Consider the following 535187-nt stretch of genomic DNA (forward strand, 5'->3'; position numbering starts at 1 on the left):
ATTTAAAGCTTTCGTGACTGCAGTAATTCATATTCTTAGCTCTTTCGGTAAAGTCACGTTGAAGGGAAACAATAAAATAATAAAATATATATAAAACAATAAAAATTATCACGACATTTCGACCGTTTGTGTTATGGTCGAAACGTCGTGAGAATTTTTATTGTTTTATATATATTTTATTATTTTACTGTTTCCCTTCAACGTGACTTTACCGAAAGAGCTAAGAATACAAGATACTAGTTTTTGAATTTTGTGTATCGTACCAAACCTCACTTTAATGTTTTGCTTTTGCAAATCACGGGATAATTTGTCAGTAACTCCCGAGATATATGGTATTTTAATTGTTTTGATAATCTGATCACTTTCAGCAGTATTGTTCAGTCTTGTTTTGGCATTCACTGCTGTTAATGTGAGCATTATTGTAGCCATGGAGCCGTAGTGCTACGTTAACATGTTTATTCTCTCTCCTTAGACTTTCAACATCTGACGCTGTGTTTGCCCGATGTATGAACATCTTGATGAGAGAGGATTTCTGTGCTGGGTGATTATGCGAATCAACATTCAGATAGGCATCCGTGTGCGTTCCCTTGCGGTAGACGCTCTGTGTGGTGTTCTTTTACCATTTTACTGATGGCCGTGTCGGGTGGTGGAGGGTTGCGATCTAACCCAAAAACCTTTATTATGAATAATACTGGTCGCGAAAGCCTACGTGTTAAACTGACCCTTTGTGTTCATCGTGAAACATTAAAACACCGATTACTTCATCAAACTAATTTTAGTTCAGTAATTTAGAGCCCTTTCATTAATCCACTGCTCGCTGAGAGACTCTCCACGCCACGTGGGTTGTGGGCATTGTTTGACCATACTTCACCAATGTAGGTTGTTGAATGCAGGGAGCATATAAAGTGTAGTACAACGCTGTATTTTACTGCACAGCCCACCGTGTAGCCCTGTAGCCTCATGACAACCTGTTTTGTGCAATGATCTCCCACCTAAGCACTATCCCGGCTCAACCCTGCTTAGGTTCCGAGATGTGACGAGATCTGATGCATTCTGGGTAACTTTAACTCATGGTGATATAGATATTTCTTCAGTCCAAACAGTTTAAAATTGTTCCTAAGACCTGTAATAGTGAAGTAATTACTTCACATTTTAAAGCTACTGATTTTGTGATTACTAACATAAGTTACGTGTATTCATTAATCTATACACGAGTGCAAAATAGTGTCAAGAAATGTGTTGTATTTGCATCATCACACCTCATGGCAGTGGTGATTGTTCATGTATCCAGCCAATTAGTGCAGCATTCATTTATGCAGCGATGGTCACGGATTGTCACCATAGGGCCTCCAAACAATAACCCGTGGAGGTGTCCCATCCAGAACGTCTGAAAATGCCTCCTAAGCACACAGAGGGAAGCCTTACGCTTTGGTTCTTTCGCTAAAGTCACGTAGGTATAAAATTAAATAAATCACGACGTTTCGATCGCAACACAAGCGGTCGTCCTCAGAATCCAGCAGTGGAAATGCTGAACCAGCTTATTTTATACCTACGTGACTTATACCTACCGAAAGAACCACAGAGTATTGATTCCTGCAGTCACGAAAGCTTTAAATCAAGAGGGAATCCTGTTTGCAGAAACACCATGCCCATAAAATATTTGTTTCAATAAAAAAAACAATGTCACCAGGTAATGTTTATGTGCTGTAATTATCGACGTATGTTGTGGCAGTGGTACTGCCTAGCTGTATGACGTGCTTTCTGATTGTACTCCGTCTCCTTCGGCGCGACGTCCATAGCAGCTCCAAGCACGTGGAGCGAAACGTCGGACGCCACGTAGGACAACGTGCGGTGCAACCTGGAAGCGCATCGGGAAGCCGTTCTCTACAAGTCCACATCGGTCCTTTGCAATATACACATTCCCAAAACGTTGCACATGACGGCACGAGTGATTATACCAGTGCCATTTTAAGTTATTTCAACATATTTTAAATTATAACTTGTTGTAGTCACACAATGCAGAACTTGCACTGAATAATAGGAGCGGCAGACATTATCCTGGGACCAGCAAGCTGGTGTCTGGAAATATAAATCGGCACGGATACACATCCGCAATGTTGTTAGTGAGCGGCTATACGGGCGCTAACTACAAACGGCCCCCGTAAGCCTCAAGGGGCAGAGGGCACTGGACTTTGAGCTCTGCAGTGCCTCACACTTTCCACATGGCCCTGAATACAGCTGCTTCTTGGGCAGATTGAGTTGCATTTTTAAGACTTAAATCTTTGTCGTGCTGGGTCAAGTCAAGTCCAAAAAGTCGAAATGTCTTCACCCTCAATTGAGTGTGGAGCAGCGCTCATTCCCCCCATTCGTACTTTAAAGCCGGTGTTGAAAATGCCTCGTTCCAATGGCAGGATCGACTTTGTTTGCACCATGACAACTGTTGACTTCCAAAAAAGTGGTACCAATTTTATGAACCCCATAAGGATGATGGGTTGATTCGATGGACAGACGGAATTCAAGCTCACGTCATCCAATTGGGAGTGTGATGTTTGTTTAACTGTTCATGTTTTGTTTATAATCACAAAAACACAACCAATATACTAAAACTTTCGTTTTTGTATCCGTTTTTTATTATAATTTCAAGATATTTGTTTAGCGTCAATTTGGATGCATCAATTTCCACTGTGTGAAATTTAATCTGAAAAGTATACAAAGCCTTGGCATAACAGTGTTTGATATTCATGAGTCTTTTCCAGAATCTGATTCTATGGCACGCATTTGTTGAGAGCGATCGTTCCTAAACCCGGCTCATTCGTGTGGTTGGTTTGTTGAGTTCTACATTTCACTATTATTCTCTTCCAAATGGTCTAATATGTCTGTAATAATAAACTAATTGGTCTCTAATTCTTCAAGTCAGTTTTATCACACTTTTGAATAGAATAGTAATTGAGCAAACATTGCATGATTGACGCATTTAATTTAAGTGTAAACATTTAGTGAACAGGTCCGCTAAATGTGTTACAACAAAAGTAACTGGGCTTGGGCAGAAGGATGACCGCCAGTGGCTTGGGCGAGAAACTGGCAGCCACAGGAGAGAATGTGCCAGAACATACCTCTGCTGCGGCGACGGAGCGGTGGAATGAGCTCGTGTGTGGGAGAGCGAGGTGGGGTGTGGCATCCTGAGAACACGAGAGACGGAGATGGTTTGGCAAGGCCTTCATCAAGCAGTGGATAGATTATGGCTGGTGATGGTAAGACACTTTTTTTTAAACCAATTACCCGTTATTTCTCCATCAATAATTTAAGCAGAGAATGATAAAAGTAAATACAGTTTAATTACTGTTCATTAACATAACGTGCGAGTGAATTAGCATGACACTGATGATGATGAATGGCATCCTGAAGAAAACCCATTGGCCAATGGACGTAACAGCTGTTGCATCAAGAGCAATGCGTGTCTATAGAGGTTTAGCGGCAATGTCAATCACGACTGCACGTGACACACTTAGGAGGATATGTTAGCAATCGTATGCTGATGAGGATTTAAGCTGTGCTGCTGGTGGTTCGCTGAAACTAGACTGAACACTAGTCATTTAGAACTGCCTTTTGTGTTTAGTTTGTCCCCCCCCCCACACCGATTACGGTGCGAAAGAAGTTCAACATGCAGCAGGCAAGACTTACCAACCGTACACAGGTGCTGGGTGTGTGCAGACAACGCGCGCGCGCCACACTAAGTGGATTAACAGATTGCTCGGCGTGAAGTGTGGCCCACACCCTTGGAGGCCGTCTGGTCAGAGTCGAAGAGTCATTGAGAGTCCCCTTGCGAGAGGGGTGCCTCTGTGCCTGCTGCGGTGTGAACGCCACCACCGCAGTTATGAGAGCTCTCCTTGGCATTTAACTACCCGAGGTTGTAATTACCAACATCCTCAAGAAACATCAGTGATAAAAGTGCAGCAGGCATCATGGAAGATGTTAGCTGGAGGCTGGCTTGCAGATTTAAAAGTGTACTGTAATATAAGAAACCGGGGAGCGTCTTGGTATTTTGATGTTGTGGACAGAGATGGATGGCGGCAATGCGAGGTTATACTTTCCTTCCAACAAAACCTGGTTACTTGCAATGACAGAAAAAACGTTGCAGTGAGAAAATGAGACGTAGCATCCGAGATAAACAGACACCAACGTTATGCGCTGATGGATTTGGGAAAATTAAACCACAAAAGCACCGAGTTAAGTTAAATTACTTTTCCAGAGGTCTCGCAGATAAAAGGGTTACCTCACAGGTGGCACAACCCTTTGGTGGTGGCTCTGATGGATATAGCAATGGGATTTAGAGATTTTAAATGCCAGGTGTGAGCAATAAAAGCAATCTATAAGTGAGAGAATTCATTCACTCTTAAACCATCTCAAATTATGCACACCTGATGTGGAAAATCTTTAATATCCATAAAATACCACAATGTCACCACTCAGACCTAGGGCTTTATGGACCAGTGCCAAGGTTGGATATTATATTCAGCATTTTCTTTTTTCAAATATTAATAATTAATAGCTATGCTTTTTGTTATCTTATAAATAAAGAAGGATAAAGCACTGATGCAGCAACACTGGGCATTTGTTAATATTGTATGCCAAAGCCAAAATTGAGAGCGATGGCATTGAAGCCGGTTGGATTGCTATCATCTGTACATTGACAAACTAAACTGAATAAACTGTAATGACCTCAGTGCCTTTAGTATTCCACGAAGTAGTATAATTTATGAGTCGGAACTGTTAGGAACGTGACATTTTGAAGATATGGCATGTATCGAAAAGCCCGTAATCTTAAATTGTTTTGATTGAAAAGTGGTTTGTTGTAAACATTTCTTGATTAATTTACATGTCGTTTCTTTTGATGGCACATCATTCTTTTGGACACATTTAAAGGTTATTAACTCGTAATTGATGACGTTTTTAGTTGTTTAAATTGTTTAATGGCCTGCATTTTAGAAATGTATTATTCAGGAGAGCTTATTATGATTGAACTGAGATGTATGTTGCACACTCGAAATGATGGACGTGGGCAGTTGCTCCAAATCGAGGGCAAACACATTTATTGTGGTAAATTTGTAAAATGCAACAGCACGTGTGTCACACACAGCAATCCTTAACCCAGTCGCCATTAACCACGTGACTGGTGAACAAGTCCGGTTAATCAATAACCCCGCCAGCTACCCACAGGCCCAACTGAGTTATCGCGTGCTGGTGTACACACGTGCATTGATGTACTGCACAGCATATAAGGACTTTAACAAAATCACACTTTACTCCCTTGCTGCACGATGAAAAAAATAAAAGAGTGGTCCATTCCTAATGTGCCACATGTATAATTATTTTCGAAAAGGATATACAACAATAGGGCACTTGAATGCTCCTGCAGCTTATATCGCATCTCATCTCAATCATTCCAATGCGCTGCTCCTGAAGTCTATCCAAGGAGACCCCCAGTGGCAGCTGTCCCTACGAGGCGCATGGCGAAGCAGCAATGGCCTGCACATGGAAATTGGTTTCCAAGTAGAGGGACATGGTGCTAACGTGTTTTTTTCCACTTATTGCGTGAGTAGTTGATCAAATTTTGAAGCGTTAACCCGAGTACACAGGGATTGTTTTATTACCTCAGTGGATCTTAATATGCACTATGAAGCAGACGGCGCATATATATGGTCAATACACCCCCATTCAGTCCCAGTATGAAACCTAGTCATGCTGCAGCTCGCATTAGCCACCATTTCCCCCTAAAATGCAATCGTTGCTTTAGGTTAACAGATTCTGAAAAATGGCGGTACACATGTTTGTGTTCTCAGAAGTGCTACCGTAGACTGGCCCATTTCAACCACTGACCCCTGTGACTTCTCATCATCGCGTGTTCATGTCTCGTCCATATTGGCATTTGTTGAGGTTTTTGGGGACAGGCTGTAAGGCCAAGCCGTGTACACATTCTTAGTGAGCGCTCAGCCCGACAGATTCCCCTTCCAGCACCATGCCCATGCTATCACTCAGTCTCGTTTTAAAAGCAATGGTTTTGTCTTGAGCTTGAAATCATGGTCCACAAAACACAACCAGTATGGTCCTGTTTCTTACGAATAGGGCAGCTTTGTGGGATAATTTGTTTAATGAGCACCTGTGATCAGCCATCTCAGGTAGCTTATCCTCTGGTTTGCAGGGCCTACGAGAATGTCTGTGTTAAATGTGCATCAGAGTAGTGGAATGTTTTGTCTGCTATCTGCACAATCGGCTATAATTATCTGCTTCAAAGTTTGATCAACAGGGTGAAATCCGAATGAACGTTGATTGCCACCAACACGCCTCGTGAAATATTTTAATTCGGCAATTCTTATAAGAATATGCACAAGTGTAACAGGACGCTTACTCTGCCGTTACAAAATCAACAACCCATTGTGATGAGCTATCAAATATTTAAGTTATGCCAGAAGATTATACAACCTCACGATTAAATTTTTATTTAAAGCTTTCGTCACTGCAGGGATTCATATTCTTGGTTCTTTCGGTCAAGTCACGTAGAAGGAAAACAATAAAAAAATATATTGTTTCATATTTTTATTATTTTATTGTTTCCCAAGAATATGAACCTCACGATTGTATAAACAATGGCGAAACACGCATTGGGTTAGCTGAATCAAGCATGAGGCTAGTGTTTAATAATGTGTGCCAATACATCAGTTTGTAGGAGATATGCATGCAACGCATCTCCTATGATTTAATGGAACATGCCAATGTTCCTAGTTATCCAGCAGTGCTCACACATCACACACTGTCTAGATTCATGTCGGCATGTCGATGTGCTTATCATTTTTGGGACAAGGACACTGTGATTGAAACATGCCTATACACTAGCTTGCCTGCTAAAGTCACAGAGTTCAAACACATTTTAAACAAAATGCCCATTAAAAAAAGAGCAGTGTAAACCAAAAGGCTACATTACTGAATAAAATGCTGATTTTGTCTTACATGAAAGGAAAAATCTAAATATTGCGTTGTTAAAAATATATTGGCGAGACGTTAGCAATTTTAATTTAGAACTTTTGCATAACGTTTTTTGGATACACTTAGAGTCATAAACGCGTGATATTTGGCAAAAGTCAGACATTAAAATATAGTGGACGTATTTGTTATTCATGTAGTGTACACAGAGTGAAGTGAAATGAACATAGGTGAAGAACCATCTCACAAAGCACCTTAACAGTGGCGAGTGTGCTTATTTAAAACATGACCTATAATGATCATAGGTTTTTCCTATTTTTTCTGGCAACAAAACAGGTGTTAAGATGTAAAAACACCAAACTCAAACCTTTAACAAGGAATCATGACTACATTAACCACAATGCTTGTGCTCAGAATGCAAACAAAAAACACACGGATAATATGATGCATTGTCTTTGAAACTGATTGTTCTACACCAGAGACAGCTTTCCTTTGAGCCTCGTCTCAAACGGTGTTAGACCAGAGGACGCCAAAAGGGGAAAACCTATTCTCATATTTTGGTACTGGCAAAGGAGGTCCCATGATGTCGATGCCTTTTAATGCCTGTTGCCCAATTACACCGCATTAGGCCCTCTGACAGCTGTACCACTGCACATGACAAGTTTAAACAGGGGAGAGGAGGATTAACCAACCATCCCACACAGTCTGCCACGCATGCGAGATTTCAGCGCAAGGCGCTGAATGCCCGAGACCTTTGGTGTTAAAAAGGTGGCCTTGTGGAATTACATTTCATTGTCGATGTACTCCCATTAAACGGGGAAGGATTAAATAAAATTAGTACGAAAATGCACGCTGTGCGTGTGTCGTAAGCCCTGCAGAGTTGGAGACCTGTATTGGTCCAAAGGCCAACATTACCTTAATCCTGCATATGTGCTGAATGTACACTTAGCCGAAGATATGCAGAAGGCTATGTTTAATAAGAAGCTAAGAATGCCAATGAATACTAATTTAAAACTTTCTTTTGAAGTTTAAAAGTGTGTAAGGTTGCCGTTGAAATGTGACACGTGAGATCAGCCTTTTGGGCCAGTTCACTTAATCTTCTTATTATAATTGGCCACAGAAAAAAAACCTGATTGAAATTAGTCGCAGATACAGTATAGCCATTCAAGTGGTTCCTCTATTAGCCAAGGGAGGGCCCCCATCCATTAGGGCGTCGCCCCTGTCACTTCATGTGAGGTTTCATTGGATACCTGGAGAACTTATTAAAATTCGTTTCCATCTCGGCCCATGTGACAGTGCATCGATTGCAATCGATTATTACGCTCGCGATTAGAGGTGGGCTGTTTGAATATTGAAGAAAGCGATGGATCTACCGATTACTCGGTTACCACGTGTGCCGCTGGATGGGAGGTGATTGGCGAGGCTTGGTGACATCGTTGGCATCGTCTGCCACGGCGCGCTGCACGTGGCTTGTATGGGGGACTGACATTTTTAAAAGGGCCCGAGTAATCGACGACAAAAAGTAGTCTATTTTAATTGGTAGTTGATTGATTGAATTAATCGACTAATTGGCACCAGTTATACTCTTGATACACTCATCGGACTGTGCATATGAGAATTATTAATGGTTTATGCAAATTATTTGCTCACACCTATAACATCTAGCATTTGACCAGCATAGGTTCAAGCAAGGTTGACTGCTGATGAGACTGTCAAAATCAGTCCAGACAACCAATGCTACTGAAATTATGCACTCCCAGAAGGCTTTGCGGTTGACAGGAAGTGTAAACATACTTTTATTTTTTAGGTGTAGGGACAGATATGCGAATGAGATATATTTTCTGCTTTTTTAGTTTGTTGCTAATATTGCATGTAGGCTAATTGCTGATTAAAAAAAATAAACTGTAGAACTCAGACGTTTTAAAAATGACAAAAAAGATGGGAAAAAATTTGACCAAAGAATAGTTTTTTATTTAATCATGACCCCTAATCATGACAATTCATTGAGTTGCCTGGGAAGTGAGTCATTTGATGCCTATCTTATTGTTTGTTAACATCTGCACGAACACACAACCATGGTCACCTAAAATAAGTATATAGGAATTGTGTACAAGGCGTCATCGCAGATTTTGAATATAATTGTATAATGTGAATCTATTTTCTTATTACGTGTATACAGTATTGCCATTACCATCTCAAAATGCACTGGCCTGATATGTAGGACATATGATATACAAATCTTCAAAATCATATTTTTCATTTTTGTAATAAGAAAGAGCTTTGAATGATTTGATTTCTACGATGATTTCAATTTAGATAAGTCACGCATTTTTTGCTGCCGAATTTTCACAATGTACAAAACAATCGTGGCTGAAACATCTAAAATGTCCCGTTTATTGCATCGCTCCTTTGTGCATTTATGAGTTGCGTCCTTTATCGTGAGCAACAGCTTTGCCTTTTTCTAATCACCATCAACACCAGGGTAAGGGAAACAAAATATTAATCCAGCAACCCTTTGTGCTTTTTTTTCTTCCCATGGCCAATTAAAAATCTGATTTACAGTTGCTCTCATGATAATGCACAATTAAGTTAAATGCAGCTGTTCTCACAGTGCACTGATCATCCAGCACTCGCTGTTGATTCCCTCCAGTCACTCGCAATGAAGTCACCTCCTTGTCGCTCTTTGATTGCTACTAGCATGGTCACTCCGTCCGTAAACTTCAGCCGTTGATTCCTTCACCGATGTTGACTCAGCCGACTAGACCGATTGTGTCGTCTCATCCACGCTGTTCAATCGCCACCCTGCAGGTAAAAAACACTTCTCTGCTTGCTTCTTCCCTGGCACTGCTCGGCTTTGGCATTCCCTCCCATCATCTCTTTCACCAAACTCTGATCATTACCGTGCTCAAGTTAAGCAACGTGTCAACTCTTACCCATTATAACTTTTATGGTGCTGTTTGTTGCTGGGTACTTGCCATTGTGGACCTGTGCTAAGTCACTATAATTGTGAGATTGGGAATGGACTGACTTACAGATAATTAGACAAGGGGACGTCAGGAATGATGTGTGAAACAATACAGAGCATAATGAACACTTTACTTTTTCCATGGCTTGAAACATTAGAAGAGACCCGTGATAAAGGTGGGGTGAAATGCTGGCACTGCGGTTAGTCACGTGATGTCACGACATCTCGTGACATCACGAGATGCCTGAACGAGTCATAGCCCACCTCAAGTCCCCTTCACCAGCCCGCACGGACCGCTATAGTGAAGTGTGGTCACACAACCCCCCTAACTGCCACGACATGAGAAGTCCTTCGTCCAGCAGTGGATTGAACAAGGACTATACAACTGTGATTAAACGCATTTGTGCCGTACATGTCCTACGAATGCCACCTCAACCATCAGGAGCACGTTTGTTGTTTGTCATAATGAGAGATTGTAGTTGTCTCCTTAAAGCGAGTACCTCATTTCAGACGGGACAGTCTGGCACGCTGTTATGTGAATTGTTTTGGCACGGCCAATCCATTGCACATTATTTTGTCCCCATGATACAGTGGAGGTACATAAATATAGGATTATTATAGCTATGGATTGGCATATATTGTACTCTAGTGGTAGTGCCTTAGCCCAATAGTCCATACTCCAAGTCAGCTTACTAGCATCCAGATAACATCGAATAAGATGTTAAGTCGTGTTTACAGCGATAAAGAGTCCGTAATATAATTTTCAAGAGATGTCCTGATGAGCGGACATCAAAGTTACATTGCAAATTGGAGAATTTCTACCAAATAAAATCTCAACTCAGCAATAACAAAAACTATTCTGTGACAGCGAAAGATTCTAGATCCCACTTGTAATAGAGATTATGCATCTCAATGGGTAGGTACCTGGTTATTTATTTATGCTGCATTCATGCAAGGTGTTAATATTCCACAGCTAATGAAGGTAGATACCGCTGATGCCAAAGCCACTATCGCTCATGTCGCTCTTTCAGATGTGTCCTTGGAAGCAGAGGGCAGAGAGGCTCATGCCCAGCCAACGCTACGTTCATCATATCAGTGCAAAACAGCACACGTGTCACAAGTGACACGTAATTTCATGCTGATTGAGTGACCATAAGTGCAGCAAATGTGCCAGGGAATAGACCTCGTGCATTTTTAACACTCCTCTGCAAGGAAATATGGGACACATTACAAGGCCAGCATTCATTTTCGCAATGGGACCATAAACATAACTGGCAATGTGCAGTTTTATGTGAGAAGTGCATAAGGTTTTTTTTTAAGTTGTAAACAAACGAAAATTATTGCAGTGCAGACGAGAGAAAATGTTAATGTTTAATCAAAACGCATTTGCAGCATTGTTCACTTTGTCATTGGCATTAAAAGGATTAATATTTTTTTTAAATCCCATTCGGGTATCTCGCCTGAACAAGGTGTTATTAAATTTTGATTTAAAGCTTTCGTGACTGCAGGGATTCATATTATTGGTTCTTTCGGTAAAGTCACGTAGAAAGGAAACAATAAAATAAAAAATATATAAAACAATAAAATTCTCACGACGTTTCGACTGCAACACAAGCAATCATCATCAGGTGTGAAAACCACAACAAGAAAATTTGAAAGAAAATTAGAAATGTTCTTGTTGTGGTTTTCACACCTGATGATGATTGCTTGTGTTGCAGTCGAAACGTCGTGAGAATTTTATTGTTTTATATTTTTATTATTTTATTGTTTCTCTTCTACGTGACTTTACCGAAAGAACCAAGAATAAGGTGTTATTAACTGAACATCAAAGGGTATTTTGAAAGCCAATTGCGTTGAGTTAATTATTTGAAAAAAACATACTATAAAGTGAAAAATATATATTTTGGTGATGAAATATTTTCACCGTAATATTTTTAAAGAATTTTTTTGGAAATGTTAACATTTTAATACATTTCCGTTTTTAATTGCATAGATGTATTATATCTTATGCTTATCATAGTGAACTAATTTTAATATGCCCTTTTGAAAATCGTTGAAGGTCAAAATTTGGTAAGAAAAAACTTGCTTGCATTTTTACCCCTCCCATTTTAAAGCAACAACGCTCCGCCATCGAACAATACGAGATGGAGTCACTGACCCGATGTCAATGCCCGACAGGTAAAACATCCCGCGTCTTCCGTTCATCAAGGCTTGGGAAGCATCCTTATGTACATTTCTTTCATTAAACAGTTGACATGGGCGTAATTTTGTGTACGGTCGCAAGAGGCATAGCAATGATTTGTACAGTGCGAAATAAGTTCAACTTCCATATATACATACGTCCCAACGCTGTCTCTGCACTGCGAGTCCGATGCTCATAGGGAATTGTCAATGAAATGAATGCGTCGGATAGAAGAGTCCTGGGGACACCGACACCAACATTCAAATCCGTGTAGTACTCTTCACACCACTTGATTCGGGGTCAAACAGTGGAGATGAACACTGCCCTGATGCTTGTTTGAAAGTAGCGATATTGATTCTACGGCGTAGGTTTTCTAGGTTGAGGCTGTATGGCTCTCCGATCGGTTTTCTATTTGTTACGAGGGTTGTTTGGCACAATGTCCGACGTATCGCGTCAATGTGCCAGGAGCTTCTTCAGGAAGATGTTTTGCGAAATGTCCGACATGCCGAGCAACACGTGGCACATCCCGGTTACAGATTGGAGTGGGACATTGATTGTTACTCGCCAACAAAGCGTTAACTGTATTAAAACAGCTTAAGTCTACTCCATGAAGAAAAAAAAGATCACTGCTGCTTTGAGAATTTGTCTGAGGAACCTATAAAGAGAGGACACGACATGGGGAATGTAGCAGGAAATTAAAGGAATAGGAGATAACACGTTTGAGTGGCACGGGAAATACGTTTGTGAACACGTTCCATCTCCCGTCAGCAATCGCTCCATCAGCCTGGCCATCAATACGATCACAGATTGACGTCCCTCGAGCTCACGATTAGGGTTGCCAACACTCGCACAGGCGCAACAACAACAAAAAACCCGGAACACATCATGGCAAGAAGAATAGGTCACAATAGCTGAGGAGGGGACAACTGCGCACTTGGCAATGCTTTGTCTCTCGAGTGGTGGATTATTATTAAGTAACTGACAAAAAGCAGGACTGTCGATGTCCCGGGGAGACTTACAGATTTCCCAGGACAGCAGCTACTTTGACGAGAGGACGATCGTGAAACAATCCAGGGCAGGAGGCAATCCTACTCCACATGACAAGAGTCGGAGCCAGAGAGCTCCATGGACGTTAACGTCGTGGTGCAGGTAACCAGATTGCTGAAGTTGAGAGTGGAATCTGTGAACCAACAACCTTCACCATCCAATTTTAATCCAGTGATGCACTTTTGATTCAGGTGGCTATTATGTCATGATTGATTTACAGCTTGTTAGAAAATGTATTTTTTTAAATTTTAAACAGTGGTATTTCACTTTCGGCCTTTGTTGAAAATGTAATTGTGATATATGGAAAGATTACGTCTGCCGTTTCCTAAACAGCTTCGGGTTGATTAGTTGAATAACAGATATGGTAGGATATGGAAATGGAATAGTACTGTAGATACACCCTAATGAAATGTAATCTGAAATGTAGTCTATAGTACGTGGGATGATTGATTTGGATTGATGTACAGCCCCTTTTCAATCCACTGGTGGAGGAAAGCCTCCCCACACGTTTCAGTGTCGTGGGTTGTTTGATGCTTGACCATACTTCACCATGCTTGTCCATAGGGATCAATGAATGTGGGGAGCACTGGACTAGTTCGGATCTCAATCACCACTGAATGTTGTCAGGCATGTCTGGGAATTGAACTAAGGTCTAGGGGGTTCATAGTGCAAAACGCTAACTGTTGCACCACCACTCCATCTCAAGCTGACATATTTGACAACAAATAGCAAAACAAAAATTAACTGAAATAACCATTGACAGATTATATAGGTCAAAGTGTAATTCGTAATTAGATATTAATTCATGTATTAAACTTGAATGTGATTAATAGCCAGCATCATATGAACGAATCTACAAAGTTGTAGTTGATTATTTTCCTCTAAAGCCACCAAATAGCCCTTGCCAACTGTGAGAGCTGCATGCCTTCCAGCCAAATGTTTTACAACAGCAATTGTTAAGCTGCCAAATGATCGGCCAGTGTTGAGTTCTCAGTCTCGTTGGCAGTCGGGTTTGTTAAACACATTCTGCTGTGTAACTTCAGGCAAGAGCCTTCAGGCAAGAGCCTGAAGTTACAGGCAAGAGCATCCACCTAGACCAGGGGTCGGGAACCAAAATAACAAGAAGAGACATTTTTATAGAATTCGGTAAAAAATAAAACTCTAATATTTCAAGAGCCGCAATGCAACGTGAATATGTGACGGTGGTCCTTAATGAATCACTTCAAGAAGCAGTCCTTGAAGAGCCACCGCATGCGGCTCCATGTGAATCTGAAACATTTCAATAGAATTTTCAGTTAATTTTAATACATTTCACTAAATGTTTCAGTCCATCTGCCTTGAGAATAGTCCTGCACTGGCAATTGAAACACAGCAATATACAGTCACTGAGTAGCTTTCCAGGATTGTTCGATGTACCTTGAATTGCAATGCTCTTTGTACGCGTAGATCTTTTTGTGCCTTCGCTTTGGAGCCAAATTAATCCCAGCCACAGAATCAATACGTCATTTATCTCCGACTACTTCCAAAGATTCCTCTTAAAGTTGGTGCACTATTGGACCACTGATTAATGTTAAAACCGAGCCTACAGAAGTTGAATAATAATTGTGTCAGGTATTGCTATATTTACATGAGATAATTACAGTACATTTATATATTTGTAAAAGTCATCCTGAGGAAAGTTTCGCATTGAGAATGGTAGCGATGTGACTTTCTTATGCAAGATGTCCTCATTTTACAAAACAAAATGCAATGAGTCTTTGTTGTATACTTGTGTGTGCCATGCCCCAATAGTTATGGCACAAATAAAATTGTACGTGAAATATGGTGAGTGGTTCAGGTTTAATGCCTTTTAGAAGGTATTTCAGTATTATTCAGATGAATAGAAACTGTCTGAGATGAATGTGGAAGAACAAAGTTCGGTTAAATTAATGTAGTTTACTTTAGTTTTAATGCAACCAAATGAAAATCACAATGCATTACAATGTGTGGTGCAAATTACCGTGGACAGTTGTGTATTTTTGAAGAAAGCCAATACGCTGCACAGCACTATCAATACTGTATCTTCTCAGAATGAATAATGCATTCCCCTGGTCTAATAGGCGGAAGATTATTGCGTTTCTTGGTAAACCACGCAAAGCGATGAATACCTTCCTTGGAAACTGATTTGATTATAAATCATTTCAGAAAAGTTTACCATGTGTGTCCACTGACCCCTTTCACTGTTTGAGTGGCAGGTTTTGTAAGTGACTCTTGACAAAGTACGGCACACTCTGTGGGTGCCTGCCTGTGGAACGCTGGCGCTTATGATCTGTAAGAGCCAAAATTACCCAAAAAACTAAAGCGGGTTTCTGGAGCCAAATAAATAATAATCACTAATGCCAGCTCCGAACGGCTTTTTTTTACACTTATAAAGGAAAACAACTGAGACATTGTTATTGCCAAAGCTAAGTTTATCCTCGATAATATAAATGTGTGTCAGGAGTGTGCCAATAGTTTCTGATAACAAGATATTAAAAAATGTATAAAGACTCGCACTTATTACATTGTTTTTCAATACAGCTATCCCTATTAAGAAATGAAATATTATACGATTTGAAAGAAAAGATAGGAATTTGAAATAAGTCTGATGGTTGACGTGGGTGGGTGGCTTGCGTATTGGCTGGCTGGATCAGCGTGCTGAGCTTACAACGCTAAGACCCTGGAACTGAATTTGCGTGGCCACCTGTTCTCAGTTGTAGTGTGCTCAGCTGTTCGTCTAGGATGCAGACAAACACTCTTTACAGAAGAAGTGCCACCGATGAGTCACACCATGAGGTTGAGAAACATCATTGCAGCACTCCTACAGGGGTGAAGCAGGCCTATTGAAATGACTCCAGCAATAGTTAATTCTTCTAACACCATTTGCTACGTAGCGTAAAGCACTCTTGCCTGCAGGAGCGCTGCAGCGATGTTTCTCAACCTCAAGGTGCGACTGAAAATATATGTGGCAAAACAGTACAATAGAATCAAATTAAATGTATACATTTATTTTGATTTAAAGCTTTCGTGACTGCAGTAATTCATATTCTTAGCTCTTTCGGTAAAGTCACGTTGAAGGGAAACAATAAAATAATAAAATATATATAAAACAATAAAAATTCTCACGACGTTTCGACCATAACACAAACGGCCGTCATCAGGTGTGTCGGTTTGCATAAATTTATTTATTTTTAAAGGGTGTCTTTATTTATTTATAAAAAACGTCAGCGCCACGCGCAGTGATTTGGCAGTTTATTTAGAAGGCTAATGGCTACTCCGACTATACAATCCGCAAAGTTATCACTCAAACCATGAAGAAGGACCCTCTTGAGGAGCCTTTCAAAACCATCACTTTACCCTACATTGCGGGGATCACACAAAAGAAATCCAAAATCTTGAATGAACACAAGATCCAGGTCCGTTTCAACACATTACATAAAATCCGTGATCTGGTTCCGTCTGTAAAAGATGTGGTTCCGGACATACAGTACCCTGGTGTCTACAAACTAAGTTGCCTCTGTGGTAGTAGTTACATTGGAGAAACCAAACGCCATGTCTCGGACCGCATTCGTGAACACAAAGCAGACCTTAAACACGGTAGGACCAACACCTCGGCCGTGGCAGATCATTGTTATAATTCAGTAGGCTCACATGACATTGACTTTTCCAAGACAGAGGTTCTTTGTAAGCCATCTGGCTACCATGAGAGATTCGTTCATGAGGCTATCCACATATACAAGCACAGAGACAATTTCAACCGAGAAGATGGATTCTGGCTTAGCAATCATTGGAAAGTTTTGATTAACCATTTCAGGTCTTAATTGATTGTTCACGCTTACAGTGGCTTTCAGACAGCATACATTAATTTTTCGTCTCCCCCCTCCTCTTTTCAGAACATAGATGGACTAGTCCTTCTAAATAAACTGCCAAATCGCTACGCGTGGCGCTGACGTTTTTTAAATAAATAAATAAATACACCGTTTAAAAAGAAATAAATGTATGCAAACCGACACACCTGATGATGACCGTTTGTGTTATGGTCGAAACGTCGTGAGAATTTTTATTGTTTTATATATATTTTATTATTTTATTGTTTCCCTTCAACGTGACTTTACCGAAAGAGCTAAGAATATACATTTATTGTAAATAGTGATTGGTCGATGCAATATTTATTGTGAATTATTTTTTGGACTGTGTCTTACACAGATATTCGTGTGTAATGCGTTATTTTCCCCCGTTTCGAAGAAATATAATTAGCACATTTGACATTCGGAAACAGAATCGGATAATTCCCCTTATAAAATTGATTAAATGCACAGACAATGTGAGTGTTTATCGCAAAGCCTCATGCGTGCATGGGCCACTGGATTATTCTGGAGCAATGCGAAAGGAGCTGAGACATGTGAATTATTTTGTTAAAAGTCTGCAGTAAGCACTCGTGTGTGACATCCATCATCCACATGAATGCAGCCATGGGACCATCTTATCATTAATAATAGTTTCATTTCTCTGGTAGAGAAAACACGGCAGGCTCTGGATACTGTACTCCTGTTAATAAACCATGTTGTGTTTTCCTCTCTTGTTTAAAAAAAAAATAGCATTAACATGATTCATACGTGCTGTGATTGTCTGCAGACCGTGGCAGGCAGGATATTGTTTTTTAATAGCAGAAAGAGAATTAGGTTAAGACACCTCAGTGTTTCGACGAAGGTAGACTTACCCGAGAAGAATTATGTTGCATCGGGGGAATGCAGCAGGTCAGATACTCAGCACTCCCAACTGTGGGCTCTTCCTGAGCGCTCGCATGTTCGTGGGAGGCAGCGTTGTGTGAAGCTGAAATTATGCCTGATTTGGACATTAAAGATCCCAGGACCCTGTCAGGTGTAGCGAAGTCAACTGGCAGCCATCCCTTTACAAGTCAATCAATTCTCTGGTTTGGCCAACTTCCCTTTGAACCTGGCTAAGTATAATTTGAATATTTCCCCAGCGGTGATTAGGTTTTGTACATAACTCATCGTACTGCAAAACTATTGAAAACAGTTGTGTGTATCTTGTTAGATCTTTCCGAATACGTTGACTCAGGGTTAAACATTAAAGAGAAAATCCAAAATGAAGTCAGTGTTCTTGGATCTGTCACAATCCACCAATGAGCCGCTTCATCACTTTTAGATTCGCTTTTCTATACTCTCACGTGCATTTTGACCTGCACTGTTTTGGCAGATGGCAGTTTGCCTCGAATGTCAGAGGCCTCCACTCGCATTTACTCTCCCAACCACACGCTGCTGATGGAACTTCGTGAACCCCATGTAATATGTGGCCTCGATAAGCAAATACTCCTGGGACACACTGGTCTTCAAATCCCATTGTTTTGTGGATCAAATCCTATTTAATTTCATAGCGGAAACAGTCAGTAGAGAGTATTTTTAGTGTTACGAGTTGCGGGATATCAATTCGTGCATCACTGGCATTACCATTTTTCAAATTAAAATGGCAAGAGTTTTTTTTTTTGTGGTGGCTGGTGCGGGCTGAATTTTGACCCCAAATCTCTTTGTCTGCGAGCCCATTCACCGCATCCCATTTACGCGCGCATGACAGTTTACAGTTCTCCGTCGGGCGAGCGTGCATTGATGTGCGTAATGCGGTCCCTTTCAGGCGCGTACCGGCGGGGCGGGGAGTTTGTTTTAATGGGTCGCGCCAATGCTTCCAAAGTGCCCCCATGTCCCCATTAGCGACGCAGAGCCTCCGGACGGATGAATGAACAGCAACGGAGCGAGGTGAGCGGATTAAGTGACGGCGTCGTTGGTTTACATCTCACGTCCCTCGCTTATCGCCCTATGAATATTTTTTTGCCCGCAAACCAAATGGCCCTCATCTCATCGAAGCTCGGAAGCTTTGCAGCTTTGGAACTTGCTTCGTACTTGGATGGCGAGCGCGCAAGGGAATGCCAGAAGCTTGAATCTAACTCTGCGGGAACTTTGAGTGTTTTCCCTTCCATTGCATGGGGTTTTTTTTTGTTGTACTCCAGTTCCTTCCCACAAACGAAACACTAATTGAAGGGAGCCGGCCAAGCATCCACAAGCAGGATCCTCCTTAGGAGAGAGTGTCTTGAAAATCCGTGAGGCTTTCATTGGTTAAATAAATGGCGGTGCATTAACCACGACGCCACCGCTCTACCATTATTAATTGTATTATGGAGATGCATTGACTCCCCTGGGCCCCATGCAGCACAGCATGGAGCAATGCCCCACATCTCACCACTCGCAACCGCCGCCGTTTCCCCTAGGAACAAGGGCGCCAATTGTTTGGCCGCCCATTGTCCAAGAGGATTACATCATCCGGAGAGATCTCGCATCCAGCGGACCGTTCATTCACAAACTCCCTCCACCTTTGCTTCCCAAGCTCGCGAGGTCTCTTATGTTGTCACAGTGCACACTGTTTCACGGTTGCTGCTGCTGCTGCTGTCTCTGAACTTGTCGATATGCATAGCGGGGACCTTCTCGTGTAATTGCTTTAAATGGAGGCATTTTGCGCATTGAAATGTAAACCGCCGTCTTTAGTGCTCCGTTGTTTTTGAACCTGATTTGCTGTGAGTACACATGCACATTGTACGCATGTCAACAAAATAACATAACACAATCATGTAGTGGATCTACATGTCTGTGCCTAACACAGAATGCATTATGCATTACACTCGCATTTAGAACGTTAGACGTGTATATGGGCAGACTAAACATGATCAAACAGCAGTTGACTGTTATTATTCAACATTAGGTGAAAATACGCAGATTGCTCCAATTATTTCCATTTGCTACAGGATGATGCTTATTCAAATGCCCATGCGAACGTTCACTCCGTTAACACGTTTGGTTTTTTTCGGCGATTTTGTTCGCAACAATGCTCGGACCGCGAACCGTTGAGCCAGACAGCTCGCCAGCAGCAGGCAATGACATATCCCGGGATTAATAAACAGGAGGGGCAACATGTAGGGGGCATTTGTCCCTATAGCGGGGGGGGGGGGGGGGGTGCTGGGGAGAGCCCAGGGGAGCGAGGTCTTCTGGGCAACTTGTTTAGAGAGTTATTGCGGATGGATGCGGTGGTCGCGCGAAGCCTCAGAAAACCAAGCGAAAGTGTATGACCCCAAGTAGCTCAATTGGGCGTCGGTTTCATGTTATACCTAGAGGGCTGCACCACATATACACTCGGATCCAGATCGTAATGCCACGTGACAAGCCAATTAACCTCTCTCATCTCCATCTTATCTGCAGCTCTCAGCTCTTGTCTCACTATACCTGTTATCGTTTGCTCACGTTTCTCTGATCTCTTGACATCTATCTCTTACTCTCTGGTTCTATCTGTATCTCTTGTCTATATCTCTTCTGTCCTCTCACTCAGAGTTTATAAATTGAAAAGGCGGGGGGACCACCAAAAATAATTTCTGCTTAGGGCCCTCAATGAGCGAGCGCCAGCACTACCACGTGGCGCTATGCTTTCGGCAGGATGCGGACTTCAGCGAAGGGTTTGCACGGAGGCAGTTCCCTGACTAATTTCAAAGCGAGACCTCCAATTTTTTTTGCCTGCACCATCCTTGTGCGCCGGATAAGTAGGCAGAGCGACTGAGAGAAAAGGACGCAGCCCCAACAGCCCCGTAGGATGCTCGTAGAATAATATTTTAAACCCAAAATGGCAAGCGTGCTGGTGTTATGACAGCTATAAAATAGGAATAGTGGCTGAAACTCAGATTTGCATCTCTGGAATATTGCTGTGCGGCGCGGCTTAATAGTCAAACGGAAGCACAATTTCCCGAGTGGCATTGGGGCAGGGCTGTGACACTGCGTATTATGGATTCACAGCGGAGTCACGGTTACATCTGAAATGCAATCTAAAATGCGCTCACCAGCACCTTTTGTGTATACTGCACTGCACATGAACCTCACCGCAAATTGTTCACATTGCAAATATGCTAATGCCGACAATGATGATCGTTGGCTTTTTTTTAAGGCAGCTGAATATCTGCCACGAGGTTTGTTCATGAGCGTGAGATCCAACATTGGCAGAAAAGTGAGACCCTTGCTCCGTATGTATGGGTTTTCTCAAAGTAACCCTGGTTTTCTTTCCTCTATAATTAATATCCCACGAGGAATTGGCTACTAATTTAAACGAGGTCGATCCTAAAACAAATGCTCACGACCTAATTGAGGCCTTGCAAGGTTCTTTGAATGTGGGCTATTATTACTAGTATTGATATCTAAATTGCTCCTGGGCAACCTATTTACCAACCCCTATCTAGCATGGTGAAATATGGTTAACGCCACAGGGCAGCATTCATCCAGCAATGTATTAACAAATGGCTGTAAATGATTCATCTTATTTATTATGATTGACTGTTAAGGAAAGTAAATGGTATTGGACAGGACACATGGCTAGAAGGGACGATGGCTGATAGACAAATCTGGTGATCTCGCTGCATGGCTAGATTTTCACTCCCTCGCCTGGTGTACAGGAGGTCGTGGGTTCGATCCTGACCCTGAAGCCTGCTGTATATTTGGAGTTTGCGTATCTCTCTTTCTGTGGTCGGGTGGATTTATTTCCAGGTCCTCTGGTTTTTCCCTTCACATGTTTGAAACATGCATTTTGAGTATTTGGCTGCTATAAATTCCCACATGATAAGCTATCATTTTTGGCTAGGTTGCTTCTGAAAAAGAGCTATACAGCTCAGTGGGCCTTACCTAGTAAAATAAAAAAAGTGTAGTTGAGATGGAATGGCAGCCAACAGAGGTCGCCCACCACAACGATGCAGCGATGAGTGGCATGTATTGTGGTGTTACGAGGCTTTGAGGATGGTCGGAAAGCCTATATCCAACAGTGGAGAAACCAATGTCGATGATTAGAACGTTAATTGGCATGACTATATAACGCTGAATAATGTAAGGAATGTTAAAGTTCCATTTAGCCCGAAGAAGCAAGCTTTAAACAAATGAATATGGCACTTCAGAAATTTATCTCTGACGAAAAAATAAGCCAAACTCCATTCTGAACAAACTTGCAACAAGGAGTACAAGTACAATGTGTGATGCTTTTTGATAACAGAGATCATAATAAAACGCAATGGATCATGCAACAAACAAAAATACAGGACGGTGCACAGCCACCGACGCGTAATTAAGAACGCATGAAGTGAATTCATAACAGACTTGCCATCAAGAGCAGGAACACACACGAGAAATCGGAGATCAAAATCTTGATTTCGACTGCAGGAGGAGTCGGATGAGTTATGAAGCGCTTTATTTTAGAGATGCACAGTATGGGCTGGTCAGCAAGTTACAACAGCAGACGATACAAAAACATAATAAGGGTAAAATAGAGAAAAAGGGGTAAGCGACTCATTAAATAAATAATCAATGCGCGTGTTATGTAAGTCCGATTGATCAAGGTTGGGCAAGCTTGACATGCTGTCAATCAATCCCACCTTGAGCTTGGAGAGGTCGCGACCTCTGACAGATTTTGCTGCCTTCACTTGGCCTGTGCACCATACTCACCACTGAAACTAAACATCGAGCTTTTAATTTACATTTTCTTGAAGCTTTCCAGAATATTTCTGTTCTGCGCCCAGAAATGCACACGCTTCCGCGCGGCAGAAGTGTCGTGTGTGAAATAAAATGTGAAAGAAAATAAAACGCGAAGCTTTCTTTTTTGGCTGGGGAAAGATAGTCTAATCTCATTGCCAAATGGCATCTTGGAAAAATCTATCTCCTGCAAATTTGGGTGCATCAGTGCCGACAGTTGAATCAGTAAGCAAGGAACATATTACCTCATAGAACAGGGAAAAAGTGCCCACATTGGAAACAAATTGTGGCGTGCTTGATGTGTGACTGATGAGGAGGATGCATTCCTGTTATCGTTACTCTGTGGGCAGACCATTGCAAAAAAGCCCACGAAGAGGGCAATCCCTCCACCAACTTAGCCTGGCATTATAAGATGCAGAGGGGCGTGCGTTGTGTTTTTAGCACAAGGGAAATGCCCCTTGTCTAGCCTTGGAAGGACTGTTGGGGCAAGCGTTGTCAGTCGGCACCTGTGAAGGCCAGTATGTCATCTTCTTTGGTTCTTTCGGTAAAGTCACGTAGAATGAGAATAAAATAATAAATTAATAAAATAAAATCACACGATAAAATTCTCACGACGTTTCGGCCACAACACAAGTGGCCTTCATCAGGTGAAGAGACGAGACTGTCTGGAGGACAGCGCTGGAGCGAACACAGCCAAGCTCAGACCGCGACCTTTAAGCTGTGTGAGAAGAAACAGAGCGCCTTGATAAAGGAATTAGCATAAAAATGAGCATTTAATTGGCGGACTTAGCATGATGAAATATAGTTTACCATTGAAAATTAGTTTAATGTTTGGTTCGGATAATTTAGCATTGAAATAGCTGCGTGATTAAATTGTGACTGGTCACAGAAATGGCTATGTTAAAGTTAAAGCCTACACATCCACAGAGGCCCCTAGTACAAATCAAACAGGAGAATTTAGCATTGAAATAACTGAGGGATTAGCTTGTGACTGGTCACGCTGTTCCCCGATATCACATCAGGGAACAGCGTGGCCGGTACCACACCAGGCCACCTTTGTCTTTGTTCACAAAACTGCACCGCGTACCAATTTGAGGTTGAATTGACCCTAGGGGCCTTGCTAGGTTCACATACCTCAGGATCAAGAGAAGCCATCGTGACCACAGCCGTTGATGCCACCGCACATCACCAACAGCGTATAACCCTCTGCGAGATCTCTCGGTCTCAGCGCAGTAGACACGTGACCTCCACGATCTGCCCCACAGTCTCACCACCGCCTACTCCTTAGGCGTTTGCTTGCCGTCAGTCACATAACTCGTGGAGATCATTCCGATGTCTGTCTGGATTACCAGCCCTCCTCCATTTTGCGCACACGTCCCACCCAGCAAAACCGTTGTTGTTGCTGCATTATCGCACCTCCGATCGGCATGGTTTGCAAAAGAAGTCCAACATATAGGTACATAGTACATAATCGTATCTGCAACACTCCCATGCCATGTTCTTTTCCGGCTTTTGCATTGCTTCTCCCGCCTTGTCACGACATTCCTAGTATCCGTTTGACACACTGTGCTCAAATACCAACAACTTCAGATACCTTCGGTATTGTGTAAGGCTATGAATAGAATCAGGGTGTCTGGGATCTTGGCAAGAGTTTATTAATTTACAAAGCCAACCATTCCCCACCAGGTAGACAAATATCTCTCATTTAGCCCGATAGCCTGCTGGGGCAACTGCTGTTAATCAGCACCGATTAAACCCAGCATGGCACAGAAGGAGATTGTGAGGTCAAAATCACTCCTGGCTGCTTTTGTCTCTCAAGTGTTCATGTTTATACTCTGCTCAAGACATTTATTAAAGCCCAGTCAACCTGGGTCTGGGGACTTTCTCTGAGTGCACTTTCGCCGTATTTTAAATTATCTTCGGCAATGTCCATGTTTCTGAACCATTTTGTCACAGCAGGTAATATACACTGATAACGTATTTCTCCTTTAGGCACGTTGGTATGTTGATTTTCAATATTCAGTTCAGGTTTCCACAGGCACTACAACCCGCTGTCATCTGCCTCTTGCTTTCATAATTTTAATTCTCGTCTGCTTTTTAGAAACGGTGTACATGCTCTGATACGTTTTCCAAGTGTGTCCCACCAACAGATTATTTAACTATTTAGAAATCGTGTTGTACGTTACTTTTGTTTTGCTCTTATGAGCCTTCATCCATACTTTCCAGCCTTCTTAATATCTTCATATCGTTTAATATAGTCGGTGGTTAAAACAAAAAAACTAAACAATTTTATTTTACCAGGTAAGGCCCACTGAACTATATAGCTCTTTTTCAGACGTTACCTGGCCACAAATGATCGCTTAAAAAAGTGGCTTATCATGTGGACATGTACAGCAACCAAATGTAAATGTGGAGGGAAAAACCGGAGGGCACAGAGACAACTCCGCGCGACCATGGGGAGAACACGCACACTCCAAATATACAGCAGCAGGCGTCATGGCCTGGATCGAACCCCCGGCCTCCTGCATACCAGGCGAGGTAGTTAAAATCTCGCCACCGTGGTGCTAAAGTAACAATGTATGTATACCTGGGGTGGTTAATACTATCTCCCTTAATATTTACGCCTTACTTTTCCAATTTAATATATATCCTTTCAACGTCGCTATGAATATCTTTAGCAAAAGCGTGTCACCTTGCCTGGCTCCCCTTCTCGTATGATTGTGTTATCTTTGTCATGCCATCTTATTGTGTAAATATATATTCAAAATATGTGTTTAGTTAGGCCCCTGTTTGCGGGATGACTGTGTAGAGATGTAAATAGAGTCTCTATGGCGTGTACACCATCTAGGTAACTGCTTAAATCTCGTACCTCTCTCTGGCACCGGCGGAGATATGGCAGGGAAGCGGGCCCTAGAGTGCACGGTCCCGTTGAAGGGAGAGAGAGGGCACGTGAACGACACGGGGTAGCAAGGGGGCCCGAAAAGGGGCTTGAGGGACACGTGACGCCGGCCCCGGTTCCTTCGGGAGAGATCGAGTAGGGGGCGTGGCCAGAGGCGGAGCGAGGCCACGCTCGAGAGGAGAAGAGGGATGGGGGTGGAGCAATCGCGGTTGTCTGGAAGAGTGGACTCACCATGCGATGTCTCTCTGCTCTTTGGTCGTCGGTTTAGATTGTATTTCAGGTTTTGTGGGTCAGGAAGAATTGCCCTCCTGACCCGGTTACATAATGACCCGGTTGGGGTCTAGTTAAATCGTTGTAACATTAAAGTAGTAGCCATGTTGGGCCGTATAATAAATGTGGTGCCTCCAGACTAAAGAGTGCGTCTCCGTAGAACCCACTACAACTGCACCACTTTCATCACCCTAGAGCGGTGCCCTTATGCCAGAATTCAATCTAACGTAACGCCAACTAATCCCATGGGTGTTACCTTATCGTGATATCGCCCAAACTCAAGAGCGACACATCACTTTAGATTCCTGCTCGCATGACAGCCATTCATGATTACACTCGTCCCTTGGCATGAGCTGGTGGTGACTCCCAAACTATTTTTTAAAGCATTTATCTGGCTGGCTGTTTGCTATCTACAAAAGCAAATATCTCACTTTACGCAGTTGAAATATAGCAGTTGATGATTTAAAATATCTAAATAACTCTGTGATGTTTTATAAATCGACACACACATGGCATTACCAAACTAATGCGGAATACCTTGTCCAAAATGTCATCTCATCTTTCCTCATTACATTTATGAACGTTTACATTTCCGCAGAAATTGAACGTGGTCTTTTTCAAATTATGAAAGTGATCATTTCCATAACTCACACTCACAATGATGGATTGCAGTGACATCACGCATCCACCAAAGTCACTGTGAGAATTACTTCCTTAAAGGTCAGGCGAAGAGATGGGAATGATTAAAAGCCAATTTTTACACCAGGTATTCATAAAGTTTTGTAAGCCAACTCTGACTAGAAGAGAACAAAACTCAACGCCATTTTTTTCACGTTACAATTTGTACAATGAATTGGCGTCACAATAAGGTTGGCACAAGGACTCGTTGATAACAACTCGGTCTGATGAAACACTTTTAAGGCGTTTTAAACTTTAGGTGAATGTATTTACTGGGCCCCTGTCTAGCAAGTATGCGCTTGAGTGTACTCTGTACGTCTTACAACTTGAGTTCCTGGAGAAAAGCTACATTTGCAAGAACACTCTTAAATTATACAGAGATAGGTTGGATATGACGGGGGTGGGGTGGGAGGCTATACTTTATCACGCCGGTCAATGCAGATTGATGACGCCAATGCATGGAACCGATGTGATAGTACATCGACCAAGGAGACGGAGCGATGAAATCGGTTCATGTGCAGGCCGTCAACAGATGATTGCACTGCACAATCATGCGAGGTGGCGGTGGCTTGGGAAGACATTAATTCAAATGATGATAGGTCAGAACTCTACTTGCTGTACTGCTTCTTGCGGATACCTCTTATCACTCCTTTATATAATCCACCAACTTCTCCTCTGAACAATCGACTAACCAGGGTGCCTCCATGATGCCGGTTTATAAAAGGTAGTCACCACCAACTATGCAGTACACAGCAGAGAATATTTACTCGCCTCTACCAATCTTTTGTACTCAGCCCCTAGAAAATTAATGTGACACCAGATAGGTTGTGACAACACGGGAGATGGTGAACCCTGATATCAGCATGATACATCATCAGACGACGGAATAACATTTGGAAAAGTAATTGCTGAGGCTTCAGACAAGGCGGAGTGATTTAAAACATCCCCCGGCAGGCAGGCCGTGATATTCACAATGGGCATCTCTCCTTCAGGAATCACAAGGTGTGTATAATTTCCTTGCGAGATCCCAAGGACAAAGAACTAAAGGAATAACACTCGCGTTAACAATACACAATTAGGGGTAACGAGAAAGGATATAAATGCAGATTGCAGTGTTGTGCTTTGGCTCCCAGGCTCTTAACGAGCGAATGATAAAAATTGTAAATCATCAATCCATTTTATATACTGTACACATATATATACCGGTAAAACATACATGTAAAGTTTTTGGGATGGTACGTTATGAAATGAAAAGTTTTCTCTTTCTGAATAATAAACTAATTTCACTGCATTCTACTCCGCCTACATGGAAAGTTCTGAGTTGGGCTTTTTTAACTCTAGAAGCGTGTGGTCATTATTTCTTCAGGGATTTTTTTTGGAAAGAATTACTGGAGATGTTCTAAGTGAGCAGAGATGGGGGAGGGTTGAAAGTCAAAAGGGTCTCGGCTGGGAAAACACAAGTTCTCAAACAACTATTTATCATTGCTGTGTCGTTTCGGGCTTTCATCTGTCAACTCTTTGCTCAACATCAATTAAAAGTGTATTCCATGCATCCATAGATGGTATACACTTCCCCATTAGTTGCGGCTTACATTCTCACTCAATTAAAGTCGTACTCAGATTGTAAATGTTGTGGCTTGGCTCTCCAACACACCGGTGTGCTGTTCTCGTGACGAATTGGCACGTTCTGTTTACGTGACAACCCTTACTAGTCGGCTGTGTCGGGTGGTGTCGGGTGGTGGCGGGTTTAATGACACATCTCTATATTTACGCGACCGAACCCAAAAAACCTCTATTATGGATTGTCACTGAAGTTTGTATTTTAAATGTGTCATTGTAGGATTTGTGCTGATGATTTGCAATGAGGCAAAAGACCCTACACACGTGACATTCTGCGATGAAAGACAGTCCTGTAGAACATTTGAAATCAGCAGTTATAATGCTACCTTCTACACAGCACTGAACCCGCCATACACATTGTATGCACAGCTGTGTCGCTGAATCAGCATCAGTTATAACTGAGACAAAGTAGGCTTTCTATAATGTGAGTGTAATAAAACAAACTTTAGAAAGTGAAATTGTCAGGACATATTTAATTATGTGTACATGGTGGGCAGCAGTGCGGCAAAATTATAGTTGTATTGTACTTTGTTGTATTGTACTTTGTTGTATTGTACTCTGTTGTATTGTACTTTGTTGTATTGTACTCTGTTGTATTGTACTCTGTTGTATTGTACTTTGTTGTATTGTACTTTGTTGTATTGTACTCTGTTGTATTGTACTTTGTTGTATTGTACTTTGTTGTATTGTACTTTGTTCTATTTTACTTTGTTGTATTGTACTCTGTTGTATTGTACTCGGTTGTATTGTACTTTGTTGTATTGTACTTTGTTGTATTGTACTTTGTTGTATTGTACTTTGTTGTATTGTACTCTGTTGTATTGTACTTTGTTGTATTGTACTTTGTTCTATTTTACTTTGTTGTATTGTACTCTGTTGTATTGTACTTTGTTGTATTGTACTTTGTTGTATTGTACTTTGTTGTATTGTACTTTGTTGTATTGTACTTTGTTCTATTTTACTTTGTTGTATTGTACTCTGTTGTATTGTACTTTGTTGTATTGTACTTTGTTGTATTGTACTTTGTTGTATTGTACTCTGTTGTATTGTACTTTGTTGTATTGTACTGTGTTGTATTGTACTTTGTTGTATTGTACTTTGTTGTATTGTACTTTGTTGTATTGTACTCTGTTGTATTGTACTTTGTTGTATTGTACTTTGTTCTATTTTACTTTGTTGTATTGTACTCTGTTGTATTGTACTTTGTTGTATTGTACTTTGTTGTATTGTACTTTGTTGTATTGTACTCTGTTGTATTGTACTTTGTTGTATTGTACTGTGTTGTATTGTACTTTGTTGTATTGTACTTTGTTGTATTGTACTTTGTTGTATTGTACTCTGTTGTATTGTACTTTGTTGTATTGTACTTTGTTGTATTGTACTTTGTTGTAATGTACTTTGTTGTATTGTACTTTGTTGTATTGTACTTTGTTGTATTGTACTTTGTTGTATGTACTTTGTTGTATTGTACTTTGTTGTATTGTACTTTGTTTTATTTTACTTTGCTGTATTGTACTTTGTTGTATTATACTTTGTTGTATTGTACTTTGTTGTATTGTACATTGTTGTATGTACTTTGTTATATTGTACTTTGTTGTATTGTACTTTGTTGTATTGTACTCTGTTGTATTCTACTTTTTTATTGTACTCTGTTGTATTGTACTGTGTTGTATTGTACTGTGTTGTATTGTACTTTGTTGTATTGTACTCTGTTGTCTTGTACTTTGTTGTATTGTACTTTGTTGTATTGTACTCTGTTGTATTGTACTTTGTTGTATTGTACTTTGTTGTATTGTACTTTGTTGTACTGTACTTTGTTGTAATGTACTTTGTTCTATTTTACTTTGTTGTATTGTACTTTGTTGTATTGTACTTTGTTGTATTGTACTTTGTTGTATTGCACTTTGCCCCCACGCCTTCACCAGCCCACATTGACCGGCGTGGTGAAGTATAATCAACTATCCTCCACGACTCGCACACCTTGCGGAGGGCTTCATTCAGCACTACTGAAGGGTGTCCTGCATTGACAAACGGGCTGTACACAATAGCAATAACGATCATCATTCTAAACGAGTGGAATGCTAATATTTATTTTGTACCTTCAGATGCACAAAAGCAGGACTCTTAAATGTTGAACACAAACGGCGAGCAATGAAAGCTGCGGGCAACGTGTTGACAATGGGCCTCAGTCTGCAATTGTTATTGGCAGCAGCGAGTTGATTTGGCCATGATGCCGGCAGACAATGAGCTGTTGTTTGTGAAGGATGTCATGCGATCTTTAATGATCTCACGCCTACCACACACACACACGTGTCATCCGCTCACCACACGGGACTGTATATCCCAGCGGGCAGACGAGAGAGAGGAAGCTCACGTCCTCGCTCACCCTTCCGCCAGGGTGCATCGAGGGGGAAGTTTAATTCGGAAACATCCGAAAAGCTATAAATTACCGTGGTGAAGGAAATCATTAAAGTAACTTAACGAATTCTCTTTGCACGGTTTTCCTGCGGGCGATCGTCAATTAAAATCACGTGTGCGTAAAACTGTGGTGGACTGTGGGTTGTGAAGCAAGACACCTTTCAATAAACCACACACTGCTTTAATAAAACATTCGCCATTCAGGATTCAAGCCCCGGGTCACGCAACTACGACAAAAGGGTCTCGTGTGGACTCATTCCGATGGCCTCGGCGAAGTCACCGGTGGGTGATCGGCAAGCGCCGCGTGTTAAAGGCACGAAGGGCACTGCCATGTGGCCCTGTCCTGGCCCAGAGGGTACAGCAAGAGGGACTCATTAAACCCTTGCGATCGTCTGCGCAGCCGAGGGGGAGTGAGCGCCTGAAACGATGGGCGAAGCCTCCCTGGTCTCTTGACGGGGAGCCGTTGCCTCTAAAAATCGGCCACTCCGCGGTCTGCATGAACTCCAAAAAAAATGATTGAGCTTTGTTCTGGTACCGATGCCTTTGGCATAATTGGAAATATATAATTAACAGAAAGGGCAAGCGAATGTGTGCATGTGTGTATATGTATATTGGGGAGCGGTAGTGTAGCGGTTAGCACGCTGCGCTGCGAACCTGGCGACCCGGGGTAGATATCTGGCCAACACCCAGTGACGATTATTTGAACCGGTCCAGGGCCTCCCCTAGGTCGACTTGGCCTCAAATGAGTACCTGGTGCGGTGTGTAATCATGATCAATGGGAATCAAGGGCAGCCGAGCGTGGTGCTGGCCACCCACGCCCTCGTGTGCCGTGTCGGTCTTCATAGATGTGCTCGCTAACAGCACTTGCCCCAACAGTCTGTTCAGCCTATACGGGGGAGATCTTTGTGTGTGTGTGTATATAAAAGCATCTTTACTGTATTAAGTGTGTGGTCATTAATTAGTTAGGAATTGTTGTTGCCGCACGAGGTGAGTCGTTCACATCCAATGAAGCGAAGCAACATTTGGTGGCTACGCACGGGCGGTGCGAGTCCCGCGCCTTCAAAGGCAGCGGCTGCCCCGGCGATGAATCTGCGCAGGAAGCAATCAGGCAGCCCGGCCTCGCTGGACGCCACTTCGTAACCGAGTTATCAATTCGTTTTGATGTATTAGTGGCTCTTTGACTGTTTCCAGGAGAAAGCGGGTCTTTCTTTGCTTTGACTTTCAAAGTGCAGGTCACTAGTTGCACGTTTTCTCTATCCTTCGGTTATTACAACGCGGAGGCTTTGGATCTCGATGATGTGTTTTGGACACTTTTATGGGCCAATCTTTAATCTGCCAGAAAAAAAGTGACAACTTCGATAGCAAATATGCTCGTACCTTTTTTTTATAGTTTGCACAAATCGATACGTAATACCCAACTTGTGTGTGAAAACGATGTGATTCGAAATGTTCCCAGCTTTTGTGTTGATGCTTTTTGGTAATCCTAAAATGTGAAAATATAAGTCCAAGTGAGAGTCATCACCAGTCATGATCAACCCACTGCTGGATTGAGGCGTCCCCAAGCCACCACCATCTCTCATAATCTTGCGGTGTAATAATCCACCCTAGCACGTGCACAACAGCTGCTGATGTCGTCGCTCCATCTCCACGGCTGACGTCCGCTCGGACAAGTTCCATTCCTTCACCATCGTCCTGCCAAAGTCCATTTGCTTTTCATAATATTGTGAATCATATTATTTCCCTAAGTATGATCTCTAGCCCTTGTGATCCTCTTTCTGCCTCTTGGTGTAATTCTAGGCATGCATCTATGAATGTATTTTTTGTGGTAGGTGATTTGAAGAAACATGCCTCATTGATTCAACTGGCGCGCCAGGAGATTGAACCACGTGACCTCTGCATTGTATGGCCAGTGTGCTACCTGCTACACCATGTCAGCATTCTCTTTAGTTTGTAACCATATCAAAATAAGCAGCCTTGATAAAAGTCGCTGTGAAATAATAGTTTAAGGGTTGTTTTTTACTTTAATCATGTTGAAGAAACAAATAGAACTCAGCTTAGTGGATCGTTTGATATACCAATATTCAGAAACAACAATGTGCTTGTAGGAGGCTGTACAGCCGGTAGGTTTCTCGAGGCTGAGAATGATCTCCTCGTGTGCATGGGTTTTCTCCAGACACTCAGGTTGCCCTCCACTTAAAACAAGAATCACTCGTTCCAGAGCAGGGTCCCAGCAGAAAATAAACCCTAAAACTCGGTGAGGACTCCCTTTTACCTCTTCTCCTTCACTTCTCCTTCACGTCTACGCAGCCCCTTGGCTGTGAGCCTGCCTGCCCGCCGTGCGTCCCAGTACGAGCCTGTCGTCGACTTGTCTGTCTCGCGTGTGCACCGCGGATCTCAAATGCCCCGAGCTCCCCTGAGACTGTGCATTTGCCATGGTTTAGCGACATCCAGGGCAAGACAGGGGACTGTCCCCTGGAGGAACTGTGGAAGCAACATTCCAAGTTCTGCCTGCATCTAATCAATAGGTGTGTAGGAAGATTCTTCAGTTGATAGCCAGCCACCATAGTGTATACATTTCGTGCAGGGCTTGTATAATAAATGCTTTCATCTTTCACGACACAAAACTCGTTTTATTTGACTACGTAGCTCTTTTCCAGAAGTGACCTGGCTACAAATGGCAGCTTAACGGAGTGGATTCTCGTGTGGAACTTTATAGCAGCCGAATTCTCTTAACGCGTGATGATTCTAAATGTGGTGAGAAAAACCGGAAGACCCGGAAAAAACTCCACGCGACCATGGGCGGAGAGACTCACAAACTCCAAATATACAGCAGCAGGCAAGACCTCCTGTATACCAGGCGAGGTAGGTAACATCACGCCGCCTTTGTCAATCCATTGCCGGGTGAGGGCTTCCCCACGCCAACGCGGCTTGTCGGGGGCTATGTGGCCATACTTCACCACGCTGGTCGGTGCAGTTTTGTGCTCGCAAGGAGCGTAAACACGGGGCCATAGAAGTACAGTGCAACAATGGTTTTTGCGGGACTGCCATCGGTTCCCTACAGAGGCCTGCCCCCTGCACCATGTGTAAGGCATGGTGCTCGCTCATCAAAGCACTATTCACGCTCGGCCACTACCCATGAGTCTCACATATGACGATTAGGCGCATGCCGGATTATGTGGACAGAGTATATCTACAGCGGTAGAAAAACGTTATTTAAATTAATAATGGCAAACAATACAAGTGAAGGAACACCGTCTTCTATGCAAGATCTGTTATTAACTTGTTTATGTTTTTAAGTATAGAGTTGTGTTTAGCCAACCTGGGTATGTGGGCCTCCCTTTGGGTGTTTAACTTCACAGAATATGTGCAATCTTGCTCTCAATGTGCGAATTGGGTTATTCTTGCTAACGCCAGCAATATTTACCAATTTGGAATAAATGAACCACACTGACATCTTTCAACATGTGTCACGGAATTCGAGCACGTGAAATAAACGTTTCACCCAATTAACTGCAGACCCATGATCTTTCCCCAGCTTTATTGCACGCCAACTTTTAAGAAAGTGTTCCACAGTAGCTCAACGTTAGCTACAGTCCATGTGTTTTGGTGAGAAACGAATCGTTCAGTCTTTGGTAAGACTGTTTGAATCCAACCACCAAGTATATGTTGCAGGACATTAGGAAAAGGTCAGCGTATCAAAGTTCAAGCAAGAACAGAGGGTGGTGTTGATCTCCATCATCGATGGTCCTGAACCAGTGGTGGAAATTCTGCATTCCTGGGGTGGAGCCATGTCTCTCTATAAGGACATCACTAAAGTAGTGCTGTTAAGTGTATGCTAAAGACTTTGCAAAATACATTGCAAACGTAGCTCATTCGATATCAATGGTTTAACTTATTGGGACGCAAATATTGTGTGTGCTTAATGTACGCGTGTGCAATGTACTGTAATGTATATCCACACACGTCTTGTTTTGACACTCCGAAGTTAATTGAGTCATCCCATGTGAGTTTTGGCCTTGAGAGGGATGGTATTTGTAGAGTGACTGCATTAAAATAGTCCAATGAGCCACTCTGAGGATTGTGCGTATGGATGTATAACAGCTACTTGCTATACTCCATCATCAGCAGCCGTGATCAATCCACTGCTGGATGAAAGGCTATCCAAGCCATAGCCATGTTAGCTAATTTAATGCTCCGTCTCCTCTGTAGACGTGCTCTCATGCACGTTCCTTTCTGTGTTTGTGTTTGCGACTCCATCATTCGTCTTTACCTCTAATCATCATCCCTGCTAGAGACATGTCCTGCCCAAGCCCACTAATTTTTGTTTTACCAGTCACTATGTCTAACCTCGGTTTATTTGCTTATCCATGTGTTTCTCTTCCTACTTCTCAATCTAATTCCAAGCATGCATCTCATCAAACATCTTTGCTACTCTTGAGCTTTTGTCACCAATTCTTCCTCAATGGTCGTGTTTCTGATCCATTTGTCATAGAACACAATTTACCCTCACTAACAACTGTATTCTTTACACAAATTGGTATATTGCTTTTCATTGTCCAATTCAGCTTTCCAAAAGCACGAACCCAAAGCTCGTCTGCTTAGTTATTACATTTTCTGTTATCTCGGTCTGCCATCATCGTTAGCACAATCATCATTGACCATGGTATAACAAGAAATGTATCTACCAATACAAATCCATCTCCTTCCATCCATTACGAGACTTTCCCCACTTTAGTTCCCTCTGTGATGCACTGGTCCGATTGTCAGACATTGAGCTTGACAGTCTGGCAAACAGGGTAATCCGTTCAGCCGTTCGGCAAGGCCAGCGAATGTCAGGTGACATCGGTGCACGAGATCAAAGAGGCAGCCGTATCGTGCGGGAATCAAACGGATTGATATATACATTTAGATGGAAATCTCATGGTGTATATCTAGTATACAACTATAAATATGTCACAGCAATACCTATGCATATTTTGTATACACTGTACACGGAAGCGTGCACGTTTAATATTAGACGTGCATAGCTTATTTTACACAAATGGCCACTGACAATGATAAAGGAGTGCGTCTGGGAAACTGGCCGGCACACGAACGACATAACTGGCAGAATTGCAGCCAAAGAGGCGATCGCGTCCCAGTCGGAGTGTTCGCCATAGATACGGAGCAATGAGACCAGTCCATGCGCAGGATTACGATGCACTGCTGCATTTGTAAAGGTCGTGAGGAATGGTGTGGGGAGACCTTCATCTAGCAGTGGATGGATCACTACTGCTGATGATGACTAATGCGTCTGCTTGTCGATCTAATTCCCACTACTTCTGCCATTGCCGCGTGTGCTTGTGACGTGGCATCACCTTCCAACCTCAGGATTTGCTCTGCCGTGGCGATGCACGTGACCTTGGGAAGCCGAGCTTGGCTTCGATTGAGCCATTTTTTTCTGAATTATTGCACTCAGTAGAACATGCTCAATGCGAACATCTCGCTGCATTCACTTGATACATAGTCCTGCCATTTCAAACACACTGTCAGAGTGAGAAGCATGGTTCGGCATGCTTCTCACTGTATTCCAGAAGAAACATTTAGTTCAATCACAATATTACAGGTGTGGGTAGCAGATGTTTACTTTTATTTCCTTATTTATAAAAACCTGATGGTTATTATATTCATATTCTTATTCATAATAAAGGTTCTTTGGGTTAGATCGCGTTTATTTATAAATGTGTCGTAACCCTCCACCACCCGACACGGCCAATCAGCAAAAAAGTGTCACGTTGACAAAGACAAATAATTCACTACTTCAGCCCACCAGTGTGTTGAAGAGTTAATCCACATTTACAGTTTGAGTACGACGTTTCGCTGGTAAATACTTCCAGCATCATCGGGCAATTCGCCAGAATGGTAAAGCCCTCGCTTGCTCCCGGTTTTATATAGGGCAGCAGGGTGACCTCATCACTTAACTCATCAGGTGCAGTGATTAGAGGCGGAGGGGGGGGGGTGTAATGTAATTATATAATCGATTAGTAATCAGTCATTGGTTATGATTAGTAATGAGTTGTAGATTAGTAATTCTTTAAATCAAAATGTAATGTGTATTATTTAATAATACGCTTCCAGGCCGCACTAAGCCGGTAGCTGTCAGAGCGATTAAAGTTATTCTTGTTCCTCTCAATTTCAATGGATTCTCTAATTAGTCTTTGCCAGTAATAATTAGTTTTACACACCACTGCAACATTGTCAAAATCAATTGAGTGTCCTTGTTGACAAGCATGTTCTGCCACTGCCGACAGTTGTGTTTGAGATAATTTAATATTTCTCTGATGTTCTTTTAGTCTTACGCTGATGTTACGTCCCGTCTGCCCAATGTAGCAGCTGCCACATGAACAATTAATCCGATATACACCTTCTGTTGATAGTTTAGGTAATGCGTCTTTAGTGCAAGATACTAGTTTTTTAATTTTGTGTACGGTACCAAATCTTACTGTAATGTTTTGCTTTTGCAAAACACGGGCTAATTTGTCAGTTACTCCTGAGATATATGGAATTTTTATTGTTTTAACAATCTGAGTCGCTTTCAGTAGTATTGCTTTGCGATCGTGATTTGGCATTCAGTGCTCTGTTAATTTGAGCATTATTGTAGCCATTCTGTCGTAGTGCGTCTTTAACGTGTTTAATCTCTCTCACTAGACTCTCACCATCTGACACTGTTTTCGCCCGATGTACGAGCGTCTTGATAAGAGAGGATTTTTGAGCTGGATGATGATGTGATTCTGCATTCAGATAGGCATCAGTGTGCGTTTGCTTTCTGTAAACGCTGTGTGTTATTTTACCGTTTAGGCCATGTCCAAGCAAAATATCTAGGAATGGGAGTGTGTTATTCACCTCCATTTCCATGGTGAACTGGATGGCCGGGTTTTGTGCATTGAGATGATTTAGAAAATCATTAAGTGTATCTTTACCATGTGGCCAGACAACCAAAGTGTCATCCACATACCTAAACCAAAAGGATGGTTTTAATGTGCTCGAGGCAAGTGCTCTTATTTCAAAGTTTTCCATGTACAAATTTGCTATAGCAGGGGATAAAGGAGAACCCATTGCTGCTCCTTCCTTTTGTTTAAAGAAATCCCCTCTCCATAAGAAGTAAGTGTTATTTAAACAATGGCCAGCAAGTTTCGGAATATCTTTTTGTAAACCGGTATTCTTTACTAGTGTATCAAGTAATTTAAGCGATTCGTCCACTGGAACCTTAGTGAATAGAGAAATCACATCAAAACTTACCAGAATATCATCAGGAGTAAGTTTAATATCTTTAATCACATTGACAAGATGTTCTGAATTTTTTATGAATGAAGATGTCTTACCGATGTAGGGCTGTATTTGTTTGGTTATATATTTTGCTAATTGATATGTGGCAGAGCCAATTGTACTGACTATGGGTCGTAATGGGATGCCGATTTTATGGATCTTTGGTAGCCCATAGAGTCTAGGTGGTTTTGAGGCCCTTGGCTTAATTAGGTATTGCTCATTTTTAGGGATTAATGAATTTGCAATTATTGCAGTGGTCTTACGTTCTAAAGTATTAGTGGGATCTCGTTTAATTTTAATGTAGGTACTTTCCTCTAGTAAATTTCTAATTTTATTATCATAATCGGCTCGTGACATCACTACAGTAGTGCGGCCTTTATCAGCTGCTAGGATTTGGATATCCTTATTTACACGCAGCTCTCTTAAGGCTTTTGCCTCGTTAGAGCTAATATTTACTTTTGGAACTTTGCTATTCTCAATTATTTTAGCAACCTCATGTCTAGTCATCTCTGCCTCATTATGTGGAAGGAGTCTAACTGCTGATTCTACCTCAGCAATTATCTCATCCACTGGAATTGTGCGTGGGGTAACGGCAAAGTTAAGGCCTTTAGAAAGGATAGAGACCATGTCACCGGTTAATACAGTGTTGGTCAAGTTCAGTACAGTTTTGTTTTTACATTTTTGGTTTTCAGTAGGGATTTGTTTATTATGTAGTCTAGAAAATTTATTAATTTGGTTAGTTTTTGTTAGTTTAAACACATTATCAGCCGATTGTTGTGTTATGTTGTCGATTATATTCCAATAATGCATAGATACACTATTGCTTATATCTAAGTGTAACTGCTTTAGCGATTCCGAAATGTAAGATAATTCACTCCTATTGTGCTGTATTCTCTCTATTAATAATAATTCTTAGTTTTTTCGGTAAAGTCACGTTGAAGAGAAACAACAAAATAATAAAATATATATTGTGTTTTATATATTTTATTATTTTGTTGTTTCTCTTCAACGTGACTTTACCGAAAAAACTAAGAATATGAATTACTGCAGTCACGACAGCTTTAAATCAAAATTTAACCTGATGGTTGTTTTTCAACTTGCCGGTGAGCTGAAACAGTAATAATACTACTTGTGCACCACGTGACAACATGATCTGTTTGGCTGATGTCGGCTGGTGCAGGGTCTGCATTACGTAGCCCAACACAAGAGTATATAATGAATCATAAGCAAAGAAATCATGAAGTTTAAACTTGGTATTGTTATTGTTGTTATTTGTCTGCGGAATCATATGCAACACGACTTTGTGACACAAAAGCTTAGTGTTTAAAATGGTTTTCGACAGATTTGAGGAAATGTCAACATTTACATTTTATAGTTTATTTACATTTCTGTTTAAAACAAGGAATACATTTCAAGAATTTGAATTACCGTAGTTCTGAAGGTGCGCAATGTGTTTAATGGATTACAAGCTCTATTCTAAAATATTGATGCATGCTTATCAAGCAAAATAGATTGGTTGTATTGCAACACTGGCAGCAAATCATTTCGCTGTTATTGATGCAGTGACTGAAATGTCAATTTGAATTATTTCCGTACCTGTAAAGTTCCACTATCTGTTATTTTATTAACTCATGAATTATATTCATGAACGCGTTAACTAAATTTTGCTACACGGGGTTTCTGATTAACAAACTTCAAGTAAAATATGCATTTTTATTAAAGATTTTATCACTGTTCAACAACATTTAAATTCTACCTTGAGAGAACCTTTAAATCTAATTTCATTGCCTGACTGACATTTCGACTTCGTTCAATTTTCATGAGACATGAAACAAGAAATTACTACCTCACAAAATATCACCCAATATTTTCCATAGATGAAGAAATAAACCTGTGAAAGTCACACGTGGTGGTATGATATAGAATAATTATTTTACTTATAATATACATTCACCTCAAGTCTGCGATGTACAATTCAGGCAACTTGCGTGCCATTTTTTTTTCATTTACGTAAGAAAGCATAGCTCTTTTGGGCAGAGGCCACATTGTTTGATGTTTCCACGTGACACCAACAATCCATTATCCCAGACAGTGCCAGGGGTAACATGGCAACTTGCAGGATTTATCACTCGGCCTCTAAAGCACAAATCTATTGAGGGCATCGGTATAAAGTTGCAGCAGAATTTAGGTCATAAAATGTTCATATCAAAACCTCATCTCTGTGTACGGCTGTAAAGTATTGAAGGTGTCCAAGCACCGATGCAATTTGAAGGTATTAAAAGTTTATGCGAATATGAAATTGGATTAAAAACCTTCCTGCGTGTTAAGCCAGCCAACTAATATTACACCTTGTATAGCTGGGTGTGGAATAGTGACACATGTATAGCCGGGTGCTTTAAAGGTATACACTTAAATACGGGAGCCGTTAGAGGGCAGTGCAGCAAATAGGTTTCTGATCTACTCATTGGTTTCTTCGGTAAAGTCACGTATGTAGGAATACCATAACATTATATTAAAACAAATCAATCACGACGTTTCTACCGCAACACAAGCGATCTTCATCAGGTGTAAGAAACAAATCACGGAGGTAAATACAACAAGAGGATGAGAGACGAGAATTCAACAAACCTAAGAAAAAATATGTGATGCACAACCAGTCAGGTCAACAACACAGTTAGACATTTACCTGGCGGACCACGAATTTCAGAAGAGTGTTAAATTTCGTGTTCATCCTCTGGATTGAACATACCAGCATAGACATAGTGAACAAATACGAGGTACAAGTCAGAAATACATATACAGAGACACCGAGAGGCAAGGACGGACAGAGACGTAAGGTCGGATGAAACGGAAGCCTTAAATAAGAAGTGAAGGTGGGGGGAGGGGCCAGAGAGAAAGGGCGGGGCAGGAGGAAGCACGGGAGGAGCAGGAGGAAGCACGGGAGGAACAGGAGGAAGCACGGGAGAAGCAGGAGGAAGCACGGGAGGAGCAGGAGGAAGCACGGGAGGAGCAGGAGGAAGCACGGGAGGAGCAGGAGGAAGCACGGGAGGAGCAGGAGGAAGCACGGGAGGAGCAGGAGGAAGCACGGGAGGAGCAGGAGGACGCACGGGAGGAGCAGGAGGAAGCACGGGAAGAGCAGGAGGAAGCACGGGAGGAGCAGGAGGAAGCACGGGAGGAGCAGGAGGAAGCACGGGAGGAGCAGGAGGAAGCACGGGAGGAGCAGGAGGAAGCACGGGAGGAGCAGGAGGACGCACGGGAGGAGCAGGAGGAAGCACGGGAAGAGCAGGAGGAAGCACGGGAGGAGCAGGAGGAAGCACGGGAGGAGCAGGAGGAAGCACGTGCTGCTGCTACTCAGCAGAGGCGGTTGGGAGGGGGCAGGAGCAAGCAAGGGGCACACCACGTTTAGGACAGAATTGCAAAGGTAACTCCCCGAAGAAGTGTGTTAATAAAGAATTAAAGCTTTCGTGACTGCATAAATTACTCATTGTTTTTTTTCGGTAAAGTCACGTATGTAGGAATACCCTAAAATTATATTAAAATAAATCAATCACGACGTTTCTGACCACTCTATTAGATTTTTTTTATTCCAAATGCCTGGGTTTTCTCCAGGAACCCACCATAAGTGTGTTATGCCCTTCTGTTGTGGGTATTTTCCTTCTGCATGTTTATTTTTGTTGATTTTAAAGAAAATGCAATTTACCTCGGCAGGCCTCTTCTGAAAACGCATTGAGACAGTGAGAAATGTTGAGTGAAAAACTCAATTATATTTATTCTGATTATTACGATATTTTATTTCATTTTGATTGGTAATCTTGGAAATGATGTGTATCCTGCCTTCCGGTGCTGTCGTGCCCCATGAGGATCTCTGATCTCCGGATCTGTGTCGAGACAAATCTTTAATCAGTTTTTCTCCATAAACTTTTCACCATCCATCTAACACTTAATTATGGCTTTATTACTCGATAAGATACAAACAATAACTCTTTTTTTACTTTATTTCACTTCACTCTTCATTTATTTATTCCTGTTTAATATTTTCATAGTAGCAGAAAATATCCATCCATTATATTGGTGGCGGCAGAACGTGTGTTTTTATGTGTACAGCTATGATACCAACATGCGAGGAACAACACTACTTAAAGGGCATTGTAAATAATCGTAATCCTATGTTATACAACGGTTACATATTTATTGTAGTATAGGTGTCTTGGGTGAAACTAGATAAAACTGAATATGTTCATTTATCTAAATACAACGTGTAAGTAAGACTGAGCATTCAATGAGTTTTAAACAAATATGAAACTGTTGACGCAGGGGCACGGAGATGACCTCGAGCCCTGAGTAGAGACAGTGAGGGAAAGGCTTCTTCCTCACACGGAACGCGAACATAAATTCAGCCACTTCAGACAGATTAATTGCATCATCACTCCCACAAGGACAACCTTGTCACGCCATAGGTTTAAACATTTTTTCCCTCCGACTGAAAACTGTTTGGTGACCTGTAAAGTGATGAAATGAACACGTGTATAAAAGAGCTACCCGAATGGTGCAGATGTAATGTGCTTACTGCCAGTCTGCGTTTCTGTAGGGTCAGGTGCCTGTCCTGTCCAGTGTTGTAGCTGACAAGTGCTCTTTCATTTGTAAGTCATGAAGGATGATGCTTACATCTATGTACATGGTAAGTCAAGTCAAAGTCTTTGCTTGTTCAAATAATAAATGGCACACCACATTTTCATTGGTGCCACTAAGTTCGTGGTGGAAATTCCGCATTCCGATGGTGTCAGATAGTCTCTGAATATAAAAGCCATTCTTTTCTTGCTACAACATGGCACACATATCCACGTTTCTACTGGGTTAAATCCAGGGTTGCCACCTGTCCAGTTTAACACCTGGATAGTTCGGTAATTAGCATCTGTGTTCAGGTGACAGGAATTGAAATGTACTTAGATATCGTGGCATTGTGTTGAAGGGATACGTAATAGTTTGATAGATGGCTGAATGAGAAATATGTCTGGGTTTGAACTATGGAAAATGAGGCAAACGTCGTTGAACTGGCTCAGCCCATCATCAATGCAAGGTTGATAAAAACGTACTTAAACTAGGAGTCAAGTGTTCTGATCATATTGACATCCACCCATAATTCACTTCTTTATAAGAAAGGCATTTCTGGTTCTTTTGGCAAGCCTCACATGTGAAAAAATGCATCTAAAGTCGACGCAGTGAGAATTTAAATGTGAAATTGCACAATTGCTCAAGCTGATATAAAGTTAAAAACTCAAAGCTCTCTGTGTGGAATCATGGGGGGGAGGGGGGTACTCCAAAAACCCCTCTTATCTTAAATAAGTAATCCTTATATAAGTAATCCTAGTGTTACTTGAATTCATGACTTCAACATTTTGTAATTGTACATATAGTATTGTCATGTCGTATACAGACTTATGACAATCCACTGCTGAATTAAGGTCTCCCCATGCAATGTCAGTCATCGGGGGTGTCTGACTATACTTCCCCACGCTAGTCACTGCATTTTGCTAGAGAGGCGGTGGAGGCCTAAGACCGGTTCAGATATCACTCACCACTGGCGTTAGCCGAAGCAGGGAATGGAACTGAGTTCACCGGATTCAGAGTGCAGTCCATGAACTACTCCACCCTTCAATTAATATCAAGTGTACATTTCCTAGTAGCACTTATATTGAAGGTTAGCAGTGATCATACTGTTTGTTCAGTGGTCCCCACCATAGTAATGTGGAATTTCCACCAATGGTTCAGGCCCAATAATTGAGATGAGCACAGTTGGAATGGTGAACTATTCATCTCATGGAAGTGGCCAGATGGCCCAGAGGTCAGAGCACTGGGCCAGCACTTCTATGATTCTGGGTTCGAATCCAGGGAGCTGCCTACGGTTAAACTGGGTTCTCTAGTGATGAGTTGATGGTTGCAGCCTGGTCACTGGGCTGTACCTATTTTTACTCCATTCCAGCTTTGAGAATTAAATATATGGTTGTAATAAATTAACAGTCATGTGACCAGCATTACAATCAGTGCCAGGGTGGGTGGCAAAGTATTGGCCCTTTGTGGACCAGAGATCACTTGTATGTATGCGTGTGTGTATGTTGAACTTTTTTTGCGCCATACGTAGTCAACCGTGCTAATCGGAGTTCTGTGTTTTCCGCTTCTGTGAGCTGTTATTTTGCATAACGGGGTTCCACTGATGTCTGAGAGATCCTAATGGATACTTCGTCACATGGCATTGATCGTACAATTTGGATACAATTGGGGGAAATTACATAAAATGAATAGATAATTTCCATTATAAAACAATATCATTGCTATCATTAAAAAAACGTAATTAAAAAAAACATGGCAAAGTGGAATAATGTGGGTGCTTCATGAGAGTTGTAACTGACAGTGGCAGCATGAATAGCCTCGAGAATGTTCATATTATTGGTTCTTTCGGTAAAGTCACGTAGAAGGGAAACAATAAAATAATAAAAATATAAAAATATAAGAATGTTGTGTTGATGTCTCCATGGCATCAGGAATTCTGCCCATGCCATACTTTCATGATCATGAAATGCCCATGTCCTTTGTGGTGTCACAGGCCAATTTATTAACAGCTCATATATTCCAAAGTGAATCAGGGCCCTCATTACAAACACCCTGTCTTTATCTCTATGGAGCTGCCACTACTATATTGTTAATAATAAAAACTGCGAACGAAGCACTCAAATAAAGGTTCTACAGTAATTCGTTTAATATAATTGTGATAGTTGCAGCTGTCTGCAATGCCACTGCTGACTTGTGAAAAGATCTGCATGGAAAACAAATATTTAATAAACCTATACTTAGTTTTGAAAACCAAAAAAATACACTGGCAAGGTGATCTATCATTTGTTTTATATTTTAAACCTGAAATAGAAAAGACATTAAAGAGGATTTCAAAAGTCAAAGTGATTTCTTGCTCAAATGCACATTGATGCGGTGCTCATCTCCCGTTTACTGCCCTGAGACAGTGGTGGAAATTCAATGTCTCTACAATCGGCACGAGTCTCTCCATAGGACAACCACTCTTGACACCCCCACAAAGCGTTATGAATTTGATCAACCCCAGAGGGATGATGGGCTGAGTCAACCCCCAACCAGGATTTAAACGTGCAGCATCTGAATTGCGATCCGCTCACCAAGCCACCTGGCCTGAAAACAGAACGTAACCACTTTGTATATTAACACTTCTGAGTACATGTTAAATGAACAACATTTGACAAATGCAAGCAGCATTATTCCATTACTTAAAATGACACGACCACAAATACATTTAATAAGAGAGGGGCGCAAGGCTAAAGATCGCGTGGCGTGCACCTGCTCGCCACTGCCGGGCTTCATCCTCGACGTGAGATCGATCCCACAGTGCTATTGTTGGTCTATTTGCCGCATCACTCTATAAACGACGCATCCTTTGTAGTTGTTAATGGAGGGGTTTCTGGCAGCTCGCCGTATACAATTGCTGGAGCGGGCTCGATATCTTTCCAGCGTCAGCGTTATTGCATCTGACAGTGCTGTAACTACCTGCAATCGGCATCAATATCTTACAGGGCTAACCCTGTAACCCCGATGCATTGACGAAGGGAAAAAAAGTCCCAGAGCCCCTGTTAAAATGCAACGTGATGTATTGTGGTCGTTTGGCTGGCTGGGTTTTGTTTGTTGTGTTTTTGAGTCCAGGAGAAGCACACACATCAGCCTGCAGGAATCAAAACTCCAAAATGAGTGCAGTAGGAATGGCACGCCCTGGAAAACGCGTATCACTCTGTCACAGTGCCTGATGGCTGCTGTCATATAAGTTAACGCAGAGACCAACTTCCAAATAAATAGAAAGGCAAAGGTACAGCCCTGAAATTATTCACTCACCTCACTGCTGGTGGAAGGGATCTCCTAGAGGGAGCCCGAGAGAGAGAACCTCTCTAGATTCTAGAGGGTACGTTGGCCTCCTCTTCTACATTGGTCAGAGGCCTTGGGATAGGTGGGAGTACCCAAATGACCCGCAAATACAACAATGGAATCTACGTAGCAACCATCTACTGTGGGAATGTGACAGCACCCTCGTGAAAAAGAGCCATCAGCCTCAGTGAGGCTCTCCTGGGTAAATAAACGGAATGGCACAACAATAATACTCATGCATATTATGAGTTAGGGTAGAGTAACTCTTTCTACAAACCTTTTGTATACAGTATATCATCTTATATTCTTAGTTCTTTCGGTAAAGTCACGTTGAAGGGAAACAACAAAATAATAAAATATATATAAAACAATAACAATTCTCACGACGTTTCGACCATAACACAAACGGTCGTCTTCAGGTGTGTTGGTTTGCATAAATTTATTTTTAAACGGTGTATTTATTTATTTATAAAAACGTTAGCGCCACGCGCAGCGATTTGGCAGTTTATTTAGGACTAGTCCATCTATATTCTGAAAAGAGGAGGGGGGAGACGATTTTTTTTTTATGTATGCTGTCTGAAAGCCACTGTAAGCGTGAACAATCAATTAAGACCTGAAATGGTTTATCAAATCTTTCCAATGATTGCTAAGATAGAATCCATCTTCTCGGTTGAAATTGTCTCTGTGCTTGTATATGTGGATAGCCTCATGAACGAATCTCTCATGGTAGCCAGATGGCTTACAAGGTACGTGGATGACACTTTTGTCATCTGGCCACATGGCCGGCCTGCTCTAGACCAATTCTTCGACCACATCAATTCCATACACCCAAATCGCTGCGCGTGGCGCTAACGGTTTTTTATAAATAAATAAATACACCGTTTAAAAATAAATGTATGCAAACCAACACACCTGAAGACGACCGTTTGTGTTATGGTCGAAACATCGTGAGATTTTTTATTGTTTTATATATATTTTATTATTTTGTTGTTTCCCTTCAACGTGACTTTACCGAAAGAACTAAGAATATGAATTACTGCAGTCACGAAAGCTTTAAATCAAAGTATATCATCTTCTTTGGTTCTTTCGGTAAAGTCACGTAGAATGAGAATAAAATAATAAATTGATAAAATAAAATAACACAATAATATTCTCACGACGTTTCGGCCACAAATCGAAACAGTATATCATTTAAATAGAAACACTCGTGAGGAATTCTGGTTATACGTATGTGCAGGCAGTGGTGGTGCAGTGGTTAACCCACGGCGCTCTGAATAAATACCAGCGTGTGTGTTGTGTGTATGTGTGTATGTTGTTTATGTGTGTATGTGTTGTGTATATGTGTGTTGTGTGTGTATGTGTTGTGTGTGTATGTGTGTGTATGTATGTATGTTGTGTGTATGTGTGTATGTTGTGTATGTGTGTGTATGTGTGTATGTTGTGTATGTGTGTTGTATGTGTATGTGTGTATGTTGTGTATGTGTGTTGTGTATGTGGTGTGTGTATGTGTGTATGTTGTGTATGTGTTGTGTGTATGTGTGTATGTTGTGTATGTGTGTATGGTGTGTATGTGTGTTGTGTGTGTATGTGTGTATGTTGTGTATGTGTGTTGTGTGTGTATGTGTTGTGTGTATGTGTGTATGTTGTGTATGTGTGTTGTGTGTGTATGTTGTGTATGTGTGTTGTGTGTGTATGTGTGTATGTTGTGTATGTTGTGTATGTGTGTATGTTGTGTATGTGTGTTGTGTGTGTATGTGTGTATGTTGTGTATGTGTGTTGTGTGTGTATGTGTGTATGTTGTGTATGTGTGTTGTGTGTATGTGTGTATGTTGTGTATGTGTGTTGTGTGTGTATGTGTGTATGTGTGTTGTGTGTATGTGTGTATGTTGTGTATGTGTGTTGTGTGTGTATGTGTGTATGTTGTGTATGTGTGTTGTGTGTGTATGTTGTGTATGTGTGTTGTGTGTGTATGGGTGTATGTTGTGTATGTGTGTATGTTGTGTATGTGTGTTGTGTGTGTATGGGTGTATGTTGTGTATGTGTGTTGTGTGTGTATGTGTGTATGTTGTGTATGTGTGGTGTGTGTGTGTGTGTATGTTGTGTATGTGTGTTGTGTGTGTGTATGTGTGTATGTTGTGTATGTGTGTTGTGTGTGTATGTGTGTATGTGTGTTGTGTGTATGTGTGTATGTTGTGTATCTGTGTTGTGTGTGTATGTTGTGTATGTGTGTTGTGTGTGTATGTGTTGTGTGTATGTGTGTTGTGTGTGTATGTGTGTATGTTGTGTATGTGTGTTGTGTGTGTATGTGTGTATGTTGTGTATGTGTGTTGTGTGTGTATGTGTGTATGTGTGTTGTGTGTATGTGTGTATGTTGTGTATGTGTGTGTATGTGTTGTGTGTATGTGTGTATGTTGTGTATGTGTGTTGTGTGTGTATGTGTGTATGTTGTGTATGTGTGTTGTGTGTGTATGTGTGTATGTTGTGTATGTGTGTTGTGTGTGTATGTGTGTATGTGTGTTGTGTGTATGTGTGTATGTTGTGTATGTGTGTTGTGTGTATGTGTGTAAGTTGTGTATGTGTGTTGTGTGTGTATGTGTGTATGTTGTGTATGTGTGTTGTGTGTGTATGTGTTGTGTGTATGTGTGTATGTTGTGTATGTGTGTTGTGTGTATGTTGTGTATGTGTGTTGTGTGTGTATGTGTAGGTGCTCGCTAACAGCACTTGCCCCTACAGTCTGTTAAGGCTATACGGGGGATCTTTGTTTTATCTTTGTCTTTGTTGTGTATGTGTGTTGTGTGTGTATGTGTGTTGTGTGTGTATGTGTGTTGTGTGTGTATGTGTGTATGTGTGTTGTGTGTATGTGTGTATGTTGTGTATGTGTGTTGTGTGTGTATGTGTGTATGTGTGTTGTGTGTGTATGTGTGTATGTTGTGTATGTGTGTGTATGTGTGTATGTTGTGTATGTGTGTTGTGTGTATGTGTGTATGTTGTGTATGTGTGTTGTGTATGTGTGTATGTGTGGGGAGCGATAGTGTATCGGTTAGCGCGCTGCGCTATAAACCTGGCGACCCGGGTTCGATTCCCGCTCACGGCCAACACCAGTGACGATTATCTGAACCGGTCCCGGGCCTCCCCTAGATCGACTCAGCCTCAAATGAGTACCTGGTGCGGTGTGTAAACATTGCCACTAGGGAGACAAAGGCGGTCGGGCGTGGTGCTGGCCACCCACCCCCTCGTGTACCGTTCCGGCCTTCATAGGTGCTCGCTAACAGCACTTGCCCCTACAGTCTGTTAAGGCTATATGGGGGATCTTTATCTTTGTCTTGTTGTGTATGTGTGTTGTGTATGTGTGTTGTGTATGTGTGTTGTGTATGTGTGTTGTGTATGTGTGTTGTGTATGTGTGTTGTGTATGTGTGTTGTGTATGTGTGTTGTGTATGTGTGTTGTGTATGTGTGTTGTGTATGTGTGTTGTGTATGTGTGTTGTGTATGTGTGTTGTGTATGTGTGTTGTGTATGTGTGTTGTGTATGTGTGTTGTGTATGTGTGTTGTGTATGTGTGTTGTGTATGTGTGTTGTGTATGTGTGTTGTGTATGTGTGTTGTGTATGTGTGTTGTGTATGTGTGTTGTGTATGTGTGTTGTGTATGTGTGTTGTGTATGTGTGTTGTGTATGTGTGTTGTGTATGTGTGTTGTGTATGTGTGTTGTGTATGTGTGTTGTGTATGTGTGTTGTGTATGTGTGTTGTGTATGTGTGTTGTGTATGTGTGTTGTGTATGTGTGTTGTGTATGTGTGTTGTGTATGTGTGTTGTGTATGTGTGTTGTGTATGTGTGTTGTGTATGTGTGTTGTGTATGTGTGTTGTGTATGTGTGTTGTGTATGTGTGTTGTGTATGTGTGTTGTGTATGTGTGTTGTGTATGTGTGTTGTGTATGTGTGTTGTGTATGTGTGTTGTGTATGTGTGTTGTGTATGTGTGTTGTGTATGTGTGTTGTGTATGTGTGTTGTGTATGTGTGTTGTGTATGTGTGTTGTGTATGTGTGTTGTGTATGTGTGTTGTGTATGTGTGTTGTGTATGTGTGTTGTGTATGTGTGTTGTGTATGTGTGTTGTGTATGTGTGTTGTGTATGTGTGTTGTGTATGTGTGTTGTGTATGTGTGTTGTGTATGTGTGTTGTGTATGTGTGTTGTGTATGTGTGTTGTGTATGTGTGTTGTGTATGTGTGTTGTGTATGTGTGTTGTGTATGTGTGTTGTGTATGTGTGTTGTGTATGTGTGTTGTGTATGTGTGTTGTGTATGTGTGTTGTGTATGTGTGTTGTGTATGTGTGTTGTGTATGTGTGTTGTGTATGTGTGTTGTGTATGTGTGTTGTGTATGTGTGTTGTGTATGTGTGTTGTGTATGTGTGTTGTGTATGTGTGTTGTGTATGTGTGTTGTGTATGTGTGTTGTGTATGTGTGTTGTGTATGTGTGTTGTGTATGTGTGTTGTGTATGTGTGTTGTGTATGTGTGTTGTGTATGTGTGTTGTGTATGTGTGTTGTGTATGTGTGTTGTGTATGTGTGTTGTGTATGTGTGTTGTGTATGTGTGTTGTGTATGTGTGTTGTGTATGTGTGTTGTGTATGTGTGTTGTGTATGTGTGTTGTGTATGTGTGTTGTGTATGTGTGTTGTGTATGTGTGTTGTGTATGTGTGTTGTGTATGTGTGTTGTGTATGTGTGTTGTGTATGTGTGTTGTGTATGTGTGTTGTGTATGTGTGTTGTGTATGTGTGTTGTGTATGTGTGTTGTGTATGTGTGTTGTGTATGTGTGTTGTGTATGTGTGTTGTGTATGTGTGTTGTGTATGTGTGTTGTGTATGTGTGTTGTGTATGTGTGTTGTGTATGTGTGTTGTGTATGTGTGTTGTGTATGTGTGTTGTGTATGTGTGTTGTGTATGTGTGTTGTGTATGTGTGTTGTGTATGTGTGTTGTGTATGTGTGTTGTGTATGTGTGTTGTGTATGTGTGTTGTGTATGTGTGTTGTGTATGTGTGTTGTGTATGTGTGTTGTGTATGTGTGTTGTGTATGTGTGTTGTGTATGTGTGTTGTGTATGTGTGTTGTGTATGTGTGTTGTGTATGTGTGTTGTGTATGTGTGTTGTGTATGTGTGTTGTGTATGTGTGTTGTGTATGTGTGTTGTGTATGTGTGTTGTGTATGTGTGTTGTGTATGTGTGTTGTGTATGTGTGTTGTGTATGTGTGTTGTGTATGTGTGTTGTGTATGTGTGTTGTGTATGTGTGTTGTGTATGTGTGTTGTGTATGTGTGTTGTGTATGTGTGTTGTGTATGTGTGTTGTGTATGTGTGTTGTGTATGTGTGTTGTGTATGTGTGTATATATGTCGAATTTCGTTCGCCCCAAATGTAGGACTGCCGCATACCAGCACATTGACAACAACTGGACCGGTTAAATCTGGTCCATCTGTGTGGTTTAAGTGGGCTGTAGGAATGTTCCCATTAGACACACAGTTTAACCGTCTCTATAAATCATGGGACCTCCTTTGCCAATACGAAAAAATGAGAATAAGTTTTCCCCTTTTTCTGGCAACAAAACAGGTGTTAAGATGTTAAAACACCAAACTGAAACCTTTTACAAGGAATCATGTCTACATTAACCACAATATTTGTGGTCAGAATACAAAAAACGTACTCTGATAGCATATGCATGTTGAAAGTAATTTGTTGTTGTTGTTTTTTTCAAGGGTAGACTTCAATTGTATCACTATCAAATTGAATAAGAAATAATTCAACGTAAGCAGTCAGGTTGCTTAATGATCCAGCACTCACTCGTAGCTCCGTCCTGCCACTGACAAGAGTTGCAATCAGTAGAAGGACGTTATCAACCAGTTTAAGTCATAACTGGCTGTGACGTTCCCATCCTTCCACCTTCTGATGTTAGTTGTTCATTAACAGGTTCACACTGACACAGCCGCTTTGCATGCCGACCTAAAGGATGTGGCTCTGCGATCTTCCATTAACATGCTATTCTATCACATCAACATGCTATTCTCTCACATTAGCATGCTAATCTCTCACATTAACATGCTAATCTCTCACATTAACATGCTATTCTCTCACATTAACATGCTATTCTCTCACATTAACATGCTAATCTCTCACACTAACATGGTAATCTCTCACATTAACATGCTAATCTCTCACATTAACATGCTAATCTCTCACATTAACACGCTAATCTCTCACATTAACATGCTAATCTCTCACATTAACATGCTAATCTCTCACATTAACATGCTAATCTCTCACATTAACATGCTAATCTCTCACACTAACATGGTAATCTCTCACATTAACATGCTATTCTCTCACATTAACATGCTAATCTCCCACATTAACATGGTAATCTCTCACATTAACATGCTAATCTCTCACATTAACATGTTCATCTCTCACATTAACATGCTAATCTCTCACATTAACGTGCTAATCTCTCAGATTAACATCGCCACCTCAGTGCGCGTGCCATGGAGGCCGCTCGCCGATCTTACACTAACATGCTAATTTTCACCTGGCAGCCCTTTGATTGGTGGGCAACAACCACCGTCGTGGTTGTTGCCCACCACTCACATTAACATTCGCTGCTGACATTTGGGCTACGCCCATTTCAAACCTTTATGAACAGTTTGCCTTTAGAAGCTAACCCCCTTTTCCTGATGACGCCTGCTTGTGTTGCCATTGAAACGTCATAGTTTTTTGTTATTTTCGTTGAACCTATCTGTGTCATTTTACCGAAAGACCCAAAGAATATGAATTCCTGCAGTCATGAAAGGTTTAAGTTAAGATTTAAGTTGCCTCCTTATCACTTTACTATCGCTAATACCAATATTACTATTCCTGTGAACTTCACTAATTAAATAACTACCTCGCCTGGTACGCAGGAGGTCGTGGGTTTCTATCCCTACCCTGACGCTCGTATATATGAAGTTTACGTGTTCTCCCTGTGGTCACGTTGATTTTTATCCGGATCCTCCGGTTTTTCCCTCCACATTTAGAATCGACATCACGCATTAAGAGTAGTTGGCTGCTATATATTTTCACAAGATGATAAGCCACTTCGTTGAGCTTTCATTTGTGGCCAGGTCCCTTTTGAAAAAGAGCTATATAGCTCAGCCGGGGCCTTACCTGCTAAAATAAAAAAAAAATCACTTAATTTAATTCCTAGACCCATATTGAGGACTTATTTTACCAGACCAACTCATGTGTTTATTTTACCAGACCAACTCATGTGTCTCACCCCCACTGTGTTCAACCACCACACTGCAGGTGACAACGCTTCTCATCCTGCCCTTCCCTTGCACTGCTCCACTTTGGAATTCCTTCTCATCGTCACTTTACCTGAACACTCACAACTCATTTTACAACTGGGATACTTCCGTTTGCTGCTGGCCATTGGGCGTTTTGGGCCTGTGCTCAGCAAACTGTTTAGAATATATTTTTCGATTTAAAGCTTTCGTGACTGCAGGGATTCATCTTCTTAGTTCTTTCGGAAAAGTCACGTAGAATGGAAATAAAATCATAAAAATAAAACGTAATAAAATAAAATTCTCACGACGTTTCGGCCACAACACAAGTAGCCTTCTTCAGGTGAAGGAACAGAACTGTCGGGACGACAGCGCTTCAATGGACACTGATAAGCTTCGCAGCGTCTTTTTAAGCTGGGTGGGAGGAGCAAAGTGCCTTGCCAAAGGAGTTTACATATCAACAGAAGAATTTAGCATTGAAATAGCTGTGTTAAAGTGTTGGATTAGCAGGGTGTTAAAGTCATAAATTAGCATGTAAATGGGAGATTAGCATGATGTTAATGTGAGGGATTAGCATGTAACTGGTCATGGAAGAAGCTATGTTAAAGTCAGAGTTTGCATATCAAGAGAGGCATTTAGTATATTGACGATAAAGAACTGCAACTACCCAACTATCATACAATAAGCCGATGTGAAAGAACTAAGTATAAACTACATCAATATAATAAATGTAAATTTTGATTTAAAGCTTTCGTGACTGCAGTAATTCATATTCTTAGCTCTTTCGGTAAAGTCACGTTGAAGGGAAACAACAAAATAATAAAATATATATAAAACAATAAAAATTCTCACGACGTTTCGACCATAACACAAACGTCCGTCATCAGGTGTGTCGGTTTGCATTAATTTATTTATTTTTAAACGGTGTATTTATTTATAAAAACCGTCAGCGCCACGCGCAGCGATTTGGCAGTTTATTTAGAAGGACTAGTCCATCTATGTTCTGAAAAGAGGAGGGGGGAGACGAAAAATTAATGTATGCTGTCTGAAAGCCACTGTAAGCGTGAACAATCAATTAAGACCTGAAATGGTTAATCAAATCTTTCCAATGATTGCTAAGCCAGAATCCATCTTCTCGGTTGAAATTGTCTCTGTGCTTGTATATGTGGATAGCCTCATGAACGAATCTCTCATGGTAGCCAGATGGCTTACAAAGAACCTCTGTATTGGAAAAGTCAATGTCATATGAGCCTACTGAATTATAACAATGATCTGCCACGGCCGAGGTGTTGGTCCTACCGTGTTTAAGGTCTGCTTTGTGTTCACGAATGCGGTCCGAGACATGGCGTTTGGTTTCTCCAATGTAACTACTACCACAGAGGCAACTTAGTTTGTAGACACCAGGGTACTGTATGTCCGGAATCACATCTTTTACAGACGGAACCAGATCACGGATTTTATGTAATGTGTTGAAACGGACCTGGATCTTGTGTTTATTCAAGATTTTGGAGATCTTTTTTGTGATCCCCGCAATGTAGGGTAAAGTGATGGTTTTGAAAGGCTCCTCAAGAGGGTCCTTCTTCATGGTTTGAGTGATAGCTTTGCGGATTGTATAGTCGGAGTAACCATTAGCCTTAAGAGCTTGGTGTACGTGCTTGAGTTCACTGCCTATGTGTTCCTGGTCGGATATGCATTGGGCTCTATGGTACAGAATCTTGATGAGAGAATTCTTCTGGGATAAGAAGGCTCAGCTGATCGAGTCTCTCAGCTTTCTGAAGAGATGCCGTGACTCTGGGGTAATACCAATCGCATTTACACTGACCTCTGCTGCTGTAACTTTTTCTAATGCGAAACGAATTATTTTCAAAACTAGCTTAGCTCTTATCTCAGAAAAAATCAGACTTATACGCACCGAACTAGATCAGTTAGACAAGACACTCTACAAATCACACTTATCATTGGCGGCAACAATGTCCACATCGGATTGGGAACATGTAGACAATATTACTGCCTCTTCAGCTGCTACTATGTCGACCAAATGTAAGGACAACCTGATTTCCAATTTTAACCTCTTCAACAAAAGACCGGACCCACACACCAAAAAGTTAGACGTTAACAAAGTCGTAATTAATCGCAGTAACAGTTCTATTTCCGATGGTCTGAAATCTGTTTTAGCTAAAGGTCTAAACTTTGCAGTCACACCTAAACACATACCAGTTAATGATATAATTGCCCAAGTAGACGTTGCTCTCAGGGGCCTGGGTCACATCGCTGCAGACGTAGCAAGATCTGAAATCGCTGCAACCCTCAAAAACGCTAAGATGCCAGCTAGCAACCTCAGCAAAGATGAGCGTTTTGAATTATATAAATTAATAAAGAGGGATGACATTGTAGTCCTCTCAGCTGACAAGGGCAATGCTACTGTCATCATGGATAAAATAGAATACAACAACAAAATTAAATAATTACTCGACGATGGTAGTTATGCAAAAATAAAAAGAGATCCCACCAACAGCCCCGTCACATAAACCAACAAAATAATTTCTGATTCAACCGCATTAATTGATCAATCTAAACAGTTTTCGTTGAAACCTTCTGCTGCCAGGCCATCAAGATTATACGGCTTACCAAAGATACACCCCTTCGTCCCATCGTCTCTACTATCAACTCCCCCACCTACAAACTGGCTCGTTTTTTGTCTGAAATTCTGCGTCCTTTCACTGGAAAAACCACCTCTGCGGTAAAAAATTCTACTCACTTGGTATCGACAATCAAGGGTATTTCCCTGTCCCCAGATGAACTGTTTGTCAGTTTTGATCTAGTTTCCTTATTCACCAAGGTTCCTGTACATGACACCATCGCAATCATTGAAGACTTGGTTCATCAAGGACTAAACACTGAGGTACCCCCCCTGGTGAGACACTGTTTAACCAATACATACTTCACTTGGAATGGAACTTTCTACAAACAAACTGAGGGCACCCCAGTGGGCTCCCCCTATCTCTGGTTATAGCTAACATTTTCATGGAGAAATTTGAGACTGACGCCATCCAGACTGCCACTCTGCTCCCAACCTTATGGAAGAGGTACGTTGATGACACTTTTGTCATCTGGCCACATGGCCGGCCTGCTCTAGATCAATTCTTCGACCACATCAATTCCATACACCCAGCCATCAGATTTACCATGGAAGTCGAAAAAAGATGGCAAGCTACCTTTTTTGGATGTCCTAATAAAAAAGAGACCTGATGGTTCAATGAGCCACTCTGTCTACAGGAAAGCTACCCATACGGATGCTTATCTGAAACTGGATTCCCACCACCATCCATCACAGAAGAATTCTCTCATCAACACTCTGCACCATAGAGCCCAATGCATATCCGACCAGGAACACATAGGCAGTGAACTCAAGCACGTACACCAAGCTCTTAAGGCTAATGGTTACTCCGACTATACAATCTGCAAAGCTATCACTCAAACCATGAAGAAGGACCCTCTTGAGGAGCCTTTCAAAACCATCACTTTACCCTACATTGCGGGGATCATAAAAAAAATCTCCAAAATCTTGAATAAACACAAGATCCAGGTCCGTTTCAACACATTACATAAAATCCGTGATCTGGTTCCGTCTGTAAAAGATGTGATTCCGGACATACAGTACCCTGGTGTCTACAAACTAAGTTGCCTCTGTGGTAGTAGTTACATTGCAGAAACCAAACACCATGTCTCGGACCGCATTCGTGAACACAAAGCAGACCTTAAACATGGTAGGACCAACACCTCGGCCGTGGCAGATCATTGTTATAATTCAGTAGGCTCACATGACATTGACTTTTCCAAGACAGAGGTTCTTTGTAAGCCATCTGGCTACCATGAGAGATTCGTTCATGAGGCTATCCACATATACAAGCACAGAGACAATTTCAACCGAGAAGATGGATTCTGGCTTAGCAATCATTGGAAAGATTTGATTAACCATTTCAGGCCTTAATTGATTGTTCACGCTTACAGTGGCTTTCAGACAGCATACATTAACTTTTCGTCTCCCCCCTCCTCTTTTCAGAACATAGATGGACTAGTCCTTCTAAATAAACTGCCAAATCGCTGCGCGTGGCACTGACGTTTTTTATATAAATGAATAAATACATCGTTTAAAATAAATAAATTAATGCAAACCGACAAACCTGATGACGACCGTTTGTGTTATGGTCGAAACGTCGTGAGAATTTTTACTGTTTTAGATATATTTTATTATTTTATTGTTTCCCTTCAACGTGACTTTACCGAAAGAGCTAAGAATATAATAAATGTACTCAATATATTATTCTTCAATAAGTTGAGCTATTAACATAAAGTAAATGGGTATACACTACACTATATAATGAAAACCACATAGTAAACGGATAAAAAACGAAAATATAAACTACATCAATGTTTATAGTAATAGGTTTTACCCTTTTAACTGGCACAAAAAACTGACACCTTTATTCAAGGCATCATGTCTGCATTAACCACAACACAAGCAGTCAAAATGCAAACAAAAAGACAACTCTGATAATAATATGCACTGTCCTTGAATTTGATTGGTCCACACCCGAGACGGCTTTCTTTAGAGCCTAGTCTCCACTATTATCACAGTTGTCTTTTTGTTTGCATTTTGACTGCTTGTGTTGTGGTTATTGCAGACATGATGCCTTGAATAAAGGTGTCAGTTTTTTGTGCCAGTTAAAAGGGTAAAACCTATTACTATATCTTGTTACTGGCAAAGGAGGTCTCATAATGTAAATACATCAATGTTATCAATAAACTCAATATACTCTCCAATCAGCTGAACTACTAACAATAAGTCGTTATACATTACAATTTTGTCGAAAAAAAGTGGCGTTTTTTTCTTTTCCACGTTAGCACCACGGAAAGCGACGAGCTTTGTTCAGACGGACGAGTCCATCTATGCTCGGAACGGAGGAGGGGGGAGAAACAGCCACGATGTGCTGCTCTGTCCTGTGTTGCGTTACAACTATGTTATAAACTAGACTACTATACATTACAATGTTATACCTTCCAATCTAAACTACATTGTATAATATCATATACACAGCCCAATGTAAGCTCTAACATTATGTATTATATTGATATGTCTCCGACTAAACTTTTTTCTATATTACACGACTATACACTGTAATATACACTGCCATAGACAAACCCCACCCTTGAGTTATACAATGCGTTACTATACACTAGCCTATACTTTAGACTATAAAATATTAGACTTGTAATATTACACTATGTATTATTCTACCAACCCTACTGTATACCACACTGCTGTATATTCACTATACAATTAAGATACTATATACTGCCTTATGAATTATTTTAAACATTACACTGTTATACTATTTATTATTATACAACATGCTATAAACCAAACCATTGACAGTCGTGTGAAAGGTATTAAGAGGCAGTGCCAGCGAATGGACTTCGGTCTGAAAGTCACCGAAAAATACAATCAATCAAGAACCGAAATGGTTTATAACGTCTTTCCAATGGTTACTAAGCCAGACTCCATCTTCTCGGTTGAAATTGTCTCTGTGTTTGTATATGTGGATGACCTCATGAACAAATCTCTCATGGTAGCCGGATGGCTTGCAGAGAACCTCCGTCTTGGAGAAGTCAATGTCATGTGAGCCCACTGAATTATAACAGTGATCTGCCACGGCTGAGGTGTTCATCCTACCGTGTTTCAAGTCTGCTTTATGTTCACGGATGCGGTCCGAGATATGTCGTTTGGTTTCTCCAATGTAGCTGCTACCACAGAGGCAACTTAGTTTGTAGACGCCAGGGGTACTGTATGTCTGGAACCACATCTTTTACAGATGGGAACCAGATCACGGATGTATGTACTGTGTTGAATCGGACCTGGATCTTGTGTTTATTCAGGATTTTGGAGATCTTTTTTGTGCCCCCCGCAATGTAGGGTAAGGTGATGGTTTTGAATGACTCCTCAAGAGGATCATTCTTCATGGCTGGAGTGATAGCTTTGCGGATTGTGTTGTCGGAGTAACCATTAGGCCTGAGAGCCTGGTGTACGTGCTTGAGTTCACTGGCAATGTGTTCCTGGTCGGAAATGCATTGTGCTCTATGGTATAGAGTCTTGATGAGGGAATTCTTCTGGGATGGTGGTGGGAATCCGGTTTTAAGTAAGCATCCGTATGGGTAGCTTTCCTGTAGACAGAGTGGCTCATTGAACCATCAGGTCTTCTTTTAATTAGGACATCCACAAAGGGTAGCTTGCCATCTTTTTCGACTTCCATGGTAAATCTGATGGCTGGGTGTATGGAATTGATGTGGTCGAGGAATTGGTCTAGAGCAGGCTGGCCATGTGGTCAGATGACAAAAGTGTCATCCACGTACCTCTTCCATAAGGTCGGGCTAAGAGTGGCAGTCTGGATGGCGTCAGTCTCATATTTTTCCATGAAAACGTTGGCTACAACCGGAGATAGAGGGGAGCCCATTGGGGTGCCCTCAGTTTGTTTGTAGAAAGTTCCATTCCAGGTGAAGTATGTATTGGTTAAGCAGTGTCTCACCAGGGGGGGGTACATCAGTATGCAGTCCTTGCTGAACCAAGTCTTCAATGATTGCGATGGTGTCAGGTACAGGAACTTTGGTGAATAAGGAAACCACATCAAAACTGACAAGCAGGTCGTCTGGGGACAGGGAAATTCCCTTGATTGTCGATACCAGGTGAGTGGAGTTTAGTACCGCAGAGGTGGTTTTTCAGACAGAAAACGAGCCAGTTTGTAGGTGGGGGAGTTGATTGTAGAAACGATGGGACGAAGGGGTGTATCTTCTTTATGTATCTTTGGAAGGCCATATAATCTTGGTGGCCTGGCCACAGAAGGTTTCAACGAGAACTGTTAGGTTTGATCAATTCATGCTGTTGAATCAAGAGGCACTGCCTCTTAATACCTTTCACACGACGGTCAATGGTATGGTTTATAGCATGTTGTATAATAATAAATAGTATAACAGTGTTATGTTTAACATAATTCATAAGGCAATATATAGTATCGTAATTGTATAGTGAATATACAGCAGTGTGGTATACAGTAGGGTTGGTAGAATAATACATAGTGTAATATTACAAGTCTAATACTTTATAGTCTAAAGTATAGGGTAGTATATAGTAACGCATTGTTTGACTCAAGGGTGGGGTTTGTCTATGGCAGTGTATATTTACGGTGTATAGTCGTGTAATGTAGAAAAAAGTTTAGTTGGAGACGTATCAATATAATGCGTAATGTTAGAGCTTACATTGGGCTGTGTATACGATATTATACAATGTAGTTTAGATTGGAAGGTATAACATTGTAATGTATAGTAGTCTAGTTTATAACATAGTTGTAACGCAACACAGGACAGAACAGCGCATCGTGGCTGTTTCTCCCCCCTCCTCCGTTCCGAGCATAGATGGACTCGTCCGTCTGAACAGCGCTCGTCGCTTTCCGTGGCGCTAACGTTGAAATGAAAAAAAACCGCCACTTTTTTTTTCCGATATAGAATTGTAATGTATAACAACTTATTGTTAGTAGCTCAGCTGATTGGAGAGTATATAGAGTTTATTGATAACATTTATGAAGTTTATATTTTAGCTTTTTATCGGTTTACTATGTGGTTTTCATTATATAGTGTAGTGTATACCCATTTACTCTATGTTAATAGCTCAACTTGTTGAAGAATATATTGAGTAAATGTATTATATTGATGAAGTTTATACTTATTTCATTCACATCGGCTTATTGTATGATAGTTGGGTAGTTGCAGTTCTTTAGCGTCAATATACTAAATGCCTCTGTTGATATGTAAACTCTGACTTTAACATAGCTACTTCCGTGACCAGTTACATGCTAATCCCTCACATTAACATCATGCTAATCTCCCAGTTACATGCTAATTTATTACTTTAACACCCTGCTAATCCAACACATTAACACAGCTATTTCAATGCTAAATTCTTCTGTTGATATGTAAACTCATTTGTCAAGGCGCTCTGCTCCTCCCACCCAGCTTAAAAGACGCTGTGACTCTTATCAGTGTCCATTGAAGCGCTGTCGTCCCGACAGTTCTGTTCCTTCACCTGAAGAAGGCTACTTGTGTTGTGGCCGAAACATCGTGAGAATTTTATTTTGTTATGTTTTATTTTTATTATTTTATTTCCATTCTACGTGACTTTACCGAAAGAACCAAGAAGATATTTAGAATATATAAACCCGAACAATGATCATTTCAATACCCAACAAAGCCCTGCCAAGCAAGCATAACGTTCCAACGGAAGGCGCACTAGTGGGGTGAGGAGTGTGAACGTGTTAAACTTTAACAAAAAATAATCTCTGGCTTCTATGTAAAAAAAAAGTTTCACTTTTGCAACAATGCCTTTTTAATTTCTTTTAAACTCTATAACTTTAGTGCAACTGTCAACACGATGCCATTTTCAAAGGAGATTGCCTATTGTGGATTTTATCTCGCACTCAAGCACATCGGTATGCACACAATGGTGTACGTTTAAGAATCCGTGCATCAGGGGGAGGAACTGGTAGATCAGAGGCGCGCACTCACGATCACGTGTGTATGAAAGGATGCAATGCGGTCTATTTCAGGCAATACAGCAGAGTAACAACACAAATGAGCTGACAATAAGCACAAATCTGTCTCTCTACGTAACATAACTTTATTTTATATATATATACCATCAGCCAGATGGCCTTCTGGGAGTCCATAATGTCAGCCGTATTGGTTCCACACAAACTCTGAGGTAAATTTTGCATTCATAGTCGAATCAGTAGTCAGGCTTGCTTAAACTAAACCTGGTAAACTGTCCATGTGTATAGGCAAGGATGCCTCTCTATTAGATATGGGCAAAATTTTATAGAAGAAAACACAAAGCAATCATGAGAGGTGCTGTCGAAAATCTAAGTAACAACGGTGATTATAATTTCGTGTCAAGTTATTTTATTAATATTATTATTTTTTATCACCATCGTACACTTCCCGACCAGCCAGGTGAGAGACACCTCGTGGGCAGCGTGGAGGCAGGGCCCTGAGGCCACCGTCGGGTCTCGTCAGGAGTCACCTGTCGACAATGAGCCACCTGCTTCGTCACTGACCACATCCACACCGTGGGTTGTCACATTAGCCCAAATATGTGGAGTTTGTGTTCAAATGTTTGAGTTTTATTCTCTCCTAGCTATGAATGTGAATTTTAAAAACGGAACTAAACTTTGTTTTTATTCTACTCGGTAAGGGCCCACTGAGCTATATAGCTCTCTTTCTGAAGCGACCTGGTTACAAATGAAAGCTCAACGAATTTGCTTATGTGGAAATGTATAGCAGTGAAATACTCTAAACGCATGTTTCTAAATGTGGAGGGAAAACCCAAAGGCCCCAGAGAAAAATCCACGCGACCGCAGGCGGAACGTGCAAACTCCAAAAATATTAGCATCATGGTCGGGATCGAACCCACGACCTCCTGCACACCAGGTGATGGAGTTAACATCTCGCTACTGTGGTGCCGAGGTGTCCCGTAACGCAAAACTGATCAGATATGAATGAGCCAAGCATTCACAATGGAATCCCTCCCAAACAAAACAAGTCTGAGACTCAGGGTGGTTTCCACATCACATGAAACATAAACAACAGGGAAAGTGGTTGTTTAAAAATAAAGTTGTGAATAGATAGAGAGACAGGTGGTATAATCCTACCTGTGAGAATGTGAATACAGTACGTTCTAACTGTGAACACATGATCTCATGTTCGAATGCTCCAGTGCAGCTAAAACGTGGTTATGGGTGAACACCTTTCACTGAAATTGGTGTCGTGTTGACAGCTTTGCCGTAGGTTATGCATTCCTTAAACACCAACAGCATGATAGCAAGTGCTCTACTTTTAAAGCTTACATTTTCTGTCACAGTGAACACGGCTTTATATGCAAGGTAGTTGTAAGGTATGATGACCATTTTAATTCGATGTTGCTCTTGCAACTATCGTTGATGTATTGTATTGTGGATGATATCTACGTGTGGCGGTTTTCCTTTTCGGATGCTGGACTTCACTGGAAGCCAGAGGCAGCGAAGCGAGCACTTGAGCCTGGGAGAGGGCCCCCCACCCTCTAGCCCACGTGCCCCCCTCCGCCCCTTACCCCATACCCCCTCCGAATGTCTTTGAGCCACCCTGAAGCAGCTACCCCTAGACAATGTATTGCCTACAAAATGCATTGTCTGGTCACCCATTAAAAAGTCCCTGGCATTGAGTAAATTCTACACACGAGTATTTAATGAGTCGAACAATTACTTTAGGGCAATAGCAAAGTGCCCTCCCATGGTTCACGCCACCCTCGCTCAGCAAGTCTCTGTTTACCACTGCTCTAGGCAGCCTCTTGGCCATTTAAATTTGCGCGCTTTAAAGCAGCAATAATATTAAAATATTAAACCTCACTATGTCAATGTTTGAACCAAAAAAATATAATTAAAGCATATTTTTGCAATGTAGTGTCACAAATCATGTCACACGTACTTTCACGGCAGGAATCTATAAATTGCGTTATGTTGCAACATGTCAAACCCAAACGCTCGTGCTTTGTGTGGATCTGGAGCGTCCAAAGGCTGACTGGACATCTCAATTAATGTCACAATCCAAGGACAGCACGCTTTAATGATGCCCTTTGTGCCACACACACGACTGAAGGGCAAAAGGTTGTTGCAGGGAATTGACAACCCTTGGTTTTAGATGTTGACCATCGCCACCTTTTCATCTCTCTCTGTGGCAAACTGGTTACAGAGGAGGCCGCCAGAAACACTGGCATTTAAACTTTTGGTATCGAATGAAATTGGACCCCGAGTAATAATGTGGTATTAGTCCACGCGATAGCAGTGTGACCTCCATGACCCGACTCGATTCCTTCAAGTGCAGTGTCCCTTTGAGCATTCCATCTTCGAAGCATCATCAAACATGTGCACCTTCCTTTGGAGGCGACAGAGTCCATTCTTATGCATTATGGATGTCAAGGATCCAGTAATAGAAAAGAGTAAAAGTAGAACACTGTCTCTTGGTAACAAAATCAGTGTCTAAACATCCACAGTGATGACGATCTACATAGTAATGCCAATTGATATGGTTCTTGTGATTGTCGTCGTTATTGCAGTGGCAATTCGTAGTTGCCTGTGACCTAATTGCCCAGAAAGCTCCCGTTTTCATCAGATCTTGGAAATTCAGCAGCACTGAGCCTGGATAGTGCTCGTAAGATTGCATACGGATACGTATCATGGACTGCTGCGTGGCTCTCAGCAGAGAGCAGTGTAGAAATATGCAATGTTGTACCATACTTATTTGCTCCCACTCTGACCAACATGGTGAAGTGCGGTCAAATAACCGCCATGCTCTACAAGGCAGGGATAGGACCTCATCCAGCAGTGGATTGACAAAAGGGCTATACATGCACACATCGCTGTGCTGAACTGCAAACGCGGTGTTGGTGCGGTGGTGGTTAATTCCTGCGAGATCCGAGCTTGGAATTGCACTGAAACATTTAATGCGGATCGCGTGGATCAGAACAAGCGTTAGAGACATTGTGGATGAATGCGATTGGGCTTGGGCAGGACACATGGCTATCCAATTATCACGGTTGGCTACGTACGGTGCGAAGGAAGTTCAACATACATACATACATACACGTGGTGATGGCTGGTGGAGGAGACTGGGAATGCAAAGGCAACCGAAGGAGGGAAACGTGTCTGAGAGAATAGCCACCGGAGAGATGGAGCAATGAGATTGTCTCAGTGCAGCATGCGGCGATGGATGATGGCGTCACAAGATTGCAAGGGATCGCGACGGTGGGGAAAGGCCGTCATCCAACACTGGATAGATCAAGGTCGAAGATGATGATGATGAGAGAGGACAGATGGAATGTCAATACATGAGTGTGATCAATTTCATTATCATGACGTGTTTGGTTTGTTCTTTTATATTTATACTCCATAAAATATATTGTTGGGTGAGATGGCGTCAATTTAAATGTATCGTTAATCCCGCCACCACCTGACAAAGCTAATTAGTAAGGTTTGTGACGTAAAAAGAACATGCCAATTTGTTACTAGTACAGCACAGCGGTGTGTTGGAGAGCAAATCCACAATATTTGCAATCTAAGTACGACATTTCACCAGTAATTACAACTAGCATCATCAGGTGGATAGCCAGATTTTTTATAATTATGGATATTGGTCGCGAAAACCTACAGCTTTAAAACATGTTCTGTATAATCAATCTAAAACGTGTTTGGGAAGCTTTTGAATGACGATGTTGTGATGAATGGTGAATGCTGCACTTCGTTTTTCTATTTGCCCCTCTTTATCTGTTAGCACAGAAAATAAATTCGCCTCGCGTTTTTGAGTAGCTTATCAATTGTCAGTTACTTTTCTCTATTTCAATGATGCTCACATTTCATTGTGAAAGAAACTGAATCGAGTGAGAAAATTATAGCCATGTGGAGCGGTGGTACAGTGATCAGCGCACTGAACAGAGAAACCTAAGTTACATATCAGGCCATGTCTAACCATCAGTGAACAGCCTGGTGATGCACGGTCTAACAATGCCCATGGCCAACAAGGCATGGGGAGGCCTTAATTCAGCAGTAGATGGGCAAAGATCTCTGAAATATTTAGTTTTAAATTACAGTACTGTATTGCAATGATAGAGATGTTACTACTGCCTATGGAGACAAACACAGGCTGTTAATGGATCATGCGTTTCCCATTCAGTTGACTCTACCCTGGCTCAGAGCCCAAGTTAATTAGGTGAATGGCCAATGTTATTTGCACCTGTTGAATCCAAAAATCGTAGGCAGCTGGCAGATAATTTTACCTTCAGGATAACCACAGAAATTGCAGCAGTATGGGTTGTAGCGAAGTATGAAGAGTGGCCAAGAAATGTGACATACTGCAGTGCTTACGAGCTGTGCTCGAGGCAGAGGTACACTTGATCCGCAAGCAGATGTTTTCACTGGGCATTGTCACGCATGACTTGGAGCCAAAACTTCAATTATAAAACAATGGTGTACATGTTACAAAGTATATACTTTCCGGTGTAACGAAGCAATTAAAAACTTCCGTTGGCCATTTTAAACATTTGACAAGTTGAACTCTACACCCTGAAAGTTCACTTTTTACCCTTATTTGCAAGATGTTTATTTAAATTGAGATGTTTTTTTGAGTTATGCCGAGGCAGTGAGATGAAGATTGCATACAGTTCTGTTTCAACACAAGCATGTGAACATTCAATGCAATAAAACTGTATTTTAATACATTACATGAATCCTTAGCAATGTATATATTTAGCAAGAGACTAATTTAAGCACTCATTTGAGGCCGAGTCGACCTAGGGGAGGTCCATGACCGGTTCAGATAATCGTCACTGGTGTTGACCGTGAGCGGGAATCGAACTCGGGTCGCCAGGTTTGTAGTGCAGTGCGCTAACCGCTACACTACCGCTCCCCACAATATAACACGCAATAATCTAATCCCAAACACATATGCAAGAGTACTTGCATCCCACATACACAGGTGATCGTGGTAATTCATCATCCAGTAAAAAAAATGCACGCAACTAACTTTAAAAATACACTGAACTTTTATATTTTCTTTTTGATGGCATGCATATGTCGGCTCTGTCCGACATAGGCGCACCATTCTGTGAAGACCGTGGGCATATTTAAATGTTTTTGTCTCAGCAGGCAACCCGTGCAGCTGGTGGTGATCATCATGATGTCACCTTTGGGAGTGGCCAAAGGCAACACGACCCCAACCATGTGCCTACGCGTGCGCAGGGTGGCAGCTTGCACGTGGTTCTTCCAGCAGGGGCAGTCCTAATAGGAAGAGAAGGCGATGCATGGCAATGCTCTTAGCAGGTGTGGCTGCTGCGGTCTTGAGAAGGGATGGTGTGCATTGGCCGTCTTTCTCGTGCGAATGTTAAACTACCGCAGCGTATACTCTGATCCCAATGTTGTACATTGATGTCACGTCATTGCGTTGCGATTCCGAGCTGCCAGAATAATGCGACACGTTACTGTCACATTATTCTGGCAGTGCGTGAACAATAACTGCCGATGGGTAATTATGGAGAGAATCGTCTGGATGACCTGCTCGTCTTGTTATATATAGTGGGCCGATGTTTTAGGCAATGGCCTTGGATAGGTCATGACCAAGGTGTATGACATAGCTGTTGCATCGGTGTCTGCTGATAGAAAACTGCTCATTTGTCATTTCGCCTTGTGATGCGGTGAAATAATTTCACACTTTTAGTTTGTCAACCTTCTCAGAGGTCCGCAGTGTAAAAGACAATCTCTCATGATAAGCAGGTACATCTGTCTGCCTATTCTCTCTGGTCTGAAGAAGAACCATTGCCTCAAACATCGGTCTACTCTATACTCGTCTGTTATAAGGCAGCACATGGCAACACGAAATCAAATACAGCCCAATAAATACATTTGACAACGTTTTTAAATACAGCCTATATTCATCAATGTTTCTTCAGACTTAGCTGTGGTCGGGATTAAGTTGAGATGCAGCTGCAAAGTCGAGGAATTGCGGAATTGAGGGTCATGATGCCAGTCCAAGCGGATTATTCACACACGGTGCGATGTATTGGGCATCTGTGAGGCTGTGAGGATTTGGATCTGGATGCAAGCAACGCAGTCGTAGTGCTCGCTACTTGGTGTACGCGTTGTAGGAAACCTCCAATATGCAGGCATCGTACTGCTAAGCCGGTGGGTGCATCGTGCACGTCGACTGCTGCATCTCCTCCCTCTGTGGTACAAACAACTGGGACACATCATGGAAATAAGACGATCTCAACAATACTACATCTACATTCCTCACCATGCTGGTCAGAGTGGGAGCAAATAAGTATGGTACAACACTCTGGTTTATTGTTTCGCAACTGACAATAACTGGGACTTTTAATGTCCAGAGAAGACTGACGTATATCCTAGGACAGCTGCCGGATCCTGTAAAATAAAACCAGGACGGGTGGCAACCCTACTTACATCTTGCATCTCAACGTGTTGTGCTGAGCCGGCCTCCGAGGCGATGTGATACGGGCGTGCACCACCAGCAACAGACAACACTTCGCAAATGCTCATTGTTACGTAAAGGAAAAGTTTGGGTGTGACAAATTGCAGTTGCTCTGGAAGTTGCACAATGTAATGTGTTCTCTCGGAAACAAACACAGAAGCCAACAACAATCTCTTCTGACCTTGGCTTGACTGCCTTTACATTTTGACTTAAATTTTGCGAGATGCACGCAATTATGCTCCTGCAACTATTTAAATGATCTGTGCATGCCTGCCTCGTATTATATGCAATGATAAACACGTGGGTAGAAAATTGATGAGAAATATCTGGCTGCTGTAACAAACGCATCATTACCCTGTCCACGGGAACAGGGAGACCAAATTAGGTTTTTCGTAGCAGGAATTGGATTTTGCTTCTTTCAAATAGGCTCCAGACGTTGTCTTCAGCCTGCACACATTTATAACGTGCACGTACACGTGGATATACATTCAAACGAATGTTGGCACTCAAATGGAAGCCGCCGTGTTGGTTTGTGTTGGTTCGTGTTGCTCGTCAGCAAGGACACGTCGACTGTATGATGAGAAGCGTTTTGCGGACGGCTGCTGAGTCCTTGTTTAAAAGGTGTGCTATGTCATGCCTGTAATGTTGACATTTTTGTGGGGTTGGTGGATCGTGTAGAGATTAGGGATTTTTATCCTTATTTTTGGATTGATCAAAAACAAATGTGAAAGTTGGGCCTCTAAATACAACATTTGCAATGGTCAATTTTTGTTTATTTCAAATGGATCCGAAAGTATGACTTCGCAGGAAATGGCTTAACATACTATTCACTTTAATTTATTTGCCAAAAGTGGGTTCACGTGGCATCGAGTGACAACACTTTTGTTGGCACGAAGGCGCGTTACATTAATACATGTTAATCATCTGAAAATCTAAAAAAAAATGTGAAATTATCCTTCGAAATCTGAACATCTGACATTTTAAAATCCCAAACTCATCCCCCGTCGAGATAGTGTGTCACGTGGCGCTTGCAAGGCGACAAGGAGGCACCGCGCAGGTCACCGACCTCGCTGTAGGGATTTGCAGTCTTCTCCACTTCCACCACGCGTATGTTGGTCTTCCTCGTGCACTTGAGTTTAATCCAACATGCCAAAAACAATAAAAAAAAGTCACCGGTAGAACATCCCGTGCAAGCATTTCCGTTTTTGTTTATTTTAACAAGAGCTCCGGCACAGGGCCCGAGCGATGAAAATGAATCTAACGAGGCACACGGAGAATCCGCGGCACTACGGGGAAGGGAGACAGGTGGGGGGGAGGGCCCTCACTGCCCTACTGCGACCACGACTCACGTGGCGACATGGATGGGGAGCACGGAGACAAGGCACATGGGGAGAGGGGGTACAGGCATCTCTTAAAGATGAACCTCGATACTCAATGAGTATTGTAATATTATTATCATTCAAAATAGTAGTAATAGTTATAGTCTGAGTGTACAACCTCTGAGGGAGTGAAACGACCGAATTAGCTCGTGTGCAGGTCACGGACGGATCGTCACTATCGCTATCCGGTGGACTGAAATCAAACATATCGTGATAGTTGACCGATGTATGATATTATTATGTATTTTGATTATAGTGCGCTGCTTCTGCTATTGTTAATCCGGCTGTTATGGATTGACTTATGCAGCTAGCGAAGGACGCTAGGTTTAGTGATGTGTGTTGTGTGTGCCGCTATTGTAAACTCGTAATCGCATTTGTTGGGAAAACTGTTACGTTGTTTATATAGCATTGTTTTAGTAAGTTTTAGAGGGGCTTTGTTTGGCCAGATTTTTTATTTAGTATAGATTTATACTTAAAATGTTGATCTTTATCAAACATCGAAATGTTATTTTTTGCACTTCTTGTACGCAGCATGGACGGGTTGAGCTTTTTCTGTAGGATTTTATTGTTTATGTATGTGATGTTTAGATTTGTGTACAATGAATTGTAGGTGTATCTTGTAATTGTATTGGTTGTTGCGGTTGAACCCAAATCAAGAGCCGAATGGCTCACAGGGTCAATCCTAATAAATGAAACTGAAAACTGAAACATCGCCGGATCACGCGAGACGGCCGCAACAGCTTGGGAGGCGGTCATCCAGCAGTGGATCGGCCATGGCTGTTGTTGATGATGATAACGATTATTCAAACGACTGCAAAGGGCAAGGAACACAATGATATCCATGGTGCCTCCGGCATCCACGGTCTACTGCGGCAGCGTCTCTCATGAGCGAGTGCGTGGTGAGCGTCCTCCTGTCCCTCCCTCTCTGGGTGGTGTTGGTGGCCAGCAGCTCGCCCGGCCACGTGGCCAGCAGCAGCGTGGGGCTGTGCTCGACACGGGGGGACACCGACTCCCGTGTTCCCAATTCAGGGACAACACACACGCGCACGTACGCCTGTTGCCAACGCAGAAGATACGGCGACGTTTCAATCACAAGAGTCGGTTTTCGTGTTAAGCATTAACTTGTTTTGTAATGTATATGTAAAATTACGTTGCAGTGGGTTTATGTTTGTTATTTTAGTTGTGCTATTGCCTACCGAAATATACACCTGATATAAATATCGCATTGCAGACATAGTATGGTTGGCTGTATGCGATGAAGAAGACTCACAGAGCCAGGCCCGTAGCATGCTCGTGGATGCGAGTGATGCAATTGTAAAACAAATGTTTTTCATTTGCTCGTTATTTATAAACAAAGATCACGAATACCTACCCATAGTGTTCCGTCAATCAGATTACATATCTCACTGCCTCCGCTCAAAAACAAGTAATATAAGCGTAGTGTGATTATAGTGTCTCTACTTGCATCACACATATATGTAGCTTGCGCAATATAATAGGGAGGTTATGAAGGTTAAGAACCTTGAAGTGGTTAATAATGGATTGCTATGCTTTATTATCCAATGCCATTGCTAAACGTACAGACGTTCGGCTCTCTGTGTGTGTAATTACTCCTTTTAAAAGCCAACACCTGCTTATAAACACAGCCAGCATCATAATTGCCTCAGCTGCAAGTTTGGATTTCCTCCCAGATTTTTGCTTGCATTAAAACCATTTACTGGTAGGAACCTCCTGGTTACACCACCAGCCCACAGGGAATGGTTGTGTCCGTACGTCCGTCGTGCATCCAAACATGGGAGGGTGGGGCTGGGTGGAGAGGGGAGGGTGGGGAGGGGCTGGGTGGAGAGGGTGGGGAGGGGCTGGGTGGGGAGGAGGGGCTGGGTGGGGAGGAGGGGCTGGGTGGGGAGGGGGGCTGGGTGGGGAGGAGGGGCTGGGTGGGGAGGGTGGGGAGGGGCTGGGTGGGGAGTGGCTGGGTGGGGAGGGGGGGGGCTGGGTGGGGAGGGTGGGGAGGGGCTGGGTGGGGAGGGGCTGGGTTGGGAGGGGGGGCTGGGTGGGGAGGGTGGGGAGGGGCTGGGTGGGGAGGGGGGGGCTGGGTGGCGAGGGTGGGGAGGGGCTGGGTGGGGAGTGGCTGGGTGGGGAGGGGGGACGCTGGGTGGGGAGGGGCTGGGTGGGGAGGGTGGGGAGGGGCTGGGTGGGGAGGGTGGGAGGGGCTGGGTGGGGAGGGTGGGGAGTGGCTGGGTGGAGAGGGGGGGGCTGGGTGGGGAGGGTGGGGAGGGGCTGGGTGGGGCTGGGTGGGGAGGGACTGGGTGGGGAGGGTGGGGGGGGGCTGGGAGGAGAGGGTGGGGAGGGGAGGGTGGGGAGGGGCTGGGTGGGGAGGGTGGGGCTGGTCGGGGGGTGGGAGGGGTGGGGCTGGGTGGGGATGGGCTGGTCACCCCGTGGTGCCCTTATAAAACTCAACGTTTAACCTACTCACGCCGGCTTGTGCCCGCCCTCACAGTCGGGCATATTTGTGGAATACACCACGTGGTGCCGCCGTTGACCCTGGCCATTGACCGAGCAACCCAACGTTGCTACCAGCTCCCTCAAAAAGTAATCCGTCAGAGGCACATCCAAGAATAACATCATTCTGGCAAACTGTACACTCCCGATGCTTCTGTTTAGCTGAATAATGCAACTCAAGTCTTTCTGGGAGCAGGGAAATAACATTGCGTAAGTTAAATTAAAACTACGTATTCTGGCTGTAATTAAAGGAACATACATTTCCGTTTTTAATTGTCTCATTATGGACCAAGTGCAGCGTTTTGTAAAACTACCGCTGGATGAGGGCCTGTCCATGCCGTGCAGCCCGTGGGAGTTTATTTGACCATACTTCACCACGCAGGTCCAGTTGATGAAGAGAGGGCACATAGATATATACAGTTTTGGTAAAGTCACGTAGGTAGAAAAAATAATAGATCACGACGTTTCGATCGCAACACAAGCAACCGTCTTCAGGTGAAAAGGAGGGGCAATCTGCTGAGGTAGGCTGTTTATAAAGGTTTAGAGATGGCAGGGGCAGCTAATGTTAATAATGTAGGAGCGAGCAGGAGAGAGCGAGTAAGCTGGAGAAAAATGGAGCCTGCTTTTCTAGCCTCTGTTGCCAAGCACACACACATAGCCTGTCCCATCCAAGCATCATCCATTGCTCATCCCTGCTTAGAGTCTCAAAAGATTGGATGCAATCTCTCACGCTGTCATGATAGCGTGAGTTAAATGAGGGCTTTGTGAGCATTAGCTTCAGAGTATGCATTTGCATCAGGGGAACAACACTATTTGACTTTTGTTCATTCCGTGTAAATACAGAACAAGGGCAAAATGGATCCTTGCAGTCACGAAAGCTTTAAATCTAAAATAAATGTATTGCACCTTTTGACGGCACTCCCCCTCTAGACTTGTCTGGATATTTTGTGTTTTGTCGACAGATGTCTTTTGAAGCCTGTTAATAACTGTAACTACAAGCAATACAAAGGAAATAATCGTTTTACAGCGCATTGAAAACTCCCCGAGAAAACGCTCCATAGTGTGTGATAATATAATCTGCAATCGGCATCGATCTGTAAGGCTTAGCTGCTGCAGTCCGTTGCTCGAGAGATATTTACAGCCTGGGAGCCTCGCAGAGGGAGACTGCCATTGTGCAACGGTCAGCAGGCTGGACTTGCAATCCAGAGGGCACCAGCTTCATCTCTCAGTGGTGTGAGCAAGCAATTACAGGGCTGCACCTATACCTTTGATGCCTAGTCTAGCAAAGTCCCTTAGTATTGGACTCAACCCTTTGATAAACTGTGGAAAAATCTTTAGTGTTATTGACAATATTTAGTAGGTTGTTTGTGCAACTAATTTTTTAAAGGAATTTTTCGGGAATACACCCACAAGCCAAAGCAAATATTTTTTTTAAAATAATAATTTACCACCAGTTATCAATCTAGTTCTTGAGGAAGGCACCCCAATGCTGTGTTTCTTCATAATACTTGATTAGACACACAGTGCTTGTCATAAACGAACCACAACATATTGCTGATCTCGTCAGAGCATGAACGACCACGCAAATTCCGATCACCGTTGCAGCAGCGGCTATTCGCTACCCATAGAACAAACAGGGTCACCGCATCGCGCGCAGAACAAGATGCACTTCTGTGGTTGTCTGGAACGCTGTTATTAGGAAAGCGGTGGAGCTATGCACTTTAAATCTAGATTAAACACTCACTTCTTTCGAGCTGCTGTTTGTGTTTCGTTTGTTGTCCTTCCCCCGCACCTCCGGTTAGCATGGTTGGCTAAGTACGGTGTGCATGAAGAAGTTCAACATACACCGCTCATTGTTGGTGAGTGAAGAGTGGGGGGGGGGGGGGTCAGAGACAAGTTTAGATATCACTCGCCACTGATGCTAGCCGTTGGCTGAGAATGGATCTCGTGTCACCAGCTACACGATGCAATGCGATATCCACGTCACCATTGACCTCAACAAATATTTGTGATTGTGGAAAATGTATTTAAAAAAAAAACAATAATTAACCGTGAACGTATTCTTTTTAAGAATTGGAGAATCAGTCCGTTTTTTGTTTTAAAATATTTTTTTGTTTCACTAAAATTATGTTACATGTTTTCATATCCTGTACACAGACATTTAAATACTTTTCACTGCCACGTGACCATGGCGATTTACTTGTGATTACTATTGACATGCTGGACTGAAACAGACATCAAACAGCTGTCACATTTCATTATTAAACGGATATTATCTTGGTCTGTGAGATAATTTTTTTGTACAATCCAGGAAATCGTCAGCAACTAATATGTCCAGATTGTGCCACTGGAATCGCGTCAAGAGACAAAGACATTCAGTTGTCAATGCCACACTCAGCAGAGAATCACGGCCAGGGAAAGGCTTCGACAGGTGACACCACTGAACTACATCTTGACTAACAATCACTAGGTGTCTCTCACCAAACACCAGATATTAACCACGTACAATATAAAGATGATATTAAAATAAATGTCACGTGCAGATATTGGGAACAGGGCTGAATCTATCAACTCGCCACACTTGACACAGTTTCATTATGGACGGTTGCCAGGATTCAAACTCAGGGTCTGAGTAGTGCTGGCTCACTACTGTGTGAAAAAGCCATTAGCTCTCTAAGTCACTGAACCACCTGAAAACACCACTGCTTAACGTCGCATTGAATCATTGCGCATTGTTTTTTGTGGCTCGCGAATGTGGTGTTTTAGAGGCATGGAGATGCAGCATCTCATTTGCACATATGTCCCTGTGGTCTTGTGGGGTCACGTGATAATACAGACAGGACAGAGAGTGCGTATGCATTATTCACGACGTGCTACGTGAGAAAAAAAGACAGTAAATAACAGATGCTAAGGCAAATGACTCTACAAATGCAGGACATGTCCATTTGTTACCGTATTGTTGTTATGTATGGCGACGAGCGTGTTTCATTGTGCACATTGGCGCTTGCTTTATTCTCTTCTCTTGTGTAGCCACTCCATATCAAATAACTCTTTGTAATCTGGCTTCAGAGGGGATGTTCTGAGCTATGGAAGCCTCACTTATTGAGCGAGACACAATTGTAATGTAGGCAAGGGCATGTTTTCGTAATTTATAGGCACACACGTATTGCTGCATATTATGCGTTTTCATAAATAAACAGGACAAAAACGTGTCCATATTCTTAATAGGGAGTTTTAAGGTTCATATTAACATTGTGAAGATGCACGTGATTTGGTGTATCTGTGATAATGCACAATGGCACAAAGCGAGGGTATGAGGACAGTACCACATTTGGCCTTCACCAGATGTCTACAACAATCGGCTGGCCTGACTGCTGTGTGTGGCCAACGACTGAAGCAGCGACACTGTTACTGAATTGTGGTGCATTGATTTTTTTGCTGTTATTGCAAATGAGATCGAAAACAAGTACAAAGGACTGCATGTGATGAACACCAACACATGGGCTTGACCTTTATTAATAACCAGATAAGAGCCCATTGACACCAGAATTCAAGGTCACCAAAAGTTAAAACCGCCATCATTTTTTTCAATAAAGACCTGGGTAAAAAAATATATTCCATGCCGAAAAATGCGGAAATTAAACGAATGATACAAGATCAACACATTTAAATTGATATGCGTAAAACACGTGATTCCAATTGTAAACAAAATGTAAAATAAAAGTGAATGAAAACACAGCATGACGCAAAGGAACATGTATATTAAATACAAATTAAGAGATAAGAACAACTGAATTTAAATACAATTCCATATTTAAATGAGGTAGCAATTTAAGATTTAATAGAATTTTAAAGGAGCTATTTTTAAACAGCAGATGACCAAATCACCCAGAATATTGGACCTCAGAAGCTAAGCGAGGCAAAGTCAGCCTGCAAAGGGCAGTATGGCCAAATCCATTGTTGTACTGATATGCTCGCATGTCAATCTGCTAAGCCTTAACCAACCCGAGCTGGCCAGCATGGTGAAGTACAGTTTAATAATCCCGATAGCTCGCACGGGACGGGCTGTACGAGTACATATAGACAATTTTTTAAAGTGATTTCATTCATATTTCTCGCGTAATGAATCCAGTGACCCGTAAAAAAACTGTGAAGGATGTGATCCCTGACATGCAATACCCCGGCGTCTACAAACTAAGCTGTGTCCGCGGCAGTAGTTACATTGGGGAAACTAAGCGACATGTCTCGGACTGTGTTCATGAACATAAGGCAGATCTCAAACACGGTAGGACCAATACCTTGGCCGTGGCTGATCATTGTTGTAATGCGGTGGGCTCACACGAAATTGATTTCTCTAAGACGAAGCTACTTTGCAAACCCACTGGCTATCAACAAAGATTCGTTCATGAAGCCATCCATATATACAGATACAGACACAATTTAAATAAAGAAGATGGGTACAAACTGAACATTCATTGGAAGGATGTTATCAACCAGTTTCAATAATAACTGGCTGTGATGTTCCCATCCTACCACCTTCCGATGTTAGTTGTTCATTAACAGGTTCACACTGACCTAGAGATTGCGGCTCTGCGATCTGCCATTAACATGCTAATATCTCACATTAACATGCTAATATCTCACATTAACATGCTAATATCACACATTAACATGCTAATATCTCACATTAACATGCTAATCTCTCACATTAACATGCTAATATCTCACATTAACATGCTAATATCTCACATTAACATGCTAATCTCACATCAAAATGCTAATATCTCACATTAATATGCTAATCTCTCACATTAACATGCTAATCTCTCACATTAACATGCCAATCTCTCACATTAACATGCTAATATCTCACATTAACATGCTAATCTCTCACATTAACATGCTAATCTCTCACATTAACATGCTAATCTCTCTGATTAACATCGCCACCTCAGTGCGCGTGCCATGGAGGCCGCTCGCCGATCTTACATTATCATGCTAATTTTCACCTGGCAGCCCTTTGATTGGTGGGCAACAACCACGACACATTAACATTCGCTGCTGACATTTGGGCTACGCCCATTTCAAACCTTTGTAAACAGTTTGCCTTTAGAAGCTAACCCCCTTTTCCTGATGACGCCTGCTTGTGTTGCCATTGAAACGTCGTAGGTTTTTTTGTTATTTTCTTTGAACCTATCTACGTCATTTTACCGAAAGACCCAAAGAATATTAATTCCTGCAGTCACGAAAGCTTTAAGTCAAGATTTGGAATATTTAACTTTGAAATAAATAAAACATTTTATGGGTCGAGCCATCTACACAGTCATGATGCCACCCCCTCCACCCTGCCACTCACAATTGCAAGTGAACGTGCCACACAACCCAACGACTGTCACGAGAGCATTATGCTTAGCATGTACACCTTAACAGACGAACAACAATAGTGTCTTATGCAAAATAAAATATTGATATGATGAATGATACATGCAGGGGCATTTTATTGCATTCAGTAATGTCAAAAGCATTCTTTTACTGTGCACAAATGAATATATATTATTCTTTTAGACTGCTAAGAAACGATTAAATATTTACTACAGGAACAGCAAGGACAATACAATTGTCAATGGTACGGCTACTGCAAACAGAGTCTTCATAAGATAAATGGTATTGCTCCGCAAATGCCAGCTGTGATGGTAACACTGAAGCGCACATCCACAATGCTTCAGCAGAGGACACATGCTTCCGAAGCTGCGTGTCATTGTATTGCGACGAAATGCATACAATAAACACTAACTGTTTATTCCTTTGTTCATAAACTCGGAATAAAGTTTGGCGACAATTAAATAACTCTAATACCGAAGTCCGTAATAGCGCCATTGCAGAATAATAGGGACTTGCAATTTATTCATATAGCAGATCACTGTTATAATTCAGTAGGCTCACTTGACATTGACTTCTCTGCAAGCCATCTGGCTACCATGAGAGATTCGTTCATGAGGCTATCCACATATACAAACACAGAGACAATTTCAACCGAGAAGATGGATCATGGCTTAGCAATCATTGGAAGCATTTGATCAACAATTTCGGGTCTTAATTGATTGTTCACGCTTACGGCGGCTTTCAGACCGCATCCTTTATTTTCGTCTCCCCCTCCTCTTTTCCGAACATAGATGGACTCGTCCATCTGAATAACTGTCAAATCGCTCTCCGTGGTGCTAACGTTAAAAAAAACCCGCCATTTTTTCAAATTTTCTTGCTGTGGTTTTCACACCTGATGATGATTGCTTGTGATGCAGTCGAAACGTAGTGATAATTTTATTGTTTTATATTTTTATTATTTTATTGTTTCCCTTCTACGTGACTTTACCGAAAGAACCAAGAATATGGATCCCTGCAGTCACGAAAGCTTTAAATCAAAATATAAACAGCCTTGCAAATCTTTAACAACAGATTAGCCTCAACTTCAAGTAATGGTTGCCTAGGCAAGCAAATGACCCAGTCCATCTGACGATGACGACGGTACTGTGTATTTTCACTCTCTGCTGCTGTTATCTTGAAGACATTAGCATTCTTTGTGCTGGTTTGCCCGCATCACTTGCTCAGTGTAAGAAGGAAGACAAATGTAACACAGGCACAAATTGGCCCAAGCACAATTTTGGTTCACAAACAAAAATGTGGTGTTTGTAAAGCTCTATCCTGAAATAAATCATATTGCATTCATTGTCTTAGTTTTATTCAGAGGCCCACATCGTTTAAAATAACTAAACAAAGGCTTATCACTGTTTCAGCTTATAAGCTCACGGACATTGGCAAGGAAGTCTCATTCAAGATTGATTACGGAGAAGACCTCATTATAGAATACAGCACTGGTACTTTTAAGATAGGACACGCTTGACTAATTACACACGTTTATCAATTGCATTTATACCTCATACGTCATATGTTGAGTTAGTTACACACAGACGCAGCGCATTGGCATTCAAGGAATATAATTCGAAAAGTGATTACTGTTAATTGCATTTTGATACAAGTTGGTTACAGATTAACAAACTCATATTTCAATAATGGTAATAAATTGTGGTGTCGCTCGTTGTTATATCGCATCGTAAGAATTTCGCTATTTTAAACCTATTCATGTTCCCATGATTAATTTTAATTCACGCAGGTTTTATGAAGGACATAAAACCCTTTTCATTAAACCGTGTTATTAATTGAACCGTGTTATTAATTGAGGCGTGATTTTTACTTAATCTTCTCATCTCATTATGTGCACCACCTCTCAATACAAAATCACTCAAAACACATTTAAATTTTTTCCCCACAGCTGCTCTTACGGTTGCAGAAATATATTTACAACAAAGATATATATTTTTACGGACCAAATAAGACATGAAAGTCAATTGTCACCAGTTGTATTTGATCATCCACATGTCTGTTTATACCGAGTTAAATCAGTCTCCTTAGCAATGGAATGCGCGTAATGTAACATTACACGAGTGAGTAAATTGACCTGCAGGGACAAAGGCAAGGTGACACAAAGTCTCGTTTCTTTTCTTCGTGGCAAAATGTGGCTATTTCCAGAAGAAGAAAAAAAACACGTCTCAGTTTTGAAGAATGTCAATCATTGCCTGTTGGCAAAGGGGCCTTCCTCTCGCGACCTCGCAGGCCACTCGCAACAGCACCAATGTCACATTCTAAGGAATTTCCTTTTTTTCCCTACCAGCTTTGGGTGAACACAACAGTCTTACAAAGTCTGACAAAGGTATACTTACATTTTCTGGCACAGTGAATCATTAAATTTTTGTCTTTGTCTTTTATATGCAAGATTTGTAATATATTTCCCGACATGAATGAAGTACAGACGGCTGAACAAAACGAGTATAAATATTCTTGGTTCTTTCGGTAAAGTCACGTAGAAGGGAAACAATAAAATAATAAAAATATAAAACAATAAAATTCTCACGACGTTTCGACTGCAACACAAGCAATCATCATCACACCTGATCATCATCACACCTGATGATGATTGCTTGTATTGCAGTCGAAACGTCGTGAGAATTTTATTGTTTTATATTTTTATTATTTTATTGTTTCCCTTCTACATGGTGACTTTACCGAAAGAACCAAGAATATGAATCCCTGCAGTCACGAAAGCTTTAAATCAAAACGAGCAAACTTCGAGAAAGTGACATAGTATTGGACACAAGCATCCCACAACGACAGCCTATCCAAGAATGAATAGCCACACAGTCACAGCACAGCCATTTAAATACTGATATGGTAATGTATTTATTAGATGTACATACATCTCTGTCTCTCCACGTAAAAATACGAAATTTCCGAGCTCATTAGGACGAACGTTGGTATTGCTTTCAGCATTACGGCCTCATTCGAAGCATGGGGCTTGTTGAACATTGTACTGCTGAATTGACAGATGTCACTGGCAAATTGCTAAATACTCTATCGTAACCGATGACATATGTAAGCATGCTTCCTTCAGCACTGATGTTGTGTTTCGTTTGTTTCCTACCCCTGCACCTCCAATTAGCGCGGTTGGCTACATACAGTGTGAAAGAAGTTACGCACACACTTACTCGTGCTTATAAACTACAGGGCCTTGTTCAGCACAATACAATACAACATAATATACATGTTTAAAAAACATGAAGCTCCATTATATAACATTAAGAACAATGCAATGAACACACTTCGCTATCTCTCCACGTGTTTTGCCGATAGTTACATGACTTATTTCTCTCTAAAGAGTAAAGCATTTCGCTTCTTGTCCTTGACAAACAAAGCAAATATCACCCGACAGCCTCGTCCCCCACTACTGTTGCCAGTAAATTCTCCAGGGCACCTGTGCAATGCATGATCTCATTAGCCCACTGTTCTCACAGTCCAAGGTACGGCTCCGGGTCCTAAGCCTCGACTCTTGTCTCCCTACTTAGTATTATTATTATCATGTCTGACTCTCTGAGTCGCATATCTTTGAATTGACGGGCTGGATGTCCTTCTCGCTCAGTCACCGATGCTGCGGCATACTAAGCTCGTGCATTGATATGCTCATCTCTCACAATACAATGGTCACTTCCACAGCCTCAGGCAGACCATCCCTGGCCCTGCCCTTTTACCCTGAGGCTGCATCCATCTCAAGCCTATATAAGACCTTGTTTCAGTAGCTTTTACTCTCTCACCTGAAGACGGTCGCTTGTGTTGCGATCGAAACGTCGTGATCTATTAATACATTTCTATCTACGTGACTTAACCGAAAGAACCAAAGAGTATTATTATTATCATGTCGCTTGTTTCCCCAGGAAAGTCTCGCTGAGTCTCAGGGCTCCTTTTCAGGTGGGTCCTGCCAGGTTTTCACAGTCGCGGGTGATGATTGCTATGTATACAGTATTCCTTCGTTATTCACGAATCTGCTATCCGTGATTTTCGCTGTCCGTGAATCGCATCTGGAACTCTACACAACTGCCTCCTGAGAGACGGAAAGAAAGTGATGAGATGAAGGAATGAGACGTACAGTGATGATATATAAACTGATGAGATAAAGAAATGTCTCATGAAAATTTTCATGTATTTAATAGTTTTTTTACGTATTTATTGCAGGTAATTAAATATTACCGTAGAGTTTTGTAGGCCAATATCATTATCAGCGAAATGTGCTACTCACGAGCATCTCTGGAACGTATCCCTCGTCACGAATAACGGGGAATACTGTATTACATTTGAGTAATTTTGCAGGTAATTTTTAAAATTCGGACCATGTCACCAGCAATGGCATACTGTCACGAATGATATCAAGGGATCTTTAACGTCCACTGTAAAGCAGACGGCGTGCAATTATATATTGTTAATATACACCGCAGTATTAATCAGGGCGGCCGCTTGGATTGTAATCACGAACTTCTGCAACAAGCGGTTGAATGCACGACCGCTGAGCGATGGTGCCTGGTGGTGTGCTATTGCATCGATAGCAAAACACAAGATTATTCCAAAGGAATGCAGGTGCTCGACAAGTATTGTGAACCTCTACTTTCCTATATAATCGCAGATATAAACGGTTCCACAAATCATTTGCTAAGACCCAGCTAGACTGGCTATTTCTCTTTAAACAAGTCTGGCCAATGTGGAAAAGCAAACTGAATGAATGTAGACCTATTCAGCCACGTAATTGATGTGTTCTGTGGCTAACAAGAGGACAAAAGTTATAGATGTAATGTCTGTGGCAATGTTGACAAGTCTATCGTGTTGTGTGCCCGTTATCGTGTCATTATGCAATGTATGTTTTTTAATGACCAGATACAGTTTCTGAAAGTAAAACCCCTGGTGGTTCTGGTAAAACTCAAATGAATCCCAAATTATTGTAAATTGCTCACAAATTCTGCCAATGTGTTACATTTTAATGGCTCGTATAAGTGCAGCCCCTGGAAATTAATTGCTCACGAAGATAATTTAAAAAAAAATTATAATTAAGAATGGTGTGCCAGTATAAGTATAATGAATGTGCAATTCTTTTCTTGCATCAAAACAATATTAAAGCCACGTGAAAAGCAATTCAAATGCTGCTCCACTGCTGACTGTTTCTGTGATAATTCATGTTATATGGGATGCCCAGCGGGAATTATTAAGCACTAATAACGCGTACTTAACAGAGCGCAAATCACTTAGATGAACGGGGTTAGCCCTTGTTTAACACGGTGCGAGTAACGCTCCTCACTAATGCACGGATAGAGCACGACCGTGATTTTATGAGCGCCGGCGATAGATCACAAACATTCAAAAGACCTGCGTTTACCTTCATATGACGGCATTTGTAGAATAGTGTTGTGCTCCAGAATAGCAGAGGGTGCCGTTTGTGCAGCGTGCGATGAAGAGACGAGGGGGCTGAGCAGAGAAAGAAAGAAAAATAAAACACGAATGTCTGGCACCCCTGGGTTAGCCACTGGATTTCAGGTCGGTTACACATGCTGGCAAATGAGGTCTGAAAAGCACTGGCTCCATGTTCTCGGGAATACATGTTCCTTACTGCCCTGTTACACAGTGTACGTGTAATGTGATGCCACTCGCAACGTTTGCGCCTTTGGCAATCATTTATATGGCCGGCGCAAGTGAAAACATTTTTTTAAATTCCTTTGCTGTAAAGTGCGGCTGTATACGCTCGCTCTAAATTACACACTTGCCATGTAAATTCGAACTAGTTTGTCAATAAACACATAAGGTGCACGCACGTTGATGGTAGACATGGCGTGTGTATTGTGCCCACCTTCAATGCTCTCCTTATTCGAGCATTTGTTTCAGCACGAAATAACACCAATAGCCCGCCAACATACTCCAACTCTGATCGCTGAACAAGGGCTACCAATGCAAGAGCAGGCTACTTAACATTATAGCGGACACTATAAAACAACATACTGTGTAATATTACATTCAAATACCCACGTGAGGGTGGTTTCCATGGAGCGACTGGAGGCCCTTCAGAATGTGGTTTGGGTCCTTAACTGGAGACGACTGTCACATCACAAGGTGGTGGCATTCAGGAGTCGTTGCTGTTTACTTTGTGCCATCGGCACGCAGGGCTTGCGGTGTCAAGTTCACGTTTACCCAACTGCAGTGCACATTGCCTTCTGGTGTACACGTGCAGTGGTGTACGCGCTCTTATGAAAGTCTGTGGATTAAAGTGTAAGTATGCGGTCTCTTTGTCGGTCAGGGGGCTGACTTTGCCTTTTACCCATCTCAGCCATATACAGTCACTACCACTTCAGGAAAATGCAAATTCTGACACGGGTTTAAGTCAATCAACGGTGTTTGCTAGAATGAAAGTGAAGTTTTGGCAATGGCCCAGCAAAGATGTTGTCCAGCTCTCCCTTGTGTCGTCCACGCCGGGAGCTTCTTGAGAATCGTGCCGAACAACACTCGGCACAACCCACAAACACATCGCAGCAGCAGCAGCAGCGGCGGTGCAGGCAAGCCGCGAAGAACCTACACAGTGGTAAAGCCTTCTTTATTGAACGAGAGAAAGAATCGATTCCTTACACTCCACGTTGAAGGAAAACACAAACCTGCAAACAGATGTGGTGTTATTTCGTGTGTAGCTACATGAAAGATGAACACACATTCACCCCTTTAGAGGTGTGTGTCGCCGCAGGAACCATGCATGGGTTGTTAGCTCAGCAACTGTGAACGAGTTGAGCTCACCTATCACTTGGCATGCTTGCATATACGGGACACGTACCTGCGCTAATTTAATATGGGATGCTGGAGTTTTACAATTATGTAACTATTACGGTTCAAAGGAAGACACGACCGCGGCAGAAGGTATACATGCACGATGCATATTACATTTAAAATTTGATTTCACATTTTACAGTTGGCTAGTCTATGTTTTTAATTCGTAAACTTTATCAGTCTTTTTTGGAACTTCCAAAATTAAGCTTCTGAATATTGGAGTAAATTAAGGGAAGCTTTGTGGAGCAAGTGAGTATTCTTACTATGCCCTTATTCGTCATTTGTTCGTGGTTCCAGCATTCTCAATAGAATCTGATCGTAATCCTAAGCAAATTTACAATGCTCATGCAAGAAACATCCGAAGTCCGTGTACAAATGTAATTCATATTCTTAGCTCTTTCGGTAAAGTCACGTTGAAGGGAAACAATAAAATAATAAAATATATAAAACAATAAAAAATTCTCACGAACTTTCGACCATAACACAAACGGTCGTCATCAGGTGTGTCGGTTTGCATGAAACGTCGTGAGAATGTTTTATTGTTTTATATTTATTTTATTGTTTCCCTTCAACGTGACTTTACCGAAAGAGCTAAGAATATGAATTATTGCAGTCACGAAAGCTTTAAATCAAAATGTAATTCAGTAGCATACATGTCACACATACATCTCTAACATCTATTCATATATATCTAACACATTTGTATATACATCACACTGATATGGAATGACAAGTTGGATCTCCGGGAGCACAAACTTGCTCGTGTCAGATAAAAATAGACTCGGGAGAGTGCAGTACCCGTGGCAGACAAGCTGAGCTAAAGTCGAGAGAAGAGAGGACAACCGCATCAGAAGGCGATGAACATGGAAGCATTGGGGTGAGAGATTGAGAGGTGCGTCTAGAAAGAGGCAGTTCGAAGTGGTGACCCAGGACGTGAGGGGAAAGCCGTGTCCAGTGTGGGAAGGATTTGCCCGTGCAAAGCATCTTGGACCCTGTGCTGACTGCCACCTGCCGATGCATTACCGTGCCCCTAAAACGACCACGTGGTCAGCCTGTGTGTGTGTGAAAATAAGAATAGTTTATTTTTACCCTTTCTGGCAATAAAATAGGTGTTAAGATGTTCAAACAATAACTAGAAACATTTTGCAAGGAATCACGTCTGCATTGACCACACGTACTTGTGGTGAAGATGCAAAGGAAAACATGCTCTCATAATATGTTCGACTTTAGGCGTTCTCTGGACTCACACTGGTGAGACGAGGCCCTAAAGAAGGCTGTTTCAAAGCTAATGCATGTTTCATTATCAGAGCATGTTTATTATTTGCACGTTCACCACAAGTACTGTGTGGTTAATGCAGCCATGATTCTTTGCAAAGGTTTCTATTTGGTGTTTGAACATCTTAACACAACTGTTTTATTGCCAGAAAGGGTAAAACATATTCTTATTTTTGCATGCCTTGATACTGGCAAAAAAGGTCCCATGTCGTAGCCTGTGTGTGCTGCCTGGAATCGCCCCACCGGTCACCACGGGGATTGTCGCAAGCAAAGTGGAACGATCACGACTCACTGAGGACATCATCGCCACACCGCAGCTGTGAGCCAAACGAAACCACAGAAAAGCTTCCTCCCCGCTGAAATATCACCGACGGGTACACGGCTGTGTGTGGCGACCTTGGCTCAACACAATAATCAAGGATGTCAAAATTCACCTCGGCGTTACCGAACACCTTGCCACTCGCGTAGAGAATGATTGGTCAACCTGGATATGTTTAGATCGTCGACAGCTCAAGAGTGTAGGCTCCTCTCACGACACCGACGCTTGTGACTGGACACAAATTGTGATGTCGGCGCCTGGAGGAGTCGTTCATTGCGGAGGAGCTCACGACGGCTACAGACAGGGCCACATCGTGAGCCGGAAACGGGATAAATATCATTCTGTGGTGGCAGGATGAAAAACAAATAACTATGGAGTGGACATTCAGTTGATCTGGGATGGGAATAAATGGAGAAAGAGGACCAGGAAGGCAGACTCCGAATGAATGAGAAAAAAACATCTAGGAAGAATACGGCACACTGTGCATGTGTGTTACGCTGTGTGAACAGTTTTCTCTCGTCACTAGCTTTCATTGTCTAGATCAGCATCTCTTAAAACCATGGCTCAATTGCCTTGTGATCTATTGTAGACTAAAATGTATTTATTGTGCCAACCGCACAACACTACAAACATTACTTGGTTGTCTGCGTTCCGGAAGAGGCTCATGGATTACTAAGCCTCGAGATGTTCATTGCTTCAAAACATACCTCGCACAAAACATACCACACACAAAACATGCCACGCACAAAACATCCCACACACAAAACATACCACACACAAAACATACCACACACAAAACATACCACACACAAAACATACCTCGCACAAAACATCCCACACACAAAACATACCACACACAAAACATACCTCACACAAAACATCCCACACACAAAACATCCCACACACAAAACATACCACACACAAAACATACCACACACAAAACATACCTCGCACAAAACATACCACACACAAAACATACCACACACAAAACATACCTCGCACAAAACATACCTCGCACAAAACATACCTCACACAAAACATACCACGCACAAAACATCCCACACACAAAACATACCTCGCACAAAACATACCACACACAAAACATACCACGCACAAAACATACCTCGCACAAAACATACCTCGCACAAAACATACCTCGCACAAAACATACCACACACAAAACATACCACGCACAAAACATATCTCGCACAAAACATACCTCGCACAAAACATACCTCGCACAAAACATACCTCACACAAAACATACCACGCACAAAACATACCACACACAAAACATACCTCCCACAAAACATCCCACACACAAAACATACCACACACAAAACATACCTCACACAAAACATCCCACACACAAAACATCCCACACACAAAACATACCACACACAAAACATACCACACACAAAACATACCTCGCACAAAACATACCACACACAAAACATACCACACACAAAACATACCTCGCACAAAACATACCTCGCACAAAACATACCTCACACAAAACATACCACGCACAAAACATCCCACACACAAAACATACCTCGCACAAAACATACCACACACAAAACATACCACGCACAAAACATACCTCGCACAAAACATACCTCGCACAAAACATACCTCGCACAAAACATACCACACACAAAACATACCACGCACAAAACATATCTCGCACAAAACATATCTCGCACAAAACATACCTCGCACAAAACATACCACACACAAAACATACCACGCACAAAACATACCACACACAAAACATACCTCCCACAAAACATACCACACACAAAACATACCACGCACAAAACATCCCACGCACAAAACATACCACGCACAAAACATACCACGCACAAAACATACCACGCACAAAACATACCTCGCACAAAACATACCTCGCACAAAACATACCACGCACAAAACATACCACACACAAAACATACCACGCACAAAACATACCACACACAAAACATACCACGCACAAAACATCCCACACACAAAACATACCTCGCACAAAACATACCACACACAAAACATACCACACACAAAACATACCACACACAAAACATACCACACACAAAACATACCACGCACAAAACATACCACGCACAAAACATACCATGCACAAAACACCCGAACACGCATCTCTGAGTAATTGCTCACATTGTCCATCTTCACTGTTAGAAATAAATCTTCCCTTAAAAAGGAACCAATGCTGCAGTCCACCAGCATTGGTTCAAGCGAGCGTGACTCCTCTGATGAGACTATGCATGTCGTCAGTTTGCTTGTGTGGAACAAACGCTGCTGAAACGGTGCACTCCAAGAATGCTATGCGGTTGATGGGATGTGTAAAAAATGCTTACATTTATTTTCCATGAAGAGACAGTTATGTGAAGCAGGCGTATTGTCTGCTTGTTTTGTTACTTCAAAAGCAAAGGTATTGCGTGAGAACGGCCACTAGGCTGTACTTTCCATCCAGCTTTAATGAAGAAAGGATGATATGCAGTATATTGTGTTGCTCTGTATCATTGATCATATTAATACCAACCTTTTGCAGCACGGTTCTATTGCAACAATATTAGCATGGTACCACCAGTGCTGTGTGTATATATGTACACATACACACAATACTGTAGGTGATGAACAGGCTCTTTGCATGGTACCACCAGTGCTGTGTGTATATATGTACACATACACACAATACTGTAGGTGATGAACAGGCCCTGAAGAAAAAACGGGCACAGCTGCGTGACCTTTTTAGGTGAATAGAATTGAAAGTCAGAAAAAGGGTATTTTAATAGATACCGATTCTGAGTGCTGGAGGCTATAGGTGATAAATTATACAGATGCTGACGCTACAAACCTGCAGGTCACGGCCTCAAATCGGGGTCTCCCAGGGTGTTATTCCAAAGGTCAGAGATGTCACCAGAATTAATAAGGCTGGCAATCAGTATTGATGAAATGAAAGAAGCAGCATTGATATGAATGTTCTCATTAAGGCAAGCGTTCTCCGTATAGTGATCATTAGACATTTGACAAAAATAGCTAAAAATTCAGACTACAGCGTTTTAAAGCGTTAAATTAAAAGATCACACGAGCACATTGCATAAAAGATGTGAGCATCCATCGTGCTTGTTTTCAGTGCATGTGGGTCACAGCCAAAGGCTCGGGATCACGTGTCTATTCTACCCTTTGCACACGTGCGTGCACTTGCACACATGTATCCGTGTACAATTCAGTGGTGCACTGTGCAGATGCAGCCAGGAGACCAAGGGATCAGATCACCGAGCTGGCAGTGCTGATAACCCGGGGGGGGGGGGGGGTTGAAGACAGATTTCTACCACCCCTGGTTAAGCCGGGGTTCTCAAAGTGTTCGTGAGTTGATGGGTTCAGGTCGGTCACCATCGGCTGTATTTTGTGCTGTTCTTCATTGGGAAGAATTCCAGTTTGAATGTCACGTGAAGAACATCTCTCGATAATCGTAGGGCACGTGCCAAAGCGCAGTACCCCGAGTGCATCTATCGATGAAAAAAGATCACTTGAAGGCATCTCAAGCGCGGTTCCCGGGGTGGTGCACACCGTGCTGCACCACCCTGTGAGAGTCCCCATTGGACACTTTGTCTCGTGACGTACTGTCCATGGCACAATGGGAATGAAATTGTGGAATCTATAGAGGGGAGGAAACAAGATGCAATAGACTGAAAGTGTACCCCGGACGCCTGCACGAACGCGATGTTCCATCCGAAGCGATTTTACAGGTGAAATATTTCAGGAAAAAAATGGTCAACCATAAATGTAATAAACACACCGTGTATATGATGACCTGGGTTGCTCGTACTGAAGGTGGTGACGTCGTTTTCGTATTGTGCAACGTTCAGCGGTGTCCCACTCCGTGCTTTCGTCTCATTGCCCCTTTTATCTCGCGAGTTGAGTGCGTGTGTGCGTGTGTATGTGTGCACGTGTGTGTGTGCACGTGTGTGTGTGTACGTGTGTATGTGTGTACGTGTGTATGTGTGTGTGTACGTGTGTATGTGTGTACGTGTGTATGTGTGTACGTGTGTATGTGTGTGTGTACGTGTGTATGTGTGTACGTGTGTATGTGTGTACGTGTGTATGTGTGTACGTGTGTATGTGTGTGTGTACGTGTGTATGTGTGTGTATGTGTGTACGTGTGTATGTGTGTGCGTGTGTATGTGTGTACGTGTGTATGTGTGTACGTGTGTATGTGTGTGTGTACGTGTGTATGTGTGTACGTGTGTATGTGTGTACGTGTGTATGTGTGTGTGTACGTGTGTATGTGTGTGTATGTGTGTGTGTACGTGTGTATGTGTGTACGTGTGTATGTGTGTGTGTACGTGTGTATGTGTGTACGTGTGTATGTGTGTACGTGTGTATGTGTGTGTGTACGTGTGTATGTGTGTGCGTGTGTGTGTATGTGTGTACGTGTGTATGTGTGTGCGTGTGTATGTGTGTACGTGTGTATGTGTGTGCGTGTGTATGTGTGTGTGTACGTATACGTGTACACTGGTACAGTGACAACCGCAACGCTTTATAGAACGTGAGAGGTGGTGCTGTTAGCGATGCCATATGAAGACCAGCACAGTACATGAGGGGAAACATTGGGGCCAGCACCGTGTACAACTGGTCACCTTCGTCTCCCCAGAGCCAATGTCAACCATGCCACGCAGGACTTCTGGCGTTGCTTTCTTAAACCCCTCCGCATCTGTCCACCCAGCGTCATCAATGGGTTCACCATAGTGAGTCGGTCTACATGCCGGGTGTGGCGAGGTAAATGAGTGGATATCCCAACCAGGTAATGTTGTATATATGTTGTATATATGTTATATATGTGTTGTATACATATATGTTGTATTTATATGTTGTATATATGTTGTATTTATATCTTGTATATATGTTGTATATATGTTGTATTTATATCTTGTATATATGTTGTATATATGTTGTATGTATATGTTGTATATACAACAGTAAGACCCACTGAGCTACATTGCTCTTTTTCAGAAGCGATCTGGTCGCAAATCAATAGCTAAACGAAGTGGCTTATCACGCGGAAATCTAAAGCAGGCAAACGCTCTAAAGGCATGTGTCTAAGACGTCGGGCAGCATGGAAGAGGAGGCAAACTCCTCCGACAAGGAGGGCTCTCGAGAGCTCAGTCTCGTCGGGGCCCTTCTGCGAGCAGTGACGTGATGAAGAAATGGCCGTGCTGCATATTCATTTTTGTTTGACCACAAGAGATAGGGATGTGAGAATGTCTAAAAGCGAGCTCGAGAACCAGTCGTGGCCACTGGTGCTGTGTGTCGTGACCAGAAATCGAATCCAGGTGGCTGGGTTCTCAGAAACAGTGTTTCAGTTTATTTATTTTGGTATAGCCCTGTGAGCCATTCGGCTCTTGAATCGGGTGCAACCACAACAAACAAAAACACGAACAAGAAAACATCTTAAAGTGACTTTGTGTGACTGTGCAAACAGAAAATCCATTAAAAAAAACCCAGCAAAATATTCCTGAAAAAAGCACCGTACACCAACGCTGTGTGCAAAAAAATCCCAGTGGGATGCAAGTCAAACAACAACAACAACCACAAGAAAACTTAGATTAAGGCCATCAGTCTAACTCCGTACTACAACAAAACAAACATGTCCAAACCAAAACACGTTTTCGAAATCACCAAAAAATAAAGCCATAATTGCAACGTAACAGTGATCATAGGGACTGTGACCGAATTTTTACAATAAACTACATAAATAACATGTAACACCAAATCCTAGAGCCATAGCTGGCTGCATGAGTTACTCCACAACAACAGAAGCATCAGTCGGAGTATCAAATTTTTCAATGCACCTTTAAGATCATGCACGCTAAATGAAAATACAGATAATAATTTGCAGCGTCATCCGGAGCCAAACATTTTATTTTACGCCAATGAATAGCAGTGGCAGCTAGGGGTGTACAACTCCTCTAGAGCAGTTTTGAGAGAAGATCTCATTGGTAGCGATTCAAGTTGCAGTTTATTGGCAATAGCATTCCAGACCCTGGGGGCATCAATAGTAAAGGCCCTTCCTCCAGTTTTTGTACGGCAAAAGGGAATGTGAAGCTGGTAAATGAGCGAAGACCTGAGGTCAAATTTGTTCTTTGAAACAGAGGAGATCCAGCAGGTAGTCTGCGGATTTTTTTTGTAAGTACATCGTGAATAAATAATATCTGAAATTTTTATTTAAATCTTTCGTGACTGCAGGGATTCATATTCTTGGTTCTTTCGGTAAAGTCACGTAGAAGGGAAACAATAAAATAATAAAACAATAAAATTATCACGACGTTTCGACTGCAACACAAGCAATCATCATCAGGGGTGACTTCCCTTCTACGTGACTTTACCGAAAGAACCAAGAATAAATATGATCTGGTGCACAAGCCGTCGAACATTAAGAGATGTTAAGTTTGACCCAATGTAGAGATCACAGTGGTGAGTCCTATATGGGCAGTTTAATGTAAATCTTAAGGCCGAGTGATAGATGGAATCAAGCTTCTTCAGTACAGTACTTGGGGCTGATTTATACACAATGTCACAGTAGTCAAGTAGAGGCAGTATGGCAGCTTTTATCAATTCCAAATGGAACATTGGGGGGAAGCAGTGCTTGTGTCGATACAGAAAACCAATTTTAATTTTTGTCTTTATACCAGTATAATCAATGTGATCTTCAAAATTCAGATTTGAATCCAGGATGACCCCAAGGTACTTATAGATCTTGACTTGCTCTATTTTATAATTATTTAAGTAATGTAATTGGGGAAAAATAACTTCCTGCTTTAGCCTGGTGAGAAGCATAGCACCTTAAGAGCAACTAGCTGATGTTGTAGTTTGTTGAAATTACCCTGTAGCTTAGCAATCACGTCATCCGGAGAGCGGTCAGCAGTAATCAGTATCGTGTCATCTGCAAAAAGATGTACCCTGGAATGATCCAGGTCAGTGCCCAAGTCATTGACATATAGAGAGAACAAAAGGGGGAGGAGGATGGAACCCTGTGGAACCCCTTTTGTTATCTTAACACTGTTTGACCTCCAACCATCTGTGAATACAATTTGGGTGCGAGAAAAGAGGTAATTTTCTAACCATTTTACTGCGTTTTCGGAAAAACCGAGGCAACTTAGTTTACTAAGCAGGGTGTTGTGGTCTACTGTATCAAAAGCTTTGGACAGGTCAAGAAAAAGACAGGCACAGTACTGCTTATTATCAAGGCTACTGTAAATGTGATTCAGAGAGTCTAATGCAGCAGATGTGGTGCTGTTTCTTTTTTCAGAACCCAGATGGTTTTAGATGTAGTAGATTGTTGGTGGACAGGAAACTGCTAATTTGGTAGGTCAATAATTTTTCAAAACATTTCATCAATGGGAACAAAATTGAGATAGGTCGGTAGTTATTTGGATCATCTTTAGGGCCCCCTTTGTGAAGTGGACGGACATAGGAATGTTTCCATTCTAGAGGAACTGATGCTTCTTTGATGGACAGGTTGAAAATATGGGCTATAGGTTTGTATATTAGGTGACCAACAGTTAGTAGAGCAAAGACAGAAATACTATTTGCTCCGGTAGAGGAGGACCCTTTGAGGTAGGACAGTTGTTTCAGAGCATTACTTTCGTGGATTGGCTGGAAACTAAATTCGTTTAATGTTTGGACATGGGTGTTGGAATTTGCATGAGCAGGGGTGACTCCCCAATACATTATCAAAAAGATTACCAGCTTCAGAAAAATGAAGGTTAAAATTGTCAACTATTTTTTTTATCTGAAAAATATTCCCTATTTCGGTTAAGCTCAATGGGCAGATTGTCTGATTTGGATGCCTTTTCGATACATTTGATTGTTTTCCAGAAAATCCTGGCATTTCCATGTGATTCCAGGAGAGTGGAGGAAAAATAGGCATTTTTTGCATGCCGTATTTTTTTTGACGCATCTATTCCTTAATATCTTGTATTCTAGCCTGTCATTGACCAAATTACTTTTCTGAGCACATACCCAAGCCTTGTCCCTAGTTTTTATGAGCTTTATCATCAAAGGATCAAACCATGGTGGGCGGTTCCCTTTAGTTTTAAATCTAACCAACGGAGCATGTTTGTTAAGAATTTGGAGAAACGTGTACCTGAAGGTCTCCCAAGCCTTAGTCAGGTTGGGGATATCACAGACCTTGTCAATATCCGAGTGAAACACATCATTAGTAAATGCCTGAGTGCTGAAGTTCTCATAGAGTGCTTCTCAACCAATTTAGAGGGGGCTTTGGGTCTGGCTGATGATCTCACCCCAAAAATGAAGGAGTGATCACTAAGGTTATTACCCAGAACACCAGTCAGTGTGAAATTGTGAGGGGCATTTGTCAATAGGACGTCAAGCAGAGATGAATGTCCGGATTTTTTAGGTTGGGTCTTGTGGGGACATTTATGAATTGAAACAGATTAAATTAATCTGCAAAATTTGTGGCCACGGCCGGCGGGTTTAGCCAATTCCAATTTAGATCACCCACTAAAACTATTTCACCTTTACGGAGGCCCCCAAAAAGCTCTCTCAGTGCAGATGCAGCTTCAACATCCTTCCCACTAGGCAGTCGATAGCAGCACACTACCAATATCTGTTGATTATTTGGGAGAGTTATTCTGAGAGCCAGACCTTCAAAGCAACATTTTTTTAACAAGGAGTGAGCTAGTAAACATGCAATAGTATTACGAACATAGATGGCAATTCCACCTCCTTTAGATCCTCGGTCAAGCCGAAAAAGGTTGTTATTGTCAATCGCAATCTGCAAATCATTGACGGCAGGAGTGAGAAATGTTTCTGTTAGGCAAAAAATGTCCGGGTCAAGGTTTGCCACTTCTAGTTTTAGTTGACTTAATTTAATCACAAGCCCTCTGATGTTGACATGTAGAACACCAACACCTTTCCTGCCAGAAAAATCTACAGAATTATACGAGTTATTTTCATTTGGACCAGGATGAAGCTCAATACCACCCAGAAATAATAAAATAATTAATAGTTTGCACAAGTATTTTCTGTGAAAGGATGAAGAGCGGCGAACCTTGGACGAATTGCAGTAGCTCGCAAATGGTGTTATTTTTAAGAGCAGAATGAAGTTTGGAAGGAGTGCTGGTGAAGTAATGGGACAAAGATAGGGTTTAAAAGGATACAATAATGGAGTGTAGAAGTGTCTATGAGCTGTTTCATTAGCAGGTGTAGCGGCAAATCGCGAACCCATTCGCGACATCGCCACGCGTTGTGCCACACGGAGAAGCCACGGCGAGGGCTTTTAAAGGGGCAGCAAGAGCCTGCGAGTGAGTGATTAAACGATCAGCCCCTGGCGACGTCCAGCAGCAGCAGCAGCCACTTTAGTTTATTCTTCCCGGCAGAGCCGCCGCCGCCACCACCCAGTGGCGCTGCCTAAGCGCAGCAGCAGCATTAGCCAAGAGCCGCCTGAGACCAGCGCGACCTGGGCCAACCCCGTAGCGTGATCTTGTTACAATGGGGGGCACATACAACAAACACTCTGGGGGGGGGGGCACAATACAGCCAATTTTGAACAGGGCAGGTCGCCATCGAGAACAATGGTCAAGACTAACAACGGCGTGGCAGCCAAGGACTGAAACGCGTCCGAGAGGACGTACACAGAGCAATGGAGTTAGTGCGTGTGCAGACGACAACTCGGTGGGCTATTACATCCAGAGATCATGAGAGGTGGCATTGTCTGGCGGAGGCCTTCATCTGGCAGTGGATTGACGGTGGCTGGTCGTGATGAGAATGCATCATGAATGTGGGCTGAGCTACAGAGTTGCTCTGAGCCCCGTGTTGTGGAAGACCCCCGCCCCCATCACGTCCTGCCCCCCATTTGTGTAGCCTCCAAGAAGCCTCCCCCAGGGCGCTGATATTTCCCTGGGATGGACGGAGCTCCGAGGCGAGGCGTTTTAAAATTTAAACAGCCTCCCCCAAGACTTACGGACAAAAGCCACGGAGATGCATCATGACGGGGTGAGTGAGTGTGAAGTATAGCCTCCTGTCTGCGCAGCACGGTGTGTGTGTGTGTTAAGATCATCACACAGGAGTCGATACGAGTCCCAGTACTGCTTTGTGCGGACAGTTGTTGTAGGAGCTGTGTGAACAATGAAACACGTGCTGTTTTTCGAAAGGCAAACTGCTTTAAACGTAGCGAATATTTTACTGCAAGTGGTTAAGGCAAACTGGCATCGGTCCCCCGCCAGAGGAATGTGGAATTCGCAACCCTGGCTCAGAGCAACTAATGAAGATGAGTGTCGCCCCCAATGCTGTTTTGTGCTCGAATATACTTAAAAAAATTTGCACTTGTTATTGCTAAGGTTAGTGGCACTTATTTACTATGAAAACATTACCCCAATTATAATCAGCTGTTATGTAAAATAAAATAAAAAATCTGTACAGTTCTTCCAGATATCACGTTTACATCACACGATACATTCATCAGTTCACTTAGCAAGAGCTGTCTGACATGAACGTGTGGAAACTTGAAAGTGCACTTTAGGAGTTGCGGTCTGCTTCGAGCATGTTATATGGACATCGCTACAATTCGACGTATTATTTAGTCATTACGAAAGAGGATATAGCGGTGGCACAGTGGTTAGGGCACTGCGCCATTAACTCCGTGACCTGAGTTTGAATCCCAGCCCTGATTGACATCAACGATATCTGAAACCGATCCTGGGCTCCCTCTTTCACAAATCCGCACTTGCAGCGCATGGCGAAGTATGACCAGACATTGTCCATGACCGACATGGCATGGGGTGTATTTAATCCAGCAGTGGGCTGACAAACGAATGTTTCACTATTTTTATCTAAATAATGGTGCTAATTGGTCACTGGCTCAATCCGTGGACGAAATCCTTCGTGAATGTAACGCGAAGAGTGGACTCGAGTCGAGCATTGGTTTCAGCAGAAGGCTCTGAGCAGGGCGGCCACTGAGCCTCATTCCAGGCGAACATGAGTGACGAGTGATTGATGTTATCCGGTCCCAAACCACACCTCCCCTTCACTAACCCGCACTGACAAGCGGAGCGGCGAGACATTATAAAACAACCCCCATTGCCGATACGGCGTGGGCAGGTCTTCAGCCAGCAGTGGATTGACAAAGGGCTGTGCATTGTCACAAATTGTTATATTTTACAGTGAACCATAACATCATCACGCCCTTGCAAGGTCTCCCTTGTGTATCGTCGTCGGCAGACCCTCGGGGTTCGAGGGTGCCGTCTCCCATTTATAAACCTTCATTCGCTAGATTATCCCAACCAATGGCGTTCAAATGTTGCATATTCTCCACTGTTTTTTCCACCTTATAATTTAAAATAACGGTTGGGAATATGCCGTATAATCCAGTAGGTGTTGTATGCGACCAGATTTTGTATGCCTGCATTGATACCAGGCGCAATGTTGTGGTGTTTCTTTACTTCCCGGAGCGTCTTGTGTTCCGCAGAACAGTGTACCTGCTGGGGTAACGAGACTAAGAGGTATATTAATAGCTTAATATTCCTGCAGGTTGTTTGTCTCGTCGAGAAAACGCGTGATTATTGTTTTGCAATTTCCCTAAAAGCCCATTAAAATCCAGCAGATGTTTCAGACTATACCTGTTTACAGACTTGACTAATGTGTACCGACTCTCGCTGCTTCAACGCTACGTTGTAATTAATAATTCAAGGATCATTATTGAGGTCGCCAAGGTCGCCAATTTCTGCGCAGCCTTCGCACAAATTTCACGGCGGCGAAAATTTCACGGCAGCAACGCGAAGCAGCAGGCTGTGCTGTTCTGCCTGCATACTGTGTGATCATTATTCTGAGTATGACCATGCTTGCTTACCCAGTAAACACTCGGCGAGTCTTATGGCTCTTTTTCAGGAAGAGCCTGCCGAGGGAACGATGATTTCTCTGTACAGTATATTCCAATGGAGTAAGTTGAAGGCAATGTGTTTTAGTTTTTGCAAAAAAATGTGGCACACATTGACCTACTCTTGCGGATTACATCAAGGGGTCATTCAGGTGCCACTGCGAGGCAGATGGCACGTATCTGTGCGATGAATACTCCCGCAGAATGTATATTGCACTTCTTTCGCACCGTACGTAGCCAACTCCGATAATTATCGGAGGACAACAAACTAAACACAAAACGTGTACCCACTCTTAGCGCGGCCGCTGTATTGGAACCGTTAACCTCTGCAACAAGCGGCAAAACCCACTACTGCTGGGTATGAATTTAGTCATGCAGTCATTTTGATAAAACATGTGCATGCCTCGAAACAACTAAATACATTTTTACATCTATATCACACATTATCCATAAGCCTGTGGAATGTCCATATTGTTTTCTATTGCCGGTACACTTGCAATTATGGTGACGCGTCATCATCCCTTCCACACACACACCATGCGGTCAACCCACGTGGGAGGTCTTCTCGAGTTGGCGCGAGTGGTCAGCATGCGTTGTTGTCCATCACTGCTTTTTATCGATAATGAGTTTGGAAGGAAACGTTGATTGAACCTAAATGCACTAGTATCAAGTTTTTTTTACTTAATTGCCTTTCTGGTAAAAAGAAAATAATTCCAGTTAGTTGCTGCGCTGCTCTCCCGGTAGGAGGGCAAGGTTACCGGGGTCGCAGAGCGCAAGAACACGACAGTGGCGTGCCTGCACCGTTCAATTACCGCAGATCCTGGGCGTCACGATCACTAATTGTGATCAGAAAATTGCTCAGTCGCTCATTTGTGATTGGAGGGTAAAGTCGGGTCGCCGCAAACGTGAACGCCGCTTTCACCAGTGGCGGCGCTAGGCATAAGCAAACTCAACAAAAGCTTAAGGCCACGGGCAAATTAACTCAAGGGGGCCCCGCATTCATGGAAAATACGGGCGCGTCGCTCAAAATCAAATCCTGATAAGCACAACAATCTAATGAATATGAAGCCAATTGATCTCTGTTATGCTGATCCTGTCTGCATCTCTCTGCTCTCGTCTCACTAGATCTTTTGTTCATCTGCATTTCTCTTATCTCCCTACAGCTATATCGCCTGTCATCTCACGAGGATTGTATACATTTAAAGGGGAGCGGGTCCAACAAATATTTTCTGCGTCGGGCCCTCAATGGGCTTAGCACCACCCCCACTGGTTGTGACCGCTGGAAACGCTGTTCTATCAAAATCGCTCGGAGGCTGACTACACCACACGGAAATGTGAAACGTTTCTATTGGTTATTCCGAGTAGGGGGTCACTTGTGATGGTTCATACAGGGCAACCACCATGGACACTTACACATGGGATGGCGTTTCAAAACCACTGTCCTTTGAATCCACCCACAATGCAATAAAACTATTTACACTTTTTTTTTAAAAATCACACTGTGTATTATGTATATGACATTTAAAATGCATATAAGAAGCAAGTGTTTGGTAATAATACAATGTATCGCGATGTGTCAATCCACTGCTGGAAGAAGGCCTCCCTAGGCAGTGTCTGTCATGTTGGTTGACCATATTTCACCACGATGGTCAGTGAGGGTCGTTGCAAGCATGGGTGGAGATGGGGGGCGGTGTGGGCAGGACAGCTTCAAATATCACTCGCCACTGATGTTGTCTGTGGCTTAGAATACAATTCAAGATCACTGGGACCATAGTGTGCTAACCACTGCGCTACCTCTCCTCCCGTATGAGATCTATAACTGGAATAAACTGGGCCCATACAGTGTTGTGCATCAGAGGCGAATCGTTACAGATATAATTCAGGATGAAATACCCCTTATATAGTGAGGGAAAAAAGTATTTGATCCCCTGCTGATTTTGTACGTTTGCCCACTGACAAAGAAATGATCAGTCTATAATTTTAATGGTAAGTTTATTTTAACAGTGAGGGACAGAATAACAACAAAAACATCTAGAAAAACGCATGTCAAAAATGTTATAAATTGATTTGCATTTTAATGAGGGAAATAAGTATTTGACCCCTCTGCAAAACATGACTTAGTACTTGGTGGCAAAACCCTTGTTGGCAATCACAGAGGTCAGACGTTTCTCGTAGTTGGCCACCAGGTTTGCACACATCTCAGGAGGGATTCTGTCCCACTCCTCTTTGCAGATCTTCTCCAAGTCATTAAGGTGTCGAGGCTGACGTTTGGCAACTCGAACCTTCAGTTCCCTCTATAGATTTTCTATGGGATTAAGGTCTGGAGACTGGCTAGGCCACTCCAGGACCTTAATGTGCTTCTTCTTGAGCCAATCCTTTGTTGCCTTGGCCGTGGGTTTTGGGTCATTGTCATGCTGGAATACCCATCCACGACCCATTTTCAATGCCCTGGCTGAGGGAAGGAGGTTCTCACCCAAGATTTGACAGTACATGGCCCCGTCCATCGTCCCTTTGATGCGGTGAAGTTGTCCTGTCCCCTTAGCAGAAAAACACCCCCAAAGCATGTTTCCACCTCCATGTTTGACGGTGGGGATGGTGTTCTTGGGGTCATAGGCAGCATTCCTCCTCCAAACACGGCGAGTTGAGTTGATGCCAAAGAGCTCCATTTTGGTCTCATCTGACCACAACACTTTCACCCAGTTGTCCTCTGAATCATTCAGATGTTCATTGGCAAACTTCAGATGGGCATGTATATGTGCTTTCTTGAGCAGGGGGACCTTTCGGGCGCTGCAGGATTTCAGTCCTTCACGGCGTACAATTGTTTACCTTGGTGACTATGGTCCCAGCTGCCTTGAGATCATTGACAAGATCCTCCCGTGTAGCTTTGGGCTGATTCCTCATCGTTCTCATGATCATTGCAACTCCACGAGGTGAGATCTTGCATGGAGCCCCAGGCCGAGGGAGATTGACAGTTCTTTTGTGTTTCTTCCATTTGCGAATAATCGCACCAACTGTTGTCACCTTCTCACCAAGCTGCTTGGCAATGGTCTTGTAGCCCATTCCAGCCTTGTGTAGGTCTAGAATATTGTCCCTGATATCCTTGGAGAGCTCTTGGCCATGGTGGAGAGTTTGGAATCTGATTGATTGATTGCTTCTGTGGACAGGTGTCTTTTATACAGGTACCAAGCTGAGATTAGGAGCACTCGCTTTAAGAGTGTGCTCCTAATCTCAGCTCGTTACCTGTATAAAAGACACCTGGGAGCCAGAAATCGTTCTGATTGAGAGGGGGTCAAATACTTATTTCCCTCATTAAAATGCAAATCAATTTATAACATTTTTTTACACGCGTTTTTCTGGATATTTTTTGTTGTTATTCTGTCTCTCACTGTTCAAATAAACCTACCATTAAAATTATAGACTGATCATTTCTTCGTCAGTGAGCAAACGTACAAAATCAGCAGGGGATCAAATACTTGTTTCCCCTCACTGTACGTGAATGTCGCGGGCTCGATCGACTTGCGATTGTCACGAGAAATCATTAACCAGGACATACCAATGGCAAGCAACAAATATTCGGACGGGCGCGATTTGATGCGTGAACGCATGTTTGTACGTATGGTGAGATTAAGAATAGATAATCGATAAATCTAAGCACGTGGAAGGAACCCATTGATTACATAAAGGCACACGGTACATCGGATTGTGTAAGAGTGAAAGTGTTCGCGAGATGACATTGAGGTGCGCGTGCGATAACGTTGAACGCAAGGTATCCATGTGTCTCGCGAAGCGTTGCTACATACAGTACCTTTGGTTTATCCAAACAACAGGAAAGCAACGTCATGAGCTTAAATACGCTCAAATATGCATTTGCAAAGGCTGCCAATTTCCAAGTTGTATTTTGCTTAATTATGAAGGTGGCAGTTCACAGGCACAGCATAACGTGTTCGCGTCGTCTGCCTTGCATTGATTCATAGTTGATGGTTTCGTTAGGCCACGTAATGATCGTGCCAAATTGTTTATCGCATTGTTCAGCTAGGAACGCTTCAAACATTCGACTTTTTTTCAAAAGGGTCCCGCAATGAATGTTGGTACATTTCCCAATGATTGTTGTTGCATTATCATGGTGCTGTTTCTCGCCACGAAGTGTCACGAAATCTGCTATATTATTGTAAAAATAAAACATTCGTCAATAGCACTGTTGCCTGCAAAGGAACAAATATAAAGTTGTCGACATTTCTGGAAATGGCCCTTGTCAATAGCAGATAGAGAGGCCGGGAGAGATATTGTCATCCATTGCCAGACACGTGTATGTAACAAACACGGCAATTGTTGACTTGTCAAAGTTCATGCGCGCATGTTCAACCGCCGCAAGCAGTTCAACCACTCCATTAATGAAGCTCGTATTGTGTTCACTTAGACGATGGCCAGTTAATAAGTTGCTCGTTGATAATGCAAACTTAGCACATGCCCACTGAGGGATCAGCACGTGAACCTCACCATCACACACACACACACGCGCACACCCCACACGCGCACACCCTAGACACACCCCACACACACCCCACAGCCCACACGCGCGCACACCCCACACACACTCCACACACACTCCACACCCCACACACACCCCACACACACCCCACACACACCCCACACACACCCCACACACACCCCACACACACACCACACGCGCGCACACCCCACACGCGCGCACACCCCACACACACCCCACACACACCCCACACACACCCCACACACCTCACCCCCCACCCCACACACACCCCACGCACACCCCACACCCACGCACACCCCACACCCACGCACACCCCACACCCACGCACACCCCACACCCACGCACACCCCACACCCACGCACACCCCACACCCACGCACACCCCACACCCACGCACACCCCACACCCACGCACACCCCACACCCACGCACACCCCACACCCACGCACACCCCACACCCACGCACACCCCACACCCACGCACACCCCACACCCACGCACACCCCACACCCCACGCACACCCCACACCCCACGCACACCCCACACACACCACACACACACCCCACGTACACACCCACGCACACCCCACACACACCCCACACCCTGCCACGCACGCTACGCGGCGTGGCAGGGTGAACGCCAAGGCGGGGGATGGGAATGACTGTGGTGGTCACGGAGGTGGGGAGGAGGAGGAGGGGGTCCGCTGATCTGCATCGGGCTTCAGTTGACAAGGAGCGTGAGTGGGGAGCGGTGGGGCGGAGAGGAGTGGCTGGGATGGTGGCTGTGTGGGTGGTGAGATCTGCCCCTGGGTGTGGGCGATGAGGTGTCCCCGTACAGTCGTCGCAGCATCATTGCTTTGGGAAGAAGAAGAAGTCGCCAGCTTCTCGGGAGACGGCGACAGTTCGTGCGGCGGCCTCCAGAGGGGTTCGGGTGATTGTTGCTTGCTCCGCCTTGAAGTTTTGCGAGAGAGAGCGGAGAGGCACAGGAGGAGGAGAGTGGGGGAGAGGGGCCAGAGAGGAGCGCACGCGTACTGTGTACAGCAGCTGGGCGAGAGACGACGTACTCTAGCAGTGACAACAACAACAAGAACAACAACAGCACGTGCACCCGGGCCAGTGAGCGCAGTCCATGAAGAAGATGTTCCTCTGCCTCCAGTGAACCAAGAGGTACCGCGCGGCGTCTCTGCTCCCCTCCCGCTGCCGCTGAGCTCCGCTCCCTGTCCCCGTGTCTCTCCCCCTCCTCCTCCTCCTCGTGAGAGCGCCTGCTGCCAGCTCCTCACGGCTGCCGTGCACACACACAGAGAGAGAGAGACGGAGATAGTGGAGGGGGTGTAGCGAGAGAAGCCACCACCACTCTCACTAACATCGCCTGCTTCTTACAGCCGATGGTAGTTGTCCCGCTCGCTCGGCGTCGTTGCGAGCCGGGACGGGGCGTGATCGTGATGAGAGGGTCCCTGTGTGCGCGCGTCTTTGTATGGCAGGCAGGAGGAGAGCTGTGTTAGGTGCATGGCAGTGTGAGTGTGCTCAGTAAGACTGCACGCGTATTGTGTTGAGAGGTGAAGCGCACGTGTGGGACGAATGTGTATGCATCGACGGTATGTGGCAATAGGTGGAGAGTCTATGGGATGATTGTGTATGTATGGGATCAAGTGTGCTTATAGAATGAATGTATGTGTGTGTGTACAGGATACAGTGTTTGTATGGTGTGAATGTGTATTTATTGGGCGAAGTGGTACAATACACTCGAATAAGGTATGAAGGTACGGTACAGTGTGTGTGTGTAAATCATAAGTGGCATACGGGATGAAATGTGTGTTTAATTGTAAATGTTGTGATACGAGCCACGTGTGTGTGTGAGTGCAGTTGTAGTGCAATACGCGCGTTTATCTTCGTTTAAAACGTTACGGTGGACAAGTTATGAACCATGCGAGTGCACGTGTGTGTGTGTGCGCGCTTTATTTTAGAAAGAATCTCTTGCAAACACTTGTGGAAGCGTGGCCATGGATATGCGCACCGAGTCTAGGATCAGTCGGTGTGTGTGTGTGGTATGTGTGTTTGAGTGTGCCTCGTTTTCCCCCCTCCCCATGCTCCCCGTCGACTTATATGGCCCTCTCCGTACGTGTGTTTACATTACCCGGTAGTCCTTGTTGCGATGTGCACGTTCATCGTGAATTGGTTTGAGATGTCAGCAGCGTCCGCCTGTGTTGGTTATTGAGAGTACAGAGTGTTCATGCTTTCAACGCAGCAGCAGGAGCAATAGCAGCAGCAACAGCAGCGCGCCACGCCGCCGCTGCTGCTGCACATGAGCTGCTGTGCGTGAGAGCTGCTGTACATGAGCTGCTGCACATGAACTGCTAACACATGAACTGCTGTGCGTGAACTGCTGTACATGAGCTGCTGTACATGAACTGCTGTGCATGAGCTGCTGCACATGAACTGCTGTACGTGAACTGCTGTGCGTGAGAGCTGCTGTACATGAACTGCTGTGCGTGAGCTGCTGCACGTGAACTGCTGTGCGTGAGCTGCTGTACGTGAGCTGCTGTACGTGAGCTGCTGTACGTGAACTGCTGTGCGTGAGCTGCTGTACGTGAACTGCTGTACGTGAGCTGCTGTACGTGAACTGCTGTACGTGAACTGCTGTACGTGAGCTGCTGTACGTGAACTGCTGTACGTGAGCTGCTGTACGTGAACTGCTGTACGTGAGCTGCTGTACGTGAGCTGCTGTACGTGAACTGCTGTACGTGAGCTGCTGTACGTGAGCTGCTGTACGTGAACAGCTGTACCTGAACTGCTGTACGTGAACTGCTACACTTGAACTGCTGTACATGAACTGCTGTACATGAACTGCTGTACGTGAGCTGCTGTACATGAGCTGCTGTGCATGAGCGTGCGCGCACGGCGAGGAATGTCTGCGCCCATTGAGCAAGCAGGTGCGGCGAGCCCATTAAGACTAAACGTAGCCACTCGAAGGGAGACCTCGATTATATTACAAAAATAAAACAACAACTGTTGTTGTTGTTATTCTAGTTGGTTATAGGCTGTCACTCTTACCAGGATTGCGGTGTTGTGATGGTCAAGATAACAGAAAAATCCGTAAAGGTGCACCCCACAAGTGCGTGCTCATGCCCCTGCTGGGAAAAAAATAGCCGCCAATGAAGGGAGCTCTAAATAAGCTAATCTCGAGCGTATTTGGCCTATTATTATAAGTTGTCGCGGCCAAGGTTAGACACATGTGCATGTTTAATTTGAAGGCCGTAGACGACACCCCACGTGGTAGATACAATACATTAACGAGAAGGACGCGGGTGACACAGAGCACCGCTTCCGCTGTGGCCATCTCCGTGTCACTGTCTGCTTGGAGCGAATTGGAGTGGATGGAGCCACCTGCGTTTGTCTGTGTTTGTAAACGTGTACACGACAATTGCTAGAACATAGGCGCTGTGTGTGTGTGTGAAGCCTGTCGGGCAAATGTTGAACATTTCAGTGTTGGCTCATGTGTGTTTGAATGGGGCCCTACCGCTGCCTCCCATGTATACCCGTGCATGACTTGGTGCTACCAAAGCATAGAACCTTTGTGAAGACTGGATTGAACCAAATATAGCGTGTGTGTTTCTCTTTGTATGCCTTTTAGCCTCGAATTTGTCTCTGTGAAATACGAAAATATGGGCGAAAGGAAACAAAACCCACATGGAAGCAGTGTCAAAATTAAAACAGGAAATAGCTACGCACCTGTTGTGTGTGTGTGTAAAATTAGAAGTGTTTGCTTAAATAGTTTTATGAGTATTCTCTACTCTGTGTATGATAATAATAATAACAGTTGATGAATTATAAATGTCAACTTTAACAGAGCTCAAATACAAAGTTCGATTGTATCTCGCGGCATACTATTTGAAAGAAGAGTGCAGGTTTCTGAAATCCCCCCTCTCCTCTATTCATCCAGCGGTATAAACTGGTTGGTCGCAGTTGATGGGCAGCTCGCGCGTGGTGGTCGGTCAACACGTGGCACCTGGGTCTGTCCCGTGACCTCATGCCAGTGGGTATTTGACACTTCACGTGGCCTTAAAGTGCACCTAGCCTGGCACACCGCCACTTAGTAGCGAATGGCCGTTGTTGGCGTTGTGGCTGTTCCCACTTCTTCCGAGATGTTTGGTCAGCATGGAGGAGTAGGCCAATTACTCTCCAGAGGGGCTCTGTAGAGCTCCCTCTAATGGAGTCCTGCCAACAGTTATGCGAGGAAGCTATTGCAGGGCTGTATCCGTTTTCAGTAATTTATCTTCACATTGTATTGAATGTGTTACTTTTTAATGGCAGAATATGAAATAAAGTACGCAGTGCTCTACATACTAACCCTTATCTTTATGTACATTACTATGTTATGTTTTGTGACATTTGCCGATATTTAACCTTTTTAGGGCCCCATTGTAATTCGCGTGGCACCTTGGTTGCGTCAACAGAAAATATTTCTACACATTTTAATACAATCCATGCCATGATATGTACATTTACATGGGGGGGGAAATGGATCTTATTCAATGATTGATGCAATATGGTTATACACCTGTCATAGACCATGACACACATGACACGCATGTCACTTGTAATGTGTAACTGCACGTGGTGGCCTCAGCGCCATTCTCCGCTTAAATTGTCTGACAGATCCGTTTTGTGTCTGTGAGTGTTAATGCCTCATGGTGGCTGTTAAACTTTTATAAAAGCATGCTCTTAATGTAGATGAGTATAAATACGTGTCTGGCGTTGCTGGGCCAGTGTGGCTATTCCTCAAGTTCGTCAGCCATCCTATGATCAATATTGACACTGTTTCTCGGCCCCTAATGCTTTTTGTGGTTTTCCTTCCCACCTCGCGTTTTCCTGTGATCACCGCTGGAGACTGGGTCTTATTTTGCCATTCTTGTTATTTTTAGGGGAGATGAATGATGTTCGTCTGCAATGGCTCACTCTCCCTTGACACTGAATTAATTTGGTATGTCTCCTGTGCACACACAGAATCTCAGTCGTGCATGAAAGCCCTGCTGCATGCTGTACTGCATTCTCACTTTTGCCAAAAAAATTGAGGGATTGAAATCACGTGTTGGCATGTGCAAACGACTATTCAAGCAAACAGGAAACTAAAATTGGACTTTCGCTTTTAAACACATTGCTTGGCTAGTGTTTGTGAGTAAAACTAAAGCTCACAAAGTGCTTGCTGATTTAAAAATCGGAGTGCTTGAAAGGCGTTATTCCATGCTCGTTTTGGTAAAGCAAACTGTTTTGATGTCATTACACTGCAAAAATACCCTCGATGTGCACGTCCTTAGTTACGTTTTTGTAAGCCGACGTTGGCCTTGTAAGAAGACAAACAAAACGTCAAGTGACTTACTCATCTACAACGCGAGCATGTCCTGCGATCGCTGCATGTTCGCTGCATGCAGTGGCGATGTGGCTGATGCGATTTAACAAACGAGGGCCTGTTGCGGCAAGACATTGAAAATCCTCAAGCATGCTCCACCTTAATATTACTCACGGCGTGCGGTGGATGAGTGCTTGGAGGCGGTGTTTTTGACCGCGTGTCCCGGGACTGCGTGCGTGCACGATCTTGCCTGGGAGTGCGAGACCCCCCTCTGGTATTGGCGCGCCCATCGCTCCATGCCGGGACCGGCGCGCGCCACTCCCCAACGGCGCCCTCCTCGCCCCCGCGGAGGGCGGCCGAGCCACGCTAAAGGCCTTCCCGTGACCTCCACTTCTCCCAAAACGTTGATGAAGCAAATGCGCCGTACGATAGTTTCTGTTGGGCCGAGTGGACCAACCATGCAGTCGGGTTCGTTTAGTCACAGAGACAACCCAATTTACAGGAATAAATACTACACCTTGCACGTCGGTGGAAATTCCAATGAGCCATGCCTTATTAAGTTCCACCACAACCTACTATCCCCAACATCCATAAAGAATGCCAATATGCCAGTTGCTTTCCTCCCCACCTAGACCATTCCATGTGTGTGTTATATATGCCCTCGCGGCCAAATAAACATATCTTGAATAGTTTATATGTGCGGAAATGAAGTATTACCACATAAGCAATGTTCCACAAGCTGAAGGAATAATTCATAGGTTTTACGTTAGCTGACCCAAAAAAGGTGATACTTTTACTCTTATGATTAACTGCATTTGAATTATAATGTTTGTAAAATAAAACTTTTCACTATTATCGTATATCTAAATGAACAAAGGAATTACCAATTATATATCACACTTTCCCAAAGAATACTGCATACAAATATGAAGGGCTGAGTAAAACCAAAACTGATTTGTCAACGCGAGGCACGCACGGAGAAATGTAACAAAAATGTCGGTGATGGAAAAAAAACACTTCTTTAAAATTCTAACTTAACCGGTTATAATTATTTTTTTAAACATATAGCATACTTCAGGCAGTAAAACTTATGGCCATTTCTGATGTATACAGTATTGTATCACCATCATCGTGAGACATGATCTATTCATTGCTGGATGAAGGCATCTCCAAGTCATCGCCATCAATCCAGAGTCCCGTGATGCCGCATTATTCCATCAGGCACCTTTCCTCCACCTCGTCGTCCCATCTGCCCTGCTGACTTGCCTCTCGAGCCTGTTCCCTCCTTCGGCTGCCATTCCATCATCAGTCTTCATCATGAGCTATCAACCCTTCTCCCGATACGTCCTGCCTAAGCCCACTACCCTTAACAGTTCGTATGATGCAGAGGCAGATCCCGGGAGATAAAAAAAAATGTAATACCCATTTTATAAAGCTTGAAATTTTGGGACTGCTTCCCCCCCTGGAAAGTTTGTAGATTGGCCTCTGGTATGATGCCTCTTATTTGCATTCGTACAGCACTCTGATTTGTCTGTTTCTCTCTTTTTCTTTCAAGGTATTTCCGAGCCTGCACGAGAGTTTGCACATTTTCCATTTTGTTTATAAATGTTTCAGTTCCATGTGTCATCGTAGGTGACGTGGATTCTTGTGTTGCGCCCGAAACGTGATTTATTTAATTTTAGGCTCATTAAAACTTTAGGCACATTTTGTATGTTGTTGCTTCTCGGCCATATATATTTAACAGGGGTGGGTGGTAGCACCTCCAGTGACTTACACATGCGATGTATTTATTGCTAACTTGAGAATCAATATTAATAGGTAAATCCATGCATCATTACTATTATGTATGCTTGGTCAATTCATTATATATTTCAGTTATGATGAAGGCAAAAGTCATTTTGTTTTTACTGAATTATGTTTAAAAAATGTATTTCCTGACACAGGTGTGTGCAGTGTGGTGTCCTGTTAAATCAAACCATAGAAGTTGCATATTTCTGATCTTATGCTGTAATCCTCTACATATTCAGTCTCTTGGAATTGCATAGAACTAGAAAAGGGGTTTACAGCAATGGTTACAGAGACTTCCATTAATTTCTGTCTTTAATTACAATTAACTAACATCGGTTGCATGGCATTATCTTCATATATTGCCATTATTGTATGGACCGCATTTGCCAGGCGAACTGGTGCACATTGTTTCACGGCTATCAGCCGAGCTTGGATCGTTTTAATGAATTAACGGAATAAAAAAAATGCTTTATTCATCGGTGACAAAGTTCGACTCGATAATTTGTATTAATGATCCGGTGCCAAGTGTTAACTTTGATCTGCATTTAGGCTGCACTTAACCTGTGCAAAGTCGAGCAAGGCATTGCAGAGAAGGTATCGATGCAGTGTGCATGCTCACTGGTTGACCACAGAATGTGTGTGAATGGCTGTTATTCCTCCACAAATTGCCATACATTTCTCGTTAAGGTAGCCAGATGTTAAGTACCTCGCCTGGTATACAGGAGGTCGTGGTTGGTTCCTGACCCCGATGCCTGCTGTATATTTAGAGTTTGCGTGTCCCTCTCCCTGTGGTCGCATGGATTTTTCTCCGGGTCCTCTGGTTTTTCCCTCCACATTTAGAATCAACGTCAGGCGTTTCGAGTATTTGGCTGCAATGCATTTCCACACGATAAGCCACTTTGTCGTGCTATCACATGTGGCCAGGTCGCTTCTGAAAAAGAGCTCAATAGCTCAGTTGGCCTTACCTGATCAAATACAAAAAATAGTTTTTATGTATGAGATGGCACCTTTGGGAGGGTGATGCTTAGCAGTCATATTTTTTGGACTAATGATTACAAAACACTTCTAAATAATGTACTGTTATTAGAAATCTCTGCTTTGTCAATGTTTTATATTCATGCAATGTTTATACATGTATAGACTTTGTTTATATTTAACTTTTTAATAATAATGTAATGTACACCTCTTTATCAATAAACGTCTGGGTGAAGACCTTTTGGTCATGGGCTTTTTTGACCGCAACTTCACCACGCTGCTCACTGTGGGTTGGTGTTGGGAAGGGTGCCTGGAAATGGTTTGGCAGTCACATACCACCGATGACTGTTGTGGCCAGGAATTGAACCGAGGCGGTTGGGTTCACGATGCAAATCACCAACCATTGTGCCACCGCTCCACCCCTTGTATATACAGTATGTTAGTGTTACGAAATAGTTGGTGTGCATGCCACAGGGTTTATATATACGCATTATGTGTCTGCAAAGAAAAACGTCAGTGCCCACGTGTGAAAATGAGCGTTGATTTGCGCTGTGTGGAAATTCCACGTTACTTTTGTGAATACCAGTCATTCCATCTTACAAACAACGGTTGACTTCCTACCACATACAGTCGTGATATTCAGGTGCGACCCATATTATTGTCCTGAGTAGGATGAATGGCTCTGGTCAGTCTTGGACGAGATTTCAACTTTCTCTTCTGGAGTGGTGGCACAGTGGTTATCACACTTCTGTGAACCCAGTGACCTACCTCAGTTTGATTCCCAGCAATGACCAACATCATTGGCCAGTGATATCTGAACCAGTCCTGGCCTCGCCCTCCCACCCTCCAGCGACCCACACTGGCCATTGTGGTGAAGTATGGTCGAGCAATACCCATGACTGAGAGAGTGTTGGGGAGCCTTCATCCAGCAGTGGATTGAGAAAGGGCTGTACATTTTGTTGAAAGAGAGGCAGTTAAACGTATAAGGGTAGCTTGTGCATGTAAATCTCTCACATGGAATACAATGAAATGGAAATCTGGAGATCTATTTACCTTTTATTCTTAAGATTTAGGAAGCCATCTGACCACATCAACCTCTGAATTCCAGTTCTTGAGCTTTTACGCAAGCTCAGTCTGCCTAAACACCCTTGGCTAAAGTGTTCACACAAAGGAAACAATGACCATCGTTTATGCGGTATATTCCTTTTCTTGCAGGATGAAAACGTGACATTTTTTTTTATAACTGTCAAAAATATAATTTATTTATTAAAACATTCCCAAAGTTTCGATTGGATGACACAGCTGATGCGTACAATGTCACTAATCATGCAAACTAGACAATTATGCAAAGATGCCCGTGTGTTCCTCTGGCAAATGCACTCTAACCTGGAACGGTGGAAGAGTGGTTCTCACACTGAACCCAGTGTCCTCGGTTCCATTCCCGGCCATGCTGAAAATCGGTGGCGAGTGATCTCTGAAGCAGTCCTGGCTCCTCCCTTGCCCTTCCACCAACCTGCACTCACCTGCGTGGTGACCAACCCACCTCCACAACTGACACGGTGTGAGGGGTGGATTAACAAACGTCTGTAAATTATTGGTCATGATTATATTATTATCCTAGATAGGGAGCCTGCAGCTGCGTACCAACCGAGAGGTGAACCTTGCCCATAGTTGTGCGTACGCATCTCCCCAGTAACCGCCTGCTATTCACTACGACGTCTCGACGTTTCGCTCCACGTGCTGGGCGCTGAAACGTCGGACGTCATGATGGAAAACAAGCGGTGGGACCCAACGGAAGGCATCCCGGAGCTACGCGTTACCGCTGTGAACATCCTGCGCTGTGTGCACACATCTCGCTACCGCAGCGCACACACGGCGGTGGAGTACTCTAACTCGGCGTTTTGACGTTCGCTCAAGGCGTGTCAGTGGAATGTCCACTTCATCTCACGAGTCAGAGCACAGGGGTGTATAAAGGTGAAGGCCGCTACAATCACTGGATTGAACTTTAGAACGTTAAGTAAAGAGAAAGCGAAACGTCAGCCAAACCATCAAGACGGTCACCGCATCGCGCGCTTTCAGATGTGCTTCTGCGGCCGTCTGGAATGTTCTTCCTTCCGCTATTAGACAGGCGCTGGAGCTATGCACTTTTAAATCTACATTGAAAACTGTTTTTGTGTTTAGTTTGTTGTCCTCCCCCCGCACCTCCGATTAGCACGGTTGGCTACGTACGGTGCGAAAGAAGGTCAACATACAGACACATGCATACGTGAAGGCTGCGATTCGTTTGTCGCACGCCGCTCCATGTTGGCTTCCACTGTGGTGGCGTGGACACGTTTCGCGTACCGTGAGGCACGTGACGTTCACTTGAAGCAAGCCAAAAATCCAGTGTGAAACTCCCCCAGCCTTGCGGCATCACCACTCGGCTTGGGCAGAGCCCTCCTTGGTGGCCCTCCGCATTAGGAACGGAGTGGTGTGTGTCAGCGGTTGTGTGTCCAATGCTAAGGTGTCCTCCTGCTACATGACGACGCCTCTGATTCCCACACTGGGTGCTGGCGCCGTGCGCGTGGCGAGTGGGACGGGAGCCTCCCCGGGGCACGGCCACGGGCAAACGGAGCTCGAAGTCCCTTCGAAAGCGTTAAATTAATCATCGCAGTGTCGTGCGCCAACACGCGCACATCTAAGTGTATCCTTCGTTCTTCATGAAAGCGATGCTTCAGCAGGAAAAGCCTTTGAACACATAATTGCATAGATTTGCTGTGGGCTCAAGCTGGTTAGTTAATTTTTCGTAATTAATTGTACTCTGCTTAATGCGTTATTAAAGTATTTAACAGATGTTGGTCACCGAGGAAAAAAGAAATCACATTTGAAGCTCCGTTTCCGTTGTCAAGTCGCCATGAGGGACAGTACATGTACAAGTGTGTCATAAAAGTTGCACTTTTTTTTTCAAGCAAGGTACACCCTCCGTCAGATCGCGTACAAACGAAGTGCTTGCAAGTCTGGGCATGACTGCATAAGCTTGTAAGGATTATACCGACTCGTGTGCTCAAACATTCAGCAGCCCCACCACTATCCCTCACAAGATAAACTGGTTCGCAACCGCTCAATAGAGCTGATGTATCCCAATAATTATATTCTATATTTATGAAGCTCTGAGCGAGACAATTTCCCTGCGTATTATTGAGACCATCATGGCACAGTTACTGCATTGCAGGATTGTTTTTGTTTGAGGGAGAGGGAGTCTGTCCAAATGACTTGTGTGATCAGAATGCACGCGCACTCCACGTGCTGTTGGATAGCCCCATTCACGATGTCTTGCGAGCGAGTGAGTGGCTTCTAGTCGTGGCCGGACGTTCACAGTTCCAGTGGCACGTACGTAAAAGTTGCCCGTAAAATCAGGTTGCACAATTACACACGGCAAGTCAATGTAGCGGACACGCGGTTTTATGTTCAAATACAGTTTGTTGTAGGGAAGTTGCGTGTCACATGACTCACCTTGATAGTGAATTGTGTTTCTGCCTGTACTTACACGTGTCAGGACGTACACGTGAAAGTGGTTCATATGAAAAGGAATAAATCATATAACGTGCGTGTGTGTCATGTACTTCTGAGCTCTATGCTCCAGTAGTGGGTGAAAAATACTGCACTAAGCCAACTCCTGAATTCAGGTATAATAAGCCTTATGAAAAGAAATGCATAACACCTGTCAATCATGCTTTCAAGTGGCAGGTCACATGAGCATGATCACACGATCGAGTGTGCATAATAGAGCTCGCGTGATTAATCGTTATTTCATTGAATCAGATTTAGAGGGGGGAAATCTGATTGGATGGGAGAAATATAGAATCATTATCTCCTTTTTATGAGATCATTTTTTTTAAATGAACGCTGATGGTTTTACCTCCCTATTGTGTCATAATGGTTCATAAGAGTGCCCAAATTGAATCATCAGGCTATAGATAGTCTAGTGATTGATATGTACTTCATATTAAGTGTTTTATATATATATAAAGCAGTAGGCATGGATGTATTTATCCTCTCCACAATAAAATAAATTTCCAGGGGTTGAGCTCATGATTCAGTTAAAGAATAAGTAATGTTTTCGTCTCTTTTGTATTATCTGGTTTGACACTGTCCATTTGTTTATAACACCGTGCAGAGTTCTGCAGGTCTCTCATTTGTATTTCTCATCCGATGACGTGTTTATTGCCGTAAAACGTGCATCCGTCATACATCAATTCTTACACAGCAGTATATCATGAGCATACACATTGTTTTTTTAAAATCCATAATCGATGCTTTGTTATATTGCTATAAATGAATGTGCACGTTGTATGGCGTGCTGTTTTAGTACACGCATCAAGCGATGCAGTGTTTGTTAATTATTTTCCAAAATATTTTGTTTCCATCGAGCAAGTCCCCACATTGTCAAACCATTGTGATGTGACAAAAGACAAAGTATTGTCACAGATATTGATATTGTTGTCACATTTCCGAAAGTAATGTGATACGTGCGGTGTGTGATCGTAGCCCGTGCCAGTTACAGTGCATTGTGTTCACGCGTGCCACGTGGGGGTGGGGGGTCAAACATTTGTGACGATGTGTGACGAGGGGGGGGGTGCTTTGAGAAATGTGACGTCACATCAAAATGCGCAACTTTTAATAAATATAGACAACACGTTAATTAAATAGACTTTTCAATAAATGTTTTCTCCTACAACATCAGAGTGCAGCGCCACATTAAATACGCACTACAACGACAACAGTTTAAAGCGATTTGAAGCATGTTTTATTTTCAAAATGGAAATTTGGTTTGGGGGGGGGGGGCAGAGCTTTGTGACGTCATATTTGAGGGGGGGGGGTCAAAAATCTCCAAAATCGCGTGACGTCAGTTATGGACGGCCCCTTATCTGTTATGTTGCTGGCGTTGACATAAAGCAGCTAATCAAGATGTCCAAAATTTCCAAAACGTCCCTGTAATTGGAAACGGTAATGTAGCCCAAGTTAATGCCATCGAGTTAGCTGTGGTTTATTACACTAAGGCAGGCTCACGTTTAGTATGCCAGTGTTTAAATGTAATCATTGTAATGTTCCACTGCCCAAGACCGTCTGGAAAGTGGTCTGTACACACACCTCTGCCCAAGGCGATATCTATTTTCTTACACTAAGAGGTGTATATATAGAACTTCGCAAACCACCTGTTTAAGCTTGTGTTGGAATATAAAATACATGTTCGTTTAAGTAACACATTGTGCATTGTGGTGTATTATTTAATGTATTTCAATGCGTATAATAGTGTTTTGCACACTTAGGGATTCATTGTGGGATTGACTGAACACTGGAGCACAGTATGAATGTGAATTGCACTCCACTGCAGGTGGAAGGGTGTCTGTGAGAGGGGCTTCTTCAGGGGATTGTGGCCAACTCTTGCACGCTAGTCAGGGCCCCACGGTAGCTAGGAGATGTTCACTACCTCGCCTGTTATACATGAGGTCGTGGGTTCGACCCCGTCCCCATCGCCTGTCTATTTGGAGTTTGCATGTCTCTCTCTTTCCCCGTGGTCACGTGGGTTTTTCTCCGGGTTCTCCATTTTTTTATAGACCTGGCTTGTGCATGTGGTTCGTTGGCCTCTACATTTTCCAAAACAGTCATCGGTTTCCATTGATCTGTGCAAACAATGTATATATGTGCAATACGATGTGAATGGCTCTACTTCAAATCAGTTGAATAGCTGATTTGTTGCATCATGTGACTCTTGAGATATGGCAGCAGCTTGGGGAGGCCTTCATGCAGCAGCAGATAGATCCTGGTTGAGAATTAAGTATTCATTCAGTGCAGGACTTCAATGTTTTGACCCACCAGGGCCTGATTCCTGAGCATCATGCTCACCAGCTCAGCGTCCATTCCAGCTCTCCAGTGGCTAAGGGTGGCACAACCTCGGAGCCGCACCACTGATTGCCACAATGATGAGCCCATCGCCAGGCTGAGATCCTAATGAACTCTGCCAGTCAGGTTCTGATTACCCAGCTGCCAGAGCAGGCTGCTGCCTATGGAGTTCACAGGGTGATGGGTGATAGGTGATGGCAGAAGCAAAGCCATGGGAAGGAGCCCAAAGCCGTATCCTGGCTGAGCGCCCAGGATAACCTTAACGCAGGCTGATGGCACGATGCATTTGGTACAGTAGTGGTGTACACTAAATACAGGACTATGGACTCTCCAACAGCCCATGGTAATAATCGGCTCGTGATTGTTTGAGCGGATATGCCAATGGGTGGCTGATGCTGTGGCAAACAACCTGCATCATCATCATCGGAAGGTTATACAGTAGGTTCATTTCTCCATGAAGGTCAACTTGACCTACCATCCCTGTATGGTTGATAAAATACATACCACTTTGCCAGAAGTAAACAGTGGTTATCCTGTGGATATTCTGGCTCCCGTCCATAGAATGTGGAATTCCAGCACTGGATTAGGGCCTCTAATGGAGATGGGCACTGCCCAATGCTCATTTCAGTAAAAAGCGATACACATTTTGTCTGCACTAATGGGTATACATTTGTTTTCAAACATGTATTTTCCCCACTGGAGTGTCATTAAAATCATTGCATGGCTGATGGAGTTTTAGTATGCCCTGTTGGGAAATGTTGGCTGATGTTAACTTAACAACTCTGGCTGGAGTGCAAATGGAGAGAGAACTTCTTCCTCTTGGTTATCCCGCTTCTCAGGACTGGCATCCCAAGTGGCAAAAGGCAGCCCTTTTGCCAAGTATTGAGCGTCGAATAGTATTGTGTGAATTTTTTTTCCTGTGGCTGCTAATACATTGCAGATATTTAATTGCTGTGAATTTTTGTTTTGTTGTCTGTACTTAATATCTTTTTTGATTTTGCTATTAATTATCGGGACTGTTCCCAACTCAGCTAGTCTATTTGTATGCATGACCAGTTATCAGTTATACCAGGAGATTGAGAGTCATGTGGTCATGCTTAGCCCTGCTATGTTTTGATGCAAGAATATGAGCAACATGGTGGCTTAAAGATTGTGTATGGTGTAAAATGTTAATGACATGACTTTTGTGTGCCCTTACCATATATGAGAGATCATCTTCGACAATTATTTAAATTCGTCCTTTAAGAATCTCATGGGATTCTTACCCACGTATTTGCAGTCGCAATATTATACGACTGTCGAGATGCCGCGGTTACTGGATTTAAGATAATGGTTCAGTCCCAGCCATTACCTCATTCCTGCCAGACTGGAAATAATCGGAAGTTTGGTTTCATTCTTACAGTCGATGTTAGCAAAATGACTCACCAACTCAAATAAAAGGGCATTGACTGGGATCGTCTCAAAACAATATCATTCGATCGGAGCACAGCTCCACTACAGGCGGGGCCCATATCACCTCACAAGATTAGGCACGATTTTCATAGGAGAAGCACTTTTCATCTTTAATGTGAGCAGGTTTGGGGGGGGCACACCCCCCACACTCTGATGGCTGTGGGTGTTCTACTATCAAAGGGTTGCTGGTCGTTACCCGGTAGATTGCAGAGAGGATCAGCGAAGTTCGCCCGTGACTTTTTCTCAGATAACAGTTCTGTTGTACAACTGTATGATCATGATATGTATACACAACTGTATGATCATGATATGTATACACAACTGTATGATCATGATATGTATACACAACTGTATGATCATGATATATATACACACAACTGTATGATCATGATATATACACAACTGTATGATCATGATATATATACACAACTGTATGATCATGATATGTATACACAGCTGTATGATCATGATATGTATACACAACTGTATGATCATGATATGTATAGACAACTGTATGATCATGATATGTATACACAACTACCGGCCACCAACTCTGTACTGAGCCTCCTGTTTGTGCGCTCATGCCCAAACAAATTCGAATCAGAATCTTTATTTAGACCGGAGGAATCCGATGAGCTACGAAGCTCTTTTTCACAGACGTTCAGTCGGGGCAGGTCGGCAGGTTTTCAAGGCTCCGCCATCAGCATAATCCTACATTCACGTCGCCTTGTTTGGAGCGAGGGAAAACGTCTTCACCTTCGCCGCCTTTCGCCCTGTGTCGTTTGTAATCGGGGTCGCCGGATTGACCTCCCGTTGTCCCCGCGCCCCTCCCCGTCTGCGGCGTTCAGCCCGAGACCAAAACGCTCCTCGTAGCAACATCCTTGGCCTTGTCTCTCCCTCTCACCTTCACTCGGCCCTCCTTGGAGCCAGGAAAAAAAAAACGCAGACTCAAAAATACCATGATTTCAGTCCAAAAGGTCGCGGGTGTCGCTGAGCCATATCTAAATATTGTGGCAGTGTCCGGTTACTCCCGGAGCCTGCAGTGGCTGCCCAAACCAGTCTTGACTTTCCATATTGTTATCATGCCGTGTTATATTGCAGAATGTGCTTGAATGATGTGTATGTAACATCACGTCGTCAACATGATTCGTATAGGTTCTTGCATTGATGTGAACTGTACAGTATATGGCTTAGTGGACTGGACTTTAAAAGGTATTCAGGGGTGCATATTAAAAGCAAGATATTGGTTCTTTATTATTATTTTTATGCAAGTGAACTCTCTTCATTTGAAATTACAAGCGATGTTCAATTCATTCTGACCAAAAATAATGATTTTTTTCTAGGAAATTAGCGATGCAAATATGGTCATGATTGGAGCCCTGTCTATCCGATTATTTAACGAGCGTAATTAATGACTCGACTCAACTAATGCCTGCCGCAGGATGAGAGTTCATGGGCCGGACTTGATAACGCCGTTGGCATTGTGCGAGCTGCATCTCACTGGGCTCGCTTTTAGGGGTTTTTTCTGCCTTTTTGTGAAGGAGCCTGAGTCATCGCCCCAAAGAAATTGCTAATTACAACGTTTGGTTGACGAATCGACTCCATGTCCCCAGCTCCTGTCGTGACGGTGGTGGTCACAATGAACGAGCGTGTGCTTTTTTGTCACAAAGCGTTAGAGAGATTCCACTGTTATGGTATTAGGGTAGCATGTTAACAGCTGTAAAATGACAGGCCTTACACCAAGTGTGTTCTAATTTAATCGTACCAGGCATTGAAAGCATAATGCAGTTTCCTCGCTTCCGTCACCGCTTTTTGTGCGTCCAGCAGAATCCCTTTGCAATTAATGTGAAGGCACTTTTCACGTTAACCGTGGCTTTCCCACACTCCGCCTCTCTGACACCTGCATGTGCCGTGAAGAATGGCTATTTGCCTGAAACGTCGCCCAATGTGTATACTTGTTTTTATTATTATGGCTGCGTTTTTAACACGTGACTTTTTCAGTTTTCCCCAGACTTGGCAACACATTTTTTAAGATGAGTCCTTTAATGGTGACTTTGTGTGGTTCAAGCCAGGTGCATTGTGTCGTGCTCCTATCGGTTAATTGTGTGGACACGCTGATAACGTGATTTGTGATACAGCGATATCATAAAATAATGGCTCAGCAGATAAGCCAGCAAGAGCTTCTGATGTTAATTCCCATCTCAAGGATCGGGTCTCGCTGCAGTATATCAGTGGGCTGTCACCTGGTCACGTATCAAGGGTGACAATCGTGGTGCGTCTACTGTAGGCTTCCAGCAACTCGATTTCTGGAGGATTCAGTTGCATACATTTTTTTGTTTATGTTGGGTACAGGTGCTAAGATGGTTCAACACATATTCCTTCAACATTACGTTTGCGAGAGCATTCTGTACTGTAAAGTTAACAGCTGAAATTATTCTTGTTTTCACATCCTCGGATTCGTCTGAATCCCAGCTGCGCTGTCACCCCGCGTCAGTCGCCAGAGGTTGTAGCTCGCACGAGCTGCTTATCATCATTGCTGGAGAGGCATCAATGGAGGCCATGGGGTTTAATTATGAGCTCCATTCCATGAAGCAAACTAGGAGCCGAAGCTCACGTTCCCATAAGGAAAGCCATGCATAATGTATGCATGGATATGAACTGCTGTATATTCAGTACTGTCTTTTATTTAGACTTATGTATGCCGTTATCAATCACTAATTTAACTTAGTTTGACGTGGCTGACAAGGAGACACTGGGAAAACCTGGGCCAGACAATTTTTTTGACAAACCATTTGGGGATTTAAATTCCATTCTGAGTAATGTAATGAAACTGGCTACGTAAAGTTAATTGGAGTGTAGGTCCTTGTATTAAACTTTGGCATATGTTTCCAAGCAGGCTGAGTAATTAAGTGCCGGAGTATTTAGATCATGTACGTGTTTAGGTAGTTGATTATGGCTCAGCAATCCTGTGCACGACTGTAGCAAGCATCTGTGCAGTCACTGGGAACATATGGTGCAGCCGTTTAACCCAACTGTGCCCATGCCGTGTGCGGAATACAGGGACGTGTTGAAGAAACTTGTGAATGAATATACTTCGTTCATTTCGCTCCCCTCTGTTTTCCGTGCCCGTTTGTGTCCACAGCATTAGTGTCCGCAGGTCGCTGGGCAGCGCGCCGCACGCCACTAACGGCACCCCACAGCTTCATCATCGTGCCCCGCGCGTCCCGTCAAAGCGTTGCAATTTGCAGTTTCCCGCTCCCTCCTCTCTCTCTCTGGAACACGCGCTCGGCGATTCGAAGCGAGGGTTTGGCACCGTTAGCCGCGTGCGCAAGTGCGACCGTTCTCGAGCCGGGCTTTTATTACTTTTGGTCGAGGCGAGAGAACAAGAAACAAAAAACCCAGAACGTTATTTGGAGCTGTTGCAGGTGGAGTCTTTTCGAAAGGAGCCGTATAAATTGCGCACCAATTCTTAAGGTGCTTGAGAGTAAACCTTGCGCTGTGGCGTGAAGGTTAGTGTCTGCCTGTGGCTCTTTGGGTCTTGGTGCCCAGGCAGACGTGGCCCACACAAACCGACGCTCACTCGACTGCTCGTCAATCTGCCTCCTCATTGAAACTCCCTTCATCTTCATAATAAAGGTTTTTGGGTTAGATCACGTTATTTATAAATGTGTCGTAACCCTCCACCACCCGACACGGCCAAACAGTACAAAACGTGTCACGTTGACAATACAAATAAGAAATAATAATGAAATAAAATTACATAATAGCATTCGACGTTTCGATTGCAACGCAAGCAATCATCATCAGGTATAGAAGAGCTAAATTTAAGAGAGAGGAAACACAGAGAAATGGAGAAGCATATCAAATTGAACAAGATTTAGTAAAATTTGGAAACAATATAATGCGGCACAATTTGATGTGCTTTTCCATCTCTCTGTGCTTCCTCTCTCTGTTAAATTTAGCTCTTCTATACCTGATGATGATTGCTTGCGTTGCAATCGAAACGTCGTATGCTATTATGTAATTTTATTTCATTATTATTACTTATTTCTACGTGACTTTACCGAAAAAACCAAGAGTAATTCCTGCAGTCACGAAAGCACCAAATCAAGTTAAAATACAAATAGTTCACTACTACAGCCCACCGGTGTGTTGAAAAGTGCATTTACAATTTTGAGTACGACGTTTCGCTGATAATTACATCCAGCATCATCGGGCAATTTGCCAGAATGACACACATTTATAAATAACGCGATCTAACCCAAAAACCTTTATTATGAATAATATTGGTCGCGAAAGCCTCCCTTCATCTGTCACCAATTTAACAGCGCTTGCTTGCATGGGAATAAATTCGTAGTTTACCCATAACTTGAATGCAGGGGCAGTGTATTACGTTTGGAGAGTAACACAGCTGCTTAATCTTACACTTATATGAGTTGAGTCGAGTCAAAGCCCAGGGCCTCCCTGCTCACCCGATTTGACGGGTTGGCACTCTTCTCAGTTGGTGGCCCTGAGCTAGCGGTGGAAATTCCACATTCCCATGGTCGGGGCTTTGCTCAGTATAGAGTGATCCATATAGTAATCTCCTATACTGTAAATAAAACATGATTTATTTCACACGTGGAACGTGTAAATACGAGAAGCTGGTTATTTCCCTCGTGTGTCTAAGTCGGTTGCCTGCCTCTGTGATGGTTACATGATACTGCACCCGCATTCTATTTAAAACAGGTTTTCCTTCCGTACGTCGCTCTGTTGTGTGTAAATAGTGTTGTTCACAATTGCATATGAATCGACCATTTATCACGAGAAACACAAACATTCTTGCGCTATTTTTGGTTCCTCTTCAGCCCGCCGTGCACCTGCTGCTTTGATGCATAGCCAAACAGTGCTCTCTATTTGATGTGTGAGAAGGACGTGGAAAATGAAATGCCAACATCATTGTACATTGTTTTAAGTCCTCCTTGGCTGCTGAACATGTTAACTTTGTTTGTTCCTATAAACTATGGGTGATATCAAACCGGTGAGGTCTTTACTTGCGAGTAACGTAAGCTGTGTGCATTTGATGATCTGGATCCCGTGTGTAATGTTGACTTGCATTGTGGTGCCTCTGCCAACTGACGTACTTCACCTGCAAGTCGATCTGCAAGATATACAATATCTATCTCCTTCTCGGTTTCAAGCTGTTCTAATGCCACGCAATAATAATAATAATAATTAAATACTGCTTCCAATAATACAAAATAATAATGTTCTTAACCGCAGAAGTCTCAATTGAGTCTCTGGATGCTTTCTGGATGGTCCTGCTGAGAAAGTTTGGCAAATTCCACGTTGAAAATTTCACACGTGAGATGGAAACTGGGGTGCATGGTGAAAGTCCATGCAAATGAGGGGCTAAAAGAGGTGGATCACAGTATGCTAACCATTGCACCTTGAGGCAGCCTCCACGAGGGGACAACACCTAAATACAGAGAGGGTAGCAGCCTGTGAGCTCTGCTGCTGTTTTATGTTCACATTCTGTGATCCATAAACCCTTGCTCTGGATTACATGCATGGGGCCATACCTTGTATTATTATTATCATCATCATCATTACGCTGCTCGTTTACGCAGGATGTGTTTCCTGGCATAACACATTGCTTTACATATCTCCTGCAGATGGACTTCCACTGCCACAAGAATGTGGAATTTCCACCACTTGTTTAGAGTGAAGAGATGAGCAGAGTTGCACTTCCGAGCATTTCCACGACTTCTGAAACCCGAGCCGGCTCTGAAAGCCTGACGGTCTTAGCGCAGGTTCCCAGGGCACCATTATTGGGCCAATCTGGCACCAAGTGGGCTCTGTAAGTGGGCCATGTGGCTCCCTCTCTAAAGTGAGGCGAATGCCTTCACGTGAGCCATGCCCAGAGCCACTTGTGACATCACAGGGCCGCTGTGGGTATGAGACAAATGCTCAATGGCAGCCCTCGCTTAGTTGAACTTCCCGGCTGTGTTTAAAAAAATAAATTCGTGGATAATTGCGACAATAATAGACGTACATTTCCATAGTCTGATCTCACCTGAGCCAGTGGTAATAGTTGTTTTAAAGGTAAAACAATTATGATTGCTTCCCTCTGTGAGCAGAGGGTAGAACGTGGGAGGTGACAGAGGACACAGGAGGTGGGGCTGAGCCCGCGGAGCCGCACGGCTCCTGGAGAGAGAAACGAGATTCCCGGCTGTGCCGCTACAGCCCAGGGCCATTCCTGGGGCACTGAGCCAGCTTGCCAGGGGTCATGGAAACGTAGCTTTTGACTTGACCACGAGCCCACATGCAGAGAAAGCAACTTACATACCCAATATGTTAACGTGCAGAAGTCCGTTGTAATCAGTGGAGTGGTTGGAATACAACACAGGCCTACCACGATGAATGATGTCAGCCTCGTGAGTCCGCCTGGAGCTGCTGTTATGGCTCCTGTTGCCAGGGATCTATGAAGATGGTACTCAGGTAGTTGACCCTCGCTGACCCTCATGATCCATAAACCATGCATGAGGCACGCATATCCAGCTCTGAAAGTCATCCTCATCATCATGATGGCTACGTACGGTGCGAAATAAGTTTAACATACATCATCACGAAGGCCTTCCCAAGACACCGCCATCTCTCGCAATCCAAGGATGTAACAATCCACCTAGCACCTGCCCACAAGCTCGTTTAATCGCTCCATCCACTTATTGGACGTCCTCCCGGATGCTTTCCATTCCTCCGCTGTCACTCCGTCAATATTCGTGATCGCCGGCCATCCCGCTCCTGGCTACGTATCCTTCCCAAGCCGGCTCGCTTTCCTTCATGCGGTGGTGTGAATGATGTTATTAGCCTGCATGCCTTCTCTCATCTACGTATTTGTGTCTCTCCATTTAATTCCAAACATTTATCTCTCCATCCTTCTTTGGAAAACCATTGGCTAATTTCATCATTGTCACATACTGAATACCTTTTGAAATGAAAATATTTGTAATGGCAATGGCTGCTAATGAACAATCCATGGATTTCTGGCCAACGTAATTTTCTTTGCACACCCAATACCGTGATGTTGCTACAGACACATTTTAAACGATACTGTGCAACGTCGACATGCACATTTTCAAGGATGTGCATCGCTGTTCCACAAACTGCAGGAATTCGTTGTGAATTAAAGGGATAGGCTTAATTAATGGCTTTTTAATGCAGCTTGTAATGTTAATTTGTATAAGTCAATAACACCGGACTTCATGCAATGAGTTACATTTCAAGATTGCACAATTTGTCACGAAACTACCGTTCTCTCCAGCTACAGCAATGTGAAAGGCCGCTGCGATGCCCGAGGAGATGCGAGGCCCGTGCAGCGACGTTCAAACACCCCAAGGAGCACCGCTCTCTAAAGTCACACAATCTGTGTGGCTGTTCGGTGTGGCCGGCCTCTCTCCGTCTCTCCGTCTCTCCGTGAGGACGCGTGGCCGTCTGCTCGTTTTGTGCGGCACCAGCTGTGCATGGCCTTTATACATAAATGGAAAAATTACCCGACATGCTCACATTAGCACGGCATGTGCTTACGGGTGGAGAAGAGCCGCTATTCAGACATCTGTCACGAGAAACGCATATACAGTACCCGTTTTGCGCTAACAGTGTATATGGGTAAATGTCATAATGTTACGCTCATTGATTGCGTGGATAACACATTGTATGGGCCCAGGAGAAGGTTATTACATGTCGACAAAATGCACTTAAAATCGCATCTATGGGATGACAAAATGTCAATTGATCATCTGTTCAGGGTGCCATCAAAAAGTGAGCAGAGGTCTTTGAAAATGTGTCCCGGTAAAAAATAATCCGGTCGCCGCTGTAACGTCACAAATAAACATTGAGCTGCTTAACCCTTGTCCGGTCTAAAGTACAGTGACACTATAGGTTAATGAATAACAAAAATGTTTGGCTGAGAGCAGAGATGAAGGGCATGTCGTCGCGCGATACGGTAACCGCAAAAAAAACCGGATGAAAAATATTGCACCAAAGAAATTCACATTTGTTTTCAGGTGTCCCGTAAGCATGTGTCACCGGTTTAATTAAAGCAGTTCCACATTTCTAATGAGCTAAGGACACGGCACCCATACAGCATGGAAAATTAATGGACACGTAAGTTTGCGTGGTTTTACGGGCTTATTTTTTTAATGCTCTGGATGTGAGAATTATTGCTGGCTCAAGCATTATCGAGCGAGTCTCGCAAAAACGCACTGTTATGTTAGCTGGCAGTGGTGTCTAGTAACAGTGGCGAGACTCTTCACAGGTCATTAAAACGCTTCCAGGCAGCGTGATGAGGTAATGCCTTTGCAAAATGGGGCCCGTGCAAACGCCCTCTCCAGGGCTGACAGATTTAACGTCGCTGCTTTTGAAGTCGCTGTGATTGTCCGCTTAGCGTCCAGCACTAAGCGGGTGTGAAAGGAGGGGGATGGGATTTAACGAATGTGGCTTCAGTGTGCATGACTGGTGCTGCTGGGTCTCATTCATTGCCCGCTCAATGAATGTCCACCGCATTCACTGACGGAGGGGCTAAATGCGGTTGTTTTAGAGTGGAAGTTTGATCGTTGTTGCCCCTGCTGTGTCATGGTCGAAACAAAATGTAAAAGGAAAAATGAATTCTAGATTTAAAGCTTTCGTGACTGCAAGGATCCATACTCTTTGGTTCTATTCGGTAAAGTCACTTACGTGACTTTAGGAAAAATGTACTTGTGCGGCCATGATTTGTCAATCCACTCCTGAACGAGGGGCCTCCCCACGCCGTGCTGGTTACGTGGGGTCATGTGACCGTACTTCACGTTGGTTAGTGCGAGTTGGTAAATGCGGGCACCGTAGAGCTTAGAAGTACAGTACAACAATGGATTTTTTTGCGTACTGGCCTCTGGTGCCTAGAAAGGATCCCCGCAGCAGCCAATGATTAATGTGTCATGAATTGTGGTCACCCATCCAAGCACTCACATCCAGGCTCAAGCCTTCTGGAATCTGCTGAGATCCAGGTCCCTTCCGTGTGAATCGAGCATTGGCAACAATCCTAAAATAGGTCATAGCAATTGTTGTGCGTGTACGTGGGACGATGGGCATTGCTGTGCGAGTATTTTGTGTAATTCAGGATTAAACATATGTTGTTATAATTAAAAAGCATGCCATCATGCTTGTGATCCTGAGCCATTTGTGGATATTACACATTTCTCTGGCAGGAACCAACCTATGCATATGACTTCGTACAATGTGGTACTAAATTTATTGGTTCCAGAGGGGTGATGACCTCAGTTTAGTTCCCGTGGCGGATTTCAACTCGTAACTTTCCGACTGTGAGACCGGCACTCTTGTCACAGTTGTGCCTGGCTGGTCACACATTATTGAGCAAAATCTTCTCATAAGCATCAGCGTAATATATCTATATTGACACTTGCGTATTTCAACTCGCATATAATGAAGAGCATTCATGATGCCAGAGTGTTTTAAAAACGCTTAACGAAAATATATGATGGCTTGCTGTTGAAATCCGATCGATGGTATTTTATATAAAAAAGGTGTATTAATATTGGCTCAATTTCCATATTTAGGAATTTGTATTTTTTTAAATGGTTAAATAATGGGGCACAGTTTTGCATTAAAATAGGTGTCCTAGCAAGATAACAGTTACGTATTGGTGACATAATTCAAACATTTGATGTTATATTCTTGGTTCTTTCGGTAAAGCCACGTAGAAGGGAAACAATAAAATAATAAAAATATAAAACAATAAAACAATGTTTTATATATTTAAAAAAAAATTGTTTCCCTTCCACGTGACTTTACAGAAAGAACCAAGAATATGAATCCCTGCAGTCACGAAAGTTTTAAATCAACATTTTATGTTGGTGAAATTTGGAAAATGTAAATCCCTAAGGTAGTGCTTAAGTCTCCCTTGATCTATGGAGCAGAGCTTTGTGCAGGAAAAGGAATATTAAACAGCAAATGTAGAAGTGGAATATGAATGATGAGGATGATAAGTGAACCAGTAGGAAACTGCATTCGGGAAGGATAAATAATGAAGCCATTAAGATAGTTAAAACATAAGGTTAAAGGAAGCAACTAAATTATTGATACGCTCACTGCGACATGTGTTTGGGATGTCATTACTATGACCATCATCTAACATCATCACAACCATAATCATTATTCATCATCAGTGGTGTTAGGGATCGTCATCATAAATCATCGGGTAATCCAAATGCATTAATTTGTCCTCCTCGGGACAACAGCGGATCTTAGTGACGATGAGATTCTCTGCCAAGGTCAGTCCGAGCCATAATGGTTTTTGTTAAATCTTTCTGCTTTGCGATACCTCCATCTGTACTGTCGCCTAACCCAGGCCTGAATGATTTTCTAGCTAAAGTGACACTGGGTATCCTCCCATATGAAATACTAAGATATAGGTCCATCATCCAACTCATTGTTGGAAGCGTAATCCCACAATTTTAATAGAATCAGTCTATAAAACAGTTTTGTTGAGGCATCTGATTTATATTCTTCCTTATTACCACATTTACATTTTCCTGCACAATTTGTAACCGTCTGCCCAACTAATTAATGTAATGCCTTTATCTGTGTTGGCACACCGATTTCTTGTTATTTCCAGACATTTCCAATCCTATGCAAACCAGCACATGTATTAAGTATAAGTTATTGCTTTGTCTCTTCTACTGCTTGAATCCTGGCTGTTGTAAGTGTTAGGATGTGGCAACATCTTCCAATATGTGGCCAGGATAAAGCTCTGCTGGGAGAGCAGAAAGCCTGCCATTTGTCAAGATTTTGATTTCGTATACAGGCCAGGGTCAACTCAACCCATAATCCTTCTGGAAACGTTGACAGAACGTTCACTGCTTGGTGTTTGGTTTATCACTGCTCTGTGGGAAGACAACAGTAGCTATTCTATTGAGAGAGTGGTCCCCACCATAGAAATGTGGAGTTTACACCAATGGCTTAGGGTCGACTGTTGGAAATTATTAGAACTGGTCAATGTTAATTTAACCTTAGAGATAGTGCCTTTTTTTATTTGTAATGTCCACATCATTGAAATTAATTGCATAACTTACGTTACACTTAGAGCTTTGAGAATCACCATGCTGTGTGTTAAACTGCAAGACAGTTGTCTGCTGCTTTCAAGTCGGATATTTCTGTGTTTTCTATTTGTTAACCCAATTGTGTCCCCAAGGAATTGGCCATTGCAATCTTCCACGTCAGGCGTACCATCAACTCTGAATGGAGTTGAAGGTGTGTTTATCATTATCATAGGGTGCGTGTCTGCACGCCTTGCTTCATACACTCATTGTAATTAAACCTATTACATGGGTGTTCTGCCTCGGGTGCGTGCAGTGGTACATTGGTCTGGAAACTCAACTTTTGTAACCTGTTCAGAAAGCTTTTTCTTGCAGCCTGTTGGCTAATGTTACTAAGAAGAGGGCCATGCACGTCCTTGGTTTATCCCCCCCCTTTCCCCCAGCAAGGTGTGATGTAAAAACGCGTTCACACATTGAGGCATAATCTTCACGTTGCTCAAATGCAAGAAAGGTATGTTAGCTGGGTGACTGGCCTCTAATAGAGTGTGACAGGGTACTGAGCCAGCACCTCCGAGATGTTGGATTGAGGCCTTGGGGCAGACAGGCAGAAAACGAGCAACGTAGCTTGGTCTGGAGAGAGTTGCATGGTTGCTGACCAGTCACTGATGACTGTGTCGGAGAGTTTTACCACGATTTCACTTTTTCATTTTGGACTGGACCGGGGTGAGGGAAAGATGAAACAATCAAGGGTAGCTGGAAAAAAAGTCTTTCTGGTTTTGTTCATTACAAGAGAAATTCAATCATTTTGAAATATTTTGTTTTTTCGAGTCGGGTAATGCTGTGGTCAAGCGAGCGCTTGATTCACAACGAGAAGTAGCGGGTTGAAATCCTGGTGGGGGTTGACTGGGCACTTAATCTTTCCTCCTTCATGGGAAATCAGCAGCATTCAGTAGCGTTTCTTTCTCACATACAGTGCGCATAAACTTGACCCCACGGGAGAAATGATGAATGTCCACCACTGGTCCAGGAACACGAGCACACTTGACCGCTGTCGGGAACTTGGTGGCCTTTTTGTTTTAAATGGGTTATCGATAATGTTGTTTCTAGTCCATCCAAGGATATTGATTGGTAATTAAAACATTTACGTTGGGTAGAACAGAGTGAAACCACTTAGTCCACTCCGAGCAATAACGTCAAAACTTCCAGTGAAACAGATGCAAAACTAAATAAAATTTCCATGACAAGCGATGGTGCTGTGAAGGGAAGAGACTCTGATCGTGACTAAATGCGCTTGAGCTGTAATTTGCTTGAAAACATTTACCCACCTATGTATTCGAGAAGCTTAAACAAATGCAAGTGTAAATTATGTTCCATCTCTGGGGGTTGTGGATAAATTAATTATTGAAATATTTTTGATTGCTTACGATTTTACTGCTAATGAAGACTGACAAGGTTTTATGTTCTCATAGGTGCTTCATCTGTAAGAAGTTTGTGTTTTGTTGCACACTTTGACTGTTGTGGTGACATGTGCACCGTGTTAATGAGCTCCCACGAGGCTGAATCTGAGGCGTGCAAAAATGTTGCAGCCTCAAGCATATCACTGGAACCTGCCCACCTTTTAAACAATGTAACAAATGAGATTTTAACCGTTTTACGTGAGGACATTCCGCGGGGCCCTCCGAACTAGAACAACGGGACTGGAATACATGAACGGCATGCTGGAACCGAGTCATTGTGTCCTCTTCTGCACATGTAACGCGAGTGGTAACCAGGTGGTTATTAGTCCAGTTGCTTGGCAACGGCCATTGAATTACCTATAGGGGTAATGGCCATTGCCTAGCAACTGGCCCAATGATATTGGGAGTGTGTGGCCAGTGTGGAAATCAGGGGCCCCAGGGATTGTCGTGCTCGCAGTAAAATCCCATGTGCGGGTTTTGGTGGCGGGTGGGTTACACACGTAATCAACATTCACATTCTCTAAGAACGGCATTTATTGGGGGACCCTTTATCCAAAGGAATGTTTATGCCCGTGAGTTTTGGAAAGGCTTTCTTGGAAAAAAGATGCTGATGCTGCTGCCTCTCCTGGTTTATGACGATGACAAAATGGGCTGGCGCTTGTCTGTAAATGACAGATGGGGCAGGTCAAATGGAGCTAAATTTTAGGGCACTCCGAGGTCTGGCATGAAAGGGCATGTGCACGTATTATAAAACCGCTAAACTATTTGATGCAAGACATTTAAGTGGATAATTTGTATTATTGCATTATCGTTGTCATCGGATAACAAATGTGGGCTAACATTTTATATTATATTAAATCGTTAATAACTGAATTAAACTGTGTGGGTAAAAAGTATAACGTGCGATTTAATGCCGGCTTATGTGAGATTATGATGTACAGGCGTGTATGTACGTATGTTGAACTTGTTCCACATCGTACTTAGCCAACCGTGCACGGAGGTATTGAGACGATGGCCGTTTCCTTCACGAAGGTTTCCTTCACCCATCTCTGTGCGTGCGCGTGCCTCTCAGGTGTAGAGCGGACGTCTGACACGATGTCGCGGCAACCTGCGCTCGCCGCGTTGCTGTTCCTGCCGCTGCTGTGCGCGAGAGGCCTCCACGGACAGCGCGGCCGCCCGGAGCCCCCCTTCCGCTTCACCGACTCGGCCTACAACGCCACCGTCTACGAGAACTCCGCCGCCAGGACGTACGTGCAGAGTCACCACAAGATGGGGATCTTCAACGCCGGCCCGGCCGTCGAAGTCAAGTACAAGATCGTGTCCGGGGACGAGGAGAACGTGTTCAAGGCCGAGGAGCTCGTCGTGGGCGACTTTTGCTTCCTGCGCATCAGGACCAAGGGCGGGAACAGCGCGACGTTGAACCGCGAGGTGCGCGACCGGTACACGCTGACGGTGAAGGCAGCCGTCAAGAACGGGCACGCGGAGGCGTTCGTCAGGGTCTTCGTCCAGGTGATTGACCTCAACGACCTGAGGCCGCTGTTCTTGCCCACGGCGTACAGCGCGAGCATCGGCGACGACACGCCGGCGCGCGCCAGCGTGCTCCGCGTCACCGCCACGGACGCCGACGTGGGCCCCAACGGGCGCTTCTACTACAGCTTCGCCCAGCACACCGACGCGTTCGCCGTGCACCCGACGAGCGGCGTGGTGACGCTCGCCAGGAGGCTGACGGAGCACGGCGACGTGGCGCGCCACGAGCTCGACGTGCTGGCCGTCGACCGCGGGGGGCTGAGCAGCTCCGCGCGGCTCACGGTGCACGTGGCCCGAGCCAACGCCCACGCCCCGCTCGTCGCCGCCGCCACCGCGCTCGTGCCGTCGCCGTCGGACGCCGACCCCCTGTACGCCGTGCTCGCCGTGGAGGACGGCGACGCCGGCCCCGACGGGGAGATCGAGGCGGTGGACGTCGTCGCTGGCGACCCGCTCAAAAAGTTCTCGGTCTCTCCGATGCACGGCACCGGCGGCTCGGACTTCGGAGTGAAGCTCACGGGGGAGTTGGATTGGGCGGCTTTTCCCTTCGGGGTGAACCTCACCGTGCAGGCCCGAGACAGGGGGAGGCCTCCCAAATATTCACCTCTCCGCGTGGTCACGGTCCGCGGGCCTCGGACGGGCGCCGTCAGCGCGTTCCATCGGAGCGTCTACAGGGGCAGCGTCAAGCGCTGCTATCCTCCCCAGGCCGCCGTCCTCATGGTCAAAGCCTCTTCCAGCACGGAGCGCTTTAAATACGTCATCCAAAGAGGTGCAGACAGCGGATTTTTCAACATAAATCCCACCACAGGGCTTATCGCCGTTGACAAATCTCTAGCGGCGGTGGAAAAAGACCATTTTGAATTGGATGTTGGAACAGACGTCGGCTCGGGCGTGACCAAGGTTATAATCAACATCACGGACACCAACGACAAAGCCCCGGTGTTCGATCGGCCCGCCTACAGCTCTGTCGTGAGCGAGAACATTCCGGTGGGCACCTTCGTCCTCGGCGTGCACGCCACAGACAGGGACAAGGGGGAGAACGGCTACGTGACGTACAGCATAGCCAACGTCAACCCCGTCCCGTTCAGCGTACACCCTTACTCGGGCAACATCAGCACGGCGGGCCCGGTGGACTACGAGCTGATGAGCCAGGTCTACTCGCTGCGCGTGCGCGCCTCGGACTGGGGGACTCCTTACCGCCGGGAGGCAGAAGCGATCGTGACGGTCTCCGTGACGAACCTGAACGACAACGCGCCCATCTTCGAGAAGGTGGACTGCGTGGGCACGCTTCCCCGCGACGTGCGGCTGGGAGAGCAGATCGCCACCGTGTCGGCGATCGACATGGACGAGCTTCAGCTGGTGCGCTACGAGATCGTGTCGGGAAACGAGCAGGACTTGTTTCACCTCCACGCGGACTCCGGCGTCTTGACGTTGAAACGCGCCCTCACCGACATTCCGATTGGATCGGGGGCTTACCGCCTCAAGGTCACGGCCACTGACGGAGAACGCTTCGCAGAACCTATGTTCCTGAACATCTCGGTCGTGAACGCTCCCGGAGCCGTGCCGTCGTTGGAGTGCAAGGATACGGGGATCGCCAAGAGGCTGGCCGAGAGGCTCCACCAGGCGGGAAAACTGCGAGATAAACTACGCTCGGAAGATTCCTTCACCGACACTCACAACGTAAACCTGCACGCTCCGGCATTTGATGCTTCCCGGACAGCCGCTGTCGAGGTTCGCGAGGACTTGCCCATCGGCGCAGAAGTTATGCAAGTAGAGGCTAAGGATTTGGACAGTGGCTTCAATGGCAAGCTGGTCTACGCTCTGTCGGGTGGGAATGATCTGAGCAACTTTGTCATCGACACCGAGACGGGCGTCTTGAGTATTTTGTTACCATTGGACCGCGAGGCTGTAGACTCCCACCTTCTGAACATCACCGCTTACGACCTGGGCATACCCCAGCGGGCCGCTAGCACGAGCCTCAGAATTGTCGTCCTCGATGCCAACGACAACCGGCCAGAGTTCTCAAAGAGGACGTACCTGGTGAACGTGTCTGAGAGCGCTCGACCGGGACACAAAGTGCTTCAGCTGGAAGCCGTGGACAGGGACGAGGGCGACAACGGCGCCGTGCGCTACCGCCTGCTGTCCGACACCGACAAGTTCCGCATCGACGCCGAGACGGGCGTGCTGGAGCTGTCGGCCGCGCTCGACCGCGAGAGGCGGCCCGAGCACACGCTGCTCGTGGAGGTGCTGGACCAGGCCCGGACGGAGAGGCGGCGCTCCTCCGTCGCCACGGCGATCGTCAAGGTGGACGACGTCAACGACAACCCTCCCGCGTGCGTGCCGCCGACCTTCCGCTTCCGCGTGCTGGAGGACGTTCCCGTGGGGGCGCTCCTCGGCTGGCTGGACGCGCACGACCCCGACCTGGGGCCGGGAGGGCAGGTGCGCTTCTCCCTGCGGGAAGACGACGGCGGCGACGGCGGCGGCGGCGACGGCGGCGAGCGCACGTTCGAGGTGGACAGGACGAGCGGCGCCCTGCGGCTGGTGCGGCGGCTCGATTTCGAGACGCGGCAGTTCTACAACCTGACGCTGCGCCTGCGCGACCGCGACGCGTCGGCGCCCCTCTCGTCCAGCTGCCAGGTGGAGGTGGAAGTGGTGGACGTGGACGAGAACGAGCACGCGCCGCTGTTCCCCAGATTCGTGGCCGATTGCGCCGTGCCAGAGGACGCGCCCGTCGGCAGTCACGTGTTGACCGTCGAAGCCACGGACGAGGACGGGGGGATGAACGGGGAGGTGCGCTACTCCATCCGGAATGGCTCCGGCCTCGGCGTCTTTAACATTCATCCTGAAACAGGTACGTCTCGTCCTCCACGCAGCCGACTCAGAACGTCGCCGACTTCTGCGCAAGCTGTGAGATTCGTTGGCTCGGCTTGGCGCACGTGCTTTGTGGAAATCCATTTCCTAATTTTATGTGCGTGAGCGTCTAGGTTGAAGTCTTCTATCTGGTGACCCTAATGATCGCTGGGGCGTTTCTTAGATGCCTCTGATGTAATCTCCTTCCATCCTGTGCTGTCCTTGGTAACAGTGAACAGATTTTCATCGGTTAATCCGGTCCGTTCTCTGATGATATCGAGCCACTTCTCACTTGCTTTTTCTCATCATCGATTATCATCATCGATTCACTGTAAGATGGGTTTTGGCTAGGTTTGATAATCAAGTAATATGGCCATACCATGAAAAATAGTAAACATTCGTGTTTCCCTATCTATACTGTTACCCTTCATCACGTAGCGCTTTGTTTCATGTTGTACGTAGAGGATGCACAATTGTTATAGAAACACATTCCCATTGCTTGTGTATTTTTTCTCCATGTCTGACGTTATTGAGGTCGCACTCATTACACACAAAGTACTTGCCACAAAGGAACCACAATACCTTGCTGATCTCGTTAAGGAATATAAAGCATCACTCCGGTCATCCTCGCAGCAGCAGCAGCAGCAGCTTTTGACCGGCCATTGAACAAAGACGGTCACCGCATTACGAGCTTTCAGATGTGCTTCTGCGGCCGTCTGGAACACTCTTCCTTCCGATATTAGGAAGCCACTGGAGCTATGCACTATTAAATCTAGGTTTAAAACTAATTTCTTCAAAACTGCTTATTGTGTTGAGTCTATTGTCCTTTGCCCACACCTTTGATTAGCACTGTTGGCTACGCATGGTGGAAAAGAAGTTCAACATGCACACATTGACAGAGGTGGTGAGGGCTACGGCCCTCGTTCGATTTATTTTGACGTCTGTGCTCTAACGCCTTCGCCAACCCGCGCTGACCAGCGTGGTGAAGTATGGTCAAATAGCCCACGCGGGCTGCGTTTCATGGGGTGGCCCTCATCTAGCGGTCGATTGACAACAAACGGCTGTACATGTACTGATTCTGGTGACAGGTACAAGTGCAATCATTAAAAATTATTCTCGGGCTACGGATATAATGATCACACTGAGCGTAATCTCTTTGTGAAGATAATACTAATTGAAAATCCTTTCCCCTATACAGTACAGTATATTGAATTTCTGTAATGCGATCTCTCTCAGAAGATAAAGGTAAAAATGTATGGTAATGGCCTTAAATGCACAGAAATCTTCACTTAACCTCCTAGAGTACTGCAGTCGTTGTGTATGACGGTATTTGTTGAATGCATGCAGCATTACACGTGAGTGTGTGTGCGCGTGTGTGCGTGTGTAAATATAATGTTCATAAAAAGACTCCAATGGTACCAATGAATGAGTGGCAGTTGGAGCGCGACGCTCTTCCCTAGGGAGCGCTGGTCACATGAATAGGACGACGCAGCCGCACCAGAGTACCAATGCCCTCATTTGCCCAGGCAATTTGCCTTTAAGCCACCTTGCTGAGACCACCCTCCCGTGAATCACTTGATCGCTCCTGCCACACTCCTGCGGCACGCTGAATCTCGACAGGGTAAGCTTTGCCAAACAAGAGCCTGTCTGTGTGTGTGTGTGTCTGTGTGTGTGTCTGTGTGTGTCTGTGTGTGTGTGTGTGTGTCTGTAACAACTACGGGGGCATCTCGCTCCTCAGTGTGCCGGGAAGGGTCCTGGCAAGGATTGTTCGGCATCGCCTTGCCGGGCACGCTGAGGAGAGGCTTGCGGAGCCCCGGTGCGGTTTCAGGATGGGGCGGTCCTGCACAGATGCCATGTTTTCTGTCCCTCTGCTACAGCAGAGGGACAGGCTCTGGGTCGTTCTTCGTGCTTTTGGAGTACCTGACCCTCTGCTCACGATCATTAAGGACCTTAATGATGGTGAGCAGGCCCGGGTAAAACTACGTGGCCGGGAGTCAGAGCCATTCCCTGTACACCTTGGGGTGCGACAGGGATGTCCTCTGGCTCCCACATTATTTAACATCTATTTTGACCACGTAGTTCGTGAAGCCTTCAATAGCTGTACCGGGGGAATCTCCACATGGTACAGATATAATGGGAGGCTGATCGATGCCCGGGTACGGTCAAGGGATGGCTGCCTATTGCTCAACCACGTTATGTATGCTGATGATTTGGTAATAGCTGCTCAGTCAGAGGAGGAGTTGGAGATGCTGCTGCTGAGACTGGAGCGTGCCACTAAGAGGTGGGGCCTTACCATCAGCCCCACCAAAACTAAGCACCTGCCTGGGTATTTTGTACCATCGGACACTCCACCCCCACAACTCCCGATCGGTGATGGGGCAGTTGTGGAGAGAGTGGAGAGTTTCCCATACCTGGGCAGTGTGCTTATGACTGGCTCCAGTTTAACAGCAGAGGTCTCACTCCGAATCAGTCGAGCGGCAATATCTTTTCATCGGTTGCGTAACGCTGTGTGGAAGCTACCTGGTCTGTCGCTCCGCACCAAGCTTCAGGTCTTCTTGGCCACGGTCATTCCCTCCCTTCTCTACGCTTGCGAAACGTGGACCCCCCTAATGGAACATCTTCGCCGGTTAGAAACATTTAGGCTGGCCTGCCTACGATCCATCCTGGGTTTAACCAGACTGGATTGTGTGAGGAGCTCACAAATCCTTGAAAGATCTGGGCAAGGTCCCATCGGTGAGCTCCTCCGGCAGGCAAGGCTGCGATGGCTGGGTCATGTAGCCCGCATGCCCAGCCACCGCATGCCGAAACAGCTTTTGTTCGGCCGGATTGAGGGGGCAAAGCGGGCGCGGCACGGGCTAGAGAAGAGATGGAGTGATGTGGTACAGGAGGACGTGGAGCTGAGTGGACTTGCCGATGACTGGTACCAGCGGTGTCAAGATCGGCCTCTGTGGAGGAGGCTCGTGAAGGATGCTACTGGGCAGTTGGAGGTAGTCGCCCTCCAACAACAACAGAGGGCGGAGGAGCGACGCTCACAACAACGAGCGGAGCGCCGGGTGGCCAAAGCACAGCAGGTTGGCACAGTAGGGGGCACAGGTGGTGCATCAGCCAGTCATCTCAGTCAGTCGACCCGTGGCACCTGGGTCTGCCCCGTGACCTCCTGCCAGCGAGCGTTCGACACTTCACGTGGCCTCAGGGTGCACATAGCCTGGCACAAGCGTCGTGGTGACGTCACCGCCACTTAGTGGCGAATGGCGGTTGTTGTTGTTGTGTGTGTCTGTGTGTGTGTGTCTGTGTGTGTGTGTGTCTGTGTGTGTGTGTGTCTGTGTGTGTGTCTGTGTGTGTGTCTGTGTGTGTGTGTCTGTGTGTGTGTGTCTGTGTGTCTGTGTGTGTGTGTCTGTGTGTATGCGGGGAGCGGTGGTGCAGCGGTTAGTGCGGCGCTGCGCTCCAAACACGGCGAGACGAGATCGATTCCCGCTCACGACCAACATGATGACGATTTTCTAAATTGATCCTAGGCCTCCCCTAGGTCGACTCGGCCTCAAATGAGTACTTAGTCGAGTGTGTGAAGCATTGCCACTAAGGAGACAAAGGCAGCCGGGCGCGATGCTGGCCACCCACCCCCTCGTGTGCTGTGCCGGCCTTCATCGGTGCTGCTCACTAACAGCACTTGCCCCAACAGTCTGTTCAGGCGATACGGGGTGGAGCCTCTCGGCCAGCCTCTTGGCGATCCCCGTATCCTTGCACTCCAACGACGGCACGGCTCCGGGAGCGTTCACGACCGAGTTGTTCAGGAACCTAGGTTCTGCGAAGCGTTGCCCGTCAGTGGGGGGCACTTTCTGCATTGGACACAGCGGCAGGTGGATGAGCAGGGTGGCAGCGTCCGCCTGCACACAGCCCCAGCCGCGGCCGCAGTGCGTCGAGGTGCCCGCTGCTCTGAGGGGTTGTGGGGCGTAAATAATTAAAGGCTGGAATGCATCGTTAATGCGACCACCGCATTAACAAGATTGAGCGATAGATATTTTCACGTCTCTTTAAATTGCTCTCGCTTGACAGCAACAACATCTGCGGGTTGTTGATGTTCCAGTTTATTAAGCAAGAATGCAATTTGTGTGCGAGAGATGGGACTGCAATTGACATAATTGTTTTACTAATAATATATAATGTTTCAGTTTAATATTGCATTTTAATGTTTTCCACTTTTGAGGAAATTTAGCGGCTAGCCTAAAGTCTAAAGAAAATTCCCATTTATTAACAAAAAACATAATGTGTGCTATATATTTTTTATAGTTTCAGGTATTATAATGCATGACCTTCATTTGTTCATTTGTCCATTGACATTTAACACAATGGCCTGCGATTAGATTCCATGGAGCCTTTGATGTCTGCAAGGCAACACGCACTTATTGACAATGTGTATGCACCGCAATACCGGGGGTGGTCATGAATTTGAACAGGCGAAAATGAACCTTCAAGATACATGTGTTTGGCACTGCAGCACCGCACGCGCAATGTGATATTTATACATTTCGGAGCTTCATATGTAGTGGGTATAATTTCCATGGCCTCTTGAACTGCATACAGTGAAATATTTTTCTGTTGCGTATCACAGTGTGTTTAGAGGTACAGCATCATTCTAATTATGAGTGTAGCTATCCACCTCCATTCTCCCCAGTGAATCGATGAATTGTTGCGATTGATCGGGCTAACGATTCAAATCAAGCATCGATTCGTTGCTTAACATTGCGGGGAATGTAGCAGCCCAGTCGTGGCTGTAGCAATACATTGAAACCATGTAACGCGACGTACATATACGCATCGCAAAATATCGATTCTTACACAGGGGATTTTATGCCTGTAACGTGAGCTTAAGAATTGAAATGAATTGATGCAACATTGTACCCCGAGTTGCAATGTACTGCCCTACTCTCTTTAATAGTTTCACGCAAATGTTTGTAAGGTATTCACATTAAGTAGATATTGGTAGATATCATTGCCATGGTGATGAATGATTTTTAGGTGAGTTTTGTAAATCAAATGTTTTACTTTGATAATTTTCCATTCTGTTCGTAACAGCTGAAAAATAAACACTCCACTTTGGAAGTAGTAATTGAAGTGCACTGCATTGGAGCAACTGATATATTCCAAGAGTGGTTAATACACCGTGGTCAATCCACTGCTGGATGAGGGCCTCCGCAAGCTGCCGCCAAATTTTGCAATCCTGCGATGTAATAATCCACCCAGCATCTATCTTAACCAAATTTACATAGCGCATTTTCCAAGGCACTTTTGCAGCGAATATAATGTTTTACTTAATATGATGGCGGTTTGAGATGAACAATTGTGTTATTATTAAAAGTGGTGGTGTAATTATGGTGACGACAGAACAGGAGCGATTGGTAAGGAGGGGTCGAGTTAGGCCTGGTCGTGGCTGGGGGGCGACGGAAAGTGTTTAGGCATCGCATTGGGAAGACAAAGGGGGTCTGTAGGGGGGAGCCAGGCAAGGGAAGCGGGGGGGCCTCCGCTGATTGCATCGCTCCATCTCCTCGGTTCACGCCCTTGCGGTCACGTTCTGCTTCTCGGCTGCCACTCCCTCGAAGGGACGACGATTCGTGATGACGACGACACCTCGACCCCATGTTGGGCGCAGCTACAACACGCGCTTTGAGCGTGCAAAAAGTTATCCTTTATTAAAATCATACGAACGTTGCGTGATATTTGAATTTGATTCATGGACTCGTGGATAGAGTAATGGATTATCTCCACAAGGCCATCGTTGCTGCTTGTTCCAGTCACACGTAGTAATCGGTCAAAAGTTGACAATAATAATTACGAATGCCGATAAAACGGCACAATGCTCCCTCAGACTGAAACTGCTGTACCTTGAACCAAAGGTTGACTGAGCATGACCATTTAAGTAAAGCCGATTCTTAAACAAAGAGGGATTGGGTTTATTGTGCATGGGGGATCGTATGAATGGCTGTCTTTTATCACCAAGTGCCCTTTGAACTCCGAAAAAAAACTTTTACAAATTTTATTTTTTGTTTATTATTAACGCCGATAGTGGGGCTTCTCTATTTGCACACTGCATCCATTTATTACACTACATTCTTAAGCCTTTTTGCAGGGTGGCGCAACGCAATCCACAGCAGAGGCAGCATTACCCAGCAGACTGTTGCTGTCCACGGTTTGTGACCTGCCGCTCCAGTGGTGGCGCATGCATGCCAGGCCCTAGGCTTCATTGCCACCCTGAATAGCAACATTTTACATTTGCCTTTCCATGCCTTATGAGTTCCTCTCTCTACAGGGTTTTTGGCTCATTGTGCGGGTTTGGGTTTAAACGAGAGCACCTCAGATTGGCTGCTCCTTGACCAGTAGTGGCACTTAATGGGACAGCTTGAAGGTTAAGCTGAAATACTGCCACTTCTGAATTGCTTCTAAAAATAAAGCAATAATGAACAGGTTGTAAGCTGCATAGCAGGGTGGCTCACTGCAGGGTGTCTTGAGGAGTCCCAGTCCATTAATATTGCATCCGTACTTCGGATTTGTTGGATTGGATTTCTTCCGTAAAGATTTCTCGCCGTGGTGAGCCCCACGTCTCTTCTCCTTGTTGCGGTACAGTTCAGGGAAAGGTTTGTTTTTTTCTCAAATGAATCAGCAAACGGTTCCTTGCGTGCTTCTCTCTCGGCGCGAGTGCAAGGAGATTGACAGGCTTTCTGATCATCCATTTAAGAGCCGTTGTATTCATTTACACTACATGCTGCACTATGAACCGACATGTTCAGTGACGTGAAAGATTGTTATTGACGTGGAATATTGTTGAGTATTATTATAATTTTGATTGTGTTACTCAGTGGTCAATATCGACCGGTGTACAATGGCATAGCAGGCCGAAGCTTCTTAGAACACCAAACGTGGATACAGACCTTTTCAGAAAGGTTCCTATTCCTTCACAGTGACATTTCCGCTGATGGAACCTGGTTGCAGGATGAATATGTATCATACCAGCACTTGTCCATGTCATTTTGACCACTGGTGTTATGGCTACCACAATTATTATTTTCTGTTAGAACCCACCTTGCAGGTCATATGTTGAACGTGTTAGAGTTGTGAGATCTCTCCGAAGGAAGGAGGTGATGGGGCAGTGATAGTTTAGACTTTTAAATAAGAAGAATAACAGCTGCATGCAATAACTTCTCTGTTGAAATGTATCTGAAACTGTTTTGTAGAAATTAAATATTAATGTCAATGACAAACATTTCGGTTGAGTCGTGTAGTCATACACCATTTCCATTGCCAACGAGGACAAGGCGTACAACCTGTGTGTGGGATTCAGCTCCCCCAGAGCAAACTACATTTTACAAACGCATACAATTAAAATGACTTGCAGACAACTTCCCTCGCTGTATATCCCGCACCTCCGATTAGCACGGTTGGCTACGTACGGTGCGAAAGAAGTTCAACATCCAGACGAGGCATTGAATAGAATGCAGTATTTTGGCCGTTGTCAGCAGTTGAATGTAAAAAAAGAAAAGAAAATCGATGCGTGAAAATACAATCGTTCAGCAGCTGTTGCAGTTTTTCTTTTGCACGCGAATCGTGGCACTGGTGGATGCTTTAGAAAACAAAGACCGTGTATATCGACTCGCGAATTACCGCATGAAACGCGGCGTACGTTGAAGAGTTGCAAAGTGCGCCGCGCGATCCGTCTCGCTCACCGCCCTGGGTCAGGTCGCTGGGCCGCGTCGCGCCAAGGAGATGCAACCGCAATTACACCCCGTGCAGCACAGTGTGCGCATTTTTGATCTCTTTCACCCGTGAGTTGGGGAAGGTGAGCCCGGCATGCTGCTGCTAAGCTAATGGAAGAGCTTCTCAACCTCGCCAAATATAACCTATCGGCGGCTATGCATTTTCATAGGTCATCGGTCTGGTTTGCATGTTCCCCTTGGCCTTTTACGAAGGAGTAGAGTGCAGCATCTCCCCTGCTAGGATGCTAATTTAAGACGGTTTTGATGCTGTTCTCAATATCTGCTTATAAAAGGTACATACAGACAAATGTGAAATTCTATAGCATGTTCATGGCGATTTTATTTGATGAAGAGTTGAGCTTCCCATGGCATATTTACTGTCAAGAGGAGGTGATGTTGCAGATGTGGTTAAATAAGTAGACAATCTGTAGGTTTGTGAAACCGTCTAAAAATCCATTGCTTCTTATTGTTCTGGCTCTTCTGTACACTTGCCAGCATGATAAAATGTAACCCTCTTACTGTTTGAACACCAAGATTCATTCACTATGAGCAACGATTTAATAGCTCTGCCCTCTCAACTTGCAGGGAGAGGCCATGGTTCACGCGCTGGGCTGGGCTGGAAGTCGAGGCTTGCTGTGTTTCATTCATCCAGGCTGTGTGCATCTCTGCTTCAATAAGTATCCAGAATCATTATCTTCAGCCATGATCAATCCACTGCTGGATGACGGCCTCCGAAGCCCGTCGCCATACATCGTGATTCTGTAATAATCCACGTAGCACCTTACACACGAGCTGAGTATTAGACTACGCTCATTTCCATTGGTGGGCTTGAGCCAGGCTTGGATTATCTTTCATTCTCGTGATGGGAACCGGTCTCTCCATATGGCAACCACTGCTGAATTATCAAGTCATGGGTAATTTAATTCGACACTGAAGGGGTGGATTGACTTCAAGTTGCAGTATTGCTTTTGAGGCAGGACTTACTGAACTGGGTTGATATTCGTGTTGTGGAATGTACACACGAGCTGTCAGATCGCTCTGTTAAAAGCCCCGAGCCTCTGTGTAGCAAGCCTCCATGCTCTGTGTAGCAAGCCTCCATGCTCTGTGTAGCAAGCCTCCATGCACTGTGTAGCAAGCCTCCATGCACTGTGTAGCAAGACTCCATGCTCTGAATGGCGTATCATGGCTTGTGGTTAATTTGGACCCTGACTCATGGTGGTCCGCATGTGTAAGCATTGTCATGGGATCCGTTGCATCTGCCAGTTGACTTACTGTCCTAATCATCGCCTCCAAAGGTGCCAGCGGTCGAGCGTGCAGGATGTAGTGTTGTGCAGTTTTCATCGGGGTATGGATTATAGCGCACCCGATACTTTTTGCCAAATGCTCTTCCTGCAGCACGTCCCCAGTCCCAGTCGACACAGGCATGCCTGTGTGTGTGTGTGCACGCACAGTGCTGCCCGTGCAGCCCACGTGTTCTCATCCCGCGTGCTGCTGTCAGTTAGCTGTGCCTTATTTGTAAGCCGTCATATAATTGTGCTGCCTAATTAAAAGTGAAAGATGTGTGTGCTTCTTTGGAGAACGCTGCAGACGCTCCGCCAAACACCCAAGTGAAATAAACGCATTTCAACATAATTCACATCCCCACCCGCACCCCATCCACCAACTCCCGGTAAAGAAATGCACAATCTGAGGGGTGTTTGAAAGCCTGCTTCTCGGCAGCAAATATTTCACATACGCATCTCGGTAAATGTTAACACGCACTTGTTTCACTCTTCATACATATTAAATAGATTTAGTGTGCAAATATGAATGAATTGCATTGTTAATCTACTGTAGTCAGTATATATATATTTTTATAAATGTGCATTGTTTGTGTGTGATTCTACACCTAATGAATGCGCTCTGTTGACAGCTGAGTGATGGAAAAAAAATCCCCACTTTAGTTTTTTTCTCTCCCCCTTCCATCAACTGCGGGTTTCTTACTCCTGCAGCTGGCAGTGAGCTTCAATCAGTCGCTCCAGCCCGGAGGATTGCCGACTTATACACGGCGCTGGGAGGCTTTTGGTCGCTAATGTGACGAGTAAAACCGTACGAAATAAACATCCACGAGAGTACGCAATTTATGGAGGGAAAACATTCGCCAAAGCACATTGAGCAATATGAATTTTTTTTTTTCCTGAGTCAAGGGTATTTTTTTTAACCATTCTGAATGTATATATATCATTGGTAAATAGTTGAGGGATATATTTGACAGTTTTGAAATTTTACTGAATGCGAGATGAAGCATCATTATCATAATCAGCTTTGATCTATACACTGCTGAATGAAGGCCTTCCCAAGCCATCACCGTAGTTCACAATCTTGCAATCCTACAATACAGCGAGCTGCTGCACGCGAGCTGATTTCATCGCCCCGTTTCTGCGGTGGACGACCGATCAGTGCATGACCTCTCGGTGACCTTTCCTCCCTTGGCTGCGACTCAGTCGTTAGTGTCAATCACCGCCCATCATCCGTGTTAGCGACGGCTCCTGCCTAAGCCCACTTACTTTTATTAGCAGTCAACGTGATGTCTTTAACTTGGATATGTTCACCAATTCATGTATTCCTCTTCCCTCTCTCAGTGTAATACCACGAATGCACCACTCCGTTCGTCTTCGTCGAATTTTTCAGCATTTGTATAATTGTATTTGTCAATGTCCACGTTTCTGATCCACATGGTGATGTACACTGACTGTACCTGTCCTTCGTTGGGCACATTGGCATGCAGTTCATTTCCATTTATTGTTATAATTATGTCATTGGCAGAGCCGAGATTGTTAATATTTTCTCTATTTAGATTATTTTTTTTTAATTCGAATCCATTGTAGCAACAATTTATTCTAATTTCCCAGTGAATATATTTAGTATTTGATCTATTTTGCCTCACTCCCCTTTATACATATTTTGTTACATATTTATTTCTTTCATTCACAGTGGAGGAGCAGTTCCATGTTTGTAAATGGTTGGTATTATTTCAAAATGTATATATTTTTTACAGAGGCCTCGGTTTGAGAGAGAGCTTGGGTGACTGTGTCATCGATTTCCACGGATAATTTGCGAATAAGTAACCGTAATACAATAGGGATGTTCGAGTTGGTTGAAAATGAATATTTGATAAGAATATGCAATGGAGTGACTATGATCTCAACTCCAAGGTAAGGCGGACACTATATAAAGCAGGGGGATCAAAGGATTTGTGAATAAAAAATACGTCCAACGTGTGAAGAAACAGTCTTTAAATATTGAATTTTTTGAATAGCCATCAGAGTTTTTGTCCAACGTCAGTGTGCTTTTATCCATTTGGTCCTTCCAGAAATAGTCTGTTTTGAAACCTTGTCAAACATTGCGGCGCATTCCTTTAATCCAGCTGTTTGAAGATACTCAATAAGATACCGGCGTTATATACAAGCAGAAGGGATCCATCTATGAAAAGAAAGTGGAGGCTTTATTTACTCATAGGAGCATCGAATGAGTAGGCTTCCTTGGGTAAATAACGCACTCTGAGTGCTGAGTGTAGTGCGCTAATCACTGTGCCACCGCTCCATGCCATAGTGTGAAGTTACTGCACATGAAATGCATTCATGTAACATAGAACAATGTTACTGAAAAATAAATATTGAATGTATGTCCAACCTTGGGCCTTTTTATTAGACTTTTATCTGTTTGCTGTCAAAGACCTTGCAGCATCAATAGTGGAACCATTTGACAACTTTGCTTAATTACCAGTTGCTTTTTGCTTAAACACGTACTCTTTTCGATATCAATATGATACAACGGAGTTAACCTAAAATATTATGTTTTGTATAATACACCTGCAGTAATTCTCGCGATAAGAAACATTGTGAGTTTTATCTTTCGTTTTAAAGGTATAGTTTAAGCCAGGACTTACTTATAAGGCAGGGCCTGTGTGTTCTGTATAAGATGAGGGTATCTTACAATAGAGTTGTATAAGCTGTACAAACATTGGCCTTTTCACACACACAGCAAAGACTAATTCCTTTCCGCTTTAACTTACATCCATGCCAATTGGACCTGCATTTAGACTTTTTTCATAAAATAAGCTTGTCGATGACTTTTGCATGACAATAGCAGACACGATTGCCACCACATCATCACACTGCCGTGACTGCGATACGGAGGATCTCAAAAAATAAACAAATTCCAGGAAGAAGAATAGGCCAAATACCCTCTAGAGAAGGGGCTTTCTATATCCCCATCTAGACGAGACCCCTTCCGCCAGCAGTGCTGTGAGCAAGCGATTGCAGTGCTGCACTTTCACCTAGTCATCACGGCTGCACAAATGAAACGACAAAACCGGTACCAGCTGTAATTGGCTCACTGCCATTACAATCTTCGGATGGGATTTTCTTTTATAAAACGCAGTGATATGTTTCAAGACAAGAGGTGGTAGTCGCGCCATTCCGCAGATTTCTGATGCGTCTGGAGGAGGAGGGAACGGACGAGCTCCAGTCGTTTCCACTGCCGAGCGCCGAATTGTGCCGCTGGAGAGGCTCGTCAATAATGTGCTCATTATCCATCCTCCTGGCATATGCCGCGCCTTCCGCAATGGCTGTCTATCAATCATGCTTCGGGAAATGCTAGGCAATTGCAATTGCTTGGCCTGTGCATTGCATGAACGGTGCCTCTGCTTATTTAGCACAGGTACGGGTGCAGCCCTGAGATATCTCGCTCATGCCGCTGCCGGCAGAAGGGTCTCTACTGGAGGGATAATCCAGAGAGCATCTCTCGACTTTGTGTCGCCGACTCTTACACAGCGGTCAGATGGCACATCAGGCGTGGCAGTGGCCTCACTGCGCTACACTTGGCCTGCCCGTCGACTCACTGTGGTGTGCCCATTGATTCTGTTGAGTGGACAGAGTAAAAGGGATTTAAGAAACCTCATTCCAAGATACCTCGGGATCTGTTTATTTACCCTATTGCCCGAGATTGCTCTTTGATTGTCTGCACAATTCTATGAATATGCTGTAAAATTCATGCCACGTACGATTATTTTTTCAAGGCAATGATGCTTTACGGATGCATGTCCGGCTGGCTGCATCACAACAGTAGGGTTGTTGCGAATTGAAATGGTTATTCTTTATACCATGGCATTTAATTAACACACTTTGAATCCGAATGCCCTCGCAGGACCAGAAAGCATCCATCGACACACTGAGTAAGTATTGTGGTTGCGGGGAAGGTAAAATGTGACTTGTTTTCATCACTAATTATCCATATCTGTGGGACCTTTTTTGCCAGTAACAAAACGGTGAAAAAATAATAGGCTCTACCCTTTCTGGCAATAAAACATCATTTTGATACTGGCAAAAAGGTCCCATAGATATAACTGCTCAACCCGAGCTGTTAATACTTTGATATTTGCATTTTCTTTGTACTGTTTGCATTTAGGCGTTCTCTGGTGTGACACTGGTGAGACTAGGCCATGAGGAAGGCCGCCGTCTCTGGTGTAGGCCTATCAGTTTCAAAGACAATGCATATTAAAACAGAGCATGCTTTGTGCATGTTTTGCCAAGGGTATGTGTGGTTAATGCAGACTTGATGCCTTACAATAGGTATGTGTTTGGTGTTTTAATATCTTAACACCTGATTTATTTCCAGAAACGGTAAAGCCTATTCTTATTTTTCCCAAATTATCCAGCCAAGGGGTTTTCTGCTTCCGTGGGGACATCACGAGGGGCAGTCCTTGTGTATCTCCAACAAAAAGCTTTCCAAGGAACACAAACAAAAATGCTTTCCAGCTACCGAGTCAGCATTTCTTAATGGCCAACAAACATTCAAGGGAATTAAAGTGACTGCTGAGGTAGGAAAATTCGAGTTGAGACTTGACAGCCTATTGGCAAAAGCCCCGAAATAATGATACTTTTATATTTTTAAGCCTATTTTTTTTACATACATAGTGCTCCGTGTATTTAGAAAATACTCATACCGTTTATGTGTATGCTGTACAAATTATAGTACAAAACGAATAAATATATTATTTCTAATTTAAACCGTGTAACAAATGAATATACATTCACGTGCACACATACACATGGCCATATACAGTGCATATACAGCACCGTACTGTATAAGTATGAATAAGTACATTCGTTTTACGTGTGATCGCCTTGTTGCTTTCAAATGTCACATTTTGTGAAACTGCAATATTGAAGGTTTGTAAAGTGGGTTGTCCCAGGACCAGTTCATATATTTTTCTCCACTGATGGTTGTCATGGCTGGGAATCAAACCCAGGTTTTCTGGGTTCACAGCAAATAGGTAAACAGTTGCACCACTACCACACCCATCCAAGCCAAGCTACACTTACTAGCAAGGTGAAGTATAGTCCCACAACCCCCGTGACTTGCTTAGCATGGGAAGGCCGTTGTGCAGCAGTGGACTGACAGAGGCCTGTTCATCATGATGATCGTTGTTGTATCATTTGTCAGTTTAATGGTGGTGAGGGATGTTATTGTGGCATGTTTTTACATGGCAAATAAAAAATTGTGTAAGCGCACAAATAACATGCACCTAATATTTTATTTATTCACACATTCTAATTCAATTCATAGCCACATTTTGTATGTCCCATATCTGCAAATTATTTTTTGTGTGGAAAATGCTCACTCGATTTTGCTGTAACTATCGGAGTTTGCAATACGCGCACATGCACACACGCATTTGTGTGCAAACTTTTCAAGTACGACACGTACATCATTCATGTGTGCATGAATTATTAATGCAAGATGTAACTTATAAATACAAATTTAATCACGAACATACCTGTGTACAGCTATTACACACATACACTTGTACACATGTGGATTACATTTATGCATTGTCTGCACACGTTTTAGATTTGACCAGTTTAGGCTGGCAGTATGGTTTTGTCGACTATGGAATAATGTACATGGTGGGAAATGTGCATAAAATGGATCACACTTCAACCCACCCAGCAACGATTCAAAATAAGTAAAAACATTCACCCAGCGACGTTTCGAGCAATGGTCCTTCTCTGCAGCACGTTTACACCCTCTCACTATCTTTTAAAGCCTTGTTTTTTTATTAATTGTGCTTATGCACCACCACACCTCCGATTAGCGCACTTGACTCCGTACAGCGTGAAAGAAGTTCAACATGCATGCTGCCAAAGCAGCATCATCCAATAATGCCCATGTCACCGCCAGTCGAGGAAGCTCTGCAGAGCCGTCTTAGAGGTCATTTGGCATACTCCATGCTGGCCAGGCATCTTGGAAGTGGCTGTCCTACCCAGACATCCCCACTGCGCGTGACCTGCCCGTTGACTCCTGTGCAGCGACGTGAAGCTCTTGGTATTGTTGTCTGGCGTGACAGTCAGAAACGGCGATGTCCATCAGTGGATCGATCAGCACAATGCAAACGCTCCTGTTACGAATCTTTCTATTGCAGGATCTCTTGACGCTGTTTGTTACAGCATGCGAAGTCACACCGAGCTTTTGTGTGCAAGTTGTGTTGATTCCTGCCCCCCTCGCACACTTTAAGTCAAGTGCCCTAAGGGCCCTGAGGTTTCAGAGTAACCTCTCTCCGTCTCTTGAGCTCGAGGAGTATCCTCAGAAGGCAAGATAAAGTGTTTATTTTTGGGTTAGTGTGATTAATATTTGCAGACTCTATCAGCTTAGCGGTGGCAAACAAAAAGTCCAGAACTCGTGTGAGCGCGGGCCCTGCTGGTGTTTTCTGAGCACGCTTGACTGGCACTCGCTTTCACGGAACACACGGGGCTGCACACATTGCAGGCGATGGCTTCAGCATGCCTCGTTTAGCTCTCGCCATGAGCTGATTGTAGATCACAGTGGCACTTTATGTCAGCGGTTTCCTGGTAGAATGTGCCAACATTCGTTGTGTGTGTAGGCATCTTTGCATAACAGCTCGCTACGTTTTTGTCATCGGCTGGTTTATTCATGGCCACTCATGGGAATGTTTTTTGTAATCTACTTTTGTATTATTTACGTGAAGTTCCAAAAAGATATATGTTTTATTCTACGGGGAAAGCAATATTCAGTATAAACTCTGCTCATTGTTTCCTTCCTGTGAACAATTTACCCGAGGGTGCGTAGGCAGACTCAGCTTGGGTAAAAGCTCAAGAGCTGCAATTCGGGGGTTCATGTGGTCAAATGGTTTCCTAAATCCTAAGCAGAAAAGTTTCAAACGAGGAGCAACAATGTGTCTAAAGTATTTTGGTCATTTTTCCTTTGACCACCATGAAAATTAATTGAAAGCAAATGTTATTGACTGATGCACGCAGTGATACAGTGTGTTCAGACAAATGTCGACTGCTTTCATCCATATTAGGACTCATTATCACAGTCTCGGCACCAATGCTCACTGCTGCAAAGTCTGCTTCAGATGCCTCTTTACTCTCACTCTCTCTCATATTTAATCATAGTTTCTCAACTTACCACTGGATGAGGATTTCCCCATGCCATGTCAGGCCATGGGAGTTGTTTGACAATTCGTAACATTGCTTGGTGCTGTTGGGTGAAGGTGGGAGGCCCATAACCGGTTCAAATATCAATAGCCACTGCCATTAGCCATGGTCTGGAATTGAACTCATGTTTGCTGGGGTTGGTAGTTAGATCGGAAATGCAATGAAAAATACGTAATTTTGGATTGGTTATTTTTCCGAAAATGCCACACTTGTTTTTGGATTTTAAATGGTCGGCTTGAAGTTTTCTCTTGTGGTCATGTTGCATGCTGAAGTGGGATTTGTTCAATATTTACTAAGTGGAATTATACATCTCCCACACGACAAGCAGGGTAATTGAATAAAATTGAATCCAGCTTCACATGTATAAAACATTCAAATAAAAATGTATTTATTTTAATAACACTGATGTATACATCTCTGCAGCTTTCACGTGGCATTTATTAAGCGATTATTCACAAAGAAGAAAGTAAGCTTTGCTCTTGGGAACATTACGAACATTTTCGGGCTGTATAATGGCGATTGAATGCGGTTTTAGACGGTTTATAAGATAATAAATGCCGATTTATATCACTAATTGAATGAAATATAAATGAGTGTGTGGCATACTGACGGAACAATAGACTCATGAGCAAAGAGACTCCTTTTTATATTTGATCAAGTCAAATGTAAGTCAAAGCAATTGAAGCTCATTTTTTTCATCATTTTTATAATTGATTGCATATTTTCAAAGCATTTTGGTTATCCGTATTGTTATATTTTAAATATTGGAGTAATTCCTTCCTCATTTTCTTAATTCCTGATTTTTTTTCTCAGGGCGCACATTGGAGGCACTTTACTGAAGTTGTGCGGTAGGGTGGAAATTAGTGGCCTTATGGGACTCCAGGACTGCAGTGTTCTGTGATAGACATTGCGATTGCACTTGTTATTGGACCAACTACCTGCAAAACGAGATAACAATCTCTGGGGAGATGGCATTGTTGTTGCGCTTTTGTGTGCATTGGGAATGGTGTTGGTGAATGCGAATGCGTTTAAAACTTTGAGCAAGCAGTGAGGGGACCTGTGGGGGATGGCCTGGCCCTGTGCACAGTAGAGCAAGAATCAATGGCTGGGCCCTTCTGCGCCCAGGTGAGATGTGCGATTTAGAATAAATGCCGTAATAGAATGGCAATTTAGAGAAAAACAAAAGGATTTTCTCCATAGGAGCATAATGAAGGTAAACATATGAACCAGAGATGGAGTGTTATTTTCAAAGAAACTCATTTTTTGTGTTCTTAACAATACGCATAGCTTTTTTTTTAGTAATACAGGAGAGATTTGGCTTCATATTTTCGAGAGCAGCAATATTTTTTTGAGTAAGCCACAAATTTAATTAACCATGTAAGAAAGTGGTGCCTTGCCACATGCTTTGCCATTGCTGTAAACGTGGCAACTCTGGACATCTGCCACCCATGTTGTCTTCAATGTGCAATGAATGCCCGACATAATTGGTGAGGAGCTTTGGTGAATAGACAACGCTGGTTTAATATTTCCTTAAAAAATAGTCATGACAAGTGGAGCTACAGCTATCCACAGATTGGAATTCAAAGTAGTTTACAGCCATCCATGTGGTCACAGTAAATGGGTGAAAATTACAAGCCAATGTCCTTGGAATGTTACAAAGTGCCCTATTTTAATTCCATTCCATCAACAATTGAAATTGAAATTATTTGGTACTTTTTTGTTCTACATGTGTTATGTTCTAGATATTTTGTTCTACATGTGGCATTGTTCTACATGTGTTCTACATGTGGTATTGTTCTACATGTGTTCTACATGTGGTATTGTTCTACATGTGTTCTACATGTGTTCTACATGTGTTATTGTTCTACACGTGTTCTACACGTGGTATTGTTCTATACGTGGTATTGTTCTACATGTATTGTTCTACATGTGTTCTACATGTGTTCTACATGTGGTATTGTTCTACATGTGTTCTACATGTGTTCTACATGCGTTATTGTTCTACACGTGTTCTACACGTGGTATTGTTCTATACGTGGTATTGTTCTACATGTATTGTTCTACATGTGTTCTACATGTGTTCTACATGTGGTATTGTTTTACATGTGTTCTACATGTGTTCTACATGTGTTATTGTTCTACACGTGTTCTACACGTGGTATTGTTCTATACGTGGTATTGTTCTACATGTGTTATTGTTCTACACGTGTTCTACATGTGTTCTACATGTGGTATTGTTCTACATGTGTTCTACATGTGTTATTGTTCTACATGACTTATTTTGCAAGTGTTTCTATATGTACATGTAAGCTGCTTTTACTGGCTAGCTCATCTAGATGGCACGACCATAAGATTTGTTTGTATGTAAAATGGCATGACATGCGTTTGACGGATTATTCAGTGAGCATGTGTGAATGGGATCCCTTCGAATTGGTCTCGTCTATCCTTGGCCTAACAATATTTATTTGAGAAACTGCTTCGTGGCATTGGCAATCATTTTTTTTTACACTTCAAACAAAATATTAAGTATGCATTTTTACATCTGCATAAGTGGTGACAGCCAAAGTAAGAATCTTTTCAGCTATGAAATGCACCTGCTGTTAGTCCATTGTTGTGCCATAATGACGTATTCGAATGTGGATGTAATGTTTGATTTGTGAAGTGTAGCAATTATTTGATCAATTGTCACTCACATACCTGGGTCGTACTGGAAAAGAAAAGCCCTTATTATTGGATTTTTATAGCTGAAAGCCTCGCTGATACAAAAAATATATGGCTCTCCACATTTTTCCTTGCTTGTATCTGACATTTGCTTGATTTTAAGGATATTATCAGTAAAACACTTTGCGTGACAAGAACAATGAAAAATAAATGCATGGGGATGTACGGTGTGCATCATTACCAGCCTTTGACTCTTACCATCGGTATACGAGGTTGGTATACATGGTTGTACAGTGAGGGAAAAAAGTATTTGATCCCCTGCTGATTTTGTACGTTTGCCAACTGACAAATAAATGATCAGTCTATAATTTTATTGGTAGGTTTATTTGAACAGTGAGAGACAGAATAGCAACAAAAAATCCAGAAAAACGCATGTCAAAAATGTTATAAATTGATTTGCATTTTAATGAGGGAAATAAGTATTTGACCCCTCTGCAAAACATGACTTGGTACTTGGTGGCAAAACCCTTGTTGGCAATCACAGAGGTCAGACGTTTCTTGTAGTTGGCCACCAGGTTTGCATACATCTCAGGAGGGATTTTGTCCCACTCCTCTTTGTAGATCTTCTCCAAGTCATTAAGGTTTCGAGGCTGACGTTTGGCAACTCGAACCTTCAGCTCCCTCCACAGATTTTCTATGGGATTAAGGTCTGGAGACTGGCTAGGCCACTCCAGGACCTTAATGTGCTTCTTCTTGAGCCACTCCGTTGTTGCCTTGGCCATGTGTTTTGGGTCATTGTCATGCTGGAATACCCATCCACGACCCATTTTCAATGCCCTGGCTGAGGGTAGGAGGTTCTCACCCAAGATTTGACGGTACATGGCCCCGTCCATCGGGCCCTTTGATGCGGTGAAGCTGTCCTGTCCCCTTAGCAGAAAACACCCCCAAAGCATAATGTTTCCACCTCCATGTTTGACGGTGGGGATGGTGTTCTTGGGGTCATAGGCAGCATTCCTCCTCCTCCAAACACGGCGAGTTGAGTTGATGCCAAAGAGCTCCATTTTGGTCTCATCTGACCACAACACTTTCACCCAGTTGTCCTCTGAATCATTCAGATGTTCATTGGCAAACTTCAGACGGGCATGTATATGTGCTTTCTTGAGCAGGGGGACCTTGCGAGTGCTGCAGGATTTCAGTCCTTCACGGCGTAGTGTGCTACCAATTGTTTTCTTGGTGACTATGGTCCCAGCTGCCTTAAGATCATTGACAAGATCCTCCCGTGTAGTTCTAGGGTGATTCCTCACCGTTCTCATGATCATTGCAACTCCACGAGGTGAGATCTTGCATGGAGCCCCAGGCCGAGGGAGATTGACAGTTCTTTTGTGTTTCTTCCATTTGCGAATAATCGCACCAACTGTTGTCACCTTTTGATTTAAAGCTTTCGTGACTGCAGTAATTCATATTCTTAGTTCTTTCGGTACTAACACAAACGGTCGTCTTCAGGTGTGTTGGTTTTCAAACCAACACACCTGAAGACGACCGTTTGTGTTATGGTCGAAACGTCGTGAGAATTTTTATTGTTTTATATATATTTTATTATTTTGTTGTTTCCCATCAACGTGACTTTACCGAAAGAACTAAGAATATGTTGTCACCTTCTCACCAAGCTGCTTGGCAATGATCTTGTAGCCCATTCCAGCCTTGTGTAGGTCTACAATCTTGTCCCTGACATCCTTGGAGTGCTCCCTGGTCTTGGCCATGGTGGAGAGTTTGGAATCTGATTGATTGATTGATTGCTTCTGTGGACAGGTGTCTTTTATACAGGTAACAAGCTGAGATTAGGAGCACTCCCTTTGAGTGTGCTCCTAATCTCAGCTCGTTACCTGTATAAAAGACACGTGGGAGCCAGAAATCTTTCTGATTGAGACGGGGTCAAATACTTATTTCCCTCAATAAAATGAAAATCAATTTATAACATTTTGACATGCGTTTTTCTGGATTTTGTTGTTGTTATTCTGTATCTCACTGTTCAAATAAACCTACCATTAAAATTATAGACTGATCATTTCTTTTTCAGTGGGCAAACGTACAAAATCAGCAGGGGATCAAATACTTTTTTCCCTCACTGTACAGGAAGTTATTTTCGGGCAATTTGGTAGTTGATTACCGCCTCCTGCCAGCAAATGCAATGTATGATAATCCTTGTGCTGTCACTGTTTTTGCTATTGCATTGTCGCTGTTTTTCAGGAATTATTTGCCTTTTATTTAATGCTCAAAATTAATTAAAGTTTTTCGTGCTCAAGAGTAAACACATGCCTAGCATGCAGTGATCCTGCCATTGGGTATTTTAGTCGAATTCATTATAAGCCATAGTTAATCCATTGCTGGATGCAGGCCTCTCCAAGCCACCACCGTCTCTCATGAACCTACGACGTGTTAAGTCCATCGAGCACCTGCACACGCGATTGTTTCATCACTCTCTCTCTCTCTCTTCTCAATGGATGTACTCTTCGACATGTTCCATTTCCTGGCTGCCACTCCATGACCATCAGCCATCATCTTCTTTGGTGACATGTCCTGCCAAACCACACTTTTTGTAATGGCTTGAATGCTGTCATTAACCTGCCAATGTTCTCAAATCTGTGTTTTCCTCTTTCCGGCACTCGGTGAATTTCCAAGTATGTACCTCTGATAGCTTCATTCCATATATTCAGTTTTTGTATTTTTTGTGTGTGCGAATGACAATGTTTCTTATATGTCATAGCAGGTAGTATAGACGGCTTACATGGCTTAAATGTATAGAATAGTTATATCATGCAATACCAGTTGGATGACAGTGAGTTCAAATCCTGGTAGAGGGTAGACTCAGCCCCTGCATCCTTCTGGGGTCTCTGAGATAAAATGAGGACTCCTTTGTGGGGAAGTCAACAGTGGTGGTCCTGTTGAAAACTAACATCCCCCACTAGCCATAGGAATGTATAATTTCCACCACTGGCTCAGGGCTGTAAACAACATATGACTGGCACCCTGTGTCATTAGAGCGAGAGATCACGTTGACTCTTGTTTCTTGCAAAGTAGACGGCATGAAAGGGAGAAGTTGCTGCAGCCACACTTTAACCCAACAACAACAGCTAACGATAGCCACCATGCTTTTCTACCTTGAAGGTGGGCATGTATGTAGAACTTCTTTTGCACCGTACATAGCCAACCGTGCTCATAGGTGGTGTGGTATCCAGCTCATTGCTTCTGGAACCGGAGTCCTTCCTTACTATGGTGTATTGGATATGCAGAGACGATACGGAGGTACATTGACACCTCACCACGGTGCGGGCGCCACGGTGGTTAGGTGTTAGCTACCTTGCCAGCTATACAGGAGGTCGTGTGTTTGATCCTGACCCTGAAACTTGTATGTTTGGAGTTTGCACGTCTCTCGCGATGTGGTCACATGTATTTTTCTATGGGTTCTCCAGTTTTTCCCTCCACATTTATAAACATGCTTTGAGAGTATTTGGCTGCTATATATTTCCACATGATAAGCCACAAAGTTCAGCTACAATTTGTGGCCAGGTCGCTTCTGAAAAAGAGCTATATAGCTTAGTGGGCCTTAACTGGTAAAATAACAAATTATTTAGTTTCACATATGTATGGCCGTTTTTTCCAGTCCTACTCCTGGATATGGGCCTTACCACTTCGTGTGGGCTGTGGAGTTTTTTTGAGCATACTTCACCATGCTGGTCAGTGAAGGTGGAGAGCATAGTTTTTGGAGCATGAAAGCACAGCACAACAGTGGACATCTGCACTGCCTGCCACATAGCATAGCCTCACAGCCACCTATAGTAACCTGACGTGCATGGTGGTCATATCCGAGCGCTATCCACGTCGGTGCTGATTAGTTTCTGAGATTTTAGATCTGGCACATAGTGGGTTATTTGGTCGCAGGCTATCTGTGTGTGTATATAAATAGAGAGAAAGATAAATAAAAGATAACCTATATTGATTTCGGTTTCTGCACAGCATCCTTCTACCCAAGGCGAAATGAATTTCAGTACTTGCAGTAATGCGAGGTTGATGAGGCTCCTGGGTTACACTTAATTTTGGAGCCACCTTACATTTAAAACCGCATCCATTCACGAAATCACCCATGGTAGCACATTCTTTTTTTCATCTTCAATTTTCGGGGTGTTTGTGTTTACGATAAAGTAAAATATTTCAATATTATTGGGTCTTTCGGTAAAGCCACGTAGATAGGTTCAAAGAAAATAACCAAAAAATAACTAAAAACTACGACGTTACGGTCGCAACGCAAGCGGTCGTCATCAGGAAAAGGGGGGTTAGCTGAAGACGACCGTTTGTGTTGCGATCGAAAAGTCCTAGTTTTTTGTTATTTTTGTTATTTTCTTTGAACCTATCTACGTGGCTTTACCGAAAGACCCAAGAATATGAATTCCTGCAGTCACGAAAGCTTTAAGTCGAGATGAAATATTTAAAATGAATTTGTTTCATAATTGTTTTCCTGAGGTGTCATTTAACGTGCCATGTTTATAATATCGATTACATTGCAGTCGTATTTAAACAAAATTCTTTTTATTGAACTTAATATTTCATGACGAGAATGTATTGTTTTCCAACAATGCACATTAGGGAATAATAATAACGTTATTTTTTTTTTCGAATGAATGTAATGGCAGCAAAGGTGGAAAATGTATAAATAACTTTTTGTTGTAGTGGTGCTAAATTGAAACAAATGTTTACGGCATGTAATACAGGGTGCTACAAAAAAATGTTAACACTTACATGGGACTGTCGCATAATTTACTGTAACATGATTAAAAAAACAAAAATGTTGTGTTAATAGCTTCAACAGCTTCAACAAGTCCAAGAGTCTCCACTTGCCCGCCATCAATGTCAACACGTGCCTGGAATCTCCTCCAGGTGGTCTCCAAAGCCCGGAGGCACATATCTCGTGGTGTTGTTGCAAACTCTCGAAGTGTTAACATTTTTTTGAAGCACCCTGTATAAATGCAGTCATGACTATGTAAGCAAACCTCTTGCACTAACTTATGATTGTATATGTGTCTATTAGCTCGTTAATGAAATACAATTTTCACCAGGCAACTTCGGTTAAAAGCCACATGACATGTAATTCTTGAATCAGAGCCTCTATTTCAATCCAGCTAAGAACTCAAATAGGATGCAATTACTGGTTGATGATGGGGATCTTGGGTATATGCTGTGGTGAACATAAATCATTGACATGAAAGCAAGCATACACAAATTGACTCGTGCACTTCTCGCGTTGTCCGTTCAAGTGCGGCGGTCGACGAAACACGACGGTTCGCAAAGTCACCGACTGTGGAAATAAAGGCAACGCCACTTTATATTCTAACAATTGCACATTTCCATTCAACTGGTGCACAACTTGGCAGTCGGTTTCCAAGTTACAGTTGTGGGCGGCTTCGTGGCAGGAGGAGGGGGAAAGGGCATGAATGAGCAAGAGGCGGTGTGGAAATTGAGTTTGATGGGAAAGCAAACCGGAAAGGTGGGATGCGGAGGGCGAGCCAGTGCAAGTGGTACTAAATCAAGTGCGAGTGGGTTAAAGTCAGCGTGGAAGGCTACATAACAAGCATGAGACCTGGACATTCGGGTTCAGCTCACAAGCGCTCGGCTTCCGAGAACCCGAGAGAGCGGCCTCCTCTCCGTGTCGTTCGTTGCGTTTCGTAGCCAATAAAACCCCCCACCCAATACTTTATTGAATTGTCGCACGTGCGAGTCTTGCGCGTGCAGCGTTTAAGGAAACTAAACAAACGTTTCGTCTTCCGAGATAGTGCAGGTGCGACTGTCCATCGTTTTGGGCCGATTTTTATTGAGTTTGTTTGTCAACTCTCATTGCTCAAACCGTGCTAATCCATTTGGCAATCATTTCTCTGTTGGTGGGAAACGCTGGAGGAATTTTGAAGCATGTTTGCATGCACAAATATAACTGGCTGCATGATAACATCAACACAAGATTGAGAGAAAAACGTCACAAAAGAAGTGCTGCTTTCAGTGTAGTTAAAAAATATATATATAAACGTTATTTTACAATAAAGTCACGTAGAAGGGAAACAATAAAATAAAAAATATATAAAACAATAAAATTCTCACGACGTTTCGACTGCAACACAAGCAGTCATCATCAGGTGTGAAAACCACAGCAAGAAAATTCTTGTTGGTGTGAAAACCACAGCAAAAAAATTCTTGCTGTGGTTTTCACACCTAATGATGATTGCTTGTGTTGCAGTCGAAACGTCGTGAAAATTTTATTGTTTTATATTTGTATTATTTTATTGTTTCTCTTCTACATGACTTTACCGAAAGAACCAAGAATATGAATCCCTGCAGTCACAAAAGATTTAAATCAAAAGTTATTTTTCAAGTTTAGAATTGCACATTCTTCTATTTTTAATAGCTTTCACTGTGCAAATGCAGGGAGTGCTTTCCCGTTCAGCCATTCCCACCAGAGCACTGAGTAGATATTGGTGGCTGAATCTGTTAATAAGCTTTGAAAAGGAAAACACGTGGGGCCTAATTCACACATTGGTAAAGAGCAGCAGCAGCAGCAGCAACATAATGAAAAGATGACCCTTTGCTTGTCTCTTGATTGACATAATCAGCAATGTCTTATCCACTGCCATTTGAATGACTTTCTGTTGCTAGGTTTCCATGACCGTTGGAAAGCAAAGCCAAAATGTGCTGGGCCATTGTAACACGTACCCAATAATCGTGGTTCCTTTTTTTGACACGTGCCCCCTATCCCTTCATACCCCCCCCCCATTCCCCTCCACTCCACAGCTCAAGGGAAGCAATCATATGGGATATTTTTTTTAGCAAGATTGAGCATATGCTTATGCTAGGTCATGCTATCGCAAGGCAATGTATCTTGTTTTTTTTTTTAAAGAATCTCCTACCCATTGCAAAAGCGCACCGATGAGGTTCAGCTGCGTGGTTCTCCTCTTTGTTGAACCCCTCTGAGCGCCACTGGTCCCCTAGGTGGCCCGGCCCAGGGTGACGATAGGATGCGGCTCTCTTACGGAGGCGAGCAAACAGGCCTCGTGCCAGAGTCGGGTCGGCCCACTGAGAGTGCCGTGAGGATCCATGTCGAGTCCACTGGACCAGTTCAAGGAACTCTCCGGCTCACTTTGCAGTGGCCGTGGAAACGCGGCTAATGCTGGCAGCCTGGCACTGTTGCTGTGCAGACATCGTTCCTCTCAGTTCACGTGCATCCTTAGTTCATCACTTATCCCCGTTCTACTTTATGCTTGAAGGCATACTACTCAGTAGTCGTTTGCATTTGTGCTGTTTAGCTCTCTAATGTGTTCAGGATGTATATATTGTTCATCAGGGAACTGTCTATGGGCCATATTAAAACACAATTTACTCAGTTACTTTACAACCGTGTGTATTTACCACAGGTCTCATGTTGTCTTTTGTCTGGGTTTAAACAAAGGGGAAACAATGCAGTCTTTCTTATCATGGCTACAGCTCCTGCCGCTTCGTTTATCATTTCTTATTGTTATTGGAAGGTTGTCAATCATTATTTACTCCTGGGCAAGGCAATTATTTATAACCTTACAATTGCTGCCTTAAATAAAATAAAAATGTGTGGCCATATTAGCGTGACTCATTTTAATATTGGTTCTTCCCCGCCTCCCCAGCATCTCCAGGAATCATTTTGTCTCAATTATATGTGATAACGTGAGCTATGCAGTGAAGGACAAATTAGTTTCATATTCATTTTCTTCAAGGATCCCTGAGGAAACCCATGCCCATCCTTGTCCAGTGGCCCAGCAGGTGGAGAGATCTCCGTCTGTCGGTGAAAGAGCCTCCTTGCCGGTTCAGTCTTCGGGAGGTTCCAATCTGGAATTGAAAATGTTAGCCTCTGAATCTTGGGTTCACACGGCAGATCGTTGGGAAAATGGCAAAGCAGCTTACTCGTCACCAAAAGTTAAATGTTTAAAATTGAAGGCATTTTGTGAATTTCAATGTACCAAGGCAAAATAATGAACACTGGATATTATAATGACGCTTTCTACATAATAGTATGTGGTTATATTAATATTTCTGAATTACACAACTATCCGTGCCTGTCTTAATACCAGACCCAACTATCTATCCAGAATAGGCTTTCTTCTAAGGAGAATAAAAATGTGATATTTCCAAATGCCAGTACCAAAAAAAAAGCTTTTGTGTTGCACGTTAACATGATGGCTATAAAAAAAATATATAAATGTGTGGAGTCTGGGCAGTGCATGGTGTATTTTGATGAATGAGGTTATTGTGCGTGCGGAGTGTCCACGCACACACGGCCTTTTAGAAATATGCGTGCAAGTAAGGCTGGCTTTGTTCCTGGTAGTATATGTTCTATTTTTTAATGTTCTTCCATGAATTTTTAAACAGGAATGGACCACTTACATGCATATATTCATGTTTCTGTAATGTTTTAGATAAGGGTGTGTGACCTATTAATTCATGAATTACATTAGCAAGTAATAAGAGACTGCTATCCATCCATTGTCTCTTGTTCTGCGATCTGCAGTGTGCCAGGTTTGCTTAAAAATCACTCATCAGTTGGTGATACTCTTGGTGGCAATGTAAAACATCTGGATGGTGGTCATCCAAATAATCAGATTGAATGTAAATAATCAGTTTATAAAATGCTCAGCGTAGGTGGCTCAACATAGATGTAGCGTTGGATGCTTCCCAGTTTATATTTTTAATGCTGGTGATGATGGATATTGAGGAATCAATTTTGAGATTCGTCTTGATTTCTCTGTTCTTGCAGAATAAATAATTCAGCACAATACCCTGACATAAAGTCTCCTCCAAGCTAATGTTTACATCTCTCCTCCATGCAATGCAGTACAGCAAAACTATGCGAAAGACTGTCAACAGAATGGAATGCATTTACACTAATATTTTAAAACAAATAAACATGCAACTTATTTTGGAGTTAAACTTGAGGTAAATATTCGTTTTATTTTTTTCCCGAGGCGAAAATCAACGGCATTTAAAAATGGCACAAAGGACCTATCATTGCTTACAATAAAATAAAACCTCAATACGTTATTTTAAAGGCAGTGTTACTAACGAAAACGTCGATAATAGGCAACCTTTAGGACAAGGGCCTTTCTTTACAGCATATACCTCCTGGCATCTCAGTGGGCTGTGAAGAAGTGCGATTACCTGAAACGTCACCGTTTATATGCTTTTTTTATTTTTAATGCAGTGTTATTGATGAATGTGTTGAGTTTATTGCTGATTGTGCTTGTGCACCACTGTCAACGCAGTATCGCCAAGTAATCGTGTTTACTATAGCCACAGTCTGATGGATATTTACAAGAATTTTCAACAAATGCCTGCTGAGGGTCACGTGAAGTAGGTTATCTTGCAGGCTACGTGCATGTAGTTTTCCCATTGTTTTCATTCCATTTCACATTAAATCAACGAGCCCCGCATGTCATTACCATATACACACTTCATAAGAAGCAATGAGACATTATAATAACAACAAAACGGATCCCCGTTTTTTTAAATGCTAATACACACAATCGTGTAGCCTTGGGTAGCAACCAATAGACTGAAACTGTCCGTGTCCTTGGTCAAAATGCCACGAGGAAATATTTGGATTCTTGCCCCTGGGTTGGGATTTAAACGTCTCTTGTGCACGCAACAAGAGGCACGTTTCAGCGGAGAACTTTGAGTTCCACGTGTGCGGCAAATACAATCCATGCCGGATTCCTCAGAAGGCACATGCCCAGGTGTTGGAATTCAATTCTCGGCATCTTTCACGTGGTTCATTTTAGCGCCCACTGACTGCACCCGATGTGGGAGATCAAGACTGGGCACAAATCCTACTGCGTGTGGAGTCCCAAAAAAACCCGTCGTATTCGTTTAGTCCAGCGTATTTTATTAATTTCTGTGAAACATTAACTGTATATATCCCCAGTGAGGTACGTGTCATTTGCAGCGATGGCCATCCCCCATAGGGAAAGTACGCATTTTTAAGTAAGCTACTTTGGATTGCATTCAAATAAAAAACACATTTTCACCGTGGCACAAACTTTAAAGGGCTCGCTAATGTCACGGGATCTCTAATGTCTTATTTGCGACACAGTTCCTTGCAAGCATTACAAAGCTAAATTGGAGACAAGCCGCCAAACCCTCGTGCTCTGCTGCGCTTGCGTGAAACTATCCATAGGCCATTTTGCTGCCAAAAAAGGCCGGGGCATCGCAAGGGTAATCCTAGACATAGCCCTAATTTAGGGAGGAGTTTCCAGGTGGCTGGAGGAATCGAGCAGCATAAGGGACATAGCTGCATTAAAAAAGACTAATAATGTGCATGCACAGTGACGCATAATGTTATGGGCTGAATGCAGACTTAATTGGTTTTGGGGTGGTGATGGATGGACTGCGAGGGGGTGGGAACGCAGGCAGGGCATGTGAGTGACAGTAATTCGCGCTCTACGTCCATGGAACACAGACAATAGATCACGCAACGACGCTGCAGCGAGAAGCCGGACAAATCGTCACGGCCGCGATTTGCCGCAACCTCGCGCTGAAAGGAAATAGTGCCTTGCTGTGGACAGGGGCATCAGCCGCTCCAGCCAATCCTTAATTATAAACAGTTTAACCAGAAATTGCTTTCGTAGATTCGCGTAGTAGTAATAATAATACATTGTAATCGTTTACACTTTTATAACGCCTTACACCTGGAGGTCATAAGGAGCTGCACAGGCATCTGGTTCTCATTGTTGTAAGGAAAAGCATTTGACTTTGGCATATCATTCTTATTATATGGATATACATCTTTGTTTAAGTCAATGTGTGTCTGAATTTAAAATAGGTAAACTTAACCTTTGGAATTACCCTAAACATGCCACTGCATGACTCTTGAACATGAGTCTTGAGACTCAATTAGGTTTTTCTGGAGAGATAAATAAATTACCCAACATTGTTGATGTTCAGTCAATATTTTTACAAAGAAATATATGTTAACCCTACGATATAATGCACCAAAAAAACAAAGTGTGTGTTTTTTTTACAGAAACAATCGATTTAGAGCTAATGTCAAGTTTGCCTTACCACATAGCCATGGGCATTCTGAGCTTGTTTGACACGTAACGCTTCACCTGGAGCCGCGTCTGGTCTCCTGCTGCGTTGTCCCTTTTGCTCTCCGACCTTTCTCTCCTGCTGAGCTCAAATTGGTCTCCCTCGGGATCTCCTCGACCCACCCCAACCCCATGCCCTCTCACCCCGTAAAAGTCAATTAGAATATGGGCGTTGGGTGGTGCAGTGACACCTCTAGCCAGTATCAAGAGATGTGTTATGAATATCGACGCAATATGGCACAGTAGACGAAGCTGTCGCTGTGTTGGTACCATTTCCTTACAATAATTTAAAGAGCGTAATGGATATTGAGTGTAACTTTGTGTTTGTGTGTTCGTTAATTGCGGTGATTCTTTTGTACCTTGTGCCATCGAGAGATGGTGTTGCATTTTGCACACGCTACTAGTTTTGTGTTCTGCATACGGACTGATTGCCCACCTCGTGGCATCGCTCAGTTTTTTCGGACGTCACAGATACGCCACTCAGACACACTGACATGGACGCGCCGACAGTCGATGGCACCGTGGGTGAATATGTGGGCAGGTCCTGGCAGACTTGGCATGCCGTGCCCTGGATTATCCATTGCGCCTGGCATGCCACGGCATGGGCCTGTCGCCATTGGGCTCCCGCAGCGTCACGGCCACAAGGCTGTCTACTTAGCGTGGCAGAGGAGCTCAAGGCCAGGCTGTGCTTCTCATGAGTCATGCCCTTCTGGGTCTGATTATCCTACAGCCTCGGCACGCTGCTACTCATGTCATTTCACAGGTTTCAGGAAGTGGAGGCTGTCGGAAGAGCCAGAGTTATTAAAGGAAGCCCTAAATACTATCCTGGCTTGAAGGTCCAGGGGGACGTGAATCTAGCTCTGTCTGAGTGTATGACGTGTCTCATGCAGCCGGGCCACTAACATCACTGGTGAATACAGTTACTGTATTCTGCCGATTGCAAGACAACCCTTTTTTCCCGAGTTTGAAAGAAAATGTTTGGGGTGCATCTTATAACCTGTTAGATGTGTGTGCGTGGCGAGATTTACGTACATTTTTGACACTGGGAACACATTTGGGGTGGATCTTACTTTCCGGGGTGTTTATAATCCAGACAGTAAGAAAAAGTGGTGTTAAAAACGCCAAAAGTCGAGCTCATTAATTTTCTGTAAAGGTTCTTTGATAATTTCAGGTTACGTTTTAATATTGCCCTATATGTACAATATATACATGTAGCATTTTTTTCATGATTTGTTGCGAATATCTACGACGCATTTTTATTAATTTTTAAAGGACGGAATGGAAAAATGGGGGTGGCCTTTTCCCAGTCTTATTAAAGTTCCCGGCTGTATTACCTTGTTTGCCTCCTATATCTTCCTCGTCATGGGGACATTTGTCTCAATGGGATGTCCCCTGGCTTTAACGGACTTGTGAGCAATGATGGGGGATGATTTTAAAAGAAAGATTTCCAAGCAAGGGTTGTTACATATTTTAAATATTTTGTCCATTAGCAATATTTATATATCTCGGAGGGGTTTCAAATATTCATATTTTTTTATGCCATGCAGTTGAGTCCAATTAGTGTCAGGTGGCTGGCCTGTGAATAGACTGTGACAATAATCAAACCAGACAAATGTACATCAGTTCAGTTCAGTTCCATTTATTTGGTATAGCCCTGTGAGCCATTCGGCTATTGAATCGGGTGCAACCGCAACAAACAAAAAACAAAAACATGAACAAGAAAACATCTTAAAGTGACTATGTGACTGTGCAAACAGAAAATCCAGGAAAAAAAACATAAAAAATATTCCTGAAAAAGCACCGTACACCAACGCTGTGTGCAAAATTCCCAGTGGGATGCAAGTCAAACAACAACAACCACAAGACAACTTAGATTAAGGCCATCAGTCTAACTCCGTACTACAACAAACAAAAACATGGCCAAACCAAAAAACTTTTCGAAATCACCATAAATGCAATGTAACAGTGATCATAGGGACTGTGACCGATTTTTTTACAATAAACTACATAAATAACATGTAACACCAAACCCTACATGAGTCACTGCACAACAACAGGAGCAGCAGTCGGAGTATCACATTTTTTAATGCACCTTTAAGATCAGCACACTAAATCAAAATACAGATAATACTTTGCAGCGGTCATCCGGAGCGAAACATTTTATTTTATACTCTTTGGTTCTATTCGTTAAAGTCACATAGGTAAAACAAATTAAAATAAATTGAAATAAAATTAAAGAAACAATTAAAACACGACGTTTCGGAGGCAAAGCAAGCTTCCGTCTTCAGGTGGGACCAGTCACAGCAAAATCGCTGAATAGCAGTAGCAGTTAGGGGTGTACAACTCCTCTAGAGCAGTTTTGAGTGAAGATCTCATAGGTAGTGATTCAAGTGGCAGTTTATTGGCAATAGCATTCCAGACCCTGGGGGCATCAATAGCAAAGGCCCTTCCTCCGGTTTTTGTACGGCAATAGGGAATGTGAAGCTGGTAAATGAGCAAAGACCTGAGGTCAAATTTGTTCTTTGAAACAGAGAGGAGATCCAGCAGGTAGTCTGTGGATTTTTTTGTAAGTACATCGTGAAGAAATAAGATCTGGTGCACAAGCCGTCGAACATTAAGATATGTTAAGTTTGACCCAATGTAGAGATCACAGTGGTGAGTCCTATATGGGCAGTTCAATGCAAATCTTAAGGCCGAGTGATAGATGGAATCAAGCTTCCTCAGTACAGTACTTGGGGCTGATTTATACACGATATCACAGTAATCAAGTAAAGGCAGTATAGTAGCTTTTATCAATTCCAAACGGAACATTGGGGGGAAGCAGTGCTTGTGTCAATACAGAAAACCAATTTTTATTCATAATAAAGGTTTTTGGGTTAGATCGCGTTTATTTATAAATGTGTCGTAACCCTCCACCACCCGACATGGCCAATCAGCAAAAAAAGTGTCACGTTGACAAAAAGACAAATAATTCACTACTTTAGCCCACCGGTGTGTTGAAGAGTGAATCCACATTTACAGTTTGAGTACGACGTTTCGCTGGTAAATACATCCAGCATCATCGGGCAATTCGCCAGAATGGTAAAGCCCTCGCTTACTCCCGGTTTTATATAGAGCAGCAGGGTGACGTCATCACTTAACTCATATCAGGTGCAGTGATTAGAGGCGGGGGGTATTGTAATTATATAATCGATTAGTAATCAGTCATTGGTTATGATATTGGTTATGATATTTACCAATATAATCAATGTGATCTTCAAAATTCAGTTTTGAATCCAGGATGACCCCAAGATACTTATAGATCTTGACTTGCTCTATTTGATAATTATTTAAGGAATGTAATTGGGGAAAAATAACTTCCTGCTTTAGTCCCGGTGAGAAGCATAGCACCTTGGTTTTGGAGGTATTCAGGACTAGTTTAAGAGCAACTAGCTGATGTTATAGTTTGTTGAAATCACCCTGGAGCTTAGCAATCACGTCATCCGGAGAGCGGCCAGCAGTAATCAGTATCGTGTCATCTGCAAAAAGATGTACCCTGGAATGATCCAGGTCAGTGCCCAAGTCATTGACATAAAGAGAGAACAAGAGGGGGCCGAGGATGGAACCCTATGGAACCTCTTTTGTTATCTTAACACTGTTTGACCTCCAACCATCTGTGAATACAGTTTGGGTGCGAGAAAAGAGGTACTTTTTAACCATTTTACTGTGTTTTTGGAAAAACCGAGGCAACTTAGTTTACTAAGCAGGGTGTTGTGGTCTGCTGTATCAAAAGCTTTGGACAGGTCAAGAAAAAAACAGGCACGGTACTGCTTATTTTCAAGGCTACTGTAAATTTGATTCAGAGAGTCTAATGCAGCAGATGTGGTGCTGTATTTTTTTCGGAACCCAGATTGTTTTAGATGTAGTAGATTGTTGGTGGACAGGAAACTGCTAATTTGGTAGTTCAATAATTTTTAAAAAAATTTCATCAATGGGGACAAAATTGAGATAGGTCGGTAGTTATTGGGATCATCTTTAGGGCCCCCTTTGTGAAGTGGACGGACATAGGAATGTTTCCATTCTAGAGGAACTGATGCTTCTTTGATGGACAGGTTGAAAATATGGGCTATAGGTTTATATATTACGTGACCAACAGTTAGTAGAGCAAAGACGGGAATACTATCTGCTCCGGTAGAGGAGGACCCTTTGAGGTAGGACAGTTGTTTCAGAACATTACTTTCGTGGATTGGCTGGAAACTTTCGTGGATTGGCTCGAAACATGATTGGATGCTTTTTTTTGCATGCGCTGACAGTAACTGGACGGTCGTGAACAGCGACGCAATGTTAAGCAAGTTCTGATGTTCATTGTGGGCAGATGTGGGCATTCTCTCGCTCGGTCTGTTTAGTATTAAATTCAAGTAGGACGCAGTCAGTGGTCGACGCCTGTTCAGTCCATCGTGAAGATGATTGGCCTTGGTCTGGGGGCAGCCCTCATGAGGGGACGGGAAGACAGAGGGCTTGTGTGTACGTTTGTTGAACTTCGTTCGCACCGTACGTAGCCAACCGTGCTAATCGGAGGCTTGTGAACGTGGGCGTGGTTGGTTTTTGCTGGTGGAGTAACAGGAGGAAGGCGGTTCTCTATTACGTGTGGGAGGTATAAGGTGTTGCTCTGGCAGGTGTAAAAGGCTGCATTGTTGTCGGGCAGCTGCTCCCAGGTGATCCTGCGTGGGGACGAGCGGGCGGGCGAGTCGTTGCATGCTCTGGCTCACGCTCCACCAGAGGCAAGGAAAATGTGCAGGGTTTTTTTAATTTCTTGACTGGTTTAAACAAAATAGAGGACAAAGTTAAAAAGACACTGTCATAGCATGTACACTATGTTTTATTTTTTGCTACAAGCAACACAATGAGAAACACACCCCAATAACCAAAACCTGCGCCGCTGTAGTTATTTATATACGAAGTCCTACATAGTTCACTTTACTTTGGTTAAACTGTGAAAGAAACGGCGGCGGCAGCAGCAGCAGAGGTGGTCAGGACCCCGAGGGGCACAGAGAGCGCTTGGCTCCTGCAGCTCATCTGCTCACGGTAGAATTCCCTTTGCAGCGTTTCCACGTTCCTCTTGTTTATCCCCACGTCCCTTAATCCATTGGTGACCACACATTGCTTCCCTCGTTTCGTTCCACTCTCCTTATCGCCCTCTGCGTTCACAATCCCAGCTGGCTCTGTCTGTTCCCCCTCCTCCCTGTGCCCAATCACCATTCCGTTCCGTCTCACTTCTAGCCCTCTTGAACTGGAACTGCTCCTACATGTCAAACCTCACCCTCTATATTTCATTCTTCCCTTAAAACACACTCACTTCTTTTCCCTCGCTTACCCAAACTCCCCTTCCACATCACTAACTCCATCCCTCTTCCCAACTCCCCCTACCCATCCATCACACTCACTCATCATTCACCACTCATTGTCATTTTCATCATCGTTATTTCACGCATCATCTTATTCATGTACTACCATCCTTTTCATCAATTCGTCTCATCACACTATACTGCTGTCGAAATAGTTGATTCTTTGTTCAGCGCCTTTATCAAGACGCTATATAAATTAAAATAATGTAAGACGTTATCAAGTACAACACATTCAGCTCCATTTTGAGATGTAAGTCGCCCTCCGTCACTTTGTGTGCTGAATTGTGTTTGTCATGACCGTCATTAGATTAAACTAAACTATTGATTATTTTAGCAGGTAAGTCCCACTTTGCTATACAGCTCTTTTTTAGAATTGACCTGGCCACAAATAATAGGTCATTGAAGTGATTTATCACGTGGACATTTATTGCAGCCAAATACTCTAAGCTCGTGTTTTATATATGGAGGGAAAAACTGGAGAGGAGCCGGAAAAAAATCCACGCAACTCCGGAGAGAACAAATAGACAGCAGCAGCAGGCGTCAGGGTCGAGATCGAGCCCACGACCTCCTGCATACCAGGCGAGGGAGTTAACATCTCGGCACCGTGGCACCCCAGGCAGACGCAAGCTGGCAGCCCATCCCGTGGACGAGATGACGCGACACTCACCTGACACCCACCCGACACTCACCCGACTCTCGTCAGACATTCACCACTCACCTGTCATCATATCACTTGACCCTTGTTCGATATAGTGGGAGCACCCACGAGATTCAATGGCTCTTCCCATCCTTATACACCCCTCCTAAATGGTACATACCTATTCGTTGTATTCATTTTAAATGGGGATCATGTCACATATTGGGTTATTGTAAATCGTTTCGATGATAACCAACACTAGTTCCATGAAGATCAAAGGTCATTTTGTATTTGTAATTTTGACCTCGATCACGTGAACTACATATTGTTGTAACCTTTCAAATAACACTTCATTCACTGAAAATGTAAGAGCGATATAGGGGAAGATCTCCGGACTTGCATACATCCAGAATAGCAGCTTGTCATAGATCTAGATTTGTTGTACTGTATTTTAAAATGTATTTACTGGTCTAGAGTTGAGTTCATTCATTATATACCGACCTTGATCTAACAGGTTGGCTCGCCTGTGAACTCTGCGCAGGGATCAGCTGCTTTCACGGAAGCATCATGCCTGGTACAAAACGTGTGTGTTTATGTGTGTGTGTGTGGGGAGCGGTAGGTGCTTGCTAACAGCACTTGCCCTAACAGTCTGTTCAACACTGTATGGGGAGTCTTTGTGGAGAGCGGTGGTGCAGTGGTTAGCGCGCCGCATTACGAACCCAGTCACCGGATTTCGATCCCGCTCACGGCCAACACCAGTGACGATTATTTGACCCGGTCCTGGGCCTCCCCTGGGTAGACTCAGTCTTAAATGGGTACCTGATACGATGTGAAAAAAAAATCGCCACTGGGGAGACGAGGGCAGCCGGGCATGGCGCTCGCTAAAGCACTTGCCCCAAAAGTCTGTTTAGGCTATACAGGGGATTTTTGTTTGTGCACAATTTAATTCTACGTTGTATTTCATAAAGTCCTGCATCTGAAGCATAAGTAGGGATATCGTTTATATGCAATCCAATGTCACTCTCTGTTCCATCAATCACAAGCATTTGCATTTTCTTCCCTGTATGTATGGATGGCTTGCTTTGATATTAGCGGGGCATTACTGACCAAATGTGAGATTTATTCATCCGCTTCGTAATAGGTTAAATGGCAAGCACACCGTCCGCTCGACTGCTTGGCTGTCACGTATGTAAACTAGCATGCAAATGTGTGTCAATCAGCTAATACAGTGAAATTTGTCTTTATAACCAGTCGTGAAACCCACTGAGATGAGCCTCTTTCCAAAATCAAACCCAGAGATATGCGTTATGGTGCACATGAAAGCGAATGGGAGAAGTTGGGCCATTTGAATTCCTAAAATATGAACCACACAGTGCTGTATTTTATTTTCAGAGTAATCACTGGAATATGCTAATAAGAAAACATGCATTAGCCTGAATTTAAACGTGTTACTGTAAAGACCTGAGATGTCCGGCATCTATCCTACCATATGTTGTTTACTGCGCTGTTCCATTTTGTGTAAAGCATTTTGGAAAATGTACCACCTGTCCCATTTGTGATGGCTTGTAGCCTTGTGGTCGCAGCCAGGACCACAATGGAAATTAGGTTCTGCATCTCCGTAGTGTGTCATGGGAAAGCATTGCAAATGACCGAATGAATAACTGAATGAAATATATCATCTGCTTCAAAGCAGTACCCACACGTCTTTTAATTTAGCTCTTAATGCCATGCTAGGATTGTCGTTTATTTAGGTGTGGTATGTAGACGCTGAATTTTAAGTGTAACATTTGCTCCGGTGGCTGCATTTGCTTTTGTTTTTTCTCTGAAGAAATGGAATAGACAAAATAACCTCACTGCCTCATTGCCCACATTGGCTTTTCCATATGTCTTCATGAACCCTGTAACCTCTGATCCACTGAAAATAGTGTGGAAATGAAATTATGGCCAGTGTTTTGCCATCAAAGTCACCTATGAGATATATATATATATATATTTTATATTCGAATCTGTTCATCTTGGATGAAGCCCTCCCCATGTCTACATTGTTGACTGGGCAATGCGTTCACCATTGCTTTACCAGACACATGTAATTGTAATTAAGAGCTGCAAGCATCCTTGTTCGGAGGCTCAGGCTACATTTTCAGGCTACCATCGTCGTACGTCATGGTTCATTGCCGTGTCCTCTTCCCCCTCCAAAAATGCAATCTGCCATTATCACTTTAAATTGGAGTAATTAAGAAGATAGCCCACGTGTGGGTATGCAGATATGGGACGCACTATTTATAATATATTCTATACGCACAATCATACAAATACTCTTTTTTTATTTAAGCAAAATTGAAATGAAATCTTCATCCAAAAATTGGCATAATAGTTTATACAGGTATTACCATTCTGAATCAAATTATTCATGTCAAATATTGCCCTGTGGCGAATTTGGCCATGATGTGTGTACCTTTGAACTCAGCATAGTGGCGTCTAGACCTGGCAAGCAATGACAAGAAGTAATACTTTCAAAAAGAGAACAATTGAAGATTTGAGATCAGGCAGAGAAATAAGTAAATAAATGGAACAGTGAACCATACACACCTTCTCTTATTCATTAACTTATGCAAACATGTGGAATTCATGTTCAAGCACATGCTTTTAGAAAACACAACTCTGCCATCTTGGTGAAAGGTCTCTCCTTTCGCCTAATCTCAGAACGCGTGCCCTCATAACGCAGCACACTCCTTGGCAGCCGGCTTGTTGGTCAGGCAAGGGCGCATGCCGTTGTACAAAACGATGCGTTTGTGCACAGGGGCTTTCGCAGCGTTGCAGTAGGACATCTTTTTTGCGCCACGGCGAATGTTCTGCCTGAAATTGCGCGCACGGCGGGCACCCACCGAACAGGGTGTGTCGGTGTGCGGGAAACAGCCCCGGTGCGACGCCGCCGACGCCGAGACGTAACGATGAGCCTGCCTTTCGCACTCGCCCGCCATTCCCCGCGCGGTAATTACGCGTCGCTTTGGAAGGCTTTTGGCAGTTTCGGGGTGCGCCTGCATCCCTGTCAACGACTAAGCCCCAGTGACGTGATTGAGCAATGAGAGAAGACGAAGCCCATAGGTTTCGTATACTTTGTTGTGGTCCGGTAAAACCGTAACAGCATAAGCACAGATATGCCCTTCATGAGACCAATAAAACTTAATGTCGAATGCACGTACGTGCTATAAAAACGGTACACTTACCCGGCCACTGCAATTCCAAGTGCTGTTGTCAATGGGACCTTTTGTGTGCTCAAAAGCTGTCTGCGCCCGACCAAGACGACTGTCACCGTGGCGAGAAGTGATTCAGCGGGGCCTGCTTTGACCTGCCGTCAACGGTGTGCTTTAAAGTTATGGGTTCTTGCAAAGTGCATAACAAGCATCACAGCTGTCATCGTTTTATCCCATGGAGTTGTCATTACAATCATTATTTTGTTTTAAAACTCTCGTACTCGCATATGTATATACATTTTGTGGGGCAGTCATAACACTTCAGATAATTATTAAAAACTTTCACCAACCTGATATTAGGCTTCTCTTGAAGAAGCTTATAAATAATGAAAATCCATGCCCAGGGGCACTATTGTACGTTTAAAAACAATATAATTAATATTCCTGTGCTGGGTATCACATTTGTGAGATTGTTCTAATTATACATTGTGCATGTGAATGCAGAGCTGGGCTATCTAATTATTTAATTTGTTTCAGATTATCAGTTCAATTACTGTATTTCACTAATCGAATAACACCAACATTGTTGGAAACATGTTTTATTCTTCACACCTCTGTGCCCCTGGACAGGAGGTTATGGGCGGGGCTAGGTGATGTCCACGGCATCATCAGGAACATCACAGTGGGTATGGCTTGTATTGGGTTTCCTGTTTCGGGAGGCAGGATTATGGGGGAAGTCGCCATCGTTTTTAAAGGATCCCGAGTCATCGACCACAGAGAAAGTGCTTTAGTCTTACGATTTCTAGTTGATTAATCCACTTCTCCAACTGATTTTCCTAGTTCTATATGAGAATATGTATGTCAGTATGTTTTGAAGGTTTCTTAACCTTTCATTGTTTCATTTCCAATACTTATGTATTAATCTGTATTGCATATATATGTATGCCAGTATCTGTCTTAATGGTCTTATTGATCTGCATCAACTGTATTTCTGCATTGGTGTATCTTGGCCACATGTCTGTAATCCTGTCATTGTGTAGAATAAACATTCTATTACTGTACTCTTCATATTAAGCAATGGGTTTTGGCTGTCAAAATTGTTCACAACAAATGCACTCCTCTCACTGCCATGTATGTTGGACATGGTGAGTGTTTAATGCAGTATTCTTGGTTATTTCGGTAAAGTCACATAGATAGAAAAAAATAATAATAAAATATAATTCAAATTAAAAATGTTAAATTTATTGAAAATAATAAAAACTAAAAACCACAATAAAAAAATTGTCAAATAAAATTTCAAATTAAAATAAATTTAAAATAATAAAAGCAAAAAAACCCAACAACGTTTCGATCGCCACACAAGCGGTCTTCATAGGGCGGAGAAAAAAGAGGCGGCAAGCCTCCAAATTTATTTTAATTTAATTTTACTATTTTAATTTATTATTGTGGTTTTTTACTTAGATTATTTTCAATGTATTTTTATTTTACATTTTTTTATTATAATAAAAAATGTTGTTATCTACGTGACTTTACCGAAAGAACCAAGATTATGAATTCCTGCAGTCACGAACGTTTAAAGTCAATGTTTAATGCAGTATTGATAGCAACTCGATTGGGTGTGTGGAGCCTGAGCCATTCCTAATGGGGGTCTGGGGCATTGGTGACTATGGAATTTGTGAATTCTGAATGAGCAAAAGCAATCAATCTTTCATTTTGAACCAATGGATGATTGAAGAAAATTTGTTTGTTCTGCACAATGAAAATTTGTTTTTGTTTCTAAATTGAGTGGCGATTACAAACGGCAAGTGTCCTTGAGGCAACAATGACCTTTGACAGCACGACAATATTGCAATTGTATTTCAAGCTTCCCATCTCTTCCTTTGCCCACTCCAATTTCACTGAACGAGCATAAACCTTCTCGTTCGATGAACGTGACCTCACTCAGTCCATCCTTGGTCATGCAAAGCTAAACCAGGGGCGTTCTCATTGCACTGCAACTCAAGAGCTGAATTTGACTTGTTTATACAGAGGTTGGTTACCCGAGACAGAAACGTCATGAAGGACGCTCCACGATTGATTGGAACATCCTGAAGCCCGGCTCTTGGCTGTCTGCACTGTCGCGCTAAGGAGAGACCAACAGTGTTCGAGCTCTCCATGCTGGGTGCTTAAAGAACCTCTTTGAAGATATGTCAAGCGATGCTCCCAGCTTAATCAGGCAGACTTTTTGTCCTTTCCGTGAGCTTGGCCATGCTGTGCTCTGACAAGTTATTCTCCAGACGCCCAGCGAATCGGTGCCAATGAAGAGTCTGCTGTGTGTGGCTTTGGTGTCAGTTGCAAGTGCTGAAAAAAAAGTGCCCAGATTTGCATTTCACAATTTTTCAAGTGAACCTTTCATGGTGCGATCTGAGTGTAATTGAGAACCGCATGTTTATACTGAGTAATGTTTACCACAGCTAATACACAGGGCACCACAATACACATTTGGTTAATAAAAAAAGCATCTATAGAATTGCAAAATATGGCTGAAAAGTGAGGGTTGTTTACTCTTTTATTTCGAATTTATTTGTGACACTGATTGAGTTTCAAATCGGCAGAATCCCGAAAGCAGAATCACCGAGAAGCATTTTCGATGGTATTTTTCGTATGCTATTGTGCAGTTGTGTCCAAACCACAACATTCATATGAATGGTACAATTGCCTATAAGTGCGATGTGCTGTGTGCACACCATAGGAGAGTATCTAAAGAGTAGGTGTGTTACCCTACACCTCATTCTTACTTGTATATAACATATAAAATAAGTTAACAATGCCCTAGCTAAAAGGAAACAATTCGGTACATTGTTAATTTTCACGTATATTTTGTTTTCCTCATTTCTTCCAACGACGTGCTCAATGTACATTCCACCCATTCATTTGCAGGGCGTGTTTCAGGCCATTACCCCGTAACGAGTGTTCTAATACGCTCCATGTATCGCAGTACATCACGCCAGATAATAAAGCGGTAAAAAAAAGTCTTATTCTTTTCATGCATTGTGAATGTGATGCGTGCCACGGGCAATGGCAAGTGGTGCACGGTGAGGTTCAGATGGGTTTGGGCAAAGTGGATTCAGGAATCTTGCTCGGAATTCATCTCCGCTGTTCCCTGTTTGTGTGTTGAGGCTGGCGAGTATTGTGGGTGCATTCTAAGCAGATACAAACTTTACACATTGCCATACGTTAATATTCCTATTCGCTTTGAAATAATCATACTTGATGTGTGTGTGTGTATTGTTTCGGGCGGGTTTCAATGGAAAGATAGTCTACGTACTGCCAGAATGGTCCTAGCAACCTTCGCCCAGTTTCTAGCCATGCACAACAGCAATGTAAACTGCTACCCGAACCTGGCCTGATATTTACCTGGAGCAGATCTCTGTTGTACTGTATTTAAATAACTAAATAAAACTTCAATCCTCATGAAAGATTTACTTTTTGCCATTTCTCTTGACAAAGAGCTCTATTATGAGCATTAACATTTTCACCTGGCATTTAAAGAATGCAGGGAATAAATAAAATAATGACAAGGTGGCATTTTTGCTTGTATTTCGTGTGGCGGTAACTTAGTTGTCAGCTCTCGCCCATCTTGAGCTGCAAGCCACAGATTTTGAGGAATTCCTGTTGCGTTTCCCATTTGTGTCACGAGTCCCTGACGGGGAAGCGGTGCCATTCCAGGTTTCATAATGTACAAAAAACACACGTGGAACATCAGATAAATTCAGAGACAGTGAATTTTTAGGAAATCGGGAGGTTTTACTTTTTTTGCCAGAAAATGTTCTTTAAATATGGATGCCTTATGGATTTACCAGTGGACTGTCAAAAACCTTCACTCTATTGGGGATTACAAAATTTACAAAAAATAGTGAACATCTGGGAAAAAAGTTACAAATTTTAGATAAATCTAACAGCTACAATGAGATGACACGAAAGTATAAACATTATAATGGGAGCCAGATGGCCTTTCACCAATGTTGTTTGCAGCGGCATCGGTAGACATTTCCCCAAAATTCGAAAGGAGAAATAAAGGAATAGACGTAAGTCAAGAGCATGCGAACCATCTCAGATGTCCCGATGACAAGAGCCATTCTGCTCACCAGTGGAAATGAACGACAAGGAAATTGTTGATCTTAATGAAGAGGGCTGCAGAGTGGGGCTCAATTTAAATCACAAGAAAAACAACGGTCTTTACAGAAACAAGTTTTCTGCACATTTCAAGGTGACGTGTAGGAGGGACCCAGGTGGGAAACAAAAAAGTACCTCCGACTATTTATGAACCGGTGAGTTCATGAAGGGGGATCAAAATGTTGAAAGAGGTGGCTGAAAGTAGGTTGTGGTACATCTTTAAACGTCGAGCTTATTTAAAAAAAAGCAACATACCAATGTACGTAAAGAAGAACGTTTTTATTTATTAATTTGTATTACCTCTTATAACATATATATCAGATTCATGGTTGTTTACGAACTAAATGCAGACAATCTGTAAATGCTACAAGTAGGTGTAGATAGATGCATGCTTTGAATGGCACTCACGCAGGAAGAAAAACACTTGGATTGAAGAACATTTGCAAAATAGAGACCTCATTCTAGATTTGAAGTTTTCGTGACTGCAAGGATCCATACTCTTTGGTTCTTTCGGTAAAGTCACGTAGGTGTTTATTATTTATTTTTTCGCCTACGTGACTTTACCGAAAGAACCAAAGAGTATAGAGACCTCATATTTATTTTTAAGAAAAGCAAGTGGGCTTTGGCAGGACACGTCTCTCGGAGCCGTGATGGTAGTTGGTCACGACTAACGATGCAGTGACAGCCAAAGGAGGGAATGCACCAAATAAGATGTCTCCTGCAGAGACGGAGAGGTATAAACAAAAAAACTAAACTCATTTTATTTTACCAGGTAAGGCCCAGTGAGCTATATAGCTCTTTTTCAGAAGCGACCTGGCCACAATTGATAGCTCAACGAAGTGGCATATCATCTGGAAATTTATAGCAGCCAAATACTTTCAACGCATGTTGATTCTAAATGTGGAGGGGAAAACCGGAGGACCCGGGGAAAAATCCACGCGTCCACGGGGAGGACATGCAAACTCAAAATATTAAAGGTGTCAGGGTTGGGATCAAACCCACGATCTCCTGCAAACCAGGCGAGGCAGTTAACATCTCGCCACCGTGGCTCGTGCGCAGGTGGCCTGATGGATGATTGCAATGCAGGAACACGTGGGATGGCAATGGCGAGGGGAAGCCTTCATCCAACATTTGATAGGTCATGGCCAACGATCAAATGACCTACATGGAATACTTCCGCGGGTGAAAGGGTTGAAGCTCTGAATGAAGCTTTCCTGCAAAAGACTTTAAGAATATATCTCAGAGTAATGCTAATCCCCTTGCCTTAATCCTAACGGATGTGGTTTTAGTTAACGTTCATTCTGCCGGGAGGAAATTGAGTGGCCTATCATTTGACATTGGCATAATTATATGAGTTACGTATTAAATAAAAAAGGTTATTGCAGCATCCAAGAAAACCTCCAATATAATGAAGCTTTAATAGTGTATGGAACACGCAAGGAAGAGGTCCGTCATGAACGGTTGTTAATGCAGCTGCAGCAGGCTCGTGTTTCAGAGATCGGCAGACGCGCGTTCATACAATGTCACTGTCATTAAGTGAGATCACTCAGATACAATGCATTTGTTTTCATTTGTAAAATGTATATATATAGCCCAGTTGAGAATCGCACATATACGTTATATTGGGTTAAGCAATGTTTAAATATTCCTGTGGAGTCTTGCACCATTTGGCAGTGTTTTTGCTATGATGGTTATAATTCGTACATGAAAGAGACGGTTGCATTACACTATAGAGTGAACATCAAACCAAATGTTATTTTGTCGAATATGGAAGTCTGTTCTCTATGGACGACGTGTGATGTTTCAAAAACACCTTTACTTCATGCATTCATGAATTGATCCCATCATTTATTTCCTATTTTGAATAAGCACTTTTTTCTTAACTTGAGGAAATGATTGTGTGCCTAAAGCCACTCGTGTTGGTTGTACACGAGTGTTGTGTGAGTTAGTTGGGCATCAGAATGTTGTCATACTCTACATAGCAGTCTGCTGCATGAAGAACAATCCTGTAAAATTATGATGGAACGTCTTCAGTGGTATTCCAATTAGGTCCAATGCGGTTTTCAAAGGCGTCTTTGTATTTCAGTATTTTGTTTTTCTTATTTTAAACGCGTATTTCTTAGAATACAAACGCGATTATACAAGGTGGGTATTGCTGGCCGCGAGTTGCGCACGCACGCACACAATGGCCCTCTCTCACTCGGAGTGCTCTGGAAGAGATCTGCAGGGTTAAACCAAGGCTCAGTTTCTTGACATTGAGTAAGTTACCGGCAAGAATGTCCTCTCGCTGTACTGAAGAGGTAATTTCCATGAGCGCATTGCTTTCTTGTCTGTGAATAAAGCTTTGGCCACTTGCCCAGTCTGCGCGAGCGCGCCACGTTCCGCTGCCTCGGGCCTCCGAGCGTTCCACTGCACGACGCGCACGGCATCTCCACGTGCACGACGCGCCACGCGTCAACTGCGACCGGAATTCGCCCGACGCCGGCTAACCCCGGCAGACGGCGTGCGGGAAATAAATCGGCGCCTCTCGCGCGCATGTACGGGAGGTTGGCAAGCGGGTGGGCGAGCGAGTGGAGGGAGGCCGGACGCTGGAACACGCGCTCTCGTTACTCTGCAGCGTGAGCGTTGGCTTTCGTAGTGCTGCGTTATCTCTCCTTGTGCAACTTACAGAGCGGGGGGGGGGGGGGGAGCAGTTGAACGTATAAAGTAGTGTTTTGTGGCTCGGCGAACGGACCCAATAAATTGTCGTTCTAAACTGTGGGCGTCAGGCCAGCCGTTAGGATGGTGACGGTTGCTTGTTTTTGTTCGCTGCACGACCTCCGCTTGCCTTTCTGATTCATGTGTTGTCCTCGGCTCAGACATTGCCCGCTGCTTTGTGTGACGGTTGCGCTCGGCGTGACCCGTTTGGGTGCACATGCAGCTAGCTGCACGCGTCTGCCGTGTGACGCGATTTAAACTTCGCCACCCGCCCGTGCGACGAGCGGCTTTGATTGTGGATGTGCGAGCAGCTGAGCCTTGCAGAAGCCATTGGCTCATCCAGAGAGTGGAGACGATGGTGGTGGGGTGGGAGAGCGGTGTTGGGTGGGAGCCGTCCCTTGGGAAGAAGACACCGGAGCAACGTCAGTGCAGTCGGTTGTAGGGGGCTCTGGCTGCCATGTCCGTACACAGTTACTGCGCATTTGAAGGCCGTGATTCACCTGCATATCATTAATTATTCTAAATTTGCATATGTGCCTCAAAACACGTCGGCTATTTTTGGTATATGTGCGAGTGTTGTATATTAATAGCTGAGTTTTATTGCTATATATTGTAATTGAGAGAAAGGTCTGCGTGCAAAGATACTTCCTTACTACTGCTGTGAACTGGACTTGAATTCGAAATAAACTCGTGACTGATGTCAATTTGCGGTTGAACGTACAAGTGATAGAAATAAGTTTTGTCATTTCAAGTTTCATTTCATAAATAAGCATGATTATCTGTTTTGTCCGTCTGAATATGGTTAAGTGTCAATTCACTTTTCTTGCAGCTTAATTTTAAATGGCATTTTCACCATCATTTAATTTAAAAGTTGACGTCACTTTCTTATATAATACCGCATCTGGAGTTTAGGATAAGCCCTATGAAATGTCCAAGTGTCTCTATATCGATGTGCATGCACATTGAGACAGGCATCGTTATTCCCACTATCACCGGCCACGATCCTTGCACTTCTGGATGAGGACTTCCCAAGCCATCACCATCTTTGACGGTGTTGCGACGCAACCCTGATATCTCGAGGTAGCTGTTCATGTTACTTCTGAATGTAGTTGTAGTGTTCGCCTTCAAAATGTCCCTCCGGTCGTAGATGAAGTGCTCGTAGCGCCACTGGTTGCCGTGGGTTGGCGCAGTCGACCGTGCGTCTTAGAACTGATGGTTCGGCGTGCAGGTGTCAATTTCATCACCGGATTTTTATCACGTGATGCGACGCACTTGCCCTGTTGTTATGGTTAGCGCACGGGTTCTGTCTTGCTTGGTGGAAGTTGAAACGACTCGTAAGTTTATTCAATCCTCCTGCCTCTATCCGCCCAGCAGCATAAATGTGCACAGTTCGAGATGATGGACTGAGTCAACCTCCAGCCAGGATTTGAACTCTCAACCTAATTGTGAGCTGCTCGCTCTACAGCTAGATGGCTCATTTCAAGTTTACATTTCTGGTAACACATCCCGCTGAGCAATCAGACACCTGCAAGATTTATTGCGCGCTTGTTGCTTCAGATATTACCTGGCAGCCGAGCCGTGTTTTTGTGCGGATGGTGAAGTGTTTTGGACCTCCCTGCCATGCGATACGGCTCGCGAGGTGTAGCTGTGAGGCAGCCGTAGCTGTGAGCCAGCCGTAGCTGTGAGCCAGACGTAGCTGTGAGCCAGACGTAGCTGTGAGCCAGGCGTAGCTGTGAGCCAGGCGTAGCTGTGAGCCATGCGTAGCTGTGAGCCAGGCGTAGCTGTGAGCCAGGCGTAGCTGTGAGCCAGACGTAGCTGTGAGCCAGACGTAGCTGTGAGCCAGGCGTAGCTGTGAGCCAGACGTAGCTGTGAGCCAGACGTAGCTGTGAGCCAGGCGTAGCTGTGAGCCATGCGATGTGGCTCGCGAGGCGTAGCTGTGAGGCAGCCGTAGCTGTGAGCCAGGCGTAGCTGTGAGCCAGACGTAGCTGTGAGCCAGGCGTAGCTGTGAGCCAGACGTAGCTGTGAGGCAGCCGTAGCTGTGAGCCAGGCGTAGCTGTGAGCCAGCCGTAGCTGTGAGCCAGACGTAGCTGTGAGGCAGCCGTAGCTGTGAGCCAGGCGTAGCTGTGAGCCAGCCGTAGCTGTGAGCCAGGCGTAGCTGTGAGCCAGACATAGCTGTGAGCCAGACGTAGCTGTGAGCCAGGCGTAGCTGTGAGCCAGACGTAGCTGTGAGGCAGACGTAGCTGTGAGCCAGGCGTAGCTGTGAGCCAGGCGTAGCTGTGAGCCAGACGTAGCTGTGAGCCAGACGTAGCTGTGAGCCAGGCGTAGCTGTGAGCCAGACGTAGCTGTGAGGCAGACGTAGCTGTGAGCCAGGCGATGCGGCTCGCGAGGCGTAGCTGCGAGGCAGGCGTACGGCAACTCATTTGAGCGAATCAGCAAGGGCACAGGAGGAGATCCCAGCAGTGGCGTGCTGTTTCCAATTTGACCTCTGCATGCGGGGATTATAATACCTCCTACTTGTCGTCCACCTGCCATCCCAGCTCGTGCTCGTCAGGCTGAGAGGAGCTCTCCGCACAGACGGAGCCAACGGTCAACGCGCACGGCAATTGGCAGCGGTGTCGTGTGCACGCTTGGCTGAAGTTGCGCGTCTGCCACGTAAGAGGAGGATTAGAACGTTTTCGACAGGTGCTGTTAATGGGTTTAGTATAATTATCAGCGATGGTCTGTGCGTGATTTTTTGCACTCTGCCAGGATAAATTGGATGTTTGGCGATAAGTGCCATGTATGGTATTTTTAATTTGTGCCTGTTTGTAATGTGTTAAAGATAAACAGGTGTAGCGTCCATTGATTACTCAGGAGTCAAGAATGTAATGTTGGCAGCCCACAAATGCTCGATTGGGGTGTTCTGTGCCATGCCTTTGACTCCGATCTCACTAACCAGAGAGTTTGCCACGAGTGGGACAAAACGTCATCGTTTACCAAACACTGACCCAGTCCGCATGCCAGATACCATCTGAAGGGGGCATCTTCAAAAATAACAATCTGTTTGGACGCCTTCAAAATGAAAAGAGCTTCATAAGCAGCTTCATAGACTCACGATGTTGAATACTAGCTTTACCCATTCTTAAACTGCTTTGGGGCTGCATTGCATGAAATGATATGCACTAATTTTTAAGGGCGGGTATATATATAATATAATAGCTTTGTCCAACCACACAAAGGTTTTCGCATGGCGGTGCGGTGCTTGGCAAAGATTCACAAATGGGCAAGGATTTGACATTTTGTTGGACCTCAGCCGGGAGAAGTCAGATGGCCCATCGGGCATCTTCGTCAGCGACTATTTTTATCAACGTTAACTGGACAGTGTTAGTCGTGCCGTCTATTATCAGTGCATATCAGGAAATGAGGGAATGTGTCTTGGCTGAAGGACATACTTCATTGCTTAAGGGCACTTCGCAATTTGACATTTATTTATTTACTTATTGTGCGTGTGGCTCAGGGCCGGGGATCCGTGGTAGATTTGGTGGAGCTCGATTCCCTCCATCGGTTGGAATATTCTCGCTCGCTCCCGGGGGGGGCGGTGGGGGGAGGGGGGCGGTGGGGGGGGAGGGGGGGTGGGGGGCAGTGGGGGGGCCCGGATACTGATGAGGGTCGCGACGTGAGCCCCGAGCGCTTCGGAGGGGCTCGCATGGCACTGGCACCTCGCCGCACTTCATCACCACGAGCGGCAGCATCGCCGCCCCTCCGTTGATGAAAGCGACGTCAGGCCCTGAACGCCCCTCGCACGCAGCGCCATGCAGCTGTCCGTGGCGTGACCCGCAAGCTCGCGTCACGACTCCGTTGCAAGGCGGTGCCGTTTAAAAAGGCCCGTCCGATATTCAGCACGTGTGGCGTGTTAATGACTGATTTGTTACCAGATTCTCCCCATTATAAGACGTCATTCCTTTCACTCAGCTTCAAAGAAAAAGTTGACGATGTGTTTTATAATCCAGTAGGTCTGTCTGTGTGTGTGAGACCAGATTTATAGAACTTCATTGACACCAGTTTGGGGTGAATATTACTGTCCGGAGCATCGTATAATCTGCCGAATGCGGTACGTAGCATTAACAATGCGTGCAGAGAAATCTATTGTCTCTAGCCAGTGCCTGCTGCTCAAGAACTTATTTGAAATGAAGCGCGTGTATTGGAACGTTCAAAACAGGACTCGTGTTAAATATGTTGAAGGCTCTAGAGTGCTACGGAGCTGATTAAGAATTATAATGCGAACCAGATTAGATTATTGCTTATGCTGGGGTCTCCATGGGCACTTATTATTAGCTGGCCCAGCAGTGCCAGTCCTTGCTTATTATATCGCGCCTGTGCCGAAACTGACAGATTACCGCCTGTCACGTGTGAGTAATTACACCTGTCACTATATAGAGATTTGCCGCATCTATTGTATATATTGCACATGTATGTATTTCATGAGCCGTGCAGTTAAAATGTAAATTCAGTGGCTGTTTTTACACATTTTCCTTATATTAAAAGCATGAAAATATCAATAATTTTATTGGATTGTTATGAATGTTATTACACCAACGAAGAATGATACCTCAATTTGCAATATATGGTAAATATTGTAGATGCTGCCAGTGTTGTTTTGCCAGGAGAAAAGTAAAAATGTGGTTTTGCACGGCTGATCATTTCAGAACCTTGGAGAGTGAATTCCTTAAAAAGTAAAGTGAAATTAATAATGTGCATAATCACTTATTTACTCAACTCCAATTTTTTTATTATTTAATCGAATTAAAATATGAAAGCCACTTTGTTGCTTGCCCTATTTCCATTATATTCTTGGTTCTTTCGGTAAAGTCACGTGGAAGGGAAACAATAAAATAAGAAAAATATAAAACAATAAAATTCTCACGACGTTTCGACTGCAACACAAGCAATCATCATCAGGTGTGAAAACCACAGCAAGAAAATTTCTGCCAACAAAACAGCATTGGATTACAGAATATAATTTTGGTTTTCTTCACGGAATTATGAAATGTAAAATGTATCCAGCGTTCTAGCAGAGTGTTTTGACAGGGTCATACATTACATTAGCTACATTCTTAGACATGTTTGGCCAAGTGCTCATAATTATTTACTCTAAATTACATAGTTACAACAAATACAATCCAGAGAATCGCATTTTGTGATGTTATTTAAACAAGATCATTTAGAGCCCCCTGTTAATGCACTACTAGATGAAGACCTCACGCTGCGTCAGCCATGATGGGCTGTGTGACCGTGTTGCATCATTCTGGTCAGCGAAGGTTCCGTAGTCGAAATGGGGGGCGAGGACCACCGGTGTTGATATCACGAGCCACTGAGGATAGCTGTGGCCGTGAATTCAACTCAAGTGGCTGGGTTTCACCGTGCATTGGCCCAAACCACTACCACTGCTGCACCCACGTATAAGAATATAGAATCACGTGCCAAACAAAAATATCACGGTTTGCATTCGCATATATTAACATACAAAATAATAATCAGTGCTGCTGTACATTTGTTAATGGTGTCATCGTCTATAAATGATCAATCATTCACATGGATAGATATTTTTATCACCTCTTTGAAAATAGATAGGCTCCTTTTTCACATTTAAATTGATAATGGAGTGCACAGTGCTGTGATGAAGGTTTTATGGCATCCCTCAGTGCCTTTGGAAATGTATGAACTGTGTGGCTTGTTGGGTCTGGGTTAAAAATATAAGACTTTGAAAGGAGACATTCCCATGGATGGTGGGCCACAACTCAAAGGAGGCCTGTTTGGATGTTCGGGTGTTCTTTGATTCCTGTCTTTTTGGCCTGCAACTAGCGCTGCGTTGGAGGTCTTCATGAATGGGGCTGTGTTGAATCTGCCTCGCAAGGTTTTCCTTGGGGGAGAAAAGTCTCCCACGTCTGAGGTACGGCGCAGAGCGATTCCTCGCTGTCCGGGACCGCGACGTGCGGTGCGGGTTTATCACGTGATACATGGCGAGCTGGTGCGACGCACACGCTCTCATTTTCGTAGTGTCCGGCGTTTTCATACTCAGCTGCGTGGCTGTGTGCTTGGCTGCGCCCTGTTGGTTTTATTTATCTCCGTGCGCTGACAAATTTTTGTTATTTAGAATGAATAACGCACAGCTTCTGCCTTGGTGAGCCGGGAGCCACACACATTTCTGATTGTATCATCTCTCAGGTTACCGCATTATCACTTGGATTTCAGTGGAGTACCAATGCCGCAGCAAATGGCTTTGACGCGGTAACCCTCCTTGGAGATCAGAGCAAAAAAAATCTTACCCCAACCCCCTTTAATCAAATGTACAAACCCTCTTCCACCATCCCAACTCAATTGCCTTGGTTATATGCTGCTTGAGGAATACAACATTCTTCATACTGGAATTAGAATTTGATTAAATGAAATTGAGTTACAGTTGTGCGAGTATACCCAGCATCATCCCATTATGCATTCATTTCTTAGTAATCAGAGCCAAAACATTTTCTTCCGGCAACATGACAATACAGCGTAGTGATCGTGTGCCAAATGTGAATCTTCATCGAGCACTTCCCACCCGTGGGGTCATCTTATTGTGAAGCAGCTTTCTTTTCTTCTGTGTCCAGCAGTGAATCGGGCAATCATGAAAACAGATGGCTGATGGCAGTTTCAAAGGACATGCTGGTTTCTGTAAAATGCGATAATAGGAAAAAATATAAAGAAAGGAACATTTGCCTCTGATCGTTGTAAATTGGAACACTTTAAAAATAGATATTCTTTGGAGGAAGACTATGAATTACGTCCACTTTATAGTTTTCGTAAAGATGGTTTCATTACATTTTTTAACTAAATCGTAAGCAACTTTATTTCGTGACGCAATTCATACATTAAGAGTAGCATCGTCGACTGCAGATGTGCGTTGACTATTGTAGATACATTTATACTCACAGACATTCAGTCTGATTCCGATTTTGAATACATGCCCATTGTGCTTAATTTTGAATTAAATAGCCCCACTTCCTTGGGGAATGCGATTTATTTTTTCAACTGCAATGTGGCAAAAAATACCGCTTTCGTCATGACCATAATTGAGTCCCACTGAGTGGCAATGACGCTGCCTGCGGCGCGTGGCTCGTTGGACGTATACTCTCCCTCCGGAGGGGTTTGACAAACGCGCCCGGTGGCGGTCTTCTTAGTGGGTGGCAGATGATGCCATTAAGCAAGTCCACTCGTGCTCCGTGGTAGGCAGGCTACGCAGGAATAAGCCCACACGACCCCTGGCTGATCATTCACCCGCACAGAGAGAGCAGTTTGTATATAACACTGTGAATTGTCAGATGCGACCCGTCTGCTGTTTCCCAGTGCTGAACAGCGTTCATTAAGACGCTTGAACAAGAGTCTTGTGGGTGCCTCGTGTTCATAACAAAATGTAGGTACACTGCATGTTGCATTTTGCACACTCATGTTATACATGAGGACAATGTGGAGATTGGCTGATTACAATGATTAGTCATCCGTAATAATAGCTTACAGTCTACACTGCAGGGTACGATGTTAAAATTGGTGTCTTTGAAATCAAACACAACTGGCAAAGTGTCTGTAAAGCCACGGGCCCCTAATTAGGCATGTGTTAAAAGGATGTTTTTTTTTAATTTCACAGCAGCTACAATGCTCCGTTTCCGGCTCAAATGAACATCTGCTCCGCTCACCTCCTAAACGATTTTTGTTATTTGGCGGCAAACTTAACAATGCATCTCTACGATCCTAAATGAGACAAAACTGAGGCAGGATGTAACGCGTCCTAGCTGCGAGTCATGAAAGGAGACGCGTTGGCAATTCCGTCACGTTTCCCACAAAATAAAGCCAAACGAGCGGCAAAGTTCCGTACGACCGGCATTCAGCCCGAGATGAATGGCTGTGCGTGTTCACAGGATGTGTGTGTGTATGTGTGTGTATGTATGTGTGTGTATGTGAGCGATAGTGTAGCGGTTAGCGCGCTGAGCTACGAAATTGGTTACCAGAGTTCGATCCCCGCTCATGGCCAACACCAGTGACGATTATCTGAACCGGTCCCGAGCCTCCCCTAGGTCGACTCAGCCTCAAATGAGTACCTGGTGCGGTGTGTAAACATCGCCACTAGGGAGACAAAGGCGGTCAGGCGTGGTGCTGGCCACCCACCCCCTCGTGTACCGATCCGGCCTTCATAGGTGCTCGCTAACGGCACTTGCCCCTACAGTCTGTTAAGGCTACACGGGGGATCTTTATCTTTGTATACAGTCCTGCCAAGACGGGGGCTGATGCATGAGGGTGGCTCGTGATAAACGATAAGCGCTAGATTGCTCCGAGCTCAAGGAACATTTTTTTTTTATCCAACAAACTTAGCAATGCATCTCTCTACGATCTTAAATAGCGCAAAACTGTTGACCAACTTAAATGGACCTAACTATTGGCCAGATACCGCGCCTTTAGTCAACAACGTTTTAAAAAGCAGATATGTTTGTGCAGGGTGACGGAGATTTGCGTTTCGCTCCCATTCCCTGCGAACCGATTTGTGTTGGAGCCGACCGTGACATTTCGAATGCACGGATTGAAAATGTATCACGACAAGTCACAGTTGGGTTTCATTTCAAATTGACGTGTAATAATGAATTCAGTCGTTGGTGAAAACAAAGTATGGTTTCCAGTACTCTTGCAATTATATCAGAGATGTAATAGCTGATTATTATTGCTGCGTGACCTGGCTGTTTTCATTGCCAGCATTCTCAGCTTACTGGGTCTGTCAGCGTGCAGATAAGGGTAAATAATCTAGACTTGGCATGAGATGAGCATTGGCAGTGCTTGCACCATAATTCACTCTCTGCTCAAGTCCCAAGCCCTGCAACCAGCATCATATTTATATCCCCCCCCCCCACCTCCCCCCTTAAAATTCTGTCTTCAAGAAATGCACATAAATGTGATTTTGTAATCTCTTGCAGTGTAATTATCGTAATTGTACTGGGTGACAATCTGTCGAGATTTGTTATCTTCTATTCCATTTCCTAATTTACTTCTGCTATTCGGTGACATATATAACTGTTTTAAATTGCAGGCAATGTAATATTTTGAGGATTGGTCTATGATACTGGACTGCGATGCTAGACAATGGTCTTACCTTGCATATGAAGTTTCACCGCATCAGTGTTTACCATATTGCAGACCGTACTTTGTGGTTTAGTTCTAAACAAAGACAAGGTCTGCCTTTCACTGATACTAACTGATTCAATGGCAATATACACCCTCAGTATAATTGTCTAATTGTATTTCAGCAATATGTTACCATCGTTTACATCTAACATGTTACCAGCAATAATGATGGTTCAATTGCTCTGTGAAAAAAAAGAGTGTATGGCATATCTTTTGTTTAAAGATAATATATATTTACAAATTGATTGTTAACAAACATGCACTAACACATATACATAATATCACTAATTTGTTGGTGTATAACAGTTGGATTGCATTACCAGTGGGAAAGCATCCGCTTTTAAACTGTCTGTTTTCCATATCAAACTGTGTGTAAGGTACAGAGTGCTAAACTCCTGGGATATGCATAGTCTGGGAGTCAACAGCATCTGGCAGCCTTATGCTAACTTATAGAAATCCTCGTCGCTTCCATCTGCGTAAACACGCTAAACGCTTTGGCAGACAAGTGTAACGTTCAGATATGTTGTGGCCCTTGTTCATAAGTACACTGCTTACACATTTTTATCTACTTGGCACAGCTTGAGCCAAATATCTTAAGACAGCAAACGCACGCATGGCAACGCTTCATAAAACAACTTTCTTATTTCGCGTTGCATTCTGGGCTACGAAAAGCCTCGCGCTGCTACTTGTGGAAACGTCTGGCATTTGCAGATGCACTTGCACACATAGTCCTCGAAAAGGCCATGATACATAGCATAAGCAAATGTATCACTTACCTCACTTGAAATGTTATGACACACCGGCTAAGTTTCGGCCTTTGAACATATTCAGCTGCAGAAAAAGAATGTAGAGTTCTCATTCAACCCTGCCAACTTTCATGAGTAACTTTCCATCATTCTTGAGAACCCACACTTGCCTGCTGGGTGATTGAACAGTCATCTCTGAATACAAAGGGTTCTGCAAATATGCTGCTTGACTTTGAATTTAAACTAAGGTTCGTCCCAAGTTTCATGATAAGCTATGCTGGACAGTGGTCATTAAGGGTGTATAATTGTATAATTAAATTTATTAAAATGTATTCTCAAGCTCATCGATTTTTTTTAAATGCATATACCTCATATACAATGGGTTCACATGGCCTTATCTGCCACTAGAAGCTGCTACATTCTCTACAAGAGAAAAAAATGGTTCTTGAATTAAATTGTGACCCTGACTTGAACATTAATCAGATTAATAAAGTATTAAAGCTTTCGTGACTTCATAAAATTACTCATTGTTTTTTTCGGTAAAGTCACGTATGTAGAAATACAATAAAATTATATTAAAACAAAACAATCACGACGTTTCGATCACAACACAAACGATCTTCATCAGGTGTCTAGAACAAATCATGGATGTAAATACAATAAAAAAAGATGAGAGACGAGAATTTAACAAACCTAAAAAACATTATGTGAAGCACATCCAGTCAGGCCAATAACACAGTTAGACACTTCTTGGCAGACCACGAATTTCAGAAGAGTGTTAAATTCCGTGTTCAACCTCTGGATTGCACATACCAGTATAGACAGAGTGAAAAAATACGAGGTACACGGTCAGTAGAAATACATGTACAAGTCCACCAAGAGGTAGGGAGGGAGGAAAGACGGACAGAGAGGCAAGGAGAGAGAGAACTTGTACAAGGATTTCTACTGACCGTGTACCTCGTATTTTTTCACTCTGTCTATACTGGTATGTGCAATCCAGAGGTTGAACACGCAATTTAACACTCTTCTGAAATTCGTGGTCTGCCAGGAAGTGTCTAACTGTGTTATTGGCCTGACTGGATGTGCTTCACGTAATGTTTTTTAGGTTTGTTAAATTCTCGTCTCTCATCTTTTTTGTTGTATTTACCTCCATGATTTGTTCTAGACACCTGATGAAGATCGCTTGTGTTGTGATCGAAACGTCGTGATTGTTTTGTTTTAATATAATTTTATTGTATTTCTACATACGTGACTTTACCGAAAAAACCAATGAGTAATTAATCAGATTATGATATGGAAGAATCAGCCATGAGAATAACAGAATATGAATAGTCCACACATTATTGTTTGGAGTATTCATTTCAGGCCTAATATTATCATCAATTATGATATATCTTCTGCTGTATGAAGGCCTTGCCATGTAAATTCCTCACTCCTGCACCTGAACTAATTTCACTACTCTATCTCCCCAGGATACATCATCTCAAGTGCATCCTTTGCTTTAACAGAGGGTGCAACCGAAATAAATACCAGCATTTATCTTGTAGAGATACATCGAGGCTTTGAATGGGGCTTTTTGAAATGATTTAGAAGCATCGTAAATAAGAAAAAACAGACTTTAAATTCATGGTCGAGTGCTCTGTCACAGGACTGCAGTGACATCACCATCACTGCATTGACATCTTGTAGGGTGCCTCCCTTTAAAGTGGCATTTGTGTCAAAGTGACACTACTAAAGGGACATAATGGCACACTTGACTGTCGCTTTGCATTCTTCTTTCTCATTAAAGCAGCCTCACACTTGTGCTGGATAGCCCATGACACAGCTTAGTTACCCAGGTACAAGTGCTGTCGGTTTCTTTGGGTTGCATTATCAGTGTGTCCGTTTGATATTAAGTATTATCTTTTTAGCATTTTAACCTATTACGAACTGACTGCATTGCCTTGCACCGTATGTATCACGTGGCCCGCTTTAAATGCAGAATGCTGCTTGTGCACCATTCGTGTGGAGAGTAATGGAGAGGCGTTAAATAATCCAAGGCCCACTTCCCATACACTCCGTCTCGGTCCTTGTATCATCAAAGAAATCACTTGTGCCCAAGGATCCCTTGGCCACTGTTTGTTGGTTTTGCTAACCCAATATTTTTTTCAATTTAACATGATTGGTTCTGAATAATTTCCAATTCAAAAAACACCATGCACGCGTGTGTAATATATGTGTGTGGAGAGTGATCGCACAGTAGCTCTGCTGTGAGCCTGGTTATCTAAATGTGATTCTGGCCATGGCTAACATCAGTCGTGGGTGATATCTATAACTGGTCCTGGGCGGTGCTGCCACGTCGTAATGGAAAAGGCATTTTTGGGGATTGAAGCTTTGCCAATGAACAGATGCGTGGGCGAAAAATCAGCTGCAGAAGGTTCATGGCAGTGGGCACGGCTATTGTGACCAAGTGTTTGGACAGAATAGCATGTCTTCGGGTGGTTTTGTGTACGTGTTATTTTGGTGTAATTGGTTGAACATGACACTTTGCTAAACAAGTATCGCAATAACTAATAATTCAAAAGTGGAGGCAAGTAATGATACATTAGCATCAACAAAATATACAGAATATAGTGGTTTGGCAATTTTAAAGCTGTGAATGCTTAACTTTTAATAGCAGATTTGGTAAGTGTCACGCTTTTTAAAATGGGAAGTACACCTTCACCTAAACGACCAAATATGGATTGGAAAGTGCTTTGAGAGCGACTGTGGATCCGCATTTTACCCACACGCAGAATGGTCCACAGACGTGAACACTGTTTGTTTTATCCTCTGCCATCAAGCACAGGAGCGTCTTCCACAAAGTGGTAGCGCACTCATATGGCAAAAAGACAAACGACATTCTGTTCTGTTGTTGTGAAAGTGACGGAAATTGTTTTTGTTATGTATAGGTGAACATGTAACGCACCCAGATAGCTGTTTGAAATGCAACGCTTGCTTACATTTCTCCTTCTGTCACATGTTTAACCCTGAGAGCGATGTGCTTTAACACACAGGTGCATGTGGAAGGCGTCTAATGAAATAGCCCATCTTATAATGAGATGGCCAAGGAACCCCGTTGATTGCAGTTGCTTGTTCCATATTGTCATGGGCAAGTTGAAATCAAATGCCCTTGTACGATGAAATCTCTAATTACAGCAAAACAGAACGGTTTGTATGATAGAGAGGTCTCTGATTAAGAAAAAAATTGGATCTTAAGACCAACCATCTGTAAGTCTCCATTAATATAGAGAACTTCCACTGTACGTGACAAATTGAAGCAAATTTTGTTGAAAAGATTCTGGGACATGAAGTTTGGAGATCTCGTTGGGAAAAGGATTTATTGATAAAAATATTGATTTATCCTCGTAGTAATATTCATGGTTTGAATGTACATAGCAGCATATATAGTCTATGAAAACCTTCTTATCTCAAGTGTCTTTAATTAAAATGATTATCTTGGTGCTTTTGTAATTGATCCTTTGTTAAGTACTGAAATGGTAAAAGCTTTAGTGTACATTTCGATTTAAAGCTTTCGTGACTGCAAGGATTCATCTTATTTGGTTCTTTCGGTAAAGCCACGTAGAATGAGCGCTGTCTTCTGGACAGTCCTGTTTCTTCACCTGAGGACGGCTACTTGTGTTGTGGCCGAAACGTCGCGAGAATTTCATTGTTTTATTTTAATATTTTATTCTCATTCTACGTGACTTTACCGAAAGAACCAAAGAAGACTTTAGTGTACACTTCTCTCATTCAGTCACTTGCAGTTGTCCACGTTTACATTGTATTTAAATGTAGTAATTGATATAGCTGATAAGAGACCTATTTCATCTTAATAATACATTTATATATAAGCCCAAAAGCAAGTTTGTTACACATTACATATTACAATGTTTATTGTGCAGGCCTTATGAACTCGTTAAATGGCATTTTATAAAAGAATGCAGCCATAAATGCGATATAGCAAAGAACGAAATTGTGGCCCGATTTGAGTTGTTTTAAATTAAGTTGCTTTAAATTATCTGGTTGGAATGGCACCTTAAGGATGTACAACTCTTTCTGCTCATGTATAACAAGTTATTTATTGAGGATAACTTTTCTGAAAAAAAAGGGTAAATCAATTATTTTGTTATAGTATGTGAGGATGTTGCTTCAGAATATTACTAACATTAGGCTAATCTGATGCTTAGTATGTCAGTCTTAAAGTGTTGCCCTTTACCGTACGTGTATGAATGGATTGTACTATTTACAATATGGTACTTATGCAGGTATCTGTATTTAGATATGTTCAATGTACTTTTTATCCAGAAAATGTCCCTGCTAGAGTTCCATTCTAAATTGTTCATACAAATTAGCTACATGAATGTAAACCTGATTTAATAATACATTTGTCAATTTCTTTCAACGGGTGGCGAGATATTAGCTGCCTCGCCTGGTATACAGGAGTTTATGGGTTCAATCCCAGCCATGACGCCTGCATATTTGGAGTTGGCATGTTCTCCCCGTGGTCACGTGGATTTTTCTCTGGGTCCTCCAGTTTTCCCTCAACATTTAGAAACATGTGTTTCGAGTATTTGACTGCTATACATTTCCACATGATGAGCCACGTTGCTGAGCTATCATTTAGAGTCAAGTCGCCTTTTAAAAATAACTATATAGCTCAGTGGGCCTTGACTGGTAACATACAAATGGTTTTGTTTAGTGATGAGGAATTAATATTGCACAATTGGCAATAAACCGAAGTGGAAGTGCCAGGTATCCAGAGATTATCCTTGTGTATAATTCATATCCAATCAAGAATAACATTAATGCTAATTATCGGAGTGTATTTAAACACCAATAGGCTCAGATATCTGTGAAAAGGAGCTGTGTAGCTCATCAGATTCCTACAGTATAAATAAATATTATCATTCTGTTAATATTGGATGCATTATAGTACATTCCAAATTGTTATTTTTTTACTGTAAGTGATTGAATGAGATCCCTTTCCTACCAATTTCATGTGTACCAAAGATGACTGCATTCTTATCTGCCAAAGCCAACATTTTACTGAAGAAAGGATGCAACATTATTTGTAATAATTGCATGCGTTATCTTCTTTTGATGGCCGACTTAATTATTCTGCCACTTGTTTGACATTGTCTGGAAGTTTCAGCGTGGTGAAATGACATGAAATATTTACACACACAAAGAAAACATAGTTTCCATCTAACTTTTGGTATCAGTAGCAAATACTGGCCCAGCGAGCATAGCCTTTTGAATGCATTTTGAAACCCATTTTAAAAGCATGGGTTTCATAAAAAAAGATTTATATAAATAAAAAAAATACGTAGTGTGTCTTTCGCTGACACACTTAGAGCTTTTCAACTTAGAATAAATAGGCCTCAGAAGGAACTCGGTGCGTTTCACACGAAGATTATTTTGTAGGACGTAGCAGCTGCAAATGCTGGGATTTAGCCCTCAATCTTGCGACACTCTGAGCCACTCTGTGACATTTCCTGAGACTTGCAAAAAATGTATTAAATGCATTGCATGTTTTAAAAATACTACCATAAAACTTGGAGTGCACTGACACAGAGCTTTTCATTGATTTGATGAAAATATAATGCATTGAAAACAGTTTTTTGGCCTTGTTATCTTACTCAACAATTCCAAGCACAAATATTATTTTTGGAATACGTTTTATTTTTCATTATTGGGCACTTGATACACTGCTATAAGTTTATTTTGACTAATTTTTACTCCATACCGTTTAAAAATACATACGTCTCCATTACAACAATCAAAAACTGATCTGCAACAAAAAGTGGCAAATGTTTTCTATTAACATGGTTGATTCCACTATGAATACTGAATTCACTGCCTCCCACACCTCCGATAAGCACGGTTGGCTACGTACAGTCAGAAAGAAGTTCAACATACATACACACGATTTCACACAAGGCATTACTTATATCCATTTTCTGCACCATTTAGTTACATGAAGCAAGGCATTCTTTTGGTATAATTCTTGCCTACAATGTGACCCCAATGGTTAAAAACGTACAATCAGTAATTGTTTTAACATTTCAAATAGAACCCTTGGGGAAAAAAAAAACTCTTGAAACTTCAGTGAGTCTCTCACTGCAATAAAAAATAAAAATCCCAGAAAGCAGAAATTTGAGAGAGAATCGTTTTTTTATGAGGACAAGAAAATACTCAGTCGTTTTATCAATGTGTTCACAAGGATGTGGAATGTTATTTTTCACTTTCTGGTTAATTTGCCTTTGAGTAAGCGACATTTCTCGCTGTGCTGCCAGCATAGTAAATTCAAGAGAACATCAGGTTTAACGCTCTCTCCATAGAACGTAGCTCCTATGTGTTGTCCATGAGCACCAAAGGATTGTTAACGTTAGCATCAGGAGACCCCCTGCCTGCCACATGTCCTCCGAGCTGAGTCCCGACACCAAATCTCTGTGTAGAGTCTCGTGTTCCTGTGACTGGCACTCTGTATTGAAAACAGGATATTAAAGGTACTCTCCGCATACACTCATTCGTGTTACTTTACAAGATTTTCCAATATCGCACAATAACGCGCAATAACGCCTAATGTCAATCTGCAGATTGTGTTGCATGATTTGTACACGTATTTTTTCACTTTAAAAAGTGACAATTTTGTGGCACCCGATTAACAATCGTTGGAAAGCATCGTAAATGTCAGCCATGATCTAGCCACTGCTTAAATAAAGCCCCACCCCAAATCCATCACCATTTCTCAACGTCTTGCAACGTAGCAATCCGACCAGCTGCCACACGAGCCGATTTCATAGTCCCGTCTTGGTAGTTCACACCCTCTGGGGTGTGTTCCCTCCTTTGTCTGCCACTCCATCATTTGTCTCGACCACTGAAACTTAAACTACACTTTTTGATTTAAAGCTTTCGTGACTGCAGTAATTCATATTCTTAGCTCTTTCGGTAAAGTCACGTTGAAGGGAAACAATAAAATAATAAAATATATAAAACAATAAAAAAATTCTCACGAAGTTTCGACCATAACATAAACGGTCGTCATCAGGTGTGAGATTTTTTTATTGTTTATATATATTTTATTGTTTCCTTTCAACGTGACTTTACCGAAAGAGCTAAGAATATAAAACTCAACTTTTGATTTAAAGCTTTCGTGACTGCAGGGATTCATATTCTTGTTTCTTTCGGTAAATTCACGTAGAAGGGAAACAATAAAATAATAAAAATATAAAAAAATATTTGTATTTTTTTATTTTTTCCCTTCTACGTGACTTTACCGAAAGAAACAAGAATATAAAACTAAACTATTTTTTTATTTTACCAGGTAAGGCCCACTGAGCTATGTAGCTCTTTTTCGGAAGTGATCTGGTGTCAAATGATCGTGGCTTATCACGTGGAAATCTATAGCAGCCAATTACTCTAAACTCTTGATGTTGATTCTAAATGTGAAGGGGAAAAACTGGAGCACCTGCAAAAAAATTCACGCAACCACGGGGAGAAGATGCAAACTCCAGATATACAGCAGGTGTCAGGGGTGTGATAGAACCCCCAACCTGCACACCAGGCGAGGTAGCTAACATCTCGCCACCCTGGCGCCCCCACTGGCAATTATCATTAGCCATTCTTAAGATTGTTAATATCCTATCAATTTATATTTATTTATGGATTTCTCCAATCAAAGAAAACATCTCCGAAACTCATCGTGAAAAACGTTGGTGAAAGCGTGCCTCTAACTACCCTTTATTAGGATGTGTTACATTCTGCATACAGTCTCATTCTTGTCAATGTTTTCTACTTCTAAATATTGAAGAGGTACATTTTTCCTTTCACAGGATCAAGTTTTCTTTACATATTCTGGACCAGATGGTGTAATTGTAGATATCACGAAAACAGCGGATACAGTGATTACAACAATATTAGGAAACTTATACTATAACACACTACTATATCGATAGCAATTTATACTTTTAATAATAATCATAAATAATAAACAACATAAATATTTACAAGTGGTGGTTTTGCATTTGTTGCCAATGTTGCTGTGACCTCAATAAACATGCATTCAAATGACTATTGCATGTTAGTAAACATATTAACAAGTCAAGTTATGTAAGGATTGTCACAATTCAATCATTGTTTCTAATCTAGCAAATCTCTCAGTGCACTGACAGTAATTTGTATGTTCTCGGCTATGCTTAAGGTTGGAAGCTCTTGATACATGCAGGACAATTCTGTCACCTTTGCCCCCACAGAGACTCAAATCATTTAATCTCTTTTCTTTAGCATTCTCAGCCCAATGTCATTCATCAAGTCGGCATTAGGCAGGGAAACTGTGATGGAGGACGCTCACGGTGCAGCCACATCTCTATGCACACCAGGTGCTTGCCGAGTCAAGTGCTCGCAACCAGATTCAAGGAAATAAACGCCGCTGCTCTGAGACGCTCAGATTGTATTTGTGCCAAATAGAGGGGAATAAGCCATGGTTGACAGAAGTGCAATTCAGTGTAGGCTTACTCTGCCGTTGGAGCCCGCACAGGATTTGCACTCCAAAGGCCGAGTGCTGGCACCCCTATCGGTGCGTTTACTCGAGAGTGCGTACCCGCAGATCTACGGGTTTTTTTTTACTCTGTACAAAAATGCTTTGTTAGGTTTTTTTTCCTTCTTTAGCAAAGACTTCTGCGAATCGGTGGCAGAGTAACTGGAATAACCGCCTGGGCGTGCATCCTGGCGAGCCATTCTACTGGACGCGTACAAATCCCACCTTGTTTGAAAGTAATCACTCTTGTGAAGAATCGCGAGTGCGGTCAATTCGCTGAGCAGGATCAACAATGCGAGTCTTGTGACTGTCGCCCGTGATAACCCACGTCCGGAGGTTATCTCTCGTGCTCTCGCGCGTGCCTCCGCGAAGCGTTTACACCTGCAGAGAGCGTGCCCACTCTCTGAGCAGATTGTGTAAGCGATGTGATTGCAAACTTATAGATCTACTGTTTGTCCTGCTGTGCGTGCCAGCGCACACTGTATGGTCTCAGACCTGGACCAAGGAACTGGAACAGGCCTGCTTGGGCCAGGCAGATGATGAGCAACACAGCAGTTACCACAAGCACATTTGTTCACCTCTCTGCGTAAGTGCATTGCCAAGTCTATTATACTGACTTAGTATGTTTTGCTGAGAGCCAATAGTGTTTGACCTATGGAAAGATTGGGCCCATTCAGTCGGAATGTGGAATTTCCACCACTGACTGATGAAGAGGCAGGTGATCCTGCCTCTTCATCTGCATAACTGCTCTCCCCAAGAGGCCTCGATGAGGAAGCTCTTAAACCATCTCTGCTAAGTTTTATATAATTATTTGTATGTATTATTAGTTTAAATGTATGTTAACTCATAATCATATGCATGTTTGTACCCATCGTGACATTTAGTCAAGCATTTTTTCCATAAATGTCAGCTAGGAACGCAACCCCTGATTTTAACATTATGTCTGTGAGTTCGCGTGAAGCAATTTCGAGTTCAGTAAGATTTCAAAGGAACACATCCCTTGTGTATATCAGGGGATTCTTGTATTTTATGTGGAAAAACAACCATACTAAGGGGAGAGAATTAAGGGAAGGATGCTTTATTTATGTTGCTACCCAAGTAGAATCACCTTCAGCTGAGAAACGTTTTACCACAGGACAAAATGTCAAAAGACTCGCTCCGGCTTGTGGGTTGCAAGGCTTCCTTTTATTTTACTTTATTTTCACACAATCGTGTTTTACTTCCTACAGTGTTAAAAAAAAAACCCTTCAGTATGCGCGTGGGTATTTCTTCATGCACGTACGGTTTACATCTGCATCGGAGTGCGTCGGAACGAATGCTACATCATTGACAAAACAGGCTCATTCGGCAGGAGAGGCCGAGCTGCATGGAGCCAGAATGAGTTTCCAGGGTTCGTCACCTGAGAACAGACAGAGATGCATTCATTGTACACACGGCTGCTTGCGTGGTGCAAGGCTGTGAAGCGAACCAAGGAATAGTTTGTCTTGGACCTCAACAGCGTTCGGCCTGTCTTTTTGCACGAACCGTAACTTGTGTGCTTTGCCAGACGTAATCCCCAATTTCATACGGGTTTTCAAGCGAGGAGTTTTCACAATCCGGAGTTGTAATGGACGTGACAATTGGGAACGCTTTATTTGCGTTAGAATTAACGTGTAAGTATTGAAAGGCGTTGCTTTAAACAGATTTAAATTAAACACTATGCAAGAGTTGGTTAATTATAAATATAAAGTTTCACTTTGTATTAACAGCCTCATTTTGGAGGTGTTTCATGATTTTTTGGATGCCCTTGTTCTCATGAAGGGGAGCGGGTGTGCCCCCCCCACCCACAAAAATAACTTATCAAAAGTATTTAATTTTTTAGGGTATTTTTATTAAAAGAATGTCCTTAACATTTATTCAGTGAAACAAACGAATGATAATGCTATATCATGAGAGGTGGACTCATCCCTGTTATTTAAATTGTTTGTGTTTTCACAATCATCTTCAGTTATTGCCTGCCCACTGCTGGATAAAGGCTTCCCCCCCCCCTCATGCCATCACCATCCCTCATCGCCCTGCGATGCCACATTCCGTCTCACTCCTGCACGCTGTTTTCATGCATGAGATAATGAGAACAAGAATTTACCGCCCTTTACCAATCAATGGCTGGTTGAAAGCCTCGCAATGCCCGTGTTCATAGCACAGTACGCCAACCACTATGCTGCCATTCTACCAACCCCTTCTAAACAAATTATGCAGCAATGGGTGAGACATCATAACAGTTCCGATTTACGTTTACAATTTTACGAAGAGAAGTTTGGTTTGCCATATCTACGGAACGTATACAGAGGTGGACCAACAAGGTCACATGGATTAGTGGGAGAAAACAAATAATAAAAAAAATGCACAGATGACAGATGTAGAGGAAGACAGCCGGGTAAGGTAGAGTAATGTACGTAGAAAATGTGATGGAGAGTAATCCCGTACTCAGCGGGTTGGCTCCACTAATAGTCGTAATTAAATACATTTTCCCAAAATGCATTGGGCTACATTGATATGTTATGCTTCCACTTGAACGGAGAAGGGCTCTAATGAGATCTTGTACTTGAGCAGAAGTAACTGCTGCAATTATGCACTAAGATAGGAGGTACTGTCTGGAGCCAAAGGCCGCCCTCTGATAACTCGCCAAGCTGCAGGTGTGTGGCTTTTAATTCAAGCCGTGATCTCATGCGAGGCTTGCTTGAAGATCATCATTATCACATTGCTGATGTAAGGAGGAAAGGCAGGGTGGATACTGTTAAAATTCAAGCCCAGGCTGCTGTATAAATGCTCAAGGCTAATCGCACACACCTAACCATCTTGTAAGTGGCATGCGGACATCTAATGCACGGATTTAGCTGACTGGTGTGCTTGTCTTCGTTTATCTGAAATCCAGTGCTGCAATATTCTTTGCTCTACTCAATGGATGCACGTAGCATATGCATTTTTTTTAAGCACGCACACACTTTTGCACAATATTATAACCAGTCACATCAATTCCTACAGAAATTATGAATGCACTCTCTCTTGTGTATTAATGCACTTAAATTAAATTTTAAAGGCCACTCTATCCAAAAGACATGACATAAAAAAATGTAGACATGATTGAATAATTCCAGGGCCGTAAACATCTCAAAAATATATTCATAATAACATATATAACTCATCTCAGTTTTGAATAGCCTAACACCTAATTGCAGGAAAGGGAGAATCATAATAATTCCCTTCAGTGTTTTCAACAAAGCATGTGGAACAATCCGTATTGTATTAGAAGAGGCACTCGCCACCTGTAAGAACTCGGCTGTTTATCATAAGTAGCACTGAGCATCTCCGTTAACCTCAACTCTTCCCATTGCTGGGCCAAGAAGCTGAGTACTGTTGTGCACATTGTGTGTTGTGTGCATAAAGAGGCTTCGTGCTCGAGCTGGCGAATGCACGCGGTACTGAAATAAAATATCACGTGGGAACTGGAATGTTTTCCCAAGTTCTATTTAAGATGCCATCTATAACCAAACATAGTGATAAAACGTGTTACATAAACAATTTACCGTGCTTAATAAATTATGTTTCATTCCAATACGATACATCATGATGAGCATATTAGAAGAGATCTTAAAAAAAATACGTGTTTTAAGTCAGATATTTCATTCTGTGATGTGGTGGATTTGGAGGAGTATCTTACTTGACATATGTATGACTGAGCTGAGATGTAATCTAGAAAGCCCTTCGTTCATTGCATGAAAATCTTCGTGGATTCATAAGAATTTCGAGTGAGCTCACTGAATGTTAGGCAGCTCACTGAGCCATGCCAGCATAACTAAACATGTTGCCAAGACCGGTGGAGACTGTACTCAGGCAAACAGGATGAACGGAGCACATACACAGGGCACATTTCGGAGACTTCTTTACGCTCCGCTGTTTTGAGTCATTTTCTCTTCTTACTTTTGACCTGAATATGTTAAAGGAACTGTGCCAACTACGGATGAAATAAACAGATACATGTATACGGAGAGAATGGCATTTCAAACTTTTCTCATGCTGTTAAAGCGCCTTGAAAGGCAAGGTAACCGAGAATCTGCTTAAAAAAACAATCTGCAAACGTTTGCAGAAGGTGACACTTTGTGACAGCTAGATGGACAGCCAATTTGAATCTCATGAAGCTTGAGAATGAATTTTGACATTGGCCCTGCTTATTTATTTGTAAGTGTGCATTATTGGATGATGCTGCACAGCAACGTCGGGTGCTGGGTGTCTTGGGTCAAGCTGCCTGCAGTTTCCGCGGTGAATGTGGCGTGGACGCGCAGTGTGCCAGCTGGTCTCTTCGCGAATGCCCGACACGTCTGGAGGCTTCGTCGGTGGATGTCTGAGAGATGACAAAATGTCTACAGCTGCCGGCGACCGTAGGCCAGAAGGATGTGGAATGCCAAGCGCTTATCTCGGGGGACTGGAGAGAGTGGGAATTGTGAACCCCTCCTTGCTCATACCAGGCGGATGCCTGCAACGTGTGGCACGGATGGAAAGGTTCGCTGTAATGTAATTTCGAACTGCTGAAGTGAGTGAAACGGAACAAAGTAGCAATGGTTTATCTTTTTTTGTCCTCCTGAAATATCCAAGAGAGATTTAACGCCCGATTATTTTAATTTTATTTTACTGTATTTAAAATGTTGTTTAAAATGCTTCAAATATAAGGGTGTGACATATCACGGCATGCATTTTTCCCCATGTGTTAAATAATTACATTTCATATATCTTAGTATACATGACCAGTGTAGCCTGTGCTATTCACGTCTTGATATATTGTGTCGAACCCATAAGGGTTGCATTGGCTAAATATTCCTTGCACTGTATTAGACATTGCATATATTACTTTTTGAGCAATCAATCGAAGCATCATTATATGCCTACCAGCATCTCATCAGTGGCAAGCACGTCAACCATAACTACTGGCCGTTGCGTGTGTAGAAATCCACCGTTGACTTCCCACAAAGCAAAACTCATTTCACATCCCTGAGAAGGATGATGTGCTGAGTCAACCCAACTGTGACAATCTTTGAATTGTAAGTCAAGCCATCCAACGACATGTGCATGTACAGCTGGATATAGAAATACCGCACAAATATCCGTAAACAACCTGGAGCGGTGTGGGACCCACTCTTTTAATCTTTTGTTCGATTCCCTTTGTCGGCCCCCGTGTTTCTGATCCACGTGTCACGGCCGTTAATGTGAAAAATAAGAAAGAACATTCTCGTAAAGCATATTGGTCCATTGCTTTTCAGTACAATATTAATATCCAGGGCAACGATTGAAGGTTGAACCCAGGATTTTAAATGATGAAATAAAGAGGCGAATGAGAGCAGGATTTCGTGCTTTCAGAGACATTCATTTTCATAATTGAGACATCTGCTGTAGCATATCATACATGTTGCCATTTCGATTTTAAAAAATGTTGGACAATTTCTTAATGCGTACAGTTGTAGTTATCAGGTATGTGTGTGCTTTTCGTAAAGTACTGTTTTGTTTATGTGTGTGTATTGGTGTATGTAAATCTTCCCTCCGGGGTCGATACATGCGTACCACTTTGTCGGAAAGTCAAAATGGGTGTTCTATTGATAAACGTCCTCCGTCATAGCAATGTGGTATTCCCACCGCACAGGGATGTTAACCGAACATCAGCATTACCTCGGTGCTCATTTAAGCAGGAAGTAGCTTTGACTCTGTGTATGTAAAGGCATTTCCATAAAACTGTTATGTTCCATATTGACAGGTGACGGTGTTCACAGGTAACACTGCGTTTGCACCCCATTGTCTATTTGATGACACTCGGAATTGATGAACGCATAAATGTATCAATTGATGCACAAATGCACATCTGACACGGCTTGCGTTTACAAGGAAAGGATCACGCTAATATATTTACATCCCTTTCATCTTTGCTCTGTGCACGCTGATGCATTTGTTGTGAGCGCGCGATGATAACAAACGGAATGCGTGGAAGTCGTACAAATTGCTCACGTTGTGAGCGACACACTCCGTCGCAGCAGCTGTATCGTCCCGTGTATGTACGTTAAACTTCTTTCGTGCCATACATAGCCAACCGCGCAAATCAACGGCTCATTGCCACGTGCTTCTGTCATGTCATCCATTTCCACGTCGCAGGGGCGATTGGCACGGCGCAGCTGCTGGACCGCGAGACGGCGAGCCGATACTGGCTCACGGTGTATGCTACGGACCGGGCCGTCATCCCACGCTTCTCCACACTCCACGTGTACGTGGAGGTGCAGGTACGCCGCGACTCAGTGCCTCCAGAGAGGCCGCTTGCTTCTATCACGACGCAAAAATTAACCACAACACCTTGCTGATCTCGTCAAGGAGCATAAACCACCATCACGCGAACTCCGGTCGTCCTCAGAGCAGCGGCTTTTGGCTGGAATGCTCTTCCTTCCGATATTAGGAAGCCACTGGAGCTATGTATTTTAAATCTAGACTGAAAACTAATTTCTTTAGAACTGATTTTTGTGTTTAGTTTGTCGTCCTTCCCCCGCACCTCCGATTAGCACGGTTGGCTACGTACGGTGCAAAAGAAGTTCAACATACGTACATACAACCAAACAACCAATTGTACAGGTCCACGTTTAGGGCTCATGATCGTCATCATCACTTTATGAATCGTTTGACTAGCTGGAGATTGGTGCAGTCGTTCACGATGCGATGGTGCGATGGTTGGCACACTGGTGGACGATCCACAGGTCGCCAGTTTGGTTCGTCCTCCTGGTGCTGAGTTCGTTAAAGTCTCTCGCCTCTGTCTACCCAGTCATGTAAACGGGTAACCCGCAGGTGACCGGCACGTCGCATGTGGCGGAGTAAAGTGTGGGCACACCGACCTCTTCAAAAATGTATGGTCAGCGTGGAAGAGTAGGCCAAAATACCATCTGGAGGGGTTCTCCAGAGGTACTCATTGGTACACATTTTAATAACCCTAGAGGAATGATATGCTAAGTTGAACCTCTAAAATATTAACTCACAACCTTCCGATTGAGTTGGGCGCTTCAATGTGGAATATATAATGCAATAATTTGTGTACTTAGGAGGGGAGAGTCTTTCATTTATCCCATTGTTTAACCAGCAGTGTATTTTCCTGGAATGTTTGTAACTGTGAGGCATAATACTGGTGACGCACCTTAAACTATAATCCTGCAGTTGCGTGGGGAAGTCCGACTACAAAGTTGTACTTCTGCTTTTTCAAGGAACACTTCTCGCGTGCTCCGTCGGGGATAAGCTTCTTTAAGACGGTTCACGTCCACTCTTGTCGAGGGCTAATCAGCTGTCAGTTGAAATGTGTACACCCAAAGCAAACAGGCCCTCATTATAAACAAGAGGGATTAGGCTTATTCTGTAAAGTAATAGCAACAAATCTTCAGCATGCAAAGCTGAGTCTATGTTTACATCCGTTGGCACAGCAACAGGTGCCCAATATTAATATTGTGAGTTCAAATCAGTTTCAAGTTTTCGACTTGAACTTAACCCCATATTGTGTCGAAGTCAACTGTATCCCTGCCCAAAAGAGAAATGAGGCGGTGCTCAGTTGTATTGGCAGCCCTCCATGAGTGGTGAACATTCCACAGGACGACCGTTGTGGAAATCTCAACAAGTGGTATTTATTGACACAGGAAGGGGTGGTGGGTTGAGTTGACCTCCGGCCAGGCCTTAGCGCCTTTATTGCGAATCGAGCACCCTGAGCAGTGCTCTCCAGTTGAGTCGTATGTGTGTTATGTTATTAGCATTGCTGGTGGTGACTTTTGAGTACAAAGACAAATATCCTCTCCTGCATAGCCTTTAACAGGCAGTTGGGGCAAGTGCTGTTAGCTTGTACATGAGGGTGTCAGCACCATGCCCGACCGCCTTTGTTTCTCCAGCACTGATGTTTACACACTGCACCAGGAACTCATTTAAGACCTAGAGGAGTCCCAGGACCGGCTCAGATATTCATCACCGATGTTGGCCGTGAGCAGGAATCGAACTCGAGTTGTTGGGTTCGAGTGCCGCCCTCGCTCACTGCTACACTCCCGCTCCCCACACGCGTAGACACAAACAAACACACGCACCGTTGTGTTTCAAAATTAGACGAGACGAGCCCGTGTCTCTCCTCCCCGTGCCCAGGACGTCAACGACAACGCCCCGCAGACCTCCGAGCCCGTCTACCTGGCCGAGGTAGCGGAGAATTCCCCCAGAGACGTGCCGGTGGTTCGTGTGGACGCCTGGGACCCAGACACGGGCTCAGGCGAGGGGCTCAAATTCCGCATCGTCAGCGGAAACCCGCAGGGCTTCTTCGTCATCAACTCGAGCACAGGTGGGTGGCATGCGGCACAGCGGCGTGCGACTGTTGCCACCGAATGTACGAACGCCAGAGGTGCCGGTGGCCAGGTGGCTCAGCCACCGATTCGCACGGTTGGTCTACGGTGAGAAAGAAGTTCAACATACATATCCTGGGTATGCATCTGAAGAGCCCCCACCCGTGGTTAAACCTGGTTCTTAAGTGGATTGAGTTGATGGTCTCAGCCGAATTTACCAACGATTGCACAAAAATAAAATTAGGTTTGGCACTTAATTGGAATAAATTACATATTTTAACAATGATAAATGTATTGGTTCGATGGTCATGCTACATAACAGTCTTATAGTGAAGTGTGTGGGAAAGTGCGACCCCGATTGTCTTAAATAAAAACATTGATGTCCTGTGGAAAATTGCTTCCCCAGCTATTCTGACACATGCAGCACAATGCCCTGTGAGATTTAGGAAATGGAATCTTCATCTTATAAAGAATTCAGGGTTACATTCATTAACCACAAAGTGCTTGCTACCAATACCTTGCTGATCTCGTCAAGGAACTTAAACCATCACGCTAACTCCGGTAATCCTCGCAGCGGCATTTGGCAAACCATCGAACAAAGACGGTCACTGCATCGCCCCCTTTTAGATATGCTTTTGCGATCGTCTGGAACGCTCTTCCTTCCGATATTAGGAAGCCACTGGAGCTTTGCACTTTTAAATATCGATTGAAAACTAAATTTCTTTCGAACTGCTTTGTTGTGTTTAGTTTTGTGTCCTCACCTCACACCTCCGATTAGCACGGTTGGCTACATGCGGTGCAAAGTAAGTTCAACATATATATGACATGATGCCGATAGTACAAACAATGTACAAATACACCCATGCCATGGTAGTTGAAGTATTATTCTATAAAGTAGGTAATAAAATTTTGACTCTGAAATACTTTCAGTTGTAGGCTCACACATTTTCTAAAATATTGGAGACAGTGTACCCACAAACAGTGAGGCCAGCATTCCTTTGTGGGACTTTAGGAATGCAAGTTATAATAATGGTCTGCTGACAGCTTTGCCTGCCTCATTTTAAATAGGCTAAAGGGCATACGGCCTTAGTGATATATGGCTTATTAAACAACTGTGTGCATACTCTGTTGCTGCATTTCAGCAGTCACATTTGATTAATTTCATAAAAAATGTGACTATTTATTTGCTGGTGGTTTCATTTAACCATGTGACTACCTCTTTAAAGCCATATCTCACGAGAAGCACAGGCAACATTAATATCCACGGATAAATGAGGTAGCAGCTTTAAAAATCCTATGAGCAAACTTAAACAGATGATTTGGTGGTACTGCATTTAGCAGAGGTGCACACAGCTGAATTAAGAAAAACACTAAACACATTCGTCAATAACACTATGGCCTTAAAATGAAAAATATATATTGGGAGACATGTTGGGCAATGGACCTTCATTATAGCATGCAAAAACATTGTATTTGCTTCATCATGGGACCTTCTTTGCCAGTACCAAAATATGAGGAGGAAAACCTATTCTCAATGTATTTGCTATCAAGAAGTGCCACGAGCAAAATGTTGGATTAATTCTAGCAACATAGTCATTAAAATGTACATTAATAAATGGCCACTGTCTGTTAAGCTCCAAGGCATAATGTGATCAACAGTAATCCTATAACAATTAATCGACTTTAATGATCGTTTACACTCGTGATACACGCATGGAATCATGACGTGAGAATTGTTTCTATTCCCAACTATTTACTTGCTTAACATGTACTAAGTGTACATTTTAGCTACGTGAGAAAACGAGAGAGTACAAACAGGACAGAACAAGTGAGAATATGAATGAGGCAGTAAACACAAACCAAAAAGAAAAAAATTGCCTCTCGAATCAAATCACGACCCAGATTCCTGACAATTCCTCGAATCACCGGGTGAGAGTGGGGGAGAAAGAATCCCTATCAGACAGGTACCATATACTTCTAAAAAAAATTGATTTTTAAATATAAAGTGGTAGAGTTTCCATGAGTTTATCAGGTGTTATTCTCTGAATGTGAACACGAATACAAAATAAAGAAGAGCCACTCGAGCAATTGTTCTTAAAACATTAATTTTCAAGCCGCCCCACTGGATATCTTCCTTTTGTCACCATTATTCAAGCAACGATATTAACCACTGCATTTCACACGTTGGCGGAATGTCCAGTGAAGGCCGAGCGTGATGCCTGGTGTTTGAGATTGTCTGCGTCAGTGCACTGGGTTCATGGTTCTGACTCCATCGCTCACTCGCGAGGTTAGCAGGGCCCATAGGCAGCATTGAAGGAAGTGGCACTTATCAGGGAGCCATAATAGGTTGATGATAGCCAGGTTCCCTTGTAAGCGGAGTGCCTCCAAACAAGGATACCCTTCAACGTGGCAATTGTGCATTCCATGAATTTTTGCTGCTCCTTTTACATTGATAGTGTCGTTTTGCGGACAGACAGTAATCACACTTAAGTCATGATGCATGGCTCCTGTCTGAATGTAAAATAAAATAAATAAAAATATTTATCATCGGTAGTAAATTTTTCAACCATCTACGGGTGTACATACAAGACAAATGGAGAGCCTTTAAGGCCGGGTACTCTATGACAAAGCCAGAATGATTTCAGTAATAGATTGTACAAGACAGACCATTTTATGGCTCTTCCTTAACTCTTAACCCCATGCGAATTATAATAGCATGGTTAATAAAATGATGCAGCATTGAACCTTAAGGGTGGCTTGTTTCTAGGGTATTGTGCGAGAGACCCTGCGGGTAACCCAAGCATCGCTCTCTCTCACCACAAGTCTCACCACAAGCGCCATTGGCGTTGCGTTCCGCGAGTCGTTCATTCCTGCCCATGTCACAGGGCTGCTGAAAAATACAGCGGTAACAAATCCAACTATTGTATTACATTTATTTTAACGTGGTTTTGTTCTGTAAAAAAAAAGGATGATAAGATCGGCGTCCACCCTTAACTCATTGTGGATACGTTCACATGGGCGGTGGAATCATGTACAGAATCTGCGTGCTTATAAATACACACACACTTTAACGGTACAGTGGACATGGATGTATTAGGTACGTTATGGGGTCACCTCCCAAGCGATCTAGTTGCTCCATTTTCCTCAGTGATTGTGTTAGCATATAATACACTTAACATTGAAATGTATCAAAATTTATCTTCCACACAAGAATTAATTTTGATTTTAATGAATCAATATATGAATCATCACATGCCTAATATTCACGTATGGAAGCGGGTGTGAGGGTGGGGTGATTAGTGATTTCACCGTTCGTACATTTCTCTGATATTGTCGCAGGGTAATTATTAGCACACCGACCTTGCAATCCAGAGGTCGCTGGTTTGATCTGCCTGGTGAGGCATTTGAAACAATGGTGGAAGTCTCTTAAATCCCAACCATGGTGCAATTTTCAATGGCAGGTCGCATGTGATGGGGTAAAGTGTGAGTACTGCCACTATTTCCAAGACATGTACCTATGTATGCTGAACTTCTTTCGCACCGTACGTAGCCAGCCGTGTTAATCTGGCCATACCTACTATAATCACGCAGGAATGTCTGTCCTTAACGCTCGTGACGTCACTCCACATTGACCAGCCCCCCTTATTAATATTCATGAGCAGGTGACGTCCTCCAAATGGACAGCCCCACCACTCCTCACTAATAATGCGCAAGTGACGTCACTCCACATCGAACAGCCCTCCTCATTAATAATCATGAACAGGTTACGTCCTCCACATGGACCCCCCCTCATTAATAATCATGAGCAGGTGACGTCACTCCACATCGAACAGCCCCCCTCATTAATAATCATGAACAGGTTACGTCCTCCACATGGACCCCCCTCATTAATAATCATGAGCAGGTGACGTCACTCCACATTGAACAGCCCCCCTCATAAATAATCATTACAATGTGACGTCCTCCAAATGGACACCCTCCCCACCATGAATAATAATTAGCGGCTGACGTCACTCCACATGGGGGGGGGGGGGGCGAGGTGCCTCCTCCCCCCTCCTCGGCGTCAACTCACAACCCTCACTACAAAGGCAGAACCCTCACGTCATCACGTGATCTCCGTAACGCTGTTGTTGAGACATAGAAGTAAAAAGGACGTCATGATTAACACGGGATTATAACCTTTACATGAAATAAGTCTGTGTCACGGCGCCCTTACAAATTGCACACGCATTGACGCAATGAATATATCACGTCGCGGTCTGCTTTTCGCTTGCAAGTTTCAGATTTACTGCAATAGACCCGTCCTTGGACGGGCAAAAGGCTCGTCTTGGAAGAATAGCCCAAATGTCTTCTAAAAGCGCACACGAGACCTTCCACGAGTGACGCCTCTTCCACCAGCAGTGATGACAGCTGGCAATTGCAGGGCTGCACCTTTACCATTTCCCTTTACACTTCTCTCTGAGCCAGGTTCACTTGCGGGCCATTCGCATCACTGGGGGCCACCAGGTGTCTGAGGCTGACCTGGCTGTCCCTCCTCGCCTATGTCAGCTGAAACTTAAATGGAGCACCTCGTATTGTGTGTAAGCATGAGTATTGGCGAAACAAACACCACGGACTGGGTGTGGTGCTGGCCACAAAACTCTCTCGTACACAGTGACACCCCTCATTAGTGCTTGCGATAAGAGCACTTCGCTAACAGGAGGATCGTTGTCTCTCCCCCCTCAACACTGAGGATTCATACACGTGTGTTATTGTTCGTGTGACGTTGTGTAGGAATGTAAATGCGGAGATATATTCACCCAAAAATGTATGCAAATAATGTGTAACTGCATTGGCATGGGACCGTTCAACCACATACCCGTAATTGGAATTTTCTGTGTAATTTCGAAAATTGTGGAAAATGTACACATAATTTAAATGGCTTGCATATGCGGCGAACTTGTGCATGAGTGTGTCTGTTTAGTGGGGAGCGGTGGCTCAGTGGTAATCACGTTGCTTTACGAACCCGGCGACCAGAGTTCGATTCCCGCTTACGGTCAACACCAGTGATAGCGATTATCTAAACTGGTCCTGGGCCTCACCTAGGTCGACTCAGGTTCAAATAAGTACCTGGTGCAGTGTGTAAACATCACCAGTCGGGAGACAAAGGCGGCCGAGCGTGGTGCTAGCCACCCACCGCCTCGTGTGCCGTGCCTTGCCGGCCTTCATAGGTGCTACTCGCTTACAGTCTGTTAAGGCTATACAGTGAGGGAAAAAAGTATTTGATCCGCTGCTGATTTTGTACGTTTGCCCCCTGACAAAGAAATGATCAGTCAATAATTTTTATGGTAGGTTTATTTGAACAGTGAGAGACAGAATAACAACAAAATGCATGTCAAAAATGTTATAAATTGATTTGCATTTTAATGAGGGAAATAAGTATTTGACCCCTCTGCAAAACATGACTTAGTACTTGGTGGCAAAACCTTGTTGGCAATCACAGAGGTGAGACGTTTCTTGTAGTTGGCCACCAGGTTTGCACACATCTCAGGAGGGATTTTGACCCACTCCTCTTTGCAGATCTTCTCCAAGTCATTAAGGTTTCGAGGCTGACGTTTGGCAACTCGAACCTTCAGCTCCCTCCACAGATTTTATATGGAATTAAGGTCTGGAGACTGGCTAGGCCACTCCAGGACCTTAATGTGCTTCTTCTTGAGCCACTCCTTTGTTGCCTTGGCCGTGTGTTTTGGGTCATTGTCATACTGGAATACCCAGCCACGACCCATTTTCAACCCTGGCTGAGGGAAGGAGGTTCTCACCCAACATTTGACGGTACATGGCCCCGTCCATCGTCCCTTTGATGCGGTGAAGTTGTCCTGTCCCCTTAGCAGAAAAAAAACCCCAAAGCATAATGTTTACACCTCCATGTTTGACGGTGGGGATGGTGTTCTTGGGGTCAAAGGCACCATTCCTCCTCCTCCAAACACGGCGAGTTGAGTTGATGCCAAAGAGCTCCATTTTGGTTTCATCTGACCACAACACTTTCACCCAGTTGTCCTCTGAATCATTCAGATCTTCATTGCCAAACTTCAGACGGGCATGTATATGTGCTTTCTTGAGCAGGGGGACCTTGCGGGCGCTGCAGGATTTCAGTCCTTCACGGCGTATTGTGTTACCAATTGTTTTCTTGGTTACTATGGTCCCAGCTGCCTTGAGCTCATTGACAAGATCCTCCCGTGTAGTTCTGGGCTGATTCCTCACCGTTCTCATGATCATTGCAACTCCACGAGGTGAGATCTTGCATGGAGCCCCAGACCGAGGGAGATTGACAGTTCTTTTGTATTTCTTCCATTTGCGAATAATCGCACCAACTGTTGTCACCTTCTCACCAAGCTGCTTGGCAATGGTTTTGTAGCCCATTCCAGCCTTGTGTAGGTCTACAATCTTGTCCCTGACATCCTTGGAGAGCTCTTTGGTCTTGGCCATGGTGGAGAGTTTGGAATCTGATTGATTGATTGCTTCTGTGGACAGGTGTCTTTTATACAGGTAGCAAGCTGAGATTAGGAGCACTCCCTTTAAGAGTGTGCTCCTAATCTCAGCTCGTTACCTGTATAAAAGACACCTGGGAGCCAGAAATCTTTCTGATTGAGAGGGGGTCAAATACTTATTTCCCTCATTAAAATGCCAATCAATTTATAACATGTTTGACATGCGTTTTCCTGGATTTTCTTGTTGTTATTCTGTCTCTCACTCATCAAATAAACCTAACATTAAAATTATAGACTGATCATTTCTTTGTCAGTGGGCAAACGTACAAAATCAGCAGGGGATCAAATACTTTTTACCCTCATTGTACGGGGCCTTGTCTGTGTGTGTTGGGTGTGTGTGTGTTTGCCTCTGTGTCTGTGTGTGTGTCTGTTTGTGTTGGGTGTGTGTGTGTTGGGTGTGTGTGTGTGTCTGTGTGTGTCTGTGTGTGTTTGTGTATTCATGGGGGCAGGTGTTCTGCACTCATGAAAGCAGCCCGATGATTACGCCCTTTGTAATTAAGCTTGGCAACAGATCTAAATATAGACTCTTGATGTGAAATTAAATGCTCCGTTTTGACAGGCCCACATTTCATGATAAAAAAATGTATTTCCTTCCAATAAGCTGTCGGCTTTCGCAGTAAGACTTTAATGTACAACTCCCGCGTCAGTTTGTGCTGTGAGAGGAGAAGGATGAGTGGCTCATCAGTACGTGCCAGGCCCAGGCAATGCAGCCTTCGCGTCCATCGAGAGAGCATTAACGCGTTCTCCAGCGTGCGTATTTCATCCTCGCTCAATGCATGGGGCCGTCATCTGCAGATAAATGTTTTCCCATGAAACTACATCTTCACCGCAATTCTATGTCTAATAATTCCAATTTACCGAAATTAATTAAATACACTATATTATTTAAATCGCACTGTCAAATTAATGGAGTGAGTTGATTTAGTATGGAAAGGTATCTGCCAGCACTACTTTTTGGGATGCTCACAAAATGAGCAAAGTGGCATCTAACCCTTTCCAGCATTGCCAGCGGGGTAATCTGGTTTATCCATATGCATGGGAAGGTGTACAGTCAAATAAGGTTGATGAAGGGGTGGGGCCAGGATGGGTTCAGATATGACATTCCACTGAAATTAGCCGTGGCCACGAATTCATCTCTGGATATGGAGTTCTTAGCACAGACTGCTAACCACTGCACCACCACTCCCCCTAAAGTAATTCGGGGGAGTGGTGATGATGGTGAACCTAGTATTTTGAGTTTGATTCCCAGCCACTGCTAGTGTCATTGGTGAGTGATAACTGAAATGGTCTTGGGGTCCTACCTTTACCAGCCTGCACTGACCGGCATGGCGAAGTATGGTCAAACAGCCTGCATGACTGGCACGGCGGGTGAAATGCCTTCATCCAGCAGTGGATGAACACATGGCTGTAAATTGTTATACACCGAGTCATATACAACATAGATTCAAATGCTTGCATATATTTGATTGCCATTTGATGCCTAGAATGTAGCTTTTCCAAAACCGTGCCTTGGTTCAACATTTCCTTTGACAGCACTGTCACATTCTTGAAGTCCATATGGGGCTGGCATTCCCATTTCCAGAGCAGGAGTGAGATAAGATGCTTCACAATTGCCACAAGGACAGCATGAGTAGAGAAGCGGAGGCTATAGCCACACTCGGAATGAATGAAAAATCCTCCATCACTGCTATTTACACGTGTGTTCAGGTCATGTTAATATTACTACACATTGGTAGCTGTTTAATATCAGACTAGCAGCCTGCTGTTAGGTTCGGCAAGCTGTTCCTCTTTTCAACCAGCCGGATAATTTTGAGTTAAGATAAGATCTACGCACATAGCCTAGTTGTTGGTGATAATAGGCAGGGAGTTGTGTAAACTGAACTTCATCATGATCAACATGAGGGCCTATTAGCAAGAAGGGTATTTTTTAAAAGAGAGACTGGGGATGAAAACAAGAGAAGCAGACAAAACATAAAAGAGCAAAGCAGCATAACAACTAATGTTGAGCAGGCTCTGGTGCATTCAGCAAAGTGATTTATAACGTTTAGGAAGTAAGACTGGTAGGAAGAGAAATTGTAAAATGAGCCAACACAGTGAAAATTGATAGGCAATCTTCACTCTAAAGAAGGCCTGCTAAGGCAATTTTGTGAGCTGGAGAGCTGCAGTTGCTAATTCTTCTGGCAGATGAAGGTCAAAGGTCAAAATTTCTCTCAGCAGGCCCGTAGACTGAACAGCTGCCACTGTGCCTTCCTGCACACTTTCTATGCCAAGTCTCACGTTGATACTTTCATTAAAATGCTCTGAAGAGGGAAATGGGCTTTCTACTTTTCTGTTGGTAAATTGGAGATGGAAAGGAGCGTTTTATCAAATTTCTATCCGAAATAAAGGGGCATGTCAGGTTTCATGCCTAAGGCTTTCCTTATTTATATGGACTCAGCACACAAATGTATTTGCGTTTTTCTCTTTAAAATACATAGTCAATAACGTCTGGCATGATGCCTATTCTCCATTGCCAGAAATGTTATATTTAACATGATTTATGTGACAAGTAAAGAATTGCAACCGATAATGCTTAAATAACAAGCCACACGGATGAAGAAAAGTAGACAAAGTGAACGAACATACGATTGCTTTTGTAAAAAAAGGGTACGATGAATTGCAGCGTTATAACGAGTAACACAGTGCGAGAGTAGGTAACGGATGCAGATACGAGGGACGATTTCTGGATTCGGAATTGGAGTGAGGAATGGGAGGTGAGCCTCTCTTAGTGTGCAGCCACCAAGGACATAAACATAATTTGCACATTTTACCCAAAAGAAGGAATATATGGAATGAACTGGAGGAGCCTAAATGGTGAAATTAGAAATAAAATGTACTTCATTCCAACAAACAACCCCCAGTTTGTCCAGTTATGGTTCTTTCCTCAACACATTCAATAAAGGAAGCCATCATGAACGTAAATGTAGCCAACGAGAGGTCAAAGCTACTTACAGGCATAAGAAACACATTTTTTCATTGCACAAAAACCTAGGTGAGGCAGTGGATGATTTTTGACTATAAGCAACGGATTCAAACACCTAGAGCAGAAAAATGGTGAAGTTGATGTCCTCACTTTACTGCAACACCTAGCGTATAATAATGGATACTAGATTGCAAGTGAGAGGAAAGGTTCAAGTCAAACAGAAACTAAATTGTCTGAAACCACTAAAGACACTTTGAGGATGAGGAGATCAATTTAAATGAGATGGAAATGCTCAGCAAATAAAATTCGATACACAGAAGTCCGTGAATTTACTATTGAAATAATGTCAAGATAAGAAATAAGAGAGCGCAACACAAATTATCGAATACATTGTAGCAAGTAATGGGAGCATAAAAGCAGTAGGAGGCTGATGATTGGCAAACGTTACCCCTCAGGGAGACGTGAAGCCATAACAACAGAGATAGAATCTTGAAATTAGAAGAGCAAATGTATCTCAATAGGAAGAAAAACAACCCTATAAACAAGGAATCAAATCATTTATCAGAGGAATAGGAGGGTGTTCTAGACGAAGTTTGCACCGCCTTTCACAAGACGAAAAAGGTAAAAGTCCGGGACCAGATGGTATAGCTGGACATCATCAAGAGAAGTGGGACCAGCTGTTGGGATAAAATTGGCAGACATTTACGAAATGTTTGTACAGAGATGAAGTACCTCAATCATGTAATAATGGTCTCTATCTTTTTAAAAATAAAAAAATAGTCATAAAACTGAGTGAAAGCTCATCTAAATTAAATTGCTCATTCCACAACGCCACACATAGGCCTCTCAAACCGTCTGTAAAACTAGGAATAGGTTATCTGAAAATGTGAGAGGTCAACCAACCACATGAGACAGCCATTTTTAGGTAAGGTTTCTCTACACAATGACAATTTACATACTATAAATCACAATCTCAATTTCATTACTGCTGTGTCTAGCTTTTGTGGACTGTGAAAAGGTATTCTATTAATTCGCAGTTGATGCATTTCTCCAAGCGCTGACAATACTCAAAAAAATTATAAGCAATAAAAAACAATTACATTAAAAAGTAACAAAATACATATTAGAAGGGGAGTCCAATATGGAGACACATTTTTTTTTATTTTCATCAGTGTTATTCACTGAAATAAAGGAAATGGAAATTTGTTTTATGCATGTATAGATGCATGAAGAGGAGCGTCCCTGGAATTACACCGAGATATATGAAGAGGGCTCACGAATCGGAGAACATATGCAAGTTAGAGACATCATACTGATGATTAAGAAAAACGAGTTACCGTAGGCACGACAAATTGCTAGAGTGGATGTTGGCAGGTAGTTGAGACTAACAAAGGATTAGCAGCCAAATGACGGAATACGCCCTAGAGGAGCGATGAAATGGAGAGCTAAATTAATTGTTGAATTGTGAGATCGTAAGAGATAGCGAGGGCTTGGGGAGGCCTTCATCCAGGAGTTGATAGAGCATTGCCGATGATAATGAAGATAAACGTGGCCTTCTTGGTGATTTATATGTGAAAAGCTCGCCTGCACGTACAGGGTTTGTTATATTGAAACCTGTCTTATTGAAGCCTGTCTGTGCTCCCCATCACTTACCGAGGGTTCTGGATCAACAAAAACCCCTTGCCGTGTGCTCGTCTATGGCCATTAAAGATCGTCCGGAAGCCCCTGCCAACACATATCGCTGCGTGATGCTATCCAAGCCAAAGTTTACCCACCCATCAGTAAATGGGCGATATTCTCTGAGACTAAATGGTGGGGATGCCGTGTAAGTGAACTGCACAGAGCACAGCGGGCCTCAAATATTGCGTGAAAGTCTACCATTCGCGAATTAATTAAAACGTATAAAATCTTTGACGTTTGTGGAGTATTAACAGTCAGTATAATGGTAGGACTACTTTACGTGATATTAACCGAGGGTTTGTACAGCTGGCAGTGTAAAAAAATTAAAACGTCTCTCTCAAAAAGAGTTTGGGATCATTTCTTTTTTTTTAAATGTCCTCTTGCTTATAAGGCGTTTTGATATGTCAACGATAACAATGCCAGCACTTGTTTCCAAATCGCAAGAGTGACTGTGCTCCGGGAGGTGACGGCACTGCCTGGGGGCTTCACGGCCGAGGCGGGCGCTGCCTCGCCGCGTTTATTTTCTGAAGAAGCTCCCCGAGCCTTAATCTGGAGCAAATTGGTTCGACTGCTGGGGCAGGCCTAATCGCCGCACGATGGTACAGGGCCTCGCTTTACAATCATCCGATTAGCAGTGGCCCAGGCTACTTGTCTGTTCTTGTTTGCAGTGGCTAATCCGTTGATTAGGGGTGGTGGTGGGATTTTCAAAGCTCACATCGGGTAGCAGCCATTGTTGGGACAGCCCATCATAGCCCACCTCGCTAGAAGAGTTGAAGCATTGATTGCCACAGCGGCGCTGTAATGGAACAAACACACCTGTCTTTAACGCGTGCAATTACGACGAGCATTCCCTCAATCCTCGGGTCAAGGGTAGCCCAGCAGCAGCGTCTTTAACGCCTCATTATGTCACCGACATAGCCCAGGGCTGCCATGCTGTGCGGCCTCAGGGAATGCACTTGAAGGCCTTCAGCCTGGGGAATCGTGGCGTGTCTTTTTGTGGCCCCTGATCGGTGGTGGTGGTGGCCTAATTAAGGTGCACGCGCTGTGGCCTCATTCTGTGTGGATGCAGTACGTGAAAGTAGTTATACATTGTCATTTGAATACCACTTATCATTTTGTTTGCGGAAAATGTAATAGTAAAGAGGAGAAAGCCGTTCTAGCTCAGCACATAAAACATAGTGTTGTAAATATGCTGCATGAACATGTACACAGGTGTAAATGAGAGCCGACACAAGGTTGCCGGGGGTTCGTCTTTCATTGCTTCCCCCAGTCCACACTCGTCCCCAGCCTTCTCGATCTGGTTCCCGCCCGTTCTCTCTCTTATATCTCCTCACCTGCTCTTCCCCCTTCCACTGTCACAGTCCCACTCCCCCTTCCTTTTGGTGGGAATCCTTCCCCTGACATCCCTTACACAGTTTATTAAAGATACATTAATGCAGCCGTTAATGCAGCTAAATGCGCAGACAAGCATTACTGACAGGCATGGCCCAGGATGTGCAAACACCCAAATGTAAAATCAAAAAACCACTTCAACATTCAACTCAACATAAAGTTTATCCGTACAATTATTTAACCTCACTAAAATGCAAATAAGTACAGGGAAACCTTTCCCAACGCCGCTTTATCGAACACGTGTTTCGACTTTACAGGGTTTACCTCGAGGTCTGTGTTCCAATATATCTTTTGTCCTTGAGCTGGCAAGATATCCGTGCAGGTTGAGCAGAAGATCTGATCTCTGCAAACATATGGGGCTACTTAATGTTCCTACAAATGCGTCTTGAAAATGTAACTCAGCCCTAATGCGTAAGTGAGATCATACCTGCAGTGCTGGATTACGTCGCTGTGAGAACTCAACATGGGGTTGAGTTCTCATGAAGTCAGCTTCTGCTTCCTTGCTTCGTGTGGCCCTGTAATTGACCGTGGCTATGACATCCTGCTCTACGCCTCCTTTACATTTGGCCAGGTCGAAGCTAAAACAATTGGTAACAACAACTCTTTTGAGCATTGTACATTTTAGCGTAAAATGCAATACTTTATGTTGGCAATGTCCTATTGAATTATGTTTTTACGTGTCTTAAATCCCGCCCTTTACCCAGCAGTACAGATGGGTACACCACAATTATTTGATTGGCAATTCGAGTGAGGTGGGGTAAAGTGTTAGTGCTCCCACATGCAATATAACCTCCCTCTCGTGGAGGCCCTTCTGCCAGCAGTGGCATTGGCAAATACATTCAGCACTGCACCTTTATTTTATATTTTTGATAAACCGGCAGAAATGAGAGACATTTTTACACCTGGCTAATCGACATACAGCATTTCCATGCCCCCACTCGTCGCCGAGGTGATCTTAACTGAGGTAATCTTAACTGAGGTAATCCTAACTGAGGTAATCTTAACTGAGGTTATCTTTACTGAGGTAATCTTAACTGAGGTAATCCTAACTGAGGTAATACTAACTGAGGTCATCTTAACGGAGGTAATCTTAGCTGAGGTAATACTAACTGAGGTAATCTTAACTGAGGTAATCTTCACTGAGGTAATCTTAGCTGAGGTAATACTAACTGAGGTAATCTTAGCTGAGGTAATACTGAGGTTATCTTAACGGAGGTAATCTTAATGGAGGTAATCCTAACTGAGGTAATCTTAACTGAGGTTATCTTAGCTGAGGTAATACTAACTGAGGTAATGTTAGCCGAGGTAATCCTAACTGAGGTAATCTTAACTGAGATCATCTTTACTGAGGTAATCTTAACTGAGGTAATCCTAACTGAGGTAATCTTAACTGAGGTAATCTTAGCTGAAGTAATCCTCACTGAGGTTATCCTAACTGAGGTAATCCTAGTTGAGGTAATCTTAACTGAGGTTATCTTAGCTGAGGTAATCTTAACTGAGGTTATCTTAGCTGAGGTAATACAAACTGAAGTAATCTTAGCTGAGGTAATCCTAACTAAGGTAATCTAACTGAGGTAATCTTAACTGAGGGTATCTTAGCTGAGGTAATCCTAACTAAGGTAATCTAACTGAGGTAATCTTAACTGAGGTTATCTTAGCTGAGGTAGTTCTAAATGAGGTAATCTTAACTGAGGTAATCATAACTGAGGTAATCTTAACTGAGTTAACATTAACAATTAGCAATGCCCGCTAGGGTCTCGGAACGTGATGCACACAGCGCCCTTCCTCCCCCGCCACTTTACCTCCTCCGCCCATGGCGCAATCATGGGTTGCAGGGAGTTTTACAACGGGGATCTTATGGGTGAAGCTTCACAATGTTATAACATCTCTAAATAACGTCTCTAAATGGCCCACGTGTTGTTTGCTCGTGCAGCAAAATTCTGCCCAGTTTGTGGTCACAAAGATGTTTGTTCGGATTTGGGAGGGTCTTGACTTTAGATTGTTTTGTTGCTGTTCACGTTTATCGTCGCCGTTTGTCGTTGTTAAAAAAAGGAATTCTTTTGAAAGCCTCCGCCCATCGTCAATTTGTTGAAGTTGGTCTCTGGGTCGGTGTACATGTATGGCACAACTCTATCGGACCCTTGATCTGTCTATAAGCAATTACGTAAGCCTACTCGCAAAAAAAGCACAACAGAAATGGTGCTCTTAGCTCTGCTGCATGACTATTATGAAAGTGACGTTTAGATCAGCAATTATCTCATTTAGAGACCGTGGAACCTCACCCGTCCCACCCACCCCCCTCCGCTCAATGCAGTTCACATTTCATTTGATGGGCAGACCTGGTCTAGACCTGTAAGCTGATAAAATATAACACACAAATTACACAGATGTTAATTGGGGACATAAACTTCACAAGGAATGGATAAAAGGCAGCTGGATAGCACAGCATTTAGCATGGATGTCATGGGTAGATTGCAAGGGAATGAAGATTGAAATGCTGCACCCATGGTAGTTTATACCCTACCACAAGGTATGCTGGCTGTTACAGACTAGATGTTGCTGCTTAGTTATGTCAGCTACAAGAGCAGGTCCTTGCATATTAGGTTATTGGTCCAATTCTGCCAACTTTAAAAGTTACATAATTACTCTTGCTATAAAGTTATAGCCAGCATAAATATGCTTCGAATAAATAAATATTCTCGTGGGATCGCGACCAGAATGATTAGTCGTACACAACTTTCTGGTAGGCGAAATGCCATGTTTCCCGAGTACAATGTTAAGAAATAAACTAAGCTATAATGTTTCATAGTGCTTGATTACTATGTTTTTTCATGGCGTCATTGGACCGTTCATCTGCGTATTCCTTCAATGATGCCCGTGTCCTGGACTTTTAGAGCGAACTGCGCTTTTAGCGGCTGTGTTTAATTTAATTCATGGAGACCCACTTAATGATGAAAGCCAGAATTTGGTTATTCTCTCGCGGGGACGCACAGCAATATTGAAATTTGCAGAAATCTCCAAATGTGGCTTAGTGAGTTTTTAATTTAATAAATAGGTAACTCTAATCGTAGCTTAGCCATTAATTGCAGTTAAGCATTTATCCCCTGGAAAACGATAGGAATAATTCTGGCCAAATACTTTAAGTCACTTTAAGTAAAACATGTGTTTAATAGCGAACCTAAAGCTCTTCTGTCACGAAAAATCAATTAAAGACTTGCACAATAACCTGTGCATTTAATTACAGTTCGCAGTCGCTAGGGGTTATTGTATTTCCTCAATCCATGGTCACTCTCTTGGCTACGTTTGCATGGAGTAACAAGAGGCATCTTTTCCCACAGCTTTAATCACGCAGAGATCAGGTTGTAATGACCTTTACGACAAAAAGGCAACACTGTTTGTCTAGCGGCCACACAGCTTTACCATTCTACTGCTCTGCCTCTCCCACACAATTACCAACATCCGAAACTATAAAAGGAGGTGGGCTTCATAGCTAAATCATTGTTTTATTTGGTTAGCTAGCCAGAATGGGAATGTAAGGTTCAATCCAAACCCCATAGAGTGAATCCGTGGCAAATCAAGGCGCGCCAGCTTGCCCACGTTTTGTTGTAGCAAATTCATTTGAAGTACAATCATGTGGAAAATATCAATTATTAGATTATCTGCAGTGTATACACCCAATATTCTGGAAAAGCCACCGTGACTTGCTTTGTTTCACCTTTTAGTGTTACCCCAGATTGCATGACGCCTTGGACAAAGTATAAATTTGTACACATGTTGCAGGGTGACCATTAAGCGTCATCAATTATTCAATCATTATAATTGGATGGCCGTATGAACTACGCAATTAAAATGATGGCAACACATTATTTCTAAATACTGTTTTGTTGTTGTTTTAATCAGAAATGCCTGAGTGATCTTCAGCAGCACACAACCAAAGCATGTGACACGATCTCACGAAAGATGCCAGCAAACGGCCGGGACCGGGACCCTCTCACATTGCCGTGTGTGCACCAACGCCACGGTTGGGACGTGGAGGTTTAGCACTATTAAACTCATGTGTGTGTGGGGGGTGGTTAGCGCGCTGTGCTACGAACTTGGTGACCAGAGTTCGATCCCCGCTCATGGCCAACACCAGTGATGATTATTTGAACCGGTCCTGGGCATCCCCTAGGTCTACTCAGCCTCAAATGAGTACCTGGTGTGGTGTGTAAATATCGCCACTCAGGAGACAAAGGCGGCCGGGTGTGGTTGCTGGCCACCCACCCCCTCGGGTGCCGTTCCAGCCTTCATAGGTGCTCGCTAACAGCACTTGCCCTATAAGTCTGTTAAGGCTATATGGGTGATCTTTGTCTTAGTTTTATCTACCTAGCGCAAGCTACTGTCCAAATTATTATTCGGTAAGTATGGATGGCACGTTCTTTGTACTGCTTTATTGAACGAACTTTTTCTAGCTCAGTTGAAAATAATGCCTTCCATTTAGACATTTAAAAAAAGTGCATGCTAAACTCTATTTACTATCGCATGGTGGTAGCTCAAGAATAGACCAATATGTTTGTGGTGTTTGTACAATCAATTGTATGTCAACAATTTTCCTTCTAGTCTACATTGGCTGTGGGGTGGGTGATATTAGTAATAACCACATTCAATATTGAAGGACTTTAATTTGGCAACATTTTGCACTGCGTGGTTGAAATGTTGGCAGCATATTCCTTACAAATAGTTGAGTATTTTTTTTCCTGAGGAGCTTGTGTGATTTTCTACAGCACATAACAGATAAATATTAAACGATCAAACCATAAATGTTGGCAAACACCTGGGAGTGACTTACATCTTGATGGGTGTCGCCAATTCCACAGATATGTCACATAGGTCAGCTCGGTTGCCCTATAGGACATGCTGACCAGGTGGAGGTGTCTGTTTTCCATGGTGCGCATATCCAGGAAACGAACATAGTGCGATAACTACGTAAAAAAACAACACTTGTCTGGTATATACTTCACTTCCATATCCATATTCATGAAAATGGAGTACATCTACGTAAGTGCTCACACATGTGCAGATGCACGGAGTGTATCACATTTGTAAAGTTGAGAAGCTGGCTTCGTTGCTCCCGATCGTTACGTGAAAGCTTCGGTGTAACGTCACTACGATCATGTAGTTGGCTCCTATGCCAGGGACTACTCCAGAAGGATTAATTTGCACGTTGGCTCCTTGCTGACTCGTTATCGCTATCAACACCGTTTCATTTGCTCTCAAAGTGGGTGCGCGCCGCATCTCTGAATAATCGTCGCAGATTTGGGCCGATCGCCCGGCACTGACAGCTTGTTAGAGGGGTTCTTCACGGCTGGCGGGCGACGCGACAGGCAGGCCCGGGTGTTTGTGTGACAGCCTTGAGGGTCGATGTGTCCCACCTGCATCTGCCGTTCCACTCGCCCTCACTCTCTCTCTCTTTCCACTGAGCAGCCGAGTGTCTGTCTCGAGAGCTTAATGGCCGAGTGGCCCACCTGCGTGTACACTGGGACCTCGTGTACACTGGGACCTCGTGCACTCGCCTAGGGTTGTTGTAGGGCTCTGAAAGAAATCATGTTAATTGGCCTTTTGTTTGAAATGTTGTTATTTCCTTGTATGTTGTTGCATGTAAAACATAGCAATAAGTACTCTGTATATGCAGGAGACATGTCCACCTCACATTAGTACCGTTGGCTATGTCTGGTGCGAAATAAATTCTACATACATACTGTACATATAAACAAGGGGAAAGGTTTTAGAGTGAGACAATAAATAAGGCACATAGCTTGCACATCTGATATTCAATAAATTTACAGACAATATACCTCCTTCACATGTCCTTCCACATCATATATATCTATGTAATACACGTCTCATCAGCCACACGGCCTTATGGAAGTACATCGTTTCAGTCGCATTGGTTCAACATAATCAATCTCCGGACTAGTTTTGACATTTAGTGTCTCATCAGCAGAGTCAGACTTGCTGATGAGAGACAATGAATGAAAAGTTTACTTGTGATATATTTGCTTATTTTACTCACATCTATACAGTTGCCATACAGAGATATAAAAATGTATGCTGTATGTTGTTATTGCTGAGAAGATATTTACAGTGGCTACTGATGGCCATGTCGGGTAATGTCATGGTTGTGTTTCTATATGCTGGAGTCTAAAAACATTGGACCACAGCACTGTTGCATGGACAGTGATGTTAATGAGATGTCACATCTGAGAAAAAGTCAGGCCAAACAGTTACGTGACAATAATTGTACTGCAGTACCTTAATAAAATTGCCAAAAATGACACGTTGATAATCGTACACATTTTACCATTTTTATTTTATGCTTTAAATTAGATTGACATGTGATGAGTATTCGACACGTGGCTTTGTGCATGTCAGAAGGATACACAACATAGCACTGTATGTAAATAAACAACTAAAGGCTGTGCGGTAAACAACTAATTTGATTTTATGTGGACTTCTCTTCATCACTTTGTGAATATTCTGTTTCCCCACCGGCTTCCTCCACTGTGTGTAGCGTACTCTTTTTCAGCATTCATTTGCACGTAAGCAGCAACAACAACAACAAGAGGAGCTCACACTTGTTCCACAGCGCTAATTGCGCGTTCGCGCGCGGTGTGGTGAGCATGTGTTCACGCGTGCGTGTGCATTTGTTTATATTTTTTTACTTTTCTGCTGCAGCCCACGTAAAACAAGCTGTTGAGTGTTGTATAATTACAGAGCAAATTAGGGGACATGTTTAGAATATCTCGCGGTTTTTTTTCTTTCCCTCTCTTGTACCTGATGTGCATGCAGTTATCAGCTCACAATTTGGCTTAATGAGAAATCAGATGTAAGCTACTCCTCTGTAACACTTTGTCCATTCGTTTTAACAATTTCACACAGAATTTCAAAAAATGTCTGCAGCTATTCCATCATGACATCGATTTTATAATCCGTACACAGAGAACATTTCTAAAGTACATTGCTTTTATTCATCTTTGCTAAAATTGGTGAGACAACAAATACTGTGGACTTTTCTCGGGTAAACTTGATAATGTTTTACTTCGTTTTGAGCATTTTTGGCCCATGCTTTTTATTTCCACAATACATTACACCACTATATGTGGCAATGATTACCACTGATTTTTATTATTAAATAAGGCCTAACTGGATAACTGAATATGACAACTGTGTACGCTGGTTTTGGTCTCATTTGTGCCAATTTAGCTGAGCGTTCTTTCTAACAGCACTTTCAACTAGATTTTTTTGTTAGACATAAATTAAACTGGCACCAGACATGCTTCAGGCATGAATTATATCCTTAAATAATACTGCTGCAGCATTAGCCCAGGCAAGGTCTGCCCTGGCCTCGTTACACTGAAGCACGTTTTTTTTTTACCTCCTATAATGCAGTTACGCGTTTCCGTACCCGTGCACAGCATGGCTGTTGACCTACCCATCATGTCAGCGCAAACGCGCATTTGATCACTGAAACTGTTTGTGCTTGTAAAAGCCACGCATGACATTCACCGGAGCCATTTCGATCATAGCGCCAGCTTCCATGGCTTTGTGCTCATTATTGCAAATTATAATAATTCCTGCTGCTTGCCGCTATCTTTACCAACACACGCTCATTAACGCCCTGCCCCCTATCCTTTCGCTTAGCTAAATTCAGCCATAATTTCCCGATACTAATTAGTTACACAATTGTCTCTACTAACATCCTGCAGATATAGCCACTGTTGGCATTATGCAGTGTTATAAAATTAAATGGCTCAATTTGGAAATATGTTTGGTGGATAAAAGTGCAGTACATTAGCCCTGTTGGAATGTTTAGCTATGTCTTACAACTAAGCTGCACAGTGCTTTTTCCCTTTATCAATATTTTTCCTGCATTGGTAATTTTGTGAGCTCTTAACTTATTGTGAGCTCATATTCTTAGTTCTTTCGGTAAAGTCACGTTGAAGAGAAACAACAAAATAATAAAATATATATAAAACAATAAAAATTCTCACGACGTTTCGACCATACCTGAAGACGACCGTTTGTGTTATGGTCGAAACGTCGTGAGAATTTTTATTGTTTTATATATTTTATTATTTTGTTGTTTCCCTTCAACGTGACTTTACCGAAAGAACTAAGAATATGAATTACTGCAGTCACGAAAGCTTTAAATCAAAATTTATTGTGAGCTCTTAACTGCCAGTGTGTGTGTGTGGGGTACTGATGTCCTGATATTGCCCACAATTCTACGTCCTTGTGTTTGGTCTCAACCTTGATTCTGAGTTAGGGTACCAGAGATAAAACATGGAGATAATCAAAGTAGCGCCAATACACAGAATGGTGGCACAGTGCTAACACTTGTTCCTCACAGCAAGAAGCCCCTGGGTTTGATTCTAGACCCGGGCGCATTTGTGTATGGAGTCTGTATGTTCCACCTGTTCTGCATGGGTTTCCTCCGGGTTGTACACTCTCCTCCCAAAGCTACAACACACAATGTAAATAATTGGTATTGGCTAAAGATCCCGATGCAAAAAAAAATACCTGCACATTTATCAATTGGGATTAAGCACAGAGACATTGCCCCCTGCCGCGAAGCTTGGCAGGACCCTCCTGAAGGGGCATCTTGAGATAGAGGAGCATCTTGAGATAGAGAAAACTCTATGAACTGAAAATATTCTTCACAAGATAAGCTTTCATTGATGATATAGCGCCAAATACGTTGTGTACATATGTGCACCACATATGAAAAGGTTAGTTTGATATATAACATTTCCTGTAGTTCATTTCAGTTGTAATGACTATACTGTGAGCAATTATGAGAGGATTCATATTTTCAGAATTTACAATTATGCCGCAATTTCTCTAATCCAATGTTAAGAAAATACCTTCTGATATCGCTCTAAACGAAAGTGTGTCTGTCACCTTGCCTGGCTCCCAGAGTATATATCAGTATATAAGCGTGTACTAGGTGGATTGAACATTGCATTTTGGAACCGCGAAGGATGGTGGCGATTTGGGGAAGCCATTCATCCAGCAATGTATTGATCATGGCTGATGATCTAGATTATTTGTAAATACATATGATATAATGCTAAATATACTTTAAAGAATTTAAAAGTTGATTTCTTCTTTCCAAAGTAGTATCCCTTTATTGTTCTCTCTCTGTATACTTTAAAGGAAATCAACATAGTTTTGAGATGGAAATCTTAAAAAAGTGACTTTGTGCACATTTGGAACCTTTGACTTGTGGAGATCAGGCTCTCAAATATTTATGATATCTATATGTCCGGACTTAAAACCCATCTTTTAAAATGTTTTTTCAAATTATTTTTTGTTCCTCTGTGGATATTATTTTACCACTCTGTTCTTTACCTTTCTTCATTTTTAAATTATTATTATCAGAATGAGTTGCAAAATGCTGGAGTGATGAAGGGATATTTTCCCACACCTGATCTCTCGTGCCATTTGGTGGTTCCAGGAGGAATGTGTGGATGCTGCATGCTCACGAGCACGCGTGCTAACGATGATATTGCAGAACTGACCTCCTGCATTTTCCCCGCGCCTCATAAACCCCGCACACAACCCAGATTTATCATACGCACGTGCCTCCCCAATTTAGAATCCTTATGTACCTCCTGATTTATCGTCCGCTATACGTGCCCTCTGATGTATAATCCCTTCTAAACCTCGCAAATCCCAATTTAAAAATCTGTATCTGCACACCCCTCACGTCCCTAGTTTATAATCCAAATGCAGGGATTTACAATCTCTGCACTGCCAATGCTGACGATGCCAGCATAAAGTGCAAAGATTGTGTGGTTGACGTTTTTTCTCCATATGTACACCAGCACCTTGACAAAGAAAAGGTGGTTTAATCATCTTCCGTTTCAGTTCCAGTAAGACGGATGAGGACGATAAAAAAAAGCGAATTTGAATTTCAAATGCAAATTTTACTGTACTTTAGGAGTCACCGAGTCTTAAACACAGTGCTGCCCAAGTGTCTATGGGTGTATGCAGGCACGTGTACATTTAGCGAATCCAAAAACATTTGTGAGAATGATTGTGACCATCAAATCTGAGTTGGTTCGTATTTTTTCATTTGAGTATATCTCTTTATTCTCTCATACAAATTTCTGAAAATTATTCTAATATTGCTGTTAATAATTGTGTCACGTGCGTTGTATCATTGTCCGACTATCCTTTGATATTAACGAATTGCTTTTTTATTGGAATGTTAGTGTAGCTGTTCCAATTTTGTAAGTAAATATTAATCTAACTCCCTTTACATTTTGTAAATGAAAATGTAAAAAAATATTGGCATCTGTTTGTCAGAACTTGGATGGCTGCACCAATTTCAACAAAGTCGGATGCTGTTTATAGTCTACAAAGACCAGGCATAATGGTCTTTGATGTTCAGTCGTTTTTTTCCAGAAGGTTCCCTCGGCCAATTATTACAGATAGTCCAGAAGCTTAAATGGCGAGAAAAAAAGATAGAAAATGTTTTTAGGAATGAAAAACAACATACCAATGTGCCTATAGAATATATTTAAATAAGTATATGTTATCACCTATGACATAGTTCAGAAACATTGACAAATAATAATAAACAAGCTGGAAACGATGCAAATAAGCTTCTAGAGGTGTATGATTGGAATTGCACTGAAAGAAAAAGAACATTGATCAAAAAACATATGCAAGTTACACATCATATATACAGTACATTGTGTGGGTACGTAAATTATTTATCTGTGCTGTTGCACCACCGTGTTAAACAATGAGACATCCTTACTCTCTCCATAAGAAGTTTTCTCAGACACGAATTTACAACTACTCTATGGCTACGTGTTGATACAAGCGTAGTGCATGGGTGTGATGAGTGTACCATTCCCCAACCCCCATCTTAAACCATCAATTGTTTGGGCTACCACTGTACACTCTGTAGGATTGCTTTCTTTCTGCGATCCCGTTTTTCCTGTCTCGCAGTTAATGTGGAGCAGGGGCACTTGCGGTTTCCCTCGGTGGGCCGGGGTTGGGCTTCTGGTGAGCGCTTTACTCTTTTCTTCAACAAGTTTAGGCAGAGTTGAAAGGGCCCGGGGGATACGCCACAAATCGTTTGGGGGTTGAGAGCAGGGAGGGGGGAGCTTGTGTTGGGTGCCCACAGTTGATGATGCACCCAGAGCACAATGACTGCCACGTTTTGATGGGAGAGGTTTTGAAGTGAGAACAGCATAGCCTGCTGGCCAAAACCTACATATCTGTGTTGTGTATATGATTGATTCACTTGTGGTCTCGTTATGAGCTGGCGGTCTGTTTTTTTTTGCAAACTGTGAATATATATTTTTTGTCATTTTTTAATTATATGTATGCATATATGTGCGTGTGTATGTTGTATGTATTTTGAACTTATTTCGAACCATAAGTAGCCAATCCTGCTCATCGGAGGTACGGGGGAAGGACAACAAACTAAGCACAAAAAGCAGTCGTAAAGAAATTAGTTTCAAATCTAGATTTAAAAGCTCCAGTGAATTCCTCATTTCGGAAGACAGACTTTACATATTTGATTTCATATGATATTTCAGCTTTGGCAAGTGTATATCCTTTTTAAAATTTTAATAATTTTGGTCAGTTTAAAAAGTGAAAAAAATCCCAAAGACTATTCCCAGCATGACACTGGTAGCATGCTGTCCCGTGTGAATAACAGCAGCAAGGCCTTCGACGTTTACTCTGCAGTAGCAGGTGGTGAGAGCCGTGGAACACCGACCAAACGTTGTGGTTTGCTTTTCCAGAATGGCTTTGCACCAACAAACGCCTTTTTGTGAATATGAAAGGTGTAAGACAATTCTAATATAAATGATTGACACCAGATTCGATTGAATGTATAATGATGAAATGAAATCTTTCCCGACTTTCATTATGGTACCCTCATTTGTTTTGTAGCTCCCGATATATAAGGGTATGCAAGCTGCACGTTTCTAATATACATGGTGGGACCTGAGTTATTTTCCCCACCGAGACAATACCTGATAGCTGTACAGGGCGAGCAATGTAATCCTCGCCCTGCTATATTATCAATATTATTAATTGTCTTAATGTACTCTCAAGTTGTATAGATTGTTTTAAATCTATGATTTAGTTTGCTAAAGGGCAAAGGAGCGGCCCTACAGTAGCCTGCCAATGTCACTGCTAGCTGAAGTGCCTCCGCCAGCAGAAGCTCTGAAGAAGCCCCCCGAGAGGGAATTTGGCCTGCTCTTACATTCTAGCCAGACGTCTTGGATGAGGTGGGAGTGCACACACTTGACCCTACCACACGTCGTCCTGCCGATCGCATGACTTTGGTGAACCTCCGTTATACCGCTGGGTAGACGCCGAGAAGTTGAACCAGCGACCTCTCGATCGCAAGTCTAGTGCACGATCATTACACTACAGGAACATAGATTTAGTCTGGGTTTACGATGCCTTAGCGTTTAGCTTTAGCAGTTACTTGGTCCTTGGGGTGAAACAATTCCCTTCCATGATGTCACTACCTGGGGACCTGCTCTTCCTTAATCTGCCCTCATCGCGAGTGAGGTACAGAAGTCACGGAGTGTCTTTCCTGGACTGTGTTCATGTTGATCACGAGTGGTCAACCCGTCCTATGGACGAGGTGACCAGACACTCAATCGATACTCACTTGACCCTTGTCAAACATTCACCACTTACCTGATATTCACCAGCCACTGAGAATAAATGGCGAAGTCTACCCCACACGCACTCCTTCACAAAGGCGTGTTCCTGTCCATTATTATAAATGCTGATGAAGAAGAGTTCCAGACTTGTGTTATTATCACTGAGCCTCACGACTCTTTTTCAGGAGAATCCTGTCCACTTTTTGAAGTAGGGGGCGATGTTCCTGCTATGCGTAATCCCTACTGAGTAATTTTCAGGTAATTTTTCAGCATTGGAATGTTTGGCTAACACCATCATAAAATCGTTAGGCGCCTATAACATGTCGAGCTGAAGAATACCATTTGCTTCTGAGGCTGGATGGACACTTCTAGCTGCTGATGGTTAGAGCATTCATTCTAGGTAAACGGCCTTGGGCGTTATGGAAACTTTCCTAGATTTTGGTGCTGACAGAGCCATGTGGATGGGTTGCATGCAGACCTGGTAGATAACAATCAGCGTGTGATTTCTTGTTGTCAGGGATTTTATGCAGGCGATTATATTATCAGCGTGCCCATTATTTCTTTCTAATGCAGACACGCTTAGGTTACCACCCGTTGTGTTATGATGGTGTGTCTTGTAACAACTACTTTTCTTCGCAATTTGACGCCGAACCAATCTTCAGCTTCGTAGCGCATTTTGCGCCAGCTTGCGAGATGTGCTTTGTCTCCAGGGGAATGTGGGATATCAAAGTTTGCAATGTTTATGCAACTAATTATGCGAGCGTGAAAAGTTATGTTTCCTCATTGGTGGACAGATGATAAATGTGCACACACAATCACGATTTTGTTTTGTAAACCAGATAATCGCAGCGAATAAATAGCCAGCAGGCAGCGTGCTCTGCGAGTGAGACTTCTATGATTACGTGCGAGCGAAGGCTTATGATGACACGAAGCTGCCTACTCATTTTATTCGGGATGATCTACAACTCACAAGAGGTAAGTGAGCTCATTTATAGTGCACTCTTGAAGCTTGGTAATTCTCTGCCTTGAAAGTGAAGCATTCCAGTGGTGATAATGAGCTGCAAAGCAGCAAACGTACTGTTCGAACAATATACATATATATAGAACATAGTGGGTGCCTGTTAAAGTGCATATTATATGCATTTTAACATGCACCCACATAATGGAGTGCTATAATTTGGGTTTGTGAATTGTCCTTGCTATTGTAATTGGCCATAGGCGACATTCAATTCGATTTTGTGGTGATTTGGTACCATGGAGTAAATGGGTCGTGTATGCTAATTATGGACACACCGAAAACAAATACTCTATCGCTCATGCTGATAATGGCACACTGAAGCATCTTATGGGGTATGAAACAACAGTATATACAATACTCAATCAAGTGTTGTGTAATACGCGCCTAAATATAGCTATACATTAATAATAATAGCTATACATGTCATTGTGCACGCGCGCACGCACGCACATATGTGTGCATGCTGGTATTGACGTATACAGCACATATGCATGTCTACGAATGCATTGCTTACGTGGGGTGAGTGGTGGTGCAATGGTTAGGCTGTTGTACGACCGTTGGGCCTCCTCTTGGTCTCCCACCTTCACCAGCCGCATTGACGAGTGTGGTGAAGTATGGTCAAACAACCCCCAACTAGCAGTCAGTTGACAAAGGGCTATACATTCTTATTATCATCATTATTTTGAAAAACACATTTGTATGTGTCCACTTACAGGGCTTGCAGATATGTGTATTTGTAAGTAATCATAATATAAGCTTGCATCCGTCTTTATAGTTCATCTATACAGCGTAAATATGCGTGGTATACAGTGTATGCATGTTTCCAATTGTTGGTAGATTTCATTTTCTTAACCCCTGGTGGTGTTGGGTTCACTTGACCCTCATTATATAGCGCGGTGTTCCTTGTTGTGTGTCCTCCACCCCACTACCCCCATCCCTCCCCCCATCCCCCCTCCCCCCATCCCCTCGCTTGTACCCCCAGGTGCCCAACAAAATGGTTCACAAAGCATGGAATCATTCTTGAGATTAAATTTCTCCGGCCTCTACTTGTGCTTGCCGTTCTTTCCTTTGGTGATCTGAGATCTTATGAACTTAAGTTCAAAAGCAATAAAAGTGATGTCTAGATAACTAACACGGATTGCTCAATGTGCTTTAATTGTCAAAGCCATTTATTTTCATGGATTACTTATTTCTCCCTGCAGCAACAGTATTCTAAGTTCACAATAGTTTTTTTTTAAATCAAATTTGTTTTATTTAAGAAAGATCAGCCAAGTTATTTTTTGTCTTAAAATGTGTGCGTGTCTAATGACTTGGAGAGTCTGAAAAAGTGATTTTAAAGTGACAGATTTGGATGACAAAGGACGTAAGACTGCCATTTTCATGATAATAAAATAAAATTACCCGGTAAAGGCTAAGTGAGTCTCAAGATCCTTTCACTGGTGGTTACTGCTTGAGATGTTTGGCCAATTCTTTAAGTACTTTTTGTATATGAGAAGACACTAGATTACCTGAAAAAATACAAAACAAACTGAAAAATATACAGATACATTTGCAACTTTTTGATACTGCTTGATACAGACCACTAGTAATACTTAATTACTGTACATTATTTGTGCCTGCATTGAATTAATAAATATACGTTGGCATAAATATGTTCTAAATAACGTGGACACCGCATTTCGTATTCCACATCTCTCTCGGGTGCAAGTCCGTATTAATGCGATCTGCCACGGGGAATGTGGGCCCCTTCTGTGCATGCTTGGGGAGTAATAGAGGGAAGAGGGGGAGACCAAGCCAAGATGCTAACACCGTCTCATTAGTTAACACCATGGTGGTGTCACCCTCTTTGCGTTCTTCTGTAGTGGCAAAAAAATATATAACTAAGAGCAAGGACACCCATTGGTCACCGTTTCAGCCCGAGGCATTTCGAGGAGGGCCTTTGCTTTGCTGGTCCAGCAATTACAGAAGAATACTCTTGGGTTAAAGGCATTATTTCAATTCCTCCTTGATTAGCGGAATCAATCAATGGGGATTCTCCACAATGCCCTGTCAGGTGAGCTCAGCAGACCGAATGAGAACTTCACCAAGAACTATCGGTCATTCAATTAGCTCGCTCTGTCACGCTCCGCGTGATCACTCCAGGGATTCTGAATTTAATAATTTTGATGAAAGCAGAATTGGGATTTATGATGTTTAGAGAAAATGTCTTACGCCCTAGCAGCAGAACAAAGGCAATCATAATTTGCTCGTGTTTTTTTGGGTTATTTTTATTAAGCCAAGCATTATTTTTTTATTGTAAGGCTTTCCTTACACAGTTTACAACAATACAAATTACCCATCCTTTTTCTTCTGTCTGAATGTATCCTTCATTTGTTGTGCAGAAAATATGATGGAGCATTATATTTTGCAGCCGAAGGTAATTTGACATGACAATGGAATAATTGTGAGTTTAGCGGTGTGCGTCCGCTTGTCATCATGTAGTACAGCTAATTTGGTAATGTGTGCGTAGCGAGACAAGTATAATGCACATTTGAACGCTAACTGATCTGCTACATCGTGTAATTAATTGTTGTTATCACACGAACATTGCTAACATTTCCATGCTGCTAAGAGAGGTTTTAAAATGTCATGGTGGATGTGCCATTTTTCTAAAACAGATGTTCTCCATTGTTTTGTGTGAGTGTTTGGAACACTTTATCTTTCAATCCCAAGTTTTATTTTGTTCACGCAGCCAAAATAACTCTGCTGTTCTTAAAGCGAGTGTGTTTTGTCTATGCAAAACGTTATGGTAATGCATTCATGCGTGCTTGTTTGGTTTAGATGGTTTGAGCTGACACCGTAGGTCAGGACATATTTAATCTGCTTATATTTGTGGATGACCTAGATACAACACATTAAGGTATAACACGAAGGGCTTCTTTTGTCACTATTATCGAAACAAACTGAAGGCCACGGATGCAGGACATCCTCAATGACTAGAGTGCTCACTTGTTTCAGACACGAAAGAAAGTGGCCTCCTAGATTTATCGCTCCATGACTGATTAGAAAAACGGACGTGAAATATTAGTGCATGGAATGTTGTGGCTCTTTATGTGTACTTAAAATATATATTTCATATAGAAAATTCACAATTGGTCCAATGATTTACCAGTTTGTGTTACAATGCTCCAGCCTTGCTCAGACATCCTGTGTCTTGGTCCCAGTGCAGACGAGAGTGAAATAAACGTTTTCTTTTTTTTGCTCTTTGTGGATGTTTCACGTGAGATGACACTGATTATGATGACTTTTACAGAAAGACTTAGATTCTATCAGGAATGTAATTTTCCATGGTGGCCATCAACAGGTCTGTGAGAGAGAGATGTGCGTCCTATTCATGAGTGTTGGCCACGTTGCTTCTGAAAATAAAGTTAATACCTCAGTGGGCTTTTCCTGGTAGGATGGGGATGGGTTTTTTTGGCAGATGTTTTTATTGTATTTTGCACGACAATCGTGTTTTGTTTTGTTTATTGTAACGTCATTATCCGCCCTGACTGGACATCTGTGAAAAGGAGCTTTATAGCTAATCGGATTTCTCGAGTTTAATTACATATGCTGATTCTGTTTTCACATCATCATAGCCATCATTATAAGCTTTATAAGTTTTATGATTCGTATCAAGATTGAAATAACATAAAGTAGCATTGGCTGCAGACCCATGACTTACAATTAAAGTTTATTTCTCATGTTTCTGGACGTTCATTTTTTTATTAACTTCAGTAAATAAACTTAGTAACTGAAAATTGAAAGTTTTGTAAAGAGAAATATTATTGTATGCATTACTTCGATATGTGTGTGCTGGAGCGCAAATGAAAACTGTGATGCAGTCATATAATTGATTAAAGCTCAGCTAAGCACGTTTAGGAGCGAACCAATGCCCTCTGCAAGTAATATCTTGGCCTTATTTTCAAAAAGAACACGCATATCTGAAGCAGCCAGAAACCTTGAAATCTTCGCACGATCTTTCAGTGGCAGCCCTTTTCAGCATTGCTGCTCCTAAATTAAAGTGTCACGCATTTTTTTTTATCCCCTAAAAAAACGAACCCACTGACAGTCTCGGGTTGTTTCACGCGTCGGCCGCCTGCTGCAGAGCCTCGGAGCAATGCGGCACATGTGGTGCGTCCAACAAACCATCCGCTTGGAATTAATGGCAATCGGTGTGTGCCTCGAAGCACATTCGAACTCGCCAGGGGCGAAGACGGAGGGCGTTTGCGTAGCAGCGCCCGAATAGGCGGTTGTTTCAAGCCCCACCACGCTACCCACCTGACCTTCGCTCATATTTCCATTTTAATGGGAGGGCTTACTGGATAATACAGAGGAGAATTAAGTTAAGATAGGGTAAGGAGAAGATTAAAAAAATTGTGTGCAATCTGGCCATACTGATTTTGAGCCATTATGATTGTACGCTGCACTGGCACAGCGTACACGTTGTGTTTGTGCGCATACTCCGGTCGTCTGCACTTGTAGCGGAGATTGTTTGCTGAGAGCGAGCAGCTTTGCGAAGACTTTGAAGGATATTTGCTGCCAGCTGCCGTACCCAGAAGCTAGGTTGCCCCTGGCTAGACTCAACAGGTCCCAACTGTGTCTCTGCCAGGCGGTTGTTAGCAACTCATTCAGGAAGTGTTTTATTGCTTTACAGCTTCCACACTTTCCTGTGTGGCAAAGGGCCACTCCAGGGTTTAATTGTATATCTACACAAATACCAATTCATTTTGTTCAGTGCGTGATGATTTTTTTTAAAATCACGGCTGCTGAGCGTAGGCTCAGACACCCAATACGCCAGGTAGCCAGAAACAAACGGCACAAGCAAAAGGTGTAAATAGATAAGAGTTACTGCAATACATGTCTTGAATTGAGCAATGTTATAATGTCAGAAAATAGACTATGGGAGGGAATTCCTAAGTCGAGCAGAACAAGGGCAGAAGCAGAAGGAAGTGATGATGACCTGCAGGGTAGTGGGGGAGCACAGTACGGGTGGGACGACACAGTCAGTCTGGTGGACCGGGTCCTCAGTGTGGGGGCAGGAATCGGTGAGTGAAGTTCATGGGAAGAGTGACCCTGTTAGTTAGTGATAGAAGAGCGATAATTGTATAAACATTTCGTTAGCTCTTAGGGTCCTTTTATTTTTCATTGATGTGTTCTCATAGGTTGTTTTGTTTCCCACACACCACACGCATTCACAGCTTACGGTCACGTGTACAATCACCCATCTGTGTGTGCCAAGGGAAAGTAGAAAAAATACTAAAGCACCATCCGAAGGGAAATGAGCTTACAATGCAGAATCTGATTTTGGATAGCATTCTCCATTTCAGCAATTGCCTTACAAGTGAAAGTGTAATCACTCCAATGTGTCGAATGCTGAGAAAGTGTCATGAAAATCTGCTCGCCGGGCACTTCCAAAGTGTTCTGGTGGGTGAAAGGTACTTTAGGAGTGGAGATTATCATTTTTATTATTAATTTACACCGGAATTATACCAGGTGGTTGCTTGCACTTTGCTCTTGCTCAGGACGGTCGGGGCGCTCGTTTTCCTGTTTGCAGGTTGTGTGTTACTGTGACTCGCTTCACGTACACCAGGTGAACCGCTGTCAAACAAAGCTCTCGTTCATAGTCGGCTTGCATTCCGTGCCGCCAGACAGTCACGGCGGTCGTGCAGAGAGAGAGTCGTTGTGCCGCTTGCCGCTGAGTGACTTAAGTGGGCAAAACGTGTGCGGTATTCATCCCAAATCTTTCACTTCCTTGACTATGCCATTAAAAATGCGATTGTTCATTGTAATTATCTTATTTTGTATGGCGTTTGAAAAACGCAACAGGCTGCAATTGTGTTTTTTTTAAATAAAATTACAATGATCTGGTAATCCCAGCATCAATGACTTATTTCGTTTTAATTCCTCACGTTTTTGATTGCAGTTGTTCTGCATAGACCTGTCAACTGTAAATGTGTGCGTTTCGTGCTGCTGTCGAGCCGTGTTCAACGGTGTCCACCTTGAGCTCACGGAAGCCACAACAATTTACAAACGCAGCGTTCGAGAGGATTATGTCTGATGTGAAATGTTTTGAATTCTTGCAATCTTGTGATAAGTTAATGTTTATGTTCTGAATAGTACGTATTTGTCTCGCTATCAATAATGCTTAATCCATAAGTAAATAAAAACAAATGTTAATACAACTATCACTATACTAGTAGTCCCAGTAATGGTGACATAATGTCATTATTGTGTTATTATTGTTGACTTTATTTACAGTTACGACTATGCTTCACACAATAACTAGAGTCATAATAATAAATTATGAATATCAGATATTTCAAATACAAAACTACAATGCGTTAAAATACCGCATCTAGTTCCTCTGAGCTGGCTTTATAGGGACAATTAACTAACTTGAATGAGGTGATATAACTTGATATTTCAGAAAATACAGATTTACTTCAGAATTAAAGGCATTGCTTTGGAATGGTTAACTCCTAAATGCATTCTACATTTGTTGTATTCTGATTATTGCTTATAAGGCCCTTCAGGGTCTGAGGCCCTTAAATTCACAGGCACTGCTCCGAGTCGCACCCCAATGTCTTCTAAAATCAGCAGGAACAAGACAGAGCCTTCAATTGTTGTGCTGTCTGCCTTTGGAACTCTCTTCCAAGTTACATCTGGAATGATTGCACAATCAAAGCTTTTTAAACAGATGTAAATCATATTTGTTTGAGCTAGTGTGTTTTGAGGTAGATTAATTGCCCATTGATTTTTTCGTTTTCATAACAATAATGCCCTGGCACGGTATACATTAAACCCCCTATATATGATGTAAATATATGATCCTGCTGACAAATGTAATTCCGTAAAATTTAAGCTCGTATCCTTTTAATCACATTGTTTCATCCCACCATTTTTACTTAAATATGTATGTTTTATTTCAAATGGTGTTGTGGAGTCGCAATGCTTATCTATCTATTTGATGGGGTGGGGGGGATGGGTTTAACTCATATTTGGAGTTTTCGTGGAGGTGATGAATCGACCTCGAAGTATGAAGTCATGACTTCACATTACTGTGCTGTGGTAAAGCTCTTTTTCATAAATGCCTTTAACCCCTAACGTGCAAGGGGCTTTAATCCCTAACGTGCAAGGGGATGACAAGCTGTGGCAGTGGTAGGAAGGCAGCTTCAGGCCATTATTCTTTTTAATATATAATATATACTGCCCGTCTCATGATGAGGGCTTGGCTAAGCTTAGGGCCGACCTGCACACCATGCTGCTGCAGCTGCTGCGATCTATGAGAGAAAACACAAAAATCACAGCACTCTGTCAAGTGAAACGTTGCACCAGGTAAAGTTCTGTAAAATCTGCTATGGGCCGTAAATTTTCTCATGTTCTCATAGTTAATATTTATGGAAACATAACTTTGCACCAGCTCTGTAATGTGTTGGTATATCCCACCAGAAACATGAATAATGAATTAAATACACGACCCCGCAATTAAATGTTCTAAGAAGTGAAAACGTGTGTGCATATTAGTTATACTGTATTTCCTATAAAACTATATAACATATTCACAAGTACAATTTGCATTCTGAAAAAATCATCATATACATATAAGAGAAATATGGGTGATAAAATATCTAAACTGACTCACATTCTGTGTTCACAAAAAATGTAATATCTTGTGAATTATCAGCCCATTAGCCTCCCAAACGTCTGCTTCTTCTTGCGTACGGCTGATGTAGACGCAGAGCAACAACGACAATATCACATTCAGGTGGTCAGGCCAGATAACCACGGCAGGAAGTGCGGAGTGTATCGCTGTGATGATGTCTCATTCGTATTTGCGGATCGGGCATTGCGTCGTTATGCGTTGTGTGCGGATACAGTTTAGGGTGGACCGTGACCTCATGCTAACGAAGAGCATTACAATGGTCTAATTGTAACCTTCTGGGTTTTATCAGCACAGCCTTGCTAAACAAATACTTTTGGTTTACGGCCATTGCCTGTGTCTCTTGAAAGTCACTTTTTACTAATAAAACTGGTAACAGTAACGGGTACTATTTTTGCACACATTTTGAATTCAAATTACTTTAACAGGCTAATAGGAAATAAATGTACACAAAAACTGCATGCTGTTTAAACTAAACACGTGACATTTTCGCATGAATAATATTGTGTGCCACTGCCTGCACATTTGACCTTTTTAAATAAGGTCATTAAGAAATCCCCTCTGCCCAACTGTGTAATTTCGCTTGTGGCCCTAACCACGCGACACAATAAGCGTAACCGTGCAATCAATTGCTTGTGGCCTTTGCCATAGCCATCGCATTTTCCTGCCATAAAATAGTTTTCCATTAGCATTGCCCTGAGTTGTAATGTGGGTTTTTTTTCAAGTAACGTAATGCTTAAAATGCTTTAATTTACCAGAAATTATGGGGAAATAATGTCGATATGTGTACACACACAAGAAGCGCTTTTATGCATTCTTTGTCATCGCGTTTTGGAACGTGGAGTTGGAATTCACTAAACGATGAAAGAATGTAAGTGAAATTATTTGTCCATTTAGAAAAAAGTTTGTTCATTGAAGTAGATTACAGCAGTTTTATTGATGACAGGAACTGAGCTACTGTAGATCTATTCTTGTTGATTGTGAAAAAAGCTAAAAACAGCCTTTGCCTTTTGAGTAAATCCTACAAAGCCTGAGCTCTTTCATTATCACTGAGCATAACTGATGATAGTTCAATAATGTGGACATATAAAACGTGTGTGCATATCTTTCACGTTGTCTTTCCCTCATTCACAATAATAACGATGCCGTACTATTCGACAGTGTGTGTCGTGATTGAAGTTCTTTTTCACATGCCAGTTAATTTGACAAATAAATAATAATTAATTAGCCTGGAGGCTCGGAGGTCAGAGCACTGGGTCAGCACAACTGCGACACGAGTTCAACTCCAGGCAGCCATGCGATCACACTGAATTCTCAGGTGTGGGAAGTTGAAGGCCTCAACCCAGTCACCAATGATGTTCAATGTTACCAAGATGTAGACCCAGTGAAGCGATACATAATATAAAAGACTGATTAAAAATATGATTTTAATTTTTTGCTCTTTTTGGAAAATAATTTCCTGAGGAAAACCAGTTGGTGGAAAAGTTTATAATCTTAGCGACAGAAGAAAGATTAAATACTTATACGAAATTGGTTGTTTTATCTTTGTTTGGCTTTGCATATTGTTAGGTTAAATTTCAGTTCTTAGAATTCAAATACAATCCTGTATCAATGGTTCTGTCATTTGAGGGATGTTTCCATAGTCCTGTCAAATTGCTTTTGCAGACCACTCTCCGGTAGAAAAGAGTGAAAATGCTCCGTGGCATTTGCAAATTGATTCTTTATCTCTAAACATGTTACCAATAGCATAATTGGAAAACAAATGAAGGAGAAAAACATTACTTATGAGAGTGCTGGCCGGCTCAGGAGACTTAAACTATCCTAGCACCGGCCTAGCAGCGCTGCGATTTCAGGTTAAAATCCAAACGGGTGTTAGAAAACCATTGCTGTACCCTACTGTTCTCTCATGTCCATGCTCCCTGCCTCACAACCTGCACTGGCAATCATGGTGAATGTTGGTCAAATAACCCCCATGACAGTGGATTGGCAAAAGGGTTGTACATGTGGAGGTCATACTTGTTTACACATTGGCAATCCATCATGATTCATGTAAGGATTCATTCATGAAGTTTGTTTACACAACATGACAGCTTTGCTGAAAAGAAATGTGTTCCTTCCATTTACAAGGCTGAAATTTTCCAAAGTACATTACCCATGTCTGTAAATATTTGCTGATAGGTTAACTGTTAAAACATGGCAGGAGTGCAGCCATAGCCATCTCTTTTCAGATACCCGTGAGAGCAGATATGTTGTATTAATGTTCCTAATTATTTAGGCATTTTGTCATTGTTTTGTATGTGGATGCTAAGCCATTCCCAAACCTGAGCTGGCAGGTGTTTGTTTAGAACGTTCAAATTCATGCACAATTATGCCAACAGCAATGATAACCAATACAGCACAAACATGAATTCCATTAACAACATAACAATAACAATAGCAACCAACTACCGCTGAATAACATTACATGCACAAGCATTCTCACGCTTAACACTTAGTTGCTTTTGAAAGGCAGCATTAACGAAAGCAGTTTTTCTCTTTCTTATATTTTTGTTTTCAGTTAAATGCTAAAAGCCTCTTTTTGTTCCCATGTCAAGTCTCAGCAGACGTGAACGGATTAAAGCTGACAAGTACACGGTTTGTTCAACCCCTCAACCCCATTGAGTAGCTATCCCAACAAATGACTTTGTGGGCCTGCGTTTGACCTTCTGAAGAGCTACAGCCAAATGAAGTCCGTGCAGAAGGGTTACCGCACGAAGCCATGAATAGTTAAGATCCTTCATTCTCAGGATATCCCATGTCACTCTTGTACGTTATGCGGTTTATGTGTTAACGTTGACCGGGACATTTCATCTCTAGCTTTAATTGTAATTTTAATCTCGTGTTGCGTAGGGGTTAGGGATTTTCCTCAAGTATCTTCAGTTATTTTTAAAATGGAGATTTATAGGTAAAGCGTTGGATTCCTGCTTCAATGAGCAATACATTTTGGCACTCAATTCTGTTCATGACTCTGAGCTAGTGGTGAAAATCTATTTTCCCATGATTGGAGACGAGTCTGAACTAATTCTATTAACCCCGGAGGGACGGTAGGCTGAGTCGACCCCCGCCAGAGATGAACCTGTAATGTGTAATGTTCTGGTTAGGAGTCGAGCACTCTAAGCACACCAACCTTTTGGCTGGATACTTTATGGCATGCAGGGGATAGAAGTGGTGAAATCTAGGCTTTGAAGAATGCAAATAAGAATAATATAGTATGGCTTTCCAGAGAGAAGTGATGTGAAAGAGCAAATAAACAGCCAGCCATTTGTGTTTGCCTCCTCAAGAAATGTTCATTTAAATGTTCATTAAAATGTTCATTTAAATGTTCATTTAAGTTTGTCAGTTGAAGTGCCCCAACTTGCTGCCTCTCGCATTCCTTCAGTGCAATTTAAACGTTCACGTATTCATGCCACAGAGGTAGCAAGAACACAAGTGGACCGTTTCCTTAGGCTAAAGTGTTTCAGATAAACATAATTTACGAAAGCACTTTAAATAATAAATTGTGCTTTTGTGTTCTGTCTTATTGGATGTATAGTATCAAAATTGTTGGTCACATTTAGGCTTAGATAGTTCATAATGAGGTAACTCATCGTGTTAATGTAATTGTGTTTTTGTGCAAAATGTAATAGGGTGTGTGGTAATTGGATCCGGAAGCTTATCTTGATAATTACTGGATATGGAGCCTGATCTCAATAATTTATCTTCATCTGGGCTTTCACATTTCCCGGTCCTTTTATGTAGAGTAAATGGAGTATCATAATAACTGTGCATTGGTAGAGTGCGCTGCCTGCATTGGGAAAGTTGTGAATACAAACCTTGATCAGTGGTCATCTAGGCCATTTGTTCCTCTCAGCTCAATAAAATAGTATTGCTTTGTGGGCAAGTCAACAGTGTTTGCCCTGTGCAGCAAGACTCACATAACCGAGCCGGAAATAGGTTTTACTCTTTTTGTAGCATAGTGCAAGAGTGTCCCAACTTACAGTGAGAAGTTGCTGAGTTCAAATCCCAGCGGGAACTTTAATATAAGTCCGTCAACTTTCAGAGGTGGTCTATAAAATTCCACTCCTGTGGGGAAGTCAACAGCAGTTGCCCCATACAGAGACTGACTCCTCCCAACGGAGATGAGCGCTGCTCTCAGTGCTTGTTGGAATGCGGGAGCGGTTTGACTTTGAATTCTTGAATTTGTTGGGTATTCTTCCTGCGAGAATACGCACCTAGTGCCACATTATTACTCGAGAAAAACCTTGGTGCAAAGGATGGAAAAATTTACCTTTGGCATGGATCCCAAAAATCATGCGTTGAGATATTCTTGCTGTGTACTATCAAGGTACCTCCATGCAGCTAAACATATGTGGTGAAAATAATCATCCGTGATTTGCTGGTGCTAAATTAGCCATGTATATCCCAAACTATGTAAATGCTGACACTTCTTCATGCATTGTATGAAGTAAATGGTAACAACTGGTGAATTGGCACTCCACGGTGTGTTCACAACTAAGGCTACCTTCGCCTTCAGGTTACCTTGAGGGGCGACACAGTGACGAAATGTTAACTACCTCGCCTGGTATACAGGAGGTCGTGGATTTGACCCCAACCCTGACGCCTACTGCTGTATATTTGGAGTTTGCTTGTCTCTCTCCCTGTGGTCGCATTACTTTTTCTCCGGGTCCTCCGGTTTTTCCCTCCACATTTAAAATCAATGTGACTTTAGAGTATTTGACCGCTATACATTTCCACATAAGCCACTTCATTGAGCTACCATTTGTGGCCAGGTCGCTTGTGAGCTATACAACTCAGTGGGCATCCCCTGGTTAAAATAAAGAGTTTAGTTTTACATCGGCAGAAGCAATGGAACATAAGAACAGTTGTCTTTCTCTCCTCTTATTGAATGTTGTCCGCTTTCACACTGTTAGCTGTATCGATCCGCTTTAAAACACAGCAATTAGGGTTTGCGAGGGTATTACAATTAAATGTAAACTATTGTGTAATGACTTTTGGGACCTGCTACACAAACTATATAACGAGGATAAAATCAACTTTAAAGTCAGTAACTTTAATTTGGTCTCATAATTTGTTTGTGACCAATTTTTTTATGCATTTTTATTTCTATAAAGAACGTGCCCGTAAGATTAGCCGCCTGTTCTAGATTTGAAGCTTTCGTGACTGCAAGGATCCATACTCTTTGGTTCTATTCGGTAAAGTCACGTAGGTATTATTTTTATATTTTATTTTTTACCTACGTGACTTTACCGAATAGAACCAAAGAGCATTAGCCACCTGCTCTTGTGCGTATAATAATACCGCGCATGTATAGACCTGTACGCTTGTCTTTCGGGACTGGAACGAAGCAATAGGCACGAGGCTTTTTTTTTGTTTAAAAGATGCTCGGGGCTCTCGCAGATGTCCGTTAGGCATGCGTGCACATTTCCTGGCCTCCACCGCACTCAACGTGTCACGCCTCGTGTTTTATGGCCAGTTGACTGACCCTGGCCAGGATAAACCCTTAAACATGCCCCGCGCCGTGACATAACTCGCCGTGCGGAATCGGCTGACGACTGACGCGAGCACAAACGGAGGACGCTTACACCGCTCGCTGCTCCTGGCCATCAATCTTCGCTTTGCTTATTACCTGCTCTCACAGCCTTTCATATGGCCGGTGAAATACAAGTGTAAAAAAATATATATTAACTCTATAATGCGTAGAGAGCATGTAACGCCGAACCGTCCGTCACGGTGTTTTGAGCGCGGAACCTGGCCCAGGTTGGACGAGGGCCCGGACGAGCTGCGTTCCACTTTCAATCCATTTCGCCCCCTGGCCACTGCCGGCACAGTTGTTGTGGTGCTTGCCGTGCATGCGGCTCAAGTGTCGACGTTGTGCAAGAGATCCCCCCCCCCCTCCAGTTCCTTTAATCAGGGGGGAACTGTTGTCCAAACATCGCCGTGTGTGTAGCACAGTGTGTACACGCAGGCAATGTTTATTTCGGAGCTTCTTAAACACAAGAGGAAAGGGGCAAACCAAAAAAATCCGTGTCCTGATAATGGAGCGCAGTCAAAACCGTTTAAGAAACAAGCTATTATAGCTACTCATGCTTGTTACCATAGTGTTCAGTGTCCAAGATTAGTCAATGATTAATACGGTAATATGAGGCTTGAAGACAGGGCTTCAGAAAGCCCAACTTTAACTGGTTGTGGCTTTTTTATTAGTGGCTCTTCCTAAAACCTGTTGCCCACACCCACGAAGCGTACATACGCAACACACACACACACACGCGCGCGCGCGCTGGCTGTATATGTACGTGAATTTACACTTCGCTACTGACAGGCACTCCTTATTCCTGTTGTTAAGGGGAGAAGGTATGTGCCCTCGGGACTGTGTTGAGGAACGAGGAGGAGTGGCTCAGAGCGCCCCCAGAGGCCCCGCCACCACCAAGATCTCCGCGTGGCTTTGCGATGATTTCAGACACCGCCGCTAAATATGTATTATTGTTGTTGTTGGACGCCTTTGTGCAACCCTGTTCGGGATCAGCCGAGGTTGTGTGCAAGAAAAAATGTCCTCCTTTCGCAAGAAGATTTCGGTTTTTTTGTTTCGTTTTTGAAAGGTCGTTCATTTGTCCACTTGCTGGCTGAGCAATGTGTTTTTGTTGCCTTAAATAATAATTGTGTTGATTAAATTGTGGTCCCTTTTGTTACTTGTTATATTTTAAAGGGCTTTTCAGCGTTGGCAGAGGCAGGGAAATATACATCTTACAAAACTAAATGCAATTTCCATATATATAAGAAAGTGCAGGTCAAGTGTTGTGGCGGTATTTTAAAGTGCCTGTGCCCTTGTTAAATTACAAATGTGTATTCGATAATTGTAATTCCATAACTCACGTAAAAAAATACGCATATATAAAACTTTCGAAGAAGGACCGTTGTTCCTCCAGTTGTCATATTTAAAATTAAAGCGCATTGAAGCGTCATATTTTAATATGTTTATAAAGTAGTTGAAGGAGGATAGATGTGCATGAAAAGCTCTTGCAAGCTGAAATTACAAGGTTTAAAATATATTTTAATTCCTGGTTCTCACGGCCCATTTTAAATGTAACACAATATATCTGCATAATATATACACATATATATACACCACCATCACTCATCATTTGTGTTTACCTCATCCCTTTTGAGTGGCAGCTAAGTGAAGGCATTCTGCATTATAATTTATTTCATACCATCATCCTCGTCCTGTGAAATGCCACTGTTTATAGCTAAAACGTTCTCACTGTATTTTTAAAGTGATTGGCTTTCCTCAAAGCTCATTTCCATTAACAACAGCAAAGCGAATAAACAAACTGCTCGCCGCTGGTCTATAAAAGGTGAAGGCGTGTAGCCCTGCGATTGCTAGCTCTCGTCACTGCTGGTGGAAGGGCCTTCGCGAGAGGACAGCTCGAGAGAGCTGGAGGGTGTTTGGCTTCGTCTGCCACACTGGCCTGATGTCTTGGAAGAGGTGGCCTTACCCACACTTTACCCCACCGAACACCACCTGTCCATTGACTAAACTGTAGCATGCTCTGTGGTTATTTCGGTAGAGTCACGTAGGTAGAAAATAATAGATCGCGACGTTTCGATCGCAACACAAGCGACCGTCATCAGGTGGGACAATCACAGCAGGTTGTCTCACCAGGGAAACTGCTTCACCAGGGAAACTGCTTTCCTGAAACTGCTTCAGAAGTTTCCCTGCTGTGATTGTCTCTCCTGATGACGGTAGCTTGTGTTGCGATCGAAACTTCGTGATCTATTATTTTCTACCTACGTGACTATGGATTCCTGTAGTCACGAAAGCTTTAAACCATAACTGTAGTATACCCAGATTTAAAGCTTCCATGACTGCAAGGATCCATACTCTTTGGTTCTATTCGGTAAAGTCAGGTAGGTAAAAAATAAAACAACAAAAATCACGACGTTTCGGCCACAACACAAGTGGCCTTCATCAGGTGAAGGGACCAGACTGTCTCGAGGACAGCGCTGGGACCAGGCTGTCTAGAGGACAGCGCTGTCCTCGAGACAGCCTGGTCCCTTCACCTGATGAAGGCCACTTGTGTTGTGGCCGAAACGTCGTGATTTTTGTTGTTTTTATTTTTTACCTACGTGACTTTACCGAATAGAACCAAAGAGTATGTAGCATACCCATTCATACTGCTGCGTGTTAAGAAACTGACCCATTGCCTTGACTGCCACGCAGAGAGAACGAGCCAGTGACCTCCGGATTGCAAGTCCGGTGTTCCTGGATGGGTTATCACATGTACAGAAACAGGTGCAATAGGTTGTGTGGGCTGTAGGGGGCAGTGCACCCTTCTATAACATTCTACAGCCACAGCAATAGCAGTCGTGGAAAGTAAAAAAAAACGTGCAGTATGCACATTATTTAACTTAAACCACTTAGGTGTGACAGACAATTGCAACATGTCACTTGCATATGCCATTGATGTGCCTTTAAGGTTATATTTATTGAAAACAGTTTGGCTGGAAACATCTTCATGTATAGAGCACTGCAGAGCTTGGGCATTTGATGTTGCTGGCTCATCGCCTAGCTTCGTTCCATGTTGTCTGTGGTTCCTCAGCGATTGTGATAAGCAATTTGCATGAACGACGCGCTATAAAAAAGCTAAACACTGTTGTAAATATTCTTGGTTCTTTCGGTAAAGTCACGTAGAAGGGAAACAACAAAATAATAAAAATATAAAACAATAAAATTCTCACGACGTTTCGACTGCAACACAAGCAACCATCATCAGGTGTGAAAACCACAACAAGAAAATTTGTTCGTTTAACACGTAGGCTTTCGCGACCAATATTATTCATAATAAAGGTTTTTGGGTTAGATCGCGTTTATTTATAAATGTGTCGTAACCCTCCACCACCCGACACGGCCAATCAGCAAAGAAAAGTGTCACGTTGACAAAAGACAAATAATTCACTACTTCAGCCCACCGGTGTGTTGAAGAGTTAATCCACATTTACAGTTTGAGTACGACGTTTCGCCGGGAGCAAGCGAGGGCTTTACCATTCTGGCGAATTGCCCGATGATGCTGGAAGTATTTACCAGCGAAACGTCGTACTCAAACTGTAAATGTGGATTAACTCTTCAACACACCGGTGGGCTGAAGTAGTGAATTATTTGTCTTTTGTCAACGTGACACTTTTCTTTGCTGATTGGCCGTGTCGGGTGGTGGAGGGTTACGACACATTTATAAATAAACGCGATCTAACCCAAAAACCTTTATTATGAAGAAAATTTGTTGTAAATATTTATTTATGCTTCAAGTCTTTGTTCATGGTAAAATAATTAAATGTAGCAGAATGATTTTTGTAGGGATTTTTAGGAGTTTAGCTTGATTGTCAATTTTACGTAGTTTGTAATCATAGTTACATGTCAATGATGTTTGTGAGCATAGTAATAATTATTTGAATGGCGGGTGAATAATGAATGCCTTCTGCATATCATTCCTGTTAGGAGGTGGGATGGGGGGAAGCACCATCATAAGTGTGCATTAAACTGCCATTAAAAACACTTTACTGAGTAAATGGTTATAGACTGTTTTATTTTGACCTGTTCTACTTCTAATTAACTCACATACTCTAAACACTTTGTAATTATCTCAGGAAAATGTAAATGTGTTCACGCGACTTGAAAAGTAATTTAATTACTTTGCAGTCAGACAGTCTTGATACAGCAGCAGTAATGCCACGCTATACAGCATTTAATCATTCCGGCTCCTGGAGGTATAAGCCTGCCTGCTCTACGGCAAACACCTCCAGTGCGCTGGCATTTAGTTAATAACAAATATTGCAGTCACTTATTCCTGCCCTGTGTGGTCCACGGTGCTTTGTATCTCTCCAAAGCAAGGTAAATTGTCAGACAGAACTAAATACGGATGTCAGCAGTCAATGGGCTTGTCTATATTTCGATTTAAAGCTTTCGTGACTGCAAGGATTCATCTTCTTTGGTTCTTACGGTAAAGTCACGTAGAATGAGAATAAAATAATAAATTGATAAAATAAAATAACACAATAATATTCTCACGACGTTTCGGCCACAACACAAGCGGCCTTCATCAGGTGAAGGGGACGAGACTGTCTGGAGGACAGCGCTGGAGTGCTTGTGTTGTGGCTGAAACGTCGTGAGAATATTATTGTGTTATTTTATTTTATCAATTTATTATTTTATTCTCATTCTACGTGACTTTACCGAAATAACCAAAGAAGATGGCTTGTCTATATTGAATGCAATTTTCGACTGAAGTAAAAACCATGCTCCCATCACCTGTGTTTAAATGAAGGTAAACATAGGAGGAAATGTTACATTAAAATGTTCAGATGAATTTAACTGAGGTCAGTGTCATAGCTTACTGTGCTAACCGCTCGCACTACCACTCCCCCTCATGCTGGATGAATGCCTTCCCATGAAGTATCAGTCGTGGTGGCCTATTTATCCATACTCATCCATACAAATAATATATCATTCGCCAGCACTCTTAGCCACGATTGGAATCAAACCCAGGTGAAATGGGTTCGCGGCACAGTGTGCTACTGTACTGCACGGTCCACCCCTATTATTTGATGCATTACGTTATTTGCATTCACATTTGCTTTCCATTGTGCCTATGGAATGAATCATTGCGTGTTGCCTTTTTTTTAGACAACTTTAGCTCTTACCCTATTGTTCTATGTATTATTTTGTTGGCATGAACTGGCAGTTGAGTAAGATAGATGTGCATCTCATTGTAGATCAGTAAAGCTTATTTCATTGTTGCTAATAATGAGGCCAAAACATTTCATTAAAGCAGCCATATAAACAATGACAAAACAATGATGTTAACAATACAACTGGTGCAAAAGAAAACTGTTCATAAATAGCACCCGCCATGCCTGCGTGCATGGGAACGCGCTGGAGTGACAGAAGAGGAAACACACAGTTACCTTGGATGATTATTCTTGGAACTCGAAATGCTTTTAACTGGGGCAGTAATGAAACAAAGGGACTCACTTCCCGTGCGTAACGCAGCAGCAGCCGCCGAGGAGGAGGAGGAGGCGTGCGCTGCCCTAATAACCTCGTGCATGGTGCGCATTTGAGACGTATAAATCATTTGCTGGCCCTGAGCGTAAAGAAGACAACCCCCAGATGGCAGAGATTGCCTTCCATTGGGCAACCATGAAACGCAATTACGACGCAATCTCATGCTGCTATGCTTGCGTATGCTACAACTGTGAGGTCATTAAAAACATCGGTATTTCTATTCGCACAGAATCTGTATTTATATATCGTGAAATAGTGTGTATGGCCATCTTTATGAATGTATGATCGTAATTCGTATTGCTTAGATATTAGGAAGCTACTGGAGCTATGCACTTTTAAATCTAGATTCCTTTCTTTAGAACTGCTTTTTGTGTTTAGTTTGTTGTCCTTCCCCCGTACCTCCTGATTAGCACAGTTGCCTACATACGGTGCGAAAGAAGTTCAACATACATTGTTTGCAGAATAGTTGCATTTTAATCTAAGGCTCTTTGTCAATCTATGGCTGGAAGAAGCATCCTCACACCCTGTGTCAGTCATGGTGGATTGGCTGACCATACCTCACCATGCTGGTCAGTGTGGGTTGAAGGAGGCTCTCAGGACATGGTCGGATATCACTCAACCACCACACTTGGGGTCAGTCACTGCTGTAATTGTAATTTGAATGACCTCTGGCTGGGAATTGAACTTAGGTAAGTGGGTTTAGAGAGCATTGCGCTAACCATTGCACCACTGCTGTACCCCTGCACGCTTGTGTGACAGTCAATGTGTGTGCAATGAGTGGCCAACGTTTTGAGACCACGCAATAGTGAAATTACTTCTTAAAAATTAAGTGGCTTAAAATTTTGATGCAATAAGAAACTATATCACCGTGTTTATTCTCAAGCAGTGTACGAGCAAGTGCTCCCACGTTTAACCCAACTTAAACACAACATTGTTATCGTGTGTATTTTTATAGTGTGAATTGCAAATATCCTAAATGCTGTCTTTCATGATTTTAGTTGTTGTTTGGTTGGGAGGAATCAGTTCGTTCTGCAGTTAGGATTTTAGCGACTAGATGCTAAACAGTTGAAATTAATAATAATATTGTATGGCTTATTCTTGGTTCTTTCGGTAAAGTCACGTAGTAGGGAAACAATAAAATAACAAAAATATAAAACAATACAATTCTCACGACGTTTCGACTGCAACACAAGCAATCATCATCAGGTGTGAAAACCACAGCAAGAAAATTTGAAAAAAGTGGCGTTTTTTTTCAACGTTGAAAAAAGTGGCGTTTTTTTTCAACGTTGAAAAAAGTGGCGGTTTTTTTCAACGTTGAAAAAAGTGGCGGTTTTTTTCAACGTTGAAAAAACCGCCACTTTTTTCAAATTTTCTTGCTGTGGTTTTCACACCTGATGATGATTGCTTGTGTTGCAGTCGAAACGTCGTGAGAATTTTATTGTTTTATATTTTTATTATTTTATTGTTTCCCTTTATATTCGTATAATAACATGGGGCCATCAGTGCACACTGCGCGATGAACCCGGTGACCTTAATTCAATTCTTGACAATGACTAAGAAAAGTGGTGAGTGATCTCTGATCTGATTCTGCCCCCCACACTGCCCCCCCCCCCTTGCAAACCCGCACTGAACAGCGTGGGGAAATATGGTCAAACAACCCCTATTTCGACTTATATTCTGGTGTGGGGAGGTTTTGATCCAGCAATGACTTGACAAGGAGCTGAAAATAATCATTGTTACTATTATTACAAGTTGAAACATCAACCAGAAAAAAAAATCGCAACATTTAATTACGGAAGGCCACTCGTGTTAGTTTTACAATTCAAGAATAGCTACAGGAGTCTTGCAAGCATGTGACACTTCATGTTTTTTCCTCTGTTGCTGCACAATGCCTCCCCGGAGGCTCGTTAGCCTGGTGTGTTATATTGAGAGAGGTCTCTCAGTTTAATTAGCCGGGTTTTAATGGTGAAAGTAGAAATTTGGAGAAAGGGAGCCCGAAGCAGAACATTAGAATATGAATTAGAAACTTTGGCCTCAAGTTGTTTTGAAGCAAATGCTGCTGCCGTGTCTGATTATTTACTTTCAAGAGATGTTCTAACTTAAAACACATTCTCATTTACTTGCGGCGCCAAAATTAGTTTCCCTCGAATAGCTTCCAGCGTGAGGGAAACTGAAAGCGCTTGTCAATTTAACATTGGAGTAAAATGAATGTGATTGAGTTCTTAAAGAAATACTGCTTCATGTTGTGTTTTTTGTTTGTTTTTAGTTTTCAACTGATTACCATTGTCTCTTTTCTGCGTGACCAATGTTTAATCGAGATTTTCTTCGTGATTACTAATTTCAGGTGTCATCAACACGACTGCCAGAAAGTTGGACCGAGAAACTCAGTCCGAGCACAACCTAGAGGTAAGAGCCGCATGAGTTTTTATTTTTTTCTGTGCAGCCTATCTCTTTCAGGCTGTGCACGGTCATTCTTCACATTGCCACTGTGCATGCAGTGCACTGCACCTGTAGCGCACTGCACCTCTAGCGCACTGCGCCTGTAGCGCACTGCACCTGTAGCGCACTGCACCTGTAGCGCACTGCATCTGTTTAGGTCATCAATGACAGCACGAGGCATTCTCTCTTATGAGATTCCCTTAACCCTGCCTCCTTGTTGACAATGTATGTTTGTAATTGTTTACCCATACTTATTCTTTACTGAAGACATCTTATGTAAACGGAGTTTCTCAGTTTCACTGCTTCATAGCAGGCTTCCTGTGAGGTCAGGCGGCTGTCACAACAGCTCCGACAAAGCCACGAGGCCACCGGATGGCCGACTGGATGGTGTCACGATGGATGTGGTATCGGTCACTCTTGCCCAGATGGATAAAAGTAGAGCACTGATGGGGGGCGTGTCCTCCATTCTTCCAACACCATACGCTTGGTATGATTGTTACATAAATAACAATTATGACAACGTTAATATGCATACAATCAAGCAGGGCATTGTGACACACCGCAGGATTTGGTGGATCACAGATATCAAATGCCCAAACACACTGGGCTCTGAAATGTCCATAAGATGACAGCACAGACGATGGCTTTGGGAACTTCTTTGTGTGGAACCGTTGAGTGTCAGACACTCACATGGAATGATTTTATTTGGGTATTCCATTTCCTTCCACGTGTATTTTTTTAATTAAAATGTAATGGGCCAAACATCCCAATATTTGAAAAAGAGTCTTAACACTCAGTGAGGCTTTCCTGAAAAAACAAATGGCATTAGCACTCAATTCGTGTGATTTTGGTATTGAACGCTGTATCTAAAAACGTGTTTTACTTGCCCTTATATTACCTTGAAATGAAAGTAAATCACTCAATGTATTTCCTTATGGAGCCAAATTATGTCGAATTGTCATCTTGCCAATACTGTCGTGGGATTATTTTTGTTTCCAAACAGATATAATGGTTGACCTAATGCACTCTTGAGTGGCATGCCTTGGGACAGAGCTGTTTCTAACGGAAATGCGTCTCTATACCAGGCAGTGCTTGGATTCAGCAGATGCCTCTGAGGCCCTTACTGCCACCCCAATTCCATTCCACTGAAACCACTCAGCTGTGATTGATCAGTTCAGCAATGGCAATTGCTGACTGATCTAGGCACAGACTATTTTGCAATGTTTTTGTGTATGTGGAGTATATAGACTGACATGGCAGAGGTATACTTATGCTACATTGCACAAGGGTAAATTTGGAATTCTATTAAATAATGATATTGGTCAAATATTTATTTCCACATTCTAATCATTGGCACGGTGGTTAGCGGCACGGTGCTGTGGGTTGAGCAACCTCAGTTCGTTTCCTGGCCATGGCTGACATCGGTGGCGAGTGATATCTGAACAGTCCCAGGACCATTCCCCTTTACCAAACCGCACTGAACCATTGTGGTAAAATGGTCAAACATGATTGTCACAGCATGAGTTGACATTCATCCAGGAATGGTACGGAAAAAGGCTTTCAATTATATATCATAGAACAAGAAATTACGTCATTTGCTGATAATATTAATTGTTCATAAAATATGGATAAAAAGTCATGTTAAATTGACAAAGAAAACACATTTAATTACTTTGAATGTCAAATTATTAAATAAAAACGCATCACGGGGTCAGATTGTGCAGTAAATGCGTACAGAATCAAGAGATGCAACTGCACCGCGATAGCGGAACTCTGAAAATGTTTTTGTTAAAATGTTAATGACCTCTTAAAGGTTGTAACAAATTCAATGAGCTGGAACAAGCCAACTGGACTCTTGGCTTTTTCATTACTGATACAAAACGGGGCAGCCTCGTTTCTGGAAAGAAAGCGTCCATGAAACACTGCACACCATGATTACTCAGCAAATGCATGTGAAAAACTCTAATAATCCATTGCATGAAAATTATGACGTACATTTAAATGTTTTTTACCCAGTGTTAAAAGCAATCTTTCCAAAATGCAATAATTACAAGTGTGTGTGTGTGTGGTCACAGTGTTCTCTTAATTCGATTATTCGCATCCATTACGTGAATGGAAAACATTCCCATTGCTTTAATGTGCTTGAAAAATAAATTAAATGTTTCAGCCAGCCACGGGACATATTTAGTTTCAGAAATATTCATTAAATCAGCCATTGAACATTGCAAGAGGGTAAATTATGGCGTTTGCTGTTATTTTGTTCATATTACTTGGCATTATTTATGTATTCTTAATACTAAATACCGCATCCATATTTACGCGTTGAAATTACAAGTTTCACTTATGTCATTTATTCCAGGCTTATCAAGCTCACAGGTGTGTGATTTAACCAAATAGTGGTAGCTCGTAGATGTGTTTCCAAATATTGAGCGGTCACAGTTTGCACCACATATGTGAATTAAATATTCTTACCCAAAAATTCTAGCGGTCGTCTTTCATGGTAAGTTTAAGGGCCGAACGTTGTCCATATATACAGAACGGTCCACATTACATAGAACCACATGCAATCGTAAATCTCTTTCAATGGGTGAACTGCCAGCACCAGCCCGGAATGTGGATGACATTACTGAGATTTATTTAAAAGTCAAGGTCAACAGGGCAACCAAGGTCAATGCCATTGATACCACTGCACCTTGCCATCACTTCCTTTTTGCTTTTAGATGCTGCAGTTGTTAAAACAAAAAAAGGAATGTGTCTGCTGTATATAATACATGTAATCCTCTAAGACAAGCATCCTCCATATAGCCTTAACAGACTGTTGGAGCAAGTGCTGTTAGCGAGCGTCTATGAAGGCCGGCACGGACCACAAGGTGGTGGGTTGCCATCACCACGCTCGGCCGCCTTTGTCTCCCGAGTGGTGATGTTTACACACTGCACCAGGTACTCATTTGAGACTGAGTCGACCTCGGGGAGGTCCAGGACCGGTTCAGACACTTGTCACTGGTGGTGTCCATGAGTGGTAATCGAACCCGGATCGTCAGGCTCAAAGCGCAGTGCGCTAACCGCTACACTCGTGCAGCTCACACTTGTCCACACACACACGTGACTGTCTTCTTAATGCGGAGGATAACAAGGAGCCATTCGCTATTTCATTGGACTGCAAGTGAGCCCATTTAGGGAGAGTATATTAAAGCAGTGGTTTATTGAAAACATAGGCTGCTTCATTGCAACCACCCATTGATGATGTGGGCTCACAACTGGTCTGCAAATATGAACAATTTGACTAACACATAGGCCACTTGCTAATTTGCTCGAGTTCCAGTTTCTTAAGTCCCCACTTGAGCAGATAATGTTGGAACTGATGTCTGTAGGGCTTGCATTAGACTAATGGAATAGATCCTTAAAAGTGAATTGCCACGACTGGCTGCCCGACATCGCTGCATAGCAGGAAGCAAGGAAAATAATGCAACAATAATAATATTTTTTACCCCTTCTGGCAATAAAAAAGGAGGTTTTCAGATGTTCAAACACCAAATACCGTAGAGACCTTTTGTAACGCATCAAGTCTGCATTAACCACACGGACTTGTGGCAAAACATGCAAACAAACATGGGCTGATTACTCTGCGCAATTTAACTATTTTCAATTAGAAAACGTGGTGTGCATTTGTGTCATTCCTTCACATAAAGTCCTGGTCACAAAAGCAAAGTTTGTGGGGAATAATATACATTTTCTATACTTTTGAGGCATAAGCAATTAGAAAATAACACATACTACCCAGGAACAAAAATCGTGTTACATATTGTTATATGTCCATTCTCTTTGAAACTGATTGGCCTACACCAGAGACAGTCAGACAGGGTTAAACCTGTTCTTATTGCTTCATCATTTTGATACTGGCAAAAAGGTGCCATAGATATAGCAAGGAAAATCATAGCGACACAATAGAAAACCCTTCTTTTTCATTAGACCTCCTTTGCCAGTACCAAAATGTAATAATAGGGGTTTTCCCCTTTTTTCTGGCAACAAAACTGAAACCTTTTTACAAGGATTCATGTCTGCATTAACCACAATACCTGCAGTCAAAATGCAAACAAAAAACATACTATGATAATATATGCATTGTCCTTGAAACTGATTGGTCCAAACCAAGGGACGGCTTTCTTTTGAGCCTCGACCCAATTGGTGCTCGACCAGATGACGCCAGAAGGCGTCACCTGGTCGAGGCTCAAAAGAAAGCCGTCCCTTGGTGTGGACCAATCAGTTTCAAGGACAATGCATATATTATCATAGTATGTTTTTTGTTTGCATTTTGACTGCCGGTATTGTGGTTAATGCAGACATTAATTCTTGTAAAAAGGTTCCAGTTTTGTTGCCAGAAAAAAGGGGAAAACCCCTATTATTAACCCTTCTTTGGTGCCGCAAATGTTTCGTTGGTTATTGATATCAGTTCAGCTTAGCTGTAAGCATCCTGTGTAGAAATGCAGTATTGTTTGTTTAGCTAATTGTCAAAAGTTTGGAAGCTCAACTGCATGTAAAGTGTTTGCACCTTTCCTGTCTCGAGCATGGCGATTGTGTTGAGTGAGGCGTTGGAGACTATGAATTGATGGAAGTTTCGTTTTAGCAATAGTAGTTTGCATAAGCACGTCTGTGTCGACAGAGGCAGCAGAAAGGTCGTGCACATTTTATTCCAATGGCCATGCCAGTTGGGACTACGACAATGAAGTAAATTGAATTATTTAAAGTTTTCTGTATAATTAATGTTAAATCTATTAAGCACAACTGTGCAGGCCACATTGACGAGCTCTTGAGAATAATTCTGTCAGACCATGACGGCACAAGGCGCTTTTTTTAGGCAGTCCAAGGCAAACATTCTACTGTGTTGCAGATCCCGTTCATACAACTGCTGCCAGAGCAGGTTAGACGCTGCTGTTCTCTGAGCCAAGACTCTGCCAGCCGTTGTGCCAAATTCAACACACACACCGCTTGTCCCTGGAGTCACGGCGAGGCCGTAGAGCGTGCGTGTGTCCACGCGTGTGCACGTGTGTGCGTGTGTGTTACACCCCATAGAACGTCAACGCAAGGTGCGCACATGGGTCCTCGGGGAGAGAGAGAAATGTGTTTCCTATACGGCGCACTGCATGTGATCGTCATTAAGTTTAGTAAACAAATGTTGCAAGAGCGCGCACGCTGCGTGGGTGTCCGAGGCGCCGTACGCACTGCTGCACGACAGGAGATTTAAATTCATACCGGATTATGACGTACGCGTGTGAATTCCTACCGGATTACATCCGTCATTGGCATGCACCGGGGGTGAAGGCGTGAAGGGTTGCAGGTGAATTTCGAGGGAACTCGTACCGCTCGGGGTAGCCTGCACTTTCCCATCCACACGTGGCTGCTCACGGAGGGCAATTGCCGTAATTTCGCACCACTATCGGAGTTGCAGAAACGTTGTTCCTTTTCTTCGTGCTTAGTGTTTGTGTCGCTCTCTGGTTACTCTTTTTTCGCTCTGTGGTTTTCATGAGCAACGAAGTCTGCTGCCGCGGTTGTAATTGTTGGCAAGCTGAACTTGCGATCCTCATTGCTGGTTCAATGAGCCCGGCACAACGATTGAAACAATGCGGCAAGTTATTTTTAAAATCTCCGTTTACTCGCTCACCCTACTGCCGGTGTAGAGATTCCCTTTGGAGGGTATTTGGCCTCCTCTTCCACGCTAGTATCTTGGAGAGAAGTGGAAACATCCCCACTTTGTGCCACTGCACATGACTCTGTCAATAGATTGACAAGGATGCAACCCATTTATAGCGCTGGGGTGGCAAGAGGCTTGGAGGATTTTAGAAACTTTGCACCACTGTTTGAATTTTCTACACCAGGAGATCGAAATGTCAACCTGTGGATTGCAAGTCCAGTTTGTTCGCCATTGCGACACGACACCCCTGTAAAATAGGTTAAACCACATTAAGTTAAATGGCTTGTGGTTGGACAGGGTTAATGTGAACACAGTTCTTTCAGCACTCCAGGTCAAATAGGGGCTGAGACACACAGTAAGCCTTTCCCAGATAAACACAGTATATTACATGGCCCTTGAACAATACGGGGCCTGCCAAATACGGTAGCATCTGCAGTATGTGCAGAACATAACCTCGCTCTAAGTTTTTTCATTTTTCTTTTCAAAGCTGTTGGTGATTTAGTTCTGTTATAATATCAGATCGTCGTGCCATTGTGTTCACAGCGGGTATAATGGGTACTTTTCACGAATCTATTGTTGTCATTAAATATCACTTTGACCCACCAACTTGATGTACATCAGTGCACCTGACCGCCAATCCGTACCTATTTATTTGTTTGTGGGTGAAATAGCATTGCGTATTCGGGCAATGGACCTTGGTGTAAGTTCTTGTCTATCTCAGCTACGTGTCACGGTGTTACACAAAGTTATGAAGAATATTTTCTCCAGAACAACGTAGTCATTTTCTAATTCTCGATGTAGTATTTAAAGTTTTTTTTATAGCATGAGTTGTAGTGTTGCATAGTGTATTATATTTCAACTGTTTACCTAATGCTTAGAATGCATATACATCCTTCATAATTAAATCGCCACGTGTGTACACTGCAGAATAAGTTGACTCTCCAATAAGGTGTTATGGATTATGAATACAAAAACAAGTTAATATTACGGGCAAGCTAAGTATAGTATCACGAATGGTTCATGGTAAAAATGGCATAGCTAATGAACTTTTAAAATATTCTCCCAAGCTCACAGGTTAACGTAGATGATGCATATGCAAACAAATAATCAACTCAACTAATTTTTATTTTACCAGGTAAGGCTCACTGAGCTACTATATAGCTCTTTTTCAGAATCGACCTGGCCACAAATGAGAGCTCAACGAAGTGGCTTGTGATGCGTGATGTTGATTTAAACGCGTGATGTTGATTTTAAATGTGGAGGGAAAAATTAGAGGACCCGGAGAAAAATCTACACGACCATGGGGAGAGAGACACGCAAACTCCAAATATACAGCAGGCGTCAGGGTAAGGTTCGAACCCACGACCGCCTGTATTCCAGGCGAGGTAGTTCACATCTCGCCACCATGCCGCCCCTGGCCCTGCTTGGCCCCAAACCAGATTAAATTGTCTTGTGTGGCCAGTGGTTCGTGGTTTGGTATTGGCTCGCGTCGAGCTAATCCTGGTATGCTTCGATGTGCTCATAGAAAAGAGGTATAAAAGTTGACCTTCAAAATGGATTGAAAAGGTATTGATCACCTCATACTCGTACAAATGCTGTATTCGCCTCTTTACAAATTTATTTAATAGCATTCTTTGGTGTTTTTTTGCATTGCAATCCCTCAAAAAACTCATTTACAACCATTCATTTTTTTATTGGAAGAGTGCCATTTAGTAAAACAAAATAAACATGTGTTTTTGAAGACTTACACAGAGGTTCATTAATTTGCACACAAATGCATTAAATTAAATTGTGACGTGTGACTTTCATTATTTTCACACAAGCAGCTACATATTCTTATTTTAAGTGATTCGCCTATTGAATTTCTCATTTTGGTTTTCAAATGCAGTAATTATTTTCCTACGTTTATTTTCTCTTTTTCACTAATTTGCAGTCTGCGATCTAGGGCAATAAATAATAATGCCATCTGTTGAAAGGGCTATGAGACACCTTATCACACACTCACAGCGGTTTAATGCACTTGTGTGCCAGGCAAACAATATCTGTTTCCAATTCAGGGATGTGCTAATGAGCTCTTTGTGTCTCTGTTCACACACGTTAAGTCAGAAGAGCACACATTCTCAGGCAGGCCTGCTCTTTACTGTACAGACAAACGGTTTAATGAACAGCTCTGTGCTCTGCTTCATTATCTTTGTCAAAAAACCTGCCTGCTTCCTCACCTAGCAGATGTGTCTGCATTGTGATCCTGATTCATTCATGCAATAGACATTGGGTATGACACGATTCCATTCTTTTTTTTGTCTTGGGCCAATTATTTTTTGCCAAATATGCCGTGAAGCTTGAGATTAAGTGAAATTATGCCACGGCACAGCAGTGTCACAATTTACTCCCATGGACGGAACCTCGAACCCACAGCCGTGACCACCGGTTGACTGATTTATTCTGTGGAGAATGATCATGTAAAGATTGTTTTAAATCGCTTTGATTGTTGTCTGTTGGAGCCTGCTTAGTTTATATTTTAATTCAGTACATTTTCGACTCGTGAAAAGCTTCAAGATGCCTGTGTTGCTCGATATGATTAGGTTTATTAATCAGTAATCTCAATAAGCGGCATCGGTGAATGCATTTGGTTATATTTGTAATACTTCCGTTATCTATCATTACATTTTAAGGCCTTCATAAGCATTATTCTAGATTATAATATTGTTCCATAGTTCATTTCCATAGTTCATTTATTTGGTATAGCCCTGTGAGCCCTTCGGCTCTTGAATCGGGTGCAAACAAAAACATGAACAAGAAAACATCTTAAAGTGATTATGTGACTGTGCAAACAGAAAATCCAGGAGAAAAACATCAAAATATTCCTGAAATAGCACCATACACCAACGCTGTGTGCAAAATTCCCAGTGGGATGCAAGTCAAATAACAACAACAACCACAAGACAACTAAGATTAAGGCCATCAGTCTAACTCCGTACTACAATAAACAAAAACATGGCCAAAACCAAAAAAACGTTTTCGAAATCACCAAAATAAAAGCCATAAATGCAATGTAACAGTGATCATAGGGACTGTGACCGAATTTTTAACAATAAATTACATAAATAAATTATAACACCAAAATCTAGAGCCATATTTTAGGCCACTGAATAGCAGTGGCAGCTAGGGGTGTACAACTCCTCTAGAGCAGTTTTGAGTGAAGATCTCATAGGTAGTGATTCAAGTTGCAGTTTATTGGCAATAGCATTCCAGACCCTGGGGCCATCATTAGCAAAGGCCCTTCCTCCAGTTTTTGTACGGCAATAGGGAATGTGAAGCTAGTAAATGAGCGAAGACCTGAGGTCAAATTTGTTCTTTGAAACAGAGAGGAGATCCAGTAGGTAGTCTGCGGATTTTTTTGTAAGTACATCGTGAAAAAATAAGATCTGGTGCACAAGCCGTCGAACATTAAGAGATGTTAAGTTTGACCCAATGTAGAGATCACAGTGGTGAGTCCTATATGGGCAGTTCAATGTCAATCTTAAGGCCGAGTGATAGATGGAATCAAGCTTCTTCAGTACAGTACTTGGGGCTGATTTATACACGATGTCACAGTAGTCAAGTAGAGGCAGTATGGTAGCTTTTATCAATTCCAAACGGAACATTGGGGGGAAGCAGCGCTTGCGTCGATACAGAAAACCAATTTTTATTTTTGTCTTTTTACCAATATAATCAATGTGATCTTCAAAATTAAGTTTTGAATACAGGATGACCCCAAGATACTTATAGATCTTGACTTGCTCTATTTGATAATTATTCAAGGAATGTAATTGGGGAAAAATAACTTCCTGCTTTAGTCCCGGTGAGAAGCATAGCACCTTGGTTTTGGAGGTATTCAGAACTGGTTTAAGAGAAACTAGCTACAGTTGTAGTTTGTTGAAATCACCCTGGAGCTTAGCAATCACGTCATCTGGAGAGCGGCCAGCAGTAATCAGTATCGTGTCATCTGCAAAAAGATTTACCCTGGAATGATCCAGGTCAGTGCCCAAGTCATTGACATAAAGAGAGAACAAGAGGGGGCCGAGGATGGAACCCTGTGGAACCCTTTTTGTTATCTTAACACTGTTTGACCTCCAACCATCTGTGAATACAGTTTGGGTGCGAGAAAAGAGGTAATTTTTTAACCATTGTACTGTATTCTCGGAAAAACCGAGGCAACTTAGTTTACTAAGGAGGGTGTTGTGGTCTACTGTATCAAAAGTTTTGGACAGGTCAAGAAAAAGACAGGCACAGTACTGCTTATTATCAAGGCTTTTGTAAATTTGATTCAAAGAGTCTAATGCAGCAGATGTGGTGCTGTATTTTTTTTGGAACCCAGATTGTTTTAGATGTAGTAGATTGTTGGTGGACAGGAAACTGCTAATTTGGTAGTTCAATAATTTTTCAAAAATTTTCATCAATGGGGACAAAATTGAGATAGGTCGGTAATTATTGGGATCATCTTTAGGGCCCCCTTTGTGAAGTGGACGGACATAGGAATGTTTACATTCTAGAGGAACTGATGCTTCTTTGATGGACAAATGATAGATGAGAACCATTAACAAAAAATATCGTAAATTTTACTGCTTTTCCGAATTAATTGTCCCTTATCTTTCCTTTAAAAGTTTAATAAACTGGCACCGGTTCAATTTTGATTTAAAGCTTTCGTGACTGCAGTAATTCATATTCTTAGTTTTTTTCGGTAAAGTCACGTTGAAGAGAAACAACAAAATAATAAAATATATATAAAACAATAAAAAAATTCTCACGACGTTTCGACCATAACTCAAACGGTCATCTTCAGGTGTGTCGGTTCATTCGTGCTCTCATATCGTGTCGAGTTGTTTTACCTCGCGTTGAGTGCAAGGAGATGTGGTGCTGCGGTTACCGCACGGCTCTTGGATTCCCAGCCATGGCTCCACATCAGTGGTGAATGATACCTCCACATCAGTGGTGAATGATACCTCCACATCAGTGGTGAATGATACCTCCACATCAGTGGTGAATGATACCTCCACATCAGTGGTGAATGATACCTCCACTTCAGTGGTGAATGATACCTTCACATCAGTGGTGAATGATACCTCCACATCAGTGGTGAATGATACCTCCACTTCAGTGGTGAATGATACCTCCACTTCAGTGGTGAATGATACCTCCACATCAGTGGTGAATGATACCTCCACATCAGTGGTGAATGATACCTCCACATCACTGGTGAATGATACCTTCACATCAGTGGTGAATGATACCTCCACATCAGTGGTGAATGATACCTCCACATCAGTGGTGAATGATACCTCCACTTCAGTGGTGAATGATACCTCCACTTCAGTGGTGAATGATACCTCCACATCAGTGGTGAATGATACCTCCACATCAGTGGTGAATGATACCTCCACATCAGTGGTGAATGATACCTCCACATCAGTGGTGAATGATACCTCCACTCGCTTTCGGGGCTCCCGTTTTTCCCCAACTCGGCACTGGTGACAACATTCTCAACCTGTTCATCACCTGAGCCTTCAGTAGTGGATTCATAAATGAGTGATAAATTATCAACACTGTTTTTAGGTGATGTGCATTTTTGGCTTAAAAAGGTACAGACAACTGCATGCAGATGAATATATATAGTACGTCTCATGGAAATTATGATATGTGAATTATAAAACAATACATATAACTTTTACAGTCGTTAAAAATGTCCATTAAAGTCGAATGTTCTCTCAACAGCTCGAGAAATATAATCATTACTCGTGCTTTAGATGTTGTCACTTACATTTACTGCATCAGTAATTTAGAGACATGCAAAGCTTTTGTAAGCATTGCCCTCCCCCCCGCTGCCTTGTATTTATAACGGATCGTGAAGGGCCCGGGAGCCGTGCGAACAATGTGTTCATGCAGCGGTGACAATGAGGGGGCACGCTCGGCTGTAAGGGAAAGGAATGGAGGGAATGCAAACTCAGTCGAGGCGCCAGGGTTTCGGGGCTTCTGAACTTCAACAAAGCGGACGCTGACGCATGGCAGTGTCGTCTTTAAGTTGTTTAGGCACTGTCCAGATGCAGACCTTTCCCTCTGTGCCGGGCTCCAAAATAAATGAGTGGCGCAGACGCGTCCGTGGTGAACAGCGGTTGCCGTGGCCGGAGCTGGAAAGGTGCTGCGGCACCATCTGCTTCTCCCGTTAGTAATAATCATCAACATGATATTAACAAACACATTCAGGTTTAATGTAAGTAGGGTGGCTGGACATATGAACACTCTTCACTTCACCCGTTGGTTTTAGCAGCCAATATTGTGAATCGTGAACACTCCTGGCGGCCAGTTAGAACACAGCAGTTTGTTTTTCTATTGAACGAGTGACACAATTCAACTAAAGCTTAAATTCCTCAGAATCTTAAGGAGCCATACATCGTATCTCAACTACTCTATTCCATTGCCCTGCGGTCAACTAACTTAAGAAGACCCTTAGTGGCAGCTAACCCTACGCACCACAGGGCGTACACAGCACTGGCCTGAAAATTAAACTGGTGGCATCATCATCAGTCTGAACTTGCCCCAAAATCGCAAGCTTACCAACTTGCCCCACATGACTGACCACCCCGTGCCCTCATCTCTCACCTCATCTTATTGTAGCCTACTCAATCCTACCACGATGTTGACATTTCAGACTGATGATGACAATGATTTCCTTGCTGTAGTTGAATAGTGTCACTTGCGAGATTACAAAAAATAGGCTACTGTGTCCAAGATCTTCATTATGGGTAACACGCAATTTTCATGTTTGACCCAACAGAATTATTGGGCTGGCAACATGAATCAAACACAGTCATCCCTTGTGTTAAAACGTAGGTCGTCATTGCTTTAGACAGGCTTTAGACTCTTTAATACTACTTTGATAAAAGTGTTTTGCTTATATCGTCAAGTTACCGCACGGAGATCGTTAACAACGCTTTGAAATATGCTACTTGAGCGCTATGTTCGGTAACCTGATGAGATCTGCCCGTTACGGCGCTACCCAATTTTTTAAAATGCCCGTGTGATCTCACAATGGCAGTGAAGTAAACTGAGCTGCTGTTAGCATTGAAGTTAAATTGTTTGCATGTCAGCATGCCCCCTCTTCCTTTTAATGCTATGTACATAGAGACGGTATTATAAAGGTTCCACTGGGTAAATGTGCGCCTATAATGTGTTCTATGTTTGTGGTTTGTAGGCGTGCGTGCATGCATGTCGGCTCGTTCAGCTTCCAGCAATCGTTCTGTACAGCCTGCAGATGTGCATACATTCCAAAATGAATTAAAACATAGTCGAACAAATATTATCTTTGTAGTGCCACTCATTTTGATATGCAAGATATTTGGTTTCAGGATTTACACAGCTGAAACTAAAAAAAAGTGTTTTAAAGGAAAGCACTTTTAAAATTCTGAGCAAACGTCCTACTAAATTCTCTTTCCAGGTAACATCTGTAAAATAATTGGCATTAATTATATACGGCTTGGTTAGGTATTGTTTTCACGAAGAATGCTGCACACACGTGCGTGCGTGGCTTTAATGTTGGATTTTCACCGACAAGCGCGTGATGCTGTCCCCGTGCTGCTTGGGAATGAGAACTCGGCACGAGAATCCACAGTGGTAAGAAACATCGCTGGGCAGGAGCCGGAGACGGTTCACGTTCCCAGCCTCGGGGGGATTTTTAATCCCTGAGCGCAAGAGGTGCCACCGGATCATATATCGCAGCACGGAGTTCCGAGACCTCCTTAGCCTGTCCAACCATCAGGGCTGTCTACAGATGGCATTGTCCTTTGTATTTTGTGTGTGTTTTTGGGGGGTAGGGAGGTTAATGTTTTTATTTCAAAAGTTCATCATGTTTGGCCACTTGTAAACAATTCCACGAGTTGTATAGTGTTGTGAAGTATGGTCAAAGAACCCCCCAAATTCACGAGTGCATGGACAAGTTGGGCTATGTGGGTGAAACTAACTGAACAGATTGTTGCTGGTGCATTGCGTGGACATTGTGGTGCCTGTGTGCGAGTGTCCGGACCGCCACCAAGTTTCACTGTGCAGGTTTTAGCGGCTGTGCTGCAGGGCTTCCCCATTCGTTTTCGGGCCGCACCACTTGCTGTTGTTCGACACCATGTCCGACGTTTCGCTCCACGTGCTGGCAGTGGCTCTACAACACGCAACGCACATGCAGTATAACCCGAAGAACACATCAAAGAGCTGAAACACCCAAGTGTAGGACTGAGATGGTTATTATCTGGAGGTACAGAATATAGTTGAATACGTACAGAATGTACGCAAAGAAATTAGCTAAATATCTGAATGCAGTCTTCTGCTCACAAAGAGCCTCGTGAATCAGTGAGCCTTTCCTGGATAAAGGAATATTTTATTACCATGAATTCATCATTTAAACCTAAAGCAATGTGGCAGGGAACAACTATAAAATGACACTCCGTAAGATCTTTACCAATAAGAGATCGATCAATAACCTCTGGTTCAGTAAATGTCTTTGTACTTATCTTGGTGGGGTAGCAAAACACCACTAATTAAGTGCTTTAAAGGTTAAGGCTGGTTTATCTCATAGTATTCGTTATTCTCCCAAACCTCTGAGACTGAGGTAGCCAGGAGTTGGCAATATAGCAAAGTGGCTTCATTTATCAATCTGTGTGTACATTAAAATATGTTACAACCGTATGTGTGGTTTGCATCAGCTACTTTTGTTTCATCCCACAGGCAAAACATCTTGAAATGGAATGGGCCAAACACCCTAACACGGAGCTTGTCTGACATTGAATACGCAAATGAGTAACACAACACGTGTAAATAAACACACGTATTTCAAACGGTGGATGGACAGTGGTTGAGAATGATGCCAGAATGGCAGCCAAAGGAGGGAACGGGGCCTGAGCGTAACACCCAACGTAGAGATGGAGCGATTAAATATTCTCATGCGCAGGCACAATGTGGATTGTTATATCCCAGTACCGTGAGATATTTGTGATGGCTTGGGGAGGCCTTCATCCAGCGGTGGATTCATCTTGTCAAATTACTAGGACGATGATGATTACTAATTGATGCATTTACTTAATGAAAAAAATATATTGGTCAAACATCCCAATATCTACAAATGACTCAATTGAGATTACCCAAAGCAACATGCACCCCCCAGGGCTGCTGCGACAACTTGGCAGGACCCCTCCTGACTAAGAGTTGAAGCTCAGTGAGTCTGTCGTGGGTGAACTGTACCTCCGATTGTCACGGTCGGCTATGTACGGTGGTGCCAAAGAAGTTCAACATACGTACATACACACGTACATACAAACATACGTACATACATACGTACGTACAAATATACGTACATACATACAAACATACGTACATACAAACATACATATGTAGTGTTCGACTTTACGCAGACAACTTCTGTCTTTCTTCGAACACCGCTTTATTTACAACATTCAACATGTCCTCCACACTCCACAGTATCCTGGTCACCACGGCTCGCTCGCCGTGCTCCGCTCGTCTCGCTCACCACCTTTGTCTCCCCACTATCACTTCACTTGCTTCGCACTCAGCGACTCCCCATTCAGCAACTCCGCACACAGCGTCTTCCCACACAGCGACTTCGCACACTCCGCACACAGCGTCTTCAACTCCGCTATCGCTACGCTCACTCCACTGCTAACTACTTCGTCTTGCTTCACACTCTGTTCCAACTCCGTTTCCCACTCTGTCTCCAAACTCTGTCTCCAAACTCTGTTTCCAAACTCTGTTTCCAAACTCTGTCTCCAAACTCTGTCTCCAAACTCTGTTTCCAAACTCTGTTTCCAAACTCCACGCCTTCCTCGTCCAGCTCCCAACTCCAACTCCCCGCTCTCTGTGTCTCTCCCCCAATTTATCCCCATTCTCATTATCGCTAATTAATGGCCCGCGTGCCTCCCCACGCTTCGCATCCTCAAACACCTGCCTTTCTCCAGACATCTCGACGCCTCCTCGCCCTTGACAACAGCCACAGCCAATCACCGCCGTTGCTGATCCTCTGTCTTAATTGGCCCAACCGTTACCTCATCATCCCGGCCTTTGCACCTGGCTGTCCTAACAGACCCACACTGTTGTCGCCTTCTCCACAGGCTGACCCCAGATAACCCACACTGTCCGTGTGATCATGCAATCGCGCAGTTCCACAACACACCTTCATACTCCACTACACATGCATACAAACATACGTACATACATACAAACATACGTACATACATACAAACATACGTACATACAAACAAACATACGTACATACATACAAACATACGTACATACATACAAACATACGTACATACATACAAACATACGTACATACATACAAACATACGTACATACATACAAACATACGTACATACAAACAAACATACGTACATACAAACATACGTACATACATACAAACATACGTACATACATACAAACATACGTACATACATACAAACATACGTACATACATACAAACATACGTACATACAAACAAACATACGTACATACATACAAACATACGTACATACATACAAACATACGCACATACATACAAACATACGTACATACATACAAACATACGTACATACAAACAAGCGTGGGGTAGGGGGGGGGGGAAGCACGTCGACGTTTTCTGTTCGCTGTCCGTACGGGAGAGCCGCGTGCGTTTTTCGTGCACCCGCTCACGTGCGCAGTACGTGTTCCTTCCGTGTGTGCGTGCGCCCGCTTGCCGCGCAGGTGTCCATCGTGGACGGCGGCGAGCCCCCGCTGCAGACGACGGCGCGCGTGGTGGTGCGCGTCTCCGACGAGAACGACAACGCCCCGCAGTTCGTGGAGAAGCGCGTGCAGGTGAAGGCGTTGGCGCGGGAGCGCTCGGTGGCGCGCGAGGCCGTCTGCCGCGTGTACGCCCGCGACGCCGACCACGGCGCCAACGCCGAACTCTCCTACTCCATCGACGGGGGGAACGAGGCCGGCAAGTTCTTCATCGACCCCAAGGATGGCGTCATCTCCACCAGGAACCCGTGCCCCGTGGGGACGAACGACTTCCTTACGGTACCGTGTGGCATTTATGTTGTTGTTGTTGTTTTACAGTGAGGGAAAAAAAGTATTTGATCCCCTGCTGATTTTGTACGTTTGCCCACTGACAAAGAAATGATCAGTCTGTAATTTTAATGGTAGGTTTATTTGAACAGTGAGAGACAGAATAACAACAACAAAATCCAGAAAAACGCATGTCAAAAATGTTATAAATTGATTTGCATTTTAATGAGGGAAATAAGTATTTGACACAAAGAATTCAAGCTTTCGTGACTGCATAAATTGCTCATTGTTTTTTTCGGTAAAGTCACAACGTTTCCACCGTCGTGATTGATTTGTTTTAATATAATGTTGTGGTATTTCTACATACGTGACTTTACCGAAAAAAACAATGAGTAAGTATTTGACCCCTCTGCAAAACATGACTTAGTACTTGGTGGCAAAACCCTTGTTGGCAATCGCAGATGTCAGACGTTTCTTGTAGTTGGCCACAAGGTTTGCACACATCTGACCACAACACTTTCACCCAGTTGTCCTCTGAATCATTCAGATGTTCATTGGCAAACTTCAGACGGGCATGTATATGTGCTTTCTTGAGCAGGAGGACCTTGCGGGCGCTGCAGGATTTCAGTCCTTCACGGCGTAGTGTGTTACCAATTGTTTTCTTGGTGACTATGGTCCCAGCTGCCTTGAGATCATTGACAAGATCCTCCCGTGTAGTTCTGGGCTGATTCCTCACCGTTCTCATGATCATTGCAACTCCACGAGGTGAGATCTTGCATGGAGCCCCAGGCCGAGGGAGATTGACAGTTCTTTTGTGTTTCACCATTTGCGAATAATCGCACCAACTGTTGTCACCTTCTCACCAAGCTGCTTGGCAATGGTCTTGTAGCCCATTCCAGCCTTGTGTAGGTCTACAATCTTGTCCCTGACATCCTTGAAGAGCTCTTTGGTCTTGGCCATAGTGGAGAGTTTGGAATCTGATTGATTGCTTCTGTGGACAGGTGTCTTTTATACAGGTAACAAGCTGAGATTAGGAGCACTCCCTTTAAGAGTGTGCTCCTAATCTCAGCTCGTTACCTATATAAAAGACACCTTGGAGCCAGAAATCTTTCTGATTGAGAGGGGGTCAAACACTTATTTCCCTCATTAAAATGCAAATCAATTGATAACATTTTTGACATGCGTTTTTCTGGATTTTCTGTCTCTCATTGTTCAAATAAACGTACCCTTAAAATTATAGACTGATCATTTCTTTGTCAGTGGGCAAACGTACAAAATCAGCAGGGGATCAAATACTTTTTTCCCACACTGTATATATGTGTGTGTGTCGCTTCACGATTTATTTAGTTGGGTTAGGCCACGTAGTGATCTGGCCAAGTTTTGTGTTGTAGAACCCTCCAACTACCCGACGTGGCCAAATTCATGTATTCAACACGTGACCTGGCATTCGGCGCGCCGGTTTTCATGAAGAGGAATTCTCACAACCAAATTTAGCGGTGAGATTTCTGTTTCGTAATCTTGCACCAGTTTTATCCCCATTGTACTGTCGGCATAATGTCACAAAAGAAGCATCCGCTCAGATCTCTCGCAAAGCAGTGGGAAACCTTTCTGTTAGGGAATGATCCACGGAAGCAGATGTCACAGAGCTACTTCTGAGATCCCTTTAAGTGACCTCTTGCCCACAGAGTAGAGGGCTTCACTTTCCCACCTGCCCTCCATATGAGAGAGGGCTGTTCATCGCATAACATTCTGAGAGCTGGAATTTAGCCAAATTAAGAGTTGAACCAAATTATATGCCTGAGCTGACACCTTCATTGTTTACTATCTGATTTCTGTTCAGCAGCAGTGATTAAATTATCTTTACTAACCTATAGTAAGATGCACATCTATCTTATTGAACTGCTGGTTAATTTTAAGCAACAGTGCATTATAACAATGGGTTAAGAACCAAAGTCGTATAAATTAAAACAAAACTGGACAGACACGCGCAATGATTAATTGCTTTGGCACAATGGGAAGCAGAGCTCAATGTAATTCATGTAACGTTACTAAAAATAGCGTTGAAGTGGCAGCTCAGTGGTTATTTGTGCACTGAGCTATTAACCAGACGACCCGGGTTTGATTCCCAGGCACAGCTAACATCCGTACTGCGTGTTATCTGAACCCGCCCTAGGCCCCCCATTGTGGTGAAGTATGGTCAAACAAGCCCGATGACTAACGCAACGTGTGGAGGCATTCGTCTAGCAATGGATTGACAAAGGGGCTTTAGGAATGCATTAATTCATGAATTAATTGCGATTAATAACCCCACGATGCGTATGTCACGTAACGTGTAAGAATTAATGTAGGTTTTTTTCATTTGTGTATGTTGTGCACAGTGGGTTCACATGACCACTCCAACCACTATAGGCCCACTACATTCAGCACATTATTTGAGATAAAATAAATTCTCAAATCAAATCACAACCCTGAATTGCAACAATGCGTTGAATAGCGGTGGTCGCAAATTATCACGGCCCAGGTTTTTATCTTGAACTGACTGACTTCTGCCATAGGTTAGTGGAATGTCTACCACTGGTGCAGGGCCATTATCTTATCTTATTTTGATTTAAATAGCGCCTTAGTCCAAGGCACTTTACAACAATGTTAAAATAGTACATTTGATAAGTGGTTCAAACAGAGAGTGGGGTTATTGAAAGTGATCGTTTAGCTATGGTGACAGGAAGGAGCACAGGTGGAATTGGTTAAGGAGGGGTGGGGTCGGTGTAGTGACGGGGGTTGGGGTAGTGATAGGGGTAGTGACAGTGATAGGGGTAGTGATCGTGACAGGGGTAGTGATAGTAATAGGGGTAGTGACAGTAATAGGGGTAGTGATAGTAATAGGGGTAGTGATAGCGATAGGGGAAGTGATAGCGGTTGGGGTAGTAATAGCAGTAGGGGTAGTGACAGTAATAGGGGTAGTGATAGTGGTAGTGACAGTAATAGGGGTAGTGATAGTAATAGGGGTAGTGATAGCGGTTGGGGTAGTGATAGCGGTAGGGGTAGTGATAGTAATAGGGGTAGTGATAGTAATAGGGGTAGCGACAGTAATAGGGGAAGTGATAGTAATAGGGGTAGTGATAGTGATAGGGGTAGTGACAGTGATAGGAGTAGTGATCGTGATAGGGGTAGTGATAGTAATAGGGGTAGTGATAGCGGTAAGGGTAGTGACAGTGATAGGGGTAGTGATAGTGATAGGGGTAGTAATAGTGATAGGGGTAGGGGAAGTGATAGTGATAGGGGTAGTGATAGTGATAGGGGTAGTGACAGTGATAGGGGTAGTGATAGTGATAGGGGTAGTGATAGCGGTAGGGGTAGTGACAGTGATAGGGGTAGTGACAGTAATAGGGGTAGTGATAGTATTAGGGGTAGTGATAGCGGTTGGGGTAGTGATAGCGATAGGGGAAGTGATAGTAATAGGGGTAGTGACAGTGATAGGGGTAGTGATAGCGGTTGGGATTGGCCTGGTCGAAACTGGGAGCCGGAAGTAGCAGCAGTAGGATAGCAAGGGAGAAGAGAAGGGGTTGTTAAGGGAGGAGCGGAAGCAGGTTCGTGAAGGTGATTGTTGTGTATGCTGCAGTGGGAGTTTGTTCCAGCGAAGGGGAGCAAGAAGGAAAAGGGAACGAGAGCTAGGCACAGAGAGGGTCGGTAGAGACTAGGCGTTGAAGGGACGGGATGGCTCAGAGTAAGAACTCCACAAACACTTTATTTATGTAATTGATTTAACAATGGATGTTGTGTAAATACTGTGGCTGTGAACAAAAATGTGATCAATACTTTGGCAAGATAGCGACCTATTTACTCGTTTCTGTCATGACTGGGATGAATACCCCCTCCACGCTCGCTGAAGCAGAGCAGGCGTTCTGATCGTGAATTGACTTATCGGGTGTTTTATAAAAACCTTGTCGAGGAAGATTTTGCCAGTTTCGATTTAAAGCTTTCGTGACTGCAGGGATTCATCAAAAATAAAACGTAATATTATGTTTTAAACCTAATATGTTTTATTATTTTATTTCCATTCTATGTGACTTTACCGAAAGAACCAAGAAGATTTTGCCAGTTGTTAGTTTCTATGGGTGCTGCTTTTTAATCTGCTGGGCGCTCGTCATGTGATGCATCAATGATGTTTTTTGTTCTTGAGTAATGAAAAGAGATAAATTTAATTGACAACTCAGCCAGGAGGAGGTCATCATCTGTTTCTAATGTATTCTGGTGTTCAATCCAAACACAGACTACACTGACTTTCTAACACACTAATACATTAAATTGCTTTTTTTACGGTGAATTAATTGTATTACATCGGGATTTCCATGGATTCATTTGTATTGTTTCACAATTCCTTAAAGCGTTAATTGTGATGAATAATACATATTTTAATGTTTTTAAGAAACAGTGTTTTCTTTGGCTGGCAAATTGTTATAGTTACCTCCGTTATCTTCCACCTGAGCGAGACTTAAATTAAAGGGCAATAACCATTTATAATAACCTTCAGAAAAGTTGTGTTATGTTTATTATTTAATTTAAAAAATACAGAGGCACTGCCAAAAAAAATATTTATCTGAGCTTTAACATTTCAAACCTGAACAGAAAATGGTGTAAATATGAGCCAATTATTTCTACAACTTATCTGCAGGTTGGAAATAATTGGAATGATTTTTTTTACGCATTCTTTTGCAAACCAACGGTTGATTTTGTGTTTGCAAACGCCGTGTCAAATGAATGAATCTTTGTGGTTGATCCTGGTTTTATGCCAGTCCTCAGAGGAGGCCGTCACAAATCAGCCAAGACCAGTTCTCATGGTTATGAGCGTGGATAAGAACAACACACAGGACCGGTGACCGCCAAGCCAAATTCACACGCCTAACGTCACAGTTTGCAGAGCCACAGGAGTGGGTCAAGTGGGGCAGACTGAATAAGAGTGGTGACGGCTTGTGATGTGTAGCTACTTGAACTGCAGTCTCGTCGTCTCTATGTTTGACCAAAGCTTTGTGCTACGCTGGCAACTTTAACCTTTTTGTGTAGACCTTTGTCTTGGCTACAACAGAGATTTTGAAATGCCCTTCACTTGTAGCCGTGTACCATTATTAAATGTTCCCAAAAGAGTTCCCCAGTGCATTGTTTATGGGTTGTATTGGAAATATTCTACCAGAAAAGATTGAAATGGGCTTTAAGTGTTATATTGGGTGATGGCTGATGCCACAAAAACCTTTGCGGTCTTGTTTTTGGTACTTTGTTCAGTCAATTGTTTATTATCGTAGGATGAATTGAGATTAACAGGGTTTGTTTTACCACAACAAAGACAAAAATCTGAGCCCCAGGGAATGTGCCAGGCTCTGTTGTTGCTTAATTCCCGTGTGACTTCAAGCCCATTTTCCTCGATCCCAGCGATTGTCCTGTTATTTCCCAGATTCTCTTACTTAATCATATGACAATAAAAAGCGAAAGTTGAGGTGAAGCAACAAATGTGCGGCCATTGCCGCTGCGGCTTTTCACCCACGCAAGCCAACACAGGAGCGTTTTGCATCACTCAAGAGGGCGGCACATTTTGTCGAGTTAGGTGGCACTCGGCATCTCGTTATTGCCATCCCCTCCCCCAAGATACGTGGTGCGTTGTCGCGATGTGTGCCTGCGGTATTTATGCAAGAATACATTCCTTTTGGTTTCAGCGCAGTAAATGGAGAATGCTGAAATTCAGTTTGGTCCATGCGTGCTGTTGTTCGGCACGGTGGTCATTGAATCCGCAGTAAAATGCTGCCCAAAGTTACTCTGGAAAATAAAAATAAACATCCAGGGTTTGGGTGATGCTGACATCTTTATTCTAAAAATCACTGACCCTCTGCATTCTTTCTAAATAACGTAGATAAATTAAGTTCGTTCACGGTGTTGTTTTTCTCTCAGACATTCACGTGGTATGTTAGATTATTAGATTTTCTGTGTAATGTAATCGCTTTGTATATGTAGGTGAGGAAGGTGATCTCATGTGAACACCTGCACGGTCTACTTACCGCTGGGTCACATAATCCCAGGCGTTAGTTGTTACCTTAACACAAGCTGAAGTAATTGCACCTTACAATTCATGTAGGCGACCGTGTTTTGCCCTTGCTTGCCTAACTTTTTATAAGCACGGCAGGAATTGTGACAATCCATCCTCACTCAGCTGAGCTACAGTGCAAACAGCGGCTTGTGAGAGTTCGCAGCTATGGGTCTTTACTAAAAGTTTTGGTGTTTGAACTGGGTGCAGGGAAAAATGTCAACAATAAACCAACCTCTGGCATCCCTGAAACCTAATGTGCAGAAATAAAGCTTACATTATTTATTTTACTCAACAACGCAATTTCAATGAATTTTTACTTCATATTTACAACCCGCAGCTCTAGGAGATTCTACTGTAGCGGAACTATTGGGTGCCCCAACATTTATTTGATGGACATTGAGGTGGTAACACCATAACTATCTTGATTATAACTTATATTAATTATGAACCCTACCCTTAAATGTTGGCAGGCCACGCAACTTTTCCTATAATAAGATAAATAAATATACGCTTGTTTCATCGTTCTAACAGCAGTGGCTTGAATCGCCAATGGCTCTAAAGATTAAACGCCAGTTATTTCTGGAGCATGAAGTATTTAATCAAGGATAATTACTTGCAATGGGCTTGGTTCTGCCGAGCGTTAGCATCTACGATATTCATCTAGCGTTCTTTGGGTCTTTCGGTAAAGTCACGTCGACAGGTTAAAAGAAAATAACAAAAATCTACGACGTCGTAGTTTTTTGTTATTTTCTTTGTACCTATCTACGTGACTTTACCAAAAGACCCAAAGAATATGAATTCCTGCAGTCACGAAAGCTTTAAGTCAAGATTCATCTAGCGTTGCTTGTTCCTCTGAGACTGGATTATTGGCGGGAATTGTTCGTAACATTTTCACAAGTAAAAGATTCTTGCAATGCATTTATTTATCAAAACTTGCAATCAAAAACAAAGTGAAGACGAATGCCTTGAAAAGAGGCACAACCAGTGCATACACCTTCACCTATTCATCATGTTCGTTTTCTTTCTATCTCCAGATCAAAGTCGTCGACAACGGAAGGCCTCTGAAGTCCTCTTTGGCTAAGCTGGATGTGGATTGGATAGCCAAGCCCGACCCGCCGCAGACACCGGTGGCGTTTACCGAGAGCCTCTACACGGTGTCCATCATCGAGATTGAGCCTGTGGGCTTCATGCTGCTCGTACTGCCCACGCAGCCCACAAATGTCCTCCGCTGGTTCGACATCACAGGTCAAGCAATGCCTCGTTACTCACACTTCATTCACCTGCCAAAATATTCGAGTTCATTCGCTAAAGTTGCCATCTGCTAAGTCAAGAGTGGTTTCCTACTGCTGTGTATTTTTACCAGGGGGAGAAACCAGGTAAGGCCCGACTGAGCCACATGGCTCTTTTTCAGAAGCAACCTGGCCATAAATGATAGCTTAACGAAGTGTCTTATCAAATGGAGGGAAAAACCGGAGGACCCGGAGAAATCCAGGCGACTACGAGGAGAACATGCAAACTCCAAATATAGAAGCATCAGGGTCAGGATCAAATACACGAGGTAGTGAGGTAGTTAACATCTCGCCACTGCGGCACCCCAATCTTCACTGACCAGAATGATGCAGCACCGTCAAACAACCCCATCATGACTGATGCAGTGTGAGGAGGCCTTCATCTAGCAGTGCATTGACAGAGTGCTCTGAATGATCTTGCTTTAATAACATATCAAACATTTCCCATTCTCTGAATTGTATTTGTTATAACCGTGTAATTGAGAGTAAGTAATAAATTGGAACGCAGGCTTTTTGCCTGGAGGAAATCCAAGGGAAGGGCGTCGTCATGGCCAATGCCCCATGGTCCACACATGCCATGAGGCCTTGGCAGCACCCAGTGGCAGCAGCAGTACCAACATCAGCACCAGTACCACCATCAGCAGCAGTACCACCATCAGCAGTACCACCATCAGCACCAGTACCACCATCAGCAGCTGTACCACCATCAGCAGCAGTACCACCATCAGCACCAGTACCACCATCAGCAGCAGTACCACCATCAGCAGCAGTACCACCATCAGCACCAGTACCACCATCAGCAGCTGTACCACCATCAGCAGCAGTACCACCATCAGCACCAGTACCACCATCAGCAGCAGTACCACCATCAGCACCAGTACCACCATCAGCAGCAGTACCACCATCAGCACCAGTACCACCATCAGCAGCAGTACCACCATCAGCACCAGTACCACCATCAGCAGCAGTACCACCATCAGCACCAGTACCACCATCAGCAGCTGTACCACCATCAGCAGCAGTACCACCATCAGCACCAGTACCACCATCAGCAGCAGTACCACCATCAGCAGCAGTACCACCATCAGCAGCAGTACCACCATCAGCAGCAGTACCACCATCAGCACCAGTACTACCAACCATCAGCACCACAGCCACAGCAGAAGGATGCAGTCGGAGCCAGCGTGAAAATAGCATTCAATTTTAGTGCGAAAACCGCAAATGATGAAAAACAATAACACAAGACAAAGTGTGATAACATTAAATGTGCAAGAAAACATACTAAAAGAATAAACGCTTCTAGAATACACTTGTATATTAAATTTAAGCAGTGATAAAATCGAAAAATTGCGTGTCTGAAATCATGTTAAAAGAAAGTCGGCTTCATGTAGCTATTGTGGTTGTGTGCATTACCAAGCCGGTCAAACATTTGTTCATTCCTGCGTGCGAATTGGTGGTTGTAGGTGTAAAATAACAAAAAACTTAACGTTCTTTTTTGTAATCACACTGAGGAACAATCACATAATGTCCTTTAATCCATTTGAATCATTCATCACACGCATATCCAACTTGATTGCGGGAGATTTGGCTTATAATAGGCACGTCATTCGATGAAACACCATTATAATAGGCATGTCATTCGATGAGACACCATTATAATAGGCACGTCATTCGATGAGACACCATTATAATAGGCACGTCATTCGATGAAACACCATTATAATAGGCACGTCATTCGATGAAACACCATTATAATAGGCACCTCATTCGATGAGACAATTATAATAGGCACGTCATTCGATGAGACACCATTATAATAGGCACGTCATTCGATGAGACAATTATAATAAGCACGTCATTCGATGAGACAATTATAATAGGCACGTCATTCGATGAGACACCATTATAATAGGCACGTCATTCGATGAGACAATTATAATAGGCACATCATTCGATGAGACACCATTATAATAGGCACGTCATTCGATGAGACACCATTATAATAGGCACGTCATTCGATGAGACACCATTATAATAGGCACGTCATTCGATGAGACAATTATAATAGGCACGTCATTCGATGAGACACTATTATAATAGGCACGTCATTCGATGAGACACCATTATAATAGGCACGTCATTCGATGAGACAATTATAATAGGCACATCATTCGATGAGACACCATTATAATAGGCACGTCATTCGATGAGACAATTATAATAGGCACCTCATTCGATGAGACACCATTATGATAGGCACGTCAGTCGATGAGACACCATTATAATAGGCACGTCATTCGATGAGACACCATTGTAATAGGCACGTCATTCGATGAAACACCATTATAATAGGCACGTCATTCGATGAGACACCATTGACAAGTGATATATTTCTTTATCCATCGTGCCTGGATCAAATTTGTAACGTAATATTAAAATCAATAGTAACAATAAATTATTATTATCATTATTTGCAGCCCTTTATCAACAAACGACTGGATGAAGGCCTTGCCACACCGTGTCAGTTATGGGGGTTGTTTGACCATCATTCACCACGCTGATTGGCGTGTGGCTTGGTGAAGTGGTGCCCCTTTATAACGCTCCCCACTGACGTTGCTCATGGCCAGGAATCAAGTTTAGGTTGCTGGGTCCATAGCGCAGTGTGCTACTCGCTGTTGACGCTGCTTCTCCGTTTGTATTATAACTGAGCTAGTATGGTCAGATGTGCAATGACGCGTCGAGGAGAACCAATCTCGATCGCGAATAAATTTCTATCGGCACACACGACGGTCGTCGTGCTCACTGCTTGCGGTCATCTCGTCTGAACAGGTGGCAATGTGGACAACAAATTCCACATTAAGAAACACACCGGCGCACTGGAGCTGGCCAAGAACCTGGATGCTGAGCGAATGTCCTTCTACAACCTGACTGTAACGGTGACCGATGGGACCAACTCTGCAATGACGCAGGTGTGTGTGTGTGTGTGTGCGTCGTTCAGGGCAGGGCTAAGGTATTAATGCAAGGGGCCGTTCGATAGAATAAAGGGCACGGGGGCGTCTTTAGGTGGGTTAGATTGAGGGCTATTAGATTGAGTAAGGATGTGAGAGAATTGGGTCTTAAGGCTCGGCAGGAAACTTCCTTAAATCGGGGAAAATGTCACAGTGCTTATGTCCACATGCTCAGCTATTAGATCGAGCGGGGGAGATGGCCTTGAGCTTGGCAGCATGGAAGGTTTGGGTATAGGATGTGTCAGCGGTAATAACATGGCTCAGCATTTGTGACTCAAAGCAATCGCCATTCTCACACATATGCAAATGCGATGGTTTTATGCGCATGCTTCACGTTGACTGAAAGGTGCTTGGCACTCATGGAACATTTACTTAAATAACTTAATAAATGCAAGAACCATCCGTGAGGGTTTTCCTTTCAACCTCAACTGTCGTGGACATTTTAACGTCAGTGCTTTTTTTGTTTATGTCTGTGGCTGTTCTCAACCTCCCACCCTGCCCCATCTCCGTCTTCTCGCCCTTCACTTACAGTTGTAAAAATAACACAAAATGTACCCTGCCAAGGTCATTTCAAAATAAGTGGTGGTAACAGCGACATGTTCTCGTTAACAATACGCGCTGCTGCAATAAGACCTGTTCATGTGACCGAGAGAAAACGGTGGGAGATTTTTTTTTTACGTGAAAATTCATGCAAAAGATCACATTTTAGAAAATCAATGTTCCCAGTGATTAAACCAACATCGGTATAATTTGATGGGAAGAGAAATACACTCGAAGGGTTGGAATGTCAGCGTTGGAATGGAGATAGACTAATGCGTGACGAGTTCCATTGTTCAATCGTAATCCACCAACTTCTATTTGAACAAAAGGTTGGTCGGTGATGCCACGCATGAGGTCCCCTCAGCAAGTCATTCATGCCTATAAATTGTAATACTTTCAAAGCATATTCAGATTTAACATGCTACCTCGCCAGAAATAGTTTTGAAAGCATGCAAAATCAAATTAGTTTTAGATTAAATTTCATAATAGGCAGCGATTATCTGAAAATGACCGTGCAATAACGAATATGGATTTGCTATGGCACTTAAAGAGAAGGCATGCATATTGTCTACATTAATTTATATAAATTTTCGTAATACAGATTTACTGTGCCTTTTCACAGGGAACTAACTCTTTTCTGCGTTTGCTTTTTTTTATTTTGTTATGTTACGTATATTTGTATGCGCACCACCCAGAGTAAACGTAATGAATAAAGATTCACGCCGCTCTTATAGCGCAAAGGCTGCCGTGAAGGGACCGCGTGTCACAGACGGGTGTAGTCCACCAGCAGCGGCAACGTGGCAATGGGTTTTTACCAAACGAGGTCGCTTGTTGGAAGAAAAAACATGTTTCTCGGCAAATTTTGGATGGTGGCGCCCGGCACACATGGCTTGTTCTCTTAAAAAAGAACGTCTTTTACTCCAGTCGTGATGCAGATGTTTTTTGTTGTTGTTAGTTTACCCACAGTATTAGCCAGGGTGGCCATGCGCTTCGAGCCACAAGCCTGTGTGGCAAGCGCATCACAGACTACTGGAGGAACCCTTTTGATACAGCTTGGGTATACTCCCTTGAGTTAACATATATAAAGCAACATTAAAATGGGGGATCATTTTTCCATTGAATTCAGAAATCGGCAGCCATATTTGCTCTAATTGTATATAATTACAAGTTGAAGTTAATAATTAAAATGTATCTTGTTGTGTACTGTCATGCAGGGCCATGCTAAATAATTTTAACATTTTCGTTATAAACCTTTATTTATTTTTCCAGGGAACAATTCTGCTAATTATCAGCATTAAATAGAGTTTTTTTAACGCAATATAATAAAATAAATAATGCATTTGTAAAGCGTATAATTGCCACAGCGTGTGTATATTTGTCGGCTACTGACAGAAGTAGCTTGAAAGGGATGTGAAGTTCAAAAAGGCAAACCTGTCAATAGATCAGGTCGATAATACTTCATTGCGACCTTTATCTTCCCATAAAAGATATACCACTGTGCATTGTGGCGTTTCACTTTCATCGCAATGCTGCAAGTTACCATAACATGTGAAGAAAGTGTTGATTTCTGCTCAGTCGTTTCAAAGCTCCTTGCAACATAAAACCTTTTCCACTACATGTAGATATAAAGGGGTTGATTGAGCGTATGCTTGAGTTTAAACATTATCACATTTTCTAATGGATATGTATTCAGGTGGTATGCTGAGGCTTGTGCCAAGTGACTTTACCGAAAGAACCATAGAGTATAGAATGGTACTGATGATGATGAGACCTTTGCTGGATAAAGGCATTCCCACGCCATGTTGATCATAGGGGTTGTTTGACCATACTTCACCACGCAGGTCAATGCAGGCTGTAAAGGAGGGAGCCAGGACTAGTTCATAGATCACTCACCACGCGCTATTAGCTATGGCCAGCAATGAAACATGAGGCAACATGGTCAGAGTGCCATGAGCTAAACACTGTGCCACCACTCCACCCATTTAATTGGGTACCTATCTCATGTGAGAAAAACACAACCTTTCTGCGCCACTTATTTGAATCTTACTAAATTGGTTTGGCAGTTCTCTTGTAGCGGTATTGAGAGAGTGTCACTCCGAAGAGTGCCAATGATCACCGTCTGCTTTTGTGCAGTCATATTCGTGGCTTTGAATAATATGCCCGATTAAACTGCCTTGCCAATCGACTTTGCTTGTCGTAGAGACAACAGCGCCTCTCTCAGAAAGCAAGAGGCGGCGCACGTGATAGTGGTCACGGCTTCAAGGGACGCGGTTATTCTCTTTCGATGAATCTGCGATGCAAACTGGGCGCTCAGGGGCATTATGCGATCGCAGTGGGTATTCCTTCGGGGAACATGAAAGATCGGTCTGCGTTAGAGAACCGACCATTTCTATTGTAGGAATCTGCTCGCCGGCTGCCGTGACCTTTTCCCTGTGTGTGACCCCATCGCCTGCAAGATGGACTCACTGTCCACGTGTTGAGCACAGAATCAGATGGCTTTCCCACCTGGTCGCCAATCCTCACGTTTCCCGTGGATACTCTGTAGTGAGAGATTTGTGTTAAGCTCTCTCATAGGGATTTGACAAGCGTTGCTATAGACTACCGTGACTTCCTCTCTGTAATAATTACCACCACAAAGAGGCCTGTTGTGCAAGAGTACGCATTTAGAACTGCATTAAGATCACTCTCAAGTTGTCAGGGTTCAGATGTATCCATCACAACTGCTTAGGCCCAGTTCCAGTGTTGAAGACACTGAGTAATGTAAACACTTAACTGAAGCTGAACTGAAGCAGAACTTCTGTGTGAAGCCACACTGCCACAGCAAGTGAGGGCGGAACATCGGCGTCTGGTTTAGTGCAGCCAAAACCGCGTATTTCACACCAGCATTTGCTTATGGAGTGGCCCATTCAATATGAATTGTCCATTGAGAATGTTCTTTTTAGCCAGTGATGATAACCAGAGCAGTTCATGCCTCTGGTCTGGTAATTTCTTGCATTTTTCTTGAACATAAATGAGATACGGTTGCATTTAAACACTCTGCATATTTAAACGGTCTCGTATTTAATGCTCGCTGTTGATCCACATCAATACCTAGAGCTCTGGTGCAGATGTTGTAAAGTTCTTTCCTGAGTGCCGTAGTACTCCATTGAGTAGTGTGAAGGTAGACACGGCAGAGCTAACATGTGTGATCACAGGAGGAGGATCGTTTTCCCTTTCTCTACTTTCGCTCCAGTGTTCACATTGTCCTCTTAATTACGTTTCCGATACGATCGAGAATTGTTGCAGCTGGCGTACGTACAAGTCCATTAGCCAAGTACATTGTACTCAAGGATTGAAGCCTCTGGACGTTGCCCATTGGTTTTGCTTATTAGGCCAGAACAAGCAGTAAGAAACAGCTCACTTGTAAGAAACTAGGTCACTTGGCAAATTATTCATAATGGAGTCTACACATTGGTGAATGCTGTTAATTCCAGTCAATGTTCGTTTTTTTAATGCGTAATGCTTTCACGTGGTTATTATATTCACAAAAAGAAATGCGTATTATGTGCTTTTTGGATGACCATCATGAACCCTTGAGTGTAAAAAACACTGCAGAAAAAACACATATGCACCGTATTCGGCGATATGGCTTTATATTAATAGGAAATGTGGAGAAAAAATCCAGTACAGTACATTGTTGCATATCAATACCTCACAATAAAAAGAGATTTACACTTATGTGAATGCTTCACCAGTATATGTATCGTTCATGAGACTAATACATGGATCACAACACGGTATTTTAAAGAAATGTACTGTCTAACTGCATCCATTTGTTATGTATAAACAATATTTTTTACAAATACAGACCATGAAGCGAACAGTATGTGCGTGTATCCACATGTTTATTGTTGCAGCGACTATCCACTATTTTATTTGGAAGGTAAATAATTACAATATAATGTTTTGTCTTGTAAGATCCAATGTATCAGTGGTTGTGCTGCTCATGCCAGGATTATAATCTGAATGGCTATACGCGACCTTGCTATTGCAGAGATGAACATTTGGGCTTCAACAGCAGTAATTAAATGTTTCGGAATACAAAGTAAAATTTCACGACCTGTTGACCAGAGCCTCGAGCAACAGAAAGTAAATGAACACATTAAGCTTATTTAATTGCTGGCCCATTCGAGAGAATGTAAGTGATGTGTAAACATTGGGTTGTCGAGCATTAATCCAACCTAATATTCGCATATCACTTACTCCCGAATTTGCATAATTGAGATGGAATATCTGTAACCTGCCCTTGCAAAGTGCATGCTTTTTCTTCGTATAATGAGGGAGTGGAATCATTTTTGAGCTGATTGTTTTCCTAGATGCCCTCTGCAGCGATTTAGTCAGGTCAGTTAGTTTCATGAATATTAATGCTTTTGTAGTACATAGCACCATTCAAGCAGCTAAATTGTCTTTGGTTGGCTCTGTTTTAAATACACCGGTCCCTCTTGATCTCCCCTTCACGCAAATGTCACTTCTACCTCTGTGATTACAACAGTTTCATTGTTACCTTCCAGTCATTAAGGGGTACGGAGCTATATATTACAAAAACACCACGGCTTCATACATCACAACGCAGCGATATGTATTTCTGTCTTACTTGTATCCATTTTGACCATGGCTGGTCAATTTTCTCAAACCTTGTAAAATGAATTGAGACGCCAGTCCATTGAAAACGCCGCTTCATGTGGGCCAGCTGGATTGAACTGTGGGCACGATTTACATATTGAAGGCACCGTTGTCTTTGCAAGCAGGGGGTCATCAAGTTCTATTTCATCCAGGTACGGGACGTGTCCAACTAATTTCGCCTCGTGGTGTGGTGTGGCTCAAGCCCCCCCCCCCCTTCCGCCTGCTTGCGAGTGTGCGGCCGTGGCAGAGCGGTCGGCATGTTCCACAACAAAGTTGGACTCCCGGCCATGGCTGACATGCGGCAAATTATATCAGTGCTCCTCCCAGACTTTCCCTCGGTTGACTCGGCCTCGACTGAGTGCTTGGTGCGGTGTGTAACATCGGCACCTAGGAAGCAAATGTGGCCCAGGGCGTGGTACTGGCAACACCCCCCCCCCCATGCACCACGTAAGCCTTAATAGGTGCTTGCCAAAAGCACTTGATCACTCTGAAGCTCAAGCATGGGATAATTGTTTTAGTCTTCATGTGTACAATTAAACACACATGCATGCATACATATACTTTAAAGAGCCACTGAGTTTCACTCATACTGAGCAAAGTCCAGCCTACACAGGGGAAGCAGATACGTGTGTGTGCTTGCCCTGATGGGAGACTTTACCTATGCCAGATACTTTTTAGTCGCCACTTATGGAGGTTTATCGTCCTTGCTGCAGTTACTTCTGTCGATTAATCATTCGTAAACATTACAATAGAGTGTGTAGACAGTGGCCAGAACTCTGATCTGACATTCAATTCCAACACCACCACCACACAAATGGTCTCTGAGCACAGTGCGAGGATCTCGGTTAAAGCGTCCATAACTGAACAACCAACACCACATTTCACACCGCACTGCTTTGTCCTTGTCCTGCCATCCAGGTCCGAGATAGATTTACCATCCAGGTAGCAGGCTGAGTTACCATACAGGTATGAGACTGAGTTACCCAGCCTTGTGAAGTGACAACAGAAGATATCAATCTACAAGGAGTGTGTCCGTGTGAGCGCCTTAGTCAGTGATATCGCTTCTGTAAACTGCATTAGAACATATTTGAGAAAGCAGTGTGTGTGTTTCTCAAATAACACTTCGCAGGCAAAAGAACAGGTCATGATATGGTGAAATCTTGCACTGAGTACATTGGATAGAGGCTCACGGAGCATAAAGGATAGTTATTGACATACGACGTGTCTGGAAAACATCCATTAATCCAAATAGCAGTAATATGAAAGAATTACAGCCCTTCACATGTTCAAGAATGCATGAAAAGACACTTCATCATTTGAAGGGTTGATTGCAAGTGATTTAATGAACGGTGTGCACAATTTCACATTTTTTGACAGGAGCCCTCAACCCGATCCGCTATTTATTGGGAGCCTTATATAACACTTATCCATTTATTTTTTTAGCCATTCATTCAAGTGTGTGTGTTGCTTTAGATGCACGCTGTGGAAAATATTCCATACGTTTCGGCGATGCATCATCAGAGACAGCTTTAAACGTGTTCATGAAAAACTAATTTCCTTAGCACCGCTTTCTGTGTTCAGTTGACAGTCCCCCCTCACCGGCACCGCCGATTAGCACGGTTGGCTACGTACGGTGCGAAATAAGTTCAGCATGCATACATACGTACATACGTGTGTGGGTACATCGTCTGTGCCACACAAAGGCTCATGATGGTTGCCATGGGCCTTTTTTTTACTTTACCAACCCTCACGAGGTACCCTCTGTCGGATGTGTGCTTTATTTGATCCCCGCGTGCCCACAAGACAAGTCGCTGTAGGTGAGCTGGGCGGTCGAACGAGAAATCCGTGGAGTTTTGAGGCAAGCGTGCGTGACCTACAGCCAACCTACCCTGCCCCTTTCTTTATCCGGGATATTTTTCAAAGGTTTTTTTTTATGTCTTGTCTAATGCGGCGCTTTCTTGTTCGGTTTTTCCATTATGGGGTCGAAAGGTTATTTTTTTTTTAAATAGAACTAAAAAAATAGCAGCAATGTGTGCTCATGGTTTTATAAGCTAACGTTAAATAGAACGTCACGTGCTATGACATTTCTATGGAAACTATGTCTCAGAACTATGTTTTAAGTCTTGCGCGTGGATTTCAACAACCGAAAAAGAATGCCAGCGATAACTACACAGAAAGGCAGTTCTAGTTAATCTACGAAGTCATTTACATGTAGAGCAACACTGTTTACATAAAATGAAGATTGGTTGCATGTGCAAACGATTGCTTGCATATGGGCTTTAGGCTTGCATGTGGTTGGTCGAACATGCTACGCCTTTATAAGTTACTCCAGATGCTATCTGTGGTGGAACCTGTGTGTATTAGCCACTGATGGACATGTGCAATATCAAGTGCCCTCTTTGGAGAGTGGTCTCAATGCAATGGATTAGTTTAAATAAAGAAAATGACTCCAGCTGTCAGTAAATTGGCGATCATTATCACCGGGCCTTTTTTAAAGTGAATCTCACTGAACCTTGGCAGTGTGATTCTCTTTGGCTGCGTTTTTTACATTCATTCCATATGGCTTTTTGAGGCCAGAATTGCCCAATTATTAACGCTTCTATAATGTTTTTATTAATACATTTTATACTGAAAATCATCTCTCTCTTTACAAAGGAGGAGCTGTGTTCTGCTTTAATTACACAGATCAACAGATCAGCAACATAGGATTAGTTTTTGCTGCACATGTATTCGCACATCAGAGCATTCTAGCATCCAGACATTGTCAGCGTTCTTTTTAAGAAACGGTCTGATGACTCTGTTATTAAGAACAACCAATCTAAATGAACGTGAGCAAAATGAGAGTCGCAAACAACGAGTTCCGCGTACGTTGAGGATGTCTGTATGACAGACACAAATATAAAACACCTTAGAGCACGTTGCCTGGGGAAGTTATTTGAGGCAAACCGGGATGAGAAGTAATGACTTAAAGAGGCGAGGGAGAGCAGGTTGAGTGATTTTGAAAGACTAAACTGGATAATCAACAAGTAAGCAAAACAATGCTCCTCCTGGAATGTTTCACTGAGGTGCATATTGCCTGCTCTTACATGACCAATGACAAAATGGAAGAAAAAAAATCCGAAAACTGCATGTAAAGAACCGTGGAGGGATATACGCGAGCAAATAAGGTGATAAACACAAGTTGAGCGGGATAATATTGACTGCTTAGCAAAGCAAGTCGGCTTCGGCAGGACACGTCACTGGGGAGGATGGTGGCTGACGGTCCAGGCTGATGATGGAGTGGCAGCCAAGAGAGCGAACAAACTCGCAAGCGCTGAGCCGCTGCACGTGTGGGACGAGCACGTGTGCAGGGGATCGGTCATCGATCGCGAGGTCGTGGCATCGCAAGATCACGACCTAGCGCCTTGGGTCGTGCCGTGTCATCACTGTCCCTCATCCCGGCCGTTCGATAGGCCGTGGTTGATGATGACTGTGGATGTTGGTTGAACTTCTTTTTCGCACCGTACGTTACCAAGCGCGCTAATGGGAAGGGCGTGGAACTATAATGGTTCTAACTTGATTCGAAGCTTTCGTGACTGCAGGAATTACCCTTTTGATTTAAAGCTTTCGTGACTGCAGTGATTCACATTATTGGTTCTTTCGGTAAAGTCACGTTGAAGGGAAACAATAAAATAATAAAATATATATAAAACAATAAAATTCTCACGACGTTGATTTTCACACCTGATGATGACTGCTTGTGTTACAGTCGAAACGTCGTGAGATATATATTGTTTAATATATATTTTATTATTTTATTGTTTCCCTTCAAAGTGACTTTACCGAAAGAACCAAGAATATAATTACCCTTTGGTTATTTCGGTAGAGAGAGCAAAGAGAGAGAGACACACAAGCAGAGGCTCTCTGTCTGTGTATCCCCGTGTCTGTGTTTTGTCTCTCTCTCAAATTTAGCAATCTTTGGAAGAACGTTATCAACCAGGTGGGGTGTTGACTGTTGTGTTAACCGACTCTCTGTGTTGGATTGCATTATATTTCTAAGTTCACTAGGTTTGTTTTCTACCTGACGACGATTGTTTGTGTTGCAATCTAAACGTCGTATTCTATTATTTAATTTATTTATTTTCTACGTGACTTTACGGAAAGAACTAAAGAGTATAATGATTCTACATGAAACAGAATGACACTGGTATAAATAAAAGGTGTCATGGATGCTCCACAACGTTACATTGAACTAAACTCTTTAAAACTAAACTGTTTTGTTTATTTTACCAGGTAAGGGCCACTGATCTATATAGCATATTTTTAGAAGCGACCTGGAAACAAATGATAGTTCAACGAAGTGGCGTCTGGAACTTTATCGTGTGGAAATGTATAGCAGTCAAATACTCTAAACGCACGTTGTTTATAAATGTGGAGGGAAAAACTGGAGGACCCGGAGAAAAATCCACACGCACACATGGAGTGCACAAACTCCACATATACAGCAGGCGTCAGGGCTGGGATGGAACTCACTACCTGCTGTATACCAGGCGAGGTAGTAAACATCTCCTAGCCACCGTGGCGCCCTTTGACGAATGTCACCAATCTCAATCGTAAACCACTTTTGCAGTATTTTTTTTATTTACCAAAACCTCAAGTTTGCAAGCTAAATCGTAATCTTGTGTCTGAACCACGTGACTTTGACATGACACCCCCCCCTGTGTTCTTGCACAGGTCGTCGACGGTTTAAAATATTCAAATGTATGTCTAAGGTACTTTAATTTTAAATATTCAAATGTATGTCCAAGGTACTTTTATTTTGTCATTTGAACCAACATAAATCCCGATCAACATTTGTTATCGTTCTCAAGCTTCCTCAATTGCTCACTTGTCTCTTGGCAAAGGAATCACATGAGGGCTGCGGTAGATTGCAGCGTTAACCTTGCTTCTACGTCACCCTGCCTTGTACGGTTATTCCATTTCACATACCAATTTTTGATAATTTCTCATTAACAGCTTGGGGCCTCTGTAAGTTGTAAGCAGTTGTCTAGCTGGCAATATCAGAGCTTATTATTTTTCAAGGACGTTGCACTCATCCACGCTCACTTAATGAGTTATAATTATTTATCACACCCAGCCACCCACTGGGTGTAATGGGGCTTTGCCAATTGTTGGCTCACCGGTGTCTGAAGTGATGGAGAAATAGCAAGACCCGTTAGTGCAGTTAAGGTGAAACATTACTGAAATCCACTGAACGTAGTACAAATTCAGTGGACCAAGGTGGGCAGCAATGGTTGATGTAATCTACCTTCCAGTCTCAGGATGGTCAATTTCATAACAAAGGCAGACGTACGAAGACAAAGTTTCCCACTATAGGCATCGAGCGAGTGCCATTAGTAAGCGTGTACAGCATTATAGCTGACGAGGCACACAAGCGGGACAAGGGGCTGATGTGGTCTGCACCAAGTACTGGACTCATTTAAGGTTTAGTTGACCTGAGTTGACCCGATATGGGTGCAGATACAAATGAACACTGTTTTTTTGCATGCCTGGGATTTGAACCCAGGTCGCTGACATTGTAGCACAACACTTTCATCGTTATTCCACCACTAATGGACTCGTACACATACCTTCACACGGTTAAATAAGTGGTGATCGTGTAAAAGAGTATTTTAAACGATCGTCACTGGAATTGTTATTGTTTTGATTACCACTGGAATGATGAATATGTATTATTGCTGATGACCGATCACCCTACATGCACGTAATCACAGAAGCCCCATTATTCCTCGGATGGGTGACCACCAGGGCTTAAGAATCCGAATCAACACATGGCTTGCCATGCGTAGTTGTAGGCTGGCCAGATGTTGTGGCTGTGAAGTGGCCGCAGGATGACATTGCTAAGTGCAATGCCCTCGAATTGCTTGGGTTTCTTCAAATAATAATAACAATAATGTGCACTTATAAGGCACCCTTCATAGTTCCCCACCACAACTATTCCCAACACTCATTAATCGTATTAGCCAAACAACCAAATGCAGGACCCTCCAGAGAAGAATCTCGAAACTTGGTGTGTCCCCCCCCCACCCCCTGGGTAAATGCTTCACATTAATCGCCACGCTACCGCATGCGCACGCAAACAAGTGAAGCCCTCCGTTGTTTTACTCTTCGTGGGCCACACAAAGTTACAACTCGCCCTTGCGGTGCTTATTGATTCAAATTTTGCTCGTGACCGATGCGCGCGTGCACTCGTCGCTGCAAGCAGCACCCACCACGGTGGTTGGCCTTCTCCCTCCACACTTCTTGGATCGCTCTCTCGCGTGTGTGTGTGTCCGCCGCGCCCAGACCGAGCGATCGTTGAGGCGGCAGGGAAGACGGAAAAACTGCTCGCCTTGACAGTTCTCCCTTCTGTTGTTGTTCTCGTCTGCAACAAAACAATTAAAGTGCCCACCCACGGCAAAGATGTCCCATTGTGTGTGGCGCGGTTTATATTGATGCTATAGTGAAAACAAATAGTTTGGAGAGCGAGTAAATAGCAATGGGGACGAAGCCACTTGTATTGCAGTGCAAAACACGCGTTTGTAGTGACTCATTGCTGAACGCAGAGCCTCGTAAAGAGCTCGAGTGTGCACTCTCGTCGCTTGGTCAAGCTGAGACCATTAGCTCCGACTCTCCCTTGAATTTATATCGGACCCTTTGTGCACGGACACACACGGAAGAAAAGAAACGGGTGGCAAATTGTTGCTTGAATCGTGCGTTTTGTACCCTGTATCTCGCTGTGTGTGCTATGTCCTTTCTCAAAGACTTTGGTGATCGTCGCCTGCCATTGAGCTCAGTCACCGATATTAATTATTATTATATATTACTTGGGGACTTTGCATTTGAACCCCCCCCAGTTGCATCCAATTGCTCATTACTTATAATACTTAGCCAGTTGTCTTCGTGTAAGAGTACTGCTAATAATGCGTTGTTCTATCTACTACTGAACAAACTCAACAATCCCTTACAGTAGAGGAGTGGCTTTTTGTTAAATGTGCTGCACAACAAAATTATAAGTTTGTTTAAAAACCCTGAAGAGAACTTAAATATGTTAACTCTGGCCAATAGGAATTATGTGGACAGAATATTCAATACCTGATGCAGATGTGTATTTTATTAAGACATAACGTCACCAATTTCCATCAGCGGAATAGTGACACTTGAAAACGTCTCCTGCGTGACGGTGCCCCCTCGGTGGCTCCCCAACTCACCACCGTCCTTTTGGTGTCGCCAATTTATTGACGACTGCTCTCGCCTGCTCAGTGGCACGCCCGTGGGTTTATCTGGGTTTTCGTCACCAAAAAATAATTGTCACTTGTGATATTGAAGGGCCGGCGGCACGGCTAACATCAGTGGCGAGTGATATCTTAACTGGTCCTGGCTCCCCACCCCCCCCCCCCCCACTATTGATGAACTCTGCAGGTGCAGTATGGGGCAGGTAGGCCTTCATCCAGCAGTGTATTGACAGCTGTCTGCAGTTCGTTGTTTTGTTGATATTGGAGGCATGTCGTGAGATGAAGACAAGTTCCTCTGGAATGCTTCTTCTGCTTTCATAACAACTTTCATCTTGTACCTACCACTTGGCGGGCGCCCCTTCGTGCTCTGCCGCGGTGCGAGGAGTGTTCCTCGCATTTGAACGTGTCCTTTATATTTTACAAATTAGCAATCGTCATTTTTTTTTAAATATCACATTTTATACCATTCGTTTAATGTGCAATTACTGGTCACTGTGATGAAATCACCATCTTGCTGTTGGAACTAATTCGGTTACCCAGGTTCTAACCCACAAGCACAGAGAAGCTTGGCGCTCTTAACCCATAAATTAGGAGTCTCCTGAGTCACCTAGAGCCACCGTGCAACTGGCCTTGTATTCACAACGGCATGCAGGGCACGTGTGACCTTGGCCCTGATATAAGTACAACAGATGGGCAACACTCGTGCTTGCTGTTGTTACACTTTGGAGATTCAGATATAAAAGTTGAGCTCATTTGTTAAGAAATACATCATCCCTCTTTGTCTGCTCCAGAGCACGTCATTCGCTAGCTTGCAACGTAGCCTTTTCGTTATTATTTGCTAATTGTTGAGTGTCAACTCCTTTCATTGTTTGAACGTAATTGTGTATGCAAAGGAAAATTAAAAAGCCGAGGATCAATCACTTGGGATAATTAACAATTTATACAATCAGCCTTTCCCTTCCTTTATTTGTAATCTTTTGTCTGAGCTGTTTAATTGTTGTCATGCATAATTGTTAGATTAATAATGTGCGATCGTGGCAAGGTCACAGTTTTTCAACTCAATCCGTGTCACGGTCTGTGTGAAGCCGCTTGGTCATTGGCCGCGTTAGAGTTGTGCGTTTCCCTCATGCCCAGACTGCCCTCTGCCGACTGATATTTGAAATGCAAGCCTCCCAGCTGCTCTTAGCACCACATTGCACATAGCTTGCATAGATTTTAGTGCAATATCATCATGCCCCTGCACTCAGCCTATCAATACGAGCATTATGTGCTACTTTCATGGACAACTTGTAACACATTTAACGTGTAAACTCGTTTTTTTCTTTCAGAAAGGGGTACTGTCTGACTCAAATTTAATTCACTTGCACGTCCGATTAGCACGGTTGGCTATGTACGGTGCGGAGGAAGTTCAACCATACATACACATTCATATGGGGCAATAGTCAGGGAATCGTGTTACTGAAAGTACTTTTCGTGAAACGTGACCCGGGACGAAGGGCCCCCCCACTCCTGCTTGTAATTGCTAGGCAGTGGGTCAGCTGTGCCTCATGACCTATGATAAATGACCCTTAGACTGCTGATAAGTGGCCCATAAAGTGTTCTGCTTATTGGGTCCACTGGCTGGAGTCCACAAGTCCCTGGTGTGGCGTGGAGAGCAGCAACGGGAGTCGCCGTTCTTGACAACTGAGGTTGAACTTTTCACAAGTTGAAGGTCGAAAGTTTTTATGGGTTTCGTACCAACTTAAACACTTTCACTTAAACGGTTTCAGATCGAAATGAATGATATATTTCATAATTCACAGCGAGTAATTTAGTGTAGATGGGAATGGATTCAGATTATCCAAGCAAAACATGCAGCCAGCCAATGTGAGTTTTTAAAACGAGGTATTTGTGTGGGTGGAGGGAATGTGGAATAAAAAAAATCAAAGTCGCGTATTTCACAATAAATAACATGACATGTATGCATTGGCAGTATACGCACACACTCAATCTCCTATTGAGTGAATGAGCAGGCATATCGATGTGCACCACGCGGGGGGATTGTTGCCTTTGTACATCTGCAGCACGGGGCTGACACTTTACCCCCTCCCCCCGCCGCCCCTTGCGCCGGCACAGGTGGAGGTGAGCGTCATCAACACCAACGAGCATCGGCCGCAGTTCTCGCGGCCGCGCTACGAGGTGAGCGTCGCCGAGGAGACGCCTCCCAACACGGAGATCCTGCGGCTGAACGCGACGGACCGCGACGACACGAGCTCGCTCACCTTCTCCATCGTGAGCAGCACCGACGTCGCGAGCCTGCGCAAGTTCAAGCTCGACTACAACACGGGCGCCCTCTCCACCGTCGAGAGCCTGGACCACGAGACCAAGCAGAGCCACATCCTCACCGTCATGGTAAGGACGTTGCTGCTTCACAGAGAGGCACGCACGGGGAGCGCTGCTTTTGTGGCTGAACATTATTTATTTGTGTCCAGCCTGCGTGAACGTTCCCGCTGCGTTTGGTTTCTCATCGTTTACGGAAGCTGTCGGGATTTGTGCCGAGGGAATGTGGAATTTCCCGCACTGCCTCGGAGCTGGCTGGGCATTGTCGTTTATTCCTCTTTTGGGTGGTGAGATTCTCTGCATCTCACTGCCTCGAATGGCCACGGTGGCGCCCACAGGTTGTCGGCACCACGCATAGACACATTTCACATTGAGGGGGCCACATGGCTCGAGAGCATGGGTTCGAATCCAGGTCCGTGCTTAAACTGGCTTCTCAAGTGTTTAGTGGATTGATGGTTTCAACTCAGTCACCCATTACAGTGCAAAAGAAGAGCATCTCATTACGTTTGGTTTCCACTTTTTCTGGCTAAATTCCATTAACATTAAAATTGGAATTTGACTGTCATGTGAAAAACGTTACTCTTATATGCAGAGCGGGTGGGAACGTGGTGCCATCGCCTGTGCAGACCAGGGGTCACTTGCGGGTATCTCGAAGGTCACTCTGCGACATCAAGGGCTTCTATCAACATGAAGGGTTTCACTGCTCTGTGAGACTTCAGAATGGATTTGGCATTATGCCGATAGCGCCAGCGGGATACACGTTGTAAAATAATGGCAGCAATTATTATTAAATTAATTGACAACCATTTGCTTGACTTTCCTTTGCAAGCAGGTGAGGGACAGCGAGATTCCCGTGCAGAAGGCGTACGCCACGGTGGTGGTGAACGTGCGCGACTCCAACGACCACGCGCCCCTCTTCACCAGCCGCCACTACGAGGGCCGCGTGGTCGAGTCGGCCGCCCTGGGCTCCGCCGTGCTGGAAGTCGTCGCCCTCGACCGCGACAGGGGCCCTAACGCCGAGGTCGCCTACAGCATCGAAGCCGGTAACCAGCCGCCTCTCCCAACCGTCTCTCCCAACCGCCTCTCCCAACCGCCTCTCCCAACCGCCTCTCCCAGCCGCCTCTCCCAACCGCCTCTCCCAACCGCCTCTTCCAGCCGCCTCTCCCACCTCTCCCACCCACATATCCCAGCCGCCTCATCCATGTACAGCTTCCCCCATAATGTATGGTAAACAATTCCATTTGGTCTACAAATTCACTCATTTAGTCACCAAAAAAAACCCGTCAATAAGTAAAAATGCATATAAATGCAGTGAGGAACAGGATAAGTTTTCTAAAGAAGTCAGTATTATTTACACGTGCTACTTTAAAACGTTCGCGGTGGTCTCTTCTCGCCCCACGCGCCCCGCGCGTCATCTAACAGGAAACGTGGGGAATTCGTTCACCATCCACCCCACGATGGGCATCCTCTCCGTGGCCAAGGAGCTGGACAGGGCCGTGGTGGAGGCCTACGAGCTGGTGGTGAGGGCGGTGGACAGGGGGGAGCCGCCCCGCAGCGCCACGACCGCCGTCCGCGTTCTCGTCACCGTCGCGGACAACGCCCCGCCAAAATTCACCTCCAAAGACTACTCGGCGGAGGTCAGCGAAGGGGCCAGGCCCGGGAGCTTCGTGCTCATGGTGACGGCCTCCAGTCGGTCGACGGTCAATTACGAAATAAGGGACGGGAATTTTGAGGATACCTTTTACGTGAATCCGACCTCCGGGGTCATCACCACCAAAGAGCTCCTGGACTATGAACGGAAGCCATCGTACCAACTGAAAATACAGGCCACAAACATGGTGGGGCTCTCGACCAATGCATCCGTGTCGATCCACCTGAGCGACGAGAACGACAATGCGCCCGTGTTCGACCGGTCGCAGTACCGCGGGGTCGTCAGCGAGGAGGCACAGGCGCAGACCGTGGTGCTCAACGACAAGAACGTCCCCCTCGTTATCCGCGCCACCGACCTGGACAGTGAGCAGAACTCGCTGCTCGTCTATCAGATCGTCGAGCACGAAGCCCAGACGTACTTTTCCATCGACTCCAGCACGGGGGCCATCAAGATGATCAAGGTTCTCGATTACGAGAAGACGCCCGAGTTCCACTTCCAGGTGCGCGTGTCGGACAGCGGCAGCCCGAAACTGTCCGCCGAAACGCCCGCCAACGTGACCATCACGGTGCTGGACGCCAACGACTCTCCGCCAATATTCTCTCGGGCCGTGTACGAGACGGTGCTGCTCACGCCGACCTACAGCGGCGTCCGCCTGCTGAGCATGTCGGCCACCGACCCGGACACCGACGCCTCGCTGACCTTCAGTATCTCGACCGGAAACGTCGGAGACAAGTTCGCCATCAATGCTCGGACCGGCGACATCTCGGTACAGAACGCCACTCACCTTCGGAGCCGATACGAGCTCGCGGTCAAGGTGTTCGACGGGAAATTTGTGAGCACGGCGCAGGTGAAGGTTTCGGTTCGGGAGATATCCACCGGCGAACTCCGGGTTCCGCAGACGTACTCTGCGAGCGTTCCGGAGAACAGCACGGAGATCGTCATCCTGGCCGTGATCGCAGCCGTGGGCAGCGGCGTGAACGAGCCGCTGACCTACAGCGTGCTCAACCCGAGCGGGATGTTCGAGATCAAGCCGACCGCGGGGATCCTGCAAACGACGGGCGTTCCGTTTGACAGGGAGAAGCAGGAGCGCTACGAAGTGTTGGTGGAGGTGAGGAGCGACGCCCGGCCGCGGCCGAACATCGCGCATGCCGTGGTCGCGGTCCGCGTGGAGGACGTCAACGACAACGCCCCGGTCTTCGTCAACCTGCCGTACTACGCCGTCGTGGAGGTGGACGCGGCGCCGGGAAGCGTCGTGTACACGATCGCGGCATTCGACAGGGACGTCGGCCGGAACGGCGAGGTGAGCTACTCGCTGAAGGAGGAGCACGAGTACTTTGACGTCGAGGCACGCAGCGGCGACGTCTCGCTGAGGAGGAGTTTCACCGCGGACATGTCGAGCAAGGACTTCACCGTGAACGTGGTGGCAACAGATTCTGGGGTGCCTCCATTATCATCTGAAGTCAGCCTCCCGATTACAGTTATTAATAAGGCTATGCCCATATTTGAAAGGCCGTTCTACAGTAAGTCGGTACCCGAGAACATTAAGCCGCACACGCCAATTCTTAACCTTCAGGCGAAGAGTCCAGAGGGCCTGCCTCTCATTTTCAGCATCACGGACGGTGACCCCTTCAACCAGTTCTCGATCGACTTCAACACGGGCGTCGTGAATGTCATCGGTTCGCTGGACCACGAGACGCAGACGACCTTCAAGCTGACGGTGCGAGCCACGGACTCTGTGACGGGCTCGCACGCCGAGGTGAACCTGGACATCCTCGTTCAGGACGTCAACGACAACCCTCCGCTCTTCTCGCAGAGCGCCTACGCCACCACGCTGTCTGAAGCGGCGCTCATCGGGATCTCCGTCCTTCAGGTGAGCGCCACCGACGCCGACATTGGCTCCAACAAGGCGCTCTACTACCAAATTATCAACAACGGGAAGAACAGCAGCGAGTGCTTTTACATCGACTCCAGCAGCGGGCTTATTTTGACCTCCAGATTTCTGGATTACGAGCAAAACCAGGTCCATAATTTCTTGGTGAGGGCGTCGGATAGTGGCATGCCCTTCCTTACCAGCGACGTTCCGGTGACGATCACCGTCACCGACATAAACGATAACCCTCCCGTGTTCAACCAACTGCTGTACGAAGCGTTTGTGAGCGAGCTGGCTCCGCGCGGCCACTTCGTCACCAGGGTGCAGGCTTCTGACGCCGACGCGTCAGACACCGACAAGCTCGAGTACAGCATCCTCTCTGGCAACGACCACATGAACTTCGTGGTCGACGGCAAGTCCGGCATAATCTCCATCTCCAATCTACGCAAACAAACGCTGGCTCCGCAGTACCGCCTCAACATCTCCGTGTCGGACGGGGTGTTCACGAGCACGGCCCAGGTGCACGTCAACATCCAGAGCGCAAATCTGCACAGCCCCATCTTCGGCCAAAATGAGTACGTGAAGGAGATCCCAGAGAATTCCGAGGTGGGCACCCTGCTCACCTTGGTGCAGGCCACCGACAAGGACTGGGGCCCGCTGGGGCACGTGTCGTACTCCATCGTGAATCAGTTTGCGGGTGACAGGTTTACCATCGACGAGAACGGGCAGATTTTCACGAGCGAGCCCCTCGACAGAGAAGACCCGCTGGAAAGAGTCTTTGACATTAACATCATGGCCAAGGACGGGGGAGGCAGGGTGGGGTTCACCACGGTGAAAGTCATCGCCACCGACGAGAACGACAACAAGCCCACGTTTGTCACCAACGAGTACTTTGGGAACGTCCTTGCGAGCGCGGAAAAGGGGACCGCGATCTTGCAGGTCTTAGCCACGGACCCGGACGAGGGAAGCAACGCAGATCTCGTCTACACGCTCTACAAAGGGGAGTCGGACGCCGTGGAGGACGTCCTGGAAGTGCAGCCTCTGACGGGACACGTCGTCACCAAGGAGAGCCTCGTTGGCCTGGAAGGTTCGCGGATGTCATTCTTCGTCAAAGCGGAGGACAAGGGGCCGGAGAGGAAGCACTCCGTCGTTCCCGTCTCCGTCTCCGTGCTGCCCGCCGACGCGGAGCTGCCGGCCTTCACGGAGGCGGCCTACGCGCTGACGGTCGCGGAGGACGCGGAGGTGGGGAGCGAGATCGGCGTGGCGAGGCTCGCGGGCAACGACAGCGCCACCTATGCCGCGGTCCCCGGCGGTGGCGGAGCGGAGAACAACGCGGACGACACGTTCGTGGTGCTGAGCCAGACCGGGCGGCTGAAGGTGGCCAAGGCCCTCGACCACGAGACCGTGAGGAGCTACCGGTTCGGGGTCAAAGCCACGTTCCGGCGGGACGAAGTGGACGTGGTCGCGCAGGTGCTGGTGACGGTGCACGTCGGGGACGTGAACGACAACCGTCCCGTGTTCGAGTCGAGCGTCTACGAGGGCGTGGTGATGGAGAACCTCCCTGCTGGGGTGCCGGTCGTGCAAGTGAGAGGTAATGGATCTGTGCACAGCTATGCTCACTTGACTCGGCTGACTTTTGCCAATCGCCAAATGTGCGTACGTATGTTGCACTTCTATCGCACCATATACGTAGTCAACCGTGCTAATTGGAGGCGCGTGGAAAGGACAATGAACTAAGCTCAAAAAGCAGTTCTCAAGAAGTTAGTTTTCAGTCGAGATTGAAAAGGGCATAGCTCCAGTGGCTTCCAAATATTGGAAGGAAGAGCGTTCAAGACTGCCGCAGAAATCGCATCTTCTGCGGCAGTGTTGCACACTTACATGACAATCACGTGTACTTGCTATATCTCGGAAATCTCTTGGGAGGAAGTGACTAAATTCGGGACTTTTGATGTCCCGGAAAGACTTACAGCTTGTCCAGAATGGCTACCTCGCTCACAGGAAGATCCGGTAGTGCCAGGACAGGTGGCACAACCCTCTCTGCCGGCGACAGGTTGGGCATTCCGCGCACGTTCCCTCGTACGCGACGCTCGCTCGCACCGTCCACGATGCTGCCTCCCACACGCTCCACCGCCCGCACGCACGCACGCACGCACACATGCACACATGCACACACGCACGCACGCACCACCAAGCGCGCATTCCGCGGTTGGCGCCGTTCTCCCTCCCGACTCGTCGTCCCGCCGCTCCGTTTTGACTTCCAGCGACGGACCGGGACGGCGGCGCGAACGGGCAGCTGGCGTACAGCCTGGCGGAGGAGGCCGGCGGCGAGGGCGGCGCGGCTCGGGACCTCTTCTCGGTGGACGCCGAGAGCGGCTGGGTGCGCACGCTGCGCCCGCTGGACCGCGAGGCCCGGGCCGGGCACGAGCTGGCGGTCGTGGCGACCGACCTGGGCGACCCGGCGCGGCTGTCGGCCACGGCGAGCGTGCGCGTCGCCGTGGCCGACGCCAACGACTGCCCGCCGCGGTTCTTGCGCGGCTCGTACGCCGGCGACGTGCCGGAGGACTCGGCGCCCGGCCAGGTGGTGGCCGTCGTCGGGGCGGACGACGCGGACGCCACGCCGGACAACGGGCAGCTGACGTACTACCTGACAGGTGCCCCACGCGTCGCGGCGGCGGACGCTCTGCCGGGCCACGGGGAGCACGTCCTGCGCGAGTCGCGGACGGTAGCGATTAGCGTCGAATTGCTTACGTGTTTCTTCGTGCGTTTGTTTACGCGGTTCCACTGGGTGTGTCACGCTGTAAACGTTCTAGGTTTCAAATGTTTGCGTGCACGTCGTTGCGTGTTGTTATCATTTCCTTAGTCTTCGAATTTGAAGAACGGGCATAACCATCCAGTTTGTGGTACAAATCAAATTAGTCTGCTGCTTGCAATGTTAGCAAATGACAAAAAACCACACGTTAATTATTGAATATCATTGGTTATAATCTGCACTCAAGCTGGTGATTGTATTGAATATCAATTTCATGTGTTGTTTTAGATTTTCAGAATTACATTTTAAAGTATTTATTGCCCAAATAACAGAATACATTTCAACTTGGTTGACTAAAGAGAAGCCATTGCCAAGTCCTATTGAATTGAGCTCGTTCATTTAAATGTTAAAGAAAAATTACATAATCAGGAAGTTCGCTCACCAGCTGTGAGTGTTTTTTAATGTAACGTCCATAAATACAATTTTGTGGACGTTAGATATAATCGGATCTATTTTGACGATCTTTGTCTCTGAGGATTCAACATTACTGCCACTTTGCACGCAAGATGGAGAAATCCGAAACGTATTTACTTGCACTGCTTGCTTATTGTAGGCAGTTAAATGATGCAGTTATACTTTTTAATCCAAAAAATATTATTTAAAATGTAGTTATTGTCTAGAAGCCCATGCAAATTATGTTTGATTGCATGAATAAGTGCATTTAACAAGACAATTTTCATCTACACATGGTTTATGTGCCACTTATGCTAATCAGTCAAAATAATTGTTCCTGATGCTTTAGAAAGTGTCCCAGGGAGAGAAATGAGGTGCTTTATATTCTTAATTCGCAGATACAATACACTTTAAATGCTACTCAGAGGAAAGACTGCAGGTGGCTCTGAAAAGTAGCTTTTTTGTTATATAGGGCTTGATTTATTTACGTGGAAGTGATTGGGAAATTAAGTTGAGTACCACTGATGGCGACTCTGTCAAACATTCCCGTGACCTTCCCCCATTCTCGGACAGTTATTGGGGTGCAAAGTGAGTAGCCACTGTTTGTGAGAAATGGGTTAAAGTTTCCCCACAATACTGTCAATTTTTCGTGGTGTCAATATGAGGACAAGTAACTTGGGATAGCCTGTCAAGGATGGATCAATTCTCTATGAGTGAGATGTGGAATTTTGCTATGAATAACATATCCATTTATCATTACAGAATATTATAAATGACCGGAGTTCGCGTGATGGTAGATCTTTCCAGACTGTGAACCCTGGCTCATAAACGTAGTCGAAACCCAGGCTGATCTTCTGAATTGATATGTTTAATGAGCTCGGCCTTCAAAACGGAGTGGTGACGGATCCATTGCAGTGAGAGAGGGATAAGGCATGCTTCCAACTCTTAAGTAACTTTTAAAGTGGAAATCAAAAAATGTTAGCGTTGCAATCCCCAGCCACTCCACAGTGTGGTGCTGTTACATCTGAGATGTGATAACTCATGCAAGATAGTAGAATACGCTTGTTCTATAGTATGCTTTAAAAGTCAATAATTTAATTTATTAGTTAATTGAGTGAATTTTAAAGGTGAGGGGCATATTTTTTTCGACTTGAAGCTAATCTTCGCAGCATTTTTAATCTTGATTTGAAGCTTTCGTGACTGCAGGAATCCATACTCTTTGGTTCTTTCGGTAAAGTCACGTAGGTAGAAAAATAATAGATCACGACGCTTCGTCTTCACCTGAAGACGATTGCTTGTGTGGCGATCTGAACGTCGTGATCTATTATTTTTTCTACCTACGTGACTTTTCCGAAAGAACCAAAATGCATTTTTGTCATGTTTTTCCACAACCATAATTCCAAATGTGCTATCGGCGTCGCGTCACGTGACCAAGGACCAACTCGTGGTGTTAAAGATGACGGTCCACAGAAGCCGATGTCACAGAGCTCCCTTTGCGATCCCTTCAAGTGATCTCCGGTCCACACAGTCGAGGGCCACCACCTCCCCACCCCCTCTGCGTACGAGAGGAACGTTCCTTGCAAGAGAGCCAAACCGTTATTTACTTCTCAACGCTTCTCAACGTTTGGCCAAATTAAGTGCAGAACTAAATATTAATGAAATGTAGCGGTCAATGACGACTTGGCTGTGACCATCAACTCACCACACTTGGGAATCCCACCGTTTAATCACAGATGGCTGCCTCAATTTCAACCAAGGATCTCAGCAATGCCAGCTCTACGCTCTGACCTCGGAGGTCACCTGCCTTACCTCAGAATTCCAATAATTTTTCATGTCCACGCTTTACCATCGCCGATTTTATATTGTACCACCCATGCAGTACAGATCACATGGAGTACCTCGCAGCGTTAATTTATTTTCTTGTGAGGTGCCTCCATCCATTTGCAGGGATATTTTCTCCTTTTGATGCTGGCCATGCTGATTCCACGCGACATATTCACGCTGCAGGAAATGAGAGAGTGGAAAGTGAAAGTCCCCCACAAAACGAATGGTAGGGACAGTAAAGCTCGTACTCGATGTACACGCAGCCACTCTTTTTCACTTGGTTCATGCCTTTTGAACGACACATATTTGTCATTGGAAAAAATATTTCGTAAGGACAGCCAGGCGTCCTGATGAGAACCATTGAGTGGAGATGAATATGCACACTTAACAGTTAAATTGTCAAACCCCAAATGCAGTCTCATCTCCAACGCAGTGTCCTAGCCTTATTCTTGGTTCTTTCGGTAAAGTCACGTAGAAGGGAAACAATAAAATAATAAAAATATAAAACAATAAAATTCTCACGACGGTTCGACTGCAACACAAGCAATCATCATCAGGTGTGAAAACCACAGCAAGAAAATTTGAAAAAAGTGGCGGTTTTTTTAACGTTAGCACCACGGAGAGCGATTTGACAGTTTGTTCAGATGGACGAGTCCATCTATGTTCGGAAAAGAGGAGGGGGGAGACGAAAATAATGGATGCGGTCTGAAAGCCACCATAAGCATGATCAATCAATTAAGACCCGAAATGGTTTATCAAATCCTTCCAATGATTGCTGAGCCATAATCCATCTTCTCGATTGAAATTGTCTCTGTGTTTGTATATGTGGATAGCCTCATGAACGAATCTCTCATGGTAGCCAGATGGCTTGAAAATAACCTCTGTCTTGGAGAAGTCAATGTCATGTGAGCCTACTGAATTATAACAGTGATCTGCCATGGCCGAGGTATTGGTCCTATCGTGTTTTAGGTCTGCTTTGTGTTCACGAATGCAGTCCGAGACATGTCGTTTGGTTTCTCCAATGTAACCACTACCACAGAGGCAACTTAGTTTGTAAACGCCAGGGTACTGTATGTCCGGAATCACATCTTTTACAGACGGAACCAGATCACGGATTTTATGTAATGTGTTGAATCGGACCTGGATCTTGTGTTCATTCAAGATTTTGGAGAACTTTTTTGTGATCCCCGCAATGTAGGGTAAAGTGATGGTTTTGAAAGGCTCCTCAAGAGGGTCCTTCTTCATGGTTGGAGTGATAGCTTTGCGGATTGTGCAGTCGGAGTAACCATTAGCCTTAAGAGCTTGGTGTACGTGCTTGAGTTCACTGGCTATATGTTCCTGGTCGGATATGCTTTGGGCTCTATGGTGCAGAGTCTTGATGAGGGAATTCTTCTTCTATGTGGATAGCCTCGTTCATGAGGCTATCCACATATACAAACACAGAGACAATTTCAACCGAGAAGATGGATTCTGGCTTGGCAATCATTGGAAGCATTTGATCAACCATTTCGGGTCTTAATTGATTGTTCACGCTTACGGTGGCTTTCAAACCGTATCCATTATTTTCGTCTCCTCTTTTTCGAACATTGATGGACTCGTCCATCTGAACAAACTGTCAAATTGCTCTCCGTGGTGCTAACGTTAAAAATAACCGCCACTTTTTTCAAATGTTCTTGCTGTGGTTTTCACACCTGATGATGATTGCTTGTGTTGCAGTCGAAACGTCGTGAGAATTTTATTGTTTTATATTTTTATTATTTTATTGTTTCCCTTCTACGTGACTTTACCGAAAGAACCAAGAATATGAATCCCTGCAGTCACGAAAGCTTTAAATAAAAATTTGTCCTAGCCTTGTTATTCCAACTCTCAGGAGGGCGTTATGGTCTGACTGAGTCTTGAACATTTTCTGCCACAGCTTTGAAAAGTCACAGTGGGGTGACCGTGCTGAGTGTTTTTTGTCTGTGCGCTGCGAGGTGACGGCGACGGAACGCTCAGCAGGATTTGTGGGCTTCCATCACCTTGATTTTTGTCAGCTGTTGGGTGCCTCGACTGGGAGCCAAGGGTCAACGTCAATGACAAGAAGCCGTAAATTGTTTTGGACAAAATTGTGACCAGTGGAACCTGCGTCCGTTGGGCTTTACAGGAAACTGCACACTGTACTTTGTTTACTCCATGAGGATTTTTAGCAAAAAAAGGAAAATGCACACGAGCTCAGTGTATTGAACGCATTTATGAATGCATTAATCAGTGGATTTCCACAGATGATAACGGTTATAGAGATTCGAATGACGGTGTCACTGCTGCGGTAAACAACGGAATTGCTCTGGGATAATGAGAGTGGACTTTCTTTAATTGACCTTCAACCGGCTTCAAGTGGGATGTATTGACAGGTGTCCTGAATGCACTCGCTTATTTAAAACCAAATTAAACAGGTTTTTTTCTCCTTGAGGGAACTTAAATGCACGGTCACTGTTCTGTTTCTTTGTAAAATAAAGTTTATAAAAAAAAAATGTATGCTACAATCGGTAGCTGATCGCTAAACACCATGAAGGTTGCATGGTGGTTAGAGAGCAACTCACATTCAAAAGATTTTGAGATTCAGAATTCAAATCCCAGTAGAACTGAAGCGAAAATGAGCAATAATGATGCTATGGTGTCCTCAAAAAGTTACTCAGATTTTCCCAGAGAATTAAAATAATTTCCGATGAACATGTATCCCAATTTAACAGGAAATTGAAAAGTCGCCTTGTTAAAGCCTTGTAAAATTTCCATATATCTCAAGCATCATATTGTTTCAGGACAAATTAGTTGTTCTGTGTTCGCTTTTTATGCGTTCCAGTGTATAACCAACATTATTGGTCGTTGGAAACTTTGATACGATTCTAACTTCACACGTGCAGCGCTCTGTTCAATCGTGCGCCTCAATTCCTTCGGCGCTTCGGGGCGTGCGTCCGCGTCCTTGTTGCGAGGCGCGATACGGAGAAATACGGCGACGGCGATGTCGGAGTGTGACGGAGTCGGCGTGCGTCCGCGTCACACCGCAGGCGGCGACCCGCTCGGCCAGTTCGCCATCGGCTACATTCAGGGCGAGTGGAAGCTGCACCTGAAGCAGCCCGTCGACCGGGAGGAGAGGGACCGGTACCAGATCGAAGTGACGGCCACGGACGGCGCGTTTGTGAGCAAGGCCGTCGTGGACGTCGCCGTGCTGGACGCCAACGACAACAGCCCCGTGTGTGACAAGGTACGGGGGGGAGGGCGCTCCCGAGAACCGTGCCCGTCTCTCATGGGTCATGCACGCCGGTGTTGTCCGTGGCCGTCGCTTTGTGCGTTTAGTTTGTTGTCCTTCCCCCCCCCCCCCCCCACACTTCCGATTGGCGCGGTTGGCTACGTACGGTGCGGGAGAAGTTTGACGCGCGTGCATGCCGTGTCTTGGTATGCACGCAGTTGAAGTAATTCGGCATTTGAAAAAAATGCAGCTCACCTCCGTCCACCCAGCGGTATAGATTAGTACACTACCGTTAGTTTATCGGCAGGTCATGTGTGGTGGGGTGAAGTTTGGGTGCTCGTTCTTCTTCCAAAACATGTGGTCTGTGTGGAAGAGTAGGCAAAATACCATCTAGAGGGGTTCAGTAGTGTAAAATAAGACGCGTCGCAACAACCATAGCCTATGCGGAAGTCCAGCACAGAAAGATTGGCGCATTAAACTACCAAAGCAAATAGCTTCATTTGAACTCTCTCTTGGGCTTTTGCATTTTCAACACTGTTGAAAATATTTAGATGCCAAAATAAGTTGGTGAGTAAATTGCATCCATATAAGGTAAACATCGGTCCCCTGCATAGTGCTCTCTCAGCTCAAGTTTGCTGACAATTTCAACCTTTTAGATGATTTGGAAAAGCTGTAAGCTCCCACACGTATCCCCCACCTTAACCTGTTTATGACTCGACCTACACAGCATACCCATTCTGCCACTTAGTGAAGACAGCATAGGCAGGTGAACAGATAGTGTGATCATTAATAGCCACTGAGTGTATATCAAACCTGCTGCCCTGGAACTGAAAGTTAAAAATCGTCTTCAGCAGTAAGTTGTCTTTTTGAAATATTAGCCAAGAGGCAACTCTCTCAGCTCAGCAGAGGGGGGTTATCTGAGCAAGCAAACACACAAGGGATTGTGCTGAGCGGCCGATGTTGTTCGCACAAAGGAGTCTTTCGTCTGCCAATTTATTTAGCGTGGCTTCATTTCAGCGCTGAGAATCGACAGTAGATATTGTTGGGGGGTTTTTTGTTGCCTGAATCCAAAAGCAATTTCAGGTGGGGGATATTGACTGTTAAAATAATTCGCCAAGATCCCTCGCCCGAATGCCCCCTTGTGCGCCAACACTCGCGTAAGCCCGGCTGGGTGGCACACACGGATTGCTGCATATCTGATGCACAGCTTCCCCCCTCGTGTCCGCCATCGTCGGGCGGGATGCAACCGCGATTCATTTTTTAACCTTTTTTTTTTTACTCTCCCACCAACTTGTTTTGTTTTCGTTCGCCACGTGAAGCCCAAAAACCGTGGCGGTGTTTGGCTGCCCTTAAAATGCTCTCCGCTGTCCCCAGGATTTAGCGGTGAAACCTGTGCGGCGCCCAACTGGCGAGCTTTTGATTCCCCCACTATGATGAAGTAAACTTGAGTGGCATTTTTTAATGCGGTGGCCAATATTGCAATATGCAATTAGTTTTTATCCTGTCAGTTAAAATGACGTTAGCTTGAGTGTATGCAAGTGTAGTGAATCCAACTGAGTCGCAGACGTACGCTTTGGAGGCAACACATTTATTGATACCAACACAAAGGGGTAACTGCCCCTTTACCAGATAACAGCCTATGGTGGTGGACCACCAGGCTCACTACACTAATTGCACTGGGAGTAGCTACAATGGACAGGACCCCAGCTTGGGTCCAGGTCCACGTGTTGGTGATTCTTCTCGGACGTAGAACTTAGAACGTAGATCTTCAGGATAACAACAGCAACGCTGACTCCCGGTCCCTCTGGGGACCCGGTTTATCTGCTCCCTGGTCGTGGCTGGCTCCGCCCTTGGCCACGACCACCTTCTCAAATCCTCTAGCAGGATCTCGCCCCGGCACGTGACCACCCCTAGCCCCCACTTGGGGCCCCTGTGTAGACTTTACCCGTCAGGTGCCTTCCAGGATCAACCAGAGTGCCATGGCCTACATTAACCCCATTCATGGCCGGCACTCTCACACCCCCTCATATAGGGGACAGCACTGCACGCTGAGCGTGGTGTCACTCAGCGCTCACCGTGCCCCTCTAGGGCTGGTACTACACCCACATGTACGGGGTGTCCGTGATGTCACGACACAAGTGTAAACGCCAATTATGCACGGCTACAATGCGCGTGCGCACGTAAATACGTGATGTATTCTCCCGAAGCAGTCTTTGTACACGTGGACTTTCCCTGCTATATATATCCTTGTTAAATACTATAGCCATCCATTATTGTGATTCAGTGGATGATGAAGGTTCTTTAGAGTAATGGCAACGGAATCTATTCATCGTCAAAGCGGCATAGAATGGTCTCCACCTGCGTCATCAGGTGGCAGGGCTCTCTGTGAACCGGTGCTCACTGAGCCAAGAGATTTCTCGGCCACCCCAGCCGTGTGGCCTGGTGCAGGTCTTTGCGCGTGAGCAGCCGCCCCAGCCATACGTACGTGCGCGTGCGCTAACAATTATTGCCGTCTCTCCTGTGCACTGCCGCTGCGCCCCCCCCCCAGCTGCTCTACGCCGTGGCCGTGGCAGAGGACGTCGCTCCGGGGATCTTCCTGCTGCTCGTCTCCGCCCGGGATGCCGACATCGGTGCCAACGCCGCCATCCAGTACACGCTGCACGGGCCTGGAGCAGAGCACTTCCGCATGGATTCCGCCACGGGTAAGGCATGGAGCCGTCGCACGACAGTTTGCTGTGCGTGCGCGTGTACGCGTTCGTGCGTGCGTCTTTCCTCGACTGATTCATTGTTCTACCATTTTATTGCTGTTGCCATTTTGGTGGCCCAAGACTGTCCTCGTCTCTGGAGCTCTCACCTGGTTAAACAAAATCAACTCAAAGTGGCCGATAGGTAAAATGAAACGGCTGTCATCCAGCAGTCTCAGCAACACTTTGGTTAAGTGTGGCTAGGCCCGTGTGACCCACCTCCGATTAGCACGGTTGGCTATGTACGGTGTGAAAGAAGGTCAACATACACACACCTGAGCATGGATCTACACGTTCCTCTATCTGACAAGGGAACGTAGAATTGCAGTGCAACAATGGATTTTGCCGTACCATCCTTTACTACCCACAATACACCCCTGCAGCCTGTAATACTGCACGACGGTCATCCCTCCAAGCACTCTTCAGGCTCGGTTCAGCTTAGCTTCTAAGATCTGATGGCATCGGGCACATGGCTGGGTGATTTTGTGGTAGGCTTGTTGCCATCATCGATGCCAAGTATGTATTTGGCAACAAACATTCGTGGTACAGCATGGTGACGTAACCAGCACCTGTCGAAAGGTAACATGCAGCCTCGGCCAAAGAGAAACTAAACCATAACTGAACTATTTAAATTTTACCAGGTAAGGCCCACTGAGCTAGATCGCTCTTTCCAGAAGCGGCCTGACCACAGGGAGAACACGCAAACTCCAAATATACGGGCATCAGGGTCGGCCTCAAACCCACGACCCCCTGCATACCAGGCGAGGTAGTTAACGTCTCGCGACGTGTCAACGGCGCGTCCGTCGCGTCGTGCAGGGGAGCTCTTCACCCTGGCGCCGCTGGACCGCGAGGCCGTCCCGGCCTACGCGCTGAGCGTGCGCGCCACCGACGGGGGCGGCCGCTCCTGCCAGGCGGAGATCCTCGTGAGCCTGGAGGACGTCAACGACAACGCGCCGCAGTTCCCCGCGTCGCACTACGCCGTGTCCGTGTACGAGAGCACGGCCGTGGAGACGCTGCTCACGCGCGTGCAGGCCACCGACTCCGACCTGGGTACGTGCCGCCGCCGCCGCCGCCGCGGCCTCGACGCTCGGCGGGTGACGCCGTCGTCCTTGTGCGTGCGTACGTGTGTGTGTGCGTGTGTGTGTGCGTGTGTGTGCGTGTGTGGTGTGTGCGTGTGTGGTGTGTGTGCGTGTGTGTGTGTGCGTGTGTGTGTGCGTGTGTGCGTACGTGTGTGCGTGCGTGTGTGTGTGTGTGCGTGCGTGTGTGCGTGCGTGTGTGCGTGCGTGTGTGTGCGTGCGTGCGTGTATGTGTGCGTGCGTGTGTGCGTGCGTGTGTGCGTGCGTGTGTGCGTGCGTGTGTGTGTGTGTGCGTGCGTGTGTGCGTGCGTGTGTGCGTGCGTGTGTGTGCGTGCGTGCGTGTATGTGTGCGTGCGTGCGTGTGTGTGTGTGCGTACGTGTGTGTGCGTGTGTGTGTGTGCGTACGTGTGTGCGCGCGTGTGTATGCGTGTGTGTGTGTGCGTGCATGCGTGCTTGTGGTGGTTTTTTTGCACGCGTGCGCAATTCTCCCCCACGGTTTCGTGTCCCGATGGCGCCGCCACCATTGCGTCGACGAACACTTCGTGTTCGCTCGGCTCTCCAGCACAGTAGCAGCAGCGCAGCGTGGCTCGTCGTGTTAGCGAACGGCCCACACAGGCGGACACCGCAGCGCTGCCTCTTGAGATCCCTTTGAAGCGACCTTTGATCCTGACGGGGGAGGGGAGCACTTTCTCACCCGCTCTGCATACGAGGATAATGTGTGTCGCATGGCGTCAAAACTCGTATCTGAATTTTCAGAGCTGGAAGTTAGCCAATTTAAGTGCAGAACCAAATGTAACGCGATGTGTTTGTGTATTCGATGATGACGGAGCTGTGACCATCAACGAACCATTCTTAAGAGGCCTTTTCAATCACAGGCAGCTACCTGGATTTGAACCCAGGAGCTCTGCAGACTCATCATTGTTAATCATCATTGTTTTTTAGATGATCATAACAATTGTCATATTTATTGCCTTGGTCATCATCGTTATCATCATAATCTTTCCTTTCATTGTCATTGGAAGTATTTCCACAGTAAAATTCACGTGATTCTACGGGGCTGCAAGTCGCGCTGGTCTCGTATAACACTGGCGTTTGTCTTCCTTCTCTCTTGTTATGTGTCCCATCGCTTTCTTCTTAGTAATAATTGCATAGTGCTCTTTGTAATGGCTCGCCATGTTACGGTGCTATAGAAGTTATCATTAATATCACAGTTTTCTCTCGCTGTTGGTCCTCTTTCTGATAATATTTCCTGATCAGATGTGACTACCTATTGTTTGTAATATTGCAACGCAGGATCAGAAGAGATGGTAGGGGCTTAGGGCAGCCTATATCCAGCAGTAGGTTGACCGTGGCTGATTATTATTCTTGGTAGACTGAGATATCTTGAATCTTATTCCACCTACCAAGGCTGTTGGACTCTATTCAGGTCATGCACTCACTAGGCGGCTTTACGGTGATCGCTGGTTCTTGCAGCTCTGTTCATAATTCGTGTTGTGGTGTTGTGTGTGAAGTTTGCCCCCTTGCTGTAAATCCTGAAAGAACTGCCATTTTGGCAAGGGTGAAGGATGTGCGCTCGCTTGCTTGCTGAAATCGAGACGTGTAATTACATTCCTGTTTTACGGCTGCCTGCTGTGATACACAATGCGTGCGGTAGAAGAAGGTGATGTTTAATATGTGGGGTACCTTTACAAGTTTTTCAAAATGATACAACTCAACTGCGCATTCGATAAAACACGGCCCGTAATTTCACAAGAGACTTGGCGCACTTCGATTGGCGCCGTCCATCTTTCAGAGATTAGCCGAGGCGGAGCTCCAACGCTCTTTCCGTTGTCACCCTCCGTGGCCTCTCGCGCCGGGCTCTGACGAGCGAATTGCGAGAGCACCAAGCCGCCTACGGGCGCCGCAACGGTGCCAACGAAACGAGAGGCGGCTTCCGCGCCTTCCTTCGTGGGCGGGCCCCTCTCTGATCCCCCGTCCGTGCCGCAGGGCTCAACCGCAAGGTGACCTACTCCTTCTTGGACTCGGCCGGGGGTCACTTCGCCATCGACGAACGCTCGGGCATCATCAGCCTCAAGCGGCCGCTCGACCGCGAGCACCAGGCCGTGTACGAGCTGACGGTGCGCGCGGAGGACGGGGACGTCTTCCGACCCCTCACCTCCACCGTGGGGGTCTCGGTGGCCGTCCTGGACGTCAACGACAACCCGCCGGCCTTCGAGCAGCGCGAGTACCACGCGGCGGCGCCGGAGGACGCGGCGCCGGGCTCCGCCGTTCTCTCCGTGCTGGCCATCAGCAAGGACGCGGGCGCCAACGCGGAGGTCACTTACAGCGTCGTGAGCGGCAACGAGCACGGCATGTTCAGCATCGACCAGAAGCTGGGTAAGAGCCAGCGACGGTTAAAGGCGGGGCACCGCGGTCTTCCTTGGGGCACCGCGGTCTCAGATAAACGCTGAATTAACTTGGTCTGCATCTTAATTCAGACAAGCTAAGTGTGCCTCGTCACACTTTGATCTTTGGTGGGCAGTCGTTACACTTGACGATTCTCATCCACCCATGGCCATCGTTGAATACAAATAAATACAGACTTTGATAACGTATGTTTCTGTCACAAATTTGCAATCTTCACTTCCAAAGGTTGTGCACATTCTGAAAGGGTGTTTTTTTTGTGTTGCAATTGCATCGTTTTTCTTTTATCCCTACATTAGAAATTTGTGTTTCTGAAATCACCGGCAATATCTGTCGAGCGGCAGGATTTAATATCATGGTTGTGAACAACTAGGAAATGAACCTGCAACACCGGCGCCTCTCGTTGTCGCAGAGAAAAGGTTGGCAAGAGCAACAATTTTAAGGCAATTTGGCTTTTGTTCAGCCAAATGTTACGTGAAATTGCCTTCCTTACAAACACTTGCATTAATCCACGTCTATATTTTTCTTCAGTATAAATCGGACTGCTTCCATGCAAATGTGCTACATGTAAACCGCATTTGCTGCCAGTCGCGGGGCTCGATGGCGAGGGGTCTTCGGAGGGTGCCGTCTGTGCAGCGCTCCCGCGACCTCCACCCCTCAAGCCCCCAGCCGGTGGCCGCCTCGCGCATGCAGGGCGGTTGATGCGCAGAGAACGCTCGAGGCGTACCGTGATGGATTGCGTCTCCTGTGCGTGCCTCTAAATGCTTGAATGTCAAGGAGGTTGATGTCCGTTATTAAAGAATAATAATTAGACAGCTGCTTAAGCTTGTCCAGTGACACTGTGCACACACGCACACGCTCGAACGTGTGAAGATATATTTACTTGAAGGTTCGTCTCTATAACCCTCCACCATGTTTGCCATGGTGTTAGTAACTAAACGAAAAGGGCCCCACTCAGCTGTATAGCTCTTTTTCAGAAGCAACGAAGTGGCTTATGTGGAAATTTCTAGCAGCCAGCTACTCTAAACGCATGCTTCTAAATATAGACCTTTCAACCACAACAATATGCACAGATGATACATTGTTACAGTATTTAATCATTGCAAGCTGCATCCCTCAAATCTCTTTACTTGGGAAAATGTTTAACAGCTAAACTTTCCCACCCTTCAGCCCATTTTGGTTAATAATACATTTGCATAATACTTCTAAGAGCATGCACGGATAGATGCTATAAATATAGCAGTTTATTTTCACGTGTATAGATAATTATATACATTTGGTTTTCCTTTCATTAAAATAAATTACGACTGCAGGTGATGTGGATGCCATGTAGTAATTTGATCTTAAACATTCGCTGTTGTGATTAGATAGCAATATGAAACTGGCCACACATAACATTGCAGGAGCCTTCCTGGGTAAGTAAAGGATAATTGTGGTGGCGTGCAACCGTTATCCTGCTAGTTGGGCTTTGGCTGCAAGTAGCTGGATCAAAATGTGGCAGTAAAGCAAGTGGGATGTAAACCCCTCTGCATACACATGGGGCACCACGGTAATGAGATGTTAATTACCTCGCCTGGTATTCAGGAGTCCGTGAGTTCGATTCCGACCCTGGCGCCTGCTGTATATTTGGAGTTTGCATGTCTCTCTCCCCGTGTTGGCGTGAATTTTTCTCCGGGTCATCTGGTTTTTCCCTCCACATTTAGAAACCTGCGTTTAGAGTATTTGGCTGCTATAAATTTCCACGTGATAAGCCACTTTGTTGAGCCATCATTTGTGGCCAGGTCACTTCTGAAAATTAGCTCTATAGCTCAGTGGGCCTTACCTGACACAATAACAAATATTTTATAGTTTATAGCGTTATTCCATTTTATGGGTGCGTTATCCCCAGGTACCCTGACTTCCATCAATATGAAATGGACCAAATATTCTGATGCAGGATGCTCCTGGAAAAAAAGTCTTGAGCCTCAGCGAGGCTTTCCAAGATTTAAAAAATATATATGTATTGAAAGAAGTACTGATACGATATGTAAAATGAAAAGTGCTTGGGCCAGCCTACCCCTTGGTTGCCTTCTATTCTGGTGTTCCCAGACATCATCATCATCATCATCCTCTTCTGGAGATTGCTTTCCTGTGGAATCGCAGGATTAAAAGTCCCAGTGTTTAACAGTCGTGCAATAATCCACCACTCAAGACAGTGCATTGCCTTGTAGTTTTCCTCTCTCCCCAAAATTGTGAGCTATTTGTTTATTCTCAAGATACGTGTAGCTCGCTAGGCCCCCTAACATGAAGTTAAAAGTTTCAGAACCGGTTTCGGGGACCACCGAAGGGGACGTGCAGCAGACTCCCAACGTTCGTGCGAGCCACGTGGACACGTAGACTCGGTCGGCGGTCTCGGTCGGCGCCGGTCGTACAGCCGAATCTCACGCGCACGACGCGGGTGCGCGCGTGTGCCAGGTGTGATCAGTGTCGAGAAGGCCCTGGACTATGAGACGTCTCGGGACTACTACCTGACGGTGCAGGCGAGCGACGGGGGAACGCCCTCGCTGAGCGGCGTCGTCACGGTGAACATCAACGTGACCGACGTCAACGACAACGCGCCAGAGTTCAGCCGGCACGTGTACAGCGCCGTTGTGGGCGAAGACGCCTTGCCTGGCGACACCATCATAACGGTAACGCCGTTTTAACTTATAACAACGCGTTTTCATTATAACGATACCATCATAACGTTAACGGCATGAACTTCAAAGGCGTTTTCCAGCTGTGGTTTGCCACCTGTCCTGGTGTTACCAGACAGTCCTCTTTTTGAGGGCAGTCTTTCAAAGACGTTACAGTCCAAATTATTGTGATCCCAACCCTGATGCCTGTATATTTGGAGTTTTCATGTTCGCCTGGTGCTCGCGTGAATTTTTCTCCGGGTCCTCCGGTTTTTCCCTTCACATTTAGAATCATGCGTTTAGAGTATTTGGCTGCTAAAAATGCCGACGTGATAAGCCACTTCATTGGACTATCATTTGTGGCTAGGTTGCTTCTGAAAAAAAAGCTTTATAGCTCAGTGGACCTTACATGGTAAAAATATATATAGGTTTTTTTTTTATCCACACCACACAAATAAGATGGCAGCTGTTCACAAATATCGGTCGCAATATTTTCAGTGTCTGTATTTGTTCTATAGCACTCATAGGGGGGGTCTCAATTTCTGTCAAAATTATTACTTTCCTAAATAATGGTCATATAATAAATAATGTTGAAGTTGCTTCTTTATCATGCATATATACGTAAATATACAAACGCTTCTGCTTGGCTGAGAATTGTTAAAATTGTCATATAAACATTATTATTGTGCTTCGTCTATTCCCTCCTGCGAGTTGTTCTCCGAAGATGGAACATCACCTCCTGGTTTCTTTTTCACTCGCCAATGAGAACCCAGTTTCTGAGAGCCATTTCCTCAAAAATATAGATATGAAGTGATTAAAAAGAAAAATGAAACAAAGAATAAACTAATAAAATACTTACTAAATAAATAAATGCCAAGGCAAAAAAGGCAACGAATATTGAATTTGACATCTGCCTGGTCGCGTAGTTGCCTTGAGATGGTTACGAGGAGACAACATTTATTAGTCAGTTGTCTCTACCCCGAGGTGTGATCGCAGGATCTCAAACTCCGTACCCTGGCAGTGGCTCTGAAAGCCTCCCATCAATCTGCTGTGCAAGACAACAAACACGCACCGCCCTATTCTCTTGTCGATTGTGCCATTTTGATTATCCTGATTTGTTCATCTTAAATGTTTTGTTTCAAATTCACTCAAATGTATACATCCTTTGTTGTCAAGAGTTATGCATTCATAAAGTCTTTAGGAGATGTAGAGACCAGTAGTTGTACATTTATAAAGTAATTCGAAGACCTATGAACACCAACAAACAGCATATACATCCAAGGCATTGTTGTCAAATGTGTTCTTATCAATGTACATTCTTGCACATTGCTTATCACGGAAACTTATTTATTCAGGAACCGGACAGACAAATTATATAATCTTGACTTTACAAATACAACCTCCGTTTACAGTGAAGATTGACACGTTGAATAATTTGTGTGGCTCAAGCCACAATCACTTTGTGTGCTGCACTAACCCGTGTTGAAATAAAGTAGTAATAATAATAAATAAAGTAGTAATAATGAATAAAGTAGTAATAATAAATAAGGTAATAATAAATAAAGTAGTAATAATATGAATTACGAGGGGGGCGGCTGCTTTGAGGGATGGGGCTATCGGGGGGACGAAGCTCCTCCACAAGGATTCATTTTTTTGTCCTTTGACTGACCCAAATAAAAAAACTAATAATTAATTAGCATCCAGACACACAGACAAAGACAAAGATCCCCCGTATAGCCTTAACAGACTGTGGGGGCAAGTGATGTTAGCGAGCACCTATGAAGGCCGGAACGGAACACGGGGGGTGGGTGGCCAGCGCCAAGCCCGACCGCCTTTGTCTCCCCAGTGGCAATGTTTTTATCCACTGCACCAGGTACTCATTTGAGGCTGAGTCGACCTAGGGGAAGCTCAGGACCAGTTCAGATATTCGTCACTGGTGTTCGCCGTGAGCGGGAATCGAACCCGGGTCGCCAAGTTCATAGCGCAGCGCGCTAACCACTACACTACCGCTCCCCACACACACACACAGGCTACAACAACCGCCATTCGCCACTAAGTGGCGGTGACGTCACCACGACGCTTGTGCCAGGCCATGTGCACCTTGAGGCCACGTGAAGTGTCGAACGCCCGCTGGCAGGAGGTCACGGGGCAGACCCAGGTGCCACAGGTTGACTGACTGAGAATACTGGCTGATGCACCACCTGTGCCCCCTACTGTGCTAACCTGCTGTGCTTTAGCCACCTGGCGCTCCGCTCGTTGTTGTGAGCGTCGCTCCTCCGCCCTCCGTTGTTGTTGGAGGGCGACTGCCTCCAACTGCCCAGTAGCGTCCTTCACGAGCCTCCTCCACAGAGGCCGATCTTGACACTGCTGGTACCAGTCATCGGCAAGTCCGCTCAGCTCCACGTCCTCTTGTACCACATCACTCCATCTCTTCTCTAGCCCATGCCACGCCCGTTTAGCCCCCTCGATCCGGCCGAACAAAAGCTGTTTTGGCATGCGGTGGCTGGGCATGCGGGCTACATGACCCAGCCAACGCAGCCTTGCCTGCCAGAGGAACTCACCGATGGGACCTTGCCCAGATCTTTCAAGGATTTGTGAGCTCCTTACACAATCCAGCCTGGTTAAACCCATGATGGATTGCAGGCAGGCTAGCCTAAATGTTTCTAACCGGCGAAGATGTTCCATTAAGGGGGTCCACGTTTCGCAAGCGTAGAGAAGGGAGGGAATGACCGTGGCCGAGAAGACCTGAAGCTTAGTGCGGAGCGACAGACCAGGTAGCTTCCACACAGCGTTACGCAACAGATGAAAAGATATTGCCGCTCGACTGATTCGGAGTGAGACCTCTGCTGTTAAACTGGAGCTGGTCATAAGCACACTACCCAGGTATGGAAAACTCTCCACTCTCTCCACAATTGCCCCATCACCGATTGGGAGTTGTGGGGGTGGAGTGTCCGATGGTCCAAAATACCCAGGCAGGTGCTTAGTTTTGGTGGGGCTGATGGTAAGGCCCCATCTCTTAGTGGCACGCTCCAGTCTCAGCAACAGCGTCTCCAATTCCTCCTCTGAATGAGCAGCTTTTACCAAATCATCGGCATACGTAACGTGGTTGAGCAATAGGGAGCCATCCCTTGACCGCACCCGGGCATCGATCAGCCTCCCATTATATCTGTACCAAATGGAGATTCCCCCCTTACAGCTATTGAAGGCTTCACGAACTACGTGGTCAAAATAGATGTTAAATAATGTGGGAGCCAGAGGACATCCCTGTCGCACCCCAAGGTGTACAGGGAATGGCTCTGACTCCCGGCCACGTAGTTTTACCCGTGCCCGCTCACCATCATGAAGGTCCTTAATGATCGTGAGCAGGGGGTCAGGGACTCCAAAAGCACGAAGAACAACCCAGAGCCCAGGCCTACTGATGGTATCATAGGCCTTGACCAGGTCAATAAAGCAGAGATGTAGGTCTTGTTGGAAATCCCTACACCTCTGCTGTAGCAGACGGACAGAAAATATGGCATCTGTGCAGGACCGCCCTTTCCTGAAACCGCATTGGGGCTCTGCAAGCCTCTCCTCAGCATGCCTGGCAAGGTGATGTTGAATACTCCTTGCCAGGACCTTTCCCGGCACACTGAGGAGTGAGATGCCCCTGTAGTTGTTACAGTCTGTGCGGTCCCCCTTCTTAAAGAGGGGGACCACCAGGGCATCCTTCCAATCCTGTGGAACCCGTCCAGTGGTCCAGACTGTTGTTATGATGTCATGTAGGGCAGTCTGTGCACAAACGCCACCCGCCCGCAGTATTTCGATTGGGAGATCATCTCTGCCCGGTGCCTTTCCTGGTCTCAGACTCCGGATCGCCTTCAGTACTTCCTCAACAGATGGCACCTCAGCCAGCCACTCACAGGGGGTGACTTCTTCCAAATTTGAAACACCGCAGCCTCAGCAGGGTCATCCCCACTTTGTGCCACACACAGACACACACAGACACAATAACAACAACCGCCATTCACCACTAAGTGGCGGTGACGTCACCACGACGCTTGTGCCAGGCACACAGACACACACACAGACACACACACACGCACAGACACACACACACACACAGACACACACACAGACACACACACAGGCTCGACCTATAGTGCAGACGTGACAGACTGCTTGTATTTACACGCTTTCTTTTAACTCACTCTGTTGTATCCTCAAATTTTGTAACTTAATTTTAACCCACTTCCCAATGTTGTATCGACTGCAAACTTGGTATACTTATGTCATACTGATGACAATACTATATTTTATCATAAAAATATGTATTTTTAGACATAATTTTTTATATGTTATGTTTCGGCTTGGGTCAAATTGTCCACACTCAACTGACGTTGGCTGCAATTGCCCACGGCCCCTTACGTTGTGGCAAGCTTCAGGGCCACTTCCTGGAGTCGTGGAGTTCTGCCATTACTAGTACATTTCATAAAAGCATGTTTAATTTTTTTTAATATTACGTATTTCAACTTTACCCTCCCTCGAGTCTAAGTTGCATATTTGCAAATAGGCTCTCGCCATACCTGAATTTCAATACGCACTTTATCATTCTTATCTCGTGATAATTTAGCAATTGCTTTACATTAAAAGTAGATGGCATGTGGTGAGTATTGGTACCAGAATAGTTTTAATTCCCCTTTCTTGTGTTTTAGATACGTGAGAGTGTTCATCTGAGCATGCCTGCAGATAAGAGATATATCCACACGTAACCCTCACGATTATTAGATTATTCCCACTCAAGGTTGCGAGCGGTATTTGGACGAACATCACAGCGGTGTGCGATGCCTTGGCACGGATTACTCTTGGTGCGTCGCCGTGCACGTCGTCATCGCCCTGCTCGTCGTCATCGCCGTGCTCGTCGTCGTCATCGCCGTGCACGTCGTCATCGCCGTGCACGTCGTCATCGCTGTGCACGTCGTCATCATCGCCATGCACGTCGTCATCGCTGTGCACGTCGTCATCGTTGTGCACGTCGTCGTCATCGCTGTGCACATCGTCATCGCCATGCACATCGTCATCGCCGTGCACGTCGTCATCGCTGTGCACGTCGTCATCACCGTGCACGTCGTCGTCATCGCTGTGCACATCGTCATCGCCGTGCACGTCATCATCGCCACGCTCGTCGTCGTCATCGCCGTGCACGTCGTCATCGCCGTGCACGTCGTCATCGCCGTGCACGTCGTCATCGCCGTGCACGTCGTCATCGCCACGCTCGTCGTTGTCATCGCTGTGCACGTCGTCATCGCCGTGCTCGTCGTCGTCATCGCCGCGCTCGTCGTCGTCATCGCCGTGCATGTCGTCATCGCCGTGCTCGTCGTCGTCATCGCCGCGCTCGTCGTTGTCATCGCTGTGCACGTCATCATCGCCGTGCACGTCGTCATCGCCGTGCACGTCGTCATCGCTGTGCACGTCGTCATCGCCGTGCACGTCGTCATCGCTGTGCACGTCGTCATCGCTGTGCACGTCGTCATCGCCGTGCACGTCGTCGTCATCGCCGCTCTCGTCGTCGTCATCGCCGCCGCTTTCCTTTGCAGGTGGTGGCCGAGGACCGGGACGGGCCGCTCAACAGCGCCGTGCGCTACTCCATCGTCGGCGGGGACCACGAGGAACGCTTCGCCGTCGACGAGGTGTCGGGCACCCTGCGCGTGCGTCGGGAGCTCGACAGAGAGAAGGTGATCCCTTGCCGCGACTGCCGCCTCACGCTCCCCCATCGCGCAGGGCCTTGACCGTTCGCCGTGTGCGTGCATTTTAAAAATGGCTGTTTGTCATCGCCACCTTTTCTTCATCTCCAGTTGCATTAGGGTGCTGGCTGTGGTGTGCTCTCTAATACTGCCGGGTGGATTTAAGAAACTAGCCCGCTGTTTTAACTGCGTCATCGGGAGATTGAACCAGCTACCTCTGGATTGCAAGTCCGGTGTTCTAACCACTGTGCCGTCCTTGTGCGTGCGATATCTTGGCACATCGATTGCGGTATTCGACACGGCCGGGCGTTATTAACTCCACACCGTTTTGGGGGCGTGCGTAGGTGTCTGGCTACTCGCTGACGGTGCGGGCCACGGATAACGGGGTCCCGCCACGGTCGGCCGACGTGCTCGTAAACGTCGACATCTCTGACATCAACGACAACCCTCCCTCCTTCTCGGAGCAAAGCTACACGGCCGTCATCCAGGTAAGCTTGCCATCGTGTTTACCATCACATCGACGTAAGCCAAATTTCGGGATTCTCTTTTTCCTTCCGCACGCTTTTGTTTTACACGTTGCGCTGTTTATTTATTCACAAACTGAACCCCCCTTATTCAGCGTGAACCATGGCCAACGTTTTGGAAAGCAACTTAGGTGTTAGTGTTGTCCAGCGTACCTAATGGATCAGTACCGACTGTCATTGGAAAGGTCGCAGTTGACCGCAGTTGGGAACAGTCGGAGATTTGTTCATGCTCATCAGAGTGGGCTGAATGCATCGCCGGTACTAGAAAAGATATTTCTCAATCTCCAAACCGAATGATTCCTGTGAGTTCATGTCTGGCATACCCACCAATAAATGTGTGTGTCATGAAGCACAATACATTTGCATATGAATGTATGTTGTCTGATAAAACTGCACGTGTCGGGGAATTTGGGCATTGATTGCAATAGGAATACTACTTTGAATCGGATGACATTACATATGAATAATATTTCTCCCAGTCGAAATGTGGAAGGCAGATTTATACAATTGAATGTGAAGAATGAATGCAGATAAAGGGTGACCGCTATGACAGACAAAGAAGGGGTAGATGTAGACCCAGGCGGCAATCGTTTATGACCAAAATGACACCCCAAGTGTAACTGTAGAGCAGTTACCGTGCTGATTTCACTCTGCAGCCCTGAGGCAGCCCTGTTTTGTGGTATTGTCGTACAGGGCTGCCTCAGAACATGGTTGGGGTGGGATGCAGTCATGGCTGATGCTGCCAACAATTATTTGACTTAGGAATACAGAAATAAAATGAAAACGTAAATAAATAATACCCTCATTTTAATATCGAGCTCTGCCATTAACTGTGTGCACGCCATCAAAAGGACCGTCTGTGTTTGCTTTAGCGAGTAGTAACAATAATTGAAAGTGCCTTTTCCAGCCTCATTGGAGGCCACATTATTATGATTATGAATATTTTGTTTAAAACCCTTGACATGTTTGCATTGTTTTCTCTTGACAATTGCTTATGTGCATGTTTACATGTATGATTCATATGGCTGCAGGTTGAGCTACTGCATTAGTATGTTTAGCCTTGCAAGTTGTGAAAGTGTAGGGAGATGCTCTGATGGTTCGTGGGTAATCCTTTATAGAGCGCTGCTCCAGACTGGGAATTGAACCCAATGTGCACTCACTTCCATAATCCTTTTTTGCAGTGGATTTTTCAAGCGTGAATGCACTCGCTCGCTGTCTGATGATCAAAGAGCCTGACCTCCTCTTGCTTTGTTAAACTCCTCCTGCTTTGTTATCCAATCGTGCTGCTGCTGGAATTGTCAGAAATGTCAATGCCACGAACAAATCTGTTTACTGTTATTGTCATGGGCTAAGATAGTTGGTTCATGTGAGTGAAATTGTTTCCCGTGTTATTTGTCTCAATGTCTATAATGTGGTATTATTCAATCTTCCCCTCTCAGCTGCTCTTTGTGATTTACCAATCATCAACTTCCATTTTACTTCTTTGTTGACATCTTAAGTGAGGTCCCTTAATACATTTTTTCATTATTTCCAAATGGCGACGACGACTAAAATTCAGGTAAACGGACCCTGATGAAATTTATTGTTTTATATATATTTTATTATTTTATTGTTTCCCTTCAACGTGACTTTACCGAAAGAGCTAAGAATATGAATTACTGCAGTCACGAAAGCTTTAAATCAAGGCTTATTGTTAGTAGCTCAGCTGATTGGAGAGTATATTGAGTTTATTTATAACATTGATGTAGTTTATATTTTCGTTTTTTATCAGTATACTATATGGTATTCATTATATAGTTTAGTGTATACCCAGTTACTTTATGTTAATAGCTCAACTTATTGAAGAATATTTTGAGTGCATTTATTATATTGATGTAGTTTATACTTAGTTCTTTCACATCGGCTTATTGTATGATAGTTGGGTAGTTGCAGTTCTTTAGCGTCAATATACTAAATGACTCTGTTGATATGTAAACTCTGTCTTTAACATAGCTACTTCCGTGACCAGTTACATGCTAATCCCTCACACTAACATCATGCTAATCTCCCAGTTACATGCTAATTTCTGACTTTAACACCCTGCTAATCCAACACATTAACACAGCTACTTCAATGCTCCTCCCACCCGGCTTAAAATACGCTGCCAAGCTTAGCAGTGTTCATTGAAGCGCTGTCGTCCCAACAGTTCTGTTCCTTCACCTGAAGAAGGCTACTTGTGTTGTGGCCGAAACGTCGTGAGAATTTTTCTTGTTTTATATATATTTTATTATTTTATTGTTTCCCTTCAACGTGACTTTACCGAAAGAGCTAAGAATATGGACCCTGATAAAGTTTCCATCTCAAAAATATCGTGGTCATCATTTCTGTGTTGCACGCACACCCAGTGGTATGCAAGCAGTTCTTCACCGCTAGTTCTCCACGCACTTCAATAACGAGACTGGCAGCCACTGCATGGTGGCTTTGTAATATTCTGCATTGTCTCAGTGGTGGAAAGCCCTTTAGTGTCCACAGTTTAGTTTTGAAAGACTGCTGACAATACTGGATCGAAGAATCCTTGCCACTGGCTAAAAAATACTTTCACGGTACACAGAGGCCACTTGATTATGCATTTGTTTTTGTTATTCATGCGATTACCATAACAAGCAGATGCAGTTCTATGTCCTTAGCTCTCATAAGATCCATATCTTTAGGTTATTGGACAGAATATTTTCAATTATCATTTTTCTACACGGAATATTTTGGCAAATCCTGAAAGACACACTTTAAAGTCTAAAGGAAAATGGACTTTCCCTTATGGGAAAGCCACTCTCATTGAAAAGGACCCACGTATTACGTGTGTGAAAAGTTTCTCATACAATGTAGCTCACCATTAAAAGCCCAATACCCCTGTTGAACATGTGTTGACCAAAGCACCAACCATTACGTCGCTGGAAATTATCTTCTGCAACAAACCCATCTCAAAATCCAATCTTGAAGTGCCTCAACATTTTCATTTTCACGTTTGTCTGAAAAAAATATCATGGAGTGTTCTTTTTGATGGCGTTGGAAAAACCCGCAGGTGACATTATTAATGTCGTATTTACACTTCAGACGACTATACCCTGCCATAGCAGGTGATCACGTGCATTTAGCTATTGTAGTTTATGTGACATGTCCCGCATTTTCACAGTTAAGAGCTGTTCACATTCACAAGGTCCGGTGTTTTTCTGTAACGGTTTTATGACATGGTGGCACGTGTGACCCAACTGGTGGAACATGTGACCCCACTCACTCCCCCCCCCACCCCCTGCCGCCCCCCAGGAGAATCAGCCTCCAGGAACCAGCATAGTGAGGCTGCTTGTGATGGACATGGACGCGTCGCACAACGGCCCCCCCTTCGGCTTCAGCATCGTGGCCGGGAACAACGGCAGCGAATTCGCCATCGACCAGGCGGGCGTCGTCACCGCCGCCGTCAGATTCGCCAGCGGTGGCCGACGCGAGCATCTGCTCACCGTGCAGGTGCGAGCCAGCAAGCCAGCCAGCAAGCCAGCCAGCCAGCGAGCCAGCCAGCCAGAGAGCCAGCCAACCAGAGAGCCAGCTTATCCAGTGAGCCAGCGAGCCGGCCAGACAACCAGCGAGCCAGAGATCCAGCTATTCAGCCAGCGAGCCAGCCAGCCAGAGAGCCAGCGAGCCAGAGAGCCAGCTAGTGAGCCAGCCAGCGAGCCAGCCAGCCAGCGTGTCAGTGAGCCAGAGAGCCAGACAGCGAGCCAGCCAGCGCACCAGTGAGCCAGCGAGCCAGGGAGCACTTGTCCACGTCGCTGCTGTTGTATATTTGTTGTTTTGGTTAAATCCGTATAACCGCAATGTTACGTTAAATAGTTTGCCTCTTTTTGGCTATTATCGTTCATTGTGATCGTGGTATCAAATCCATTTATGATTAATTCATCCTTTGAGCTGAGCTGCCCTTGTGTAATGGTTGGCACATTGATTTTGCAGTGCAGAAGTTGCCGTTAAGATGCCATCGTGCGTTGCGGCAGTTGGAAAAATGAGACAAATTTCCTCCCTTCACCTCTGTCCACCCAACAGTAAAAATTAGAGGCTTATTTAGCTGGATGCGTGACTCATGATTAAAAGTTCACAAGTAGAAAATGGGGGTTTTCTTAGCCATCATTCTTTCATGGTCAATATAATTCGTACTACTGTGTGGCCTGGGATTCTGCCATGGTATAATGCTGAGCATGCTGGACTTAGAGTTGAAGCATCGGGGCAAATTTCTTAAATCCCATTTCCTCTGCCCACCCAGAAGTATAAATGAGTACACCACAGCTAGTTGACTGGCAGGTGGCATTTCTCGGGGTAAATTGTGGATTAGGGTGCCACTTGATTTAAATATGGAAACATTAACTTTCAATTTTATTGGATCACACCTCTCAATTTATCACTCTTGGTGTGAAAAGCAACTGCTGAATTTGTCATTCTAAATTCTCCATAATTACAGGTCGCTCGGGGTCCCAGATCAGAATCAGAATCAGAAAGGGTTTTATTCGCCATGTAAGTTCACACCGACACGGAATTTACTTTGGCAGGATGGTGCATACATTCAACATATAGGAATCTAAAATCTTAAATAAGTTTTAAACAAGTCTTACTATAATAAGGGTTAAAAGTCTAACACCAAGGGGCTGAAGTATATAAAATTAAATAAATATCGAATATTAAATAGCTTTAAGATATAATTTAAAAATAAAAAATACAAATAGGGTAACATAGTTAATATCGGCAAGGTGTCGTTATGTAGATCAAATGTTAAAAACAGTGTTAGCCCTTGGCCTTGTTTAACAGGCCAGCAGCAGATGGGAAGAAACTGTTTTTATGGCGTGAGGTTATGGTCCTGATGGACCGAAGCCTTCTGCCGGAGGGGAGTAGCTGAAACAGAGAGTGTCCAGGGTGGGAGAAATCGGCCATAATCTTCCTCTGCATACATTTTCAACTCCATTGAGCGATCAATAAATATTGACACATTGTCTTAAATCCCACAATACTTCAGGTTAACAGGACGTGTAATGCAACCAGGAGGTGCGATCTTGAAACTAACAAACTTGAATTTTGAGTGGCACCCTGGCGTGGGTAACTCCCCACGTCTTGCTAAACATCTGGCTGGTCTGAAAGAGCAACCCAGATAGCAACCCGAGGAGCTGCTCAGAGAGCTCTCGTGGGATCTCTTTACCCCTTACTCTATAGCCTGGTAGTCCGATAGAGGCTGGCTGGCACCACAGTAATGTAGTAGTAATAATAATAATAACAACGCCAATGTATCCAGGAGAGCCTCACTGAGTCTCAAGACTTTTTCAGGAGGATCTTCTTGCTTTGACAAGTTTGGCGAGTTCCATTAATTAGTGTTTTGTATGTTAGAGGAAGCTGGCTTGTCCAGATAACACCCACAACATATCAAAGGGTACCATAAAACTTCCATCTCCTGGCCATCTCACAGACTCACGTCTACAACACTTGTCAATTGCTCTTGGTCACCCACCCAATTACTGACCACGCTCAGTCAGACTGCTTCCTTCCCAGGAACCGCCAGGATTGGTCGTTTCAATTTGCACCACTGGTTCAGCTTCACCAGTAGTGATGGGCACCTCCCCACACACTGAAGCATTGGGGGCCTTTCGATGACACGTTTATGAAAAGCAAATTACCCATTAGTTGAGTGGAGGTACAGTTTTCTTATCACTGGTTGGCCTCCGGAAAGACTACCCCATGGCATGTGTGTGTGGACTGACCCATGTGACCCATGTATGTGTGTAAATGTTACAGTCGACCAACTGAGATTGGCTGTATAAGCAGAACTCCATTCTTTGTCTCTGCTTATGCTCAAATATTTTTTTAATCATCTGTAAACCCAATATACCGATGGACTAAATAAATACGTGTATTTTTATGTGGAGACACAGAACAGCCCTTTGGTTATAGAGGCTTTTACCCATAATGCTCCACAACAATGCGTAATGAGTTTCTATACAAAACGGATTAGATTCAGCCTATCGCCTGTTTAAGAATACACGTTGTTATTTTTGTCTCTAACGAAAACATTTTGCGCGCGTGTGCATTTGCGTGTTTGTACTTTGTTCACCTCCACGGACACGGGCACCGCAGGCCCAGGACAGCGGACACCCGCACCTCTCGTCAGCCTGCCAGGTGCGCGTGCGTATCACGGAGGAGAGCGTGCACCCCCCGGCGATTATCCCGCTCGAGATCGCCATCACCGTGCCGGGAGACGCCGAGGCTCCGGGCGGCGTCATCGGCAAGATCCACGCCACGGACCAGGACGTGTACGACACGCTCACGTACAGCCTGCACTCGGACCACGGCCGACTCTTCGCCGTCAACAGCCGCGACGGCACGGTGATCGCGCTGCCGGGCCTCGACCCGGGTCGATACGACCTCGACGTGACGGTGAGCGACGGCAAGCACGCGCGCCTCGCCAACGTGACGGTGCGGGCGCATCGCGTGTCGGCCGAGGAGCTCAATGCCTCGGTGGTGCTGCGCCTGGCCGACATCTCTCCTGACAAGTTCGTCGGCGTCGCGTATCCCAGCTTCCAACGCGCCCTGCGCAGCATCCTCAACCTCAAGGTACGCACGCCCGCACACCACCGCTCGTGCTTGTTGCTTTAGTGGTGGGAAGATTATGTCTCTGTGTGCAAATAGTTTGGCAGTAATATGGTCACTTTTTGTCAGAGTCAAATAGATGATGCATACGATGACTGCTTGCCCGAGGCTCTCGTATTTTTTTCTGAAGGAGGAGGAAGAAGAAATGATTGTCTCTGATGCTTGCTTCCATCGCAGGACGCCAAACCCCGTCGCGAAGGTCCAGTGTCCTCTGGCCTATATTTGGCAAGCTTCAGCTGTTGTTTAACAGGCTTGGCTCTTCGTCATAGCCTTGCGCTATAAAAGTGGCGCAGATACTTTTCGTGCTCATGATTTGATTTGACAACTTACCCCCCCAACAGTCTTCATGGCTGCAGGGGCCGTCTTAGTCACTCGTGGAATTACGCGGATACGCACACACGCTCGTTCACTCATCTGCAGGTCATCTCGGTCCGTCGAGCCCATGGCACCTACTGTAGGTCTGTCCCGTGACCTGCCAGCGAGCCTTCGACACTTTACGTGGCCTCAAAGTGCACGTAGCCTGGAATACAATTAGGCTGTGCGTCCACGACAGAAACAGTTGCAGTTCTGTTCTGTGTTTAGTTTGTTGTCCTTCCGCACCTACGATTAGCACGGTTGGCTACGGACGGTGCAAAAGAAGTTCACCATACAGACGTAGACACAAGTGCAGTGGTGGCGTCACCGCCACTAAGTGGCGAATGGCGGTCGTCATTATCGTTGTTGTCGTTGTTGTTTTTGTCATCGTCGTCGTCATCGTCGTTGTTGTCGTCGTCGTTGTCATTGTTGTTGTCATCATAGTCGTCGTTGTTGTCGTCATCGTCGTCGTTGTTGTCGTCATCGTCGTAGTCGTTGTTGTTGTTGTCATCGTCGTCGTTGTTGTTGTTGTTGTCATCGTCGTCGTCGTTGTTGTCGTCGTTGTTGTCATCATCGTCGTTGTTGTTGTTGTCATCGTCGTTATTGTTGTCGTCATCGTCGTCGTCGTTGTTGTCGTCATCGTCGTAGTCGTTGTTGTTGTTGTCGTCGTCGTTGTTGTCGTCGTTGTTGTCGTCATCGTCATTGTTGTCGTCGTCGTCATTATTGTTGTCGTCACCGTCGTTGTCGTCATCGTCGTCGTCGTTGTTGTCGTCGTCGTCGTTGTTGTCGTCATCGTCGTCGTCATCATCGTCGTCGTTGTTGCTCACTGATGGCGTTGCGTGGGGTGCAGCACGGAGGGATCCGCGTGCTCGGCGTGCAGACAGCCGCTGGGGCGCGCCAGCTGGACGTGCTGCTCGTGGCCGAGAAGCCCAGCGCCTACTTCTACAGGCCGGCCCTGCTGGCGCAAGCGCTCAACGCCAGCCTGTCGCGGCTGGAGGAGAGCACGGGGGTGCGGGCGCTGGGCGTCCCGCACGTTTCCTGCGCCGCGGGCACCGGCGGCTGCCCCCGGGATCAGTGCCTCCAGCGGGCGACGCTGGAGGATGGCGCCGTGTCAACGCACAGCACGGCGCGGCTCAGCTTCGTGTCCCCCAGGCACCGCGTTGCCGGCATCTGCCTCTGCTCCGGTTCGTAGTGGCCATGGCGAGAGATAACAAAAAGCCAACGTGTTCGTCGATGGCACTGTCATAAAGAGGGATACATTCATAATGGGAGGTTTTGGGTAATGGCCATTCTCCATAGCAAAATAAATTAGCATACAATGTGCCTCTTTGACATATATGACCTTCCACTTACATTTTTTGTTAATTTTTTACCAATCCCATCAGCCATATGGCATCCTGGGGAGTGCATAATTTCAGCAGAATTGGTTCAACACGAACAAAACTCTTCACTGGTTTTGATATTCAGTGTCTCATCAGCAGTGTCAGGCTCGCTTTAGATCTAGAGGCTAGAGAGATTGAGTCGTTAACGGGTTGAATAATAACTACAAAAGCTTAATTATTGACTAAAATATACCTGCGTTTTACATTTTAATTCTGTAATATAAAACTCAACTTGGCTCCCACATGCTACCCACATTTTCTTCATTTTCCAAGTTGATCGTTGGAAGGTGACTTTGTGGTAGCATGCGCCCACTACAAAATGACCAGCTTGGGAAGCGATATGTTAAAATACATTACACGGTAATGTTTAAGAACTTGTGAAGATCATACTGTAAGAAATGTAAGCTATTATTCGGTTGGGAATAGTGCCTTATTGCGTGGGATTAATAGGTCTTCATTTAAATTGTTTCATTAACTATCATTTTCAATCCCCGTAAACAATCATAACATAATATAAAACATTCAAATCCACAGACAGGGGACTTTGACACTGCCTTTTGGCTTGACTAGGTGTGCAGATAATCACAAATTTCACCTTTGTATTGCTCAGTTTTCAAGGGAAATCAAACTTAAATTTTCATCAGAAAGTGATTTTAGGTTTCTCCGTGTTACTCCATCCTGCTTAGCCAGCCACTGGCCCATGACGCTCACTGCAGAGCTTGTACATTGACATGGCAAGATATATCCACCGCATCAACTGGAACTTGAGTAGTTGTTGATAGTGAGATTTCTTCTTGTTCATAGTGAGGTCTCGCGATGATGTGTGAAGGATTGTACCGCGCGTTGTCCAGCTTGATGTCCGACGTTTCCCTCCACATGCTGAGAGCTTCTTCAAGAACTGAATTCCTCTGAATTTTTCAGACATCACGCCTCTGTTCTAGATTTGAGGTTTTCGTGACTGCATTGATCCATACTCTTTGGTTCTTTCGGTAAAGTCACGTAGGTAAAAAATAAAATGAAGTTAATCACATCACGACGTTTCGGAAGCAGCACAAGCCTCCGTCATCAGGTGGGATAGTCACAGAAAGAAGTAATTTGCTGTCGTGGACAAGAGCTGCTCGTAACAAGGATATTGCAGCTCTTGTCCACTACAGCAAATTACATCTTGCTGTGACTACCCACCTGATGACGGAGGCTTGTGTTGCTTCCGAAACGTCGTGATGTGATTCACTTTATTTTATTTTTTTCCTACGTGACTTTACCGAAAGAACCAAAGAGTATCACGCCTCTGTATGACGCGTTCTGTTGTTGCCTATCCCTCCATACGTACCACTCTGATGTTGCTCTTGTTCAGTGCTGGTGCACCACTGATCTCCGTTGCACACTGACTGGGTAACAGGCGAAATAGAACTTTCTGTGTAACAAAATATAGATCGATTGGATTGATTGAAAAACACGCGGTACAATTCCAAATTACATTGGAGAGGCAAACGGGACAATGGCGAACACTGACACAGTAGCTGTGAGGTTTTGTGTTAACCGTGTGTGTGTGCGCATGCCCTGGTATATGTGCTATTGAAACGGTCTTTGTTTTGCAGAACAAGATTGCGTGCGTGATCCGTGCTTGGCAAACCCGTGTCTGAGTAAGGGGGAGTGCGTGCTTGATGTCTCCAACCCAGCAGGCTTCGTGTGTAAGTTATATTTTGGTTTTCAGTGTTAATTTGTTACAGCAGAAGAAATGCAAATTACACAAAATACCAATGGCAAGCTAAATTAAGGGAATGTGGACCCATTAATTGGTTGTGTTAAATTTGTAATATTTGCTCAGCTATAAAGATGTTGCTTATATGTGCATGTGTGTGTGTACTCATTTGGTTTTTGATAAACGTAAATTGCACAATAAATAATATTTTTTTTAAATGTGAACCAGGCAGTAGGGTCGTGAACATTCACACGTTTTATTTATAACGTCATTTTTTTCTAAACGGTCGCATGAATGAGCAAATGACAGCGCAGTGCTTCTGTGACCAAACGTCTCCAACGGTGGGCGCATCCTCGCCGCTCTTCGCTAATTTGACACAAGTTGCCAGTGGCACGGACTTTGCATATCCCTACGGCGGTTCACCTTTGTCGATGCTTTGTCCGTCGTGGCTGCAGGCGTCTCCGTCGTGTCGTTTGCCGAGGGGAGCTACGCTGAGTTCCGGACGGTGCACGACCTGCAAGACGTGACCCTGAGCATGCACGTGCGCTCCACGCAGAATCACGGCGTCATCGCGTACTCACGCGGAACAACGGACTACATGATTTTAGAGGTGCCCTTGTCATTTGCTTCTGTTTAACACAATCAATTTTGACTGGGATACATTCTAAATATATACAAGTACTCCCGTGATGTGCCTGATCTCATCAGATCTCAGAAGCTAAGCAAGAGTCGAGCAAAAAAGACCCAGAACGTCAAATTGCACACAAAAATGGCACAGTCAGAGATGGAATAGACAAGAAGTTGTCACCCTTCCTGCATTGAGCAAGGATCGAGGTGCTTGCGTGAGCCATCGCCACACTCGACGGGCGGCTTGCCGTTGGGACAACGGAGGCCACGCGGTGGCCAGCGAAGGGGAATTCCTGCAAAGTCCCTTGCTGCAATGTACTTCTGTGCTCCCCACTCTCACCAACCAGCTTTGACCAGTGAGGGGAAGTATAGGGAAATAATGCCACGGTGGCTAGGAGATGTTAACTACCTCGCCTGGTATACAGGAGGTCGTGGGTTCGATCCCGACCCTAACTCCTGTCTAATTGCAGTTTGCGTGTCTCTCTCCCCGTGGCCGCATGGATTTTCCTCTGGGTCCTCCATTTTTTTCCCTCCGCATTTAGAAACATGCGATTAGAATATTTGGCTGCTATAAATGTCCACGTGATAAGTCACTTCGTTGAGCTATCATTAATGGCCAAGTTACTTCTGAAATAGAGCTACACAGCTCAATGGGCCTTGCCTGGTAAAATTAAATAAAATTGTTATTTTTGTAGCAGACTGGTGGGGGTTACAATGGGCTTCAGCTCTGCCGTCTGTGACAATCTCTTCACCATAACATGGGCCCGATGTCACCAGATCTCGGAAGTTAAGCAACATTTAAGCCTGGTGAGCGGCCAAATGGGTGACCAGCAGAGCTTGCCAGGTGCTGTAGGCGTGGAGCTGGGTGGTGACCAGGAGATCGCGGTGTCAGCTGATGTCCCCTCGACTGTGTGGAGTTTCTCTCGATACTCCGGTTTCCTGTCACATGGCAAACACGCTGATAAAGAATCTTGAGACTCCGTGAGGCTCACATGGGTATATAATTAGCATTGTTATTAAAACTAATCCCGGTTGACTGAGGGGTAGCAGCTGCTTACCTTCAGTTTAGCTGTGAAAACAATTGCTGTTAAGATTAATGTTACTGGTAATATATGCATAGAACATTAAACATTTATTTTTTAAGAAAGTTAAAAACGTCAGTCAATGGAGAGACACCGCAGCAGCTAAGAGTGTGGCTTAAAATAAAAATGCTAAAACCTAAGGCAGGGATTACAACCCTCGAGTTAAATGAAGTCATCTCACGTCCATCCCCTTGGCTGCAGCACCGGTTTCCAGGTGTGGAAAGCTCAATTACAAATATGGCATGCAGGTTATTGACGTGCCTGCATGAATGTTGAGTGTTAATCCCTCATATCTGTGGAATTTCGCCTGAGGCTATGTAAATGTGCGAAGTGAGCCACCTGTGTGATTCAAACATTATGATGAGCACTTCCCATAACTGCCAGCTCCACGTCACATCAGACATCACACAGACACAAGGATTCCGCAAATCCCATCACGTGTAGTCTTGTTGCCACACATCGACTCTTGCAACCCCCTGCTGTACGGTGTCAACGATGGCCTCCGTAAACATCTCGTACTTCTCCAAAAATCCTCTCCTCGCCACAGTCGTTTGCCTCGCCCCACCTATCGTTTGCCTGGCCCCACCTATCGCGAGACCTTCGAACCTTGTGACGGAGCCGCACTGCTAACCGGTGCACGAGAGAGTCCAGGTCAAGGTCACCGTGCTCGCTTTCATAGCAAAGACATCCGGTCAGCCGACCTATATTAGAAACTACCTGTGTGATTCAAACATTATGATGAGCACTTCCCATAACTGCCAGCTCCACGTCACATCAGACATCACACAGACACAAGGATTCCACAAATCCCATCACGTGTAGTCTTGTTGCCACACATCGACTCTTGCAACCCCCTGCTGTACGGTGTCAACGATGGCCTCCGTAAACATCTCGTACTTCTCCAAAAATCCTCTCCTCGCCACAGTCGTTTGCCTCGCCCCACCTATCGTTTGCCTGGCCCCACCTATCGCGAGACCTTCGAACCTTGTGACGGAGCCGCACTGCTAACCGGTGCACGAGAGAGTCCAGGTCAAGGTCACCGTGCTCGCTTTCATAGCAAAGACATCCGGTCAGCCGACCTATATTAGAAACTAGCAGGAAGTACCCGGCGTTACCCGAGAGAAAAATATATTTCTTAACTGCTCTTAAAAACATAACAAATACATACACAAATACAGAAAAGTGTAATGTATGTATTAAGTATTTGTGTATACATTTAGCATATTTAGGAGAATACAATATAGTGTAACAAAATAAATAAAAATGTGTTAGTCCCCTCTGGCAATGTTTACTACACATCGCAGCAGGGTCTCATTTGAAACTGATTCGACGTAGGGAAGGCTCAGGACCGATTCAGATAATTGTCAGCGGTGTTGGCCAGCGCGCTTACCGCTACACCACCGACACACACACACACATCAACTGACACATGCACACATGGACTTAAACACACACAAACATCGACTCATACACACACACATCGACTTACATACACACACATCGACGTACACACACACAAACTCACACACATCGGCTAAGACACATACATCGACTTACACACACACACACATCGACTCACACACACAAATACATCGACATACACACACACACAGACTCACACACATCGACTCAGACACACACATCGACTTACACACACACACATTAATTCACACAGACATTGACCCACACACACAAACACATAAGTAATTAAGAGCGGCGTGTAAAATAAGTAAGTAATTAAGAGCGGCGTGTAAAATAAGTAAGTAATTAAGAGTAATTAAGAGCAGCAACGAGGGTGTTCCGCCATTTTAGTGCAAATATTTGCCGCGAGCAAAAGCGGCAAATAATTGAAAGTTAACGAATAATAAATCATCTTATCCTACCTGTAACTACGACGAGACGCGCACTAATAAATCATCTTATCCTACCTGTAACTATAACGAGACGCGCACTAATAAATCATCTTATCCTACCTGTAACTATGACGAGACGCGCACTAATAAATCATCTTATCCTACCTGTAACTACGACGAGATGTGCACTAATAAATCATCTTATCCTACCTGTAACGACGACGAGACACGCACTAATAAATCATCTTATCCTACCTGTACTATAACGAGACGCGCACTAATAAATCATCTTATCCTACCTGTAACTATGACGAGATGTGCACTAATAAATCATCTTATCCTACCTGTAACTACGACGAGACGCGCACTAATAAATCATCTTATCCTACCTGTAACTACGACGAGACGCGCACTAATAAATCATCTTATCCTACCTGTAACTATAACGAGACGCGCACTAATAAATCATCTTATCCTACCTGTAACTATGACGAGACGCGCACTAATAAATCATCTTATCCTACCTGTAACTATGACGAGACGCGCACTAATAAATCATCTTATCCTACCTGTAACTATGACGAGACGCGCACTAATAAATCATCTTATCCTACCTGTACTATAACGAGACGCGCACTATTAAATCATCTTAACCTACCTGTAACTATGACGAGACGCGCACTAATAAATCATCTTATCCTACCTGTAACTATAACGAGATGCGCACTAATAAATCATCTTATCCTACCTGTACTATAATGAGACGCGCACTAATAAATCATCTTAACCTACCTGTAACTATGACTAGATGCGCACTAATAAATCATCTTAACCTACCTGTAACTATGACGAGACGCGCACTAATAAATCATCTTATCCTACCTGTAACTACGACGAGACGCGCACTAATAAATCATCTTATCCTACCTGTACTATAACGAGACGCGCACTAATAAATCATCTTAACCTACCTGTAACTACGATGAGACGCGCACTAATAAATCATCTCATCCTACCTGTAACTATAACGAGACGCGCACTAATAAATCATCTTATCCTACCTGTAACTATGACGAGACGCGCACTAATAAATAATCTTATCCTACCTGTACTATAACGAGACGCGCACTAATAAATCATCTTATCCTACCTGTAACTATCACGAGACGTGCACTAATAAATCATCTTAACCTACCTGTAACTATGACGAGACGCGCACTAATAAATCATCTTATCCTACCTGTAACTACGACGAGACACGCACTAATAAATCATCTTATCCTACCTGTAACTATGACGAGACACGCACTAATAAATCATCTTATCCTACCTGTAACTATGACGAGACGCGCACTAATAAATCATCTTAACCTACCTGTAACTATGACGAGACGCGCACTAATAAATCATCTTATCCTACCTGTAACTATAATGAGATGCGCACTAATAAATCATCTTATCCTACCTGTAACTATAACGAGACGCGCACTAATAAATCATCTTATCCTACCTGTAACTATGACGAGACGCGCACTAATAAATCATCTTATCCTACCTGTAACTACGACGAGACGCGCACTAATAAATCATCTTATCCTACCTGTAACTATAATGAGACGCGCACTAATAAATCATCTTAACTTACCTGTAACTATGACTAGATGCCCACTAATAAATCATCTTATCCTACCTGTAACTATAACGAGACGCGCACTAATAAATCATCTTATCCTACCTGTAACTATGACGAGACGCGCACTAATAAATCATCTTATCCTACCTGTAACTATGACGAGACGCGCACTAATAAATCATCTTATCCTACCTGTAACTATGACGAGACGCGCACTAATAAATCATCTTATCCTACCTGTAACTATAACGAGACGCGCACTAATAAATCATCTTATCCTACCTGTACTATAACGAGACGCGCACTAATAAATCATCTTATCTTACCTGTAACTACGACGAGACGCGCACTAATAAATCATCTTATCCTACCTGTAACTATGACGAGACGCGCACTAATAAATCATCTTATCCTACCTGTAACTATGACGAGACGCGCACTAATAAATCATCTTATCCTACCTGTAACTATGACGAGACGCGCACTAATAAATCATCTTATCCTACCTGTAACTATAACGAGACGCGCACTGATAAATCATCTTATCCTACCTGTAACTATAACGAGACGCGCACTAATAAATCATCTTATCCTACCTGTAACTATAACGAGACGCGCACTAATAAATCATCTTATCCTACCTGTAACTACGACGAGACGCGCACTAATAAATCATCTTATCCTACCTGTACTATAACAAGACGCGCACTAATAAATCATCTTATCCTACCTGTAACTACGACGAGACGCGCACTAATAAATCATCTTATCCTACCTGTAACTACGACGAGACGCGCACTAATAAATCATCTTATCCTACCTGTAACTACGACGAGACGCGCACTAATAAATCATCTTATCCTACCTGTAACTACGACGAGATGCGCACTAATAAATCATCTTATCCTACCTGTAACTATCACGAGATGCCCACTAATAAATCATCTTATCCTACCTGTAACTATAACGAGACGCGCACCAATGAAGCGTAATTGACAGAACGTGACTGCTCAACCCCCTTACTGAGGAGGTAAAATCCATTGGGCAACAAATGTTCATTTTCGATGGGACCCTAGTGACACCATACACATCTGGGTACAGCAAGCAAATAACACAAAGCAATCCAGAAAGTAACTGTACATGGTCAAGTTCCCAATGGCAAGGTCATGCATTTCCACGGTACAACGAGCACACACAAATACAAGGCGAATCGCATGCAAAATAAAATATCATTTTTAATCTGCAAAGCAGAGTGATCAATTTGCACTTTACACTGAAGTCCGCTCAGCCATGATAATTGGTGCTTTTAAGATGAGACTTGGAGGATTTATTTTCTCTTCGGCCCCTCGTGTGTAGTTTAGCATTTTCAGTTCCGTCAATATCTGTTTGCTAATTATGGTGCACTCGCTTTTTGCCCGTCCAGGGACGGGTGTATTGCAGTAAATCTGAAACTTGCAAGTGAAAAGCAGAAAGCAGACCGCGACGTGATATATTCATTGCATTAATGCGTGTGCAATTAGTAAGGGCGCGGTCACACAGACTTATTTCATGTAAAGGTTATAATCCCTTGTTCATCACGACGTCCTTTTTACTTCTATGTCTCAACAACAGCGTTACGGAGATCACGTGATGACGTGAGGGTTCTGCCTCTGTAGTGAGGGTTGTGAGTTGACGCCGAGGAGGGGGGAGGAGGCGCCTCGCCCCCCCCCCCCTCATGTGGAGTGACGTCAGCCACTAATTATTATTCATGGTGGGGGGGTGTCCATTTGGAGGACATCACCTTATATTGATTATTCATGAGGGGAGTTCGATGTGGAGTGACGTCACCTGCTCATGATTATTAATGAGGGGGGGGTCTATGTGGAGGACGTAACCTGTTCATGATTATTAATGAGGGGGGCTGGTCGATGTGGAGTGACATCATGAGCGTTAAGGACTGACATTCCTGGTGATTATAGTAGGTATTATAAATATTGGATTTATTTATTTGTGCATACATGTTAATTCATATAAAGCATGAGGAGTGTAAGCCTGTATAGATAAACATGAATAATAGTCGATTAATCATTACGTGGCTTACCAATTTACATGAGAAATTACTTTTTTTTAATGAAGACTTGAGGTCTTGACCAATCAAATTCTTTGGTGTGTCTTCATCGTTAACATCGTTGCTGCTTACCAAATAAACAATTCGCATGTCAGCCTGAAACTAGCTTCCTGGTGCCCCGAAGCTCGCCACAGACCTCCCTGCTTTATTGTTGTGAAGTGAGATGTTATTTAATTTTGAAAGGAGATGATATTTTATAGTGAAGGGAGATGATATTTTATAGTGAAGGGAGATGATATTTTATAGTGAAGGGAGATGATATTTTATAGTGAAGGGAGATGATATTTTATAGTGAAGGGAGATGATATTTTATACTGAAGGGAGATGATGTTTTATAGTGAAGGGAGATGATATTTTATAGTGAAGGGAGATGATATTTTATAGTGAAGGGAGATGATATTTTATAGTAAAGGGAGATGATATTTTATATTAAAGGGAGATTATATTTTATAGTAAAGTGAGATTATATTTTATAGTGAAGTGAAATGATATTTTATCGTGAAGGGAAATGATATTTTATAGTGAAGGGAGATGATATTTTATAGTGAAGGGAGATGATATTTTATAGTGAAGGGAGATGATATTTTATATTAAAGGGAGATTATATTTTATAGTAAAGTGAGATGATATTTTATAGTGAAGTGAGATGATATTTTATCGTGAAGGGAAATGATGTTTTATAGTGAAGGGAGATGATATTTTATAGTAAAGTGAGATGATATTTTATAGTGAAGTGAGATGATATTCTATCGTGAAGGGAAATGATGTTTTATAGTGAAGGGAGATGATATTTTAAGTCCAGCAACAGTTTTCCTGGAAAAGCCAAATCTAAACTTAGCAACCCAACTGACTTCTAATAATAGCTCAGTATAAAAAAAAAGTAAACGCAACATGAAAATTGCAATGGTCTCTAAAGCTGCTGGCTTTCATTCTCTTTTTACGTCCATCCTACAATGCGATGACCTACATTGTGAGATGTATTCATTGGTGCAACGTTTGGTGTTACTGTGCGGGCAATTCAGCAAAGCTGCATAGAAGGAACCAAGGGACCCAGTGGGCCCCGAAGTTGGGTTTGCCGGTGGCATTCACGAGCGAGCCATGCAGACTGCAGGCGGTCGGTCGGGTGGCTTTGTGCTCTGACATGATGTGTCAGGGCACTCGAGCAGAACCTTGCAAATGCCTGGTGTTGGGCTGCAGGCGTAGACAACCGGAAAGTGAATGTTACCCTCCCTGGTGTGGAAGCACCGTGTGTCATGTCGGAAGGACATGTTCCATGAACGCACAAAGACAATACCATGAAACGGTGGTATCAAAATGGGATTGAAGTTTTCAGTTCTTACTCTCTAGCATTGGTCTGGCAAGAAGATGATGAAACTGAGGAATGCATCTACATTGCAAATTATAATTTCATATTCGCAAGCCACCTGAGTGTGCTCTTTTGTAATAGCAATTTCAGCACCTTGAGAGTTAACTTGGATAATTTACCGATCGCACACCGCACCAGGTATGTAGAACCCCTCAACTAGCTCCCAGATGTTTCTCACAAAGCTGCCAACATTCACATTGAGTAGTTGCATCATGAGAGCTAGAATCTGTTGCCCTTTCCTCCATCTTCAGATTGCCTGAGACCCTTCCACGTCAGGGTATATGAGTGCCCATGACTTTAGAACAAAAGCTATCGTCTATTTTTGTGGTGGCGCTCTCATACTCTTTATGACCTTGTGTATTCACCGATGCACCCATCACATAATTGAAATATGTTGTGTAACAACGTACCGCCCACACCACGGCACCGTTATGAATTGTCACAATTAGGAGTCACAATTTGATTCAAACGTCACTTATCTCAGGTCTTCTTTTTACTTTCTCGATGGCACGATGTTGACGCTTTTTTCTGTCACACTTGCAGTTTAGTTCGTTCCGTTAGCCTAAACTCACAGCGTATTATTCACATTTAATTTGCATAAATTACAGTCCCTGGTTGAAGGCCTCCCCACAGCGTGCCGTTCATGGTGGTTGTTTGGCCATACTTCACCACATTAGTCAATGTGGGTTGTTGAACAGAAGGCCCTGGACCTGATCAGATTTTCGTCACCAATGTTTGCCGTGAGCGGGAATCAAACTCAGGCAAACAGATTCACAGCGCAGTGCACCAATCACTGCACCAGCACTCCTACAGATTTTGATTTTAGAATCTCACTTGAGCGTTTTAATAAAAGGTTCGCTTTTGTCATTGTTACATTATTATCACAACAATATGTTACGTAAAAAAATAACATAGTATCCAGTGTAGCATCCACACTAGATAATTAAGGAAGGTTATCATAATCCCTGAGGCGGCAATCACTCTCACCTTCACCAACAAGACAGCTCTTCCCAGATCACTCTTGCCAATGGGACTACGCTGGTGCCCTGATTTCTTACCTGGTTCATCAATTCCACTGCACTTGACCCCTGAGGATTCGTTGGATAGGCATGTTTTCCAATGTATTAATATTTTACGATTGGACCATGTGAAGACCTGCTGAAACCCCGAAGTCCCATCATATTTTTTAATGAACTTGAGTCGCCCTTTTTCCATTTGAAACAATGAGCGAAGCTGAGTAGAGGAGAACTTGCAGATATATACAAATATATATAACGAAAGTCCCAATGGATAAGTCCACACACTGCCTTTATTTTTTATTTGCAGAGGCATAAAGATGTTTTCTTCAAATTGCTCACGCAAACTGAAATCAAAGCCATTGTGTGCTGTGGTAATGGTATGGCAATTGCAGATCTGCTCTTGATTGTTACATTTATAATTTTCCCATTGCAGTGATTCGGTATCTCTGTAGCAATCACGGGATTAGGTTGCCATCTCTCCGTCTCGAAAAGCTGATGGTGTAAGCACCACAGTGGTTCAGTGAGTGTGCGTCATATTGCAGAATTGCGAGTGGCTAAAAAGCCACATTCTTGAGCTGCAGTCCGTTCCACAGATAACATCAGTAAGGTGCATGGCCATAGCATAAAGCCAGCACAAGGCAGGGCCTCAAGCCAGCTGCATTTTAGTTTTCACTCTTTCATATGTTTCTCTGGACAACCTCTCTGCAGCCTCTTGAGCTCCCAGGTACAATGCAGACTGCTATTCTAGCCTGTCCCTAAACTTTGTATTCTCAGCCTGTGCTATTAATGGATCCATAATATAGGGGTTTTTTTTGGGTTAGATCGCGTAAATATAAATGTGTCGTTAAACGCGCCACCACCTGACACAGCCCAATAGGAAGGTTTGTCACGTAAACAGAACAAGACAATTCGTTACGAGTACAGCACACCGGTGTGTTGGAGAATAAATCCACAACATTTACAATCTGAACATTTCGCCAGTAACTAAAACGAGCATCATCAGGGGGACAGACAGATTTGTGGAGAAATCTTAAATATTAAATAGAGGGATATATGTGATGACGTCATTTATGAGCACTTCACGTGCGAAGGGGGGGGGGGGGGTTAATGAATGCATTTAAATTACAATGGGTACCCATTGCCGGTTGGATTTAACGACGCATTTATATTTACGCGATCTAACAACAAAAACGTATTATGGATGATATTGGTCGCGAAAGCCTACTACGTGTCAAACTGTTAATGGATGTCAAAGCCATTTAAGTCCCTCTTGTAACGTGGAGCCGTCTGCTTCCCACAGCTCTCCGAAGGCAGGCCGCAGTTCCGCTTTGACTGCGGAGGCGGGCCCGGCTCGGTCACCTCCATCCAGCCAGTGAGCGACGGCGGCTGGCACTCGCTGGCGCTCGCCCTGGACGACACCCAGGCAAGGCTGACGGTGAACGGCGTCGAGGCGAGCGGGCCCTTGCGATGCCCGCCGGGCTGGCGGGGCCCGCTGCCCGCCGACGCGCGGCTCTACCTGGGCGGCATCGTGCGGCGCCGTAGCGGGCGCAGCGCGCACGGCGGCGTCATGGTGAGCAGCGGCTTCCGGGGCTGCCTCGAGATGCCCGCGCTCAACGGCTTCGACCTGCCACTCAAGGCGCCCTCCTCGTCCGCCCTCGTCAAGCTGGAGGAGAGCGTGGACGTGTCCTCCTCGTGCCCGCTCGACGAGTGTGAGCCCGGTAGGCGATCGCGGGACGTCAGGGCGAGACGTGTGTGGGACGGGACGCTCTGCGTGGACTTGCGCGCGCATCTCGCTTGCGTTTCAGTCAATGCACTTTCTATTTTACGTGCCATTATCGCCCTCCATAAAGTAGGCATCGGTGTACATTACAATGGAATGGGAACGTTACAGGGGGCGTAGAGCAACAGGAATTAAAATAGGAACCCCGCTTGGCCGAGATCAGCAGCCAAGGACATGTGTTTGAACCTTCTGTTCCCATGAATGTGGTGGTGATGAGGATGCTGATAAAGAATTGGAATACAGCAATTTTGGATTCCTTTTTTGGACATACATTCGGGGATGCTGCTGTGGTGTAATGGTTAGCACACTGGACTTGCAATCCAGATGTCGCCAGTTCGATCTGGCAGTGTAGCAGTGGACACAATGAGGTAATTTTCTTAAATCCTCCAGTTTGTAACCACCCGGCAGTACGAGCGTGGAAACTGCAGCCAATCGGCAGGTCGTGTGCCGTGGGGTCAAGGGTGGGGTACTCTCACCCCTGTTAAGATGTCTGCCCAGCATGGAACAGAAGGCCAAATACCCTTGAGAGGAACCTCTCTCGTGGAGGTCTTCTGCCAGCAAGTGGAGTGAGCAAGAGATTGCAGGGCCGCACCTTAACCGCGGCAGTGCAGTGCATGTTGATGTGACGACGGGACGCACCGTCTAGGCTAAAGAGAGAGGCGTTGGTGTCGTTGTTGTTGTTGTTGCCGTTGTTGTTCCCAGGTGTGGAGTGTGATGCGTGTGCCTCCAAGCCGTGTGCCAATGGAGGGGTTTGCCAAATGTCGGGTTCTAGATACACGTGCAGCTGTCCTCGAGCGTTCACTGGCACAAGGTACACACACGCGTGCCACCTGCTGCTGCTGCTGCTTCACCTCAATCTCTCATTAATCCAGCAGTTCTTGACCTTGGAATTGGCAGCCTCAAGCTTATGTTTTACTTAAAATGTAAATAAATAAATAAATACGAATTTCTGTTTTTACAACTTCGGACCCATTTAAATATTTCTCATTTGCGGGCCCTTAAAATTAAGTGTCTTTCAAGTCGTACTTCATTGCCAATTGATTTGCAATTTTTTTTCAGTTATTTTAAAATGATTATTTTTTCCATACCGTACGATTATCTCAGATGTTTTTCAGAAACACTTAGGCAGGGCATTGCTGCCTAGGTCAAGAACCATTTCAAAATGTACACTTACTAATTTTGAAAAAAAAAACATTTGAATGCTTAATTTCAACGATGAATGTGAATGAATTAACTTTTTTCTATTGCATGTGATGGATCTATTTTGGGTGGTGGCTTTGTCTCTCTCCCGTCTCTCTCTCTGGCCCTGCTCCTGTCTCTCTCCAACTCTCGTCTGCCCTTCCAGATGCCAGGTCACTGCTCTGTGCACGTACACATTCCAGTGTGAGAATAGTGGGATGTGTAAAGACAGCCAGGAGGGGCCTCTCTGCCTCTGCCTTGATGGCTTCACTGGGGGAAGGTGTGTGCTACCCCCCCTCCCCATTTCCCTCTGTCTCGCACCGCAGCATGTCGCCTTGCTCTGACGCTCTTTCGTTCTACGTGTCGCACCTGTTGCACCTGCATGAGAGGCGCCTCTCGGAGTTTTGCTCACCGCCAGCATTTCCCGGAATCTGCACGAGCACCGCCCGTCGGTGGAATGGTGAACGTTTAGCGTCTCCGTCAGTGGCCGCATGTCTCTCTGTCACGTGCCCATTCTGAAAAGACGTTTATTTGGGAAGTTTGCCCATTGCACCAGCAGCCTTCATCCTTCAGATGGAATCAATCCTCAAGCAACAATTACCAAGGGTTCATGGCACTGCAATACCGTATCTTCAATTTGCAGGACTGTGAGAAAAAATATACAACTAACGCGCGACCTCACCATCATTTCCTGTATTCCGGTATTCAGCAAATTGCCGAGCTGCATTGTTGATCTCACTGAGGCAGCAAAGTATGCCTCGTAAAATCCACAGCCTGTTTCAATATCACAGTACGGTGGACTATGCAGAAGCTTGCACCGCAAGGACATTTGTGCTTTTGGCTCAGGAGAACTGGTCATGTTTATAATGCAACATTATCTGCTTAACCTAAAGGCTGACTGGATGGTTCATAGCTGTGGCTTGTATACAATTCAGTGTCACCTCTTGAAAGTTCCTACCTCCTTGCTTTCCCAATGCCTTCTTCTAGCAATGTCTCCCTTCACCTCTATACTCAAAATACTACGATGCCATGCCAATTCCCAGCCCCCAGCACACACCCCGATCACCAATCTCCAAAGTGTTAGGGAAATATTATCAAATTAGCCGGGGCCCTTCGCATGGGATGGATTCGTTTGGTTTTTTCCGAATATGAAATATCCCTTGGCAGCCGGTGAGAGAGGTGAGGCCCATTAGCTGCCAATGTCATTCGTCGGTAAACTTGCTGACAACCGCACAAAGTATTTCAGGCTGTAGCAATTGCTCTGTCCATCAATGCTTGTGGCACTGCCTTGTAAAAGGACCCTCAAAGCAAAAACTAAAAAGTAATTGATGCTAGTTGAGGACTCCAGAGCCGCCACCTTGTCGCTCAGTTTGAAGCCAAGTGAATGGAGTCGACTGCCTCCTGCAGGCGATGGTTTATGTTCAGGAAATAAAATAACGTCGGCCATTATTGGTGGGTGCTACAACATGAAACACAATTTTGTATTTAAGAACTCATCGTTATTCTCAAAATGTACACTTTGGCTAAGTAATAAATCAGCGTTAATTTAAATGAAAGACAACAGCATGGGATAACGGTTTATTAAATTAAGAAAATGCGTTCATGCCTGCCAAATTGAATAAATGCGTTTCATTACTTTCGCATCTTAACAATGAACTAACATGCGTCGAGGTGCCCTAACCCCCTCTATTGCATAATCACTGCACTCGACTGATTAAGATGTGATTAGCTTGAGATGTTACACACCATTCTCTCTTATTACTCATTAGCAATGAAGATCGCTTTATTTGCAAGTATTTTTGTTGATATATGATGGTTGTAACACACATTGTTAATTTTATATGTAGGCGTTTGATTCATAATTAGTTTATTTTGGGAAAGGCCTTGTAGGTATGATGAACATTTTTAACTATAACCCTCCACCACCTGCTGAAGCCAATTAAATAAAGCTGTTAAGTGTTCAGTTTATCACTTTACATATGAAATCCATTGAGGTAAAACAGCCCGGTCAGGGATAATCAAAGGAGTCTATTGACGTTTCTTTTGATAGGTTTTCAGTTGTGGGCAGCTTTAAAATTCGAGACAATGCCATTAACACACCATGAACAACTCTTGAAAATTACATCACAGGGTCTTTAGTGTTAACGTTCACATCGATAGCTTCACCTCGAGATAGTGGGATATGTGCTCCGACTCGGCAACAGTAAGCCGCCTCAGGCGGCTTCCACACCGACCACTCGGAAATCCCGTGTGGCAAGGCCGATAGTCGAGGAGCGGGCCCACGGTATATTGCTCAACGTAAGGGAGCGTTCATTTGACATCGGGGACGCGCGACATTCGATCGCCACTTCGATGATCTCCACCGCAGGTGCGAGAGCGACGTTGACGAGTGCCAGACGGTGGCGGGCGGGCCCTGCTCCGACGGCGGACGCTGCCTCAACACGTACGGCTCGTACGTCTGCAACTGCACCGACGGCTTTGGCGACCCCACCTGCACGAAGATCCCCAAGGTCGAGTCCATTGGCTCGTGGCCCCTCAGCTCGGAGGAGCTCATCGGGATCATCGTCTTCTTCGTCGCCCTCGTCATCCTCGCCGCCGTCTTCGTCGTCTTCCGCAAGAGGATCTGCTGCCGGCACTACGCCGACCGGAACATCGCGCTGGTGCAGGGCGACCCCGTGACGGCCTCCTTCGTCGGGAAGTCGTACGCCTTTCCTCCGAACGGCCGGTCGGGCGGCGGGCAGCACGGCAACCACGACCGCAAGCGCCACCACGGCAACGGCAGGCAGGGCGGCTCCTCGGCCCACGCTCCGCCCCAGGTGCCCGTGCGGCCCATGTCGTACACGCCCAGCCTGCCCGGGGAGTCGCGCGGCCCCGGGGAGGGCTCGCAGGGCGGGCACGGCGGAGAGGCCCCCGCCGCCGCCGCCGCGGCCGCCGCGGCCGCCGCGGCCGTGCACGGCTCGCGCAAGGTGGTCGCCGTGTGCAGCGTCGCGCCCAACCTTCCGCCGCCGCCGCCGCCGTCGTCCAACCCGGCGTCCGACAGCGAGTCCCTGCAGAAGGACATTGATGGTGGGTCACGTGGCGTGCACCTCGGGGAACTCAAAGTGTTGTGGAACTTAAAGTGTTCTAAAGTGAGAGGCCTCCTCTCTCCGTGAAGTTTTGTGTGAAGAGACGCGAGTGTTTTGTTTGTTACCGGCGCCTCTTTCCCGTGAGTGTACGTGCCTGGCCGTGTTTCAGATTTAGCCAGGAAGCGTCGTGATCAAGAGCCATGATCAATCCATAGCAGGGTGAAGTCATCCCACAGCCGTCGCCAATGCTCATGATACTGCAACGTGATGAAAATCTGTAATTTGCGCAGAATATCATTATATAGCTTGCATATGATCTTATGCATGCAGATGAGTACTTTATGTGTGCGCTGATTGAAAATACTGCATCCATAGTCTTGAATTGATTAATTGTGGGCCCATTTCTAACATTTCCAGGTGTAAGCTCTTCGACAGCCTTGTTTCCAAAAACACCAAATGCCATTCTCAGGAATTATCTACTTTGGGCACACCATAAGTAGCCACCCATGTACAGTATAGCTGCGAATGGCCAAAACTCACCCCCACGGTAGCTAAACTGGTATACTAAGAAGTTTCCCGCGAAAGGTCAAAACCGCGAAGGATGAACCCGCGACGTTCAAGGGTCTCCCGTACATTATCATCAGCCACAATCTGGCCACTGTTGGAAGAAGGCCTCCCAAAGCCATCATGATCTTTTGTGGTCTCGCAACGCATGCGTATTGAACTTCTTTCGCGCCGTACGTAGCCATCTGTGCCAGTCAGATGTGCGGGTGAAGGACGACAAACTAAACGCAACGAGCGCTTCTAAAAGAATGAGTTCTGAGTCTCGATGATGTAAAAGTGCACAGCTCTAGCGGCTTCCTGGCGCTCGCTGTTGCAGGCAAGCAGGGCGGCGCGGTGCCCCCACGGGCGCTGCACGAGGCGGACGGGCGCTCGTACCCGCCGCAGCGAGACCCCCGCCTGTGCCCCCGCGACGTCCCCGAGGGCGAGCCGAGCGCCTACAACCCCCGCGACAGCATGTCGGAGGTGCAGTCGCTCAGCTCCTTCCAGTCCGAGTCCTGCGATGACAACGGTGAGTCACTTTTACCCCGGCTGTGCGCCTTTTCCTTTTCCAATGCCAAGAAAAAAATACAAAATTCCGCCCGGAGGTGGCCGAGTGGCTCGGTGGTTGACACGTTCTGGGTGTGAATGCAGCCACACCTCGATTCACTCTGTCCCGTTCTGAGATGGCTGCAAGTTGCAGGGTGGATGTCCTCTTCACCGCTGAACCTCGGAACGTGCAAGGGGATCTGAGTTAATTTTTATTTCGAGAGGCGTAGTGTCGCTATTTTTAAAGACATTGTAATGTACTCACTGCAGAGAGCTGCAGCGACGAGACCGCAATCGATGGTAGCTGGCGCCAAATTGTCCCAGCTATCATCGATACGTCTTCCAACCTGAAGACGTACCGATAAAGTTATTTTACACGTACGTCATCGGAATGGGAAAAGGTTTGACCGGGTTCGCAAGTGTAGTGAGTTTATGGTCTTGGCCTGGTCACCAGTGACTACACAAGACATCCGTCATGTAAAATGCTGTTTTTCACTTAGTTTGGATGGATGCTAGCTCTGAGACTTTAAAAAAAATATTGTTTTGATTGCCATGCAAAAAGAAAAATTTCTCCTTATAAGAATGTGTGGAAAAAGTGTGTTCCCTGACGTCAGTAAAAACGGTTACTTGACATGATCTCGGTTGCGCGATTATCTTCTAGTGAAGGCCGACTTCTGACGCACCGGGGCATGCACTCTGGTCTGAGAGCATTCCCAACGGGAATTTCACGTCCTGATATGATGCCGATAGTGCAATTGCTCTAACATTCGGAAAAAAATAAAATGAACAAAAGCAATGGTTCACCCCGCTGATGTCGCATGCAGCTATGTCACAGGTCACACTGACCCATCCCATTTTCAACCATCAGTAAGAGGCGTGTCCTAAAGTCTACAAGGACCAATGTCACAAGAGCTGTTTGTGTGTTGGGTGTGGCTTCAAGGGATGCGATACACCGTGAATCCAAAACTCTTAACTGGTGTTGTTTAAGGAACACACATTAGTGGCAGTGCATAAACCACAAGATGTATTACGCGTGATTAATTTATTAACTGTTCGTTTCAACAGTATTTCTCAATCCCATGCATTCAATAAAAGAAAACGACGTTCCTTTGTCTTCTCTTTTCATATAAATTACATTTTGCAATTTACCAGACACATTTTAAAGACGTTAACATTTAATAAATTATATAGAACTGAACTGGTATGCTTTATGGGGGAAAACACATCGGATATGAGAAGGGAAATGAAGAAATGCTGGTAATTAGAGGTAGGGATTGAAAGAATGGCAGTCATACGAGGGATTGAAGTATTTGGAGGAGTGGTAGGGCAGTGGTTGGCCCACTAGGATACGAAGTTGTCGGCTTCCGTTTACCCCCAGCCACGGCTAACACCAGTGGCAAGTGAGACCTGAACCAGAGCTGGGCAGGCTCCCCTTCACCAATCCAAACTGAATTTTGATTTAAAGCTTTCGTGACTGCAGGGATTCATATTCTTGGTTCTTTCGGTAAAGTCACGTAGAAGGGAAACAATAAAATTATAAAATAATTAAAATATATTTTTCCAATCATAAAAATATATCTTTATTGTTTTACATTTTTATTATTTTATTGTTTCCCTTCTACGTGACTTTACCAAAAGAACCAAGAATATCAATCCAAACTGGTCAGCATGATGGAGTAAGGTCAAGCAAGCTCCATGACCAATACGGTGAAAATAGTTTTTCATGCAGCAGTGGATTCGACATATGCTTGTAAAGTGATTTTACAAACTCTTTGGTTATTTCGGTAAAGCCACGTAGGTATAAAATAAAATAAATCACGACGTTTTAGGCGCAACACAAGCGTTCATCATCAGGTGAGAAAGCTTTCCCACCTGATAACGGACGCTGATTTATTTTATTTTATATCTACGTGACTTTACCGAAAGAACCAAAGAGTATCAAGATTATTTTACAAAATTAATAAAAAATATGTAAATTTCCTTGCTTTTAAATCTAATATTTCCTGATTGGTAAAATTAGGCATTCTCGTGTTTGATATTGAGTTTCGCTACAATTTAATTAAACCGTTAAAACAAATGGAAGTCTAATATAAGCACATTTAAATACAACGGCGATCCATTAAGTCACAAACGTTGTGGTCAGAACGCATTGTTGTCTCGAAATTCACGGTTTATATTCTGCGACCACCTCTATCTTTGGGTGGTTCAACCCATGTTGCGATGCTGCAATTGATGGACCTGAAATAGTGCCACTTGATTATTGCAGAGATGGAAATTGCACGTATGTTGGTTTAAGCCGAAGTACAGACACGTTTCTCAGTCGAGCAGCGCTCCCCTTTATTCTTCCTTTTGGTTGATTGCGTGATTTGGCGAGTGGTCAGTTTTGAAATAGTAATGGATATAGATAGAAAGCGTATGCCACCCTGGGGAAATAAACCAGAGGTATATACTCACAAGTCTCCTAAGAGTAGAAAGCCTAAAAATAACGTGTAACTATTCTGGGTAGGAACTGAACCTGCAGTTACCTTTTAGGCAAAAAAAAAACTGTCTCTTAAAAACAGCGAATGTATCCACTGCTACCCATCAAATGGATGTTACCCTTTCCCATTCATATTTGCGATTTAAGGCAGAGTTAAATAATTGTTGAAATCCGTTTTTTGAAGCTGAACTTTTGAATGTCTAGGTGATAGAATGTAATCACAATATTATGCAAAGTGCATTTTTTTTTCATTCCCATTTGCCATGCTTAACCACAATTTGCATAAAACTCTCAACAGCTGCAATTAAAATCACAAGACAGATGAGGTCACGTCTATTTCAACCCCCTGGAATCTTACAACACCCTCGCTCATGTTAATTTGTTTTTGGCAAATGAGCACTAATTCATGTAATCGCCTTTGGCAAAACATTTGTTTTATGCGCCCACAAGTCAAGCAGACCCCAGACACCGTGCCATCAATACGTTTGCAATGCTTAGCTCATGGACACTGTAACGTCACCCAAGACATTGCATAATGCACCTTAAGTCAGCAGGATAGAAAATATGAAATTGGCTTCGATTGTTTTACTGTCAAACACTGCATATGTTATTATGGGATTCTCACAGATTTCCCAAGCAATGTGTTTGAGCAAATTGCGTTCACATTTTTTGTTGTTAAATAAAACACATTCCTGCGGAGGGAGCTGGTAGGAACGTTGGGTTGCTCGGTCAATGGCCAGGGTCAACGGCGGCACCACGTGGCGTATTCTGCAAATATGCCCGACTGTGAGGGCGGGCACAAGCTGGCGTAAGTAGGTTAAACGTTGAGTTTTATAAGGGCACCACGGGGTGACCAGCCCCTCCCCACCCAGCCCCACCCCTCCCCACCCCCCACCCAGCCCCACCCTCCCCACCCAGCCCCTCCCCACCCAGCCCCTCCCCACCCTCCCCTCTCCACCCAGCCCCACCCCTCCCATTTTATCCGGGTGTCCGGATACACGTGGACAGACATCCACAGACATACACAATTCATCCCCTGCCTCCTGTGTATTAATTCCGGTTGGGCTTCCAGTCCACTACTTTTCCTACCAGTAATGCCCACTAGGAGCGCATTTGTTATATGTCCGGATACATGTGGACAGACATCCACAGACATACACAGTTAATCCCCTGCCTCCTGTGAATTAATTCCAGTTGGGCTTCCAGTCCACTACTTTTCCTACCAGTAATTCCCACTAGGAGCGCATTTGTTATATATCCGGGTGTCCGGATACACGTGGACAGACATCCACAGACATACACAATTAATCCCCTGCCTCCTGTGAATTAATCCCGGTTGGGCTTCCCAGTCCACTACGTTTCCTACCAGTAATATACATGTGCTATATTGCCCTTATCCCAATTGCTATGGCATTTAAAAAATATATACATTTTAAATAACGTATAATTGTTCTCATCGTGCCACTTCTGGCATCAACTTAAAGCAATGTCTATTTAAAGTGGAACACGGTATATACCCAATGTGTGGAGGAGGAGGAGTTGTGGTGCAGTGGTAGGCGCCCTGCGCTATGAAGCCGGCGACCTGTTTGATTTCCGGCCGCAGTTAACATCAGTGGCGAGTGAAATCTGAGCAGGGCCTGGCCCACCTCTTTGAAGACCGACCCACGCTAACCAGCATGGTAACTAACACGTGGTAAAACAACCCCTACGACTGACAAAACACGGGGATGCCATCCTCTAGCAGTGAGTTGGCTAATGGCTGCAAGTTTGTTTTTTGTTATTATTACTCCTTCCAGGACTGTACATTTGGAAGTATATTTCAGTACGTGCAATGTCTGGTTGACGAATCAGTGAATTGTGTGTTATAATACACAGTGAAATTTGCTAAACTATGGCTTGCAGCTAATCAGAAACGTGACCTCGGCCTCACGTTCTCTGTCGTGACTAACACCTCAAAGCTGCCCTTTCAGGTTACATTTAAAACACAATCAAATATAATTTCAAGAAGTGGGTACCGTTTATTTCTTACCGCATAGAAGCTTTTTAAATGTTCGGGAACCTGTCTTGCCAATCCTGACCTCCAGGATACTGGATACTTGTTTTAGAAGGGAAACAATAAAATAATATATTTTTATTATTTTATTGTTTCCCTTCTACGTGACTTTACCGAAAGAACCAAGAATATGAATCTCAACACCTGTTTTGTTCCCAGAAAAAATGGGGAAACGTATTCTCATCATTAATTCTCATTATATCAGAGGTGATGGTATTACCACTGTTATTGCCACACAGTGATTATTTTTTTTATACAATTGCAGCATTAATACAAATCTTTGCAGCACTTTCTCATGAAGTACCACCTCAAATTAGGGGCCCGCTGCTGGGCTGATGTTACTCCAAGTACTTGTAAATTTGTGTTTACAGTTGTCCTGATGCTTATAAGAGGATTACATTCTCCCTGTGATTTTTAAGGATGGAAGCTGATGACGTTTTGGGGGGACCATCAATGCACTTTGTGTCTGAGCACGGTCCTAGCCTTGAAGGCCCATCAAGTAAAGCTCTCACTCAAATCTTGGATTCCTATTATGTTGGTTATATGCAATCATGTTGTACCTCTGCTGAATCATAATAAGACTTTTCCTTTGTGTCCGTACGTCATTGTGAGCATCTTTAGTGATTTATTCTCCACAAGCGCGGTGTAGCTTACTCAATTTGTGAATTACGGTAATTGAAGCTTTTTTTGTCATTAAAATGTCTACTTTTGTGGCGTAACATTTTATCAAATTACGCTTTTTGCTGTTCAAATTCCAATCTCCGTATTTCTTATGAATTATATTTATCTTTTGTTCTTTTGTGCTATATGTTTCATATTCAACCAATGAAAACCAATTTTGTGTGCAGTCATGGATAATTTTATTCGCCTATTTAAGCTCAAAAGGAAATTATTCAGCGTGCATTGAAAGTGCTCGTGATGAGTTTGTAAGTGCGTTTATCCCTCGCCTGTCCTTATTTATAATCTGGTTTCCCCCGGGAAAAGCTGTGGCTAAAATTGCCACAAGGGCGGTATCTGAAAACGCTCGCCTTTGTGACTTTTGTCAGTATTTTTTGTAACCTAATTCAATACAAATATTAACCTTTCTCAATTGCTAAAGGTTTCCCCATTCTCAAGAGATAGTTCTAATAATGCATAATTTTCCAAAAGCTTTCTTTATATAATTGGAACATTTCGCGTTGGCAGTGCCGAATAGCAGTGTACCATTGCACAACGTGCCCAGGTGGCTGGCCTCAGCACGGCCGACTGCCGATGGCCCACCATGGCCCTCTATTGCGGAGTCACGGACGGACCGCTGCCAGGGACCGGCTGGGGTGGAGAACCCCTCACGACCCTTTGTCAGTCAATTGCAATCTCGATAGTTCACAGTGGTCGCACGTTTTTGTTTTATATTGCACATCGGACGACACGTTGTATCAACTGTATTTCAGGAAATCCAGGGACAGGGTCCATTGTGAGAGGGTAGAGATAGTGGCGCCGTGGTTTGCGCACTGCACTTTGAATTTGGATCCAGAGTTCGATTCCCAGCCACGGCTAACATCGGTGCCATGCGTTATCTGAACCAGCTCTGGGCCCCATCCCCTTTCATCAAGCAGCACCGGTCCAGTGCGGTGCATTCTGGTCAAACAAAAGGCATGGGGAGGCCTTCATCCAGCAGCGGATTGAAACATTGGCTGTAAATTAAGTACTGTCATTGCAAGTTTAGATATACTGTGAAGCATTGTAGATAATTGCTTCTGCATACTTTAAACAAGCATACAAATGTAATGGAATACTGAGGACATTTGTCACCAACACGTTGGTACCGTTAGTCTCAAGATTAACGCATCTTTGTGTATTAATCGTACAATGCATGTTGCACCGTGTGTAGCTAACTGTGCAAATGGGCGGTGGGGTCACTTCACTGTTAAGTAAATTATATTTAGATTAAAATAAGTTTTTCATTATGTGCATGCATTTAATGCATCTCTCAAAGATGTACTGAATGCTCACTGTAATCCTACGTGCATGCAAATGCACTTTGGGAAGCGCTAGCCGCAACACACTCACTGATTGCATTCGCGTTCTTTTTAATGGACCTCACAGTCAACTCGATTAAAGTGATGTGTTTCAACGAGTCGACTGTAATTACGCATCAAGTCAACTTGCACAACAGCGAGTTCAGGGCACGATTACTGTGAGACGGAGGGCAAAGCGGGCAGCCGAGGGGACGTGCCGAATCTTCGCAGACGGTTTCAAACGTAACAACATTCCGCGCGCACCTCCCCAGTGGCCTGGTGCTATGTACACACACTCTCGAATAGTGGAGTCTCTTGGGTCACGAAGAGGGAATCGGTATGCATTTAGTAACTCGCGAATATGCAAAACTCGCGAATCCGGACCTCGCGCATGGTTTGTGTTCAAATGCGGTTGAGGGTTTGTGGCCCAGAGGCTTTTCATAAGATCAAAGCCCGGGGATCTTCTACGTCGGGACTCTTTGGTGAGGCGTTTGTTCGGCACTCATTGTGAATTCGATTTTCCAAGCATCATCATCATGAAGGGTTGAAGTTCCATTGTTGAAGGTTAAGTGCCTGGGTCCAAAAGGGCTTGCGTGACTTCATTATTACTATTTACTATCACTACTCTTTTTATTTTACCAGGTAAGGCCCAACTGAGCTATGTAAGCTCTTTTTCAGAAGCTACCTGGCCACAAATGATAGCTCAACAAAGCGGCTTATCATGGTGAAATTTATAGCAGACAAATACTCTAAACGCATGATGTTGATTTTAAATGTGGAGGGAATATCCAGAGGACCCAGAGAAAACCCTCGCAACCACATGAAGAGCGACACGCAAACTCCAAATATACAGACGCAGGCGTCAGGGTCGGGATCGAACCCACGACCTCCTGTACACCAGGCGAGGTAGTTCACATCTCACTACCGTGGCAAGATGTTATTATATTGTAGATAACGATATATTATATATAACATATTTCTTTCAACACCGGTGGCCTGGACCACCCTTGCCTGTACGTGAACCGTGTGAGGAGAGGCGAAGCTCACGTTCGTGTGCACTGCTAGGCCATCGATGTGTTCCGTGTGGTAGCAAGTGAAGGAACAAGTGGCGTTAGAGCGAACCACAAGGCTGTGTTGGTACCTCTCTCCCTGGGGATACACTGAAAATGTACGCAATGTTCTAAACCAATGTTAATAAAGTATATAACTATAATAACAAACATACTTACAAAATATTAATATTGTCTACATTTATGCGTTTGATCCGTTTATTTATGTTTTTAAATGGTTATGACCAAGCATCAAATGACATTTTATACCAGTTGCATTTTCTGTAAATATTTGTTCCAGAAAAGAAAAACTTTCAATATTTATTTTTCCCTTCGGGTTTATTTTCAGGATTTATGGAATATTTTATCATTTAAAAAACAATCAAGAATGATTAGACCTTAATGCACTACATTCATATACACATGTTTACATTATAAGTGTGCACCGGACACATTTTATGCGCGAGAACATTTTGGCAATGACCATTTTGGTGACTTGAAAGATTCCATTCAAACACGGGAGACGTAGCGGGGGAGAACTCCAAGTCGACAGAGTGAAATAGATACGTGCAGCCCGTTTAGTGAATGTCTCTCCCCACTGCTCGCTGGCCCTGAGAGACGACTTGAGCACACTTCGCCTCGCCCGTCGGTGCGTGTTGGTGAAGGCAGGAATGTCGTAACCCATATTTAAACATGTATACTTTTAAGCGGTGTAACTAGGTACACTGCAGTCGATCGGCAGGTTGTGTGCAGTGGGGTAAACGGTGTGGGGTCTTCCTCTTCTTCCAGTACATTTAGCACAGTGTGAAAGAGAAGACAACGGAGCCGGTGCAGGGCCTCTCTTGAGATGCCACTAGTTTAAACCCTTCTGCCAGCAGTGGCCTGAGCAAGAAAGTGCTCGGGCTGCACCTTTACCAATGATGATGCCCCAAACCATGAATTGTGTACATTTGTTTCTGCTGCACCTCTGTAAATGCCAGGGAAAACATGTATTATTATACAGTTTTTTCCCTCGTAATTTCATCCCGTGTTACATAACACTGAAGCAATATGGTTATCACCACTGGCAAAATGAGACTATAATAATAAAAAAACATGCATATGTCATATAAGCTTTATTTTGAATATAATCTTTTATGAAATATCACATTGTGGCTTTGCATACACTCCAGCTGTAGCCTGAGACTAAATTATTTGAAAATGTGTCAAATCTTTCTGGTTATGTATCTATATTGAACTTTTTTCGCACCATACGTAGCCAACCATGCTATTCAGAGCCTCTCAGAGGCGAAGACGGGAGGAGTCAAGATTAGCACTCGGATAGGTGACCCGCAGGTCCTGCAAGTTGTTTTAGATGTGAGGCTAGCAGGTGGTCAGGAGATAGCAGTGCTGAGTGTCTCCCCCTCATATGCTTGTGTGGTTTTGAGTTGCTCGGCTTTCTTCCCACATGAAGCCAAAACGTACATTCATGGGATTGGTGAAACATCCCAACGCATGACCCTCCTAAAAGAGAATCTTGATACTCAGTGGAGCTTTCCTGGAACAATCAATGAAACTTAAACGAAACTAAATATTTTTATTTTACCAGGTAAGGCCAACTGAGCTCTATAGCTCTTTTTCAGAAACGACCTGGCCACAAATGACAGCCCAATGAAGTGGCTTATCATGTGTAAATGTACAGCAATCAAATACTCTAAACACGTTTCTAAATGTGGATGGAAAAACCAGAGGACCCGGAGAAAAATCGATTTGACGACGGGGAGAGAGACACGCAAACTCGAAAAAGACAGGCATCGTCAGGGTCGGGATCAAACCCACGACCTCCTGTATACCAGGCGAGGTAGTTAACATCTCGCCACTGCAGCGCAAATAAATATAATTGACATTGTTGTACACTGTAGTTCCAGACCTATAAGCCATGAAGCTTGACATGAAATGGTCCGATCGTGGGATGATTTAAGTGAAAACTCACGGCGATTTCCTTTTCAAAACGAGCACCCTGTTTACAGGCCTGAGCCAGTGGTGAAAATGTAGTTGGTTTTCACCACAAAGTGGTACCTATTTTATTTTACCTGGAGGAACGATGGGCCGAGTGAATCCACAACCAGCATTTCAATTCTCAATATTTCCGATTGCGAGCCGCTCAGTGCCGCTGAGCCACGTGGCGGGGTACCATGGCATGACAGCCGTTGTCATGTTGACACAGGCAGCGGTGTCACCCGACGCTGCTGTTTGTATAATGACAGTAGTAGTTTGCTGCCTTTTGTTGAAAATGTTCCCTCCTGTTTACGACAATGTGTTATTTGTTTCCTTCCCATTTCAGCATCCATAGTGGAACCGGCAAGGGGTGTCCACCGAGGTGACCGTGTGTGCATGAGAGCGGTGGCTGGCATGTGGGCACGCTGGCTGGCATGTGGGCACGCTGGCGTGCGCGTGCGTTTGGCTTTGTTGACCAATGTGCCCGTCTCCTCCACGTGTGTTTGCACATACTCTCGCTCCTCTTCTCTCTGTCTGCATGGACTGTTCTGCGGTTTGTGAGCATGGCAGTGTATTCTGACCACTAATAAAAAATTAAGGTACTGAATTCTAAGGCATGTGGCTACTTTCAAGTAAAACACAATGTTTCTTTGCTTCTTGGTTCTTGTATTAATTTGCTCATTTATTCATTTCAGTCAATGTCTTTACATGTTTTCACAACCAATGTTACTATTCGTAAATCGTTTCTGTTGGGTTTGGTCGCGCAGTGTATAATGTCGAGTTTTGATCGTAACCTTCCACCAGCTGACAGAGCCAATCACGTCAGGTTGTCACGTGACCAAATGTGACATTTGGTTTTACATCGAGCCGAGTTTTATCCCCCCCCCCTCCCCCCATTGGATTTATCTCCTGTAAAAAATATTAAACATGTTAAAATACATCGCTGACATTTTAGAATCATTAACTCAGCAACTTTTGCAGTACATGGAGAATATACACAAACATGGCGTAGGAATCCACTTTAACTTTGTTTTTACTATCGCGCTTAAATGTTGTGTTGCTGATGCTGCTATTGTGCTTGGATGGGTTGCTTGCTTATTTGTGCGATGGTAAACGGGACATTGCATGTTTTTTTTGTGGCCAGTGTTGTCTTGGCTGTTGTAAAAGCCCTGCAGGGAAAGTGGTTGCACGGTAAACCAATGTGTGCATTTTGTCCAGTGCTGGTTCTGCTGCCGTTAAAAAAAAGTCGCTATTGCAGCCTTTTCTGGTTATGTTTAAAGAGATTTGTATGGCATTGGCATAGCGTTACCGCCAAAGTCATATAAATGTCAAACGTTATTAAATGTTTATTGTTCTGAACCTTTCACTGTTGTTATGCCATTTGGAAGACTTGCCCAAATATTGACACTCATATATTTCTTCAGTACAAGTTCGATCTAGATAACATACATTTTACTTCAGACTCTCTTCAACATAAATGAACGATGAGGATAATTGTTTTCACTGGTCAAAATAACTTGCATATAGGTATGTTCAATTAGTGCAGCAATAATGATAAGTAGCCTTGAAATTGAGGCTTTAAATTTGATTAAATATAGAAAATACATTGCTTGATTATCATCTTACATCCCAATAAAATAGATATATGTTTTAATTATCTTGAAATGTCAGAGTGTATGTCATAAGGGATGGCACTAAATCAGTGTAAAGAGCTGATACCCTTTATGTTATCTTTTAACTTTCACTTCTCCATTACCAGAAGTAAGATGATTATGAGTATAAATCGATTAAATTAGGAGACTCATATTACTTCCATTGCCCTGTATTATGAGATTTTAAGGGCAACTAACAAAGACAGACAGCTGTGGTCGACAAATTATCACATAAACGTTCAACCAATAGATTTGGCTGACATTACAATTAATTTGTTTTACGGAGTTTATAGTTTAACACCAAGTATAATAATTATCTTTCCATTATTTATTAAAACATTTTTAGAATCCTCCCAGGATTATTAATACCCGTGTTGGTTTTAACAGTTCAGCGGTTAATCTCTTCAAGTGACAATATCTGTTTCAGTTCACAGTTGTATTATTATTTAATGTAATTGTGAGAATTGTACAGTCAGATATTTTACACGGCTGTGAGAACGGTTAGAAATCCTGTGATGCACACATTCAGGGTTTCAGGAACACAAACGCATGATGCCACGGGTGAAGTGTTGAGGGCGAACACGGCCACCGCTCGATCCATCAAAATAAAACACGTGCCCGCTTTGAACGCTCGCCCATCAACGTCTCCCCTAACGGCAGCAACGAATCGATTGTTTCCCCGCAGGACTGACGTGGGACACTTCCGACTGGATGCCGCACAACCAGCTGCCGGACATCGACGAGTCGGGGGAGGCGCCTTGCCCGGAGTACGCCGACCCCGCGGAGATCGAGGGCGACTACTACCTGGGCGGATACGACATCGACAGCGAGCTGCCGCTCCCCGAAGACGCCTACGACGAGCGCTTCGACCCGCTGCTGCCGCTCTGCGCCGTGCCGTCCGCGGGCGGCGTCGACGCGCCGCCCGGCGGCCCCGCGGCCGCCCGGCACCGCCGCAACTTCCACCCGAGCCAATACCTGCCGCAGCACGAGATGCCGTCGCGCCGCTCCGCGGGAGACTACGGGGCGATGTTCACGCGCTACGACGGCGAGTACGACCTGGAGACGGGGGGCTCGCCGCCGCCGCCGTCGCGCGCCCGCCGCAGGCTCGACGCGTCGGCCGGCCGCGAGCTCGCGGCCGACGCAGAGCTGGACGGGGACGACGTCGACGGCGGAGGCCCGGGTGACGCGGCGGACGTGAAAATGCCCGGCGTCGTCATGAGGCACCACACCCAGGTCTAGGACGTTTGTCCGGCTGGCTGATGCCGCCGCCACCCCCGGCCCCAACGCCGCGATTGTCCGTTTTGAGTTGAGGAAGAAGCGTTACGGCGAACCGACGCGACGTGAAAGCCGAACGCGTAAGCGTAGGAATGAAAAGAAGAGGAGCACGGCGGGCTCTAAACTTGATCAGCGGCAGCTCGGACACGTTACCGTTGTCCACCAAGCCCCGTGTGTGGATGTTGATAGTGAATAGCGCCGTAATTTCGTCACAGCGTTGCTCTAGGCATTGGAAGATTTAAACAAAGTTTAAGCACAGAGCACGATACATGGGACAGAATCGCAAAAAAAACTGTGGAAATGCCCGGCACCCAAGCACAATTATAATAACCAAACACTGTGCCTATGTGTTAGTAGAAAGCACCTTGACCACATTTTACTCTGAAGATGCCTGCCCAAGCCCCAACATGTATTCCTGCCACAACTGACTTTGCTTTGACATATTCTTAACAAGACCAATTATAAAAGTAACATGAAAGCACACGGCTATGAAAGACTAATTACGTGAAGATGTGAAGAGGACTTTTTTTACCATGTTATGAATCAATGTAAGAAAGAAAAGCTCAGCTTTTGACATTTTTTTAATTTCCATTTCACATCCATTGAAGGTCATATATTTGTGTAACTGTTGGACAATACTGCCTTTAATTAGCTCAAAGCAGTCGGGTGTGTGTGTGTGTGTTTATCATTCGCTGTCACATTTCAAATTTCACACCATTTTTTCCACATGTATTTTTACGGAATAAATGTCGTAGGTTTTCTCACGCGTGCTTTTTGAGTTTCTGTGTAAAAACCTGTTTCCACGTGGATTTAAAAATGTTGTATTTGTAAGCAATTTTTGGTAACAGGTTTATAAAAAAATGATTTTTTTTTATAAAAATGGGAAAATGCAGTGCTATGAAAAGCAATAGCATTCACTGCACTAATGAAACAGTGTGGTTGTTTTTGTAACGTGTTGATTTAAATGTTGCAGATATAAATAAGTGAGGAAAAAAACAAATACTTGAAGTAGCTTTGGTGCTCACCAAAGTAGGCCTTTTTTGTTTATATCACAGGCAAAGTCTGCACTGTCTAATACAAGTACAAAATAACCACTGCTGCTGCTCCCACTGCTGCTGCTGAGAGCAATGGTACATGGCCTGTAATCTGGGCTGATGGCAGGTCGGGGTTGATGAATTGCTTGATGATGGGAACACAATCTTTGCTAAAGTTGTATGTGCCAATTCGTCAGTTCGCAAGCGTTGTGTGATGAATACATCTGAGACGAAGCGGGCACAGAACCTTATCGGGACCGTTTAGACCGAAGGGTGTTAAAATACAATAATTTGACGGCTAAATGTAATCAGATATTTACAACAGAGCACAATCCTCGAGTTGTCATAAGTGGGGCAAGGTATGATTGCGTTTAAGGCTGCCTCAGTGGTATGATTTAAATTGCCGTGTGCACTGTTACTATTTAATTTAAAAGTGGGAATAGAGAGTAAATATTTACATGCCTGCAGATAAATCATGGCCTTGTTTAACTGCTTACACCTGCAGGGTCAACTCTGGGTAGGTATTTGCCATTTATCAAGTGAGTATTCTAACCCTGTCTGTTTTGGAGGCTGGTTACAAGGTGTGGTTTAGTTCTTCCTTGCAGCAGATTGATGTGTTGCCATTTGCCAGTATAACTGAAATAACGCGTTTGCTTTGTGGTGTATTGGGACTTGGGAAACTGCCATTTGCTTTGTCCTGTTCAAAGTTATATTAGAATAAAACTATACATTGTGAAATAACCTGTGCACACAATTCATTCAACTGCATACCGTACTCAATATATTAATGGGGCCTAATTAATATTGTGAGAGGTAATGTCTGTTCGTACCACCGTAATGATCACCCGCAGCGGTATTACTCTTGAGAGTGGCATTGATTTTGAAATAAGAAGTTTAGCACAACTATGCTATACGTGTGGGCATTGCCTCACAGAAGTGTGAATTCACGTCGAAATCGAGTTCGTTTCGGTCTTATCTTCAAAACAGTTTAATAGACAAATAATAGTAACTGTGGATATATAATAGGGTTGCATATTACGCGTTTAACTGTACCCCATGATGTGGTTATGTTGGTATTTCAAATCCAATTCTCCACGGGTCCTGTTAATGTTTTTGCAGATCCAGATCAACTGGGGCCCGATATAGTGTCATTATGAAGAACGTATTATGCAAAACGTCATATACTTGACACAGAGTTGCGTTTGCTGCTTAATTCTTATGAGTTAAGTAATACAAACTAAATGTGTGTATGGCCTGGCAGCACGCATGCAGAGGCTTTGCTGTTGGTGGTGTTCTCTGGTTTCCACGAGCCGTGCTCAGGAGACACCCTCCAAACAGACACCCCCCCCCCTCTCCACAGACAGATAACAAGACAACAACCGCCATTCGCCACTAAGTAGCGGTGACGTCACCATGACGTTTGTGCCAGGCCATGTGAACCTTGAGGCCACGTGAAGTGTCGAACGCCCGCTGGCAGGAGGTCACGGGGCAGACCCAGGTGCCACGGGTCGACTGAGATGACTGGCTGATGCACCACATGTGCCCCCTATTGTGCCAACTTGCTGTGCTTAGCCACCCGGCGCTCCGCTCGTTGTTGTGAGCGTTGCTCCTCCGCCCTCCGTTGTTGTTGGAGGGCGACTGCCTCCAACTGCTCAGTAGCGTCCTTCGCGAGCCTCCTCCACAGAGGCCGATCTTGACACCGCTGGTACCAACCATCGGCAAGTCCACTCAGCTCCACGTCCTCCTGTACCACATCACTCCATCTCTTCTCTAGCCCATGCCACGCCCGTTTAGCCCTCTCGATCCGGCCGAACAAAAGCTGTTTAGGCATGCAGTGGCTGGGCATGCGGGCTACATGACCCAGCCAACGCAGCCTTGCCTGCCGGAGGAGCTCACCGATGGGACTTTGCCCAGATCTTTCAAGGATTTGTGAGCTCACACAATCCAGGATGGATCGAAGGCAGGCCAGCCTAAATATTTCTAACCGGCGGAGATGCTCCATTTGGGGGGTCCACGTTTCGCAAGCGTAGAGAAGGGAGGGAATGACCGTGGCTGAGAAGACCTGAAGCTTCGTGCGGAGCGACAGACCAGGTAGCTTCCACACAGCGTTACGCTAGGTCTTGTTGGAATTCCCTACACCTCTGCTGCAGTAGACGGACAGAAAATATGGCATCTGTGCAGGACCGCCCTTTCCTGAAACCGCATTCGGGCTCCGCAAGCCTCTCCTGAGCGTGCCTGGCAAGGTGATGTTGAATAATCGTTCCCAGGACCTTTCCCAGCACACTGAGGAGTGAGATGTCCCTGTAGTTGTTACAGTCTGTGCGGCCCCCCTTCTTAAAGAGGGGGACCACTAGGGCATCCTTCCAATCCTGTGGAACCCGTCCAGTGGTCCAGACTGTTGTTATGATGTCATGTAGGGCAGTCTGTGCACAAACGCCACCCTCCCTCAGCATTTCGCTTGGGAGATCATCTCTGCCCGGTGCCTTTCCTGGTCTCAGGCTCTGGATCGCCTTCAGTACTTCCTCAACAGATGGCACCTCAGCCAGCCACTCACAGGGGGTGACTTCTTCCAATATTTGAGGCACCGCAGCCTCAGCAGGGTCATCCCCACTTTGTCCCATGATGTTTTCCTGGCTGAGGGATTTCCCCTCCCCCAGGACCTGACAAAAATCCTCAGCAAATCTGCAAACCTGTTCCTGAGGGTCGGAGATTGGATCACAGTTCTTTCCCTTAATGATGGTAATAGGTGTGGTGCTGTAGGTTACTTTTTTGATGGAGTTAAATAGGGATTTGTGATCACGGGCCATTGAGGCAGACTCCATCTCCTCAGCAACCCGCGACCACCACCCATCCTTGCAGCGCCTCATGGCTCTCCGACCCTCCGAGTGAAGGCTGTGGTAAGCCTCCTCATTCCCTAGTCGTGGGATGCTGTAGCCGTAAGAGTGGGCCTGTCGCTTTTTCTCAACCATCCTGAACACCTCCTCTGTCAGCCAGGGTCTCTGCGGAGGTCTGGACCGCGTACCCAAAGCAGCCATTGCAGCTGCATGAGTCACAGTCCTAAACCTCGCCTATTTACCATCGACATCAGGAGGAGTGGGGCACGATGCCAACCCCAGCTGCAAGCGATGATGAAATTCTCGCTTGCAACTTCCATCAGCTAGCTGAGACCAGGCCACCTTAAGTTAGAATGGGGTCCTGGGTGTACACCCACCACCGGAGTGGAAGAATGGCAGGCGCATCTTACAGATGACAAGTCGATGGTCAGAGGGCAGATCAGCTCCACGGTAGGTCCTGATGTCAAGGACATGGGCTCGCATCCGCTGATCCATCACTATGTAGTCCAGAAGATGTTCTTGCTTGGACCCGGCATGCATCCATGATGTTGTGTGGATGCGCCGATGCTGGAACAACGTGTTGGTAATTACAAGCCCATGGGCCGCAACCACCCCCACCCACACCCACACCTGTACCTACACTAGAGGGGTGGTGGGTGGGGGCTCTGCTCTCCACGTTGGTTGATCCAGACGCCGGTGCTCGCGCCTTTTCTTTGCCCTTGAGTTTCTTTGTCTTTTTTTGTCTTCGCCCAATCGCTCTCCTTCCTGCTGTCACGCAGCAACGGTGGTGGACCTGACAGCCACCGCGCAAGTCATCAGGGTTGCCTGCCACGAGATCAAGGTCACGGGTGCTGAGATTTTGGCCGTTTCCCTGGTGGATGTGGCAATGGTCTCTGGGAATTTCCACAATCACCCTGATTTAGAAAAGGGGAACACTCAGCCCTTTCCTGAAGCCTTTGGAAAAAGGGCAGGAGAAGGAGGTGGTGCCACGAGGCTGCATCTTTGATGGTTTGGATGAGTGTCTACATGGGCTTCATGGGTAAGTTCATTGATTGCAATCCTCTAGTGCTAACAGCCCTGTAATATAATGTAATGTTTTATAATTAATGTGAATATATTAACCTCCAGGCATTACCTCCTGCTCATATGTGGGGGGTATGTGAATGATGTGACGTCTCTTATTTACGGCCTGGAATCGGAGGGCATTTTTACGACAGGAGTTTAGTTCGAGTGATCCCTTGATGATGCTGGTTTGAACTTCCAGCAAAGCGTTTGTGCCTAATTGTTAAATGTTGTGGATCGCTCTTCAACATTCCGGTGCGGTAAAGCAATAGATATTGTCCCGTTTGTTAACTTGAAAAAGTTATTTATTTGTCTGTGTGTCAGATGGACGAGGGTGTACAACACACATTGGCATTGTGTTCTCGTGACTTGGCCTACAAATTAATTATGAAGCGTTCAAGGATGGTTCTCACAGCCTGGTTCATGGTTGATCCTAGCGATGACTAATTGAGGGGTGCGGATTATGAATGGCGTGGCCTTTGTGGTTGGATGCTGTTCCCTGTGGCAGCACCAGGTACATGTCTTATCTGCTGCTAGGAATATCCTTTTGGATGGGTCATTTGGTTGGCTTTTTGTGACAGATTTGTCTAAAGAAGGTGCACGAGGAAAGAAAATCTGTTTGTGCGGTGGAATGAAATCTGGAATTTCCACCACTGACTCACGATTATAAATGGGAGATGCCTCAGTGGTCATTTGTGCAGGAAATGACTGCCAATGGAGCCTCTCATTTTGTCCTAAATCCTGGACATGGGATAAGATGCTTAAAAATAGAAAATTAAACATGTCGGTGGTATTGCAGCTGTGTTTGGTCTGCATATTGGTCTTTAATCAGCTTCACTGAGCTATTGCTACTGACACAATGATCTTTGTTGTCAGCTACAATAAATCCGGTGCTGGATAAGGCCTCCCTGAGCTACTGCCTCCTCTCACTATCCTGTGACGTGATAATCCGTCCTGCACCTGGACATGAGCCGATTCATCACTCCATCTCCTCGGTGGATGTGCTCCTGGATTAGTTCCATTCCTTCGCTGCCATTCCGTTGTTATTCTTGACCAATCATCCAGCACCCCTTAGAGCGACATGTCCTGCCCAATTCACTTTTAACCTGATTGATGTTCTGTAATCCACGTCTTCCCTTTTTCTCAATTAAATGCTCATCTTATCGTGTCTAAATATATGGAATGTACCGTAAATAATTATAATTTGAATATTTTCTCCAAATAACGATCACACATGTGGTAGAGAGTAAATAGATGATGATTCCTTAAAAAATGTGTGTAAATGTGACATTTTCACTGTTCAAAGAGCAGTTGTCTGCAAGAGATATCAATGTTTTTGTACCCGCATAAAAGCAGAGGAATACATTTTACTACTTAGATACTGACTCATCGGATACTTTTCTAACCTTTAATGGTTTCCATTTTTTTTCCTATTTGTTAACTGTGTAGTTTCATTAATGTATATCTATATTAAATGTTAAGAGTACGCTGTGTATTAAGATCGGATTACTTCCCCATCGTGCTTCCTTCACAGCTTGGAGAGAAGCATTTGTTTGATCCACTATTTCAAGTGAACCCACTTCTAATCTCCTAAAGACAAAATCTATATTTTGTCCATACAATGGCCTTAAGCATTTGGCTGATGACATGTTACGCGACACAGTCTGATTATGTTTTGTTTATATTTGATCTCTTACAAGTACATCCAATAGTTACAATCCGGCTATTAAAACAATCCACAAATTGTCGCGTTCACACAATAGACAAATTATGGACACGTCGATTAACGGAATTTCACCCCGGCACGCGCCATGTGATCAAACAAGTACAGCGTCACGGTGTCTCTTGAGTGCAACAGGAACGCCTCCACATCACCTTCTCAGTCATTCCAACATGCACATCTTTTGGCGAGTTAATTTTTAATTAATTATTATTCAATAGTTTTAATATTTATATTTTTGTTATGTTTTTGTATTGTAAAAAGTGATTAAGGTAGTGTATATTTTTTAGTTTAGGAGTAGAGTTGGAATGACTGTCCAAAACACATTCATAATTTTTTGTATTCAATAACGGGAAAAGCCATTCACATTTACGAAATGCCATTATATGCGTGTGTTTCTTAAAGAGCGCATCCCTTCATAAATCTAGGGATATCTGTACTGTGTTGTCTAAAATGGCCAAGTAGTTAAGTTCCCCTGTCTTATTGGGTTATAACAAAAAATAAAACAAACCAAAAATTATATTTCAAAGCCACTGCTATACCAACATCCAAAGGTAAACCTTTTAAAAATGTGACCGATATGTAGGCTCTGGAAATGGAAGAGTGTGACCTTGAGTTGATTCAAGAAAAGGGGTTAATCATGTATAGAATAAAACCCATTAAAAAATATTTCTGTGCAGATGATTGTTAGCACGCGAGCGTCTTCTTCCGATGATGACGCCACATGGAACACCAACCAGACGCGACAATCAGGTTCCTGTAATGTAATATGCTTTGAAAGGTAATGTCCACTGCCATTTCAGTTAAACTTGTAACACTAATAAAGTTGGACGCGCTGTTGAGTTATTTGTGAAAGAAAGGTTTCGGTCCGTTGGGAAACATTCAGTTTTAAAGTTACAAGAAAAGCAGAGTCGCAAAACCCCACGGGAACTTTGTATCAAGCCTCTATTTGCAACGCAGCCGAAGTAGACCTGGCAGTAAACATTCACGTGGCAAAGCATTGTTAACCCATGCTATTGCAGTGATAGAAGAGTGATAGGGAGGTAACTGTGGGTGAGTGAATCGGTGAGCGCTGGACCATCAATCCGGCTGCTTTACACACTGTTATTTTGATTATTTAAATAAATGGATAACTCAGCTCCAACTCCTCAGCAAAGTTCCCTATCACATGAAACATTGCATTCGTTTGGTATAAGGGTGTTTGGTTAGTTTTAATGTTTTGTGTTGTTCGTGTGTGTCTAGGATGCGTCTTATTTGTGTATGCAGGCACTGGATTCTGTATATGAATCAATATTAGCAAAACTGAACTGAGCTAAAGTAATTAACAGGTCCTTGCAGGGTGGGCTGGTAGGAACATTGGATTTTTTTTTACACCCAACAGCACGAGATTTCACTTCGTTAAAGTATTGAAAGGGGACGGACGGACGGACACATTAATCTATTGCAGGCTGGTACACTCAGTTTACAACTTCGTTCCTACCAGTATTATTTTGTCCATAATGGACAGTCCACTGCACTATGAACCTGGCGACCTGAGTTCAATTCCTGGACACAGCTAACATTAAGCACGAGCGAGATCGGAACTAGTCCTAGGGCCGATACTTCCACAAACCGGCACAGACCAGCATGGTGAAGTATGGTCAAACAGTTCTCATGGACGACAAGCCATTGGGAGACCTTCATCCACAGTTGAAGTTAGTATTTGAAAACTAATTTCTTGAGAACTACTTTTTCTGTATAGTTTGTTATCATTCTCCCAGACCTCCCGATTTGCAGGGTTGGCAACGTACGGTGCACAAGAAGTTCAACAGTCATACAGTGGTGGATTGAAACGTGTGATAAAGCATTGCAAGTTAACTTCAAACAACTGTTTGTTTTTCAAGGTTTGCTTTCAAGGCTGCTGTGGTTGATGGTTATTAAAAAAAGATGTCTAAGAGGAGTTACATTTATTATTTTCTCTCATTATCATAGAAAATGGTACTAATATATGCATTATTATATATAATCAGAATACTGGAAACGTTATGGAGGCATTCAGAGAATGAGATAATAAAAGAATGAGTCGGAAGTTGTATCTCTCAACATAATTTGCTTTGTTTTATTGCAGCACGTGTAGTCTTGGTTTGAAGCACAAGAGCTGAACAAGCGAATGCACTCCATGCTCGGGTGTGGGCAGGATCATAACAAGTCTTATCCAAAGCTGCTCAAACTGACTACACGACTCAAGTCCTTTATTTGTCATCACGGTATGCATAATACAGTGAAACTGCTCTCTTATCGTCATCATTATTATTTGTGACCTACCAATGTCTGCTGCCAGGATCAATCGATGACAATCCTATTACCTGCAGATATTTAACATATGAGATGCGTTGCACCGTTAATCATATCAAACAGGAGTATTATAATACTTCTCTTGTCCGTATGCATCTGTGCAGATAGGTTTTTTTTGCGGTTAAGCCATAGTCCCCACATACCGCTCGTATCAATGTGGATAAGAGGAGCGACGATCCACTACTCTGTAGAGTAACATTGGTATAAACGCTTGTTACAATATGAACAGCGCATTGACAACGCGTACTATTTACCTACTGTTTACAAAGTGTGTTCACAAATCCACACTGAGAAACACGATGATTGACAGAGGGGTGTAAATTATTTTTTCGATAATGTATTTATATAGAGGTACTGCAGGTAAGTAGTTTGCAGTTTTAAAGGCATAGATTAACAAGACAACACTTGCCACCATCCTTCAAACCCAATGGTGAAAAAGAGCAAAGTTTTTGTTTACATTATAATTTCATGTTTACATTATATATAATATAATGTTTACATTATATAAAATATATAATATAATGTTTACATTATATATAATATATAATATATTGTTTACATTATGTAATGTTTATAGTGTTTACGCGAGAGCCGGGGGCTTATGGGAACCCGGGATCCCGCCATAAGGTTCATTTACTGATCATTTATTTTAGCCATTCCCGTTTGTGCGCCAACCAGAAAGTACCTTTGTTTATGTAAACAGTAAACAACTCTGTTGCTGAGTGCTGCACGTTTTCATTTTGAACCTTGCATGGCCACTTTCCAAACAGCAGGGTGCCCATTGATGGCCCTTCTGGGAAACGCTGTGGGAAGGCAACTTCAAAAGCCACCCTCACTTCTTATCACACCAAACCACCAAACTCTGCTGGAAAATTGCAGATGGCTTTATCTGGTGTATCAACTCTTGGAGTGTTATAAACAGACAGACATACAAAGAAACATGACGTTCAAAATCGACAAAGGCAAGCACACAGCAGAACCATCCTCAGATTTCAAGACACGGGTTGAAAGTTATATCCTCAAAGCGTGCAAGATCGACACTCAAACCTGGGAACTTGTTGCACTGGACAACCCTAGATGGAATACCTAAGCCTGTTGTGAGCCCATCATCCAGCAGTAGATTAACCAAAGCCTTTCAATCATAAAATATCATAACAATATCATTATAAGGAAACCACTGGAGCGATACACTTTCAAATCTAGACTGAAAACGAATTTCTTTACAACTCTTTTGTATTTTGTTTATTGACCTTCCCCCACACCTCCGATTATCACGGTTGGCTACGTACGGTTCGAAAGAAGTTCAACATACATACAACAATGATCGTTAACTTTTGTATTTGCGATTATTGTTCTTGCCTACCACAGATGCTCTCATTAAAGCAATGCTGGAGATGAAACTGAAGATATGTTGGACAAGCATTGTCACCACAATTGTTAATATTTTGTGCTACAGTACCTTAATGGATACATACTTACCCTGTTTGAAACACTTCTTCAGGAGGAAAATTATTGTTTCTAAAATGATTTCGTCTCATGTAATCCACTCGTAACATTTAATGCTACATCCAAAGTATTTTTCAATGACTGTTTTTTTGAGGATTCAGTGTCCTCTGAATGACACAACTTTTCGCTGGGGATTATTATATGGGCTTGCAAACCTTCCAAAATATGATATAGCCATTCGGCTTGGCATTAGGTGCTTATTGTTTCAGCTACTAAAGATTTTGATTCAGAAAATAATGCATTTTTATTCCCACCGACATCGAAGCCCAGACAGTTTGCGCCTCATTCTCGCCCTGCCTGCATCCGTTCTGGGCACTTTCAAAGCAGCTGCACCAAATCTGCAGCGCTCCTGTGACATTGCACGTGACCCCGCAGCCTGCTCCAAACATGTATCCCTGGAAACACTCCAAAGATCACAACAAAAAGCAATTATTGTTTTGATGTAAAATCCATAATTTTCAGTGAACTCTGTCCCACTTGCCACATTGGCGTTTGAATTAAAGAGCCAAAATAGAGCACGCCATCGCAAATGAAGGCTGCTCATTTAACCCAGACTATATTCTTGGTTCTTTGGGTAAAGTCACGTAGAAGGGAAACAATACAATTATAAAAATATAAAATTCTCACGACGTTTCGACTGCAACACAAGCAATCGTCATCAGGTGTGAAAACCACAGCAAGAAAAATCGCCACTCTTTTCAAATTTTTCTTGCTGTGGTTTTCACAGCTGATGATGATTGCTTGTGTTGCAGTCGAAACGTCGTGAGAATTTTAATGTTTTTGACTTTACCGAAAGAACCAAGACAATGAATCCCTGCAGTCACGAAAGCTTTACATCAAAATTTAACCCAGACTGTTCGTTATGCAAGCTGCCACAACTCAGTGGGAAACGGCAGTATGGGAGTCGGGGCACCTCAGGCTTCGTTCATGAACACAAATCATGAATCATTGAAAATGAATGGAGATCGCCCATGTTCTGTATAAGGCAACGTATGCTTTTAATATGCTGGTAGGAGCCATTTACTTTATTCTGCAGCCATTAGCGATGTTAGTTGCACACAGTTGATGCAAGAAAAACACATGGAAAAGGTTTTCTCTCAATGCAGTCAACAACTTGTGTGCACACTGTGGGGGTCTTTCTGAATTGATCGACTTTATTCCATAACTAGTTCATGAAGTCTGTCTTCGCCAGGCAACAATTTTTGATCAATATGATAGTCAACCTGATGTGATTTTTTTTTACAATTTTTCATCTACGATCAGACTAACAACTACTCCAAAAATTGGTATTTTTCCGCTTAAAGAAAACAAAAATTGTCGATGACTTGATTCAACTTCTTATATTTAAAGACGTACCCATCGGAAACCGCTCCATTGAAAGATTCCGTTCTGTTCAACGGTTTTATTCAACGGTTTTATTTAACTTGCCTTGTGTTTGTCGTGGTCAAATCTTGTAATCAAAATTTAGTCTACTTCCTGTTGTCCGATCCATTCCAAATTTTGCACACGTACTCAGATCCGGTGACAAAGCATGCCTGTATGAAAATCGGCATCAATTCGTCAATTAATTGCCTCCTTTCAAGCAATTTAAAATGTTGTATGGACGCCTCATGATTTATATATATTTGTGTAGGTAAAACGCCGCGGTCCCTAAACTGTGGAATCGGCTCGCACAAGAAGCAGGCGCCGCGTGTCTCAGGCGCCAGTGACGCACTTCTCCACCGTGAGTTTAACCAAGTTGTTAATAAAACCGTTGTTTTTTAAAACTCTTTTTAAGCAGTTTATATATTATAAAGAACAAAAATTACTTCACTTAATATTTTGTGAGGGGAAGCGCCTATCTTTTACCGTTATCGAATTTTTCAGATTTGAACATCATAAAATGCGTATTTTTGCGTTCAAAACCGCTTCAAATCGAAACAATAAACGATAGAACAATGAATTTTGATTTAAAGCTTTCGTGACTGCAGGAATTCATATTCTTGTTTTTTTCGATAAAGTCACGTAGAAGGGAAACAATAAAATAAAAAAATATAAAACAATAAAATTCAATAAAATTCTGAGAATAAAATTCTGAGAATTTTATTGTTTTATATTTTTAGAATTGTATTGTTTTTTTATTATTTTATTGTTTCCCTTCTACGTGACTTTACCGAAAGAACCAAGGATAGAACAATGGTTCATATTCTTGGTTCTTTCGGTAAAGTCACGTAGAAGGGAAATAATAAAAATAAAACAATAAAATAAAATTCTCACGACGTTTAGGCCACAACGCAAGCAGCAGCCCTCAGGTGAAGAAACAAAACTGTCGGAAAGACAGCGTCTTAATGAACACTGCTAAGCTTGGCAGCGTATTTGAAGCTGGGTGGGAGGAGGAGAGAGCCTTGACAAAAGAGTTTACATATCAACAGAGGAATTTAGCATGTTGATGCCAAATGTTGATATGGGGTTAGTCACTCCTTGCGGAATGTGTAGGCGGTGGGGGCTCTCAGAGTCATATTATGCTCGTGTATTATGTGGGATTAGCAGTAATAAAGGGAGGGAAATTTTAATAATAAAGAACTTCAGCAGCCAAACCACCGCGTATCAAGCTAGTGCAATATGTGGAAAACAAAAAGGGAGTTTCTAAAGAACTGCAAATACTCTACTACCATACAATAAACCGATGTGAAAAAACTAAAATATAAACTACATCAATATTATCAATATACAATCCAATAAGCTGAGCTACTGACAATAAGTCACTATACATTACACTTCTATGTCGAAAAAAGGTGGCGGTTTTTTCTTAACGTTAGCACCACGGACAGCGACGAGCGTTGTCAGACGGACGAGTCCATCTATGCTCGGAACGGAGGGGGGAGAGGGAGAAACAGCCACGATGCGCTGTTCTGTCCTGTGTTGCGTTACAACTTTGTTATAAACTAGACTACTATACATTACAATGTTATACCTTCCAATCTAAACTACACAGTATAATATCGTATACACAGCCCAATGTAAGCTCTAACATTATGCATTATATTGATATACCTCCAACTAAACTTTTTTTACATCACACGACTATACACTGCCATAGACAAACCCCAACATTGAATTATACACTGCGTTACTATACACTACCTTAGACTATATATTGTAATATTACACTATGTATTATTCTACAAACCCTACTGTATACCACACTGCTGTATATTCACTCTACAATTACGATACTATATATTACCTTATACATTATGTTAAACATTACACTATTATACTATTTATTATTATGCAATCTACTATACACCATACCATTGACCGTCGCGTGAAAGGTACTAAGAGGAAACAAGTAAATATATCGATGGGAGAGTGGTAGCAGGAAATTTGTAGCGGAGCAAAGACTCCGATTCGTGAAGAGAATACAAAAGTCAATGCCAGCGAACGGAATGTGGTCTGAAAGACACCGTAAACGTAAATTTGCTTTGCTAAGCAGGTGATTTGCTACTAAATTATGAGATTGATGAATAATAGACAGTAATCCCATGTTAAAATAACTTTTCGCTTCATTAGTTTCCTAAAACATATTTTCATAAAATATTTGTCAAATGGGAACTTTGGTCAAGATGAAACTTGAATATCTAGTGACTAAGTAGAAGAATGCATTTCATGATAATGAAGCCATGAATCCCTTGGATGATTCTCACTGATGAATGAAGCATCATAACAAGACAGTCAAATATCATCAGTTGCATGCTGCTCAAATATTTATCTTTAATGGTATTCATAAATCTAAGCTTACATGGAAAATAGTGAAATGTCCGCATATCGTTGCTTTCAACAATGCTGCCCCGTTGCACGTGGCTCTGCAGCTTCCAACTTTGTTCAAACCCGCTTTGGAATTTGTTTTGTTGCACGCACGAAACACATGCTCTGATTGGCTGTGCGTGGTGACACATTCCTCATAACAAAACTAAATATGTGGGTACGTTGAACTTCGTTTGCACCGTACGTCGCCAATCGTGCTAATCGGAGGTATGGGGGGAGTAGAGCAAACTAAACACACACGAACGTGGCTCTAAACGCAAGTGAAGGTGTAGATATGAATCATTTTGCGGGACCCCGGGGTCCCGCAAAAATCAGGTCAATAATTATTATTTTTCAGTCCGCCCACTACGTGATCCCGACAGCAACGCGCCGCCCGCCCAGACTCAAGCGCCACCAAGCGCCAGCAGCAGCAGCAGGCGGCGATCGACACGATGGGCGCCACCCCACCGGGCAAACGCAAGCCCCGGGGGGCGTCCGCCGCAGTCACGCGCGGCGACGACGCCCTGCGGTCAGCCGTCGACCCTCAGCCTCTTTGCCCAGGCGAGCCTGCCGCCCCCAGGCAGTGAAATGCACCACACACACACATGCACCACACACACACAAGCACCACACACACACGCACCACACACAAGCACCACACACATGCACCACACACACGCATGCACCACACACGCGTACAAGTCCGACTCGTCGAACGATCAAGCGCGGGGATAATGTCAAGAAGTGCACGCGCTTGCGAGCACTTTGTGACACAGCGTGCACTTGCTGACGAGCAGGTGGCCGGAGCGTGCACTTCTTGACATTATCCCCTAGTTTTGTTGTCGGTAAGGCAGCAAGACTCGTGTCGCTTCGCGGTTTTTCCCACCCCGGGGCAGTGATGGGACCCCGGGGTCCCGCCAATTGCTTCACATGTCTAAGATGAAAGCTCACCTGGTTCGACTGGACCTTTTCACTCGTCACAAACGCCTGCATATTGTGTCCCCGTCATCTGCCAACATCGTGTTGTGCCGTTCTGCCATGCTACACTAGTTGTATGCTCCCTCATTGATTTGGGCACTTTGTAAAACGTTATATCCAAAATAAATTGTGATTTAAAGTCCCAAGTTACATATAATGTTCCATTAGTTATGTGTATCTGTTTCATATACAGCAGATATCATTACCACCATACTCCATGGACTCTCACTGCTGAGATCACAGCTGGAGATCACGATGTTCACGCAGGTATACACACCTCAGTTACTTGAAGGATGTTGGACCCTGCTTCTTTGTGCCTGTGTATTGTTGTTGAAAATAGAAATGTTAAAATATCAAATATAGAATACACCAAACAACATTAACACGCCAGTCTCCATAGGCGCGTGATATAATACGACTTGATGTGTGCATACATTCTCTGCTACTAATATGTGCAATGTGAATTCCACGTCAATTGTTCTTCTAAACATGATCACACTGCATGTGAGCCTGGCTACTGATTGGTAGTTCAATGTTATCTTTGGGTAATACTTACAAGTCTCTTCTTTTACAAAACATACAGTAAACAGTTTTGCAAATGCTAAACAATTGAACACAAATGCTTAGCGATATTTTATATGAAACGTTTCCTACAAATGAATGCTGTTGTACGATCTTGTGACTCAGCGACTGTGTGTCGCTGAGTTCTGCTTTTTTCACGACCTTGAGGAAATATCGTGTTTTCAAAAGTAGTTTTGCATTTAACGTCCCTTATATATGGACAGCATCAAAGATTAAAACAACAATAGTAACCACGTGAAATGTTGATTCTGGAAAGGGCAGTGTGTAATACAATTGCAGCAATTTCAGCAAGTCAGAATAGGAAAGGTAGATAGATGATAGCATGCCGTCCTTGCAATGCGGTTTTCTGTAACCTAAAAGTAAACATTGACAATATGAATACCTGATGGAAGCATGGCTTGCCCTATAATTCGCCACACTTTGCTCAGCCATACATTGCTTTTGCATTCAAATGAAAGACATTTTGTATTTGCAACACACTTTCATATGCCAACAGCGTACGAACGTATACGGAGCGATTGAAATGTGCACTCCACGAGTTGTTATATTCCCGCCTGCGTGGCATCTATGAAAGTCAGGATTTCATTTGACTTTGCATGAAAACTAAATTGTACGGATTCCGTTCATTGCAAATCGATGTTGCACAAGCAGAGCAGTGAAAATGCCACCAGTCATTTGCGTTTCACGTGAGGAAGTGTGGCCTGTTTAATTAATCACTGCTTGGTCTGGATTTCTAAACCGGGATTTGGCAATTTGCTGGAGTAAAACTTCAACTGCAACAGGAGAGTTCATGAGCCACATACATACTGTGTACTATCATACACACATACTCTGTACTATCATACACACTCTGTACTATCACACACACATACTGTGTACTATCATACACACATACTCTGTACTATCACACACACTCTGTACTATCACACACACATACTGTGTACTATCATACACACGTACTCTGTACTATCATACACACGTACTCTATACTATCATACACACATACTCTGTACTATCATACACACGTACTCTGTACTATCATACACACGTACTCTGTACTATCATACACACGTACTCTGTACTATCATACACACGTACTCTGTACTATCATACACACGTACTCTGTACTATTATACACACGTACTCTGTACTATCATACACACGTATTCTGTACTATCATACACACGCACTCTGTACTATTATACACACGTACTGTGTATAATCATACACACGTATTCTGTACTATCATACACACGTACTCTGTACTATTATACACACGTACTGTGTATAATCATACACACGTACTGTGTACCATCATAATACGTACTCTGTACTATCACACACACACGTACTCTGTACTATCATCATACACACACGTACTGTGTGCTATCATACACACGTAATGTGTTCTTTTTGGCACCTTTTGTTTAAACATCAACACAATTATTTCCTTGTAAATTAATTATTTGTAAGCACGTGGATAGTGCCCTAGCAATGTTATTCCAACAAGACTGAGGCCATTGCAACGTGCAGTTTGACAACTCCCAACATCTTTTTGTGATATTCGCAACAACAACAACACATTATCTCATGAGAATAGGTTTAACCCTTTCTGGCAATAAAAAAATATAATAATAAAACAGGTGTTAAGATGTTCAAACACCAAATATAAACATTTCGCAAGGAAACCAAATCTACAGTAACCACACGCACTTTGTGGTGAACATGCAAACACACGTGCTCTGTTGCATCGTCTTTGCAACGCTGGTGCACTCTTGCACGTGCCGTGTAAGTGATTTGAAACCGAACATGAGCTGAATTTAGCGCCACAACGTTCTAATGAATCACTTGACTCAGGCAGCGATTCCCTCCTGGGTGTATCTGGTCACGACGTTTTTGTACAAAGCAAAATGTCCCTTCGTTTATTATGACACGAACTTTCTTGCCCGTCCATGTGAGGGTGGACATTGCAGTAAATCTCAAATATTCAATAGAAACATTGTTCAGCTCATGATTATTGAGTTGAGGGGGGGGGGGGTAATGCCCCATTTGGAGTGATGTCACCCTCTCAAGGTTATTGGGGAGGGGTTGCCCCATTTGGAGTGACGTCACCCGCTAATGGTTATTGGGGAGGGGTTGCCCCATTTGGAGTGACGTCACCCTCTCATGGTTATTGTGGAGGGGGTGCGGCAAGTGGAGTGACGTCACCCGCTCATGATTATTAATGAGGGGAGGGGTAATGCCCCATTTGGAGTGACGTCACCCGCTAATGGTTATTGGGGAGGGGTTGCCCCATTTGGAGTGACGTCACCCTCATGGTTATTGTGGAGGGGTGCGGCATGTGGAGTGACGTCACCAGCTCATGATTATTAATGAGGGGAGGGTGCGGAATGTGGAGTGCGCGGCCATCTTGTGCGTTCGTCTAAATTTACACGCGGACATGAATATTAATGAAGAGGGGGTGGCCTTTTTTGCAGTGACGTCACGTACGGTTGCACTGTGTTGCGTATCTTGTACCGTCACTTTCTGTAAAGAAACGTCATACTGTATTTGAAGCGACTTTGCGTAATAAATTATTTAATTCAGTTCGACCTTCCTCTGCGTTCGTGTAAAAATCCACCCACTCATGAATATTAATGAGGGGGGATGGACCTCAAGTGGAGTGACGTCACGCACGGGACACATTATTGGCTTATAGTAAATATATATTGCTGCTCGCCCATTATCTCGTATTTACATGGAGAGTTTAAACGTGGATTCTCAAGTCACATTAATCTCGACAAACACAATTTCCCACTGCCACAGCATTGTGCTGCTTTGTGGAAACAGAAAATTGGTTTAATAATTTTAGTTTAGACAAAAAACGCGTTTCTTTAAACATTCTGTGATGCCGCAGCAGCAGCAGCGAGGCCGTCCTGAAGACGCCGTGGCCGCGACGCCGCCACCAACGAGCGACGGGGCCGACACTGCTCTCCCCTCACCACCCCCCACATGAACACACACACCCCCCCACATAGAGCCCCCACATGAACACACACACACCTCCACATAGAGCCCCCACATGAACACACACACACACACCTCCACATAGAGCCCCCACATGAACACACACACACACACCTCCACATAGAGCCCCCACATGAACACACACACACCCCCACATAGAGCACCCACATGAACACACACACACACCCCACATAGAGCCCCGAGGGGAGGTCACCTGGCCGACAGGTTTTCACCCAGAAGCCCTCTCATGGGACCAAGCTTCACGGTTTCCTGCGACCAGGGAATTGGGCGACCTCCCCCGAGGCTGACTCGCACCGCGGCACCGTGACTTGGGTTGTAATCACGTGGTCACGATGGGGCTGCTGAGCCACCGCGGATAGAAAACACCCACAACACACACGGGTCAGCAGGCAGGTAGGGGGGACGGAGTCACGAACGGCGGGAAAAACAGGGCCGGCCCTCTGGTAGGACAGATGCGCTTGTTTAGAGGGTAAAAAGAGGACGTCTGAGAGCACCGGCCCGGGGAGAGTGGCGGGAAATCCGAGCCACCTGATTGGATGGGAGGCCAGCGGGTCAGCGCCGATTTACCTTTGATGTAGAGGACAATAAAAATGGTAGAGAAGGTAGGGATAGAGTTAGTTCGTATTCTACTCAAGCCAGGCTCGGGGCCGTCGACTTCCCAGCCACTCTAACGTCCGTGCGACGAGTCGAAGTGCAGCGAGGATCCGACCCAGCAACTCCGTACGAGTCGAACCGTGAGTACCCGAGAGTGAGATATTGAGGCCATTGTGAGATTGTCTTAGGAGAGTGATTTGAAAGAGGCGTTACAGATCGGGTCTTAGACCATCGGGAGATAGGTTAGACCTGCCCTGCTGACTCAAACTGACTCGGGTAATTTAGCCTCGGACTCGCTGAGAATAAACTGTTGTGGATCAATAAACCTTGTCGTGTGGTTTCTGCAAGGGTGGAACGGATGCATGTTGGTGTGCGTCGTTATACCCTGTGTTTGTGCTTGAGGGTGTATTTACCCACGTGTTTGCGCTCGCCCATGCGTGTAGGTCGTGGTTAGCATGTACGTGTTGGGAGCGGCGCCGGACTCTGTACAAGGGTACGTGAGATTACTCATATGCCCTTTAAATAAATCTCCGAGACAACCCCCCCAATCGGCTGCGCGTGTGCGAGTGGCGTCCCTGCCCTCTGATCCCCGACCTCGAGTCCCGCGCGCGTGATTGGTGCGTGGCACGGGAGAGGAGCGACGTCGGATTGAGTGAGTGGGTGTGAGTGAGTGTGCGCAGAGATTGTGTGAATTGATCCCAGGTGGCTAAGCGCCAGCCACGAATCATGCCCCGAGGGGCCGCAGCGAAGAGGCGGGAGTCGGTGAGCAGTAACCCTCCCCAGGACACGGAAGAGGGGAGCAGTGGATCCCACGTGAGCGAGGAGCCCGACGTCAGCCTCCCCGACAATTCGCCGACGTATAACTGATTGGTAAGGTACTTTGCGCGTGCGTTACACGGAGTTCTAGAGCTGGATTTTCAATTTGACTTCATATTCCACCTTTGCCATGGATTTTTTTGCAACATTCAAAATGGTTCCTGAGCTCAGAGTACATCTAATCACATTTTCCTGGTGGGTGGTCATTAATGAGTGGTGACAGGGTGTGAGTGGTGAGTGGGTACGAGTGAGTGGTAAGGAGGTCCTCACCATATCTCAACACTCACCAAACTCGTGCATCTGCTGAAAGGGATCCCCATAATCACCATGCGTCTCCAAAAGCCATTAGTCTGCACTGCAGCAACAACTGAGTGATGTACATCACTCAGTTGTACAATGCGCGCAAAGATCCCCGTATAGCCTTGTATAGACTGTTGGGGCAAGTGCTGTTAGCGAGTAGCACCTATGAAGGCTGGCACAGCACAAAAGGGAGTGGGTGTCTGATGTTTACACGTAAATGTTTTGAGTCGTATGAATTAATATGCCTATTGTATCTGTCAGTAACAGAACAAAAATAAAGCTTAAAAAATAATCAAGCACAGATGTCAGGTGTGTATTAACAAAACGTCTGTCATTGACATACATTGACATTTTAACACGTAGGCTTTCGCGACCAGTATCATCCATAAGACATTGTTTGGGTTAAATCGTGTAAATATATAAACGTGTCGTTAAACCTGTCACCACCCGACACATTTACGTGTCAAACCTTACTAATTGGCTATGTCGGGTGGTGGCGGGTTTAACCACACATTTATATTTACGCGATCTAACCCCCAACAAAAACTGTATTATGGATACATTGACAGGCATTGGCATGCAGACCTGCACTTACAGCAGTGCACGAGCACTCAGCGGAGATTTACAAGTCGTTTCCTCGAAAATAGTGGCTTTGTAAAACACAAGAATGAAAAGGGTAAGCATCTACATCAGAAAGGGTTTTATTCGCCATGTAAGTTCACACCGACACGGAATTTACTTTGGCAGGATGGTGCATACATTCAACATATAGGAATCTAAAATCTTAAATAAGTTTTAAACAAGTCTTACTATAATAAGGGTTAAAAGTCTAACACTAAGGGGCTGAAGTATATAAAATTAAATAAATATCGAATATAAAATAGCTTTAAGATATAATTTAAAAATACAAATAGGGAAACATAGTTAATATCAGCAACGTGTCGTTATGTAGATCAAATGTTAAAAACAGTGTTAGCCCTTGGCCTTGTTTAACAGGCCAGCAGCAGATGGGAAGAAACTGTTTTTATGGCGTGAGGTTTTGGTCCTGATGGACCGAAGCCTTCTGCCGGAGGGGAGTAGCTGAAACAGAGAGTGTCCAGGGTGGGAGAAATCGGCCATAATCTTCCTCGCTCGCCTCATAGACATGAGACCTCCTTTGCCAGTACCGGCAACGGATGCTCACCCCGAGCTCTCATTACTTTGATTGTGCATTGTCTTTGAGCTGTACGCCTTTTGGCGTCCTCTGTTCTAACACAGTTTGAGACGAGGTTCAAAAGAAAGCTGTCTCTGGTGTGGACCAATCAGTTTCAAAGACAATGCATATATTATCAGAATATGTTTTTTGTTTGCATTCTGACCACAAGTATAGTGGTTAATGCGGACATGATTCCTCTTAAAAAGGTTTCAGTTTTGTTGCCAGAAAAAAGGGGAAACCCCTATTCTCTTAATGACAAGGTAAGCCAATCAGCAAATAACCAAACCTATTGTTTAAATCGTCTCTCTTTCGCTTGCATATGTAAGTGCGCAAGTGAATAAGATGGCACTACCGTCCAGGCCAGTTATCAATCACAGTCTAAAAAGGTGCGAGCAACCTGAATAAGTCAGTTAAAATGAGCCGTGCTCTTATGTAGTGACACATCAGCAAGCAAGGTTAGTCATTTGAAATTATCATATTGACAAGAAGCTGCATGTGGCTTGTCCTGTGGTCATTCGATCAATGCTACATCGGTGGGTAAAAGTGTTGTGGTGTGTCAAGGTTTTCAGAAATGGCTTATTGTATGAAGCCTATGTGTTCCGTACCGTGTAAATGTGTTTGCAAAAAGTTTTACTTCAAATATCCATCCATTGTAAGGTAAGTTAGAACAGCTCCTCTGCTTGCTTTGTTTTTAAATTTCTTGAAAGAAAACCTTGAAAAGCCTCTAATAAAATATTCCCAACCTGAATAAGTCATGGCTACGGGCCAGACAAAGTTTCCTCTCAATAATGTTGATGCAGTTTTCCATGTTAAGCGTTTTGCGTATTTGAACTCATTATAATAATACATTTTATTTGTGAGCGCTTTTCTGAATACTCAAAGACACTTTACATAAAATCATAAAAGCAGCAAAAACAACATCAAATGGTAAAAACACTAAAAACACATCAAACTAAGCTAAACATTAAAATCAATTTTTAAAAAGTGAGTTTTATTTCGATTTAAAGCTTTCGTGACTGCAATGATTCATCTTCTTTGGTTCTTTCGGTAAAGTCACGTAGAATGAGAATAAAATAATAAATTGATAAAATAAAATAACACAATAATATTCTCACGACGTTTCGGCCACAACACAAGCGGCCTTCATCAGGTGAAGGGACGAGACTGTCTGGTAGGACAGCGCTGGAGTGAAAGAGCCACGTTCAGATCACGACCTTTAAGCTGTGTGAGAGGAAACAAAGCGCCTTGACAAAGGAATTAGCATATAATTTAGCATTGAAATGGCTGAGTGATTAGCTTGTGACTGGTCACAGAAATAGCTATGTTAAAAGTTAAAGCATACACATCCGCAGAGGCACCCCTTGACAAAGGAATTAGCATAGAATTTAGCATTGAAATAGCTAAGTTAAAGCATACACATCCGCAGAGACACCCCTTGACAAAGGAATTAGCATAGAATTTAGCATTGAAATAGCTGAGTGATTAGCTTGTAACTGGTCACAGAAATAGCTACGTTAAAGTCAGAGCATACACATTCACCGAGGCACTTAGTACAAATCAAACAGGAGAATTTAGCATTGAAATAACTAGGCGAATTTAGCATTGAAATAACTGAGTGATTAGCTAGTGACTGGTCACAGAAATGACTATGTTGAAGTCAAGGCCTACACATCTGAGCTATTCACAGTACTATATAGTGAACCAATAAAAAACTAAAATATAAATTACCTTAATGTTATCAATAAACTCTATATTCTCCAATCAGCTAAGCTACCAACAATAAGTCGTTATATATCACAATGCTATATGGCGAAAAAATGGGTGGATTCTTACCCTCAACTTTAGCAACACGGATAGCTACGGGCCCCGTTCAGACGGACGGGTTCATCCATGGTCGGAACAGAGGAGGGGGAGAGAGACAGCTGCGAGGCGCTATTATACTCCATGTTGTAAACCATACCATTAACCGTGGTGTGAGAGGTATTAAGAGTCAATGCTGGCGAAAGAGCTGCGGTCTGAAGGTCATCGTAAAATACAATTAATTAAGAATATAAATGGTTTAAAACATCTTTCCAATGGTTACTAAGCCAGAATCCATCTTCTCGGTTGAAATTGTCTCTGTGCTTGTATATGTGAATGGCCTCATGAACGAATCTCTCATGGTAGCCGGTTGGTTTGCAAATAACCTCCGTCTTGGAGAAGTCAATGTCATGTGAGCCCACTGAATTATAACAGTGATCTGCCACGGCAGAGGAGTTCGTCCTACTGTGTTTCAAGTCTGCTTTATGTTCGCGGATGCGGTCCGAGATATGTCGTTTGGTTTCTCCAATGTAGCTACTACCACAGAGGCACTTTAGTTTGTAAACGCCCGGGTACTGTATGTCTGGAACAGCATCTTTTACAGATGGAACTAAATCACGGATTTTATGTACTGTGTTGAATCGGACCTGGATCTTGTGTTTATTCAGGATTTTGGAGATCTTTTTAGTGACCCCTGCAATGTAGGGTAAGGTGATGGGTTTGAGTGGCTTCACAAGAGGATCCTTCTTCATGACTGGAGTGATGGCTTTGCGGATTGTGTAGTCGGAGTAACCATTAGCCCTGAGAGCCTGGTGTACGTGCTTGAGTTCACTGGTAATGTGTTCCTGGTCGGAAATGCATTGGGCTCTATGGTATAGAGTCTTGATGAGGGAGTTCTTCTGGGATGGATGGTGGTGGGAATCCGGTTTCAAGTAAGCATCTGTATAGGTAGCTTTCCTGTAGACAGAGTGGCTCATTGAACCATCATGTCTCCTTTTAATTAAGACATCCAAAAAGGGTAGTTTGCCATCTTTTTCGACCTCCATGGTAAATCTGATGGCTGGGTGTATGGAATTGATGTGGTCGCGGAATTGGTCTAGAGCAGGCTGGCCATGTGGCCAGATGACAAAGGTGTCATCAACGTACCTCTTCCATAAGGTCGGGCGTAGAGTGGCAGTCTGGATGGCGTCACTTTCAAATGTTTCCATGAATACGTTGGCTACAACCGGAGATAGGGGGGAGCCCATTGGGGTGCCCCCAGTTTGTTTGTAGAAAGTTCCATTCCAGGTGAAGTATGTGTTGGTTAAGCAATGTCTCACCAGGGGGGGTACATCAGTATGCAGTCCTTGATGAACCAGGTCTTCAATGATAGCGATGGTGTCAGGTACCGGGACTTTGGTGAACAAGGACACCACATCAAAACTGACAAGCAGGTCGTCTGGGGACAGGGAAATGCCTTTGATTGTCGATACCAGGTGAGTAGAATTTAGTACCGCAGAGGTGTTTTTTCCAGTGAAAGGTCACAGTATATCAGCAAGAAAACGTGCCAGTTTGTAGGTGGGGGAGTTGACAGTAGAGACGATGGGAAGAAGGGGTGTATCTTCTTTGTGTATCTTTGGAAGGCCATATAATCTTGGTGGTCTGGCAGCAGAGGGTTTCAACGAGAACTGTTTGATCTCATCAATTAATGCTGTTGAATCAGAGATGATTTTGTTCGTTTTGGTGACCAGGCTGTTGGTGGGATCTCTTTTTATTTTTGTATAGCTGCCATCGTTGAGTAGTTCTTGAATTTTGTTGTTATATTCTGTTTTGTCCATGATGACAGTGGCATTGCCCTTGTCGGCTGAGAGGATGACAATATCATCCCTCTTTTTTAATTAAGATAATTCAAAACGTTCATCTTTGCTGATGTTGCTGGGTGGCAACTTAGCGTTTTTGAGGGTTGCAGCTATTTCAGATCTTGCTACGTCTGCAGAGATGTGACTCAAGCCCTTGAGTGCAACGTCGACATGGGCAATGATATCATTAACCGGTAAGTGTCTCGGTGTGACAGCAAAGTTTAGACCTTTAGCTAAAACGGATTTCAGACCATCAGAAATGGAACTGTTACTGCGATTAATTACGACTTTGTTGACGTCTATCTTTTCGGTGTGTGGATCCGATTTTTTGCTGGAGAGGTGATTGAATTTGGAAATAAAATTGTCCCTACATTTGGTCGACATAAGTGAGTTTTAGTCAATGATTTGAACGCTGGAAGGTCGGTGCAGTCACGGATTTGTTTTGGAAGAGAGGCTCTGTCGCCCCAGGTTCGATGCTTGGTCCTGAGAGGTGGAGTCAGGAAGTTGGCGTCAGATGAGCGAAGGCTACGGGATGGGTTGTGGCGGTGGAGCAGGTCAGTGAGGTAGGAAGGGGCCTGGTTATGAAGGGCTTTATGTGTGAGGAGGAGGATTTTGAATTGAATTCGTTGTGGGACCGGGAGCCAATGGAGGTTCTGGAGGACAGGGGTAATGTGGTCACCGGTGCGGGTGTGAGTGAGCAGACGAGCAGCAGAGTTCTGGATGTACTGGAGTTTATTTATTGTTTTGGTTGAAGTGCCGTATAGGATGCTGTTGTAGTAAGCGATTCTGGAGGTGATGAAGGTGTGGATGAGGGTTTCTGCAGCGGAGAGAGTGATGGGCGAAGTCTGGAGATGTTTTTGAGGTGAAAAAAGGCAGTTCTGGTGATTTGTTTTATGTGGCGTTCAAAGGAGAGGTTATTGTCACAAATGACTCCAAGGTTGCGACTTTGAAGGGATGGAGACAGGGTGAAGGTGTCGACAGTGACGGAGAAACTGCGAATGGATTTAGTGATAGATTTGGGACCGATGATGATCATATCTGTTTTGTCGCAGTTACGTTTAAGGAAATTGGTGTGCATCCACGATTTAATGTCAGCGAGGCAGTTAGAGAGAGTGGAGTTGGTGGCGGAGGTGATGGATTTGGTGGAGATGTAGAGGTGGACATCATCGGCATAGCAGTGAAAGTTAAGACCATGGTGGCAAATGACGTTGCCAAGGGGAAGCAGGTATAGTATGAAGAGCAAAGGACCAAGCACCGAGCCCTGGGGGACACCTTGGGACAACGGAGCGGTGGAGGAGGTGCAGTTGTTGATGTGGATGAACTGTTGTCTGTCGGTGAGATAAGATTGGAGCCAGGAGAGGGCAATGCCAGTAATGTTGAGGGAAGATTTGAGGCGAGATAGGAGAATGGTGTGGTTGATAGTGTCAAAAGCTGAAGTGAGGTCCAGGAGGATGAGGATGCTGAGGTGACCAGAGGATGCTGAGGTGACCAGAGTCTGCGGAGAGGAGGATGTCATTGGTAACTCTGAGGAGGGCTGTTTCAGTGCTGTGTTGTGAACAGAAGCCGGATTGAAATGGTTCGAACATGCCATTTGAGGAGAGGTGGGTTTTGAATTGTTTGGCAACAGTGCGTTCCAGTATCTTAGACAGAAAGGGGAGATTGGAAATGGGCCGAAAGTTTGACATAATGTTGGGGTCAAGTCCAGGTTTTTTGAGAATGGGGGTGACATCAGCCAGTTTGAGTGAACGTGGGATTGAGCCAGAGCTGAGAGCGGAGTTAATGATTTTTGTGATGAGTGTGGAGATAGCTGGTAAACAGTCTTTGATGAGATGGGATGGGATGGGGTCCAGGGCACATGTTGATGTTTTCATCCTTGTCAAGATTTTAGACAGCTCCCCTGGCGACACTGGGGAGAACTGAGACAGCGGCTGAGAGGTGTAGGGGTGGGGGAACAAATGATGGAATGACAGAGCAGACAGTGGTGGCAGAAGAAGAGGACAGGTTGGTGTAAATGGTGTCAATTTTGGTCTGAAAGAATAATAGAAAGGTGTTGCATTTATCAGTTGTGAATGAGTTGACGATATTGTCACTGGGTTTGAGAAGTTTATTTACTGTGTAGAAAAGAGCCTTTGGGTTGTTAGAACCAGAATATATGAGGTGTGAGTAGTAGGTGGACCGGGTAGTGTTAAGAGCTTCCTTATACTGCTGAAGGTAATCTGTGTAAGCTCGTAGATGAACAGTTAAACCAGTTTTATTATGGAGCCTTTCGAGCTGACGCTTACGGGATATCATTTTGTGCAGAATAGGAGTGTACCAGGGAGCAGAGTGAGTGAATGAGACAGTTTTAGTTTTGATGGGAGCCAGATGATCGAGACTGGTGGAAAGTGTTTCATTGTAGTAGTTGGTGAGGTCGGAAGGGTTGTCAGTCACGGGTGGGGAAAGGAAGGAGGATATTTTGCTGGCAACAGAGGCTAAAAGGGCAGGAATAGAGATGGATTTAAGATTTCTGAAAGAAATTGTCCTTTTGTCCTTGGTTGTAGAAATGGGGAGATCAATGTTCATGGTGATTATCAGGTGGTCCGAGATGTTGAGGTTGTGGGGCTCAAGGAGCGGTACGGTGAGACCAGTAGAGCAGACCAGATCCAAAATGTGACCACGGCTGTGGGTTGGAAAGTTGACATGTTGGGTGAAATTTAAGCAGTGTAGCAGTTCCAGGAATTCAGTAGCAAATTTACAGTCAGTGTCAATGTGGATGTTGAAATCTCCCAGGAGCAGAACAGAAGGTGAGATTCTAGATTTGAAGCTTTCGTGACTGCAAGGATCCTTACTCTTTGGTTCTATTCGGTAAAGTCACGTAGCTAAAAAAATAAAACAACAAAAAATCACGACGTTTCGGCCACAACACAAGTGGCCTTCATCAGGTGAAGGGACCGTACTGTCCAGAGGACAGCGTTGGAGTGAAGACAGCCAAGCCCAGGTCGCGTCCTTTAAGCTGTGTGGGAGGAAACAAAAAAAAACGCCTTGACAAAGGAATTAGCATAAAATGCTGTAGAGGACCGGCACGGGGGGGGGGGGAGGGAGTTTGCAAATGTTGGTGTGAAGGGAAATAAGCTGCTGTGAAAGTTTGGGATACACTACTTGAATAAATATACTGTACCATTGAAAATTAGTTTAATGTTTGGTATGATTTAGAACATCTTTCCAATGATTGTCAAGGCGTTTTTTTTTGTTTCCTCCCACACAGCTTAAAGGACGCGACCTGGGCTTGGCTGTCTTCACTCCAACGCTGTCCTCTGGACAGTACGGTCCCTTCACCTGATGAAGGCCACTTGTGTTGTGGCCGAAACGTCGTGAATTTTTTATTTTTTTATTTTTTGTTGTTTTATTTTTTACCTACGTGACTTTACCGAATAGAACCAAAGAGAAGGTGAGATGGCAGATAACTGAGTTAAAAAGTCAGAGGGAAAGGAAGGATTTGGTTTGGGGGGTCGGTAGATTATGGCAGTGACCAGAGGAGTGGGACCAGAGAGTTTGAAAGTGATGTGTTCAAAGGACTGAACAGCAGGGATGGAGATGGTCGATGTTTTAATGTCCTTTCTGTACACTGCAGCGACACCACCTCCCCGCCCCTCAGTTCGGGGTTTGTCCATCTATGTATATCCTGTAGGTGTAGTCTGGTTGAGTGCGAAATAGTCCATAGGTTTATGCCAAGTTTCAGTGATACAGAGAAAATCCAGGTTGTCAGTAATGAATTCATTTAAAATGAGGCTTTTATTGTTTAGTGAGCGGGTGTTGAGCAAAGCCAGTTTCAGGTGACTTTGCTTCGTGGTGAATTGAGAGGACCGAGGGATGGGGCAGAGATTGGTTAGGTGCACGTGTCGTATGTTGTGATGACGTATTGAGGAAGTTGTGGTGCGCAAACAGGACCAGATGGATGGAATGGAGTTTGGGGTTGAGTAGTTGTAATTGAACATACGACCAGAGCATCTGTGAGGCGGACGGCGAATTAGTCCAGTTCTTAGTGAATGTCAATGCAGTCCAAATGAAGGTGGTTGTTGATTGAGTGGAAGTCCGCGGTGGAGTGGAGTGGTGGCATTATCCAGGTGTGGAGCTAGCACTAGTTTGTACCCAGATGCCCGGTGTCTTGTAAATGGGAGGGCGTCCACGGCTCCCAGGCGCCGCTCTGGCTTCTCGACGGTGGCGCTGCGACCGCCGCGTGACGGGAGCCGTGGGAGCGGCTCAGGCAGATCCGGGGAGCAGCAGCTCAGGCAGACCCGGGGAGCAGCAGCTCAGGTAGACCCAGGGGGCAGCAGCTCAGGCAGACCCAGGGGGCAGCAGCTCAGGTAGACCCAGGGAGCAGCAGCTCAGGCAGGCCCAGGGAGCAGCAGCTCAAGTAGATCCAGGGAGCAGCAGCTCAGGCAGGCCCAGGGAGTAGCAGCTCAGGCAGGCCCAGGGAGCAGCAGTTCAGGTAGACCCAGGGAGCAGCAGCTCAGGTAGACCCAGGGAGCAGCAGCTCAGGTAGACCCAGGGAGCAGCAGCTCAGGTAGACCCAGGGAGTAGCAGCTCAGGCAGACGCAGGGAGCAGCAGCTCAGGCAGGCCCAGGGAGCAGCAGCTCAGGTAGACCCAGGGGGCAGCAGCTCAGGTAGACACAGGGAGCAGCAGCTCAGGTAGACCCAGGGAGCAGCAGCTCAGGTAGACCCAGGGAGTAGCAGCTCAGGCAGGCCCAGGGAGCAGCAGCTCAGGCAGACCCAGGGAGATGAGTCACATGTGGAAGAGTTGTCTTGTTATTGTTGTTGTGGGCAGGTCGCTTCTCCGCCTCTGATATCGAATCCTCGTCGCTTTTTTCCATTTATCGCAATTACCGCAAAAGTTTGTGCGGGGCCCATAGCTACAATCTAAATGTAATACACGAACGGTGCAGAAACATTCTTATTGCATCACTGTGCACAGGGCGAGCTCTATAATTTAATAGAATGAGTCCGGCTGCGGAAACGGACACGCAAAATAAAGGCCACCATAGTTTCCCTGCAATACAGGTTGAAACAAGTATCAAAGTGCCCCATACGATGGTACTTTTTCTCATTTTGGTAGCACGTACCAAGAGTGATCGTGTTGTGGAACAATGTGCTTGGCTAATGAAATAAAGCTAAAGCTTTACCGTATGAAAAAATACGCTTTTTTCCACTTATTGCAATTACCGCAAAAGTTCGTGTGGCTGATGTAGGTTCCATATTCGCAATGAGCTCTGGCATTGCCAGACTCCCCTCCGCGAACACTCATTCAGGAATTTCTTATGAAGCCTTGAGTTAATTTTTGCGTAAACATAAATGCAAGTACAACACGAATGTATGCCCTTTCGAGAAATGTAAAATACTGGTTACATAATAATACAAGATAAGTGATGAAAAAATAACATTGGTGATGTATTGTGAAAAGAGAATGAAATAGCAAAACAATGAGTGTTCAGAAACAGTCAAAACAAATAGCATCATTATCATGACTATACAAACTTCGATAAATTTGGGGAATGTTCTGCCTCATGGCAGGCGTGGGGGCGTGTGTACACATGCATTTACTGTTTGGATGTTGAGTTTGGTCACGTGACCAGGAAGTTACGATTTGACATTCTCTAAGCCATGCGGCAGGTTATCAGCCATTACACAGAGTACAAAATGGTGGCACAAATAGCGTTTCAGCGAAGACAGGTGCATCTGTTCATTGTGGGCCTTTAAGAATGTTATAATGGCCATTATAATGCTGTAAATGTCTTTATAATGCTGTTAAATTGTTATGATAAATATGAGACCTAGTTAACAACGAAGCCTGCCACTTGCCTTATTGTGAATGTTATTTGTAATTGAATAAGTCGAGTCAGACTTGTACCCATGTAACCTTATTGCGATCTTGAGAGCAAGGATGACGAAATATCTCATCCACAGTTCAGTGTTGTGTAGTGCTGTACATGTAGGCTGCAGTATTGTGATTACACGATGTGCCCTTACTTAACACAGTAGCTTATTCTCTTGTATAGCTATTCAGGAATAATGTAAGTGCCTGGTCCATCCAGGATCTATTGTTGAGTTTCATGTTATCTAAGACAATGTTATGGTGCTGTAGTGTTCATTCATTGTATTGATATTTCCAAGTATTAACAGATGCTGTATCTGTGCTGTGTTTTTCCATCAGTTTGACCTCGTTCAATTCATTAAATACGTTTGGAGTCGGATGTTCACCCTGGTTCTGAAGGTTTATTGAATGCGAGGTTATCTACTCGGATAGTGGTGCAACGCAGCGCACAGCGAGGCCGAGACAGGGAAAATTCTGTATAAGGTGTCCATGAGGACAGCGAGAGACGACAGTGAGTCCAATGAGAAGGGATTGGGTTGACTAAGAGAGGGTAGCACGTTCAGGTAAGAGAAGTGAGAGAGGGGAATCATTTATATGGGAGAGGGCAGTAAGTTGGGTGAGAGAGGGAGTGTCATGGGCTAGAGGCTCGGAAGTAAGGTGTGGGAGGCCAGGGAATGTTGAGGGAAGAGAGCAAGGCTACCTACCGGTGTTGCCATCATTTATTGCCCAAATCCATGGCTGAGTGACACGTTAAGAATATTAATGAAATCTGGAGACGGAGCGTATCACGAGACACCGAGAGATCTGCTAAAAAAATCATAGGGGAAGATCAAGGGAAAGAAGACATTTGAAAGAACGCGCTAGGAATGTACTGCTAACGTGAATGAGGCAGGGGTGAAAAAAAAACTATGCAGGATTGAAGGAAAAGCACTTTATGGGTCTCGGTGGCATAATGATAATGAATTCGTGACAAAAAAAAACAGTCACCATGCTCAGCAACCTTGGAAAGTATTGTTAAAACAGAATGGCTATTTTTCTGTTTTTTTAAAAGCTGGAAAAGAGTTATTTAAAATAAAGGTTGTAAAAAAATAACGTGCTCAATGTATTGAGTATCCTCGTTAAACATTGTTAAAGTTTTGGTTCAAATTCTTAGGGCATATTCGTTATTGTGAATAATTGGTTCTATTTTAATGTCCTTTGAACACAATATGACCCACACAAAGTGAAATAGAAAAAAGGTGAACTGGGACCCACGTCAGCGAAAACGGTTGATGGTTGTTTTTTCCACGATTATTTTTGTAACAAAACTCACATTTTTTTTATTAATTCAGAACAATGTCAAGGAAGTAAAAATAGATCACACGATTTCAAAGGTTCCTGAATTTGATTGCAACAAATCGCTTCACAGCGCTTTGTCAATCCACGACTGCATAGAGACCTCGCCGCTCAGTGTTGTTGGAGAGTCATCTCACAGCATTTAAACGCGTCACGACGTTTCGCTGGAGAGTATACCCAGCATCATCATGTTGTTAACTACAGGTACTCAGGTGTCGAGTGATATCTGAGATCTGAGCGGCTGTTAACAACCTCATCATGATGCTTGATGTAATCTACAGGGAAAGTCGATACCCATCTAAACGTTGTGGGACGACTCTCAAACAACAACACCGGGAGTGCTGAAGCCGTAAGATTGTCACGTGTACTTCACGTGACACATGTCAGGGCGCCGCGGTGGCTAGATGTTAACTCCCTCGCCTGATATGCAGGAGGTCGTGGGTTCGACCCCGACACCTGCTGCATATTGGAATGCGCATGTGTCGCTTTGTTGGTGGTCGCGTGGATTTTTCTCCGGCTCCTCCCGATTTTTCCTCGAAATTGAGAGCGTTTGCCTGCTATACATTTCCACGTGAGAAGCCACTTCGTTGAGCTATCATTTGTGGCCAGGTCACTTCTGAAAAAGAGCTACACAGTAGCTCAGTGTGGCCTTACCTGGTTAAATACGAATTGTTTATTTGTTGTTTTAGTGTTGGCTGGAGGAGGGTTTACCAGAATAAATTGTACACGACCTATCCCAAAATAAACCTATGACGAATCATAATGCTGTTCGTGAAAGCCTACGTAGAAAATACTCATGGTCAGCAGGGAGCGGGTTCCAGGAGCGGCTCAGATATGTGTGTGTGTTGAAATTCTTTCGCACCGTACGTAGCTAACCGTGCTAATCGGGCGTGCGGGGGAAGGACAATAGACTACAGACAAAAAGCATTCTAAAGAAATGAGTTTTCAATCTAGATGGTGATTTAAAAGTGCAAAACTCCAGTGGCTTCCCAATATCGGAAGGAAGAGCGTTCCAGACGGCCACAGAAGCGCGTCTGAAAGCGCATCGCGATGCCGTGACCACCGTCTCGGCTCGCTGCTGCTGCTGCGAGGATGTGCGGAGTTCGCGTGATGGTTTCACATCACTCGCCACTGATGTTCACCATGACCGGGAATCCAACTCAGGTGGCCCGATTCGTAGCGAAGTGCATTAAACCGGCACGGCACACGAGGGGGTGGGTGGCCAGCACCACACCCGGACGCCTTTGTCTCCCTAGTGGCGATGTTTACACATCGCACCAGGTACTCATTTGAGGCTGAGTCGACCTAGAAGAGGCCCAGAACCGGTTCAGATAATCATCCCTGGTGTTGGCCGTGTTGGCCGGGTTCGTAAGCGCAGCGTATCGCTAACTGCACGACCGCTCTCACCGGCTCACAGATACTCGTAAGACAACAGGAATGTGAAGCAAGCAAGTGCTGCGTCAAGCAACATGCACGGAGTTAAACCCCCACAGCGCGTCACCGTAACTCCCCGAGCACCTTCCCTTTCTCCCTCGACCCCCACCACTAACATCGCAGAGCCTCGGCTGCAGCGCCTCCACCTTCCCCTCCTCCTCCTCCCTCCCTCCCTCACCCACTCATCACACGCACATGGCACCCGTCTACTCGTCCATAGCGACGGCGTCCCGTGCACAGCGGCGAGACGCCGCCTGGGCAGGAGACGCGCATCTTCTGCTCCGCCGGCAACTCTCCGGACGCGGCTCGCATTCCTCATCCCGCCACCTCCGCCGGCAGCAAAGGCGCAACGAGCAGCAACAACAGCGGGAGCGTCCGGTAGCCACTTAACCTCGCTGCTGCTGCTGCTGCCGCTGCTGCTGCCTCCCGGTGACTCCGCGACTGAACAATGAGTGCACAAACCCGCGTGCTGGACGCCGCCGCCGCCGCGGTCGGGGCAGCGCACACGATGCTGCCACCGGCGGCGCGTGGCAGCGGCAGCGAGGAGGAGGGGGGGGAGCGGCCGCCCTGGCTGGGACCTCTCTTGGCGTCTGTGCTCATCTCCACCATCGTGGTGGACATCTGTGGGAACCTGTTGGTGATCGTGTCAGTGTTGCGCAATAGAAAGCTCCGGAACGTAGGTGAGTGGGTGAGTGAGTGAGTGGGTGATTGAGTGGGTGGGTGAGTAGGTGAGTGAGTGGGTGAGTGAGTGGGTGAGTGAGTGAGTAGGTGAGTGAGTGGGTGGGTGAGTGAGTAGGTGAGTGAGTGGGTGAGTGAGTGGATGAGTGAGTAGGTGGGTGGGTGAGTGAGTGGGTGGGTGAGTGGGTGAGTGAGTGGGTGGGTGAGTGAGTGGGTGGGTGGGTGAGTGAGTAGGTGAGTGAGTGGGTGGGTGAGTGAGTAGGTGAGTGAGTGGGTGAGTGAGTGGGTGAGTGAGTAGGTGAGTGGGTGAGTGAGTGGGTGATTTAGTGGGTGAGTAGGTGAGTGAGTGAGTGAGTGGGTGAGTGGGTGAGTGAGTAGGTGAGTGGGTGAGTGAGTGGGTGAGTGAGTGAGTAGGTGAGTGAGTGGGTGTGTGAGTGGGTGGGTGAGTGAGTAGGTGAGTGAGTGGGTGAGTGAGTGGGTGTGTGAGTGGGTGGGTGAGTGTGTGGGTGAGTGAGTGGGTGTGTGGGTGAGTGCCTGAGTGAGTGGGTGAGTGTGTGGGTGAGTGCCTGAGTGAGTGCATCATTGCTCCATCACCGATGTCATGTGCGCCCTCACTATTACCAACGCACCTTGCTAACACAGCGGCATGTGTTTGAACAAGTTTGGCTCTGCTGATGAGACCCAGAAAGAGAAACCGGACTAGAGTTCATTTCCTTAGACATGATGATGGATAGTTAAAATCCTGGAAGATCAATAGGGCGATAGACTTAAAACATGTTGTCTTTGTGTGGAGACAGAGCGAAGTTCTGCTTATATATCGTACAATTGTACTACAGCTGCTGTGTGTAAGGCACGTAAACAAATCTAGTGTGTAGAATTTGATATGGAGACACAAGAGCGGACTTTTGCTTGTATAATGGTTTTGCTCAGAACTTATAAGGACCATTGCTCAGAATGTAAAGTTGCTCATGCACGATTCACATTGTGAGTTCGAAACATCATCATAACCAGTCGTGATGGATTAAAGCCTCCTGCCTACAAGCCGCGTCGAGTGAGTTGGCGCAACTTGAGCAGAGTCAGCTGGTGCCTTGTCAGCCGCCGGGTGGGTGAGTGGGTGTGAGTGTGCGACTCGAGATGACCACACGGAGAAGCTACGGGAACGATCGCTTCTCCCTGCCTCCGAGTCGGGGCCGCGCGTTGCCTTGAGGTGGAGTGAAGCATCGCCGGTGGTCCTCCTCCACCACGCGGTGGGCTGTGTGGAGTTAGGTTGCCTGTGCGTGTCCGGTCTGTGCTGCAGCGTCACAATGTTGATGTCGCGGCAACGTCATCGTGATGGAGTGGAGTTAAAGAGTGGCGCGCAGTGCTTAGCTAGCACGCGATTACAGAGTTAGACTCGTGGCACGCAAGATGGGTGGCGAGCGGCGGCGCCCGCACGTGTTCCAGTGCCCGCCACACATCCACCACCCTTGCACCAACGAGCGTGGGGACGTATGCTCTAGGTGCGATGTCTAATCTGTGAATGATTATGAATTTCGGTGAGCTAATCCCGTCGACTACCGATGAGCCGAGCGACTCAAACACGACGTTGTTTATACGGCTGCTTTGTATTAATTGATTAATAACAAAAAAAAACAGGGGGCATCAGCCGGTGTTTGACATTCTCAACGTTGATGTAAAGCGGCGTCGTCTTGCCAAGCCTGGAGAGTGTTGCCGGCGTCCAGGGTGGGCACACTACAGTCCAGAAAGCATCAGCGGGCACTTCCACCACGTGTCTGTGTGGCTAACAGAGTCATTGCACGTTGATATGACAATTGTGCGTGGGGGTTCAAGTTTAGGCGACACAAAGACAAGACACAGATCCCCCCCCCGTCTCGTCTGAACCGATCTTTGGGGTAAGTGTTGTTCGCGAGCAACTTTGAAGGCCGGCACGGCACACGAGGTGACCGACACATTTGCTGTACACACGCAAACACAGCAAAAATAGTTGGTTGCGCTACGTCAAAGTCGATACTTATGAATTACGTGATGGTGAAATGCACCAATGATGGTTTTCACAAACAAAAATAAATCGGGTGCAGTGATAAGTGTTTACAATTCATTTCTCAACACCCATGTAAGCAGTTTTTTAACCACTTAAAGTTACTCTTGCAATTGACAACTTGAGTAAATATATAATTTATATGCGCATGTTCATAACAGCAAACTATTGTTTTTTTATCGTACTTGATAAGGCTCAATTATCACATGATATTTACATTTTTGTTATGGTAATTAAAAAAGAGATACACTAATCTAGCTCGAGTATGCCCGCAAGTGTTGTTCTTCACCAACTCATAATACACAGTGCTTTTGTCAATCCACTGCTGGATGAATGTCTCCACATCCAGTGTCAGTCATGGGAGTTGATTGGCCATACTTCACCGTCCTGGTCAGTACTGGTAGGTGAAGGGAGCGGTGGAGCGAGACTGGTTCAGATATCACTCGTAATGATGTTAATCATGGCCAGGAATCAAACTCAGGTTTGCAGAGTTCATATATCTCAGTGCAGTAGCCACTGTGCCAGCATCTTAACATATGTTTGACATGCAAAACTAATTTGACTTAAAACTTCCGTGACTGCAGGAATTCATATTCTATGGTTCTTTCGGTAAAGTCACGTAGATAGAAATAATAAAAAGAAAGTGATTACAAATATCACGACGTTTTGATCGCAACACAAGGGGTCATCATCAGGAACAGAGAGGTTAGCCTCTGAGGGCAAGCTGTTTATTAAAGTTTAGAGTTGGGCGGGGCAGCTAATGTTAATTGTAGGAGGTTGACAAGAAAACACAAATCAAGTCATGACCCAAAGTGGTTGATGACATCTTTCCAATGATTGTTGAGCTTATAACCATCCTCTCGGTTGAAATTGTGTCTGTGTATATGGGTGGCTTCATGAACAAATCTTTGTTGATAGCCAGTAGGCTTGCAAAGTACCATCGTCTTAGAGAAATCAATTTCGTGTGGGCCAGCTGCATTAAAATAATGATCAGCCACGGCAGAAGTATTGGTCCTACCGTATTTCAAATCTGCCTCATGCTCACGAACACGGTCCGAGACATGTCGCTTAGTTTCCCCAATGTAACTACTGCCGCAGATACAGCTTAGTTTGTAGACACCTATATATTGCATGTCAGGGATCTTGTCCTTCACAGATGGGATCAGATCACGAATTTTATGTACTGTGTTAAATCGGACCTGGATCTTGTGTTTGTTCATGATTTTGGAAATATTTTTGGTTACCCCTGCTATGTATGGCAAGGTGATGGTTTTGATTGGATCCTTAGATGGCTCCTTCCTCACGGTTGGGGTGATGGCTTTGCGGATTGTGTAGTCAGTGTATTTATTCGCCTTGAGAGCTTGGTGTACGTGTTTGAATTCACTGGTCAGGTGTTCATGGTCGGAGATACATTGAGCTCTATGGTGTAGCGTTTTGATGAGGGAATTCTTCTGGGATAGGTGGTGGGAATCAGGTTTTAGGTAGACGTCAGTATGGGATACTTTCCTGTAGACAGAATGGCTCATTGAGCCATCTGGTCTCTTTTTGATTAGGACATCCAAGAAAGGTAGCATGCCATCCTTTTCTACCTCCATGGTGAATTTGATGGGTGGGTGTATGGAATTGATGTGATTGAGGAATTGGTTCAGAGCTGGTCAGCCATGTGGCCAGATGACGAACGTGTCATCCACATACCTCTTCCACAGTTTGTATTGGTGAGGCAGTGCGTCACCAGGGCCAGTACATCAGTATTCAATCCTTGTTGGACCAAATATTCAATGATTGTAATGGTATCGGGCACAGGACTGCAAAGTTGAACCCTTTAGCTAAAACCGACTTTAGACCATAGGAAATAGGGCCATTACTCAGATTAATAACAACCTTGTCAACGTCTAACTTTTTAATGTGTGGGTCTGGTTTCTTCTTGGAGAGGAGGTTGAACTTGGACATCGGTTTATCTTCACATTTAGATGACATTTTTTAATCACTTTATTTTTTGTTTCTATCTACGTGATTTTACCAAAAGAACGATAGAATATACAAAACAAAGATATGGTGTATTCCAGGGCATGTTTAATCGAGTTGAATTCAGTCGCTGGGCTTGGCCAGCTTGTCTCTACCCCTGTGCAAGGACAAAGCATGACTCATTCCTGCAGGCGAATGTTTAGAGCTCACACTGGAACTTCTCATTGTTGGGAGTCTGACACAGAACTGTATTCCCAACTTAGGCCATATGGAACACACCGAAGCCACTGTGCTCTGTTAGATTTAGGAAGGCTGCGAACAAAACCACCCTTTGTCGCCTTACATCAACCAACTAACATCACTTCGTTTGCTCATTTCGTAAAAGTACTACTTAATTTGAATTAATTATGATATGAAAAAAATACCAGAAAGTATATATAAAATGTGTATATAATATTGACTGCAAAGACATGCACCAGGGAAATAGGCTTGAGGAAAGAAATGTGCTGTCAGTCACACCGTTAGCACTGTCTATGGCTCATGTACGCGTTGGGCTCAAAGCATTCAAGTGGCTCAAATAGAACACCGCCTCAAGTTTTATTTTTATCTGGAAGTTCCACAGTCGCTTATTGGATAAACTTCCACTTCCAGTCGTGGAAATAATTTAAATATTCTGGGGTTTTTCTAGTGATTGAACAATGCACCCATTTCTTTGTGACGTTTTAAGTGTACAATTACAACATCATTGCCTTTAATGACATTTTAACTTCATATCATGACCATTAATTGAACGTAAACATTACAACTATGCTTTAACATTGTCGCATAACTCTTTTGAGAAGAGCGGAGTGGAACTTCTACCCATCAACTACTTATCCCCTCACAATGTGGGTGACATACGTCTTTATTTTTGGAACACAGTATGCATAACGAGATAGCACATTTTAAATCGTGCATTTTTGAAGTGCACTTGCAAATGTTGAGATGCTATTTAAAAGTCATAACATGTTGAAAAGAGGTAATTTTAATGGCAGATTTAAAATATTTCATCACTAAGAGAACAAAATTGTAGCATTGAAAGTGTTGTATAATTTCTATCAATTGGTGTTTGATTTGGCTGTGTGTGAATAGCCAAACAAATATTGGTACACTAATTGAAGTGGCTAAAAGCAATTAGGAATGCACGAAACCTTCCAAACAAATATTTGTCTGATAAAGTAGACGTGTTTAAAATATCTTAAACATTTTCAACATCTTTAATTTAAGCCCTCGTAAATCTTGAAAACATATTTTAGCGTGTAGTAGCACTCACATTGCTTAATATTTATACTCTTTGGTTCTTTCGGTAAAGTCACGTAGGTATAAAATAAATCACGACGTTTTGGGCGCAACACAAGCGTCCTTCATCAGGTGGAAAGCATGCTTGATATTTGTGATTTTCACTAACAATAGGGAATTACTCTGCATTTATTACAGATACAAATGCTTTCTAAATCGTAATTTTGCCAAATTTATAACTTTGTCTGATGAGAAAATAGGCTCATAAGTAATATAAGTAATGTAATTTAAAAGGTAATTCCATAAAATGTTAAGAGTGTGCTTTCATTACATTACAAAACAGTCACTGAAAAAAATGTTAATGTGCATTTTAAAAATTGTGGGAAAAACAACTGGCGATTAAAAAACTCAACACTCACTGAGTGCTCACCAACTGAGCTAAAAACGAACGTGTTAGTTTTGGCTTTGCAGAGAAAGTTTGATTTCCTTTAGAGGGCACTATGCACACATGATATGTGTGTAAAAGAAGTCGGATTCAAGCCACATGACTGCCGCCTGGTCATCTGTTGTACCATTCCTGAGAAAGCTCTTTCAGAGATACCAGGTGATACAAAACAACTGTGGCAGTTCCAAATGTCAATGCCACGACTACATGATTAAAAAAAATATTTGGCAGCGGTGCACAAGCACAAGAAAAAATTATATGGCAGTGTCGTTGACGAGTGTGTTGAGTTTTTCATCATTTTTATTTGGCTGTTACAAAGATTGGGTAGAGGGGCTGTGGCTCAGTGGTTAGTGCACTGCGCTATGAATCTGGAGACATGAGTTTAATTCCCATCCATCAACAACAGTGGTGATTATAATTGAACCAGTTCTGAGTGCCCACCTCTAATCCACAAACAACCCCTAGGTCCCTATGACTCACTCATCCAGCAGTGGATTGCCCAAAGAGATGTATATAATTATTTATAATTTATCATTTTACAGCGTTACTTCGCAGACGTGCTGATGAATTGACTTCAGCCAATCTGACAAACACATCTGAAATGGAGCTCAAGCCTGTGGGAATAACAACTGCATGTATGCAGGGAAAACAGGTTATAAGAACTATAAGCACTTAGTACATATACTGTGTATATAACATTTAGGGTCATTATTTATACCGACGTTACATTCATGGCAGCAGCAGCAGCAGCAGCACAACCTCAATGTCATTTAAAATAAGAATACACAAATTAATCCTTATCTTGAAATATATATTACACCAGGTAAGTCTCAAAACAGCGAGGTGTAAAAAGGCGATACGTATGGAAATATACTGAATGATAAGACAACACGAGTATTGCCCCTTGTGAGCTTAGAGGACAGAAACACTTTTGGATCCAAGGTTCCACGTGCCCTGCGGCTACGCGACCACTTTTTGTTTTTATCCGTAAACAACAAAGTTGAACAATGCATGCCCCCTCTCGTTGATGCAATCAGGAGCATGTTTCTAATTAACGAGGTATAAAAACAAATAAATTAAGTTATTTTAAAATCCGTGATGTTGTGAGAGATTGTCCTTTCACCATTTCACCAACACTGTAGCATACTCTTGTTTAACAGTGGGGGTGGGTTCTGTGGGGGATATCAGCCTCATTCACTCTGCCCCCAAAGACAAAGATCCCCGTATAGCCTGAACGGACTTTTGGGACAAGTGCTGTTAGCGAGCACATATGAAGGCCAACACGGCACACGTGGGGGTGGGGTGGTCAGCACCAAGCCCGGCCACCTTTGTCTCCCCAGTGGCGATGTTCACACACCGCACCAGGTACTCGTTTGAGGCCGAGTCGACCCAGGGGAGGCCAACGGTTGCATCAGATAATCGTCACCGGTGTTGGCCGTGAGCGGCCTTGCCTTTAACAAATGCCAGTGAGTGATAGCTACAACATTTACTCTGCGGGACTTAAAACTTTAGTGAATGAGTGCCAGCTGCTCTCATACAGAGCACCTCGAGCTGTTTCCACATTCTCACCTCGAAGTTGATGACATCAGGAACAAGGAAATCCTTTGGATGGATGCGTTGCACACCCTCATTGGTCCCCGAGCTGAGACGATGCACACTCACGCTGCACATGGAGACACATTCATAAGAAAAAAAACATTTCCATTTCTGCTGGTTTGTCTCGAGGCATGTTTGCGTGGATTTGAGAGGCACCAAAGCGCCGGCAAAGTCTCATGAACGTGGCAAGGAGCCAGAGCCTGGGTATGAACGAGCCCTCCCTGCGACACCCTCTGGCAAATCATACATTTATGTAACAACTATTTGTATTATGTGTACGCACCAATTTAAGTACGATATATCTAGTATTACTTATGTAAAGCATGTACCATTATCTAATTTTCAATAATGACTAAGTGCAGTTCATAAAAAAACACACAAAACATTATATAAGCAACAAAGGACATTTTACTGGTTACACCTCTCCCGTTACGCAGTTCCGCATTAATATTGTATGCTTATACTTTTAACTTAAATACTGTATAATTATAATTTGTATGACATTTTCATTATTTGCTTGATAGCCAATGCTTTCTAATAGAAAACGATTAGTATGTTAATTAAAATGTGTTCATATAACACGTTGGCTTTCACGACCAACATCATCCATAAGTGTTTTTTTTAGGTTAGATTGCCAAATCTAACCTTCAAAGTCTTCTCAGACGCCCGAGAGTGTACAGCACAATATCCTGCTATGTTAGTCTCTGCCATTTTTATATCTTCTTTGAAGATGATAACACTGCCCATAATAGCATCAAATTTATACACAGTTATATCGTCAGACAGTCTTAATGATGAATGTGGTATTGAAAAGTTTAGTCAAGGTATATTTAATATGTATATTTAATTAGTTTGCCTTCATGAATCATACAAATAATGACATAAATATAAAGCTGACCTTGCATGCTCAAAATGGTATCCCGGTCACGTGTTCTTAATAGCGTTAATTGATAATAAAAAGGGGGATTTTTGCGAAGAAAATCTGCAATAACTTAGAGGTCACATATCGCATTGACATGTTGAAATGGAGTACAATGTGAAAGAGCATATGCATGCCCATGGATAAATGCAAAGAGTGCAAACAATTTATGATTTGTTGGAATTGCAATGTGTGCCAATATATTCTAATGTGACTAACACGTTTATTTCACCAGTGATATATTGGATTATGGGCATCATCAGGACGATGATGTTATGCATAGATGTTTACGTGCAGAAACCCATATTGAGAGATGAGTATTAAAATACCACAACACATAACACAGATTGTGTGTATTATATTAAGAGTGGTGCACAGCGATGTGGCTCAACATAACAGACAGATCCTTTATTGTTGAACCAGGTGAGAACTCTTCAAGACTTAATCTGTTTGTCGACGGGCACCTGGGTTCGATGGTCAGACACAAGAAGAATAAGACACTTCCACAACCTTTTGTAACATCTGAAAGTTCGGGTAAAATTACTTTAACGCGGCGTATCAACAGAGTTCAACAAGCGAGCAAAATGAAAACAGAAAAAGAACATTGAAGCAAAACCAAGTGATGTAACACAATTACTCGTGAAGGAACGGACGCAGAGAGGTAAACAGCACTGCGCCGTGACACCGCCCCGGCCACGTGAAGCGAGTGCCTTCGACGGACCATTGACAATGAGGCTCTGGGCGAATACGCGATTTCGGCAGACCGCACGGTGACTGTGATTGCCAATGGCTCATTATTATCAGGTCGCCCGAGCACTGCTGAGAGACACAATGCAGAGATTGTACAATTGAGGACAGCGAGGCAATTGCGCAGGTGGTTGCACTCGAGTAAGAGGATGTGATTGAGCAGGTGTTGAGGATCAATGATGGGAAATATCCCGTTGGCTGAGATCAATTCTCTGGCACGCGCCGTGTCCGTCTCGTGCGCATCGGCTGCATTGGCTTCCGATTGCCGAACGAATACATTGCAAGGTCGCACTCATTACACACAAAGTGCTTGCCACAAATGAACCGCAATAACTTGCTGATCTTGTCAAGGAGCATAAACCACCATCACGCGATCTCTTGTGGTCATCCTTGCAGTGGCTTTTGGCTCGCTGTCGAATAAAGATGGTCACTGCATCGCGTACTTTCAGATGCCCTTATGCGGCCGTCTGGAACGCTCTTCCTTCCCACAGTAGGAAGCCACTGAAACGATGCACTTTTACATCTATATTGAAAACTAATTTCTTTAGAACTGCCTTTTGTGTTTAGTGTTTTGCCCTCCCCCTCACCTCCGATTAGCACGATTGACTACGTACGGTGTGAACGAAGTTCAACATACACAGAGAGAGGGGCCAGGCCATGCACGGAGGGCAGGCAGGGGAGTGCGACGTGCGGGAGGGTTCGAGGGGAGCAGACAGATGCCAGTTCCTGGCGCTTGGCTCTGCGAGAGGGGCGCTGAGAGCAGGGGTCACCTGGAGGGTCACCTGGAGGGTTACCTGGAGGGTCGCCAGGAGGGTCGCCAGGAGGGTCACTTGGAGGGTCACCTGGAGGGTCGCCAGGAGGGTCACCTGGAGGGTCGCCAGGAGGGTCACCTGGAGGGTCAGCTTAGGGGTCACCTGGAGGGTCACCAGGAGGGTCACCTTAGGGGTCACCTGGAGGGTCACCTGGAGGGTCACCTGGAGGGTCGCCAGGAGGGTCACCAGGAGGGTCAGCTTAGGGGTCACCTGGAGGGTCACCAGGAGTGTCACCTTAGGGATCACCTGGAGGGTCACCTGGAGGCTCACCTGGAGGGTCACCAGAGGGTCACCTGGAGGGTCGCCAGGAGGGTCACCAGGAGGGTCACCAGGAGGGTCACCTTAGGGGTCACCTGGAGGGTCACCTGGAGGGTCACCAGGAGGGTCACCTGGAGGGTCACCTTAGGGGTCACCTGGAGGGTCGCCAGGAGGGTCACCTGGAGGGTCACCTTAGGGGTCACCTGGAGGGTCACCTGGAGGGTCGCCAGGAGGGTCACCTGGTCAACCCTCAAGGCTGTGTGCGACCCTGCGTGCTGGGCCTGTTGCGGTCATAACTGTTCACCGTTGTGTCGGGTACACGCTGTTGCTGTATCAAGTGTTCACCTGTCCGTGTCACGTGAATGCCACTGTTTTAACAAGCAGCGTTTGTGTGTCGCCACCGGTTGGAGGCTCGAGCCAGTGCAGTTGACTGGCCTGTGGCCCCAAGCGCTGTGAGCTGTGTGTGCGGTGTGAGTCTCCTGCATACAAAGTGTGTGTGTGAAACTGGGTGTTCCTGGTGCCTGACGCGTGCTGGTGTGGCGAATCTGGCAATGTAGTAACTACATACATTGTCTCGCCAACAGATTTGGTTCTTTCTCGGTGTTACAGGCCGCAATGGAGCCTGGCACCCCTGCTATGCGTGTCCGTTCGTCGTTTGTGGGTGGCTCCCCAAAGCACATCACGATCATCATCCTCCTCCTCTAACGTTAAACCTGTCCTGGCCCTCTAGCACGTAGTGGTGCACAAACACAATTTTTGGAGGGCTCGTCCAGGATTCAGTAGACCCTGCCACTGACTTGGATGACATAGGGTGCCAAACGGGTGGATTACACCGGAGCCACCACGTGGCATCAAAGTAAGTGGTAGAGTTGACCTGATTCAGCCAGTTACTGAGGTTGGGAGGTGGTGAGCAGCGACAAACCCCACTCCCCGGCTCGCCATGGAGACCCAGGAAGCCTAGGTGACTGGTGCGGCAGCAGGTCATGGAGGCATGCATTCTAAAAGTTCGTGAGAGAGCAAAGATTAGAGGGGAGAGAGGATGTGTCTGATTATTACCAGAGGCTTAAGCTCAAGCGAAATGGAGAGGGGTTTAAAGTTAACTCCCCCGGGGGGTGGGGAGGGGGGGAGCAAATCCAAAAAGGCAGAGAATTTTACCAAGTTCATCGTTAAATTGCAAAACTACCTAAGCCGGTGTGGTGGGATTGGATCAGGTGGATAAGGCCGATGAAGGCCTGCTTAACATACTGACGTGAGAACAAGCCCTGCAGGTATGCCCAAGGATCTGAGAGTATTCGTCAGGGAAAGGGTACTGGCAGAACAGGTTTTGGCATTTTGTAGATAAGTAATGTCCCAAAGGTCCTAAAATGCCAAAGGACACGAAAAAGTATCCATATATATCAGTATTCATGTAGTCATCCATATAATTGCCCAATCATAATATTTTGGAAAATATTCTGCGAAAATTATTGGATAATCATAAAAAAAAGTCCGCGGCAAATTACATCATTTGAAAATGTAATTGATGACTAGTGTATGTCAGTACAACTCCCACTGTCATTTACTCTGCCCCGTGAACTCTGGCGAGAAAACCATCGACACTTTGTGGCCTCAAATTTCACTCAGCATGGCACGAGCACTGTAGGAACGTCACTGTCGTTTTCGTGGCAAATGACAGATGTTGTTATTTTTGCATTTGCGGAACTCCAGCTAAGTTGGCAAATAAACAAATGTATGATTAAGCTCGGCACAACAAAACAAAGATCGTCTGCGTGATCTTTGGAGAATATTTTGTTAAATACAAGTTTTGTTTTTAACATTGTTCAAAAGCAACTGCAGCATAACCTCAGTTTTGAAGTAAAATAACAGATTAAAATATTCAATAAATATTCCAAATCATGAGACGTTGACTATAAACATGATTAAGTTTAGGAATATGTTTCAGCACAAACATAACTCATTATTAATGTTTTTAGTCGTATAAAAGCTCTTAATTATACCTTTACTGACTTGGAGCTGAAAGGTAATTTTCATTAAAAAATCTAATAATTTCCAAAGCCTACTGTTTTTGGGAAGGGCTGACCCTCTACCTTAGAGTTCATCAAGGAACAATACACTTATTAAATCAATGAGTTTACTCAGTTGCATTCTCCTATGATATATTTAACAGATTTTCTCGGATGGAATGTTTGCTTTGTGTCTGTAACACCAAATGTCAAGTCCGAGTGAACAAGCTACAATTATGCTCTAAATCAATATCATTCTTTGATTCATCCGCGTTTGATGTTGGCTGGTGAGACATTTGCTGAAACGTGTTTTAGGAGTGCATTTCCCCTCCAACTTTGGAGGGTTGTGTGGTATTGGTGCGCAATGCGTTAGTGGTATCGCAATGCATTCGTGTTACCGCAATGCGTTAACATTGCAGATAATCTTCTTTCATTGACCAATTTTAAACATTAGTGCCGCACAATGAGCAATGATTGAAAAGTGTATATCTCTCTAGCTGCGTGTATCTCCCAACCACACCACAAAGCTCGACTTAACTAAGCAAAACATGGGAATAGTGCACTGCAATGATGCTCAAAAAATGCCCTTTAAATAATAAGGCTTTCCTTTAAAAATGTAGGCAATTGCACTTTGAAATCACTGAGATATCATTGCTAAACAATTTCTACTGCAACACAACATGAACAAATGGACAACCGGAAATGTATGTCATTTTTAGTCAGTGGCAACTGAGTTAATAATGTTTGAACTAACAGATTAGAGCAAAAACACGCATATGCGTATTGCCAAAACATGCTGATGTTCATTGTTCACTCATGCATTGCTAAATTTAATCAAAATCTCAATAATGTAGAACGGGTATTACCCAGGTATTAGGATGCCAAAGCAAGCATCCCATACCTGATGATAGTACCATACTTAATACGCAATCTTGTGAATATTGAATGAATGGAAAAGAATGGAAAATAGTTCCTTGTCATGAATCGGTGGAAACCCATCTATGCAGACCGATGCCTGCAAATGTAAAGATGTCCCCTGCCATCATGAAGGACATCGCCAAGTAAAACGCCGGTTATTATTTAAGCAGAAGGCAATTGTTACGTCACCGAGAGGCCGTTTATGTACAAGCAACGAGCCCTCCCCCAGCTCTGGCAGGTCTCTTCACTGGTGGCGCAGGCTCGGCCAACCACAGCCGTGGAGTAAAAGGTGACTGATGAAATCAATTGAGCAGCGTAAGGCCGCTCATTGATTGCATGGTGATTTTGAAATGTAGACCAATGCACCTTTTGCTTTGCCCGGTTTGTGTGACAGACGCACAACAAGGTATCTCCTCCACGTGTGGTTCTCGGCACAATAAAACGAGATTCTCAAAAAAAATGTTTTATAAAAGAGAGCACATGAGTGTTTTTTACGATATGGCACTGGAATAATGAGGCTCTGATCTGCGTGCGGGGTTCAAGTGAGTACTGACGCAGCTTCCGGCATCGTCTGTTCCTTGGCCTCATCCCCTTCCACTGCCTCGCTCACTTCCACAAACGTCACTGGACAAGCAAGTGTCTGGCCAAGCGACAAAGAGTGCTTTGGGGCAAAGAGCAGCAGTAGCTAACATATACTCCAAATGTACTGCAAAGCAAGATATATAAGTGGCTAAAGTATGAATCACACTGGACAGTAAAAAATATTTCCCCATACTGAATACGCAATTAGGTTTTGTAGTCTAAACTCTGACGAATATATTGCCTTATTATAATGGTACTATAAGCCACCCACTCACTATTATTGCAATACCCGCTATGTACAGAGGCAGATTATGTAATAGATACAAAGAAGAATTACAAATGTTTACAGGCGTAAATGATTGTATGCTGCAGTTATCTTATGTTGATGTGTTGCATTCACGTTAATTAACAGTGTTGTACACATTCACTTTAATAAACAGTGTTGTACACATTCACGGTAATGAACAGTGTTGTAGACATTATAACCCTAGAGGACATCTGCGAAGTGGGAAAGGCAAGTGGAGATCTTTAATAAGCCATGCCGATTAAAAAATTTAAATAACAATGTACATTGCAGTAGCTGGAGTCATATTTTAAGCCAACGAGATCACTTGAGATTCATGGGCATTGCGCAATGACATTTTTAAATTCTAAATAATGCCAAAGGTTTAGTATCAAAAACTAAGTGAATGATAATTTTCCACTTATATTTATATTTTCTGTTACAATGCCTACAATTGACCTGTTCCCAGATGAAGAAGATCCTCAAGGATCTTCAAGGATCTTCTTCATTTTTTCCCGTCTATACTGCACACACACAGTGACCCTTCTACACAACAAAAGACAGATTAACTCAGCTCCGCACTCCAATAAAGTCCCCTACATGGCCCCTCCCACACACCCCCCCCCCCCTCAACCTGTATTTAAGCTCGAGGTTCCCAGAACCTCACCACTTGGTGAAGCGATATTGCTGTGACTGGTCCCACCTGAAGACGGAAGCTTGCTTTGCCTCCGAAACGTCGTGTTTTTAATTGTTTCTTTTATTTTATTTCAATTTATTTTAATTTGTTTTACCTACGTGACTTTACCGAATAAAACCAAAGAGTATGAATCCTCGCAGTCACGAAAGCTTCAAATCTAGAATAGGCCAATTGTGCTTGAGAGCTAAATCTCAAAATTGTCTACACGACAATAACCAAGTAAGCACGTTCTTTTTTTTAAATGAGAAATAAATTACAAATATAACACACCCGTTGTTCTGGTGGTGCAGTCGGCAGGTTGAGAGTTCAAATCCTGCTTTGTGGTTGACTTAGTCCATCATCTCTCCAGGGTTGATAAAGTGAGTGAGCACTTTGTGGAAAAGTCGACAGCGGCTGGTCTACGGGTAACTTTCCTTCGCTATATGAATGGGGAATTTCCACCACTGGCTTAGGGCTGTATACAGGAGATGAGCACCATCCCAATATATTTTACCGTTAAAGTACGTATAATAACGTGTAAAATGCCATTCAAGCTCCAGCACACCTTGTGCGTCAAAGCATTTTCCAATTTGACCCTGCGTGGTTTCCAGGGATGTTTTCATCTCTCCGAAGTGTTTTCAGCTTGTGCCGTGTGTTGTTCGGCACGATGTTCGGAAGTTTCGCTCCAAAGTGCTGGGAGCTTCTTCGAGAATTCAATTGGTGAACAACACGTGGTCCAACCAGAAAACACATCAGCAGAGAACCTGTGTATATTATGAAAATAAACCATGCTTCAAATCACTTTAAACTATTGTCATTGTAGTGCGTATATAATGTGTCGCTGCACTCTGATGTAGGAGAAAACATTTATTTAAAAGGAGGCGTTGAAAAGCACAAATTTAGCATAAAATTCACTTGAAAATATTCAACGTCTAACTAAAACTGCAGATGTTCATAATATTATATTGAAATTCTCTTATAATTATAAAATATTAAAATTAATTATAACTATACAAAAATACTTGTAACTTTGTAGTAGAACGAAGCAAAATGGAGAGTACAATTATAACAATCACATATTCATTCCACAGAATGAAAAGCCCTGGACGAATCATTAAAATGAAAATGTTTAATAACAATCATTAAAAAATTAACAAAATTTATGATTCTCCATTCTCCCATGGAGAAGCAAAATGCTCCTTCATGGAATAAATAAAAGGTGACCTTAGTAAATGTAAATAATCAAATAGTTAATAATGAAAATTAATCAAAATTTGTGTTGTTATAACAATTCTATTGTTTATATTTATTTAAAGTTGTGCATTTTGATGTGACGTCACATTTATCAAACCCCCCCTCCCTCCCTCGTCACACATCGTCACAAATGTCTGACCCCCCTCCCCCCCCCCTAGGTGTGTGACGTCATTTATAGACGGCCCCTAAAAATAATATGGTCTGCTGCATTTGATGCATACGTGTATACACGGAGAGTCTTAAACTTCACTGTGGATAACACATGGAGTGAATACGATTAGGCACAACATAGCAAGTCACTTTGTCACAATTATCCCAAGGTATCAACTGTGTTTGTATTTTATATAAGAATATGACATGGCCGTGGTATGAAAGGTATCACAGTGGACGTGAAATCCAGAGGTCCCCCATTCGATCTCCAGGCACGGCAGTTGAGGCAACGGTAAAAGTGTCTTAGATCTGCTGCCTGCATCCACCCAGCAGTGTAAATGGGTGCACCGCGGTCCCTGGGCACGTGGCATGCAGTCGAATAAAGCGCGGGGTCTCTCACCTCTTTTAAAGAAGTCTGGCCAGCGAGGAAGAGTAGGCCAAAACACCAGCTGTGTGAGCACGCGATTGCGCGACTGTACCTTTACCACGACTGGTGACTTCTCTTGACCAACTTAACGGAAGGTCGTGTCGCGTGCAGGCAATGTGTTCGTCGTGAGCCTGGCAGTCGCCGACCTGCTCGTGGCCGTATATCCGTACCCCTTGGTGGTGCAAGCCATCGTCCACGACGGCTGGACCATGGGAGACCTCCACTGCCAGATTAGCGGCTTCTTCATGGGCCTCAGCGTCATCGGCTCGGTCTTCAACATCATGGCCATCGCGCTCAATCGCTACTGCTACATCTGCCACAGCTTCTACTACGACCGCCTGTACGGCACGCGCAAGACGCTGGCCTACGTGTCCGGGGTGTGGCTGCTCACGCTCACGGCCATCCTGCCCAACCTGTTCGTGGGCTCGCTGCAGTACGACGCGCGTGTCTACTCGTGCACGTTCTCGCAGTCGGTGAGCACCGCCTACACCGTCTCCGTGGTGTTCTTCCACTTCCTGCTGCCCATCGGCGTGGTGGTCTTCTGCTACCTGCGCATCTGGGTGCTCGTCATCCAGGTCAGGCTGCCTTGCCTTGCCGCCGCCGCCACCGCCACCCCCCCATCACTTCTCCTCCTTCACGATGAATTTGTTTACCGAGCAAAGCCTCGGCGAGTTCCAAGATTGTTTTTCCCCATGGCCCTGTTAAGTGTGTGTGTTTTGCGCCCGGCAGAAGGCGTTTGCCGTCTGTTGCCCAATCAAGTAATTTGCAAGTATTATTTGTCTTCAAATTTGGACCATGACACCAACGGCGACTATTTTTGTTTATATAGAGTCAATGGCATCTTTAACGGCCGCTGTATTTTATGGTTAACGCACACACACACAGCATTACCCATCCACAATATGGGTTGTTTTTGGGTTAGATCGCGATCTAACCCCCCCAAAACCCCTGTATTATGGATTATATTGGTCACGAAAGCCTGCCGCGTGTTAAACAATATCCAGGGTTGTCACCTCTGAGGTACAAACACATAAACCAGGACATCACGGAATAATAATATCTCTCTGGATACCAGAACAGGGGAGGAGGACTACACTTGCGTTAATTGTCTTTAGTGACGTCTTTTTTTTCTGCCAATCTACCAAAAACGATGTTACCTGGAAAAGAGGACACTGCTGGGGAAACTAGGCCAAGTGGAAAAACGAGGAGTTGTGGTGCTGTCACATTTGACGCAGAAGGAGCATTTGCAGCTCTGTCGGTTGATGCCACCGTCAGTGCCAATCTCATCACCGCTGCCCATTGTCAAGCTCTCAAAGGTGTAACAGACCACAAAGTAGATTTTAATAACCGGTGATGTTTTCTGAGCTTGATGTCAAACACAGGCCTGCTTAATAAAGGATTTATAGAAACACTACATTCAGAATTCTTAATTTGATAAAATGTCACACGAGTGTTGGTTTGTGGCGTGGTGCAAGATTGGTTATCAGACTGCACTTTGAACTGATCCAACTAACATCAGTGGCGAGGAACTATGTATGTATCTATCTATGTATCATTTATAAACTATGTATCTATTAATGTATGTAAGGATCTATGTGTATGTATCTATGTATCTGTGTATGTACAGTGAGGGGAAAAAAAGTATTTGATCCCCTGCTGATTTTGTACATTTGCCCACTGACAAAGAAATGATCAGTCTATAATTTTAATGGTAGGTTTATTTGAACAGTGAAAGACAGAACAACAACAAAAAAATCCATAAAACGCATGTCAAAAATGTTATGAATTGGTTTGCATTTTAATGAGGGAAATAAGTATTTGACCCCTCTGCAAAACATGACTTAGTACTTGGTGGCAAAACCCTTGTTGGCAATCACAGAGGTCAGACGTTTCTTGTAGTTGGCCACCAGCTTTGCACACATCTCAGGAGGGAGTTTTGTCCCACTCTTCTTTGCAGATCTTCTTCAAGTCATTAAGGTTTCGAGGCTGACGTTTGGCAACTCGAACCTTCAGCTCCCTCCACAGATTTGCTATGGGATTAAGGTCTGGAGACTGGCTAGGCCACTCCAGGACATTAATGTGCTTCTTCTTGAGCCACTCCTTTGTTGCTTTGGCCGTGTGTTTTTGGTCATTGTCATGCTGGAATACCCATCCACGACCCATTTTCAATGCCCTGGCTGAGGGAAGGAGGTTCTCACCCAAGATGTGACGGTACATGGCCCCGTCTATCGTCCCTTTGATGCGGTGAAGTTGTCCTGTTCCCTTAGGAGAAAAACACCCCCAAAGCATAATGTTTCCACCTCCATGTTTGACGGTGGGGATGGTGTTCTTGGGGTCATAGGCAGCATTCCTCCTCCAAACACCGCGAGTTGAGTTGATGCCAAAGAGCTCCATTTTGATCTCATCTGACCACAACACTTTCACCCAGTTGTCCTCTGAATCATTCCGATGTTCATTGCAAACTTCAGACGGGCATGTATATGTGCTTTCTTGAGGAGGAAGACCTTGCGGGCGCTGCAGGATTTCAGTCCTTCACGCCGTAGTGTGTTACCAATTGTTTTCTTGGTGATTATGGTCCCAGATGCCTTGAGATCATTGACAATATCCTCCCGTGTAGTTCTGGGCTGATTCCTCACCGTTCTCATGATCATTGCAACTCCACGAGGTGAGATCTTGCATGGAGCCCCAGGCCGAGGGAGATTGACAGTTATTTTGTGTTTCTTCCATTTTTGAATAATCGCAACAACTGTTGTCACCTTCTCACCAAGCTGCTTGGCAATGGTCTTGTAGCCTATTCCAGTCTTGTGTAGGTCTACAATCTTGTCCCTGACATCCTTGGAGAGATCTTTGGTCTTGGCCATGGTGGAGAGTTTAGAATCTGATTGATTGATTGCTTCTGTGGACAGGTGTCTTTTTTACAGGTAACAAGCTGAGATTAGGAGCACTCCCTTTAAGAGTGTGCTCCTAATCTCAGCTCGTTACCTGTATAAAAGACACCTGGGAGCCAGAAATCTTTCTGATTGAGAGGGGGTCAAATACTTATTTCCCTCATCAAAATGCAAATCAATTTATAACATTTTTGACATGCGTTTTTCTGGATTTTGTTGTTGTTATTCTGTCTCTCACTGTTCAAATAAACCTGCCATTAAAATTATAGACTGATCATTTCTTTGTCAGTGGGCAAACGTACAAAATCAGCAGGGGATCAAATACTTGTTTTTCCTCACTGTACATGATCTACCCTCGCGCGCTGGGCAGCCTGGGCGAGGTGGGAGGTCGTTCACCAACTGTGGCGTCGCCATTCATTCCGCTGGGTGGACAAAGATGGGTCAAGTGAAGAAAGCTGCTCAACAGTTTCAACTGCCCCGCCAGGGCACTGAGCCGCCGTTCTGTGTGTTGCACGTCCAGTGTGCTGAGCCATGACACCGAGGTGTCGTGGTGCGCCACATTGGGGGTTTCAACCAGGAAACACAGGAACGAGAGTGAAAATCGCGTATAGAGAGAGAGAGAGAGTGTATGTGTTCGCAGCGGGTTGTAGTTGTGCGGGCGCTGTCTGTGAAATGCTAGGTGGTTTTCTTGATATGTGCAGCGCGGTGGTTTTCAAAAGCTTTGAATCGATTGGGACAATTCAATTGATTCTTGTTTCTGTATAGTTATTTAAGGTGTCACAGTCAGGATCGAGAGTTGTGGGAAATATTGATCAAAAGGCAGAGTAGGGTGGCAGTTGAGAACAGGACTTTTTTTACAAACCGGTAATTTGGTTTACTGAAACGTGGTCAACAACTCCATTAGCCAGACAACTTGTTGGTGCAATCTGTGTGGGTAAATGCCGAACGTATTTTGAAAGATCCGTGTGTCCATGTTCGAAATGTGTGGTGTGCCTTTCTGCACCATAGCTCAAATGTAAGACATAAACATGTCTCCATGGAAACCATGTCTTATATGCTCTTGGAGAATCATCTGGAGGTCGCTGGTTTGACCTCCTCGCATCTTTCCACCGAGCAGTTTCTGAATGGGTGCAGTTAGTTAAACGGCAGGTCACATGTAGTGGGCATGTTGGCCAAAACAATCTGGCTACCATGGAAGAGTAGGCCAAATACCCTCCAGAGGAGCTTCTCCTGAATGGAGGCCCTTTTTGCCAGCAGTGACATGCAAATGCAATTTTATATCCTCAGTAGACTTTGGGTACTTCGTATTTTAGATTTAAATATTGATAAATATTATAAATTGGTCTAATTTGTATAAGCATTGCCATGGTAACCACCAACAACCTAACAACCGGAGGTCATGCGTTGTGAGAAAATATACTCTTTTCTTCCCAGAATATATCCCAGTTTATTTCTACCTACGTGACTTTACCGAAAGAACCAAAGAGTATGTATATCTCAGTTTCGTTTGGTACCTCAGAGTCAGCAACCCTCTGTGGAGGAGTAGCTTTCATTTCAGTAAAGAAGAACAACCACGAGCAACGTTTTGTGATGCACAGTGCAGTGAAACCGTTACCGTGTTTACACCACTACTGCATTGTATGCATGAATATATACTGTTCATTTGATGTACCATATTATAAGCACAAAATACATGACAAACTCATCTTAAACCCAGCTTGGAATATTTTAAATCAATAATTTTGAGATCTGTATCAATCCACTGCTGGATGAAGGCTTCCCCATGCCCCTGGGGGTTATATGACTGCAGTTCACTTCCTGCTCAGTGTCAAGTGTTTGATTGGGGGGCCCAGGATGGGTTCAGATATTACGTAGCCAACTAGATAGCACAGCCGGACACGTACGGTGTAAAAAAAGTGCAACGTCCATAGATACATACACAGATACATACACAGATACATAGATACATACACAGATACATACACAGATACATAGATACATACACAGATACATAAACAGATACATAGATACATACACAGATACATAGATACATACACAGATACATACACAGATACATACACAGATACACAGATACATACACAGATACATACACAGATACATAGATACATACACAGACACATACAGAGATACATACAGAGATACATACACAGATACATAGATACATACACAGATACATAGATACATAGATGCATACACAGATACATACACAGTTACATAGATACATACACAGATACTTAGATACAGATACATACACAGATACTTAGATACATACACAGATACTTAGATACATACACAGATACATATACAGATACACAGATACATAGATACATATACAGATACATAGATACATACACAGATACATATATACAGTGAGGGGAAACAAGTATTTGATCCCCTGCTGATTTTGTACGTTTGCCCACTGACGAAGAAATGATCAGTCTATAATTTTAATGGTAGGTTTATTTGAACAGTGAGAGACAGAATAACAACAAGAAAATCCAGAAAAACGCATGTCAAAAATGTTATAAATTGATTTGCATTTTAATGAGGGAAATAAGTATTTGACCCCCTCTCAATCAGAAAGATTTCTGGCTCCCGGGTGTCTTATATATAGGTAGCAAGCTGAGAATAGGAGCACACTCTTAAAGGGAGTGCTCCCAATCTCAGGTTGTTACCTGTATAAAAGACACCTGTCTACAGAAGCAATCAATCAATCAGATTCTAAACTCTCCACCATGGCCAAGACCAAAGATCTCTCCAAGGATGTCAGGGACAAGATTGTAGACTTACACAAGGCTGGAATGGGCTACAAGACCATTACCAAGCAGCTTGGTGAGAAGGTGACAACAGTTGGTGCGATTATTCGCAAATGGAAGAAACACAAAAGAACTGTCAATCTCCCTCGGCCTGGGGCTCCATGCAAGATCTCACCTCGTGGAGTTGCAATGATCATGAGAACGGTGAGGAATCAGCCCAGAACTACACGGGAGGATCTTGTCAATGATCTCAAGGCAGCTGGGACCATAGTCACCTAGAAAACAATTGGTAACACACTATGCCGTGAAGGACTGAAATCCTGCAGCGCTCGCAAGGTCCCCCTGCTCAAGAAAGCACATATACATGCCCGTCTGAAGTTTGCCAATGAACATCTGAATGATTCATTGGACAACTGCGTGAAAGTGTTGTGGTCAGATGAGACCAAAATGGAGCTCTTTGGCATCAATCAAATCGCCGTGTTTGGAGGAGGAGGAATGCTGCCTATGACCCCAAGAACACCATCCCCACCGTCAAACATGGAGGTGGAAACATTATGCTTTGGGGGTGTTTTTCTGCTAAGGGGACAGGACAACTTCACCGCATCAAAGGGACGATACACGGGGCCATGTACCGTCAAATCTTGGGTGAGAACCTCCTTCCCTCAGCCAGGGCATTGAAAATGGGTCGTGGATGGGTATTCCAGCATGACAATGACCCAAAACACACGGCCAAGGCAACAAAGGAGTGGCTCAAGAAGAAGCACATTAATGTCCTGGAGTGGCCTTACCAGTCTCCAGACCTTAATCCCATAGAAAATCTGTGGAGGGAGCTGAAGGTTCGAGTTGCCGAACGTCAGCCTCGAAACCTTAATGACTTGGAGAAGATCTGCAAAGAGGAGTGGGAGAAACTCCCTCCTGAGATGTGTGCAAAGCTGGTGGCCAACTACAAGAAACGTCTGACCTCTGTGATTGCCAACAAGGGTTTTGCCACCAAGTACTAAGTCATGTTTTGCAGAGGGGTCAAATACTTATTTCCCTCATTAAAATGCAAATCAATTCATAACATTTTTGACATGCGTTTTTTTGGATTTTTGTTGTTATTCTGTCTCTCACTGTTCAAATACACCTACCATTAAAATTATAGACTGTTCATTTCTTTGTCAGTGGGCAAACGTACAAAATCAGCAGGGGATCAAATACTTTTTTCCCTCACTGTATTCTCTAGAGGAGCTCTTGAGAGCCCCCTCGAGTGAACAACGGTGGGATTTGTAATGCAAGAGTAAAAAACACATAACGTGGGTTCGGATTAGAATGTTGTAAGCTGTATGGAGTTTTCATCACTGCGCTATGAAACCAGGGATCCAAGTTGGATTCTCGGCCAAGGCTAACGTCAGTGATGAGGGACATCTAAGCCAGAATTATCAAGTATGGTGAGCTCACGTTGCATTGTCCAGCAGTGGATTGACAAAGAGCTGAACACTGTCATCATTATTTATTTTACATGGTTTTTGAGGCTTCATCACTTATGTGCAAACTTTTACTTATACATAAAAATGAACGTTTTATCAAAAATACATCACAATTTAATTCTGAATTATTTCACAAAATCGATGTAAACAACAACAACAAAGTTGTGTGCAAACTGACAGCCATTTTGCACAAAAGGTCATTCCTTGAGTGGTTTGGGAATTAAATACGCTAATGACTCTGCATTAAGCTCCAATTTGCATTGGGTTTTCAATGACATTGGGTTTTCAATGACAAACCAGTTTAAATTTGAATCATGCCAAAAACATAGTGGAAATTCACGATTTAAAACCCTCCCCATGTTTTTTGAAGTAATCCTCTTATCCCAGTATATTACCATGCCTTTTCAACTTCCTAATTTGATTCTTTACGAAGGAAATAATTCCTGAATCCACAATCCTGCTTTCCAGGAGTGTACTCCCTAAAATTGTGAAGATTTTAATTTAAATGTGGCATTTTAAAAAGGATTTTATTTAATTTACCATTTCAAGATGCCACATTCGCATATTTGCCCTGCATCAACTGAACTGCAGCTATTTCTGCAATTTCACACATGATAAAATAATGATTGCTTTTTTAAAGACACAAATGGCTTAGAGCAAAGGAGAGAGTGTTCTGTTAGCACTGTAATGATCATTGCATGTTACTGGGGGAAGTTGATTAGTACTCGATCTAAAGAACATAAATGTGCATGTTATCACTTGTCGCCTCCTTAACATAATCGATGTCAGATTAATAAAAACAAATCTCCATCCATGTCATGATGCTCCCCACTTACATAAACCTGCACTCACCAGTACGCTGAAGTGTGGATAAATAACCACCACGACCACAGGGCATAGCGAGGTCCTCATCTAGCAGTGGATTGAAAAACGGCTCTGTATGTAGACGTAGCGGGTCTGCCCTGTGCCCTCTCCTCCCATCGTGAATCATTGCGAGGGGGAGAGGTCGGCTAAATAGACAACAACAACAACAGCAATAACAACAACAATTAAAAACTATAAAGTTCGGAGACGGTGAGTAGAGACTCTGCATTGTGTTCTGCTCTCCGGAGAAGTGGGGCGACTCCACAACAGATGAGTCCTGGGGGTTTGTGAAAGGGGCGAAAGTCTTCTTCAGAAGGGCAAATGCGTATCTGCAATAGCGACCAGAGCCATCCTCTGCGTCACTACACCACAGCTCAATTCCTCAGTCCAAAGTCTTCCCAAATCTAAATTAGGTGCGTGCCTCGTGGAGCTCTGCGTCGAATCCGCGATCACCACCGCCTTCTCTGAATAATAATGAAACAAACGCACCTGGTTATCCCTAGCTATTAGCAGAGTGCACAAGTATACGTGTGATTAATCACGGGTGAGCTCACACCGGCTACATACACTACGCAATATGCGCTATTGCTTACTCTAAACCTAAATTTTGATTTAAAGCTTTCGTGACTGCAGTAATTCATAATCTTAGCTCTTTCGGTAAAGTCACGTTGAAGGGAAACAATAAAATAATAAAAAATATATAAAACAATAAAAATTCTCACGACGTTTCGACCATAACGCAAACGGTCATCATCAGGTGTGAAAACCAACGGCAAGAAACATTTTAAAGAAGTGGCGGTTAGCGTTTATTAATTTATTTTTTTATTGCGGTGCATTTATTTATTTTTCGTCTCCCCCCTCATCTTTTCAGAACATAGATGGACTCGTCCTTCTAAATAAACTGCCAAATCGCTGCCCGTGGGGCTGGCGTTTTTTTTAATAAATAAATAAATGCACCGTTTAAAAATAAATAAATACAAACCGCCACTTCTTTAAAATGTTTCTTGCCGTTGGTTTTTCACACCTGATGCCTGATGATGACCGTTTGCGTTATGGTCGAAACGTGGTGAGAATTTTTATTGTTTTATATATTTTTATTATTTTATTGTTTCCCTTCAACCTGACTTCACCGAAAGAGCTAAGAATATACTCTAAACCTATTTTTTCTTGATTAAAGTCAACTCTACAAAATACGAAATCTGTCGGTGATACAGTACAGGGGCACCCTGTGCGCCCTCTTGCTGTTCTGAGAAAAGTGAATTAAACCCAAAATATTTACTACTCATGAATGTTCGGTGGATCTTATGCGACACATGGGAGCTGAAGACAACTGTTTATTCTGTCAGCTTTTTAAAGGTTGAAGGCTTGTCGGAACGTGGAGACAAATTGCACTGAGCTGGAACGCTAACCAAAAATAACCACAGTGGCCTTCCAAACCTAAATACAATTGTCCTACAAATGTCAGCAGATTCAGCATATTCGTGTTTAGTTATGCATCTTTTTAGGACCGTGGGAAGCTGTGCTGTCAACTGTCGCCTATTACAGTAATTTCTAATGACCAGTGATGGATTTTTTACTGCCAAAGCTCCGTTATGAGGACATTTCTTGGCAGGTGCTCTAATGACAATATTATTACTGCAGTTATTTAGAAAAATTTCGGATTACTTCTGCACAGCTTCTAATAAGCCCCGAAAAAGAACAGCGTGGGTTTTGCATCACCTGGAATAACGAGATTCCACCTGGCTTAAGATGACAAATCACAGTTGGAAATGAACACAAAATATACATTGTGCCAATATTGACGTTCACATCTTCCTGCACTGAAGAAAAAAAATATTCTCCGAATAAGAAATTAGCTTTGACAACCAATTTTTGACAACTCTTTGATTAGAACTGCTTTTTGTGTTAAGTTTGTTGTCCATCCCCCGCACCTCCGATTTACACGGTTTGAAACCAGATCAACATACGGTACATACTTACAACATTAACACGTAAGGTACTAATATTTTAAAACCACACTAATGATGACACAGTGAAAGTCCATTTAATTTCAATGCTTCGGGTACCAGGATTTATGAAATCAATGCTTGTCGCTGCAAATCTTAGTGATTAAATTTTACTCATTTAAGCTCTTGACAAATATAGTTTCGCGACAAATAATGTTAATGTAACCACAAATATCTGGGAATTAGTGGTAACTGAAGGACATTTTTGTGGTGTTTTGGAACTGTGTGTACTATGATTTCGTGATACTACAACTTACCCTATAAGATAATATCCACAATAATCATTCCGTCCGTTTTTCAAAATATTGTTGTGTGGTTATTGTTTCTCTTTTTTTGTCAAATGTGGTGTGTTCTGACAAAATATATATATGAAATAACATACTCAGTAATTAACGTTGTAAAGAGCTATTATCCAATCAATTAAGCTTTGCTAAATGTTTTATAGAGCAATTGACATAGTAATTATGTGAAGTAATTATATGTTCATTGAATGATAATTTATTTATTGTGTAACTGACAACCGCATGCAGTATTCGAGTTTTAGGTTGTGAAGTTAAACGCTTATAAAACAGGGTGACAGAATTATGTTAAGTGAACTGCAGCAGTTAAAGTATTTCTAGGAGTGTTTATTCCTACTAAAATTACAGCAAAGCACACAAACAATGCAATAAAAACGTGAAAGAGTTGTACATTTATGTGATATTGTGACAATCGTCATATCATCAAAGGTGATAGTGCAGCAAATCGACTAAACTCTGACTCAAGTCAAACTGCCATGGGGCGACTGTTTCCCTTGAGAAAAGCCGCCAATTATTCTTACTACCAGAATGAGGTCTCCCGATCCAAACAGACTTCGTTTTAAGCTTAAAAGTCACTTCTGAAAAAAACACCTCATTCGATCCGTCCCAAAAAGCAGTTATAGACAATTCTATTGCGTCTCACATCGTATAAATAGTCTGCACCTTTGATCACCGTGATCACGGTAACATTACAATCAACGTATATGTTAAATAGCTGGAGTTGCGGAGTGGGAAAAGTGTTTTTGACCGTTAGAGATTTCGGTGTAAAACAATTATTCGTTTGTGAAAACATCCCATTTATTTACAACTATGGATTTTTTAGAAAACGTGTAATGCATTGGGGTTTTGAATGTCATAAATAAATAATCTAATAAACGAATACTTCCTATCAAGATTAATGCATAATGCTTTATAAAATACTCGAAGCACTGTGCCACATGTTACATTGTAATGTATGAGTTATGCAATGTTGTACAAATATTAATTTTATTAAAATCACTGACATTGTCACGAGAAAGTCCATGCTATACCTAATCATTATAAAGTTATGAAAGCACTTCTGAATTATCGCAGTTTGTTATGGATATTTTAAACAAACGTAAGCCTGACAGCAGGCAGAGGTCTATTGGAAAGAATATCAATGCATTGCCAGATGAACATTCTCACTTCGCAAACAATACATTTCACTTTCCATCTGCAGTGTGTGTTCACTATTGTGCTATTATACATTCCGATCCAAACAGGTGACAAACCACCCATCCCAAAATCAGAAGATTTTCAATTTCAATGCTGGTAGGGCACCATCTCAGCTCATCATTCCTCTGGGATGCAACAAAACGACTCCTTTGTGGGACGTCAGCAATGGGTGTCTGGTGATTCAGGAGGCAAATACCGTGTCAAGAGGAATAATTTAGGAGCACCGAGATCCTGGTTTCAATTTAGGTTTGGTCACAAGAGATTAAACTCTCATCTCAAGTGCAGTGAGTTAACGGTTTTACATACTGGTAGCCAATGATTACACACATTCCATTCCATATACCACTTCATTCGGAATATTCCTGCTCCGAGAATTAAACAATATATTATTCATAGACATGTGATAGACACTCATGTCAGGGCATATAAAAGGAGGATGTATTCCCTACAGGTGGATAGAGACCTCTTGCAGTGTCTTAACAATTAGCTCTTAGTCATCCACGACTGTTCTCTGGCACACACAAATGCATTCCTCACCGTATGGGTTCCAAAAAACGATTATGTCTCATAACAAAGCACCCTTGTAATGGCTTGCTATGTTACGGTGCTGTAGAAATTGTCGAAGTTATTATGCTTATTGTTATTATTTGCAACACACGTGGTCTCAAGTTGAATTAATTATCGGCTTACGCCGAAATAATATTGAGGCTGTCTCGGCACTGGAAACCTCCAAATTGGCCTCACAAAGTTAAGTAATTGACGGTCACTATTTCAGATAGTCTCCACTGCCAGTTATTTAAATGTTACCAATTAATCAGAGCAATGCAGATGTCTGGGTATGATTTCAAAGCCAAGTGGGCAATTAGCCATTGGTGTTGCCATGTTGAGTTGGGCAAGGCAGCCCACGAAGGGGTTTAACTTGTGGAGGGCCAGCACCACATTGGGCTCTGCATCCCCTCTCCATCGTTGAGGGCTGCAGTTGGGGCCTCCAGTCATATTGAGTATAAAGTTGTTTACCACAACACTCGATTTATTTCCCCCTTATGGTTTAACCGACACAGTGCCAACTCTGTGTTAAAATAGCTTCTTGTCAAAGCATTATATTACTTGCAGAAACAGGACAAAAGACATTCAATTGGGTGACATGATCATTTGGAGTGCTCTCAGTGCTTTATGTTGTATATGTGGGTGTGTGAAAATTGATGAAAAATAATGAAAATTAAATGAAATTCGAAATGTGCATAATTAATACGAAATTATGTTAATTCGTGTAATTATGCGTATAACTATGCTAATTAGAGAGGTAATCGTATTAATTCATACGAGTGGGTGTGGTTGTGTTAATGATAGCCTTTATGATAATCAGGCCCCACCTCGTTGACGAGGTGGGGTTATCAATCAGGATAACGCAATCAATCGTGTGCAGTTACGCTAGTGTCAATTCGGCCTCGTTGTCTAACTTCGTATCATTGATCAGCATAATACAATGATTATCGCTTTAACACTCCCCGAGTGTTCATATTTTAGGTCCCAAGTTCAGATCATTCGCTTTAGTTTAATGAGTGTGGATTGGTGTGTTTATAGTTTAGGTTCCCGAGTTCATATCTCATCGCAGGATACAGGTCTTATGCAAAAATTTCAGGAAAGAATCCCACGACCACTTCTGTATTAATCAATTTATTTTCTAATTAAACCTTAACTATAATATGTATGTGAACTCTCAATCTCGGAACTTCAACACAGTATCCACACGGTATCAAGACAGTATCATCAACGACTGTACGATTTCACTTTGATAACACATGGACCCCGCATAAAGCGATTGCTGTTAGTGAGAGAGTCAGAACATGCCAATGCTATGCTACACAAAAGCTTATACATTATAATATGAACGATCATTATGCTTGAAATGGTCAGCACATTATCACAGGCGATTGATTAACCTGCAACGGTATTCATATAAAAAGACAATCAAACAGTTATTATTTCCAAAGGCATAAATGTAACAACAGATCCACCGGACAGACTATAAGACTACCGAAATGGCTTATGTGTGAGGGTGTGCGGCGGAACGTGTTCTCTCACGGGAGATTAATTAATTCGTGAATAAGATTGTATGATCAGAAAATCGGTTTAGCACGATTCCTCTCCGGGAGCGTAGCTCCGTGGCGAAGGTGCCAAGGGTTAATTCGTACTGATGGATCGGTTGGTAACTTATGCGATTAGAAGTACAGTCCAAAACAAAATATCAAAGAGGAAAATTACGAATATACTTATAAACGACTGACTGTTATCACACGATCGATGCTTCCACGGCCAGATGGTTCACGGACTTGAGTGTTCGCTTCTGGTTAAGGACCCGTGTATGTTTGAGTGATATGAATTGTCTTGAATAGTCAGTGTTTGGAATTAATTATTTGCGTTAACATACGCCGAAGTTGGCATCGCTTGTAGGAGAAATAGACTTGCTCCCTTTAGAGCGGTGAGGCGTGTGGGAGTGCATCATACGTATCGGCGCCCTCCTCCACGCGGCAGCCAGCCTCTGTCCACGGGGGAGAGTTGCTTGATCGCTCTCAGTGCTGCTCAGTGGACACCTCTCTCCACTGCTGGATGAGCTGCGCGATCACGCTCGTGCTGGTTCGCTGACAGCAGTTTCTCTCCGCTGCTGGATGAGCTGCATCAGCACGCTCCCTCTCTCTGTGTGGAGAACTCGAACGTACTCGTTGCTGGTTTGCTGAAAGCAGGTTTTTCTCCACTGCTGGATGCCTCAAGTCGCACGTGCTCTTGCTCTGGTTTGCAGAAGCTCTTGCTTGGTGCGTCAGTCGCTCTGCAGCTGGACTCAATGTAGAATAATCTTCCAGCAATACTCTGTCTTTCAGCTCTTGGAAATCACACTAGGTGACGCCTCACTACCCTGCGAGTCTTGCCAACGTCAGTGGGTAGCGACGGGGCCACTTTGGCCTCTGCTCGCCGCCCCCTGCTCTGCAGCTCGCCGGCTGGCGACCTGTTGCTCTCGTTCCCGATTGGAACTGCTCCTGACCCGACCCACTGGTCGAACTCCCCCGAGTTCCGACCCCTCCGAGTCGAACTCCCCGAGTTTCGACCCCCCTGGTCGAACTCCCCGAGTTCCGACCTCCTCCGAGTCGAACTCCCCGAGTTCCGACCCCCCTGGTCGAACTCCCCGAGTTCCGACCTCCTCCGAGTCGAACTCCCCGAGTTCCGACCCCCCTGGTCGAACTCCCCGAGTTCCGACCTCCTCCGAGTCGAGCTGTCTCCCGAGAGTCGACCCCCCGGTCGAACTCTGGTGAGCCGACCCCCCCCGGTCGAACTCTGGTGAGCTGACCCTCTCCTGTCGAACTGAGGTTTCAATGCTCAGGATCCTCTTTTTATGCCCAAAAATCCCTTCACTCGGATCCTGGCCCACAAGGTGGGGTTTCTTTCGATTTTTGCTGTGTCAGGATTTGTCCGTATGTATCTGCGTCCGTGTGTGTGTCCGTACATGTGTCAGTGTGTGTCCTTGTGTGGATCACCCACGGTATATTCCGTTGTCATACTCCTACCATAAAACCCACAAGTAAAACAATCAAATGTTATAAATTGTCTTGAAGGCGCCTCTCTGTCTGGGTGCACAACCTGGAGGGAGGGGTGATATTCCCTCCGACTTTCATCGACGCACAAAGAAATGGTTAAAAAGTTTTAAGTTAACATTTCATTTCATCAGAGTTCCACAGTTATGATACTGTATTAATCCAAGGTCTGGGTCAGCTTCCCGTTGTGGTCTTTGACTTGTGTTTCCCCAAGCGTATACACACTCCTACCCCTCGCTGTGGGGATACAAAGACGGCCGGGATCTCCCTTTCTCTCCGACCCTGGGTTTAACATCGCCCTTTGCTTACGTTGCAGTTTTGCCGTGCGCTTGCATTTCTTTTCCTCTCTACTCTTACTTTAACCCGGCTTATTATTTGCGTATGGGTGGATTAGAGCATTCATGTTGACTTAGGAAAACCTGATTGTTAGGCTTCGGGTCAAGTCGTATAGAAATTATTAAAATATGTAAATACATTTCATATTAAATTAATAGACGGGTGATGGTTACATTGACGTAGCTTGTGGCAGGGTTCAATTGAAGTGGGTGTGAAGATCAATAACTTTAGCCTACCCTGTCGTTAAATTCCGACTTTAAGTTACTTTAATAATAATGCAGAACCAATTAGCTTTTTTGACTTAACTAGATCTAGGCTAACGCAACCTCCCAGTGACCCTGGCTTTGTGTTTACGTCAGCCCCTTTCAATCCGCTGCACTCTGCTCTCTATCTGCTCCCTCTGACCCTGGGAGGGCTCTGAACGTCAAAATCGTGTTAGTGGGTCAAGGTAAATATGACCTCCACATGCCATGCTGAGGCCTGGTTTGGTGTTTTTATTCATTATTAAAATTAAAAGAAACAATAGAAATATGTATCTATATGTATTGAAAAATTACTTGTTAATATTAAGATGGAAAGGGGGACATATAGAACATCCGCCCTTTTAAAAATGATCGGGGGTCAATTGGCCACAGGTCATTTTAAAAATAAAGAATATATGCACTTTTCCATCATGAATCATCAATATTGCTCAAGTATTTTTTCCTTACAACGCACGCACGTCACAACTTATGATTACATTTGAAATAAGAAAAGAAATACTAAAAGGAAGGTAAAACAAGGGGAAATTGTTTTACTGGCTACATGTTATAGGAGATGTCGTTATTCCATGTACCCACGTTCAATACTGTCCGCAATCGGAATACATTTTCGGGTTTGACCAGTGGGAAATTCAACAAAAATGCCAGCTGTCTGGTCTGGGAGTCTCCATGTATGGGTGTGGCTGTACCCATTTTAAAGGCAATTTGTACCTGTGTTGTACTGATTGTTTCCAGGGATGCTGATGGTAGCACATTTTTTTTAGTGTTGGAGTTACCAGATATGAAGGAATTTGCCCTTGGAGAAGATCACTGATGCTGCCGCTGGTGCAATGCAACAAGTCTTTGGATCAACCATTGAATTGGCTGTCGAGTATTCTCTTCTTCGTACAGATCTCGGATTGCGAAACTCAATTCTTGGATTGTTAAGTTAACCATGGCGGAGTGCAGGTTAACGAGAACCACGGTGTCTCTCTGTCTTTCTCATGTTACCTCTCTGCCACCTTTGTACCAAGTCATTAATAACCTGACTGACTCTTTTAGTCAAGAGTGTATCATATCTCTCATGGCCAGGTATCTTAGAGTTACCTATGACCCTTCCATGCAACATCATCACATCATCGTCCCGGCTCATCGTCGTGATGGCTTTGGCCAAATGAACACGGCTCACTGGTTCGTATCGGTAATTTCTTTTATCACTCCCTTTCCATGTGAGATTGTGTGGCGTGAAGTTATGCTGTGCGTAACCAGGATCAACATACACCACAAGTTTCCGTGCTCGACTGTTGGGGTCATTTGCATTCTCCGCAGCCCTGTGCACATCTGTTGCCTCTGGGAGTCGATTTGACTCTGGGCCACGATTCTATTCCGTGCCACGATTCGATTCCGTGCCACGATTCGATTCTGGGTCACGATTCAATTCCGTGCTTTTGAGTGTGCTGTGTTTCAACACAATTCCCGATCCGTCACGGATATTCTTCTCCTCCACTTCAACACTCTGATCTCCATCCCTCCTTAGTGTGCCCGATCACTATTTATCATCCAAAGGCTGATGTCTGCATGCATCTGCCTCTTCCACAGTACACTCACGCACTTCCGCGACACAAGGGGTGGCATTTCTATTTACCAGACAATCAGGTTTTCCTTCCCCTCCCTGCGGTTGGTTATCATCTCCTGTCGGATCACACTTTAATGCAGTTATGTTTCCCTGCTCGATAGGTGTGTCAATTACGGGAGCAACACTTGCGCTCTCCACCACATTATCAGAACTGGTGCCCGACGCATTTATTTTTTCCCAATCATTGGGACCCTCCTGGTTTACCTTGTCAACAGCAGCCTGCTTAATTGTTTTAACGGGTCCGTGATTTCCCTGCAGCTCCGCGGACACCGTTCTCACTGAAAGCTCCCTCTCAACCAATGTGATTGATTCATCACGTGCCCGTGTCATTGTTTGTGTCTCAGCCAAGCTCACGCCTGTCTCCCTATTCCTCATGCCTCTGCTCTCTCCTGGTAACAACTGGTGGGGGAATCGATCGGAAGTGGGCCGATTGTGTTGGATCCCTCGTGTGTCGTGGCACTGGGACCCGGCATGATTCTGCTCTTGGTCTACACACACCGCGATCCTCGCAAATATGCGTCCCTGCACGCTGCGATCGCTCCCAGCCTGCGGGCCATTGCCTCGCTGGTGGTGCTGTGTTTCTGCTCACGTGATTTTTATTTCCCTCTGAAACACTGGTTACATCATCCCTCTCCCTGGGTGTCGTAGGACTATTGTCTTTAGCTCTGTACAGCCAAGCTCTGTGCGCCTTATCCTCTATATGGTGTATGGAGGCTGTTTCTGGATTCAAAACCATTCCCACAATTTCTGTAATCTCTGTACTCAAAGACCCAAAAAACATAACTTTGAACCTTTTGTCACCTTCATGATACTGATCCACATCACCCGCGTAGTGCGCTCTTTTAAACCGTAGGAGGTAATCTCGCGGATCCTCGTCTGTGCACTGGGTCATAGTTTTTGCAGCGTTAAATCCCTCAGGCCATGTTAAATATTCTCCAAACTTCCGAATCACTGCCAGGCTCAGCTTTTTGAAATCGTTCCGAATCTTGCATGTTAGCGACTTTACCCATGGTATAGACTGCTCGTGCAAGCTTCGTCTCAGTAAAATGGCTTTCTCATTCGTTTTCCTCAAACCCCTGATCACTGCTTCTGCTTCTACCGTTGCGATGTGAGCGTGTATGTCTCTGTTCCTATCGTGTGGATCAAAGTAGGGAATTCTGACGAGAGCCTTGTCCATCAATTTCAGAGTTTTACTACTGAATGAGTATTCGGACAGTTGATCATCGTCAGAGGCGTCTGTTCCTGAGGAGTGCTCACTCGAGCTGTCACCATCACGGTGGCGCTGCTTAACAAAACTTTTGTAGTGCCTCTTGCACCTGTAACGTGAGTCAACTTTGCTCGGTGACTCCAGCTTATCCCATGGCTCATGCTTGGGTGATGTGCGTCTTTCTGGAAAGTAATCTCTGCCATAGGTTCCACGTCGGTCGTGCTTGCGTGGAATGTGTCTACCAAGTGAGCTGTCTCTGTCATGTCGCTCGTCTTGCCCCAGCTCCGCCCTTTTTTGCTCTATCAGTACAGAATATCCTGCTGACTTAGTGTTAATATTTTTTTCCTCTCTACCCTCGAAGTTGTCAGTCCCATGTTTCCCTGTTTCCATCCGAATCTCTCCCTCCCCTCTCTCGAGTCGGGAGGGGGAATCTCTGTCAAAACCACTGTGATTAGTAGCCACACCTCCTGTGTGACCTGTCTCTGGTTTACGTCCGCGTGGCTCGGAGTGTGGTAAACTGTTACTCCCGTATGTGTTATGTGTATCAACATCTGGGGGTTTCGCTGGTGCAGTTAGTGCTGACTCTTTCTCTCTCACGAGGGTGTACAGACGCTCTATCTCCTCTATTAGGGACAGTTTATCCTTTCTTTCCCTTTCAAATTTTACCTCATTCGATAATCTTTCTCTGTCTGTCTGTGTGAGGAGATATGAGTCTAACCTTACTATTTCTGCAATTTTTACATCACGTTCGGCTTTGTTACATGTCATCACGTCCTTAAGTAGTTTCCTCCTATGTGCCTTAACATCTTCTATATGTCTCCCCTCCCATACGTCTCTCTGCTCTGTCTGCTGTCTAGCAGTCCGTCCAGTACGTTTTAACACAAATTCACGATATTGTTTTTCCATAGATTCCAACTCCTCCTAGGAGGTCCCCTCTATATCGGTGTTATGCGTTGGGGTGTCAAACTCAGAATGTTGCGGGTCATGCCGTTCTCTATTATGTAGTGTAGTTAATAGACTTAAGAGTGTATCTTAATTCTAACATCTCATGTGCGGCGTGAGTTACTCTGGAATTCCATTTCAGAGCACATATAAAAACATTTATATCACAGGATGTGTTGGTTCAACTCGAGCAAATAATCTTACCCCCACTGTCTTTGTTATCCACTGCTACTCTGGTATTTTCCTTCAGAGTGTGGTTTTTTGTTTGTTTTACACCGTTTACAGACACAGGGCAATGTTAGTTCACAATACCTTGATTAATACAACAGTGATTCGTTCCTTAATTTAAGCATAAACTGTCTGCGAGAGATCCCGGACGAGCCCCCAATTTGTTGTATATGTGGGTGTGTGAAAATTGATGAAAAATAATGAAAATTAAATGAAATTCGAAATGTGCATAATTAATACGAAATTATGTTAATTCGTGTAATTATGCGTATAACTATGCTAATTAGAGAGGTAATCGTATTAATTCATACGAGTGGGTGTGGTTGTGTTAATGATAGCCTTTATGATAATCAGGCCCCGCCTCGTTGACGAGGTGGGGTTATCAATCCGGATAATGCAATCAATCGTGTGCAGTTACGCTAGTGTCAATTCGGCCTCGTTGTCTAACTTCGTATCATTGATCAGCCTAATACAATGATTCTCGCTTTAACACTCCCCAAGTGTTCATATTTTAGGTCCCAACTTCAGATCATTCGCTTTAGTTTAATGAGTGTGGATTGGTGTGTTTATAGTTTAGGTTCCCGAGTTCATATCTCATCGCAGGATACAGGTCTTATGCAAAAATTTCAGGAAAGAATCCCACGAGCACTTCTGTATTAATCAATTTATTTTCTAATTAAACCTTAAATATAATATGTATGTGAACTCTCAATCTCGAACTTCAACACGGTATCCACACGGTATCAAGATAGTATCATCAACGACTGTACGTTTTCACTTTGATAACACATGGACCCCGCACAACGCGATTGCTGTTAGTGAGAGAGAGAGTCAGGACATGCAAATGCTATGCTACACAAAAGCTTATACATTATAATATGAACGATCATTATGCTTGAAATGGTCAGCACATTATCACAGGCGATTGATTAACCTGCAACGGTATTCATATAAAAAGACAATCAAACAGTTATTATTTCCAAAGGCATAAATGTAACAACAGATCCACCGGACAGACTATAAGACTACCGAAATGGCTTATGTGTGAGGGTGTGCGGCGGAACGTGTTCTCTCACGGGAGATTAATTAATTCGTGAATAAGATTGTATGATCAGAAAATCGGTTTAGCACGATTCCTCCCCGGGAGCGTAGCTCCGTGGCGAAGGTGCCAAGGGTTAATTCGTACTGATGGATCGGTTGGTAACTTATGCGATTAGAAGTACAGTCCAAAACAAAATATCAAAGAGGAAAATTACGAATATACTTATAAACGACGGACTGTTATCACACGATCGATGCTTCCACGGCCAGATGGCTCACGGACTTGAGTGTTCGCTTCTGGTTAAGGACCCGTGTATGTTTGAGTGATATGAATTGTCTTGAATAGTCAGTGTTTGGAATTAATTATTTGCGTTAACATACGCCGAAGTTGGCATCGCTTGTAGAAGAAATAGACTCGCTCCCTTTAGAGCGGTGAGGTGCGTGGGAGTGCATCATACGTATCGGCGCCCTCCTCCACGCGGCAGCCAGCCTCTGTCCACGGGGGAGAGTTGCTTGATCGCTCTCAGTGCTGCTCAGTGGACACCTCTCTCCACTGCTGGATGAGCTGCGCGATCACGCTCGTGCTGGTTCGCTGACAGCAGTTTCTCTCCGCTGCTGGATGAGCTGCATCAGCACGCTCCCTCTCTCTGTGTGGAGAACTCGAACGTACTCGTTGCTGGTTTGCTGAAAGCAGGTTTTTCTCCACTGCTGGATGCCTCAAGTCGCACGTGCTCTTCTCTGGTTTGCAGAAGCTCTTGCTTGGTGCGTCGGTCGCTCTGCAGCTGGACTCAATGTAGAATAATCTTCCAGCAATACTCTGTCTTTCAGCTCTTGGAAATCACACTAGGTGACACCTCACTACCCTGCGAGTCTTGCCAACGTCAGTGGGTAGCGACAGGGCCACTTTGGCCTCTGCTCGCCGCCCCCAGCTCTGCAGCTCGCCGGCTGGCGACCTGTTGCTCTCGTTCCCAGTTTGAACTACTGATGAGTCGAGCCGACTGGCCGAACTCCCCCGAGTTCCAACCCCCCTGGTCGAACTCCCCGAGTTCCGACCCCCCTGGTCGAACTCCCTCGAGTTGAACTCCTCCGAGTCGAACTCCCCGAGTTCCGACCCCCTGGTCGAACTCCCCGAGTTCCGACCTCCTCCGAGTCGAACTGTCTCCCGAGAGTCGACCCCCCGGTCGAACTCTGGTGAGCCGACCCCCTCCAGTCGAACTCTGGTGAGCCGACCCCCTCCTGTCGAACTGAGGTTTCAATGCTCAGGATCCTCTTTTTATGCCCAAAAATCCCTTCACTCGGATCCTGGCCCACAAGGTGGGGTTTCTTTCGATTTTTGCTGTGTCAGGATTTGTCCGTATGTATCTGTGTCCGTGTGTGTGTCCGTACATGTGTCAGTGTGTCCTTGTGTGGATCACCCACGGTATATTCCGTTGTCATACTCCTACCATAAAACCCACAAGTAAAACAATCAAATGTTATAAATTGTCTTGAAGGCGCCTCTCTGTCTGGGTGCACAACCTGGAGGGAGGGGTGATATTCCCTCCGACTTTCACCGATGCACAAAGAAATGGTTAAAAAGTTTTAAGTTAACATTTCATTTCATCAGAGTTCCACAGTTATGATTCTGTATTAATCCAAGGTCTGGGTCAGCTTCCCGTTGTGGTCTTTGACTCGTGTTTCCCCAAGCGTATACACACTCCTACCCCGCGCTGCGGGGATACAAAGACGGCCGGGATCTCCCTTTCTCTCCGACCCTGGGTTTAACATCGCCCTTTGCTTACGTTGCAGTTTTGCCGTGCGCTTGCATTTCTTTTCCTCTCTACTCTTACTTTAACCCGGCTTATTATTTGCGTATGGGTGGATTAGAGCATTCATGTTGACTTAGGAAAACCTGATTCTTAGGCTTCGGGTCAAGTCGTATAGAAATTATTAAAATATGTAAATACATTTCATATTAAATGAATAGACAGGTGATGGTTACATTGACGTAGCTTGTGGCAGGGTTCAATTGAAGTGGGTGTGAAGATCAATAACTTTAGCCTACCCTGTCGTTAAATTCCGACTTTAAGTTACTTTAATAGTAATGCAGAACCAATTAGCTTTTTTGACTTAACAGATCTAGGCTAACGCAACCTCCCAGTGACCCTGGCTTTGTGTTTACGTCAACCCCTTTCAATCCGCTGCGCCCTGCTCTCTATCTGCTCCCTCTGACCCTGGGAGGGCTCTGAATGTCAAAATCGTGTTAGTGGGTCAAGGTAAATATGACCTCCACATGCCATGCTGAGGCCTGGTTTGGTGTTTTTATTCATTATTAAAATTAAAAGAAACAATAGAAATATGTATCTATATGTATTGAAAAATGACTTGTTAATATTAAGATGGAAAGGGGGGCATATGCAACATTTAGAATCTGAAATTTTGAAAAAAGATTCATGAAAGATGAAAGCAGCCACTAAAATAATTGCTATAATGGTCTGTACACTGTTTTATCATGCTTAAAGTTTGCAATTTGACTGACACACACACACATGCGCCCTTGTATTCACCTTTATAAATATAAACTGGCTTTGCACGAATGTAAACATAGCTGCATGTATTACCTCTCTCTCTTTGTTTACTTTTATACAAACCTGTTTCATACTAACCCACAGACACCTTCTACAAGACACCAGACACCCACCCCACACTGTTTCAAAGGCTCTCCAATACGTAGAGTGGCAGTATCGCGCGCTTTCAGATGCGCTTTTGCGGCCATCTGGAACGCTCTTCTGATATTATGAAGTCACTGGGAGCTATGCACTTTTAAATCATGTAGATTGAAAACTCATTACTTTTAGAACTGCTTTTTGTGTTTAGTTTGTTGTCATTATCCCACACCTCCAGTTAGCACGGTTGGCTACATACGGTGTGAAAGAAGTTCAACATACATACATGACATGATGCCGAGAGTACACAAAAACTTACAAATGCACCCATGCCATGGTAGTTGAAGTATTATTCTATAAAGTAGGTGATCAAAGTTTGACTCTGAACTACTTTCGGTTGTAGACTCACACATTCCCTAAAATATTGGCGACAGTGTACCCACAAACAGTGAGGCCAGCATTTCCTTTGTGGGCTCTGCGGAATGCGAGTCATAACGATAGCCTGCCGACAGCTTTGCCTGGCTCGTTTTAACGACGGCAGTGACATTGATGCGATGACCGTCTGCGTGGGTGCAGGTCCGCAGACGCGCGAGGAATGACGCGCGCCTCGGACTGACCGTGGCCGACTACCGCAACTTCCTCACCATGTTCGTGGTGTTCGTTCTTTTCGCCATCTGCTGGGGGCCCCTCAACGTCATCGGGCTGGTCGTGACGCTGTCGTCCTTCAGGTCCGCACCGATGCAGGTCCCCGGGTGGCTGTTTGTGGCGAGCTACTTCCTGGCTTACTTCAACAGTTGCCTCAACGCCGTCGTTTACGGACTGCTCAACCACAACTTCAGGCGCGAGTACAAGCGGATCTTGCTCGTGGTGTGCACGCCGTGGCAATGTTTCTTCTTGAAGGACGCGTCCAATGAATCCAACGAAGACCTGAAGAGCAAATCTGCCGCGGCGGGGAATAAAACGCAAGTCCAACGCAATTCGGCTGAAAACAAAAAGGAGATCCACTCGGATTCGTCGAGGAACAAAGGGCAGGTTGAAACGGATTCATTTTGACCTGCCGCCAAGGTTTACTTCCGTGCAATGATGTACTGAACTACAGACCCGCCACCCGCCGTCCCCGATGCGAGTTGCCAAGGAGAGCGGTTCAAACAAGCGGCACGATGTGCGTTTTATAATCATTGGCGACTGCCGAGTACACGTGACCATGCTTTCATGGGTAAATATCAATCCATATTTACATATCCTAACGAAGCCCCAATACGCATTCGTCTGGAACCATATGTATCGAGAGTGAAATATTAGCAAAGCTTAGATAACATACACCGTCACTAAGGTGTTCAATGTAATAAAGGGAATGTGTCGATGAACGCTCTGGCACATTGTCAAACATCTTTATCAGTCAAAATACTCCCTTCAAATGTGTAACCCTCGTTTAAAACTGTCGTTGTGGATTCTTTATCATGCTGTGTGACTGCATCACTTCATATTGGACACATATGGTTTTATTTCTAATCACATATTAGACCAAACGTACAGATATCGCATTTTATATAAATATATCTTCATACGTCCTTTGTAAATGTTACGCAATGTTCATACGTAAAGCTTGTACTGAACATGTAAATCTCTCGAAAAAGTCCTAATGAAGAATCATGTAATTACAATGATATGTCAAAAAACACAAAGTAAAGTGGTTAGAGAATAATATATATATACACTAGTCTGAAACATATAAATACAATAATATATCAAATCTATAAACATTTCACACAGCTTTTAGAACCTTCAGCACAATTGCATTGCCTGCAATGTAAAAGTTAATATTTCTATTTGATACTTTGATTTTATTATCTTTTGCTACAAATTGGCTCAAGGGACGTTTATCTACATTGACGCTATGGGGGTAATAACTATTAACACGTCGGTAATGTTGCTGTATAAAATGTAATAATGTATTATTGTTATTATCGATTATGCACAATTGCTTTACTGAAGCACAAAGGCCAGTGCCAAGTTTTAGAAAATGTGAATTTAGAAATATGCATTTATCCCTTATGCATTTATTGAAGATGCTATTTTTTAAATATCACCATCAATATTATATCAGAAATTACGTGGAGGCTAACACATTATTTTGCCGGTAGCATGCGGGGTCAGAGTGCATAGCTGACACAGTCAGAGGCTGCAGGTTAAAATCCCATTTGTAGATCAGCTCAGCCCTTCAACACTCTGGGTTCATAAAAGAGTCCAGTTGAGGGAAGTCGGCAGTGATTGTTTCATGGTTTCACTCACCCCTGACATGGGAATGTGAAATTAACACCACTGGCTCAGGGCTGTAAACGAGGGACACGCTTCTCTGCACACGTGATTCCACTGGATACCATTTAAAGTGGCCTTTAAAATGAACGCAATGGTCACTCACTTTGTTTGCCAGTGTTGCTCTCATCATGACATCGGTCACATACCCTGCAACATTCTATTGTTAATTGAGGAGCGTGAGCCTCAATTTTTTCTATCGCTATATTAACTTACATAATCGACATGCGTTTTAATACATTTCCAGACGTAAAATGTTAACTCCATCTAAGATTGAGTAATTTTTTTAAAAAAGTATATTACTCAACATGTAAACGAAAGAAAGTGGCCTTTTAGATCCTTTAAAATACTCCTAGATGCAAATATATTATATAAAATAAAATAGCTATGTATATTTAACATCATTTATGTGTAATACAATAATGCAGCGTGACTTTTCACTTAAAGGCCTGTAAGAACACTAGACAATCATAGCATTCTATATTCGAATAACTTTATCTTGGCACACATTTTGATATATTTTTTTACGTGAGTGGAAGATTTTCGGCAAACGAAAACGGCCAACATCCATTACATTGACTGCCTCGCAGTCCACGCCAGCGCTCGGACAGGCAGTGCACCTGATCCACAATGTGGGCACAATCGATACGAGAACAAAGAATACATCTGTCATTTAAAATGTACAGGTGTTTCAGCTGCGTTACAACTGGCTGCACAAGAGCTGGCGTGCAGACTTGACCACGTGCGACACATTTCCGCCACTGCTTTGCTCATTAAAAACAACCAAGAACCTTGCGGGAGAGAAGGCTCCATCAGGGATGCAGAGCAGCACTGCAGCCAGCCAGAGCCACAAATGTATACAAACAATTCAGTCATAATATTAAAAGCTAAAGAATGCATTCAATATTGAAATAATAAATAATATTTGGGACTCATTTTCAGTATCAACATATTGAATAATAATAAAAAAAAGTCTTTACCCTTTATGACATAAATAACGAGGTGTTAAGATGTTCAAACTACAATTAGACACCTATCATAAGGCATCAAATCTGCATTAACCTATAGCACTAGTGGGACAAAGCCATAACAGAGGCTGTCTCTAGTGTAGGCCAATTAGTGTCAAGGATTATACTTACATTATCAAAGCAAATATATTCTTAGTTCTTTCGGTAAAGTCACGTTGAAGAGAAACAATAAAATAATAAAATATATATAAAACAATAAAAATTCTCACGACGTTTCGACCATAACACAAACGGTCGTCATCAGGTGTGTCGGTTTATATATTTTATTATTTTATTGTTTCCCTTCAACGTGACTTTACCGAAAGAACTAAGAATATGAATTACTGCAGTCACGAAAGCTTTAAATCAAAATTCAAAGCAAATGTGTTTTCATGTTTTACCACGCGTGTGTGTGGTTAATTCAGAGCTGCTGCCTTGTAATGTGTGTGTATTTGGTGTTTAAACACATTAACGCCGCCTGTATTCATGGCACTATTTGAGAGGATTTCAAATATATAATTCATGTATTTTTTACACTTTAACCTGGTAGATCATGGCCTTTAAGGGTCCCATGGAAAATGCCTCTCTTTGAAACTCTAAAAATCACATTTCAATATTTACACTCTAAATAGAGGCTGTTTACAATAATAAAGCATTGTTTTGAGAACTTACCAAGACAACACAGTGGCCCAAAATACTGCATTGCATTCATGGAAAGTTAGATAAAAACTTTATTCAAGATAAAAAATCAAAATCAAGTTTATTATTTTCTCTTTGAGAGACAAATAAACACTCAATTTTAAATCATTGAAATCATTCAAAGAAGTCATTTTATACAATGTGAATTACAATGTTTACATTGCACATTGATTGCAATGTAAAAAGGACATTCTGCAAAGCACAATTGTAGATATGGTTAATTAAATCTCACTGAAATGAAGCCTAAACTCCTCTCTTCCAACACGCAGTTTTATATGAGTCAATAAAATCTCGTGCGTATAAAATATAGAATGAAGCACTTTCTCAAGTAAAAACATTACTTTATTGATTGGAAATGAATGCATGCTATTTAATATAAAAGGAACACCGCTTTTATGGTGCACACAAACTACTGAGAATTCCCTGCAGACTCAATCATAAATACAGAATCTCTGACCCATTGTAAGTTGTTAAGCAAGCTTCAAAGAGTCCATTGAGTACACACGGTAAGCACTGCTTTCTATTACAGGTGCTCCAGTTAGAAGGTGCTCCAGTTAGCACAATGTCTCTCTTAAATAACTCTGAGATCCAACAAAACTGGACGCACCACTGCTGCTCTTGCAACACTCAGTTGCATTTGGATAAGCACATTTCGCCATGAAGTGTCAAATTAAATTGCAACATTCTCCCGTCTTCGTCATTTTACCTCTACGCATGCGAGGGAATGGGACATTACGAGTAGACCTTGCCTTCAAATGAAAACGCTGCAGCAGGAGACTGCGTCTTGTTGGCCGTACCTCTCTCACAAACAGGAGGTGATCGCCCACATTTCCAGCACAACCGGAGTGGTTCTGGATATGTTAATTAACTTGCGTTGATGGGACACGTGGTGGAGGTGAGCCGAGGCAAGTTCTGCAGGGATTGGCGAAAGGTGCCCCGGGTGGAGTTGAGGCTCGCAGTGAGTGTGGTTTGGCGTTGTGGCCAAACTGAATGGGATTCGGCGTGGCGTGGATTCTCACGCCTGAGTGAAAACTGCGATATGTGTAGGAAGATTGCTGCCCAGCGATTCCTGTGTGTTTGTTTACTGTTTATTGTGATGTGGTGATTTGCGTTGAGAAGAATGATTTGGAAGAATCATATGAAAGCCATTGCTTTTATTGTTTTCGTAATCGTCAACATTTTTTGTTCCATAGTACAAGCTCATGTGTAGGCCTCCCAATCACGAGATGGGGAAATTAAATCCCAGGCAGGGCGAACTCATACCTTCATGCTGCATAGGTCAGTACTTTGAGCACCCACTAGCCGAAGCTTCACCTCTCAGTTGTAAATCAACAGTGGGTGTCCTATAGCGAGCCTCGAGTTCAACTGATACCTGCCATAGGAATGTAGAATTCCTTTCACTAGCGTAACATACAAATTATCCATCCAAGGTATCTTTGAGCCGAGATACATAGCTTATTTTTTACACTTGCTTCAACTTTTGTAGTTTTTTGTATTGTAATGTTAGCTCCATGTTAAGCAAACTCAATGGTGCGTTTTACGCAGTTATCACGCGAGGTCATACATGGTCATTTGAATGCAGTCGTGCGCGTGGAAACACCGTTCCGTGTCTTTCACTAGGCCATCATAGATTCACTTGCACATGGCATCAACATGAAATAAAGTTTGCATCGGCAACATTAATTAGCAATTTTACATTTCTCATTTGTATATGCGCAAGGCGGGAATAGACAGATGTCGCGTTATTCCATGCTTCTGTATTTGCCTTCTTAATGAACTCACTGGGGGGTCCGATTGGTGATCCGCGAACAAGTTGTTGGTGCTCATGAAGTGAACATATGTCCCTTACTTTTTCTAATCCAACCCAGGTTTAACTCTACACTCGGTCTGCTTCTCTGCCCTCACCTTCACTCAACTGCACTCCCACACACTGCTACGCATCTTCCCCCTGCCCAATGGAGAATCGTTACAATGTCATCGACTACCCTTTCAAGATTAACTGCACAAAGTGTGCGTGTCTCTGCTGTTTGTATTTTATTACGTAACCTCTAGTGTGTTAGAGAGAGTTTAAAAACATAGTGTATAGCTTTTACAAAAAATTGCAGTGCGTAAACCGTGAAGCCAATCAAAGCGATATCTGGACTTGTATCCCTGCCTTGAGAGTACATGTCTTTATTGTCACTCGTAGGTTGACGTCTTTTATATGGGGTGGTGGTGGTGGGGGACAAATGTGTGTTGAACTTTTAATACAAATGAAAACGTCCATATTAAAACAACTTCCATATTAAAAAAACATCGTTCAATTGTCAATGTACATTGGTACATAAACGACAGCAGGTTACCATAAGTATATTTTATATATTTCTTTATTGATGTTATATTGACGTCACATTGTGATGTAATGCTATCTTTAAATTATCCATAGCCAGTGCATGAGAAGACGTGTAAATGTTTATGGTTTAGATACTGGAAAGAAAAATATCCAACATCAAAAAACACATGACAGCATATTGTGCTTCATTAAAATCACTCATTGTAATCATATGCATGCAAATGTGCAATGGTGATCATTGAAATGGATAAACACATTGCATTGCTGTGGAAAAGAGATGTACCCATAATTAATGCATCCTGAATAATAGCTACAATTTAAATTGACAATGCTTACACATATAGAGTCTAATTGCACCAAATAAACACTCGGTATATAATATAGGTAGACCATTCAGATAGATTAATTGATATATTTTTATTTTTCGTATTCTGCCATTCATCATTAAAAACATATTCAAACGATGTTCAAACATACGTGTGTGTTATTTAAGCACTCATATATTCTGATTGCTGTCATACGCCTCAGTGGATCCTTAACTTCACACGCTCTGAGCAAGAGTGTGAAATCTGAAAGTTACGTCGGATTAAAATCCAAGCACAAGCTCCAACCTCATCACCTCAATTATGTCAGTACTGACGTTTCGCATCGCTGCTCGCTTAAAGGCACACTGATCTCCAAAAAAAGCTGGGTATCGTGGTGCACACCTGTAAACAATTACTTCAGAGGCAAAGGTTAGTGGATCACAGAGACTCTGTAAAACTCCTAGACGTGGGCTTGCAAGGTGGCTAGGGGATGCCAGCACAGAATGTATGTTGAACTTCTTTCACACCGTATGTAGCCAACTGTGCTAATTGGAGGTGCAGGAAAGGATAATAAACTAAACACTAGTATGGATAAACACAAAAAGCAGTTCTAAAGAAATTCGTTTTCAATCTAGGTTTAAAAGTGCATCGCTGCAGTGGCTTCCGAATACCAGAAGGAAGAGCGTTCCAGACGGCCGCAGCGAGGATGACCGGAGTTCGTGTGATGATGGTTCATGCTCCCTGACGAGATCAGCAAGGTATTGGGGTTCATTCATAGCAAGCAATTTTCTCGTAATGAGTGTGGGTTTGTCAAAGTGAAGTGTGGGAGCATGCGCCGAGACTGTGCTAGCCGCATCAACCATCTGACACGAGCTCCTGGAAAGGCCTCCAATCACGAGGTTCTGTACCCCAGAGAACCCGGCGAGTGCGGACAACCAATTGAAGAGGAGCCACACGCTAAAACTGCCGTGATTGGCGTTCTCGTACCAGGCCTCGCCTTATACACCTGGGGGGGTGGGGGGGGGAAGTGATCCCACTTGTACTCCCAAGAGTCTGTGAAGAGACTTGATAACCAGTAGGTTCAGTCGTCCTCGCAATTATCCCTTGTGCATCCATGTCTCCACTCCATAGATGGAGACTGGAAGCAAAAGAAGCTTGGAAAACATGGAGCTTCGTCCGTTTTGTTAAGACAACGGCAATGCCTAAGCACTGATTGAGGAAGCGAATACATTACTCTGGGCCAGGCCCATTCGTTTTGAGACTTCTGATTCCAAACCTCAGTTGCTACGGATAATGCTCCCGAGGTAAGTGAACCTATCCAAAACCTAGACATGTGAACCGCAAACTCGGATCGACTGCACAACCACCATCCAAAGAGCCACGGAAAGCCCGGATTTTGGTTATGATGCAAGAACAGCAGCAATTCTAGTGGCTTCGTCTCCACATCGAGGGCCTCAAAAGTGAACAGGATGTCCCAATTTGACAACGTTCTATTTCCCCGACAGAGTTCATGTGCCGCATGCAGCAATAATCGTAGCAACAGGATAACCCGGAGTTGTTTATAATTACCCAACGAATCGCAACTATCCAGCCCATGCCGTGGCTGGTGGGGCTATAGTTGAGGTGGACTGGGCGCTGTGGTTGAGACAATGTCCGTGTGGAAACGTCGGTTTGCTCGGCCATACCTCACCGTGCTGGTCAGTGTAGTCGGTTGGGGAAGATACCCATGTGACAAAGGAGCTCAGCACAATGAAGCAAGATTTTTACAAAGTCCAGTTAAAAATAAAAAAAAATGACAGCTACGTGAGTATATAAATGAACTGTAACAATAATACAGCACTTACTATACTTCCAACAGCAACAAAACTACCACGAGTACCTCATTCAGTTATACTAGAATTACAGTTTACTCATGCAATTCTGCATTTGTAAAATAAATACTGTATGTCTGGAGTTGAGTTAAAGCCATAAAACGTGGTCTCCTGAACTCAATCGTGTAATAAAATGTTGGACACTAATATATAATTTTGTGAGCTAACCATCATAAGCTATGGACAATCCAATGTTGGACGAAAGCCTACCCAGCTGCTGCCCATCATATACAAGGTAATGGGTGCCACAGCATCTATTACATTGTACCGGTCACATAGTATGCTGTGACATTCATTGCGAGGTGATATGCTGTGGCATTCAAAGGAAAAAATGGAACTGAAAAGACCTCAATTTAGTTCATCATTGTCATCAGCCATGGTCAATCCACTGCTGGATGTGGAGCTCGCATGCGATGCATCAAGCCACCCAGCACCTGCATGTGAACTGATTCATTGCTCTATTTTTTAGTCAATGTCGCATTCCTTGGCCGCCACTCTGTCATTATTCTTAACCATCGGTCATTATATCATCAAGCGGTCTCTTGCCAAAGCCTTGACAAACTTTCCTTAACCGTGTGAATGGCGGTTTTTAAGCTGCGGTGATCTCTTACCACGTGTTCCGCTTTCTGTCTCTCGGTGTAATTCCATACACGCATCTCACTGAGATGCTTTGCAGGCTTTTCAGTTTTTGTTATATTTTGTTTGTCAATGACCATGTCTCTGAGCTATATGTCAGAGCAAGTAGCAGACAGTATGCAGTGATTATAAATCTTATTTAGGCACCTTGACTTACCAGTTTCGGCAAAAGGTGTTTTTACTATCACTCGCTATTTCTATAAAAATTCTCAGATATTGTATTGTGCAACTCTGCAAACCACACATGAAAGAAATGTAAACATTATCGATGTATGATTTTAGTGTGTTCGAACGAGATTATTCTTGCCTAAATAGCACTTATTTTAGTGGGGGTTATTTAAAAAAAAACAAGGTTAGAAGAGCCTTAGAATTAAATTTTTGGTCATCTCAATAAAAGAGACATAGGTTATTATTTGGGTCTTTTGGTAAAATCATGTAGATATATTCAAAGAAAATAAAAAAACTATGACGTTTCGATCGCAACACAAGCGGTCATCATCAGGAAAAGGGGGTTAGCTTCTAAAGGCAAGCTGTTTAAAAAGGTTTAAAATGGGCATAGCCCAAATGTCAGCAGTATGGGTGGGGCAGCTAATGTTAATGTAAGTGGTGGGCGGTGACCGCGATTGGCGGTGGGTTTCCACCAATTCAAGGGCTGCCAGGTAAAAATTAGCATGTTAATGTGATAGATTAGCATGTTAATGTGATAGATTAGCATGTTAATGTGATAGATTAGCATGTTAATGTGATAGATTAGCATGTTAATGTAATATCAGTGAGCGGCCTCCACGGCGAGCATGCTGAGGTGGCGATGTCAATGTGAGAGATTTGCATGTTAATTTGAGAGATTAGCATGTTAATGCAAGAGAGTAACATGTTAAGGCGAGAGATTTACATGTCAATGTGAGAGATTAGCATGGTAATGTGAGAGATTAGCATAATAATGTGAGAGATTAACATGTCACTTTGAGAGATTAGCATGCTAATGGCAGATTGCAGAGCCACTGCCACATCGAGGTACGGCGCACAAAGGTGGCTGTGTTGGTGTGAGAAATTTAACCTGTTAATGTAAAATCGGAGAGCCGAAAATAAGTAACATCGGAAGGTGGCAGGATGGGAACATCACAGCCAGTTATGACTTAAACTGGTTGATAACGTCCTTCCAATGATTTATAAGTTTGTACCCATCTTCTCAGTTGAAATTGTGTCTGCATATATGGATGGCTTCATGAACGAATCTTTGTTGATAGCCAGTGGGTTTGCAAAGTACCTTCGTCTTAGAGAAATCAATATCGTGTGAGCTTACCGCATTAAAACAATGATCAGCCACGGCCGAGGTATTGGTCCTACCATGTTTCAGATCTGCTTTGTGTTCATGAATACGGTCCGAGACATGTCGCTTAGTTTCCCCAATGTAACTACTGCTGCGGACACAGCTTAGTTTGTAGATGTCGGGGTATTGCATGTCAGGGATCTTGTCCTTCACAGATTGGATCAGATCACGAATTTTATGTACTGTGTTAAATCGGACCTGGATTTTGTGTTTGTTCATGATTTTAGAAATCTTTTTTGTGACCCCTGTTATGTATGGCAAGGTGATGGTTTTGATTGGGTCCTCAGAAGGTTCTTTCCCAACGGTTGGGGTGATAGCTTTATGGATTGTGTAGTCTGAATATCCATTAATCTTGAGAGCTTGGTGTATGTGTTCCAGTTCACTGGCTAGGTGATAATGGTCTGAAATACATCGAGCTCTATGGTGTAGAGTTTTTATGAGGGAATTCTTCTGGGATGGATGGTGGTGGGAGTCGGGTTTTAGATATGCATCCGTATGGGTGGCTTTCCTGTAGAGTCTCCCATTGAGCCATCTGGTCTATTTTTGATTAAAACATCCAAGAATGGTAGCTTTCCATCACTTTCCACCTCCATGGTGAATTTGATAGCTGGGTGTATGGAATTGATGTGGTTGAGGAATTGGTTCAGAGCTGGTCGGCCATGTGGCCAGATGACAAACGTGTCATTTGCGTACCTCTTCCACAAGGACGGACGTAGAGTGGATGCCTGGATGGCATATGTCTCAATTGTTTCCATGAAAACATTGGCTACAACTGGAGATAAGGGAGAAACCATTGGGGTACCTTCACCTTGTTTGTAGAATGTTCCATTCAAGGTGAAGTAAATGTTGGTGAGGCAGTGTCTCACCAGGGCCGGTACATCAGCATTCAGTCCTTGGTGCACCAAATCTTCAATGATTGCAATAGTGTCAGCCACAGGAACTTTGGTAAACAAAGAGACTACATTGAAACTAACGAGCAAATTACCTGGAGATAGTGAGATGTCCTTAATTAACGATACCAAGTGAGCTGAGTTAAATACAGCTGAGGTGGTCTTACCAGTGAATGGTTGTAAGGTCTCAGACAGAAATCGGTCCAGTTTATAGGTGGGTGAGTCAATGGTGGAGACGATAGGACGAAGGGGTGTACCTTTTTTATGGATTTTTGGTAAGCAATACAATCTGGGTGGTTGAGCAGCAGAGGGTTTTAAGGAAAACCACTCGGTTGGTTAGATTAAAGATGTCGAATCGGTGATGATATTGTTGGTTTTCATAACGAGGCTGTTGGTGGGATCTCTTTTAATTGTTGTATAGCTACCATAATTAAGTAGGTCCTGAATTGTATTACTGTATGTGGTTTTGTCCATGATGACTGTGGCATTTCTCTTTTTTAATTGAGAAAGCTCAAAGCGCTCATCCTTACTGATGTTGCTAATAGGTGTCTTAGCGTTTTTGAGGATTGCAGCTATTTCTGATCTTGCCACATCTGCAGTAATATGTCCCAAACCCTAAAGGGCTACATCAACCTGGGCAATGATATCATCCACTGGGATGTGTTTAGGGGTGACTGCAAAATTCAATCCTTTAGCAAGAACCAATTTTAGGCTGTTTGAAATTAGACTGTTACTCTGATTGATAACAATCTTGTCAACGTCTAACTTTTTAACATGTGGATCTGGCTTCTTCTTGGAAAGGAGGTTGAACTTGGCAATCAGGTTATCTTTGCAATTAGCTGACATTGAGGTGACTGAAGAGGCTGTCGTGTTGTCTACATGTTCCCAATCAGATGTAGACATTTTTTCCGTCAATGTTAAGTGTGATTTTCAGGAGAGTCTTGTCTAAAATATCTAGTTCAAACCAGAGCAATCTTATTCTATCTGAGGTCAGGGCTAAGCCAGCCCTGAACAAGATCCGTTTAGAATTAGGAGATGTGACAGCAGCAGATGTAAATGTAAAGGCGATCGGTATTACCTTAGTGTTGCGGCATCTTTTCAGATGAGCCTTCTTGTCTCGAAGTTTATTAAAAGATCGAATAGTTGTGTAATGGAGTATGAAGGTGTGTTGTGGAAACTGCGCGATTGCATGATCACACGGACAGTGTGGGGTTATCTGGGGTCAGCCTGTGGAGAAGGCGACAACAGTGTGGGTCGAGTTAGGACAGCCAGGTGCAAAGGCCGGGATGATGAGGTAACGGTTGGGCCAATTAAGACAGAGGATCAGCAACGGCGGTGATTGGCTGTGGCTGTTGTCAAGGGCGAGGAGGCGTCGAGATGTCTGGAGAAAGGCAGGTGTTTGAGGACGCGAAGCGTGGGGAGGCACGCGGGCCATTAATTAGCGATAATGAGAATGGGGATAAATTGGGGGAGAGACACAGAGAGACAGGGGTGGGTTGGAGTTGGGAACTGGACGATAAAGACGCAGAGTTAGGAACGGAGTAGAAGCAGAGTCTAGAAACAGAGTTTGTAAACAGAGTAGAAACAGAGTTCGGAACAGAGTTGGAGACAGAGTGAGAAACGGAGTTGGAATAGCGTTAGCGGAGCTGAAGCAAGACGAAGTAGGTAGCAGTGGAGTGAGTGTAGCGATAGCGGAGCTGAAGCAAGACGAAGTAGTTAGCAGTGGAGAGAGCGTAGCGATAGCGGGGCGAAGACGCTGTGTGTGCGAGTTGCAGAACGGAGACTCGCTGTGTGCGAAGACGCTGTGTGCGGAGAAGTGAAGTGATAGTGGGGAGACAAAGGTGGTGAGGGAGACGAGCGGAGCACAGCGAGCGAGCCGTGGTGACCAGGATACTGTGGAGTGTGGAGGACATGTTGAATGTTGTAAATAAAGCGGTGTTTGAAGAAAGACAGAAGTTGTCCGCGTAAAGTCAAACACTACAGGTGTATGCAAACCCTCCCCGTAGAGGTGGTTAAATCTTGACTTAAAGCTTTCGTGACTGCAGGAATTCATATGCTTTGGGTCTTTCGGTAAAGTCACATAGATAGGTTCAAAGATGACGACCGCTTGTGTTGCGACAGAAACGTCGTAGTTTTTTGTTATTTTCTTTGAACCTATCTACGTGACTTTACCGAAAGACCCAAAAAATATTAATTCCTGCAGTCACGAAAGCTTGAAGTCGAGACATAGGGTGCATATTGTTTTACTTTCAGTTCAACCACGTAAAAATATGCATACAATATTTTTCCAGAAGATTGATGGCAGATGTGTCTTGTCTTATCCAATGTCCTCTGACTTTACAACAAAAGCATGCGAATTAATCATTTAGAAATTCCTAAAAAAATACGTTGCCATCTATGCAGGGTAATTAAGCAAAACATGATGAAAACATATTGTAGGTTGACACCATATAATTTTAGTACACATTTGTTTCCCAGCATGATGTATCAGACAGGGTGATGCTTTCCTTTACTCTAATAAAACAGTGAGCATAAGGCAGCAGGCAATACATTAGAATTACCATTTCGTTTAGAAGTGAATTTCAACAACACCCAGTTGCTCGGGCAAAGCAAAAAAACAACGTAATAGCATACGCGTGTGGCTAAGTGCCTATCATGGGGGAGCGGTAGTGTAGCGGTTAGCGCGCTGCGCTATGAACCTGGCGACCCGGGTTCGATTCCCGCTCACGAACCGGTCCTGGGCCTCCCCTAGGTCGACTCAGCCTCAAATGAGTACCTGGTGCGGTGTGTACACATCGCCACTAGGGAGACAAAGGCGGTCGGGCGTGGTGCTGGCCACCCACCCCCTCGTGTACCGTTCCGGCCTTCATAGGTGCTCGCTAACAGCACTTGTCCCTACAGTCTGTTAAGGCTATACGGGGGATCTTTGATTGATCTTTGATCATTTGGCAAACAACGTAGTGAAAAATCTGTGTTTATAAAGGTACAAAACTGGAGCCAACAGAGAGTGACAATGTGAGATTGATTAGAATATGAATTGCATTCTAATTAAGACCTGTCACCTACAGCATTGCAACATTTCTATTTGTACTGTGTAATTTATTACAATGTTCCACTCTTCGATACTCAATAGGTACTCATAGGTAACTATTCATATATCAATTAAAAAATTATTCAGCAAGAAACATTGAACATTTTTTATTATTTATAAGCCTCATAGCATGAAGTGCGGTCACCAACTGTTATCCACTATCTGTCTGCCCATCTCCATTCGTGTGCCATGCAGAAGGCCTGTTGCATGAAACGTCACCCACTACACACGTTGCCTTTGAAGGCCAGTGCTGTTGCCGAGTGTGTCGAGTATTGCACTAGTTTTCACGTTATATGAAATAAAGTATCCAGAAATGGTGTGTGATGCTTTTATTTAAACGCACGGAAGTGTGCCAATTAGTGTTTGTAACGACTCTGACGTCGAAGTAGTAAGAGCAACTATTCATTTGGACGCAGTCGCAATAAAGGACCCTAGGCCTCGTGTTTGTCTTCCAGCTTGTAACTTCCTCCCAATGTCCCCACTCCTCATGCTCTCCCCTTTAATACTCCTCAACCCTCTTTCTCGAATCTTCTTGTCTTTGTTTTTTCTTTTAGCCAATCACAGTCCTCCTCCTCCTCCTCTAACGGATTCTCTCTGTTTTATGATCAATCTCGTTCGAACCTTATTCCTCCAATCCCTTTAAAAGTCTGCTTCTCGACCAATCACCGTGGAGGCATCTTTATACCAATCGGAGACCTTGTGTTTATTTTCAAATAGCCGTCAGGCTGCGTATTGGCTTGGAGTAATTTTTCAGTCATTACATGTTGATACATGTTGATACATGTTGATACCATCATATAATTTTAACATGTTCGTTATAGACAGCATTAAAGTGCCAACTATAATCTGAACGTGTTATTTAACATTCAATTTTTCGTAACTACATTATTGCGCGTGACCAATTCATAATGCCACAAACAAATAAATATAGCTCTGATAACTTTTAGGACAAACTTCCTTATGTAGATATGTATACGTAATAAATACAGCGCTGCATACTCTACACAATTTTAGCTCGTTTACGGCGCTGCTTAACGTTGCACTTAACATTTTTATTTTTTACATGTCCTTGAATAAACACACAATTCAACACTCAAGCTAACTACACCGGTAAATAATTAATTGTGGCAGTGCAATATTTACCGAGGATGATTATATTCAAATATGATTCACCTACGACACCTTTTTCTTATTTAACATTAATCATGCTTCAATTGCAAATTCATGGAAGTGGATAATAATAATGAAAGCCCTATTAATTGGCTGACATGAAAATATGAACTCTGCATGGTGCATGAGCCCAACATTGACACATCCTTGGCTTGTGTTCTATTCAAATGTACATCAATTGCGAAGGGATCTAAATAGAGCAGAATGAGACTGTCTCACTTGCGACAGAGGTCAAATGCTGTTCCCTACATTCAAAGCACACCAAATTTCGCACGCTGCAATGCCCAATATGATGTAATTAGGAGTGCAGTGTGGGGTTTTCACGAATGTATAGTCCAGCAAAAGCGGGTCAACGGAACAGCGATGACTGCCGTCTGTGCACTCAAACCGACTGAACAATCATGCAATATATATTTTATTGTTTAATATATATTATTATTTTATTGTTTCCCTTCGACGTGACTTTACCGAAAGAACCAAGAATATGAATTACTGCAGTCACGAAAAGCTTTAAATCAAAATTCAATCATGCAATGTCAAAAACATGTTTGTCAGCATTGGTAAATATTTATCAGTGCATTTTGTACAATACAAACATTTATCAAATGTGTACGGCTCCTAAGACCACTGCTTATAGATTATTAAAGGGAATAAATAAGATGTAATTTAATCTATATGCTTCAATATATTTTTTAATGAGATGATCGTCATTGTTTTTTAATCGAGGAGGAGGTGGTGGGAAGGACGTGGTATTTATATTTAAGAACAACATGCCCCACGTTCTTGGGTCTTTCAGTAAAGTCACGTAGATAGGCTCAAAGAAAAACCTATCTTCGAAAGACCCAAGAATATTAATTCCTGCAGTCACGAATTCTTTACGTCAAGATGCTCCACGTGATTTGCTGCATTTTCACACAACCACAGACACTCGTGCGCCGTGGTGCACTCATCCATCTGGGCGTCGTTGCTGGGCATGGACCGAGTTTGTTATGAGCGCTGGAGTCTGGGGCCAGCACAAGCTGTGAGGGAGGCTGGCTTTGTTCCCTCAGGCCCTAAGACGCCTCTAATAATATCTGCTCACTGACATTCCACATACGTCACTTTCTTCAGCTTCTGTCACGTTACATATGATCAACTGCCGGCAATGATTTGCTCCAGTTAAGGGTCAGCTGCATTTTATCTATTTACACGCACACAGGCTATTCATATTGTGACTCTAGTATCGTTATTATTAGTATTGTCAATGGCTCCACATTCTTTTAAAAAAAATATTCCATTAAACATTTTGGCTACCCTTTGAAACAAATCATTTACCATCAAGTGTAGGGGTTTCTCCATACACTGAACCTCTCATTCACAAATTAGGCGTACGGTTCAACGTCTCACACGCGGAGCGCTCCTTTCTGAATCGGTGAGAAATATGCTCTGTGTCTACAGCAGTCTATGTTACAATATTCTCTCGTTATTCACAATCTTGCTATCCGCGATTTTGGCTATCGCATCTGGAACTCGACACAACTACATCGAGAGAGATAAAGTAATGAGTTAATTTATAAACTAATATTATACCCACTTAAATGTTTGGTTATTGTGATACTTTTCACGTATTTTATAGCTTATTCATGTATTTAAATGTAATTCATTTAAAAAAAAGTTTTTTTTGTATGTCAATATAATTATCCGCTAAATTTGCTATTGACGAGTGTCTACAGAACGTATCCCTCGTCTCGAATAACGGGTGGGATACTCTCCGACTTGAAGAACTGTGCTCTTCACGAATGTCTATGAAGCATCGGTGTTTCTTTCAGCAGTGTCCAGGCTATGAACATTGCTTTCAAACCACAAGAACGTTTTAATTTGTATTTGTCTATCCTGATTCTGGACTGCCAGATCCCAGAGGGAATGGATGTACCGAAATACTCTTTGGTTCTATTCGGTAAAGTCACATCGGTAAAAAATAAAACAACAAAAAATTTACATAAAAATTCACGACGTTTCGGCCACAACACAAGTGGCCTTCATCAGGTGAAGGGACCAAACTGTCCAGAGGACAGCGTTGGAGTGAAGAAAGCCAAGCGCAGGTCGCCTCCTTTTAAGCTGTGAGGGGGTAAACAGAAAACGCCTTGACAAAGGAAATTAGCATAAAATGTACTACTGTGAAAGCTTGGAATTAGCACAAGATGATAATACACCACCTTGGAAGTTTGGAATGCCACTACTTGAATAAATATACTGTACCATTGAAAATTAGTATAATGTTTGGTTCGATTTAGAACATCTTTCTAATGGTTGCTTAATTTGAAACCATCTTCTCGGTTGAAATTGTGTCTGTGTTTGTAAATCTGAATTGCCTCGTGAACAAATCTCTGATAAAAATCCATGGGTTTGCAGAGGACCTTGGTATCGGAAAAAACTATATCGTGATCACCCACAGCGTTGTAACAGTGATCAGATACGGCAGAATAATTCGTTCTGCCGTGTTTCAAATCTGATTTGTGCTCGCGAATTCGGTCAGAGACATGTCGCTTTGTCTCACCGATATAGCAGTCACCACAGGTGCAGATCAATTTGTAAACCCCGGGTACTGTAAGTCAGGAATGACATCCTTCACGGAAGGGACCAGGTCACGGATTTTGTGTACTGTATTGAACCGGACCAGGATCTTGTGTTTGTTTAGAATTTTGGAGATCTTTTTAGTAACGCCTGCTATATATGGTAGTGTGATGGTTTTGATCGGAGTATCAAGTGGTTGTTTCTGTATGGAGGGAGAAACAGCTTGGCGGATGGTACGGTCAGAGTATCCATTACTTTTGAGGGCCAGGTGTACATGTTTTAATTCACTGGTCAAGTGGTGTTGGTCCGAAATGCAATGTGCCCTGTGGTATAACGTTTTGATGAGAGAATTATTTTGCATCAGGTGGTAGTGGGAATCAGGTTTCAGGTAGGAATCTGTGTGGGTGGGTTTCCTGTAGACAGAATGTCCCAATGAGCCATCAGGTCTCCTCTCAAACAGAACATCCAAGAATGGCAGCTTGCCATCTTTCTCCACTTCCATGGTGAATTTGATGGTGGGGTGTCTGGAATTAATGTGGTCTAGGAAAAGGTTCAAAGCTGGAAGGCCATGTGGCCAAATGACGAAAGTGTCGTCTACATATCTCTTCCACAGGGAAGATCTGAGGGTGGAAGTCTGGATGGCGTCTGATTCAAATTTCTCCATGAAAATATTGGCTACCACTGGTGACAAGGGGGATCCCATGGGGGTACCCTCATTTTGTTTGTAGAAGGTGCCATTCCAAGTAAAGTAGGTATTGTTGAGGCAGTGCCTAACCAGTGCAGGTGTATCGGGGTCTAGTCCATGTTGGACCAAATTTTCAATTATTTAAATGGTATCAGGTACTGGGACCTTGGTGAACAAAGAGACCACATCGAAGCTGACAAGGATATCGTCAGGGGACAGTACAACGTCTTTGACCATAGAGACCAATTGGGCTGAGTTAAGTACTGCTGAGGCGGTCTTGCCAGTGAAAGGCAGCAAGGTATCTGACAGAAAACGGGCTAGTCTACAGGTAGGGGAGTTGATCGTGGATACGATGGGTCGTAGTGGGGTGCCTTCTTTATGAATCTTAGGAAGACCATAGAATCTAGGGGGTCTTGCAGCAGAAGGTTTTAGGGAGGGACGTTTAGTTGGGTCGATTAGAGAGGTCGAACTTGTGATAATCTTGTTGGTTTTTATCGCTAGGCTATTAGTAGGGTTATTTTTAATTTTTGAGTAACTTCCATCGTTGAGCAGGTTCTGGATTTTGTTGTTGTATGAATCTTTATCCATAATTACATTAGCGTTGCCTTTATCGGCTGAGAGGATGACTACATAATTTATGTTGTTTAAATTCGCGAATCTAGAATGTACCGAAATGATTCACTATGTTAATAGAGCCATGTACTTGCACTGTATTCATGTTGGCACTGAATTTCATCTCCTGGGCTGGGGATAATGGGTAAAGGAAATTAGAATGCATTTTTGAATGTTTCATCGGTCAGTAAATAGTGCTCCAAATCCTGATGATTACGACAATACATTGGCTCAGGCTTGCCCAAGCACTATCAGTTTGTTTCCAGATTACTTGTGTTTGTACAGTCTAAGTCGTAGTAGATTGTGTACATACAGTCAAAGTCGTACTAGTAGGGTGCCACTAAATCCGGTCAGATTGCCCTAAGGCAGATTGACAAAATACAGCACCACTGTAGGGAAGTCAACAGTGGTTGTCCTTTGGATAGACCTTCTCCTAACATTGGAATATGGAATTTCCACCACTGCCACATAACTGTAAACAGACACTCCCAACTCACACTCACCAGAATCTCACTACTCACGACACACCAAACTCTCGGTGATGACACGGGGGAGCATCAACTCAATGCTTTATATCTCCACTTCCACCTAACACCACTCACCCATCAGCCACCACTCACACTCGCCACTCAGAATCCACCAAAGAGTGATGGCAGACTGGTCATGGTTAATGACGATGATAACGATGTGTATTATTAAAACCAGTCGAGAACAATTGACAGTAATATCCGTGGTATTGTACGAATGATGACCTATTACATTTGAAAGTATCTTGTACATTCATGTGTTTGGGTCAGAGAGATTTGGCACACAAGACACCTTGTTCATACTATCTGAGTACATGCACAAAGTGTGTGGCAAATTACTAACAGCAAATATCTCTCGCTCTTGAAATGTATCGCACAAAGTGCCAAAGCGATCCCCGACGGAGGTCATCGAGGATCAATGACCCTGGCTCGCCAGCAGGATGCAGTGCAGCAAAAAAGTGTGTGGCCATATCATCTGTCCGTTCTGTACGGGGATTGAGGGTTGCCCCCTTGCACGCGTGGATTTTCTCCAGGTGCTCTGGTTCCCTCCCACATATTTAAAGGCTGACTTAAGTTGGCTGAAAACGTCTTCATACATGTGGAGGACTGTGGGGTAATTGTTGGTGCCATCTCACCACCTGGCAGCCTTCCAGGTTGTCTGTGGTTCCATCTCAGCGATTGGGAGATACAATTTGCATGAACGACGACGCTATATAAAACTCGTCATGATATAAAAAAATTTTAGATGAGATTACATTTTTATTTCATTTTATTCACTGTAAGTTTGTAGGACGGAGTCATTCCGGGTGCTGGTTGTTATCATGGGGCATACTATCGTTTTGTCTTACTAAATGTGTGTTATTCTAACATTGTGTTCAACACTCAAGTTCAATATGTTTTAATGACTGACCCAACTACATTGATTGAGTTGCATTTGTCAAAATGGAATGCATTCCGATTTATCTCGAGATGTACTTGAAGTTGAGACCAAGCAACACAAATGGGAACACCACGAGGGCACGGAGGTGGCTATGTTAATGTGAGAGATTAGCATGTTAATGTGAGAGATTAGCATGTTAATGTGAGAGATTAGCATGTTAATGTGAGAGATTAGCATGTTAATGTGAGAGATTAGCATGTTAATGTGAGAGATTATCATGTTAATGTGAGAGATTATCATGTTAATGTGATAGATTAGCATGTTAATGTGAGAGATTAGCATGTTAATGTGAGAGATTAGCATGTTAATGTGAGAGATTACCATGTTAATGTGAGAGATTACCAAGTTAATGTGAGAGATTGCCATGTTAATGTGAGAGATTAGCATGTTAATGTGAGAGATTAGCATGTTAATGTGAGAGATTAGCATGTTAGTGTGAGAGATTAGCATGTTAATGTGAGAGATTAGCATGTTAATGTGAGAGATTACCATGTTAATGTGAGAGATTAGCATGTTAATGTGAGAGATTACCATGTTAATGTGAGAGATTACTATGTTAATGTGAGAGATTAGCATGTTAATGTGAGAGATTAGCATGTTAATGTGAGAGATTACCATGTTAATGTGAGAGATTACCATGTTAATGTGAGAGATTAGCATGTTAATGTGAGAGATTACCATGTTAATGTGAGAGATTACTATGTTAATGTGAGAGATTAGCATGTTAATGTGAGAGATTAGCATGTTAATGTGAGAGATTAGCATGTTAGTGTAAGAGATTATCATGTTAATGTGAGAGATGAGCATGTTAATGTGAGAGATGAGCATGTTAATGTGAGAGATTAGTATGTTAATGTGAGAGATTAGCATGTTAATGTGAGAGATTAGCATGTTAATGTGAGAGATTAGCATGTTAATGTGAGAGATTAGCATGTTAATGTGAGATATTAGCATGTTAATGTGAGATATTAGCATGTTAATGTGAGATATTAGCATGTTCATGTTAGATATTAGCGTGTTAATGTGAGAGATTAGCATGTTAATGTGAGAGATTAGCATGTTAATGCGAGATATTAGCATGTTAATGTGAGAGATTAGCATGTTAATTTGAGAGATTAGCATGTTAATGTGAGAGGTTAGCATGTTAATGTGAGAGATTAGCATGTTAATGTGAGAGATTTATACTGTTAATGTAAAATCAGAGAGCCGAAACATCACAGCCAGTCATGACTTAAACTGGTTGATAACGTCCTTCCAACGATTGCTCATTGGATCTCACATTAACATGCTAATCTCTCACATTAACATCACTAGCCCTGCCCACTTTGTTTATGACCCTTGGGCTACACCCATTTCAAACCTTTAAAACAGTCTGCCTCAGCAGCTGTCCCCCTCTTTTTTTCCTTCCTGATGACGAACGCTTGTGTTGCGATTGAAACGTCGTAGTTTATTTTTTATTTTTTGTTATTTTGTTTGAACCTATATACGTGACTTTACCGAAAGACCCAAAGAATATGTATTTATGTATTAACAATATACATGTTTTAACAATCGAGAACCAAAGGGGTGCAAGGCTGATGTAAAGATTAAGAGCCACTCCTATGGGGCATGGGTTACTTCATCCCGACGGTGCCACGGTGCTGTTTCCGTGCCCTGACCCCTGACCCCTGACCCGCCCACACCCCGACCCCTCTTCTATCCAGCATTGGTTTTTTTGTCAAGCACCTTGAAATGCGATTGCATTTAGAAGCTATGTGAATTACATTGTTGTTGGTTTTGTTGAGTGAAAATTGGCAACAATGCCATGCATCCAATAATTTGTTCAATAATTAAAATTACTCGCCCGACAACCCTCCATTCTCCACTTGAATTAACCGTTGTTTGACATTAAACCCGTATGGAGCTTAACAGTGTTCCAAGCTGGTTTAAACGCTTTGCAGCGGCCCCAGAGACATGCACGTTTCTACCCCAGCCTCCCTCACACGATTAGTGCTTACCCTTCCCATGACTTTACTGTCACCCCAAAAGAGTGATCACAATTCCCCAGGCATGTAGACACCAAAATCTGCATTTAAGTTTGTTAAAGTAGGTGTGTATATGTTTATACAAATGCAATTACCTAAATGAACCCACTATGCACTGCTTATGAGACACCGATTCTACAAACCGATCCAGAGTTTGCGTTTATTAAATCAACAATGCTGATCAAATTAACTCCCAGAGGATGCGAGTTTGGCCAATGGAATGTGGATTTTAAAAAAAATATAATTTTATTTAAAAGAATACTTGGCCAAGTCTTATAAGCGTCGGATTGTTGTTACGTGAAGGCACAGATGGAGGTGAATTGTCTGCTTATTTGTTGTCACAAACATTCTCCACGCCAGGGACAGTACTTTCCACTCTGGTCACTACACAACCTCGTACCCATCATACATCACACACCCACGTCACATTGAACTCACGGCATTCCACATATTTCTGATAGCTTACGCAGTAAACGTTTTGCCTAAGTGTAGCAGGCAAACAAATAAACGTTTAAACTTGGCCACATTTGTCTGACTTCACGCACAGCCACAATTCTCAAACCCCCCACATGTTGATGCGACAAAAGGTTGTGGACACAAATAGATGAATATACCAGCAGGGGCCGTCTTGGCACATTAAAGGGCATTATTATCGCAGCACTTGTTCACACCTGCATCACTAAAGAGCGGTAAATGAGATTGTGACGTAAAGTTGGACCCAATAACTCCCTGCGGGTGTTGGCCGACTCCAATGCTGCAGGCTGCTGCTGCTGCTCACAGTCCAATGTTTCCATGAAAACAATCAAGAGATGCGTGTAATGTGTGACCGTTCTCTAAATTACTAGAGCGTGATAGAGCTTCCTTGATGTGAAAGGACTGCATCTGGTCCATGACCGCTCATTGCTGCCCTATTTTTCAAGTGCACGAGGGCGTGTAACAGTAGGTTCTGCCAGAGGCAACGGGTCATAATTACTAAGTCCAGTTCGAACCTAACAGCCGACACATGATAGGCTGTAATCAAGGATGAAACTGAAAGATATTGAAGACGCTTATCGAAGGGTTCGTAATTGGCATTTTAATGCGTGACTGCACTCGAAAAGGGCTTTCTCGGTGGCAATCAAATTATCATGATTTGATGACTGATGAAGTGAAGTATATGTGGTTGTTCGTAGCAGAGGCTGGTATCAGTTACGTCATCTTCATAGGGACTTAAACATCTCTCCATTCCCCCAAATGAATGTTATGCCATTTATTTTTCATTCACTAGAATAGCTGTGCTCTAAGGAAGTATGAACTAATGGGATTTAACTCGTGCTGTAGATGAAGAATAACAGTGGGAGAGAAGAATCTGACTCAGAATTGTAAAAATAAAAGTGCACGCATATCCTTAAAAGCATACATGGTCAGAATGTTTCAAAGTCAGCGTGAATTAAACATAACCAACTTGATGCATTAACCGACTACTGTATCATTGTCATTTCATATTTATATATGTGATAGTGGCCTTGATATCAAGGAAATAATATAAGCCATAAGCCATCCAAGTGTGAACTATTCCACTCTAAAGCTGTGGGAATATTATATTAATAATATTAATAATAAATGCATATAGTCTTGGGTCTTTCGGTAAAGTCACGTAGATAGGTTCAAAATATAATAAAATAAACAAAAACACTACGACGTTTCGATAAATATAATTGATATAGGTAGCTCACAAAAATGAAATTATATGAACAAGTGATTTAAAATGTATGGCTCACGAAAAACAAATCATGCACTTAATAATAAAAACAATAACCATATTACTGAAATACGTTGGAGAATAATGCAATAACGTATTGGTTTAATTAGCGGCCTTGTAGTGTTATATGAATTCCAGATCCCTCACAACGATGAAACAAACTACCATGACCATTTGGATGTTGAGAGCATCGCATCTGCTTCCGAAGCAAAAGCCTCAATAATACGTTCCATCCTTATGTGGAAAATCAATTTGCTCTGCTGTTTGTGAATAGCAAGATGAAAGCTAGAAATACACATTGACCAGCCGTGTTGAGGCAAGCTTTCACTGTCATCGTTGATGCTGGCATAGACAACTGGTTGTTATATATCTGTAGTGACATCGGCGGGATGTCACTGCACAGTGCCGGCCCTGGAGAGGCACGGCGTGCGGTGTAGCGACATGGTGGACACCACAGTGATGTGGGTGTAGTAGCGGCCCGAGAGGGGCTCGGGCAGCGCTGAGTGACAGCGCTGGGTGGCACCACACTTGGCGTGCAGTGCCAGCCCTAGAGGATCGGGTGGGGGAGTGCCGGCCGTAGGGAAGGGGTTACTGAGGGCCATGCACCAGTCTTGTCCATCAGCCATCATCCGTTCTAGTGATGTGTCCTGCCCACGCTCCATCGGTTATCTTAGCAGTCAATGTGATGGGGCGCCGTAGTGGCGAGATATTAAATCCCTCGCTTAGTATGCAGGAGGTCGTGGGTTCGATCCCAACCTTGACACCCATATATTTGGAGTTTGCATGTTCTCCCCGTGGTCGCGTGGATTTTCTTCTGGGTCCTTCGGTTTTTCCCCTCCACATGTCAAATCAACGCCATGCGTGTAGATTATTTGACTGCTATACATTTCCACATAAGCCACTAAGTTGAGCTATCATTTGTGGACAGGTTGCTTCTGAAAATAAAATCGACATGGTCACAAAAAAGAGCTCAGTGGGTCCTACCTGGTCAAATTAAAGTAGTTGAGTTTAGTCGTTCGATGTGTCTGGTCTGCCGGGCTGTGGAGGCAAGGGTTGGAGGGTCACACAAATGTTGTGAAACTCCCTTCCCAAGGGGGTGGAGGTGCCATAATTTGACTTGCCAGGAGAAGGTGGTACAGCAAATGGGGACTCTCACCGGTTCCATCTGTTCGGGATGAAGTGTTGCTCCCTTGCACGCGTGGATTTTGTTGTCTGATAACATCTGAATATATCGAGGAGCGTTGAGCTTGGATCATTGTTGGCACTGGCCCCGAACCGCGCGGCTGCCTTCCCACCTGGCTGTGACTCCTCGCGCCTGCAAGCCATCCCTTCTCTTCGAGAGTTGGCACTCCGATCCACTTGTTCCTCTTTCATGTCTCTCAGTTTAAATCCCAAAATGCATATCTCTGTGCTTTGGTGTAAACATACGCAGACACATACACGCTGATGTGTTTGGCAGCCGAATCGCTGGAGCAAATGTTTTTATGATATTTAGCAATCGTGCGGTACGTGACTTTAGTTTCACCCTGAATAATTTTGTGCACAACTTTGCAGCCTTCAATTATTGCGTGCATTGGATTTCCATCGGTTGTTTTAATGAATGTCATTGGCAAATCTGAAACGGTTAATATTTACACCATTTTTAACTCTGTGAAAATCATCAAAGTCGCTAAACCAGTTCCTGCAACAAAATGAAATGAAATACAGTACACATCAATACAGTACATCATCAATTATAATCACCAACATAGGAATGTGGAATGACCGACAATGGTTCAGAGCTATAAAGAGAGATACGAGGCTTGACAGGCATCTTTCATTGGGGACAAATGTTATTTTCATCGAATTATAGTTTTTCATGACTTTAATATCTGGTCTGTGAGCTGGTTTATTTGAGCTACTTCATAGCCTTATCGCAAACAACCAGCTAAATGCAAATGTTCCTATCATAATGAAGGCTCAACGGCACACGTGTCGGAGATGTGCGCGCTGTGGCATGGCAATACATCACGGTCACTAATCGTGGGACAAACTGGAGCGCAGAGTTGAGCTCCATAATAGGAAATAAATCGTATCGCATTGTGATTGCCATGAGCCACATTCCGCACCAATGAAGCTCGACTGGCGGTCTGCTGCTGCTGCTCCTCGTGCAGATATTCCACTTTGTGTGGAATTAAAATCGAATCGGATTGCGTATGAGATACAAAGCACAGTCCAGGACGGCCCAGATGCCTTGCGACCCCCCTTGAATTCTCTAAAACTTAATATACTTGTAAAGTCTTCTTTGGTTCTTTCGGTAAGGTCACGTAGAATGAGAATAAAATAATAAAATAAGACAATAAAATTCTCACGAAGTTTCGGCCACAACGCAAGCAGCCGTCTTCAGGTGAAAGGTACAGACCTGTCGGGACGACAGAGCTTCAATGGTCTGTACCTTTCACCTGAAGACGGCCGCTTGCGTTGTGGCCGAAACGTCGTGAGAATTTTATTGTGTTATTTTATTATTTTATTATCATTCTACGTGACTTTACCGAAAGAACCAAAGAAGATGAATCCTTGCAGTCACGAAAGCTTTAAATCGAAATACTTGTAAAGGTTTATTTAAAACAGCAATGAATGTACAAAGGAAATAAATGTTAGTGGTCAATTAATTGGGGGCCACAGGACGTCTGGACCACCACCACCACCACGCTGCAAGAGTGTAGCGATGTTCCAGGGTCGCGGGTGTACAATGGTGGCAGCAGGACTCACCCAGAGGGAAAAACGGAGATGTTACACATTGTAATGTTACACATTGTAATGTGTAAGATTCTAATGTGTAACATTCTAATGGCAGTATCGCGATAGAGGTGTTTACATTTCATATTAAAAACTGAAAAAAACTCCCTATAAAGCAATGTCGGGTTTAAGTTAGTTTGTTTATAGCTGCTATTTCTGATTGATTCGGGACTGTGAATTGAATATATTTTCTTAAAAGATCCCAGTTTATTTAGGGGCCCCCGTGTGAATTTCCGTCATTGTGCCCGCCCTCGCTCTTTGCTCTGAAGAAGAGCCATAGTCAAAACGTCGCACGAGTGTGTATGTTTAAATAATGACGTTTAAATATCGCGTTCTATTCAGCTTCTAGATACAAACTAAACGTATGAATGAATACACAAGTTCAGCATTGTTATGAATTGGCCTACCTTTTTGCTCGTGTTCCAGCATTTCCCATTAAAATTCTAATTGTACCATGACAATTGCACACTGACGAAACGAGCAACAAAACCTATACATACATAGCAGCAGTGTGCATTGCGGTTGTTTTGTGAGTTCTGGAGTTGAGAAACCCTGTTCACTGATAAGGAACGGAAGGTACAAGTTGACAGTTCCTATTTTAACTCTTCTGCATTCAATTTCAAACAAGGTGACCGCGCTTACAAATGCTTTCAACGTTTACAACAGAAAACGTTGAGAACATTCAAAACATCTTTCCAGCTGTCACATTTTCAGTACATCTCTTAATCCATTCCCATCGCTTCACAGTAACTGAGTTTTTAAAAATGTAATATTGCTCAACTATACTGTATCAATCACTGTTAAAATACCCTGCCAGAAAGGGTAAAGCCTATTCTTATATTTCAATACTGACAAGGGAGGTCCCATCATGTAGCTGCTCACTCTGAGCTCTCAATGTCCTGATAGTGCATTGTCTTTGTGCCGTTCGCCTTTTGGCGTCCTCTTGTCTAACACTGATTTGAGACGAGGCTCTAAAGAAATCTGTCTCTGGTGTGGACCAATCAGTTTAAAAGACAATGCAGATACTGCCAGAGCATGCTTTTTGTTGGTATTTTCAACACAAGTACTCTGTGTGTGGTTAATGCAGACATGATTCCTTGCAAAAGGTTTCAGTTTGGTGTTTTAACATCTTAACACCTCCTGTTTTATTGCCAGAAAGGGGGAAACTATTCATAGACAGCCATGGGAGATAGAAATATTACTTGCTTATTCATCTTCTTTGGTTATTTCGGTAAAGTCGCGTAGAATGAGAATAAAATAATAAAATAAAACAATAAAATTCTCACGACGTTTCTCATTCTACGTGACTTTACCGAAAGAACCAAAGAAGGTGAATCCTTGCAGTCACGAAAGCTTTAAATCGAAATTTTACTTGCTTATTTATTTAGTGACTTTTATGCTTTACAATGAGGCTATTAGCTATACTGTGTATTGCAGATTAAACGTACAGCAATGTCAGCAATAGTCGAGTCATACATTAATGAAAGTATACTTAAATAGTCTGCATTTAGATTTGAATTGTTTTAATGTGACATACTGTGCTGATAATTGCGTTAATAACAAAACAAGATTGTACACTTTTGGATGTAGACTCCCCCCTGTGCTAAGAGTGTAAGCATTTATGACTTCCAGACTGCCGTGAAACAGTACACACTTTAGTTGGCGTTTCTGTCATACTTTGATTATTTTTACTTGAGCAATGTCGCACGAAAAAATCCGTTAATTAATCCATTTACAAGCCTTGTCTCAGTCTTATCGTCTCTCGTTCCACACATCACATTTAATTGTAGCAGCGTACTAAATGAGTCAACGTAGATCGGGAGAACAGTCCCTATAGGCCGCGCTCAACTAATCTATTTAACGGCTTTTTTATTTAATCATACAACATGCCCTAAGATCTTAACATTTAAATGTAATAAATGATTGGCCATTTGAACTGATCAACATTTGGTCAACAATTAAGTGTTGGAAAAGCACACATGTAGATGTTTCACGTGAATGAGGGTTTATCTTAGACTACCAAATCATTTGCATTCGTATAGCTTCTAAATAGAACCATTTCTCAAGACTCTGCACAGAACAGTGCCAGTCATAGGCGGAGGAAATAAGGAAAGGTCTTGGAGTCTGGATTTGAACAAGAGCAGGCAATCGACAACCAGGGTGGAATGAAGTTCCAGACAATTGGGAACATCAGTCAGTGAGCACCCATCGAGTAAAGGTTCACTGATGATGACCATGGTTACGGGTGGAGAGACAATTTATGATCATTCACGATTACAGTCAGTTCGTCCTGAATTATTTATAAGGAATACACTTACTGTAATAGATGTGAATTATTATGTTTATGAATTATAATAGTTCACGATTACAGTTTATTATTCATTATTAATTAGGAATGCAATGAACAGATTGTTACAATGAAGCTGGAAAACATTTCCAGCAGAAATTTGATAATCTCTCTCATTTGGCAGAAAAACTAAAAATAATCCTCTGGGACTTTGTGAGACTGCTCCAGAGAACAAGATCCACTGGGGGATTTCAAGATGATGTGTTAAGATTGAATGCTTTGTGGTATTTTTTTGAAATATTTATAATAAGCAATCCGAAGATCTATGGAAAAAACCTCCACATTTCATTCGAAACGCCAGAGAAAGAAGGTGGAACAATGATACAAAGACGAACATTATATACTCACAAACATCACACGCATCAGCCACAATAATTATGTTGATCAAAGCATAACATGGTAAGTAAATTGAGCTCAAAACAATCAAACTTGCTCATGAATCAAATCGCAAAGCATTTGTGCACAAAAACTAAATTACAAGAACCTTTTTTTTTAAAGTCCTTAAGTTTGGATGTCAAAACATCTGCAAATGGTTCCTTCTACTGACAAACACCCTCACGAAATCAGTTGTCACTCAAAGATGGAAAGAACACTGTGAATACCTGTTTACTAATAGGGGGATATTCAAACTTGCATTTCAGCAGAGAAACAGGGAACAAGCACACGCGTTCCACATTGTAGAAACTTATTTTAAAACTAGATCCCCCGATTGATTGTAAAAACAACTGTCTTGGTATTATCACAATATCACACACTTTTAAGACTGCGTGGCAACGAGATAGTCCACACCTTCTTGAGGCTGGATGGGATTTGTTTATCAACAAAACCGAATGGAGAGAAGGATAAAGAACTTCCACAGTCAAGAAAAATGTGTTTCATGAGCTTGGGATAATAATTTCATTTTGTTAAATAAAAAATAGCAAAAACTATTTACAGCCCTTAATGAAGTATAATGCAGGATAAAGGCTTCCCCATACCACATCTGTACTGCACCACTCTGGTCAGTGCAGGTGGGCGAAGTAGGCGAGAGAGATGTTGTCAACATCACTGTTCTCGCCTATTTGTCTCAGACTGTGGAGGACGACTCTGCCAGGTTCACTGCACCACTGCCACGATCCATCCCCCTCTCGAGACTTTTCTCTATGAAATTAAAACCTCATTTAAACGGCAGGCGTAAATGTAGCCGTGAACTCAATTACATGCTTGAATTTATCATGTGCCGTGATCTTCCAGGAACAAAGGTACTAATTTCTATTAACTGTAGGCTAAACATTCTGAAAGATTGCTAAAAGAAGCATAATGAATAACAAAATGTACTGACGGTTGAAAAGATTCCCAGTTGTGTAAGAGTTATGGCAATGATGAAAATATATGGTTTAACATTTTTCTATTTTTTTGATCAAGTAAAAATACATCCTATAATTCACTCACAATCAGTAATCAGACAGCTTTCGTCAGACATTTCACTCTTTTCATGGTTCTTTCCAATCAAAGTGTAAATCATTGCATTCACCAGATCCAGGGCGTAGCTTTTCATGGTGGAATACTGGTATAATACTGGACCCACCGAGGTTATGGGGCCTACGGTGGGTGTTGGAGAGATAATTAAAGAAACTTACTGAGAGTGTCCGAGGGGAAGCTGCCAAAGCTATGAAGACTGATAATCCAAACGGTCGTCGTTTTTTTTATTTGACATCTAAGTCCAATTTATTGCCCTGGAGAAAATAAACTGGTGTTTTATGGAGGGGGAAAAAAGCCTTCAATACATTTGACAAAGATCATGAGTTTGAACAAAGTCTCAGGCTGAGAGCCAGTAAGAAATATAAATGTTTTCAGCTAATTGCCAAGTGAAGATGCACCCCAATGCAGAAGCAATCCCACACGGAGAGGAGTCATTAACCATAACGTAGATAATTAAATTAACTCATCTCCAAAACCTTCACAAAACATTAGTATGCAGCCATATAATGTATACTGTATATATTTAAAAATAAATATTATGTTGTCAGCTACATAGTTTCACCTCTGTCGCAGAAAATCGAATAAAAAATAATATATGCCCGATCATTCCACTGCTGGATCAAGGACTTTCCACATTTTGTTGCTCGTGAGGGGTTTTGACCATACTTCACCATGCCGGTCTTTGCAATTCTTCATTGTAAGTATTTGAAGAGAGAGATTCACCTGCTTGAACATTACAGTCAGCACAATGAGTATAAAGTTGCCTCAACAAGCTACTGTTGTCTTCTCAGTGATTATATGTTCCTTCGAAAGGACTTCTTGGGCATTACTGACAAAGTGTTTTCATTTGCTTTTAGGCGAATTAATTGATTATTGTTTAATTTCTGATTCAATGATTCAAAATGTTTCATTATAACCCGAGGTGTTTTTGCAATAACTTAATTCATGCAGTCCCTAAATCTTGATCTTACGAGAAGTCAAAGTAGTTTCACGTGCAATAATTTTTTTCTCAGTTAATTATCATATAGAGCTATACTCGGGACTCATTTCAAGAACACACACACACGAAGATTAAAGATAATTGTGTGTTCAGAAACGCGAGCGTGATTGGGCAGAACATGTCACGAGACACCTTTATGGGTGGTGGACAATGTAAAGATGGAGGGGCCGCGAAACAATGGCGGCCACTTCCTTCACCCCGGAGATCGAGCAATGAAGTCATGTCGCATGCACGTGGCGAGGTGGATTCTTGCATCGCATAATAGAGGTGTCTTTTGGGTTAGGTCGCGTAAATATAGAGATGTGTCGTTAAACCCGACACCACCCGACACAGCCAACTAGTAAGGGCTGTCACGTAAACAGAACGTGCCAATTCGTCACTAGTACAGCAACACCCGTGTGTTGGAGAGCCGAGCCACAACATTTTACAATCCGAGTACGACGTTTCGCCAGTAATTACAACCAGCTTCATCAGGCGACAGCCAGACTTGTGGGGAAGTCCTCCACCTGTTGCGTTCCGTCTACAGAGGCGTGGATGTGGTGACCACGCAGCTGCGCTCTTGTGCCACTACCGAGTCAACGTCCATGATGCGGGCCCTTTGATCTTGTCCTTCCTGTCTATTGTGTGTATTCACCCAACAGCATCATATCTCAGAAGCTAAGCAGCCTGGCTGGTCCTGCTATGGGTGACCACCATACGTAACACGTGTTACAGGCTTCGGAACTATGGAGTGTGCAGTGGAGGGCAGTGCATTAACATATATAATTGGTGTGCTGTACCTCTGTGCTTTCCACCATCGCGAACCTGCACTGACAATTGCGCTGAAGTATGGTCAAATAGAGTTCACAACCGGGATATCATGGGGAGGCATCATCTGGCAGGGAGTTGACGAGGGGCTGTACATGTGTAGCGATGTACTCACACACGGACACTCTTCGCTTTTCTCCTGTGTCACTTCATTTACCTCGCATCCACTGAGGATGCTCTTCACTTACACTAACAAAGACAAAGATCTCCCGTGTAGCCTTCACAGACTGTTGGGGCAAGTGCTGTTAGCGAGCACCTATGAAGGCCGGCATGGCACACGAGGGGGTGGGTGGCCAGCACCACGCCCGACCACCTTTGTCTCCCTAGTGGCAATGTTTACACATCGCACCAGGTACTCATTTGAGGCTGAGTCGACCTAGGGGAGTCCCAGAACCGGTTCAGATAATCGTCACTGGTGTTGGCCGTGAGCGGGAATCAAACCCGGGTCGCCAGGTTCGTAGCACAGCGCACTAACCGCTACACTACCGCTCCCCACTTACACTAACACACCCTTGTTCCGAACTCCCCACTAACTCACTTAACACTCTGCTAACTCTCTCACTCAACACTCCGCTAACCCTCTCACTCTACACTCCGCTAACTCTCTCACTCAACACTCCGCTATCTCTCCCACTCAACACTCCGCTAACTCTCTCACTCAACACTCCGCTAACTCTCTCACTCAACACTCCGCTAACTCTCCCACTCAACACTCCGCTAACTCTCCCACTCAACACTCCACTAACTCACTTAACACTCCGCTAACTCTCTCACTCAACACTCCGCTAACTCTCTCACTCAACACTCCACTAACTCTCCCACTCAACACTCCGCTAACTCTCCCACTCAACACTCCGCTAACTCTCTCACTCAACACTCCGCTAACTCTCTCACTCAACACTCCGCTAACTCTCCCACTCAACACTCCACTAACTCACTCAACACTCCGCTAACTCTCCCACTCAACACTCCGCTAACTCTCTCACTCAACACTCCGCTAACTCTCTCACTCAACACTCCGCTAACTCTCTCACTTAACACTCCGCTAACTCTCTCACTCAACACTCCGCTAACTCTCTCACTCAACACTCCGCTAACTCAACACTCCGCTAACTCTCTCACTCAACACTCCGCTAACTCTCCCACTCAACACTCCGCTAACTCTCCCACTCAACACTCCGCTAACTCTCTCACTCAACACTCCGCTAACTCAACACTCCGCTAACTCTCTCCTGCTTCCCTCACACCTCCACCCTCGTCCCTGCCCCCAGCAGGGGATCAGCCAGCACTGCTGGGGAGGGCGAGGTGAGGAGGGCGAGGTCGCATTCAATATACATTCAGTAGCGTCCAATTGGTCCGATTGATTTGGTAATGGTTGAACAATAATAGGGCACCCGATTGTGCCTGGATAGCATATAGACGTGACAGACAATAAATGGGTAACGCTCCATTGCTGATAAACCAGGGACTGAGCAATTTCACTTCAGCATAATGCTACAGGAAGTGTTGCAAATCCACTACAATTCCACACTATTCTCTTGATAGACCAACCACTGCTGATATCCTAAAATTCTGAATGCATGTTATAGCACGAGCAGGGATAACGGGCTGAGTGAATCATTGACTGATATTTCAAATCATCACCGTCTGAGTGTTTTACAGGGTGTTTTTTTTGCCAGTTTGGCACCAATCTGGTTAACTCTCCACCACCCAACAAAATTGTCACGCTAACAAAGGTAGTTCATAATAAAGGTTTTTGGGTTAGATCGCGTTTATTTATAAATGTGTCGTAACCCTCCACCACCCGACACGGCCAATCAGCAAAAAAAGTGTCACGTTGACAAAAGACAAATAATTCACTACTTCAGCCCACCGGTGTGTTGAAGAGTTAATCCACATTTACAGTTTGAGTACGACGTTTCGCTGGTAAATACTTCCAGCATCATCGGGCATTCTGGCGAATTGCCCGATGATGCTGGAAGTATTTACCAGCGAAACGTCGTACTCAAACTGTAAATGTGGATTAACTCTTCAACACACCGGTGGGCTGAAGTAGTGAATTATTTGTCTTTTGTCAACGTGACACTTTTTTTGCTGATTGGCCATGTCGGGTGGTGGAGGGTTACGACACATTTATAAATAAACGCGATCTAACCCAAAAACCTTTATTATGAATAATATTGGTCGCGAAAGCCTACGTGTTAAACTAACAAAGGTAGTATTTACACGTGACAATATATTTGATCATAATTCGGACCAAGAAGGATCACCAGTGGCTAAAGAAAATTCATGGCTGAACCTAAAATCAAGATATTTTTCCTGTTGCCGAACGAATACATTATAGGGTCACACTCATTACACACAAAGTGCTTGCCACGAATGAACCGCAATACCTTGCTGATCTTGTCAAGGAGCATGAACCATCATCACGCGAAATCCTCGCACTGGCTTTTGGCTCGCCATCGAACACAAACGGGCACTGCATCGCGTGCTTTCAGATACACTTCTGCAGCTATCTGGAATGCTCTACCTTCTGATATTAGAAAGCCACTGAAGCTATGCACTTTAAAATCGAGATTGAAACTATTTTTTTAGAACTGCTTTTTGTGTTTAGTTGCATTGTCCTTCCCCCACACCTCCGATTAGGATGGTTGGCTACGTACGGTGCGAAAGACGTTCAATGGACAAATTTATATTTGACGTTTCACTCAAACTGCTTTGAGATTCTTCAGGTATTTAAAATCGTGCTTTTTAAGTCTCAATTTCAAGATGTGCACTTGTATTCAAAAATAAACTTCAGATACATACAGTAAACGTAAATGTTAAATTTCCTACCAACTGAAATGACTTTCACATTGACTTTTCCTGTAAATTTAATATTAAAATAAATGTCATCAACAAGTGCCATATCCCTTGAATAGACGTACAACTGTCACCCCCCCCCCCATCCTCACCCATCTGGTCGGAAATTTGATCACTCAACCAGCCACTCACAAACACAGTGCTGTGCCCTTACCCTCAAAAGCCCCCTTGGATTGGCTCCACGAGCCCCCTTGGACTGGCTCCACGAGCCCCCTTGGATTGGCTCCACGAGCCCCCTTGGACTGGCTCCACGAGCCCCCATGGACTGGCTCCACGAGCCCCCTTGGACTGGCTCCACGAGCCCCCTTGGACTGGCTCCACGAGCCTTCTGGGCGGTGGGCATTTCCACTTTCTGAAATAAATCCATTCGAGGTCAACATTTCAATTGCGTATATTTATATTTAATACTGTTTTTGTGGTGCATCTGATATCGTGCTACATACGGAGTTGTAATGCAGGAGGTAAATACAAATGGAGGGCACGACTAAAGAATCAGACGCGGCTTAAAACATAAGCAAACCCCATCATTTAAGTTAGTACGAAAAGGAAAATATACGTATGAAATGTTACTCAGATACAAATACACGCCTTGAATTTGGCTGTAAAAAGCTTTACTTAAAATGATCACGTTTATCATGTTATTTAGGCCACATCGTAAAAATCCAAACTGTCAATTGGCAGAATTCAGCCGGAAAAATGCAGTGTCCAAGCCAAGGTCAAATAATAATAAAAGCGAAATAGCCTTGCAATGTATTAATATCAACCATTGTGACGATGTGCTTTAATATATCTTCGAAGATCTTCATGACAATTTCCTACACAACGTAAAAGTTCTCAGCCATAATGTTCACTTGATTGTGTCATGAAATATAGGAGCACATTAACTGTTTTGTGACAATGAAAGGTCACCAAATTTATCTCTTTTTGCCCCCATTTTACAACCTCATCTGTGCCCGTGTTCAGCTTCGTACACCTTTTGTATACAAACATACATGTCTGGCACCATGAGTAATCTCCATCAATGACATTCATAGCCACATGAAAAAGGAAGTCAAAAGATAATCACGATTTTTTTTCTAAACAGAACCTTTGGCTCATCTTACTCAGTTCTTGGTGTCCTTCACAGCTTTATGTCCTCATTTCTAAAATCCTTACCATTTGCATGCTATATATGCAATCTATATTTTAGGCCTTGGCTTTTGAAATGAATGGCTCCATCGATTTCCACTGAGTGAAATAATGTTTAACAAGGAAAATAAATCAAGAAATATAAATGGTTTCTATAAAGCTTTCCAAAATGAATCTGTCCTTGTAAGTATTTAATTAGCAATTACAACAATGTAGCATTACAAGCCACAAAATGAGATGACATCACATCTCTCATGAGCTGGGACAATGCCAAGAGATCATCACACAATTATGTCATCAGTAGGGAGCCAAGCATTCTTATAAAGCCATCGCTTTTGCAGACAAGGTATATCCTTTTACCGCTGGTTTTTAATTGTCAAGTTATCAATTGGTTAGTCTTCTGTAGGGCGAGGCCATAATGTTAGTATAACCGTGTGTTTCGATTGAATCATATTTCTGAAATTCATCAAACGCAAGTGGGCATGAGTAGGACACATCACAAGCAGTGATGGTAGCGGATGGTCGAGACTAATGAAGGAAGGGAAACCAGAGAAGTGAACATGCATAAGAAGCCTTCCATGGAGATGTCGTGACGCAATCAGCTTATGTGCAGGAACGAGGTAGATTGATGCATTACTTTGCAACGCATCCAACAATTGACAGATCGTGACTGAGATGATATACACAAAAATGCTATTGTGATGCAAATCAATACAATTTAAAAATCACTTATTTTGGCCTCAAGATCATTACATCTAGATCATTACATCTTCCAGAAATATTTTGTACAGCTAAAAATGTAATGAATTCACATATATAGTACTTTATATATAATAAGCAGAATCTATCTTGTGGCATACTATCTTAAATACAAATCATGTTATTTTCGCAAACCAGCTCATCTCTAAGTTTTCTATATCCTCACAGACTCACGGATATTTGTTTCTTAATTTAAACTGCAAAACACATCTATGTTTGCGACGTAAAATAAAAAAAAAGAGTCGGCCATGTGGGCCTTTGTTAATTCTCAAGATTTGAAACTTACGATTAAACTCACAAAGTACTTCGTAAGAAAACCCATCGCCCACTTGTAGACGGGTGCGGCGTTCACTGCATGCGGCAGAGAGACTGCTGCCACCAAGTTCCCCGGAACTGAGGCAACCGCTGAAAGTCCGATTCGTTGAGATAAAACGAGACTCGGAGTTGCTTCGGCATTCTAGTTTAACATAGCCATTCCTGTTACCAGTCACAAGCTAATCCCTCAGCTATTTGATACGTAAACCCCTTTGTCAAGGTGCCTCACTTCTCCCAACCAGCTTCAGACCGCAGCTCTTTCGCTGGCACTGACTCTTAATACCTCTCACACCACGGTTAATGGTATGGTTTATAACATGGGAGTATAACAGCGCCTCGCAGCTGTTTCTCCCTTCCTTCCTCCTCCGCTCCAACCATGGATGGACTCGTCCGTCTGAACGTAGCTGTCCGTGGTGCTGAAGTGGAAGGTCTGTAGCTTTCACCTGAAGACGGCCGCTTGCGTTGTGGCCGAAACGTCGTGAGAATTTTATTGTGTTATTTTATTATTTTATTCTCATTCTACGTGACCTTACCGAAAGAACCAAAGAAGATGAATCCTTGCAGTCACGAAAGCTTTAAATCGAAATTTTATTCTAGTTCTACTCGACCTGCTACTTTTATTGTTCTAATCGATCATGGTTGATCTGCTTCAGTGATTGGAAAACGCTGTGGGGGGGTTTAACGGTACCGCACCTCGCTGGATTAGACCATATTTATCGAATCACAAATAATTTCTTAGCCTGGGTGGCTCTAAGTCCGCAACCAGCACAGTTTAATTCGGCAACCCCCAGTCAGGAATCTCGATCCAACATTCGCTTTTGAGGCACTCATCAATCATATTGTGAGATTAATCTTTTAATTTACAGAGCATTGCCCGATTACGCCCCATCCTCTCAGCTGCTGATGCAGGTTCATGATTTAATTTTATCGATCATCGCTAAACTGCTATACCTTGCTATCTGGAACCTCCAGTAAGGGACTTTATCGACTCCACTCCGTTCAGAATGCAGCTGCTAGGGTCCTGACCCGAAATCTCCGATCAGAACATCTCTCTCCCGTCTTCTCGCATTACTTCACTGGGTTACATTCTGTATTGAATTCAAGGTCCTCCTACTCACCTTCAAGGCCTCGAATGATCTGGCATCTCCATGTTATTGGGGAGTTGCTGCTGCGACCCTGCGTTCCAAACGAGAAGTCTGAGGTCGGCAGACGTAGATCTCCTCTGCATCCCGCGAACGAATCTGGAATCCGTGGGCAGTCTCTGGGACACGCGGCTTCTGTGGCACCCGGATTGTGCAGTTCTCTGCTGAAGGCTGTCAGGGAATTTGGTTCGGTTGGGATATTCAAGTCCTTCCAAAAAACATTTCTTTTTCAGAGGCGTTTTCTATTTTAACTGATCCACTTCTTACCCAACCCCCATTTGGCATTGACGAAAGGCACGATATATAATCTATTATTATGATTGTTCATCAAAATCCTGAATTTACCTTTCTTCTCTTCAAAAGGCATTTCCATCGGTCATTCAAAACCTACCCAGCAAAGGAATTAAACATCCATAATAGAGGGTTTTTTGTGGTTAGATCGCGTAAATATATAAATGTGTCGTTAAAACCCACCACCACCCGACACAGCCAACTAGTAAGGGTTGTCACGTAAACAGAACGTGGCCAATTCGTCACTAGTACAGCACACCGGCGTGTTGGAGAGCCAAGCCACAACATTTACAAGCTGAGTACTACGTTTCGCCAGTAATTACAACTAGCTTCATCAGGCGACAGCCAGTCTTACTGTTTCGTTCCTTATATAAAGCCGTAGATGTGGTGACCACGCTTCTGCGCTCTTGCACAATGTGTGGGCGGGGGGGAGATACGAGTCAACGTACATTATGCATCTGCATTATGCGGGCCCTTTAAACTTGTCCTTCCTGTCGATTGTGTTTATAAACATTTTTAAGTAAAGGACGTTAGTGATTTAGAAGTGTGACTTACATCATGGGACCTCCTTTGCCAGTACCAAAATATGAGAATATGTTTTCCCCTTTTTTTCTGGCAACAAACAGCTGTGTTAAGATGTTAAAACACCAAACATGAAACCTTTAACAAGGAAACATGTTTGCTCTAACCACAATACTTGTGGTCAGAATGCAAACAAAAAACATACTCTGATAATATGATGCATTGTCCTTGGTGTTTGAATATCTCAACACCTGTTTTGTTGCCAGAAAAGAGGGGAAAACCTCTTCTCAAGTGTGACTTAGTTCACTTCTATTGTGCTGTATTCTCTCTTTTAGCAACAACTCACTCGCTTTATGTAGTATTTGATAGCTTTAAGTGACTTAATGTGATGAGTTACTTTAACTGCGTGTGGAATTACCTTTGAATCTCTTTTCCAGAGATTCAAAGGGTGGTGGCGGGTTTCAACGACACATTTATATATTTCCGCGATCTAACCCAAAACCTCTTATGGATGATATTGGTCGCGAAAGCCTACGTGTTAAACGGAATTTAACATTTTTGATTTAAAGCTTTCGTGACTGCAGGAATTCATATTTTTAGTTATTTCGGTAAAGTCATCACAAGCGGTCGTCACTAAGGCGGTCGTCATCTCTCCGCCTGATGACGACCGCTTGAGTTGCCGTCGAAACGTCGTGAGTTTTTGTTTTTTTATGAATTTTTTATTATTTTTATTATCTTCCATCTATCTGACTTTGCCGAAAGAACCAAAGAATAAAAAAAACAAGCAATTATTTTTCTTATGTAGGACAGTATATTAGAATATAAAAGTGTAACATTTAATCATTAACACAAACAATTGCGGTGACATGGCCTAGTTGTAAAGCTGCTTGTTGCAGAGGGCCATGGTTTGGGCAGGCAGCCCACCCTGGTTATTACCGAGAGTGGACATTAAAGATTCAAATTATTTAACATCTTTCAAAAAGAGTGAGCCATTTTGCCCCAAATGTTACCAACTGGGATTACAGTTGGGTAATCTGGGATTAGAGATTACAATCTGGGATTACAGTTGGATAATCGTCGAAACTACTGCAGACCATGTGAAAGAGACCACCTTCATGGAAAGAGACTACCTTCATGAGAGCCTTGTACTATAGGAATTACGCAAATACCAAATATACACAATGAGAGCTTCATGACCGTTTCTAAAATGCATTCGCAAATAAATAAAAAATACACCGCAACGTTATAACTGTGCAGCAATGTTCTTAGATTTTATCTTCAATTTGTTTGAACCTGACCTGGTAATTTTTAGTTATTCATGCACCATGAAAGAAATCTCTATTTGAAACCTACACGGCAAATGTGTTTCCAATGTCGTTATACGTGCTCCTTTCAATGCAAGTCGTTCGTGCTGAGAAGAAGCCTTTCACATTCAGCAAAGGGCCATCAATAACGTCAGCAAAGAGACATCAATAACGTCAGCAAAGAGACATCAATAACTTCAGCAAAGAGACATCAATAACTTCAGCAAAGAGCCATCAATAACTTCAGCAAAGAGCCATCAATAACTTCAGCAAAGAGACATCAATAATAACGTCAGCAAAGAGACATCAATAACTTCAGCAAAGAGCCATCAATAACTTCAGCAAAGAGACATCAATAACTTCAGCAAAGAGCCATCAATAATAACGTCAGCAAAGAGACATCAATAACTTCTTCGGCAAGTTCCGCAGCAAAATATTAGAAATTCATTATCTTCACATGAATGCTGGTGCAGCACGGTAAAACAAGTGACTGATGTCTTGGACAAAAATCCTTTCAAGGTTTGTGACACACGGAGACACCGTATTTCTGAGATAATGCAAACGTTTTCCTTATTTCTCCTAAATCACTGTTGGTAAAGCGTATAAAATTTGACATACTGCAGACGTGATATGTGCCGTCTAGTCGTACAACAGTAACTTATCCATATATAAAACACATTATATTGTGATGCTGAGTTAGCGATGGTGGACAAGCGCAATGAATATAAACACTCAACACTATGAAGATGGACCATTACCCGAAACGTGACATTTAATATTTTATATTACGGCAGAGATATTGACGACTTTTTTTGGGGTGTTTTCAGTTGTGCTTACGCAACACTGTCAATGCAGTATCACAAAAAAGGTTATAGTTGGTCACAAAGACAGAGAATCCCCGTGCAGCGATTAACAGACTGCTGGCAAATGCACTTAGCAAGCACCTATTAAGGCCGGCACGGAGTGGGTGGTGTGGTCAAGACCAAGTCTAGCCACCGCTTTCTTCATTTTAAGGCGGAGTTGACCTACATCAGACCCAGGACCAGTTCAGATATTCATCACTGGTATTATCCATAAGCAAGAATCAAACTCAGATTCCTAGGTACAGAGTGCATAACAGTAACTATACACCGCCACTTCTCACTACACACACATATGCACAATATTATGGACGTCTGTCACTCTAAAAGGAAATCGCAAACAAAAGTTGTGCCAACTGTCATTGCTTATATACCCCATAGCTTCTCGACTTCCGAGAGCTCCCTCTCTACGTATATATACTGCTAAATCCAAGAGATCATCATTCCGCTGAGACGGGAAGGTATAACAAGTTATGTAACACCACAACAACACCACGCATTTATTTGTCTACGTTCCTGGCATACAAATACATTTCCTATATTTGACATTTGATATGACATTTCCAGTTGTACGTGGCTCCATGTGTTTTCCCACACACACACACAAAATAAATCTTGAGTATTTATTTAACCAGATAACTTCAAATTGCCGCAAAACAATGCACATTTTGGAAAGCGACTTTGTAATGCGGTGAAAATTTCATTTTGTAGATTGTCCATGTAGATAAACGTCATTTTAGAATCATGGCAAGGGGGACATATTACGTGCATCTCCAGACGTGTAAACACGACATCTGGTTTCACTGGTGCACGATATTGACCAATAAAAGTGGGCTGTTGCCCATTTGTCGCACGGTATAACTAGTCTTGGCAAAGTGACAACATTTACTAGGCTGTGGACTGTAACAGGCATGATCTCCTTTTAAATGCAAAAAAATATCATTTAACACGGTGTAACTTTGCTGCTTAAGGTAAATTTATACAGTAAATGATAGGTTAATTTTGGCACATAATAACAGCTGCTAATGATGTTTGAGGAAAGTATCCTTTGTATTCATTGGTGAATACTACTCTGTCAACCCTCATTTGTATTCACCAGAAAATATTGTATTTTTAACCCAAAGCTGCTTGTACAGAGTAGCCAGCCAATCTCATCATGTAACTACAAACCAAGAGATTCATCGTAAGTTTGTGTAATGAGCGACTTCTGTGACACGTCGTGTATACGGTACTTCTTATTTTATTACTCACACTGGGCACAACACAGGCCAACCTTATTCCTCTCACACCGAGTACAACACTCGATGTTAACGTCTCTGCTGGCTACACACAGGCGATCACTCGGCATGGTGTCTTCCCCTCACTCGGCTACACCGCTGGCTGGCGGCGTGACGATGACGCAGATGGAAACCCCGCAGGAGATCTTCCACGTGGCAACGCAGCCAGGACCCACGACTCCACACGAGTCCCGAGCCCCCGGTCCGCTCCCCCTTGTACCCCCCCCAGGCGTGGCTAGGCCCCGCCTCCGGCCACGCCCTCTCATGGAACCTTCGAGCAGGTTTCCGGAGCATCTCGGCCAAGCCCACCTGTTACCTTTGCCCCAGATACACCTCCTTCTCTGATTGGTTGTTACCTTAACCGTGCCCGTAGCCGTGCTTCCTTTCCCAGCCAGCAGGTGTCATCATGTCATTACATGTGTATCTCACGTGGTATGTGTAAATAGTGTTTAGCACACTGTGGTAAGATCCCTACCACTGCTTATTGTTGTGTTTAGTTTGAAGTCCTTCCCCCGCACGATTGCCTACGTACGGTGCCAAAGAGGTTCAACATACATTGATGACGTCAGCAGTAAACAGCCATCATACAGCGATTGTATACACCACAACATTAATGCACTGTAATGTCAGGGTGTAGATTTAAAACAGATGAGCTCATTAAAAGTGTCTCGTACCAAACGTGGAAACGACTACCCACTGCCTATTAACATGATGCATATACAACACTAATTGTACGAGCATTACTAATTATGTGCTGTGTTCTTGCTTTCACTAAGAATTTGCTATTACAACTGTGGTTGTCAAAATGTGTACGCTGAACCCAAAGAGGTTGTTCAGCGTCTGGGACAGAATGAATTCCTTCACAGGCAAGCTCACTTTCATGCAGTGGCACACAACTCAATTTAACTCTTGCACAATGCGACAAAGGGCTTAACTAATATTTACTGAATACACGTTTGCGAAGTTTGTGAAGCGAAATATATATTAAGGAGGCTGCACCAAATGAATACTCTATATATTGTAGCTGGTGTGCTCGAATTTCACATCAGTCATATAAACACATTCCTGCGGAGGGAGCTGGTAGGAACGTTGGGTTGCTCGGTCTATGGCCAGGGTCAACGGCGGCACCACGTGGTGTATTCCGCACAATATGCCCGACTGTGAGGGCGGGCACAAGCCGGCGTGAGTAGGTTAAACGTTGAGTTTTATAAGGGCACCACGGGGTGACCAGCCCCTCCCCACCCAGCCCCATCCCTCCCACCCCCCACCCAGCACCACCCCACCCTCCTCTCCCCACCCAGCCCCACCCTCCCCACCCAGCCCCTCCCCACCCTCCCCTCCCCACCCAGCCCCACCCTCCCCATCCAGCCCCTTCCCACCCAGCCCCTCCCCACCCTCCCCTCTCCACCCAGCCCCACCCCTCCCATTTTTGGATGCACGACGGACGGACACAATAATCCCCTGTGGGCTGGTGGTGTAACCAGGAGGTTCCTACCAGTAAAAGAGAATCATGACACTGCAGTGAAACCGAAATATAAATGGAACGTGGGAAATGCTGTGGCTGCCTGCTCTCCATACGAAGCGATATAGAGCTACCAATTTAAATGGCGACTCTACCTTGTAGCTTTGCTTTTAATGCAGTTTCAATTATCTTGCATTCATGGATGAATCGCTCCTCTCCCAGAAAACTCTGATGAGTTCCGTGATAAAGAAGGTCTCTGATGTCGGCGCTCTTTGATGTGGTGCGTTTCAATGATTCCTAACACTCTAATTATGATCTGCAGCTACCTCGTGGGTCATTACAGAGATGGCATCGACAAGCGACTCAATTCTGACGCAGTTCATTGCCGATATACATTTCCACCGGTGTTGAAAGTTAAGAAACTACAGCCAGGGTCAAAGATATACAGCACGACAAACATCTCAAATTGTTGACTGCCTGTGATCAAATTCAGGGTTAAGCATTTCCCCCCTCTGTTTGCTTGGCCTTACCTGTCTGGCACAGATTTCATCCTCAGCGTGCCCTGTCCAGGGCTATGTATATCATCCGTGTGTCTCCTCTACGACGCTCAGGCTTTTGCACAAGGTTTGGCCTTACTCGGGATTTTCTGTCTCGAGTTTATGTAACTCTCCATCATGTGCCACTAGAATATTAAATGTCTCTGTAACTATAACTTTGGGGAATGTAAGCTTATTCTTTGCTTTAACCAAACAAATATGTCCCAAAGGAAGGTTTTAAATTAAGATACTACATGCAAAAAACATGCCCTATCATGAAAACACATATTTTATATGCTTGGGAATGTGACATAAATTATGTACAAGTAAAAATAACATAATTAAACTATATTGCCCAAGTGAAATCCTTAAATGTGTCGAACAATAATGAATATCCACTAGTTTGTGAGTATAAACATCTTTACTATACAATACAAAGCAATACCACTGTTCAAATTTTGGCATATTGATTGTCATCTGATACATATGCATATTCACAAGCAGATCGTGAGTTAACTGTCGATCAAACATATATTGGAATTTAAGCTGATAACTACATTTATATACAATTCATAACAAATGTTTTTTTAAGGATGACTTCTCAAACACGAATGGAAACATCTTATATGATTGCTGTGTGTAGTTACTGCATAGGGAGAACATAATTTTGGCTGCTGAAATTTACATTCTGAAGTTGACTGGTATTAGTCGTATGGAATTATAAGTTTAAAGTTCTAAATAGATGAATGCTCATGTTAAAAAGTGTAAGTTAAAACGTATATGATCCCCAGCATCAGTGAACCAAGTACTTCAACTTCCATGCAGTGCGATGTTAAAAGTTTACTCTTTATAGTGTAGTGGAGTACGAAGGTGTGTTGTGGAAACTGCGCGATTGCATGATCACACGGACTGTGTGGGTTATCTGGGGTCAGCCTGTGGAGAAGGCGAAAACAGTGTGGGTCGTGTTAGGACAGCCAGGTGCAAAGGCCGGGATGGTGAGGTAACGGTTGGGCCAATTAAGCCAGAAGATCAGCAACGGCTGTGATTGGTTGGTACTGTTGCCGGGGCTGGAGAGGCGTCGAGAAGTCTGGCGAGAAACAGGTGCGATGGTCACGCGGAGCGCCGGTTGAGACGCGGGTCAATTAATTGGGGGTGTAATGAGAGCGGGTATAAGAGCAGGAGTCGGAGTCAACAAAGGGGAGGTTAAATTTTGATTTAAAGCTTTCGTGACTGCAGTAATTCATATTCTTAGTTTTTTCGGTAAAGTCACGTTGAAGAGAAACAACAAAATAACAAAATATATATAAAACAATAAAAAATTCTCACGACGTTTCGACCATAACTCAAACGGTCATCATCAGGTGTGTCGGTTTGCATAAATTTATTTTGAAAACGGCATATTTATTTATATATATAAAAAAATAACGTTTGTGTCACGCGCAACGATTGGCAGTTTGCCCAGGACTAGTCCATCTATTTTTTTGAAAAGAGGAGGGGGGAGACGAAATTTGTTTTTATGTATGCTGTCTGAAAGCCACTGTAAGCGTGAACAATCAATCAAGAACTGAAATGATTTATCAAATCTTTCCAATGATTGCTAAGATAGAATCCATCTTCTCGGTTGAAATTGTCTCTGTGTTTGTATATGTGGATAGCCTCATGAACGAATCTCTCATGGAAGCCAGATGGCTTACAAAGAACCTCCGTCTTGGAAAAGTCAATGGCATGTGAGCCTACTGAATTAGAACAATGATCTGCTACGGCCGAGGTGTTGGTCCTACCGTGTTTAAGGTCTGCTTTATGTTCACGAATGCGGTCCGAGATATGGCGTTTGGTTTCTCCAATGTAACTACTACCACAGAGGCAACTTAGTTTGTAGACACCAGGGTATTGTATGTCCGGAATCACATCTTTTACAGACGGAACCAGATCACGGATTTTATGTAATGTGTTGAAACGGACCTGGATCTTGTGTTTATTCAAGATTTTGGAGATCTTTTTTGTGATCCCAGCAATGTAGGGTAAAGTGATGGTTTTGAAAGGCTCCTCAAGAGGGTTCTTCTTCATGGTTTGAGTGATAGCTTTGCGGATTGTATAGTCGGAGTAACCATTAGCCCTAAGAGCTTGGTGTACGTGCTTGAGTTCACTGCTTATGTGTTCCTGACACCATTGCAATCATTGAAGACTTGGTTCATCAAGGACTAAACACTGAGGTACCCCCCCTGGTGAGACACTGTTTAACCAATACATACTTCACTTGGAATGGAACTTTCTACAAACAAACTGAGGGCACCCCAATGGGCTCCCCCCTTTCTCCAGTTATAGCTAACATTTTCATGGAGAAATTTGAGACTGACGCCATCCAGACTGCCACTCTGCGCCCAACCTTATGGAAGAGGTACGTGGATGACACTTTTGTCATCTGGCCACATGGCCGACCTGCTCTAGACCAATTCTTCGACCACATCAATTCCATACACCCAGCCATCAGATTTACCATGGAAGTCGAAATAGATGGCAAGATACCTTTTTTGGATGTCCTAATTAAAAAGAGACCTGATGGTTCAATGAGCCACTCTGTCTACAGGAAAGCTACCCATACGGATGCTTATCTGAAACCGGATTCCCACCACCATCCATCACAGAAGAATTCTCTCATCAAGACTCTGTATCATAGAGCCCAATGCATATCCGACCAGGAACACATAAGCAGTGAACTCAAGCACGTACACCAAGCTCTTAGGGCTAATGGTTACTCCGACTATACAATCCGCAAAGCTATCACTCAAACCATGAAGAAGAACCCTCTTGAGGAGCCTTTCAAAACCATCACTTTACCCTACATTGCTGGGATCACAAAAAAGATCTCCAAAATCTTGAATAAACACAAGATCCAGGTCCGTTTCAACACATTACATAAAATCCGTGATCTGGTTCCGTCTGTAAAAGATGTGATTCCGGACATACAATACCCTGGTGTCTACAAACTAAGTTGCCTCTGTGGTAGTAGTTACATTGGAGAAACCAAACGCCATATCTCGGACCGCATTCGTGAACATAAAGCAGACCTTAAACACGGTAGGACCAACACCTCGGCCGTAGCAGATCATTGTTCTAATTCAGTAGGCTCACATGCCATTGACTTTTCCAAGACGGAGGTTCTTTGTAAGCCATCTGGCTTCCATGAGAGATTCGTTCATGAGGCTATCCACATATACAAACACAGAGACAATTTCAACCGAGAAGATGGATTCTATCTTAGCAATCATTGGAAAGATTTGATAAATCATTTCAGTTCTTGATTGATTGTTCACGCTTACAGTGGCTTTCAGACAGCATACATAAAAACAAATTTCGTCTCCCCCCTCCTCTTTTCAAAAAATAGATGGACTAGTCCTGGGCAAACTGCCAATCGTTGCGCGTGACGCAAACGTTATTTTTTTATATATATATATAAATAAATATGCCGTTTTCTAAATAAATTTATGCAAACCGACACACCTGATGATGACCGTTTGAGTTATGGTCGAAACGTCGTGAGAATTTTTTATTGTTTTATATATATTTTGTTATTTTGTTGTTTCTCTTCAACGTGACTTTACCGAAAAAACTAAGAATATAAAGGGGAGGTTGTTGAATGGTGAAGAGCTTGGAGATGGGTTGAAGTTGAAGAGCTTAGGGGGAGCCGGAGGGGGGAGTTGGGAGCTGGACGAGGAAGACGTGGAGTTTGGAAACGGAGTAGAAACAGAGTTTGGAGACAGAGTGGCAAACGGAGTTGGAACAGAGTGTGAAGCAAGACGAAGTAGTTAGCAGTGGAGTGAGCGTAGCGATAGCGGAGTTGAAGACGCTGTGTGCGGAGTGTGCGAAGTCGCTGTGTGTGAAGACGCTGTGTGCGGAGTTGCTGAATGGGGAGTCGCTGAGTGCGAAGCAAGTGAAGTGATAGTGGGGAGACAAAGGTGGTGAGCGAGACGAGCGGAGCACGGCGAGCGAGCCGTGGTGACCAGGATACTGTGGAGTGTGGAGGACATGTTGAATGTCGTAAATAAAGCGGTGTTCGAAGAAAGACAGAAGTTGTCCGCGTAAAGTCGAACACTACAATAGCATAGAATGAGGGCCACAAACACAATCATCATACGCTCTATACAGTTAAACAACACAATCATCATACGCTCTATACAGTTAAACAACACACTCACCATACGCTCTATACAGTTAAACGCCAACAATCCGCGGATCCTGTGATCTGTAACACACCGCAAAATGAATTGTTACAAATGAATTTGTAAAAATGCATTGTTACAAATGCATTGTTACAAATTAATTGTTACAAATGCACGGCAACAAAATCGCAGATTTTAGGATTTCCCCACCCCCGTGTATTTTGGGAGTTGCTGTGAACCACGTGGGCACTCCTAATCACAGACACCGCAGATCATAGGTCCAGATAGCAAAGTGTAAGTAAAATAGTAACGTAAATGTTTAAGCATTTCTTAGAGGACAACATGTGTTGTATTGCAGAATGTACGTTAGACTGAAATGTAAACATTCAAGATTTATACAGAATGCTGGTCAATGCAGCGTTGTCTCTGACATGGCTCTCTCGTGCCACGAACAATGTCATTTAAATGCTTTGTTATCTCGTTATGAGAACGTCAATGAATGTTACGTAGCGGCATGATTCACTTTGAAAGGTGCGGAAATAAATGATTAGGGGACTCGGCTTTTTCCATGTAGTGTGTGTTCTGCAGGTACCCATTGCATACCAATTTGCACAAATAATGATCAAAGGCTCGAAATAATTTTCCATGATTACAAATTCATAAGTACAGGTCCTTAACATAACAAAACAAGGCAAATGGCCAAATATAATTCTGAGCTTAATACAATAAAAAAATTAGAGAAAATCTTCATATGACCTGAATTTAGCTTCCCAGTTTTGCACCTTGGCAGCATTGTGCACACATGGTCGCTGTGTGCATGCCCACGGCATTCCCGTATTAGCTAAATAGTTTAATGGATAATTTATCACAGTAAACCAACATTTTCATATAGAGTTATATATTAGTGCTCATTTATTGGTGCGAAAACAAATACTGCTTTAAATTAAATGCAATACAGTATCTACTTTTTCATATTGGTAAGACTGAAGCATTAAGATTAATTATAATTTTGAAGCAATGTCACATTTTAAGAATGCCATAGACTGACAGGAGAATTACTCTTTTGCAGCTGACATTGTGAAAAATAAAAAAAATGCAATGACCCTAAAAATGAAACGTAAGGTGCGCATGTGCCCATAGACGTTCAGAAATATGTTCACGAGGAAAACAAGGGAACGAAAATTAAAAGTGCACAAGTTATCACGTGCTTGGAATTACGTTGGGAGACATAAAGTGTAAGACGTGGACTTGAGAACATGCGCAGGGTAAAGACATGGTTCAAATCGTTCACAGATATAAGTGGTCTTCTTGAACAGAACATCCTGCTTGCAGGCAATGATGGCTGGTGGTCAGAATGAATCAGAGTCGTAGCCAAGCGATGGTACACGTCAACCCAGCTCTTGTGCAGGTGCCAGGCGAATGATATAATCACATCGCAGAATTGTGATTAATAAACACGGTCTGTACATTGCTCACGGATCTCATCATTGTGCTCTATTATGCGCTTTTAAGCACCATACATGAGAAAACTATGATCGCTTATGCAATTGCCTTGGTGTGAAGCGTGCAAAAACTTACACTTTAAAACAGGGAGACGTGGTTATGGGTGAAGATGAAATTAAATTTCACAATGCATTTTTTCTCAATATATGTAGCTGAAGGAAATATGTTGTGTGTAACATTTGGGAACAGAGTTATATTTAAAATGCCATTCATTTTGTTTGAGATGCATATCCGTGCTTATTTCTGTCCGGTGCTTTGAAGCAAACTGGATTTCCCATGCCTCTTTTATGCCTGTAAATTGCAGCACGCTTGTCATGTCCACAACGCCTGCATCAATCTAGAAGACATCATCCATGTGACTGTAATGCTGGAGGGGACACCCAATCACATGTAAGTAATGATTTAGCTTTTGTATTTTTCAAACCAGCGATAAATGCTACGTGAGAGAATGGCAAGCCGAATTCCACGTGCAGCATGCGATTCTTATCAGTCTAGGAAAACCTGATTCGTATAAAATACTTGCGTGCGTGTGGTTCGCTGCACATTTCACGACATTGTGTGATTACCTCGTTGTAAAGGACAACCGAAGTTGTCAATTTTTAAGGTCATGTTTTTTATATTTCACGATTCGTAAGCTACATCCGAATAATTATCCCGTCAGTCTGTCATGCTTAAAATGCGGCATTGTTCTCATCGAAAAGCTTCAGTTGTTTTCAGACTAAAGCAGAAAGAGTCTTCTCAATTCACAAGGCAAATATTAGCCAGATCACAAAGCATCATTTACAATTGAGTACGACATTTCGCTGGTGATTACGACCAGCATGATCGGATGAGTGCCACAACTCTGGCAAATGTTTAATGTTGTGCAGTTGCTCTCAAACACACCGGTGTGCTAAAGCTGTAACAGACTGGCACGTTTTGTTCACGTCCAACCCTTACCCATTAGCTGTGTCGGGTGGAGGTGGGTGAACGACACATTTACATTCATGCGATCTGATGCAAAAAACCGTTATCAATGAATGAAGATTATTGCTTGTAAAGGCCTACGTGTTAAATCATCTTCATGTGATGTAAATATTGTCCCCATGACTTCTGTTTATCATCCGTGACTGCCACGATAGATCCAGTATGAAAACAGAAGGAATGAGTCGGAGGTTCTTGTTGTTGAAAAGTACCATACATTTAAAAGTACTTCAACAACATTTTGTAGAAGAGCTTCAATTCTGACACAAAGGGTACATCGGCTTGAAATCATCTAAGGGACTTTAAATGTCAGTACTTTTTGCAAAGAAATGTCATTGTTACTCATTTTGTTAAACTTTAGAATGGACGAGTTGATGGCATTTCAAAAAAAATCAGGATTTTCATGCATGGAATTACATTGAGAGATTTAAAGAATGGTTACTGAATGAGCTAGGGCAAAACATGTCGCTAGAAAGCAAGAAGGCGATTGTGTTGTATATTAACCAAGTGGCAACCGAGGATTGAAACGCGTCCGAGAGGACGTTTGCTAAAGAACTGAAGCAATTAAATTAGCTCATATGCAGGTACTCAGTGGACCATTACATCACAGGATTGCGATGTAATATTTACCCTGAACTGACTGAATTCTCCACGACTGAATGCACAATTCTACGAATGGTGTGGAAGATCACACTAAACAAACGAATAAAGACATGTTCATCTATATGATCGTTAACTTAATCAAGAATAATCATTTACAATTTGATCGATCTGCACTTTAATGCTCTTTCGAGTTATTGCTTTGAAAAAAAATGTGTAATTTGCGAATATTAGTCACTTTATCAAGGGTGTTGCCATGTGATTGCAATAAATAATACCCTATGAACTAAACTCTCCATATGCACTTCACGTATCTCTAATTAGGAAGATGTTAAGTCTATTGTTGCTCAGTTGACTTCCAAACAGTGAATTTACGGAGTCGGAGTTGCCTCTCGTGAAGACGATCATCCCATGCCAGAGTGATGAAGAATGAAGATGCGTTCAAGTAAACTACATTGAAAAGAGCAACCAGGTGATGGCAGATATTTTCAGAGAAGGACAAACGCACCGGGGAGAGCGCGTGTCGCCGTGGACCGGTGGAATGGCCACACACACACCGGGGGTGAAGGTGGCAGCTCTGGCCTTGCTGGCTCACGCCACCGTTGACGAACTCTCCAGAGGATTTGGCCGGTTGTTGGCCAGACACGTTGGAATAGGTGGAAGTGTCCCACACTTTACCCCACCACACACGGTCTGCCGGTCGACTGGCTGTGGTTGGCTACGTACAGTGGGAAAGAAGTTCAACACACGCACATACAACCAAATTATACTGCTGCGGGATTTGATAAACTTGTTCCGTTGTTTCTGCTGCCACGCCGAAAGATGGAGTCGAAGCAATTGTACCTGTAAGTAATCTATAACAAAAACAACTTTTTTTTTGGTATTTCCCAGCTAAGGCCCACTGAGCTGGAAAACTATTTTTCAGATATGACCTGGCCACAAAGGATAACTCAACGAAGTGGCTTATCATGTGGAAATGTATATAAACCAAATCAGTTCATGCCAGTCCCCATGCACACAGAGTAAACAGACTTTAAAGGGCAGAATTGCCTGATTATCATTAATACAAGCATATATAGATTAGGTTGTTTTATGATGCAGAGCATTGCCTAACAATGCATCATTGATTCGTGTTTATCACTTGAACGTTGGCATTTTTCTGTTTATAGAAAAACGTGCTGATGAGTGAGAGTAATGTCTTGTTAGTTTAACACGATGTCTTTCGCGACCAATATCCATAATACAGGTTTTTTTGGGGGGTTATATCGCGTAAATATCAATGTGTCGTTAAGCCCACTACCACCCGACACAGCCAATTAGTAAGGGTTGTCACGTCAAGAGAACGTGCCAATTCGTTACTAGTACAGCACACCGGTGTGTTGGAGAGTAAATCCACAACATTTACAATCTGAGTACGACGTTTTGCCATTAATTACAACCAGCATCATCAGACGACAACCGGATTTGTGGAGAAATCCTCCTGTTTCGTTCTTCTGTATGTCTTGTTTGTCACTTAAACATTGAACATGTTGTATTTGGAGAAATAAATGCTGATGAGTACTTGGTAAGCAGTCACACAGGAGATTTGTGAAGAGTGATCCACGGCATCAGGCACGTGACTGCCGTTGACAGCTGTTTTCATTCTAAGACGAAATACGTGAATGCGTTATTGAATTTTTACTTTGTATAAAAAGGCCAGAACTAAAAATGTGTCCACGATTTCTAATCTACAGACAAATTTTAAATAACTCGCAGCCATAATTTGCATTACAAACTTATCTGGACTTCTGGTGTCTTACAAAGGACAGCACAATAAAAGGTAACCATGTGTGATATTTTAAATCAAATAATAAATGCTCATTATGTAGGCTTGGTGTTAAAATTTACGTGGCGAAGCTTGGCGCATTTTATAATGTCTCTCGCATCCACGCGAGAGCATTTGAAAAGTGACTCGAAGGGCATTTCCGAACGCTGCAGTTTTCAAGCAATGTTGCAGACAATGCGTCAGAAATACATTTTGGTCGCAATGTTTGTAACAGACATTCACACCGCTGCAAACACCGCATGTTGAAGTGCCTCTTCTTTATCAAAGAGCATTAGCACTGCACCTCCACACCAACCTCATGGTTTGAAGAACAGAGGCGTATCCTCCACTACATCACCACGAGCAATCAGCATCGACCATGGTCAATCCACTGTTTGATTAATGCTTTCTCAATCCCGATCCTTACTAAATAATTGCCTTAGATAAACATACTCATGTTGTGTTTACTGTTGTGTCCCTCCAAGTAATTCTCTGATGGTTTGGCGAGCTTGTTGGATATAACATGTTTTTGCTCATATGTAACGTTAAACTAACCCTGTAGCCTTCTTTAAGTTGATTGCTGTGTTTGTCTCACCTGATGACAATTGCTTGTGTTGCGATCGAAACGTCGTAATCTATTAATTTTCTGTCTACATGACTTTACCGAAAGAACCAAAGAGTATATACTTAATATTCTTGGTTCTTTAGGTAAAGTCACGTAGAAGGGAAACAATAAAATAATAAATAAAACAATAAAATTAATAAAAATATAAAACAATAAACGTTTATTGTTTTATATTTTTATTATTTTATTGTTTCCCTTCTACGTGACTTTACCGAAAGAACCAAGAATATGAATCCCTGCAGTCACGAAAGCTTCAAATCAAAATTTAGTATATACTTCTTTAAGTTATTTAATATTTTGTTGAGTTAATCTCCATTGATTGTTATAATAACGATGTCATCCGAAAATCTAATATGGTTAATCTTTTCTCTAATTGTTTCTCCTAACCCAAATCTCTCTTCATGGGAATCTCTGTGCAGGCCCTTAATCGTCTTGTTGGTTTTGATAATTTCTCGATATTTTTGTGAAGGTTTTGATAAATTAGATCTTGGATGACTGCATCAGTCTCCACTGAACCAAATAACTGTTCGTAACATAACAAAAGCTAGGCATAATGGTACTTGATGTACATGTCTTTTCCTTACTATGATTGATTGCATGTACGTAGTCAATGACACAAAACCTTTTCTATACACAGCTTGCCATGTGCTTGGTTGCCCTCTAACGTGCCCATTATTCGATTCCCTAAAGCTTTTCGTGAACAATTTATATGAATATCATCGGAGGCTAAGCAGCTCTGTAATTCCTCATATATTTAAATAAAACAAATAACTGAGGCATCATTCCATAACTTATCGATGTAATTACAATGTCACGAGAGATATGTAAATTTAGTTACTGGTTGAAATCATGTTTTCCCTTCTTTCTCAAACTTGTCTCAAACTGAGCATAAAGAAGGGCTTTTTTTGCGTGAGTCTATACATTTGCCAACAACCGTACGAATATCTGCAGAATGCTAAACGGTTCAAGAATGTGTTGCTGGTGTATGGGAATTGGCAAGAAGGAATAACGTTACGTTGTAATCACTTTGCCACACTGTCAAAAACTTTCAAGGACAATTACACGGTGCAGGCTTCCTAATAATGTGCAGTCTAAAGCTCTAAGTTACACATACCCTCAATAAAAGTGGATATAAATTTTGTGAAGTCATGGTCTTGGAGGTTTAAAAGTGAAACTCCGATGATACAGATCAGGATTTGGGAAAATTTTGAGGAATACTGACAGCTTAATAAGAATATAATCTTTTGCTATTATAATCAGGGGGCATATTCGATATTAAGTAGCACATGTATGACGAGGTTCTCATATTTCCTTGAAACTCAAGTGCGTTATGTTTTCTCCTTTTCAGGAGTGTCCTCATCCGATGTCCACATCCGCTCTATATCTCGAGGAGTGAACACACACCATTAAGTGTCAAGCGTTGCGAAACCCACGTTTACATCTCATAAGCTAAGCAGATTTTGAGCCTGGATAGTACTGGGATGGGTAACCACCATCCATAAACTGGTTTGTGGAGTTAAGTGGTGGGCAGCAGAGGGTAGTACAGCAAAATCAACCATTGTGCTGTACTATACTCCAATGTCTGCGCTCCCTGCCTCGCAAATCCACACTGACGAACGTGAATTGTGGTTGAATAACCACCTTTGAGGCGGCCTCCATCCAGCAATGTATTGAAAGAGGGGGTATACCTTGTACACGCCGGCAAACACAAAGGCATGTCGAACAAATGTCTTTGATTTAAGTTTCTACCAATCCAGTTTGTCAGTTTGTCAGTTTAACATTTATATATTTATGTGATCTAACACACACAAAAAAAACCTCTTATGGCAATCCAGTTTGGTGGCTCGGCGGTCGAGCACAGCGGCTCATCATGGGAAGGTTGCGAGTTCAAAGCTCGGTTCGGGGTTGACTCTGCTCGTCACCCCTCCGGGAATGATACAACGAGAGCTCCTCTGCGGGGACGTCGCCTGAGGTTGTGCTATGTATAGACTCGCCCCCACCATGGCAATGTGCAATTTCCACCACTGGCTCATAGCTGTAAACCGGACACGAGCACCGCCTCAGTGCACATTTGAGCAGGAAATCACTTTGACTTTTATTCTATTCGTAACTTTGACCTTCAAAATGATGTTCAATGACGCCAAGGCAAGATGAAATTACCAGCAGCATGGGACACATTATTCCGCCTTTTCTTGTCAAAACCGGCCGTGTGGAATTAATAGAAGCCTCAGTCGTCAACCTTCACTGCAAATGACTCCCAAAACTGAACGTTCCCATGTTCGACAATGTTTTCTCTCAAGACGGAAATCAGATTTAAATAGTGTATGAATACTGCCAAACATTAGTGATTCTTATTAACATTTAATTTTCCAAGAGCGTAGTCTATACACAAGTGGGTTTAAGAAATTTGGCAGGGAGTGCACGTGTTTTTTTTACCTGAGCTAGTTTGCAAAATCATAGTAAGTGGAGATTCATAACAATAGGGATTACCGTGGGCCCAGCATGCTGCTAACATCATTAGATAGCATTTGGCTTTTTTTTTATGTAAAAACGTAGGGTGAAAACCTTTCAAAAACGCACTTTGTAATTTCAGGGAGGACATTGCAGCTCCATTTTCATAAAAAAATGAAATTACATGAACTATAAAAGCTCACAGCCATCAAATGTGCACCAATTAACCTAAATTCATTCAACAATGATGAGCAATCTTTCAATAATTTTAGAAAATTATGACCATACTTTCAATATCGGACATTGTAATTTCACAATGTGAACATAATTATAATTTTCCCCATACATTACACCTTGTGTTAAGCCAATAATGGAAATAATACGATAAATTATTGAATGTTCATGGGGTGGCTAAAGACAGCCGTGTTTATATTTGTTGTTGGGATTGTTACTGCTGATCCTGCAGCTTGAGAACAGAATGTTACAGAAAAAAATGAAAGTGTGATTCGGGATACAGTGGCATGGTTGAGCATGTCATCCTTTTTAAGTTATAAAAAAAAAAATCCCCAACTACTTCAGCTAGGTAACACTTACACATCACAATTTACTTTTGCAATGATTTACTCTGGGTGGTTTATGACGAAACAAATATTATCTGTACTGCTTTGTTGTATTCCAAATCCCACAGAGATATCATACACGGTTAACCAATGTCATTTTCAGTATGCGAGCTGGATTGCTGTGGCATATAATACGAATGGGTATTGGACAATAATGTTTCAAAAATAATGTCATGAATTTCCTCAAAATCCAATTTAACATTCGAAAAAATCACTTTAACAAAACAAGCGTCTTCAATATATCTTTCCTATATTTTTGAAAATAGAAATGGTGACACCAAATCAAAAAATGTTCTCTCAACTATGCAGCTTAAAGCGCACGTTTAAATGGGCCATTTTTTGCACACAGCGTTGGTGTACGGTGCTATTTCAGGAATATTTTGATGTTTTTTCCTGGATTTTCTGTTTGCACATGCACAAAGTCACTTTAAGATTTTTTTTCGATTTAAACCTTTCGTGACTGCAAGGATTCATCTTCTTTGGTTCTTTCGGTAAGGTCACGTAGAATGAGAATAAAATAATAAAATAACACAATAAAATTATCACGACATTTCAGCCACAACGCAAGCGGCCGTCTTCATTCTATGTGACCTTACCGAAAGAACCAAAGAAGATCACTTTAAGATGTTTTCTTGTTCATGTTTTTGTTTTTTTGTTTGTTGCGGTTGCACCCGATTCAAGAGCCGAATGGCTCACAGGGCTATACCAAATAAATGAAACTATGAAACTAACCTGCCCTGCAATATAAGTCCAACACGTTTGACTGAAGCATAGGACACGGATCATGTGAAGTGTCCAATACCGTAAGAGCAGAGGCATCTGAGTAAATGCGCTCAATGTGTGCACTATTGCCTGCCTCAATCATATTCCTAACAGGAAGCATTCTTCGCCTGCCACTTGAACACTTGTTAACTTTACATCTATTGTCTTCCAGCTCATCTGGTACCTAATAGGCTGTCTCATATCTTCATGGCAGTTTAGGTGTCCTTACACGGATGATTATCATGACATCCACAAATTATTTATTTCATGGTCCACTGTCCACATTTTACAGGCTGTACATGTGTAGCGGTTGACTTGACGCGGACAACTTGCTTTCTCCGACACCACTTTTATTACAACTCTTCACATTACGTCTGTGACTTCGTCATTCCGCCTAGCCGTAGCTCGCTCGCCGTTCTCCACTTGTCCCGCTCACTCCACTTCCTCCCCTATCCCTCACTGTCCCTCTGCGTCGTCCCTGTCTCTCTCCGTCCCTCTGCGTCGTCCCCGTCTCTCGCTTACCAACTTAATGTGCCCGTCATTACTTCACGGTTCCCCGCCGCCGCACCTGGCCGGCCCGACATAGCCCCACTGTCCATAACTCGCGCGTCTTTACCATCCACCCTGTACGCGCGTGTTAATCCACTACACATGTACAGCCGCCTTGCCAATCCACCGCTGAAGCACGGCCACATGACACCACGAACGTCGTGATGATTCATTTCCCCCACACTTCACTGTGCTGCTCAGTGCAGATTGGTGAAGACGGAGAACATGAAATGTATGAGGAATAAGTAATATTTTTTAAAAAACTTTTTTTAAAACACGCTTTATTGCAATGTACCGTACTAGTAATGACAAAAACTCCACGACTCCAGAAAGTGGGACCGAAGCTTGCCACAACGTAAGGACCCGTGGTGATTTACAGCCAACGTCAGTTGAGCGTGGACAATTCGACCCAAGCCAAAACGTAACATATAAAAATGTTTACAAATATATTTTTTTCATTTTTAATGATAGAATATAGTATTGTCATCAGTGTGACATAAGTATACCAAGTTTGCAGTCGATACCACATTGGGAAGTGGGTTAATTGAGTTACAAGATTTGAGGATGCAACAGACTGTGAGTTAAATAAAAGCGTGTAATGAAATAGAATCCATGAATTTAGTGGCACTGCACTCTGCTGCCCACAACAAGGAAGGATGTAAAGCCCAGAAAATCCTCATGGTTGTTTGAATTGCACTTCACTGTAATACCAGGTGCCTGATGGCCTCTATCCATACAAATCCTGCAAAGCACACTTTAAGTACACACATTAAGTACACACTTTAGGTATACACTTTAAGTGCAGCACCAATGCAGTAGCAATAAGTGGAAGTAGGTTTTTATGGTGGTTCTGCATAGCTCTCCGCATGTTATTCAGCGCAATGTTAAATGTTTCGCTCTAAGTGCTGGAAGCTTTTTCATTCAGGGATACCTTACAAAATACTGTAATTGATTTCAATTATATTTGGTTTCTCAATAAACTCCCAGCACATAAAGAGAAGCATCCGACATTACTGGATAATGTGCAATGCAATTCAAAAACTCATCGGAGAGTTAAATGGATAATGTCCTTTCTAAAGTAAAATGTATAGCAGACCTTCAGAACCAAAGAGTACAGGCCTTCAGGGTCAATATATTCTATGAGCAATTGTAAAACATTTAATAAATGGTCAAGGTCACGTGTCAATAAAAGTGGTTGGCCTTCCTCTAACAAGGAGAGTCTGAATCATTCTTAAAAACTGGCCGGATAAGTTATTGAAGGAGAATATGCAGTACATTTGTCTCCACTGCAAGTGTTTTTTGACAATATAATTGATTTTACTCATACAATTTTCAGTTCTTGTTAGAAATAGCCAATTTTAGAGAACTCTCAAGAGATGTAACTGAATAGTAGATGAAATAAACAGTTGTTCTGGATTGAAAGTTAAACTAAACTAAATTAAGTGTACAGCCTGAGCTGGATTCCCCCATATGGCTAACATCAGCAGTGAAATCTGAACCGGTTATGAACCACACCGTGATCAACTCGCATTGACCGGCATCGTGAAGTATGGTAAAACAAACCCCGATGTGTATCGTGGCATGATGGGGGAGGCCTTTGTCTAGCAGTGGGTTGAAAAATAAGCTGTAAAAATTATGGCAAGCGTTATGTATTCACGTTACTTGTGCAGTATGTCAAATAAATACAGGCAGCCCAACTGCGCTTGTGATTGTTATTTGAGATTGCTGTCACTTGCTAGGCTTTGTCTTTGGGCCTGAAAGAGGTACTTATAAATTGCATCAATATCTCAATGTAGTCCAAGGGGCTTATTAAAAAAATGTAAACATGTGCACTCCATTTATGTAAGATGATAAAGTAACATTCTAACTCAGAGTAACACATCCGATCGGACTGTCTTGCAGGTAATTTATTTAATCCCATTGAGAACTTCATTTTATACCGTGCACATTAGGCAAATTGGAACATTTTGCCAAGTGATGCCACAGCTGGAGGGCAAGCATTTATGTGCTTTAGTGTTAAACGACTCGATGAACATTTGGCCAAATAGGAGATTTCACAAGTTTAAGTGTGTGAACCACGGATCCTCCACTTTTTCATGAAAAGCCTGGCAATGCCTCCATCGCGAATTGTAGGGCGAGTCGCCAAGGTCATGTGCTTAAATCATGTCCATTTTACTCTCACAGATTCTTTGTTTAAGGACAGCTCATTATGCGTTGCAGAAAGCAGTAATGACATCATGGAGGAGAGACTCAACAACATCGTAACAATGAATAAAACGTGAAAGTTATGTATGTATGTAGTCCAACAGTGGACAAAATATATCCATTTCAAGATGACGATGAATGATACAATTCCGTAAGGCAGCCTGCTTGTGGCTTGTTTTACTGCAGGGAGACACAGTAAAAAAACATAAATGATGGATGACTAAAATGCATTGTCCTGGGATAACACATGCAATGCTTTATCATTTTCCTCGGGGACTCTAAACGTAAAAAGCTGTACATTCTGTATGACACATGTCCCTTCACAATCTCTTAAGACTCTTCTATCCATCATGTTAATATTGAGACGTATCTGTTTACTTCAACCAGTAGCTTCACATGACAAATTATTGCAAGAATTTTAACATTTGATCCGATTTAAACAGAATAAATATTTGAACATAAACCTTCACAACATAGTCAGATACTGAATGCTGCTCAAATAACCACGCATTCATATGTTTCTTAACAGCGGTTTCAGATTGTCCCACAAACAATATACATTTTTAAGACGTGTTAAAATTCTTAGTAATTTCAAAATGCATATTTTGATATCTTGACAGCCATTTTACAGGATCCCGAGGCACAATTGTTTGAAAATTGTTCTCCATAAAATATTGAGCATTTTTTTAAGTAATTCGAAGCCTCTTTCTTCAAAGCCTAATCCAATGTGCCAAGTATTATACTTTAAGTATTCGTTTGATAATTAATGATAAATTAAAAGTTATTAGACAAGTGATGCATAGACGAAACAGCTTTAATCAGGATTTGTAATCGTGAAATAAATGTCCCTTTCAATAGTGAGAGCATTAATTGCACATCTACTCTGTAAAATACACTGAGGATGAGGAGTCACTTTAGCCACTGCTTGTAACCAAGAGAGGTCAACGTGAGTGCCTCCAGCGACAATGGAAGTTTCACTGCATGTGGCATGTACAGAATTAGCACACTTCTGGTGCTAACAGAAGATATTAAGCATCACTCGTGACAACTATTCTCCGGATTATAAGATACTCTGGAAAGTAAAACACACCTCAAATCTGTGCCTGGTGACAATAACGTTAAACCAACGTTGTCTCACACAGATACACACACACGCCAAATTATACAATGCACCCCCCCCCCCCCCAACTTTTGCTTAAAATCCAGATACAATAACTACAATATATTATCATTATACATGTTCCTCTTATTAAGTTGGGTGCGTTTTATAAATTCGTAAAAGGTTTCCAACATAACATTTAAAATGTAGAGGCCAACCACGTGAACAAGCTGGGTTTGGTAAAGGTTTCCTCTCCCATCGAGAACAGAGATAGTATTGACATTATCACTATTAGCATTATTATAATTGTTATTTTCATTATTATCATTATCTTATTATATTATTATATTCTCATGCTACAAAATACAAATAAATAGCATAGTCCATATTATAGTTAACAATTGTATACTATGTAAAGACATGTGACTCAATGTAAATGTATTCCATCATTAAAGTTCTCACATTCCTAGGCCTAAATAAATATATAAATAGATTTGTAACAATAAAGCATATTTACTCTTTGATTTAAAGTTTTCGTGACTGCAGGGATTCATATTCTTGGTTCTTTCGGTAAAGTCACGTAGAAGGGAAACAATAAAATAATAAAAATATAAAACAATAAAATTCTCACGACGTTTTGACTGCAACACAAGCAACATCATCAGTTGTGAAAACCACAACAAGAAATTTGAAAAAAGAAAAATGTACACTATTGCTGTGGTTTTCACACCTGATGATGATTGCTTGTGTTGCAGTCGAAACGTCGTGATAATTATATTGTTTTATATTTTTATTATTTTATTGTTTCCCTTCTATGTGACTTTACCGAAAGAACCAAGAATATGAATCCCTGCAGTCACGAAAGCTTTAAATAAAAAAAAACACATTTACACTGTGATGACATGAAGGAATTACCAACGTATATATTATAAGGGGAGTTATACAAGTGTAGTGGAGTAGGAAGGTGCGTTGTGCAAACAGTGTGATTACATGGAAACAAAGACAGTACGGCTTATGTTGGGTCAGCCTGTTGCGAAGGCAAAGTCATTACGGGTCATGTTGGGTCAGCCTGTAGCGAAGGCAAAGACAGTACAGGTTAGGTTAGGACAATTAAGCTGGGGGAGCCAAGGACGGCTGTGATTGGCTGGTGTTGTTGTCAAGGCTGGAGTGGCGTCTTGAAGTCTGGCGAGGTAACAGGCGCACGGGCACGCGGAGCGCCGTTGGGACGCGGGTTGATTAATTGGGGTGTGATGAGAGCGGGGATAAGGTCGGGAGTTGGAGTCGGGAGTGAGAGTTGGAGTTGGGGGGCTGGACGAGGCAAGACGTGGAGCAGCTGAAGAGGGAGTTGGTTGGTTGGAGAGTTGGAGACAGTGTTGGAGACAGAGTTTGGAGACGGAGTTTGGAGACAGAGTTAGAACAAGAGAGAGTGTAACAATAGCGGAGCTGAAGAAGAGAAGCAGCTAGCAGTGGAGAGAGCATAGTGACGGTGATAGCGGAGAGCAGAGACGAAGTAGTTAGCGGTGGAGTAAGCGCAGTGATAGTGGGGAGTGGAGAGACAAAGGTGGCGAGCGAGTCGAGTGAAGCGTGGCGAGCGAGCCGTGGCGACCAGGATACTGTAAAATATTGAGGACATGCGGAGAGTTGTAAATAAAGCGGTGTTCGAAGAAAGACAGAAGTTGTCCGAGTGAAATCGAACACTACACAAGTATACATGCTCTTGCATTTATTTCAGCTAGACTAGAGAAATAAGGGTGTACAAACTAATGGAAATATATTAACAATCTGAGGTTTGCTGATAAAATCTGGAAAGTGGGGGCTCAAGATGAATATGACCAGAGAAAAATTAATGCGCAGCAAATTCACGAAACAATTGAATGTCTGTTGGGAAACACACGACTGAAAAACAAATGAGAGAGAGTATATCCAAGGCAGGTCATGAGTCACCATGCCAAAGCCCACATTCACTCGAGTGGCCTTGCCAATATGTGTGGAATGCTACAATTCCGTATGCTGGATCATGGCTCATGAGTTGTGGAGAAATTCCACAGCTCTTTACCTCTACTCCAGTTGCATTCTATCCCCATCCATTCTTACCAAATCCACTTTGCCGACTGATGCGCTGTGGAATTATTCCCCACTGTAATCGAAAAGGACACTTCATGAATTATAATTTGCGAAACTAGGCTTACTTTCCACAAATTAGCAGCAATCATTTGTGGCAGCATGATAACCAAAATCATTTTATAAATTGGGCTCAGAGTTCTTTTAAAAGCTGGCAGTGAAGCACACTGCCAGTGATGAACATGAGACATCCAACGTTGTCTCAATACAGGCCTGTCACTTTCATACACAGGCAACGGTAAATATTTCAAATAAATGTGCACTCCTCAGACCAGGTTAAGCAAGGAATGCCTTACGCAATAACAAGGAGCGTATTGCCCAGGGCTGAGGGTGATTGGGTCGAGATTGGGAGGCAATGTACTCGAATATAAAAACACAGTAAATGTACCATGTGATCGATATGACACTTGTGCTCGGGATACACATTGCCTATGCGTTTGTGATCAGTGGCTTTGCGAAATTGGTGCTCAGTGCAATGATGCATACAATGGTGAAAGCATCACATCTCCAACCCAATTTCTTAAAATGCCATTTTTGATAGGAGAAAGGCATTCACGTGTACTTTTTCAATGTTAAGACATTTAATTTTTATTTCAATCTAGATATTTATTGACCCCATTATGCACGTGAAATATACTGTCATTCATATATAATATCAATCACCTTGCAGTATTTATGTATGTGGTTCATGTGAACCAGGCTTAACACAATAAGAGGCAAGCAATTTAATTTTGCACCAACCACACTTGGCACGGACATTAAATATATATACACCCAAGAGGCGTTCAAAATTTGATGTGATCAAATTCCCAAATCGTTTAAACAGAAACCAAAATAGCTACAGTTCTGCATCTTACCCTTCCACAAGCTTTTAGTTGGCATGTTCTGTGTTCTAAACACAGTGGGCAATCAGGCATTACATGGAATCTAAAAATGGATTGCACTCTTGAACACACGTGCAGCCATTTGAAAGTTGTTGTTTTGTTTTGTATGCATGCTCTCTACAATATTAATAGAAGCCGAGACAACCATAGCCGGTCACTTTTTAATGGCCACACCAACCACATCTTTTAAAAGAATACAGCAGTGCTGTAGATGCTGTTAGCAGCAGTGTGATAACAATGACCTCCAGGGCAGAATGTCTACAACACACCTGGCCGCTCCCTCGTCATTGGTGATCACTCAATGAAACTGTATAGTGGTCAGAGTTAGTGTTATTAAAGTGTAAATATTCCATTGTAAGTATTGTGTTAATTGTTAGACGTTGTGAAGTGTTAACTAAATGTATTGGGTGCTAATGTAGATTTAATTAGTATGTCGTACTGTAGTTACTTGCAGTGTGTCAATAATGGGTAAACAACTCTGACTTGTTAAACTCAAAAACCGACATTGCCAGGAGGCAGCACGCGGACGATCGAGAGGTATACGAGTTGGCGCTCCACAACAACCGATGCTCTCGTTACCACGCTTTATATCCCCCATTTGTGATGGTGTGACGATGCATTTTCCTAACTCAGACTTCATGCAGAGGATGATAAGCGAGAAGTAACCAGGGAGAGAAAAGACTCGAGAGAGAACTCGAGAGAGAGATAGGAGTCTTTGTGAAACAGGTGGTGCCGGAGCCTGGGGCGTGGTTACGCTGAGCAGGGCACGATCGGTAACATCTCAGAGATCTCAGCGGAGGAGTGTGTGGATGAATCAGCTCATGGATGTATGATGAAGGGAGCCCACTTAAATCACTGGGTGACCACTCGGTAGTGCAGTTTATACTCTGAATTTCACAGACGACACAAGTTAGGAATCTAGAATGATTATGTACTATATTCAAAGCTACTCGTAGCTGGAGAAGAATGGAGGAGGGCGATGAGGCAAGAAGCATTTGGTGGTATGCAAATAAAAGTATGCTTATCACCTTCCATATTAAATGGTCTGAAGTTTTACACCTCTCCTGAGATTAGTATGACTTCTAATTAATCAAATTTCCACTAATTTCCATTGAACATTTTTAATCTCCATTTCTATTGCCTCGTTTAAACGTGTTTTATATTCTTCCTTTTATTAGAATCAGTTTAAAATTGTCTTCTATGGCCAGCTGTGTGGAGTAATGATGCATTTGGTAGCATATAAACAGCACACATTTATAATTTTGTATTTTTTAAGACCCGCACGAATGACTTGATAAGAAACATATGGTTCAGGTCGAATGAATCCCAGGTGATGGGTTTGGATATTATCTCAAATGTAATTCGAAAACAATCCACTGCATATTTCTGTGGAACCGATTGGGATCAGTAATTTTATATAATCTGGATCAACTGCCATAACATTTTCATTATTTCGTAATAATTAGGGGTGCACCAAATAACACATGATTCTGTGAAGCTGAAAATTAATACCACATCTTGACATTCTGCGAATCTGATTTTGAAACCAAACAGCAGTTTTTTCTCTCTGCTTTAAAAATAATAATTAAACATTCTCCTGCATCCCTGTGAGTCTGTCTGGCTGCCTTTGTCTCTGTCTCCCTCCGTCTCTCTCTCGCACTCTTTCTGTCTCACTCTCTCACTTCGTTTCCCTCGGCCTGTGTCTGTTTCCATCTCCATATCTATACCTTGCTGCGTCTCTCTGTTTTACTCTGTCTCTTTGCCTCTCTCTCCTTGTCATTCTGCATTTCTCCCTGCCGACATTGTGTTGAAGGTCAGAGGCCGCAGGGCACAAGGTGAAGCGTTCATGCATTTTTTCCTGTAAGCCCAACGTAGCCGCTCTATCTCTGGCCCAGGCGATCCCCTACAAATCTTGTTTCCTATGGCATTCTTGCAACGTGGCCATTGTTACTGAAGTTCATGATCACATTTTGTACAGAATATTGTTTATATATTACAGGTGCGAGGTGGATTATTATATTGCAGGATTGTGAAATATGCAGGCGGATTGGGGAGGCCTTCTTTGAACAATTGGATGGATAATGTTTCGTGGTGATGATTGTTTTATAACATTATTTAGCTTCTCATTTTTTCCGAAAAGAGTCAGACTGATTGTAAATATAGATGACAACACCATTGACCATGCACAGTGATAGAAAATGTATACACAGCCCGCAGGAACGTGGCAACAGTTGCAATTATTCATAACAGGTGTGCATGATGGGATGCAAGAGCACTTAAGCTGATATGCAAGTCAATTAAAAGGGGAGCCTCCCTTTTAAAAAATAAGATTTCATTGTACAGCGAAATGTAAAGAGAAACACGCAGGCAGATTCAGACGGATGTACACGTTAGGGGGCGTGAGATCTTATACTCGTGTTTGTGTCCTCTTACATCAATCGTGTTGGTGTGCTAGCATAACATTATTTGTAAATATAAATGTTTTTTAAATAATAAAAAAGAACAATATTGGCCCAAAACTGAACGGCTCCAAGCAGTGGTATTGGAAAAACACGGAGGAAGCTCCAAAGGGGTTTTTGCGTTTTGTTTGTGAAAGCGTGTGAGGTGTCCGCGTTCGGTGGGACCGATGGACGAAGACAACGACGGACAGACATAATAACATTTCCTTGGCCTAGTTTGTTGTCCTCCCCCCACACCTATAATTAGCACGGCTGGCTACGTGCGGTGCCAAGGAAGTTCAGCACACACACTCACACTAATGTGCAGCTCTGAGTGACCCCAGTGTGAGCTGGCACAACGCTCAAGGCTGTGCGCGTGCGGAACGTGAGGATCCTTCCCTTCACTCCGACACTGCCAGTCCCTGGGCTGAGTGCGGGCCTGGCCTGCTAGGCCACCCTGCCGGTGCCGCCCTGCCGGTGCCGCCCTGCCGGTGCTGCCCTGCTAGGCCACCCTGCTAGGCCACCCTGCCGGTGCCGCCCTGCCGGTGCTGCCCTGCTAGGCCACCCTGCTAGGCCACCCTGCCGGTGCCGCCCTGCCGGTGCCGCTCTGCTGGTGCTGCCCTGCTGGCGCTGCACTGTGCACCTGGTATGCAGGACAACATTTGTTTAAAAAGCGAGACGACACCTACCCGACAATTACCATAATGCCTCTGGCCCTGCTAATCGTTCATCTATCACGCAACTACATGTTGTTGTAGTGGCGTAACGCGCGCAGGGTTTGCAAACAGCAGTTGCATTCATGTAGGGGGTTGCAGACAGTGAGGTCAGGTCAGGACGAGCAGGTGCAGGGGGGTGGCCTGGGTGACAGCAGACAGAGAGACGCCAGCAATTAGAGAAAGAGGCAGTGATTGGCTGGCTGCAAACGCGGAGTAGGCGCCACGGAGGCGAGAGATGGAGGCGATAAGGGGAGAACACGTGCCAGAGGCGTCGGGAAGACGCCGGCTTCATGAGGGCCATCTGAGGGCACTTAATGAGGAGGGGGATATAAGGGGAACGTGTGAGGCAGTTGGGGGGAGTTGGTTGGAGATGAAGCAGTGAAGAGATTCAAGAGAATCCGGGACCTCGCCCTCTGCACCTCATCCTCCACACCTCATCCTCCTCACCTCGCCCTCCACACCTCATCCTCCACACCTCGCCCTCCACACCTCATCCTCCACACCTCATCCTCCACACCTCGCCCTCCACACCTCGCCCTCCACACCTCGCCCTCCACACCTCGCCCTCCACACCTCATCCTCCACACCTCATCCTCCGCGCCTCGCCCTCCACACCTCATCCTCCACACCTCATCCTCCGCGCCTCGCCCTCCACACCTCATCCTCCACACCTCATCCTCCACACCTCATGCTCCACACCTCATCCTCCGCGCCTCGCCCTCCACACTTCATCCTCCACACCTCATCCTCCGCGCCTCGCCCTCCACACCTCATCCTCCACACCTCGCCCTCCGCGCCTCGCCCTCCGCGCCTCATCCTCCGCGCCTCGCCCTCCACGCCTCATCCTCCACACCTCGCCCTCCACACCTCGCCCTCCACACCTCGCCCTCCACACCTCGCCCTCCACACCTCGCCCTCCACACCTCGTCCTCCCCAGCAGTGCTGGCTGAACCCCCGCTAGGGGAACGGGTGAGGTTGGAGGGGCGTGTATAGGCAGGCTAGCAGTGGAGAGGCCAGCGGAATCTTTAGTCTGAGTGCGATAGGCTCGCGGGGTTAGAAGCTAGCGGAGTATACGGAGAGAGAGTCCGTGACAGGCTAGGAGAGCGGGAAGTAACAGGCTAGCAGAGCGAGAGTAAACGCGAAGTAACAGGCTAGCAGTGGAAGAATTCGCGACAGGAGAGCATGGTGTTGAACAAGAGGAGCATCCGTGTGGGATGCTGTGAATAAAGTGACACAGGAGAAAAAACGAAGTGCACACGTGCATAAACACCACACTACATTGTTACACTACATATTTGCGTAAGTGTATCGTTTTACATACATATACATGATGCGTAGGTGTCTTTTTTGCATATTAGTATATCAATATCTTTCATTATTTATCTTACATTTGCACGTAACTGCAATAGTTATGTAATGCACAGTCTCAACAGTATGCGGGTGGGTGAGTGAGGAATGTGTCTGGTCGCCCACGCGACGTCCACGCGGGCGGCATTCAGCGCTGCGCTCGACCTCGCACCGCGTCCTTTGCCTGCACGCGGTTTTTTTTCTGCATCCACGTCAACTCGGGACGGTTTTTCCCGTGATGGCATGGAGGAGGGCGTGATGGCGCGTGGAGGAGGCTGTGATGGCGTGGAGGAGGCCGTGATGGCGCGTGGAGGAGGCCGTGATGGCGTGGAGGAGGCCGTGATACACTCACTCATCTTACACTGACTCACACATCATACACTGACTCACATCATACACTCACACAACCACTGACCCATTCACTCATCATACACTGATTCAATCATCATACACTCACTCATCATACGCTGACTCACTCACACATCATACACTCACACTACCACTGACTCACACATCATACATTGACTCACTCATCATAGGCTGACTCACACATCAACCGCAACAACAACCGCCATTCGCCACTAAGTGGCGGTGACATCACGACGCTTGTGCCAGGCCATGTGCACCTTGAGGCCACGTGAAGTGTCGAACGCCCGCTGGCAGGAGGTCACTGGGCAGACCCAGGTGCCACGGGTCGACTTACTAAAATGGCTGAGATGACTGGCTGATGCACCACCTGTGCCCCCTACTGTGCCAGCCTGCTGTGCTTTAGCCACACGGTGCTCCGCTCGTTGTTGTGAGCGTCGCTCCTCCGCCCTCCGTTGTTGTTGGAGGGCGACTGCCTCCAACTGCCCAGTAGCATCCTTCACGAGCCTCCTCCACAGAGGCCGATCTTGACACCGCTGGTACCAGTCATCGGCAAGTCCACTCAGCTCCACGTCCTCCTGTACCACATCACTCCATCTCTCTTCTCTAGCCCGTGCCGCGCCCGTTTAGCCCCCTCGATCCGGCCGAACAAAAGCTGTTTAGGCATGCGGTGGCTGGGCATGCGGGCTACATGACCCAGCCAACGCAGCCTTGCCCGCCGGAGGAGCTCACCGATGGGACCTTGCCCAGATCTTTCAAGGATTTGTGAGCTCCTCACACAATCCAGCCTGGTTAAACCCAGGATGGATCGTAGGCAGGCTAGCCTAAATGTTTTTAACCGGCTAAGATGTTCCATTAGGGGGGTCCACGTTTCGCAAGCGTAGAGAAGGGAGGGAATGACCGTGGCCGAGAAGACCTGAAGCTTAGTGCGGAGCGACAGACCAGGTAGCTTCCACACAGCGTTACGCAACAGATGAAAAGATATTGCCGCTCGACTGATTCGGAGTGAGACCTCTGTTGTTAAACTGGAGCCGGTCATAAGCACACTGCCCAGGTATGGGAAATTCTCCACTCTCTCCACAACTGCCCCATCATACACTACCACTGACTCACTCACACATCATACACTGGGAGTGTCATGCTGCCAGCTATGGCTGCAAGTTTGGTCGTACATGTTATGTATATCGTTTATTGTTAAATTTGAATCACAGTTCCTATGAGTACTGTTGTTACATTGTTTTATAGCTTTATTTTTGTGATTTTTAAAACATGGTTAAGCCATGTTTCTTGCGGAAGTGTGGAGTTGGCCTGATGACTTTAATCTAAATTGTCTTATGGTTGTTATTGTTTGACTTGCATCACACTGGGATTTTTGCACACAGCGTTGTAATACGGCGGGTTTTTTTTCTAGAAGATTTGCTGGTTTACGAGGGCGGGGAAACACATAACCGCAGATGTATATACAGACACCCAAGTAGGGGGAACTAACACAGATACAACAGGGGACACAGAGAGAAGCATACCAGACAAACAGGGTTTAGATACATTTTGGAAACCATATAAAGCAACACAGACGGTCGGTCAAAACATAGTTAACGCATAGTCCGGTTGATCACGCTATTTCAAAGATTGCTAAATTGCAAGTTAAGTATGAAACTCAAAATGCAGACCGCACACACACACACAGACATCCAAATAGAGCGAACCAGCACAGAGACAAGCACACAGTGATGTCGCCTTAAATAGGCAGAGAAGGTAAGTTGACTTCACTGTGTGCTTGTCTCTGTGCTGGTTCACTCTATTTGGATGTCTGTGTGTGTGTGTGCGGTCTGTATTTTGAGTTTCATACTTAACTTGCAATTTAGCAATCTTTGAAATAGCGTGGTCAACCAGACTATGCGTTAACTGTGTTTTGACCGACCGTCTGTTGCTTTATATGGTTTCCAAAATTTTGTTAAACCCTGTTTGTCTGGTATGCTTCTCTCTCTGTGTCCCCTGTTGTATCTGTGTTAGTTCCCCCTACTTGGGTGTCTGTAAATACATCTGAGGTTATGTGTTTCCCCTCTCTCGTAAATTTAGCTCTTCTGTACCTGATGATGGCTGCTTGTGTTGCAACCGAAACGTCGTACACTATTATGTTATTTTATTATTTCTTATTTATACGTTACTTTACCGAAAAAAAAAACAAAGAGTAATTCCTGCAGTCACGAAAGCTTCAAATCAAGTCATTTGCTGGTTTATCCAGGATGTTTCTGTTGCGCGTCGTCGCTTTAAGATATTCTCTGTTCATATTTTGTTTGTTGCGGTTGCCCCTGACTCAAGAGCCGCATGGCTCACAGGGCTATACCTAATAAAATAAACTTGAAACAGTGTGAGGCGAGTTCCTTACAGTGCCAAACAGAAATATTGAATACTAATGCTAATTCATTTTGGCAAGAGGATCAACATACCAAAAACGGATGCAGTTTCAAAAGTTACATCGCAAAATCACAAAACTGCAAATGTTTAATGATGACCCACAAATATATTTCTGCAAAACAATGCTTAATTAATACACACTTGTCTTTTGCATTAGATATTAAACAGGTTAAAATAGCACACGTGTTGTAGATAGGAGCATCAATTCAGCCAATATCACGAGACAAGCTCTTTATTAAAGTTCTGATGTTTCAGGCAATGGTTTGCTTGTGACATGGCGAATATAATATAACTTGTTGGCTAGGGTAAATTGGTCACCAACACTTATCGCAATAATTTACACTGCAATTGCCGGGACATTTTTCTGATATGACCTCTTCCTAGCCTTGATTCTTCACTTCAAAGTTTTAGGGAATATTGGGAGTCTGAGTTGTGATGTTGGCTATTACTATAGTATATAACAATTCACCAACTCCTTGTGCTCACGATATTTTAATCTGCTGTTTTTTTGCATACAATATTTCATACGGAGAATTTCGTTAATGATTTCCGGGAAATGCATTGTTTGTCCTATTTGGGTAAAGTTTACGTGACTCTTGCGACACATGCTGTTGGAACACATGATGTGGAGATCAGGACATAAAAACAAAACCCTTATGACATGTATAAAACACATTGTGTGTGAAGCTGTGTGCTTGTGTGTATATGGGTATATTTGGTTAGATTCCCGCTCACGGCCGACACCAGTGACGATTAAATGAACCGGTTATGGGCCTCCCCTAGGTCGACTCAACCTCAAATGAGTATCTGGTGCCGTGTAAAAACATTGACCGCTCGGGATTCAAAGGCGGCCGGGCGTAGTGCTGGCCACCCACCCCCTTGTCTGCCGTTCCGGCCTTTCATAGGTGCTCACAAACAGCACTTGCCCCAAATGGTCTGTTAAGGCTATGGGCATATATGCACTGCATATTGTATTTAATTGTTCTTAACCGTGACACTAAAATATTACTAAGAGTGAAATAAAACACATTCCTGCGGAGGGAGCTGGTAGGAACGTTGGGTTGCTCGGTCTATGGCCAGGGTCAACGGCGGCACCACGTGGTGTATTCCGCAAATATGCCCGACTGTGAGGGCGGGCACAAGCTGGCGTGAGTAGGTTAAACGTTGAGTTTTATAAGGGCACCACGGGGTGACCAGCCCCTCCCCACCCAGCCCCACCCAGCCCCACCCACCCCCCACCCAGCCCCTCCCCACCCTCCCCTCTCCACCCACGCAGCCCCTCCCTCCCCACCCAGTTCCTCCCCACCCTCCCCTCCCCACCCAGCCCCCTCTCCCCACCCAGCCACTCCCCACCCACCCAGCCCCTCCCCACCCTCCCCTCTCCACCCAGCCCCACCCCTCCCATTTTTGGATGCACGACGGACGGACACAATAATCCCCTGTGGGCTGGTGGTGTAACCAGGAGGTTCCTACCAGTACAAGCTTAGAAATGTGTTGCTTGACAGGAGACATCACAATTACTCTATTTATTTTCCTTCACAACTATCACACGAAATAAAACACAGCAAGTAAGAAATACCTCAATACTCAATGCAACATTACCTTCGGGCTGTCCTCTCGACTCGCTTGAGACAGATGTGTCCAGCTTCAGCGACCAGTGTGAACACTCAAAATGCGCCTACGGACATGAAAGATTATGGCAGATTCTGATCAACCGCCCCCTCCAAAGCAGGACTGGAGGCATTACCCACCAAGGCACTACACATCGATCATGTCGTGGGGAAAGATTTCAAAGGTTCAGAGGTTTTATTGATTCTTAAAAATTCAAACCTTGTGATTTTCTTTCCTTTTTAATTGTTAAAAAGGAAAAAAAACACTTTTCCCCCAATTTGTATTTCGAATGTGCAGTTGGTGTCACAGAAGCAGCCACCACAGCCTCATGATTCTTATTTTATTGAATATAGGCTTCTCTTTACCTTAAAATATTCGAACTTTTTTTCTATTTGCCACGAATCCCTTACCCCGTTTTCCTTTCTTCGCATGTATCTCTCGCATGTATCTCTCGCATGGATCTCTCGCATGTATCTCTCGCATGTATCCCTCGCATGTATCTCTCGCATGTATCTCTCGCATGTATCCCTCGCATGTATCCCTCGCATGTATCCCTCGCATGTATCTCTCGCATGTATCTCTCGCATGTATCTCTCGCATGTATCTCTCGCATGTATCTCTCGCATGCATCTCTCGCATGTATCCCTCGCATGTATCTCTCGCATGTATCTCTCGCATGGATCTCTCGCATGTATCTCTCACATGTATCCCTCGCATGGATCTCTCGCATGTATCTCTCGCATGTATCTCTCGCATGTATCTCTCGCATGTATCTCTCGCATGTATCCCTCGCATGTATCTCTCGCATGTATCTCTCGCATGTATCCTTCGCATGTATCCCTTGCATGGATCTCTCGCATGTATCCCTCGCATGTATCTCTCGCATGTATCTCTCGCATGTATCTCTCGCATGTATCCCTTGCATGGATCTCTCGCATGTATCCCTCGCATGTATCTCTCGCATGTATCTCTCGCATGTATCTCTCGCATGTATCCCTTGCATGGATCTCTCGCATGTATCCCTCGCATGTGTCTCTCGCATGGATCCTTCGCATGTATCCCTCGCATGTATCTCTCGCATGTATCTCTCGCATGTATCCCTCGCATGTATCCCTTGCATGGATCTCTCGCATGTATCCCTCGCATGTATCTCTCGCATGTATCCTTCGCATGTATCTCTCGCATGTATCTCTCGCATGTATCTCTCGCATGTATCTCTCGCATGTATCCCTCGCATGTATCTCTCGCGACGATGACCCTCGCATGTATCCCCAAGGTTCTTTTCCTTATGGGTGTCAACTTGCACGAAAGGTGCTCGCCTTTGCGTGCTGACTCAAAAGGACACACGCCAATCTGTCAAGACAAACACGAGAGAGGGGCTGAGAGCTTGAAGCCCAGTCAGGCGATCCCTCCAAAACTGCAGCTTACTTTCATTCAAGTCCTGCTCTCTCAACCGACAGCTGCGATTTAAAAGTTAGAAGGGGCCAAAGCGCTAGTGGCATAACAATATCCATGATGCCGCTACTCACCCCGAGCTGTAAATGCCCTGATAGTGGCATTGTCTTTGTGCCGTTTGCCTTTTGGCGTTCCCTGGTCTAACACTTGGAGACTTGGCCCTAAAGAAAGCTGTCTCTGGTGTAGGCCAATCAGTTTCAAAGACAATGCATATATTACCAGAGCGTGATTTTGTTTGCACGTTCACCACAAGTACTGTGTGGTTAATGCAGACATGATTCCTTGCAAAAGTTTCTGTTTGGTATTTGAACATCTTAACACAACTGTTTTATTGCCAGAAAAGGTAAAACATTCTTATATTCTTACAACAATGTCATCCATAAAGACATCGTGTGATGATGTGCTATAATGTATGCCGAAGTGCGAACAGCCAACAATTTGCCATGCGTTCATTAAATTCTATTGAAAGGGGTCTCCCAAGTAACTAAAATATCACTCCATTTCCAGTTATCTCACTAAAAAAACAACCAAAACGTATTTCCTTTGCTACACAATATTTTGCTGATCCGTCCGAAGACTCACATGAGGTTCGGTAGTTCAGCAATGTTGTGGTTCAAGTGATATCTCACGGACAGAACACGGTATGTGCATTTATGTGGCCAAGACTCGTAAAAACAATATTGTATATGGAGTACCCCAGATATCGATGTTAGGCCCATTGCTTCTTAGCATCTGTATGCTACTGCTTGGCTCTCTGTTACATGAGCATTGGATGTCTTATCACTCAGTTGTACATTCGAGTTGACTAAAGAGATTGGTAAGAATGATCACTCGCTTAACTGCTTGCCTTTCCGACGTAAAACAATGGATGACCTACAACTTTCTTCAGCTCAATGTCAAAAAGACAAAGCTTCTTCTTGTCGGCACAAAGAAGCAATTCGAAAACCGAGACAGTTCTTAATTCAGTAGGCTGTAACTTAATTTCCTCATTGTAAAACGTTCAGGTCCCATGATGTAGCTGCTGAAAACCCGAGCTCTCAATGTCCTGATAGTGGCATTGTCTTTGTGCTGTTCACCTTTTGGCGTCCTCTGGTCTAACACAGTTTTGAGACTAGGCTCTAAAGAAAGCTGTCTCTGGTGTGGACCAATCAGTTTCAAAGACAATGCAGATACTGCCAGAGCATGTTTTTTGTTGGTATTTTCACCACAAGTATATGTGGTTAATGCAGGCATGATTCCTTGCAAAAGATTTCAGTTTGGTGCTTTAACACTATAATACAACTGTTTTATTGCCAGAAAGGGTAAAACCTCGTCTTGTATTTACGGGGTCTGTTTACTCGCTCGGGGAAGGGTTAATAGTCTTGAAAAAGTGTAACTAATGTGTGTACCTTTTATTGCATTGTCTAATTAAAATGTGTTTTAATGTAACATTTTCTACATTTTTAATGTGCCCATCTGTGAAGCACTCCATGACAATTTTATTGTGAAGGTTACTATCCTGAATAATGTTTGATGGAACACCTGTGGGGAAAGGTTAATTTGATATAGCCCTCCAATGTATACTCAATTTAGTTCCTAAAGAAGCTTCCAGAAACGGAAAGAAACGCCGTACAACCCAAGAACACATCCATCGAAGAGCCAATCAGCACAACCGCAGATAACTTTCTTGTTGCATGGATTTGTTTTCTGGATGCAAAGCACCCATGTTCTCTCCAGCCATTAAATATCTGAACATTTTAATAAGGTAAGGACTTCATTATTAATGACCTATACTCTTTGGTTCTATTCGGTAAAGTCACGTAGGTAAAAATAAAACAACAAAAATCACGACGTTTCGGCCGAAACACGAGTGGCCTTCTTCAGGTGAAGGAACAGAACTGTCGGGACGACAGCACTTCAATGACCGCTGCTAAGATTCGCAGCGTTTTTTAAGCTCTTTGGGAGGAGCAGGGCGCCTTGACAAAGGCGTTTACATAGAACCAAAGAGTATGGATCCTTGCAGTCACGAAAGCTTCAAATCTAGTATTAATGACCTTTGCAGTGTTTGAAGTATGAAATGAACAAGAGAGCGTTGTTGAGATCTAAAGCCTCACTTAATCTCGCCGTCTTAAGACAATATTTCAGAAAAGTCCTGCAATGGGATGTTTGGCCAATTCTAGAAATGGGTGTAGTTTGCAAGAACATTGTATCTTATGCATCACCCCTGCCTTTGCAATTTGAGTAGATACTCTATTGAGTATGGTGCCGCTTGTAGTTTTATTTGATTTGTAAAGTGATTTATAAATGGAAAGAGTATGAACCATGGCCAAACCTGATGTAAAAGCGTATGCTTTAGGTACTGATCACTAAGAAAGATACTCTGTAGCCAAGTTTCAATTTACAAAAATCCTGATTGGGATATTTTGGAATTGAGCCTGCACCATAAGAGAATATTTGGGATAGATTCTGGCCAATGCAGAAATGAAAGCAAATTTTGTTCTTTCCGGGCTTGTCAAAAGGTTAAAAATGTTTGATCAATATGGGATCATATGACACACATCCTTGGTCCAGTACATTTCACACCCTTACCAATGTCAAAAAATTTCAAAAATGTGAGAGGAATTCCGAGGATTATTGCGACTCTGAATGATACACTATTCGCGCATGTTCCATACAAGACTAAAGAATATACAGAACATATTTAGAGACGTTTACCATCTCTTTCACCAAAATATCTCTGCAACGATGTGCTTATGGCACTGCTGGAAAGAAGGGCCTCTACGAGAGTGAGCTCTAGAGAAGCCTTCTAGAGAGAGTGTCCGCTTATTCTTCCACACTGAGCAGGTGGCGTCTTGTAAAAGGTGGGAAGTGCCCCCACGTTAGCCCATCACCACACGTCACCCGCCGCTCAACAAATGTGATTTACCCAATTATACTGCTGGGTGGAAAGAGATGGAGGGATTTCAGAAATATATCTTGTTTCATCTGCCATGCTAGGAGATCGAATCAAGCAGTGCGTGTGAATATTCGACTCTATATACTTTGCAATGGGTGTAATGTGATTACTAAAAGTGTGTACAGTTTTAAATATTGAGAGCCACTGTTTGCCCTTTGAGCATGTTGAGTACATTACATAACACGCAGTAATTGCTTGACAAGAGTTATGTAAGTTCCCTTCAAAAGCGTGAAGGCAGCCTAGAGTAGGTGGCAGGATGTTGTGCTCATGATACAGTGAGGGAAAAAAGTATTTGATCCCCTGTTGATTTTGTACGTTTGCCCACTGACGAAGAAATGATCAGTCTATGATTTTAATGGTAGGTTTATTTGAACAGTGAGAGACAGAATAACAACAACAAAATCCAGAAAAACGCATGTCAAAAATTTTATAAATTGATTTGCATTATAATGAGGGAAATAAGTATTTGACCCCTCTGCAAAACATGACTTGGTACTTGGTGGCAAAACCCTTGTTGGCAATCACAGAGGTCAGACGTTTCTTGTAGTTGGCCACCAGGTTTTCACACATCTCAGGGGGGATTTTGTCCCACTCCTCTTTGCAGATCTTCTCCAAGTCATGAAGGTTTCGAGGCTGACGTTTGGCAACTCGAACCTTCAGCTCCCTCCATAGATTTTCTATGGGATTAAGGTCTGGAGACTGGCTAGGCCACTCCAGGACCATAATGTGCTTCTTCTTGAGCCACTCCTTTGTTGCCTTGGCCGTGTGTTTTGGGTCATTGTCATGCTGGAATACCCATCCACGACCCATTTTCCATGCCCTGGCTGAGGGAAGGAGGTTCTCACCCAAGATTTTATGGTACATGGCTCCGTCCATCGTCCCTTTGATGCGGTGAAGTTGTCCTGTCCCCTTAGCAGAAAAACACCCCCAAGGCATAATGTTTCCACCTCCATGTTTGACGGAGGGGATGGTGTTCTTGGGGTCATAGGCAGCATTCCTCCTCCAAACACGGCGAGTTGAGTTGATGCCAAAGAGCTACATTTTGGTCTCATCTGACCACAACGCTTTCACCCAGTTGTCCTCTGAATCATTTAGATGTTTATTGGCAAACTTCAGACGGGCATGTATATGTGCTTTCTTGAGCAGGGGGACCTTGCGGGTGCTGCAGGATTTCAGTCCTTCACGGCATAGTGTGTTACCAATTATTTTCTTGGTGACTATGATCCCAGCTGCCTTGAGATCATTGACAATATCCTCCCGTGTAGTTCTGGGCTGATTCCTCACCGTTCTCATGATCATTGCAACTCCACGAGGTGAGATCTTGCATGGAGCCCCAGGCCGAGGGAGATTGACAGTTATTTTGTTTTTCTTCCATTTGCAAATAATCGCACCAACTGTTGTCACCTTCTCACCAAGCTGCTTGGCAATGATCTTGTAGCCCATTCCAGCCTTGTGTAGGTCTACAATCTTGTCCCTGACATCCTTGGAGAACTGTTTGGTCTTGGCTATGGTGGAGAGTTTGGAATCTGATTGATTGATTGCTTCTGTGGACAGGTGTCTTTTATACAGGTACCAAGCTGAGATTAGGAGCACTCCCTTTAAGAGTGTGCTCCTAATCTCAGCTCGTTACCTGTATAAAAGACACCTGGGAGCCAGAAATCTTTCTAATTGAGAGGGGGTCAAATACTTATTTCCCTCACTAAAATGCCAATCAATTTATAACATTTTTGACATGCGTTTTTCTGGATTTTTGTTGTTGTTATTCTGTCTCTCACTGTTCAAATAAAACTACCATTAAAATTATAGACTGAGCATTTCTTTGTCAGTGGACAAACGTACAAAATCAGCAGGGGATCAAATACTTTTTTTCCCTCACTGTACCTTTAAGAAGGATATTTTCTCATTCCATTTGGCCTCATAGGATCCTCTTCAAATGCAATGTGTATCAGCCAAGGCTTTCAATGTGCCACCACTGTAAAATAACGGTTGTGTTCAGATATAAAGATAAAAAAATATATATTGTGAGCCTGAAAACTGCACAAAGGAAATGTTTACGCTCAGGAAACTGATACCTAACTCCTAATGTGTGAATGGTGATTTTGCACAAATTATGCCTGCTAAGATTTGCTTAAATGTTCATGATTGAAAATGTTAGATTGCTCATTTGGCAAATTTAACATTGATATTGTTTCATGCACTTGATCTCATTAGATCTTGAATTATAAGCAGGTTGGAGCCTCGATAGTGCTTAGATGGGTGACCACTCCAGCATAAAACAGGTGTCAAAGGCTGCCGCAAGAGCTTTTTGGAATGCGTTACACAATCCATGCAAATTAATTATTTTATTTTTGATTTAAAGCTTTCGTGACTGCAGTGATTCATATTCTTGGTTCTTTCGGTAAAGTCACGTTGAAGGGACACAATAAAATAATAAAATATATATAAAACAATAAAATACTCACGACGTTTCGACTCCAACACAAGCAGTCATCATCAGGTGTGAAAACCAACGGCAAGAACATTTGAAAGAAGTGGCGGTTTGTATTTATTTATTTTTAAACGTAAGCACCACGGATAGCGATTTGACAGTTTGTTTAGATGGACGAGGCCATCTATGTTCGGAAAAGAGGAGGGGGGAGACTAAAAATTATGTATGCTGTCTGAAAGCCACCGTAAGCGTGAACAATCAATAAAGACCCGAAATGGTTTATCAAATCCTTCCAATGATTGCTAAGCCAGAATCCATCTTCTCGGTTGAAATTGTCTCTGTGTTTGTATATATGGATATCCTCATGAACGAATCTCTCATAATTCAGTAGGCTCACATGACATTGGCTTCTCCAAGACAGAGGTTCTTTGCAAGACATCTGGCTACCATGAGAGATTCGTTCATGAGGCTATCCACATATACAAACACAGAGACAATTTCAACCAAGAAGATGGATTCTGGCTTAGCAATCATTGGAAGGATTTGATCAACCATTTCGGGTCTTAATTGATTGTTCACGCTTACGGTGGCTTTCAGACAGCATACATTAATTTCGTCTCCCCCCTCCTCTTTTCCGAACATAGATGGACTCGTCCATCTAAACAAACTGTCAAATCGCTATCCATGGAGCTAACGTTTAAAAATAAATAAATACAAACCGCCACTTCTTTCAAATGTTCTTGCCGTTGGTTTTCACACCTGATGATGACTGCTTGTGTTGCAGTCGAAACGTCGTGAGAATTTTGTTATATATATTTTATTATTTTATTGTTTCCCTTCAACGTGACTTTACCGAAGGAACCAAGAATATAAATTAATTATTGTTATTCCATATTTCTTGCTGTGAGGGACACCTGCGTATTCAAGTGTGTGAGATCGGAAAACAACACCTTACGTTTATATTGCGCCCATAACGCAATGAAGGTCATAATGTATGCCGGGGTGTGAGTCGCCGCTTGAGCCTTGTGGGATTGACTGCAGGCAGCGTCACCCACTGCACACCTGGTTTTTGGTTGCTCTTGAATTTCGTGTTTTTTTACCTGCTCTCTGATTTATATTTTGATGAGTTTTCTCGCCATTTCCAGGTCATAAATATATTTTATGATAAATATTTCACGGCTTCATTGGCGATGAATGAAGCTGTGAAGTTGGTAAAAAAAAACAGACAGCAATGGATGGACTTCATTCAAATCCATAGATGCAACTGATCAGATGACATAACCTATTAAATAAGAAGACATTTTGAAAAACATTGAAACAAATTTTATACAACTCCACAGTCGATTAATTTGGTCAAAAGAATCACTGGATTTACATAATTTAAACAAGTTCTCAAATAATGTGTGAGCAGACGTATGACTGCACACATAAGTTGCGATGTAATGGAGTCCTGCTATGCTCTCAACTAAGTTCAGAGATCCCAAAGATGAAAATCTACGGAGCGAGGTGCCTATAAAGGCCAATGGGGACCCCAGGCGAGGCCCACTGAGCTATACAGCTTTTTTTCCAAAGCGGCCTGGCCACAAATGATAGCTCAACGAAACTGCCTTATCATGTGGAAATGTATAGCAGCCAAATACTCTAAATTTGAAGGGAAAACCTGAAGGACCGGGAAAAAAATCAACACGACCATGGGGACAATGCACAAACTCTTAATATACAGGCGTCAGCGTCGGGATCGAACCCACGTCGTTCTGTATACCAGGCGAGGAAGATTACATCTCGTAGCCACCGTGGTGCCTGGATTCATGCGTGTGGAGGGTTCTGCAGATATTGCAACAAGGTTCAGGGTAGACAATGGTCCCACTGCATGTCATGTTACAGAAAGACGGACAGATATAATCCACTAATGCTTTCAACACGAGAGTAGAAGGAAAACATTGAACAGGGAATGCTGCTGCAGAAAATGTTATAACTATGGACATCATCATAGAAGGGCGACCCGTTTTTGGAACAAAATTTATCTACCAATATACTAAATGTATACACAGAAATGAAATGCCTCAATTACTGAATTAATTAATTCTCATATGCCAATTAAATATGATGTGTGGCAGCCGGAAGCAGGCTTTACTTTCTTTGGACTTCTGCATCTCGCTCTGCGGGAGCGGTGGTGGTACGGTGGAGCTGTAGGGAGCACGTCCTGGTTAACACTGGGGCTGCTTCACAGTAAAGTTTGAACAAAAAGTTACTTATAAATTACTTTTGGGGGGGGGATATCACCATCCCCTGCTGCCGTCACCTCGTGCTGCTCAGGGACTGCTGCCACTGCCGGTAACCCTCGGCTAAACTGCAGCAGCACAGTGGAATGACTGAGATGTGCACGACCATTTGAGTTGCCGAGGAATTTTAGTGCTCTCTTAATTCAAATCCTTAATTATGTACAGCTCGTCTCTTTAAGTCGATCCTGCCATATTCGTAAAATCGCTAAATTTTTGGGTTGTGATTATTTGGAGGCCATTTGATTTTCAGATGTGTATTGTTATAAGCATAGAAATGCCTCTACTTGTGTTGAATTTATCTTCCTTGACATCATAGAACACAATTACGATTTTAACCAGTCACACTCCTCGTCTACGTACATGAGATTCAAATACACAATACAGACGTTGCTAATGAACAATTCTAAAGTCATAGCTCACAATGTTTAACACCACGTAGAGTTGTTTCCCCAACCAAAGTTACCGTCTACGCTATTTACAGCAACCGCAACAAATCAGTGGCCACCTGAAACTGTAAAAGAGATTTGTTGACATTTCAACACCAGAGCCTCTATGAAATGCAGCAGTCAATAACTCCATAATAGAGGGTTTTTTGGGTTAGATCGCGTAAATATATAAATGTGTCGTTAAACCCGACACCACCCGACACAGTCAACTAGTAAGGTTTGTCACGTAAACAAGACGTGCCAATTCGTCACTAGTACAGCACGCCGGTGTGTTGGGAGAGCCAAGCGTACGACGTTTCGCCAGTAATTACAACGAGCATCATCAAGCGACAGCCAGATTTGTGGAGAAATCCTCCTGTTTCTGTCTGGAAATGGAAAATTAGCGAGTAGTTAAATCGCCGGGCAACTACTACTGACGAATTGGTGGATCTCTTGCGGCCCAGGACCCACGACTGGAGGTGGTCCTTCATAAAACAACCAGAGAGCTTACACCGTTAGTCTCCATTCTCCAAGGGCCGCTGCGTTGGTGAATAATGCGGGACGCACTATCCGCTGAGATGGGCTGGGGCTCACAGCAGAGTAAGTAAAAAAAACAATGGCCAAGGTCAATGCTTCAAACCCCATTGGGAACAAACATCTAATGGAAAAAGGGTCATTAGGTTGACATCGCTTTAAACTACATGTCTGTCCGCATTTGTGCGTGAAACGTTTTTGTTTGCAGCTTTTAAAACGGTTTCATTGGAATGCACAACTGAGAGGCAAGGCACAATTCCTGATATGGTTCCAAGGGCACCGCAATTTATATTCTTTCAAAATAATCATGCTTAGCACGTTGACTTAATTGTAACGTAATGCAGTGATGGATTGTGGTAAATACAAAATAACTAGTGTGTCCTAAAATAACTGGTGAGCAGCTTGAGGGATATTTTGTACTTCATATTTAAGACATCATACAAACTTATTTCCTACCTCATTATGAATTGCCTCTTCTGATTAGCATTTCCATATGACACAAAAACAAATAATAGTTATATGCTTGGGTCTTTTGGTAAAGTCACGTAGATAGGTTCAAAGAAAATAACAAAAAAATAACAAAAAAACTACGACGTTTCGTTCGCAACACAAGCGGTCGTCTTCAGGAAAAGGGGGGTTAGCTTCCGAGGCAAACTCTTTATAAGGGTTTGAAATGGGCGTAGCCCAAATGTCAGCGGCCAATGATAATGTAAGTGGTGGACAGCCATCCTGACGGTGGTTGGTTTTCCACCAATCAAAGGGTTGCTAGGTGAAAATGAGCATGTTAAAGAGAGATTAGCATGTTAATGGAAGATCGCAGAGCCACAACCAAGGGGTAGGCGCGCAAAGTGGCTGTGCTCGCGTGAACCCTGTGACAGTGCAAGTTTGAAATGGGCGTAAAGCACAACTCACATCGGACGGTGGTAGGATGGGAACATCATAGCCAATTATGACTTAAACTGGTTGATAACATCCTTCCAATGATTGCTCAGTTTGTACCCATCTTCTCCGTTGAAATTGTGTCTATGTCTGTATATATGGATTGCTTCATGAACGAATCTTTGTTGATAGTCAGTGGGCTCACAAAGTACCTTTGTCTTAGATAAATCAATTTCGTGTGAGCTCACCGCATTAAAACAATGATCAGCCACGGCCGAGGTATTGGTCCTACCGTGTTTCAGATCTCCCTTATGTTCACGAGCACGGTCCGAGACATGTCGCTTAGTTTCCCCAATGTAACTACTGCCGCAGATACAGCTTAGTTTGTAGACGCCGGGGTATTGCATGTCAGAGATCACATCCTTCACAGATGGGATCAGATCACAAATTTTATGTACTGTGTTAAATTGAACCTGGATCTTGTGTTTGCTCATGATTTTGGAAATATTTTTTGTGGTTTTGATTGGGTCCTCAGATGGTTCTTTCCCAACAGTTTGGGTGATAGCTTTACGGATTGTGTGGTCTGAATATCCATTCATCTTGAGAGCTTGGTGTACGTGTTTCAGTTCACTGGCTAGGTGATGATGGTCGGAAATACATCGAGCTCTATGGTGTAGAGTTTTGATGAGGGAATTCTTCTGGGATGGATGGTGGTGGGAGTCAAGTTTTAGGTAGGCATCCGTATGGGTGGCTTTCCTGTAGATAGTGTCCCATTGAACCATCTGTTCTCTTTTAGATTAAAACATCCAAGAATGGTAACTTGCCATCCTTTTCCACCTCCATGGTGAATTTGATAGCTGGGTGTATGGCATTGATGTGATTGAGGAATTGGTTCAGAGCTGGTCGGCCATGTGGCCAGATGACGAATGTGTCATCTACGCACCTCTTCCTCAAGGATGGACATAGAGTGGATGCCTGGATGGTGTCTGTCTCAAATTTTTCCATAAAAACATTGGCTACAACTGGAGATAAGGGAAAACCCATTCATGGGGTACCTTCAACTTGTTTGTAGAATGTTCCATTCCAGGTGAAGTAAGTGTTGGTGAAGCAGTGTCTCACCAGGTGCGGGTACATCAGCATTCAGTCCTTGTTGGACCAAATCTTCAATGATTGCAATGGTGTCAAGCACAGGAACTTTGGTAAACAAAGAGACTACATTGAAACTAACGACCAAATTACCTGGAGATAGTGAGATGTCCTTAATTAACGATACCAAGTGAGCTTAGTTGAGTACAGCTTGTTTACCAAAGTTCCTGTGCTTGACACCATTGCAATCATGTCCTCGCACGTGACACATCATGACGCCCGTTGCATCCACGATTGAGTGTGGACGTGGTACAGCTGTGAAGGGACCCACAGACTGGAGGGGTCCATAAGCTGGCCTGAGAATGGGTTTCGGGAGGGGGGGGGGTCAGGAATTGGAGAGGGGTGGGTAGGGGTCATTAAATTGTTTGTGCCAGGGCCCATGCCGTCCATGCTACACCACTGCATTCACTGTGGTGTTTTGTCTTGCGCTTGAGGTCATGTCGCCACGGTGGTGAGATGTTGTATATATGTATGTTGAACTTCTTTCACATCGTACGTAGCCAACCGTGCTCGTCGGAGGTGCGGAAAGACTTGCACCGTTACTTTGTACCCCTAATACGAAGCGATTACGTGGTTTGGCAGGCGCTAAATCTTTAAATGAAGGTCACTTCCACAAAACAGTTCCGTTGCCTTCATAGTTGAACCAATTAGGAAGGAATTGACTTTTTGGTAGTGCAAGTACTTAAGACACGGACACGTGACGTTGAATCTCAAGCAGTTGGTTACAGTATTTGTAATGAGCATCACAAATGCCCCGTTTCCCTTTCACTTAGAGCACGGTCGGAAATAAAACCACACACATTGCCCCGTGTTTTCGTGACACATTTTTGAGTGTTGCGCGTCAGCGCATATATTTATTTATTTATTATAGAAAGTTGCGTCGTAAATCACTTTGGCTTTTGACAATTTACTTGAAAGTGAATCTTACATATGAATGACCGTGTTTCAGACATTTCCTATAATGGTAGGTGCTTTATATCAGTCAATAAGAAAGAGGACATGTTTGCAAGATTGTATAAGGATATGGTCTTAATTTGTATCCTTGTTAAAGAGATACAGTACATCAATCAAACTTTTATCTTTTATAAACAATATACTGTACCTGAAAAGTTAAGTTGCATTTGTATATTAAATAATCATCAGAATGCTTTTGTTCCCTTGAACTTGACTGTTTATTGCTGTCGGTAATGTATCTATTTGCCGTCAAGCTGTATTGTTATTATTATACATTGTATCGACTGGCCTTGAAATGGACCCAAGTTGCTCTTATGGTAGGATATCTTACTGAGGAAATTGTGATAAGAAAACCCTTAATGGTGATGTCCACGAATGTAATATGCGTAAAAGGGTGGTAGATTTATCATGTTGACGGCAGTGTGGCATGAGGGGAGGGATGGTTGTCGAGGATTTGATCCGATTTCTAAAACAGCCACACGTGAAATCCGAACACCAATGTCAGTTCCACGTCGCGACTTTTTCCTACTCTTCCCCTTCAGTGTTACACAATCATTTTATCTCACTCATACACATGTCCAATGAGGGAATGGTCAATATTATCTCCAAAGTGCAGGCTTACAGCTTGAAATCACGATAAAGCAGCAACCAATTCACAACATATCAATGGACTTTGGGCACCAGCAATCAAATGTATATATTTTTTTAAAGATTAATAGATTTTTTTATATATATAAATGTCACGTGGAAAAAAGCTACACTTATTTTCTGGTAATGCAAGTGTAATTGTTGTGCTTCCTCACCCACTGTTTCATCGCTGGCTCGTGATGGATGTCGGCAGCATGGGGAGGCGGTGGATTGGGGCCACAGCTGACGCGGTGCCGTTGTGGCCAGGCTGTTATCTACCTCACCGGGTACGCAGGAGCCCGTGGGTTCCATCCCGACTCTGACGCCTGTAAATTTTGGAGTTTGCACCATATCCCTGGGGTCGCATTCAGAAGCATGCATTTAGAGTATTTGTCTGCCATAAATTTCCACATAAGCCACTTCGTTGAGCTGTCAGCTGTGGCCATGTCGCTTCTGAAAAAGAGAGAATACCTGGTAAAATAAAAAATAGTAAATAGTTTGATGATGCTCACTAATGTGAGGTACTGACGTTGTAATTGACATTTTTGTTTGTTGAATTATTGCAAAATGTTCGAAATTACTTCGTGTCATGTCCTCATTAAATACAGTATGACGTTCATTACATAATAATAATTGTCAACTCTTTCACAATTTGCTGCTGGTAAAGATTTCAAAATGACTGATTTCATACTTTGCAAACCTTTGAAAGTACGTTTACTCTATTCGTAAATCCAAGTATTTGTTTACATCTCAGAGTTGTACGTTTTGACTGTTGGGCACTATTAAGAGGTCATTTTGACACCGTTAAGGCCTTTTACATTCAACAAAATGTGGTCGGATTAATGTAACATGTACTTTTTAGACATCTTTTGTGATGTAATTCTATTTCATGTGGCACGTGCCTTTGTCATCTATTTTGAACCACGATGACCCCAATTATGTCCGTGGTTGTATTGAGCCTCTCTTTGAATTGTATCTTAGGATCCCAAATCCAGAGAATTTCGATTTTTTGTTGCATAAGCAAGCCAACCAATACATCTATATCGACTGCTTGACCTTATTTATTTTCCAGCGGCTGTTTAACATTTTCCTTTATTTGCAATTTCCTGTCAAGGTTTGCAGAGACCCGAATGTTTGTGTCTCAGAGAATCTCGCAAATATTTGAACATGTCCTTCACGAGATGGGATGCTGTTGTACGCTCGACTTACAATCCAGAGGTCACTCTTTTGATCTTCTGGAGTGGCGGTTGAATCAATGGGTGAATTTTTTCAATCACCCCCCCCCCCCACCTCTGTCTACCTAGCAGTATAAATCGTGGGTACTCCCACCTCTTGCACTACGTCTGGCAAGCGTGGAAGAGTAGGCCTAACACCCTCTAGAGCAGTCTTAGAGTTTCGACTCGTAGAGGCCCTACCACTGGCGGTTGCCAGGCTGCGCTTTCCCTAAACGAGTTGCAATCGCGAACTTTCCCTCTATGCAAATTAATGGACCGTGTGGCTGGTGTGCTGGACATATGCCAGCCACGTCAACGAAAGCCTTTGATGGGAAGTCATTAATGTAGAGCTTGATCTCAGCATCTTTGCTTTTAGATCTCCCTTGGGAGAGCTGCCAGCCAGTCGGGAATGGGCCAGACGCGTGCGTGTTGATTCATGGTGGTGCAGGCCCATTGGGCTAAACAGCCTTTGTCGTTTGATACATTTTTGTTCATCAATAAAATCTCAGCCTGACATATCACTTCATGTTCTCAGGATGTTTGATATCCGGTACAAGTGCCTTGGGCATGGTCCAAAAAAAATGACAACGTCACATCACATCAAGAGTGAGGTATAGAAATGAGAAGTAGTAACACCATTGGAGGGCAATCTATTTGAACACGAAAGTTTGAAGTGACCAAATAATATAACAAACACATTGTTAAGGATATTGTATAATTGAATATAAACCAATAGGTCAAATGTTGTACATATGTAATACACAGCACTTCTACAACACATATTTTCACAATACCTGGTAAATATCCCCTGTGTTGCTCTTTTTGTATTATGAAGATCATTACTGGAGAAGTGAACGGTTGTTGCCCTGTGGACAGACACCGTCAGGATGTGGATTGTCCACTCCAGGTCCAGAGCGGTAAGCAGACGAACCTCAATGCTCATGTAAGCCAGAAAACACTTTGACTTATGTTTCCTTCTTGTGATAAAACTTAACATCTGCTGCTGGGTCTGCCTTATGTGCAACTAAGACAGTGGTCATAAGTGTTCAGAGCCGAATACATGCAAAATACATATACACATAAGAACAACACTGTGTGTAAATATTATCACCCGACCTATCAAAGCTTTATCCCTGAGACTTTTCGATTATATCCAGAAATACATGTTCTTACAGCCCATTCAGGTTTCCCTGCACAGCCTATTTTTTATCCCATAAGGAACAATCCATATAGCTCCAGGACATGATCTGACTCATCGCTCCAGCTCTGTCGTGATTATGTGCTCAGACGTGCGACTCCATCTTTAGAATTGCGTCATGGGATCTTTAACGTCCGCTGTGAAGCCCATGGTTGCATATGTACGGTCAATACAACCCCAAACGGACCGCGAAGGTCTACAAGTGGCAAACGTGATACCCATCGTCCATGTCGCCACGCCAATGAGGCTTCCAGTGTCGCGGTTCCATATTGATCGGGCATTACGATGCTTCACTTGTCTGACAACATATCTTTCAGGCCACCGACACACGTCTGTCACGTGGACCTCAACATGGATCACAGCATCTTTCAGGTGACCGATGCAGCAGGAGACTTTATTTCCCTTCCAAAGCAATTCATTGACTGTGCGTTGCTTGCGCAGCGACCAAAACGTGCTCCTCAAATGGAAGTGGACAATTAGCAAGCACAGCACTTGTGTAATAGCTCAGCCCTCATGTCAATACCTCCACCTGTAGACATGCAGCCACATTTGAGCATTTGTGGAATGTTGCACCATTATGACGTAATGGTCGAAAATTATTTCGGCAATCATTCTAATTCAACCGTTTTTCTTATTTGCTGTAACAGAATGCGCCTGACCCCATCAGAAGCTGAGCCGGGTTTAGCCTGCTTGGACGGGTTATGCCATGCAGTGAGGCAAGTGTTGCAGGCTGCAGGGCAGCCACAAACTTAATTGTTGTACTGTACCGTGCAATATAAAGGGTGTCCCTGAAGTCAGAACACCTAAGGTTGATTTATTTATTTTTACACTGGTATTAAACATTTTAATCGTTTATTCTTTAAGTTAATATTTTATTAATTATCGTTATAAAGATACATTCTTATTCTTCTTCTTCCCGTAGGGTCACCTGAAATCCATCGCTTACAAACCTCGACCAAGAATCCTGAATAAGTTTAGACAAAACATAATTGATGAATGTTCAAAGATTACAACAGTAATCCTAAAGAAAAGTCATAAATGAATTTCAAAAGAGAACTCATGCATGCATTAACGCTTATTAAAGTCAGTTTGAACATATGTTAAAATAAATTACATTAACCCTACGTGAGTTGATAAAATAAAAAATAATAAGCCTATGTGTCCTGACTTTGGGGCAACCCTGAATGTATATGCTCCCGACCTTCACCAACCAGCACTGGACATGGCAAAGGTCAAATAACCCGCAACACTTGCACAGTAGTGAATGGACAAAAGGGCTATACATGATACGTGTATTGTTATTAGTATTGCTATTGTTATTAGTCCTGTGGATGCTCACATTCATCACATTAATATTTACGATCTGCCTCGATGACAAGGCAAGGTTTTTTTTATTCAAAAATCGAATGACTTCAAGATCTCTGGGGATCAGGAGAGACTGAGTCGTGCTGCTACAAGCTGTCTTAGCAAACACACCGATGATTTCCACAAGTCCATTGAAATGTTTTAAAACACCAAGGCATCATAAGTAGTTGAAAATGGTTTGCATATTTCATGCAAAAAACATATGAATAAAATGGCAGTTACACTACAACACTACAGACATTGAAATAATGTTTTTTTTTTCATTGTGCAGAGATCTCAATTGTGCACATTTTAATCTTTGATATTAAATGTAATCTTTGATAATAAATTAAATTGATTACATTCTGTTTATAATGGCTGGAGGATTACTGAAAGCGTGCAATTCTGTGGGGATGAAAGTCTTGTTTAAAGCCATTGAGATATGATCTAAGATTATTTATTTGCGTGTAAGCATTCTGGGTGGCCCTGGGCACTAATGCCAATGCTCGTGTACTGATCCAACAACTCTAAAGCCTTGGATTTCAGCCCAGGAACAAAGTATTGAAACATTATCCATGGTTTTTTTGCCTCTTCAGTTCGTCAGAGCAGTGCGTGTGATTGTCTTGACCTCATAATAGTTTTTTACTCACAAGATAACCCTTCACAAAATTAGTGATTTCACTTTGGCTGTTTTCATCAGTGGAAATGTTAAAAGTTCAAAGAGAAGGAAGGGAGCACGGCTTATTGACTGAGACACTGGGAGAGGTCTTGTGATGTATTTTTGGGCTGCGTATACCTTGAAGATGATCATATCATCATGGGACCTCCTTTGCCAGTACCAAAATATGAGAATAGGGTTTTCCCCTTTTAAAGAAAGCTGTCTCTGGTGTGGACCAATCAGTTTCAAGATAATGCATATATTATCAGAGTATGTTTTTTGTTTGCATTTTGACCACAAGTATTGTGGTTAATGCAGACATGATTCCTTGTAAAAGTTTCAGTTTGGTTTTTAACAACTTAACACCTATATTCTTAGTTTTTTCGGTAAAGTCACGTTGAAGAGAAACAACAAAATAACAAAATATATATAAAACAATAAAAAAATTTTCTCACGACGTTTCGACCATAACTCAAACGGTCATCATCAGGTGTGATGACCGTTTGAGTTATGGTCGAAACGTCGTGAGAAAATTTTTTTATTGTTTTATATATATTTTGTTATTTTGTTGTTTCTCTTCAACGTGACTTTACCGAAAAAACTAAGAATATGAATTACTGCAGTCACGAAAGCTTTAAATCAAAACTTAACACCTGTTTTGTTGCCAGATAAAAGGGGAAAAACCTATTCTGATGATCATATCAGTAGGAGACTTCAGTGATGGAAATTAGGGTTCTGTTTTCTAAATAATGCCCAGGGCACATTGGCAGTGGTAAAAAAAAAATCGTTCTGTACTTCAGACAAAGTACAGTCTATGGTACCTTAAAACCTCAATGGGATTGCGATGTCTGATTTTTATATGTGTGTATACGACCTTTCTGGATGATTCAAGGGCAGAAACGAACACACATCACCGCCATACCTCATGATCCTGCAATGCCACAGTCCAACTTGTTAATGCACGTGGGCCGATCTCTTTCCCCATCTCCACAGTGGTCGTCCCCCGTATGTCTTCCCGTCTTCGGCTGCCAAGTCATCATCAGCCATATAAATTCGCCTTCATGCCTTGAAGCGACATCTCATGCTTAAGCCCACCTACTTTCATGAGTCGTTAATATGGTGTCTCTCCCTTGTGATTATTCCTCTGATCCATGTATTTCTCTGGGTGATATTTCTAGCATGCATCCATGTCATGGCAAGTAATAGTCACTGAATAGTCACTGAATGAAAACTTAATTCTCTAGGTGCATTTTGTGCTGATTTTCATTATCACATTAATTTTCCAAAAGCACTCCATCCTGTTCTTGTTTGCCTCTGTATTTAATTAGTATAATCCTGGTTTGCTTTCAACAATTTCCCTAGATTTATATATTTCGTTGTGTTTTGCACTGTTGTTCCTCCCAACAAATATTACATTTTTGTTCAGTGGACTTGTTTGTGACATGTTTTTTTATTGTCCAGTATTTACCTTCAGCCCCACTTTGCAGCCTTCTTCGTTTCTACAAATGATTTTGTCATAGGTCTTGTTAGTTGACTTCCACAGTGCTATGGGTCCATAAACACATTTTTGTCAACACAAGAACCTCCTCAATTCTTACGTTTCAGCAGCAGGAGGCATCACAATACATGGACGAGTAAACCACGCAAAGCAACCAAAGACTTTTCGTATCGAGCTACGTTGTAGCAATCAGGATACTCATCAGGACTGCGGATGGACGTGTGGTACCACGCTTGTCACCTGAACAATAACAAAGAGATTCTGATCGAACAATGTGAACACACGCTACGGCACACACGCCGTAGGCAAGGTTTTAGTGTCAGAGTTCACTTGAGGTGACTGGACAGCTTCCATAGTATCTTCAGTCTGAATTATTTTTGTTTATAAACCAGACGGTTGCTTCAGTTTCAGTTTTCAGTTTCAATTATTTGGTATAGCCCTGTGAGCCACGAGGCTCTTGACTCGGGTCCAACCGCAACAAACAAAAACACGAACAAAGAACATGTTAAAGCGACGATGCGCAGCAGAAACATCCAGGAAAAACAAGTACAATCTTCCAGAAAAAAGCACCGCATATCAACGCTGTGTGCAAAAATCCCAGTGGGATGCAAGTCAAACAATAACAACCACAAGACAATTTAGATAAAGTTATCAGGCTAACTCCGTACTACAACAAACAAACATGGCTTAACCATACATTTTCGAAATCACCAAAATAAAGCTATGAAAACAATGTAACAGTGATCATAGAAACTGTGATTCAAATTTAACAATAAACAATATACATAACATGTACAACCAAACCTTGCAGCCATAGCTGGAGCATGAGTCACTCCATAACAGCAGGAGTATCAAAAATTTCAATGCACCTTTAAAGATCAGCACACTATAATCAAATCCCAAGATCATACTTTGCAGTGGACATCCGGAGCGGTGCATTTGATTTCAGACCACTGAACAGCAGTGGCAGCGGGGGGTGTACAACTCCTCTAGAGCAGTTTTGAGTGAAGATCTCGCAGGTAGTGATCCAAGTTGCAGTTTATTGGCGATAGCATTCCAGACCCTGGGGGCATCAACAGCAAAGGCCCTTCCTCCGGTTTTTGTACAGCAATAAGGAATGTGAAGCTGGTAAATGAGCGAAGACATTAGGTCACATTTGTTCTTCAAAACAGTGAGGAGATCCAGCAGGTAGTCTGCTGATTTGTTTGTAAGTACATCGTGAATAAATAACAAGCTTGTGTTGGCGATCGAAACGTCGGCGATGTTTTTTTGTTTAGTTTTATTAATTTGAACCTATCTACGTGACTTTACGGAAAGACCCAAAGAATATGAATTCCTGCAGTCACGAAAGCTTTAAGTCAAGATGTGAAGGATGTTCAAACACCAAGATGATGACAAGTAACAATAGGTTTTACCCTTGAGTCTATCCCCAGCACTTCCTGCGCGTCTCCAGGTGTACGACCATGCCGACCTTGTTGTGCCACGCGTCTTGGCCAGACTTCGTGGGAGCAACCTCTTTCACAGTGACAACCAGAGTTCAGCTCGTTCGTGGTCTACTGCCTCAGCCACGGAGTGCCGTGGACGCCAAGATGTGCCGGTGATGATGTCCCGAGTAAGTCTGCGCATCGGGCACGGTTGGCTACATACTGTGTGAAAGAAGTTCAACATACGGATAGCGATGGATCAATTATGTGGCGACCTCACAGCTCTCTCTCACAAACTCCCAGAGCCTATTTTGCAGTTGTACATTTTTAATAGAAGTTCAACAACAGCTACAACACAAACACCGGTGGTGCAGAGTGTGTATCGATTGTTTTTCCCGAAGAGAGCACACACTCTAGCTGGCTCCGACTCGGCCACATCCAGTGCGAGCATCATCTCAAGTACACAACAGTGCTTTCACGTGACAACTAATTACACGCTTTTGGCTCTAGTCCAGTAGCGGGGGCCACAAACATGGCAAACTTTATATAGCCTTGGCTTCCCATCAATAAGATTTGGCTCCTCCCCGGTTCCAGTCAATTTGGCCTGAAGGTCAGAAGCGAAGCCGGCGAATCTCCCATTAGTGGCCTATGTGAGAACGCCTTTTGCAAACGTGGCTAACTCCACCGACAAGTGGAGGTACAGCTGTCATCAGCAAGACTGAGGTACCCAGGCTCCAGGACGTTGTAGGCATTCGCCCGCTTCACCAGTGTGCTGTTGTCCTCGAGTTCCTCTCATTGCTCGTTGATGGGCCAGCCACAGCAGCTTTAGTTTTGATGGGTTTGCAAAGACTCAATAAGGCTTCTTTGATTGTTCATTATCCAGCCTCCACTTCTCGACACTTTGGGAACCCGGGGATTCCAAAGCCGTGCCTGCACGACCCCTCCACGCCTTCAACGAGTGGTCGTCGAGTGAGCAGAGCTCTTCACGGCTTCACAGCCAGGCACATCTCCCTCAAACAGCACCCCTCGTGATTAAAAAAACTAAACATGTGAAAGAGAGCTCGCAACGGGAGGAGGGTACTCGCGAGTGGTATTTGCATCCCTGCAGGCTCCTGTTGCCACCATGTACGGTGCGTACGCGAGCCAACGATCAACTGCTGCTGCCCTACATCACGTGGCCATTGTGGCCATGTGCGCCCATCTACTGGCGACAGAGCCACGAAATCTGGGAAACCTCTCCAGCACATGGCCCGCAGCAAGACTGGGGACAGCCCTCGGTGCTTGGGCTACACCACAGTTGTGGCACAGGTGACCCGCGGTGTTCATATCGTCTTTGGCATCAACTTTTTTTCTTTCTTTTTAGGACCAAAATTCCCATCGAGCGGTCGATCCAGAAAACCGTGACTGCAAGGTGGTGTCAAGATGCACCTGGCGGCTCACTGGGCCCTCCTTAAATGACGTCGGTTCCAAGTCTCAAAACGGCGAGCTCACGCACACGTCGCCATCTCACCTGGAACTCCCCTGACCGCCGCAGCTTTGCATAAATTCCTGCCAAAAGAT

At 43.6% G+C, this 535187-nt stretch overlaps 2 protein-coding genes and 1 long non-coding RNA gene across 10 annotated transcripts; 2 read left to right on the top strand and 1 right to left on the bottom strand.

Moving 5' to 3' along the window:
- The first annotated feature begins 103147 nt into the window (after positions 1-103147).
- Positions 103148-365166, top strand: LOC116943524 (protocadherin Fat 1-like). 5 transcript variants are annotated; one of them, XM_032956428.2, is made up of 31 exons: positions 103149-103589; positions 131469-134771; positions 205555-205679; positions 207556-207745; positions 255126-255187; positions 271683-271997; positions 279093-279303; positions 282177-282316; positions 296926-297201; positions 297959-298172; positions 298552-302241; positions 302912-303301; positions 308721-308917; positions 311451-311604; positions 312463-312696; positions 314709-315098; positions 317580-317794; positions 323353-323490; positions 323844-323987; positions 327324-327521; positions 330159-330635; positions 331876-332209; positions 334006-334098; positions 334565-334719; positions 345097-345514; positions 346279-346387; positions 346922-347035; positions 349124-349821; positions 350701-350892; positions 360811-360846; positions 362802-365166. In XM_032956428.2, the coding sequence occupies exons 2-31, from the start codon at positions 131492-131494 to the stop codon at positions 363353-363355; spliced, it is 13743 nt and encodes a 4580-aa protein (XP_032812319.2). In that variant the 5' UTR covers positions 103149-103589; positions 131469-131491; the 3' UTR covers positions 363356-365166. The 5 variants fall into 5 exon arrangements, with proteins under 5 accessions (XP_032812324.2, XP_032812319.2, XP_032812321.2 ...); XM_032956430.2 differs by having other exon boundaries at positions 345097-345505; XM_032956429.2 differs by having other exon boundaries at positions 297962-298172.
- Positions 337704-340267, bottom strand: LOC142925068 (uncharacterized). 4 transcript variants are annotated; one of them, XR_012942167.1, is made up of 9 exons: positions 340035-340267; positions 339631-339990; positions 339362-339586; positions 339227-339271; positions 338688-338821; positions 338326-338419; positions 338106-338281; positions 337927-337970; positions 337704-337836 (listed from the first exon to the last, which is right to left on the bottom strand). It is a non-coding gene; the product is annotated as an uncharacterized LOC142925068 (long non-coding RNA). The 4 variants fall into 4 exon arrangements; XR_012942166.1 differs by having other exon boundaries at positions 339676-340036; XR_012942164.1 differs by having other exon boundaries at positions 339631-340036.
- Positions 365167-397232: 32066 nt separating the features above from the next.
- On the top strand, positions 397233-444623 carry LOC116943525 (melatonin receptor type 1A-A-like). Its single transcript, XM_032956434.2, has 3 exons — positions 397233-398094; positions 414555-415018; positions 438381-444623. The coding sequence occupies exons 1-3, from the start codon at positions 397863-397865 to the stop codon at positions 438855-438857; spliced, it is 1173 nt and encodes a 390-aa protein (XP_032812325.2). The 5' UTR covers positions 397233-397862; the 3' UTR covers positions 438858-444623.
- The last annotated feature ends 90564 nt before the right edge of the window (positions 444624-535187 follow it).

The sequence above is a fragment of the Petromyzon marinus genome, chromosome 18 (assembly GCF_048934315.1).
Source record: "Petromyzon marinus isolate PM22_M1 ecotype Great Lakes invasive population chromosome 18, UKy_Petmar_22M1.pri1.0, whole genome shotgun sequence".
NCBI lineage: Eukaryota > Metazoa > Chordata > Hyperoartia > Petromyzontiformes > Petromyzontidae > Petromyzon > Petromyzon marinus.

Excerpts from the sequence above, each read along its gene's own strand:
- LOC116943524 (XM_032956428.2), top strand. The coding sequence starts at position 131,492 with ATGTCGCGGCAACCTGCGCTCGCCGCGTTGCTGTTCCTGCCGCTGCTG. Across the intron at positions 334,099-334,564 it reads CAACCCAGCAGGCTTCGTGT|GCGTCTCCGTCGTGTCGTTT; the intron begins GTAAGTTATATT and ends TCGTGGCTGCAG. Across the intron at positions 334,720-345,096 it reads CGGACTACATGATTTTAGAG|CTCTCCGAAGGCAGGCCGCA; the intron begins GTGCCCTTGTCA and ends TGCTTCCCACAG.
- LOC116943525 (XM_032956434.2), top strand. The coding sequence starts at position 397,863 with ATGAGTGCACAAACCCGCGTGCTGGACGCCGCCGCCGCCGCGGTCGGG. Across the intron at positions 398,095-414,554 it reads TAGAAAGCTCCGGAACGTAG|GCAATGTGTTCGTCGTGAGC; the intron begins GTGAGTGGGTGA and ends TGTCGCGTGCAG. Across the intron at positions 415,019-438,380 it reads TCTGGGTGCTCGTCATCCAG|GTCCGCAGACGCGCGAGGAA; the intron begins GTCAGGCTGCCT and ends GCGTGGGTGCAG.